Source organism: Heterodontus francisci, chromosome 2 (genome assembly GCF_036365525.1).
Source record: "Heterodontus francisci isolate sHetFra1 chromosome 2, sHetFra1.hap1, whole genome shotgun sequence".
Lineage (NCBI taxonomy): Eukaryota > Metazoa > Chordata > Chondrichthyes > Heterodontiformes > Heterodontidae > Heterodontus > Heterodontus francisci.
The window spans coordinates 114,242,154-114,818,869 of NC_090372.1; the positions used below are offsets into that span (position 1 = coordinate 114,242,154).

The 576,716-nt window shown below is 44.0% G+C and overlaps 4 protein-coding genes across 10 annotated transcripts in view; 2 read left to right on the plus strand and 2 right to left on the minus strand.

Moving 5' to 3' along the window:
- Positions 1 to 43,138: 43,138 nt before the first annotated feature.
- LOC137346308 (protachykinin-like) lies at positions 43,139 to 81,703 on the minus strand. 3 transcript variants are annotated; one of them, XM_068009800.1, is made up of 6 exons: positions 80,888 to 81,703; positions 54,703 to 55,281; positions 52,179 to 52,281; positions 46,528 to 46,551; positions 43,688 to 43,741; positions 43,139 to 43,559 (listed from the first exon to the last, which is right to left on the minus strand). In XM_068009800.1, the coding sequence occupies exons 2-6, from the start codon at positions 54,820 to 54,822 to the stop codon at positions 43,510 to 43,512; spliced, it is 351 nt and encodes a 116-aa protein (XP_067865901.1). In that variant the 5' UTR covers positions 54,823 to 55,281; positions 80,888 to 81,703; the 3' UTR covers positions 43,139 to 43,509. The 3 variants fall into 3 exon arrangements, with proteins under 3 accessions (XP_067865901.1, XP_067865909.1, XP_067865916.1); XM_068009808.1 differs by lacking the exon at positions 80,888 to 81,703 and adding an exon at positions 66,730 to 66,803; XM_068009815.1 differs by lacking the exon at positions 54,703 to 55,281.
- On the plus strand, positions 80,850 to 395,454 carry si:dkey-256h2.1 (uncharacterized protein LOC337520 homolog). 2 transcript variants are annotated; one of them, XM_068009788.1, is made up of 13 exons: positions 80,850 to 81,630; positions 113,260 to 113,417; positions 117,548 to 117,726; positions 137,832 to 137,992; positions 189,883 to 190,023; positions 192,309 to 192,430; positions 217,869 to 218,037; positions 273,491 to 273,642; positions 312,682 to 312,803; positions 328,886 to 329,012; positions 364,472 to 364,605; positions 366,304 to 366,405; positions 393,053 to 393,138. In XM_068009788.1, the coding sequence occupies exons 1-12, from the start codon at positions 81,083 to 81,085 to the stop codon at positions 366,373 to 366,375; spliced, it is 2,085 nt and encodes a 694-aa protein (XP_067865889.1). In that variant the 5' UTR covers positions 80,850 to 81,082; the 3' UTR covers positions 366,376 to 366,405; positions 393,053 to 393,138. The 2 variants fall into 2 exon arrangements, with proteins under 2 accessions (XP_067865889.1, XP_067865881.1); XM_068009780.1 differs by lacking the exon at positions 366,304 to 366,405 and having other exon boundaries at positions 80,851 to 81,630; positions 393,053 to 395,454.
- A 16,087-nt stretch (positions 395,455 to 411,541) lies between these two features.
- On the minus strand, positions 411,542 to 479,705 carry sdhaf3 (succinate dehydrogenase complex assembly factor 3). The gene is made up of 2 exons (XM_068009821.1): positions 479,268 to 479,705; positions 411,542 to 412,318 (listed from the first exon to the last, which is right to left on the minus strand). Exons 1-2 carry the CDS (start codon positions 479,439 to 479,441, stop codon positions 412,115 to 412,117), a joined length of 378 nt encoding a protein of 125 aa, XP_067865922.1. The 5' UTR covers positions 479,442 to 479,705; the 3' UTR covers positions 411,542 to 412,114.
- Positions 479,706 to 547,974: 68,269 nt separating this feature from the next.
- The window catches only part of dync1i1a (dynein cytoplasmic 1 intermediate chain 1a), a 533,829-nt gene continuing 505,087 nt past the window's right edge, over positions 547,975 to 576,716 (plus strand). For 3 of the 4 annotated variants that reach the window (XM_068009827.1, XM_068009839.1, XM_068009830.1), the window contains exon 1: positions 547,975 to 548,027. The gene's annotated coding sequence lies outside the window, so the exon portion shown is untranslated. Of the gene's footprint in view, positions 548,155 to 576,716 lie in introns of all 4 variants that reach the window. The other variant, XM_068009828.1, reaches the window with a different exon arrangement.

Genomic DNA, 576,716 nt, shown 5'->3' on the forward strand with positions numbered 1-576,716 from the left:
AGCACTGGTTCATCTGCTGAGGGAGGGAGGTAGGTGGTGATGAGCAGGAGGTTTCCTTGTCCATGTTTGATCTGATGTCATGAGACTTCATGAAGTCTGGAATCAATGTTGAGGACTTCCAGATAGGAAAGGACATACCCAGGGATGGTGATGGAGAAGTCTGGCACGCTGGCTGAAAGGTATGATTTTGTGAGTATGACTATGCCAGTCTGTTGCTTGGCTAGATTGTGGGACAGTTCTCCCACTTTTGGCACAAGTATCCAGGTGTTGGTTCAGAGAGTTAACTGGGCTGGGTGTGCATTTGTTGAGTCCAAATGAAAATGCCAGGACATCTATCCAGTTTTATTCTTGATACGCCTTTTTGTAATGACTTATTCCCTTTGAGTGTGTAATGGTTTCTGTATCAACTACTCCCTGTGGCAAAGAATTCCATGCTCTAACAACCCTCAGTATAAAAAAAATTCAGCCCTCTCTGCTCACTCTCGTTGACAAGTTAAAATGAACAATCCTTGTCAATGTCAAATTTAAGACCCTCTATTATACATTCTCTACTACAATGTAAATAGTTCCACTACATCAAGTATCTCCTCAGACCTATAGATTCTCATCCCTGAAATTATCCTGGTGAATCTACACTGTAGATTGTTTACGGCTTTAAAGTCTTTTCTATAAAGGTTCATCCGAAACTGTACACAGTACTCTAACTGTCGCCTAGCTATTGCCTCCTACAAATATATCATTACCTCTTTGTCCTGTACTCTTAAGTTCCAATTTATAAAGCCCGTAATGCTATGTTGCATCAGATGTATTTTTTTATGTGAAGCCCTTTTAAGCTGTCAGAGTTTGATTTTAAGTAGCTGTTTGAACACATGCCCTGCTGTCATATGACCATGCATCACAAGCAAACAAAGAGCTGTAAGGTTATCTGAGTGCTGTGCATGGGTCAGCAGTAAATATTGTAATGAATTGAGAAGAAACATTGGCATGCATACTTGGTTCATCAACTTGTCAAGAGGAATGCTAATTTGCTAAATTCTTTCAAGCATGAGCTGGACCCGATTCTGGCTGGAGCAGAGATTATGTCGTACAAAACATAGATACTGTATAACATTCTTCTTCTTCTTTGGCCTCCTTGTCTCGAGAGACAATGGGTAAGCGCCGAGAGTGGTCAGTGGTTTGTGAAGCAGCGCCTGGAGTGGCTATAAAGGCCAATTCTAGAGTACAGACTCTTCCACAGGTGCTGCAGATAAAATTGGTTGTCGGGGCTGTTACACATTTGGCTCTCCCCTTGCGCTTCTGTCTTTTTTCTTGCCAACTGCTAAGTCTCTTCGACTCGCCACACTTTAGCCCCACCTTTATGGCTGCCCGCCAGCTCTGGTGATCACTGGCAACTGACTCCCACGACTTGTGATCAATGTCACAGGACTTCATGTCGCGTTTGCAGACGTCTTTAAAGTGGAGACATGGACGGCCGGTGGGTCTGATACCAGTGACAAGCTCGCTGTACAATGTGTCCTTGGGGATCCTGCCATCCTCCAAGCAGCTCACATGGCCAAGCCATCTCAAGCGCTGCTGGTTCAGTAGGGTGCATAGGCTGGGGATGTTGGCCGCCTCGAGGACTTCTGTGTTGGAGATACGGTCCTGCCACCTGATACCAAGGATTCTCCCGAGGCAGCGAAGATGGAATGAATTGAGACGTCGCTCTTGGCTGACATACGTTGTCCAGGCCTCACTGCCGGAGAGCAAGGTATTGAGGACACAGGCTTGATACACTCGGACTTTTGTGTTCCGTGTCAGTGCGCCATTTTCCCACACTCTCTTGGCCAGTCTGGACATAGCAGTGGAAGCCTTTCCCATGCACTTGTTGATTTCTGCTCTAGAGACAGGTTACTGGTGATAGTTGAGCCTAGGTAGGTGAACTCTTGAACCACTTCCAGAGCATGGTTGCCAATATTGATGGATGGAGCATTTCTGACGTCCTGTCCCATGATGTTCGTTTTCTTGAGGCTGATGGTTAGGTCAAATTCGTTGCAGGCAGCCGCAATCCTGTCGATGAGTCTTTGCAGACACTCTTCAGTGTGAGATGTTAATGCAGCATCATCATCAAAGAGGAGTTTCCTGATGAGGACTTTCCGTACTTTGGTCTTCGCTCTTAGATGGGCAAGGTTGAACAACCTGCCACCTGATCTTGTGTGGAAGAAAATTCCTTCTTCTGAAGACTTGAACGCATGCGAGAGCAGCTGGAAGAAGAAGATCCCAAACAGTATAGGTGTGAGAACACAGCCCTGTTTCACACCACTCAGGATAGGAAAGGGGTCTGATGAGGCGCCACTATGCTGAATTGTGCCTTTCATATTGTCATGGAATGAGGTGATGATACTTAGTAGCTTTGGTGGACATCCAATCTTTTCTAGTAGTCTGAAGAGTCCACTTCTGCTGACGAGGTCAAAGACTTTGGTGAGATCAATGAAAGCAACATAGAGGGGCATCTGTTGTTCGTGGCATTTCTCCAGTAGCTGGCGAAGGGAGAACAACATGTCATTATAACATTAATCAAGACCTAAGTGGTCTCCTAAACTATCGAGGAACTGTCTAGATTTTTCTCCCCCTAACTGGACTGGGCTTTGCACTGCTTTTTTCACCTCTCCTAGGATGCCTTTTGGGTGGGGTGGGGAGTATATATTGTAATGTACAGTTGTCAGCAGTTGTGTGGGACAGGCCAGATGGACCAGTGGATCTTTTCCTGTCTGCTATTGTTCATATGTTGGATCGCTTTATTTTGCAGCTTTCTTCAAGTCTGCTATCGGCATACGCGTTTGTTTTCAAGTCTGTAAATAATATTCGCTCTGGTGGCCACCTCCTCCCATGCCTTCTGCACTGCCTTGGAACTCCAAACCAAATATCCTTCCTTAGTATAGGTAGTTCCTCAATTTGAGCTCTCTGTTACAAATCAGAAAACTCATTTTTTTCCAGTCAAGCTCTTCTTCGCTGTAGTTCTCAGAAGTTACAGTCAGCACACATACAGATTGCCATATTTCCTACAGCTTCCTCTCAGGGTGACCTCACATCCACACAAAGGATTTTAGAAATGCTTGTGGCTTTAGCTGTAACAGGATCATCTTATACCATCATACTTGCTCCCCCCACCCAGGAGCACTGAGATTTAGTGATAGGTTAGGAAGAAGGAGAAGCGCACCTTATTAGGTCACCAAGTGAAAGCATAGCGATGGGCATGAAAGGTTCTCCAGATGTAGATATAAATGTGAATAGAATAAATTGAGTACCTTATGTTTCCTGTTTGTAGATACTGTTTGTTGGGCAGGGCCATGGTAAAGTACAAACTGATTGAATGCTGTAGGATGTGGTAATTGGAAATGTACAGCATGGTGATTTCAGGACACTATTATTTGTCTTCAGTATAAGGGCTGGAAAGCGTTAGCAATTAGTGTCTGATAGACCAATCTTCTTGGTTGCACATCTACTTCCTCTTTCACATCCTCCTCTGCTACTGATACATAATGAGTTTACTCTGTTTTTTCATTCATTCTTGAGATATGGGCATCTCTGGCCAAGCCAATATTTATTGTCCATCCTTAATTGCTCTTGAGAAGATAGTGGTGAGCCTCCTTCTTAGTGTCAGCTGTACAGTTAGTTAATTAGGTAGCTAGTTAGAACTGGTTTCCTAGTCAGCAGGGCCTCACTCAGGTCTATGAATTTGCAGCTAGTATAAGACACAAAGTAAGTCACAGAAATGTTCGGCTTGACTGAGTCCTGTGAAACCAAGTACTTAACTCAGGAATTTGATAAATGTGGGAATTTGGTGCAGTGAGGGAGGAGGTGCTGTTCTGGTCTTTTACAGAAGAGGGAGTGATCTGAGAGAAAGAGGCAGAGAGAGCGGGACCTGAAAGTTGAAGTCTGGGGGCTTTAATTGAGTAAGCAGGTAGGTGATTTGGTTGGTGAGTTTTAAGGTTTATTTTTCTCTCTAAACTGGGGCAGTAGTTTAAACTGATTATAGGGAGATATAAGTATTGTATTAAATTTAAACAACTTGGCATAACTACAATTAATGGTTGAGTGATATTTCTAAACTTGAAACTAATTAGTTAAATAAAGCACAATAACGATGGCAGGGCAGGTGATGTGTTGCAGCTGTAGCATGTGGGAGCTGGTGGACACCAGTGTGGTCCACTGCAACCACATCTACAGTAAATGTTTGCAGCTCAAGGAACTTATCATCAGAGTTGATGAGTGGAATCTCCTAGATTCAGATACTACGATGCATCAAGGAGGGGGAATGTTACCTGGGCACTTTATTCCAGGAGGCAGTCACATGCCTTAAGCTAGGTACTTCTGATTTGGCCTGTGGTCAGGGACAGGAGGATATGACTACGAGTGAAGCAAGTATGGGGATCCAAAAGATAGCAATGGAGGAGCCTCAGTCCCTGCAGTTGTCCAAAAGTTCAATGTTCTTGCAGCTTGTGTGGATGAGAGCAAGGATTGCAGAGAGAATGAGCAAACTGACCACAGCATTGTGTTACAGGGAGCCATTCAAGTGGGGGGAGTATAAAGAAATGTCGTAGTAACAGGGGATAGTATAATTAGGGGATAGATACTGCTCTCGGCAGCTGAGACCATGAATCCCGAAGGCTGTGTTGCCTGCCCAGTGCCAGGGTTAAGGACATCTCCTCGGAACTGGAGAGGAACTTGGAGTGGGAGGGGAAAGATCCAGTTATCGTGGTCTATGTGGGTACCAATGACATAGGTAGAACTAAGAAAGAGGTTCTGTTGAGGTAGTATGAGTACCTAGAGGCTAAATTAAAAGGCAGAATCACAATGGTAATAATCTCCAGATTACTACCTGAGCCACAAGCAAATTGGCATCGGGTAGATAAGATCAGAGAGTTGAATGCATGAGTCAAAGATTGGTGTGGGAGAAATGGGTTTTGATTCTTGGGGTACTGGCACCAGTACTGGGTAAAGAGGGAGCTGTACAATTGGGACAGCTTTCACCTGAACCGTACTCGGACCAGTGTCCTGGCAAATCATATAACTAGGGCAGTAGAGAGGGCTTTAAACTAAATAGTTGGGACGAGGGCTCAGGTGAGGGGAAATTTAGGGAGTTACCGAGAAAGGACAAGGCAAAAGTCTAGGGTAACGATATGAGTAATGATAACCAGAGTATGACAAGAAGGGAAAGAGCATAAAAAAAAGAGTGCAACAGCAAATAAAGTCAGAATAGGGAAAAATGGTAAAAAGACAGAATTAAACGCTCTTTATCTGAATGCATGCAGCATTCATAACAAGATGGATGAATTGATGGCACAAATAGAAATAAATGAGTATGATATGATAGCCTTACAGAGATGTGGTTGCAAGGTGACCAAGGCAAGGAACTAAATATTCAAGGGTATTTAACATTTCGGAAGGACAGGAAGGAAGGAAAAGGAGGTGGGATAGCTCTGATAATAAAGGATGGGATCAGTACCATAGTGAGAAATGATCTTGGCTCAGAAGATCAAGAAGTAGAATCAGTTTGGGTGGAGATAAGCAAAAAGGAAAGGAAAGCAATCACCGGTGGAAGTAATTTATAGGCCCCCTGATGGTAGCTACACTCTAGGACAGAGTATACATCAAGTAATAATTTTATTATTTTTTTATTTGGAGATACAGCACTGAAACAGGCCCTTCGGCCCACCGAATCTGTGCTGACCATCAACCACCCATTTATACTAATCCTACACTAATCCCATATTCCTACCACATCCCCACATTCCCTATATTCCCCTACCACCTACCTATACTACGGGCAATTTATAATGGCCAATTTACCTATCAACCTGCAAGTCTTTGGCTGTGGGAGGAAACCGGAGCACCCGGCGAAAACCCACGCGGTTCACAGGAAGAACTTGCAAACTCCGCACAGGCAGTACCCAGAATTGAACCCAGGTCGCTGGAGCTGTGAGGCTCTAGTGCTAACCACTTCGCCACTGTGCAAATGGGGACTTCTAGGAAAGGTATGGCAATAATTGTGGGCAATTTAAATCTGCTTCTAAATTGGATGAATCAATTATGACAATCGCACTCACAGCCAGAGAGCTTGCCCAGATGGACATTGACATCGTAGCACTCAGTGAAGTTTGTTTCACAGAGCAGAGATCATTGACAGGACATGGAGCAGGTTATACACTTTTCTGGTCAGGGAAAGTAAAGATGTACAGCACCTCTCAGGTGTTGGATTTAAAATTAAGAACACCATTGCCAGCAAGCTTCAGAACCTCCCCAGTGGTTTTCTGATCAACTCATATCCCTACGACCACCAATCCAGGGCAGCCAGTTTGCCACGATTATCAGTATATATGCTCCTATTCTACAAGCTGACATAGTGACCAAAATAGGCTTCCACTGTGACCTGCATAACCTTTGTCTGAAGGTTGACTCCAAGGATAAACTCATCATACTTGGAGATTTCAACGCAAGAGTTGGGCCTAACCTAGAGCATTGGCAAGGTGTCTTGGACAGATATGGCATTGACAACTGTAATCACAATAGTTGGCTTCTGCTGGAATTCTGCATGGATCATGAACTCAACATCACTCATTCTCTAATCCAGCAGAAGGTCAGATTTAAGAGCACCTGGAGTCATCCACACTCAAAGCACTGGCACCTTTTGGATTATATTCTGGTGCGTCAATGTGACATATGGGATGTACTACACAACATAGTTATGCCCAGTGCTGACTGTTAAACCAATCACAGGCTGGTTTGAACTAACATTGTCTTCAGAATCAAACCATCACCCAAAAAGATAGGCCCACAAAAAAGGAAACTACAAGTTCATAGACTGTATCTACCAGACATAAAAGCAGTTTTCCAAAGCAAGCTTGAAGACAGACTCTGCAGTGACTCGACTCTGGGCAGTGATATTAACTCAGCAGAGCAGTGAGAATAGTTGAAATCTATCCTACAGGAAACGGCTGCACAAGTGGTTGGCTTCTCAACCGGAAGAAACCAAGATTGGTTTGATGAAAATGACATGGAAATCCAAGAGCTTCTTCAAAAGAAACACTCCTTCCACAATAGATTACTTGCATGCCCTAATGATCAGGCAACAAAAACTGGATATAGGGAAGCCTGTAGCACTTTACAAACCAACCTCCGAGTCAGCTAAAACAACTGGTAGACAGCGCTCACTGAGAGGATACAAATGTGTGCAGATATGGGAGATATGAGATCTGTAAGAATATGAACTATGTTCTGATTAATTTATCCATGCACATGTATCAATCAAGTGTATTTTGAAATAGTTCAGAACCACCTAGAACCTTTACAGATCCTTTTACAAAGTCTTGAGATCTGTATATGGACCTTCCCACCAGGTGCAGGCACCACTAAAATCTTCAGATGGCACAACCCTGCTCATAGATAAAGAATCCATCTTGCATCAATGGTCAGAACACTTTGAGAGCCTATTTGGTGACAAGTAGATGGTGCAGGAGACATCCATCGTAAAGAACTCCCAGAGGAAATTGAATTCTGAACTGGATGAACCACCAACCCGTAAAGAGATCAAGACCACTATAGCACTATTAAAATCACACACTGTTCCCAGAATAGGTGGGATTCCAGTCAAGGTCTATAAACAGGGAGAATGTGTGCTCCTTGATAGGCTTACAGATCTGTTTACAGCATGCTGAGAGAAAGGGACAGTGCCTCAGGACCTTTGCAATGCAATGATTGTCTCCTTCTACAAAAACATGGGAGAAAAGTCTGACTGTTCAAACTGCAGTAGCATCACCTTACACTCCATTGCAGGCAAAATGTTGGCCAGAGCGCTTCTAAATAGACTTGTTTCAACAATAGCTGAAGAAAGCCTCCCTGAAAGTCAGTGCAGATTCAGACCCAACAGGGGAACTACAGACATTAATTTTCTGTTAAGTGTGTTGATTCCTGTGGAGACCACTAAGAAATGAAAAGAAGCAAATCCACCCTCTGAGCCCAATTTTGGAATCCAAAAACCAAACGGACAAGAAATTTCACTTTTATAAATTTTAACACTCAAACGACAACCAACATAAATTAAACATGATCTTCGGCCTTGCCCACTACTGTCCTGACACAATGGCTCCACTGATAACCTTTCAGTCGCCCAAGGGTCAGCTGCCAGAAAACAGGTTCCAATTGGAAGAGCTTGTCCTTTTTGACCAACAGCTCCCAGCTTTTTCCAGTTCAGCAGCCCTGGGAGAATTTTTTAAAACCAACACCCAGCTCTGCGGCTGACTTCTTGTGAAAACCACACAACCTTTGTTCTGGCTTAACACACTCTCTGGTGTTTTCTTGACCAACTCACACAGCTTTCTCCTTTGCTGGTTTAACACCCTGTAGAGACTTCTTGACAAACTGAAACTAAAAACTGCCAGTCACATGTATTTGATTTTTTTTTAAACTGTTGGTTGGTTTCCCCTCAGTCACAGGACTGTTTGTTTGTCTAATCTGGATTCAACTTGGAAACCCCCAGCTTCAAATCCGGGACCATCTCAAAACACAAGCACAAGCTGTACAGAACTCAGTTTACACATGAAGACTCCATAACACCACGCCCTTAAAAAAGGAAAATCTTACAGTAGTAAGGTTTGCTTTAAAACAGTTCAAAAATACAAAATTCTTAATATCATAAATCTTTTCAACAAGTAGCTTACTGTACAGGTTTTTCCTATGTTACAATTTCACATCATATTTACCAAATTATAAAGCTTAACAAATAACAACATGAAGATCAATAGGATTCAGACAGAGCTTCCCTTCACTCTTTTCCCCTCTCTTAAACTCTGGACAGAACATCAGCAATTACATTGCTTTTCCCTGCAACATGTACAATTTTCAGTGTAAATGATTAACATTAAGCTCCAGTGAAACAATCTGAGGTTCTTTGTTTTGAACTTTTCCAGAAACATAATCCAGTGGATTATGATTGTTATAAACCAATTTCTCTCTCTGACTATTCGTTACATATACCTCAAATTGTTGTAAAGCCAGTACAAGACTTAAAGCTTCTTTTTCAATGACCGAGTATTTTGATATTTATTAATCTTCCTAGAGATGTAGCTAACAGGCCATTCCATACCAGCATTATCGTCTTGGAGCAGCACCACTCCTACCCCTGCAGCACTGGCAATGATAGCCACTTTGAGTGGTTTATTAAAATCTGAGGCTGCAAGAACTGGTTCTTTTATTAAAATAGTCTTTAACTTCTCAAATGCAATTTGGCATGGCTCTGAACATTCAAATTTCACGAACTTCTTTAACAGGTTTGTCATTGGGGTGACTGTGGTGCTGAAATTAGGGACAAACATCCTGTAGAATCCACATATACCCAGAAATCATTACATTTCTTTTCTTGTCTTGGGTACAGAAACGTATACTTGTCTTTGGCCCAGGATATGTCCCAAATAAGTGACTTTGGCCTTGGCAAACTCACTCTTTGTCAGGTTTATGATATGCCAGCCTGTCAAATAGCACTCTTAAATGTCGGACATGATCATGCCACCTGTTGCTGTACATCAAAAGGTCATCGATGTACACAACACAATTATTCAATTCAGCAATCACTTGATTGGTCAATCTTTGAAATATCGTTGGTGCATTTTCCACACCAAATGGTGTAACTTTACATTGGAATAATCCATCTGGTGTCACAAAAGCAGATATGTCTTTGGTTTGATAAAATAAGGAGACTTGCCAGTATCCTTTAAGTAAATCAATCTTGCTAACAAAGGGTGAGTTCCCCACCCTATCAATACAACCCTCAAGTCTTGGGATCAGATAGGAGTCCATCTTAGTTACTGCATTAACCTTTCAGTAATCTATGCAGAACCTTTGAGAACCATCTGGTGTTGGTACTAAAACAACAGGAGAACTCCAGCTACTTTGACTGGGTTTAATTATGTCATTAAGCAACATGGACTAAATCTCCTCTCCGGACTTTGGCCAGTTTACTTGGATTGAGTCTGTGGGGGTTTTGTTTAGTTGGTTTAGCTTCCCCTACATCAACATTGCGAATAGCTAGAGAGGTACGACCTGGCTTATCAGTGCATACAGGCTTATAGGTCAGCTATGTCTTTCTGCTGGTGCTCAGGTAGATGTTGTAGCATCTCATCCAGACCCTCTAACACCTCCCTGTTTGCTGGCTTCTGCAGCAGGCTCAATCTGGAAACACTCAGTCTCAGGCTCATCATCTAGTTTATCATGTGCAACAGTATCACCATCTACATTCCCTAGCACCTGTGTTACACCTACTGGCTGACTATGCTCACAGTCATAGTACCTCTTCAGCATATTCACATGACACACCCTTTGACTTTTCTGTCTGTCTGGGGTACTAACCAAATAGTTCACCCCACTGAGTTTTCTTTTGATACAGTATGGACCACTAAACCTAGCTTTCAATGGTTCACCAGACAAAGGCAACAAAACTAGTACCTTAATTCTGGGTTGAAAACTACATGCTTTAGCTGTTCTATCTGTTTGGGTTTTCATCACCTGCTGAGAAACCTTGTGATGTTCTCCGGCCATCTTACAAGCATTTGAGAGTTGCTCTCAAAACTCTGACATGTAATCTAAGAAGGTAGTTTCCTCCTCCTGTGCCAAAAATCTCTCTTTAATGAGTTTAAGGGAACACCTAACTTCATGCCCATATACCAATTCAAATGGATTGAAACCAATGGACTCATTTGGTGTGGCGCTGGTTGCAAAAAACAAAAATGATATCCATTTATCCCAATCATGGTGTCAAAACAATAGGCCCTAATCATACTCTTTAGGGTTTGGTGATATCTCTTGAAAGCAGCTTGTGATTGGGGATGATAAGCAGACGAACAGAGCTCCTTCACTCCTAAATTACACATGACTTCCTGAAATACACCTGACATGAAATTTGACCCCTGGTCAGACTGAATTTCTTTTGGTAACCCATACCAAGTGAAAAATTGAATCAAACTCTCAATCACAACTTTCACTGTGATTTTTTTCAAAGGTTTTGCCTCTGGAAACAGAGTGGACAAATCCATGATGGTTAGGAGATACTTGTAACCTGACGTAGTCATGGGTAAGGGTCCAACACAATTCACAAGAACCCTATTAAATGGTTCATCAAATGCAGGTATCAATATTAATAAGGCTGGCTTAAACGAAGGCTGTGGCTTCCCAATCATCTGACCTGTGTGACATGTCTTAAAGAAGTCAGCCACATCCCTGTGCCGCTTCGGCCAGTAAAAAGGCATCATTACCCTAGCCTGTGTCTTCTGAATACCCAAATAACCTGCAACTGGAATCTCATAAGAACATAAGAAATGATAGAATAGAAATCACTTGGCCCCTCGAGCCTGCACCATCATTCAATAAGATCATAGCTGATCTGATTGTGCCCTTAACTCCACTTTCCTGCCTGCCCTTAATAGGATCAAAAATCTGTCTAACTCAGCCTTGAATATATTCAATGATCCAATGTCCACTGCTCTCTGGGGAAGAGAATTCGTAAAATTAACGACCCAATTAGAGAAGAAATTCCTCCTCATCTGTCTTAAAAGGGAGACCCCTTATTTTGAAACAGTGCCCCCCTAGTTCTAGATTCCCCCACGAGGGGACAAAATAGGGCTAGATTTTGTGCTGGAGCTGGGGCTCCTGGCACTGAGCCAAAAAAGCAGGGGACCCCTGCCTCTGCATTTTTTCGGCCCTCTGCAGCAATCCTCCGGTCTTTTTGAATCAAAGTTTTAGGAGGCGGGATCCCTGTCCCTTTAAAGACTTTAAAGGTATGGGGATTCCACATCCAAGAGCTGCCAGCCAATCAGAGGGCTGGCAGCTCAGCAGTATCACAGCACCACTGGCAGCAGTAGCCACTGTGGGTACTGCAGAGGCCTTGGACCCAGGTCCAGCAGAGGAGTCCCGGAACAGAGGTAGGTGAGGTAGGGTTATCGGGGCCAGTCCGGAAGGCCCCCGCGAGGGGGGTGGGTGGGTGGTCATGCAATCCAGGGGGAGGGGGTTCCCAGGGGGTAAAGTTGTTTCTGATGGGGGTCCTCTGTGGGCCACAAATTGCCTATGAAGGAGGAAACCCCCAACCTCACAGGGAGGGTGCCTTGTTTTACAAGACATCCTCCCCGCACAGCGGAGGCCCCCTGCTACTGGTTATATCACAGCGGCAGCAGGAAGAGGCCCTTAATTGGCAGTTACTAGGCCACTTAAGGGTCTCAATTGGCCTCTGGGCAGGAAGGCCATTCTTGGTCTATTCCACTCCCGGGAAGATCGCTGGGTGACGGTCAGGCGATGGGCTCTCTGGCCTGCTGCCCCCTCCACTCATCGTGATATTCTATGCCCCCCGCCGCCTCCAATCCTGCCTCAGAGGCCTCACAAAATCCTGGCCATACTCTCAGCATCTGCCCTGTAGTTGAGTCAACCGCATTGCTGTGAGTCTGGAATCACATATAGCCCTGACCCGGTAAGGACGGCAGATTTCCTTTCCTAAAGGACATGAGTGAATCAGATGGGTTTTTACAATAATCGGTGATGACACCATTAGTGAGACTAGCTTTCAATTCCAGATTTTTAACTAATTGAATTTAAATTCCACCAGCTGCCATGGTGGGATTTGAACCCGTGTCCCCAGGGCATTGCCTGGGCCTCTGGATTACTAGTTCAGTGATTATCTATATTCCTTTGCAGACTCCTCAAAAATTGTTTTCCTACCTATCTTTGTATCATTCGCAAATTTGGCTACAATATACTTGGTCCCTTCATCCAAGTCATTAAAATAGATCATAAATAGTTGAGGCCCCAGCACTGATCCCTGTGGCACTTCACTAATTACAGTTTGCCAACCCGAAAATGCCCCATTTATCTTGACTCTCTGTTTCCTGTTAGTTAGCCAATCCTCTATCCATGCTAATATATTACCCCAATACCATAAGCTGTTATCATGTGCAGTAACCTTTTATGTGGCACATTATCGAATACCTTTTGGAAATCCAAATACACGACAATGACTGGTTCCCCTTTATCCATCCTGCTTGTTACATCCTCAAAGAACTCTAATAAATTTGTCAAACATGATTTCCCTTTCATAAAACCATATTGACTCTGCCTGATTGCGATATGATTTTCCAAATGTCCTGCTACTACTTATTTAATGATGGATTTGCGCATTTTCCCAATGACAGATGTTAGGCTAACTGACGTATAGTTTCCTGCTTTCTGTCATTTCCCCCCCTCCCACACCCCACAACCCCTTTCTTGAATAGGGGTGTTACATTTGTGGTTTTCTAAACTATTGGGACGTTTCCAGAATCTAAGGAATTTTGGAAGATTGCAACCAATGCATCCACCATCTCTGCAGCCACTTCATTTAAGACCCTCGAATGCAGGCCATCAGATCCAGGGGACTTGTCTGTGTTTAGTCCCATTAGTTTTCTAGTACTTTTTTTCTAGTGATAATGATTGTTTTAATTCCTCCTTCCCTTTTGCCTCTTTATTTTCTACTATTCTTGGGTTGCTTTTTCTGTCTTCTACTGTGAAGACAGATACAAAATACGTGTTCAAAGTCTCTGCCATTTCCTTGTTTCCCATTATTAATTCCCCAGACTCAGCCTCGAAAGGGCCAACACTTACTTTAGCTACTCTTTTCCATTTTATATATTTGTGGCAGCTTTTACTGTCTGTTTTTATATGGACAGTTCTCAAAATTTCACTGCAGTAGTAAGGAGGGACAACAATTTGATGAATTACAGCCTAATCCTCATCAGTGGGCCTCTGAGGAGGTCTCCACTTCCTCATTAGAATGTTATTCTTGATGTAATAACACTCAGGGACCTTTTTCAGCTGCTGTCTCAGAACATGCCATTTGAGACAAGCTTCTTAAATCAGGGTTTGCCTGTTGTGCCTCAATCAAAGAACATCTGCTAAACAATTCACCATTGCTAGCCTTGGAGCCGTAATCACCAACATCTTCATCCAAATTCCTGAAACAGTTTCAGCCAACCAAATGCCCGAATTGTCCTCCACAACAACTGAATTTTGTCATCTTGTTTAATCCTATGAGCCTGAGATCTTGTTACAACACAATCTGGGAATATTCTGGAAAATACCTCCTACAAAACTTCAGTTTCAGCAACCTTAACTGGCTTTTCCAAAACTATTGGAGATACCAATAACTTATCCCCATCTAAGTCATTTCCGAGCAGAAAATCTACCCCTTCAATGGGCAAATTTGAAACAACTCCAATGGTAACAGGAACACTGACCAGGTCACATTTTAAATCAACCCGATATAAAGGAATGGATAAATGAGTTCTATTTATCCCTTGGATTAATGCATTCACATTTAGCGAAATACCGGGGAAGAAGTTCACGTCACCTGCCGACATTCGTGGCACCCCTGTATGCCTAAGGACAACAATTGGCTTGCCTGCTTCACCAGACGTCTGTGGGAATACCTCACCCTCAAACAGAAAACTTCTATAGTTTTCTGCAATCTGATTCACTCTATCAGTGAATGTGGGAGGAATTATCTGCTTGACGAGAACGTCACTCACTAGGACAGTATCTCCTGTAGAAACACCCTTTGACTATACACATGCAACAGGCCTGTTTTTCCACTTCCAACACTCAGCCTTCACATGCCCTTTCTTATGACAAAAATAGTAAATTGTTTCCCTTGAACTAAACTTTTTGTCCTGGCTTTCTCTTTTACTAAACTGAGGTGTGTCCATCTCTACTTTTGCCATCTTTCTCATGAGAACCAGATCTCTTATCATCAACCTTCCTATCTCTCCAACTTATTCCTGAAGGGGCACTATTTTTGAATTCTTCCATCAGAATCACTTCCCTAAGCTCTCAAAGTCATGCACCTATCAAACAAGATTTTCTTCTCTCTAGCAAATTCCATAAATGTCTGCCCATTTTTTAAATTCCTGAATTTCTGTCTATAGGCCTCTGGTACCAACTCATAGACATTGAGAACAGCCAACTAGGTAGAATGATCTCAAATAATGCCACTGTCAACAAGGACATAGACAATCGACTGTCCAAGGCAAGCAGCTGCGTTGGCCACCTCTTGAAGCATGTCTGGCGATACCACTCACCAGCCATCTCTACCAAATTCAAGTATACAGAGCAGTTGGAATCACCACCTTCTTGTATGGGTCAGAATCATGGGTTCTGTACAGAAAACAAATGCGACTTTTGGAACGCTTCCATCAACGCTGTCTGTGATCCATCATGAACGTCAGATGGCAGGACTACATCACAAACGATGAAGTCCTCAACAGAGCCAATATACCCAACATTAAATACATTCTCTTACAACACCAACTGCACTGGGCAAGACATGTGTCTTGCATGGAGGATTCCAGAATGCCGAAAGCAGTGTTTTATGGTGAACTATGCTCTGGCAAGCGAGATCGAGGTGCAACTTGCATACGTTTTAAAGACCAGCTGAAAAGATAGCTCTCTTTGGCTGACATTGACCAGTGGGTGTGGGAGCAGGAGGCTGCCAACAGAGACAGCTGGTGGACAACAACGAGGAAAGCAGCCTACGAATTCGAAACAAACAGATCTGAGGCTGTTGAAGAAAGGCGTAGACAACGGAAGGAGTCTGCCTGTACCAGAGCCCCTCCAAACCAGGAGTTCTTGTGCCCCAACTGCTCAACAGCCTGCAGTTCAAGAATTGGCCTCTTCAGTCATCAACGATCATGCCAACAACCACAGCGACAAGCCTTCCCATAATTTTTGCCTGCAAAGAATCTGCCATCATCATCACTGAATCTCTCCTCATACGACAACTCTCTCATTCCAGGAATCAATCGAGTGAATCTGCATAGCACTGCCTCTAAGGCAACTATATCCTCCTTAAGTGCGGAGGCCAAAACTGTGCACAGTACTCTAGGTGTGGTCTCACTAAAGCTCTGTACAATTGCAGCAAGACTACTTTACTCTTGTACTCCAACCCACTTGCAGTAAAGGTCAAAATACCATTTGCCCTCCTTATTCCTTGTTGTACCTGTTAAACTTCTTGTGTTTCATGTACAAGTACACCCAAATTCCTCTGAATACCAACATTTAGTAATTTCTCATCATTTAAAAATATCCTGTTTTTCTCATCTTGCTACCAAAGTGAAAAACATCACATTTCCCAACATTGTACTCTATATGCCCTCTTCTTGCCCATTCACTGGGCCTGTCTACATCCCTTTACAGACTCTTTGGTCATGAAATTCAATAAGGCCTGAAAACGGGTGTGGGGATTGCGATATATGTTTATCCTGTGCCCATTGCTTTAGATGTAGGCAGCACACAAACTTTGGGCTGCCTGCTCATTTAAATGATTTCTGTGTGCAACTGTGCTGAGCATGCTACTGAGCCGCTGCTCACACAGAACAGGGGGCACAAAACTATGAGAGGCTAGCACCACTTGAAAACCTGAGTACTTGAAAAGTTAACTGGATTGAAGGTTGATAAATCTTCTGGACCAGATAAGCTACATCCCAGAGTGTTGAAGGAGGTGACTATCGAGATAGTGGATGCATTGGTAGTTATCTTTCAAAATTCTATAGATTCTGAAAAGGTTCCTGCAGACTGGAAAGTTGCAAATGTAACCCCACTATTTAAGAAGAGAGTGAGAGGGAGAATGGAGAACTACAGACCTGTTAGTTTGACACCAGTAGTAGGGAAAATGTTAGCATCTATAATAAAGGATGTGATAACTGGACACTTAGAAAATAATAGTAAAATTGGACAAAGGGAAATCATGTTTGACAAACCTGTTGGAGTTTTTTGAGGATGTTACTTGTAGCACGGATAAAGGAGAACCAGTGGATGTGGTGTATTTGGATTTTCAGAAGGCATTTGATAAGGTCCCACACAGGAGATTAGTAAACAAAATTAGAGCACATGGGATTGGGGGCAATATACTGGTGTGGATTGAGAATTGGTTAACAGGCAGAAAGCAAAGACTAGGAATAAACGGGTCATTCTCAGGATGGCAGGCTTTATTAGTAGGGTACCGCAAGGATCAGTGCTAGGGCCACAGCTGTTCACAATCTATATAAATGATTTGGATGTGGGGACCAATTGTAATATTTCCAAATTTGCTGATGACACAAAACTAGGTGGGAATATAGGTTGCGAGGAAGATGCAAGGAGGCTTCACGAGGACTTGGACAGGCTAAGTGAATGAGCAAGAACGTGGCCGATGGAAAATAATGTTAAAAAGTGTGAAGTTATCCACTTTGCTAGAAAAAAAGAAAGACAGAATATTTCTTATATGGCGAGAGGTTGGGAAATGTTGATGTCCAAAAAGGACCTGGATGTCCTTGTTCATGCGTCACTAAAAGCTAGCATGTAGGTGCAACATTCAATAAGGAAGGCAAATGGTATGTTGGCCTTCATCGCAAGGTGATTTGAGTACAGAAGTAAAGATGTCTTGCTGCAATTGTATACAGCCTTGATGGGACCACACCTGGAGATTGTGTACATTTTGGTCTCTTTTTCTAAGGAAGGATATACTTGCTATAGAGGGTGTGCGATGGCGATTCCCCAGACTAATCTCTGGGATGGCAAGATTATCTGATGAAGAGAAATTGAGGAAACTGGGCCTGTATTCTCAAGCCTTTCAGAGAATGAGAGGTGATCTCACTGAAACTTACAAAATTCTTACAAGGTGTGACAGACTGCATGTGGATAGGATGTTTCCCCTAGCTGGTGCGTCTAGAACCAGGGGACATGATCTCATAATAAAGGTTAGGCCATTTAAGACTGAGGTGAGGAGGAATTTCTTCACTCAGAGGGTGGTGACTCTTTGGAATTCTCTACTCCAGAGGGCTGTGGAAGCTCCATCATTTAGCATGTTCAAACAGAAATCAATAGATTTCTGGAGACTAATGACATCAAGGGATATGGAGGTAGTGTGGGAAAGTGGCGTTGTGGTAGATGATCAGCTATGATCTAATTGAATGGCGAAGCAGGCTCGATGGGCTGAATGGCCTACTTCTGTTCCTATGTTCCATTTAGAGGTAGGTGCCTTCTGGCTGGAGCTGGAACCAGTTGCAGGAGAGAGTGTGAGCGAGAAGAACACTGAATGATGGCACAACATGGCAGAGAGTGGGTTGCAAGATTTTCTGTTGCTGCACTGAAAGCCTTTGTCAAATAAGTGTAAAGGAGGAGAGATGTCATCTATCCACAAGGGGCCAGGAAGCCCTCCAGACAAACTTTCAGAAGGCAGTGGGAGCAGATAGCAGTAGTAGTCAATGCCAGGAGTGCAGCCCTGAAGACCTGAATACAGTGCCACAATGACAATATATGAGTAAGGCCAGTAAATGTATTTTCAAATGGCATGTCCCACTAACTGCATCATTAGTTCAGACATTGCTCAATGCACCCCCATGACTCACCTATCAACAATCTCTATCAATCACAACTCAAACCTAACAATCACATGCCTCATCACACCCTCACACACTTAGCACTGCAGCAAGCCTCACACCCAAGTGGACACTGTGATAGTTACAGAGGAAAAGTATGTTTGGGACTGTCGTTGAATGGGGAATTTGGGTTACATTCAGAAGTACTATAGTCAGATGAGTCGATCATGGACAGCCCGGAGAGAAACTGGAGGTGTTGACTGTCTCCTCCACTGCCTCTTGCTCCTCCTCTTCTTCCTCCTCCTCCTCCTCTTCCTCCTCCTCCTCCTCTTCCTCAGCTGTTGGCCGTATAGCTAGTGGCAAGGACTGTACCCTCTTGAAGGCAAGCTCGTGTAGGAGACAACAGACCACGAGGAATTCTAATCACACTCTGATAAGTGCTGCAGAGCGGTCCAAGCAGTGGAAGTGTTGCTTAAGCTGTTAAATATTAAGAATTAAGCTAACACTCCCGAGTTCAGAGAACACACAGCGCCAACACTTGAGTTCAGAAAATGTGATGTTAACACTTCTGGATCAAACAATGTAGAGTACTAACATTCCTAAGTTCAGATAATGCAGTGATAAATTCCCCAAAGTTTAGGCAGTGCAAAACCTTGACACTTCCCACAGTTTAGGATGGGCACAACGCTAACATTTCTGAGTTGAGTGGAAGTGATCATAATTCAGTTAGATTTTGGGTAGTTATGGAAAAGGATAAAGATAGACCAGGAATAAAAGTTCTCAACAGGAGAAAAGCTGAGATGTGATTTAGCTAAAGTGCACTGGAAACAACTACTTGAAGGTAAGTCAGAGCCAGATCAGTGGGAGACATTCAAGGAAGAGATAGTAAGGGTTCAGAGCAAGTACGTTTCCTTAAAGAAAAAGGGTGGGACTAACAAATCCAGAGCCCCCTTGGATGTCAAGGGTCTTAAAGGAGAGGAAAAAGAAAAAAAGGAAGCCTATGACAGATACCAAGAGCTCAATACTGCAGAAAACCTAGAAGGGTATAAATTGTATAGGGATGAAAGCAAAAGAGGAAATTAAGAAAGCAAAGAGAGAGCATGAAAAAATGTTGGCAAGGAAAATCCAAAGATTTTTTCTAAACATATAGGGAGCAAGAGGATAACTAAAGAAAGAACAGGGCCAATTAAAGACCATAAAGATAACTTGTGGATGAAGGCACAGGACGTTGGTATGGTTCTTAATCAATACTTTGCGCCTGTTTTCACAAAAGAGAGGTTTAATACAGACATTGCAATCAGAGAGGAGGAGTGTTATATATTAGATTAAATTAAAAGTGAGAAAGGAAGTATTAAGGGGTTTAACATCTTTGAAAGTGGATAAATCCCCAGGCCTGAATCAAATGTATCCTAGGCTGTTAAGGGAAGCAGGAAAAGGAATAGCGGAGGCTCTGACCATCATTTTCCAATCCTCTTTGGTTACATGTGGTGCTAGAGGACTGGAGAACAGCTAACATTGTACCATTGTTTAAAAAGGGAGAAAGGGATAAACCAACTAATTACAGGCCAGATAGCCTAACTCAATGGTGGGACAATTATTGGAAAAAATTCTAGGGACAGGTCAAATCTTCCTTTAGAAAGAAAAGGATTAATCAAAGACAGCACTGATTTTTTGAGGGAAGGTCATGTCTGACTAACATGATTAAATTTTTGAGGAGGTGACAAGGTGAGGGTAGTGCATTGAATGTAGTCCATGTGTAATTTAGCAAGGCTTTTGAAAAGGTCCCACACGCAAGGCTGGTCACAAAAGTAAAAAGCCCATGGGATCCAAGGGAAGGTGGCACGTTGGATCCAAAATTGGTTCAGAGGTAGGAAGCAAAGGGTAATGGTCATTGGATGTTTTTGTGACTGGAAGGCTGTTTCCAGTGGGGTTCCACAGGGCTCAGTACTAGGTCCCTTGCTTTTTGTGGTATATATCAATGATTTGGACTTGAATGTAGCGGGTAAGAGGTTTGCAGATAATACAAAAATTGGCTGTGTGGTTGATAATGAAGAAAAAAGCTGTAGACTGCAGGAAGATATCAATGGACTAGTTAATGGAACAATGGCAAATGGAGTTCAATCCAGAGAAGTGTGAGGTAATGCATTTGGGGAAGGCTAACAAGGCAAGGGAATACATAATAAATGGTAGGGTACAGAGAAATGTAGAGGATCAGAGGGATCTTGGTGTGCATTTCCACAAATCCCTGAAGGTGGCTGGACAGGTTGATAAGGTGCAATGTGATAATTGCCTTTATTAGCCGAGGCATAGAATATAAGAGCTGGGAGGTTATGCTGGAACTATATAAAACACTAGTTAGGCCACAGCCAGAGAACTGGGTACAGTTTTGGTCACCGCGCTACAGGAAAGATGTGATTGCGCTGTAGAGGGTACAGAGGAGATTTACGAGGACGTTGTCTGGACTGGAGAATTTTAGTTGTAAGGAAAGATTGTTTTCTTTGGAACAGCAGAGGCTGAGGGGTGACCTAATTGAAGTGTATAAAATTATGAGGGATCCAGATAGAGTGGATGGGAAGGCCCTATTCCCCTTGGTTGAGAGGTCCATAACCAGGGGGCATAGATTTAGGGTAAGAGGTAGAAGGTTTAGAGGGGATTTGAAGAGAAACTTTTTTCACCCTGAGGGTGGTGGGGATCTGGAACTCTGCCTTAAAGGGGTGGTAGAAGCATAATCCCTCATAACATTAAAAAGTACTTGGATATACACTTGAAGTGCAGCAACCTACAAGGCTACGGACCAAGACCTGGAAAGTGGGATGAGGCTGGATGGTTACTTGTTGGGCAGCTTGGACACAATGAGCCAAATGTCCTCCTTCCATGCTGTAAATTTCTATGACTCTATGAGACATTGCACAATGCCAACACTCCCATGTTCAGAAAACAGACAGTGTCAACATGCTTGGGTTCAGACAATGCATGGCGCTAACACTTCTGAGTTCAGACAACGCACAGTATTAACATTTCGCACAGTTTAGGTGGTGCACAGTGTTAATACTTCTCAGTTCAGAAACACACAGTACTAACATGCCCAAGTTCAGACAATGCACACTGTCAAACTCCCCACAATTTAGGCAGTGCACAGTATTAATACTTAAACAGTTCTGAAATTCACAGTGCCAACACTCCCCAGTTCAGACAATGCATAATTAACACTCCCGAGTTCAAAATATGCACAATGTTAACTCTCCTGAGTTCAGCAACTGCACAGTGTTATCGCTCCCCGAGTTCAGAATATGCACAGTGCTAGAACTTCTGAGTTTAGACAATGCACAGTGTTAAACTCCCCACAATTTAGGCAGCACACAATGTTAATGCTTTCTACAGATCAGACAATACACAGTGTTAACTCCAAAGCAAAATACTGTGGATGTTGGAAATCTGAAATAAAAACAGAAAATGCTGGAAATACTCAGCATATCTGGCAGCATCTGTGGAGAAAGAAACAGAGTTTCAAGTTGATGACCCCCAGCATTAAATCTCCCACGTTCAGGTGACACACAATTCTAACACTTCCTGCTTCAGACAATACACAGAACTAATACTCCCCACAGCTCAGACAACGTGCAGTGCTAACACAACCAAATTCAGACAAGGCACAGTGTTAACACACCTGAGTTCAGACAGCACACAGTGCCAACACTCCCAAGTTCAGGCAATGGACAGTGTTAACACTCTCCAGTTCAGACAACACAGTGTTAATACTCCCCAAAGTTTAGGCAACGCATATTGTTAATATACCCCACAGTTTAGGCAATGCATAGTATTAACACATCTCAAAATTGAGGCAACACACAGTGTTACACTCCCCACAAATCAGACAATGGACCATGCTAACTCCCATGTTTAGGTGACACATACCAGCGAGACATTGCAGAGTCATGCTCATGCCCCCACTCACCTGGGCCAGTCCAGTGACGGGTTTAAAATCTTCCCTGCACTAAGTGGATAATCGTGAGTTGGTGCATTTGCCACTGCGTCACTTCAGGAACCACCACCACCCTGACTACTTACTCATCCTTTACCTAGGGCTGAACTGCCAAGGAATATTTACCTTATGACCTAATCTGCGGAAATATCTCTTGCCAATATTCAAGTGTGGCTGCAACTTTCTCTCTCTTGCCACCTTTTTGCTGACACCCTGTTCTTGTCGACACATCAGTCTTTCAAAATCTGCAGCCGTGCTCCATTTCTCTCCCAGTGGCAGCGACACAGTCAACGATGGGTATGTATTTCAACTATATTTGCAAATACTATTTTACAGGCATATGGCACTGAATACTGGCCACAACAGGTTAGATGTGGCCCAGTTGGGTTGGGGTGGGAATGATGGTCTAGGAATAGATTATGGTATGTCCAGATTGATTTAGGACATTTCAGGAAGAGCACCAGTAGACAGGACTCCTGAATAAGCAGGGATGAATCAAAAGACCAGAATATAACAGCACCAAGAGTATAGGAAGCAGTGGCAGAATGAACCTTGAGTGAACATGAGAGCTTCAATTTTAATGTCCATGTGCCCAATGAAAATGGATGTGACAGGCTTCATACCCACACCATCTTCGCACTGACCTTGCATCATGTGCCATTTAAATAGGCATTTTTTTGTCAGCGTGTGAGGCCCTCATGCTAGTAAGCCAAAGGCTTGTTGGGATTCAAACGTTGGGATCCAATTAAATCAGTCATACCCTAAGTCATTTTAACTTTGTATCAAGAGGTCAGTGCCTGGTACTGGCCTCACTGAGGAAACCTGGGGCCAATAAGTTAACTGGTGTATTGTATTTAAAAAAATTTCTGTGGGCCATGAGAATTAGGAGTGCTCATTCAGGCCCTACAATTAAAACTTGAGTCTGCCCCGCCCAGGTTTCCCTGTCCCTCTCACGATCGCAATCACCCACCACCACCACCCTCACCTGACTGCCTCCGATCCATTACTTAACTGCTGGAAACCATTCCTGTAGATCCTGAGTAGCCTTAGGCGGTGGTCAGATCTGTTGTATTTAACTGAGGCCCAGAAGTTATAGTGGCCTCACATTGGCTTAGATGCTTGCCCCATTAAAATTATGGATTAGGTATCAGGACAAAGATTGTTCAGAAGGGTAAAAAAGAAACATAGCTGCATGAATAAAACAAAATGATGCAAATTATAATTAAATGAAGGACGAATACAAAATAGTGATCAGCGATTAAAACTTAATATTGAGAAAGCACTGCACAGAGGTAAAAAAGGGACAATGCAAATACTCCACAGCTGGTATTGATATAGCTACAGATAAAGTTAAGAGGTCTGGAAGTCTTCGCAAACTCACCAAAAAATGAAATAAAATGCTGTACTAAATAATGGAATAGGAGAGGACAAGTTAGGTAAGGTCATGCTGAAATTATATAGTGTCTAATCAGGCCATGCCTTAAGCACCGCATTCAGTTTTGCTCACTGAAATACAAAGGAGACATTCACACACAATGGAGGCAGTTAGGGGGATAAAAAATGAGGTCGGTCTCTAGGTTCAATGAACACAGGTAAAAAGAAAGATTGTAGAAGTCTAGGCTTGTGATCCTCGAAAAGAAGTATCGGAAAGCTATACGAGACAATAAACAGCATGAGAATCGAACATCCAGACTGTGACTTCAAACTAAACCATTAAATCAGGCAACTAGTAAAAGGCAAATTCAAACCTAATGTAAGGCAAATCTTCATACAAAGAATAAACAGCACTGTAAGATCTTACATTGTAGCTCTGCTATTGTAAATCTCTGGAAGAAACCCACAGCACCACCTTCTGGATTGCTGCTGTAAAACTGAACCTTTCTTATCGACCCCTCTAGTGGCACACTGCACATGCTACACCAAGCATGTACAGTGGCCTCAAATGAACAATACACTCCATATCAAATGAAGAATAAATGAGTAATACACTACAAGCACAGAGATGGATCTCGAGGTATAGTGGCAGCAAAATCTTTGGAATCATTTCAGAAACGTTTGTATGTTTTGACATGTTGTGGGGGAGGGCTGGGGAGCAGAAGAATAATCTGTCTGGTCTTTCCATAGAGTTTCACCGGGATGGGCTAAAAGGTCTTCTTCGTCCATTCTTATCTAATGCAACAAGAAGAAAAGTGATGCTTTCCCTTTGCTTTTACTCCAGTCTTTACATCTTGCATGTGCATGCTCACATTTGGCCTTGGTGGAATACTGAGGACATCAACAAAAGGTCATTGAGGGAACTGGTATAATAAAAATAATAAATAACAGGTCACTACAAGGCCATAGTCTAAATTTATTAAGAGCAGAAAGAAACTGAGTCTGCAAAGAAAGTGTATTGTAGGTTCCTGAGATGAGGAGAAGTGTGGAAAGAGCACAGAGATGTGTAGGAAAGGTGAACATTAATGAGAAAAATGTCTGTAAATGCATTATGAAGGTGGATAAATTAGGGATAAAATATTCTTTACTAAATATAAACAACTAAGTTAAAAAGTGTACTTCTAACTTTAGGATTACTGTAAAAAGCAGATCTGAAAGTATAAAATATAAAGACCACAAAATTGGGCTCCTTAGCACCCATAATTCTGGCAATAAGTGTGTTATTTAGGTACCCATCTGGTTCACTAATGTCCTTTAGGGAAGGAAATCTGCTGTCCTTACCTGGTCTGGCCTACATGTGTCTCCAGACCCATGGCAATGTGGTTGACTCTTACATGCCCTCTGAAATGGCCTGGCAAGCCACTCAGTTGTATCAAACTGCTACAAAGTCAATAAGGAATGAAACCAGATGGACCACCTGGCATCGACCTAGGCACTGGAAATGACAACGGTAAACCCAGTCCCATTGACCCTGCAAAGTCCTCCTGACTAACATCTGGGGGCTTGTGCCAACGTTGGGAGAGCTGTCCCACAGACTAGTCAAGCAACAGCCTGATCTAGTCATACTCACCGAATCATACCTTACAGGCAATGTCCCAGACACTGCCATCACTATCCCCGGGTATGTCCTGTCCCACCAGCAGGACAGACCCAGCAGAGGTGACGGCACAGTGGCATACAGTTGGGAGGGAGTTGCCCTGGGAGTCCTCAGCATTGACTTTGAATCCCATGAAGTCTCATGGCATCAGGTCAAACATGGGCAAGGAAACCTCCTGCTGATTACCATCCACCACCCCCCCCCCCCCCCCACTCAGCTGATGAATCAGTACTCCTCCATGTTGAACACCATTTGAAGGAGGCACTGAGGGTTCCTAGGTAACATCATCAACATCTGACTTTAATACATTCTCCAAGTGCCTGCAGTCAATTACTTTTCAAACCTGTGCATAACCCAACACTTAGAAAGATTTGTGTGGAGCATAAACACCATCATGGGCCTGTTGGGCTGAATGTTTCTGTGCTATAAATACTATTATATTTTTTCATTTGATCATGATTTCTAAATATTAGCAGCAGCATTCACTTGGCAGTTTGATTATCGAATGACTAAACTCATCCACATCAAACATCATTTGGTGACACTGTACAAACAATTTTCATTGGTTGTGTGTAGTGCAGCAAAAGGACACACCTTCTTTGACATTCTACATTAATGCAGAAAAGGCTTTTGATTGGGTAGAATAGAGCTGCTTGAAGTCTTTTCAAGAATAAGATTTGAAGAAGGTTTTATATTTACTATACCCTGGCCCGGTCATCTGTCGTTGCTAATGGCACAAATTCTACTTCATTCAACCATTTGAGGACACATTTTAGGATTGTCCTTTCTTGCCCCTCCCTGCCTATTAAACCACTAGCACAGCAACCAGAAGTCAGAATGTAAACTGCACTTGAGTAGGAGATAGGGAGCCCAATGATTTGCTTTATGTAAATGATATAATTCTTTACACTTCTTATACTTTTATCTCCAAAAAGCCTCTCTTGCTATAAGCTTAATTATTTCAACACAAATGTAATTACTATGAGCTTATCTTGTGCATAGAGAGCTAAGGAGTCCGTTCCATTTAAATTGGCTCGATCAGATTCACTATTTGAATGTTCAGATTCCCTGTGATTTGTATCAATTTTATTCCATCAGATGAACTTTCCTTCAGTCTTCTGTTCATTTTGACAGGACATGGTTTGGTGGGCCTCCATGCTACCATTAATGCTGAGGGAAGGTTAGTATCCTGAGAATTAATACTCTACCGGTCGATCTCTCTGCACGAAAGCCACACTGTGCCTCAGGGTAGACGCACTCGGCCAGCTTCTGGAGCCTGTTTAGAGCGACTCGAGCAAAGACTTTCCCCACTATGCTGAGCAGGGAGATTCCACTGTAGTTGTTGCAGTCACTGCGGTCACCTTTGTTTTTATAGAGGGTGATGATATTGGCATCGCGCATGTCCTGGGGTACTGCTCCCTCGTCCCAGCACAGGCATAGCAGTTCATGTAGTGCTGAGAGTATAGCAGGCTTGGCACTCTTGATTATTTCAGGGGTAATGCTGTCCTTCCCAGGGGCTTTTCCGCTGGCTAGAGAATCAATGGCATCACTGAGTTCCGATTTGGTTGGCTGTATGTCCAGCTCATCCATGACTGGTAGAGGCTGGGCTGCATTGAGGGCAGTCACAGTGACAACATTCTCCCTGGAGTACAGTTCTAGGTAGTGCTCAACCCAGCGGTCCATTTGTTTGCGTTGGTCAGTGATTATGTCCTCTGATTTAGACTTGAGGGGGGCGATCTTCTTGATGGTTGGCCCAAGAGCTCTCTTAATGCCATCATACATTCCTCTGATGTTTCCGGTGTCTGAGGCCAGCTGAATATGACTGCATAGGTGTTGCCAGTAGTCGTTTGCGCAGCGCCTGGCTGTTCTTTGTGCAGTGCTTCTGGCTGCTTTAAGTGCTGCGGATGTTAAATCGCTGGGGGCTTTCTTGTAGTTCAACAGTGCAATGCGCTTAGCGGCTATGACAGGTTCCAGCTCTTCATTATGAGATTGAAACCAGTCTGCATTTCTCTTCGCACTTTTGCCGTAGGTGGTCAAAGCTGACTCATAGATGGCGTCTCATCAGGGAATTCCTCTTTGCTGACGATGCTGCTTTAACATCTCACACTGAAGAGTGCCTGCAGAGTCTCAGCGACAGGTTTGCGGCTGTCTGCAATGCATTTGGCCTAACCATCAGCCTCAAGAAAACAAACATCATGGGGCAGGACGTCAGAAATGCACCATCCATCAATATTGGCGATCACGCTCTGGAAGTGGTTCAAGAGTTCACCTACCTAGGCTCAACTATCACCAGTAACCTGTCTCTAGATGCAGAAATCAACAAGCGCATGGGAAAGGCTTCCACTGCTATGTCCAGACTGGCCAAGAGAGTGTGGGAAAATGGCGCACTGACACGGAACACAAAAGTCCGAGTGTATCAGGCCCGTGTCCTCAGTACCTTGCTCTATGGCAGCAAGGCCTGGACAACATATGTCAGCCAAGAGCGACGTCACAATTCATTCCATCTTCGCTGCCTCCGGAGAATACTTTGCATCAGGTGGCATCACCGTATCTCCAACACAGAAGTCCTCGAGGCGGCCAACATCCCCAGCTTATACACACTACTGAGTCAACGGCGCTTGAGATGGCTTGGCCATGTGAGCCGCATGGAAGATGGCAGGATCCCCAAAGACACATTGTACAGCGAGCTCGCCACTGGTATCAGACCCACCAGCTGTCCATGTCTCCGCTTTAAAGATGTCTGCAAACGCGACATGAAATCCTGTGACATTGATCACTCGTCGTGGGAGTCAGTTGCCAGCGTTCGCCAGAGCTGGCGGGCAGCCATAATGACGGGGCTAAAGTGTGGCGAGTCGAAGAGACTTAGTAGTTGGCAGGACAAAAGACAGAGGCGCAAGGGGAGAGCCAACTGTGTAACAGCCCCGACAAACAAATTTCTCTGCAGCACGTGTGGAAGAGCCTGTCACTCTAGAATTGGCCTTTATAGCCACTCCAGGCGCTGCTTCACAAACCACTGACCACCTCCAGGCGCTTATCCATTGTCTCTCGAAATAAGGAGGCCAAAGAAGAAGAATACTCTACCTTGACTCTATTTATTTTAAATTAGTTGGTCAGGAATTTCTCTCTGTGTTCAGAAAATTGGAACTTCAGCGCAACAACTTAAATTTATATAGTACCTTTAATGTGGAAAAAAAAATTCAAAGTGTTTTACAGAGACTAATTCAAAAATATGGGCATTGAGCAAGGAAGGAGATATTAGGAAGATTGACCAAGGCTCAGATTAAGTCCTCAAGCAATTCATATTTGTCACTGTATTCATTGCTCATCGTCATATCTCCGTACACCCGCAGGTGGCCGCATCCAATACTCTAAAGCAAGGGAATCAACTCCTTACTGTTGTTTCAGCTGTTTCTCTGCACTCCTGTAGAAATGGATGAACCTACAAACTTCCCAAAACAACGTATCACTCACCTCTGGAATACAGATGCATGTGATCCCTTATTCTGTGCTTGAAACACCCATGGGGAAGATTTATTCTGTATGTTATTGATAGCAAAATTGTAAGCATTCTTTTTCATAACAGAGGAAATCTTCCACCAGCCAACAAAAATGAATGGCTGCTTGTACATTTACAGCAAAATATACAGCAACTATTGTCAACTAATTATTTCAACAACAACCATTTACTTTTATATAGCACCTTTAATGTAATAAAACATAATAAAACATCCAAAGGCACTTTGCAGAAGCGTATGGGCAAGATCTAACACCAATCCACATAAGGAGATATTAGACCAGATGACCCAAAGCTTGGTCAGTGTGGTAGGTTTTAAGGAGTGTCTTAAAAGAGGAAAGAGAGGCAGAGAGATATAGGGCTGAATTTTATGCCGCCTCAGCAGGTCGAATGGTGGTGTGGGGGCAGCATAAAACTGAGCGGAAGGCTCCGGGAAGCCTTCCTGTCCGGCTCCTGCCTCTGGCCTACTTTACTGCGGTCAGGTGGGGGTGGGGGGAAAACAGCCCGCCGGCCCGAGGCCAATCAAGACCCTTAAGTGGCCGTTAAGTGGCCACTTAAGTGCCCTCGCCCGCCTCCACGGGTATTTTACCCATGGCGAGTGGGCATGCTGGGGTCGTGAAAGGCCCCCCAGCGATAGCTGCCGGACTTCCCGTGCGCTGGGTGGAGTGCCTTGGCAGTCGAGCACAAGGTGCCTGATTGAGGGCTGCCCCCACCTCCCAACCCACCCCCAGGACCCAAGACGTCCTCTCCCCCCAAATGACTACCCTTGCCTCACTGGCATGACCGATTACCCCTTGGTGAGGCAAGTCCAACTTACCTGAAGTCCTGTCTCCATGATGTTGGCTGGGCTGCAGTCCCAGCAGTGGCTACCGCTCCTGGTGGCACTGCTGGGACTGAGAGCTGCCGGCACACTGATTGGCCGGCGGCACACTGATTGGCCGGCAGCTCACTGAGGCAGGACCTCCTCCCTCAAGCAGGTGGAAGTCCCGTCTCAGGACAATTAAAGCCTGGGGACATGTAAAATGGGAGTCAGATCCCCAGGCTAGGCGGAAGCGGGTTCACCATCGACTTTTACGTTGGTGACAAAGTCTTGTCCGCCTAGGGTAAAATCCAGCCCATAGAGAGGCAATTCCAGAGCTAAGGGCCTTGGCAGCTGAAGGCACGGCTGCCAATGGTGGAGTGATTGCCCTAAATCGCTTTGCAGCATTTTACGTATATTCTTTCCTGAGCATAATGACTGCTTCTTTAAGATTTTAACTTCCTACCGGCTTGCTGTATATCTGCATAATCCTTTCCTTTCACCTTTTCTTTAATAGCATGCTGCCTATTGCTTGCAGTACATATATCATGTTTTAATATTATAAACAAATGCTTAGGTTTCTTCTGTTAAAGCTTGGTTCCAGTATGATTAGAATAGTAATCCAATATATTTTGTTTGGAACTTCAGAAAATATGGTTTGGCTGTAGTTATCTGGATCCACCTCTCAATAATTGATTGAGATTGTTTGCTAGCACTAAACATTTACCTCGGTGTCAAATCAAAATCAGAATATGTGAACTGACATTAATGACATTCAAAGTAACCTAGACTGCCACTTTCTGCAAGTCAGTTAGTGTAGAGATTACTGACCCTTGGGATATGAGACAACATTTTCAGAAAATAAAGTGAGTTAACATGTTTGGTGTAGTCTAGAAATTGGTCTGTTGGTAATATTACAGCAACAACAGCATCTTGCATTTATATAGTGCCTTTAATGTAGTGAAATATCCCAAGGTACTTTACAGGAGCGATATCAAACAAAGTTTGACCCTGAGATATTAGGATAGGTGGACAAAAGCTTGTTCAAAGAGGTTGCTTTTAAGGAATGACTTACAGGAGGAGAGACAGGTAAAGAGGAGGAGAGGATTAGGAAGAAAATTCTAGAGCTCAAAAACTAGACAGCTCAGCCACCAATAGTGAGGCAATGAAAATCAGGGATGTACAAAACACCAGAATTGGATGAGTATGGCAATCTCAGAGTGTTGTAGGGCTGGAAAAGAGATAGGGAGGGGCAAGGATGAGAATTTTAAAATCAAGGCGTTGCTGGACCTAGAGCCAATGTAGGTAAGTGAGCACAGAAATGATAGGTGAACAGGACTTAGTGTGAGTAAGGATTTTGGATGATCACAGGTTTACAGAGGGTAGAATGTGGGAGGCCAACCAGGACTGAGTTGGAATAGTCAGAATAGTTGCAAAAATAATTGGAAAATAGTTCAAAAACTCTATGAGAGCACTTGCAGAACAAATCATGATGCAGTGTCTGATGGCTGATGTCTCAGCTTCCACTGCAGCACAAGTAGAAGCCAACCAACATCTGAGTGCTGCAGTGGAAGCTTAGGCCGAGGTCATGGAATCTAAGGTTGGTGCCATGCAGGGTGAGTCTGCTGCCATCATGGATGTGGATACCAATGCTCAAAGCGGCTTTCAGATCTCACAGCAGTTCAGCAATCTGTGCTCCAGCAAATTACTAGGATTGCTGGGATGCCTCCCTGGGGGAGTGGCACATGACAGGATTCATCTACCAACCAGGGGAAGATGGTGATGTAGTAGTAATGTCACTGACCTAGTAATTCAGGGGGCCAGGCTAATGCCAGAGCTGCATGAGGTCATCCTGCAAGGTCATCTGCAGTTTGCCCTGCTCACTGAAAGTCAGCAACCTTCCACCAGCCATACTGCAGCCATGGGGGTAGAACCGCAAAGGGGCTGCACTAGGCCAGGCAAAGGCACCTACAAGATAGGCAGTACGGAATGTAGAAGGGTGATTAATTGACTTTTGTATGGAATAATGGATGGTTTGTTAAATAAAGTTGGTTTGGAATGGTTCTTTTGTGGCGGTTTTTATTTTATCATTGTGACCAAGAGGATGGTCTGTAACAGTGGGATGGTAAGGTGTGGGACTGCTGTAGAATGGGGATTTGTGGTTATGTTCAGTACAACCGTGGTCGAATAAGTGATCACGGACAGCCCGGCCAAAGGGGGATGTGTTGGTTGCCTCTTCCCTACTTCCTGCTCCTCCTCTTGCACCTCCTCCTTCTTCTCCTGCTCCAACTCCTGCTCCTGAGCTATTTTCCATATCTCTTATGGCAAGGGCTGTGCCCTCATGATAGGCAGCTTATGAAGGATATAGCAGACCATCACAAATTGGGACAGACACACTGGCAAGTACTGCAGGGCCCCTCCACAGTGAGTGAGGCAGCAGAACCTTTGCTTTAGCATGCCAATAATCTGCTCTATGATGTTTCATGTAGCGACATAGTTCTCATTGTATGTATGATGGCCACGTATGGTTGGGTTGCAAAACAGAGGCATGAGCCAGGTGTTAAGCAGAAAGCCCTTGCCACCCAGCAGCCAGCCTCTGGTGGAAATTAATCAACAGGCACTGGTGGGTGTCCTGCCTGCTGCTGAACACATATTCAGCCGTGCATGTTTAAGAGAGGGCGTTAGCTGGAGTGGCGAGGTCAAAAATGGAAGTGCTGGCGTCAAACCAGTGTTATGCGCTGACTAATGTCACAATCTGCCTAATTCCTAATGCCCATGCTAACACCCTCACCAAGATGGCGCTTGGTACAGGCCATGCTGGATATGTGCGCACAGAGTGCAGATGTCATTTTGGTACCAAGCTGTAGTGTCAAAACTATGGGCCCTCTGGAGCCCAATTTTGTGGCCAAGGACTTGGGAGAGGAAAGGAAGGTTGGAGATGGAGAGGTATTAGTGAACCAACACTTAATACATTTGTATGATATTCATTTGTTATTTCAGTGAGGATATCACTGATTTAAAATGGAGGAGTTAAAGCTTGCATTCACTTAGTTGACAAAGAAATCTCACACATATATGTTAGATGTTCATCCAGTCATACCGTCAACAATAATGTTTACATTTATATGCTATATGTAGATAAAATATATTGAGTTTTTTGCAAAATAAAATGTAAGAAATGACAAGTCTCTGATTTGAGTTGTAAGATTAGAAGAGAAACTTGTACATTTATCTTAAACCTCATACATATTTGTAATTTTCATGCCATGGGCATTTCCAAGCCTAATTAAAACAGCAGATGGAGCCCTAAGCACATGTAAGCACTTATGTTGCATGGAACCAATAGGAGCTTTTCCTCTCCTCAGACAAAAGCAAAAGTAAAAAGGACATAGGGATATTACATCAGATCGCCACCCCACTGAGTTGCCCAGAATTTCCTGGTGCTTCCCTATAAAGTGTTTTACTGGCCCAGCCTCATTATTTTACTGGGATGAGAGAGGACATTCCCTGGCATTCCACCTATTTACTGTAGATTCTACTCAATGGGTACTGTAGCACATAGGCATCCAATAACCTATCACTATGGCGTTCCCTCAGGCCCTCACCAATTCTCAGAACTGCAGGGGCCAGGGGCTGGCTAAAAACAATAAAGAAATGCGAAACTTTGGTTAACTCACAGAAGACAGAAAGTCAGCATTAATAGGTCTTTTTCAGATTGGAAATACGTAACTAGTGGAGTGCCACAAAGATTATTCACTATCTATATTAATGATTTGGAGGAGGGGCAAAGTGTAATATATCCAAATTTGCTGAAGATACAAAAATAGGTGGGAGGGCATGTTGTGATGAGGACATAAGGAATCTGCAAGGGGATATAGATAGGTTGAGTGAGTGGGCAAAAATTTGGCAGATGGAGTGTAATGTAGGAAAGTGTGAGGTCATGCACTTTGGTAGGAAGAATCAAAAGGCAGACTATTATTTCAATGGAGAAAGACTTCAAAAAAGTGCAGCACAGAGGGATCTGGGTCTTCTTGTGCATGAAACACAAAAAAGTTAACATGCAGGTGCAGCAAGTAATTAAGAAGGAAAATGGAATTTTGGCCTTTATTGCTAGGGGGTTGGAGTTTAAAAATAGGGAAGTCTTGTTACAACTGTACAAGGTGTTGGTGAGGCTGCACCTGGAGTACTGTGTAGTTTTGGTCCCTGTATTTAAGAAAGGATATACTGAAATTGGAGGCAGTTCAAAGGAGATCCACTAGGCTGATTCCTGGGATGAAGGGGTTGACTTATCAACAATGGCTAAACAGGTTTGGCCTTTATTCATTAGAGTTTAGAAGAATGAGTGATGATCTTATTGAAATATGCAAGATTCTGAGGGGGCTCGACAGGGTCGATGTTGAGAAGATGTTTTCACTTGTGGAGAATTTCGAACTAGGGGACAAAGTTACAGAATAAGGGGCACTCATTTAAAACTGAGATGTGAACGAATTTCTTCTCTCAAAGGGTAGTGAATGTCTGGAATTCTCTATCCTAGAGAGTTGTGGAGGCTAGGTCACTGAGAGTATTTAAAGAGGAGGTAGATATATTTTTGAAATATAGGGGAGTTGAGGGCTATGAGGAGTTGGCACAAAAGAGGAGTTGAGGTCTGGGACAGATCAGCCATGATCTTATTGGATGGCAGGGCAGGTTTGAGGGGCCAAATGGCCTACTCCTGCTCCTATTTCTTATGAAAACAACTTTTTTCAGAATCTCCCCCACTTCCCACCAACTCCAAAAAAACTGTTTTGAGACATACAGCACTATTTAGCATATCATAGAGATCAGTAGCCAGAAGGTCCCAATCTCAGCCCATGGACTGAGAGGTCTACAGCTGTGCCCAGAGATGCAAGTCATTCAGAATAATACATGGTTAGCATCTGGGAGAAAAGAGATGCTGTGTGCTGCATGTATATTGACAATAACAACATAAAACAGGTGAGAGCACGGTTGGAAATTTTTACTCATCAACTAGCCTAGAAAGAGTTGCTTTCCATCTTTAGTGAGTCTCAAGTACAGAGCCACTCATTAACTAGTAAGTCGCATCAATTTATTTATTCCTCTATCTCTTCCAATGCTAATTTGTTTTCTCCAGCTGGATCTGGTCCTAAGTTGCCTGCTATGTCTCTGCCACTTTTACAAGCCTATTGACTGTACAGAAACTATCAATTTTTCATTCTCTCCATCCCTGGAAAAAAACCTTTCAATGTTCCATTAGACTCGCAAATCCCTCTCCCCTGACCCTCCACCCTCTACAATACTCCTGCTATCAGCAGCTCTATTAGCTCTACCTTTGATGCCCTCATACTCTGCAAGTCTCCTCGGGTGTCTCGCCCCTTCTAGCATCCTTTCCGATACAGTTCCCATTTCCACAACCTCAAATCTAAAGATCATAATTTTGAGCATATCCAGAACACAACCAGCCTGATTATCCACTACCTAGGTCTTACTATCTATAGGAAATTTCCATGTCACAGTCTCCAAAGCAACGATCCCAGACTTTATTTTACAATGACAAACAGCCTCCTCTAACTCCCTACACCTACTCTTCTCTCCATAACTTCAACACCAAGTGCAAGCAGCTTATGGACTTCTTTGTTTTTAAAAATCAAGCCAATTTGCATTGTTAGTTGTGTATCAATTGTTTAATTAAATACAGGTGGGGGGTGTTAATTGGGGTCTTACTTGGGCACTTATCAGGAGACTTTACTGAGACTGGTGGAGGGTTTGAGTGAGGAGCTACATGTTTGTAATCCTTTTACTCTGCACAATAAATGTGAAACTGAGTAAAGATAGGCTCCAGTATTATCCTTCCACTACAAGCTTTCTGAAATTTAACATTTATTGCCATCTTCAGCTGCTGTCTCCTCCTTTATCACCTTCTCTTCCCAGCCTCTTACTCATCCCAGTGCTGCCTCTTGTGTTACAGTACAAATTATCAGCCAACTTGCCCCTCAGCAGGCTTATTTCATCCATGAGATCCATCTGCTCCTTCCTTTGATCTCCTTCTCATCAAATTTTTGAATACTCAACTACCTCTAACTGCCTCAATCCATGCTAACATTATAAATGGTTTCCTTCACTGAAACCTTTCTCAAAGTACTCTGTTCAACACAGTTTATCCCCAACTACCAGCCTATATCTAAACTATTTTTCCTTTCCAATTTACTTGAAAAAAAATGTGTTGCCATCCAGCTCCCTGCTCACCTAAACCAAAGATATGCTCTTTTTAACTCCTACAATCTGGTTTGCACCTGGCCTATAGTAACAAAGTAGCCTTAGTCAAAGACACTAAAACCTGTTTTATTTGCCCTGCAATGTCTTCCACACTTTTGGCCTCTGAGTAACAGTGTCAATGTAATGCCAAATTCTACTAAAATGCAGTCAATTTTGAGATTGAAATTCCTTTTTTTGGATGAGACATTAAACCAAGGCCCCATCTGCCTGATCAGGTGGATGTAAAAAATTCCATGGCACTATTTCAAAGAAGAGCAGAGGAGTGATCCTCAGTGTCCTGCCCAATATTTGTCCCTCGGTCACGGAAACAGATTATCTGATCATCACATTGCTGTTTGTGGGAGTTTGCTGCGCACAAGTTAGCTGCCACATTTCCCACATCACAACAGTGACTACACTTCTGAAGTACTTCATTGACTGTAAAGCGCTTTGAGATGTCTGGTGGTCGTGAAAAGCACTATATAAATGCAAGTCTTTTTTTTCATAAAGGGCTCTTACTGCCATCATAGAACTGATGCTCTCATGGCTGGGTTCAAAATAATGTCAGAGCTGACATCCCTCATTTATATGGGCACAAAAAATATCAAAACGTTTACTGTAAACAGCAATTCCATAAAAGCTGTGTTGCACATGGATAGTAAAGTGAGCTCTCAAAAATAAACCTAGTTTTTTTAAACCTTTTCACTCCAAAATATTCATAAATTATGAGTCAACATGTTTTACTAGCATCCACTGCAATAAATTATTACATACATGATTGCAGGCAAGGACAATGCCCACAAGTAATATGATTTAAAACTTAATATACAGAAATAAATAGAGAGCATTTGCTCTAACTGGTACTTGAATTTTCACAATAATTCTTAACATGGTAAAGAATAGAAATTGTTTTTCCAATGGAGCATGTCTAATATTAAATATGTTTTATCTTCATTATTTATTAAGTATGTTAAGTCTTTGACTGAATTTGATTTGGAATCCTTCAAAACATCTGTATTTTTCTAATACCTGCACAATGTTAAATCCATGGTCCATGGATTATCTGGATGATGATATTTACTTAATGAACAAAATATAATGAATTAGATCTGCCATTGTGATCCAAATACCGACAAAATAGTTGTGAACAGTTACTGAACATTACTTGTAACTGATTTATTTAACCCTTTAATTTCAATAAAATGGTTATGACCTTTATGTATGATTGGATCGTGGCGGTCTTTTAAAGATTTTAATAATCCTAATGAGTTTGGAAGTTTAACCAAATCAACAACTGGATGTATACTTCTTAACCTCAAGGACGTGATCATTGTGTTGTTTGCACTGTATTGAATGCAACAAAGTTGTAAATTAATTATACTTGATTTACAATATTGAAAAGCTAGTAAAACCTTCCTACCCAAGTAAAGTGAGTCACTGCTTCCGTTACAGACACTAACTGATGCACTGTCAGTCACATCAGTGCCTTTTCCTCAGAACCGCTGCAGCATGGTGGGGGTAGGACCAGAGAAATCACACAGGGCTCTCCCAATCATCCATAACTTCTGTGGAAACCCTGGAGAAACAGCATAGTTCTTTTTAGCCATTTACACTGCTTTTTTCTGGGAGGGGCCAATGATCTTCTGACAAATATACAACAGTAGATGGGAAATTACAGCTATTGATGTTTGAAATACAGAAGGAGGCCACTTAGCCCATTGTGCCTGAGTCAGCTTTTTGCTAGAGCAATCCAAAATAAATCTACTGCCCTGCACTTTCCTCATTGGCCTGCCTCTTTCTGTGCTTCAAATGCTTATCTACTCATTCGTTAAAAGATGCAATGACTTCCACATCAGCCAATCCCTCTGCTAAAACATTCTATGCTCAGCCAACTCTCTGTATAAAGAAATTTCTCCTTACCATGTTCCACACTCTCTTTATAACATTTTAAAATTACATACCCACTAACTCTCCAACCACAGGAAATAGATTTTTACTATCCACTATCTCAAAGTCCTTCATAATTTAGTAACAATCATTCAATCTATTCTTAGTCTTCTCTACTCTCCTGGAAACAGTCTCAGTGGATAGGGTCGGGAACCATTGGAATCTCCAGCCCTTTAACTGAGCCACCGCATTAGCATCCCACCTTCGGGTTCCCTGGCCAATCAGGGAGGACGGATCATATGCCGGATCTGTCAAAGGAAGGATTTCTAATTAGAGGGATCCCAACATGGGTTAGAAAAGCTCACCTGCAGCAACCACAGGAATGGAGAGGTGACCTGGGAAGGTCACCCCCTGGGACTCTCACTCTTACCTGGAGGTCCTCCGAAGGGATCTTAGGGGCTGCAGGAGGTGAACGTTCCCAAGGAAGGGAGGAATAGGGCAGACTATCCAACCAAGCAGGCCTGGATGGAAGTGGCCAAGGAAGCCAGCAGCAGAAGTGTCGTCCTTCCAACCTGGAGAGAGTGCATTAGGAGGATCCAGGACCTCAGAGGGCATGACAGTTGAGTGGCATAACACTTTCAGGTGCCAAGCCCTACACTCTGACTTACCCAGCATTCTCCTGCACAGCAGTCCTCAAGACAGCACATCATGCAGCTGCACTCATTCCGCTTTCCCCAGGCACCTCACATCCCCATCTGATCAGCCAACACTCACTCTCACCCTATTGCCATCTCACACCCATGCCTCACGGTCACCCTTCACAAATATTGTCCTTCCTTCCTATCTACACAAGCCAATTATAACACGACCTGCCTTGAAAACCTGAGCCTCCTGAGGCACTGGTGCTCAGACATATCAAGAGAGCTAATCCTCTGCCTGTAGACCCTCTGTTGGGGGTCTCGCCTCCTTCAGGCTGGATCATTGTGTTCATCCCCTCTGCCCTGTGGAGCGGCATGTGGCTGAGGAGAAGGCAGCTGGTGTTGATGCAGCTGCTGCCCTTGTTGTTGCTGCTGGTGCTGCAGTTGCCCTTATTGTTGTTGCTCGTGTGCCACCTGCCCTTATTGTTCCAAATGGTGCAGCTGATCCTCCCCCTCAGATGTCCAGGCTACTACTGTATAAGTTACTCCTATGCTGCTGTGAATGGTGACAGCAAAAAATTTGAGATATAGGTGAGTATGCTGCAAGCCACTTGAAAGTAACTGCAGGAATAGCAATTGAGTGTGGAACTCGTGATTTTTGCCTGACAGATGAAATCCTGTAAGCACAAGCCTTTCACTGTGGTTAAGCACAAACTTGCCAATTTCAGTGTTTCAAGTTTTTTTAATATTCTTTCATGGGATGTGTGCGTTGCTGGCTAGACCAGCATTTATTGCCCATCCCTATTTTCCCTTGAGAAGGTGGTGGTGAGCTGCCTTTTTGAACCGTTGCAGTCCGTGTGGTGTAGGTGAATCCACAGTGCTGTTAGGGAGGGTTTTCCAGGATTTTGACTCAGCAACAGTGAAGGAACGGTGATGTAGTTCTAAGTCAGGGTGGTGTGTGGCTTGGAGGGGAACTTGGTGTTGTTCTCATGTATCTGTGCCCTTGTCCTTCCTTCGGCTTTGGAAGGTGATGTCGAAGGAGCTTTGGTGAGTTGCTGCAGGGCACCTTGTAGATGGTACATACTGCTGCCACTGTGCGTCGGTGGTGGAGGGAGTGAATGTAGAAAGTGGTGGATGGGGTGCCAATCAAGCGCGCTGCTTTATCCTGGATGGTGTCGATCTTCTTCTCAGCAGGTCAATTTCAGTAAACAATCACTCCACGCTGTGCTCTTGCCTCTTACACCAAGGTAAGATGCAGATAGTTTGTGGAACCGTGCACTAGCATTTAAAGCCAGAATGCAGTGTTTAAAAAGTATTTACTTCTTATAATATTTAAATGACTTATCTGACAGCTGTACGGGGTTCCCTACTCACCTCTGAACTCACCCAAGTGAAACCCAAAAATGGGTGGGATGAAGTAGGATCCCATCCCTCACCCATTGTCAAGAAAACATGCTATGCTGAATGAAGATTTTTAGCTCATTGGTAGGAAAACTACATTGAACATTTAAAAAGAAAGCTGGGATCCTACATTTAACTTTTAAAAAACTGGCAGCTAAGATGGCCACCACAATTTGCATTGAAATACCTCACATTCCAGGACATCAAAGTGGAGACGCATGTCTAAAAAGCTCCCATCCAGGACAATGGCTTGAACAGTTGAGTAAATTATCCAGTAACATCCTCGTTATCAGGACATTCAAAGCCATCTTGGAGCATTCACTAGTGAAGACGTACCTCCAGGGGGTAAACATTGAAACAATACAACCTGAGAGAGATTTGGGATTCATAGACTTTGGACCTCATTATAAAAAGAAAAGGTACTGAGAACCATGTGACAGTCTCCCCAGTCTTTGTGAACTTGGAGTTTTTTGTTACACACAGCAGACAAGCTTTGAGAGCTAACCAGTGCAAAACCCCAGGGGGGCTGTCTCTCTCTCTCTCTCTCCAGATAACATTGCAAGTTTTTGAAATCTGTCTGTGACTGTGGAACATCCCAGGCTTTCATCACCACAGGCAGAGACTCCAGAGAGAAAGCCATCTCCATCACTGTCTCTAAGAGAACCCTGAACCAGGTGGATCAGCTGCAAGTGCACTTCTACCAACCAGAAACTGCAGAACCACGAATTCTTCCAGAAGACAACTGAATTACCAGACCCTACAGATGATATTATTTTTATTTGTTCTGGAATCTAATCCAACCAAACTATTCTTCATCACTGTGTAACCTATCTGTGTGTGTGTGATTCTTGTGTGTGTGTGTGAGTGGGACAGTTGGAGCATAGTTTTTTTATTTTACTTAGATTGGGTTTAGATTTTAAATTAACCTCTTTCTTGTTTAAACTCACGAAAACCTGTCTGATTGGTTCTTTTATGATTATAGCACATAAAGGGTTAAACACTCACTGAATTGGTAAACACATCCACTGTTTAAAAGGGATAAACCCTATTGCAGTCAAACAAGGAGAGGGACAAGAGGGGAGCCTTTGGACCTCTCCTCACCTGATTGTAACACCATCCAAACCCAGTTCGCCTTGCCTGTAAAAATTTACCCCAGTACCTCAAGTACTTCCTCACATATCTCATCCCTGTCATCATCCTGGTGTTTCAATATGTACACCCTTTATGGCTTCGTTGTCTTTCCAAAGCTACACATAGTTCTGTAGGTGTGGCCAAACCACTGCCTTGTACAGATTTATCATTACCTTTTTGCTTTTATACTCTTTGCCCCTACATATAGAAACCCAAAATAGTATTGGTCTTTTTAATAAGTCATTCTACCTGAACTTACACTTAAGGGAATTATTTCATTTTCAACTACAAGTCCATATCTAAACTCTTTTGCTCCACACCTTTCAGTGTCTCTCCACTGAGTATATTCTGCCATTCCTGTTTTAAAATGCATTCTGCTCATTCACTGACCTGTCTGAGTCCTTTTAAAGTGCTTTTTAATGTTTGCCAAATGTCCTGTTTTTTGTGTCATCAGCAAAGTTCAATATTATGCTCCGTACATCAAAGCTCAAATCATTTATATACACTTGGAACAACAATAGACCCTGCACTGACACTGGCATACACCACTGCCAAGCCTTCTCTGATCCAAGCAATGTATCTTACCTCTAGTGCTTTATTTTCTCAAATTTCCTGCCTGCTTTCGTTCTACAATATATATCACCAAGACAAATGCCACCTTAATCCTTCATCAGTACAGCTCCACAACTTCACAACCTCCTGGCAATGTAGTAGCAACAAGTAGGAGTAAGAGCTTAGGGTTACATGTGAAAAGAGTTTTAAGCACAAGAGGTAGCCATGGTATTAATAAGTAGCAGTTCTATTGGAGAATAATGAAGGGGCAACATGGTAGTAAATACGTACATATCTGGCTAATTATCATATTTGTTTATTTCTTCAATACATGCTTCCTGTTATCTGTCTTCTATGGCAGAATAAAAGAAGCCTTTCTCTTATCTAGTTGATGTTCTACCTAACTGGAGAGTGCTTGCTGGCAGTTTTAAATTTCACCACGTCCTTGTTCTGCCATATATCCACAATCTCCTCCGATCCTATATACTCACCTGAATTCTCCATTGCTCTGACTGATGCCTTCTATGCATCGCACTCCCTTCAACTCACCATTGGTGAGAGATTCTTTAAACCTTTCTGAATCTGCACCCTCCTTGCCACCATTAAAGACCTCTTCAAAACCCATCTCTTCAATGAAGTCTACGGTCACCCTTCCTAAATCTTTCTTCCTAGCTTAGCATCTATTTATATTATGACTTATTCTGAAGCACCTTGGGATTTTTAAGGTGCTATTATAGATATAAGTTGTTGTTTAGTTTAGTTTAGAGATACAGCACTGAAACAGGCCCTTCGGCCCACCGGGTCTGTGCCGACCATCAACCACCCATTTATACTAATCCTACACTAATCCCATATTCCTACCACATCCCCACCTGTCCCTATATTTCCCTACCACCTACCTATACTAGGGGCAATTTATAATGGCCAATTTACCTATCAACCTGCAAGTCTTTGGCATGTGGGAGGAAACCGGAGCACCCGGAGGAAACCCACGCAGACACAAGGAGAACTTGCAAACTCCACACAGGCAGTACCCAGAATTGAACCCGGGTCGCTGGAACTGTGAGGCTGCGGTGCTAACCACTGCGCCACTGTGCCGCCTGTGTTTTAATAAGCTATATTAAATATCTAAAGTGTGAAATAAATATGATGGCTATTAGTACATCAGTGCTTCACCAAGTCTTTTTGTACTATTGATCATTAAGCCCGGGCCCTTTTGATTTAGAAAAAATGAAAATTATCACGAGCATTAGCGGAAGATGAGTCTGATGGTTGAAAGACCATGTTAGTTCCCTAATTGTTTAAACAATGAATACCATCTCCTTAGTCATAACATAGGTCTGGTTCTTCAAAGGCTGAAAATGTTCTCACTGTAGTAGTCAGTGGAATGTAGAGAAATGCCTTTTTGATCTATTAGTTATACAATGCCGCCAAGCTTTCTTAAAGATGTGCTGTAATGATACCAATATATTTTGTTGCATTAATTACAATACATTTATTATTTATGAAACAATGAGGCACATTAAAATACAAATTCTAATAATATATTAACTGTGATTTCCACTGTTCATACTATTGAACATAATATTATGAATAATGACTATTTCATTACAGAGAGTACAAAATTATAGTACATCAATTATGAGACCATTTATTTCCCCAATTACCACTGACACAGTTGCATGTTATCAAAATCTGTTTATTACACTTTTGAATAATATGTGGTACTGTCTCAATATTCAATGCACTTTGAATATTTGTAAATACGGCAATAAAATAGAATAACTTCTGTTGGGGGAAGACATAACAGCTATTTGTTTTAACAATCAACTCATACCAGTGAGGGATACAATACTATAGACACTTCCGCTAGCAAATTAAAATAAATGGCAATCATTCAATATAATTCTTTAATGTTTTATTAACGTCTTTGGACAAAGGCTTGTTCTGTCTTCCACTCAGAAGGGGATTCTGTAGAAGAAAAAATATTTAGTTGGTCAAACTGCAGTGATCAGATGAAAAAATAGTGAAAGTGTATTTTATAGGAAATTATTTAATATAGTAATTAGATCTATTTATTTTTGTCACCTTTTACTTACCATCAGCTGAAGACCGTTTGCCCATGAGTCCAACAAAACTCTCTAACTTATGTCCTATAAAACAAAAAAAAGTACAGAAAAGCCATCTTCTAAATATATTATTGATCTTACCATGTAGTTATCATAAAACAATCTTTTTTTAGTGACAATATATTTTATTTTCATTGCCTAGACAAGTAATAATTTAGTGAGAAATGGAAACAATAATTTGCTTGAGTGAATGTCAAATACTAAATTATATGGAAATAGAATTGGGAGTTCTGATTTTACTTTGATTGCAATTGCTGAATTGCATCATTAGTGGCAATAACTTTTCTAACATGCAGCATTTGTTTACCCTGGCATTTTAAAATATACCCAATATCTATTGTATCTTATGTATCCATAAATAACTTAATTTTTGATCTTTTTAAATGCGGACCTCTGTCTAGAATACCATATGATTCTATTAGTGTAATGAATCTGAACCCCACGTGTACTGAGATTATAACATATTTATTATTATAACATATTTACCTCTCAGCTTTATACCCCGATATACCTTCCTGTCTCCACCAGACCCATACATGTACACTATATATAAAACGCACATTCATTCTTTCAAATCAGAAAATATGCGTAGCATTTCAGAATAAGTGTAAATAAACCGAACGCAAGGTTTTAATGTGGTAAGAGGCCCTGAAAAAATGTCCAAAAGTAGGCTGTTAGAATTATCCTTAGTTTAAAAGCCCTAGTTATCAGGATAGGCTTAGAAAACCAAGTTTTCTTTAGCTGATAAAAATGTAGGCATTGGAGAGATTTAATTGAGGTTTTTAAAATGACAAAGGGACAAGACTGCATCTGTGCAGACAGACTGAGCTGGATTTTACCAACCCCCCGATGTCAGGTTTCGTGGCGGGAGGGCCGGTAAATGCCTCTGGGAGAGGGCTGCCACTTATTGACAAAACTTACTTTACCCGAACTTTTTCCCCCCAACCTTCTAACATTTGCCCTTTGACCCGTTCCCACCATCCCCACAGTCAATTAAAATTATTTCCCTGCTCCCCCATCCCTCCTGACCTGAAATTTTTATTCCTCCTCCCTCCTCATCAGGTTCTCCATACGGAGATCCGAAGGTGCGCGAGCTAAGTTCGGCAGCAGTAAAATCAGCATGGGACAGCCACCGCCTGCAGGTAGGTCAATTAACCTCTCATTATTCTTCATTTAAAAATTTAGATGAAGGCCCCGCCATTTGGTGGCGGAGGGCGCGGCCGCACCAAGGTCCCCCTGCCACCGGTAATAAGCAGCGGGCCCTTGACGTCAGGGGTTGAGGTGGGCCTCTCCCTGTTGAATTTTACGGGCCTCCCTGCCGCGACCCATGGCGTTGAGGGGCTGATAAAATTCAGCCCACTGCATGCAAATGGCAAGGGGGACATTGGGTAGGCACCTCATGGTGACTGATGTCCTGGAACACGTTCTGAATATTCCAGATCTTTCCTTGAAATGGCCTCGTGTTTGTTTTTTATCTGCTCTTTTGCCTTTTCCAGAGGATTACATATTTGTAGTGGGAGGGTACACAGGAAATTATTATGCTTATTTGTATCATGACTATTTGGGATAGGCTTGATGAGCCTTCTAGTCTTTGTCCATCTTGTCCTATGTTCCTAAAATCCATACCATTAGCACACTACCACACCAGGGAAAGCATGCTCTTGGCATTTCTGCATTTACAAAAATGACTTATTTATTGCAATAATAGGTGTGAACTTTAGATGTTCCATTTTCATGAAAACATACAGGCAACCATCCCATCACCAGTGGGAAACTTATTTTTTAATTTAAAAACATGGTGCTGAAATTTGAAGCTGTTAAGGACTCTGAATTAAATTGAGTGGTCTCAGTGCATATTAACAGTATAAACTGAAAATATGCTTACAATTAGCAAAGATTGGATAGCTTAGTGAATTTAGTGGATCATCCCATTACTTCTAAAGAAGCTGATGCCCATAAATTAAAAAAAAATGTTCATTAAAACAACAATATAGACTCTGTAATACTAAGGTAAGCTCGAATGGAAAACAATCATTGATGTACTCAAATGAGCTTGATGCCCATAAAGATTATAACTAAAAGATCAAACTGAATACAGTAGTTTATTCCACTATAAGGCATAAGGTCTGTTGTATGACTAGTAGAACTATTGGAATGCAGATATTACAAATCTGATTATAACAAAACTACCTAGTAGTCTCATTTAGATTATGTATTATACCAAGAAGTCCCCATCTTCATAAGAGTGAAATAAAGACCTGTTTTGCCAATTCTGAGCTTGTGTCAATAGTATTTCCTTTTAAGACTACAGCAATTATAAGTATCTGTCTACTGAAACCAGCAACTCAAGCAATTGGAAGTCAATAAGTTTGCAGATTTTCTCAATTTTGTGTGCATTGTAGTTGTTGGGACAACCTGCAAAGGATTGACTGTTTTTCTAAATAGAAATAAGCCTAAAAACAAGCATTGAGTGTTGCTTTATTAATTAATCCTTGCCTTAGCCAATTTTGAGATCTGATCACACATTACGCTTAAACACGAGCTTTAGCATTCTATCCCTTGGGTTATTTTAATTCTGCACAGACCTGTTTGGACCTTTCAGCATCATCTTCAAAGATCAGATATACGGCATCACAAATTAAAGTCTTTCTGAAGCATATTGTTCAAATTGTTTATACAATAAATATAAGAAATATAAGCCTTTAATGCTGAATCCAACCCATTAAATTACAATTAAATCAATATATCTTTTTAGCAGGTTTATGTTTTGGTTTTTATCAGTTATTAGCCATTAGCTTTTCAAAACTTACTTTTTCGAGTCAGTGGCTTGTTTTCTGAAAAGGAAGGAAAAACAACAAAAACTTATTTTTCCAACAAACCTTTCTGAAATAAGAAATATTGTTCCTGATTGAATTACTGACTCTTCAGAATGGCTATTGCTGCCTTTATATCTCCAAATAAAGGTAGCAAGATCTGTTTAATGCATCTCTGATTAATGGTTTTAAATAACGAGTGAATGATTTCAAGTGTACCTTACTCATTATTCCCTTTCACCAATTACATTCATTATCCTAGAATTAATCTATCTGTGCTTCCTCTTAATTGAAAATTACTTAACAAAGATCTCCATAGATTATTACTGAAAGTTGGAGAGCAAATTTTAACTAATGTAAAAGAAACTTTTTTTTATTATTTTGCACTCCAGCTGGAAATTTTTTCTCCCAAGGCCATATTTCAATGTTTTTCATTGGCCTCATTTCTCTGTGGAAAAAATAAACACATTTGAATATGGGTAATCCGGCTAAATACAACAAGAAATTACACAAAAAGAGTATTAAAATTAATAAAATAACAATGACTAGTGCTTAGATATTTTAAGTTCCCATTTTGTACATCAGCAATAGCAGATATATCTTTCATGTGCTTTCACATTTTAATGGCTCGAATTTTGCTCTCAGTGGCGAAGGAATGGCTTTTATTGTTCACTTCATGCACAGTTGCACAGAGTTTTTTCACAGCTTTGTCAGCAGAGATCTCTACTAATCCAGCATCTGATCCAGTGTGGCACCTGATACAGGGAGCCTGTGGCATCTATGAACAGGGCAAGCAACAGTGAGCTCTTCAACCAATCAGATTGAAGAATTCTCACTGAGACATGCAGAGTCTAAACCACGAAGGAACAAACAGGATAAATAAATTAAAAGATGTACAGAAAGTGAAATAAAGGTTGGGACATGCAGATGGGATTAAGGGAAAGAGATAAAAGAGCAAAACAGAAAATGTTAATTATTTTTTAAAATAGCCAACATTAATTTTGCTGTCAGAGAATGAGAGTCCACCAGTAAAAAGAAATGTCAGGACCAGAGAGTTTGTTCAGCATTAATTATCACTTATTACCTTGTTAAGAAACTCACTCATTATTGAATGCACTGGCCCTAACTTTTTCAGCTGTTTTTAGTGCAGGACTAGTGGGTAAGTACCCCAAGTTCACGCTATTACAGTGACTTCAGTGCTGAGTCTATCAGTGAGGACTGCAACAATGCAACCTGTGGAGGAGCAGGGTGTCTCTGACAGTAACTTCTGGATTTCCATATGTGTGGATGACAGAGGTTGCTGTCAGATTTACCCTGTAATAATAGGAAGTGTTGATAGCCTCACCATTATTATTGCAGCAAAATCTGGGCCATTGAGTTTCAAGTAATATAAAGACGTACAACCATACATGTGAAAGGTCTTCTTTGGCCTCCTTATCTCGAGAGACAATGGGTGGTGGTCAGTGGTTTGTGGAGCAGCACCTGGAGTGGCTATAAAGGCCAATTCTAGAGTGACAGGCTCTTCCACAGGTGCTGCAGAAAAATTTGTTTGTCGGGGCTGTTACACAGTTGGCTCTCCCCTTGCGCTTCTGTCTTTTTTCCTGCCAACTGCTAAGTCTTTTCGACTCGCCACACTTTAGCCCCGCTAACAGCCTGAATCATTGCTAGAAATGCATTAAGATCCAAATATTTCTGGAAAGAATGCTTGTATATAATTGAGAGCACTTTACAAGTGGTGGCCATCCAGGAAGGTCGATAGCTGAATCTTGGTTTACGCTAAATTAGTTAATCTTGGCAGAAATGGGACAAATACAAATGACCTCAACATCCATAAGCTAGGAAAGGGAAAAATTAGTTGGAATTTATGGTTCTAATTTGTATCTAATGCTCTCTGCTGGAATGGAGTGCATGTGTATTGATATTAGGTGAGGATTTAACTTAGCTGTGACACCCTATTCTGAAAAATAACCTGTCAACCCCCAGTATCCAGACTCACACAAGAAATGAGGGCATGGGAGGATCTGTATCCCGGTATGAATCAGTGCTTTTGAGGAGAATGGAATAAAATAGTGGTTAATTCGTCCTGATAGATACATAACGTTAATTATAAATCCACTGTTTGTACTTTTATCAAGTTGAGGAGATGCTAGATCATTCAAATATAAAAATATAGGTTAAGAAGATAGATATTTTATACAAACCTCGAACTACTTATACAAAATACATGAAATATTGACATTCATGGACATGTTTTGACATGTTTCAATGCTTTAGGTTCAGCATAATTTACTAAACACTATGCTCTTCTTGTCAAACTAGACCGCTTGTGTACATGCATAGCTTTATTTACTGAACTGAGAATTGACAACTTTTTTGTGAGTAATCAAATATAGCTGCATCACTGTTGTTAAAATAGCTATTCTAATATGTTTATGCTGAAATTGGGAGGGGTAGAGAACTGCACTTTGTGTTTAAATTATGAATTAGCTCTTTCGTGTAAAATACAGTGAAATATTTAATATAACAATTTGTAAATCATTTTGAAATTTTTCAAGAATGCATCCATTAAGATCTCTGGTGTGATACTGCTGTGCTCAACTGGAGAAGGAAGTCTTTTTATGGGCCAACTTTGCATCCACGCAAGGTAGTTTAGGATATGCATTGGCTCAAAAGTGTTAGTATAGCTCAGGAATTGAGTTGAAGACTTGACACTTAACTGCATTAAAGCCAAGTGACATGAAGCTATTCCAGGAAGTAAGCTCACCACCTGCAGTACAATTCCGTACAAAGTCAAGTCTAAGGAAAAATTGACCATCCAATGAATTGTCTAAGCATTTTCTGAATTTAAATTGGAATACTTCTAATGTTAGTAGAGAATGAATGGTCCTGCCAGCTCTCTCCTAATGTTACAATTTAACCACATATTGAAGAAAGGTCCTCTTACCAATGGACAGAGTGGCACATACAGCCAGCAGTATAACTTAGGTTCGCTCTATAACACTCAACAGACATTTTTCTAAGAGCAACTGTTAGAGTTTAATTGGCCACTTAGTGAACACTAATACTCACTTTTTCAGCCAATCAAATCTCTAATTCACAACTAACTTAAAAACACAGGAGCTAATCAAGGAGAGTCATTATGGATTTGTGTAGGAAAAGGCATGCTTTGGCTAATTTATTTGGATTTTTAAAGGAAATCATTGACTACCTAGATAAAGAGAATGTGACAGATAGTACATATGGAGATTTTCAGAAACAATTTCATAAGATGCCATGTAATAGATTTGTTGCAAAAATTAAGGGGGATGTATCCATGTGGATCGGAAGATGGCTAAAGCACAGAAACCAGAGTCAGGGGAAAAGGATGTTTTTTTAGATTGGTGTGATATGATCAGGTGTGTTGCCCAAGGATCTGTGCCAAGACTGCCTTTGTTTTCCAGTTATATTGTTGATTTGAACAAAGGCACATGAGGAATAATATTGATGTTTGCTGATGATACCAAATTACTTACAATTTACAGTAACCTGTGAGATTTATACTGAGAGTGAATAATTGAGAGATCTGAGTCACAGGTACACATACTTGAGAGTGAAGATAGAAAGGACTTGAAAAGGCTGACGAGTTTTAGATTATGGGGGCACTGAATACAAAATTGAAGAGAAGCTGATGAATTTGTGAAAATCACAGTTTGAGTGCTACATGCAGTTCAGCAAACCCCATTGCAGAAAGGATATTATAGTCATGGAAAGGATTCATTTGAATAATACCAGGAATCAGAGGTTAAGCCTGTGAAGAAAGGTTTGAAAAATTTAGACTTTTTTAGTAGAACAAAAGAGAATGAGGGGAAATCTATTGCAGACTTCAAAAATTATAAAAAGTTTTGAGAGAGTAAATAGTAAAAGATTGTTTACAGTAATTAGCAAATCAGAAACAAGGGTGCATAAATTCAAGGTCATAGCTACAGAATAAAGTAGGAGGTTAGAAGAGTTTTTTTTTCACAGAGGTTATTAGAAATATGGAATACTTTAACATATGTAACTATTGAGGTAGATTTTTAATATCATTTAAAAGGAGATTGGATGATTATTTGAAAAGGGGGAATATAAAGGATGCAGGGAAAGGGTACGGAAATTGGATTTGAATATATAACCTCAGTTAAAAAGTTAGCACTGCATGGTGGACCATCAGACCTTCTGTAGGATAATTTCAAATTATTTTATTTCTATTCTGTTATGATAAATAATGTGCCCAAGCTCTATTTGTAAATATGCATTATAACACTAAGGCAATTTACTATTTTTAACTGCTTTACTCATAGGTTCTTATTAAGCACTTAGGTGGGAAATGATTAAATACTACTGAGTATTTTTTAATTCTTTAGGTTATTTTGTATTCTCTCTTTGTCCCTATGCAGCACACTATCCTGTGCTTGCAAGGTGATCAAGCAACCCCTTATCTGGCTTCTGACTGTGTTGTTTTAAATTTGGTTATTGTGTAGAAATTATCCAAAATAACTAACTCTGCAAACCTTTAGGTGTGTGTATGACTTTCTTCTGTAACATACCCATTATAACTAGCAAGAGCTTTCTTAACCTATGTGATATTACTTTCAAAGTTATTGATCATGTGGGTAATACATAAAAATGGTATGTTTAATTATTTGATTCATACATTATGGTTTATTATGTATAGCTCAAAAGAAATTCTATTCCCACTGCAGTACAAAACATTCTACTGTTGATCCCTTGACAGCTTTCAAGCAGAACAAGCAGCAATTACATCACCGGGTGTCAGCTCCGCCCTGGAGTTGTACAATCAACACTCCTTCTGATAGTTTACATTAACCACTGGTATCTGCATCCATAGGAAAACACGACAGAGAGGAAGGGGAATCTGTTTTCTTCCTGAATGCATTGTTTTTGCATCCCTTAATTGACTGCACAATACAGCTTTTGGAGATTTCTCAGTAGTAAACTACTGAACTGGAAGAGCAGCCAGAGCTCTGAAAGGTGTGTTCGTGAACATTAGTGGTTACAATACTCTGATTGCTTTTTTGCCTTCATCTGTTGTGTATTCACATCTAATGTAAACCATCTGGATCAGTATTATTAATAGTATACAACCAGGTGAGATAACGTAATAATAATCCAGATTAAAACATGGAATCTTAAATAGAAACTAACTAAACAGTGGTTTAAAACACCAGATGCAGCATATGGAACTGGAAGAAATTAATCACAATTATAATGGCAGATATTTGAGTCATAGATTGAATTTGTAAAATCTCAAATATAAGATAAAATGTAGATCAATAGTAAAAACCAGAAATACTGGAAATCTGAAATAAGATCAGACCACGCCCGGTCTCCGCCATGAAACATAAACTTTTTTTTTGATATGATCGCCCTGCTTTGTATTTCCAGCATCTTCTGTCCTCATAAATACATCTGACTTATTTACATTATGTGTCAGTTAACAAAAGTTTGATATTCCCAAAAGTTTTGAGCTTGACATTAGCAAAATTGCGGTAGTGCGAATGGGCAGCCACTGCTGCACAATTGCTGGTGGTGTAACCAGCTGTAATAACTTGGCAACACCCTACAAACAACCTAGTTTAGTTATCAACAGGACAAAAATTACACTTTACCGTATGAGCGCCTCCCCATTAAGCCAAAGAACTGCTCCGGTCGTGGTTTCCTGGCCATGCGCCTCAGGAGATCCCGAAGGGAATTCGGTTGCAGTCGTTTGTCCTGAAATCAAATCACATGGGACACTGGCGAAATTAAATCGGTTATGATAGCCCACTGCACTTTTAGTTGCTGGGTTGCTGGTCAGTCGCCCACCAATCCGTTCCGGCTGGGCTTTGCTCTGCTCACTTCCTGGTGCTTCTTCTTCGGGCAACAGGTTCACCAAACTCAGCGTGCCACTGGATAAGTAAGTTAAAATTATAATACCAACTTATTTAGGGTACAGTCCAATATATATGTTAGCACATGACGCAGCTACCCCTCGGATGTCCCACTCATCGAAGCTCCAACTAAATGCATATCATCAAATTTATTTGATCAGAATGGGTCTGGGAATGCTCGGACGCATATGTAAGAACGCCATGTTGACATAATTTATATGTAAGCACTATAATTTTACAAATAATATTTAAACATAGCAATGCTCACAAATATTTGTTTTTTGCTAGATAATGATCCTCAATTGGATATTCTGAATCCATAATTAGTGATTTTTTAATAGTCCGAAACATCTACACGATATAGAATCAAGGAGGTAGCTTGAGACGAAAGACGCACTGCATCATATATATAATAGGCACAGGTCTTGGGAGCAATCTGGGACTTAGCAATGATTTCCTTTCACGCACACAGGAATTTGATGCTATTAGGTTTACATGTAAGTGAATTTGACTGTATATATTCAATTGCATCCATACCTGACTATCCACATCCAAATATCCAGCTAGACACACAAAGAGAAATCTTGCTAAATTCACCATCCGCTTACTTGTCTATTGGAGTGGATTGTAGCAACCAGTGTTTCAAGTCGCTGCGTTTATCTAATCATGTAAGCAATAGTTTCGCTTAGCATTCTAAAACTTTCGACTCTAGATACTCCGCGCCACTTGATGCAGTCAAGTGAACATAGACGATGCTGAAATAAAAACAGAAAGTGCCGAAAATACTCAGTACGTCAGGCAGCATCTGTGGAGAGAGAAGCAGAGTTAACGTTTCAGGTCTGTGACCTTTCATCAGAACATAGACAATGCTGTCCTGGAGTCATAAACCACTCCTCTAAAATGGGGCAAATTTCTCCTAGCCAACTACTCCGCATGCTTTACAACGAGAATTGTTTCCTTCTATCGTGTCATTTCTCTCTAATCCAGCATTCCCTTTGTCTCCTATCAGTGCTGGAATCCTACCGTGTGATACGCCAGGAAGCATCAGCCTCGTCCACAAGTAAAAAGTTCTCGTTGCCTAGCTCAGCGTGTAACGGGGCAAGTTGGGATTTGCCAATTATTCCTTTTCTCGCACACAGGAATTTGATCCCATCATTTACATGAAAGTGAATTTGACTGTACATTTAATTGGATCCATGCCTGACTCTCCACACCCAAATATTCAGCGAGAAACTCACATACAGAAATCTCAGTAAATTCACCATCCCCTTATACATTACTGACAGATCCCCACTGATTTTTTTTTTATTTCCAAAATATACTTTATTCATAAAAATCTGTAAAAATTACATTGCCAAACAGTTTCCAAACAGCACCAAAAAATACAAACATTGCAAGGGAGATCAGTTTCCTTCAATACTGTCATGAGTTTCTTCCCAACCCTTCCGTTTCACAATTGTCATGTCAATTACAGTTTTACATTTACAGCAATTGAGAATATTAACGATACAGTTCGAGGGGTTTCCCATGGATCCAGCCCCTCAGTCCAGCTTGGTGGGGGAACCTTACACTGTGGTCTTTCCCCATTGAGCCTTTGCTGCGGCTGCCCCAAGCTTTAGTGCGTCCCTCAGCACGTAGTCCTGGACCTTGGAATGTGCCAGTCTGCAACATTCGGTGGTGGACAACTCTTTGCGCTGGAAGACCAGCAAGTTTCGGGCAGACCAAAGGGCGTCTTTCACCGAATTGATAGTCCTCCAGCAGCAGTTGATGTTTGTCTCGGTGTGCGTCCCTGGGAACAGCCCGTAGAGCACAGACTCCTGTGTTACAGAGCTGCTTGGGATGAACCTTGACAAAAACCACTGCATCTCTTTCCACACCTGCTTTGCAAAGGCACATTCCAGGAGGAGGTGGGCGACCGTCTCTTCCCCACCACAGCCAACGCGGGGGCACTGTGCGGAGGGGGCGAGACTTCGGGTGTGCATGAAGGATCTGACGATCCCCACTGATTTACCACAGCAAAGAATACATGCCATTGTTGTGTTACTATAACTGACAAATTCTTGTCTATGGGTGGAGATTTTGGCACCACAGTAAGGTATCTACTAAATGTGAAACCAAAAAGTATTTTGAGATAGTACCACAGGTAACTACTATAGACCTATAATCCTTCAAGGTTTCGGGATCACGGCGCGGGGAAACGCAAACTTATTAAACTTGAATTTAAATGCTTATATCGTATTGTTGTAGTGACTTCGAACATTACCTGGCTGTGGTCGCTATCAATCCATAGAGACACGTCTTCATTCGGAGCAATTTCTTCGCAAAAGACCTCTGCCAAAACCAGGAAGATGACACTCAGTGCGAGCAACCGGAGAGTTCTCATCTTGGGAGTGGGGATGGGTGGTGGCCGCGCCGACTCCGGCCGTGGAGAGCTGGAGCTGCGGAAAACGGTGTGCAGCGAGTGGCGAGAGTTCAAGTGGCTGCGCTCTCTCCTCGCTTGCCAGTGTGTGTCCGCTACCTGGCCCTAGTCCAATTCGTGTTTTTCCGTCCGATCCCGGAAATTCCCGAGCTCACTCGCTCCTTCCTTGACCCACTCAGATTACCTGCCAACTACAGAAACAGCAGCTCCAGCCTGCTCGGTCTGACGAGAAGCTGAAAAGGATGGTGTTTTACCAAGGTGCAGTTTGAATGTCTCAGATTCCTGATCTCAAAGCAGGAGTCTGAATGAAAGTCCAGTTGAATTCAGTGCAATTTATACACTGTACCAGCCGGTCGAAACAGCGTAGGTACTTTACTGATCCAAAAATAGCCCTCCAGGATTTCGAAGGTGAACGAGTCTTCCCTAAGTATGACGAATTGAATCACATGATCAATATTTAAGTGCAGAAATGTCAAGATCTATTTTTCTACCGTCTGATTGCTTAAATCATTTTACTGATGAGTGACAGTGTAAATGCATGCCCAAACCGACGTCAGTATTTTCGCCTAATATTCATTTCCATTTTTAGATGCCCTGGAGTCAATCATTTCACTAAACTTTTAATAATTGTAATTAGAATGTTGAAAGAAAGGAGCTCCTTTGGATACATATGAGACTCGTCGAAACGGCTTTAGCGACAAATCAAACTGTATAATACAAAGTACCTTAATCTTTTGGGAAATGCCCTTAAGGTTAGAATTTGATTTGCATGCATACGCCGAAAACGACGGAAAATATTATTTACTTGAAACTTAAGCAATGAGAAACAGGAGCTGCAATTTACGCTATTAGGGTACACGTTATTTTTCTTATCAATTAAATGGCTAGAAATTCAGATTAGTAAAATAAATGCAAATAGTATTAACACTAAGTGAGCGTTTTACTGCATACATTTCAATGTATTCCATTAATTTGCTGTGGGAGTTTTTTTTCTGCAGCTATTTCGTAATTGAACAAAATGAAAACATCACCTTATCTTAAATTAGATTTTATACTTTATGCCTATTAATCGTATAATCTTTATGATTCCTAGACTTTGCACAGCAATAATCTTGACAGAATATTTTAGCGCGTAAAACACCAAAGTTGCATTTCTGAAGATGTTTGACTACTGAAGGGAATAATCAGAGCAAGGGGTATACATCACATTAGCTTCAGCCAGCAAAGCTTAATGTTCGCAGTCATTGACGATATTAGAAAGGTAGGGAATTACGATATCAACAACAGTCAGGTAATGTGTGAGACTCAGGACCCTTGCTACTAGGGCAAAATGTTTTCTTCCGTCAGATCCATGGCGAAATCTTCACCCCGTTCTTTATAAATACATTTTAGATTGAAGTACACAGAGCAAATCTCCCGTTGTTAATTTTACAGTTATGGTGATTAAAAAGGTAAACAATAACTAAAGATCTCTCGCGAGGTCATGTGTTTTAAAGGCTACATTTGCAATTTAGTTAACTTATGGCAAAATGCAATCTACAAATTCAAAACAAAATAGTAATAAATAAACGTCATAGTACAACATTTAAGAAAATAAAAATATCTTTTTTTTCGTTTTGTAAAACCAGCAGGACCTTTAACCTTATTTCGGGGATTCTTCCGGTTAACCTTTAGTTATAGTTACAATAACTGGCTCCACTTTATCTAATTAAACTGGCAGTTAGCTACCTCTGTGTACATAGACCGTATTACGTTTGAGTTTTGTCACCTTTTTATTTCACCACAATTACAAGTACTGGGAAGATGACTTTCTTCAAAGACAACCCAAATCTTAGTTTCGCGAGACTTAGAATCGTTCCTGTCAACAACAATTTGCACTTATATAGCGTCTTTAACACAGTAAGACATCTCAAAACGCTTCACAGGAACATTATCAAAAATAATTTGACACCATGCCACATAAGGAAGTAGGACAAGTGACCAAAAGCTTGGTTAAAGAGTTAGACTTTATGGAGCGTTTTAAAGATAAATAGAAAGGCAAACGGGCTTAAGGAGGGAATTCCAGATTTTAGGGCCGAGATATCTGAAGGGTTGCAGGACTGGAGGAGGTGACAGACATAGGGAGGGGCCAAGCCGTAGTGGGATTTGAATATCAGAATGAGAATTTTAATATCCGGGGGTTGGCCGACTGGAATCCAATGTTGGTCAGCGAGCAGAGGGGTGACAGGACTTGATGGTCGTTAAAGGGTGTAAATGGAAGCGAGTGCACGTTTGAGAACGAAACTGATTTGGCAGAGTTGGAGCGGGGTGTAGTTATGGAAACTTTCATTTTCCACAGACAGACACAGACTTTATATTAATACTAAAATACTAAAACATCAATGGTTAAATACCACAAAAGAATTTTGACAAAGTAAACTGTTAACCATATTTAACTTCATTCCAGACGCCTAGAGTACCCCTCCGACGTGGATGAGTTTAAGAATGCATATATTGCATATACTGTGGCGACCAGCCTGAGTACTTGTTTCATTCAAGGAGTACATTGGGATTCTCCCACCCAGGGGAGATGGCACATAGATGGTTACAGGAATACACTATTCCCCTGCCAGCCCTCAAATTTTAATTGTTTTCAGAGCAGGAGTACCTGCACTCTTTAAATATTTAAATCAACTCAAAGCATTAGAAGTGCCCAGGTAGTACAAAGGACTGTAGAGGTACTTTTTAATTTACATCTACACTGCACTGGAGTCATAAGGATTAATTCCACTTACTCAGTCAAGCAGCGGGGAGTTATTTTCGTAAAGAGCTGGCGTCGAAAACGGGTTCTAAACTATTGTTTCAGCGTCTCCCTCTGAATGTGACTCCTCGCTAGGAGTACGGGATTGTGGAATTATCCTATAGCCTTAGAGAGCTACATTATACCTCTAATCTCAATCACATCAGAGGAGACTGTCTCTTCCAGGGGTCATGCATTACTCTTCTGCAGAATCTGGGACTAAACTCTGGGGGGTTAAGCTTCAATCTAAGAGGTGCAAATCTGACGGTATGACTTTAAAGTTTGGGCCTGATCTGACTCCAGAGAAAAGTGCCAGTTTTCACATGTACACTGACCACACCCAGCTTTACTTCAGGGTTGCTTCTCCTCTCTCCACTCCTCCACTATCTCTAAATATCAGACTGCATGTCTGACATCCAGTACTGGAAGAGCAAAAATTTCCTCCAATTAAATGTTGGCAAGACCAAAGCAATTATTTTCAGCCCTGCTACAAACTCTGTTCCATAGCTACTGATTCCATCCCTTTCCCTGACAATCTCAGCCTGAACCAGTTTGCAATCTAGGTGTCATATTTGACCAAGATGAGCTTCTGACCACATATTCACACCATTACTAAAACCACATATTTCCACCTCGGTAACATTACCTGACTCCATCCTGCCCTAAGTCATCTGCTGCAGAAACCCCCATTCATGCCTTTGTTACCTCCAGACTTGATGATTCTAATGCATTCCTGGTCAGCCTCCCACATTCTACCTTCCATAAACTTGAGTTCATCCAAAATTCTGCTGCCCTTGTCCTAACTCGTACCAAACTCCTGTGCTTGCTGACCTGCATTGACTCCCGGTTAAGCAATGCTTCAATTTTCCAATTTCATCCTTATTTTCAAATCCCTCTATAGTCTCGCCCCTCCCTATCTGCAACCATCTGAGATATCTGCACTCTTCTAATTCTGGCCTCTTGAAAATCTTCGAGTTTCATTGCTCCATCATTGATGGCTGTGCCTTCAGCTGCTTAGATCCTTAGCTCTGGAATTCCATTTCTAAACCTCGTCACATCTCTATCTTTCTTTCCTCCTTTAAGACACTTCTTAACACCTACCTCTTTGTCCAAGCTTTTGGTCATTTGCCCTAATATGTGGCCCCATGTCAAATTTCGCTTTATAACGCTTCTATGAAGGGTCTTGGGACGTTTTATTTGATTAAAGCCGCTATATAAATTCAAGTTGTTATTGTTGTTGCCGCGAAAGCCCCTGCAGGAAGACTTCTCACAATGTTTCAGTTTCATGGAGCATATCTTCAGTTTAGAACAATTGCTTACATGAACCTTCTGCGCACTTTTAAACTTACATATACTTGCTTTAAATGTAGTGGAATTTCTGGCTAGGCAGATTCACATAATCATAGTCAGGCAATCTAAACCTGGTGCCATTAGCTGTGAACTGCTGCTACTAATCGAGGACACTGGCTATCCATTCAACGGAACTTCAGACTGCAACGACTGTAGATCGCCACATTTGCGCCATATCTATTTTACAATGATACTGAAGTGACATCTGAGTGAGCTTCTAGCTGGAGTGGAGGCTATCGCTGCCTAATATCACTTGGGTCAAACAATACTCAGGTTTATCCATTAGATTATTCTGGACACTTTATAAACGGAAGTAGAGCTTTTTGAAAATATTTTGAGACTGTCGACAATTTAGCTTCCGTTCACGTTTAAAAGTTACCGAGCATGAGTGGAGCCCTGTGCATCTATGTGGGAATATTCGCAGAGTATTCGCAGAGTGCCTGTTGTTGACTGAAGAAGGGTCATTGACCTGAAACGTTATCTCTGCTTCTCTCTCCACAGATGCTGCCAGACCTGCTGAGTATTTCCAGCATTGCTTGTTTTTGTTTCTGTTGTTGACTGAGTTGTATTCAGATCTCGTACTGGTAAGCACGGAACACAGCAGCTTTAGCAGAATTTACTCTGTCACAATTCCCTACAAACTTTTTTTCTGCAAAAGAGTGGAGATTTATTTTGCACTATTGGCAATTGCTCTCCAGAACAGTGCAAATGACATTGGCAATCGTCCCACCGCTTACTGTAAGGAGAAATTTCAGCCTTTGATGCATTCTGGTGCTGTCAAATCACATCCTGGATAAAAATTATGAATTCAGCTGTAAGCAATTGCTTATTCAAACCAGGTGACTTTTTAAAGTTAACGTTTCGGGTCAGTGGCCCTTCTTCGGACTGCTTTGACTTTTTAAAGTTATTGACTATAGCTTTGAGTATGTTTGGATGAAGTTAGGAAAGTAATTAGAGGAGTCATCAAAGGCCTCTTTTCCCCGATCATATTGTCTCAAGGCAATAAGCAGAACTTCCTCAGTGATTAGGAAGTAGATAGATGGACTACAAACTGCTGCGCATACACCCACCTTCATTCAAGGCCCACAGAACATGGCACAGGAATTGGTTTAAGCCAGTTTTCGGGCGCAGAACGAGTGCCGTGCTTGGTGCGTGTGTCTGATCACGGGGATACACTAAGCCACAAATTGGTCCTTCTTAATGCGGACAGTCAACATTTCACGCTGCTGATACCATTTAGAGGCAACTTGCACCTCGTGAAAGGGAGGCGCACTTTGGCTGCAGGAAACTGTGACTGAAGATCGTTGATAATGGCTGGCAGAGGAGAGGGCAATTCGGGATGGGCAACAAATGCTAGCCTTGCCAGTGATGCCCACATCCCATGAACCAATAAAAGGCTGCAGTTCCAGATGCTACCCGCAACCCCGAGGGAGCAAAGAACAAGAGAATAGCAATGCCGATCAGGACGTGTTACTCGACTGTACACATAGGGACATCAGTTCAGAGACTGGCACTGCGTGTAGTACAGACAGTAGGCTAGAAGGCTCTTCATGTGGACGTTGCACCCAGCATTAATGTGCAGGAGCAAGGGTAGGGTAATGGAATGACCCAGGAAGCAGCTTGCCAGAGGCTGCCAGTTTAATGGAGGTGGCCTCCTGGCGGTAAGCCAAAGGGCCATCTGAGCCACAGGTTCCATACCCCAAAAAGCGGGCCGTGATCAGTAAAGACATCTCCAGTGGAACAGCAGATTCACCCGGAGGGGTTTCCCATCTGCCCCGAGGGGCCAAACAGCTTTCCCCATCGTAACTTTAAATTTATTGCTATGCCTTCTAGGATGCCTCCATGTTAAGGTGCCCTCACAATTTCTGACCTGCCTCAGTTGTGCCCACCTCTCCCAGTGGGGCTGCTGCGGTTCCAGAGCTGGTGGCCCTCTGATTGGGCTGGCAGCATCGAGACCCTGCCCAAAGGATGGCGAATGCGTAAGTGGCCAATTAGGAGGCCGCCCCTGGAAAGATTGTGCCGCTGGTCTCACTGCCAGCAATCATGGGCTCTGGGCTCCCATTTAGCCCTGATGTCAGGGTCTCAGCTCCACGTATCTCACCATCTATAAGAAGATTGGTGGTAAACCACATGGACCTCCTAAGGGCACTGGCCTGTTTGCCAGCAAGCTTGCGCAGTGTTGCACAGCATAGAGACATTCATGCCCATCATGTCTGCTGTCTTCATGCATGGTATTAAGATCATGCAGTGAACCATGAATCAACTGGTCAGCTCTATGAGCACTGCAGAGAATACCAAAGTGCTGGGACATCTGATGACAGCTTCATTGGGAGCTCAGTCTGCTGCCGTCTTAGTTCTGACATTAAGCATCTCCACTGGATTTCAAAGCCTGAAGGAGGGCATGATTTAGGGGCTTCAACAACCTCACAGCACGCCTGACTGTCTCAAGCAAAACAGTGAGAATATTGAGACTCAGCTTCGAAACTGAAATTGGCTCCATTCATCTGAAAACAGTGTCCGTTACCACATGTACGCTGACAACATCATGCTCTACCTCCCTCTACCAACATCCGCCCACCCCCCGCCCACCTGTCTCGATTCCTCCACTGTGTCTAAATTGTCGGACTGCTTGTCTGATATCCAGTACTGGATGAGCAAAAATTTCCTCCAACTAAATATTGGGAAGATCAAAACAATTGTCTTCGGTCCCCATCACAAACCCTGTTCCTCAGCCCCAAATTCCAACCCTCTCCATGGCAATTGTTTGAGACTAAACCAGACTGTTCTCAACTTTGGTGCTATATTTGACCCCAAGATGATCTTCTAACCACATATCAGTGCCATCACTAAGACTGCCTATTTTCACCTGCGTAATATTGCCTGACTCTGTCACTACCTCAGCTCATCTGCTGTTGATACCCTCATCCATGCCTTTGTTATCTCTAGACTATTCCAATGCACTCCTGGCCGGCTACCCATCTCCCACCCCCCCCCCCCCCCCCCCATAAACTTGAGGTTGTTCAAAACTCTGCTACCTGTACACCAAGTCCTGTTCACCCATCACCCCTGTGCTTGCTGACCTACTGTGACTCCCGGTTAATAATGTCTTGAATTTTGTTCTGTTCCTTGTTTTCAAATCCCTCCATGGCTCTATCTCTGAAACCTCCTACAGCTCTACAGCCCACTGAGATATTTGCACTCCTCCAATTCTGACCTCTTGAGCATCTCGATTTTAATTGCTCCACCACTGGTGGCTGAGCCTTCAACTGCCATGATCCTAAGCCAATGGAATTCCTTCCTTAAGCCTCTCCAACTCTTTCCTCCTTTAAGATGTTCACTAAAACCTAGCTTTTCATCATCTGACCTAATATATGTGGCGCCATGTTAAATTTTGTTTGGTAACTGTTTTGTAAAGTGCCTTGGAATGTTTCACTACATTAAATACAAGTTTTTGTTGTTGTTGAAAGGGACATGCTGCTTCCTCTCAGGCTGACCATATATCTACTCCTTCACCAGCCTCTCAACCAGTGCTTTTGTTGGTGTCAGACAGTCAGCTTGGCAAGACTCACTATGGCCATTTCAAGTGCCCTCAGCAAAGGTTCAGCAACCTTCTACCTCCCAAGCTGTAGCCAATGGGGAACCATCTCACAAGAGCATTAGTGTAAGTAAATGAGCACATAAGCCAGGTACTAGCAGTTTATTCAAAGGTGATTTGTAGATATGCATAAGTCATGTAACTATTTGTCAAACCAAAACTGTGGAGTATTTTGGAGTAGTGGGAAAACTTTTTTTCTCCAAAATTCATCCAATCAAATATTGGGAAGACCAAAGCTGTTGTCTTAGGTTCCTGCCAAAAACTCCATTTCCTAGCCACTGACTCCATCCCTCTCCTCGGCCACTGTCTGAAACGGAACCAAACCGTTCACAACCTTGCCATCCTATTTGACTCTGAACTAAGCTTCTAACTCCATATCCTCTGAATAACCAAGCCCACATACTTCCACCTCCGTAACATCATCCATTTCCGCCCCTGCCTCAGCTCACCTGCTGAAGTCCTTATCCCTGCCTTTGTTACCTCTAAATTCGAATATTCCAATGCTCTCCTTGTTGGTCTTCCACTTTGCACCATCTTAAGCTCCTCCAAAACTCTGCTGCTCATATCCTAACTTGCACCAAGTCCTGTTCACATATCACCTCTGTGCTCGCTAATCTACATTGGCTCCTGGACCAGCAACATCTCAATTTTAAATTTTTATCAAATTCCTCTATGGCCTCACCCCTCCCTATTTCTGTAATTTCCTCCAGCTCTACAGCCCCCCCCAAGATCTCTGTGCTCCTCCAATTCTGGCTTCTTTCTTCTTTGTCATCCCTGATTTTCATCACTCCACTATTGGTGTCTTCATCCACCTAGGCCCTAAAACTGGAAATGCCTCTCTAAACCTCTCTGCCTCTCTATATCTCTCTTGTCTTTTAAAATGCTCTTTAAAACCTATCTCTTTGACCAAGCTTTTAGTCACCAGTTCTAATATCTTCTTAAGTGGCTTGATGTCATTTTTTTTTGGATAATGCTCCTGTGAAGCATCTTGGAACATTTTGTTACATTAAAAACACTATAATAATGCATTAGGAGCAGGAGTAGGACATAAGGCCACTTGAGCCTGCTTCAACATTCATTAAAAAAGATCATGGCTAATCTGATCTTGGCCTCAACTCCACTTTCCTTCCTGTTCCCTATAACCCTTAATTCCCCTGTAGTTCAAGAATCTGTCTATCTCAGTCTTGAATATATTACTCCGCCTCTACAACTCTCTGGGGTAGAGAATTCCAAAGATTTATGACGCTCTGAGAGAAAAAATTCCTTCTCATCTCCATCTTAAATGGGCGACTCCTTCTGAAACTATGCCCTCTAGTTCTAGATTCCCCCATGAGAGGAAATATTCTCTCAGCATCTACACAGTCATGCCCCCTCAGAATCTTACATGTTTCAATAAGATCACCTCTCATTCTTCTAAACTCTGAGTATAGGCCCAACCTTTCCTCATAAGACAACCCCTTCATTCCAGGAATCAACTGAGTGAACCTTTTCTGAACTGTCTCTCCAATGCAAGTATATCCCTTCTTAAATAAGGATACCAAAACTGTCCACAGTACTCTAGGTGTGGTCTCACCAATGCCCAGTACAGTTGTAGCAAGACTTTCCTACGTTTATACTTCATCCCCTCTTGCAATAAAGGCCAACATTCCATTTGCCTTCCTAATTGCTTCTTGAACCCGCATGCTGACTTTTTGTGTCTCATGTCTGAAGAGACCCAAATCCCTCTGTTCTGCAGCATTCTGTAGTCTTTATCCATTTAAATAGTATTTTGCTTTTCTATTCTTCTGATTAAAATGGATAACCTCAAATTTTCCCACATTATACTCCATCTGCCAAATTTTGTCCATTCACTTAACCTATCGATATCCCTTTGCAGATCCTTTGTGTCCTTCCTAAAACTTGCTTTCCCATCTATCTTTGTATCATCAGCAACTTTGGCTATAATGCACTTGGTCCCTTCATCCAAGGCATTAATATAGATTGTAGATAGTTGAAACCCCAGCACTAATCCTTGTGGCATTCCATTAGTTCCAATTTGTCAACCTGAAAATGGTCCATTTATCTCGACTCTCTGTTTTCTGTTCGTTAGCCAATCCTCTAACACATTACCCCGAAAAGCATGAGTTCTTATCTTGTGCAGTAACTTTTTATGTGGCATCTTATCAAATGCATTTTGGAAATACAAATACACTACATCTACTAGTTCTCCTTTATCCATCCTGCTCATTAGGAACTCTAATAAATTTGTCAAACACGATTTCCCTTTTGTAAAATCATGTTGATTCTGCTTGATTGTATTATGATTTTCTAAATGTCCTGCTACAACTTCCTTAATAACGGATTTCAGCATTTTCTCAATGATAGATGTTAGGCTAACTGGCCTATAGTTTCCTGCTTTCTGAAATAGGGACATTACATTTGCAGTTTTCCAATCCACTGGGATCTTTCACAAATCTAGGGAACTTTGGAAGATTACAACCAATGCATCCAATAGTTTTGGTATTGATGCTGCTCTTCAGAATCTTACTGATGTAACAGGAACACCCATGAATAGATACTGCTCGAGGGCCATGATATGTAGCTCTGGGTTAGATGGAAGCAGGGAGTGTTGGTACTGTGGGTTGAGATGGTTCAGGAGGATCTCTCTATAATTTTCTGCCTTACAATCCTGGTAGCTTGCAGTACTGCTGGATTATGCTCTGCCTCTCCATCTTCTGGTTCCTTGACTCGTCCTTCATTTTCTTCCTCCACTTCTTCCTTCTTGGGATAGTCCAAGGTCTTTCCCCTTTGTATTGCAAGATTGTGGACAATGCAGCAAACAATTATGAACCTTGAGACTTGCTCTAAGCTGCATTGAAGGACTCCCGTCAAGCTGACCAAACAGTGAAATTATTTATTCAGGATGCCAATGATTTGCTCTATTCGAACAATTATTGCTGTGGGGCTCTAATTATATCGGCACTGGATGACTGACATAGTATGATAGCATCATGAATATTTCCACCTGAGCACAGATATGCATCACTCACTGGCTGCTGTCACAAACAAGTTGAATGTTGAATGAATGGAAGCTCTTTACATTGAGAAACAGTTTTGGTCTGTGATGGGGACCACACAAGGCTATGCATGTGCAATCTATGATGTCCTGAACTTGCAGAAATCTTAAAGCCAAAAACTTGGCCCATAGCACTTTAGAAGTCTAAAATGACTAATCAGAGACTTAACAGAACAGGGATGATGAACCCTTTAAATAGCACTGGTGTGGAAGATGATGACATTAAAACAGATGCAATGGAGATGCAGAAACTGAGAAAATGTAATAGAGTCCTTACAGGAAACAGGATGAGAGGAAGTGTTATCAAGGTAGCTGTGGGAGTCAGTGGGTTTATAGTATATATTAGTTGACAGCCTACCCCAGAAATGGAGACAGAGAAGTCAAGGAAAGGAAGAGTAGGAGATGGACCATATGAAGGTGAGGGAGTAGTGGAAATGTAAAACAAAGTTGATTAAATTTTCCAGTTTAGTGCAACAGCAGGAAGCGGCACCAATATACTTATTAATGTACCAGAAAAAAAGGTAAACAAGGGGATCTGAGTCGGTTTGGAACAAAGAATGTTCCATGAAAAGACAGGTATAGCTAGGACCCAAACAGCTTCCTATAGAAACACCTTTTATTTGGAGGAAGTGAGTGGCATCAACAGAGAAGTTGATCAATGTAAGAACAAGTTCAGATGGGCAAAGGAAGGTGGTGGTGGATGGGGACTGATTGGACCTCTGTTCAAGGAAGAAATGGAGAGGCCTCACTCAGGCTGTCCTGGCGGGGGAATGGAGGCGTAGAGAGACTGGACTCGAGTGTTCTGTTTAAATCTACTGCCATACCATTCTCCTACATTTTATTTTTTTCAAGAAACAAACATGTTTCCATAATATTTGTGGTAAACATGTGCTTATTGTATTTTACATAACCAAAGTACCAAAGAAAGAAGGCATCAGTTTACAGATTCTGGTGACATGTCAGCATTTCAATCACATAATATGTCAATAAAAGTAATTTCATTATGTATAGTGTTTTGAGATGTTTTGATGTGATAGGGCACTACATGAATTCTACCATTGTGATATAAGGAATAACAAAATGTTTGAATACCATCAGGGTGGCCACCCCATTACTGTAGTTTTCAGAAAGCCTGCACTCTGGAAAAAGTGCAACTACTGTGGTTCTGTTGGCTGATACATTAATTACACAAACAAGAAAACCTGTAACAAATAGAAATGAACATAGCAACATTAGGCATCACCTGCCTGTGTTAGATAAACAAATAAAATGTCCAAGCAATTCATATGAGCAGAATATTTGGAAAGTTTTAGTCCAATGGATATACTCATGTTTTGGACATTATCTCACATTCTCTCTGATACCCATAATCCATCTCTGATGTGACCGGGTTAACTAGCCTCTCTGGAGATTACCAATTTTACGTATAAGACTACAGGGATTTCCTCTGTACTTTTGCTATTTACTGTGACCACTAAAAGAACCAGTGATAACTCATAACATTGCACAATCATTGATTTTTTTCAAGCACAAATGATTTTCAGATTGGTATTGTGTTGACATGTTGAAAATATCACTGGGTGATTCAAAGTGTAGTGGGAGTTTTGCCTTTCAAAGCATTACTCCATTATAAACAAAACTTGATTTAGTGGTAATGGAGCAGCCAGTTGCAAATAAATGTATCATCTATTGAACAAACACTTCATGCTGGAATTCAAGGTGTATTCTTTCAGTTTGGCATTGGCTACAGGTATCAGTGATACTACAGCATTCTGTCCAGTGTCATTGTGATCATATGCTATTTAATCATGTGGCCATCATAGCCAAGCCCCAAACTATTGGTGTCCACACGTGTAGATTATCCAACAAAAGAAATCACTGAATAGATTTTTGGAGCAGGAATCATAACTCATTTCCCCCTCCCTAGCCAGGAAAGCCAACTATAGCACCTTTAGCACACAGGTGAGATTGGCTAACTCAGTATAGATGAGGGATAAAACCTTGATCTGTAATACTCATATATAAAACAATTTGGCATTCATTGGCACTCCAAATATTGTTGTATAATGGTCTTTGCTCAGCAGTGCCTTGCCACCATGGTGAAAATTATTCAGTTATATGCCAGCAAGTCCATTTCCTATATAACTGTAATACAATGATTTTTTTTTTGTTGCCATTGTTTAACCTCTCATTCATTATTGAACGTCATTTAAAAAAAAATACTTGCAATTATATAGTGCCTTTCACGACCACCAGACGTCCCAAAATGCGTTACATCCAATGAATTACTTTTGAATTGCAGTCATTGGGCTGGATTTTATGTCGGGCAGACGGAAGCTGGCCACCGACATAACATTCGGTGGTGAACCAGCTTCCGCCTAACCCGGGGATCTGTCCTGCATTTTACAGGTCCCCGGGCTTTAATTGTTCCAAGGTGGGACTGCCACCCGCTTGAGGGAGGAAGTCCCGCCTCATTGAGCTGCTGGCCCGATGATTGGCCAGCAGCTCTTAGTCCTGGCAGCGCCATTGGAAGCGGTGGCAACTGCTGGGACTGCAGCCCAGCAGAGGTACATGGAGCCAGGACTGCAGGTAAGTTTGAGTTGTCTCGCCGGGTGAATCGGTTGGGCCGCAGCCAGGCAAGGGTGGTCTTTGGGGGGGGAAGGGAGAGGGGACGTCTTGGGTCCCGGGGTGGTTGGAGAAACAGGGGAGGCCCTCAATCGGGCACCCTGGTGCGCTGAAAGGCCAACAGGCTTCACTGGGCAGCCTTTCATATCTCCAGGTAAAATCCCCATGGAGGTCGGCGAAGGCCCTTAAGTGGCTGTTAATTGGCCACTTAAGGGTCTTGATTGGCGTGGGGCAGGCAGCCCGTTCCCTACCCCCCACCCTACGTAAAGTGGGCCGGAGGCCGGAGCAGGTTGGGAAGACCTTCCGGAGCCTCCCGCTCAATTTTACACCACCCCCACACTACCATTCAGCTCACTGGGGTGGCGTAAAATTCCGGCCATTGTCACAATACTTTTAAAATTACTTTTTGGGGTATGGTGTCACTGGCAAGGCTAGCATTTGTTGCCTAATTCCTTAATTGCCCTTGACAACTGAATGGCGTGCTCGGCCATTTCAGAGAGCAGTTAAGAATCAACCTCATTGTTGTGGGTCTGGAGTTACACGTAGGCCAGACCAGGTAAGAAGAGATTTCCTTCTCTAAAGGATATTAGTGAACCAGACTGGTTTTCCCAACAATCGATGATAGTTTCATGGCACCATTACAAAGACTAGCTTTCAATTCCAAATTTATTAATTAATTGAATTTAAATTCCAGCAGCTGCCGTGGTGGGATTTGAAACTGTGTCCATGAAGCATTAGCCTGGGCTTCAGGAATACTAGTTCAGTGACATTATCATTACACCACCATAGGAAATGCAACAGCCAATTTGTACACAGCAAGCTCCCACAATCAGAAATGTGATAATGACCAAGTAATCAGTGTTTGTGCAGTTGATTGAAGGCTAAATATTAGCCAGGACACTGGGGATAACGCCCATGCTCTTCTTCAAAATAGTGGCATGGGATCTTTTACATTCACCTGAGAGGGAAGACTGGGCCTCGGCACCTCCACCGGTGTAGCTCTCACTTAGTACTGGAGTGTCAGCCTTGATTTTTGTGCTCAAGTCTTGTTGTGGGAAATGAATCTAAAACCTTGTGACTCATCGGCGAGAATGTGGCCAACTGAATCGTGGCTGACACGGCCTTAAAAAAAATCCTGCAATTTGCATGAAAAAGGGCCACCTAATAACATTATTGAGTAACTTAAGACATTCTTTTCAGGATGACATGTAGCAATCAACTGTCAGCAACTATATTTTAAAGACATATTTAATTTAAATTGTTATTTTCTTCTATATGAACTCCAAAGCTTCATTTGTTTTTAAAAGTATTTCAACATCTCATATCTTCTTTCGGGATCTTGGTAGTTTAGCCGCTAATCTGCTGGGGAATAAATATAATTAATCAAATTTAAATTCTGTGGAGTTGGAACTTCAGTTGAATATGCAAGTACTGATCCTTGTGGTATCCCACTAGTTAGAGCCTGCCAGTCCAAAAATGACCTGTTTATTCCTAGTCTCCATTTTCTGTCTGTTAGCCAATCCTCAATTCCTTGCTAAAATATTACCCTAAATCCCATAAGCCCAAATCTTTTCTAACATTTTCTAACTCTCAGTGGTTTAACACTAGCTTAGTCATCCATCGGCAGATCTGGCTTGACTACATCTATCTTTTCTGGGGCTCAGTCCCCTCTGCCAAACTGGCTACTGTTCTATGATCTTTCTGGACAACAAAGATAACCTGGACTCCTTTCCTCTACTGTATGTTTAAACCATCTCAAATCTCCCTTTCCTTGACAATTCTTTAAACATGTTGTTGCCTCCCAGGTCCATGCCCACCTCCCTCATAACTCTCAAGTTCAGTCCAGCCTTGTGGCCTTCAAATAAAAATTTTAGTGAAGGCGTTAAGAGACACAACAGAGTATTCAATGGAAACATAAAATGTTACTTTGAAATATTATAATTTCTTGACTTTTTATTTGTTGAAACTTTATTTTAGACACAGTGGGCTGGATTTTACCAGCCCCCAGACATTGTGGATCATGGCGGGAAGGCCAATAGAATACTTGCGCGGAGAGGCCCGCCGTGACCCACGACACTGCGAAGGCCCCGTGGCATATTACCGGCAGTGGCGAGGCCTTGGTGCGGCCCTCCCCCACCACAGCGGGGCTTCATTTAAATAACAAAATTTATTAAAATGAAATGCAAATTTCAGGTTCCAGTGGCTGTCCCACGCAAATTTTACTGTCACCGGCCGCAACTCTCATGCCTTTGGAACTCCATATGGAGTTCTAAGGCGAGACGTTGCTGGGGGTGGGGGGGGGGGGGTGGTGGTGGTGCTGCAGGGAGTGCGGTTATGATGATGGGAAGGGATTGAGTGTCAAAGGTTATTAAATTTGGGGGGGGGACAGGGAAGTTCAGAACCTGAATGAAACTTTTTTTTTGGTAGGAGAGGGCCATTTACACATTTATGACTCATTGGGAGGGTGGGACAGGGAATTGAAAATGTGAACAAATGAAGATCTGCATTTTTAACCATTCTGTCACTTTAAAACTTTTAAATGACGCCGAAGAGCCTGAAGCCCTTTAAAAACGGCAGCGGCGCTGAACGCCATTGCCAGGGATGCAGTGGCCACTCCCCTACATCGTTGGGGGCAGTCAGACCGCCCCCTCCATTTAAATGAGCCACCGCTTGTAATATCACGGGGAGTCTTCCATGTTGGGAAGAGGTTGGTCTTTTGCTGTAACTCACCTCTTGACTCCCCAGAAGCTGTCCGCCATCTGCAAGGTGTTACGAACAGGCTGTTAATTTAATTTTTTTCCCTCTAATCAAATTTCCCTGCTTTTTTCAACCACCTGTCCGTAACTTGATTAGTGATTGAATTTCTTTCCCTCCCTTAAACCCTATTAATAAATGACCGCTTCAACAACATGGATTTTTAAATTAAAACAAAGAAGTAAGGTTTATTAACACACTTTTAAACTCAGGAAGGGGTTTAACTTTGCCACACACGGTTACAAACATTCAGGGAAAGGTTAAAGGCATAAAAAAAGGCAAGGACATTTATTAAATAGAAACTTATCTTAAGAACATAAGAACTAGGAGCAGGAGTAGGCAATTCAGCCCCTCGAGCCTGCCCCGCCATTCAATACAATCTTGGCTGATCTCATCTCGGCCTCAACTCCACTTTCCTGCCCGTTCACCATAACCCTTCAACCCATTACTAATTAAAAATCTGACTATCTCCTCCTTAAATTTACTCAATGTTGTGGCATCCACCACACTCTGGGGTAGTGAATTCCACAGACTCATGACCCTTTGACAGAAGTAATTTCTCCTCATCTCTGTTTTAAAGCTGCGACCCCTTATCCTAAAACTATGGCCTCTTATTCTATATTACCCCACAAGAGGAAACAACCTCTCTACGTCTACATTGTCAATCCCCATAATCATTTTATATATCTCAATTAGATCTCCTCTCATTCTTCTAAACTCTAGACAGTAAAGGCTTAAACTGCTCAATCTCTCTTCATAAGACAAACACCTCATCCCTGGAATCAATCTAGTGAACCTCCTCTGAACTGCCTCCAATGCAACTCCATCCCTCTTCAAGTAAGGTGACCAAAACTGTACGCAATACTCCAGGTGCAATCTCACTAATGCTTTGTACAGTTGCAACAACATTTCCCTACTTTTATATTCTATTACTTTAGCAAAATTCCATTTGCCTTCCTTATTACCTGCTGTACCTGCATACTAGCTTTCTGCGATTCATGCACGAAGACACCCAGATCCCTCTGCACAGAAGCACTCTTGACGTTTCTCTCCATTTAGATAATAATTTGCCTTTCTATTCTTCAGACCAAAATGGATAATCTCACACTTATCCACATTAAACTCCGTCTGCCAAATTTTGGCCCATTCACCTAACCTATCCAAATTCATTTGTAAATTTCTTTATTGCAACTTACTATCCCACCTATTTTAGTGTCGCCTGCAAATTTGGCTATAGTACCTTCTATCCCTTCATCTAAGTCATTAATATAGATTGTAAATAGTTGGGGCCCGAGGACCAAACCCTGTGGCACCCCACTAGTTATATCTTGTCAACCAGAAAAAGACCCATTTATCCCAACTCTCTGTTTTCTGTTGGTTAGCCAATCCTCTATCCAAGCTAATAAATTGTCCCTAACCACATGTGATCTTACCTTGCGTATCATCCTTTTGTGCGGCACCTTATCAAATGCCTTCTGGAAGTCCAGATATACTACATCTACAGGATCCCCATTATCCACTTTGCTTGTCACAGCTTCGAAGAACTCTAGCAAATTAGTCAAGCACGATTTACCCTTCATAAAACCATGCTGACTCTGATGGATTGCATTTTGACTTTCTAAATGTCCTGTTATTACTTCCTTAATAATGGATTCTAACAATTTCCCAACAACTAGATGTTAAACTAACTGGTCTATAGTTTCCTACTTTCTGCCTCCCTCCCTTTCTGAATAAGGGCGTTATATTAGCTTTTTTCCAATCCACTGGAACCTTTCCCGCATCCAGGGAATTTTGGAATATTATAATCAATGGATCCACTATCTCCGCTGTCACTTCCTTTAAGACCCTAGGATGTAGGCCATCAGGCCCGGGAAACTTGTCTGCCTTCAATCCCAATAGTTTGCGCAGTACTTTTTCTCTAGTAATGATGATTTTTTCTAAGTTCCTCTCTTTCTTTAACCTCTGCATTACCTATTACTATTGGGATGGTACTAGTGTCCTCCACCATGACAACTGAGGCAAAATACTGATTTAGTGTTTCCGCCATTTCTGTGTTCCCCTCTATTAACTCCCCGGTCTCATCCTCCAAGGGACCAACATGCACTTAAGCTACTCTCTTCCCTTTTATATCAGTACAGAAGCTTTTGCTATCTGTTTTTATATTTTGCGCTAGTTTTCTTTCATAATTTACCGTTGCTCTTTTTATTTCTTTTTTCGGAACCCTTTGTTGATCTTTAAAAGTTTCCCAATCTTCCAGCCTGCTATTGGTCTTTGCAATATGGTACACCTTAGTTTTTGTCTTTATGTTATCCTTAATTTCCTTGCTTAGCCATGGATGTTTCCTCCCCTTCTTAGAATCTTCCTTCCTCTCAGGAATATATTTTAGTTTGGAGGAATTGAATATCTCCTTAAACATCTGCCACTACTCATCAACTGCCCTACCTTTTAGTCTTCCTGCCCAGTCCATTAGGGCCAAATCTGTCCTCATGCCTATGTAATTACCTTTGTTTAACTCCAGAACGCTAGTGCGGGACTCCAGTTTCTCGCCCTCAAACTGAATTTGAAATTCTAGCATGAAATGATCACTCTTCCCTGGAGGATCCTTAACTATGAGATCATTAATTAATCCCACCTCATTACACAATACCAAATCTAGAATACCCTGCTCCCTGGTTGGTTCCACATCATATTGCTCCAAAAAACAATCTCTAATACATTCAATGAACTCTCCCTCAAGGCTACCTTTGCCAATTTGACTAATCCAGCGTATATGCATATTAAAATGACCCATGATTATTGCCGTACCTTCCTTACAAGCCCCCAGTATTTCCTGGTTTATACTGTGCGGAACTACTGTTTGGGGCTACTAGCTAATATGGATTTCAGTTAAAACTAGTGCCCATGAATATCATAAAAAGTGACCAAAAGGTGGAGATCACTGATTAGAAATGGCGAATAAAGGAGGAGCTGTTGGAGATATGTCTTCTCTTGCAAATTCCTTTTTCTTTACACTCTCAAAGGTAGTAATGGAGACAGCTAAATTGCAGAAGTCACCTTATTTTAGATCGAGAGGGAACTGGTAAAAATCAGACTTTTCTGTTGTTACTTGCAGCTTGTCTTCGGAATGGTTTGTTTCTTGCTGGATTTTTCAAAGTGTGGCTTCACTTTAATTTTTTTCTTGTTGAAAAGGTCTTAGATAGAAGTCTATGCAGTTTCAAGACAGGCTGTGGCATCTTGCAAGGAGATGTGTCTGTAGCACACAGCAGCTGGATAAAAAGACAGGCTATACTCACAAACGGTTACAGTTTTGAGTCCAGCAGGTTGAATAGGGCATCTCCTGGGTCCTAAAGTGAGACTCTTTTCAAGTGGCTGTCCCACCTGACCTCTCTCCTCCATTTTGACAATCAGAACACAGTAGTACAAACTTAAAACATGCTGTATAAAATGGCAGTTGACATTAATACTCAAATGCACAACATAATTCACAAGGGGGTTCGCATCCATTTGTGACAAATGTGTGATGGTGTATTCTCCACTTGCCTGGAACAGCACAGCTCTAAATACACTCATGAAGCTCGACACCATCAAGGACAAAGCAGCCCGCTTGATTGGCACCTCATTCACTAGCTTAAACATTCACCTCCTCTACCACCGGTACACCGAGTCTGTGCAGCAACTTATCAAGTCTTCGACAGCAACTTCCAAACCTGCGAGCTCTACTGCCGAGAAAAACGAGGGCAGTAGTCACACAAGAATACCACCACTTACAAGATCTTCTCCAAGTCACACACCACCCGGACTTGGAAATATTTTGCTGTTCCTTTAGCATCCTTGGGACACAATCTCGGAGCTTCCTAATAGCACTGTGGGTGTACTTACACCTTACAGACTGCAATAGTTCAAGAAGGCAGCTCCCCACCACCTTCTTGAGGGCAATTTGGGATAGGCAATAAATGCTGGCCTTGCCAGCAACGCACACATCCCATGAACAAATAAAAAAAGTGCAAACAGATTAAGACACAAAAAGGCAAATTCAATTTTGGGTCTTATAAATAAAGGCAGAATACTAAAATAAAGATGAACTGGGAAAGTTATACAAAACGTTGGTCAGGCCAGTTAGAATACCCTGTACAGTTTTGAACATTGCAATATAGAAACCACATTAAAGCTATAGAGTACACATAATAGATTCAACATAATGAAGCCAGGGATGAGAAAGAATACTTCTGCAGAAATACAAAAAATAATGGCGCTATTTCCATCAGAGCAACAAGTTAATTGAAGTCTTCAAAATTATGAAGGGTATTGATAGGGTGAATAGTGATAGATTATTTTATCTCATAGGGAATCAGTGATGAGGGGCCATCAATTTATATTATTGCTAAGAAGGTTAGAAGACTTTTTTTAAAGCAGACTATTACTGGAACATGGAATGTTTTGCCACAGGGAATAGTTCAGGGAGAGACTGCTGAAACAAAGATGGGGCTATGGGTAGAGAGTGGGATTAGTTTTGAAGTGCTCCATCTGTGATGAAGTCCGCAGTTTGTGAGACCAATGGAGCAGCGTATGCTCAGACTGTTGTCTGAACAGATGACTTGTTGAATTCCGTTAGGTGCACTGACTCTGGTTTCAAAGCTTGTTTATCGCGAGACAGAACTGGTTGGAACCAGATAAGACAGTCATTTGACTAGTGGCATCTGATGAGAGCTATCCAAGCTCAGATTACAAGATTGGAGAGTTATGCAGGCTGCAGGCAGTGTGCCATGTTTTGTTTTGAAGACAAGCTGCAGAGAGTAAAAGCTAATTCTGGGAGCTGTCCATTAGCAAATATGAGCTGTAGCTGTTTTTGGTTACTTGATGTGATATTGGTAGAGCTTAGCCATCAAGGCTGTTGTGAGCAAAACTAAGGAGGTTCAGGAGCAGTGCGCCATTTTTGGTGAAGACTGTACCCATGGAGTTTGGGATTGCAGGGGAACTGCTGTTGGAGGAAAACTGGTGACTACATCTTGAAAGACAGGAGCTAGAGATCTACCTAAAGAAGTTCAGAATTCTGAAGAACTTTGTAGCTGTTTGGTGCCATATTTGCTGAGTGGACTGCTCAGTAAATCCGAGAGATTTATTTTTTTGTATCTGATAATTAATGTGTAATCTGCAACCTATATATACTGACTCTGATTTGTCTGTTATTTCATGTTTAAATTATATTGATTTTGGTTTGATTGTTAACGTAAAAGTTATAAAAGTGAAATCTTGTCCACTTTTTTTTAAAATTGGGATTATTTGGGGTAAATTTGGTTCTTTTGATTTGTTGATCTCCACTGGGATCACAGTATAGCAAAGAGCTGGCCGAGACATAATTGGCTGAGTAGCCTCTTTCTATGCTGCAAACCTTTATGGTAAGTTTTAAGCTCCAGGTAAAAAGCACCCAGCAGCTGTGGCTGTCTTTCCTCCTCCTTTTAAGATTGCTTTGCATTTGTAACAAAATATGATATCTGGGGTATGACAAAATGTAAGCTAGATACAACTGAAAGAACTGGTCATTACAGTGATGAACTTTACTGCTGAGGAATCAGGTACTGCATCAGCAGATGCAGAGTAAAGCTCCCTCTTTTCTGCTCCAACTTGCAAGGGCACTTCCTGCTGCATGAGTTTGACATTGTTTCTACTTATCATCGCCATGAGTGAGATTGTTAATTGAGGCAAAGTTAAAACTGTTTTGTTTAGAACTGGATTAAGACTGCCCAAGTTAATTTTATACAGGACTTTTACAGCCAGCAGAGAGGACTTTGATCCTATTAATCTGAACTGGATTTGAACCTCGGTCCCAGTGAAGTACGGCCAGCATCTAACCCACAGCTTATATCTGTGCTTGTGTCTGTTTTGTATGAAATTTGGTATGTGGAGCACATATTTCACTAAAATTGCATAAGGACTCATAGTACTTGTTATTCCTCTAAGTAGTGCCTTGATAGGCCTTTTCAATATTAAAGATCTCACTGTTGTGTAGTGAAAGTATATCACCCTGCAATTACACAATATGACTCCTGGCTTACCAAAAATTGCACTAAATATGATTTTTTTTTAATTAATTTTTTTCCACAATAACTGACATTTCTATGTCCAAAATAAAGGTTTAAACAAAATAAAATCTTAAAGAATTCACAATTTTAAATGTATCTAATGAATTATCTTTTGTCCTTTGATGGCCTCAAGTTCTTACTTGCACACATCAGCCTGTCCGAAAAGCCTGAACTTCAACTTAATATTTTTGTCTAGAGCTGTTACTCTGTGATCTTAATTTGGACTGTACATTCTGAGCCTTATTTTCCAGGATGCATCTGTACCAGTTGGTTGTAATGCCAGAATATGTTTCTTTAGGGAAAATGGAGGGAGGTAGGAGAGCTAGAGAAAGGAGAAAGAAAATTGAGACTTCATGCGAATGTTAGTTCAATTGTCAAAAGAACACAAGTTCAATTTTCAAATCAACTAATTCTCCACCTGTGTTTTGTTTAGTTAGAAAGGTAATTGCATATCCTTATATCTATGAGAGAGATCCTAAGGTCCAACACCAGCACAAGAAAGACAGATAGACAATAAGACAGACAATGATTTTCTTCATCATAACCTGATTTCTTTAAAAAAAAAACAAGCAAAGTCTTGAAGGGAAAAAAATCTAAAGGAGGGAAGAAGGTTGAGGATGAGGGGTCTCTGGCCTCACCACCTGTCATTGGGGGAGCAAGTGGGCGTGAGGTGGAGTGGAAGGAAGTTTAATGGTGAGGTGAAGTTCAAAAGAGGTAGAAGTAGTGATGAGATTAATGGATGGTATGAAGGGGAGGAGGTAGCCCGAAACTGAAAGGGTAGAGGATGTGATCAGAGCAGGAAGGTGGGAAGGAAGCACAAGTGTTTGGGAGAAAGAATGGGAAGGGTGATGCAGACACCCACATTTTCCCTGCAACCCAACCCTGAATGCAGCCTGCAGCCGCTGGTGGCTCCTTTCCCTGCCACACAACACGATACCACCCACCAACACCCACTTGAGAAGAAGGAAAAGACAGAGAAGCAAAAATAGATGAGAAAGGTAGAAGAGAAAAGAGAGCAATACACACAAGAAGAGGACAGAGAGAAACGGCAAACACAAAGGCATTAAAGACAAGTAAAAGGGTGACCATATTCTGACTTACCACGTACGATGCCATGGAAAATCAACTTTCTATAATGTATAATAAACATGCACACATCTCATTACTTTTTAAATTTAGTACGAGAGGTCCACGTTCCATTGAAAACTCCTACATCAGGTTAATAATAAGCAAAAACCCATCATAAATACCTACAGTAACTGTTATGCCTGTAGGTGACGGTGTGATAGATATTCTCCATATTAAAGATGTCACAAGATGTCTGTCACAGATTGAATCACACCACTCACTATACAATAGTCGCTATTTTGAACACTAAAGTATGTATGGCAAAATACGATGGGCAGGGGCTTCTGCTAATTGTGCCCGTTTGCAAGCCTTTGAGGAGGCTCTTAAAATTAAGCTTTTGTTTTAGGTGCAAGGACACAATAGGCACATTTTAAAAGCTTTTGAATATAGTTTTATTTTTAATTTACCAAGAAACTGATTACGTTACACAATATAACTAGCAAACGGTTCTGTGTAGTTTTTTTAGAAGTCATTTTCAGTTATTTAAAATCAGGTTACTCACAGGTGGTGGACTAAGCTAATTAAAAATGCTTAATTTTTGTGATAAATCCATTTTCAGCTATATTAATCAAACTGCACCAAGTTACCACTCAAATATATCATGGAGCTTTTTTAAAGCCGTTTAAAAAAAGGTTACATTCGAAAACGCTGCCTGATTGCACTAGTTCATGGCAGATTTTACATTCGATATGCAAATGAACTTGAGCAGAAACTTGGGAGAAAATAACACTTCTCAAAACCAGCGCAGTTTTGGGTACAATTTGCTTATGGATCGCCATTCGGCCTGGAGTTTCCATTTTGGGCACAATCAGTTTGCATTCAGTTTCAGGCTCTGGCCACAGAGTGGCACTGTGCACAGGCTTTGGATAATTTCGTGGACTCTTTTGAAATAAGCCAACTCTCCGCCATCTTGTTTTCTGTTCAGGTTTTAATTTTAAACAATGGCCTTTTTATGTGTTATTTTAAAATTTATTTGTCTCCTTTTAGTCTCTTACTGACTTCTAACCTCTAGCTTCATCTCTAAAAATTCAGCCATGGAATGCCCATGGAACTTGGGCTGAAATTGCGGCTCACATATGGCGCGATGCTGGTTTTCTGCCTGAAAGATTGAGGAAATTTGTATGCAAGTGCCTTACACCAGTTTTCAATGCTATGTCTGAGATTCCTCGATCTTTTGTGCTGGTTCAGCAAATTCTCTGCCGAAACCCTCCGCCACTCATTACCATAATCATTCCCACCCATACAGATCGCGTGCTTCCTGCATTTATGCCCTTTCTTAATCAGTTACCTGATTTGGTGCAGTTAAAAATTTGTAAACTTTCAAACTTGATTTCTGTGTTCGCACAGCGATGTTTTTACACTGCTTTCATTCGGAGACCTGCAATGAAATTCACCAAAGTACTGTAACCCTCCAAAGACAAGATTTTTAGGATCCCCATCTGCACCATGATTTCTAGAAGGCCCAATCACCTGCAAAGGCCTTCCAATTGAATACAGCCCTCTTCACTTCAATTATGGACGAGTGAGGCAGAAAGTCACTCAATATTTTCCCCACAGTGGACAGGCACAGGAGCTGTGTGCAGCGAATGTAGTTCACCAAGGAAGATATTGGTTGCCTGAGATTCTCTGCGATATCATGCCATGGTCTCTATTCCACAGGGCATCACTGTAAAATGAACGTCGCCAAGGCCCTGAACTTTTATGGCATGGGCTCCTTCTAATCATCAGCAGAGGATATGTACAACACAAGCCAGAAAGCATAAGGATCTGCATTTGTCAGGTTACAGACATTCTCTTAACATCTTGAGCATTACCATTGATCAGAAACGCGACTAGACTAGCCACAATGCCATAGCTGCAAGAACAAATCAGGGCAGCAACTCGTTCACGACCTAACTCCTCAAAGCCTGTCCGTCCCTCATCTACAAAGCACAAGTCAGGACTGTGATGTAATACTCTGTACTTACCTGGATGAGTGCAGCTCCAAAAACACTCAAGAAGCTTAGCACCATCCAGGACAAAGCAGCCCACTTGATTGATACCCCATCCACCACCATAAACATTTACTTCTTCCACTGCTGGAGCACCATGGATGCAACGGGTACTATCTGCAAGGTGTAGCAACTTGCCGAGGCTTCGTTGACAGTATCTCCAAACCCACGACCTCTACCTAGAAGGGCAAGGGCAGCAGGTCCACCGCCTCCAAATTCCCCTGCAAGTCAAACACCATCCTCGTGGATATATACCACCATTATTTCACCATTGCTGGGTCAAAGCCCTGGTACTCCCAATCTAGCAGCATTGTGGGAGCACTCGAGAGAGATGAATGCCAGCCTTGCCAGCAATGCCCACATCCCAAGAATCAACAAAAATGTTCTGAGTAACTTCGCCCAAAGCATTCAAAAATTATTCAATGGACAGTTGCTGAATGACGTGCTGTACTTTGTTTTTATTTTAGATTTGCAGCATTTTAGATATGTTTTCCAGAGTTATGGTATTGTTTTTGCATCAACATCTGATTTGTTTCCCAGTCGTACGACTGATTCAGAAAATATCTACAGTTCTGTCTCTTGAAATATGGCTTAGTTGCAAATCTAAATTCGTAATGTTTGCCTGACCTTGACAGTAGATATCTGAACATTCAGAACTGTACAGTAACTTACCAATCCGTTAGATACGTGAAAGTTACAAAACATCTGTTGAAACTAAACTGAAACTCTCAGGCTGCTCCGGCTATTGTATAAACGCAGAAGTTTGCAGCCTGAGCAGAAGACGGAGGCTGTCGGGCGCGGGAACAGTCGCGGGCGGACAATCGGTGACCGGTGCTGGGGGTTGGGAGCCGCTGTCAGCGGGTAGTGATGGGCTGGGGACTCGGTGCCGTGGCCTGGGCTTGGGGACCGGGCCTTCTCTTCCTCCTCCTCGGGCTCCGGGGTAACGAGGCCGGGCCTCCGCCGCAGGCGGGCTGGAGAACGGAGAGGACGGGCAATGAGAAATTGTGGAAGGTTAAAGAGCGGACGGTTTATGGTTACGGCCGCGGCCTCCTGGCGCCGCGGGCTGGCGCTGAGGCAGATTGGGGCTCAGGCTCCGGGGCCGGGGCGCTGCCGCGGCCGAGAGCGGCCTTCTCCCTGGAGCCCGGCATGGCCGCGCCGCCCTTCACGCTCAACACTCTGGACGGACAATTGAGTTTCCCGCCGGCTCAGGAGCAGCGACCTCGCTCCTACATCTTTCAGGCGTTCACCAATAAATCCGGCTTCCTGGAATGTATGTGGACCTCAGGGTCGTCCATCGCTGCTCTGGTGGACGGGCTCCCCGAACACAGCCATGTGGTCTTCCTGTCCTTCGATGATACAGCTCCCAGAGACGCCAGGTGGATAAAGCACCGGATTGTAGGAGTGATGGAGGAAAGGTAAACTGTTTAGGGCGGTGTCTCATTCACTGGACCAAAAGCGGCTCCACACTGAGGAAGGGAGAGGGGGGGAGGGTAAAAGGGAGAGGAGGGGGGGGGAGGGTAAAAGGGAGAGGGGGGGGGGGAGGGTAAAAGGGAGAGGAGGGGGGGGGAGGGTAAAAGGGAGAGGAGGGGGGGGAGGGTAAAAGGGAGAGGAGGGGGGGGAGGGTAAAAGGGAGAGGAGGGGGGGGAGGGTAAAAGGGAGAGGAGGGGGGGGAGGGTAAAAGGGAGAGGTGGGGGGGAGGGTAAAAGGGAGAGGTAGGGGGGAGGGTAAAAGAGGGAGGTGGGGGGGGGAGGGTAAAAGAGGGAGGTGGGGGGGGGAGGGTAAAAGAGGGAGGTGGGGGGGGGAGGGTAAAAGAGGGAGGTGGGGGGGGAGGGTAAAAGAGGGAGGTGGGGGGGAGGGTAAAAGGGAGAGGTGGGGGGGGAGGGTAAAAGGGAGAGGTGGGGGGGGGAGGGTAAAAGGGAGAGGTGGGGGGGGGAGGGTAAAAGGGAGAGGTGGGGGGGGGGAGGGTAAAAGGGAGAGGTGGGGGGGGGAGGGTAAAAGGGAGAGGTGGGGGGGGAGGGTAAAAGGGAGAGGTGGGGGGGGTAAAAGGGAGAGGTGGGGGGGGTAAAAGGGAGAGGTAGGGGGGGAGTAAAAGGGAGAGGTAGGGGGGGTAAAAGGGAGAGGTAGGGGGGGTAAAAGGGAGAGGTAGGGGGGGTAAAAGGGAGAGGTAGGGGGGGTAAAAGGGAGAGGTTGGGGGGGGTAAAAGGGAGAGGTTGGGGGGGGTAAAAGGGAGAGGTGGGGGAGGGAGGGTGGAGGGTAAAAGGGAGAGGTGGGGGAGAGGTGGGGGAGGGAGGGTGGAGAGGTGGTGGAGGGTAAAAGGGAGAGGTGGGGGAGGGAGGGTGGAGGGTAAAAGGGAGAGGTGGGGGAGGGAGGGTGGAGGGTAAAAGGGAGAGGTGGGGGAGGGAGGGTGGAGGGTAAAAGGGAGAGGTGGGGGAGGGAGGGTGGAAGGGAGAGGGGGGGGAGGGTAAAAGGGAGAGGTGGGGGAGGGAGGGTGGAGGGTAAAAGGGAGAGGTGGGGGGGGTAAAAGGGAGAGGTGGGGGGGGGTAAAAGGGAGAGGTGGGGGGGGGGGTAAAAGGGAGAGGTGGGGGGGGGAGGGTGGAGGGTAAAAGGGAGAGGTGGGGGAGGGAGGGTGGAGGGTAAAAGGGAGAGGTGGGGGAGGGAGGGTGGAAGGGAGAGGGGGGGGGGAGGGTAAAAGGGAGAGGTGGGGGAGGGAGGGTGGAGGGTAAAAGGGAGAGGTGGGGGAGGGAAGGTGGAAGGGAGATGGGGGGGAGGGTGTTGGAAGGGTGGAGGGGGTGGGAAAAGGAGGGGGGAAGGGGAGGGAGGATGGAGGGGGGAAGGGGAGGGAGGATGAGGGGGGAAGGGGAGGGAGGATGAGGGGGGAAGGGGAGGGAGGATGGAGGGGAGGGCGGATGAGGGGGGAGGGAGGATGGAGGGGAGGGGAGGGGAGGGGGGGAGGGGAGGGAGGATGGAGGGGGGGAGGGGAGGGCAGATGAGGGGGGAGGGAGGAGGGGGGAAGGGGAGGGAGGATGAGGGGGGAGGGGAGGGAGGATGAGGGGGGAGGGGGGAGGGGAGGGAGGATGAGGGGGGAGGGGAGGGAGGATGAGGGGGGAGGGGAGGGAGGATGAGGATGGAGGGGAGGGAGGATGAGGATGGAGGGGGGGAGGAGAGGGAGAATGGGGGGGGAGGGGAAGGGAGGAGGGGGAGAGGGGAAGGGAGGATGGGGGGGGAGGGAGAGGGGAAGGGAGGATGGGGGGGAGGGAGAGGGGAAGGGAGGATGGGGGGGAGGGAGAGGGGAAGGGAGGATGGGGGGGAGGGAGGGAGAGGGGAAGGGAGGATGGGGGGGAGGGGAGGGGAAGGGAGGATGGGGGGGAGGGGAGGGAGAGGGAGGATGGGGGGGAGGGAGGGGAAGAGGATGGGGGGGAGGGAGGGGAAGAGGATGGGGGGGAAGGGGAGGGAGGGTGGGGGAGGAGAGGGACGGAGGGTGGGGAAGGGGATGGGGGAGGGGGGAAGGGGACGGAGGGTGGGGAAGGGGAAGGGGAGGGAGGATGGGGGGGAGGGGAAGGGGAGGGAGGATGGGGGGGAGGGGAAGGGGAGGGAGGATGGGGGGGGGTGGGGGTGGAGGGGAAGGAGATGGGGGGGTGGAGGGGATGGGGGGAGGGGAGGGAGGAAGGTGGGGATGGAGGGGGAGGTAGGAAGGGGGGGGGAAGGGAGGGAGGAAGTTAGGAAGGGGGAGGAAGATGGAGGGGGGGAGGGGAGGAAGATGGGGGAGGGGAGGAAGATGGAGGGGGGAGGGGAGGAAGATGGAGGAAGGTGGGGGGGAGAGGGGGAGAGGGGAAGGTGCGGGGGAGGGGAAGGGAGAGGGGAAGGTGGGGGGAGGGGAAGGTGGGGGGGAGGGGAAGGGAGGGAGGAAGGTGGGGGGGAGGGGAAGGGAGGGAGGAAGGTGGGGGGGGAGGGGAAGGGAGGGAGGAAGGTGGGGGGGGAGGGGAAGGGAGGGAGGAAGGTAGGGGGGGAGGGGGAGGGAGGGAGGAAGGTAGGGGGGGAGGGAGGGAGGAAGGTAGGGGGGGAGGGGGAGGGAGGAAGGTGGGGGCGGAGGGGGAGGGAGGAAGGTGGGGGGGGAGGGGGAGGGAGGAAGGTGGGGGGGGAGAGGGAGGGAGGAAGGTGGGGGGGGAGAGGGAGAGAGGAAGGTGGGGGGGGGAAGGGAGGGAGGAAGGTGGGGTGGGGGGGGGGAGGGGGGAGGAAGGGAGAGGTGGGGGAGGGGGGAGGAAGGGAAAGGGGGGGGAAGGAAGGGAGAGGTGAGGGTGAGGAAGGGAAAGGGGGGGGGAAGGAAGAGAGAGGTGGGGGAAGGGTGGGAGAGGTGGGGGAAGGGTGGGAGAGGTGGGGGGGGGTAGGGGGGGGTAAAAGGGAGAGGTGGGGGGGGGTAAAAGGGAGAGGTGGGGGAGGGAGGGTGGAGGGTAAAAGGGAGAGGTGGGGGAGGGAGGGTGGAGGGTAAAAGGGAGAGGTGGGGGAGGGAGGGTGGAAGGGAGAGGGGGGGAGGGTAAAAGGGAGAGGTGGGGGAAGGGTGGGAGAGGTGGGGGAAGGGGGAGGTGTGGGGAGGAGGGGGGAGGAAACGAGAGGTGGGGGGGAGGGGGGGAGAGGAAAGGGGAGGAGGTGGGGGAGGGGGAGGGGGGGGGAGGGGGAGGGGGAGGTGTGGGGAGGAGGGGGGGGAGGTGTGGGGAGGGGGGGAGGAAACGAGAGGTGGGGGGAGAGGAGAGGGGGGGAGGTGTGGGGAGGAAGGGGGAGGTGTGGGGAGGAAGGGGGAGGTGTGGGGAGGAAGGAGGAGGAGGGGGGGAAGGTGGGGGGAGGAAACGAGAGGTGGGGGGAGAGGTGGGGAGGTGGGGGGGAGGAAACGAGAGGTGGGGGGGAGAGGTGGGGGAGGGGGAGGTGGGGGAGGAAGGGAGAGGAGGGAGAGGTGCGGGGGGGGGGGAGAAAGGGAGAGGTGCGGGGGGGGGGGAGAAAGGGAGAGGTGCGGGGGGGGGAGAAAGGGAGAGGTGCGGGGGGGGGAGAAAGGGAGAGGTGCGGGGGGGGAGAAAGGGAGAGGTGCGGTGGGGGGTGGAGAAAGGGAGAGGTGCGGGGGGTGGAGAAAGGGAGAGGTGCGGGGGGGGGGAGAAAGGGAGAGGTGCGGGGGGGGGGAGAAAGGGAGAGGTGCGGGGGGGGGAGAAAGGGAGAGGTGCGGGGGGGGGGGGGAGGGAGGGAGATGTGCGGGGGGGGGAGGGAGGGAGAGGTGGGGGGGGAGGGAGGGAGAGGTGGGGGAGGAAGGGGGGGAGGAAGGGAGAGGGGGGGGAGGAAGGGAGAGGGGGGGGAGGAAGGGAGGGGAGTGGGAGCGGGGGGGAGGGAGGGAAGGGGGAGAGGTGGGGGAGGAAGGGAGAGGTGGGGGAGGGGGGGAGGAAGGGAGAGGTGGGGGAGGGAGGGAGGAAGGAAGGGAGAGGTGGGGGGGAGGGAGGGAGAGAGGTGGGGGGGAGGGAGGGAGGGAGAGAGGTGAGGGGGAGGGAGGGAGAGAGGTGAGGGGGAGGGAGGGAGAGAGGTGGGGGGGAGGGAGGGAGGGAGAGGTGAGGGGGAGGCAGGGAGGGAGAGGTGAGGGGGAGGGAGGGAGAGGTGAGGGAGGAAGGGAGAGGGGGGGGAGGAAGGGAGAGGGGGGGGAGGAAGGGAGGGGAGTGGGAGCGGGGGGGAGGGAGGGAAGGGGGAGAGGTGGGGGAGGAAGGGAGAGGTGGGGGAGGGGGGGAGGAAGGGAGAGGTGGGGGAGGGAGGGAGGAAGGAAGGGAGAGGTGGGGGAGGGAGGGAGGAAGGAAGGGAGAGGTGGGGGGGAGGGAGGGAGGGAGAGAGGTGGGGGGGAGGGAGGGAGGGAGAGAGGTGAGGGGGAGGGAGGGAGAGAGGTGAGGGGGAGGGAGGGAGAGAGGTGGGGGGGAGGGAGGGAGGGAGAGGTGAGGGGGAGGGAGGGAGAGGTGAGGGGGAGGGAGGGAGAGGTGAGGGGGGAAGGGAGAGAGAGGTGGGGGAGGGAGGGAGAAGGGGGAAGGGAGAGAGAGGTGGGGGAGGGAGGGAGAGAGAGGTGGGGGAGGGAGGGAGAGGTGGGGGAGGGAGGGAGAGAGAGAGAGGTGGGGGAGGGAGGGAGAGAGAGAGAGAGGTGGGGGAGGGAGGGAGGGAGAGAGAGGAGTGGGGGAGGGAGGAGTGGGGGAGGGAGAGGTGGGGGAGTTAGACACTGAGTGAGTGAGGGAGAGAGAGGTGAGGGAGGGAGAGAGAGGTGGGGGAGTTAGACACTGAGGGAGAGGTGGGGGAGTTAGACACTGAGGGAGAGGTGGGGGAGTTAGACACAGAGAGTGAGGGAGGGAGAGGTGGGGGAGTGAGTGGGGGAGGGAGGGAGAGAGAGGTGGGGCAGTTAGACACTGAGGGAGGGAGGGAGAGAGAGGTGGGGGAGTTAGACACTGAAGGAGAGGTGGGGGAGTTAGACTGAGTGAGGGAGGGAGAGGTGGGGGAGTGAGTGAGGGAGGGAGAGGTGGGGGAGTGAGTGAGGGAGGGAGAGGTGGGGGAGTGAGTGAGGGAGGGAGAGGTGGGGGAGTGAGTGAGGGAGGGAGAGGTGGGGGAGTGAGTGAGGGAGGGAGAGGTGGGGGAGTGAGTGAGGGAGGGAGAGGTGGGGGAGTGAGTGAGGGAGGGAGAGGTGGGGGAGTGAGTGAGGGAGGGAGAGGTGGGGGAGTGAGTGAGGGAGGGAGAGGTGGGGGAGTGTGGGTGAGGGAGGGAGAGGTGGGGGAGTGTGGGTGAGGGAGGGAGAGGTGGGGGAGTGTGGGTGAGGGAGGGAGAGGTGGGGGAGTGTGGGTGAGGGAGGGAGGGAGAGGTGGGGGAGTATGTGAGGGAGGGAGGGAGAGGTGGGGGAGTATGTGAGGGAGGGAGGGAGAGGTGGGGGAGGGAGGGAGAGGTGGGGGAGTAAGTGAGGGAGGGATTGAGAGGTGGGGGAGGGAGGGAGAGGTGGGGGAGAAAGTGAGGGAGGGAGAGGTGGGGGAGTAAGGGAGGGAGGAGTGGGGGAGGGAGATGTGGGGGAGTTAGACACTGAGTGAGTGAGGGAGAGAGAGGTGAGGGAGGGAGAGAGAGAGTGGGGGAGTTAGACAGGGTTGGAGGGAGGGAGAGGTGGGGGAGTTAGACACTGAGGGAGAGGTGGGGGAGTTAGACACTGAGTGGGGGAGGATGAGGGAGGGAGAGGTGGGGGAGTTAGACACAGAGAGTGAGGGAGAGAGAGGTGGGGGAGGGAGGGAGAGGTGGGGGAGGGAGAGAGAGGTGGGGCAGTTAGACACTGAGGGAGTGAGGGAGGGAGAGGTGGGGGAGTGAGTGAGGGAGGGAGAGGTGGGGGAGTGAGTGAGGGAGGGAGAGGTGGGGGAGTGAGTGAGGGAGGGAGAGGTGGGGGAGTGAGTGAGGGAGGGAGAGGTGGGGGAGTGTGGGTGAGGGAGGGAGAGGTGGGGGAGGGAGTGAGGGAGGGAGAGGTGGGGGAGTGGGGGAGTGAGTGAGTGAGGGAGAGGTGGGGGAGTGAGTGAGGGAGGGAGGGAGAGGTGGGGGAGTATGTGAGGGAGGGAGGGAGAGGTGGGGGAGTATGTGAGGGAGGGTGGGGGAGTAAGGGAGGGAGGGAGAGGTGGGGGAGTAAGTGAGGGAGGGATTGAGAGGTGGGGGAGTGAGTGAGGGAGGGAGAGGTGGGGGAGTGAGTGAGGGAGGGAGAGGTGGGGGAGTGTGGGTGGGGGAGTGTGGGTGAGGGAGGGAGAGGTGGGGGAGTGTGGGTGAGGGAGGGAGAGGTGGGGGAGTGAGTGAGTGAGGGAGGAAGAGGTGGGGGAGTAAGGGAGGGAGGAAGAGGTGGGGGAGTAAGGGAGGGAGGGAGAGGTGGGGGAGTAAGTGAGGGAGGGATTGAGAGGTGGGGGAGTAAGGGACGGAGGGAGAGGTGGGGGAGAAAGTGAGGGAGGGAGAGGTGGGGGAGTAAGGGAGGGAGGAGTGGGGGAGGGAGAGGTGGGGGAGTTAGACACTGAGTGAGTGAGGGAGAGAGAGGTGAGGGAGGGAGAGAGAGAGTGGGGGAGTTAGACAGGGTTGGAGGGAGGGAGAGGTGGGGGAGTATGTGAGGGAGGGAGGGAGAGGTGGGGGAGTAAGTGAGGGAAGGAGGGAGAGGTGGGGGAGTAAGTGAGGGAAGGAGGGAGAGGTGGGGGAGTAAGGGAAGGAGAGGTGGGGGAGAAAGTGAGGGAGGGAGAGGTGGGGGAGTAAGGGAGGGAGGAGTGGGGGAGGGAGAGGTGGGGGAGTTAGACACTGAGTGAGTGAGGGAGAGAGAGGTGAGGGAGGGAGAGAGAGAGTGGGGGAGTTCGACAGGGTTGGAGGGAGAGAGAGGTGGGGGAGTTAGACACTGAGGGAGAGGTGGGGGAGTTAGACACTGAGTGGGGGAGGATGAGGGAGGGAGAGGTGGGGGAGTTAGACACAGAGAGTGAGGGAGGGAGAGGTGGGGGAGGGAGAGAGAGGTGGGGCAGTTAGACACGGAGGGAGGGAGAGAGAGGTGGGGGAGTTAGACACTGAAGGAGAGGTGGGGTAGTTAGACTGAGTGAGGGAGGGAGAGGTGGGGGAGTGAATGAGGGAGGGAGGGAGAGGTGGGGGAGTGTGGGTGAGGGAGGGAGAGGTGGGAGATTGAGTGAGTGAGGGAGGGAGAGGTGGGGGAGTGAGTGAGTGAGGGTGGGGGAGTGAGTGAGGGAGAGGTGGGGGAGTGAGTGAGGGAGGGAGGGAGAGGTGGGGGAGTATGTGAGGGAGGGAGGGAGAGGTGGGGGAGTATGTGAGGGAGGGAGGGAGAGGTGGGGGAGTATGTGAGGGAGGGAGGGAGAGGTGGGGGAGTAAGGGAGGGAGGGAGAGGTGGGGGAGTAAGTGAGGGAGGGAGGGAGAGGTGGGGGAGTAAGGGAGGGAGGGAGAGGTGGGGGAGTAAGGGAGGGAGGGAGAGGTGGGGGAGTAAGGGAGGGAGGGAGAGGTGGGGGAGTGAGGGAGGGAGGGAGAGGTGGGGGAGTGAGGGAGGGAGAGGTGGGGGAGTGAGGGAGGGAGGGAGAGGTGGGGGAGTTAGACACAGTGAATGAGGGAGGGAGAGGTGGGGGAAGTTAGACACGATGTGAGTGAAGACGCCAAACAGAGTGAATGGGGGAGCTAAACATTGAGGCTGGGACTCTGTGAGGCCCCCTGAGGCGGGATCGGAAGCACAGGGGGTGGACACGGAGCATTGTAGCGGGGCGTAGGGCCTGTGATCTGCCCACTGCCCAGTGATCTTCCTGGTTGTGGGACAGGCCAACAACAGCCCTTAAGTGGCCTAGTAACAGCCAATTCAGGGCCTCTTCCTTCCACCACTGGGATCTTACCAGCAGTGGCGGGGGCCTCCACCTTGCAGGGAGGACGCCTTGTAAAGTGAGGCGCCCTCCCTGTGGGCTTGGTGGATGGGCCCCTTCTTCATGGATAGTTTGTGGCCCATGGAGGACCCCTGCCGGGAACCACTTTGCTCGCAGGAACCCGCTGCTTCTGGACTGAATGACCACACGCAACACCCCTCGTCGGGGCCTTCTGGACTGGCCCCGGCAACCCTGCTTCACCTATCTCTGTTCTGGGGCTCCACCACTAGGCCTGGGTCTGAGGCATCTGCAGTACTGGCAGTTGTCGGCTACTGTTGAGCTGCCAACCCTCTGATTGGCAGGCAGCTCCTGAAGGCAGGATTCTCATCCTTTTAAAGTCTTTAAAGGGATGGGGATCCCACCTCCTAAAACTTTGATTCAAAAAGACTGGAAGATTGCTCGGGTGGGAGGTGGGGGTGGTGGGCACGAAAAGGCAGAGGTGGAGTTTCCCCCGCCTTTCCAGCCCAGTGCCGGAACTCCCGCTTCCAGCACCAAATCCAGCCCTGAGGAGGGGGATCTAGACACCGAGGTGGGGGTGGGGTGGGGCTAGACACTGAGTGAGGGGGCGCGAGATGCTGAGTGAATGGGGGGGTGGGGGGGTGGTGTCGAGACACGGAGTGATTGAGGGGTGGAGACAGACAGTGAGTGAATGGGAGAGGTGGGGGGGGGGGGGGGGGGAGGGGGTGGGAATGGGTCCAGACAATGAGTGAATGGGGGGGGGGGGGGTTGAAACAATGTGTGAATGGTGGGGGAGGGGGAAACGGATCAAGGGAATGAGTGAATGGGGGGGAGCCGCGACACTGTGTGAATGGGGGATGGTGGCACACATTGAGTGAATGAGGGATTTTGACAGACAGTGAGTGTGGTGGATGGGGTTCCCAGACAGAGTGAATGTTTCGACCCCCTTCCTAATGAGTGAATGGGGAGGGGGTCAAGAGAATGTGTGAATGGGGGGGGCGACATTGAGTGAATGGGGTGGGGGGGTATAGACACTGGGTGAAGGTCGTGGTGGGGGGCGTGGGTCCAGACACTGTGAAAGTGGGTGGGGGCAGGTCTGGACACTCAGTGAAGGGGGAGTGGGGGGAATGTCTAAATGGTGAATTGGGGGGGGTTCCAGACACGAATGAAGGGGTAGATGGAGACACTGAAGGGGCGGAGGGGGTGCATTGGGAGGGTTGAAACACTGTGAAGGAGTGTTCCAGTCACTGAGTGAAGGTGGGGTCCAGACAACGGGTGCAGGGCGGTCCAGATACTGAATGAGGATGGTTCAGATTTGGGTGAGGGTGGTCCAGACACTGGAGGAAGAGGGTCCAGGCACTGAGTTCATCCAGTCATCCCCTTCCCACTGAGTATTCCCCAAAAATAGCAGACACAACTAGAATAGCAAACAATAACTTGGATTTATAATGCACCCGATCACCAACCGTCCCAAAGCACGTCACATGCCTTAAATTACTTTTTGAAGTAGTTGCTGATATTTGATCATGTAAAGCAGTCAATTTGTACCATGCAAGACCCCACAAACAGTGGTTGTCTTTAAGGCTAGAACACCAGAAGAATTCCTTGCTCTTCAAATAATGCCATGGGATCAAAAAAATGCATGACCTTGATTTAATCTGCCATCTAAAGGATTCTGACCAGCACTCCCTATTGTAGTAACAGCCAAAATTAAGTGTTCAAGTCCTTTTATTTTCTTTCGTGGGATGCGGGCGTCGCTGGCAAGGCCAACATTTGTCACCCATCCCTAATTGCCCTTGATAAGTGAGTGGCTTGATAGGCCATTTCAGAGGGTAGTTAAATCAACCACGTTGCTGTGGGTCTGCAGTCATATGTAGGCCAGACCAGGTAAGGATGGCAGATTTCCTTCCCCATAGGACATTAGTGCACCAGATGGGTATTTATGACAATGTATGATAGTTTCATGGTACCATTACTGAGACTGGCTTATGAACATACGAATTAGGAGAAGAAGGATTTCGGCCGCTTGAGCCTGCTCTGCCATTCAATAAGATCATGGCTGATCTGTTTGTGTTTCGAATTCCACACTCCCATCTACCCCCGATAGCCTTAGATTCTTGTTAGGCAAGGGAATCCATCACCTCTGCCTTAAAAATATTCAATGACCCCGCCTCCAGCACCTTCTGAGGCAGAGAGTTCCAAAGTCACACAACCCTCTGAGAGAAAAACATTTCTCCTCATCTCTGTCCTAAAAGGGCGACCCCTAATTTTAAAACAGTGCCCCCTAGTTCTGGATTCACCCACAGGAGGAAACATCCTTTCCACCTCCACCTTGTCAAGACCCTTCAGGATCTTATATACTTTAATCAAGTCTTCCCTCACTCTTCTAACCGCCACTGAAAACAAGCCCAGTCTGTCCAACCTTTCTTCATAAGACAACCCACTCATTTCAGGTATCAATCTAGTAAACCTCCTCTGAGGTTCCAATGCATTTACATCCTTCTTTAAATAAGGAGACCAAAATTGCACACGGTATTCGAGATGTCACCAATGCCCTGTATAATTGAAGCATAACATCCTTACTTTTATTTGGCGTTCCTCTCATTATAAAGGATAACATTCCATTAGCTGCCTTTATTATTTGCTGTACCTGCATACTAACTTTTTGTGACTCATGCACTCGAACATCTAGATCCCTCTGCACCCCGGAATTCTGCAGTCATTCTCCGTTTAAGTAATACTCTGCTTTTTTATTCTTCCTCCCAAAGTGAACAACTTCAGATTTTCCCACATTATACTCCATCTGCCAGATTTTTGCCTACTCACTCGACCTATCTATATAGGTCTGCAAAGTCCTTATGTCCTCTTCACAACATACTTTCCTAGCTATCTTTGTGTCATCTGCAAATTTAGCTACCATGCCATCGCTCCCCTCATCTAAGTCATTGTGTTATGACCAGGTGAGAAAGGTATCTTGGGGTCTTTTATTGTCTTCACATGGTCTTACTGTAACAGGGTTTAATTTTAAACACAGTGTTTTGAGCTCCCCCTTTGGTGAATCGTTGTTCACCACTTTCCAATTATAAGGCAAAGCAATGAGCATAAACTGGCTTTCATAGGTTTAAAGAAGAAAAGTGAAATTTATTGAACTTGAACTTTAAACTTAAACTCTAATACGGTTAAAGCCCACACAAGCATGCACATGCGATACACACATGCAAATAGGGACAGAAAAGAGCAGAAGAAAAATAAAATGGAGAGGTTTGAGGCAATATCAGAAGAGTTTCTTGTTTACTGTGCTTCAAGCTCACTGTAGTCCTTTTGTAGGTAGTCTTGCTTTTTGTTGGGGCCCAGTATTCTTCTTAAACACCTTGTTCACTGTAGGAGACCTTTCTCTCTGAGGGTTCATGTGTCTTTAATGGTTTCCGAATCTGGTGAGAGTGAGATGAGAGCAGACAGGAGAGAGGTGTTCTCGTCCAGGAGAAAACAGCTTTCTGATTTCAAATTCTTTGTTGGAAGTTCAAATTCAAAAAACTCCAACAGTCAGTTATTCATGTGACCCAAACTGGTCCGACCACGTCTGTTTGTGTATTCGGCCATTTTAGCAGTTAACCTGGAATGCTAGCCTTTCCACCTTCAATGTCTGGTAATCAAAAATCCATTGTGGATTAAATTGGAGCAGGAAATAGTTTCTTTGTCCTTTGAAGTACTGTCTGTTGATATGCTAATGTCTCTCTCCAGCCAATGTCTCCAATTGTTTTTTTAAAGAAAGTTCTTTCTTCACCAACAGCAGTCCAAAGTCGATGTTCATGTGGCAAAATTAATTTTCCTCATTCTTGGCCGGTGGGGGGCTTGCCTGACACATTGATATAAATTGTAACAAGTTGAGGTCCCAGCACAGACCCCTGTAGAACTCCACCCGTCACATCCTACCAATGAGAAAAGGACTCATTTATGCATACTCTCTGTTTTCTGCCAGCCAGCCAATCTTCTATCCATGCTAATATGTTATCCCTACACCTTGAGCTCCTACTTTGCGCAATAGCTTTTTATGTGACACCTGGTCAAATGCCTTCTGGAAATCCAAGTACAGTATGTCAATGGGTTCCCCTTCATCCACGGCGAATGATACTCCTTCAGAGATTCCAGATTTTTATTGATTAATTGAATTTTAAATTCCACCAGCTGCTGTGGTGGGATTCGATCCTGTGTCCCAAGGGCATTAGACTGGGCCGCTGGATTACTAGTCCAGTGACATTACCATTACACCACCATCACCCCGTTTTCCTGAAGTGGGGCTTAAATCTACAACCTACTGACTCAGATGAGAGAGTTCTGAATTAAACCAACCTGATATTCACAAGGCTACTTTGAAGGGTCATTCCTGGTTCTTTCATTGGAAAGAAAATTACTCTTCCTAAATGCTTCTGGGTTCAGTTAACATTTTAACCGATGGCTAAGGAGAGCTCCATTTGCCTGGACCACAACCTGATTGGCAGGCCTTTTAAAAAGAAAGGCAGATCAACATCTGTTTTGCACATGGACCTGTTTTGGCTCTACACATTAAAAAAAAAGTCCAATCTGGACTTGAATATCTGGATTTTATTTCCCAGAACTATCGAGTTAAAAACTGGATAATTTGTCACAGTAGTGGTGCTTGCATTCAATGTGTGGAAGGATGCTTAGTGCTACGGACAGGTGATAAGGGGTGTGGGTGGTTCCCACTGTTCACCTTCCAACTGTTGTGTTTTGCTTAACATGATGAGTTAGCCCCTGAGTGTTTTACTTGCCAAATAAACAGATAGACACAGATTTTCTTGTGGGTTTAAAACATAAGATTAGCTGTTTATTGAACAATATTCATTTTCGGAAATGTCTGCAAACACTACTCACGCGTGCATTCACTCTCACATGCACTCTTAAGAGAAGATAGATAGAAGGCAAAGGGTAAGGGTTCAAGGTGTGGTAGGTGTTCGCGGTTTACAGTAAACCTGTTAAATCTTCTAAGTAAAACAGTCTCTCAAAAGGCCTGGTTTGTTTGTAGTCTTGACTTGTTGACATGTTGTAGATTACTGGTGGTTAAGATTTCAGATTGGAGGCGGCAGGTCACTTTCCATTCTCTGCTGCACCAAGTTGAAGTTTAGAATTAGCAGTAGGGTTTGTTCCTTGTGTTGGCTGTATCTCTTTCCACAGCCTCTCGCTGGACTGCTCTTCTGTGATGTTGCTGTGATCTTCCCTCTTTCTGTCTCCAGAGGGTTACCTTTTAAGGTCACAATTCATCACATTAGCATTTCTGAGACCTGGCACATGGTTTTCTCCCCTGGTGTGATCACACAATGGACCAGGATGTGGAATCCATGGCCATCCATTAATGTCTCGATGAGTGTAATCCAGTGATGATGTGGCTACTTCACACCATCTTTGTTTTAGAAGAACTCATTCAATTCAGGACTGTCGCTTGATGGTTTCAGGATGGGTGTAATTGACACCTCAAACCTGGAATGTATCCTTTTGTCCTTAACAGACAGTGAGGCAGCGTTTGATACACAAGCCAGGTCGTCGAACCTTTGGCTGCCATCTTTTGCAGCATGGTCCACCTTTTTTTAAAAGGTAAAGTCAATTTTAAAGAGTCTGTTACGACCAGGTGAGATGGGGGTCCAGGGGTTCCCTCTCAGCCTTTGCCTGTTATAACCGTAACCGGGTTTAATTTTAAAAACACCGTGTTTTTAGCTCCCCCTCAGTGAATCCTTGTTCACTGGTTTCCAATTGTAAGGCAAAGAAATCAGACATGTTTTCTTAGATTTAAACAAGAAAGGTGGAAGTTTATTAATCTTAAACTCTAATTTGGTTAACGACTACAAGTATGCGATGCAACCACACTAGCATGCATAGGCGATAACCACACATGCAGATAGAGACAGAAAAAGTAGAAAGAATAAAAGGGAAAGGTTTGAGGCAATATCTGATAGCTATTTACAGTCCTTTGAGTTTAATGTGGAGTTTTTGGTTGCCGGTAAGTCTTGCTGTTTGTTGGGGCCCAGTGCATGCTTTAACTTGTTTCGATGTAGGCTTATGTGTCTTCAGTGGTCCGGAGGCCTGTGAGAAAGTGAGAGAGAGCCAGCCAGCAGAGAGGCTGTCTTGTTCCAGGTTCAGTTACAATCGGCAGTCAGAATTCAAACTGTCCTGTGAGCACAACTCAAACCTCCAAGTTGGTCAGCAGTTGGTCATGTGACTAAGTTTTTTCAACAAACTCTCCTGTGTTTTTTGTGGATTTCAAAGCTCTCTGGGGTGGGGGGCTGTAATGCTGTCTGTTACCCCGCCAAGATGTGGATCACCATTGCCCAGCCCAGTCTCTGTTAATTGAATCAGTGAGCAATTCTTTCGTCTCTCCAAGCACTGTCTCGTAGTATGCAAATGTCCTCCAGCCAAGTGTCTAGTGATCTCTTTTTAAACAAGTCATTTCTTCACAGTTTAAAATTAATGTTCATATGACAAAATTAATATGCCTCATTCTTGGAAGTTGGGATCTTCATGACAAGTCCATCTTAAAAATAGGAATATGATATGTCTTTACTAGGCATGACACTAGAATAAAGCGAAATTATGGTTTATTAAATGCAAAGTATCCAGTAACAATGCAAGGAAGAAATGAGAATATGTTCTGCAAACTGGACGCATTCAACATTTGTTCTCTGTTAATGACTGATTTTGTTATCTTTTGAATGTATCACATATTGACTGACAGTTTTTAAGAGATAACTGACAGAAAGAACAAACAATTAAGTATAGGATGTGGAGGTAGGCTGCTTGGTGTCCACATCATGAATGTGGTTTGATTTTATTTTAATAACCTTCACGAAATAGACAGCTAAGAGGTTAAAAAGTTGTTATTGATCATTTGTAAACATATTGTTAAGACCTCAGTTGAGACCATTAACTTTAAAACACGAAATATGAACTCACCAGACCAGTTGAAGAATTACATGACAAGATTTCACATTTTAAGACTTTTACTATAACTAAATTAAAAATAAACATTAACTGAACAGTACTTAGTAGGTAGCTAATACACTAAATTAGAGAAAGGTATTTTCCATTAACTTATTAAAGCACTTGAAAGCCCCACACCACATTTAAATGTCACACAGTGTTCTCATTGAATTGGTATCTTTGTGGTTAAAAGTCCCAAACTCCTCCCAGTTGCATTGGATTGAATCTCCCAGTCCTTCCCAAAAACCAAAGTCCTCTTCCAAGCACATTCGACTAGTCTTCCTTTAATAAAGCAATCTCTGGTGACCCTGTTGGTCTTTCCTCCTCCGCAAATCTCAACTTTCGAATCGGGTTCAAATCTTAGCAGCCTTTCGCTGTATCAGTGCTCTGAGAGCAGTTGTTTTCTCTCTCTCTTCTGAGGCTGTGTAGCTCTTGCTGATTTCTTTGTATCTTCTTTACTGCCCGTCAGACTTGGGAAAGCCTGTTAAATTTATTCAGAACAAAAGTCAATAGTCATTTGCCCTTTACGATTTCTCAAAGTCCATAAGTCTGGCATATCAAAACCACCTGAGCCTTCCTTTGTTTCCAGGTGTTAGCAATTGCAACTCAAATTTGCATTTTTTGCCCCGGCTCCCTATTTAAAATCTAAGAGTCTGGGAGAGCGAAATCCATTGCCCTTCAGGTGTTACTACCTTGTACTCTGCTTTCAAAAGGGTCTTTGTTCTGGGTTCCTTGTTTGCATGGTAACCAAGACGCTTGGCTTGTCTCTGGGGAGACTTGGTGTGAGGTCACATGTTTCCTCCGAATCCTTTTTACACTGCATTTAAAGATCACAGTTTAAAAAAATGTAATCATACTACAAAGACCAGCGTTCATAACAATATTATGACAATTATCTTTCAGTTATCCTGTTTCACTGGTGCAATTGGACAGTGGTTGGTATCTTGTGGGTAGTTACCTGTTGATTTGATTAGGTTGAATTGATAAACTTGTCATTTAATAGTCTCAAGTGTGTTGCAACTTACTGACTAGAAATTATACAATGCTTGGCTAACAAGATACATGCAGTGTGATTATATTGCTTTGCAATAATCAATCTCATAACTAGGTCTAGTTTAGTTGTCACTGTTAAAGTAGAGCACTTTGAGGCCTTACAGAAGTTCTTGTATCATGTTGCAGCTTATTTTAATATGTTATACCAGTGTTATCACTGAATTGAAATTCTTTGCTTCAGATTCCTCACTTGCCTTGCCATACTGTAGCAAAGTCTTTGCCTTAACTAGAACATAAAGCTTCTTGCAGCCAAAGAATCATCGGTATCATCACGGTGTTCATCAGCAACCTCGCTATGAGGCTACAACATCTAATCAAGTAGGGTTAATACTATAATGAGTAGAAATAGTTTCTGAATTTGTATTCGGTGATGGCTCTCTCAGCTGTCGGTTTGAAAAACCCTGGTGCTAACTTGTGTCAACCTAGCTCAGTTAGTGGCACTTGCTGCCTACTCTGAAGGTTCAAGTTTCAAACGCCCAGCATGGACATGCACATAATCTAAGCTGACACTTCTGTATAGTAATGATGGAGAACTATCCTACTGGAGATGTTACGCTGAAGCTGCAGTGCAGGACTACTTGCATGCCAAACAGCGGAAGCAGCATGAAATGGGCAGAGCTAAGCAATCTCACAACCAACTGATCAGATCAAAGCTCTGCAGCCCTGCCACATCCAGTCGTGAATGGTGGTGGACAATTAAATAACCAACTGGAGGAGGAGGCTCCACAAATTTCCCCATCCTCAATGATGGCGGAGCCCAGCACATCAGTGCAAAAGAAAAGGCTGAAGCATTTGGTGACAGTCTTCAGCCAGAAGTGCTGAGTGGTAATCCATCTCAGCCTCCTCCTGAAGTCCCCAGCATCATAGATGCCAGCCTTCGGCCATTTTGATTCACTCCATGTGTTAACAGGAAACGGCTGAAGGCACTAGTTACAGCAAAGGCTATGGCTCCTGACAACATCCCGACTGTGCTATTGAAGACTTGTGCTACTGAACTCGCCATGCCCCCATCCAAGCTGTTCCAGTACAGCTACAACACAAGCATCAACCTGACAATGTAGAAAATTGCCCAGGTATGTCCTGTCCACAAAAAGCAGGAAAAATCCAATCTGGCCAATTACTGCCCCATCATCTACTCTCGATCATCTGCAAAGCGACACAAGGTGTCATTAACAGTGCTTTCAAGCTCAACTTAAACAGCAACAACATGCTCACTGATGCTCATTTTGGGTTCCGCCAGGGCTTGGCTCCTGACTTCATTGCAGTCTTTGCTCAAATATGGACAAAAGATCTGATCTCAAGGGGTGAGATGAGAGTGATTGCCCCTGATATCAAGGCAGCATTTGACAGAGTGTGGCATTAAGGAACCCTAGCCAAATTGAAGTCAATGGGAATGAGGAGGAAAACTCTCCATTGGTTGGAGTCATATCTAGCACAAATGAAGATGGTTGTGGTTGTTGGAGGTCAATCATCTCAGTCCCAGGACATCACTGCAGGAGCTCCTCAGGGTAGTGTCCTAGGCCCAACCATCTTCAGCTGCTTCATCAATGACACCCCTCCATCATAAGGTCAGAAGTGGGGATGTTCATTGATGATTGTACGATGTTCAGTACCATTCACAATACTCAGATACTGAAGCAGTCTGTGTCCGTATGCAATAAGACCTGGACAACATTCAGGCTTGGACTGACAAGTGGCAAGTAATATTCACGCTACACAAGTGCCAGGCAATGACGATCTCCAAAAGTGAGAATCTAACCACCTCCCCTTGACATTCAATGGCATTACCATTGCTGAATCCCCACTATCAAAATGTTGGGAGTTACCATTGACCAGAAACTGCACTGGAGCAGCCATTTAAATACTGTGGCTACAAGAGCAGATCAGAAGCTGAGAATCCTGCGGTGAGTAACTCACCTCCTGACTCTCCAAAGCCAGTCCACCATCTACAAGGCACGTCAGGAGTGTGATGGAATACTCTCCACTTGCCTGGATGAGTGCAACTCCAACAACACTCAGGAAGCTCAAAGTCATCCAGGACAAAGCAACCCCATCCAGGACAAAGCAACCTTCAACCTTCACTCCCTTCACCACCGACACGCAGTGGCAGCAGTGTGTATATGCACAAGATGCACTGCAGCAACTCACCACGCCTCCTCCAACAGCACCTTCCAAATCCGTGACCTCTTCCACATAGAAGGACAAGAGCAACAGGCGTGTGGGAACACCACCATCTGCAAGTTCCCCTCCAAACCACACACCATCCTGACTTGGAAATATATCACTGTTCCTTCAGAAGTGGGATGATTAAGGCACGGTGGCTGCACAGTGATTATTAATAGTATTTATTCAGAGAATACTATAATTCTTGTTCAGTAGTAGCATTTGATGGATCATGGATGAATTGCTCTTTCTGACCCATCTACTGATATCTCTGGGGAGATTATTTTGTTGCCATGTGCCCAAGAGCACAACAGATTGCACTACAATACAAACTTATTGGATATGAAGTATACATAGGTAAAGCATGTTTATCCGGAACATAGGGAACAGGAATAAACCTTTCAACCCCTCGAGCCTGTTCTGCCAGGCAGTGAGATCAAGGCTGATCTGTATCATAACTCCATCCACCTGCCTTGGCTCCATATCCATTTATACCCTTGTCGAGCAAATATCTATTGATCTCACATTTAAAATTGTTAATTGAACTAACATCTACTGCTTCTTGAGGAAGAGTGTTCCACAGTTCTGCCACCCTGTGCGTAAAGAAATGTTTCCTAACTTCTCTTAGAGTCATTACAGTACAGAAGGAGGCCGTTCAGCCCAATGAATCCATTCCGGCTCTCTCGAGCAGTCCAGTCAGTCCCATTCCCCTGCTCTATCCCCATAGCCTTGCAAGGTATTTCCCTCAAATGCCTATCCATTTCCTTTTGAAATCATCGATTGTCTCTGTTTCCACCACCCTCATAGGACTGGCTCTGATTTTGATGTTATGTCCCCTTATATCTGATGATCCTTGAATGGCTGTTAAACTTTTGATAAATTTGTCATCTGGATTTAAGCAGCAATGTGTGCCTTTCAGATTTATTATTTTTTATCATGTTCAACACATCAATCATGTTATGGATTATTGCTTCAAGACTAAATTCTAGCTGGTACTAGCATCCCCATAATAATTGTCCCTGTGGAACCATTCTGCATGCCCGTCATGACTGGTTCTGAATATAGAAAAGTTTATTGTTTAATTGGCTACAAAGTTTGATATCTGTGAACTAGTAGGATTATCTAACTTATAGCTGAGTTCATATCCTGATTTAATGCAGCTGCTCATTTGCGAGGCAAATGAATTCATCATGAAATTCTTTATGCACTTAATCACACATTTTTTCTTGTTCTGGAGTGGCTGTTGTTTTGTCTGGGCATCTGTCTTATTCCTGCTGCGTAAGTTTCATGGATTGGGCCTCTCTGATATGCACACCATTACTGTCACTCTTTTCGATTGCTTCTGCCCCTTACCACACTGTCAGGATTCATTTCACACCACACTTCAGCTGACCTGCTAGGTTTTTTCTTTTAGGGCCAAGGCCTGGTGTATATAGCAAAGGAGAAGGAACTCCTTGTTCTCATTTAGGTCTGACCTTGCCTGGGGAGAGAGGTGATTGTTTTAACACTTGTCTTTCCTAGGTACTCAGACTTTTACAACAAAGATAAGTTAGCCAGTCCTCTTTAAGCACTTTGTAGTAGTCTTTTATGACTCATTGGGGGTGAAATTTGTTTTGGGCAGTAGCACAACGTGAACCATAGTGCATCGTTTTACAATAATGCCCAATAATAATTTTTTCATGCAGTTAATGGAAAAGAGATTTGAGCAGGGTGTAAATTGCCCGTTTTGCAACACTGCCCAAGATGAATTTTACCACCAATTATTTTAAAGTGCTGATGTCTACTGCAGCCTTAAGTTCAGCAGCAGTGTAATAATATAAGTAGGGCACTGCTACTGCCTCTGAGGTTTGGAGATTTGCTGTGTTCCACAGAGGCAGAAGTGCTAGAGCAGCAGCAGATATAAATGCTGATGCCAGCCATGCAGGCTGCCACCTTTTCTAGCTTGCAAAGTTTTCTGTTTGCTGGCCTAAACAGACATTCACTGCAGAAAGTCTGTGGCCAGAAATGAAAGTTGTGAGTTGTGCCTATGCTGGGAACTGCAGCACCTTAGAAAACTGCTTGAAAGTGGTTCTAATATAATCAAGGAATTAAATGAAACCCAGATGTCAGACTCTGATAAGGCCTGTTTTTAGGCTCAGAAAAGTGGACTTTGGCCATTCAGAGGTTTTCCGGAATACTCATTGATTCAGTTAATATCCAAATTTTTAATCTCAAACACTAGAACAATGGGGAGGGTGAGAATTCTATTTGTTTCAACTGATGTGGCATGTGGCTGCAATGATGTGTACCTCAACTCCATTTACCTGTCCTTTCTCCATACCTCTTGATACCCTTACCTAGCAAAAATCCAACTAGTCTTGAAAATTTCAATTGACTCAGTATTAACAGCCCTTTGGAGGAGAGAGTTCTAGATTTCCACTACTTTTTGTGAGGTAATGCTTCCTGATTTCATTCCTAAATGGCCTCTAATTTTGAGATTATGACCTGTTCTTGATTCTGCACTCCCCCCCCCCCCCCCCCCCCACCCAATAATGAGTATACCAAAGAATGGACAACACAACTACTGTGAAGAAGTAGGGTGGAACCTAGGACTCTCTTGTCCTGTCACATGTCAAACCTGGCACATGCTGTTTCATACCAGATCCCTAATTTTTATGAGATCAGGCCAGTAATGCAGGGGGTTAGTCATGCCTAATTCTACTTTTCTTATGGGTTATCTTTGCTCTCCAAGATGATCCTGCAGTAGTGTGTGGTTTTGGCAAGGGAGAACGAGAGCTGATCGCACTTGAGCCAATCCAGCCAGATCTGATGATGAATGGCTAAATCAGATCTGGACCAGATAGACTTAAGTCATCATCTCTTGGACATGAGGAACCAAATTTGGGGCCATACCAATAGTATCAATCAGGATGGGACAGGGTAAATGTTTTGCCGTGGACAATGGCAACTAAGGTGAACATGAGGGGGTAGTTAAGCAGATTGACAACTACAAAAATATTGTGGTGAATGGTGGGCCAGAAGATAGGCATGTAGATTTAGAAAGTGAAGCTGTGAGTGTGTTGAGAGAAACATTTTCCAAGGGTGGATGCAGAACGAAGTGGGGCTGAAAGTGGGTCGGGGTCCTAGTGGTGAGGGATACAAAAAAGTAGTTGGAGGTTTAGTATTCTGTGATGGAGATCATGAGTGTAGAGATGTAACATTACCATAGTAAATAATAAGGTCAAGGGGGCGACTGTGAGTATAGGTGAGAAAAGTTCTGTAGGACACCAAGAGATTCATGAATTCTGAATAGTGAGAGGAAAATTGAAATCGCCAAGGATGAGGAGTCTCTCAGTGCAGCGGCTGCAGGATCAAAGGGAGGAAGATATCCACCTGGCTATACTTTCCACCATCTGCCTCTCCCGAGCTGCTGCTGTGGCAGTGTGACCCTTATTATCAAATCACACCTTGGTCTCTCCTCTGACTTCTCCTTCATGCACCAAACCTAGTTTCACTTCTCATTGTTTATGCAAGACAATCCCTAGTTTCTCACCGGGATGTAAAGCGCTTTATGACAGCCGAAGGTCATGGAAGGCACTATATAAATGCAAAGCTTTTTTTTCTTTCTTCTTGGTGTGTTAAGCCTAAATACCCACTCACTAGATTGGCTATGTGTTCCTAATATAATGAATGTTTCAGTAACCACACAGAATTCTACTTAACATTAGCCGAGATAAACCAATAATTCCCATGGTAGTATGTAAGTGCCTATAGGCATTATTTCAACCTTATAACAAGCATTTTCTGTCAACAGTGGTCTTACAACCTTTAAGATTTATATTAGGTTTTACTATGACTAGACCACCAACTTCCCTATAGTGTAAATACAGATGCAATAGAAAATTAGTTTTGTAGTTGCAGATTGTAGTATCTCTTACACAAAGTTAGCCATTACACAGTGGCGCAGTGGTTAGCACCGCAGCCTCACAGCTCCAGCGACCCAGGTTCAGTTCTGGGTACTGACTGTGCGGAGTTTGCAAGTTCTCCCTGTGACTGCGTGGGTTTCCTCCCGGTGCTCCGGTTTCCTCCCACGTGCCAAAGACTTGCGGGTTGATAGGTAAATTGGCCATTGTAAAAAAAATTGCCCCTAGTGTAGGTAGGTGATAGGAGAATTGAGGGAAGGTGGGGATGTGAGAGGGAAAAATGGAATTAATGTAGGATTAGTACAAATTAGTGGTTGATGGTCAGCACTTGGTGGGCCAAAGGGCCTGTTTCAGTGCTGTATCGCTCTATGACTCTATGATTACAACCTGTCTTATATACACAAATACAATCTTATAAGTTTTAAGGAGTGTCTTAAAGGAGAAAAGTGAGGTAGAGAGGCAGAGTGGTTTAGGGAGGGAATTCCAGAGTTTAGGGCCTAGGCAACTGAAGTCACGACCACCAATGGAAATAAGCGATCATAGTGATGGCACGAGTATGTGGTCGGAAACTCATCTCGGGGGGTGGTCAAATTTGATGCCAAGGTTGTGAACAGACTGATTTAATCTCAGACTTTTACCAGAGAGAGGGATGGAGTCGGTATCTAGGGAATGCGGTTTGGAGGGGTATCCAAAAACAACAGCTTCAGTCTTCCTGATATTTAATTGGAAGAAATTTCTGTTCATCCAGTACTGGATGTCGGATAAGCAGTCTGATAATTTAGCAACAGTGAAGGAGTGGAGAGAGGTGTTAATGAGGTTGAGCTGGGTGCCCTCAGTGTAAATATGAAGACTAACGTTGTACTTTCGGATGATGTCGCCGAAGGGTGGCATGTAGATGAGAAATAGGAAGGGGCACGGTGTGACAGCAGGAAGAGAAGCCATTGCAAGTGATACTCTAGATATGATTAGATAGATAAAAATGGAGCTAGGTGAAAGCAATCCCATACAACTGGACAGCAGTGGAGAGGCATTGGAAAAAAGATGGTATGGTCAACTATGTCAAAGGCCGCAGACAGGTTGAGAAGAACAAGGAGGGAAAGTTTACCTTTGTCACAGGCACATAGGATGTCATTTGTGCCTTTGATAAGAGCTGTTTCAGTACTGTGACCAGGGAAGAAACCTTATTCGAGGGATTCAAACATGCAGTTCCAGGAAAGATGGGGATGGATTTGGGAGGTGACAGCATGTTCACTGACTTTGGAAAGGAAAAGGAGGTTGGAGATGGGGCGGTAATTTGCAATATGATTCAATTGAATGAGAGCTAACTGTTGCAGCAATGGAACATGCAGGCCTGCAGTACTTTTAAGCTGCTATTGATGATGGACCAGCAAGCTTGGCCTATTTATCTGGGGATGGGGGTTGAATTTAATTGCAGGATTTGAGATTCTTCCTATGTAGCTTCTAGTAATCCAGCAAAACAATGCCATGATAGCTAAGGTGGTCCTTGCTTGACAAGCAGTAACAAGTTTACCCATAACTTCAGCCTGTTTAGCTCCAGAAGCACAGAAGGGAAGGTGTCCTTGACAATCTATACTTAAGTTTCTGTGGTTTGTCCTTAAGAGAGATTTTATATCAAGCAAAACAAATTATTTATGTGAAGTAGTTTGGATTGGAGACTGCTAAACATGGCATCTATGGTTCTATGATGAACTTCTTGGGAGGGCAGACACCTGGCTGGCAAAAAAAAAACTCAACTTTATCTGGTGTGATGTGATCAAGACTGATAGTAACTCCTTGTTCAAGTTTTTTCTTTCTAAAAGTTAGTGGCATAAAAACAGCAAGGTGTTGCGGGAGTGAACTATCGGGGACAGATATCTCAAAATAGGTGCCGCTGAACGTACAAGGAACTTAGGAAAAAATGCAGTGAAGTGCAAATTTCGATAGTTTAATGTCTACTCGAGCCACCTTAGCTTAGTTGCTGCTAGTTAACTCTGCATTTAAAATTTTGAATGTTTTCTTGAAAGTTTTATGTGGCACACTGGGGGAATTTTAATCCCTCAGGGCGGTGAATGTTGTTCAGTTTGTATTTACATCATTTGTGTCTGTAGTTTCCAGAGTGGATCAGATATGAGTGGGAAGAAAAACTTTTAAAACCTCAAACCCGACCTCAATGGGCCGACTTTCAATTTTAACAGATGCAAGTCATGAGACGGGGCCAACCTGCTCTCAAAAGGCGGGTGGAGCACTGAAATCTCTTAAGGAGGCTGCTTGCCTCCATTTTAACAGCATTTTTATTTTTAACTGATGGAGGTGGAGATTCCTAGGCCTCAGGAACCCCAGCGGATAAAGTTAGGCAAGACGAGTTGGATCCATGAGGTAAGTGCATTAACAGTGCTGCTTCTGGGCTCGGAGGGGCAGGAGCAGGGGATTGGATTTGCGTGATAAGTCGACTACCACTACCATCACATCCCCCACACCTGTTGTGTTCACACCTCCCGCACCGTAATTTGGGCTCCCCCCTCCTCCACGATGACTGATCAGCAGTGTTTCATTGTATTTTATGTGCCCTTTAATTCAGCTTTGTACTGTACAGACTCCCAGCCATAAATCTTGCATTGCTGGAGTGGGCAGACTGTGGCATGGAAAGGGAAATCAGTAATATGTATTGTTTTACTCATGATGTCATAAGCAGAAGCAAAAGCATTCAGATCATTTAACAAAATGGATGCTCATGATTTACCGCTGTTAAAATAGTCATTGCACTTTATAAAGGTTTTTGAAATTAAGACTGCAGAATTTGACACCTCAGTGGCCATTTCTCCAGAGCTACAATTGTGATTTTGGTTCCACAATGGCGTCCATGTTGCGATGCACATCTGGTGTAAGCCCAGCCGGATGCTATAATGTTGAGGGCTTTAGCAAGTGTACAGGGAGCATCTGCAGAAGTAAGCAGTGTAGGCAGGCGATAACATCAATCAGTGTGATTGGACACCAGCTCTGCCATTTTCGTGCTTAGTGCTCCAGCCAACACTGTCTCTTAAACGTGCAGAGCTGAAACTACATTCATCCGTAGGAAGGACCTCCCACCAGCATTATCAACTACTGATGGGTTTCTACTGGCTAATGCTGTGATTGTAGAAGTGTTTGGTGGTTTCTAGTGTTCTTCTAAGTTAATAAAGTCTACAGGGTGTGTCACATGCTGAAGGACTCAGTCCTGACTGCAAGGATTCTGAACAATTGCTTGCTCCCAGATTTGGGTACAGTAGTAGGCATTCCCCTCAGAATACGGCATGACTTGGAAAATGAGCAGAGGTAACAGAGCAGGGCAACCAACCATCCTTAGCCAGAAGTGCCGAGTGGATGATCCATCTCAGCCTCTCCTGAGGTTCCCACCATCATAGATGCCAGTCTTTAGACAATTTGATTAATTCCATATGATATCAAGAAATGGCTGAAGGCACTGGATACAGCAAAGGCTATGGGCCCTGACAGCACCCCAGCTGTACTACTGAAGATGTGCTCCAGGACTAGTGATACCCTCAGCCAAGCTGTACACGGCAATGTAGGAAATTGCCCAGGTATGTCCTGTCCACAAAAAGCAGGACAATTCCAATCCGGACAATTACCGTCCCATCAGTCTACTCTCAAGCATCAACCAAGTGATGAAAGGTGTTGTCGACAGTGCTATCAAGTGGCACTTAGTCAATAACAACCTGCATTACTGATGCTCAGTTTGGGTTTTGCGAGAGCCACGTGGCTCAAGACCTCATTTTACAGCCTTGGTCCAAACATGGACAAAAGAGCTGAATTCCAGAGGTGAGGTAAGAGTGACTGCCTTTGTCATCAAGGCAGCATTTGGCAGAATGTGGCATCAAAGAGCCCTAGCAAAATTGAAGTCAATGCGATTCAGGGAATACTCTCTACTGGTTGGAGTCATAAAGGAAGATGATTGTGTTTGTTGGAGGCCATTCACCTCAGGCCCAGGACATCACTGCAGGAATTCCTCAGGGCAGTGTCCTAGGCCCAACCATCTTCAACTACTTCTTCAATGACCTTTCCTCCAACATAAGGTCAGCAGTGGGGATGTTCACTGATGATTGTACAATGTTCAGTACCACTTGCAACTCCTCAGAAACTGAAGCAGTCTGTGCCCACGTGCAGCACGACCTGGACACATTCAGGCTTGGGCTGATAAATGACAAGTAACATTGTGCCACACAGTGGCCAGGCAATGACTGCCTCCAACAAGAGAGAATCTAACCATCTCTCCTTGACATTCTATGGCACCATCACTGAATCCCCCACCACCAATATCCTGGGGGTTACCATTGACCAGAAACCTAACTGGACCAGACATATAAATACTGAGGTGACAAGAGCAGGCCAAAGGCTGGGAATTCAGCAGCGAGTAACTCACCTCCTGACTTCCCGAAGCCTGTTTGCCATCTGCGAGCCACAAGTCAGGAGTGTGATGGAATACTGTCCACTTGCCTGGATGAGTACAGCTCCAAAAACACTCAAGAAGCTCGACACCATCCAAGACAATGTGGTCTGTTTAATCAGCCTCCATCCACCAGTTTAAACAGTCACTCCCTCCACCACTGGCGCACAGTGGCAGCAGTGTGTACCATCTACAAAATGAACTGCAGCAATTCGCCAAGGTTCCTTCGAAGGCACCTTTCAAACCCACGACCTGTACTACCTAGAAGAACAAGGGCAGCAGATGCATGGAAACAACCATCACCTGCAACTCCCCTTCCAAGTCACACACCATCCTAACTTGTAACCAAATCGCCTTTCTTTCACTGTTGGAAATAGATTGCTGTTCTTTCACTGTCGCTGAGTCAAAATCCTGGAACTCCCTCCCTGGCAGCCCTGAGGGTGTACCTACACCAAATGGACTGCAAAGGTTGAATAAGGCGGCTCACCACTACCTTCTCAAGGGCACCTAGGGATAGGCAATGAATGCTGCCTTGCCAGTGACGCAAACATCCGAAGAGCAAATTAAAAAAAAAATTGCTAGAAGAGGGAAGAGAAGGAGGGGGAGAAGAGCTCTCAGCAGAAGGTTGCATTTGCCAAGGGTATTCGGGGAGCAATTAACCTACCTGAACAGCGAGGAACAGTGTGGGAAATGTCTGCACTTCAGTAAGGGCATACTCACTGAAATCTGACACCAGTTGCAGTTGTAACTGCAGCCTTAGAGCAGGGCAAGGATGGCATTGCCAGTGCCAGTGAAGGTTATCACGGCCACAAGCTTATTTGCATCGGACTCCTTCCAGGGTAGAGCAGCCGATATTTACAACATCTCCCAGTTTGCTGTCTGCTGTTGCTAGGGCAGGTCACTGAGTCTCTAGATAAACACAGATGAATCCATTTCATTCTGTCTTGCCAGATAGAAGCAGGTGGAGTCGGCATGCGGCTTTGCAAGGATTGCAGGCTTCCCCATGCTGTGGGGTGCCATTCACTGCATATAAGTCACTTTGTGGGTGCTGTATCACGACTGAGATGTGCTGCAACCGAAGAGATTCCACTCCCTCAGATTCCAACTGTTGTGCGACCATAAACAGCATATCGTGGAGATCAATGCCCAATGTCCTGGCAGCAGTCTTGATGCCTTCATTCTTACGGCAGTCCACTGTGCCAATTGCAGTTGAGCCACCATGACAAACCAGTGGGTTGCTACTGGGTGACAAAGACTATCCTTTGAAGACATGGCTCATGACTCCAGTGCGCAACTCATGCACAGGTGGGTAGCATGCGTATAACGAAAGACATGCTGCCATAGGAAATGTAATAAAGTAGATCATTGGCATGCTGAAACAGCAATTCTGTTGCCTGGACCACTCTGGAGGAGCCCTACAGTACTTGGCAGAGCCCATGTCAAAATTTGTGGTGGTTTGCTGTATTCTGCACCACCTCCCAATCATGAAGGCACAGCCCTTGCCATCAGCTACATGGTGACCAGCTGTCGTACAGGAGAAGGAAGGGAGAAGGCAACCTATACAGTCTCCTCCTGGTCAGGCTGTGGAAGAACAACTCATCCAACTGTGATACCAGTAAACACAGCCCTAAATTCCCATTCATTAACAGTCCTACACTTTACCTTCCCTCTGTTACTGACCATCACAGTGCCCACTTGATCACAATGTAAAACTAAAAGCCAACACAAAATAAACATCCTAAACCAAATTTATAAATCAAGCCATGCCATAATACATACAAACTAATCACCCTTGTGCATTCCCTCAGAGCCCTGTGCCTTTTCCTGGCTTTAGAGCTATGCAGTGCTACCCCAATAGCTGCAGCATGGCTGGTAGAGGCTGTTGACTTTCAGTGGGGGAGACTGCAGATGCCCTTGGAGGATGACCGTGAGCAGCTCTGGGCCTGGAAAGCCTGGGCTCAGACTGCGCTATCTTGGCATGGCAGCAGCAGTCTAGGCTAGCTGGCTAACAGGCAACAGCAAGGACACTGGTGGAGTGGCAGTGGTGGGAGGATGAATGCTGTCACCCTGAGAGAGGACAGTAGATTTGTGCTCCATGGTGCCACTGCCACTCTTCCGGGCGATGTCTCAGCAATCCTAGTAAGCAGTTAGAGGACAGATTGCTGGACTTCTATGACTCTCTGCAAGCCCCTTTGAATACTGGTATCCACAGCTATCATGCCAGCATTCTGAACTTGTGTGACAGAATGCTGAACTTGCATAGCAGCAAGCTGACCTTTACTGTGCAAAACCCTGTGCCAATTTGGTGCCAGACTCTTCCATGCTCCTCGGCATCACATGCAGGTTTTCTGGCAGGTCTGCTGATGCACCAAGCATTTTATTGTGTGTGCAACAAAGAAGTGTTCCTCCATCTGTAGGCCACCACATCGAAGAGCTCATCGAAGTACTCTGCAGCAGAACTCGTGTTACCTCACCCTACCCTGGTTGCAGGCCACTCTTGTCCGTCATCTCACTACGTTCAGATTCCGCTTCAAAGCTATCCTCTAAATTGCGCTGGTGGCTGCGAGTGTGAGACACATTCCATCCTGACTTGGAAATATACCGCTGTTCCTTCGCTGTCACAGAGTCAAAATCCTGGAACTTCCTCCCTAAGAGCACTGTGGATGTACCCGCATCACATGACTGCAGCGGTTCAAGAAGGTGGCTCACTACCACCTTCTCAAGGGCAACTAGGGATGGGCAATAAATTCTGGCCTTGCCAGTGACACTCACATCCCAAGAAAAGTGGGATGCACATACACTGAAAGAATTTTAAAAGAAATGTATAAGAAATCTCCCCAGAGAGTGAACCAGTGTTTTTAGATAGTTTCCTGGAAAATAAATGTTTTCTTTTTCCACTTTTAGGTACACCAGGAAAGCATTCTAGGAAATTTTGGAAACCTGGATTTTTCTTCATGTTCATTTTAAGATGCAGCAAATGTACCCTTAAATGCTTTAAGGCAGGAATATTAAGACAGCAACTGCTGACAATGGGGAAAGCAGTGAGGGAATAACTGAATGTAAGATAAAGGCTGTGGCTCCATTGGGGAGGAAGATGATGAGTGAAAATGTGGTGGGAAAGAGGCGCCTGATGGTCTGAAAGGGGCTCGGGGAAATTTTAAATCACCTTCTCCTGGGTTTTCATCTGCCACAAGACTGTTAGAACCTGATTTCCTCCAATAATGCCTGATCCCAGTAACCTTCCAATAATTCTGAACTCTGTGCCAGAATGTTTTGCAATGCTGATGGAGCCCAGGATTCCCCTACCCCCATTCCCAGATCTTGGGACCCTTTGTCAGTGTTTACAAACACCTAAGACAGCAATACCAGTGATCCCAGATCCCAGGAACTGTCCCAGAGTTCCCAGAAACGTCCTCTCTACTAGTCTTAGAACTCCTTTCCAGTACTGGTACACCAGGTCACCTTCCCAGTGCGCTCAGGACAACTTTCCACTGTTAATGTGTCAGTATCCCTGGTAAAACTACTTAGCATAACACCCATGGTTTTATCTCCTTACTCACCTCCTGTGATCAATACCCCATGTGATTTGTTGGTATCTAGAAGCCTGGAGGAAGATACATTTGGGCAGAGGGAGAGGACAGGGTGATACAGGAAGAAATACAGCCCTGAAGGGGGTATGAGAGAGAGAATAAGATCAATCATGGTGGATGTGAGTAGCATGAGGAAACATGCTGTAAAGAAGAGTATACAGTCTACTTTTGCTAATTCTAAGTTGCTTTTTACCCAAAAATTCAAAATATCAAATTTTTTTTTGTTAACCAGAGGTATTAAGGGATATGGAGCATATATAGTTCCATAGATATGTAGTTAAGTCGTAGATCAGCCTTGATCTCATTGAATGGCGGAACAGGCTAGAGGGGGTAAATGGCCTCCTCCTGTTCCTATGTTCCTATTTTAATTAGCAGTATGAATTAAACAACACATAAGACAATTTGTGCTTGAAAAATACAAACTAACAGGTAATATGAGTTAAGGAATGTACTGAAATATTTATTAACAATACTTTGCACTGGAAGAGTTGATGTAAAGACATAGATCTTTTAAACTCTAAACATTTCTATATGTATTCAGCTAACATCACCACTAATATAGGTCATTACATTTGAAATATAGAGAACTGAAATGTTTTGCAAGTTGAAATAATATATTGCATGTATCCATAACATGAAAATTATGTGAAATACGTTAGTGTCTCAAACTAATGGATTGATAGGTTCAGAACCATAAGTACATTATAAAAATGCTGTCTGCCACAAATGTGCAACAGATGTTGGATTGTAAAATCTTTCAAGTACCATAATTGCCTACGGCATGATTACACAACTTGATAAATGTAGCTACCATTTAATATTTTTCGGCTGTACAATAAAAAAAATGTTTAGAGGACTGGATTCCAGCAAAGTCTTAAAATGAGATTGCACAACAGTTCTTGACATTTTATTTTTCTCCCCTCCTTATAAATTCTCCAGTTCACAAAATATTTCTTGGCCAAGGTGACATTTACATCCACTGCTAAATTCACCATTAAGCCAGCTACTACAGTCATATACAGCATAGAAGAGGCCATTCGGCCCAGCAAGTCCATGCGCACACTCCGCAGAGCAATCTAGTCAGTTTCCCCCTCCCCTGCTGGATCCCCGTAGCCCTGCAATTTTATTTCCTTCAAACGCCCATCCAATTTCCTTTTGAAATCATTGATTGTCTCCGCTTACACCACCCTATGGGCAGCAAGATCCTATGCAACTATTGTGCATGTGCAGCCTTTGTTCTTCACCTGTTTCCCCATTCCCAAGGCAAAGTGCTTGGTTTCTTCTTGGTAGCTTTTGGTCAAAATCCAGAACTCACTGTTGTGATATTTAATAGTATAGATTTACATATTTTGTGGCATGCACATTTCAGTGGAAATATTCCACAATACTGCCCTGAGTGGAATTTTGCTCTTTATCTTATGTGTATATTTTAAAAAAAAGTTACTCTTTGCAATTACAATAAAAATTTTGAACCTAATAGAAATATTAAGATATTAGGGCTAAATATAAATATTATACTAAGAAATATTATTTTGTGCAGGGTGAAGAACATCAGTAGATTTAAGGACTTGCTGTCTCGACTTCATTTTGTACCGATTCCCGTATATGCTCTGGGAAATTGGATCCCTGCTATCTTCTATTCCTGGAGATGTCAAGAACACAACTGTGGGCTCTCTCAAGCTGTTTTCACTTCACCAGGTATACCTAATGGTTTTCAAAGCAGAATATTTTAGTGCTTAGAGTTAGCGGTTGTTTCATGCATATGAATTGAATGTTAAACTCACTGGCATTAAACCTAATTGACATAAACTTTTCATAGAGTTATTATTTATTTTTAAATTTTTTTAATTTATTGATCCAGTACTGAAACAGGCCCTTCGGCATACCGAGTCTGTGCCGACCATCAACCACCTATTTATACTAACCCTACACTAATCCCATATTCCTACCACATCCCCATATATTCCCCTACCACCTACCTATACTAGGGGCAATTTATAATGGCCAATTTACCTATCAACCTGCAAGTCTTTGGCTGTGGGAGGAAACCGGAGCACCCGGCGAAAACCCACGTGGTTCACAGGGAGAACTTGCAAACTCCGCACAGGTAGTACCCAGAATTGAACCCGGGTCGCTGGAGCTGTGAGGCTGCGGTGCTAACCACTGTGCCTTCCCATTATTGCATTATTGAATGCAAAGTAAGTAAATATTAAAAAGAGGAGTAATAAAATAAGCTAATGAAATGCTAGCTTTAGGAACGTCAGCAGGCCCAGCTGATGATCATCCCAGAATACTACAGAAGGTTGAAAAGAAGCTAACTGAGACACTAACCGTAATTTTCCCAAAACTTTTGGAAACTGAAATACTGCCAACTCTTTGTAGGATGATGAATGTTTACACCTGTGTTCAGGAAAGGAGAAACTACTTTTTCCTTGCTTTCTATGGTGAATTTGTGGAATAATATCAAAGTACATCACAGACAAACCACTCCGTGCCACAAGGAAAAGCTCAACCCCAACAACATCATTAGCACAGAATTTTCATCTAATGGTTTAAACTGTGTTAAAGTTTTTTTTTAAAGCATTGTTTTTTTTGACTTTGTTTCATTGCTGTTTTTGTAATTTTCTTCTTGATTGATTAGTAACTCAAATTGTCAAAATACATACTGGAATTGGTAGTTTCACAAAAACGAGGTGAGTAAAAAGATTATATATCCCCTTTCCTAATCTCAGGAAGAACTAAAATGTTTCACAACCAATTACTTTTTTTTTTAAATGCAGTGACATTGTTCTGTTGCAAATACAGGAGTCAATTTGTATACAGCAAGGCCCCACCAGCAGAAAATGAATAAATGACCGTTTTCATTGTGCTGTTGGTTGAGAGAAGAAAGGCCTCTTTCTATGCCATGTCATATGATTCTAAGATGGTCTCCCCTTAATTACTAATAAAAAACAAAGAACAGTACAGCACAGGAACAGGCCATTCGGCCCTCCAAGCCTGCGCCGATCTTGATGCCTGCCTAAACTAAAACCGTCTGCACTTCCAGGGTCCGTATCCCTCTATTCCCATCCTATTCATGTCTTTGTCAAGATGCCTCTTAAACGTCTCTATGGTACCTGGTTCCACCACCTCCCCCAGCAACAAGTTCCATGCAATCACCACCCTCTGTGTAAAGAACTTGCCTTGCACATCCCCTCTCAACTTTGCCCCTCTCACCTTAAACCTATGTCCCCTAGTAACTGACTCTTCCACCCTGGGAAAAAGCTTCTGACTATCCACTCTGTCCATGCCGCTTATAACTTTGTAAACCTCTATCATGTCGCCCCTCCACCTCCGTCGTTCCAGTGAAAACAATCAGAGTTTATGCAACCTCTCCTCATAGGAGATACCTGTGTTTTTGCCAGATTTCCTTTGGTTTCATTATAGCAATATAATTGGTGCTCAGTAGTGATTATTTAAGATATTAAAAAATCCATGCTGTTGGGTAGAGACAGTTTCAAGAGAATTTTGTCCTGCGAAAATAGATACACATTTTTCTGGAAATATGCAAGCAACTGCAATCACCCTAATTGTCTTGTAAGGCTGATGGTGAAGTGACCTTTACAGAGAAACCACTGGATAGACTCATTTTACAATGCATATGCAGAGTACTGTAAATATACTAGTACAAAGTGTATTGGTAGTCTTTTAGTATTTTTAAAAAATTGTTTTTTCTGCTGGTAATGATCAGCATTGCCCTCTTCTTCCTTCATGTACTGGGAAAAAAATGTAATGTCCAAAACACATGGTTAACCAATGTCTTGAAATTTGATCTGAGAACTAAAAGGTCTCTTCAGCTTAACTGAAAGTCTTAATCAGTGTAACCCTAAGATATTAAGGATATGTTCAAATGTTTTTCTTTATAAACATAAAGACCCTGTTACCCTGCATAGGCTGAAAATGCCTAAATATAGTTTGCAAATTTTTGTGACGTTTAATACTAAAATGTTTTTACTTTGTGAAATGTTTTTTCCTGAGACCTCAAACTGAAAGTTCAAGAGTTGAAGATTTTTTACTAAAATAATCAGTTCCTGTAAAGTTGTTAAAATTGAATTTTATTTTTTTTGTTTAACCCGTGCTTCTAATTGGCCTTAGTTTTTGAATTTAGCACCTATAAGCTGATAAGCTTACATTCCCCAGAGTTTAGAAGAATGAAAGTTGATCTCATTGAAAAACATAAAATTCTTAAGGGGCTTGATGGGGTAGATGTGGAGATGATGTTTTCCCCTGGCTGTGGAGTGTAGAACTAGGGGTCACAATCTTAGAATAAGGGGTCAGCCATTTGAGATGAGAAATTTCTTCATTCAAAGGGTTGTCAATCTTTCAAATTCTTTACCCCAAAGAGCTGTGGACGCTCAGTCATTGAGTATATTCACAATAGAGATCAGTAGATTTTTGGATACTAAAGGTATCAAAGGATATAGGGATCGTGTGGGAAAGTGTAGCTGAGGTGGAAGATCAGCCTGATCTTATTGAATGGTGGAGCAGACTCGAATGGCCGACTCCTGCTCCTATTTCCTATGTTTATATAGGACTGAAACACTGCCTCTAGCTAAGTTTGCCTCTCTTGTTAATTGTATTAATACTCGCCTTGTCTTTGTAAAACTACAAATCCCAGTATGCACTTTGATAATTTGTGATACATGTCAACCAAGAAGAAAATTACAAAAACAGCCATGAAGTGTGATCAATATGAAAAAGGATTAAAATTAACACTTTTTTTAAAGGAAAATGTTTATGCAGTTTAAACCATTAGATCAAAATTCTGTGCTAATGGTGTTCTTTGGGATGAGGTTTTTCTTTGTGGCGCTGAGAGGTACTGATGTTTGTCGATGATGCACTTTGATATTTTAAAATCAAGTGTGTCCACTATCTTGTGCGAAAATCATTTGTTTTATGAACCTTTATTTTCCTCGTATTGCAATAATCGCTCTAAGCTCCCTACTGATTCAATAGGTAGCTGAAAATACATATTATTTTCAGACCAAATAGTTCACCTAATAATATACTTTTTTGTCTAATAAAGAGAACTCTATGACTCTAATGTAATTTATTTTATATAGGACCTGTAGTCTTATGGGAATACCTGAATCCACAGTATAAATAATGACAACATCTATCCATTTTTAATCAAAAAATGAGGCCCAGGCATTAACATGCTTCAGACTTCTTTTTCACTACAGCAGGTGAGCTTTGGTCTGATAAGACTCACTTGCCGAAAACAGGCCTGCAGTTCAAATTGGGGTCTTAATACTTTCTGACAAATGTAAAAAGATTTATTTTAAAATTCATTTTATTTCAACTCACTTTAACTTATAACTAGGAGGATAGACAGACAACATGCTCTGAGGCATAAAATAATATTTTGCTCCTCATTTGCTAAGAGGTATGTAAGATTGCCGGAGAATGAAAGAATATATGGTTATTTTTGGACATGAAGCCAAATCCTATATTGCTCTTGTGTTTCGATATTTCCTACCCTACAGTTCAAATTGGTAGATAAGAAAAGGGAATAGTTAATTTTTATCCTGGGGTTGGGAGTTAATACAAATTTAGCACAAGAATGCAAAATAGTTCTACTCTCAAGTTAATTTGGGGTTTGTTTATGTTTTAGTTAATTTGGGGTTTGTTTATGTTTTAGAGTAATGTATTATGTAATAATATCTTCAGCTGAGGTGTTTAATGTTGTTGACATTTGCTGTACATGGGCAGTGAATTGATCAGAGTCACCAACCAGATTGTATGGATCTGTGTCACTAAATTATACAACAATAAGCATTTTATTGCAGAATTGAAAATGACAGTTGTTAGCAAACGACTGGATGCCAGATACGACTGGATAATGAAAAGCTGGAGATCAGTACCATATATTCTCAGGGACGGTGGAGATGGGTGTAATATTTCCTCCGAAGTAAAAGGTGCTGTGGCTTTGGTCTCTGATGAAGGGAGCTGTTCGTACTTTACAAAGGTACTGCTTAAAGTCATTTCTTTTTTAAGATCCTTTATTGAGTGTGTCTGTGTCCCTAAGTGTATCCCTGGGCACAAGGCAGAGTTTTTTAATCGTTTTGGATAACTCAATCCTCTTTTTAATGGAATAATGGTTAACTTGGCATTGAATGACATTAACTGTGCAGCAATTCAGATAAATTTACACCAGTAGTTCCAAATTATAACTTGCATGATTTATGGTTACCTGTAACTGATGTGTTGATTCCTAGAGTTAAAGGCCAGCAGTAATGATTGCACATTGCAAATATGAGGCAGGATGCTGCCCCCCAGTTTTAATTACAAAACAGAATAAATTGTTCACAAAAACATAGTGCTATAATTGTAAATCTTTTGGCAGAACAAAAATTCTGTTTATCCTTTTAATGGTTTAAAAAAATACAAGAACTGTTAAACATTTTGCCAACATCTAATTCTGACCTTCTATGGGTCTTTTTAAACATTCTTATTGTCGATTATTTTGTATCTTTTATTATGAATCACTCGTGCGAGACTCTCAGCTCTGCAAGTCTTGAAGAGTATCTATCCTTGCCTTGCCTTCTTTGTCACTAAGATTGAGAGCATTCGATCAGCTGCCTCTGCCTCTTCCCTCCCTTCCACTAGCCCACCGGACCAAATTTCCTCTAATGTTCCCATCTGCCCTAGCCCTGAACTGGCATCTTTCTCTAGTTTCTCTCCTTTCTCCCCTCATGCCTTTTCTGAGCTCATCTTGCCCATGAGACCCACCTCCTGGACCCCACACTAGCTGATATTGTTAATAGTTTTCTCTCTTCAGGTACTGTCCCTCTCTCTAAATCTGCTGTCATCACCCCGTCTCCTCAAAAACCAAGCCTTGATTCCTACATTCTTGCAAACTACCACCTTATCTCCATCTTCAACCTCCCTTTCCTCTCTAAAATACCTGAATGTGTTGTTGCCTCCCAAATCCATGCCTATCTTTTCTGAACTCAATATTTGAATCATTCCAATCAGGTTTCCGCCTCTGCCAATTACTGAAATGGCTCTTATCAAAGTCACAAATGGCATCTTATATGACTGTGACAAAGGTAAACTGTCCCTCCTCGTCCTTCTCGACCTGTCTGCAGCCTTTGGTAGGGTTGACCACACGATCCTCTTCCAATGCCTGTCCACTGTCGTCCAGCTGGGTGGGACTGCACTCGCCTGGTTCCATTCTTATTTATCTTATTGTAGCCAGAGTATCATTTGCAAAGACTTATTTTACTGTTCCTGTAGCATTACCTCTGGTGTCCCCAAGATCTGTCCTTGGCCCCCTTCTATTTCTCATCTGCATACCGCCCCTTGGCGCCATCATCCGAAAACACAGAGTTAATTTTCACATGCACACTGACGGCACCCAGCTCTACCTCATCATCACCTCTCGTAATTCCTCCACTGTTGTTAAATTATCAGACTGCTTGTCTGACATCTAGGACTGGATAAGCAGAAATTTCCTCCTGTTAAATATTGGGAAGACTGAAGTCTTTAGTTCCTGATAAAGACTCCTTTCCCTAGCTACCCACTCTGTCTCTCTCCCTGGCAACTGTCTAAGGCTGAACCAGACTGTTCATAACCTTGGTGTCATCTTTGGCCCCGAGATGAGCTTCTCAACACATCCATGCCATCACCAAGACTGCCCATTTCCACCTCCATAACACGACCTTACTCATGCCATTACCCCTGTGCTTGCTGACCTACATTGGCTCCCGGTCAAGCAACGTCTTGATTTAAAAATTCTTATCCATGTTTTCAAGTCCCTCCATGGCCTCACCCCCCTCCTTATCTCTGTAATCTGCTCCAGCCCCAAAACCCTCCAAATATCTGCACTCCTCTGAGGAAGAGGAGGAGGAAGGGAGGAGTCAATCGACAAAGCCCTTTCCAGCCAGACTGTTCACGATCGACTCATCTGACTGTGATATAACAACAACTTATACTGCATCTTTAATGTAGTAAAAAACCACATAATGCTTCACAACTTGAGCATCCCTGGCCCTGCCTTCAGCTGTCTAAGCCCTCAGCTCTGAAATTCCCTGCCTAAACTTCTCTGCCTCTTTACTTCTCTTTCCTCCTTTAGACATTCCTTTAAAACCTGACTCCTTGACCAACGTCTGCCCTAATATCTCCTTATGCAGCTCAGTGTCATATTTTGTTTTCTAATGTTCAGCTGGTCACCAAGGGCAGTGCCCTCATGATAGTGAAGTTGTGCAACATGCAGCAGACCATAACGAATCTTGACACGCACCCTGCTGAGTACTGCAGGGCTCCCCTAGAATGGTCCAGGCAGCGGAAGTGTTGTTTAAGTACTCCGGTGGTCTGCTTCACATTTATTGTGACAGCATGGATTTCGTTATATGCTTGCTGCCTACCTGTGCATGGGTTGTGCAACATTGTCGTGAACCATGTTGTTAAAGGGTATCCCTTATCACCCAGTTGTCACCCTCTGATTTCTCATAGTGTCTTGAATGATGGGCAGCCTGCCATCCTCATTAAGTTGCACGCTCACTTTATCTGCCTCTCTCTGGCAAGAGTAAATGAAATGGATTCAGCTCTCTTTGCATACAAAGCCTCAGTGACCTGCAATAGTGGACAGTGAACATGAAGATATTGCAAATATCGCCTACTCCCGCCTAGAACAACAATTTATATTTATATAGCACCTTTAACATAATAAGACGTCCAAGGCATGTCATAGGAGCATTATAAAACAAAGTATGACACTGAGCCACAAAAGGAGATATTTAGGTCAGATGACCAAAAGCTTGGTCAAAGAGGTAGGTCTTAAGGAGTGTCTTAAGGAGGAAAGTGAGGTGGAGGGTTGCAGCAGTGCATCTTGTAGATGATACACACTTCAGCCATGGTGCACCTATGGTGGAGGAAGTGAATGTTTAAGGTTGTGGATCTGGTGCCAATTGAGTGAGCCGCTTTGTCCTGGATGGTGTCGAACATCTTGAGTGTTGTTGGAGCTACACTCATCCAGACAAGTGAAAAGTATTCCATCACACTCCTGACTTGTGACTTGTCGATGGTGGACAGGCTTTGGGGAGTTAGGAGGAGAATTCCTCACCACAGAATTCCCAGCCTCTGACCTGCTCTTGTAGCCACAGTATTTATGTGGCTGGTTCTGTTAAGTTTCTGGTCAACTGTACCCACCAAGATGTTGATGATGGGGGATTCAGTGATGGTAATGCCGTCAAACATCAAGGGGAAATGGTTAGGTTCCTTTTTGTTAGAGATGGTCATTGCCTGGCACTTGTGTGCCACAAATGTTAATGATTCACCCAATATTTTTTGTAAGCACTGAAACAAATTACTTGTTATGCATCCCTGCCAATTTCCACTTATCTTCTATTAAGTCAACAACCTCTACTCTTGGGTCCCATCTCCCATTTAACAATTCTACTTTTACTGATATATTTCTGAAAAACCTTAATGTTTTTAATTATTGTTGAGAGTCTCTCCTCATGCTGCCACTTGCTTTCCTTCTCCCTTTCTTAGTCTTTATTTATTTATTTTCTCATAACCCCTTTTACTACACCTGAACCAATTTCAGTTTGTTTCTAACCTAGTTATCTATCCTCAGAATTCTGAAACCTGAAGTCATTTTCTTCTTTAAAGTGGTACCTTTCTATTCTGCAAATTTGTAACCCTTGTTTAAAAATATCCCATTGTTGATTTGTGTGAAATTTAATCTATCCACCTCACCTGAGCTAGTTCACTCCTCACCTTTCTGAAATCTAGTCTGTTACAATCTGGCGTCCCAAGGGTGAATTTCAGCTTTAGCAGAGCGCCACATGTGCAGTCGGAGAAGTTAATGGGGAGGAAAATTGGGCAGGGGTTAGCTGATCTACTACTGTATTGTCCTCTATTCTGTCCCTCCTAAAAATATTTGCCCCAGATTTTGCAGTAAAAATAACAGTGAGGCTATCAGCGCTCACACGTTAGTAGTGTAAATTGGACAACAATGTCTGGTGACTGCACATGCACAATTAAATGTGGAAATCAGGAATTTGTTGTGCATGCTGCTTGCTTCTCCAGAAGCTTTACTATACCAGTATTGCACTGAGAAACTAGGCATTGAAATACATGGAATGGCATGAAGTTGCTGTGCTTATGTGATGGGTACACACTAAACTTACCAGAGAAGGTTAGGACTTATCCATTCAAGTATCAGTCATTTTTTAACATTGTGATAAGTCTTAATTGGACTGAAAATTAATTTACAAGTTTGGAGTTCCAGAATATCTCATTTAAAATTCTCATCTCTGTGTTTAAAACTCATCATAGTCTTGTCTTCCCTATCTCTAGAACCTCCTGTAGTCTGCCAAGTGCTCTGCGTTCCACAGAATCGTTACAGTGCAGAAGGAGGCCATTCTTCTTTCAACTTTGGCCTCTTGTGTACACCCTCTTGCTCCCTTCTTCCCACCTTTGGCAGCCACCATGATCTGGAATTCCTCCCCTAAACCTCTGGCCTGATCATCCCCCTATAGATATTGTCATGCTCACACAATACGAACTTATGAACTATGTCATGCTGGCCCCACCTGCCAAGAATGAGGCATATTCATTTGGTCATAAGAACACTGATTTTAAACTGTTGCTGGAGCGAGGAAATGACTTGTTAAACAGATCAGCCATGGCTGGAAAAAAACATTTGCATACTAACAGACAGTGCTTGGAGGGACAAAAGGGCTGTTCCCTGCTCCAATTTAACCACAATGGACTTTGAGCACCAGGTATTGTGTATAAGAAGAGACATTCCAGGGTCGGCTAAGACGAGAATCCACAAACAGACATGGTCAGATCAGCTAATCACATGACTAACCTGCTTGGCAACCTGGGTTTTTCTGAACTGTACAAAGAGTTTGAACTAGAAAAGACTGTTTGCTCCTGGAGTGAGAAGACCTTTCCTGTCTGCTCCCATCTCTTTCGCACAAGCCTTTGGACCCACTGAGGACACATGAACTTCAAGAGAGAAAAGTCTCCTACGTCAAAAAAGGTTTAAGAAGAATACTGGGTCCCAACAAAAAGCAAAGAGATGTAACATGATGTCTTCAGTCAGACGAGAGGTGAAAAAGGGGGAGCCATCCCTATCATCTCTCATCTGTCCATGATAATATCTACAATGGAGGTGCGATTTTAATAGAGATCCAGGCCTGAGACCCCAGCTGGGCCCATCTGTTGCATTGAGCAGACCTGTAAACTGGATTAATCTTAGAATCCAAGTCATTTGGCAGTAATTGTTTACCAACTAAAAAGATATGCAGTTGTGCTGGTCACTAGACCAGTCTCAAATGACTTGCGTTATGGACAGGTGGTAAAGAATGCAGGTGGTTCCCACTGTTCAGCTCCCAACTGACCACAGTCATGTTTTGTTTAAAATGATGAATTAGCCCCTGAGTGTTTTACTTGCCAAATAAACAGACAGTGACAGGTTTTATTGTAGGTTAAAAATAGATTAACTATTTATCGAACAATATTCATTCCCCGAAATGTTTGCAACACCACTCACGCATACCTTCACTCTTAACATGCACTCCCAAGAGAAGATAGATCGAAGGTAAAGGGTAAGAGTTCAAGGTGTGGTATGTGTTCCTAGTTTACAGTAAACCTGTTGAATCTTCTAAGGACAGTCACTTTTAAAGGTGTAGGCCTGTGTGTTTGTAGTCTTGAACTTGTTGAGGTATTACAGATTTTTGCTGGTTCAAGATTTCAGACTGGAGATGGCAGTCACTTTCAATTCTCTGCTGTACCAAGTTGAAGTGTAGAATTAGCAGCAGGGCTGCTGCTGCTTGTTTAGGCTGGATCTTTCCACAGCCCCTGGCTGGACTCCCTCCTGTGATGTTGCTGTGATCTCTCCCTCTCTCTCTACAGGGGGTTACCTTTTATGGACAAAATTCATCATATTGGCATTTCTGTTATTTGACACATGGCCTTCTCCCCTAGTGTGAACACACAATGGACCAGGATGTGGAATTCATGGTTATCTATTGATGTTTGGATGAATATTATTCTGTTAAGATGTGGCTATTTCAGACCTTCTTTGTCTCAGAAGTACCCATTTAATTCAGGATGGGTGTAGTCAACACCTCTCAGTCTGCAATGTATCCTTATGGCCTTTTGAGACGGTGAGACAGTTTGAATACACAGGCCAGGTCATCTGACCTTTGGCCATCTTGAAGCACATTGTCCATTTTTTTTAAAGGAAAAGTCAATTTCAAAGAGTCTACATTGAATAAAGTTTGTGTTTTAAAAGTTAGGAATATGATATGTCTTTACTGGACATGACATTTGTCTTCTCTGTTTTTCCCTGCACATGTGAAATTGTTTAGTCCCCAGACAGAAGTTGCCCTGATAACAAATCTACCCTTAAGAGTTTACGACATAGAGATTCACCAGTGCAAACCAAAGTTTTGCCACCTCACAAAACAATATGTAGTACTTAGTGCATTGTGCTGCATGATTATATTAATTTTAAATAAAATGAAGTGGCGTAATGGGACAAAAATGAAACAAAAGTGCATAAACAATATTATGCTTGCTGTACTACTGAGTACAAACATTCAGGAATTTCAGCTCATTGTAATGTTTATCTTTTTGTTTTGTTTTTCCGATTCATTTTTCAGTTTTTTCTCTTGAAGGTAATGATTCATTCTGGGTTGCAATTTCATTGGTGACGATGGTTATCCACGGGCCATTCTTGTGGGCTGTTCAGCTGCAAGGTCATTACAACATCAACTCTGTTCCTCTAATAACATACTGCCCAGGGTTACATGCTATTTCAGGAGAATACCAATCAGGCTTGGGGGCCTGATTTCTCTGCCCTTCCCTCTCCCCACTGTCCCGTCCCCACTTCCTTGCCCAGCGCTGGCGCAGTGAGTGCTAGAATTCCCTCACTAAGTCTCTCCTTCTCTCTTCCTCCTCCATTAGGATGCTCCTGAAAGCCTACCTATTTGACTAAGCTTTTGGTCACTGTCCTAATATCTCTTTATGTGTCTCAGTGTCATATTTTGTTTGATTATGCTCCTATGAAGTACTTTGGGATGTCTTACTATGGTAAAGGTGTTGTTTAAATGCAAGTTGTTTTTGTTGTTTATGTGGCCGTTCCACTGCTCAGCTGAAAATGGCAAACTGAGTACAGACCATTGAATACATTAGTCTATATAGCTTTGTGTATACCATGCAGAACAGGTATACATCATGCAGAACTAGGGGAAAGAGGGGGAACAGTTTCTGAAGCATGTTCAGGAGAATTTTCAAGACCAGTATGTTTCCAGCCCAATGAGGAAGGAGGCATTGCTGGATCTGGTTCTGGGGAATGAGGTAGGTCAAATGGATCAAGTGTCAGTAGGGGAACATTTAGGGGACAGTGATCAAAGCTAACATAAACCTTATGATACAATGGAAAAGGACAAAGAGCAATCCAGTGTAAAAATAATTAATTGGGCCAATTACAATGGGGTGAGAATGGATCTGGCCCAAGTAAGTTGGAATCAAAGATTGCCAGGCAAAACTGTAATGGAACAATGGGCTGCCTTTGAAGAAGAAATAGTTTGGATACAGTCGAGGTACATTCCCACGAGGAGGAATGGTAGGACTAGCAAACCCAGAGCTCCTAGAATGATGAAAAAGATAGAAAGATGAAGCTGAAAGAAGGGTGCATATGACAGATGTTAGCTTGATAATATAAGCAAGAGAGTGCGAACTGGAGGAAGGTAAATAGTGGAGTTCCCCAGTGTCAGTATTAGGACCACTGCTTTTCTTGATCCATATTACTGACCTAGATTTGGGTGTGCAGGGCACAATTTCAAAATTTGCAGATGACCCAAAACTTGGAAGTATTGTGAACTTTGAGGAGGATAGTGCTTGACTTCAAGAGGACATAGAGAGGCTGGTGGAATCGACAGACATGTGGCAGATGGGATTTAATGCAGAGAAGCGTGAAGTGATACATTTTGGTAGGAAGAATGAGGAGAGACGATACAAAATAGAAGATACAATTCCACAGGAGCAGAGGGACATGGGGGGGTGGGGGGTGGGTATATGTGCACAAATCATTGAAGGTGGCAGGGCAGGTTTAGAAAGTGGTTAACAAGGCATATGGGATCCTGGGCTTTATAAATAGAGGCATAGAGTATGCAAGTAAGTTATGGTGAAACTTTATAAAACACTGGTTTGGCCTCAACTGGAGTATTGTTTCTGTTTCTGGGCACCACACTTTAGGAACGATGTGAAGGCTTTAGAGAGGATGCAGAAAAGGTTTCCTAGAATGGTTCCAGGGATGAGGGACTTCAGTTATGTGGCTAGATGGAGAAGCTGGGGCTGTTCTCCTTCGAGAATGGCAGGTTGAGAGGAGATCTGATAGAGGTGTTCAACATCATGAGGGGTCTGGACAGAGTAGATGGAGAGAAACTGTTCCCATTGGTGGATGGATCAAGAACCAGAGGACACTGATTTAATGTGAATGACAAAAGAACCAAAGGCAACATGAGGAAAAACTTTTTCATGCAACGAGTGGTTAGGATCTGGAGTGTACTGCCTGAGAGTGTGGTGGAAGCAGATTCAATCGTGGCTTTCAAAAGGGAATTGGATAATTATCTGGAGAAACAAATTGCAGAGCTACGGAGAAAAGGCAGTTGCGGGGAAGACTAGCTGAGCTGCACTTAGAGAGAGCCGGCACAGATATGACAGGCTGAATGCCGCCTCCTGTGCTGTAACCATTCTATGATCCTAAGTATTTCCTGGTAATAAAAACAGAAAATGCTGGAAATACTCAGCAGGTCTGGCAGCATCTGTGGGAAGAGAAACAGAGTTAATGTTTAAGGTCTGTGACCTTTCTTGGTATTGGATTTTCATTTGTTTTGGGTTTTTGTTTTGTCTTGCAGAGATTAAGACTGGTCTGATTGCTTTCAGGTTGACTTAGTTTGTTCTTTGTGTTTGTGATAAAAATATAGTTATCTTAAAAAGATTAGAAATGTTCAGTTCAGTTTGATGGATGGGTATACACATTTTGAACATGGATTAGGATCTAGTCTTCTGTAATCGAGACAATATATTCCTTTTTTGTTGAATTTATGTATCTTTACAACAAAAAGTCTGCACCACCTCTTATATCTATCTCCTTTTTCTCCTGGTGTTGGATTTTCAGGGCTGATGGAAGATTTCTGTTGCACAGATTTTGAAAACCCACTTGATATTGTTGTTGAAGATCAGGACTTCATCATTACAAAAGGAAATGTTTAGAACTAATATGCAGCAAGCATTGCCATTTTTATGAGACTTGCCTTTAAAATTAATTATGAGGCTAATATAAATATGATCTGACAGGAGTGACTATAGGCAACTTAAGTATAATTTTCAAACTTGGCCTCGGTAGTTATATTTGTACTTTATTTTATTCATTCGTGGGATGTGGGCATCGCTGGCTCTGCCAGCATTTATTGCCCATCCCTAATTGCCCTTCAGAAGGTGGTTGTGAGCCGCCGCCTTGAACCGCTGCTGTCCATGTAGGGGAGGTACACTCACAGTGCTTTAGGAAGGGAGTTCCAGGATTGTGACACAGTGACAGTGAAGGAACCGCGATATAGTTCCAAGTCAGGATGGTGTGTGGCTTGGAGGGGAACTTGCAGGTGGTGGTGTTCCCATGCATCTGCTGCCCTTGTCTTTCTAGGTGGTACAGGTCATGGGTTTGGAAGGTGCTGTCGAAGGAGGCGTGGTGCGTTGCTGCAGTGCATCTTGTAGATGGTACACTCTGCTGCCACTGTGCGCCAGTGGTGGAGGGAGTGAATGTTTGTGGATTGGGTGCCAATCAAGCAGGTTGCTTTGTCTTTGATGGTGTCGAGCTTCCTGAGTGTTGTTGGAGCTGCACACATCCAGGCAAGTGGAGAGTATTCCATCACACTTCTGACTTGTGCCCTGTAGATGGTGGATAGGCTTTGGGGAGTCAGGAGGTGAGTTACTCAACATAGGATTCCTAGCCTCTGACCTGTTCTTGTCGCCACAGTATTTACATGGCCACTCCAGTTCAGATTCTGGTCAGTGGTAACCCCCAGGATGTTGATCGTGGGGGATTCAGTGATCGCAATGCCACTGAATGTCAAGGGCAGATAGTTAGATTCTGTCTTGTTTGAGATAGTCATTGCCTGGCTCAAATATTACTTGCCACTTATCAGCCCAAGCCTGGATATTGTCCAGGTCTTGCTGCGTTTCTGCACGGGCTGCTTCAGTATCTGAGGAGTCGCGAATGGTGCTGAACATTGTGCAATCATCAGCAAACATCCCATTTCTGACCTTATGATGGCTGGAAGGTCATTAATGAAGCAGCTGAAGATGGTTGGGCCTTGGAGACTACCCTGAGGTACTCCTGCAGCGATGTCTTGGAGCTGAGATGATTGACCTCCAATAACCTCAACCATCTTCCTTTGCGCCGTGTAGTCTTGTTTTGAAAAAGTGTCATCTGTTTTTAAATCAAAGAAAGACTTGCATTTATATTGCACCTTTCACAACCTCAGGATGTCCCAAAGAGCTTGACAGCCAATGAAGTATCTTTTGAAATGTAGTCACTGTTGTGATGTAGGAAACCTGGCAGCCAATTTGTGCACAGCAAGGTCCTGTAAATAACAATGCGCTAATGACGAGCTAATCAGTTTTAGCGATCTTGGTTTGAGGGATAAATAATGGCCAGGACTTCAATAACCTCATGCTTTCGAGTTAGAAGTTTCTTTTCCTCTTTGTGTGAGAACTTTCAGCTGTAATTGGTGCATAAAATGAACAGCAGCAGAGTGTCTGGCCATTCTACATTCCACCCATTTTACTTCCCATTGAAATCAATGAAAAGTAAAATCGGGTTGGATGCAAAACGGGCAGCTGACCTGATCCTGTCATTGTCAGTGTTAAGTGATGCAGTTAGGACAGTGGTACTATTTTTGCCTCTACTGACCACCCAAATAGATGTTTTAAGTCCAGCAATATTTAAAGGGATTCTCAGCTCATTTTTATTGTAGTTGCACCATAAACTGTTGTCCCCTTTTGCTCCTGAAACTTTTGCCTCTTCCTTTTAAAGGCCCATTAAGATCTGCCAGACTGCCAGATTTCTTGTCCTTTCAAATGGCAAGAATGTGATTGGGGCTGGGAATTCACCAATTTTATGATAATGAGACCTGACCACAAAAGATAATTGGGCCGCCCTTCCAAATGTATCGAGGGGGAGAGTTGAAGCCCGACTCACCGTCCACCCAATATACTTGCAAATCGAAAATTGAAGTCTAGTAATTAACAGCTTGGTACCCTTTTAGCAATATAATTGTTAATTGCTACCAATAAACATCCCTTGCTAAGAAAATGAACAATTCTAAGTGTTGAGTCTCATTCCTTCAGGTTGTGAACTGTTAGGTATTTAAAAAATGTCAAATTTTAATATTTTTCTTATTTTTCCATTCCATTTCTTAATCCAACCTTTCTCTCTAAAATAAAAGCAAAATACGGCAGATGCAGAAAGTCTGAAATAAAAATAGAAAAAGGTGGAAATACCCATCCGGTCAGGCAGCATCTGTGAGAGAGAAAGAGAGTTAATGGCCCCAATATTAACTCGGAGGCACTTTGTGAGGGGGGTATCTGATATCACAGGGGAAACCTGCAAGTATGTCAGTGGCATTTCATTGTTGTTATGATTTTACTTCTGGATTTGGCATTGATTGCCATGAGGACCCGCATGACACAATCTCAACTGCAGTATTTAAAGGCCAAAGATGGAATTTGGAGCAATTGGGAGTTGGAAGCAAGAGAAGACAAGGTGTGATATAGATTCAGGATGCTCAAAGGCTGCGCCCCACTTCAACAGCACTTCCCTTGATGTACTGCTGGGGTCTTGGAGGAGCCAGAGAAAGATACTCTTACCCATCAATGGGAGAAAGAAACCTGCTTCTGCCACAAAGAAGGCATGGCTGGAAGTGGCCCAGGAGTCCGGCAGCAGGACCATTCTGCCAGGTGCCTTTATTCAGTGCAGGAAGATAGGAAAGATGAGTATGATTGCGCATTCAACTACATCCTGCTATGCACATCGCCCCACCCCCACACTCTGCTTTGCTAAGACTTCTCCATCACATCACTCCTCATCTCCTTACCTTGCAAGTTTACCCGTCCTTCTCTTTCTGTGTCCTTCCTCACATCTATCCATCCACCACTACCCATCACCCTTACCCTTATGCAATTTTATGCCACTCCCTAATAGTCACCCTCACCAAATGCATAGTATCCATCGGGTGAACGTGTCATTACACTCACTCACAGGTGTGCTGTTTCCTCCCGTTGCAGAAGAAGGGAACACATAACTCTAGGAGAGGAAGAAAACTGGAGATGGCCCTCCACAAATTTCACAACTAACAACTCCAGAGGAGGGAGCACTGGAGATCATTTGGTGTCCATGGCCATTGGAGATCGGAACCACCCAGTTAACTGGTGATACAATTAAATATCAGTGGCCCACATGTCATTACAAAGCTCAGTCATTTTGCCTTGATTTTAACAGCGGGTAAAATATGATCATCTTCATATTGCGAAGTTGCAACATACTTGCCAGTATTATTCATATCTTTTCTCTCCACCAGGGTCTTCATGCATGCAGCAGGAGTCCATGTACCTCCTGGATGACGAATCCTCAGAGGAGTTGATTCCTTTTGAGGGTGCACAGTCATAGAACATATGCTCACCATGCACCTGCTCAGACACTTGCACTTCAGTGGGACCAGTTGAGTTTTCATCTGGTGATTCACACTTCAAAAGACAAGTTGGTGGTGGCAGAGACAGCTGTGGACCGTCTGTGTCGGAGGGCACAGCCCTCTTCAGGCTCTACTTAGCTGTACACAGATGCTGTACCCCAGGGCTGTTGAAGAGGAGAATCATTGTGCTGCAGCAGAGAATGTGTGATGCGTTGATAGGCCTTTATGGCACTCGGACCATGATTACAAGAGGAAATGGAGGAGCAGGCATCAAGCATGAGTGGATTGATATTGCAGGGCATTGTGATGATGTCTTCTTGCATCGATGGAGTAATCAACTTCATGGAACATCAAATATGACAGTCAAATGACTCCATTCACGCCTTGACCATGGCCACGCAGACTTTGGATCCCGACATATCTGCTGCATTAAACAGGGTGACAGATGTCTTTACCTTGGCCTTATAGCGCTGTGCTGATCTGCACCAAAGAGTCCTCCAGCAGTGTGGTTGAGGTGCAGCTGGCCTTTGAGAGGGTTGATAGTGAAAGAGGTCATGGAAGTGGAGACTTCACTCAAAACGCTTCTGCTTCTCATCCATAGCCCACCTCTGTCCGTAGCCCATATACTGTCTTGCCTTCTGATAACTGAGTCTGCCCCTGCATAGATGCAGGTGGAGCGGTCTTTGGTAGGGCCCTCATGGGCTCCAAAACCCAGATGTCGTCAGCAAGAGCATCTCAGCAGTCAGAGCAGAATCTGAACAGCCTGCCTCTATTTCTGCTGAAGCCACAGGCGTTCTACCATGTAGAAGTTTTAGCTTTAGTTTTTAGTTTTAGAGATACAGCACTGAAGCAGGCCCTTCGGCCCACCGAATCTGTGCCGACCATCAACCACCCATTTATACTAATCCTACACTAATCCCATATTCCTACCACATCCCCATCTGTCCCTATATTTCCCTACCACCTACCTATACTAGGGGCAATTTATAATGGCCAATTTACCTACCAACCTGCAAGTCTTTTGGCTTGTGGGAGGAAACCGGAGCACCCGGAGAAAACCCACGCAGACACAGGGAGAACTTGCAAACTCCACACAGGCAGTACCCAGAATTGAACCCGGGTTGCTGGAGCTGTGAGGCTGCAGTGCTAACCACTGTGCCACTGTGTAAAGGTAGAGTAAAGCTTTGTAGTTGCACGTGGGTATGTGAGACAGTGTTATGTTGTGAAATTTTGTGCGCTCTTTAGTAGAATCACATAAATTTTATTAGTTTGCATTACTTTCCTATCTTGCCCATTCTTGGCTGCTGGGAGGCACGTCACCTTTTAAGTTGCTTGATGATGAATATGAAGACAACAATTGATGGAGACCAATGGGGGTTGTGCAAGTGTTGGTTGTTTGTTTGCAGTACTTGTTTGTGTCAGTGGCATTTATTAGGGAGTGGGGGGGGGGGGCGGGGAGAGAGATGGGGTGGGATGAATGGTCATTGCATATGGTTCTGATATTGGTCCACTGATGCAACCTGCGTGAAGGTGGGTAGCGATGTGAGCAGCTGGTGCTGCATTGCCCTCCTCACTGACCTCCTTCTCTGAATCATCTGTAGATAATCCACACTGTGCACCTTGTTCCTGCTGCAGGTCCAAACTAAGTTGCCACGCAATGTTGTGCAAACAGCACACAGCGCAACCACTCTGGAAATCCTGGCTGGTGCCTACTGAAGGGCACCTCAAGATCTGTATAGGCACCTGAACTGCATCTTCAGCATGCTGATAGTTTGTTTGCTCACACATCTGGTGGTCCTGCGACATTCATTGTGGTGCTGTTGGGCTTCATTGATCAGGTTTCTGATGAATGTCATCAACCAAGTTTGAAGTCCTTGTCTCCTAGCAACCACCCCTTAAGTCTGCCTCCAGGTCTGAAGATGTCATGGATATTGGACTGCCTTAGGATGAAACCATCGTGACAGTTGCCTCAGAATCTGGCATGCACCTGTGGAAATGTCTTTCTGTGATTGCATACCAGCTGCACATTGATGGAGTGGAAGCCCTTATAGTTCATGAATACTTCTGGTTAGTTTGGGGGTGCATGAGTTGTCACACGTGTGCAGTCTGATTCCCTGCACTTGTGGGAAGCCAGCCAAAGACACAAACCCAAGCGCTGCTCGTTCTGACTGATGTCATTGCAGGCAAAACTGACATATTGCCAACCCTGACAAGCAACCCATCAGTCACCTTTCTTCTGCATTTGTGGACCACTGACCGGGAGATCCTGGATATGTCTCTGGCAGAGGCTTGGAAGGATCTGGCGGCAGAATGTCCAATGTCCTTTAGGGAAGGAGATCTGCTGTCTTTAGCTGGTTTGGCCTACATGTGAATCCAGACCCACAGCAATGTGGTTGACTCTGAACTGCCCTCTGAAATGACCTAGCAAGCCACTCAGTTCAAGGGCAATTAGGGATGGGCAGTAAAATGCTGGCCTAGCCAGCAGTGCCTGCATTCCACAAACTAATTTTTAAAAAAAAGTTGAGGGCAATGGTCACTTTGACATCCACTGGTAATGTGTGGCCACCAGATTCAACAGGGAGCAGGTCTTCTTCAAGAAGGCTGCAGATGTCTATCACCACCTGGCGCGATAACCAGATCCTTCTGAAGCACCAGATGAAAACCACAGCCTCTGCCTGCATATCCTATATCGTGAGTAGTGCCTCCTGTGAGCTGCTCCCTTCTCTGCTGTCGAGCTGCATGTCTCTTAATAGCAGACTGCTGCTGTTGGTACTCCTGGTGTGAGGTCCAGTCTAAGGCAGCCAAGGCATTACCTATCCTGATATGATTCAGAAAACTCTAAGTGTAGAAAGTGAACTCTCAGCAAAAGTACTATGAACAAACCCTTTTTCACTAGCTGGTAAGAAAGCAGCTGTGAGTACTGAGTACTCATTGGAGTATATTCATAATCTTAATCAGCCTTCTCAATTAACATTGTGTTCAGTCCTTACATTCACTGGTCAGTTTCAGGAAACCTGGGAAACCCATGGGTGTGACGTCAAATTTAAAGCTGTGTTGAAATATTGCTCCAGTTGAGCGATTATCGTATGTTAATAAGTGATCTGCCTGTCCTGAGGGGGTTGCACGCAACCAGCCTAACGTACACCAGTTAAACATGGAAGTTGGCATGTTAGAGCCGGCTTTTTTGATGTGCTCACATTTTTGCCCAATTTAACCCCCTTCTGCATCCAAACCCACGCACTCCTCCAGGTTAAAATTCTTTCAACCTTTCAGCTCGGTAACCTTTTGTCAGAGCTAGAAGAAGTTAGAGATGTAACAGGTTTTAAACAAATACAGAGATAGGGAAAACGGTAGAGCGGGGTGAGGAGGGGAGAGAAGAACAAAAGGGAAAGTATTTGATAGGATAGAGGACAGGACAGATTAAATGGCAAAAGGAATGATGGTGCAAGGCAAAAGGGGTTAGAAATGGGACATGTAAAGGATAAGATAAAGGAGAATCCTAAAAGATTCTATAAGTATATTAAGAGTAAAAGGGTAGCTAGGGAGAGAGTAGATCCCCTTAAGGATCAGTGTGGTAATCTATGTGTGGAGCCACGGGAAATGGGTGAGGTTGGATTACTTGTCTGTATTTACCGTGGAGAAGGTCATGGAAGCTAGTGAGTTCAAGGGAGGGAACAGTGGTATCCTGGAGCATATCAACATTACAAAGGAGTGGGTGTTGGAGCTTTTGAAGCACATTAATGTGGATAAATCCCCAGGGCCTGACCAGGTGTATCCTAGGATGCTATGGGAAGCAAGGGAGGAGATTGCTGGGGGCCCTGGCAGAGGTTTTTGTATCATCGTTAGCCACGGGTGAGGTACCGGAAGACTGGAGGATAGCTAATGTTGTACCTTTATTTAAGAGGGGCAGCAAGGATAAGACAGGGAACTACAGGCCGGTGAGCCTTACATCAGTGGTGGGAAAGTTATTGGAAGGGATTCTGAGAGACAGGATTTATATGCATTTGGAAAGGCATGGTCTGATTAGGGATAGTCAGCATGGCTTTGTGCGTGGGAAATCATGTCTGACAAATTTGATTGAGTTTTTCGAGGAGGTGACCAAGAGGATTGGCGAGGGCAGGGCGATGGACGTTGTCTACATGGACTTTAACAAGGCCATTGACAAGGTCCCACATGGTAGGCTGGTCCAGAAGGTTCGAACACATGGGATCCAGGGTGAGCTAGCAAATTGGATACAAAATTGTCTTGGTGATAGGAGGCAGAGGGTGGTAGTGGAGGGTTGTTTTTCAGATTGGAGGCCGGTGACCAGTGGTGTGCTGCAGGGATCAGTGCTGGGCCCTCTGTTGTTTGTCATATATATTAATGACTTGGATGTGAATGTAAGGGGCATGATTAGTAAGTTTGCAGATGACACCAAAATTGGTGGTATAGTGGACAGTGAAGAAGGTTGTCTAAGATTACAGCAGAATATAGCTCAACTGGGAAAGTGGGCAAGGGATTGGTGAATGGAGCTTCACGCAGACAAGTGCGAAGTGATGCATTTTGGGAAGTTAAATCAGGGCAGGACATATACAGTGAAAGGCAGGGCCCTGGGGAGTGTTGTTGAGCAGAGAGATCTTGGGTTGCAAGTACATAGTTCCCTGAAAGTGGCAACACAGGTATAAAGGGTGGTGAAGAAGGCGTATGGCATGCTTGCCTTCATTGGCCGAGGCATTGAGTACAAGAGTTGGGACGTCATGTTACAGTTGTACATAACATTGGTTATGTTGCATTTGGAGTACTGTGTGCAGTTCTGGTCGCCACACTACAGGAAAGATGTGATTAAGCGAGAGAGGGTGCAGAAAAGATTCACAAGGATGTTGCCTGGTTTGGAGGGCTTGAGTTATAAAGAGAGATTGGATAAGCTGGGTCTGTTTTCCCTGGAGCGAAGGAGGCTGAGAGGGGACATGATAGAGGCATATAAAATTATGAGAGGCATAGACAGGGTCAGATAGCCAGAGTCTGTTTCCCATGGTAGGGGTGACTAAAACTAGAGGGCATAGATTTAAGGTGAGAGGGAGGAGGTTTAAAGTGGATCAAAGGGGTAAATTTTTCTCACAAAGAATAGTGGGTATCTGGAATGAGCTGCCTGAGGAGGTGATGGAGGCAGGAACAGTAGCGACATTTAAGAGGCATCTGGACAGGTACGTGAATCAGCAAGGCATAGAGGGATATGGAATTAATGTAGGCAGGTGGGATTAGTATAAATAGGCATTATGGTCGGCATGGACGCGGTGGGCCGAAGGGTCTGTTTCTATGCTGTACAGCTCTATGACTCTAAAAGATGGGTCTGGAGGAGTTAATGCCATCAGCATAACCATTACCAGGTAGCAGTGGTTATGCTCTGAAGTTATTGAAACCAATGTTGAGTCCTGAAGGTTATAAAGATATAATTTCCTCCACCATTCCCACCCCAAGGCCACCAACCTCATAGTACCCCAACCCCACACAGCCTGCTTCCACCTGTTTCCAAGATCCACAAACAGAACTGCCCTCGTAGACCTATCGTTTCAGCCTGTTCTTGCCCCACAGAACTAATATCGTCTTATTTCAGCTGTCTTTTTTTCTCTTTTTGTCCAGTCTCTTCCCACCTACATCTGTGACTGTTCGACAGCCTCTGCCACTGCAACAATCTCCACTTTCCTGGTGCTAACCGTCTCCTTTTCACCATGGATGTCCAGTCCCTCTACACCTATATCTTCCACCAGGATGGGCTGCCATGGAGGATTAACCAATCCCCATTACCACGACCTTCCTTTGCCTGGCTGAACTTGTTATTACATTGAACAACGTCTCCTTTGAGTCCACTCACTTCTTACATATAAACATGTCGTTGTAGAAATCCGGATGGGTCTGGCTATCCCTGCCTCTTCGTGGGATACGTTGGACAGTCTTTATTCCAGTCCTAGTTCAGTCCACTCCTTCACCTTTTTCCAGTAAATTGGAGGCTGGTGGAGGTGAAACACTGCATCAGTGTTGTTTCCTGCTTGCACCCGCAACTGGAAAATTTAATCAACTTTGCTTCCAATTTCCATTCCTCCCTTGCTTTCACATGGTCCATCTTTGATCTTTCCGTTCCCATCCTCGACTCTTCTATCTTCATTTCTTGGGATAGACTGTCAACCAATGTTTGCTATAAGCCCACTGACTCTCACAGATATACTTCCTCCCAGGCCCGCTTCCTGTAAAGATTCTATTCCATACACCCAGTTTCTCCATCTATGTCGGTTCTGTTCTGACAATGCCACCTTTCATACCAGTTCTTCTGCTATGTCTTCCATTTTCCTCAGCTGAGGATTTCCTCCATCCTGGTTGACAGAGCCCTCGAACATGTCTGTCCAATTTCCCACACTTCTGCCCTCACCCCTTCCCCTCCCTCCTAGGACCATGTTAGAGTTTGCTTGTCCTCACCTTTCACCTCCACCAGCCTCCACATTGAATGGACAATCCCTCATTTCCGCCACCTCTAGTGCCTTGCCACCACCAAACAAATCTTATACTCCCCTCTTCTCCCTCTTTGTGGCAACCTGGTCCATTCTTCCAGCATCCCCAACACCTGCTCCCCTTCCTAATACACCTTCCCATACAAGAGCAAGAAATGCAACACCTGCCCTTTCACCTCATCCCAGAGCCCCAACACACTTTGCAGGTGAAACAGCTATTTACTACAAGTTATTTCAATTTAGTATAGTGTATTTGTTGCTCTTGGTGCAGTCTCCTCTACATCAGGGAGACAAAATGCAGATTGGTTGATTGCTTGACTGAACACGTCCGTTCAGTCAGTGAATGTGGCTCTGAACTTCCGGTTGCTTGTCATTTTGCTTCTCTGTCCCATTCCACTCTGAACTTTCTGTCCTCAGCCTCCTCCACTGTTCCAATGAAGCTCAACGTAAACTCGAAAAACAGTATCTCATCTTTCGATTAGGCAATTTACAACTTTCCGGCCTCAATATGGAGTTCAACAATTTCAGATCATAACCACTGCTCCCATTTCTTTGGACAGCAGGTGCTGGTAATGATGCTGCTGTTTATTTAATCACTCCAGCCTTCCACCTTATTACAGACCTACTCTTTTGTTCCTTCCATCCCTCCCATCTCAGTGCTTGCTTAAAATCTGTAACATCCGTAACATGAAAGGTCACAGATTTGAAACATTAATCTGTTTCTTTCTCCACAGATGCTCCACAGCATTTTTTCTTTATATTTCAGATTTTCAGCATCTGCAGTATTTTGCCTTTATCACTCATCTGTATGTTTATTATTACATTTGAGGTAATTTTTTACATAAAAGTTTTTATCTTTATCTGTTTCTTTGCAGGTCAACAATATGGCAAATTCTGAAGCAGTCGGGGTCCTAGTTTATGTAAGGCTTGGCAGACCACTTCAGGATATGAACTGTAAGGGAGCAGAATGCCTCACTACCATAAACATACCAGCCTCAATAATGCACTTTCAGAAAGACGTGATTGATGCAGTAAGGTAAACTTTCAATTATTTCTTCCTCATCTGCTTCATATCATAGGTTGGAATTACACTGATTCAGTGTGGTTACTGATTTTGCACAATGGTTACAGAAGTGTTGCTGGACCAGTTTGGTGTCAGACTCCCTCAGAACACATTTCAATTCGGTTTCATTTTATGCATATTCTGCCAAGCTACAGATATGTTGCCAGTTTTGCCTCATATTGCACTGCTTAATAGATCCGAAAATTATGCCAAGTTGTTATTCCTTGTACTGATAAATAAACCTGTAGAGCAAAGTTTAGTTATTGAAACTCTTCACTATCACGTTGCTGCTCGATGACAGCGAGATTACTGGGCACTCTTTAATGCCCTGTCAGGCCTGGTTAACGACTGGATACCAATTGACAGTGCTACCATATTCCAGTTGCTAACATTGCAATAAGAGAACTGCTTTGAGTTAGTCCACACATTTGTTTGCTGTGGGTCTCTATACAAAAGTGGAGCCCAGCATCTAAAATAAGACTTGCATTTATATAGTGCCTTTCATGACCTCAGGACATCCCAAAGCGCTTTACAGCCAATGAAATACTTTTTGAAGTGTAGTCACTGTTGTAATGTAGGAGACATGACCGCAGATTTGTGCACAGCAAGCTCCCACAACAGTAATGTGATAATGACCAGATAATCTGTTTCTGTGATATTTATTGAGGGTTAAGTATTGACTAGGACACCAGGGATAACTCCCCAGCTCTTCTTTGGAACAGTGCCATGAGATCTTTTATGTCTCACCTGAGACAGCAGATGGCCTCAGGTTAACCTTTCATACAAAAAACGGCACCTCCTATAGTGCAGAATTCCCTTAGTACTGCATTAGATGTTTGTGCTCAGGTCTCTGGAGTGGGACTTGAACCTACAACCTTCTGACTCAGGTGAGAATGCTACCAGCTGTTCCACAGCTGACTGACTCCATAATCTGAATGTAAAAAAACAGAATAGTGCCATATGGATGTCACTCTCCTGGAACTGAATGCAATATAAATGCAAGTTTAAAAGCACCTGAATATGCAGCTGTTTTTTTTTAATTCACCTTCCTTGCATTGTCAAGCTTACTTATGTTTCCATACTTGTACTTGCCATAAAAATAGTTTAAAAATGACTGAAGTCACCGGAATAGAGGATGTTGATTGTAACTCCTCTACCTTGGGGAGACCAAATGCAGACTTGTTGACTGCTTTGCAGAACACCTCCATTCAGTCCACAAGTGTGACCCCGAGCTTCCAGTCACCTGTCATTTTAATTCTCTAGCTTTCTCCCACTCTGACCTTTATGTCCTTGGCTTGCTACAGTGTTCCAATGGAGCTCAATGTAAGCTTGAGGAACAGCACCTCATCGTTCGACTGGGCACTTTACAGCCTTCTGGACGCCACATTGAGTTCAACAATTTTCGATCATAATCACTGCCCCCATTTTGTTTCGTGTTTCTTTGCTGGTTTGCTTTTTTCTCTTGTTTCTCCCTTATTTCCTTTATTTTGTGTTCAGATGGCAATTATTCAGGATCCTGCTATTCATACCTTGTGTAGACACATCTTTTATTTCTTTACTTGTCCCATTACCGCTCCCTGTGGCCTTGCACCATGAAACCTTTAGCGATTTAATTTCTCTTGCCCTCCAACCTATCACAGACCTTTCCTTTTGTTCTTCTTCCCATCATTCCCCCCTTTCACTTGCTCAAAACCTATTATATTTCAGACTTTTCCCAGTTCTGCTGAAAGGTCAGAGATCTGAAATGTTAACTCTGTTTCTGTCTCCACAGATGCTGCAAGACCTGAGTTTTTCCAGCATTTTCTGTTATTTTATATATTATATATGTTGATCATGACTTTTCTTTGTAACTATTTGATTGTTAAAGACATCCTCTGTAACCCTGGCATATTATACCTCCTCATGCTTCTTGCCTATCTACAACCTTTGATATAGTTGACTAAACCATCCTCCTCCAATGCCTTTCCTCAGTGGGATTACCTCCCCTTAGTTCCACTTTTATCTGTCCGGTTGTAGCCAGCGCATCTCCAGCAAAAGCTTCTCTTCCTGTCCCCACACTGTTACCTCCTGAATATATCCCTGGCCTCTTCCTTATCAACATGCTTCCCTTGCCATCAAGTTCTACCTCTCCACCAACTCTCTTGACACCTCCCCTGCCACTGTTGCTAGACTGCTTATCTGATATCCAGTCTTAGATGATCTGCAGTTTCCTCCAGTTAAATATTGGGAAGACTCGAGCTATTAATTTCAGCTTCTCGCACAAACGCCAAACTCTTGCCACCGATTCCACTCCTTCCTCCACCTACCCCCTCCAGATATTGAGGCTGAACGTGATTATTCACAACCTTGGTGTTCTATCCAGTCCTAAATCAAGTTTCCAATCTCTCCAATTTCATATAACGTTCATCATAAATACCATTAAGTTCCACCTCCATAGCATCACCCACCTCTCCGCCCCTTTGCCTTTGTCACCACCAGACGTGACTGTTTCAATGCTCTTTTGGCCAACTTCCCATCTAAAACTCTGCTGCTGTATCCTTTATACTATTAGCACTGTCCTTGCTGACCTACATTGGCTCTTGGTTCCCTAATACCTTAAATTTAAAATTATTATCCTGCGTTTTAATCCCTTCATGGCCTTGCCCCTCCCTATCTCTGCAAGCTGCTCTCGCCCTAAACTGCTCTACTTCTGTACCTCAGTCTTCTCCTTTGTGGCCCTCTTAAAACCCAACCACTAATCAAAAATTTGGTCAGCCCTCCTAATCTCTCCTCCTTTGTCACAGCACTCATTTTTGTCTGATCCTTTGAAATGCCCTGGAATGTTTCTCTATATTAAAGGGGCTATATAAATGCAAATTATTGTAATGCTTCTAGCATTCATACATATACATCTTTTCAAAGATTTTCATCCTCATTTTGTTCCCTCATGTTGGCCTATTCCTAGTTTCTGGCTCATGTGTCTCTCTGGGCATCTGTGTCTTTATCTATCCGTTGAGTGTCTTCTGCCCTATGACTAGTCTCATCTGAGATCCTGTTTCCTCCTATCCCTCTCCTCCCACATGCCTAGTTAAAATGGTTTTGTTTTGCTGTCTCAATGTCACTCATAAATCTTTGTCACTACTTGGTTTAAGTGTACTGCATCTCTCCTGTACCATTCCATTTTATTTTGGAGTGTTCCCAATTATTTTGGTAACAGCATTGTTCTTCCCACACCATGCTGCTAGCCAATTATTTAACCTCAATTCTTTCAGTGAACACCCCTCAATATTCTCCTTTGCCGAAAAAATTGAAGTGTACTAGACAATATTGTTCTGCATTCTCTATCATTTGAGTTTTTAGCCAATCCTGATTTATGTAGCTTTTAAGGCCTCTGTTTCTCCCTATCCCATTTAAACCTACATAGGTCTCCACCTGTACCCTTCGGTATCCCTTCTAACCTTTTCTTAATATGTACTGATCTAGCCACTGGTAGACAGCTGTCCATCCTGTCGGTATTGTTTTCACAATACCCATGGCTATCCACTTACCTGAGTGAATAATCATCTACGACAGTAACCTCACTGTGAGCCACAAACTGCACCTTTGTCCAGGCTGTACATAGAACTACAGAACCATAGAAAAATTGCGGCTCAGAAGGAGGCCGTTCAGCCCGTTGTGTCCGTGCCAGCCAAAAAAAACTAGCCGCCCAATCTAATCCCACCTTCCTACACCTGGTCCAGAGTCTGGCAGGTTACAGCACTTCAGGTCCAGCTACCTTTTAAAAGAATTGAGTGTTTCTGCCTCAACCACCGTTCCTGGCAGTGAATTACAGACACCCACCATCCTCTGGGTGAAAAAGCTTTTCCTCATGTCCCCTCAAATCCTTCTACCAATCGCCTTAAATCTGCACCCCCTGGTAATTGACCACTCCGATAGGGGAAGCAAGTCCTTCCTGTCTACTCTATCTAGGCCCCTCATGATTTTGTACAGCTCAATTAAGTATTATCTTGGTTTTCTAGTTACCTTTAATTCTGGGATCTTATATTCTTCTGCAACATTTACAATATGAAGACTATTCCTTACAGTCAGCTTTGAAGACACCTGTGAAATGTCTCAGGCCATTTACAGAGCACCAATATAATGAGGTCCATTTATTCATCAGTAGGAATTGAGCAGAAAATTGGCACACTTAAGAGCCTGAATTGATCTAGAGGTATCCTTCAATATAGTCCTGCCATAATCTCGAGAATCATAATTGCTTCATGCTGCAAAACTTTCCCTTACAAAGAGGCCTCGTGGAAGTCCTGGAAGAAGAACAGACAGAAAGAGGAACAACCACAGCCTTATCAGGATGCAAAGGACAATTCAGTACCAAGTGCAAGAAGCACTTGTGCATTCTCGCATATAAGAACTTCTCTTGATCACCATATTTGCTCAATACCTTAACAGTACTGACTACATCTACCCATTTCCCTCCACTAATTTGACTTCATCTAATGGGCTGTGAGACCTGGGGAGGATGAGGCTACTATTGGGGCAATGGGAGGTTATTGTTTGTTCATGCATTTCAGATCTTTGAGGCAATGTTTACTTGTCACTTTTTAAGTTGAGGGTCTTTTAAGATTTTTTTTCTTTCATAAGGAAAACAATTATTCTAAAATTGAATTTCAGAAATATACTTTGTGCAATAAAGAATGAGTCAGTGAGGAGCTGCAAATGTCCTAAAAGATCAGTTTCACAAAGTAAACAGGGCAGTTAACAATAAAGGAAGCTATTGAATCAGATTTATAATTGCCCGCAATGGCACAAATGCTATCATGAATGGACATCCTTGCAGAAGGTCATTCAAGGATGCATTCTGTTTATGTCTTAACGATAATGTTGGGTGTCCTCAAAAGTGAACATTTTGCTGGCACTCTCTACAGAATGACTAACTGTCACTGAAAGATGAGCATTAGCAAAATTGACATTATTGTTTAATGGATGAGCTATTCAAACCTAAAAAAGAAGAATCAAAGGTAGTAGAGAGTACTCTGTCTGTGATAGAACTTGGCTTGTAAATGATGGACAGCAGGCTGGTGTTCATCTTTAAAATTGAAATGCAGGCTAATCGTCTTCACTGCCAAGCAGCTGAGTCAGTGACTGTAATGAGGAAATTTGAGAGCTATATTATTCCATCACCATCATGCGCAAGAATAACGAGCCCTTTTTAAAATTATTACAAATGGTCATGCCTTGTTAATTCCATCTAAACTAGGCTGGAGAAAATAAGTGGATGATTGCAAAGGTTGATACAACTGAATGCGCTTAAGAATAATTGGTCTTGTCACAGGCATTAGCATCAATGTTCTACAAAGACCTACCTAATGATGAAATATTGTAATAAGAGCAAAATGCTGCGGATGCTGGAACTCTGAAATGAGAACAGACAGTGCTGGAAATACTCAGCAGGTCTGGCAGCATCTGTGTAGAGAGAAACAGAGTTCACGTTTCAGGTCTGTGACCTTTCATCAGAACTGGCAAGGGTTAGAAATGTAACAGTCTTTGAGCAAGTGAAAGGGGGGAGGGGATAGAAGAACAAGAAGGAAGGACTGTGATAGGACGGAGGGGGGAGAGATGAAATGACAGAGATGTCATGGAACATAATGCAAATGGAGTGCTAAATAGTTGTAGTGAAAGACAATTTGTAGTCTTGTTAGCAGCATGCTGTGAGTCAGTGCTGCCCAAAAATATTTTTATCTGTATCCTGGCTGACAGTGCTATAGTGCTTGTCATACTGTGTCCTTCGACGACATTGGAGAGGTTTTACATTAAAAAAATGTCACATTGTGTATGAGAAAGAAAACAGTTGAACCATCATACCATTTTTATGAGCTCTCATCTTAAAAGGAAAACTTGGAAACCATGAATATTTTGGGTGCAGCTAAAATTTTTGGTAATATGTGACAGTCATTAAGCCTAACTGGCTAGCTAGAACGTACCATGCTGCCAAGTCCAGCAAGGAACTGATAAAATGGGACATGATTCCATTTTCTGGCCTGCACAGCCAACTCTCCCTGGCAGGGATGATGCCAGTGGCATCTGAAAATATTCTGTAAATGGCACCAAAAGGGAGTGTTGTATCACGAATGGAGTACTGGCAGAATGTAATGGTGCTATATTTCAAGATATTTTGATTATTTTTCCACAGAATAGATTTGGGTATTATATATAGTGTTGTGTTTTAAAGAAACAAAGTGAATTCTCACAGGCTTAAAAAGCCACAGGCTACAGCACTGAGAAGTAGGAGAACTTGAGATTTAATCGGCCAGGCATGGAAGAAGGCTTCACAAAACTGGTTACATTCAGCAATTTGTTACCTCATCTCAGATGGCAAATATTCATGTCTGTTTCAGTGAGGATGATTCTATTCACATGGGCATGGCATGAAATGACTGCTCAGAATATGCTCTTGGGAGAAGTGTAGCCAGTTTGGATGGCACACCTGCTGGTGAATCTCTGCAGGGGGGAGATGTGTGTTATTTCTGATCTTTCTGTTTCCTGTAGTGAGAATTAACAGGAATAAGTGAAACTCTTTCAGTCAGGTTTCCAGCAAAGGACTGCAAAACGCAACAGTCCAGAGGAAAGGCAATGCCAAGAACAAGAGAATATCTGAGGGAGACAATTGCTAGCAGTTCCCTAGGATGCGAATTTACACTGAAGGCCATTCAAAACGTTTAAAATTTAAAAGGGAGCAGGGCAGAAACAGGAATCACTTAAACGACAATCAGATCAAGAGAGGCATAAATTGAAATAGTGAGACTAGCGATGAGACTAATGCCTTTAGGGAAGGAAATTTGCCATCCTTACCCAGTCTGGCCTACATGTGGCTCCAGACCCACAGCAATGTGGTTGACTTTTAACTGGCCTCTAAAATGGCCTAGCAAGGCACTCAGTTGTACCAAACCACTACCTAGGCACCGGAAATGACAACGACACACCCTGCCCTGTTAACTCTGCAGAGTCCTCCTCATGGACATCTGGGGACATGGACCAAAACTGGGAGAGCTGTCGCACAGACTAATCAAGCAACAGCAATATATTCATTTTCACCAAATCTTACCTCAAATCCAATGTCCCAGACACCTCCATCACCATTCCTGGGTATGTCCTGTCCTTCTGGCAGGACAGATCCACCAGGTGTTTGGCACAGTGGTATACAATCAGGAGGGAGTTGCCCTGGGAGTCTTCAACTTTGACTCCAGACTCCATGAGATCTCATGGCATCAGGTCAAACATGGGCAAGGAAATCTGCTGATTATCACCAACCGCACTCCCTCAGTTGATGAATCAGTACTCCTCCATGTTGAACAGCACTTGGAAGAAGCACTGAGGGTTGGAAGGGCACAAAATGTACTCTGGGTGGGAACTTCAATGCCCATCACCATGAGTGGCTGGGTAGCACCACTACTGACCGAGTTGGCAGATTCCTGAAGGACATAGCTGCCAGATTAGGCCTGCGGCAGGTGGTGAGGGAACCAACAAGAGGGAAAAACCTGCTTGACCTTACCCTCACTGATCAACCTGTTGCAGATGCATCTGTCCATGACGGTATATTGGTAGGAATGACCACCGCACAGTTCTATGAAGACAAAGACCTGACTTCACACTGAGGATACTGTCCATCGTGTTGTGTGCCACTACCATTGTGCTAAATGGGATAGATTCAGAACAGATTTGACAGCTCAGAACTAGTCATCTATGAGGCATTGTGAACCAGCAGTAGCAGCAGAATTATTTTCAACCACAATCTGTAATTTTATGGCGCAGTATATCCCTCACTCTACCTTTGCTATCAAGCTAGGGGATCAACCCTGGTTCGATCAAGAGAGCAGGTCAGGAGCAGCACCAGGCATACCTAAAAATGAGATGCCAGCCTACAACACAGGACTACATGCATGTTAAATAGCGTGTGATAGACAAAGCTAAGCGATCCCACAACCAATGGGTGAGATCAAAGCTCTGCAGACCTGCCACATCCAGTTGTGAACAGTCATGGAGAATTAAACAACTAACCGGAGGAGGAGGCTCCACAAACACCCCCATCTTGAATGATGGGGGAGCCCAGCACATCAGTGCAAAAAATAAGGCTGAAGCATTTTCAGCCATCTTCAACCAGAAGGTCCCGAATGGATGATCCATCTCGGCCTCCTCCTGAGGTCCCCATCATCACAGATGCCAGTTTTCAGCCAATTCAATTCACTCCACTCCACGTGATATCAAGAACCAGCTGAAGGTGCTGGATACAGCAAAGGCTATGAGCCCTGACAACATCCCGGCGATAGTACTGAAAACTTGTGCTCTAGCACTAGCTGCGCCCCTAGCCAAGTTGTTCCAATACAGCTACAGCGCTAGCAGCTACCCAACAATGTGAAAAATCACCCAGGTATGTCCTGTCAACAAAAAGCAGGACAAATCCAATCCAGCCAATTACCGCTCCATCAGTCAACTGTCACACTGACGGAGGGAACAGTGATGAAATATGAAATGAATTGGAAGAATTATGAAATAAAAGTCAACTGTTGAACTGAACCACAAGAAAAGGGACACATTTGTGCCACAGACAAAATGGAGTAGAGGTCAGGTGACCCCTCCTATACTGTCAATAAGCACATTTGTCTGAAAATGAAACATATTATCTACATCTGAATTAACTTTGGGGATAAAGCATTGAAATGTAAAACAGCCCATTCCATTCTAACAACTCATATCTGCAGGAATGGAGCTAACAAAGTCTTTCGCAGACTGACTGACTCTGAAGCCAAGGTCAAAATAATAGGTGTGAAGTTTGTAGGAGAGGCTATGAACATTTTCCCGTGATTGTGTAAAAATAAACATTTATCCTTTTTTAACTGATGAGAAAACCTGTCTTTTGTCTATTTATTTGACTCTTAAAAACACTCGGGGACTAAAACACATTTTAAAACATTATCTGTGGTCAGTTGAGAGGTGTAAAGTGGAAGTCAACCACCCCACTTCTCCCCTGTCTGTAACACTACTCTCAATTATCAGTAAAGTGATGGAAGGTATCGTCGTCAGTGCTATCAATAACCTGTTCACTGCTGCTCAGTTTGGGTTCTTCCAGGGCCACTAGGCTCCAGACTTCATTACAGCCTTGGTCCAAACATGAACAAAAGAGCTGAATTCCACAGGTGAGCGTGACTGCCCTTGACATCAAGACACCATTTGACCGAATGAGGCATCAAGGAGCCTTAACAAAATTGAAGTCAGTGGGAATCGGGGTGGGGTGGGGGGGTGGGGGGGAGTGTAATGTCTGCACTGGTTGAAGTCAAACTGAGTACAAAGGAAGATGGTTGTGGTTGTTGGAGGCCAATCACCTAAGCCCCAGGATGTTGCTGCATGAGTTCCTTAGGGTAGTGTCTGGGCCCAACCATTATCACCTACTTCATCAGTGATTTTCCCTGCATCATAAGGTCAGAAGTGGGGATGTTCGCTGATGTTCACAGTGTTAAGTACCATTTGAAACTCCTCAAATAGTGAAGCAGTCCGTGTTCATGTGCAGCAACTCCTGGACAACATTCAGGCCTGGGCTGATAAGTGGCAAGTAATATTTGCACCACACAAGTGCCAGGCAATGACCATTTCCAACAAGAGAGAATCTAACCATCTCCCCATGACATTCAACGGCATGACCATTGCTGAAACGTCCACCATCAACATCCTGGGGGTTACTATTGACCAGAACTTAACTGGACCAGCCATATAAATACTGTAACTACAAGAGCAGGTCAGAGGCAGGGAATTCTACCTCCTGACTCTCCAAAGCCTGTCCACCATCTACAAGGCACAAGTCAGGAGTTGGAATAACCTCCACTTGCCTGAATGAGTGCAGCTGTAACAGCACTCAAGGCTCGACACCGTCCAAGACAAAGCAGCTCACTTGATCGGCACCTCATCTACCATCTGAAACATTTTCTCCCTCCACCATTGGCGCACAGTGGAAGCAGTGCGTACTATATACAAGATTCTGTGCAGCAACTCACCAAGCCACCTTCAGCAACACTTTGCAAACCCGCGACCTCTACCACCTAGAAGGACAAGGGCAGCAGATGTATGGAAACATCACTACCTGCAAGTTCCCCTCCAAGTCATACATCATCCTGACTTGAACCTATATCACAGTTCCTCACTGTTGCTGGGTCAAAAACCTGGAATTCCCTTCCTAACGGCACTGTGAGTATACCTACACCCAGATGGACTCCAGCGGTTCAAGAAGGCGGCTCATCATCACCTTCGCAAGGGAAATTAGGGATGGACAACAAATGTTGGCCTTGCCAGCGACACTCATATCCCATGACAGAATAAAAAAAGTAAGAAAAATGTGAGAATTTCAGCTAAGTAAGCAAGAGCAAGGTAGCCAGAAAAAAAGAGAAATGCAAAAGTGAGGAAGAGCTGGAAGGAGAGCATCTCGGGTGGGAAGAAGAAAAGGAAGAACACAAATTTGAGACTGGGAGGATGAAAGAGTGTATGTCTCCAGGTTCTTTTACTGGCAGAGAAACGCATATCAGGGATTTAGTGTCATAGAAGGATTTCTAGAGAAGCAGTTATCCATGTTGAAGATATGTGACAGATGTAGCTGAAAGCAAATGTGTTTAATTTTTGGAAATTTTTTCAGATAATTTAAGAATCTGGTTACTTGATCAGTAGTATAAAAGTCTCAAGTGACTATGCACACTTCCTGGTTATTTTATAGCCCAAAAAGCTCAGACGAGCTGTCACCGGTAGTAAAGTGAGTAGATGTCTTGTGTTATTACACCAACTAACTGCTCAGCCTAGCTCAGGCGAGGCCAAAGGTGGGCAGCCACACTGAAGTCATAGCAATGTAAACAGTCCAGTCAAGGAAGGGATTAATAACTTGTAGGCAGGAAAGCAGCATAGCGAATGGCTGGTGTGTCCAGGAGTGGCAGCAGGAGGCGATTTTTAGTGGCTAGGCCCCATTCCCAACAAAAACGGTTGGAAAGACAGCAGAAAGCGGCTCCTTAGCTATAAAAACTGGACAACTCAGGAGGCCAGCAGGTAGGTCACCCTCTCCACTTAAACTGCCCCACACCTATTGACTTCAGTGCAAAAGAAATAATGGGCTGAATTTTACAGACTCCCCGACGTCGGGGTTTGTGGTTGCGGGGTGGGGGGGGGGTCGGATGATGCCTCCAGGAGGGGGCTGCCACGCACCCCAGCGCCGGGACGGCCCGGCCTGATATTGCTGGCGGCGGCCCCCCACCCCCCGGCTGCTCAGCGACAGGACCCCTATTAACATATTTAAATAAATTACAATTAATGAATTAATCATACCTACACTGCTGCCTTCCGTTTCTCTGCAATCTTCCTGCCACTGGCCGGCACTCACTTGCCTTCGGATCGCCATCCAGGTAAACGAGGCGGGACACTTGTTGGGAGGGGTGGAGGGGGTAAGTTTCTGTGTGGGGGGTGGAAGGGGTCAAAGTAACATCATTGGTGTAGGGGATGGTGGGAAGGGGAGGTTTTAGGTTAAAGTTTATGCATTTTGTGGGGGTGGCGCAAAGGTCAGGTGGACAAGGTAAGTGTTCTTGGAGGGAGAGGGCAAGTAATCAATTTAATTGTTATTGGGGGGAGGGGGTGGGAGAGGGGCAAAATAAACGTATTTAATTTTTTAAATTTACTTTTGCTTTAAATATTTAAGTTTAACGATAGGGCTTAAAACCCTTTAAAAATGGCTTCAGCGCCTGCGCACAGGCAGCTGACACATTGCTGGGGACGGACAGCCCGCCCCCTCCACGTGATCAGGATGGCCCACCCTGGCTATTTAAATGAACTGCCTACTTAGGATCATGGTGGCTTCGCGACATGCAGCCTGCATGGGCGGGCAGCAGCGGAAATATAAAATTCAGCCCAGTCTGTTTCTTTCCCCTCCACCATAAGTTGAGGGCTTGCTTTTAGGAAGGATTTTCTTCCCTGGTTGACTTCTACAGTTTTGAACAGTTTACATTACCAAATTGGCAGGTTAATATAGGAATTGGTCTTGTTACGACTATGTGAGAAAGGGGTCTAGGGGTTCCCTCTCAGCCTTTGCCTGGTTTTATCGTAACAGGGTTTAATTTTAAAACACTGTGTTTTAGCTCCTCCTCAGTGCATCCTTGTTCACTGCTTCCCAATTGTAAGGTAAAGAAATCAATCAGACTGGTTTTCTTAGATTTAAACAAGAAAGGTGGAAGTTTATTAACCTTAAACTGTCATTCAGTTGACAACTACGAGTACGCGACGCGACCACGCAGGCATGCATATGCGATAAACACACACGCAGATAGAGACAGAAAAAGTAAAAAGAATAAAGAGGAAAAGTTTGAGGCAATAGCTGGGTTGTGATTACAATCCTTTGAGTTCGATGGGGAGTCTTTGGTTGCCGGTGAGTCCTGCCTTTCGTTGGGACCCAGTGCACACTTTAATTTGTTTCGATGTAGGAGTCTTTTCTGTCTTGAGGTTTAAGCGACTTCACTGGGTCCGGAGGTTTGTGAGAAAGTGAGAGAGAGCCAGCCAGGAGAGAGGCTATCTTGTTCCAGGTTAAGTTGCAATCTGCAGTCTGTCTTCAAACTGTCCTGTGTGTAGTTCAAAAAGCCTGGGCCCAGCAGGTTAGCCATGTGACCAGCTGGTTTAACCACTCCTGCATTTGTGGATTCTCCATCTTAGCAGACACTGGAATGTGAGCTTTCTTACATCTTCAATGTCTCGTGATTAAAATCCATTTGGGTTAATTGAACCAGGGAGTAGTTGCTTTGACTCTCCAAGCACTGTCTCTTAGTATGTAAATGTTCTCCAGCCAAATGTCTGGTGATCTCTTTAAACAAGTCATTTCTTCCATCCCAGCAACAGTTTAAAATTAATGTTCATGACAAAATTAATATGCCTCATTCTTGGCTGGTGGGGGTCTTCATGACAGTATGTACATTTAAAAATGAATGCTGATGGAAATAACATTTTCAGTTTGATTAATGAACCCTTTTTAAAAAAAAAAATGCTCATTACCAATGTTTCTTGTAAGCTGTGTGGCCCTCCAAAGGTTCCCGCACAAGCCACGCACAAGTCGGCTCCTTAAGCCACTGTGCATGTGTGGTCGCGGAAAAATATTTAGAATAATAAAAAGTTTAAGGCACAGAAAGAGGCCACTTGGCCCCTCGTGAATGTGCTGGCTGAAAAACGATCCACCCATTCTAATCCCACCTTCCAGCATTTGGTCTGTAGCCTTGCAGATTATGGCACTTAAGGTGTATATCCAGACTCCTTGTGAATGAGTTGAGGGTTTCTGCCTCAACTACCCTTTCAGGCAGTGAGTTCCAGACCCCCACCACTCTCTGAGTGAAAAAAATTCTCCTCATCTCCCCATTAATTTTTCTACCAATCACTTTAAATCAATGCCCCTAGTCACTGACCTCGCTGCTAAGGTGAATAGGCCCTTCACCTCTACTCTATCCAGGCCCTTCAAAATTCTGTACATTTCAAAATGATCTCCCCTCAACCGTCTCTGTTCCAAGGGGAACAACCCTAGTCTATCCAATCTTTCCTCATAGCTGCATTTTTCCAGTCCTGGTAACATCCTCATTAATCTCCTCTGTACCCTTTCTAGTGCAATTACATCCTTTCTGCAATGAGGTGACCAGAACTGCACACACTACTCAAGTTGTGGCCTAACCAATGATTTATACAGTTCCAGCATAACCTCCCTGCTCTTATATTCTAATAAAGGAAAGGATTCCATATGCCTTCTTAACCACCTTATTGACCTGTCCTGCTACCTTCAGGGATCTGTGAACGTTCACTCCAAGGTCCTTCACTTCCTCTACACTTCTCATTATTTTCCCATTAATCGTGTATTCCTTTGCCTTGTTTGAGCTCCCCAAATGCATTACCTCACACTTCTTAAAAAAAGAAAAATTAGAAGGTAGGTTGCTTAAGACTTAAGCTCTGAACATATGGCACACCTTTCTAACATATGAACGTTTAATGCATGTGAAATTGCTCTGTACTGTTTTAGCCATCAGCCTCCCTGGGAGTATTAAGAAATTGCTGCATTTGTGCAGTAGATATGAATTAAACTTGCCACAGAGAATTAGGGCTAGTATTTCACAGCATATGGACCCTTTTAATGATGAGATTTAAGTTTCTGTGATGCCACTCAACCTGTTTGTCTCAGAAATGGAATAGTTGAAACTGTGTAGTCTCAGTCTTGTTACTAGTAATTTGTTCTTGGAGATTTTTGAAATTTAAAGTTTAATTTTTTCTTAATTTTTACTTTCTGTTCCTTCCTTTCCTTTCCTTTCTCTTAACCCAATCTTTCTTTCCTTCTGTATTTTCACGTTGAAGGATGAGGGAAAAGGTCTAACTAATAGGGTATGCCATGAGATGCCCTGCTCCGGTAAATTCTGAGCCACTTCATTTGAAGTAGATGGAGTAATGTTTTTGTAAAATACTAGGACAAAGAACTTCAGAAAAAGCATTTGTATATCAATATTCTGTTATGTAACTTCGAGGCTTATGTCTTAAATATAATGTTAATCCAAAGCTGTAATCATAGTGTTATTGTTATTATTCAGTCTTTAATGTGTACATAATTAATCACTAAACCTTAGGTCTGTACTAAATAACCTATCAGTCAACATAATATTCATTTAATGTGATGCACCAAAGGGCTTAAAATCCATTCTGAATGTTCAAATTTAAATCTCTCTGAAGCACCATAGACTCCATATGGGAAATGTTTCCTGTGTGACAAATTACCATGTTTTGCCATTAATCTAACATTGCACTGTATATTGGCAGAATTTTTTAAAACATGAACTGTGAAGCTTTTTTATGAATTTATGCTAATACCACTGCTTTGAAAATCCATCAGTGGCTGAAGTAAATAGACTGTGCGAGAACAGAATTTGCTGGAAATATTAAGACAAATGTTAAGAGAATTGGCAGTCTTTGGTGGCAAAATTTTATTTGTGAGCTTGCTGTGTTGGAAGAGTGTGCTGATTATTATTTCCAGGTCTAGTGGATATTCAACATTGCTGAATTCTGTTTTCCTGTTAAGTATACAGGTCCAGGGATTTCACAAAACACATTAGCAGGTTTTCTGTACACTCAGTCACTTATCTGTAATAGTGTTTATATAAGAATAAGATGGGAAGTTTTTCTGTTAAAAATCAACCTTTTCAGGCCCAATGACCAGGCTTTTTTGAATGTGCTGTTATAATAGGTAAGTTTCTTTTTTTTCATGGGATTTGATTGTCACTGGCAAGGCCGGCATTTGTTACCCATCCCTAATTGCCACAGTGCTGTTAGGAAGGGAATTACAGGTTTTTGACCCAGTGACAGTGAAGGAACGGCAGTGATAAATTTCCAGGTCAGGATGTTGTGTGGCTTGGAGGGAAACTTGCAAGTGGTGGTGTTCCCATGCGTCTGTTGCCTTTGTCCTTCTTGGTGGTAGAGGTCATGGGTTTGGAAGGTTATGTCAAAGGAGGCTTGGTGAGTTACTGTAGTGCATCTTGTAGATTGTACACACTGCTGCCACTATGTGCTGGTGTGGAGGGAGTGAATATTTACTGTGGTTGATGGGGGAGCAATCAAGTGGGCTGCTTTGTCTTGGATGATGTTGAGCTCCTTGAGTATTGTTGGAGCTGCAGTGATCCAGGCAAGTGGAGAGTGTTCCACCACACTCCTGACTTGTACCTTGTAGATGATGGACACGCTTTGGTGAGTCAGGAGGTGAGTTACTCACCACAGAATTCCCAGCCTCTGACCTGCTCTTGTAGCCACAATATTTAAATGGGTACTCCAGTTCAGTTTCTGGTCACTGTTGATGGTGGGGGATTCAGGGATGGCAATGCCATTGAAAGTCAGGGGGAGATGGTTAGATTATCTCTTGTTGGAGATGGTCATTGCCTGACACTTGTGTGGTGCAAATGTTACTTGTTACTTGTCACCTACCAACCCAGCTTGAATGTTGTCCAGGTCTTTCTGCGTGCGGGCACGGACTGCTTCCATATCCGAGGAGTTGAGAATGGTACTGAAAACTATGTGATCATCAGCGAACATCCCCACTTCTGACCTTATGATGGAGGGAATGTCATTGATCAAGCAGCTAATGATGGCTGGGTCTTGGACACTACATTGAGGAATTCCTGCAGCGATGTCCTGGGGCTGTGATGATTGGCCTGTAACAACCTCAACCATCTTCCTTTGTGCTAGGTATGACTCCAACCAGTGGAGACCTTTCCCCCTGATTCCCATTGACTTCAGTGTTGCTAGGTCTCCTAGATGCCTCACTTGGTCAAATGCTGCCTTGATGTCAAGAGAAGTCACTCTTACCTCCCATCTGGAATTCAGCTCTTTTGTCCATGTTTTGACCAAAGCTGTAATGAGGTCAGGAACTGGGTGCCCCTGATGGAACCCAAACGGAGCATCACTGAGCAGGTTATTGCTGAGTAAGTGCTGCTTGATAGCACTGTCGATGACCCCTTTTATCACTTTGCTGATGATTGAAAGTAGACTGATGGGGTGGTAATTGGCTGGATTAGATGTGTCCTGCTTTTTGTGGCCAGTACCTACCTGGGCAATTTTCCACATGGTCGGTAGATGCCAGTGTAGCTGTACTGAAACAGTTTGACTGGGGCGTGGCTAGTTCTGGAGCACAAGTATTCAGCATTGCAGCTGGGATTGTTGTCAGGGCCCATAACCTTTGCTTTATCCAGTGCCTTCAGCCGTTTCTTGATATCACATGGGTGAACTGAATTGTCTGAAGACTGGCATCTGGGATGGTGGGAACCACAGGAGGAGGGCAAGATGGATCATCCTTTCGGCACTTCATGCTGAAGATGGTTGCAAATGTTTCAACCTAGTCTTTTGCACTAACATTCTGGACTCCCTTATCGTTGAGAATGGGGATCTTTGTGGAGTCACCTCCTCCAGTTAGTTGTTTAATTGTCCGCCACCCTTCATGACTGGATGTGGCAGGACTGGCAGGATCTCATCCGTTGGTTGTGGGATAGCTTAGCTCGGTCTATCACATGCTACTTCTGCTGTTTCGCATGCATGCAGTCCTGTGTTGTAGCTTCACCAGGTTGACACCTCATTTTTAGGTATGCCTGGTGCTGCTCCTGGCACGCTGTCCTGCACTCCTCATTGAACTAGGTTTGATCCCTTGGCCTGATGTTAATGGTAGAGTGGCAGGCAATGAGGTTACAGATTGTGTTTGAATGCAATTCTGTTGCTGCTGATGGTCCACAGCCCTCATGGATGCCCAGTTTTGAGCTGCCAGATCTGTTCTGAATCGATCCTATTTAGCACGGTGGTAGTGCCACGCAACACGATAGAGGGTATCCTCAGTGTGAAGATAGGACGTATCTCCTGAAGGACTGAGTGGCGGTCACTCCTACCAATACTGTCATGAACAGATGCATCTGCAACAGGTAGAATGGTGAGGATGAGGTCCAGCAGGTTTTTCCCTCTTGTTGGTTCTCTCACCCCTTGCCACAAGCCCAGTCTGACAGATATGTCCTACAGGACTTTGCCAACTTGGTCAGTAGTGGACTTTGAAGTCCTCCACCCAAGAGTACACTTTGTGCTCTTGCTACCCTCAGTGCTTCTTCCAAGTGGTGTTTAACATGAAGGAGTACTGAGGAGGATTCCTTGCCCATATTTAACCTGACGCCATGAGACTTCATGGGAACCGGAGTCAATGTTGAGGACTCCCAGGGTAACTCCCTCCCATCTGGATACCACTACCTCTGGTGGATCTGTTCTGCAGGTGGGACACGACATACCCCAGGATGGTGATGGAGCAGTCTGGAACATTGGCTGTAAGGTATGGTTTGGTGAGTATGACTATACTATGTCAGGCTGTTGCTTGACTGATGTGTGGAACAGTTCTCCCAATTTTGGCACAATTCCCGAGATGTCAGTGAGGCGGACTTTGCAGGGTCGACAGGGCAGGGTGTGTCTTTGTTGCATCCGGTGCCTAGGTTGATGCCAGGTGGTCCATCCGGTTTTATTCTTTATTCATTTTTTTGTAGCGGTTTGATACTACTGAGTGGCTTGCTGGGCCATTTCAGAGGGCAGTTAAGAGTCAAACACATTGATGTGTACTGGAGTGAAATGTAGGCCAGATCGGATAAAGACAGATTTCCACCCCTGAAGGACATTAGTGAACCAGATGGGTTTTTACAACAATTCGGTCACCATTACTGAATTTAGAATTAGAATTAGAACATTACAGCGCAGTACAGGCCCTTCGGCCCTCGATGTTGCGCCGATCATCTGACCTACACTATTCCATTTTCATCCATATGTCTATCCAATGACCACTTAAATGCCCTTAAAGTTGGCGAGTCTACTACTGTTGCAGGCAGGGCGTTCCACGCCCCTACTACTCTCTGCGTAAAGAAACTACCTCTGACATCTGTCCTATATCTTTCACCCCTCAACTTAAAGCTATGTCCCCTCGTGTTTGCCATCATCATCCGAGGAAAAAGACTCTCACTATCCACCCTATCTAACCCTCTGATTATCTTGTATGTCTCTATTAAGTCACCTCTACTCCTCCTTCTCTCCAACGAAAACAACACCAAGTCCCTCAGCCTTTCCTCGTAAGACCTTCCCTCCACACCAGGCAACATCCTAGTAAATCTCCTCTGCACCCTTTCCAAAGCTTCCACATCCTTCCTATAATGCGGTGACCAGAACTGCACGCAATACTCAATGTGCGGCCTCACCAGAGTTTTGTACAGCTGCATCATGACCTCGTGGCTCCGAAACTCGATCCCCCTACTAATAAAAGCTAACACACCATATGCCTTCTTAACAGCCCTATTAACCTGGGTAGCAACTTTCAGGGATTTATGTACCTGGACACCAAGATCTCTCTGCTCATCTACACTACCAAGAATCTTCCCATTAGCCCAGTACTCTGCATTGCTGTTACTCCTTCCAAAGTGAATCACCTCACACTTCTCCGCATTAAACTCCATTTGCCATCTCTCAGCCCAGCTCTGCAGCCTATCTATGTCCCTCTGTACCCTACAACACCCTTCGACACTATCCACAACTCCACCGACCTTCGTGTCATCCGCAAATTTACTAACCCACCCTTCTACACCCTCATCCAGGTCGTTTATAAAAATGACAAACAGCAGTGGCCCCAAAACAGAACCTTGCGGTACACCACTAGTAACTAAACTCCAGGATGAACATTTGCCATCAACCACCACCCTCTGTCTTCTTTCAGCTAGCCAATTTCTGATCCAAAGGTCTAAATCACCTTCAACCCCATACTTCAGTATTTTCTGCAATAGCCTACCGTGGGGAACCTTATCAAACGCCTTACTGAAATCCATATACACCACATCCACGGCTTTACCCTCATCCAGCTGTTTGGTCACCTTCTCGAAAAACTCAATAAGGTTTGTGAGGCACGACCTACCTTTCACAAAACCGTGCTGACTATCGCAAATGAACTTATTCTTTTCAAGATGATTATAAATCCTGTCTCTTATAACCTTTTCCAACATTTTACCCACAACCGAAGTAAGGCTCACAGGTCTATAATTACCAGGGCTGTCTCTACTCCCCTTCTTGAACAAGGGGACAACATTTGCTATCCTCCAGTCCTCCGGCACTACTCCTTTCGACAATGACGACATAAAGATCAACAACAACGGCTCTGCAATCTCCTCCCTGGCTTCCCAGAGAATCCTAGGATAAATCCCATCTGGCCCAGGGGACTTATCTATTTTCACTCTTTCCAAAATTGCTAACACCTCCTCCTTGTGAATCTCAATCCCATCTAGCCTAGTAGGCTGTATCTCAGTAATCTCCTCGGCAACATTTTCTTTTTCTACTGTAAATACTGACGAAAAATATTCATTTAACGCTTCCCCTATCTCCTCTGATTCCGCACACAACTTCCCACTACTATCCTTGATCGGCCCTGTTCTAACTCTTATCATTCTTTTATTCCTGATATACCTATAGAAAGCCTTAGGGTTTTCTTTGATCCTATCCGCCAATGACTTCTCGTGTCTTCTCCTTGCTCTTCTTAGCCCTCCCTTTAGCCTTTTATTCCAGATTTATTACTTAATTGAATTTAAATTGCACCAGCTGCCATGATGGGATTTTGAACTCTTGTCTTTGGAACATTACTTTGGGCCTCTGGATTACGAGTGGGGTAGCATTACCACTACACTACTGGAATAATAATGTGTGTGTGTTGTTTATAGTTAATTATGAGTGGAAAAGTTGCCACTGAAAATATGCGATAGCATAAAATATGTGTAGGACCATCAATATTTTTGACAAATGATACACCAATACACTGTTCATGCAGTGAAGTATTTTTATTACCGGACCCAGTTTATCAGCAGCTTATGATGTTAAGCAGACTCTGAATTGTACTTAGTAGATAGTAATTAATTTCTGTGCTTAATACACATAGATCTCCCATGATATTCCTTATGGCGAGTTGGTGGTTTACCCTGGTGCAAGGCTGGAGTGTGGAACTGGAGAGGGGTTTAATATTTGCTAAAGTAGGAAAAATGCTAATTCGATTAATCGTTTCTGAGTTACATATTCTTGGCTCTTATTAAGGCTTCCACTGCTATGTCCAGACTGGCCAAGAGAGTATGGGAAAATGGCGCACTGACACAGAACACAAAAGTCCAAGTGTATCAAGCCTGTGTCCTCAGTACCTTGCTCTACGGCAGCGAGGCCTGGACAACGTACGTCAGCCAAGAGCGACGTCTCAATTCATTCCATCTTAACTGCCTCCGGAGGATCCTTGGCATCAGGTGGCAGGACCGCATCTCCAATGCAGAAGTCCTCAAGGCGGCCAACATCCCCAGCATATACACCCTACTAAGCCTGCGGTGCCTGAGATGGCTTGGCCATGTGAGCCGCATGGAAGATGGCAGGATCCCCAAGGACACACTGTACAGCGAGCTCGCCACTGGTATCAGACCCACTGGCCGTCCTTGTCTCCGCTTTAAAGACGTCTGCAAGCGCGACATGAAGTCCTGTGACATTGATAACAAGTCGTGGGAGTCAGTTGCCAGCGATCACCAGAGCTGGCGGGCAACCATAAAGGCAGGGCTAAAACGTGGCGAATCGAAGAGACTTAGCAGTTGGCAGGAAAAAAGTCAGAAGCACAAGGAGAGAGCCAACTGCGTAACAGCCCTGTCAACCAATTTTATCTGCAGCACCTGTGGAAGAATCTGCCACTCTAGAATTGGCCTTTGTAGCCACTCCAGGCGCTGCTTCACAAACCACTGACCACATCCAGGCGCTTACTCATTGTCTCTCGAGACAAGGAGGCCAAAGAGGATTATAAAAACATACCTTATAAACTGACTGAACAGAAGCTGTTCAATAATCTAGGTAAGGAGCTGCTGCCCTTATTGTGAGATATGTGAGCAGGACAAATTAATTTATCTACCTGCAGTGAATAAGGAAAACACCATTTTCCATGAACCAATGGAAAAATTATACACCGTTTCTGAGTAGAACTCTGAGAAATCCTTTCAACAGAGAATCTCCCACCAACTGTGAGCAGTCCTATTATTGAGTTCTGTGCTGACAGTGTATGCAAAACCTAACTGGCACACTGACATGCAGCAAGTCATCCATTCCTTAGTAGATCCTCAGGCGTTAGAATAGTTTTCATTTTGTTAGGTCTGCAGTTGTTGGCTTCTAACTCACTCCTGGCTTTACATTATTTCAGTTATCCTCAGATTTGCATCAGTTAAATTTAGCTGGAGTTTTTTGCAATGAGATACATTCTTTGTGACGCTGTAACCATCACTATTTTGCAGCCAGAATGGCTGACCCCGTGGTATTTCACAATATATCTTTGTCCTGTGCATAAGGAGCATAATTTTCCTTGCTTAGTTTTTCACCAATACTTTCCATGCCTTATTTAGTCAGCATATATCATTTTTATCTTTATTATCCCTTCTGGATCTAATTGCTCTACTATGATTGGGTGAAGTGTGGTAAAGGAATCTGCCATTTCTGATTGCTTCAATCTGTAAAGGTTTTGCCACTGGTTCTGGTATGTTTAATGGTGTGAACATTTATCAAAAGCTTCACAATTCTTAATTCCAATATTTTCCTTCAGTTTGAGCTACCCAGATTTTATTTTGAACATGCTTTATGATTCTTTTCACTTCTCCATTGGCTTTGACCAGTATGGTGTGTCCTTTGACAAAATCTAAATTATATTCTGAAAGTTATTAGAATTCTGCACTGTTAAATGGAAAATCATTATCAGTGTTGACGATTTCTGGTGCTCCATGAATTGCAAAAATCTTTGGCATGTATGGTATTGTGGCTTAAGCAGATATAGATTTCAGAATTTCAGCACCCAGGAACCCAGATTAATCATTTGCAGATCATAAACAAAGGCTGGAATATTACGGCCTCCCAACGAGCAGGCTGGTGGCAGGCGGTGGGGTTGGGGTTGGGGAGGGGGTGTGTTAAATTGAATGGGAAGCAGGGAGGCAAGGCTGTTCCCGACACCTTCCCCCCCTCCACTGCAATTTTACGCGGGGCGATGGCAGTGAGAAACAGCCCACCCGCCCCAGGCCGGTGCAATCCTTCACCTTGCTTGCGATGGCTGGGCGTAGTCCCAGCAGTGGCCTCTGCTCCCGGTCGCACTGCTTGGACAAAGAACTGCCAGCCTGCTGTTTGGCCAGCAGCACTAGTTGGCCTCCCACCCGACATAAAATTCCAGCCAAAGTTTCTGCCATGGTACATCTGGAAGTCCAGGCATTCCAATTGGCTTAGACTTTGTGGGATAGTGACCATAACTCTGTAAGATTTAAGGTAGTTATGGAAAAGGACAAAGATGGACGAGAAATAAAGGTACCGAATTGGGGGAAGGCCGATTTCAATATGATAAAACAGAATCTGGCCAAAGTGGACTGGGAGCAGCTACTAGGAAAGTCTACATCAGACCAATGGGAGTCATTCAGAAAGGAAAGAGTGAGAGTTCAGGGCCAACATGTTCCCATGAAGGTGAAGGGTAGGACGAACAAGTCCAGGGAACCCTAGATGTCAAGAGATATAGAAGATTGGATAAGGAAACAAAAAAGGAGGCTTATGGCAGATTCAGAGGGCTAACCACAGCGGAGGCCCTAGAGGAGTATAGAAAGTGTAGGGGGGTACTTAAAAAAAGTAATTAGGAGAGCAAAGACGGAGCATGAAAAAATGCTGGCAAGCAAGATAAAGGAAAATCCCAAGGTATTTTATAAGTATATTAAGGGCAAGAGGATAACCAGGGAAAGGGGTAGGGCCCATTAGGGACCAAAGTGGTAGTCTGTGTATGGAGATGAAGGACATAGGTGAGGTTTTAAATGATTACTTTTCATCTGTGTTCATTATGGAGAGGGACAATGTAGGTGTAGAGATCAGGGAGGGGGATTGTGATATACTTGAACAAATTAGTATTGAAAGGGAGGAGGTATTAGTGGTTTTAGCGGGCTTAAAAGTGGATAAATCCCCAGGCCCAGATAAGATATATCCCAGGCTGCTATGTGAGGCAAGGGAGGAGATTGCGTTGGCTCTGACACAAATTTTCAAATCCTCTCTGGCCACAGGAGAGGTGCCAGAGGACTGGAGGACAGCGAATGTGGTACCATTATTCAAGAAGAGTAGTAGGGATAAACCAGGTAATTACAGTCTAGCATCAGTGGTAGGGAAACTATTGGAAAAAATTCTGAGGGACAAGATTAATCTCCGCTTGGAGAGGCAGGGATTTTTCAAGGATAGCATGGATTTGTCCGGGGGAGAGAATGTCTAACAAATTTGATTGAATTTTTCGAGGAGGTGACTAGATGTGTAGATGAGGGTAAAGCAGTTGATGTAGTCTATGTGGACTTCAGTAAGGCTTTAGATAAGGTCCCACATGGGAGATTAGTTTAGGTAAGAACCCATGGGATCCAGGGCAATTTGGCAAATTGGACCCAAAATTGGCTTTGTGGCAGGACGCAGAGGGTGATGGTTGAGGGTTGTTTTTGCGATTGGAAGCCTGTGACCAGTGGTGTACCGCAGGGATTGGTGCTAGGTCCCTTGCTGTTTGTAGTGTACATTAATGATTTCGACATGAATATAGGAGGTACGATAAGTAAGTTCGCAGATGATATGAAAATTGGTGGTGTAGTAAATAATGAGGAGGAAAGCCTCAGATTACAGGATGATATAGATGGGCTGGTAAGATGAGCAGAGCAGTGGCAAATGGAATTTAATCCTGAGAAGTGTGAGGTGATGCACTTTGGGAGGACTAACAAGTCAAGGGAATATACAATGGATGGTAGGACCCTAGGAAGTACAGAGGGTCAGAGGAACCTTGGTATACTTGAAGATAGAACACTGAAGGCAGCAGCACAGGTAGATAAGGTGCTTAGGAAGGCATATGGGATACTTGCCTATATTAGCCAAGGCATAGAATATAAGAGCAGGGAGGTTATGATGGAGCTGTATAAAACGCTAGTTGGGCCACAGCTGAAGTACTGTGTACAGTTCTGGGCACCACACTATAGGAAGGATGTGATTGCACTGGAGAGGGTGCAGAGGAGATTCACCAGGATGTTGCCTGGGCTGGAGCATTTCAGCTATGAAGAGAGACTGAATAGGCTAGGGTTGTTTTCCTTAGAGCAGTGATGGCTGAGAGGGGACCTGATTGAGGTATATAAAATTATGAGGGGCATATAAAGGGTAGATAGGAAAAACCTTTTCCTTTAGCGAAGGTATCAATAACCAGGGGGCATAGATTTAAGGTAAGGGGCAGGAGGTTGAGAGGGGATTTGAGGAAACATTTTTTCACCCAGAGGGTGATTGGAATCGGGAGCACACTGCCTGAAGGGGTGGGAGAGGCAGGAGCCCTCACAACATTTAAGAAATATTTAGATGAGCACTTGAAACGCCATAGCATACAAGGCTACGGGCCAAGTGCTGGACAATGGGATTAGAATAGATAGGTGCTTGATGGCCGGCAAGGACACAATGGGCCGAAGGGCCTGTTTCTGTGTTGTATAACTCTATGACTTTGGTTGCTTGTGAATCAGTGCAGAACATAACAGCTTCCTGAGCTTTCTCATCAGTGCCAGGGAACCAAGTTTTATCATGTAGTCATGATTGTTTTCCTGATTCCTTGGTGACCACTGTGTACAAGGCTAACAATATGTTCTTATAGCATTTCAGGTAGGATAATTTGTTTTTGAGAGCAACTCCATCAGCATTTAATGATATTTTGTTTCTTTCCATAGTACTTTGAGTGCTTTTATTTCATACCATTTATATGTTCAGTACCATTGTGTCATAGCTTATATTGTAGTATCACTGTTTCTGGTTTGAAGCCACCACTTTAAGATGAAAAGGAGAAGGGTTCCGAAGAAGGGTCACTGACCCAAAACGTTAACTCTGCTTCTCTCTCCACAGATGCTGTCAGACCTGCTGAGTATATCCAGCATTTCTTGTTTTTATTTCAGATTTCCAGCATCTGCAGTATTTTGCTTTTATTTACGATGAAAAGTTTTGTTTTGACAGAGAAGTCATGAAGCTACATTTGCCAGGTTTGTGTTGTCTGCTCAAATGCCCTACTGAATGTTAAATGAGGAGAAGATAGCAGTTGTTAAACTTTAGATTAATTTGTGAATGAATGTTGTAGTCAATGCGTTCTGATGTGGAACTCTTTCTGACAGTACTGAAAATTCTGTCCTTTTGTTACACCTCTGCAAACTTCTGTTTGTAATAAAACAGAAAATGCTGGAAATACTCAGCAGGTCAGGCAGCATTTGTGGACAGAGAAACAGTTAGTGTTTCAGGTTGATGACCTTTTGTCAGTACTGGAAAAAGTTAAGGATGCAACAAGTTTTAAGCAAGTACAGAGGCAGGGAGTAGGGAAAGAACAAAAGGAGAGGTCTGTGATAAAGTGGAAGCCAGGAGAGATTAAATGACAAAGGAATGATGATGCAAGGCAAAAGGATGGTAATGGGACAAGTAAAGAAACAAAAGCTGGGTCTAGAGGAGGTGTAAATGGGAAAAAGCATTCCTTACATTCAGCTGCCATCCAAATCCAAAAATGGGGGTAGAGGTTATAATCTGAAATTGTTGAACTCAGTGTTGAGTCTGGAAGGCTGTAAAGTGCCTAATCAAAAAATGACACACTGCTCCTCGCGATTACGTTGAGCTTCATTGGAACACTGTAGCTTAAAATACCTGCAAGCTGATATAGCATTCTTTTTCTAATATAACATTCTTTGCATTAACATAATAAAGTTGCATAAAAATCCTCCAAATGTCCAATGGTAGAATATAAAAAGCACAAATTGTTTACATGTTTATTTGATTTACTACATATGAGGTCAACAAGGGACTTGATTTACCATTTTTAGTTGTGCAGCTGAACTTTACTTTAGTAATTTAAATGAATAGATGAAGATAAATTTTAGAAGTGAACCAAATCTGGTGGCTTCCTTCATAAGGTCATGAATTTCTGTTTAAACATCTCTTGAATTATCTCCAAGGACTTCTTAAAGAAATTCCTGCACTGAAGAGACCTAAATTGGCTCTTATTGTGGACTTTGTCAAAAGTGGCTTGATTGTTTTAGGGAGTATGAGATCATGCATACCAGAAAATGATTGCAATGTTCTATACCGTGGAATCCTGCCAAAATTTTTGTAGGAAAAATCCTTGCACGAGACCATCCCTCGGTGCACAGGTTTTTTTTTTTGCTATTTATATTGGGTGTCCTTTTGCTGTACCCATTGCACCCATCTTCATTTCCATGCCTAGGGTTTTGCTAAGCAACGACTTACATTTCTACAGCAGTCTTTACATACAGACTGGTTGCTCAGTGTTTTACAGGGCAGTGGACAAATTAAACACCAAATAAGAGGGGAGAAGAAAAAAAAGAGTTTAAGGGAGGGAAATACCAGAGGACAGGGCAAATTTGCTGAAGGAGTGGATGTCAGTAGTGGAACAGATCACGATGTGTAAGCAGGCATCGAACACAGGAGACTGAGTGAGACCAGCGGTGTTTAAAAAGAGCAGCGGCAGTGGAAAATAAGGAGACTGAGTGAGACCAGCGGTGTTTAAAAAGAGCAGCGGCAGCGGGAAAGAAGGAGACTGAGTGAGACCGGCGGTGTTTAAAAAGAGCAGCGGCAGTGGGAAAGAAGGAGACTGAGTGAGACCAGCGGTGTTTAAAAAGAGCAGCGGCAGCGGGAAAGAAGGAGACTGAATGAGACCGGCGGTGTTTAAAAAGAACAGCGGCAGCGCGCCTGAGTTTTGAAAAAAAAAGCCAACAGTGACATCACAGGGGTGCTGCAAGGTGATTGGTTGGTGAGCAGCAGCTGTTAGAATATCTTAAAGAAATAAGGGGTAAGTTGTTTTTGTTGAAAAGAGGCATTTTAGTGCTGATGCAGGGGAGGAAACCTGATCGGAGGGATTCAAACGTTGAGTTCTGGGAAAGATGGGCATAAATTTGGGAGGTGATAGTACATTCAAGGACTTTGGAGAGGAAGCAGAGGTTGGAGTTGGGTTGGTAGTTTGCAAGGATGAGGTGCTAAGGGTTGGTTTATTTTGAGGCAGATGATGGCAGACTTGAAGGTGAGGGGGACAGTAACTAAAGAGAGAGAGAGAGAGACGTTAACAATATAATCTAACTTGGGAGTCAGGAAGGGAGGTTGGGTGTTCAGTTTAGTGACACTAGGTTGAGGGAGCAGGAGGTGGATCTCCTGGACAAAATGAGCTCGGTGAGGGTGTGAGGGGAGATAGGAGAGAATCTAGAGAACGATGTGAGTTCAGGGCTAGGGTAGTGGGGAATCTCGGAGGAAGTTTGGCCCAGTGAACTTAAGGGAAAGGAGGGAAGTGGCAGAGGCAGCTGATTGGATGCTTTCAATCTCAGTGACAAAGATGTGCATGATCTACTTGCACTTATCGCAGGTGAGGGTGGAGGAGAGCGGAGACAGGGGTAGTTGTTAAGGATGATTACAGGGACCTTGTATGACATGTAATTTTATTTACTCCAAGTTTTCTACTTCAAGCCCGTCTCTCCTTTATCTCCTTCCATTGATATCTTCCTTAACTTTTGAGTTTGATATTCGGGTTGAAAGGGAGTAGCAAAAATCACAAACCAAGGTATTAAATTTAAGGTTAACTTACTTGAGGCATGAGAAATATATTTACCGCAGTAAACTGGGTTAAGCTGTTAATTGTTAAACCTGCAGACAAGCAATGAGAAGTATTCAAAGAAGTATTTAGTATTACACAGAACCAGTACATATCCTTAAAAGGCAAAAGATCCACATGTGCGGTTGAACAACCATGGTCAAGAAACGAGGTAAGAGACTGTATCAAGCTAAAAGAAAAGGCTTACACAAATGCAAGGAAAAACAAAAATCCACCAGAGTCTGAGAGCTATAAAAAGAACTTAAGGGATACAAAAAAGTGGTGAGAGATTTTTAAAAAAAGGAATATGAAAGATAATTGTAATTGCAAAGGATATTAATCAAAGCGAACAGTATAAATTTTCACGAATATAAGAGAAAGAGAGAGGTAAGGGGGTATGTCGGCTCATAAAATAAACATGCAGGTGAGACAATGAAAGATAAAAGGAAATTGCAGACTTGTTAAAATGAGTGCATTTCTTCCCTAAAGTATTCATGTAATGCCCTTTTAGTGGTGCGAGGCAGACTTACGTTGAATCCTGGGGGCAGTCAGCTGACACGGATGCTACCTGCATGGCTTGTGTGATGTTCTTCGTTGATATAATTGAAGAATGCTGCACGGCCAGCGCAGGTAGTGGCCCACGGTGTTGCTTGTTATGATTGTGGCGGCAGCAATGCATTGTCAATTCAGTCCCGTCACTCCACAGGTCGCAGCATGTTATTTAAAGTTCTCCACCCAACCGGAAAACAGCCAAATTAAACAATCTAGTAACCCCAAAATGAAACAGACCAAACCAGGTATCTTTAGACAACGAATTAACTATTTATTAAAACTAAATCTTAAACAATATTAAGATAAACCTGACCTCAGACTTTATAACTTATTTTAATCTAACCCCCATTCACACACATGCACTTAAAAATAGCTGTAGTTGACCGGTTTTAAAAGTAGTGTTTTTAGAGTCATAGAGTTATACAGCACAAAAACAGGCCCTTCGGCCCATCATGTCTGTGCCGGCCATCAAGCACCGAACTATTCTAATCCCATTTTCCAGCACTTGGCTCATAGCCTTGTATGCTATGGCGTTTCAAGTGCTCATCGAAATACTTCTTAAATGTTGTCAGGCAGTGCGATCCAGATTCCAGCCACCCTCTGAGTGAAAAAATGTTTTTCCTCAAATCCCCTCTAAACCTCTTGCCCCTTACCTTAAATCTATGCCCGCTGGTTATTGACCCCTGTGCTAAGGGAAAAAGTTTCTTCCTATCTAACCTATCAATGCCCCTCATACTTTTGTATACCTCAATCATGTCCCCTCTCAGCCTTCTCTGCTCAAAGGAAAACAACCCTAGCCTTTTCAGTCTCTCTTCATAGCTGAAATGCTCCAGCCCAGGCAACATCCTGGTGAATCTCCTCTGCACCCTCTCCAGTGCAGTCACCTCCTTCCTATGGTGTGGTGCCCAGAACTGTACACAGTACTCCAGCTGTGGCCTAACTAGCATTTTATACAGCACCATCATAACCTCCCTGCTCTTATATTCTATGTCTCGGCTAATAAAGGCAAATATCCCATATGCCTTCCTAAGCACCTTATCTACCTGTGCTGCTGCCTTCAGTGATCTATCTTCAAGTATACCAAGGTCCCTCTGACCCTCTGTACTTCCTAGGGTCCTACCATCCATTGTATATTCCCTTGACTTGTTAGTCCTCCCAAAGTACATCACCTCACACTTCTCAGGATTAAATTCCATTTGCCACTGCTCCGCCCATCTTACCAGCCCATCTATATCATCCTGTAATCTGAGGCTTTCCTCCTCACTATTTACGACACCACCAATTTTTGTATCATCTGTGAACTTACTGATCATACCTCCTATATTCATGTCTAAATCACTAATGTACACTACAGACAGCAAGGGTCCCAGCACCGATCCCTGTGGTACACCACTGGTCACAGGCTTCCAACCGCAAACCTCGACCATCACCCTCCGCCTCCTGCCACAAAGCCAATTTTGGATTCAATTTGCCAAATTGCCCTGGATCCCATGGGCTCTTACCTTCTTAACCAGTCTCCCTTGCGGGACCTTATCAAAAGTCTTACTGAAGTCCATGTAAACTACACAACTGCTTTACCCTCATTTACACATCTAGTCACCGCCTCGAAAAATTCAATCAAGTTAGTTAGACACGATCTCCCCCTGACAAAACCGTGCTGACGATCCCTGATAAATCCCTGCCTCTTCAAGTGGAGAGTAATCTTGTCCCTCAGAATTTTTTCCAATAGTTTCCCTACCACTGATGCTAGACTCACCAGCCTGTAATTACCTGGTTTATCCCTGCTACCCTTCTTGAATAATGGTACCACATTCGCTGTCCTCCAATCCTCTGGCACTTTCCCTGCGGCCAGAGAGGATTTGAAAATTTGTGTCAGAGCCCCTGCTATCTCCTCCCTTGCCTCACATTATGGCCTGGGATAGATCTCATCTGGGCTTGGGGATTTATCCACTTTTAAGCCCACTAAAATAGCTAACACTTCCTCCCTTTCAATGCTAATATGTTCAAGTATATCACAATCTCCCTCCATGATCTCTACACCTACATCGTGCTTCTTCATAGTGAACACAGATGAAAAGTAATCATTTAAAACCTCACCTATGTCCTCCAGCTCCACACACAGATTGCCACTTTGATCCCTAATGGGCCCTACTCTTTCTAATCCTCTTGTCCTTAACATACTTATAAAATGCCTTGGGAATTTCCTTTATCTTTCCTGCCCGTGTTTTTTCATGTCCCCTCTTCGTTCTCCTAATTACTTTTTTAAGTAGCCCCCTACACTTTCTATACTCCTCGAGTGCCTCTGCTGTTTTCAGCGCTCTGAATCTGCCATAAGCCTCCTTTATTTCCCCTTATCCAATCCTCTATATCCCTTGAAGATTCTATACCCTGGAATATTGAGCTGCCAGTCCTGCCCCTCCCTCAACCATGTCTCTGTGATAGCAATAATATCATAATCCCATGTAATAATCAATGCCCTCAATTCATCTGCCTTACTAGTAAGACTCCTTGCATTAAAATAGATGCAGTCCAGACTTGCATTTTTCACTTGTGCCTCAACACGTCTATATTTTCTCTGCCTTCCAGACTGACTCAGTTTTTCTTCTATATTTGACTGTGCATCACCCCCTACTGTACCTCTACTCTGTATCCCATCCCCCTGCCAAATTAGTTAAAAGCCCCCCAACAGCACTAGGATGTTGGTCCTGTTCCGGTTCAGGTGCAACCTGTCCAACTTGTATAGGTCCCACCTTTGCCAGAAACAGACCCAGTGATCCAGGAAACTAAAGCCCTCCCTCCTGCACCATCTCTTCAGCCTCGCATTCATCTGCTCTATCCTCCTATTCCTATACTCACTAGCACGTCGCACCAGTAGTAATCCAGAGATTACAATCTTTGAGGCCCTGCTTTTTAATCTGCTACCTAGCTCCCTAAATTCTTGTTGCAGGACCTCATCCCTCTTTCTACCTATGTCGTTGGTACCAATGTGTACCACGACCTCTGACTGTTCACCCTCCCCCTTCAGAATGCCCTGCAGCCGCTCCGTGACATCCTTGACCCTAGCACCAGGCAGGCAACATACCATCCTGGAGTCACGTTTGCGGCCACAGAAACGCCTATCTGTACCCCTTACGATAGAATCCCCTATCACTATAGTTGTCCCACTCCTTTTCCTCCCCTCCTGTGCAGCTGAGCCACCTTGGCTCTTGCTACATTCCCCTGAGAAGCTATCTCCCCCACCAGTATCCAAAGTGGTTAGATAGGCAGATGGACCCAGGGGACTCCTGCACTACCTGCCTAGTTCTTCTACTCTGCCTGGCAGTCACCCATTCCCTTTCTGCTTGAGCAGTCTTTACCTGCGGTGTGACCACCTCCCTGTATGTGCTATCCGCAATGATCTCAGCCTCGTGGATACTCCACAGTGTCTCCAGCTGCTGCTCCAGATCCGAAATGCGGATTTCAATTAGCTGCAGCTGGAGACACTTCCTGCACACGTGTTTGCCCTGGACACTGGAAGTGTCCCTGACTTCCCAGATTGCACAGGAGGAGCACTCCACATTGTCGACCTGCCCTGCCATGACTTGCCCTTAATTTATCCCCTTAAATTACCCAAAAATTAGATTATTTGCACTAGGGATCTTGATTCCTTTAAAAAAAACACTACCTACTATATTAAAAAAAAACTGTGGACCTTTCCCTTTACTTTTAGTTACTTACCTAACAGCAGTTACTCACTAACAAATCACCTTGCAGCTTTCCTGTAATGTCATTGTTCACTTTGTTTTCAAACTCCGGCGCGCCTGGACTCCTCTCCACTGCTCTCCCGGAAGGTAAGTGACAGGGCCGCGATCCTCAGTCTCAATTTATAGGCTCCGCTCTCGGCGTTCTCCCCACAGGTCTTCTCCTCTCCGCTGCTTTCCCGGAAGGTAAGTGACTGGGCCGCAATCCTCGGGCTCAATTTATCGGCTCCGCTCTTGGCGTTCTCCCCACAGGTCCGTTTTTCTCTGCTCCGCTCCCGGAAGGTAAAAATTTAAAAATTAGCTGTCTCTTAGCAATAAATAAAATAAGTAAGTCTTCGTGGATTACGTTTCTGGTGGATGAGGTATTCTAATGTGAAAATAGTCAAAGGCCACTCAAAGTCTTCATGTGGATTTGATGCAGTAGTCGATTCTTAATAGGCATTCAACTCTTTGGCTGCAGTAGGCATCAACAGTTCCTTCAGCAATACAAACGGTTTCTTGAAAAAAGGCTTTCCTTTCTTTAGGTAATTAACTTGGTCCGTAGCTCCTTGTAGAATTTCTGCTGAGTGAGAATAAACAGCTCCTTTCTCTTCAGTACGCCTTGCTGGTGAGTCTGGTTTTTGCCAGTTTTACACAGTTAAGTGGAAACATTGTACCATGTGACCTCCATCTCCTGATGTCGCCTAGGTAACAAAAGTGCAGCTGCTGACATACTGTGCCTTAGAAATTCCAGAACTTTCTCTCCCTTAAAGGTGCACTTTTTTAAGAGTCTTAAAGGCACACACTGTTTTAATTTTTTTTAAATCTAATCCGAGGAGAAAAATAATACAAGTCCGTGACATGCCTGCCCGCAGTGAATCGATGCAAGTCTGCGAAATGAATTTCTCCTCCTTTGTATCCCTTTTCACAGTAGAGGATGAGGGCAAAATACCAGCAGTACAATGCAGCATAAAGATAACTCAATAGGAGGAACGTAATGGATTTCATATAAATAAGAAAATGGTAATGAAAAACATAATGAGACAAGATAGACAAATCTCCAGGACCTGATGGGCTCCATCCTAGGGTATTGAAAGAAATAGGTGGGGACATTTGTAATGCATTAGACGCAATTTTCCAAAGCTCTCTAGATTCACAAATTGTACCTTGGGATTGGAAAATTGCAGATGTCACTCCATTATTTAAGGAGGGAGAAACCAGCTGTCTACAGACCTGTCCGTTTGATGTTGGATGTGGGGAAGTTATTAGAATCTTATCATGGACAGAATGAGTACTTGAACAAGCAGGAGCTTATTAAAGAGAGTCAGCATAGATATGTGAAAGGCAGGTCTATCTCGTTGAATTTTTTGAGGAGGTCATCAATGTGGTGGCTAGGGGAGTGTCTATGGATTTCCAGAAGGCAGTTGGTGAGGTTCTGCATAAAAGACTATTATTAACAATAGAAGTGAATGTAACTTTGTGACTGACATGGGCTGTTAATTTTTTTTATTCTTTCTTGGGATCTGGGTGTCGTTGGCAGCATCAGCATTTATTGCCTCTCTCTAATTGTCCTCGAGAGGTGGAGGTGAGCTGCCTTCTTGAACTGCTGCAGTCCATGTGGTGTAGGTACAAGCACAGTGCTGTCAGGGAGGGAGTTCCAGGATTTTGGCCCAGCAACAGTGAAGGAATGGCAATATAGTTCCAAGTCAGGATGGTATGTGACTTGGAGAGGAATTTGCAGGTGGTGGTGTTCCGATGTGTCTGATGCCCTTGTGTTTCTAGGTGGTAGAGTTCATGGGTTTGGAAGGTTATGTTGAAGGAGCCTTGGTGAGTTGCTGCAGTGCATCATGTAGATAGTACACACTGCTACCACTGTGCACTGGTGGTGGAAGGACTGAATGTTTAAGATGGTGTACAGGGTGCCAGTCAAGCGAGTTGCTTTGTTCTGGATGGTGTCGAGCTCCTTGAGTGTTGTTGCAGCTGCACACATCTAGTCAAATGGGGAGTATTTCATCACAGTCCTGACTTTGAATATTTTTAAGGCAGAGGTAGATAGATTCTTGATAAGCAAGCAAGGGGGTGGAAGGTTATCGGGGGTAGGTGGAAATGTGGAGTAATCAGTTAGGCCATGAACTTACTGAATGGCGGAGCAGGCTCAAAGGGCCGAGTGGCCTACTCCTGCTCCTAATTCGAATGTTTGTATGTGTCTTGCAGATGTTGGACAGGCACTGGGGAGACAGGAGGTGAGTTACTCGCCGCAGAATTCCTAGCCGCTGACCTGTTCTTGTAGCCACAGTATTTATATGACTGATCAAGTTAAGTTTCTTATCAATGGTAACCTCCCGATGTTGATGGTGGGGGACTCAGTTGTTTGGGAGGTAAGAGGCAGAAAGTAGGGATAAAGCAGGGATGTCCAACCTTTTCACGTGGGGGGGGGGGGCCACATTATAATTTTCGTTTTACATAGGGGGCTGCTGAGACAATTTTGGAAAGATAAAGGCATTAAAAATTACTATTAATCAAAACAACAACAACTGTGCATTTTTGTGAAGAAGCTTTAAATGAGGAGACTAATTTATTGACTTACTTTCTCTCCACTATGTTGGACACTGATTTAGTGAGATACCTAGCATTTTTTTTGCTTGCACAAGTAGTCGATGTTTGCCCGCACACTTCTTGTAGCGATGCTGAGTATTCTGGATAGATATCCATCTGTCAAGAGTGCTCTTGATCACACTCTCTCCCTCTCTGCCCACCGTCTTTCTCTCTCTTTGCCCCCAGTCTCATTCTCTCTCCATTGCTGAGAGTGGGAACAGCGGCGTCTGAACTTTGGACAGATTGACGGTTTTCTGGTGGGCTTTTAAAAAAAATTGAAACCCGCCGGAAAGCCCTGAAACTGTCTTTATAGGTGCTGAGAGTGGGAGCAGCAGCTTCCAAACTTCGGACAGATTCGGAGTTTTCCGGTGGGTGCTGATTTTTTTTTTAAAAGCCCACTGGAAAACCCCGAATCCGTCCAAAGTTCAGAAGCCGCAGTTCCTGCTCTCAGCGCCTGTCAGCTATGAAAGGAGTGTTAATGAGCATTAGGTAAAGATTTGAGCTTAGAAATTCCAATTCAGCTGTGAAACCAAGAGTGCATTTTTTTAACAAGCCAGTCTGGTTGGAGAGAAGAAGCCAATGGGAAATTTCTCATTCCTGAAATTACCAGTCACGGGTACAGTTTGCATCCACGGTCTGGACGGAAACCTTTGGCGGGCTGGGGGCTGTATGTTTGACGACCCTGGGATAAGGGGAATGTACCTTGATAGGCTGGATGTAACAAATGGTGATCTGTACTGGGGCCTCAGCTTTTCATATTTTCACACAAACAGTAGTTGTAATACAGAATACTGTCTCCCAAAAAGATGTGGAACTTAGGTCAATTGAAATGTGCAAGACTGATAGATTTTTATTCAGTTGGGTACCAAGGGATATGGATCAAAGGTGGTTAGATGGAGTTGAGGTACAGAATAGCTATGATCTAATTGAACATTGCAACAGGCTTCAGGGTGCTCAATCTGTTCCTGTTTAAACTAGTACCAGAAGCCACTATATGTGCCTAAGCAAGACTCTCCTTATCACCTCAGAGACATTGCAGCACCTACTATTTATTTTCATTCATGTGACAGCAAAGATGAAGGGCTAAATTTTTGCCATGGAAGTGGGAAACAGAAGCCGGGTCTGTTTTTGGGTCAGAAACACTCCTTCGGTGGGAAACTGATTAAAGTTCAGATTTTCACAGGGGTAAGCCCTTAATTGATACGGAGAAGGGTTTCCTGTCCATGTAGAGCCAGTGGGGCGAGAATGGAAGTGGGTCAGATGAAGTTTAGGACTCATTTAGACTCCCCATGGCAGCCATCAATGAGGCTACTGGTTGTCCTGAGGGAGAGATCTGCAGTTTGTGCCAAAGCTTTCCACTGCACCAGAGGGAAGTGAGATGTCACAGGGGAGCCGTAGGACTGGCACCCTGGGCATGACAGACCCTCGCTTCATCGATGGATCTAATTAATGCTGGAGACCGTGAGGAAGAGGAGAGATGTCCTCTTCTCGGAGGGTGGCAGGAGGCCATTTTGTCATGCAGCAGGAGCACCTCTCTGTTCATCCCCCTCCGCCCCCAAATCCTTCTCCTCTACAAAGAGCTGTTTGCTTCCAGGGCCTCACCGTCCTCAAGGTGTACACTTCTCTGAAGGGCCATTTATGGAGAGTGCAGCAAATCACCACAATGATCGAGATCCTTGAGGAGGGTATTGGAGGGCACCACTCGACTGGTCCAGGCACCAGAATGGCATCGCCAGGAGCCTGATGGCCTGATCAATGATTGACTGCTGAGCAGATGGTGTTGATTGTATCACCTCTGTGCCTCTGTCTAGAGCTTTTGTAGAGGGGTCAGTAGCCATCTCTTCAAGGGATTTCCCTTGTCCCCTAGGATCCATCCATGCTCTTTGGGGCTTTGAGTGAAGATCTGAGGCAGCCTGGACAGGTGGAAAGTGAAAGAGTCATGGCAGCTGCCAGGAAAGCAAGCGCGCTCATAGAAGAAATTCTTGTGGTCACAGACTAGTTGGACATTGAGGGAGTAGAAGCCCTCCCTGTTGATGGATCTCGCTGGCCGATCACTGGGTGCCTTGATGACTACATGGGTGCAATCGATGATGCCCAGCACCTGGGTGAAACCCAATGTCCTCTGTCCCTGTGAGGCCGTGTCTGTCGTTAAATTAATGGACTTTCCAGCTCTGGCAAAGAGGGCTTCAGTGACCAACGAGATGCAGTGGTATGCAGCCATTATTGAGATGCCAGTAAAGTCAGCAGCTGATACTTGGAAGGAGCCAGAACTGAAGAAGCTGAAGGCCACAGTGACTTTGACGGCTACTGGCAGGGCCTGGCGACCGATGGGGCGAGGTCTGAGGGTCTTTGGTGACAAGGGCGCAGATATTCAGTGACCATGTGCCTGGTGAGTTGCAGTCTCCTGTGGCACTGGTTCTTGGTTATCTCCAGGTAGCTCCATCTTTGGTGGTTGATCCTGTGGTTAGGGTTTGGCCTCCATTGTCTTCTTGCCCTTTGTTCCTCTCTAGTGCACTCCCGAGATTCTGCCCTTCCTGTGAAAGGTTTGCCCCTCATCGCCACTGAGCCCAAAATCTGACAGTCATGCCCTCATTGTCAGCTGGAGCCTTCTTTCTGGGCAGGTGGCCACCCAATTGTTCTTTGCAGCCTTGCCCCCTGCTCTTCTGGCCCCGCAATACCAGGGGGTTGCTGATCCCATTCAAAGCTCGGGTACTGAGTGCCCACTCTCTGCCACCTATGCAGCATCCAGGGCACTTCCTTACCAAGTTCCCAGCTCCTTTTTATCCCATTGACTCTCTTATAAGGCCAGGGTGACTCCCTGGAGCAGCCATGACTGGCTCCCCACTGCGTGCCCACCTCTCCTTAGCTGTTCAGAAACTGACAGCTGCTGAAACCCATGCGCACCTTTAAATATTGCCCCCCTCCCCCCAGCTCCTGCAACAAGCTTTTTAACATGTTTAATTGTCATCAGTGGGGTGGAGAGCGGGATTCCTATCCCACCCTCTCCCCTCGCCTCACTTTGGTGATTATTGCCAGCACTGGGATTGGAGCCTTGAAATTGACATGTCCAGTGCTGGTATTTTCGGGGCTCCCTCCCGGCCTCCATTCCTGACTTTGGGGTGCCCCGAAAATTCAGCCCAAGGAAACAAGTAGAACAGGACTTTTTTTTATTTGTTTGGGGGATGTGGGCATCACTGGCTAGGCCAGCATTTACGACCCATCCCTAATTGCCCTTGAGAAGGTGGTGGTGAGTTGCCTTCTTGAACTGCTGCAGACTTTGGGGTGTAGGTATACCAACAGTGCTGCTAGGAAGGGAGTTCCAGAATCTTGACCCAGCAACAGAGAAGGAACAGCGATATACTTCCAAGTCAGGATGGGGTGTGGCTTGGAGGGGAACTTGCAGGTAGTGGTGTTCCCATGTATCTGCTGCCCTTGTCCTTTTATGTGGCAGAGGTTGCGTGTTTGGAAGGTGCTGTCGAAGGAGCCTTGGTGAGTTGTTGCAGTGCATCTTGTAGATGGTACACACTATTGCCACTGTGTGTCGGTGGAGGAGGGAGTAAATGTTGAAGGTGGTGGAGGGGGTGCCGGTCATGCGGACTGCTTTGTCCTGGATGGTGTCCAGCTTCTTGAGTAAAAATGGAAAATGCTGGAAATACTCAGCAGGTCGGGCAGCATCTTTGGAGGAGAAGCAGCGTTAACGTTTCAGGTCTGTGACCTTTCATCATAACTGAGTAAACACTTCTTGAGTATTGTTGGAGCTGCATCCATCCAGGCTAGTGGAGAATATTCCACTTGTGCCTTGTAGATGGTGGACAGGCAAAGGGGAGTCAGGAGACGAGTTACTCGCTGCAGAATTTCCAGCCTCTGACCTGCTCTTGTAGACTCAGCATTTATGTGGCTAGTCCAGTTGCGTTTCTGGTCAATGGTGACCCCTAGTATGTTGATAGTGGGGGATTCAGTGATAGTAATGCCATTGAACATCAGGGGGAGATGGTCAGATTCTCTTTTGTTTGAGAACTATCAAAGTCACTATTGCGCTGTTCATAAAAACTAAGTGCTGGAAATACTCAGCAGGTCTGGCAGCATCTGTGGAGAGAGAAGCCCTCCTCCTTCTGGCTTTTATATTATTGCACTGTTCACTGTTATAGGACTGAGCACTAGCAGATGATCAACTGGAACCATTTTAATTGATCAGTTTAGACCTCATGTTCATTAGAGAGACTATGGTTAACTGAGCAATTTCTTTACTGCACATAAAAAAGGAAATCAACTGATTTAAGTTTAATCCATATAAATAATGGAAATAGTTTGATCATCACTCATGGTGGGCTAGATGATTCATAGCTGTATGAATTCAAATGCATCCAATGTACATCAACAGTGTAGTGCGTTTTTCCTCTGACCATGCTGAGAATATAATGCCTGCATTAGTTATGATATGAATGTTAAGTACCGCATATTTGAAAGGAAATTTTTTCAAGTTAAAGATTTGTAAATATCCTGAAACTGAATGCTGCAGCTTAAAATTTTATCTTAGATATTGTATTGTGTAATGAAACAGGGGTTAATTAGCAATGTTGTAGTAAAAGATTCACTGGGAAATAGTGATCGTAATACCATTGAATTTCATGTTAAGTTTGAAAATGACACATTTCAATCAGAAACAAGAATCTTGCACTTAAACAAAGCCAATTACGAACGTATGAGGGGAGAACTGGCTAAGGTTAATTGGGTAAATAGACTAAAACGTATGGCGGTAAATGCACAGTGGGAAACATTGAAAGAAACAATTCAAAGGGTCAACAAAAGTACATTCCGTTCAAAAACAAAAACTCTTCCAGAAAAACCCATCCGTGGCTCACTCAGGAAGTTAAGGAGTATATTAGACTAAAAGAAGAGGCTTACAAAGTTGCAAAAAATAGTAGCAAATCTAAGAATTGGGAGTGTTTTAGAAACCAGCAAAGGGCCACCAAAAAGTTGGTAAAAAGGGGAAAAAATAGAATGAGAGTAAACTGGCCAGCAATATAAAACAGATTGTAAGAGTTTTTGTTAGTACATAAAAAGGAAGGGAGTAGCTAAAGTACACATTGGTTCCTTAGAGGCAGAGACAGGAGAAATCATCATAGGGAATGAGGAAATGGCAGAGGCACTGCACAAATATTTTGTGTCTGTCTTCACAGTAGAAGACACAAGTTCCATACCAGAAATAGGCAATAATCTTGGGGGTAAAAAGAGTGAGAAAATTAAGGAAATTGCTAGCAGTCGAGATAAAGTTTTGTAGAAACTTGAGGGACTAAAATATGGCAAATCCCTGGGACCAGATGGCCTACACCCTAGGCTTCTAAAAGAGATAGCTACAGAGATAGTGGATGCGCTGGCTATAATTTTCCAGAATTCCTTAGATTCAGGAATGTTTTCATCAGATTGGAAGTTGACAAATGTTACACCGCTTTTCAAGAAAGGAGGTAGAGAGAAAACAGGGAACTACAGCCCAGTTAGCCAAACATCAGTCGTTTGGAAGATACTGGAAACTGTTATAAAAGAAGGCTTAACAAGCTTAACAATGCACTTGGAAAAACATAGTATGATTAGAACAAGTCAGCATGGTTTTACTAAAGGGAAATCCTGTCTGACAAATATATTAGGATTTTTTGAGGATGCAACTAGTAGGGTAGATAAAGGGGAACCAGTAGATGTAGTATACCTGGATTTCCAAAAGGCATTCGATAAGGTGCCACATAAAAGATTAATAGGCAAAATAAGGGCTCGTGGTGTTGGGGGTAATATATCAGCATGGATAGAGGATTGATTAACAGACAGGAAGCAGAGAGTGGGCATGAATGGGGCATTTTCAAGTTGGCAGGCAGTGAATAGTCGGGTGCCGCAAGGATCATTGCTGGGGCTTCAGCTATTTACACTCTATATTAATGACTTGGATGAAGAGACAGAGAGTAATGTATCTAAGTTTGCTGATGATACAAAGCTCAGTGGAAAAGTAAGCTGCGGGGAGGATGTAGACAAGCTGCAAAGAGATATAGATAGGTTAATTGAGTGGGCAGCAAGATGGCAAATGGAGTATAATGTAGGGAAGTGTGAAGTTGTTCACTTGGGTTGTAAAAATAAAAAAGCAGAATATTTTTTAAAAGGTGTGAAACTGGTAAGTGTTGATGTTCAGAGAGACTTGGGTGTACATGTCCAAGGAACGCACAAAGTTAACATGCAGGAGCAGCAGACTGGTAGGAAGGCAAATGGCATGTTGCCCTTAATTGCAAGGGGATTAAAGAACAGGAATAAAGAAGTCTGACTGAAATTGTACAGGGCGTTGGTGAGACCGCACCTGGAATACTGTGTGCAGTTTTGATCTCCACATTTAAGAAAGGATATACTTGCACTGGAGGCGGTGCAGTGAAGATTTACTAAATCGATCCCTAGGATGATGGGGTTTTCCTATGATGAGAGGCTGAGTAAATTGGGCCTGTATTCTCTGGAGTTTAGAAGAATGAGGGGCAATCTAATTGAGACATACAGGATTCTGAAAGGGCTCGATAGGGTGGAAGCCGAGAGATCCTTGCCTCTGATCAGGGAATCTAGAACGCAGGGGCACAGTATCAGGCTAAGAGGCTGATCATTCAGGAGTGAGATGAGGAGAAATTACTACACTCAAAAGGTTGTGAATCTTTGGAATTTTCTACCCCATGATGGATGCTTCATCGTTGAATACACTTAAGGCTGGGATAGAAAGATTTTTGGTCTCGCAAGGAATCAAGGGATATGGGGAGCGGGCAAGAAGGTGGAATTGAAGCCCAAGATCAGCCATGATTGTACCGAATGGCAGAGCAGGCTGGATGGGCCATATGGTCTACTTCTCCTATTTCTTGTTTTCTTGTGTTAAAATGTGGTACAGATTCTCCTGGCCCCTTTTCCTGCTCAGTACTCTGCGATTCTAAACACTCATCCTGTCAGACTTGGCTCCATACCTCAATGGTGCCAGATCCTAGCCCCCTACATGTTGGAACCTGGTGCTATGGTATCTTGGGATTTTTTTTTCATCTCTGATGCTTCACAACATTAAGCTTCTGTTTTAGGACATTATCTGTCAAATGAATTTATTGAAAAAATGAATAAATATAACGCATATATGTACACAGAAAAATTATACTCATTGCTAAAAGGAAAATGACAAAATTCACAGTCTTTACAATGAATTACTATTCTCCTGATGTACTTCATCCGAGGGTCTTAAAAGAAGTGGCCAGTGAGAGAGTTGATGCATTGGCTTTAATTTTCCAAAATTCCCTAGGTTCGGGGAAGGTTCCATTAGATTGGAAAATAGTGAATGTAACTCCTTTATTCAAAAAGAGAGGGAGACAGAAAGCAGAAAGCTACAGGCCAGTTAGCTTAACATCTGTCATCAGGAAAATGTTAGAAGCTGTTATTAAAGACATTATAGCAGGGCACTTAGAAATATTCAAGGTAATCAGGTAGAGTCAACATGGTTTTATGAAAGCAAAACCATGTTTCACCAATTTATTTGAGTTCTTTGAAGAAGTAACATGTGCTGCGGATAAAGGAGAACCAGTGGATGTACTGTACCTAGATTTCCAGAAGGCATTTGATAAGGTGCCACATCAAAGGTTATTTTGGAAAATAAAAGCTCATCGTGTAGGGGGTGACATATTCGCATGGATAGAAGATTGGCTAGCTAGTAGGACACAGAGAGTCGGCATAAATGGGTCATTTTCTGCTTGGCAAGATGTAATGAGTGGTGTGCCGTAAGGATCAGTGCTGGGGCCTCAACTTTTTACAATTTATATAAATAACTTCGATGAAGGGACCGAAGGTATGGTTGCTAAATTTGCTGATGACAGAAAATTAAGCAGGAAAGTAAGTTGTGACGAGGACATAAGAAGGCTACAAAGGGAGAAGGATAGGTTAAGTGAGTGGGCAAAACGTCCCACAAGGAACTCAGTCCCAGCTCGGTTTAGGTGCAACCCATCTGGCCTCTACAGGTCCCATCTCCCCCAGAGCCAGTCCCAATGTCCCAGGAATCTAAAGCTGTCCCTCCTGCACCATCTTTCCAGCCACGCATTCATCTGTCTTATTCTATTTCTGTACTCATTCACAAGTGGCACTGGGAGTAATCCAGAGATTACTACTTTTGAGGTCCGACTTGCTAATTTCTTACTTAGTTCCCTAAATTCTGACTGCAGGACCACATCCCTCTTTCTACCTATGTCGTTGGTTCCAATGTGGACCACGACTGTTGGCTGTTCACCGTCCCCTTTCAGGATGATCTGCAGCCGCTCAGTGACATCCTTGACCCTGGAACCGGGGAGGCAATACACCATCCTAGATTCACGTCTGCGGCCACAGAAACGCCTGTCTGTTCCCCTGACTATTGAATCACCTTTCACTATGGCTCTTCCAGTCTTCCCTGTACCCCCCTGTGCGGCTGGGCCACCCGTAGTGCCATGGACTTGGCTCTGGCTGCACTCCCCAGGTGAAGCACCACTGTCGTCAGTATTCAGAACTGAATACCTGTTGGAGAGTGAGATGCACTCAGGGGTCTCCTGCACTACCTGCCTGATTATTTTTGACTGCCTAATGGTCACCCATTCCCTCTCTCCTTGCATACTCTTAAGCTGTGGAGTGGCCACATCTATAAGAGTGCTATCCACGTAGCTCTCATCCTCAGGAATGCACCGCAGTGTTGCCAGCTGCTGCTCAAGTTCCAAAACCCGGAGCTCAAGCTGCCGCAATTGACAGCACTTCCTGCACAAATCGTTCTCCAGGATGCGAGAAGTATCCTGGAGCTCCCACACAGCACAGGAGGTGCACTCTCGAGGTTGAAGCACCCCTGCCATTCCTTTATTTATTAGTTGACCCTTTGCTACTGCTAAAAAACCTTACCAATACTACAACACCTTAGAATTATTAATAAAACCTTACTAGTACTGATAAATCCTACTAAAAATCAATGCAGTTCACTAGTTAAAATAAACTTTACACAAAAAGAAAATAATACTCACCGGCTACTCACTTGTTCCCGATTATTAATACTTAATTTATACTCTTTTTTTTTTTTTAGTCTGCCAGTTGTTGAGAAGCCATATCCAAGCTATTTACACACGCACCCTAACAGTAGTGTACTAAACCAGCTATTTACTGATGCTCCCTAACAGCAGTTGCTCAGCAACCAATTACCTTGCAGCTTTCCTGTGATGTCACTGTTCACTATGTTTTCAAACTCCGGTGCGCCTGGACTCCTGTCTGCTCCTGTGAAACCATCGTCGATTGTTGTAAAAACCCATCTGGTTCACTAATGTCCTTTAGGGAAGGAAATCTGCTGTCCTTACCTGGTCTGGCCTACATGTGACTCCAGACCCACAGCAATGTGGTTGACTCTTACATGGCCTCTGAAATAGCCTAACAAGCCACTCAGTTGTATCTAACCGCTAACAAGTCAATAAAAAGGAATGAAACCGGACGGACCACCTGGCATCGACCTAAGCACTGGAAACGACAATGGCAAACCAAGCCCTTTCGACCCTGCAAAGTCCTCCTTACTAACATCTGGGGGATTGTGTCAAAGTTGGGAGAGCTGTCCCACAGACTAGTCAAGCAACAGCCTGACATAGTCATGCTCACAGAATCATACCTTACAGACAATGCCCTGTCCTACTGGCAGGACAGCCCCAGCAGAGGTGGCGGCACAGTGATATTCAGTAGGGAGGGAGTTTCCCTGGGAGTCCTCAACATCGACTCCGGACCCCATGAAGTCTCATGGCATCAGGTCAAACATGGGCAAGGAAACCTCCTGCTGGTTACCACTTACCGCCCTCTCTCAGCTGATGAATCAGTACTCCTCCATGTTGAGCACCATTTGGAGGAAGCTCTGAGGGCGGCAAGGGGGCAGAATGGACTCTGGTTCGGGGTCTTTAATGTCCATCACCAAGAGTGGCTCGGTAGCACCAGTACTGACCTAGCTGGCCGAGTCATAAAAGACATAGCTGCTCGACAGGGTCTGCAGCAGGTGGTGAGGGAACCAACAAGAGGGAAAAACATACTTGACCTCGTCCTGACCAATCTGCCAGCCGCAGATGCATCTGTCCATGACAGCATTGGTAGGAGTGACCACCGCACAGTCCATGTGGAGACGAAGTCCCACCTTCATATTGAGGATACCGTCCATCGTGTTGTGTGGAACTATCACTGTTCTAAATGGGACAGATTTCGAACAGATCTAGCAATGCAAAACTGGGCATCTATGAGGCGCTGTGGGGCATCTATGAGGCGCTGTGGGCCATCAGCAGCAGCAGAATTGTACTCAACCACAATCTGTGACCTCATAGCCCGGCATATCCCCCATTCTACCATTTCCATCAAGCCAGGAGACCAACTCTGGTTCAATGAAGAGTGCAGGAGTGCATGCCAGGAGCAGCACCAGGCATACCTCAAAATGAGGTGTCAACCTGGTGAAGCTAAAACAGAGGACTACTTGCATGCCAAAATGCGTAAGCAGCATGCGATAGACAGAGCTAAGGAATCCCATAACCAACGGATCAGATCAAAGCTCTACAGTCCTGCCACATCCAGCCATGAATGGTGGTGGGCAATTAAACAACTAACTGGAGGAGGTGGCTCCACAAATATCCCCATCCTCAATGATGGGGGAGCCCAGCACATCAGTAGGAAAGATAAGGCAGAAGCATTTGCAACAATCTTCAGCCAGAAGTGCCGGGTTGATGATCCATCTTGGCCTCTTCCTGAAGTCCCCAGCATCACAGATGCCAGACTTCAGCCAATTCGATTCACTCCGCGTGATATCAAGAAACGACTGAAGGCACTGGATACTGCAAAGGCTATGGGCCCTGACAATATTCCGGCAATAGTACTGAAGACCTGTGCTCCAGAACTTGCTGCGCCCTTAGCCAAGCTGTTCCAGTACAGCTACAACACTGGCATCTACCCGGTAATGTGGAAAATTGCCCAGGTATGTCCTGTACGCAAAAAGCAGGACAAGTCCAACCTAGCCAATTACCACCCCATCAGTCTACTCTCAATCATTAGTAAAGTGATGGAAGGTGTCATCAACAGTGCCATCAAGCAGCACTTGCTTAGCAATAACCTGCTCAGTGGTGCTCAGTTTGGGTTCCACCAGGGCCACTCAGCTCCTGACCTCATTACAGCCTTGGTTCAAACATGCATAAAAGAGCTGAATTCAAGATGTGAGGTGAGAGTGACTGCCCTTGACATCAAGGCAGCATTTGACCGGGTATGGCATCAAGGAGCCCTGGCAAAACTGAAATCAATGGGAATGAGGGGGAAAACTCTCTGCTGGTTGTAGTCATACCTAACGCAAAGGAAGATGGTTGTGGATGTTAGAGGTCAATCATCTGAGCTCCAGGACATTACCGCAGGAGTTCCTCAGGGTAGTGTCCTAGGCCCAACCACCTTCAGCTGCTTCATCAATGACCTTCCTTCAGTCATTAGGTCAGAAGTGGGGATGTTTGCTGATGATTGCACAATGTTCAGCACCATTTGCGACTCCTCAGATACTGAAGCAGTCCGTGTAGAGATGCAGCAAGACCTGGACAATATCCAGGCTTGGGCTGATAAGTGTTAAGTAACATTCGTGCCACACAAGGGCCAGGCAATGACCATCTCCATCCAACAAGAGAGAATCTAACCATCTCCCCTTGACATTCAATAGCATTACCATCGCTGAATCCCCCACTGTCAACATCCTAGGGGCTACCATTGACCAGAAACTGAACTGGAGTAGCCATATAAATACCGTGGCTACAAGAGCAGGTCAGAGGCTAGGAATCCTGTGGCGAGTAACTCATCTCCTGACTCCCCAAAGCCTGTCCACCATCTACAAGGAACAGGTCAGGAGTGTGATGGAATACTCTGCACTTGCCTGGATGTGTGCAGCTCCAACAACACTCAAGAAGCTTGACCCCATCCAGGACAAATCAGCCCACTTGATTGGCACCTCATCCACAAACATTCACTCCCTCCTCCACCGACGCACAGTGGCAGCTGTGTGTACCGTCTACAAAATGCACTGCAGCAACGCACCAAGGCTCCTTAGACAGCACCTTCCAAACCAGCAGCCTCTACCAACTAGAAGAACAAGGGCAGCAAATGCATGGGAACACCACCACCTGCAACGTCCCCTCCAAGTCACACACCATCCTGACTTGGAACTATATCGCCGTTCCTTCACCATCGCTGGGTCAAAATCCTGGAACTCCCTTCCTAACAGCACTCTGATTGTACCTACCTCATGGACTGCAGCGGTTCAAGAAGGCTGCTCACCACCACCTTCTCAAGGGCAATTAAGGATGGGAAATAAATGCTGGCCTAGCCAGCGATGCCCACATCCCATGAATGAATAAAAAAAGGTGAGTTGCTCATGCAGAGAGCTGACACAGACACTATGGGCCAAATGGCCTTTGTCTGTGCTGTACATAACTCTATGACTCTAACCATACTGTGATTCTATGAAAACAGATAGTAAGAGCTACAAAAAGGAAAGAAACTTCCAAGGGATATCAAAGCAACACAAACTTTTTACAATTAGGAAAAAAGAGGGTGATCAGGAGCAATGTGGGCCCCTTGAAAACTGACAACAGTGATAATGTCAGTGAAAGTAAAGAAATGGCACAATGTTCAGCACCATTCGCGACTCCTCAGATACTGAAGCAGTCTGAATAATTTGCTTCAGTATTTATAGCAGAAGAAGAGGTCAGCATGCTGGAAATTCCAAGAAAACTATTATTGAATAAGGGACAGGGACTCGCCAAAATTAACATAGTCAAACTAACAGTAATGAAGAAAATAATGGCACTAAAGAATGATAATTCCCCTACACCTGATGGTTTCCATCCCAGGGTTTAAAAGGAAGTGGGTGAGAGCATTGCAAATACCCTAACTATAATCTTCCAAACTTCTCTGGACTCTGGAATCTTTCCTTCAGATTGGAAAATTGCGTATCTTACGCCACTGTTTAAGAAAAGTGATAGAGGGAAACCGGGGAATTGTAGACCAGTTAGCCTAACATCTGTTGTCAGGAAATTGCTGGAGCGTATAATTAAGGAAAGGATGACTGAGTTTTCCCTGATCAGAGAGAGTCGACATGGATTTGTAAAGGGTGGGTCATGCCTGATGAACCTGACTGAATTTTTTTGAAGAGGTGATTAAAGTAGTGGACAGTGAAATGTCTATGGGTGTTATTTATATGTACTTACAAAAGGCATTTGATACAATTCCTCTTAAGAGACTTAGCTAGAATCGAAGGCAAATTATTGTCCTGGCCTAGTGGCAGGACACAGAGAGTAGGGATAGCAGGCAGGCACTCTTAATTGGCAGGATGTGACTGCTGGTGTCCTGCAAAAATCTGTGTTGGGGCCTCGACTATTCACCATATTTTTTAACAACTTAGATGATGGGATTGAAAGCCAGATGTCCAGATTTGCCAATGACACCAAAGTAGGCAGCAATGTAAGCAGTGCAGATTGAAACATAACATGAATAAAATTAATGGGATATTAATAGATTCAGTGAATGGGCAAAAATGTGGCAAATGGATTTCAATGTAGATAAATGTGAGGTCATCCACTTTGGACCTAAAAGGGATAGAACAGGGTACTTTCTAAATGATGAAAAGCTAGAAACAGTGGAGGTCCAAGGAGACTTAGCGGGTCCGTGTACCTAGATCATTTAAAATGTCATGAACAGTTATAGAAAATAATTAAAAAGCTAATGGAATGCTGACCTTTATATCTAGAGGACTAGAATAGAAGAAGGTAGAAGTCATACTTTGGCTATACACAGACCGAGTTAGACCACACCTGGAATACAGTAAGTAGTTCTGTGCACCACACCTAAGGCAAGGATATATGGAGCTTGGAGGGACTGTGGCGTAGATTTACCAGAATGATACCTGGACTCCAAAGTTTAAATTACGAGGAGAGATAACACAAACTATGGTTGTATTCCCTGGAATTTAGCAGGTTAAGGGGTGATTTGATCAAAGTTTTCAAGATATTAAAGGGAACAGGTACTTTCTCTTTATCTACCCTCTTTCCATTGGTTGGGAAATCTAGGACTCGGGAGCATAATCTAAAAATTAGAGCCAGATCTTTCAGGAGAGAAGTTAGGAAACATTTCTGCACACAAAGTGGGGGATCTCGGCCACCAGCTGAAAAGCCAGCGGGGCCCTGCATCACCTCCTCTGGGGAAGGCCCACTGCATTGCGTGCCAATTAGGCATTTAAGTGGCCAGCGGCGGACCTTCCCCAGGATTAAGGACCCCGATGACTGAAGTCCTGTCTCCTGAGAACTGCCGCCAATCAGAGGCTGGCAGCTCTTTTACTGAGCAGCACCACCACAGAGGTAGTGGCTGCTGCCGGTAATGTACCCACCGGAAGCCTAGGATCGTCAAGGGATCCAGGCCAGGTGAGTCATGGTGGTAGGGGTGTCATGGGGCAGGGGGTTGAAGGCCAGGGGCGGGTCTGTAGCAAGGGCGGGCTTTGGCTCTCAGCAGGCCCCCCAGCCTTCCTTCTGCCTGGTCCCTCGATCAGGCACTGAGCCTTTTAACAAGGTATTCTCCCCTGCTGGAGCCGGCAAGCAACCTGCACTGGTTTGCTTGGGGTCCTCCATGCATGGCAACAGGCCCGGCTGCTGCTGGGCTAATACTGGTGGAGGTGGGATGAGGCCCTTAATTGGATATTAATTGCCCACTAAGGGCCTCAATTGGCAGCAGGGCAGGAAGGCTATCCACGGGCCTTCCCGCCATGGACATGGACTTAATTAGGGTGGAGGCGGGAAGGTGGGAGGGTATCCCCCTGCCCACCACCATCCCACCTGATTAAATGCTCATCCCTGCCTCCAAACTCATGACAGGGAAGAGCATAACATCCTCCCAAAGGGTGGTAGAAGGTTGGAACTCTCTTCAACAAACAGCAATTGATGCTAGATCGACTAGATTTTAAATCCACACTTTATAGATTTTTGTTATCCAAAGGTTTTAAGGGATGTGGGAAAAGGTGGAAATATGGAGTTAGGTCGCAGATCAGCCATGATCTCATTCAATGGCCGAACAGGCTTGAAGGGTTAAATAGCCTACTCCCGTTCCTATGAGCTGATACAAACTTTTGTATTCTAGCTGTTCATGAGCTTTCACAGAGCATAGCTCTTCTCCACATAGATTTTGGATACTTCTACAAAATTGTCAGACCTACTTGAGCATGCTGCCTGACTGCAGAGCAGATCTCCATAAACTGTGCACTTACAAAGATTGAAACTCTTCATTATAACAAACTTATGGAGATATGCCAGAAATTTACCATATGTTAGGAAAAAAAGTCACTTGTGATTTGCAGTGAGAGACCTGTAGGCCCTCAGTGAATATATATTTTCTGTGCTTGTCAACACTGTTTACTCATGGTCTGTGGTTTATCTGAGTTGACACAGACTATGACATATCTTCCATTGAGTTACATACTGTTTTATTTATTGTGTTGTATCTGCTGGGAAAGTTTTTGTTTACTTGCGAGATATTTTTAACATAGAGAAATTATTTTGAGGCAAAAAGAAATGATGTCTGTATTATAACTGGAAGATTAGATGCATGCAGATGCCAGTCTTTTCTTAAGTTGTTCTACCACATCAGCATCTTCATTATCATTCAAACTTATTACTCCCTGTGGAATATTGGGGGGACGAAATTGGTCTTCTGCAGTAGTGCAAAACCGGCTCATAACCCACAGGCACCGTGCTCCGTTTTCTTTTCCACTGAAGTCAATAGAAAAGATAATCGGATGTTGTTGTAAAACAGGCTACCGATTCGCTATGAGCTAGTATTGTGCTACTAGCAAAAAAACAATTTCACCCCCTTGACCTCCTTGGTCAAAAAAAAATTGAAATGTGTGCGAGATTCTTCAAATCAGTTTCTTGGGCTGCAAAAGTGCTATTATTAAAAGTGTGGACAGTTGTGGTTGGCGTGTGAAACTTTATGCAGGGAGGATGTGAAATTCTCATTGAGTTGTAATTTGTGCCTCAGAGGAGATTATGGAGGTTGAGACTTGAGTTGATAAGGGATTAGGATTTTTTCAGAGCTGAAGGATCCTGGAGTCTAATGAAAGCAGTCCTGGTAATTGAACAGATGCCCCTCCATACTCAGGCTTCGGTGGCAACTGGGAAGTCAAAGTTAGAGTCTGTAATTACGAGCAAGAACTTTGATTTTTGTCAACATTATCTGTGACTATACTTTACAAATTAATTTGTTGTGAAGCATTTTGGGATGTCCTGAGAATGTCAAAGGCACTTTATATATGCAAGTGCTTTTCTTTCCTTTGTAGTGTTTTCCTAACTGACATCTAGCAGACATGGGCCTATAATATCTATGCCCATCCTCTTGAAAGATTTGGTAGTCATGAGTAGGGATTGCAGTGGTATTTTTGTGTAATCCCTTTTATTAACCTAAAAATCAAAGCCCATTTGAAGCTGGAAATGAGCATATAATTGTCTGGAATTTCTGTAGGGGTTGTCTGGTAGAAGAGCAGCGAAATGCCCAGCTAAATTACATAAATGGCTTAAAGCAGGCATTTATGCCATTTCTCTGGTGTTTCTGCTGATCTTCTGCCAAAGTTACAGTGGGAGATGGAGAAACCCTTGGAAATTCTTCCCCAGTGGCACTGCTGCAGGAGTGGCATTAATAATCAAAGTACTGCATCATTGTTTTCATTACACTTGTTCAATTGCTTTTTCATGCAGAAATCATACCAAAGTGAACGTGACCTTCCAGCACACCCCTTCGCCTAATTTTTTCTTTGGAATTGACATGGAGAGAAGATTGTCAGAATCGGGTTGGTTCCTCTATCCGACATTTAATTTTGTTGTCTGGCAAGCTGAATGGTAAGGAACCACTAAATATTAAACAGATCTCCTTTTCATCATTTTGGTTGGAAACCTCTGAAAACAAAAAGTTATAGTTTTAAAATAACAATTTTCAAAGTCATTTTTGTGGTTCAATTTTACATTTTTATTCTCCATTTAATTTTGCTTCCAGCAAATCTGCCTGTCAAATTTAGGAAACCTAGGAAGCAGGACCATCGGAAGAATTTAATATTCTAATAAAATTTAGAATAATTTACCTTTCTCGATATTAAAAAAATAAATTCATCATTTTTTTCCATTTGAGGGGGCACCTTGAATTTAATTAATTCCTTTGTTGTCCTTGAATATTGCATTGTACACAATCCCTAAAAGCAGATGGCAAACCTGCTTCCAGACCTCTACAGAATTCCACTGTAAAACTTGCTATGAGGAAATATGGGCGTGGCTTCGTGAGATTGTTAACAAAAGTACAAGTGCACAAAACCTTGGGAGTTAGACAATGAGTCAGTACAAAGGGAATGTACTTTGGCAGGATGTGACAAGTGGATCTGTACTGGCTTTTGATTTTGATTTAGAGATACAGCACTGAAACAGGCCCTTCGCCCCACCGAGTCTGTGCCGACCATTAACCACCCATTTATACTAATCCTGCACTAATCCTACACTAATCCCATATTCCTACCACATCCTCACCTGTCCCTATATTCCCCTACCACCTACCTATACTAGGGGCAATTTATAATGGCCAATTTACCTATCAACCTGCAAGTCTTTTGGCTGTGGGAGGAAACCGGAGCACCCGGAGGAAACCCACGCAGACACAGGGAGAACTTGCAAACTCCACACAGACAGTACCCAGAATTGAACCCAGGTTGCTGGAGCTGTGAGGCTGCGGTGCTAACCACTGCGCCACTGTGCCGCCCACAATCAATGATTGTATATCAATGATTTGGATGAAGGAATAGAAGGTTCTACACACAAGTTTTAAGAGACTGTAGGAATCTATAGATGGAAGCAGAAAGTTAAACAGGGACATAGACCCATGATGCACATAAAATTCTTTGAGGGCTAGACAGGGTAGTGAGTTGGTAAAACTAGCAGATAGAGTTCCGTGTTGGGAAGTGTGAGGTCATACACTTTGGATTCAAGTATAACAAATTGAAATATTTTCTTGGGGTCTAGGAGTTGTGGAGAAGCGTATGAGGCTGCTGACTAGCAGTTATTTTCCTAAGATCAGAGGGGAGACCTGATTTTACCTCAGGGTGGGAATTGGGTGGATGGGGAGGTGGGATGAATGTCAAACTCTGATTTCAGCAATGTGAGACCTGGGCGATTTTATCTCCTGGACTTGATGTGCATGTCCCCAGTAAGCTGCCCACGCAGATAAGGGGGAATGTGCCAGCTGGCTGGTGAACAGGGGCTTTATTTTGGGCAACAGAAGGCCACTAGCTGGGGCCAAAGAAACTCTGATAAGTTGTGGGAAGAGGGTTTTGGGATGATCTGGAGTTCAGCAAGGGGCAGAGGAGGCCAGCACATTCCTTGTTGGACTTGGCGGAGAAATTCCGTACCTCCTGGCACCACAACGCAAGTAAAATTAAGTGCAAAGGAATTATCTGTTAAGGCCTTTTCTGCCCTAGGATCCTCTTCCCGCAATCTTTGCATGGTGGGGAATTCACAGAAGCTTCCCACTTAGGCCACCAGTTAAAATGAACCAGATCCGTATATTTAAAGAAGGACCCTTTTGGCTTCAGGTGGATGTCTTTGTTGCTTGCTCAGAAGAGCAGGTTAAAATTTCAGACATGGTCAATAGAGTGGGACTTCATTGGGTACGTCACCCAGCTGTTTTTAACTGCCTGCCTGGTTTCCACCTGGCTGGGTAAGTTAAAATTGCCTCTTTGGTCTCTGCATGAGGGAGGGAAAAAGAAGTAGAAATTCTTCTCTCATGCCTTCCCTATGTTAAATCATGATTAAACTATATTCCTAAGCAGCGCAAATGCTTTACAGTTAAATGGGTACAGAAATTCTTTGAACACTTGCATGATTTTCTTCGACATTAGAAATCACAAATGTAATGCATTTATTTGAATTCTTTGCCTGTTGGTAGATTTTTACAGGAATTTCAGGGAATCTATTTTCTGAAAGTGTGTTTTCTATTTTTGAGTAACATATACGTAAATATCAAGAATTTCCATAGCTTTCTACAGGAGGTGGAGGTATATGAATTTTAACAGTATGAAATAGAATATGCAAAAACTTCACGATCATGGCAACTGAATTTAGTAATTATTTGCTTTTTCAACAAGGTTTATTTACATGAAAAACCTGAATGAAAAGCTTCAGACGCCAGCTACCATAATAAATGTGTTCAATGACACTGTAATGCAAGGGAAGAAGGGAGCTGCAGCAATTATTGAACTTCCAGAAGGTAATGTAATTAATATTTTCCAAAGCCGTGTTTCTACAATGCCAGTTATAACAATATTTCCACTGACTAGATCTACCTCCAATTCCAAATATTTCTTGTGCTGTTTCTAGTAGACTAATAACATTTAAGGATTAATTTTCTGGCTCTCCACTCCTAGCAGGGACAAGTTAGTTAATTACACAAAGACTGCCCTTCCTATACATAGAAACATAGAAAAGAGGAGCAGAAGTAGGCCATTTGGACCTTCAGGCCTGCTCTGTCATTCAAAAAAGATCATGGCGGATTGTCTAATTCAGTACCCTGTTCCCGCTTTCTCCCCATATCCCTTGATCCCTTTGGCACTATATAAATAGATCCCTCAGTAACTGGAAACAGTCCTATCCCTTCATATTTTTAAGCACTTCCATCAAATCGCTTCATAAACTCTTCTTTTCCAATGAAAGCATTCCCAATTTTTCAAGAATTCCTTTCCACTAGTCTTGCCTCTACCCCGCAGCATCTTAGGGAATCTGTCCGGTATTCGGTCTAGATGAGCCTTCAGTGAAACATTGGGAACATAGAAGCCATCATCTCCATTCTTTGGGTGAATCACAGTGCATCTTCCTTACTTAAGACAGCAGTGAGATTTAAATAACATTTTATTTGATGTGATGTAAAACTGCATTCATCAATCATGTAAAAATGCAGGCACAATTTTAGACAATGCTATGTTGATTGACTGCTTCAAAAAAACTGGATAAATATTTAAGAATAGGATTGATGATTATAACAAGGACAGGCATAGATGATCACATTTCTGTACGCACAATAGTTCTTGTATGGCAGGGACCGTGTATGATTCATCTGCGAAGTACAATTTGTCAGAGTTGAACACAGTGGGCTGCAGAAATTAATATCGGGAGTTTTGTTTGATTAACTTCACATGGTCAAGGAGAAATTTCACTGAACTATGTTGTTTTCACAGGATGCTTGGTCACATCCTTCAGGAGATTAGATACATTGGGTAGAATATATGATAGGAAAAATTAAGCACGGTTTGTGGAGGAAATAGACTTGGTGGGGTGATCATTATTTCACATATCATACTTTATGTGGCATGTTTCAACAAGGATATTAAGCAAAGGTGAACAGTTGTTAAATGGGGGAAGGGTGGCCCCTCGGCAAAAATGGAATAGGGAAAGAATTTGTATGATTATTAAAAATTTCCAACAGATATGAAGCTGTAAGGATAATCAAATACTTGGATACATGCGAAAGACATTTGACTGAATTGATGCACTTTATTTTAGTCTTGTATAGATCATCATTGATGCCATATTTGAAATATTGGTAGGAATCCTGATTGTGGAAGGACATCCGTTTGTTGGAAAAGAGTGACGTGGATGATTCCAGCAGTTTAGGATCAGCTCATTTTTGTTGGAACACAAATTATTTGAATGCGAGAGGGCATGTCATCGAGTTACTTTGAGGCGAAAGCACAGAAGCAGGCCAATTGGTGTTTATGCTTCACATGAGCCTCCTACCATTATTCTTTATCTAACCCTATCAGCATACCCTTCTATTACTTTCTCCCTAATGTGCTTATGTAGCTTCCCCTTAAATACATCTATGCTATTTGCCTCAACTATTTCTTGTGGTAACCTGTTTCACATTTTATCACTCTTTGGGTAAAGATGTTTCTCCTGAATTTCCTATTGAATTTATTAGTGCCGTTAGCTTCATTCTCGCACACAAGTGGAAACATTGTGTATCTTATCAAACCCTTTCATAATCTTAAAGCTCTCTATCAGGTCACCCCACAGCCTTCTCTTTTCTAGAAAAAAGAGCCCTAGCCTGCTCATTTGTTGTTGATACTTATAGCCTCTCAGTTCTGCTATCATCCTTGTGAATCTTTTTTGCACCTTCTCCAATGCTTCACTATCCTTTTTATAATATGGTCTAACCAAGGTTCTACAAAGGTTTAAAATGACTTTCCTGCTTTTCAATCCAGTCCCTCTAGAAATGAGCCCCAATGCTTTGTTTGCTTTTTCAATGCCATTAATTAACCTGTGTCGCTACTTTTAGTGATTTCTATATCGGTATCCCTAGATCCTTGTTCCTATGCTCCATTTAAGACTCTTATTATCCAAAGCATATGTGGTTTCCTCATTATTCCTAGCAAAATACACCACCTCACATTTATCTGTATTGAAACTCTGTATTGCCAATTAAACACACATTCTGCAAGTTTATTAATATCTTCTTGTATTTTGTTACATTTTTCCTTTGTGTTAACTATGCTCCCCAGTTTGGTGTTGTTTGCAAATTTAGTAATTGAACTTCCAAGTTCCCAAGTCCAAATGGTTAATGTGGAATATGAACAACAGTGTTCCCAGCACCGATTCCTGTGGAACACCACTTCCCACCTTTTGTCAGTCTGAGGAGCTGTCCTTAAACGCTACTCTCTGTTTTATCTTTTACAGCCAGCTTGCTATCCATTCTGCTGCCTGTCCCCCACCTCCACATGCTCTGAACTATGTCATGAGTCTACTTGCAGTACCTTTATTGAAGGCCTTTTGAAAATTGAAATATATTACATCTACTACATTACCTTTGTCTACTCTTTCTCTTACTTCATAAAATTCAATATGGTTGGTAAAACATGACCTTCCCTTTTCAAATCTCTGCTGACTGTTCAGTTTCTAGATGCTTTTCTATTCAATTTTCTTTCACAGGTCACTGTTGGGAGTGCTTTACAGTCGCTACAAAATAGGACAGAGTATACATCAAGAAATAATGGGGACTTTAAAGAAAGGTATGACAATAATCGTGGGTGATTTTAATCTTCAAATCAATTGGCAAAGGTAGCCTGGAGGATGAGTTCATTGAGTGTATTCGAGACAGTTTTTTAGAACAATATGTTCTAGAACCTACCAGGGACCAAGTTATTTTGGACCTGGCAATGTGTAATAAGACAGGATTAATTACAGACCTCAGTAAAGGATCCTCTAGGCAAAAGTGATCATAACACAATAGAATTTCATATTCAGGTTGAGGATGAGAAATGTGGGTCCATAACCAGTGTTTTACCCTTGTAATTGCCTTTATTTAAGTTTATGAAGACAGAATTGGCTAAAGTAGACTGGGAAAATAGGTTAAAAGGTAAGACAGTAGAGAAGCAGTGACAGATATTTCAGGAGATATTTCATAACTCTCAAGAAAGATATATTCCATTGAGGAAGAAAAAATCTACTAGAAGGATGCACTATCTGTGGCTAACTAAGGAAGTTAAGGGTGGTATCAAATAGAAAGAAAAGACATACAATGCTGCAAAAATTAGTGGTAAGCCAGAAGATTGGGAAAATTTTATAAACCAGCAAAGGATGACTTAAAAAAAAATAAAGAGGTGGAAATTGGAGTATGAGAGAAAACTAACAAGAAATATCAAAACAACCAGTAAAAGCTTCTACAAATATATAAAAAGGAAAAGAGTAGCTAAAGTGAACATTGGACCTTCAGAGGGTGAGACTGGGAAATTAATGATGGGAAACCAGGAAATGGCAGAGCCTTTGAACAAGTATTTTGTATCTGTCTTCACAGTAGAAGACACAAAAAGTAGTGTAGAAAATCAGGAGGCAAAAGGGAGGGATTAATGTAAAACAATCACTATAACTAGAGAAAAGTAATGGAATACTAATGGGGCTAAAGGCTGACAGGTCCCCTGGACCCGATGGCCTGCATCTGTGGGTCTTAAAGAAAGTGGCTGCAGTGATAGTGGATGCATTGGGAGGAGTCTTCCAAAATTCCCTAGATTCTGGAAAGGTCCCAGAGGATTGAAAAACTGCAAATGTAACATTCCTGTTCAAGAAAGGAGGGAGACAGAAAGCAGGAAACTATAGGTAGTTAGCCTAATGTCTGTTGTTGGGAAAATAGTAGAATCCATTATTAAAGAGGTAGTAGCAGGACATCTAGAAAATCACAAAAAAACAGGCAGAGTCAACATGGTTTTGTGAAAAGGAAATTGTGTTTGACAAATTTATTACAGTTCTTTGAGGATGTACCAAGCAGGGTGGATAAAGGGAAACCAGTAGACCAAGTGTATTTGGATTTCTAAAGGCATTCGATGAGGTGCCACAAAAAAAGTTACTACACAAGCTAAAAGCTCATGGTGTTGGGGGTAATATATTAGCATGGATAGAGGACTGGCTAACTAACACAAAACAGAAAGTGTGGATAAGTGGGTCATTTTCAGGATAGCAAACTGTAACTAGTGGAGTGCCACAGGGATCAGTGTGGGGGCCACAACTATTTATGATCTATATTATTATTATGACCTACGTTATTACTTGGATGAAGGGACCGACTATATTGTAGCCAAATTTGTAGACAATATGAAGATAGGTAGGAAAGCAAGTTGTGAGGATGATACAAAGAGTCTGCAAAGGGATTATAGGTAGGTTAAGTGAGTGGGCAAAAATTGAGCAGATGGAGGAAAATATGAGTGTCTTGCTAGCTGCCACCCGCCCAAGCATATTAATTTCACCACATGAACATTACATTTCAAACTGTTGTTGAAGTGAAGAAAGGACTTGTTTTAAAAAATTGCCAGATCTAAGCTGGAAAGACATTTGCATATTAACAGACAATGTTTGGGAGGACAAAGCAGCCATTCCCTGACATATTCAACCCACAATGGACTTTTGATCACCAGACGTTGAAGGTGGGGGAGCTCACATTCCAGGTTGACTGCTAAGGTGGCCGAATACACAAACGGACATGGTCAAACCAGCTAGCCACATGACTAACCTGCGGGGCAACCTGAGGTTTTTGAATTTCTACAAACAGTTTGGGCTGAAAGCAGAATGCTCCTGGACTGAAAAGATCTCTCCTGGCTGGCTTGCCACAGTCTCTCCTGTCTTCCTGCTCCCATCTCGTTCTCACAAGCCTCTGAATCCACTGAAGACACATGAATCCCAAGAGGGAAAAGTCTGCTACAGCGAACAAGGTTTAAGAAGAATACTGGGCCCCAACAAAAAGCAAGATCTACCTACCATCAAGGACGCTACAGTGAGCTCGAAGAACTGTAACAAATATTGCCTCAAACTTTTCCATTTTATTTCTCTTCTGCTCTTTTCTGTCTCTGTTTGCATGTGTGTATCGCGTATGCATGCTAGCATGGGCGCATCATGTATCCATAGGTGTTAACCGAATTGGAGTTTAATAAATTTAATTGGAATTAAAATTTAATAAATCTCAACTTTTCTTCTTTAAACCTAAGAAAGCCTGTTTGTGCTGGTTTCTTTGCTTTATAATTGGAAAGCGGTGAACAAGGATTCACCAAGGGGGAGCTAAAAACTGTGTGTTTAAAAAATAAAACCCTGTTATGTTAAGACCAGGCGACGGCTGAAAGAGAACCCTAGACCTCTTTCTCACCTGGTTGTAACAATGAGGTTGTTCACTTTGGCAGGAAGAATAGAAAAGCAGAATATTATTTAAATGGAGAGAGACTGCAGAATGCTGCGGTACAGAGGGACCTGGGTGTTGGTACATGAATCGCAAAAAGTCAACGTACAGCTACGGCAAGTAATTAGGAAGACAAATGGAATGTTGGCCTTTATTGCAAGGGTGATGGAATATAACAGTAGGGAAGTCTTGCTACAACTGTACAGGGCATTGTTGAGACTGCACTGAGCGTGTACAGTTTTGGCCACCTTATTTAAGGAGGGACATACTTGTAATGGAAGCAGTTCAGAGAAGGTTCTCTCGGCTAATTTGTGAGATGAGGGGTTTGTCTTATAAGGAAAGGTGAGTAGTTTGGGCCCACACTCATTGGAGTTTAGAAGATTGAGAGATGATCTTATTGAAAGGTATAAGATTCTGAGGGGGCTTGACAGGGTAGATGCTGAGAAGATGTTTCCCCTTGTGGGGGTATCTAGAACTAGGGGACACAGTTTCAAAATAAGGGATGTCCCATTTAAGATGGGGATGAGGAAGATGTTCTTCACTCAGAGGGTTGTTAGTGTTTGGAATTCTGTTCCTCAGCGAGCAGTGGAGGCTGGGTCATTGAATATATTCAAGGCTGAGTTATACAGATTTTTGATTGACAAGGGAGTCAAGTGTTATAGGAGCAGGCAGGAAAGTGGATTTAAGGCCACTATCAGATCAGCCATGGTCTTATTTCGTGGCGGAGTAGGCTCAAGGGACTGAATGGCCTACTCTATTTCTTATGTTCTTATGTTCTTTCCTACCATTGATAAGCTTGACAGGGTAGATGCTGAGAAGATGTTTCCCCTTGTGGGGTATCTAGAACTAGGGGACACAGTTTCAAAATAAGGGATGTCCCATTTAAGATGGGACCATTGTATTCCTACCATTGTATCGTTCCCTGGAATTGTCATATCCCCCTTTTTAAATATAGGAATAATCAGATCTTCAAAATGCTGCGAAGCATAGATAATGAAAATGAAAGCAAGCCATTTAACTTGGCGCATACAGGCTCAAAATAGGGGTGTTATGGGATATGTTTCAACAGGATTCTCCTGATCCTAGCATGTGGAAATATAAATATGAAGACAGACCTGAAAAATTGGGTCTTTTTGTACGAACAATGCTGATCATGTGTCAATATAATAGAACTATTTAAAATTATGAAAGAATGGGAGAGAGTTGATAGAAGCAGAGTGTTTTCAGTAGTTAAGGGATCAAGACCTAGAGAACATAGATAGGAGATCAGATGCAAGCATTTTAGCACAGAAGTTAGCTGAATACTTTGTTTTCTCTCTACATTATTTAAGGAGATAGATTTTTCAGAGAAATTACAGTTTTCACTCGGGTCATTGTGCTACTTAGCAAGGTGAAGGGTATAATTAAAACTCAAATGGCTTTATAGACAGTAACCACATTATACAACAGCGAAAATGGTCCATAAGTAATGCCCATGGAGAAATTAATACTGACTTTTAACCCTCTATTATAAAATATAAAGCCTGTCATTAGTAATATGGCTAATTGGCCATTGTTATGTTATTTCCTAGCTATCACATAGTGGCAGCTTCCTGACAATTACCTCTTAGCACATTTAGCCCCAAATTACGTCACTTTATGTCCCGTACAGCATTAGTATTTGATCCAGAGGTTATTCTTAAATTAATAGTTTACATTTGGCTTACTGCCACTTAAGCTATTAACTGGGATTGCTAAAGGTAGCAACTGAATTAAGCTGCCTAGAAGGTGCTACTCTTGTGTTACGTGTTGAATCTGGGACTTTGACAAAAAAATAAACTTTCGATAGCTCCAGGAATGGCAAGACATAGTGGTCAGTATATTGATAGAGCTGGATTATCCTCAGCGCCAGTATTACTGGTGTTAACCTGGCGGGATGGGCGTTATGATGGCAGCTTTGCTGCTGATCCAATCACATTTCTCAATGTCAGCTTAATTTGGAATTTTTAGTGAGCTCCTGCTTATATTCCTGTCTGCATGGAGGAGTCTGCCATGGTAGGGCAGGAGAATCACTATTGTTGCAGGCCTTCGATTCCTGCAACTACCTGGGCGGAAGGAGGAGTGCAGCCTGTGAGGAACTTGGCAAAACCTACTGGTAAGGAGCAGTGCTTTGATTGTTCTGCCATTGATTGCACTCACTGGGTTTCACTGTTTAATTTTGAAATACCTTCTATTGGCCATAGCAACACTGGACCTCAGTGTAATAATTGTGTTACTGATGTTCAGTGATGCTCAAGTCATTATGAGAGATCCACCATTGGCATGCTGTTCTCCCTTCACCAGCTACAGGAGAAATGTCATGAACAACAGATGCCCCTCCATGTTGCTTTCATAGATCTCACCAAAGCCTTTGACCTCGTCAGCAGACGTGGTCTCTTCAGATCGGATGTCCACCAAAGCTGCTAAGTATCATCACCTCATTCCATGACAATATGAAAGGCACAATTCAGCATAGTGGTGCCTCATCAGACTCCTTTCCTATCCTGAGTGGCGTGAAACAGGGCTGTGTTCTCGCACCTACATTGTTTTGGGATCTTCTTCTCACTGCTGCTCTCACATGCGTTTAAGTCTGCAGAAGAAGGAATTTTCCTCCACACAAGATCAGATGGCAGGTTGTTCAACCTTGCCCGTTTTAGAGCGAAGACCAAAGTACAGAAGGGCCTTATCAGGGAACTCCTCTTTGCTGACGATGCTGCATTAACATTCCACACAGAAGAGTGTCTGCAGAGACTCATCGACAGGTTTGCGGCTGCCTGCAACTAATTTGGCCTAACCATCAGCCTCAAGAAAACGAACATCATGGGACGGGACATCAGGAATGCTCCATCCATCAATATCAGTGACCATGCTCTGGAAGTGGTTCAAGAGTTCACCTACCTAGGCCCAACTATCACCAATAACCTGTCTCTCGATGCAGAAATCAACAAGCGCATGGGAAAGGCGTCCGCTGCTATGTCCAGACTGGTCAAGAGGGTGTGGGAAAATGGCGAACTGAACCGGAACACAAAAGTCCGAGTGTTTCAAGCCTGTGGGTATCTTGTTCTATGACAGCGAGGCCTGGACAACGTATGTCAGCCAAGAGCGACATCTCAATTCATTCCATCTTTGCTGCCTCCGGAGAATCCTTGGCATCAGGTGGCAGGACCGTATCTCCAACATAGAAGTCGTCGAGGCACCCAACATCCCCAGCATATACATCCTACTGAGTCAGCGGCGCTTGAGATGGCTTGGCCATGTGAGCCATATGGAAGATGGCAGGATCCCCAAGGACGCATTGTACAGTGATCTCGTCACTGGTATCAGACCCACCGGCCGTCCATGTTTCCACTTTGAAGACGTCTGCAAACACGACATGAAGTCCTATGACATTGACCACAAGTCGTGGGAGTCAGTTGCCAGTGATCGCCAGAGTTGGCGGACAGCCATAAAGGCGGGGCTAAAGAGTGGCGAGTCGAAGAGACTTAGCAGTTGGCAGGAAAAAAGACAGGAGAGAACCAACTGTGTAACAGCCCCGACAGCCAATTTTATATGCAGCGCCTGTGGAAGAGTCTGTCACTCTAGAATTGTCCTTTATAGCCACTCCAGGCGCTGCTTCACAAACCACTGACCACCTCTAGGCACTTACCCATTGTCTCTCGAGACAAGGAGGCCAAAGAAGAAGAGGAGGAGAAGAAAGGAGATGTTCAGTGATGTGCAAGTCATTATGATGGAAAATGTGATGTCTGATGTCATCCCAGTATTATTGCCTTTTGTGACTATGTCAGTACACATTTGGGTGGGTGCCCCTGCCATCTGACATCACTTCTGTTGAAACAGACTACATGAAATCATGTAGTAAGTGTCAGAAAGGCCATGTTACAGCTTTTTGACTGATCTTTCTTCCTCACCTGCTGAAACACTGACCAAAATTAGGCAGTAATTCCTTGAAAATCCTGTACATAATTAGAATGGATGCACATTACGAGGCATACTAAATTGGCGAGCAGGAAAAGACCAGCTGGTCCATTAAGCCTACCCCATACACCACATTGGCTTCTGGAGCATCATGACAAGATATTTCCTACCTTCAGCTCCCTCTCCACGCCCCCATCCACCCGCTGCCGCAGCATGTAGTCTCATGGGACAGACAATTTAACAATTGATTTCATTGAAATTTTTTGACTAAAATGTGGCGCAGTGGCTAGCACCGCAGCCTCACAGCTCCAGCGACCCAGGTTCGGTTCTGGGTACTGCCTGTGTGGAGTTTGCAAGTTCTCCCTGTGACCGCGTGGGTTTCCTCCGGGTGCTCCGGTTTCCTCCCACATGCCAAAGACTTGCGGGTTGATAGGTAAAGTGGCCATTGTAAAAAAAAGAATTGCCCCTAGTGTAGGTAGGTGGTAGGAGAATTGAGGGAAGGTGGGGATGTGAGAGGGAAAAATGGGATTAATATAGGATGAGTATAAATGGGTGGTTGATGGTCGGCACGGACTTGGTGGGTCGAAAGGCCTGTTTCAGTGCTGTATCTCTCTATGACTCTAAGGTTCACTTTAATGTATGTGGATGATATGGACATTGTATGCTGTGAGTAAATTGTGAAGTTCTTCTTTTTCATTAGAATTATTAATGAGTAGATGGCACCCAGTAAATTACTTCTGAATAACTTTTCTGACAAGCACAGTCTTGACTATTTGCAATGACAGATCCCAGCATCTGTTTGCCCAGACCAAAATGCAGCATGCATAACTGCTTTTAGGTTTCTGCGATCAGCTCCTGGGTGCTCCAAAGTGGCAGCTCATTAAAATTTATTGAGCCACTCTAGTATGCACTAGCTTTGTCATATCAATGATTTCACAGGAGGGACAAAGACCCAATCTGGCAGGTCTCTTAAACAAGTCAGGAAATATTTTGATGCATTTTCAATGGACAGTGCACTCCTCTAGACATTTCTTTGCCTTTCAGTGTGTAAGATTATAATGATAAAAAGAAAGAAGTCATATGGAAATATTTGCAACTACAAGCTAGCTGAAATGGCAGAGGCATTGAACAAATATTTAATGTTTGTCTTCACAGTAGAAAATGCAAATTACATACGAGAAATAGAGGGTAACCAAGGGGCTAATAAGAGTGAGCAACTTAAGGTAATTAGCATCAGCAGAGAAAAAGTATTGGAGAAACTTAACGGACTAAAATCCGACAAATCCCCAGGACCTGAAGGCCTACATCCTAAGGTTGGAAAAGAGGTAGCTGTAGAGATTGTGGATGCACTGGTTATGGTTTTCCAAAATTCCCTGTGTTCTAGAACGGTCCCAGTGGATTGGAAGTTAGCAAGTGTAACTCAAGAAATGAGGGAGAGAGAAAACGGGAAACTGCAGGCCAGTTAGCCTGACATCAGTCATTGGGAAAATGCTAGAATATGATTAAGGAAGTCTTAACAATGCACTTAGAAAATCATGGTATGATCAGAAAAAATCAAAATGGTTTTACGAAAGGGATATTGTGTTTGTCAAATATATTGGAGTTTTTGAGGATGTAACCAGAAGGGTAGATAAAGGGGAGCCAGTAGATGTAGTATACTTGGATTTCAAAAAGGCATTTGATAAGGTGCCACGAGAAGATTAATACGTACATACGAACATATGAACATACGAATTAGGAGCAGGAGTAGGCCACTCAGCTCCTTGAGCCTGCTCCGCCATTCAATAAGATCATGGCTGATCTGATTGTAGCCTCGACTGCACATTCCTGCCTACCCCCGATAACTTTTCACCCCCTTGCTTATCAAGAATTTATCTACCTCTGTCTTAAAAATATTTAAAGACTCTGTTTCCACTGCCTTTTGAGGAACAGTGTTTCAAAGACTCACAACTCTCTGAGAGAAAAAGATTTCTCCTTATCTCTGTCTTAAATGGATGATCCCTTATTTTTAAATAGTGACCTCTCGTTCTCAATTCTCCCACGAGGGGAAACATCCTTTCCACATCCACCCTGTCAAGGCCCCTCAGGATCTAGTATGTTTCAATCAAGTCGCTTCTTACACTTCTAAACTCCAGCCTGTCCAACCTTTCCTCATAAGACAAGCTGTCCATTTCAGGTATTAGTTTAGTAAACCTTCTCTGAACTGCTTCCAAATTATTTACATCCTTCCTTAAATAAGGAAGTACTCCAGATGTGGTCTCACCAATTCCCTGTATAACTGAAGCATAACCTCCCTACTTTTGTATTCAATTCCCCTCGCAATAAACAATAACATTCTATTAGTTTTCCTAGTTATTTGCTGTACTTGCATACTAACCTTTTGTGATTCATGCAGTAGGACACCCAGATCCCTCTGCATCTCCGAGCTCTGCAATCTTTCACCATTTAGATAATATGCTTTTTTATTCTTCCTGCCAAAATAGGCAATCTCACATTTTCCCACATTATACTCCATTTGCCAGATCTTTGCCCACTCACTTAACCTATCTATATCCCTTTGTAGCCTCTTTCTGTCCTCTTCACAACTTACTTTCCTACCTATCTTTGTGTCATCAGCAAATTTAGCAACCATACCTTCAGTCCCTTCATCCAAGTCATTTATATAAGTTGTAAAAAATTGAGGCCCCAGCACTGATCCCTGCGGCACACCACTCATTACATCTTGCCAACCAGAAAATGACCCATTTATGCCTTCTATCTGTTCCCTGTTAGCTAGCCAATCTTCTCTCCATGCCAATATGTTACCCCCTACACCATAAGCTTTTATTTTCAATGATAATCTTTGATGTGGCACCTTTTCAAATGCCTTCTGGAAATCTAAGTACAGTACATCCACCGTTTCCCCTTTGTCCACAGCACATGTTACTTCTTCAAAAAATTCCAATAACTTGGTGAAACATGATTTCTCTTTCACAAAACCATGTTGACTCTACCTGATTGCCTTGAATTTTTCTAAATGCCCTGCTATATCATCTTTAATAATAGCTTCTAACATTTTCACTAAGACAGAGGCGGCTCAGTGGTTAGCACCGCAGCCTCACAGCTCCAGCGACCTGGGTTCAGTTCTGGGTACTGCCTGTGCGGAGTTTGCAAGTTCTCCCTGTGACCACATGGGTTTCTGCCGGGTGCTCCGGCTTATTTATTTTTTATTTATTTAGAGATACAGCACTGAAACAGGCCCTTTGGCCCACTGAGTCTGTGCTGACCAACAACCACCCATTTATACTAACCCTACAGTAATCCCATATTCCCTACCACCTACCTACACTAGGGGCAATTTACAATGGCCAATTTACCTATTACCTGCAAGTCTTTGGCTGTGGGAGGAAACCGGAGCACCCGGCGGAAACCCACGCGGTCACAGGGTGAACTTGCAAACTCCACACAGGCAGTACCCAGAACTGAACCTGGGTCCCTGGAGCTGTGAGGCTGCGGTGCTAGTCACTGCGCCGCACAGCCAAAGACTTGCAGGTTGATAGGTAAATTGGCCATTGTAAATTGCCCCTAGTGTAGGTAGGTGGTAGGAGAATGGTGGGGCTGTGGTAGGAAATATGGGGATTAATGTAGGATTAGTATAAATGGTGGTTGTTGGTCGGCACAGACTCGGTGGGCCAATGGGCCTGTTTCAGTGCTGTATCTCTCTATGACTGTATGACTCTATGAGATGTTAAGCTAACTGGCCTGTAGTTTCCTGCTTTCTGTCTCCCTCCCTTTTTGAATAAAGGAGTTACATTCGCTATTTTCCAATCTAATGGTACCTTCCCCGAACCTAGGGAATTTTGGAAAATTAAAGCCAATGCATCAACTATCTCATTAGCCACTTCTTTTAAGACCCTAGGATGAAGTCAGTCAGGACTGGTCAGCCTGCAACTCCAACAATTTGCTCAGTACCACTTACTTGGTGATTGTAATTTTCTTGAGTTCCTCCCTCCCTTCCATTTCCTGATTTACAGCTATTTCTGGGATGTTACTTGTATCCTCTATAGTGAAGACTGATTCAAAATACCTGTTCAATTCATCTGCCATCTCCTTATTTTCCATTATTAATTCCCCAGACTCACTTTCGATAGGACCAAAGCTCACTTTATTAACTCTTCCATTTTAATTATCTATCGAAACTCCTACTGTCTGTTTTTATATTTCTAGCTAGCTTTCTCTCAAACTCTAATTTTTCCCTCCTTATCAATCTTTTAGTCATTCTTTGCTGTTTTTTATATTCGGTCCAGCCTTCTGACCTGCCACCCATCTTTGCCAGTTATATGCCTTTTCTTTAAGAAAAGGGCTCATGGAGTTGGGGGTAATATGTTAACATGGACAGACAATTGGTTAACAGACAGGAAGCAGAAAGTAGTGATAAATGGGGCATTTTCAAGTTGGCAGGCTATGACTAGTGGAGTGCCGCGAGGATCAGTGCTGGGGCCTCAACTATTTACAATCTATATTAATGAATTAGATTAAGAGATTGAGAGTAATGTATCTAAATTTGCTGACAATACAAAGCTAGTTAGGAATATTAGCTGTGAGGAGCACACTAAGAAGCTGCAAAGAGATATAGACAGGCTAAGTGAGTGGGCAACAGGTGGCAGATCGAGTATTATGTGGGGAGGTGTGAGGTTGTTCACTTTGGTAGTAAGAATAGAAAAGCAGAATTTTTTTAGGCGTGAAACTTGTAAATGTTGATATTCAGAGGGACTTGAGTTTATTGCACCAGGAACACACAAGGTTAGCGTGCAGTTACAGCAAGCAATTAGGAAGACAAATGGCATGTTGATCTTTATTGCAAGGGGATTGGAGTACAAGAATAAAGAAATCTTGCTACAATTGTACAAGGCTTTGGTAAGATCACACCTGAAGCACTGTGCGCAATTTTGGTTTCCATATTTAAAGAAGGATATACTTGCATTAGAGGCTGTACAGCGAAGGTTCACTAGATTAATTCCTGGGGTGATAGGGTTGTCCTGTGATGAGAGGCTGAGTAAATTCGGTATATACTCTCTGGAGTTTAGAAGAACGAGAGGTCATCTCATTGAAACGTACAAGATTCTGAAAGGGCTCAACAGGATACATGCAGAGAGGTTGTTTCTGCTGGCTGGGGAATCTGGAACATGGAGGCATAGACTCAGATAAGGAACCAATCATTTAGGACTAAGATGAAGAGAAATTTCTTCACTGAAAGGATTTAGAATCTTTGGAATCGTCTAGTGGTTTGTTGATACTCCATCGTTGAATATATTTAAGGCTGAGATAGACAGATTTTTGGCCACTCGGAATCGAGGGATATGAGGAGTGGTTGGGAAAGCGGAGTTGAGGCTGAGGATTAGCCATGATGGTATTGAAGTGTGGAGCAGGCTCGAGGGGCCTTATAGTCTCCTCCTGCTCCTATTTCTTCTATTTTTTATGAAACAGCTCACGAGGAGTGAAGTAATTAATAAGTTAATAGCATGTGTTACAGCATAAATCTTACCTCAAATATTTCTATACAGAATTCTGTATACTTATCTTTTAGCAATATTGTTAATAAAATGAAAGAAAATCAGTTGTTTCCCAGTCAAATTAAGAAAATAATTCAGTGTGGTTTAAGAACAGTGGCATTACCATTCAATGTTTCCATTGTGAAGGTCGTTTGATGGTAGAACAGAACTTCTGCTCAAATGGACCTGCCCCAACCAGTGCCTGAGCCTAAATCAGAATCATTGCATGTTGCAGGTACATATCTCAGCCATTTACAAAGTTGTTGAGATAATGCATCTCCATCACATGCACCCTCCCAGCCACCTTAAATGGTGGGCCTGGAATCAGAGGCAGGTCTCAACCACAAAACAAAAAAGGAACCACTTTTTCGGGATTCTGGTTTTGCAAAAGCAATCAGTTGCTCTGTGATCGATTACTTTCAGAAACTTTTGAATTTTAAATCACCCTTACCAATATTTGTGGTACAGTTTTTTTTTAATCATTCATGGGATGTGGGTGTCACTGGCAAGGCCAGCAGTTATACTACTATAGTCTGTGTGGTGTAGGTACACCCACAGTGCTGTTAGGAAGTTCCAGCATTTTGACCCAGTGATGATGAAGGAATGGTGATATATTTCCAAGTCAGGATGGTGTGTGACTTGGAGGTTAACTTGCAAGAGGTGATACTACCATTCGCAGCTGCTCATGTTCTTGTAGGTGGTAGAGGACATGAGTTTGGAAGGTGGTGTCAAAGGAACTATGGCGAGTTGCTTGCATCCAGTGTTGCAGGAACATAAATGGCAGGAATTACATTGAATGACATATATTTTCCTGACTGGCATGGCATTATAATATTCCAAAAACAAACTACTGCAAACAAATGAACATATGAAAAAGTGTAAGGAGTAAAAACAGCTGATCCGTCAAGTCTCCATTCAGCCACGTTGCAGTTGGTCAACACAACCCCAATGTTCCCTACTCACTAGCAACCATATAATCTCCTGGGAAAGATAGGAATGCAGGTTTTTTAAAAAAAAAAAGCAATTCCTTTCCCACCCTACAAAAGTCATGAAAAATTAGTTCCGGAAGATAATGTTGAAGACAAGGTTCATGATCCCAAAATCAGGCTTACGTTAGTACACTTTGATATCAGCCTCCTCCAGGAACTCTTCTTGCTCCCTTTTAAATGTTTGCAGCAAATCTGCACCAACTACATGTATAACTTATTCTGTGAGAAGAAAATTCTTCTGATATCTAACCAGATTCTCTGCTAACCTAACTTATACGCTGTTCCTTGATCTTCATAGCTTATCTGATTCAAATAATCAAATGTACATATTCACAGTCTAATTATTTATTATTTTATTACATCAATGAAGTCTGCCTGAAGTCAACACTTTCTCTTGAGTAAAAAAGACTTGGCTCTCTGTGCCTGACGTGATAACATGGACTCCATGGGCCGAATGGCCTCCTTCTGTGCAGTAAATGACTCTATAACTAAGAGGTTTTAAACTAGGTGTAATCTGATGACCTTTATCTGAATCTTTCCAGGGCCACTGCATTTCCCACCATGTGAGTGGACAGAACTGGACATAGTATTCTAGATAGGGCTTAATCAAGGTCTTGTAAAGGATACGATGATGATCTTTGTTTTATCTTGGATTGTCGTAGCTATATGTTCTAACACTCTATTTGTTTCTGCTATAGTCTCTCGGCACTGGTTGTATATGCTTCATCACCAGGATTTCTGACTGGCAAAAAAGGGGGTGGAGACCCAGTGTCACTAGATGCTGCCACAAATTTCACCCCCGCCCATCCAGTTTCTTTTGTAATTCCTGAGCTTTTAGCAATTAGTAGCTCTGTTGAAGAATAGGCAATATGAAGTGAATATTGTACAAAAGCAAAAAAGAAAGAAAGAGGAGCAAGCAGAAGGCTAATTGCTACTTTTGAAAGGTTGCACTGGCATAGTAGACTGAAGAAAAATTGATAATATGAGGCATAGAATGGTTATTTTGTAGAATGTTTGTAGAGGCAGAGAATTGCAGCATAGGACCAGTATAGGAAGAGGCAGTAGTTTTTTTCATAATTATATAATTTGCTGATGACTTGTATGTTTCTACTAATGGTGTTTTGCACTGTGGTTTTTTGCACTGTGGTTTTTTGTAGTATATTAAATTTAATGTTAGATGTGAACTAGCTATGTTTTCACAAAAATTTTATTTGTTGTTTGGAGGTTAATGGCTCATTTGAAACCCATTAATTGTCCTGAGGAAAAACAAGCTGTATAATTATGGTTTGATTTCTAAGAATATTATAATAGAGGGATAATTTATTTTCTTTGTAGATGCGGAAAGCATTGTTAGAGATGTCAAAAATGGAAAAACATCTGCTTGGGGGCTGTACAGATGATGATTACTGTTTAAGAAGGATGACAGATCATCATAAATACATATATTAAGCATAGTTTGTTTTTGATTGATTACTGTTTGGTCATATATAGGAGCTGCAGAAAAAATATGTTGATAAGGAAGAAAAAGAATCAGCCTATGTCCTCTGTGCATACTTCGACAACAACTTATATTTATCTAGTGCTTTTAATGTAATAAAACGTCCCAAGATGCTTCACAGGAGTATTATAAAACAAAATATGACAATGAGCCACATAAGGAGGTATTAGGTCAGACGACCAAAGGCTAGATCAAAGAGGTAGGTTTTACAAAGTGTCTTGAAGGAGGAAAGTGAGGTAGAGAGGCGGAGATGTTTAGGGACAGTATTCCAGAGCTTAGGGCTCTGGGATTTTCTTCTCCCTGCTGCTTTCACATGCGTTCAAATCCTCTGAAGAAGGAATTTTACTCCACACAAGATCAGGGGGCAGGTTGTTCAACCTTGCCCGTCTAAGAGCGAAATCCAAAGTACGGAAAGTCCTCATCAGAGAACTCCTCTTTGCTGACGATGCTGCTTTAACATCTCACACTGAAGAATGCCTGCAGAGTCTCATCGACAGGTTTGCGTCTGCCTGCAATGAATTTGGCCTAACCATCAGCCTCAAGAAAACGAACATCATGGGGCAGGATGTCAGAAATGCTCCATCCATCAATATTGGCGACCACGCTCTGGAAGTGGTTCAAGAGTTCACCTACCTAGGCTCAACTATCACCAGTAACCTGTCTCTAGATGCAGAAATCAACAAGCGCATGGGTAAGGCTTCCACTGCTATGTCCAGACTGACCAAGAGAGTGTGGGAAAATGGCGCACTGACACGGAACACAAAAGTCCGAGTGTATCAGGCCTGTGTCCTCAGTACCTTGCTCTACGGCAGCGAGGCCTGGACAACGTATGCCAGCCAAGAGCGACGTCTCAATTCATTCCATCTTCGCTGCCTTCGGAGAATACTTGGCATCAGGTGGCAGGACTATATCTCCAACACAGAAGTCCTTGAAGCGGCCAACACCCCCAGCTTATACACACTACTGAGTTAGCGGCGCTTGAGATGGCTTGGCCATGTGAGCCGCATGGAAGATGGCAGGATCCCCAAAGACACATTGTACAGCGAGCTCGCCACTGGTATCAGACCCACCGGCCGTCCATGTCTCCGTTATAAAGACGTCTGCAAACGCGACATGAAATCGTGTGACATTGATCACAAGTCGTGGGAGTCAGTTGCCAGCATTCGCCAGAGCTGGCGGGCAGCCATAAAGACAGGGCTAAATTGTGGCGAGTCGAAGAGACTTCGTAGTTGGCAGGAAAAAAGACAGAGGCGCAAGGGGAGAGCCAACTGTGCAACAGCCCCAACAAACAAATTTCTCTGCAGCACCTGTGGAAGAGCCTGTCACTCCAGAATTGGCCTTTATAGCCACTCCAGGCGCTGCTTCACAAACCACTGACCACCTCCAGGCGCGTAACCATTGTCTCTCGAGATAAGGAGGCCCAAAAGAAAAGAAAGCAAAAGAAGGGCCTAGGCAGATGAAGGTGCGGCCACCAATGTTGGAATGATAAAATCAGGCATGCTCAAGACATCAGAATACTTTGGTACAGAATTAGATACTTGATGTGACTTTTTTAATCGAAGCATTTGTGTGCCAATTTTTTTGTGCCAGATTATGGCATAACTGATTGGGTTAGAAGTTGGTTATGGACCATTTTGAACAAAAGTGTGTTCCTGAACTAGGAGGCTCAAAGCTTGCCCTAAATTGGGCATTTAACATAATTTCAAGACTTTGGGTACCAGTGCCTGTCGTGCTTCTAGACACAACTTTCCCATTTCAAGTGGATCAGTTTAAGTCATTATTCTTACCAGCTGCGGCCCTCAGCTAAGTCCAGGATGGTGGTAGAGGGGAGCCAGTACCACAGTTAGGAAATTTCAGACCATCAGAAGCCCTCAGAAATGCTGCTAAGCCAAAAGTAGAAAGAGTATTCTTAAAACAGATACTAAGCCCACCCGATTTGGGGTCAGATGCAGTTTAGGCAGCCTTGAGGTCCACAAGACTGCTTCCTTGTGCATCAGGGTCCAATTTCTCGTTCATTTTTTTTCCTGCCTTTTTGGGTGGGGAGAGGGCATGTGGTGGGTGAGTATCTGTAAACTGAGTTCATATGCAGAGACAATAGTATGCAATGAAAAGGAGAAAGATATTTCTTCAAATATGCAGTTGCATAAGACCTGTGAATCTTTCTTTGTATTATGACATAGAGTATACCAAAACATTTCAAAACATTCCCTGCATTTTGTCTTGTGGCAAGCAACAGTCTTAAATTGTTCTGCTTATAAGCTTGTGCTTTCCAAGATCGTACCTTAATTACTTGTACTCATTTACTTCATTTGGAAATGGCGAGATCATTTTTTTCCATTGGTGTAAGTTTTCATTTTGATGCTTGCTTCTGTCATGGCCACTTAGTGAGGTGTGGGTGGTTCCCACTATTGAACTCCCACCTGACTGCAGCAAGTGTGCTTTGTTATTAGGGTTTCAGCCCTTGGTGTTTTATTTGTCAAATAAACAGACAGCAACAGGTTTTCTTGTAGGTTTAAAACAGAAAATCAATTATTTATTGATCAGTCGCCTTAACCTGATATTGTCACAACCACATCCACTCATGCATTCGCTTGCGCACACACGCACAATGAGACAGATAGAGTCACAGAGTTATACAGCACAGAAACAGGCCCTTTGGCCCATCGTATCCATGCTGGCCATCAAGCACCTATCTATTCTAATCCCATTTTCCAGCACTTGGCCCGTAGCCTTGTATGCTATGGCGTTTCAAGTGCTCATCTAAATACTTGTTAAATGTTGTGTGAGTTCTTGCCTCTACCACCCGTTCAGGCAATGTGTTCCAGATTCCAACCACCCTCTGGGCAAAAATTTTTTTCCTCAAATCTCCTCTAAACCTCCTGTCCCTTACCTTAAATCTATGCCCCCGGTTATTGACCCCTTCACTAAGGGAAAAAGTCTCTTCCTATCTAACCTATTAATGCCCCTCATAATTTTGTATACCTCAATCAGGTCCTCCTTGAGCCTTCTCTGCTCTAAGGAAAACAACCCAAGCCTTTTCAGTCTCTCTTCATAGCTGAAATGCTCCAGCCCAGGCAACATCCTGGTGAATCTCCTCTGCACCCTCTCCAGTGCAATCACATCCTTCCTATAGTGTGGCGACCAGAACTGTACACAGTACTCCAGCTGTGGCCTAACTAATGTTTTATACAGCTCCATCATAACCTCCCTGCTCTTATATTCTATGCCTCGGCTAATAAAGGCAAGTATCCCATATGCCTTCTTAACCACCATATCTACCTGTGCTGCTGCTGCCTTCAGTGATCTATGGACAAGTACACCAAGGTCCCTCTGAGCCTCTGTACAACCTAGGGTCCTATCACCCATTGTACATTCCCTTGACTTGTTAGTCCTTCCAAAATGCATCATCTCACACTTCTCAGGATTAAATTCCATTTGCCACTGCTCTGCCCATCTTACATGCCCATCTATATCGTCCTATAATCTAAGGCCATCCTCCTCATTATTTACGACACCACCAATTTTCGTGTCATCTGCAAACATACTGATCATACCTCCTATATTCACGTCTAAATCATTAATGTACACTAGGCTCCCCCATCATTGAGGATGGAGATATTTGTGGAGCCACCTCATCCTGTTAGTTGTTTAATTATCTACCACCATTCACAACTGGATGTGGCAGTACTGCAGAGCTTAGATCTGATCCGTCGGTTGTGGGATCGCTTAGCTCTGGCTATCGCATACTGCTTATGCTGTTTGGCACACAAATAGTCCTGGGTTGTAACTTCATCAGATTGACACCTCAATTTGAGGTATGCCTGGTGCTGCTCCTGGCATGCCCACCCGCACTCTTCATTGAACCAGGATTGGTCTCCCGGCTCGATGGTAATGGTACGGTGGGAGTTATGCCGGGCCGTGAGGTTACAGATTGTGGTTGCGTACAATTCTGCTTGGTGGACTATGGGAGGGCCCGGTGATGCTGAGCTTCAGGCCGATGACAGGCCTTTGGAGTCATCTACAAGGCGGCAGATGCTGGATCTGCAGTGGTTCTCAAAGTGTGGCCCACCAGGTGGTCCGCGGCCATGTCTCAGCAGGGGTCCCAGCACCGATCCCTGCGGTACACCGGTGGTCACAGGCTTCCCATCGCAAAAACAACCCTCGACCATCACCCTCTGCATCCTGCCACTAAGCCAATTTTGGATCCAATTTGTCAAATTGTCCTGGATCCCATGGGCTCTTATCTTAACCAATCTCCCATGCCAGACCTTATCAAAAGCTTTACTGAAGTTCATGTAGACTACATCAACTGCTTTACCCTCATCTGCACATCTAGTCACTTCCTCGAAAAATTCAATCAAGTTTATTAGACATGATCTCCCCCTGACAAAGCCATGCTGACTATCCCTGATTAATCCCTGCCTCTCCAAGTGGAGATTAATCCTGTCCCTCAGAATTTTTCCAATAGTTTCCCTACCATTGATGTTAGACTCACCGGCCTATAATTACCTGGTTTATCCCTGCTCCCCTTCTTGAATAATGGTACCACATTCGCTGTCCTCCAGTCCTCGGGCACTTCTCCTGTGGCCAGAGAGGATTTGAAAATTTGTGTCAGAGCCCCAGCTACCTCCTCCCTTGCCTCACATAACAGCCTGGGATACATCTCATCTGGGCCTGGGGATTTATCGACTTTTAAACCCGCTAAAACAGCTAATACCTTCTCCCTTTCAATGCTAATTTGTTCCAATATATCACAATCCCCCTCCCTGATCTCTACACCTACATCGTCCTTCTCCATAGTGAACGCAGATGAAAAGTAATAATTGAAAACCTCACCTGTGTCCTCCAGCTCCACACACAGATTGCCACTTTGGCCCTAATGGGCCCTACTCTTTCCCTGGTTATCCTCTTGCCCTTAATATACTTATAAAATGCCTTGAGATTTTCCTTTATCTTGCCTGCCAGTGTTTTTTCATGTCCCCTCTTCGCTCTCCTAATTACTTTTTTAAGTATACCCCCCCCTCCACACACTTTCTATACTCCTGTAGGGCCTCTGCTCTTTTCAGCCCTCTGAATCTGCTATAAGCCTCCTTTTTTTTCCCTTATCCAATCCTCTATATCCCTTCTCATCCAGGGTTCCTGGGACTTGTTGGTGCTACCCTTCATCTTTACGGGAACATGTTGGCCCCAAACTTTCACTATTTCCTTTTTGAATGACTCTCACTGGTCTGATGTAGACTTTCCTACAAGTAGCTGCTCCCAGTCCACTTTGGCTAGATTCTGTTTTATCATATTGAAATCGGCCTTCCCCCAATTCAGTACCTTTATTTCTGGTCCATCTTTGTCCTTTTCCATAACTACCTTAAATCATACAGTGATATGGTCACCCACTGACACATCTACCACTTGTCCGGCTTCATTCCCTAGGATTAGGTCCAGTACTGCCCCTTCTCTTGTAGGATTTTCTACGTGCTGGCTCAAAAAGCTGTCCTGCATGCACTTGAAGAATTCCGCCCCCTTTAAGCCTTTTGCACAAAGACAATTCCAGTTAATATTGGGGAAGTTGAAATCCCCTACTGTTTTTACCCTATTATTTTTACATCTGTCTGAGATTTGCCTACATATCTGCTCCTTTATCTCTCCTTGTTTGGAGGCCTGTAATGCACTCCCAGCCAAGTGATTGCCCCCTTTTTGTTTCTAAGTTCTACCCATATGGCCTCATTTGATGAACCTTCTAAGATATCATCCCTCCTTACTGCAGTAATTGACTCCTTGATCAACAGTGCAATGCCACCTTCTCTTTTACACCCTCCCCTGTCACGCCTGAAGATTCTATATCCTGGATTATTGAGCTGCCAATCCTGCCCTTCCCTCAACCATGTCTCTGTGGTAGCAATATTCCCATGTGTTCATCGATGCCCTCAATTCATCTGCCTTACTTGTAAGACTCCTTGCATTAAAATAGATGCAATCTAGCCTGGCATTATTCGCTTTTACCTTAACAGGTCTATATTTGCTCTGCCTTCCAGACTGACTCAATTTTTCTTCTATATTTGACTGTGCATCACCCCCTACTGTACCTCCACTCTGTATCCCATCCTCCTGCCAAATTAGTTTAAACACCACCGCCCTCTCCACCCCTTCTCCCCCCCCCCCCCCCCCCCAACTCCCAACAGCACTAGCAAACCACCCAGCAAGGATGTTGGTCCCATTCCGGTTCAGGTTCAACCCGTCCAACTTCGCCAGAAAGAGACCCAGTTATCCAGGAAACTAAAGCCCTCCCTCCTGCATCATGTCTTCAGCTATGCACTCATCTGCTCTATCCTCCTATTCATATACTCACTGGCAGGTGGCAATGGGAGTAATCCAGAGATTACAACCTTTGAGGCCCTGCTTTCTAATCTGCTACCTAGCTCCCTAAATTCTTGTTGCAGAACCTCATCCCTCTTTCTACCTATGTCGGTGGTACCAATGTGTACCATGACCTCTGACTGTTCACCCTCCTTCTTTCCCCCCTTCGGAATGTCCTGCAGCCACTCCGTGACATCCTTGACCCGATCACCAGTGAGGCAACATATCATCCTGGAGTCTCGTTTGCGGCCACAGAAACGCCTATCTTTACCCTTTACGATAGGATCCCCTATCACTATAGCTCTACCAGTCTTTTTTCCTCCCCACCTGTGCAGCTGAGCCACTCGTGCCACAGACCTGGCTCTTGCCGCATTCCCCTGAGAAGCTATCTCCCCCAAAAGTATTCAAAATGGAATATCTGTTAGAGAGGGAGATGGACCCAGGGGACCTGCCTAGTTCTTCTACTCTGCCTGGCAGTCATCCATTCCCTTTCAGCCTGAGCAGTCTTTACCTGCGGTGTGACCACCACCCTGTACGTGCTATCCACGATGATCTGAGCCTCACGGATGCTCCACAGTGTCCCCAGCAGCCACTGCAGTTCCGAAACGCAGATTTCAAGTAGCTGCAGCTGGAGACACTTCCTGCACACGTGTTCGCCCTGGACACTGGAAATGTCCCTGACTTCCCACATTGCACAGGAGGAGCAGTCCACATTGCCGAGCTGCCCTGCCATGATTTACACTTAATTTTCTCAAAAGTTTGAGATTATTTACACTAGGGACCTTGATTCCCTAAAAAACACTACTTACTCTCTTAATAAAAGTAATAATTAATAGTAATTATTAATAAATTATACTAATTAAAAGCAAAAGCACACTTTAGTAGTACTAACTATATCATTTATAAGATATGGAGGAAAAATGGGCCAGCGATTGTAAGTGGGGTGTAGGTTTCGTTGGAGCTCATGGTAAACCTGTTGAATTCTCTTGGAAATCAAGCTCTCGTTGGTTGCAGCCTGAGGTCATTGTAGATTTCTCTCTTGGTTAAAAGTTCAGTTGAAGTAAGTGGATCACTTCTAGCTCACTGCTCTAAAGTATAGATGCAGAATTCCGCAGCAGGGCATGTGCCTTCTGGTTTGCTGGAACCAAGTTTCTGGATTCTGTTTTTTTTCTTTCTGCAGTGTCTTTCTCTAGGCTGCTTTTTCAAAGTAAGTCTGTGTTACTTCTCGCCTCCTGGAGGAGACGCTTTGGTCTTTTCCCCGTGGTGATCACACAATGGCCCAGCTACTTCACACCTCCTTTGTTTCAGAAGAAGACATTCAATTCTGGAATATTTTAGGATGGGTATAGCATGGATGCAATTAACACCTTTTATCTTTGAAGATTTTCCTTTGTTCCTGTCAGACAGTTTGAATAGACAATGGCCAAGCCCTTTCTTCAGTGGCCATTTTGGAGCATTGTTCACTTTTTAAAAGATGAGTCAATTTTTTAAAAGACAAAGTCAGTTTTTATAACTCTTCAGATTTAGTCCATAATTTATATCATCGCACTTCTTGTATGCGTGACACTTCTCACCAGAGATATTTTTAATGCATTGGAATGACTAGTGTCAGTGAAAAGGCCAACAATTTGAAATTCAAATGTATGGGCGATATTAACAAGTGATATTGAAATAGCTCTTTCTGTTTTCCATAGATCTATTTTCATTTAACCATTTAGAACTTGATGCTTCATTGTCATGCCCTGGAACAAGAGACGAAACATGTGCTCATTGGGATCACACAGTTGAGCTTTATGTCTGCTGTATGCAGACCAGTCCATATTGCAATCTTGAACTTGGAAGGTGGATTACCCCATTCCGCAGGTAAACCAACATTTAATGTACGAATATAATTAGTATAGTGTGTAGTCGCAGAATCATAGCAATTAGCACAAAAGGAGCCATTGGGCCCATCGCACCTAACTAAGTGCTTGCTCTTCATTAGGAGCTATTTACTTTAATAACTTTTCCCCATATCCACTTATGCTCTTTATTTTCAAATACTTATCCAGTTCCCTTTCAGACATCTTATAATCTCTGTTTCAGTAGCCACTTGTGGTAAAGCATTCCATGTTCTCTGTAGGAGAAACAATCTTCTAAGTTCCCCCACATTCATCTAGTGAAAACCCTGAGCCAGTGCCTCATTGTCACAATTCATGAATCTGTGGAAGCAAACTTTCACGACTTACCCTCTTAAAACCTCTATTAGATTTGCCCTTAATCTTCTAAATTCTGCAGAAAAAATTACCAATTTTTCAAACTTCTTTTCATAACTTTAACTTCTTATTCCTGGCATAATTTTAGTGGATTCTTCACTGTACCCTTTCTAGTATCCTTACTATATTGGGTGTTCAAAACTGCTTGCAATGCTCCTGCAGCCTAGCCAATGTCTGCACAAATATATGGCTAAGATCTCAGGAGTTTGAGCTCCGAAAGCAAAAAGATTTTTATCATGGCTGAATTTATTACTTCACAAGCCAAAGAAATGCTAATTTGCAAATTAAATGTAATTTGTTGCCAATGAGATTACATATTTTCAGTTAGACTTATTGTTTAAGATGATGAAAACAAAGTGAACCTGCTAACATTTTGTGTGGACATTGGACGTCTCCTAGGGATTGCAAATAGACTTGCCAGCAGCATACTGATGGGCTTTTTGTGCAATTAGATGACGTTAAGGCAGGAAGAATAACTTGTCTTTGAAATACTGGAGAGGTTCCAAACAGGAAAATGATCACTCACTGATAACGGGAAAGAAAAGAAGGGAAACTACAATGTTGCTTCCTGTCATTTGAATACAGATATATTCATTCCAGAACACAGTTGGTTCCACTGAACTTCATTTAAATCCAAAAACATTGAAAAGCAGTAGCACTACCAGTTGTATTTACATTTCAATGAGTAAAATTATATCAGAGCACAAAAGGTCTCTTAAACTTTGAAGGACTGGCAAATTAATCTATGTAGCAGTCTATTTATTTGTGCTGTCATTGTATATAGTATATGTTGAAGTGTATCTAGTTCTTAGAGGATTTGATAAGGACAAGCTGTTTCCCCTGTCTGGAGAGTCTAGAAATAGGGGTCATCGTCTCAGAATAAGTGGTCAGTCATTTAGGACTCAGATGAGGAGAAAGTTCTTCACTGATAGGATTGTAAATCTTTAGAATTTTCTACCCCAGAGAGCTGTGGATGCTTAGTCAATTAGTATATTCAAGAGTGAGATTAGTAGATTTTTTGGGCACTGAGGCACTCAAGAGATTATGGGGATAGTGCAGGAGAGTGGAGTTGAGTTAGAAGATCAACCATGATCTTATTGAATGGCGGAGAAGACTTGAGGCAATCTATGGCCAACTCCTGCTCCTATTCCTTATGTTCTTATAGTGGATACTTACCTATTTCTATTTAGATATTTATCTATTAATTTATTAAAAATCTTACATCTATACTTACTTTCTGTCAACTTGTTCCATTATAAATTCCTATGTCCTTGTTTGTAATGAAAATTGCCAATGTAAACTTGTCACCCATGAGGGAAGAGTGTAATTGCAGGTCCAGTTATACTTTGGCCTGTACACATAATTGATTCCTTATGAGCAGTGTCACGGGAGATTGACTCCTACTATAGGGAAAATCTTGCCCCTGTTCGCACTTCCTGGCAACTTTTTCCATAATGAGTTCCTATGTCCATATTTAAGGAAAGAAAGAAGTTGCATTTATACAACATTCTTTCCATCCTGATGATGTCTCAAAGCACCTTACAGGTGTAGTCATTGTAATTTTGTAGACAAGTGTAGCGGCCAGTTTTGCACACAATAGGATTCTGCAAATAATAAGATAACTGACCCAGTTAAGCTGCTTTTAGAGATGTCGATTGAGGGATAAATGTCCGTTCGGACAGTGGAAGAACGCCATGCTCTTTTTAGAATAGTGCCTTGTGTTTTTTCATATGGCTCTAAATAGCTGGACAGAGCTTTAAAATGGGGAATCAGTTACGTGTGTACAGCCTGAACCAATTATTCCCCAACCCCTAACACTGCTTCACCTAAAGACTACACTTGGCCTTGATTTCCTATGTGCAGTGCCTTGGGGGATCATCTAGTATTAGTAAAAATCTTGCGTAGCAAGGACACGTCCTATCACAAACCTTGGGCTGAATGTTTCCAACAGCGATGAAGGCCTGCCGCCGGGGCCAAAAGCTGGAGCCGACCTCACGCTGGTGGGCGGCGGGACCATTGGGCAGCATTTTATCAGCAATGGCCAATTCTGTCTGTCAAAGCTGCTGGCCCAATCAGAGGATTGGCAGCTCGGCAGCCTCAGCAGCACCAACACTAGTGGTGGCCTCTGCTGAGGCTGCAGGATAGGGAAAAGAGCACCTCTCTGCTGAGGTGTCCTGGAAGACCAAGTAAGGTTTTTTTTGCAGCAAGTTGGGGCAGCGATCTGATGGGGAAGGATTGCCTGCCCCAGTGGCAGTGCCTCCATGGGCCATGGGTCAGCAATTAAGGAGGACCCCCTGACCCTCTGGGAACCCGCTGGCAGGCTGCAAGGGTTTGCCTGGCAGTCTCCCCCTTTTGGTGGCGGCCCCTCCTGACGCAGGTAAAATGCCGGCGGGGTGAGAGGTGGTGCTTAATTGGGCACAATTGCCTCAGTTGGCTGCCTGGCAGATGGTCGCGCCACTGAGGTTCCTGCATGCTGGTATATGCCATGGAGACTTGAAGACATTGATCACCCCTCCCAATGCCTTTCCCCACCATATTACCAGCTCTCCCACAGCCTAGTCCATCTCCAAAGGGCTGGTAAAATCTGGCCCCTTATTTCCTTTGGTCACATTTTTGGTAAAGCTGTTGTGCCACCATTTACCATTGTAGATATCTATGTCAATATTTCCTTTCAATTTTGTTACGTCAGCTATAAGGATGTACTTGCAGACACAGATCACCAGGTAGCTCAGTGAGGTGAGTTCCTGAAGTCTCTCTTCAATTCCGCTGCCATCTTGTATATTTTTTAAAAATACCTATATTCATTAACTGACTATTGGCAATGCCACAGGCAATTTACTAGTGTGTTATAAAATGAAAGCCCTGAAATGTAAAACATCAGAAAATTCTTTGTTTTTTGTTTGCAATTTTGTGGAGGTTAATATCACAATTGAAAATTGTTCTGCAAATTTCCTTAACACACCTAAGAGTGTTGTTAAAAGTCCAGTCTGTAGAGTGAGCCTCGGACTATAATTTAATAGTTTTTTTTTGTTCATGGGATGTGGGCATCGCTGGCAAGGCCAGCATTTATTGCCCATCCCTAATTGCCCTTGGGAAGGTGGTGGTGAGCTGCCTTCTTGAGCTGCTGCAGTCCATGTGGGGTAGGTATACCAACAGTGCTGTTAGGAAGGGAGTTCCAGGACTTTGATCCAGCAACAGTGAAGGAACGGCGATATAGTTCTAAGTCAGGATGGTCTGCGGTTTGGAGGGGAACTTGCAGGTGGTGGTGTTCCCTTGCATCTGCTGCCCTTGTCCTTCTAGGTGGTAGAGCTCGCAAGTTTGGAAGGTGCTGTCGAAGGAGCCTTGGTGCATTGCTGCAGTGCATCTTGCAGATGGTACACACTGCTGCCACTGTGCGTCAGTAGTGGAGGGAGTGGATGTTTGTATATGGGGTAACTATCAGACAGGCTGCTTTGTCCTGGATGGTGTCGAGCTTCTTGAGTGTTGTTGGAGCTGCACCCATCCAGGCAATTGGAGAGTAATCCATCACACTCCTGACTTGTGCCTTGTAGATGGTGGGCAGGCTTTGGGGAGTCAGGAGGTGAGTTACTCGCTGCAGGATTCCTAGCCTCTGACCTGCTCTTGTAGCCATGGTATTTATATGGCTACTCCAGTTCAGTTTCTGGTCAATGGTGACCCCCCAGGATTTTGATATTGGGTGATTCAGCTATCGTAACACCATTGAATGTCAACGGGAGATAGCTAGATTCTCTCGTTGGAGATAGTTATTGCCTGGTATTTAATATTTTTCAGCATGGATTCAAAAGTCTAAGGCAAAGACCTAGCAAATACCACCTTGGAAAAGTTAAATATCTTTGCTAGATGTTCATGTATGCTTGTTATTCTATAGATTATTTTCTAAGAGTCTGTGCCTTTTAAATTTGGATAACTTTGGGGGAAATAAAATAAAAGTAACTTGGGGAAAACTTAAAAAACTAAGGGCACAAAAGATTTGATCGTACAGTCATTAATTAAAAATGTATCCATGTTGGATTTAGGCTTAAATAATTCAACTTGTCCCAGTGCTTTGCATTAAAAGCATATACATTCTTGTTCTGGAAGTAGCGTCATTGTATGCATTTCAGGGCTACTTTTATAACATACTAGTTAAATTGCCCATGACATTCCCTGTGGTCAGTTGAGGAATGTCAGGTTTTCCAAATATACAAGATGACAATGGAATTGGAATAGATATTTCAGAAAATTTCTTTACTGAGCTACCTAGCAATTAGAGTCTGCATACTCCCAGCTGAAGTATTGAACAGCACAGCTTTATTTTACAGAATCCTTTATTTCTGTGTGACTGGGCTGAATATTACAGCCCCCCGCATCGGGAGATGTGGCGGGGGGTGGGAGAGGGTGGAAAATGCCTCTGGGATGAGGCCGCCACGCACCCTGATGCCAAGAGGGCCTGGCCCGATATTGCCGGCAGCAGTGAGGCCTTGTGGCGGACCCCCCACCGCCCGGCGACGGGACCACCATTAAAACATGTAAAGAGGTACTTAGCATGCCGCATGATAAATCCTGCTGTGAGTTCTCAAACAATTTACAATATTTAGCTGAATGGGTGTCTCTCACGTGCCTTCCCGTTTCCAGCTGATAAAAGCCGGCGGAACAGAGGTAGCAGTGCTCGGAGCCTGTGAAGGTGACTGTTGCGAGACTGGTCTTAACTCTACATTTGAGTACGGAGGTGGGTGGGGGAGTGCATTAAAGGGGGCACAACTCTGAATACATGTACAGAGGCACCACTCTCCCTTCGTAAATGGGGCCATTCTGTGCCCTTGAATGTTTGGGAATGTGAAGGAACAATGGCACTTCAAGAACTCTTATTGTGGGATGAGGGCCACAAATGGTAGGCAGTTTAAGGTAATGTCACTGGTGGGCCAATCCAGGCAACTGCAACAATATGAATGTGGTCATGCTGCCCCATTCTTAGTGAAAGCTAAGACGAGCAAAGCCATGCCACACCACATAGTTGATCCATGAATGCACCTGAAGTACCAATCCACATCATTCTTTGCCCTGTTAGGTGCCTTTGAAGTACTGAAGGAACTGAATTTGACCCCAACTTTGAGATGGGGATGGTACATCCTGTATTCATTGATCCACATTCCGTAAGGAGCCATATCCGCTGGAGGCAGAACCAAGGGGCAGGTGCAACCCACGTGGAAGTTCCCGGTCGTGAGCAGCAGCAGCCCCCAAGGCAAACTCGGCACTACAGAACGCCGCGCATCAGCAGGTCCTGCATGACATACCTGCAGATGTCTGAGCATCAGTGTCAGAGGTGACTGCGGATGTCGAGAGAGGCAGTGACACACCTCTGCACTGCAGCTGATGGGCTTCGGTGGACATTCTATGCCTGTGGCCCTCAAAGTGACAGCGGCTCTTAACTTCTACACCTCTGCATCATTTCAGAGACCCACCAGCGACCGATGTGGGGTGACATAGTCAGCAATGCGCTGCTGCATCAGGGAGGTAACCGACGTCCTGTACCGGAGGGCTGGTGACTATGTCTACTTCAGGACGGGCCCTCAGAGTCAGACCCAGAGGGTTATTGGATTTAGCTTCATCATGGGATCACCACAGGTGCAAGGGCTCGTAGACTGCACCCATGTGGCCATCAAGCCTCCTGCCGGGCAACCAGCTACATAACTCAACCAAAAGGGCTTCCACTTGCTCAACGTGCAGCTAGTCTGTGATCACTGTAAGCACTTTATGCAAGTCTGTGCCACTTTCCAGGCAGCTGCTATGACTCCTTCATCCTGTGCCAGACCCAGGTGCCATTGCTGTTCACTGAACTGGCTCAGATCGAGGGGTGGATTCTTGGGGACAAGGGATATCCCTTGCAGACATGGCTGCTGATGCCAGTGAGAAAAACCCCACCGGTGATGCAGAGGAAAGATACAATGCCTGCCACGAAAGGAGCCACCATTGAGCAAGTGATCAGCATGCTGAAGATGCGCTTCTGCTGCCTGCATAAATTGGGTGGGGCTCTGCAGTACAGGAAAGGGTTGCTCGTATAGTTGCTGTTTGTTGTGCTCTGCACAACTTTGCACTAAATAGAGGGGAGGCCTTGCAGGATGAGGAGAGATGTGAGCAGAACTCATCCTAGGGCGATGAGGACGCAGAGGGCTTGCAGCAGGAAATGCGCATGGGAGGATGGAAAGCAACCAGGCAGCGCATGCAGGGCGAGTAGCGAGCAAGGGATACATGACAACGCCTCATTGATCAATGCTTCTGCAGACCCTGAAGAGCACCATGTGCTCTACGTACCACACATCACCCTCGTTCACCTGTTGTGTAGCCGTCCACATCTACAATAACTTTATCTCCACCATTACTGGCAGCAGCTGACAGAGCCATTGTCCATGTGACTGCATCCGTGGAGAGGCACATGAGTAATACTGACACGGCAATGATGTTATTCCATACATTGGTTCTGTCAGGCCAATGATGTAATGGGAAGAGACGCGATCGCTACATGTTGGTGCACTTCATTTACACAGTAAAAATGTTACACGTTTGTGAAGCACATTTAGTGAGAATAGATTATACATCGGAGTGACACTCGTAGACCCATTTGTGTCACGGTATTTTTTAAGACGTTTACAGGTGCTCCTTCACAGTGCCACTTCTGCGTTAGCAGATTGACTGGAGGAAGGCTGCTGATCAGAATGCCCTTTGGCTTTGTATGACTTTGGCGGTCATCCTCTGCGCGCACAAGGCCTGGAGGGCCCCGGCTGGCTGGGGGCCTCCTGCTTCTGTGCAGAACAAACCTCATATGTCGTGGCTGCTGGAGCGTGACTCACCAGTGGAGGAGCTGAGGGGCTGGTGTCCACATTGGAATCATCTTGAGGGGGGACCCCAGATGTCAGGCAAGGCTTGCCTCCTCCCTCTCGAGGCTCGTCAGAACCTCGCAACTCTCCTGGGAAGGACCAGGAACAGGGACTGTCTCCATGCCCCGGTCCCTCTCACGCCTAGCCACTGCTGCGTCCAGGTCATGGCTGCGGCGAAGATTTGCAGGTCAGTGCGTAGCATCGGAATCTGACTCTCCAAGAGGGCCGCTGTCCTCTCCATGGATGAAGCCATGAGCTCAAATGCCTGGGACATGGCAGCTGTCATGACCTGGATGGACTGCCCCATCGTCCGCTCAAGGCTGCACGTGGCCTGTGGCATCTCCACCAGATGTTGCCATTGCCATGATTTACTGCAGCTCCAGCATGTCCTGTGCTGTTAACAACAGAGGGTCATCATTAGCCTGGGGCTCAGCATGGGCCTGGACACCCACACTGTCAGGGGCCTCGGCTGTCTCAGCCTCAGTCAGCTGCTCAGGCGTGTGTGCGGTGCTGTCACCCGTTTGTGACCCAGACTCTAAAGCCGATCGGATTCCCACTGAGGTGACTATATCTGCACTGGTGGAAGGTGCGGGAGTGTCATGGCACACTGCGTCCTCTGAGGTTGTCTCTTCCTCAGAGTTGCAGGAGGACTGTAGGGCCTGCTGGTTGAATCCAGAGCGTCGGCCTGCAAGATACAATGTGAAGAGCACAGTGTCAGTCTTTATGGTGCATATGTACCAATTATGACAGCATTGTCTCAAACAATAAAATGTTCTAAGTAATCATTGTGTATATCAATTGGCTGTCTGTTCACCCAGGACCCAAACTCCACTTCTGCAACAACACGTTCTACGTGGATGGCCGCTAGTTCCAGGGCCTTTCCTCGGCCTGTGTAAGCAGATGTAGATCAGGCACACCTCCACCAGTCCTGGATGCCTCACGCGCATTGTGGGCCCTCTTAACCTGGAGGAGCAAGGAGGCAGATATTGAACATTGCCAAACAACAACACGACACATGTCACAACAGGGGTGCTGGACCCAAAGGTGGGGGAAGCTGGGTCTGTACTACTCACTGAGCCTGTCATGTAAGTGCCATGTTCTGAGCAGCAAACAAGGGTGAGTTCTTTCATACGTACAGCCATTCATGTAGCATCATTCGTACCTTTGGCATGGCAGTAGCACACGTGCAACTCTATGTGGGGACACCCAGGTTCAGCTGAGCCATGCAACAAAATGCAACTTAACTTTGCGGAACGCAAAAGATCGTTCACCCTCTTGCGGCACTGCACCCAGTCCTGGCGCATGGCCCCATGACTACTAACCTCCTCTGCTATCTCCACCCAGGCTTGCTTGTTCAGGCGGGAGGGCCTTTTCTTACCATCGCTGGGGAAAAGGATCTCCTGCCAAACCTGTACAGCCTGGAGAAGATTGAGCAAGGAGGCATCGCTGAATTGTGAGGCCACCCTGGCTCACACCTCTGCCATTTCATCAAAGTTGCAGGGACCTTGCTTTGTGGAAGTTTCTGGAATGATTATTCTGCGTTCAACTGCAGCAGCGAGGTTTAAATGCGGAATTGGAATTAATGCAGGGCTGGCTGCCATTTAAATATGGCACCAGCACCCGCTGACCTGTCAGCTGATGCTGTTCACGGCGGTGTCAAGCCCACCCCCTCCACGTCATTGGCGGGGGTGGGGGGCGGTGGTACGACCCAGGAATGCTAATGAGCCGCCGCGCTGAATATCATGGGGGCTCTGTGACGTGCAGCCCTCACGGGCAGGCCACCATTGTTTTCACCCGCCACCAATTTCGGCGGCAGGACTATAAATTTCAGCTCACATCAAATTATAGCATAAATGCACTGTGCTATTGTGTCTTGGTCACTTGTCTGCCCACTCAGCTGGGTTAAGAATGTAGAAAAAAATGTACTGAGGAATGAGAGAGTGTTGCCATCAACAACCATTGAAAATGGCATTGTTGCAAGGAATTCCAATAAAATGTACTTTTTCCCTTTCCTGCCTATATCAATAGTTTAAAACAAAAATTTCAGACTGATGCCACCATTGTGGAACTCTCCACTTGCCCTGGATGTGTGCAGCTCTAGCAGAAGAAGCTCAATATCATCCAAGACAAAACAGTCTGTTGATTGGCACTCCATCCACTAGCTTAAACATCTACCAGCAGCATACTGTTGCTGCAGTATATCCTCACTACAGGATGCACTGCAGCAACTTATCAAGGCTTTCTTTACAGTTGCTCCCAAACCCATGACCTCCACCACCGAAAGACAAAGGCAATAGGTCCATGGGAATACCGTCATCTCCACATTCTCCTCCAAGTCACACACCTTCCTGACTTACATATTATCCTCATTCCTTCTTCGCTGTTGGTTTAAAATTCTGGAACTCCCTGGCTAACAGCATTGTAGGAGTACCTTCATCACATTATCTGCACTGGTTTAAGAAGGCAGCGGCTCACCACCACCTTCTCATGGGCAACTAAGGATGGGAATAACTTGCTAGAAACACCCACAAAATGCTGATTTAAAAACTGATTGACAGGAATAACCAACTCCAACAATAAAATGTAGGTGAATTTACATAGATAATTGAAGTGAGGTGTTTCTGAGTTAATAAATTTGCTTACCGTTGCTTCCATTCTGCAGTATTAGTGGTGAACAGCCATTCCTTCCAGGTGGTTAAAACAAAATACTTCTGTCGTCTTACTTACAAATGTGTTTTCAAATGGTGTCTGTCTCTTCCTGTAATTGTCTTTTTTCTGTATTCAAGAGTCTTTCACACATCATGGAAACCTGGCCCGTCTTGATTGTTTTTAGTGAATTGCCTTGTTTACTTTCATGATTTTGGGACAGACATCATGTAACCCCCTGCTCTCTCCCTGTGTCATACAATGCCCCAGAATCTGTGTGACCTTTCCCGCTATTCAACATTTAGAGCCAGTCACTGGAGATGTTATCAGCTATCTTAAGAACAAACTACAGGTTTTAGCTTATTAAAATGATTAGGAATTACATTCTTATATTCAGTTTCTCTTTCTCTTTCTTGCGTTTGAGCTCAGGATGTGTTAATTATTCATTGCTGTAATATATTAGTTTTGTAACTAATCGGGGAAAATTGATGGATGATCAAAGAAAAGAAAGTGAACAAAGAGTGTACATTACACAAAGACTGAGACTAGTAAGGAATTATCTATTGTATTAAACTATATTTAAAAGATGGTGGGGGTGTATGGGGTGTTCAGATAGAGGTAGTACCTTGTATTTTCAAAAGCAAACAGAACATTCAGTAGACTGTACCAACGTGTGTGGAGCAACCACAGCCCCAGAGTACAGACCAAACTCAAAGTGTACAAAGCCATAGTCCTCACCACCCTTCTGTATGGCACCGAGTCATGGGTCCTATACCACCATCATGTATGCCTCTAGAGCGCTTCCATCAGCGCTGCCTCCGCAGCATTCTCAAGATCTACTGGCAGAACCGCATCACAAACATTGAAGTCCTAGAAACAGCCAACATCACCAGCATCGAGACCATCCTCCTGCAAAGCCAACTACGTCGGGCGGGTCACATTGCCCGGATGGACGACAGTCGCCTGCCCAAGATCATGTTGTACAGAGAGCTGACCATAGGTAAAAGAAACAGAGGGGCCCCATGCAAACGTTTCAAGGACTCCCTGAAGAAGTCCCTCTCTGTGTGCCACATCAACCATCACCAGTGAGAAGTGCAGGCCATAGATCATGATGCCTGGAGATGCTACATCAGGAAAGCTACAGACACCTTTGAGCGAAGAACCAGCATGAAGGAGAAAAGGAGGCGAAGAATAGGTCCAATTGCCCCAAACAGTGACTACATCTTCATTTGTACCCGCTGTGGGAGAATCTGCCAGTCCTGGATAGGCCTGACTAGCCACCAGCAGGCCTGCAACCGATGAGTACAACCTTCCCAAAATCTTAGTCTGCGAAGAAATGCCAAGAGAAAAGATGGTGGACTGGAATCAATTGCTGCTTAGATCCATTTCAAGGATTGAGTTAGCATCAGCCTACAGAAATAGTGAACTTTTGTTGTAAATCAAGCTTATTTGATTTAATATGCAGATAAAGTAGTTCTTCGGACTCACTCAAGCTACCTTTCTCGGTAGTCTCACAGATTGATTCGGGAGCTTGCTGTAATTGCTTTTTTATCTGTCTCTCCTTCAATCGGATGAGACTTGTACATATGACTGACTGTGCGGATAGAATCATAGAATTGTAGAAATTTACAGCACAGATGGAGGCCACTCGGCCCATCATGTCTGTGCTGGCCAAAAAGGGCTATCCAACCTAATCCCGCTTTATACCTCTTGGTCTTTAACCTTGTATGTTATGGCACTTCAATTGCATAACCAAGTACTTTTTAAATGTAACCAGGGTTCCCTTTTCAGGCAGTGAGTTCCAGATCCCCACCACAGTTTAGATGAAAAATTTCTCTTCAATTCCCCTTTAATTCTTCTATCAATTACTTGAAATCTATACCCCCTGGTTATTGACCTCTCTGCTAAGGAATATAAATCCTTCCCATCCGTTCTATCTTGGCCCCTTATAATTTTATACATCTTAACTAAATCTCCTCTCAGCTTGCTCTGTTCCATAGAAAACAGTCTATCCAACCTTTCCTCAAACCTAAAATTTTGCAGTCCTGGCAACATCCTTGTAAATCTCCTCTGTACCCTCTCTAGTGCGATCCCATCATCCTGTGATGTGGTGACCAGTACCATATGCAGTACTGTCCCCATAATCCTTGATGTTGTTAATATGTAGACATCTATTGCTCAGTCTTGAACATACTCAATGAATGAACCTCCACAGCTCTTTGGCTGAGAATTCCAAAGATTTACCACCCTCTGAGTCCCCAACTCAGTCTTAAATGAACTGCCCCTTATTCTGAGACTGTGTCCACTGGTTCTGGAATCCCCAGCCGGCGGAAACATCCTTCCTGCATCAACCCTCTCCTCCCTTGCTTCTCTTAGCAGCCTGAGATACATTTCATCTGGGCCTGATGATTTATCTACTTTCAAAGATGTTAAACCCCTTAATATTTCCTCTCTCACTATGTTAATCCCATCCAATATTTCACACTCCTCTTCCTTAACTACAATGTCTGCATCGTCCCGCTCTTTTGTGAAAACAGATGCACAGTATTCATTAAGAACCATGTTCATATCTTCCGCCTCCACACACAGGTTACATTTTTTGTTTCTAATAGGCCCTATTCTTTCCTTCGTTATCCTCTTGCTCTTCATGTAGTTATAAAACATCTTTGAGTTTTCCTTGATTGTACTTGCCAATATTTCTTCATGCCCCCTTTTTGCTTTCTTAATTTCCTTTTTACTTTTACTTCTGTACTTTCTGTACTCCTCTTGGCTTTCTGCAGTATTCTGCTCTTGGTATCTGACGTAACCTTCCCTTTTTTGGCTTATCCTGCCATGTGTTTTCTTTGAAATCCAAGGGGCTCTAGATTTGGAACATTCTGAAGTATACATCAATAATGGCCAAGGGGAAATAACAGTTTACAACAATCATAATCCATTAAGGTTTTTAGAAAAGTTCAAAACCAATAACACCAGATTATTTTGGTGGAGTTTAATGTTACAACCATTTACCCTAACAATTCTACATGTTGCAAGAAAGAGCAATACAATTGCTGATGCTGTATCCAGAATTTAAAGAAAGGGTATAATGGAGGCAATAAAATATTGTTGTTCCCTGTGTAAAATGTTAATAAGGAAAATGTTTACAATATTATATGTGATAATATTGTAAGAAACATCATTACAACAGTAATGAATTTTCTATTTTTAGGGGGAAGGCGTTATGAACGCCTTCCTTTGTAACATGAATATGCTTTAAAAAGTTTAAAATGGATTCCAAAAAGTCAGGTGACCTCACTTCCACTCTGCTTCAGGACAAGACAGAAATCTTGGTTACCAGGCCAACAGAGAGCACAGATCAAAGATTTTTTTTTTTTGAAGAACAGAGACTGTAGGGGTGTAACACCTGAAGAACAATGGGTTTCACCCTTCCAGACATTTGGATCGTAAACAAGGAGTCAGTGATTCTGAAGATGCAAATATACCATGCAACTGTTCACATCTGAAAACAATGGAAGACCCATGTGGCTCTGTGAAACCAGACTTCTGGACTTTGCATACTAGAGAAGGACAATCAGATAAATTTAACAGATTTTCTGAAGGCAGGCAGCCTGTACAGAAGACCAGTGGTAGCAGCCTCAGAGTGGGCTGTAAGAAAGGAAGAAAACCAGCAATGGCAGCCTCAAGGGAGAGAGAGGGAACAGCTGCTCTCAAAGAATACTAATACAGTGAAAGACTTGAACCTGTTTTGAAAGTTGAGGCTTGCAGCAAAGTAAAAGTCCGACAGCTTCACCAGGAATTGTCTTATTCCTGTTGTTCAGGTTGGAAGTGCTTAGAGAAGTGAGCGAAGAGGACATTGATTTTTGAAAAGGTCAGGGAGATGCAACCCCATTGCAGCTCGGAAAAGTTTGGGCCTTTTAACCGCAAAGATTTTACCATGAAAGAGGACTGTGTAATGTATAAGTGTGGTGTGAGGTTTTCAAGTATTTTAAGAAGTAAAGAAAGTATCTTTCTAATTTGGGGTATCAGCTACTTACAATTTACTATTTACTTAATGGGGATTTCTTTTTATGAAAGGGAAATCATATTTGACAAATTTGCTAGAGTTCTTTGAAGATATAACAAGCAGAGTTGATAAAGAGGAACCGGTAGATATAGTGTGTTTGGATTTCTAGAAGGCATTCGATAAGGTGCCACATAAAAGATTATTGCGCAAAATAGGAGCTCATGGTATTGGGATAATGTATTAGCACGGATTGAGGATTGGTTAACTCACAGAAGACAGGGAGTTGGGATTAATATTTTTTTTTCAGGTTGAAAAGCTGTAACTAGTGGAGTGCCACAAGGATCAGTCCTAGGGCCTCAATTATTCACTCTCTATATTAATGATTTGGAGAAGGGGGCAGAGTGTAATATATCCAAATTTACTGAAGATACAAAAATAGGTGGGAGGGCATGTTGTGATGAGGACATAAGGAATCTGCAAGGGGATATAGATAGGTTGAGTGAGTGGGCAAAATCTTGGTGGATGGAGTTTAATTTAGGAAAGTGTGAGGCCATGCACTTTGGTAGGAAGAATCAAAAGGCAGACTAAGGTCCCACATGGGAGATTGGTTAAGGAGGTAAGAGCCCATGGGATCCAGGGCAATTTGGCAAATTAGATCCAAAACTGGCTTAGTGGCAGGAGGCAGTGGGTGATGGTCGAGGGTTGTTTTGCGATTGGAAGCCTGTGACCAGTGGTGTACCACAGGGATTGGTGCTGGGACCCTTGCTGTTTGTACTCTACATTAATGATTTAAACGTGAATATAGGAGGTATGATCAGTAAGTTCACAGATGACATGAATATTGGCGTTGTAAATAGTGAGGAGGATAGCCTTAGATTACAGGACGATATAGATGGGCTGGTAAGATGGGCAGAGCAGTGGCAAATGAAATTTAATCCTGAGAAGTGTGAGGTGAAGCATTTTGGGAGGACTAACAAGTCAAGGGAATATACAATGGAAGGTAGGACCCTAGGAGGTACAGAGGGTCAAAGGGACCTTGGTGTCCTTATCCATAGATCACTGAAGGCAGCAGCACAGGTAGATAAGTTGGTAAGGAAGGCATATGGGATACTTGCCTTTATTAGCTGAGGCATAGAATATAAGAGCAGGGAGGTTATGATGGAGCTGTAGAAAACACCAGTTAGATCACAGCTGGAGTACTGTGTACAGTTCTGGTTGCCACACTATAGGAAGGAGGTGATTGGACCGGACAGGGTGCAGAGGAGATTCACCAGGATGTTGCCTGGGCTGGAACATTTCAGCTATGAAGAGAGACTGGATAGGCTGGGGCCATTTTCCTTAGAGCAGAGAAGGCTGAAGGTGGACCTGATTGAGGTATACAAAATTATGAGGGGCATAGATAGAGTAGACAGGAAGAAACGTTTTCCCTTAGCAGAGGTGTCAATAACCAGGGGGCATAGATTTAAGGTGAGGGGCAGAAGGTTTCGAGAGGATTTGAGGAAAAAAAGTGGTTGGAATCTGGAACACACTGTCTGAAGGGGTGGTAGAGGCAGGAACCCTCACAACATTTAAGAAGTATTTAGATGAGCACTTGAAATGCCATAGCATACAAGGCTACGGGCCAAGTGCTGGAAAATGGGATGAGAATAGATAGGCTTAATGGCCGGCATAGACACAGTGGGCCAAAGGCCCTGTTTCTATGCTGTATAACTCTGACTCTATGACTATTATTTAAATGGAGAAAGACTCCAAAAAAGTGCACCGCAAAGGGATCTGGGTGTTCTTGTGCATGAAACACAAAAAGTTAGCATGCAGGTGCAGCAAGTAATTAAGAAGGCAAATGGAATTTTGGCCTTTATTGCTAGGGGGTTGGAGTTTAAAAATAGGGAAGTCTCGTTACAGCTGTACTGGGTGTTGGTGAGGCCGCACCTGGAGTACTATGTATAGTTTTGGTTCCTGTATTTAAGAAAGGATATACTGGCATTGGAGGCAGTTCAAAAGAGATTCACTCGGCTGATTCCTGGGATGAAGGGGTTGACTTATCAATAACGGGCTGAACAAGTTAGGCCTTTATTCATTAGAGTTTCGAAGAATGAGGGGTGATCTTACTGAAACGTACAAGATTCTGAGGGGGCTTGACAGGGTAGATGTTGAGAAGATATGTCCACTAGTGGGGAATCTCAAATTAGGGGGACATAGTTACAGAATAAGGGGATACTCATTTAAAACTGAGATGCAAAGGAATTTCTTTTCTCAGAGGGTAGTGAATGTCTGGAATTCTCTCCCCCAAAGAGTTACATGGAACATAAGAACTAGGAGCAGGAGTAGGCAATTCAGCCCCTCGAGCCTGCTCCATCATTCAATACGATCATTGCTGATCTCATCTCGGCCTCAACTCCACTTTCCTGCCCATTCTCCATAACCCTTCAACCCATTAGTAATTAAAAATCTGTCTATCTTCTCCTTAAATTTACTCGATGTCCCAGCATCCACCGCACTCTGGGGTAGTGAATTCCACAGACTCACGACCCTTTGAGAGAAGTAATTTCTCCTCATCTCTGTTTTAATTCTGCTGCCCCTTATCCTAAAACTATGAGCTCTTGTTCTAGATTGGCCCACAAGAGGAAACATCCTTTCTACTTCTACATTGTCAATCCCCTTAATCATCTTATATACCTCAATTAGATCTCCTCTCATTCTTCTAAACTCTAGAGAGTAAAGGCCTAAACTGCTCAATCTCTCTTCATAAGACGAACTCCTCATCTCTGGAATAAATCTAGTGAACCTCCTCTGAACTGCCTCCAATGCAACTGCATCCCTCCTCAAGTAATGGGACCAAAACTGTATGCAATACTCCAGGTGCGGTCTCACTAATGCCTTGTACAGTTGCAGCAACACTTCCCTACTTTTATATTCTATTCCTTTAGCAATAAATGCCAAAATTCCATTTGCCTTCCTTATTACCTGCTGCACCTGCATACTAGTTTTCTGCGATTCATGCACGAGGACACCCGATCCCTCTGCACCGAAGCACTCTGTAGTTTCTCTCCACTTAGATAATTTGCCTTTCTATTCTTCCGACCAAAATGGATAACCTCACACTTATCCACGTTAAACTCCATCTGCCAAATATTGGCCCATTCACCTAACCTATCCATATCCATTTGTAAATTTCTTATTTCTTTATTGCAACTTACTATCCTATTTTAGTGTCATGTGCAAATTTGGCTATTGTACCTTCTATCCCTGCATCCAAGTCATTAATATAGGTTGTAAATAGTTGGGGACTGAGGACCAAACCCTGTGGCACCCCACTAGTTACATCTTGTCAACCAGAAAAGGACCCATTTATCCCAACTCTCTGTTTTCTGTTGGTTAGCCAATCCTCTATCCAAGCTATTAAATTGCCCCTAACCCCATGTGACCTTACCTTGTGTATTAACCTTTTGTGCGGCACCTTATCAAATGCCATCTGGAAGTCCAGGTATACAACATCTGCAGAATCCCCATTATCCACTTTACTTGTTATATCGTCGAAGCACTCGAGCAAATTAGTCAAGCATGATTTACCCTTCATAAAACCGTGCTGACTCTGATGGATAGCATTTTGACTTTCTGAATGTGCTGTTATTACTTCCTTAATAATGGATTCTAACAATTTCCCAACAACAGATGTTAAACTAACTGGTCTATAGTTTCCTACTTTCTGCCTCCCTCCTTTTTTGAATAAGGGCGTTATATTCGCATTTTTCCAATCCACTGGAACCTTTCCCGCATCCAGGGAATTTTGGAATATTATCACCAATGGATCCACTGTCTCCGCTGCCACTTCCTTTAAGGCCCTAGGATGTAGGCCATCAGGTCCTGGGGATTTGTCTTCCTTCAATCTCAATAGTTTGCTCAGTACTTTTTCCCTAGTGATGATTGTTCTGAGTTCCTCCCCTTCTATAACCTCTGCATTACTTGTTACTATTGGGATGGTACTAGTATTCTCCACTGTGAAAACTGAGGCAAAATACTGATTTAATAAAAGCAAAATACTGTGGATGCTGGAAATCTGAAATAAAAACATGAAATGCTGGAACTACTCAGCAAGTCTGGCAGCATCTGTGGAAAGAGAAGCAGAGTTAACGTTTCTGGTCAGTGACCCTTCTTCGGAACGAGCAAATATTAGAAATGTCAAAGGTTATAAGCAAGTGAGCCGGGGGTGAGGCAAGAGATAACAAAGGAGAAGGTGTAGATTGGACAAGGCCACATAGCTGACCAAAAGGTCATGGAGCAAAGGCAAACAATATGTTAATGGTGTGTTGAAAGACAAAGCATTAGTACAGATAGGGTGTTAATGGACTGAAGATTGAACAGCAGCAAGTACAAACATGAAAAAAAAAACAGTGGGTAAGCAATCTGAACAAACTAAGATGAAATGAAATAAACAAAAAAAAAATTGTAAAAAAGAAAAAAAGAAAAAATAACTAAAAATAAAAGTAAAATGGCGGGCCCCGTCATGCTCTGAAATTATTGAACTCAATGTTCAGTCTGGCAGGCTGTAGTGTGCCTAAATACTGATTTAGTGTCTCCGCCATTTCTGTGTTCCCCACAATTAACTCCCCAGTCTCATCCTCCAAGGGACCAACATTCACTTTAGCTACTCTCTTCCCTTTATATACTTAAAGAAGCTTTAGTTATTCGTTTTATATTTTGCGCTAGTTTTCTTTCATACTTTACCTTTGTTCTTTTTATTACTTTTTTAGTAACCCTTTGTTGATCTTTAAAAGTTTCCAATCTTCCAGCCTGCCACTGGCCTTTGCAATATGGTATGCCTTAGTTTTTGTCTTTATGTTATCCTTAACTTCCTTGCATAGCCATGGATGTTTTCCCCCCTCTTACAATCTTTCTTCCTCTCTGGAATATATTTTAGTTGGGAGGAATTGAATATCTCCTTAAACATCTGCCACTGCTCATCAACTGTCCTACCTTTTAGTCTTCCTGCCCAGTCCACTAGGGCGAAATCTGTCCTCATGCCTATGCTGTGGAGGCTAGATCACTGAAAGTATTTAAAGAGGCGGTAGATAGATTTTTGAAATATCCGGAAGTTGAGGGCTATGAGGAGCTGGCACGAAAGAGGAATTGAGGTCTGGGGCTGATCAGCCATGATCTTATTGAATGGCAGGGCAGGCTTAAGGGGCCAAATGGCCTACTCCTGCTCCTATTTCTTATGTTCTTTTAGTTTAGTTGTTATAAAAAAAAGTCTTAAAAGGTGAAATCTTGTTGTGTAATTCTTTAAATTGGTCTGCGGGATCATTTCTGGTATTTCTAACATTAACGGTCTTAACTGAGGTCATAACATTATTTGTTCCACAGCTATTTCTTGGGCTTCTTATGATCAGGTTTCCATTGACAGTGTTTGTAGGCCAACTACAGATTACCCCTCATATGCTTTCCCACGCATTAGTTTTTGCTGTTGTTTAGAGTAGGAAACCTGCTGCCCTTACCCAGTCTGGCTTAGATGTCACTCCAGATACACATCATTGTGGTTGTTTCTTAAACATTTTTTTATTCGCTCGTTGGATGTGGGTGTCTCTGGCTAGGCCAGCATTTGTTGCCCATCCCTAATTGCCCTTGAGAAGATGGTGGTGAGCTGCCTTCTTGAACCGCTGCAGTCCTTCGGATGTAGGTGCACCAACAGTGCTGTTCGAAAGGGAGTTCCAGGATTTTGACCCAGGAACGGTGATATAGTTCCAAGTCAGGATGGTGTGTGGCTTGGAGGGGAACTTGCAGGTGGTGGTGTTCCCATGCATCTGCTCCCCTTGTCCTTTTAGGTTGTTGAGGTTGCTGGATTGGAAAGTGCTGTCGAAGGAGCCTTAGTGAGTTGTTGCGGTGCATCTTATGTATGGTACACACTGCTGCCATTGTGCGTCGGTGGTGGATGAAGTGAATGTTGAAGGTGGTAGGGTGCCAATCAAGCAGGCTGCTTTGCCCTGGATGGTGTCGAGCTTCTTGAGTGTTGTTGGAGCTGCACCCATCCAGGCAAGTGGAGAGTATTCCATCACACTCGTGACTTGTACCTTGCAGATGGTGGACAGGCATTGGGGAGATGGAAAGTGAGTCAAGCACTGCAGAATTCCCAGTCTCTGACCTGCTCTTGTAGCCACAGTATTTATATGGCTGGTCCAGTTCAGTTTCTGGTCAATGGTGACCCCCAGGATGTTGATAGTGGGAGATTCAGTGATAGCAATGCCATTGAACATCAAGTGGAGATGGTTAGATTCTCTCTTGTTTGAGATGGTCATTGCCTAGCATTTGTGTGGCATGAATGTTACTTGCCATTTATCAGCCTGGATATTGTCCAGGGCTTGCTGCATGTGGACATGGGATGCATCAGTATCTGAGGAGTCGTGAATGGTGCTGAACATTGTGCAATTATCAGCGAACATCCCTTCATTTGACCTTATGATGGAGGGAAGGTCATTGATGAAGCAGTTGAAGATGGTTCTGCCTAGGACACTACCCTGAGGAATTCCTGCAATGATGTCCTGGGACTGAGCTGATTGACCTCCAACAACTACAACCATCTTCCTTTGCACTAGGTATGACTCCAACTAGTGGAGAGTTTTCCCCCTGATTCCCATTGATGCTAGGGCTCCTTGATGCCATACTCAGTCAAATGCAGCCTTGATGCCAAGGGCAGTCACTCTCACCTCCCGTCTGGAGTTCAGCTCTTTTGTCCATGTTTGGACCAAGCTGTAATGAGGTCAGGAGCCGAGTGGCCCTGGTGGAATCCAAACTGAGCGTCAATGAGCAGGTTATTGCTAAGCAAGTGCCACTTGATAGCACTGTTGACAACTCCTTCCATCGCTTTGCTGATGATCGGGAGTACACTGATAGGGCGGTAATTGATGGGGTTGGATTTGTCCTGCGTTTTGTGTACAGGACATACCTGGGCAATTTTCCACATTGTCGGGCAGATGCCCTCTGAAATTTCCAAGCAAGCCACCCAGTTGTACAAAACAGTTTGGAAAATATCTAAAAGGAGTAAAACTGAATAGACCACATGGCATCGACCTTAGCACTGGGCAGGACAAAAGCATACCTGGTCCAGTTGACTCTGCAAAGTCCTCCCCGCTAACACCTGGAGGCTTGTGATAGGATTGAGAGAGTTGTCACACAGACTATTCAAGCAACAGCCTGATATAATAATATTCACAGAATCATACCTTTCAGCTAATGTCCCAGACCATCCCTGTTTATGTCCTATTCAACCGGCAGGACAGACCCACCAGAGGTGGCAGCACAATCATTTACAGTTAGAAGGGAGTGGCCTTGGGAATCCTTAACATTGACTCTGGACCCCATGAAATCTCATGGCATCAAATCAAACATGGGCACAGAAACATCTTGCTGATTACCACCTACCACCCTCCCTCAGCTGATGAAAGTGTAATTCTCCACATTGAACACCATTTGGTAGAAGCATTGAAGGCAGCAAGGGCACAGAATGTACTCTGGATGGGGGATTTCAATATCCATCACCAAGAGTGGCTAGGTAACACAACTACTGACTAAGCTGGTCATAGCTGGGCCTGCAGCAGGTGGTGAAAGAACCAACAAGAGGGAATAACCCGCTTGACCTCATCCTCACCAATCTACTGTCACAGATGCATCTATCCATGAAGTATTGGTAGAATAGACCACCACACAATCTGTGTGAAACGGTCCCATCTTCACACTGAGGACACCCTTGAGTTGTGTGGCACTACCCCCGTGCTAAATGTGATAGATTAGTAACAGATCTAGCAGCTCAAAACTGAACATCCCTGAGGATGGACATCAGCAACAGCAGAATTGTATTCAACCAGAATCTGTAACCTCATGGTCTGGCATGTCCCTCACTGCCATCAAGCCAGGGGACTAACCCTGGTTCAATTAAGAGCATAGGAAATAGGAGCATGAGTAGGCCATTCAGCCCCACAAGCCTTCTCCACCATTCAACTTGATCATGGCTCATCTTCTACCTCAACGCCATTTTCCCACACTATCCCCATATCCCTTGATATCTTAAATATCTAGATATCAGTCAATCTCTGTCTTGAACATACTCAATGACTAAGCCTCCACAGCCCTCCAGGGTAGAGAATTTCACTGATTCACCACCCTCTCAGTGAAGAAGTTCCTCCTTATCTCAGTCCTAAATGGCCTACCTCTTATTCTGAGATTGTGTCGCCTAATTCTAGACTGCCCATCTAGGAGAAACATCCTTCCTCCATCAACCCTGTCGAGCCCTCTAAGAATTTTATATGCTTCAATGAGATCACCTCTCATTCTTCGAAATTCTAGAGAATACAGGCCTAGTCTCTTGAATCTCCGCTCTTGAACAATCCTGCCATTCCAGGAATCAATCTGATGAACCTTCATTGCACTTCCTCTGTGGCAATATATCCTTCCTTGGGTAAGGAGACCAAAACTGTACACAATGCTCCAGGTACCGTCTCACCAAGGCTCCATATAATTGCAGTACTCCTGTACTCAATTCCTCTTGCAATAAAGGCCAACATACCATTTGCCTTCCTAATTGTTTGCTGCACCTGCATGTTAGCTTTCAATGACTTATGAACAAGAACACCTAGGTCCCTTTGGACATCAACACTTCCCAATCTCTCACCATTTAAGAACTACTCTGCATTTCGATTTTTTCCTACCAAAGTGGATAACTTCACATTTTTCCACATTATATTCCATTTACCATGTTCCTGCCCACTCACTTAGCCTGTCTAAATCCCCTTGAAGCCTCTTTTCGTCCTCCTTACATTCACACCTAGTTTTGTGTCATCAGCAAACATGGAGATATTACATTTGGTCCGGAAATCATTGATATAGATTGTGACTAGCTTGGGCACAAGCACTGATCCTTGTGGTACCCCACTAGTCATGGCTTGCCAACCTGAGAATGACCCGTTTATTCCTACTCTCTGTTTTCTGAGAGTTAACCACATCTCAATCCATGCCAGTATATTACCCCCAATCCCATGTGCTCTAATCTTGCTTATTAACCTCTTGTGTGGGACCTTATTGAAAGCCTTCTGAAAATCCAAATACATTACATCCACTGGTTCCCCCTTAGCTGTTCTGCTAGTTACATCATCAAAAAACTCCAACGGGTTTGTCAAACATGATTTCCCTTTCATAAATCCATGTTGACTCTGCCCAATCCAAGCATTATTTTCTCAATGTCCAATTATCACATCCTTTATGGCACAGTGGTTAGCACCGCAGCCTCACAGCTCCAGCGACCCGGGTTCAATTCCGGGTACTGCCTGTGTGGAGTTTGCAAGTTCTCCCTGTGTCTGCGTGGGTTTTCTCCGGGTGCTCCGGTTTCCTCCCACAGCCAAAAAAAGACTTGCAGGCTGGTAGGTAAATTGGCCATTATAAATTGCCCCTAGTGTAGGTAGGTGGTAGGGAAATATAGGGACAGGTGGGGATGTGGTAGGAATATGGGATTAGTGTAGGATTAGTATAAATGGGTGGTTGATGGTCGGCACAGACTCGGTGGGCCGAAGGGCCTGTTTCAGTGCTGTATCTCTAAATAAAAAATAAAAATAAAAAAATAAATAAATAGATTCTAACATTTCCCTCCTACTGATATAAGGCCAAAAGGTCTGTAGTTCCCTGTTTTCTCTCCCTCCTTTCTTAAATAGTGGGGTTACATTTGCTACCTTCCAATCTGTGTTGAGTGTGGAAGAGCCTGACAGGAGCAACACCTAGCACACCTAAAAATGAGGAACCCACCTAGTGAAGTTACAACACAGGACTACATATATGTTGAACAGTTTACAGAGCCAAGTGATCCCACAAGAATTGGATCAGATCAAAGGTCTGCAGTACTGCCAAATTCAGTTGTGAGTTGTGCTGGACAGTTATGCAACTGACGGGAGGAGAGGCTGATGAACACCCCCATCCTCATTGATGGCGGAGCCCAGCACAAGAGTGCAAATGTCAAGGCTGAAGCATTTGCAACCATCTTCAACCAGAAGTGCTGAATGGATGATCCATCTCAGCCTCCGCCTGAGGTCTCCAGTGTTCAGTCAATTTGATGAACTTCACATAATATCAGGAAACAGTTTAGAATATTGGATACAACAAAGGCTATGTGCCCCGCCAACATCCCGGCTGAGGTGCTGAAGGCTTGTGCTCCAGAACTAGTTGTACCCCTAGCCAAGCTGTTCCAGTGCAGCTACAATACTGGTATGTACCAGGCAAAGTGGAAATTTGCCTAGGTACGTCCTGCCCATAAAAAACAGGACAAATCTGATCCAGCCAAATACTACACCCCATCAGTCTGCTCTCAATGATCAGCAAAGTGATGGAAGGTGTCATTGACAGTGCTATCAAAGTGGCACTTACTCAGCAACAACAACTTATATTTATATAGCGCCTTTAACATAATAAAACGTCCGAAGGCACTTTACTGGAGCATTATAAAACAAAGTATGACACCGAGCCACAAAAGGAGATATTAGGTCAGATGACCAAAGGCATGGTCAAAGAGGTAGGTTTTAAAGAGTGTCATAAAGGAGAAAAGCGAGGTGTAGGGAGGGTTTTCCAGAGCTTAGGGCTTAGACAACTGAAGTCGCGGCCACCAATGGTGGAGTGATTAAAATCAGGGATGCACAAGAGGCCAGAGTTAAGGGAGCGCAGATATCTGGGAGGGTTTTGTGGCTGGAGGAGATTATAGAGATAATGAGGGGGGAAACTATGGAGGGATTTGAAAATAAGGATGGGAATTTTAAAATCAATATGTTTTTTTTTAGAGATACAGCACTGAAACAGGCCCTTCGGCCCACCGAGTCTGTGCCGACCATCAACCACCCATTTATACTAATCCTACACTAATTCCATATTCCTATCACATCCCCACCTATCCCTATATTTCCCTACCACCTACCTATCCTAGGGGCAATTTATAATGACCAATTAACCTATCAACCAGCAAGTCTTTGGCACGTGGGAGGAAACCGGAGCACCCGGAGGAAACCCACACAGACACAGGGAGAACTCGCAAACTCCACACAGGCAGTACCCGGAATTGAACTTGGGTCGCTGGAGCTGTGAGGCTGCGGTGCTAACCACTGCGCCACTTGACCGGGAGCCAATGTAGGTCAGTGAGCACAGGGGAATTGGGACTTGGTGCGAATTAAGACACCAATAATTTGCTCACGAATGCTCAATTTGTGTCTGACCAGGAGCAGCCAGTTCCAGACTTCAATACAGCCTTGATCCAAACATGGACAAAAGAGCTGAATTCCACAGGTGAGGTGAGAGTGACTGCCCTTGACATCAAAACAGCTTTTGACTGAGTTTTGTATCGAGGAGCCCTAGCAAAATTGAAGTCAATGGGAATCAGTGGGAAATCTCCCCACTGGCTGGAGTTACACCTAGCACAAAGTAAGATGATTGCGGTTGTGGAGGCCAATCATCTCAGTCCTAGGACATCACTGCAGGAGTTTCTCAGGGCATTGCCCTAGGCCCAAACATCTTCAGCTGCTTCATTAATGACCTTCTGTCCATCATAAGGTCAGAAGTGGGGATGTTCACTGATTATTGCAGTGTTAAATTCCATTTGCCATTCTTCAGATATTGAAGCAGTCTCTGTCCACATGAGGCAAGACCAGGACAACACTCAGGCTTGTGCTGATAAGTACCAAGCAACATTCGCGCCACACAAGTGCAAGGCAATGACCATCTCCAACAAGAGAGAATCATAACATCTCCCCTTGTCATTCAACACCATTACCATCGCTGAATCCCCCATCAACATCCTGTGGCTCACCATTGACTAGAAACTTAACTGCGCTCGTCATATAAATGTTGTGGCTGCAAAAGCAGGTCAGAGGCTGTGAATTCTGCGTTGAGTAAATCACCTCTTGCCTCTCCAAAGGCTTTCCACTGTATGCAAGGCACAAGTCTAGAGTGTGATGGAAAACTCCTCACCTGCCTAAATGAATGCAGCTCCAAAAACACTCATATAATAAAAGCAAAATACTGCGCATGCTGGAAATCTGGAATAAAAACAAGAAATGCTGGAAATACTCAGCAGGTTTGGCAGCATCTGTGGAGAGAGAAGCAGACTTAACGTTTCAGGTCCAAAAACACTCAAGAAGCTCAATACCATCCAGTTCAACACCACTCACTTGATTGGCACCTCATCCACCACCTTAAATGTTCACCCCCTCCGTCGCCTACCTCGACTGTGCAGCAACTTGCCAAGGTTTTTTCTACTGCACCTTCCCAACCCAGACGTCTATCACCTAGAACAGGGTTGTCCAATATACGGCCCATGGGCCAGGATCTGTTTCGCCAAAGATTTCCATCCGGTCCACAAATGTATTTCAGAGATGAGAAATTTCCCACTGGCTTCTTTTTCCGGAACAGCTTTTTAAAGAAATCACAAGTCAGTTTCACAGCTGGCAGGTGCTGGCAGCTTGAACAACATTTCCCAACTTCAGACAGCTTCGGGGTTTTCTGGTGGACTTTAAAAAAAAGAATGTCACAACCAACAGGAAAACCCCAAATCTGCCTGAAGTTGGGAAACGCTGCACCCGCTTCCAGCAACTGTCGGCTGTGAAACTGATCTGCGATTTAAAAAAAAACTGACCAGCCACAAAACTACGGCGGCACAGTGGCGCAGTGGTTAGCACCGCAGCCTCACAGCTCCAGGGACCCGGGTTCGATTCTGGGTACTGCCTGTGCGGAGTTTGCAAGTTCTCCCTGTGTCTGCGTGGGTTTTCTCCGGGTGCTCCGGTTTCCTCCCACAAGCCAAAAGACTTGCAGGTTGGTAGGTAAATTGGCCATTATAAATTGTCACTAGTATAGGTAGGTGGTAGGGAAATATAAGGTCAGGTGGGGATGTGGTAGGAATATGGGATTAGTGTAGGATTAGTATAAATGGGTGGTTGATGTTCGGCACAGACTCGGTGGGCCGAAGGGCCTGTTTCAGTGCTGTATCTCTAATCTAATCTAATCTAATCTACTCTGCTGAGCGTTACCGCTCTCTGCAACTGTCAGAGAGAGAGAGAGAGACGGTGGGGTGGGGTAGGTGGAAAGAGGGGGAACAGACATTGGGGGGGGGGGGCGGAGAGAGGGGGACAGAGAGAGAGAGAGAGACAGAGGGAGAGAGTGTGATCAAGATCATTCCTGACAGATGGACATCTATCCAGAATACTCTGCATCGCTACAAGTGTGCGGCAAACACCGACTACTTGTGTAAGCAGAAAAAATGCCAGGTATCTCACTAAATCAGTGTCCAACATAGTGACGAGAAAGTAAGTCAATAAATAAATCTCCTCCTTTAAACCTTCTTCACAAAATTCACATTTGTTGTTGTTTTGATTAATAGTATGATACATTTTTAATGCCTTTATCTTTCCAAAATTGTCATACCGGCTCCCTATGTAAGACAAAAATTGTAATATGGCCCCCACGTGAAAAGTTCGGACAATCCTGACCTAGAAGAACAAGGTCAGCAGGCACATGGGAACACTACCACCTGCAGCTTCCCCTCCAAGACACACACCACCCTGTCTTGAAAACATATCACCGTTCCTTCATCATCGCCAGGTCAAAATCTTGGAACTCCTATCTAACAGCACTGTTCGTGTACCTACATCACAAAGACTGCAGTGGTTCAAGTTTAAGTCAAAACATTTAAATGTTCAAATGACGATATGCCTAATACAAAATCATAGCTGTTGGCATGACAAAAGTAGGCTTTTCATTGTGTCTATTTCTGCTCTTTGCTAGAGCAATCTAAAACTAAGCCCACTGCCCCACTCTCTTCCCATTCATGGACTGGGGCAGCTATCAAAGGACCCAATATTTACTGGGACAGGAATTTCAAACGGAGTGAAGGAGATTTGGTCGAGACCGAATGTTACAGTTTTAACTCCACAGTGTGCATGTTTTTTTAACAGATTCCGCGCACGGCAGCCAGCCTGATTGACAGGCTTGGCTCCAGTCGAGCAGGGGATGCTGCAGAACAGGAACATCTGAGTTTACTGGGGTAGAGATCATGAGGTTGGTGGGGGTGGGATGGTGATCTCGGGTTCAGAGCGATGGGGGGGGGGGGGTGTGGGTTCCCGTGATAAGTGAGGGATGGTGTCGGTGATTGCAGGAGGGTTTCATGATTTTTTCTCACTCGTTCTTGGGATGTGGGCGTTGCTGGCTAAGCCAGCATTTATTCCCATTCTCTAATTGCCCTTGAGAAGGTGGTGGTGAGCTGCCTTCTTGAACTGCTGCAGTCCATGTGGGGTAGGTACACCCACAGTGCTGTTACGAAGGGAGTTCCAGAATTTTGACCCAGCAACAGTGAAGGAATGGCAGTATAGTTCCAAGTCAGGATCATGTGTAGCTTGGAGGAGAATTTGCAGGTGGTGGTGGTCCCATGCATCTGCTGCCCTTGTCCTTCTAGGTGGTAGAGGTCGCTGGTTTGGAAGGTGCTGTCTAAGGAACCTTGGTGTGTTGCTGCAGTGCATCTTGTAGATGGTACACACTGCTGCCACTGTGCGTCGGTGGTGGAGGGAGTGAATGTCTGTGGATGGGGTGTCATTCAACGGGCTGCTTTGTCCTGGATGGTGTCGAGCTTCTTGAGTGTTGTTGGAGCTGCACGCATCCAGGCAAGTGGAGAGTATTCCATCACACTCCTGACTTGTGCCTTGTAGACGGTGGACAGGCACCAGGGAGCCAGGAGGTGAGTTACTCGTCACAGGATTCCTAGCTTCAGACCAGCTCTTGTCGCCATGGTAATTTTTGGCTACTCCAGTTGTTTCTGGTCAATGGTAACCCCCAGGATGTTGATAGTGCAAGATTTAGCAATGGTAATGCCATTGACTGTCAAGTGGAGATGGTTAGATTCTTTCTTGTTGGAGATGGTCTTTGCCTGGCACTTGAGTGGCGCAAATGTTACTTGCCACTTCTCAGCCCAAGCCTGGATATTGTCTAGATCTTGCTGTATTTCTAGATGGACTGCTTCAGTATCTGAGGAGTCGTGAATGGTGCTGAACATTGTGCAGTCATCAGTGAACATCCCCGCTTTTGACCTTATGATTGAAGGAAGGTCATTGATGAAGCCTTGTAGATGGTGGACAGACTTTGGGAGTCAGGAGGTGAGTTACACGCCGCAGGATTCCTAGCCTCCAACCTGCTCTTGGAGCCATGGTATTTATATGGCTACTCCAGTTCACTTTCTGGTCAATGGTAACCCCCAGGATGTTGATAGTGTGGAGTTCAGCAATGGTAATGCCAATGAATGTCAAGGAGAGCTGGTTAGATTCTCTCTTGTTGAAGATGGTCATTGTCTGGCACTTGTGTTGTGTGAATGTTACTTGCCACTTATCAGCCCAATGGTGAATGGTGCTGAACATTGTGCAATCATCAGCAAACATCCCCACTTCTTACCTTATGATTGAAGGATGGTCATTGATGAAGCAGCTGAAGATGGTTGGGCCTAGGACACTACCCTGATGAACGCCTGCAGTGCTGTCCTGGAGCTGAGACGATTGGCCTGCAATAACCACAACCATCTTCCTTTGCCCTAAGTACAATTCCAACCAGTGGATTCCCATTGACTCCAGTTTTGCTCGGGCTCCTTGATGCCATACTCGGTCAAATGCTGCCTTGGTGTCAAGGGCAGTCACTCTCACCTCACCTCTTGAGTTCAGTTCATTTGTCCATGTTTGACCCAAGGCTGTAATGAGGTCAGGTGCTCAGTGGCCCTGGCGGAACCCAAACTGAGCATCACTGAGCAGGTTATTTTTAAGAAAGTGCCGCTTGATAGCACTGTCGATGACACCTTCCATCACTTTACTGATGATTGAGAGTAGACTAATGGGGCGATAATTGGCTGAGTTGGAATTGTCTTGCTTTTTGAGTACAGAACATACCTGGGCAATTTTCCACATTGCCAAGTAGATGCCAGTGTTGTAGCTGTACTGGAACAACTTAGCTAGGATTGCAGCAAGATCTAGAGCAAAGGTCTCTGTACTATTGCTGGAATGTTGTCGGCCCATAGCCTTTTCAGTATCCGGTGCCTTCAGTCGTTTCTTGATAACATGTGGAGTGAATCAAATTGGCTGAAGACTGGCATCTCTGATGCTGGGGACTTCAGGAAGATTTCTGAGAGATCAATGATTTCGTTTGGGGGTGCGGGGTAGGGGAGGGGGCATGCCATTGGTAATCCCACAGTGTGAGTGGTCACAGGGAAGAGTGGTGATTGCTGGAGGCTTGATGGTCATGATGTAGGACAGTGATTACATGCGACATCAATGATCACGGAAGGGTTTGGTGATCGCAGGGGAGTCCAATTGTTGGGGAGGTAGGACTCAGTGATCGGGGGGCGGGCAGCAGGGATCACGGAGGTGGGTCTGATTGTGGGGATGTGGTGATTGTGGGGTAGTCCAATCACCATGGTGGGGGAGGTGGTCCGATCATATGGAATGGAAGATAGGTTTGAGGGTCAGGGCGAAGTACTCCTGCTCCTCCTGGCCCACAAACAATGTTGGAAAAGCACTCACCTGTTACACGTAGCAGTCCTCACCTCCCTTTAGCTGCCAGGTTTCCTGAGGCCTGGGAAACCTAGCTGGCCAGCATTAAATCTGGAACACACAAAATCGGAGGCAAGCCACCTCATTAAAATATTTAAATCAGCAACCCCCCTCCCTAACAATAAGTCAATGGGAGGAAGATAGTGGATTTAATACAAGTAAGAAAATTGTAATGGAGAAAATAATAGGGCAAGAAATTTGGCTCATTGTGTGCATTATGGGTGCTAAAAGTGCCCTTCTATCTCCTTAATGGCATCTGTAGTGCTCACTCAAACTTGCGGGGCACATTGTGCCAGATTGGTGAGGGCGTTAGCACATGCACAGTGAGCATCGACTGGAAATATGCAGAACAACATTGATTTGATGCCAGCGGTGCCATTTTGGAGCTTAACGGTCCAGGGAATGCCCTCTCTTAACCTTACACAGCTGAACATGCATTCAGCAGCAGGCAGGACCCGCACACTAGTGCTGTTTAAAGGCTCCTCTATTATTTGTCGGTTAGTTGCTGGTTATTGCAATAATTCTACAAATGTTTGGTGCTTTCTATAGTTGTTTCAAGTTGCAAAAGTCTGTAGGGAGCGGTAGATAGATCTTTTTGCTGATTTCAAGCTTCAGCACAAACCAGTTGCTCTCAGACATGGGTATAGCAATAGGCATTTCCCCTTGAATACAGCATGACTTGGAGAATGTCAGAGGCCATGCAGAGCAGAGCAAGCTACTGAAAAGAAGAGGAGGAGCATGGTGAAAAGGGCTCTCAGCAGGAGACCATATCCACCCAAGGTGATCATGCAGCAATTCTCTGACTTGGACCTTTGACAAGAACAATGTGTAAGATGTCTGTCCTTCAGTAAGGGCATCCTCACTGACATCTACAGCCTGCTGCAGCCACAACTGCAACTTCAGAGGAGGGCGACGATCATATTGCCAATGGCTGTGAAGGTGACTGTGGCGATGAACTTCTTTGTGTCTGGCTGCTTCAAGGCTGAAGCTGGAGATAGTTGCAACCTTGCAGTTTGCCATCCACTGTTAGGTAAGAAAGGTCATTGAGGCTTACTAGTCAATGAGAGATAACTACATTTCATTTTGATGAAAGGACACTGAACCGAAACGTTAACTCTGCTTATCTCTCCACAGATGCTGCCAGACCTGCTGAGTATTTCCAGCATTTCTTATCTTTATTACATTTCATTCTCCCTTGCTAGAGACAAGCAGGCAGAGTGAGCACGCGGTTTTAAGAGTGTATGCTTTCCCATGGTGCAGGGTGCTATTGACTGCTCGCTCATCACTTTGCAGGCACTGAATGTCAACTCTGCCCTATACTGCGACTGAAAGGATTCCACTCTTTCAACATCCAGCTGTATGACCATAGGCAGCGAAGCATGCTGGTCAATCCCCAGTACCATGGCAGCAGTTCTGTGACAGTATGCTGCACCACCTGCATTTGAGCTATCACAGCAAACCAAAGGGTGGCTTCTGGGCAACAAGGGCTATTTGCTGACAAGATGACTCATGATTCTGCGCAATCAACCTGCAAAGCATACAATAAAAGCCATACTGCCACCCAAAATGAGATAGAGCAGACTATCGGTGTGTTGAAACAAAGCTTTCGATGCCTGGACCTGTCTGGAGGAGCCCTGCAGTACTCAGCAGAGGACATGTCAAGATTTGCTCTGGACTGCTGCATACTGCACAACCTTACCATCATAACAGGACAGCCCTTGCCGCCAGCTATATGGTGAGCAGTGGAGGAGAAGTAAGAAGAAGAAAAGGAGGAGGAAGAGGAAGGGAGGAGGTAACCTAGACCTTTGTTCCTGGGCGATCTGTGAGGAACTCATCCGAGTATGATACCAGTAACCGCAATCCTAATTTCCCACTCCCCAGCAGTCCTACCTCTTCCCTTTGCCCTGTCACTGACCATCACAGTGTCTGCCTGGCCACAATGCAAAAATAACATCCACCATAAAATAAGCATTTCAAATCAAATTTATAAATGAAATAATGCCATGTTGCATACAAAAGTCAACAAATCATCCTTGTGCATTCCTTGAGTACCTATCTTTTGTGTCCTTTGCCTATCCTAGCTGTGGTAGTGTGGCCGAGCAGTCTAAGGCGCTGGATTAACATTCCAGGCTCTGCGGAGGCATAGGTTTCAATCTCATTGCTGCCAGAGTTTCAGTCTAGCATTGTTTTTTAAGGATTAGAGTGGCTGCAGCATGGCTAGTGGATGGCTGCTGACTTCCAGCGGAGGAGACTGCTGATGGCCTTGGAGGATGACCTCGGGCAGCTCTGAACCTAGAATGCCCAGCTCTGCAATGCACCATGTGACCATTGTCGATAGCAATATGAGCTGACTGGATGAGAGGCAGCAGCAAGGACACTGACGAGTGGCAGGAATGGGAAGATGGATGCTGTCTTCCTGAGAGAGAGAACAGCAGGTTCATGCTGTTTGCTGCATGGAGCTACTGCCACTCCCCTGGGGCTGCGCCTTAGCAATCCTGGTAATCTGTTGGAAGACAGATTGCCAAACTGCTGTAACATCCTGCCAGCCCCTTTGAACACTGTAATTCACAGACATGATGGCAGCATGACCTTGCATGTCAGCAGTTTGAGCTTCTACTACAACAGTCTGACATTGGATAGCTGCTGCCATTTTTTGCATTGGATGCTGTGACATTGGCCATCAGACATTGCAACGTATTTGAGTCCACAAGTGTGCAAGCGAGGTTGATCATTACTTCCATACTGGAAAAGATGGGTTCCAAGCTCTGCACAAAGCCCTGTGCCAATTTGGTGCTGGGCTCCTCCAAGCTCCTTGACTTTTCTTGCAGGCTTTCTGGCAGGTTTCCCAAGGCACTAAGCATTTTGTTGTGCATACCATTCAGCCTTCTTCTGTAGGCTACACCATTGAACTTCTCTTCTGAATCCTCTGCAGCCACACCCATCTGCGACTTTTCCCTCCAGTGAGCTGGCACCTTCCATTTCCTTGCCCCTTGTCCTGGCTACAGCTCACCCATACCTAGTGTCTCATCACATGCATATTCGGCTCTAATCTATCCTGTATGATATGTGCATTGTCAGTATTTGAGCTGGTGGGTGCAAGTGTGAAATCAACTGAAGGTGCTATGTCTTTATCATCAGTTTCTTGTTGGTACAAATGCATCCAGGTACTCGGGTCTCCACTCCTGGTATTGACTCCAGGGCTATCTGGTCCCTTTCCTTTTGAGCATCTGTTTGGAGGGCCATCTGGCCCCTTGCAAATACAGGATATGTCTCCTACATGCCACATCCTCGAACAAAGCATCCAGTGCAGTGTCTGAAAACCTTGGAGCCCGGGCTCTCCCATTTGTGCCAATCTCCACTGTTTCCCAGTTTAAGGCTGTGGTGTGGGGAGGAGTTGAGAAAGTAAGAGGTGCATGCTTACACCATCTGCAACATGTAAATCAGAAGAGAGTGTGGGATGGGAGGGAAGTGGTATGTGAGAAGGAGAATTAGATATCATTATACTGTCATCTTCGATGGATTCAACCCCGCCACTGGGCACAGCCTCAGCAGTGGGCGTCCTAACAATAGCTGCCATCATTTCCTCTTTGGGGTTTAGGACATGCAGGCACTCCTGTCCCCTTATGGTTAGCTCCTGCTGCCTCTGGTGTTGTGCCATCTTGTCTTGCATGAGAGAGAGAAGTGTGCCAGTGAGTGTGATGCAATATGTTTGGGTGATGTGGCAGTCATGATTGAATAGTTGGCAGTGTGTGCAAGCTGTGAGATGTGGGTAGGAGGCTTGCAGCAGTACTAAGTGAGTGAGGGTGAGATGAAGCGTATATATGCTAGGATTGAGTCCTGATTTATAGAGATTGTTGGTAGGTGAGTGATGGGGTGTGGTGATTTGAACAGTATCTGAGGCTAATGGTGCAGTCGGTAGGATATGGCATTTGAAGATGCATTCACTGTGCTTGACTACTTGTGTGGGGTCATTAAGCTTCTTGTGGCACTGCAGTCAGGTCCTCAGGGCTTGACTTCTGGTATTGACTCCAAGGCTAACTGGTCCTATTACCTTTTGAGCATCTGTTTGGAAGGCCACCTGGCCCCTTGCAGATACAGGACATGTCTGCTACATGCCACATCCTGCAACAAAGCATCCAGTGCAGCGTCTGAAAACCTTGCAGCCCGCACTGTCTCATGTTGTCTCAATCGCCACTGTTGCCCAGGTCAGATTCAATTCCTGCATGACGCCAGCACTTATCCAGCCACAATGTACCTCCACTTTAAGAGGTGCAGGCTAACTTTAAGTGGTGCTAGGATATTACGATTTCAGGCCCCCTGCTGATACGTGCTGCCAATGAAATTGGCATGCAAGCTGCGGTAGATTGAATGGGCGCGAGTTAATTGTGCATCGTGATGCCTGTGGCAATTTTTGGGGGCAATTTGCCCTCATCACTTAAGAAAGACATATCTTCAGGACCTACCTAATGGTTTCCAATGAAGGGGATTAAAAGAAATGGAGGAATTTTTGAATGTGACCTGTGAGCCTTACTTCGGTTGTGGGTAAAATGTTGGAAAGGTTATAAGAGATAGGATTTATAATCATCTTGAAAAGAATAAGTTCATTAGAGATAGTCAGCACGGTTTTGTGAAGGGTAGGTCGTGCCTCACAAACCTTATTGAGTTTTTTGACAAGGTGACCAAACAGGTGGATGAGGGTAAAGCCGTGGATGTGGTCTATATGGATTTCAGTAAGGCGTTTGATAAAGTTCCCCACGGTAGGCTATTGCAGAAAATACAGAAGTATGGGATTGAAGGTGAATTAGTGCTTTGGATCAGAAATTGGCTAGCTGAAAGAAGACAGAGGGTGGTGGTTGATGGTAAATGTTCATCCTGGAGTATAGTTTTTAGTGGTGTACCGCAAGGATCTGTTTTGGGGCCACTGCTGTTTGTCATTTTTATAAATGACCTGGATGAGGGTGTAGAAGGGTGGGTTAGTAAATTTGCGGATGACACGAAGGTCGGTGGAGTTGTGGATAGTGCCGAAGGATGTTGTAGGTTACAGTGGGACATAGATAGGCTGCAGAGCTGGGCTGAGAGATGGCAAATGGAGTTTAATGCGGAAAAGTGTGAGGTGATTCACTTCGGAAGGAGTAACAGGATTGCAGAATACTGGGCTAATGGGAAGATTCTTGGTAGTGTAGATGAGCAGAGAGATCTTGGTGTCCAGGTACATAAATCCCTGAAAGTTGCCACCCAGGTTAATAGAGCTGTTAAGAAGGCATATGGTGTGTTAGCTTTTATTAGTTGGGGGGATCGAGTTTAGGAGCCACGAGGTCATGCTGCAGCTGTACAGAACTCTGGTGCGGCCGCACCTGGAGTATTGCGTGCAGTTCTGGTCACCGCATTATAGGAAGGATGTGGAAGCTTTGGAAAAGGTGCAGAGGAGATTTACTAGGATGTTGCCTGGTATGGAGGGAAGGTCTTACGAGGAAAGGCTGAGGGACTTGAGGTTGTTTTCGTTAGAGAGAAGGAGGAGAAGAGGTGACTTAATAGAGACATATAAGATAATCAGAGGGTTGGACAGGGTGGATAGTGAGAGCGTTTTTCCTCGGATGGTGATGGCAAACACGAGGGGACATAGCTTTAAGTTGAGGGGTGATAGATATAGGACAGATGTCAGAGGTAGTTTCTTTACACAGAGAGTAGTAGGGGCGTGGAACGCCCTGCCTGCAACAGTAGTAGACTCGCCAACTTTAAGGGCATTTAAGTGGTCATTGGATAGACATATGGATGAAAATGGAATAGTGTAGGTCAGATGGTTTCACAGGTCGGCGCAACATCGAGGGCTGAAGGGCCTGTACTGCGCTGTAATGTTCTATGTTCTAATGCATTAGTTCTAATTTTTCAAAAACTACTCCATTCAGGAATTGTGCCTCTGGATTGTAAAATTGCGAATGTCACTCCATTATTTAAGAAGGTGGGGAAAAAGAAAACAGACAGCTACAGACCTGTCTTGTTTAGTATCAGTAGTGAGAAAATTGCTGGAGTCTATCAGGGTCAGAGAGAGTGAACACTTAGACATGTACAAATTGATGAAAGAGAGTTAGTATGGTGGCCATTGTCTGTATAGACTGCCAGAAGGAATTTGATATGTTCTGCACAAAATATTATTAGCAAAGGGCTGCAGGGAATTGGAAATAACCTTGTCAGTTGGGTAAGTAATTATTGGACTGTAAGAGACAGAGTGAAGGGGGATAAATGGACCCTTCTCCAATTGGTGGGTTGTGTCAATTGGCGTTCCCCAGGAATCTGTACTGGGGCCTCAGCTTTTCACTATATATATATAAATGACCTGGGTGAAGGAATAAAGAGTTGTCCCGCCAAGTTTGCAGATGACTAATTTGGGGAGGCAGTGGCGTAGTGGCATTGTCACTGGACTAGTAACCCAGAGACCCAGGGTATTGCTTTGGGGACATGGGTTCGAATCCCATCATGGCAGAAGGTGGAATTGAATTCAATTAATAAATCTGGAATTAAAAGCAAATCTGATGATGGCCGTGAAACCATTGTCAATTGTCGAAAAACCCATCTGGTTCACTAATGTCCTTTCGGGACGGAAATCTGCTGTCCTTACCTGGTCTGGCCTACATGTGACTAATAACCCACGGCAATGGGTTGACTCTTAAATGCCCTCTGAAAAGGCCTAGCAAGCTACTCAGTTGTATCTAACCGCTACAAAGTCAAGGAGTAATGAAACCGGATGGACCACCCGGCATCGACCTAGGCACGGGAAACGACAACGGCAAACCCAGCCCTGTCAACCCTGCAAAGTCCTCCTTACTAACATCTGGAGGCTTGTGCCAAAGTTGGGAGAGCTGTCCCACAGACTAGTCAAGCAATAGCCTGATATAGTCTTACTCACGGAATCATACCTTACAGACAATGTCCCAGACTCATCCCCGGGTATGTCCTGTCCCACCGGCAGGTCAGACCCAGCAGTGGTGACGAAACTGTGGTACATTGTCAGAGGGGAATTGCCCTGGGAGTCCTCAACATTGACTCCAGACCCCATGAAGTCTCATGGCATCAGGTCAAACATGGGCAAGGAAACCTCCTACTGATTACCACCTACTGCGCCCCCTCAGCTGATTAATCAGTCCTCCTCCATGTTGAACACCACTTGGAGGAAGCACTGAGGGTGGCAAGGGCGCAGAATGGACTCAGGGCGGGGGACTTCAATGTCTATCTCCAAGGGTGCCTCAATAGCACCACTAATGACCGAGCTGGCCGAGTCCTAAAGGACAGAGCTACTAGACTGGTTCTGTGGCAGGTGGTGAGGGAACCAACAAGAGGGGAAAACCTACTTGACCTTGTCCTCACCAATCTGCCTGCCACAGATGCATCTGTACATGACAGAATTGGTAGGAGTGACCACTGCACAGTCCTTGTGGAAACGAAATCTCATCTTCGCATTGAGGATACCCTCCATCGTGTTGTGTGGCACTACCACTGTGCTAAATGGGATAGGTTTAGCTACACAAAACTGGGCATCCATGAAGCGCTGTGGGCCATCAGCAGGATTGTACTCGACCACAATCTCTAACCTCATGGCCCAGCATATCTGCCACTCTACTATTACCAGCAAGCTGGGGGACCAACCCTACTTCAATGAAGGGTGCAGGAGGGCATGCCAGGAGCAGCACCAGGCATACCTCAAAATGAGGTATCAACCTGGTGAAGCTACAACCCAGGACTACTTGCGTGGCAAACTACATAAGCAGCATGCGATTGACAGAGCTAAGTGATCCCACAACCGAAGGATCATATCTAAGCTCTGCAGTTCTGACATATTCGGTTATGAATGGTGGTAGACAATGAAACAAGTAACTGGAGGAAGTGGCTCCACAACTATCCCAATCCTCAATGATGGGGGAGCCCAGCACATCAGTGCGAAGGATAAGGCTGAAGCATTTGTATCCATCTTCAGCCAGAAGTGCCGAGTTGATGATCCATCTCGGCCTCCTCCTGAGGTCCCCAGCGTCTCAGATGCCGGTCTTCAGCCAATTCGATTCACTCCATGTGATATCAAGAAACGACTGAAGGCAGGCACTGGATATTGCAAAGGCTAAGGGCCCTGACAACATTCCAGCAATAGTACTGAAGACCTGTGCTCCTAGCCAAGCTGTTCCAGTACAGCAAAAACACTGGCATCTACCCGGCAATGTGGAAAATTGCCCAGGTATGTCCTATATACATAAAACAGGACAAATCCAACCCAACCAATTACCGCCCCATGAGTCTACTCTCCATCATTTGTAAAGTGATGGAAGGTGTCATCGACAGTGCCATCAAGTGGCACTTGCTTAGAAATAACCTGCTCAGTGACGCTCAGTTTGTGTTCCACCAGGGCCACTCAGCTCCTGACCTCATTACAGCCTTGGGTCAAACATGGAGAAAAGAGCTGAACTTCAGAGGGAAGGTGAGAGTGACTGCCCTTGACATCAAAGCAGCATTTGACTGAGTATGGCATCAAGGAGCCCTAGCAAATCTGGAGTCAATGGGAATCAGGGGGAGAACTCTCTGCTGGTTGGTAACATACCTAGTGCAAAGGAAGATGGTTGTGCTTGTTGGAGGTCAATCATCTCAGCTCCAGGACATCACTGCAGGAGTTCTTCAGCGTAGTGTCCTAGGCCCAACCATCTTCAGCTGCTTCATCAATGATCTTCCTTCAATCATAAGGTCAGAAGTGGGGATGTTCACTGATGATTGCATAATGTTCAGCACCATTCACGACTGCTCAGATACTGAAGCAGTCCATGTAGAAATGGAGCAAGACCTGGACAATATCCAGGCTTGGGCTGATAACTGGCAAGTAACATTCGTGCCACACAAGTGCCAGGCAATGACCATCTCCAAGAAGATAGGATCTAACCATCTCCCCTTGACATTCAGTGGCATTACTATTGCTGAATCCCGCACTATCAACATCCTGGAGGTTACCATTGACCAGAAACAACTGGAGTAGTCAAAAATTACCGTAGCTGCAAGAGCATGTCAGAGGCTAGGAATCCTGTGGCGAGTAACTTGCCTCCTGTCTCCCTGGTGCCTGTCCACCATCTACAAGGCACCAGATTGTTTGTCATATATATTAATGACTTGGATGTGAATGTAGGGGGCATGATTAGTAAGTTTGCAGATGACACCAAAATTGGTGGTATAGTGGACAGTGAAGAAGGTTGTCTGAGGTTACAACAGGATTGATCCCAAGATCAACTGGGAAAGTGGGCAAGGGATTGGCAAATGGAATTTAATGCAGACAAGTGTGAAGTGATGCATTTTGGGAAGTTAAACCAGGGCAGCACATATACAGTCAATGGCAAGGCCCTGCGGAATGTTGTTCAGCAGAAAGACCTTGGGGTTCAAGTACATAGTTCCCTGAAAGTGGCAACACAGGTAGACAGGGTGGTGAAGAAGCCTTCATCGGCCGAGGCTTTGAGTACAGGAGTTGGGACGTCATGTTACAGTTGTACATAACGTTGGTTAGGCGGCATTTAAAAAAAAAAAAATTCATTCATGGGATGTGGGCGACGCTGGCCAGGCCAGCATTTATTGCCCATCCCTAATTGCCCTTGACAAGGTGGTGGTGAGCTGCCTTCCTGAACCGCTGCAGTCCATTTGGGGTAGGTATACCCACAGTGCTGTTAGGAAGGGAATTCCAGGATTTTGACCCAGCAACAGTGAAGGAACAGCGATATAGTTCCAAGTCAGGATGGTGTGTGACTTGGAGGAGAACTTGCAGGTGGTGGTGTTCCCATGTATTTGCTGCCCTTGTCCTTCTAGTTGGTAGAGGTCGCGGGTTTGGAAGGCATTTGGAGTACTGTGTGCAGTTCTGGTTGCCGCACTAAAGGAAAGATGTGATTACGCTAGAGAGGGTGCAGAAGAGATTCACAAGGATGTTGCCTGGTTTGGAGGGCTTGAGTTATAAAGAGAGATTGGATAGGCTGGGTCTGTTTTCCCTGGAGCGAAGGAGGCTGAGAGGGGACATGATAGAGGTATATAAAATTATGAGAGGCATAGATAGGGTAGATAGCCAGAGTCTGTTTCCCATGGTAGGGGTGACTAAAACTAGAGGGCATAGATTTAAGGTGAGAGGAAGGAGGTTTAAAGGGGATCAAAGGGGTAAATTTTTCTCTCAAAGAATAGTGGGTACCTGGAATGAGCTGCCTGAGGAGGTGGTGGAGGCAGGAACAGTAGGAGCATTTAAGAGGCATCTGGACAGGTACTTGAATGAGCAAGGCATAGAGGGAAATGGAATTAATGTAGGCAGGTGGGATTAGTATAGATAGGCATTATGGTCGGCATGGACGCAGTGGGCCGAAGGGCCTATTTCTATGCTGTCCGACTCTATGACTCTAAGTCAAGAGTGTGATGGAATGCTCTCCACTTGCCTGGATGCGTGCAGCTCCAACAACACTCAAGAAGCTCGACACCATCCAGGACAAAGCAGCCCGCTTGATAGGCACTCCATTCACAAATATTCTCTCCCTCCACCACTGACGCACCAGTGGCAGCAGTGTGTACCATCTACAAGATGCACTGCAGCAACGCACCAAGGCTCCTTAGACAGCACCTTCCAAACCTGCGACCTCTACCACCTAGAAGGACAAGGGCAGCAGATACATGGGAACACCATCACCTGCAATTTCCCCTCCAAGTCACACACCATCCTGACTTGGAACTATATCGCTGTTCCTTTACCGTTGCTGGGTCAAAATCCTGGAACTCCCTTCCTAACAGCATTTTTGCTATACCTACCCCACATGGACTGCAGTGGTTCAAGAAGGCAGCTCACCACCATCTTCTCAAGGGCAATTAGGGATGGGCAATAAATGCTGGCCTGGCCAGTGACGCCCACATTCATGAACAAATAAAAAAATGCACAGTAAGTTGTGTAGATGGGAGCTGGAAGTTACAAAAATACATAAACAGACTAAGTGATTGGGCAAAACTGTAGCAGATGGAGTTCAATGTTGAGAGGATCCACTTTGGATCTTGAAAGACACACGGGAATATTTTCTTAATGGTGAGAGAACCAATTCCTTTTCTACAGTTATCTCCATCAATTATTCAATATCTAGCCAGGAAAATGTGGTCCTGTATGACATTATGGAAGAGAGACATTGCATAGTGAGAGAGGTAACCCACAGCAACTTCTATCCACTTTAGTTTCAGAGAGCATTGCTTAATGAGAGCGTATGTCGGGAATTCATGTGATTTTCAATCCATTAACTTTGTTGGAAGTGTGAAATGATAAAATTTACTCCTTAACATCTGGGTGAGAAAGGCATCTTTCTTGTTTGAGAAAATCTGATAAATGTAATAATATTCTGATGGTTTAACTAATTTTATATTTACCTTTTATAAAATAACACTTGCCATAAATCTCTGTTGGGAATATCAGTGAAGCCAGTCTGACTTGTAATTTGAATATTGCTTATTTCTTACCCCTTGGACTCATCAACTTGCTTAGCAACACTCAGCTGCGTTCAAGCCAGTGATTCCTTTTCAATATGTATGAATTTAAAAAGAAATATGGTCATAAGTCTGCTTTTTAATTGTAGCGCTCATCATAGTAGTGTTACATTAAAGTATGGTTATTTCTTTTTTGTAGCTGCACGTTTGATTTGTGGATAACATGACTGTTTCAGAGCTTCTCACCATGGCTTTCAATGTATTTTTATTTAGTAAATTTTTTGTGGTATTGTTTGAAAATTAAGATTTAACTGTGATTTTTCTGTATTTATGATATTTTTTTTCTTCAAATCCTCCTGTATTTATGATATTTTTTTTCTTCAAATCCTCCTGTTTTTATGTTCCGTCATAAACTGCATAGTTTAGTTTTGTTGTTTTAAATATTCAGTCAGTACCTGGCCTTAGTGCCCATATAGCTGAAGAACCCACTGACACTTATTGTCTGGGCTCACACTTTAATAATGACCAGTGTCTCAGAGACACCTGTAGAATCAAAGCCCAGAAGAAAGTCAGCACCTTCAGGAGGAATGGGGAGAATATTGTGACAAAGCAAAATAATTCAAACATAATATACAGTAAAAATAAAAACATCGGTTAGATGTTCAAAACTAGTATTATGAAGTATATAATCCATTGAATTGTAACTACTACAGAGTTAAAGGGGCAGATTTTCCTGCTCCTGAACCATGGTGGGGGGGGGGGAGCAAATCACCAGAGAGCAGTAAGTATAGGCACAGGACCAAACTCACTGCTACTAGGAGAGTTAATGGCTGTACCTTTATACCCCCCAACCGAGTGGGCTGGTGGTAGTGGTGGCGGGGGGTAAAATTGAGTGGGAGGCGGGAGTATGTTGCTCCCGACCCCCCCCCCCCCCCTGCCCCCGCTTCAAATTTACGTTTAGCGGTGCTGAGAAACTGTCCACCTGCCCCAGGCCAATCAAGGCCCTTAAGTGGCCAATTAACTGGCACTTAAGGGCCTTCGCGCGCCTCCACGGGTATTTTACCTTTGGCAGCTAGACAGCAGAAGCCACAAAAAGCCCACTTGGTAAAACCAGGTGGCCTTCTTGCAGGTTGTTGGGGTGCCCTCCTGCTCGGGAACCCTGTGCCCCATGGAGGGCTGCCCCCGAAGCCCCAACCGCCCCCAATGCACAACATTCCCCGCCCCCCTTAACCGCCTCACCAGGGCCCAATGAGGCCCTAAAAACTTACTTTAGTTCTGGGGCAGTCCTTCCTCTTGCTGTGGTGGCTGGGTGTAATTCCAGCAGTGGCCACTGCTCCCAGTGGCGCTGCTGGTACTAAGAGCTGCCAGCCCGCTGATTCGCTGGCAGCTCCATTAAGCAGGACTTGCTGCCTCAAGGAGGTGGAAGTCCCACCCAAGACCAAATAAAGGCCTGGTGAGTGAAAAATCCGGTCTGGCTGCCTTGACCCGGCGGAAGCGGGCTTGCCACCGACTTTTCAGCCAGTGTTGGGGTCTGCCGCACAACGAAAATTTAAGGCCAATGAATTGTTGAATCTTACATTTTCTGAATTGAGGAGTTGAAAATTTTCGTAAACTTGATTTGTAGAATATAGCATAAGGCACACGGTCTGACATAATTAGGGAATGGTAGCATAATGGTTATGTTACTGGACTAGTAATCCAGAGGCCTGAATTTATGATGTGGAGACGTGAGTTTAAATCCCGCCATGTGAGCTCTGGAATTTAAATTCAGATAATTAAATAAATCTGGAATAAAAATATATGATATAATATCAGTAGTGATGACCATATAACTACCAGATTGTTGTAAAGGCCCACCTGGTTCATTAATACCCTTTCGGGAAGGAAATCTGTTGTCCTTACCCAGTCTGTTTGATTCCAGATTCACAACTATGTGGTTGAATGAATCTTAACTAATCTCTGAAATGGCCTGGCTTAGAATAAAATTAAGTGGTTACTCTTTTTTATTTGTTCATGGGATGTGAGCATCGCAGGCAAGGGCAGCATTTGTTGCCCATGCCTAATTGTCCTTTAGAAGGTGATAATGAGCTCTCCAAGTCACACACCATCCTGATTTGGAACTATATTGCTGTTCCTCCACAGTCTCTGGGTCAGAATCATGGAACTCCTTCCCTAACACCATAAGGAGGGCAGTGATTTAATCCAGAGACCGTGTAGGAATGGCAATATAGTTCCAAATCAGGATGGTGTGTGACTTGGAGAGGCATTTGCAGGTGGTGGTGTTCCCACGTGCTTGCTGCCCTTGTTCTTTTAGATGGTAGAGGTCATGGGTTTGGAAGGTCAAAGGACTCTTGGCGAGTTGCTGCAGTGCATCTTCTAGGTGGTATACACTGCTGCCACTGGTAGTTGAGGGAGTGCATGCTTAAGGTGGTGGATGGGGTGCTGATCAAGTGGGCTGCTGTCTCCTGATATGTCACACTTCTTGAGTGTTGTTGGAGTTTCACTCATCCAGGCAAGTGGGATGTATTCCATCACACTCCTGACTTGTGCCTTGTAGATGTTGGACGGGTTTTAGAGAGTCAGGAGGCGGATTACTCACCGCAGAATTCCCCAGCCTCTGACCTGTTCTTGTAGCCACAGTATTTATATAGCAGCTTCAGTTAGGTTTCTGGTCAGTGGTAACTCCCAGGACTTTGATGGTGGGGTTTTGGCGATGGTAATGCTGTTGAATGTTAAGGGGAGATGGTCAGATTCTCTCTTGTTGGAGATGGTCATTGCCTGGCACTTGTGTCGGCATGAAAGATATTTGTCACTTATCAGCCCAAGCCTGATTGTTGTCCATGTCTTGCTGCATATGGTCACGGACTGCTTCACTATCTGAGAAGTTGAACATTTTGCAATCATCAGCGAAAATCCCCACTTCTGACTTTATGATGGAGGGGAGGATATTGATGATGCAGCTGAAGATGGTTGGGCCTAGGAACCTGCCCTGAGGAACTCCTGCAGTGATGTCCTGGGGCTGAGATGTTTGGCTTCCACAATCACAACCAGTAGAGAGTTTTCCCCTGATTCCCATTGACGTCAGTTTGGCTAGAGCTTCTTAATGTCAAGGACAGTCACTCTCACCTCACCTCTTGAATTCAGCTCTTTTGTCCATGTTTGGACCAAGGCTGTATTGAGGTCTGGAGCTGAGTGGCCCTGGCAGAACCCAAACTGAGCATTGGTGAGTAGGTTATTGGTCAATAAGTGTGGCTTGATAGCACTATCAACAACACGTTCCATCACTTCCATCATCTCTCCCTCCCCTGTCAGCATTCTGAAGCGATCGTTCCCTCCACGATACCCTGGTCCACTCCTCCATTACCCCCGACACCTCACCCCCTTCTCACAACACCTTCCCGTGCAATCGCAGGAGGTGTAATACCTTCCCTTTTACCTCCTCTCTCCTCACTATCCAAGGCCCCAAACACTCCTTTCAGGTGAAGCAGCGATTTACTTGTACTTCTTTGTACAATTTAGTATACTGTATTCACTACTCACAATGTTGTCTCCTCTACATTGGGGAGACCAAACGCGGATTGGGTGACCGCTTTGCTGAATACCTCCGCTCAGTCCGAAAGCATGACCCTGAGCTTCCGGTTGCTTGCCATTTCAACACTCACCACCCCCAACCCCCCCCCCCCCCCCCCGCTCTAATGCCCACATTTCTGTCTTTGGCCTGCTCCAGTATTCCAGTGGACATTGAGTTCAATAACATCGGAGCATTACTGGCATTTTTTAAATATTAAATTTTTTAACCATGTACCTGCTCATGTAGTCAGAGCTGCTCATTATTCCGCTATTAGCAGTCTCTCTGGACTAATGCTTTGTCTTTCACCACAAGCATTAACACACGCTCTGCCTTTGTCCCAGGTCAACTTTGTTACTTAATCTCCCTCTGCCTTATCAAACACCTCCCACTTTGTTCTTTCCCCCACCCACCTCCCCTTCACTTGCTTAAAACCTAATTCTTTTCTAACCTTTGCCAGTTCTGATGAAAGGTCACAGACCTGAAACGCTAACTTTGCTCCTCTCTCCACAGATGGTGCCAGACCTGCTGAGTATTTCCAGCACTTTTTGTTTTTGTTTCAGATTTCCAGCATCTGCGGTATTTTGCTTTTATTTACCTCCCATCACTTTGCTGATGATTGAGAGTAGACTGATGGGGCGGTGATTGGCCGGATTGGTTTTGTCCTGCTTATTGTTGAAAGGGCATACCTGGATAATTTTCCACAATGTTGGGTAGATGCCAGTGTTGTAGCTGTACTGGTTAGGGGTGCGGCTCGTTCTGGAGCACAAATCTTCTGTAATATAGTTGGGATGTTATCAGGATCCATAGCCTTTGTTGTATCTGAACACTTGGAGGACAAAAGTGAACTTGTGTTATATCCAGTGCACAGTTTACGTAACAAAAAGATGTTCTGTTTGACCCTGGGCATTGCTGTGTTGTCAGATATGGTGGAAATAGGATGTACTTAGGTGGATAGTGAGCAAGGACTCACTGATAGGAGTGGTCATTCAGCATGAGATAATTTTCTGGTGGAAGACTAAAAAACTGTAGCACCTTGAATCAAACCTGGCCCAAGCTGATGGGAAGAAATATTCCTTTATGATACTTACAAAATAAACTGGACTGTGTTTTTGAGACTGCTTTTTAAAGTTTTATTCTCTCTTTCTACCTCTCTAAAACTGCATTGCCTATTCAACAGTGAGGACAGGTATCATACTTTTAAACTAGTCTGGCCAGCTGTTTGGAGGTACCATGGACACCTCTCTTTGATGCACCAATTACAAGTACATTACTAGTCGGAGCCCATGTCCAACCACATTTGTTGTACAGTGACAATGCACTGAATCACTAGACAGCCAGGCTATTATAATAGATGAAAATCCACTCTACAAAGTTGTCCATGATTTGTCATTAATTGGGTATTCTCACACAGAGAAATCATAAGGATGAATTAAACCAGATAAGGATATGTATTTGAGATAGAAATGAAGAACATTTGGAATGCTGTGGCAGTGTGAGGAGGTGGAAACAGCAGATAATCTGTCCTGTGCGTGATGCTGCCATCCTGCAAAAGTAAAATTGTTGCATTCCTCAGCTTTGCAATCCTTCAGCTTGATGAGGCGCTGTCGGGTCACCACTCCTGTGGATCTGTATCCCAGCAAGGAGTCAACACCTTCAGGAGAGGAGGAGGTGAGAATAATTGCAGAAAAAGGTGCAAATAAAAAAACTGTTTTAAAAAACACAGTTCTGGAGCAGTTTACCATTAAAGAGTGCATTTGATCCAACTTTGTAAGCACCCAAAATGCATCACTGCTTTGTTATCAAATAGGTGCAATTAATTTATGCAATTAAAATACGAAGCAATGTACATAAAGTAATACAATTTACTTTCTATTGTGTATTTTCATTTCCTTATTTTACACAGATTAATATGATACTTCAAAACTAAAATGACTCTTAGGTGAAACTAATAGTTAAATCTTAAATATTTCAACTAAAATATGAATAAAACATGAAATTTTACTTTGAAAATGAAAATTGGTGAAATAGCTTTAAGAATCACAGATGCCAGCAACTATTGACAGCAGCTTCAGTTAACATGAAGGGAAATTTCACTGTAACTAAGACATAGACATACTGCAAGGCAACTTAATGTCAGTATTAGATTTTACATCTGACTGGCTAAGCATATTGCTTTTTGCACATGACATTGTAATGTGACATACCTTTTCAAAAATTTACTTGAGTGAATTATGTTAAGGTGACTGAGCTTTTAAGTATCAATTTCTGTTTACAAATAGAAATGGCAGCAGGAAAAAAAAATCAAGGCTGCCATTTTTTTTAGAACCTACAGCCAGGATTTCACGGGACCCGGCAGGAAAGGGAAGGTGGAACCAGCAGTGGGCGGCGAAGGCCATCTCCAACTCCCGTCCCATTGGAATCTTGCACTGACTGGCTAATTAATGGCTGGCAGGCAGGGTGGCCAGCCACTCAGCAGCTGGAGGCGGGCTTTCAGTGGTGGTCACATTGTCACCTGCTGCAGAAGGAAGTGCGGGTGCCATCTTTAAAATGCCGCCAGCACCCAAGCCCTGATGTGGATGTCCGTTGTACCTGCATTCCTCCGAGCAACCATCTTCCGAAGACTCGGGCCTTCCAGCATTCAGCTGCTGGTGACCTCTCCAGCATCCAGCTACTAGTGGCCACTCCAACATCCAGCCGCTAGTGAGCTCCTCGCTGGAGGACCCTCCTCCAGAATGAATGATACCCATGGCACTTGGTCACTGTCAGTTTGATTGGCATACCCTGCCAGTAGCTGCTGCAACACTGCCCAACCCTTTCCCCCTCTCCAGGCTCCACTCTAACAAGCACTTCTCATCAAAGGGGGCCTATACCCCAAAGCAATGGCTGCCCAAATCCTTTCAACCAACAAAAGAAAAAAGCCTTGCTCCGTGGCTGCCGTGCACAAATGGCAACAGTTGCTATCCCGTTGCCACCCTGAAGCCCCTTGGCCCCCATACACTTACCGTTACATCTGGAGGAGCCCATTAAATCGCGGTCAATTGCCGTATTAATGAGCTTAAATGGCTGTCAATTGCTACTTTCAAAAACACGAGCAGCGTCTCTCTGCAGCTTCCTGCTCGTGAAATTTTGGCCTGGTGTGATGGCGTTGGGGGTGCTGAGCAGACGTCATAACAAGCAATTTTACGGCCCCACCACCTTCTTGCTGTCCATTTCTTTGGCCTAAAATCCCACCCTATGTTTTTAAAGAGTTTCTAAGACATTGTATTTCTGTTAGTTGATATCTGAGATTGGAAACTGATGCAAACATTTCTTAGGTTTGCTTAACAGTCTCCATTACTGAAATATGTAAATTGTTTGCAACAAAAATGTTTTGTTTTCTTTGCCCTGCCAGTTTTCTCCTATCCTCTGCTGAAGACAGTGACTTAAACTAGGGCTTGAGTGCACTGATGTAGCTGCTCTTTGTTAACTTTCCCAACTATTCATTCTTCACCTGTGAGCTTAAACAGTGAGGATCAGGTTTTTTAACCACTTAGCAGCATGTGCAGCAAAGCTCAAGCATAATCCTTTCCATATACATGAACTTCGCAGCAGCTGTCACAAGTTGCATACCAGTAATAGAGGGTAACCTAGGGGCTAAAAAGAGTGAGGAAATTAAGGTAATTAATATCAGCAGAGATAAAGTATTGGAGAGATCTGACAGATCCCTGACACCTGATGGGCTACATCCTAGGGTTAGGGACATAGGAAATACAAGCAGCAGTAGGCCATTCGGCCCATTGAGCTTGCTCCACCATTCAACCATGCTGATCAAAGCCATTTTCCCGCACTATCCTCTCTGTTTTGAACATACTCAATGACTGATCCTCCACAGCCCTCTGAGGTAAAGAATTCCACAGATTCACCACTCTCATCTCACTCCTCAATCGCCTGCCTCTTATTTTGAGACTGTGTCCTCTGGTTCTAGACCACCCTCCCCCCTGTAAAAATTTTGTATGCTTCAATGCGATCATCTCTCATTCTTCTAAACTTTAGAAAATACAGGCCCAGTTACCTCAATCTCTGCTCATAGGGCAATCCTGCCATCCTAGGAATCAGTCTGGTGAACCTTTGTTGCACTCCCTCTATGGCAAATATTCCTGAGGTAAAGAGACCAAAACTACATAATACTCCAGGTGCGGTCTCACCAAGGCTCTATGCAATTGCAACAAAACTTCTTTTACTCCTGTACTCAAATTCTCTTGCAATAAAGGCCAAAATACCATGTGCCTTCCTAATTGCATATTAGCTTTCAGTGACGTATGAACAAGGATACCCAGGTCCCTTTGGACATCAACACTTCCCAAGTCTCACCATTCAAGAAATATTCTACATTTTATTTTTTCCTACCTGGATAACCACATTTTTCCACATTATATTCCATCTGCCATGTTCTTGCCCACTCACTTAGCCTGTCTAATCCCCTTGAAGCCTCTTTGCATCCTCCTCACAACCCCACCTAGTTTTGTGTCATCAGCAACTTGGAAATACTACATTTGGTCCCCATATCCAAATCATTGATCTAGATTGTGAATAGCTGGGACCCAAGCACTGATCCTTACGCTACCCCACTAGTCACAGCCTGCCAACCTGAGAACGACCCATATATTACTACTCTCTGTTTTCTGTCCATTAACCAATTCTCAATCCATGTCAATCCCATGTGTTCTAATTTTGTTTACTAACCTCTTGGGCTGAATTTTACAGACGTCAATGTCTGGGTTCGTGGCGGGGGTGGGGTGGCTGGAAAATGCTTCCGGGAGAGGGTCGCTATGCACCCCAGCGCCGGGAGGGCCCAGCCCAATATTGCCAGCAGCAGCGAGGCCTTGTGATGGCCCCCCTGCCGCTTGGCGACAGGACCGCCATTTAAATATTTAAATAAATTAAAATCAGTGAATTAATTACGCTTACACTCCCAGCGTCTGTCCCAGTGCGATCTTCGTCTTCGGATCCCTGTCCGGGGAAACGAGTTGGAACACTGGTTGGGAGGGGGGGGAGGAGGTATGTTTCTCAGTGCGGAAGGGGGGAAACGGGGTCAAAGTTACATCATTGGTGTAAGGGATGGTGGGAAGGGCTTTAGGTTACAGTTTATGCACTTTGTGGGGGGGGGGGGAAGGTCAGGTGGTCAAGTGTATTGGCGAGGAGAGAACAAGTAGTTAAGTTTATGGTAATGGGGGGGTGGGAGAGGGGCAAAATAAATGTATGTGATTTTTTAATTAAGTGTTTCTTTAAATATTTAAATTGAATTTGCCCCCTTCACGTCATCCGGGGCGGTGGGGGCAGCCCGTCCGCCCGCCCCGGCTATTGAAATGAGCTTCTGCGCTTTATATCGTGGCGGCTCCGCGATGTGTTCTTTTCGCCTGCTGTCGATTTCAGCGGCAGGAGTATAAATTTCAGCCCCTTGTGCAGGACCTTAGCAAAAGCCTTATGAAAATCCAAATACACCACTTCCACTGGTTCCCCCTTATCTATTCTGCTAGTTACATCCTCAAAAAACTTCAACATCTTTGTCAAACATGATTTACTTTTCATAAATCCATGTTGACTCTGCTCACTGTTACCATTATTTTCAAAGTGTGCAGTTATCACATTCTTTATAATTGATTCTGGCATTTTCCCTACTACTGATGTCAGGCTAACAGGTCTGCAGTTCCTCATTTTCTCTTTCCTTTCTTTCTTAAATATTGGGGTTACATTTGCTACCTTTCAATCTTCAGGAACCATTCCAGAATCTATAGAATTTTGGAAGGTGATCACCAATGCATCCACTAACTCTACAGTCACCTCTTTCATCGCTCTGGGATGTAGATCATCAGGTTCAGGGGATTTATCAACTTTCAGTCCCTTTAATTTTTCCTGTGCTACATTTTACTGATACTAATTTCTTTCAGTTCCTCACTTTCGCTAGTCCCTTTGTTCTTTAGTATTTCAGGGAGGTTTTTTGTATCCTCCTCTGTGAAGACAGACAGAAAGTACTTGTTAAATTTATCTGCCATTTCCTTATTCACCATTATAAATTCCCCTGTCTCTGCCTGTAATGGGCCCACATTTGTCTTTGTTAATCTTTTTCTTTTTACATATCTATGGAAGTTTTTACAGTCCGTTTTATGTTTCTTGCTAGTTTACTTTCATATTTAGTTTTTTTCTTTCTTTATCAGTTTCTTGGTCCTCCTTTTCTGAATTCTAAAATGCTCCCAATCCTCACACTTACTACTTTTTTGCTAACTTTATAAGCCCCTTTCTTTGATCTCATACTATCTTTAACTTCTCTTGTTAGCCATGGTTGGATCACTTTTCCTGCTGGGTTTTTGTGCCTCAAAGGAATATAAACTTGTTGTAAACCGTGCATTCATTCTTTAAATGCTAGTCATTACCTGTCTACTGTCATACCTTTTTAAGTAGCTTCCCAATCTACCACAGCCAATTTGCTCCTCATTCCTTTGTAGTTTCCTTTGTTTAGATTTAAGACCCTAGTTTCAGATTGAACTACAGAACTTTCAAACTTAAAGTAAAATTCCATCATATTATGGTCACTCTTCCCTAAAGGCTCCTTTGCAATGAGATTAGTAATTAATCCTTTCTCACTGCACACTACCAGATCTGTAATAGCCATTGTCTGGTTGGTTCCTCAACATACTGTTCTAGTAAACCATCTCGTACACATTCCAGGAATTCGTCCTCCACAGCATTAGTGCTAATTAGGTTCACCCCCAGTCTATATATAGATTAAACGCCCCCATGATTACTGTATTACCCTTGTTACATGCACCTCTAATTTCCTGATTTATACTATGCCTTACAGTGCCACTACTGTTTGGTGGTCTATATAAGCAACTCCTACCATTGTTTGCTGCCCCTTGCTGTTTCTTAGCTCTACTCAAACTGATCTTTCGATCTAAATCCACTCAGACTAATATTCTGATCTCATCTTGTATTAACAGCACTACCCCACCTCCGTTTCCTTTTTGCCTATCCCTCCTAATGGTGAATACCCTTGAACATTCAGTTCCCAGCCATCGCCACCCGACAGCCATGTCTCCGTAATGGCAACTGGATCAGACCAGTTTACTTCTTTTTGTGCCGTCAATTCATCCACCTTGTTGCGAATGCTATGTGCATTTAATTCTGTCTTTTTATTATTTTCACAACTTCTAGCCTTATCTTAAGTTTGTACACTCTGTCGCTTCCTGCCACACTCTGATTATCATTACCCTTATTGCTACCTTTCTGTCTTGCCTTCTCCTCTCTCTTTAAATTATCACATCTTCTCTCACTTGATCCCTCGCTCCTAATATTTAATTTAAAGCCCTCTCTACCGCCCTAGTTATATGACTCGCCAGAACACTGGTCCCAGCATGGTCAGGTGAAGACCATCTAACGGTACAGCTCCCACTTTCCCCAGTATTGGTGTCAGTGCCCAATGAATCATAACCAATTTCTCCTACACCAATCTTTGTGCCATGCATTTAACTCTCTAATCTTATTCACCCTATGCCAATTTGCTCACGGCTCAGATAATAACCCAGAGATTATTACCTTTGAGGTTCTGCTTTTTAATTTAGCCCATACTTCCAATGCAGAACCTCTTTCCTAGTCCTCTTTATTTCGTTGGTAACCAAGTGGACCATGACAACTGGATCCTCCCCTTCCCATTGCAAGTTCCTCTCCAGTCCTGAGCAGATGTCTCGAACGCTGGCACCTGCAGCCTTCTGGACTCTCACTCTTGGCTACAGAGAGCTGTGTCTTTCCCCCTGACTATACTGTCCCCTACTACCACTACATTCCTATTTACTCCCCCTGCTAGAATTGCTTCCTGTACCACAGTGCCATGGTCAATTTGCTCATCCACCCTTCAGCCCTCATTCTCATCCATATAGGATGAAAGAACTTCAAACATATAGGACAATTGCAAGGGCTGAGGCTCCTCCACTTCTGCCTTCTCGATGCCCACACCTGCCTCACTTGCAGTCACATCTCCCATCCCTGACTACTGACCACATCAGAAGACGCTATCCTAAGGGGTGTGACTGCCTTCTGGAACAAAGTGTCCAGGTTCTAAAAAAGATATCTGCAGAGAGGGAGAGAGAAAACTACAGGCCAGTTAGCCTAACATCAGTCGTTGCGAAAATGCTGGAATCTATTATTAAGGAAGTCTTAAAAATGCATTTAGAAAAACATAGTATGATTAGATCAAGTCAACATGTCACGAAAGGGAAAGCCTGTTTGACAAATTTATTAGAGTTCCTTGAGGATGTGACTCATAGGGTAGATAAAGGGGAACAAGTAGATGTAGTATACCTGGATTTCCAAAAGGCATTCGATAAGGTGCCACGCAAAAGGTTAATACACAGGATAACGGCTCATGGAGTTGGGGGTAATATAATAGCATGGATAGAGGATTGATTAACAGACAGGTAGCAAAGAGTGGGAATAAATGGGGCATTTTCAAGTTGGCAGGCAGTGAGGTGGAGTGCCGCAAGGATCAGTGTTGGAGCCTCAGCTATTTACAATCAATATTAATGACTTAGATGAAGAGACAGAGAGTAATCTATCTAACTTTGCTGACAATACAATGCTAGGTGGAAAGGTAAGCTATGGGAAGGGCACTGAGGCTGCAAAGAGATATAGATAGGTTAAGTGAGTTGGCCACAAGATGGCAGATGAAGTTTAATGTGAAGTTATTCACTTTGGTCGTAAGAATAGAAAAGCAGAATGCTTTTTGAAAGGTGTGAAACTTTTAAACGTTGATGTTCAGAGAGACTTGGGTGTGCTCGTACAAGGAATGCAGAAAGATAGCATGCAGGTATAGCAAGCAATTAGGAAGGCAAATGGCATGTTGGCCTTTATTGTAAAGAAATTAGAGTACAGGAATAAAGAAGTCTTGCTACAATTGTGCAGGGCTTTGGTGAGACCACATCTAGAGTACTGTGCGCAGTTTTGGTCTCTATATTTAAAAAAGGATGTACTTGCATTGGAGGCGGTACAGCGAAAATTCACTAGATTGGTCCCTGGAATGAGAGAGTTCTCCTATGATGAGAGGCTGAGTAAATTGGGCCTAAATTCTCTGGAGTTTAGAATAATGAGAGACGATCTCATTGAAACATACAAGATTCGAAGGGGGTTGATAGGGTAGACACCGAGAGATTGTTTCTGCTGGTCGGGGAATCTAAAACACAGGGGCACACACTCAGGATAAGGGGCCGATTATTTAGGACTGGGATGTGGAGAAACTACTTCAATCAAAGGGTTGTGAATCTTTGTAATTCTCTGCCCCAGAGGATTGTGGATACTCCTTCATTGAATACATCTAAGGCTGGGATAGACAGATTTCTGGTCTCTCAGGGAATCAAGGGATATGGGGAGCGGGCAGGATAGTGGAGTTGAAGCCCAAAGATTAGCCATAATCATATTGAATGGTGGAGCAGGCACAACAGGCCATATGGTCTACTTCTGCTCCTATTTCTTGTGTTCTTGTGTCACTGAATAGCAAACAAGAGTTGGAATTCTGGCTGTGTGTTTTTCCCACTAACGTTTCTCAGGCTCAGAACAGCTTGCTCAGTAGCTAGGGATTGAACCTGGGATCTTCATGGTTTAGTCCTACGCGCGGGGCATTTACCAACTGAAACATTGGAAAAATTCAAAAGGAAAGTCACGTTAGGAATGTTCAAGCACGCCAGCTATCCAGTTAACGTTGAAATGTCTTCTGCAAACATGCTATAAACATAAGCCAGGAATTTCCTCAGACGTGCTCTCACTCCTCCACGGCACAGAATGTGTCTTGTGGAGCAGGAGCAGATCTGAGGAAATAGCCTTTTACTTCCTTCACCTCTATTTCCCTTTTATTACCAAAACATTACACAGATCTTTGCAATTTATAATTACAGACGCATTGGCCGTTGGTTAACAGATGTCTCGCCACTTCTACCCCTACTTAATACTAAACAATGCACATTCACATTGAAGACTGCGCCATGGGCCATGCCCTGGAAACCATCCCTCAATCTTCGTTTCAATCGAAGAAGCCAGCTATCAACAGGTAGGAAACAGCTGCATTTTATTTATGTTAATAGATCGTTCTTGGAGATGAAAACAAAATATACTAAAAATTTTGAATTTTCTTTTATGTACCTGTTTTAAAAAATTGAATTCTACTATATTTCATTATTTCATCATGCACAGAATAGACAAGGAAGGAGCAGGTGCTGTATGTGTTAAACAGTGTGGAAGTAAAGGAAGTAGACTGTATAGGAAGGAGCTTATTACTCAGCAAAGTAATATAACTAGAGACAACAAGAACTAAGTAACTGGTTTTGTTCCGATTTACAACTGTGGGAAAAAGCAATAAAAGGATGTCAGAAAATAGAAAGGTATATTAATGGAGGTTTCAATCAAACAAATATAAATCGGTATTGCACACCTGGAATCTGAATTGATACTTGTAATGAATAATTGCTTCATGATGCAATAGGGCCCATTTTTCATTTGCACACTGCTGGCATATAAACCACTGCCAGGAGTGCACATCAGGAAATCATGTACGAATCCTATGATTTTGATGCGTTCATTTGAATATATGAAAAATCATGAGCTGGGTGCTGGTAACTTGGAAATTTACTGGTGTGTCAGGGAAACCATATGAGGAATTTTTTTTTCATGACTTGTTAACTGGTAAATGAGTCTAACATCACACAGAAAATGGAAACTGTAGCACCCCAAATGATAGTGATCACAAAACAATTAAGTTCAACATGATCTAGGATTCAATACTGTCGACAGCCAACACCAGATCTACAACTTAGATGTGGACTTGTGCATCCCGCATTCTCCTTACCTCGCTATTTGGCAGCTCTCTAGGCCCTAAGCTGTAGAATTGCCTCCCTAAATCTCTTTGTCTGTACACCACTCTCTCCTCCTTCAAGACCCTCCTTAAACTTATCCCTGTCCCTGCCAGGTTTCTGAGGTTGAATCAGACTGCTCGCTACCTTGGTGTCATATTTGATCCCAAAATGGGCTTCCAACCACATATCTGCGCCATCACTTAGATCGCCTATTTCTGCCTCTGTAACATTGCCTGGCTCTGCCCCTGCCTCAGCTCATCTACTGCTGAAATCCTCATCCATGCCTTTGTTACTTTTGGACTTGACTATTCCAGTGCACTCCTGGCTGGCCTCCCACATTCTACCCTCTGTAAGCTTGAGGTCATCCAAAATTCTGCTGTCCAGTTCTTACTCACGCCAAGTCTCATTCACCCATCTCCTCACCGCTGACCTACATTGGCTCTTGGTTAAGCAATTCCTCAATTTTAAAATCCTCATCCTTGTTTTCAAGTCCTTCCATGACCTCGCCCCCTCCCTATCTCTGTAATATTGAGTCGCACAACACTTCGAGATATCTCTGCTCATCTAATTCTGGCCTCTTGAGCATCCCCGATTTTAATTGCTCCACCATTGGTGCCCATCCCTTCAGCTGCCTGGGCCCTAAGCTCTGGAATTCTCTCTCTCCACCTCTTTGCCTCTCTACCTCTCTTAACTTCTTTAAGACACTTCCTAAAACCTACCTCTTTGACCAAGCTTTTGCCCATCTGCCCTATACCTCCGTATGTGGCTCAGTGTCCAATTTTGCTTCATAACACTCCTGTGAAGAACCTTGGGATGTTTTATGTGCTAAATAAATACGTTAACTTTTGCTCAAGCGTTTAATCACCTGTTCTAATATCTCCATCTTTGTCTTATTACGCTGTTGAAGAGCATTGGGATGTTTTCTTACATTAAAAGCATTATACAATTACATGTTATTGTTGATGAGGAACGGAGAGTTTGGGAGGTTTTGTAGAGCTGGAAGAGTTTAGAGAAATAGGGAGGGTAAGGTCATTAAGGAATACAAATGACATTGAGAATTTAAATTATAGGGATTGGTGGACCAGGATCCAATCTAGGTCAGCAACAACAGAGCTGATAGGCAAGCAAACTTGCTGGTATGGGACAGGATATGAGTAGCAGTGGTTTGGATAAGCTGAAGTTTACAGAGGGTGAAGGATAGGAGGCCAGCCTGGAGAGGATTGAAATAGTCAAGCCTGCAGGTGACAAAGCCATAGATGAGCAGTTTCAATGGCACAAGGGCTAAGTTAGTGGAAGTAGGCAATGTTATGAGGTAGAAATAAGAAATTTTTATGATGGAGAGGATATGGAATTGGAAGCTCAGCTTGGGGTGTGAAATTGCAGTGGCTGGGGAGAGGAATGTAATTTGTGGCAGGGGTTTAGAGTTTGTGGCAGCAACCGAAGACCCTGGTTTCAGTCTTCCCAATGTTTAGCCAGATGAAATTGTCGCTCATCCGAGACTTGATGTCGGACAAGCAGTCTGAAAACACAGAGGTGTGGAGTGATCAAGAGAATTGGTGGGGAAGAGGTGGAGCTGGGTGGTCCTCAATCACGTGGAGGGGGCGGGCTGTCCGTCCCCAGCAATGACGTCAGCTGCCTCTGCGCAGGTGCTGACACCATTTTTAAAGGGCAGTCAGCCCTGGCGGGATATTTAAATTTTAAAAGCGATATCACCGCAGAATTACATAAATGAAGTTCCAAAGCCCTTTTCCCACCCACAATAATAATGACATTAACTATTTGCTCTTTCCCCCATCAAAACACTTACCTTTAACATTTGACCTTCCCCCCCCCCCCCAAAAATGCACAAATTTTAAAGTACAACCCTTCCCACCATCCCCTACACCCATGTCGTTTATTTGACCCTGTCCCCCCTCGTCTCCCAAACTGCTAAACTTACCTCTTCCCCTCCCCCCCTCCAATAGTGTCATGCCTTGTTTCCCCGATGCGGATCTGAAGGCACCAATTCAAATTGTGGTCCCATTGCCCAGTGGTGGAGGGGCCGCCACAGAGCCTCACTGCCATTGGGAGGATCAGGCCGGGTCCAGCCAGCATCGAGGTCCATGGTGGTCCTCATCCAGAGCCATCTTCAGGCCCTCCTCTCCCACCACGGATCATGACGCGAGGTCTGCTTAAAATCCAGCCCAATGTTTCAAAGTGGCAGCATTTAGATGCAGAAGAGGAGGAAGCCCATGCTAGATCTTTAGAGGAGTTTGGAGGTAACAATGTCAGGGTGGTAGGAGAGGCCAATGCTGCAGATGCCCTATTTATGATCAAATAGGTCAGAGTGGAAACATGCAACAGCAGTGCCACCGAGCTGGATACTCGAGAGGCATTGGACAAGGATGGTGTGGTTGACCACCTACAGTACAATGGGAGGTCCTGCTTGACAAACCTCCTTGATTTTGTTGAGGAAGTTGCAGTCCCTGCTGATGGTAATTAGATTTCCAAAAAGCTTTTGATGAAATTCCTCATCAGAGGCTATTATTGAAGCTGAAAGCTGAGGAAATTCAAGCTAAAACCTAGGCACAGATATATCACAGAATTGTTACAGCGCAGGAGGCCATTCAGCCCATCGTCAGCACCTGCTCTTCAAATGAGCAATTCACTTAATGCCATTCCCCCACCATATATAATTGGCTCAAAGTAAGAAAACTGTGCACATTTGTCAATATTGAGGAGAAGTACTGAATGGAATGCCATGGGTTTCAATGCTGGGGTCCCGACTGTTCCTATTCTATCTTACTGACTTAGATGCAGAAACAAATATAAATAGGATAAGTTTGCAGATCAATTTAAGTGGCGGATGGAATTGCAAAGTACTGGACATTGGCTCGAAGAATTTATGGTTCTTGTATATTATAGATGGTGTATAAATAGTCAAAGGTGAAGCAGAAAAGAATTTGGGCATGATAGCCGATTCAGCACCTAACATCAAATCACTATGAAGCAGCAATAAACTAAGGGAATAGGATGCTTCATTATACTGCCAGGTCTGTTGAGTACAGGCAGCTTCCAAGCAGCGTCATATAATCTAAGTAATCAATTCCACACCACTTTTTGTTATTGGATGTTTTTAACTTTCCCTCCCCACCCAAATCCATCCCATCAGTTGCACACATCTCCCCTCTTCCCTGCTGGTCTGCTGTGAACACTTTTTCATACTGTGTATTCTGTCCAACCAGGCCAAATTCTCTAAGATTAGCTGCACAACTTTTCACTTACGATCCTATTCAGCCTCTTTACAATTAGCTTCCCCATGATCTATGCTCCAGTCAGCTCACACTGAGCTGGCAAGGCTACACTAATAAACCGTGTGAAATATAATTTAAATTATTGAAAAAGTGAAGAACGCCCTCTGACATTAGAGATCAGCCTTGTCACTTTTCTCTGCACTACCTCCAGGGTTGTATATTTTCTTTTTCAGTGCACTATACAGTTTCTGCATGATAGCCTCAGACGTACTCTGTATACACTCCTAGATAAACATTTTTCTATGATTTGAACATAGGATGTGGGCATTTCGGGCAATGCCAGCATTTATTGTCCATCCGTAATTTCCCTAGAGAAGGTGCCGATGAGCCATCTTCTTTAACCGCTGCAGTCTGTGTGATGAAGGTACTCCCACAGTACTGTTAGGCAGGGGGTTTCCAGGATTTTGACCCAGCAACAATGAAGGGACAGCGATGTATTTCAGGATGGTATGTTGGAGAGAAACTTGCAAGCGGTGGTGTTCGCATGTGCCTGCTGGCCTAGTCCTTATAGGCGGTAGAGTCATGAGTTTGGGAGATGCTGCTGAAGGAGCCTTGGTGACTTGCTGCAGTGCATCTTGTAGATGGTACACACGGCAGCCACAATGGTGGAGGGAGTGAATATTTAAGGTGGAGAATGAGGTGCCAAGCAAGCAGGATGCTTTGCCTGGATAATCTTGAGCTTCTCGAATGTCATTGGAGCTGTACTCAGCCAGGCAAGCGGAGAGTATTCTAACCCTCAAATAAAAGCAAAATACTGCGGATGCTGGAAATCTGAAACAAAAACAAGAAATGCTGGATTCACTCAGCAGGTCTGGCAGCATCTGTGGAAAGAGAAGCAGAGTTAACGTTTCGGGTCAGTGTCGGGTTCCGAAGAAGGGTCACTGACCCGAAACGTTAACTCTGCTTCTCTTTCCACAGATGCTGCCAGACCTGCTGAGTGAATCCAGCATTTCTTGTTTTTGTATTCTAACCCTCTCCTGACGTATGTCTTGTGAATAGTGGAAAGGCTTTGGGAAGTGAGGAGGTGAGTTACTTGCCGCAGAATACCCAACCTCTGACCTGCTCTTATTGCCACACAATTGATGTGACAGATCCAGTTAAGTTCTGGTTATTGGTAACTCCCCAGGACATTGATGGTGGGGGATTTGGCGATGGTAATGCCATTGACTGCCAAGGGGAGGTAGTTTGACTGTTGTTGGAAATGGCCATTGCCTGCCACTTATCAGCCCAAGCCTGAATGTTGTCCAAGTCTTGCTGCATGCAGGCATGGACTGCTTCAGTAACTGAGGAGTTGCAAATGTAACTGAGCACCGTGTAATCTTCAGCGAACATCCATGCTTCTGACCTTCTGATGGAGGGAAGTTCATTGATGGAGCAGCTGAAGATGGTTGGACCTAGGACACTACCCTGAGAAACTCCTGCAGTGATGTCCTGGGGCTGAAATGATTGGCTCCACAATGACAATCATCTCCCTTTTTGCTTGGTATGACTCCAACCAGTGAACAGCTATCCCCTTGATTCCCATTGACTTCAATTTTACTAAGGCTCCTAGATGCGCTCTGTCAATTGTTGCATTGATGTCAAGGACAGTCACCTCTCACCTCACCTCTGGAATTCAGCTCTTTTGTCCATATTTGGACCAAGACGGTAATGAGGTCTGGAGTCGCGAGGTTGTGGAGAAATGTAAACAGAACATCAGTGAATAGGTTATTGCTGAGTAATTGCCACTTGATAGCACTGCCAGTGACACCTTTCAACACGATGCTGATGATTGATTGGTAATTGGTAACTGGTAATTGGCTGGAATGGATTTGTAGACAGCTTTTTGTAGACAGGACATACATGGGCAATTTTCCACTTTATCAGGCAGATGCCAGTGTTGCAGCTGTGCCAAAATAGTTTGGCTGGAGGTGTGGCTAGTTCATCGCCACAGCTGGGATGTTGATGGGGCCGAAGCTTTTACTGTATTCCGTGCGCTCAGCCATTTCTTAATATCACATGGAGTGAGTCGAATTGTTTGAAGAGTGGCTACTGTGATGGAGGCAAACTCAGGAGGCCGAGATGAATCATCCACCTGGCACTTCTGGATGCAGACGCTTCATATCTAGACTTCACAACTTGGCGATGCTTGTGAAGGTTGCACTTCCCTTGCAAGGCAATAACTAAGTTGCAACACCTTCTAGCCCACCTCTACCTGAGGTGTTGCACTGCACGGCAGTGAAAGTCGGTACGACTTTAAACTTCTATGCCACTAGTTCCTTTCAAGCAGCTTCAAAGGGACATTTGCAATATCAGCCAATTGATTGCCCACCATTGCATAAGGCAAATAACTTGTTGTATTTGTGCAAGTAGCCCAGTTCCTATCTTTTCCTTGACAACAGAGATAATACTATATATAGCATTCCTTGTTGCTTTATTGCTAAAATACTGCTGTTGTAAAACTACCATGGTTTCCTTTTTGTTTTTAATTGTAAGGTTCTAAACAGATACATTTCAGATGATACAGCAGAGGAATTCTGGTGCTCAATCTTTTGAATAAATTGAAACTTTCTTCATGAAGATTTGAATAATGCTGTTTCTCAAGCACATCCAAGGCAAAATCACTAAACAAACTAAAAGACAATGCCTATTGAAATTCTTCTTCTTTGGCCTCCTTGGCGCGAGAGACAATGGGTAAGCGCCTGGAGGTGGTCAGTGGATTGTGAAGCAGCGCCTGGAGTGGCTATAAAGGCCAATTCTAGAGTGACAGACTCTTCCATAGGTGCTGCAGATAAAATTGGTTGTCGGGGCTGTTACACAGTTGGCTCTCTCCTTGCGCTTCTGTCTTTTTTCCTGCCAACTGCTAAGTCTCTTTGACTCACCACGCTTTAGCCATGCCTTTATGGTTGTCCGCCAGCTCTGGCGATCGCTGGCAACTGACTCCCACGACTTGTGATCAATGTCACAGGACTTCATGTCGCGTTTGCAGACGTCTTTAAAGCGGATACATGGACGGCTGGTGGGTCTGGTACCAGTGACGAGCTCGCTGTACAATGTCTCCTTGGGGATCCTGCCATCTTCCATGCGGCTCACATGGCCAAGAAATAGATTACTTTTTTTGCAGAGTACAGATCACTGTGATTCAATGTGTTTCATGGTACAGAAATATGTAAGCTGATGTGAGAATAGATGATGTGAAAACTGAACTGACTCATCCTGCATATGCACGTACATATCATAGGAATACCACAGACCATAGGAATTAGGAGCAGGAGTAGGCCATTCGGCCCCTCGAGCCTGATCTGCCATTTGATAAGATTATGGCTGATCTGATTGTGGCCTCAACTCTACTTGCTTGTCTACCCACTATAACCTTTGACTCCCTTGTCAATCAAGAATCTATCTAACTCAGCCTTAAAAATATTCAATTCTCTCTGGGACAGAGAATTCCACAGACTAACAACCCTCTGAGAGAAAAAAAATTCTCCTCATCTCAGTCTTAAATGGGAGACCCCTTATTTTTAAACTGTGTCCCCTAGTTCTAGTCTCTCCCATAAGAGGAAACATTCTTTCAGCATCCAACCTGCCAAGTCCCCTCAGGATCTTATATGTTTCAATAAGATCACCTCTCGTTCTTCTAAACTCCAATGGATACAGGCCCAACCTGTCTAACCTTTCCTCACTAGATAAGCCCTTCATCCCAGGAATCAGTCAAGTGAACCTTCTTTGGAATGCTTCGATTGCAGTTATATCCTTTCTTAAGTAAGGAGACCAAAACTGTACGCAGTACACCAGATATGGTCTCACCAACGCCCTGTACAACAGTAGCAAAACTTCCCTACTTTTATATTCTATTCCCCTTGCAATAAATGACAACATTCCATTTGCTTTCCTAATCACTTGCTGTACCAGCATACTAACCTTTTGTGAATCATGTCCCAGGACACCAGATCCCTCTGTATTGCCGAGTTCTGCAATCTCTCTCCATTTAAATAATATACTGCTTATCTATTCTTCCTGCCAAAGTGGAAAAGTTCATATTTTCCCACATTATAGTCCATCAGCAAAATGTTTGTCCGCTCACTTAACCTAACTATATCCCTTTGCAGACTCTTTGTATCTTCCTCACAACTTACTCTCCTACCTATCTTTGTGTCATCAGTAAATTTAGCAACCATACATTCACTCCCTTCATCCAAGTCATTGATATAGATTGTAAATAGTTGAGCCCCCAGCACTGATCCCTGTGGCACTCCACTAGTTATAGCTTGCCAACCCGAAAATGCCCATTTATGCCTACTTTGCTTCCTGTTAGCTAACCAATCCTCTCTCCATGCTCATATGTTACCCCTACACCAGGAGCTCTTATTTTGTGTAGTAACCTTGTTGTGGCACTTTATCGCCTTCTGGAAATCTAAGTACACCACATCTACAGGTTCTCCTTTATCCACCTTGCTTGTTACTTCCTCAAAGAACTCTAATAAATTAATCAAACACGGTTTCCCTTTCACAAAACCATGTTGTCGCTGCCTGATTGCATTAAGAGTTTCTAAGTGCCCTGCTATAACCTCCTTAATAATAGATTCTAGCATTTTCCTATGACTGATGTTAGGCTAACTGACCTGTAGTTTCCTGCTTTCTGTCTCCCTCCTTTCTTGAATACAAGTGTCACGCAGGCCCCCGCCTGCCAAGAATGATGCATATTAATTTTGCCACATGGACCTGAAATTTCAAATTGTTGCTATGAAGAAGAGAAGGCCTGTGACAAGGGGTCGCCAGGCTCCTGGCTGGAAAGACATTTTTTGCATATTAACAGATAATGTTGGAACAAAGGAGCTATTCCCTGCTCCAATACAATACACAAACAGACCTGGTCAAACATGACTAACCTACTTGACAGTCTGGGTTTTTTTCTGAATTATACAGTGTTTGAACTGAGAGTTTGAGCAGAAAGCTGTTTGCTCCTGGATTGAAAATACCTCTCCTGGCTGGCTTGCCACAGCCTCTGCTGTCTGCTCACGGAACTCCAAAACCCACTGAAGACACATGAACCCCAAGAGAGAAAAGTCTCCTACAGTGATCAAGGTTTAAGAAGAATACTGGGCCCCAACGAAAAGCAAGAGCTACCTACAATCAAGGACTCTGCAGTGAGCTTGAAGAACTGTAACAACTCTTCAGCTATTGCCTCAAACCTTTCCACTTTATTTTTCTTCTCTTTTTTGTCTGTATTTGCATGTGTGTATCGCGTATGCATGCAAGCGTGGGCGCATCATGTATCCGTAGGCGTCAACCGAAATAGAGTTTAAGTTTAATAAAATTTCACCTTTCTTCTTTAAATCTAAGAAAGCCTGTTTGCACTCGTTTCTTTACTTAATTGGAAAGCAGTGAACAAGGATTCACCAAGGGGGAGCTGAAAACACGATGTGTTTAAAAATTAAACCCTGTTACAGTAAGACCAGGTGAAGGTTGAGAGGGAAGCCTAGACTTCTTTCTCACCTGGTCGCAACACAAGAGTTACATTTGCTATTTTCCAATCTGATGGGATCTTTCCAGAATCTGTAACTTCTGACATCTCCTGATACAGTTCAGTAGCAAGTAAATATGTGTGGCACAACAACAATAATCATGAGATCTCAATGCCAGAAATCTTAAATAATTCATATAATTTGTGTGTCAAGACAATGTTTATCATTTACTGAAACACTTAAAACTAGATTTTCTTGCCTTCTGATCTTTTACTGTAAAATTATATAGTCTAGACAATATTAATATAAAACATTATCCCTCAGATTTTTGGTTTACCATTAAAATTTTATGTCTACAACATATAAGGCAATGAATTGACATCTTTCAGATCTTCTTTAGAATTCCCTCTGTTCTGTCGTATAATATTGCTGAAGGATTTTCCTGACCAGAATAATGTTCCACTCAATCACGAATACAGAAGTAATATTGAGATTTATTTGCTAATAATTTTTATGCCACGGTAGCTTGAGTAGCAGCAACTTACCTTTGTTTATAGCTCGCACCAGGCAATAAGACAAGTACTTCCAAAAGAGCAAAAACTGTTGCAAAATGGGATGACAGCTGTCCTCAGATCTAACAAAGATTAGATGTACATACTATCTATGTTCGTATCAAATAGTTCCCTATTTAAAATTTTACGTTGGATAGTACATTACGCCACAGAATATTATTTCCCACTTCTGTATCTGTCCTTGTCTCATTCGGCCATAAAGACAAATCGTAGAAGCAATCCGTGTAGAAATGCAGGCTTGGGCTGATAAGTGGCAAGTAATATTTGTGCCACACAAGTGCCAGGCAATGCCCATCTCAAACAAGAGAGAATCTAACCATCTCCCCTTGACATTCAATGGCATTATGATCGCTGAATCCCCCACTATCAACATCCTGAGGGTTACCATTGACCAGAAACTGAACTGGAGTAGCCATATAAATACGGTAGCTCCAAGAGCTGATCAGAGGCTAGGAATCCTGCGGAGATTAACTCACCTCCTGACTCCCCAAAGCCTGTCCACCATCTACAAGGCAGAAGTCAGGAGTGTGATGGAATACTGCCCACTTGCCTGGATGGGTGCAGCTCCAACAACATTCAAGAAGCTCAACACCATCCAGGACAAAGCAACCCACTTGATTGGCACCCCATCAACAAACATTCACTCCCTCTACCACAGACGGACAGTGGCAGCAGTGTGTTCCATCTGCAAGATGCACTGCAGCAACTCACCAAGGCTCCTTAGACAATACCTTCCAATCCTGCGACCTCTACCACCTATAAGGACAAGGGCAGCAGATGCATGGGAACACCACCACCTGCAAGTTCCCCTCCAAGCCACACACCATCCTGACTTGGAACTATATCGCTGTTCCTTCGCTGTCACCGGGTCAAAATCCTGGAAGTCTCTTCCTAACAGCACTGTGGGTGTACCTACCCCACATGGACTGCAGTGGTTCAAGAAGGCAGCTCACCACCACCTTCTCAAGGGCAATTAGGGATGGGCAATAAATGCTGGCCTAGCCAACAATGCCCACATCCCATGAAACATACAGAAGGGATGCCATTCAGCCCATCATACCTGTGCTTTTTTTTTGAAAGTGCTATCCAATTAGTTCCACTCACCTGCTTTTTCCCCAGAGCCCTTCAAGTTTTCCACTTCAAGCAATGTTTCCTCTAACTTCTGTTTGCTGTGCACCACCAGCTTGTTGCTCTGCGTGGTCCCTTAAGATTTATGCAGAGCCACGGCTGCATGCATCATAAAGGAATATTGCTTGTGCGCAGCCTGTTTTTTCCCTGCGCAGCACATCAGTAGGACTATATGTTCATGTCTGAATAGTCACCTCTTAAAAAAAAAAGGCAGATGACAAGGTGATTATTCTCATAGTCCTGTAATGTTAGGGGTAGAGTTTGCGCTAGTTTTCTCAGCACAATCCAGGTGAAAACAGTTGAACCAATGCAAAAGATAGAGAAATTTTAAACATAAGTTATGTTAAGCATCTATCAAGTTTCCACAATCTTTAACACTGGTTTAAAAATCATTTTGCTCTAAACAGGACCTGGCCACAAAACTGACCACGCCCACAGATTGAAACAATGTGAATGGTGAGTTTCACCAATTGTGGCTGTGTATGGCCATTCGTGGAGGGTCTTCAAATTAAACTCATTTTCTTAGGCACACTGGCACTAGTAGGCACATTTTACAAGTTACACATTAAAAATATTTAATTTATGAAGACACTGAAAAATGTACACCAATGAAACTAGTAAATTTTTCAGTATAGTTTTTGCGTAATTTTCAGTGATTTTAAAATCATATTATTCAGAGTTGGAGGACTCGACTCTCTGATTAAAAATGCTTATTATTGTGATAAACCAATTTTCAGTTGTATTAATAAAACTGCACCAGATTACCACTCTTAGATACATTGATGAATATTTTCTAACGCAACGAATAAGAAAAAAAAGGCTTACCTTCCAATACACTGTCTGATTGCGCTGGTTTGTGGAAGGTTTTACATTGTGATTATGCAAATAAACTTTAGCGGAAGCATGAACTGTACCTAACTAGCACAATTTGAACCAAATTTCCTGATTGTGTCCAAAGTGGAAACTTATCCCCTATGTATTATTGAAGAAGCAGTGCTTTTAGACTTTTGAGTAGGATTGAAGATTGTGTTTATGTAAAATATGTATGCATAATTACTTACTATTTCTAGTCATACTTATACATAGATTTGAAAACAATATCAATGTGCCTGGTGGTCACATAAGTGTTGAACTATTAATATAGATTTTCAGATATACCAACTTGAGCAAAAATGAATAAATGATGTGTCCAGATTAATTTAATCCAAATAGATTTATTAATTATTGTCTGAGTCACCTCAACTTATCGAACACTTTAGACGAGTTGTTCAGTAATTTTCCTGCAGCAGAATCATAGTTCAAACTGTAGAAGAAAGAAATGATGTTCTGACTCATTGTTACGGGAGTAAGTTATCTTGTCTTCCTCTAATGTTCATCTGAGATGTTTGGGACTAGTGAGCAGAAATGTCATTCATTTATAAAAGGCACTTTCTTGGACCTTGATTCCTGGTTCAAATCGTACTGATGGCTTTTGCTTAATGAAAGCAATGTGCTTTCATGTGAACTGTATCCATTTTATACAGACATCAATGTCAGGGGCCTCTATTTGTGCTGTTCATGCTTGTGGCTCAAAATCAGCTGAGAGTCCAAATGTATCATGCCTCCTCTCCCCATTTTTTTCAAGTCTGGTAATTAGACCATGGGCCAGGTCCCACTCTTCTGGTCCTGATTGTCACATGCAGGCAATATGAATTAGATAGCAATTTCCACAGGCTTCCTTTTATGCAGTGACTCCACTGCAACAACTCATCAAAGCTTCTTCAACAGCAACTCACAAGCATATTGAGGACTATATTGAATAGCCCCTAAATACGGACATAGGGATCACAATGCGTGATTAATCTACACCCATTGATTACAATGTAAACAGCATGCCAACTGCATTCTGCCTGCTCATTTGAATGATTTCTGCCTGCAGCCAGTGCTAACTGTGCTGTTGCTTAGCTACATGCATTAACAAAATCATAAATTGCTAGCATCACTTAAAGCTAACCTGCACTTCTTAAAGGTAGCCTGCACCTCTGAAAGGGGAGGTGCATTATGACTGGAGCAGGGTGCTGGCAGTCCTGCAGGAAGTGGCTCTGACCTTCGAAACATTGAAAAATGGCACAACATGGAAGAGAGCAGTCTGCAAGGTTTTCTAACTCTGTACTGGAGGCCTTGGCAGAGGAGGTGGAAAGTAAAAGAGATGTCCAGTATATGCATGGGCTGTAGGCTGTGGGTGCAGGTAGCCGTAGAGTTCAATTCCAGGAGTCAAGGACATGAATCCAGTGCCGCAACTGGTCTGGGAGCAACTGATTTGTGCAGAAGTCTTAAGGTTAGTTAATGTCCTTCAGTACCTGCCACACCCTGTAGACTTCTGCAATTTGAAACAACTCTCAAAAGCACCAAACACTTCTGGAACTGTAGCATAAGCCAGAAGAAATCAACCAGTAACTAGCTTGTAAGTAGTTGATTACCCCTTTAAATAGCGCTGATTGTGGGGTCTGTCCTACTGCTGCATGCATGTTCAGCCATGTGTGGTTAAGCGAAAGCATTCGCTGGAGTGTTGGGTTCCAAAATTGCACCACTGACTTCAAATCAGCGTTGCATCTTGATTGACATCATGATCTACCTGCACTGCATACTTTCAGTGGACGTTCACTGTGTGGGTGCTAACACGTGCACCAATATGCCATCTGGTGAAATTTGCGTCATAAGTCTGTATACGTGTCAAGGATGCCATTTTGGAGCTCTAAGGGCACTTGCAGCTCCCAAAAAACTGGTCCAAAGGAGCCTAATTTCTCACTTATTGTCTATGTAAGATAGATTTGTATTCTGTGTTGTTCACACCCGTAAATCAAATTTGTAGGCAGCTGGTTAAGCGAAAGATAAGCTACATTTTTGGTATATTTTAGTCCATTTCATTTCCTTCAATTCTGATTCGTCACACGAATCGCAATGGCTGGCTAATAATTTTAATATTTTTGATGTTAATTATTTATTGAAGCAGAATCTGAAAATGATAAAATGAGCTATTGGTGAGATTATTACTAAAGATATTCTAAACTGTTAACTAACTGCACAGATGGTTCCATAATTAATTTGGATTGGAAAAGTTAGCTGCTGTGTTGTGCACATTTAAAATATTTAAATGTAGTTTTGATGAAAAAAACATGGAATCATTTTGGATTCAGAATACTTGTTTGTTCTGCTTAGTCGATACCTTGTTTTTCTTGAGCATTTTGACCTGCCTGCTGTTGACTGTTTTTCAGAAACGCCTAAAGATGACATTTTTTGGTTGATGTGTTTGTATATAAGTCTTGCAATAAAATAATAAATGGATGGGAATGGTTACAAATTTCCCATCTGAATGCTGAAATGAAATGCATTCATTGTAGCCCTTGTGCCACGCATCTATTATTTTTATAATGAGTTATTTTTAGAAAGTAAGTTTCCATACTTTTTACATGTGGAAAACATTTTTCTCATTCCATGGCAGGTGACCGCCCCCCCTCCCAGTTGATCATATTTACACCTATATTGTGTCTTTTCAGACCACAATGCTTTGTTTTGTTGTGGAGATGGAAGCAATATCAAAATTCCCTGACAAAACCAAATTAAGATCATGACACATAGATAGGATATTGGAGTGAAAGTCCTCATCAGAGAACTCCTCTTTGCTGACGATGCTGCTTTAACATCTCACACTGAAGAATGCCTGCAGAGTCTCTTCGACAGGTTTGCGTCTGCCTGCAATGAATTTGGCCTAACCATCAGCCTCAAGAAAATGAACATCATGGGGCAGGATGTCAGAAATGCTCCATCCATCAATATTGGCGACCACGCTCTGGAAGTGGTTCAAGAGTTCACCTATCTAGGCTCAACTATCACCAGTAACCTGTCTCTAGATGCAGAAATCAACAAGCGCATGGGTAAGGCTTCCACTGCTATGTCCAGACTGGCCAAGAGAGTGTGGGAAAATGGCGCACTGACACGGAACACAAAAGTCCGAGTGTATCAGGCCTGTGTCCTCAGTACCTTGCTCTACGGCAGCGAGGCCTGGACAACGTATGCCAGCCAAGAGCGACGTCTCAATTCATTCCATCTTCGCTGCCTTCGGAGAATACTTGGCATCAGGTGGCAGGACTATATCTCCAACACAGAAGTCCTTGAAGCGGCCAACACCCCCAGCTTATACACACTACTGAGTCAGCGGCGCTTGAGATGGCTTGGCCATGTGAGCCGCATGGAAGATGGCAGGATCCCCAAAGACACATTGTACAGCGAGCTCGCCACTGGTATCAGACCCACCGGCCGTCCATGTCTCCGTTATAAAGACGTCTGCAAACGCGACATGAAATCGTGTGACATTGATCACAAGTCGTGGGAGTCAGTTGCCAGCATTCGCCAGAGCTGGCGGGCAGCCATAAAGACAGGGCTAAATTGTGGCGAGTCGAAGAGACTTAGTAGTTGGCAGGAAAAAAGACAGAGGCGCAAGGGGAGAGCCAACTGTGCAACAGCCCCAACAAACAAATTTCTCTGCAGCACCTGTGGAAGAGCCTGTCACTCCAGAATTGGCCTTTATAGCCACTCCAGGCGCTGCTTCACAAACCACTGACCACCTCCAGGCGCGTATCCATTGTCTCTCGAGATAAGGAGGCCCAAAAGAAAAAAAAAAGAAAGATAGATTTGTATTCTGTGTTGTTCACACCCGTAAATCAAATTTGTAGGCAGCTGGTTAAGCGAAAGATAAGCTACATTTTTGGTATATTTTAGTCCATTTCATTTCCTTCAATTCTGATTCGTCACACGAATCGCAATGGCTGGCTAATAATTTTAATATTTTTGATGTTAATTATTTATTGAAGCAGAATCTGAAAATGATAAAATGAGCTATTGGTGAGATTATTACTAAAGATATTCTAAACTGTTAACTAACTGCACAGATGGTTCCATAATTAATTTGGATTGGAAAAGTTAGCTGCTGTGTTGTGCACATTTAAAATATTTAAATGTAGTTTTGATGAAAAAAACATGGAATCATTTTGGATTCAGAATACTTGTTTGTTCTGCTTAGTCGATACCTTGTTTTTCTTGAGCATTTTGACCTGCCTGCTGTTGACTGTTTTTCAGAAACGCCTAAAGATGACATTTTTTGGTTGATGTGTTTGTATATAAGTCTTGCAATAAAATAATAAATGGATGGGAATGGTTACAAATTTCCCATCTGAATGCTGAAATGAAATGCATTCATTGTAGCCCTTGTGCCACGCATCTATTATTTTTATAATGAGTTATTTTTAGAAAGTAAGTTTCCATACTTTTTACATGTGGAAAACATTTTTCTCATTCCATGGCAGGTGACCGCCCCCCCCTCCCAGTTGATCATATTTACACCTATATTGTGTCTTTTCAGACCACAATGCTTTGTTTTGTTGTGGAGATGGAAGCAATATCAAAATTCCCTGACAAAACCAAATTAAGATCATGACACATAGATAGGATATTGGAACCATAGGGACGGTGCAATGTAAATTCACGAGGATGGTAGCAGGAATAAGAGTATATAGTTATGATGAAAGCCATGAAAACCTAGAGCTGCATTCACTGGACCTGTCTAAAAGCAATGCTCAAAATCATGAAAGGGTTTGATGGGGTAATAGTCAAAGATTATTCCACTAGTTGGTCTCAATCTTAAAATTCTCATCATCCTGATCAGATCCATCCATGGCCTTACCCCTCCTATTCTCTGTAATTTCCTCCAGCCCTACAACCTTCCTTGAACTCTGCATTCCTCCAACTCAGCCTCAGTTCCTGGTGGGCATAAGTTTGTTAAAAGTACATACCTGACTGTGGAGCCAGGAGCCGCAGGAATGCTCCTCCCGGCTCCATATTCAAAACATGGGGTCTGCTGCCGGTCACAGCTCCCCCGCCACCACTCCAATAATGACCTCGACACTACATCCCAATCACGACTTCTACTGCCTGATTGCGACCTGGACACCACACACTGAATGCCACCATAAGCCTCCCTGATTCCAACCACTGTTACATTCCCTAAACACTCCCACACTACCCTCCCTCCTGGTTCCCTTCAACCGTCCCACCTCACGGCCCTCTTTGCTTGAGGCTGCTGCCGGCAATGCGGCAGTCCAATCTTCAATGCCTGTTCTCCAGTGACCGCCTGGGGACATCCATTAGGTGTCCGCCACTCACCGGTCCAATCATAATGATGCTTAAGTCACAATATTAGGTGTGCTTCAGGCTTATCCCTTCCCAGCATGCCCATTTTTGGATGTGAACAAATCTTTCCCCTGGGCACCAGAAATAGAAAGATTCCTATTTCCCAGCACTGAGCATATTAAGAGCTGCAAATCTGTTTTCATACGAACATAGCAATTGCTAGTACATCTATTAAACTATCCTGCTAGTTGCATGATACAACAATAATGAAGTTGTTCACTTATCTTCATCAATTAGACTACAGTGGACTCAGACATGAGGTGAGGAAACCTTCCATGTTGGAAAATGTTGGGAACCATAGGACCAAAGTCACCTGTTCCTCCCAAGCATTCTACACTTGCCATATGTTATGTCTCAAATTACTCATATACTGTCTCTTAAAAGATTATTTTCTGAAAGAAACAATCTAATTATAACCATTTGAAAGTTATCATTTCAAAAACAAATTCATGCAATGCTTCATCTTTTAAATGAGTTGCTGTGAAAAAACAGTTACATTTTTCATATCTTAAAGTCATGCACAAAACGTTTTTCCTATTTCATCAATATGTTCAAATTATTTTCCCATTATATCATTTTTTTTGTTCATTCCCATTACTTATAGCAAGTTATGTAATTGGTTCTAATAAGAACACTTTGACAGTAATGAAAATTTCCATAACTGTAGATTTTTCATTATTCGTTACTCCTTAGTCATTATTTTTGGCTGATATCTCTAGAGAATGTTACCTGACATCCTGTTGCATTAAATTAAGATGAACATGTCAGATGGTTCTCACAATATGGATTCAGTGAGACATATAAAAAGCATTTTCACACCTATTCTGTCTAAGCTGAGTGATTTTAATAGCTGTTTGACAAGGGAGCGGACATTAGGGTATTTCAGAGGACTGTTTACCAGCACTATAACTGGTTTAATTCAAATTTTGACTTCTTTTACCTCCTACCATGATAATTATTCTCTTCACTGGTGTAAACCTGCTGTATACCACTAAGTAACTCTCCACAATGCACAATTGCCAATTTTTTCCTTTTTTATGGAGTTGCCTCATGCTGTACTATTGTTTTAATGTTACGCTCCAACACCTCACACAAGTCCTTTGTCAGTCCAGGTTTTAAGAGTTCTTTGGTTCTTCAACATAGGGAATCTCATAGCCAAGCCTGATCCTGTCCTCATCTTATGACCACACATGTACTCTTTCCACAGAGGGCACGAGAATACAATCCCATTAGACATGTTTGCTAATTTTTGACTTCCCTAGCCCACCGAATGCTGAGTCAATTATAGTATCCCTGTAGTTTCTTAAGCTGAAACTTTCTAATTAGATCAAACCTAATCATGCATTTTTAAGATAGTAATTAAAAAAGTACCTACTAAATTATGCACTGTGCAGAATTATTTGGTCATAATATACAAATGCTCCAATATCCAGAACGTCAATCTTTTTTTAATTACAGTAATTGCAGAGCTAATTGTTGCATTATTGACTTGCTTAAACATTAAACATTGCTTATATTTGCAATTGCTTTTTAAATTTTAAATTGCTTTTTATAGGTTTTATGTTGTAACAAATTTTAACTATTGACTGCAGGGGTCAGAGATAAAAATATGCAATGAGACTTTGAGTCTTAGTACCCAATCTCAATTCTGCAGTTTTGATTGCTTTGAAATATTGCTTTTATTGCTGATGGTATTGGTGTAATGTGTTAAAAATTGGCATGAGAGATCATATTTCATACCTGTTTCTGGTATTAAGCATTAAAATGTTTCAGTCCATTTAGTTTACTCTCCACATTGATTTTCATTGCAAATGATGTATGATAAAGCCAGAGGCATCTCAAAAAGTTTATATACTTTTAAAGTAGAAAAACATTTATTTCTCAATTTTTTTTACAACAACTTTGAATTTCCTGGAATTGAGGACAGCTATTTTAAATCAAACTATGTACTTGAAAATATATTGTAGTTTGTCAAGTGTAAAGCAAGTGACCTTTTATGCCAAATGAAAAGTCAAAATTGCCGTGAAACGTAGAGCTAAAGATAATAGGGATTGTGACATTCATATTTTTCTTTAATTCTGCACTTTCAAAAAAAACTAAAAACAAACATTTTGATAATTTCCACAGCACAATGTCTGCATACACCATAGAATGGGCATGCTGTAAAAGGTCTTTGGGGGCCAGCTTTTGCCATTGCAATAGTAGAAAATAGATATACTGGTGAAGATTTTCAGTCATTTATTTAGGTCCCTTAAGTGGGCATAATTGAGGCACAACTAACCACAAGTAAGAGTGGAAATCACTTACATCTTATGAGATATTTCTGGTCAGGAATTTAACAGATGCAGGAAGTTCTCACCACACATGTTCAGGAGCTTCAATATGCTAATGTCCTAGATATGGCCTAATGCATTGTTACTTTTCCTTTAAAAGGTAAATGATGATTTTAGTTATATATTCAGTAATTTTGACCATATACCGAGCCGAAAGTTGATCCTTCTGACTCGCATTTCTTCTCTGCTTCATATCTCGATGATCCTGGTAAGGAACCTCATTCCATTGCACCATTCAGTTCTACCGTTATGACAAATATCAGGGTTTAACCCTATATGTTTTGTGCGTGGGCGGTTAAAACTACACAAGTGGCTAACTGCCCTTGAATGTCCCGGATTCCACTGAGCGCAATTTGAATTTGGCGTTGTGGGTAGGTTCTGGGATCTTCTTTAAATATGCTATTATGACCAGGTGAGAAAGGTGTCCAGGGGTCCCTCTCAGCCTTCACCTGGTCTTACCGTAACCAGATTTAATTTTTAAAACACCGTGTTTTTAGCTCCCCCTTGGTGAATCCTTGTTCATCGCTTTCCAATTATAAGGCAAAGAAACCAGCACAAACAATTTTTTTCAGGTTTAAAGAAGAAAAGTTGAAATTTATTAATCTTAAACTCTGATTCGGTTGGCGCCTACGACTATACGAAGCGCCCATGCTAGCATGCACACATGCAAATAGAGACAGAGAAGAGCAGAAGAAAAATAAAATGGAAACGTTTGAGGCAATATCTGAAGAGTTTTTGTTACGGATCTTCGCGCTCACTGTGGAGTCCTTGATGTAGGTAGTTCTTGCTTTTCATTGGGGCCCTTGTTCACTGTAGGACACTTTTCTCTCTTGGGGTTCATTTATCTTCAGTAGATTCAGAGACTTGTGAGAAAGAGATGGGAGCAGACAGGAGAGATCTTCTCAGTCCGGGTGCAAACAGACACCCTGAGTTCAAACTCTCTGTGGCCAGTTCAAAAAACCCTGGAGCAGCCAGTTAGTCATGTGAATAGCTGGTCTAACCAGTCCTGGATTGTATCACCTTAGCAATCTCTGGAATGCTTTGCTTACACACTCCAGCAAACAGTTTAAAAAGAATGGTCATGACAAAATTAATGACCCTCATTCTTGGCAGATGGGGCCTAGCATGACACCTCCACACCCAATGGAATGAAATACGATTTAAGAAAAGTGCATTTCGTTAAAAGGATTGAGAGAAAATATGATACAGAAAAAAACATGCATTACTCTCATTCATTCACAAAGCCTACGACTTATTAAAATCGCCCTTTTTTGGCATCCCAAGAAACATGTGTTTTTTTATTTGGGGAAGTTTCTCTTCTGTTTGTCAATGTCCATGGCTGCTGAGGGTCTTTTTTCCTGTTGCGGTCTGAAAAGTGGGGGGGAGGTTAGATTTAATTAGCCCTAAGCTGGAATTTTTTTCCTCAGGAGCATCAGTAGTGGGCAAGTCTATCCTGAACTCTCTCTCAGTGCTTTGCTGAGTCATGCAAAGGCTTTTGACTTTAGGGGGATGGGTGGTTTCTCTTTTTTCTGACTGTAGGGGAAGATTCTTTGCTAATCTCCCCTTTGTCTTCTGGGACACTCCTGCCTGCGGGTAATTGGCAGACTCTATGACTAGGCACTTCGACTAGATGAGGCATTACCCTCACGGTTTCTCTGCCTCTAGAGGTCTTTCTGTGTCTCTGCATGTTACTGTAAATGCTGTTAGCAACTCTGGTGGGGTGCTTCTAATGTTGCATTTACATAGGAGGATGTGGGGGTCTATCTTTTCAAATTTTCCAGGGTTGGCTGACCGGACTGTAGGAGTTTTCATCCGGGATTCCTCCCAGACTTCCTTTACCCTGCCCTCTTGGTCCCTTTTTCCCTTTCCCTTTCTAAACTTTTGCCAGCCTTGTGCCTGCCTGTCCCCTTTTTTTCTTGGCGGGGGTCCATTACAGTCCACCAGCCCTCTGCTAGATGGTCCTCCTAACACCGGTGCAGGAGTTAGGGGTGCAGGTTTCACTGTAGGTTGGGGTTTCCCTCAACCTGACACATGTGGCAACTCCTGCAGTGCTCCACCACATCTTTGTGGAGTTTTGGCCAGTCAAGCTCCTGTCTTATGCGGGCTTTGGTCTTTCGTATACCGGCATGTACAGCCACTGTAGTCTCGTGGGCCCTTCTTAATATTTCTCTCCAGTACCTTTGTGGCACCACTAACTGGTGAACTACTGTCCACTCCTTGCTCTCAGGTGTGCGAGGAGAATTCCATTTCCTCAACAGTACCTCTATCTTTAAATAGTAGCAATCAGGGATTCCCTCTGCTTCACTTTCAGACTGGGAAGCCTGTGTTAACTCTCTGCAATACTGGGTCGGCTCGCTGAGCCTCACCTAGGGAAAATCCATTTAATTCATTCCCTGGGTCTTCGAACTTTCCAAAGAAAGTCTCAAACAGACAGACCTGGTCATCTGCCTGCAGTGCTAATTCAGTCTCCTCTGGGGGAGCTGGTTTGATCATGGCCCGATCCACTACACATTGAGGGGGTCCGTCTCCTGCCACGGCCCTGTCTCCCTGAGCTCCTGTGGTCTGTCTTTCATTACTGGGTGGGCTACCACCTTCACCCCCACCAGATCATTACCTAGGTGCAGGTCAACCCCGTCCACAGGCAAACTAGGGACAATCCCTATGGTCACTGGTCCCGAAACTAGGTCGCACTCCAGGTGCACCCGGTGTACAGGTAAAGGCATACACTGCCCTCCAATACCATTCACCACCATTCTGGTGTTCACTGCACTCCCTGGGGGAAAGGCCAGGCCTTTTCACAGTAAAAGGCCTCTAGTGGCCCCTGTGTCCCTGAGAATGACTATGGGCTTGCTTACCCCACTCGAGGTGTATGGGGTTACTTTCCCTTCAGACACAAAACCATGATAACCATCAGGAATCCTATTAGCTTTTCCTGCACTTGCAGCTGTAAGCTTCCTGGGTCTCGCTCTTACTGCAGTTAAAGCCACAGCTTGTTCTGCTGTGTTTTCCATCAGGGTCCTGTCTTCACTGAGCAGGTGTGCCCTGATTAACCCGACCAGTTTTCCCTTTAGTTTCCAGCAGTTAGCTTTTAAATGCCCTGCTTTATTACAATGGAAGCACACAAGTCTCCAGGTCTCACTCTTGCTCACAGCGCCTTCCCTTTTGGCTGGAGGAGGGCCTGCTGTGTCTTCTGATTTCTTTTCTCTCCCAGAACTGCTTGGGCTCCTATTACCTTTCCACCCTTTGTCCCTTTCGGATTTGCGGGGGTGACTAGGAAAGGTTCTCCCCTGGGAAACCGACTTATAAATTTAAGCAAACTCATCAGCCAGAACGGCCGCTTGCCGGGCTCTCTGGAACCGCTGCTCCTCTACATGGGTCTTTATGGAGAGTGGGAGAGAATGTAAAAATTCCTCTAACAGAATTACTTCTCTGAGATTCTCATAGCTGAGCTGTACTTTAAGAGCCCTCAGGTACTGGTCAAAAGCCAGCTGTTTACTTCTTTCAAACTCCAGATAATTTGATTAGCTTGCTTCTTGAGAGTTCGAAACTTTTGGCGACAGGCTTCGGGTACTAATTCATATGCCGCGAGGATAGCATTTTTGGTCAGTTCAGAATTTGATGAACTCTCATCTGGCAACAGGGAATAATGGACTTTTCCAGTTAGCTCGCGTTGTAGTAAAAGAGGCCAGGTCTCAGCTGGCCATTTTATCTGCCATGCCAGTTTCTCAAAGGACATAAAAAATATTCTACATCTCCCTCATTGAATTTTGGAATTAGTTGAGCTAGTTTTAACAATTTTGTACCCAGCCCTGAATTATGCTCCTCCCTATTGGCCATGCTTTCACCGGGGTTACAGTTAACTCAAGCTGATTCAGCTCTCTTTCTTCACATTCTTTCTGGAATATTCTTTCTCTCTCTCTCTTGTTCCTTCTCCTGTATTTCATTTTCTTCACGTTCCTTCTGGAAGGCTCTTTCTTTCTCCCTCTCTAATTCAAGTTTCCTCTGTTCCAGTAGTAGCTTCGCTAGCAATACCCTGTCAGCATCTACTTCCAACCCTGTTTCTGCTTCTTCAGATTCAAGGGAAAAATGATTGGCCATTAGTCTTAGGAGTTCAGATTTCCTAGCCTTGCCATGTACAGTAATCCCACACTGCTCAGCCATTTTTCTCAACTCCTCCATAAACAGTGCTTTTAACTTATCCCAAGTTACTTCACCCTGGCTTGGAGAGCTACTAGCTTCAGTTGCAGACATGTTAGTATTCAAGCACACTCAGCCACAAGAAAACCTGTATTAATCTTGCTCTTTTTTGATTGGGAACAATTTGGCTTCCCACTTCCAATTTCTCTTGTTTGGCTGTGGGTAAAATCCAGGATGGTAGCACCCAATTTTCTGTTACGATCAGATGAGAAAGGTGTCAAGGGTTCCCTCTCAGCTTTCACCTGGTCTTATCGTAATAGGGTTTAATTTTTAAAACACCGTGTTTTTAGCTCCCCCTTGGTGAATCCTTGTTCACCGCTTTCCAATTATAAGGCAAAGAAACCAGCACAAACAGGTTTTTTCAGGTTTAAAAAAGAGAAGTTGAAATTTATTAAACTTAAACTCTAATTCGGTTGATGCCTACGGATACATGACGTGCCCATGCTAGCATGCATACGCGATACACACATGCAAATAGAGACAGAGAAGAGCAGAAGAAAAATAAAGTGGAAATGTTTGAGGCAATATCTGAAGAGTTTTTATTACGGTTCTTCCCCCTCACGGTAGAGTCCTTGATTGTAGGTAGTTCTTGCTTTTCGTTGGGGCCCAGTATTCTTCTTAAACCTTGTTCACTGTAGGACACTTTTCTCTCTTGGGGTTCATTTATCTTCAGTGGATTCAGAGACTTGTGAGAAAGAGATGGGAGCAGACAGGAGAGATCTTCTCAGTCCGGGTGCAAACAGACACCCTGAGTTCAAACTCTCTGTGGACAGTTCAAAAAACCCTGGAGCAGCCAGTTAGTCGTGTGACTAGCTGGTCTAACCAGTCCTGGATTGCATCACCTTAGCAATCACTGGAATGCTCCTCTGACACACAATACCTGGTGATCAAGATCCATTGTGTGTTGAATGTGTCCTTTGTCCTTCCAAGCACTGTCTGTTAATATGCAAATGTCTTTTCCAGCCACGGCTGATCTTTTTAACAAGCCATTTCCTCGATCCAGCAAATAGTTTAAAATCAAAGTTCAAGACATTCTTGGCAGGTGGGGCCTAGCATGACAATGCAAATTAGGTTTTGATTACGTCATCCGGTTTAGACTGCAATTTTAACTCTGGTCTGAGTGGGGAAGCTGCTGCAGCTTTTCCACCAGTCTGATTAGAGTTGGGATCTACTGACAAGATGGACTGGCCCTGACAAGTAAGGGGGGGCTACATTAAATAGCCCCCAAAAACAGGCACGAGTATGGTATGCGGGATTGACCCGCACCTGTTCCTTTCTGACGCAGGCAGCACGCGGCATCATGCTGCCTCCTAATTAGTGTTCAGCCAGTGCTAACCACACTGTTAGTGGCTGCATGCCTCAGCAGAGGTCCCAAAATTGCGAGAGGCTAGCACCACTTAAAGCTAGCCTGCACCATGTAAAACCACGCTGCACTTCTTAAAGGGGACATGTATTCTGGCTGGAGCAGGTGGTGGAAGTTGTTGTGGAGCTCATTCTGACATGAAAAAAGACATCATCGTGGCACAACATGCGAGAGTGCCGGCTCCAAGATTTTCTGGCTCTGCACTGGAGGCCTTGGTCAAGAACATGCAGAAGAGGAGGGATGTGCCGTGTCCACAGGAGGTCCTCCAGAGAAACTCTTTGAAAGCAGTGGGATCAGATAGCCATGGTGGTCAATCGCAGAAGTCAAGCCCTGAGGACCTGGATGTAGTGCTGCAAAAAGTTCAATAACCTCACACGAGTGGTCAAAGTCAGTGATTTCATTTTCAAATGCTATATCCAACCAACTGCACTACAAACCTCAGCAACTGCTCAGTGCACCGCACCCCCATCATTCAACAATCTCTAACAAGCAGGCCTCACTCATGGCTTCACCTCACCCTCACAGACGTCCTTCCCGCTTGCAGGAAAAGGTGGCACACAGCCAGAGGCAGAAGGTGCTAACCGGCGGGTGAACACACACTGCTTCATGTCCTTTCCCCCATCGAGGAGAAGGTGCTCTCCATCATTAAAATGGCCATTGTGAGGCCATGGTCCGTGGTGGGGCTGAAGCAATAGAAGATGACAATATCATCAGGCCTAATCCTACTTCTCACATTCCGCCTCATTCCACAAACTCTTCCGATTTACAAGTTGCAGATATGGTATCAGTGGCACCTCTTACTTTCCCTGCCTCTCCTCACCACAACCCTATTCTTGTGCTTTTCTGCTTTCAGGTACCCAAGAACTGCAACCTGGCAAGGCAGTGGTGAAAGAATAACAGGTGGAAGAGCATGAAGACAGTAATGATGAAGAAGCACCATCACTCAATCTCACACTCGCAGTCACCAGCTCAGATACTGATGCTGTACATAATTTAGAGGGTAACCTAAAGGTGGGATCTGCATTTGATGCGACAACGGACATAAGTGGACTCCAGCTAGGGAAGGGGGCAAGGGCCATCGCAGGTGCCAGCTCCCCAGAGGACAAGATTGCACATGAGTTCTGCTGCAGAGGACTGAGATGAGCATTTCGATTGGTCAGGCTACAGAGAAATGCTGATGGGTATGCACAATTAAAAGATTGGGGAATTGGCAGGTGTACATTCAGCATCAAGGCGCATGAAGGAATCCGGCACCACTTGGCGCATGACTTTGCACAGAGCTTTGAGCCCATCCTTTCCCGAAAGAAGCGGGAGCCAACTCCATTAGCGCACATCTGAACCCAACCACGTCCCAACGGATGACTCAGCTTGCATTCCAACACAAGCAGACACCATATCGTGTCTGGGTGTTGCAGTTCTTTCTTCTTCTTTTCTTTTGGGCCTCCTTATCTCGAGAGACAATGGATACGCGCCTGGAGGTGGTCAGTGGTTTGTGAAGCAGCGCCTGGAGTGGCTATAAAGGCCAATTCTGGAGTGACAGGCTCTTCCACAGGTGCTGCAGAGAAATTTGTTTGTTGGGGCTGTTGCAGTAGAAACTCAGAATTACGTCATGCAAGGTCAGCTTGCTGCCATGCGAGCTCAGACTGCTGCCATCATGGCTGCTCAACAGTATTCAAAGGGGCTTGCAGGGTGTCACAACAGTCTGCCAATCTATCTTCAGATTACTAGGATTGCTAAAGTGCCTCCACGGGGGAAGTGACAGAGGCTCCATGGAGCTCGGTCGTGCTGTCCTCTCTTAGGGTGACAGCTTTCATCCTCCCACGACTGCCACTGTGCCAGTGCCCTTGCTGTTGCCTGTCATCCAGCTGGTCCAGACTGCTGCCGTCCAAGCCGAGATGGTGCAGTCCAAAGCCAGGTCTTCCAGGGCCAGAGCTACTCAAGGTCATCCTCCAAGGCCATCTGCAGTCTCCCCCACTGAAAGTGAGCAGTCTTCCATCAGCCATGCTACAGCCACTGGGGTAGCAATGTGTAGGAGCACTTGCACAGGCAAAGACACAGAGAAGACAGGCGCTAAGGGAATGCACAAGATTAGTTCACGCTTGTGTGAAATATGGCATGATTTAATTGATAAATTTGGTTTGGAATGTCTGTTTTGTGTTGAATTATTTTTGAATTGTGACCAAGTGGACACTGAAATGGTCAGGAATAAAGGTAAGGTAAGGTTTGGGACTGTTGGTGAATAGGGAATTGGGATTGTGTTTACTAGAATTATAGTCTGATGAGCCATTCGTGGACTGCCTGGCAGAAAGCGGGCGTCTAGGTTGCCTCCTCCCTTCCTCCTCCTACACCTTCTCTTGCTCCTCAGATGGTCACAGTATAGCTGATGAAAAGATCCTTGTCAGTGGGTTACCCTTGTCCTCAAGAATCCATCGGGAAGGCAAGCAGGGGGCCTGAAAAGCTATGGCACCTGGGACTGTCAAAGTATGTAGGTGTCGTGGCTGCTTCCTGGGAAGCGGGCACACACCTGCAGGAAACACCTCCGGTGATTGCAGACCAGTTGAATGTTGATGGAATGAAAGTCCTTCCTGTTGATGAAGGCAGCTGGTTGGTCCGTTGGAGCCTTGATGACCACATGCATACAATCTATCACACCTTGCACTTGGGGGAATCCAGCGATGGCCCCGAATCCAATAGCCCTCTCTGCCTGACTGTCAGGGTCATCCGGTAGCGAACATAGTCACCGGCCCTCTTGAACAGGTCAGTGGTTGCCTCCTTGATGCGGCGGTGGACTGCTGCCTAGGAGATCCCACACATGTCCCCGGTAGATTCCTGGAAAGATCCAGATGCATAAAAGTTAAGTGCCACGGTGATCTTCAGTGCCATTGGTACAGGGCCACCACTGAATCCCATAGGTCATCCTGCAGCATGACACATAAGTCGGTGATGTCCTCCCTGGAGAGCCGCAGGCTTCGCTGACACTCCCACTTGGACATTTACAGGTAACTGAGTCGAGTCAGGTACACTGTCAGGTGCAGGTGGGCCCTTCTTGGCATGGCTGACTGCTGTTGCTCTCGTTGTGGAGCTTCATGGGCAAGTGCAGCTACCTCCTGGCTCTCCCTCTGTCGTAGGTGTTGCATCATGCTACGGGGGTACATAAAGAGAGTGTGTGTGAGACACATGCCAGGTGATCAGATGATTAGTAGGCCTCCAGCGCGCTGTCCTTGCAGAGACGAAGTTGCCTTGGCACCTTTGCCTTTACTACCCCTCTCAGCTTATGTGCTAATGCCCCTCAGTGCCTACTCATGCTGAGAGTCACCCCTCTCACCCGATAGTATGGCAACCTGTGCAGCTCACCCAGAAATATGGCTACCTTGCATATCACTCGAGACCACGCCCACCTGGTATTGCTACCTGGCACCACGCCCACTCAGCACTGCCACCCGTCACCAAGCCAACCCATGCAGAGTTCACAGCTCTGCAGGCCGACAGTGGTCTCCGCTCCACCCTTCCCCTATCCAGTGCTGGTCATGGCTGCCTTCCCGTCGTGGCACTGCGGCCTCGCAGCAGTGCTGCCACCTTTCAATAGCCGAGGATCCAGAGACATCTGTGGGCTGCCCGCCATACACTTAATTCCAAGTTCCCCATTGAATTACTTTCAATTGGATGCAGTGTATTATAACTATCTCGTAAGCAATTTAAATTGCACTCCCGTCACGCCTTGAAGCTATCCTGCCACTGACTAAATCCGGAACTGACGTTACGACATCAGATTTCCGAGGCGGATGTATCCGATGCTATTCTCCGGCCTCCAACACCTCCATTTCCACTCAAAGTGCCTCACTAAATTCAGCCCAAGATGGACATTGAGGGAATGAAATCCCATTCGGTTGCGGTACATCTCAGAGTTGACATGCGGTGCCTGTAAGCGACATGCGTACAGTCAAGGGTACCTTGCACCATCAGGAAACCTGCAATTCTCACGAAGCCATGCGCTCATTCTGCCTGCTGCTCCCTGAAATGTATTCAGCTCCCTTTGAATAGAGAGTCTCAGTGGCCTCCCTTATGCAACATTGGGCAGCAAATTGTAAGATGTTGCAGATATTTCCATCTTCGGCCTGGAAGGAGCTGGATGCATAAAGGTTCATGGCCACCATAACAGCCACTGGCAGTGCTATCTTTGTCATGCTCTGAGGCAACAGTTATGGCAGCAACAGGTGGCAGATTTCAGTGAGGATGTCCTTACTGAAGTGCTGATGACTCAATCACCGTTCCTCTCTGAGATTCAGGTAGCAGAATTGCTTCCTGAACATCCTGGGTGGATATCACCTCCTGAGAGCCCATCTCCCCTTCCTCCTCCTTCCTCTTCTGGTAGTTTGACCTACTCTGTGTCACCTCTGCTCAATCTCCCAGACATGCCGTATTCCAAGGGGAATGCCTATCAGTGCACATTTCTGGGAACAACTAGTTTGTGCAGAAGCCTTAAAGTCAGCAAAACATCCTTCAGCACCTGCCACACCACTCTCTGTAGAACCTAGAAAATTTAAAGAACTCTAGAAACCATTAACACTTGCACAATCACAGTAACTGCCAGTAGAAATCAATCAGTAATTCACCTGGAAGTAGTTGATGATCCCTTTAAATAGTGCCGGTGGGTGGTCCCTCCTGCTGTTGAACGCATGTTCAGCCATGCCTGATTAAGAGAGGGTATTAGCTGGAGTGTTGAGCTCCAAAATGGCAGCTCTGGCATCAAATCAGCATTATACGCTGACTGAAACCATGATTTGCCCGCTCTGCATACTTCTGGCAGACGTTCTCAGTGCCCAAAAAATGGGCTCCATAGATCCGAATTTTGAGCCGCATGTTTTTACTTTCCTTCATGGGACCAAGAGGAACACTGCAGCAGACTTCACCTCCTCTTCCACTGCAACACACTAAATATTCTCCTGTCCTTCTTCTGTCTTCACTATTACTTCCATCACCTCCTTACATCTCTGCCATCTTTTACGCTGCCTTGCACTTCCTCAAAGCGTCTCTTTAGGCTATGATCAGCACCCCGCCTTCTTTATTGCAGGACAAACTGGAACGTAATGTGAGGGAGCATATGAGGATGGGAGGAGGAGGAGGGTTTATCCATGTGCTGTCCCCACATGTAATGGATATAGTGGGCAGGGACCACATCAGTGAGGGGATGCAGTTGAGAAGAGACAGTTGCCTGAGTGAATTTGGAAATTTGGTGTACGCGGGAATTCGGTGCCGAGGGGGAAAGAGGGGCTCCTTTTCCTATCTTTTTCAGCTTCCAGCAGTTGGTGAGTCTTCTTACTCTGACTCCAAGGTAGGCGAGTGCAACTTTCTATTACTTTAGCTTGAATTGACTAAAAAAAGATTGTACAGAGATGGCAGGGCCAGGGGTGTGCTGCAACTGCAGCATGTGGGAATCTGTGGAATGCACTGCAATCCCGGACAACCATGTCTGTAGTAATTGTCTGCAGCTTGCACAACTTCAGCTCAGAGTTGCTGAGCTGGAGACAGAGTTGCAGATATTGCGGAGTATCAGGGAGGGGGGGAGAGTTACCTGGCACTTTGTTCCAGGAGGCAGTCACACCCCTTAGAGTAGGGTGACCATTAGAGATGGCCAATGGTCAGGGACAGGAGGGTGTGAATGCAAGTGAGGCAGGTAGGGGGAATCAGCATGTAGTGATGGAGGAGCCTCAGCCCCTGACCTTGTCCAACAGGTACAAGGTCCTTACGACTTGTGTGGATGAAGAGAAGGACTGCAAGGTGGATGTGCGGACTGACCATGGCACCGTGGTGAAAAATGCCATTCCAGTGTGGGGAGTGAAGAGGAATGTGGTAGTGACAGGAGACAGCATAATCAGGGGGAGAAATACTGTTCTCTGTAGCCACGACCGGGAGCTCTGATGGCTGTGTTGCCTGCCCGGTGCCAGGCTTAAGGACATCTCGCGGCTGGAGAGGAACCTGGAGCCACGCGCAAATTGGCACAGGGTCAAGCAGATTAAAGAACTAAATGCATGGCTCAAAGAGTGGTGTGGGAAGAAGGGGTTTCGATTCTAGGGGCACTGGCATCAGTACTCAGGGAAAATTGAGCTATTCCGTTGGGATGGGCTTCACTTGGCTGGAACCAATATCCTGGCCAATTGCATAACTAGGAATGTGGACAGGGCTTTAACCTAACAGAGGTGGAGGGGAGGGTTTGGGTAAAGGGAAATTTAGAAATCCAAACAGAAAGGTGAAGGCATCAGAGCAGGATAGTGATGTGGGTAACTCCCAACAGAATGGGACAAGAAGGGACAGAGAGTTTAACAAAAATTGTACATTGGCAAATATGGTCATTGCAGGGAATAGAGGTAAAAAAGTGAAATTGGAGTTCCTTTATCTAAATGCACAAAACATCTGTAATAAGATAGATGAACTAGTGGCCCGAATAGAGGTAAATGATCTAGATCTAATTGCCATTACCAAGACATGGTTAGAAGGAGATCAAGGTTGGGAAATAAATATTCCAGGGTACACAATATTTCGGACAGACAGAATGGCAAAGGAGGAGCCCCGATAGTAAAGGATGGCATAAGGACATTAATAAGAAGAGATCTAGCCTCAGAAGATCACGAAGTAGAATCAGTTCGGGTGGAAATTAGGAATAGCAGGAGTCAGAAAACACTGGTGGGAGTAGTGTACAGGCCCCCTAACAGTAGTTATATTGTTGGACAGAACATTAAATGGGACATTATTGGAGCATGTAAAAAAGGTAATGTATTAATTGTGGGGGAATTTAATCTGGGACAATCAAATTGGTTGAATTTGTTGAATGCTTTTGTGACAGTTTCTTCGAGCAATACGTTGTAGAACCAAGTAGGGAAAAAGCCATCTTAGATCTCATATTGTGTAATGAAGCAGGGTTAATAAGCAATGTCATAGTAGAAGATCCATTGGGAAATAGTTATCATCATACCACTAAATTTCATGTTAAGTTTGAAAGCGACACATTTCAATCACAAACAAGAATCTTAAACTTAAACAAAGCCAAGGTATGAAGGGAGAGCTGGCTAAAGTTTAATTGGGTAAATAGACTGGAAGGTATGGCGGTAAATGAACAGTGGGAAACATTTAAAGAAACAATTCAAAGGGTTCAACAAAAGTACATTCCGTTCAAAAACAAAAACTTGTCCGGAAAGACCCATCCGTGGCTCACTCAGGAAGTTAAGGAGAGTATTAGTCTAAAAGAAGAGGCTTACAATGTTGCAAAAAATAGTAGCTAGTCTGAGGATTGGGAACGTTTTAGAAACCAGCAAAGGGCCACCAAAAGGTTGATAAAAAGAGAAAAAATAGAATGAGAGTAAACTAGCCAGCAATATAAAAACAGATTGTAAGAGCTTTTATAAGTACATAAAAAGGAAGAGAGTAGCTAAAGTAGACATTGGCCCCTTAGAGGCAGAGACAGGAGAATCATCATGGGGAATGAGGAAATGGCAGAGGCATTGAACAAATATTTTGTGTCTGTCTTCACAGTCGATGACACAAGTTCCATACTAGAAATAGGCAATCACCTAGGGGCTAAAAAGAGTGAGGAAATTAAGGATATTGATATCAGTCGAGAAAAAGTATTGTAGAAACTTGAGGGACTAAAATCTAACAAGTCCCCAGGACCAGATGGCCTACATCCTAGGGTTCTAAAAGCATTAGCTGCAGAGATGGTAGATGCGCTGGCTATGATTTTCCATAATTCCTTAGATTCAGGAATGGTCCCGTCAGATTGGAAGTTGGCAAATGTTACGCTGCTTTTCAAGAAAGGAGGTAAAGAGATAACAGGGAACTACGGGCTAGTTAGCCTAACATCAATCATTTGGAAGATGATGGAAACTATTATTAAAGAAGTCTTAACATTGCACTTGGAAAAGCATAGTATGATTAGAACAAGTCAGCATAAAGTGAGGTAACTAGTAGGGTAGATAAAGGGTAACCAGTTTCTACTGGTATACCTAGATTTTCAAAAGGAATTCGATAAGGTGCTACATAAAAGATTAGTAGGCAAGATAAGGGCTCGTGGTGTTGGGTGTAATATATTAGCATGGATAGAGGATCGGTTAACAGACAGGAAGCAGAGAGTGGGCATAACTGGGGCATTTTCAAGTTGGCAGGCATTGAATAGTGGGGTGCCGCAAGGATCAGTGCTGGGGCCTCAGCTATTTACACTCTATGCAAATGACTTGGATGAAGAGACAGAGATTAATGTATCTAAGTTTGCTGATGATACAAAGCTCAGTGGAAAGGTAAGCTGCGGGGAGGATGCAGAGAAGCTGCAAAGAGATATAGACAGGTTAAGTGAGTGGGCAACAAGATGACAAATGGAGTATAATGTAGGGAAGTGTGAAGTTGTTCACTTTGGTCATAAAAATAAAAAAGCAGAATATTTTTTAAAAGGTGTGAAACTGGTAAGTGTTGATGTTCAGAGAGACTTGGGGGTACTCGTGTAAGGAACGCACAAAGTTAACATGCAGGTGCAGCGGGCTATTAGGAAGGCACATGTCAAGTTGGCCTTTATTGAAAGGGGATTGGATAACAGGAATAAAGAAGTCTTACTAAAATTGTACAGGGCTTTGGTGAAACCACACCTGGAATACTGTGTGCAGTTTTGGTCTCCACATTTAAGAAAGGATATACTTGCACTGGAGGCAGTGCAGCGAAGATTTACTAAATTGGTCCCTTGGTTGATGAGAGGCTGAGTAAATTGGGCTTATATTCTCTGGAGTTTAGAAGAATGAGAGGCGATCTAATTGAGACATACAAGATTCTGAAAGGGGTTGATAGGCTCGAAGCTGAGATTGTTCCCACTGGTCAGGGAATCTAGAACATGGGGACAGTGTCAGGATAAGGCATCAATCATTCAGGATTGAGATGAGGAGAAATTATTACACTCAAAGGGTTGTGAATCTTTGGAATTCTCTACCCCAGAGGGTTGTGGATGCTCCATCATTGAATACATTTAAGGCTGGGATAGATAGATTTTTGGTCTCACAGGTAATCAAGGGATATGGGGAATGGGCAGGAAAGTGGAATTGAAGCCCAATATCAGCCATGATCGTATTGAATGGCAGAGCAGGCTCAATGGGCCATATGGTCTACTTCTGCTCCTATTTCCTGTGTTCTTGTGATCAGGAGTATGGTGACTGATGAGGCTGAAGGACGCATCCTGCAGGGTTTTGTTTTACCATCTTACCCTCGTTTCCTTCTCACTAATATATAACCCTCACATACTATATGTGACAAAGTGTTCCTGCTTTGAGCAGCCAGCCATCTGTTTGTGCTTACCCTTGAATCGAAATGCTAACTCTTGTCTCTCTCTACCATTTAAGTCCCAGAAGCTCAACAGGGCCTTTAGGGAGCAGAATAAGAGGAGAGCAACCCACTAGAAAATTAAGCATCACTTGACCTTATACTTGTAGACACCAGCTCAGAGACTGGCACCTCAGAAGGTAGGCTAGAAGGGTACCAGCACTACCGTGCCTTCAAAGACCCCAGCCTATGTAAGACTGATCACAATCCACATGGACCTTATAAGGGCACTGGCCTCCCTGCTGGCGAGTTTGCATACAATATCAGAGAGCATTGAGAAGTCCAACTTATGTGCTGTCTGGGCACCCGTGTAAAGACCGTCCTTAGTAACTGTAGCATGTTTTTCCGGGCAGGGATAGAAACTGATGAATCAGGCTCTCCCAGCCACCAGTTTCACAAAAGGGCCCTGAATCAAGTGCAGGAATCTTATTTTAGTTAGACCTGTGCTTATTTTTACAGCCAAAAAAATAGATGAAATGATGTCTAATTACTACCTTACTGTGTTTTTTTGAATCCTGGTGGTGACCTGGATTTGACTCTTCATCTTGGTGTTTAATTAAAAGAAGTATGTTAAGTTTCTTGTGATTCAGAAAAAAACAATTTTAGTCGTCATGCATTTAATTTTTTTTCCTTCTAAGCTTATTTTCATGTATGTATGCTCTTTTATCATTCTTTAAACTGTGTGTGATTGTTCATTTGGGCAGGAGATGAAGCAAATATGGGCATGTGTATTAATTCTGTGATCTTTACAACAATAGGAATAACTAGTTTATTAATATTTTAGGTTGGAGACTTCCATTATATCAGTTTATATATGCTTATATTGTTGATTGCGAATCTGGAATATTTAAGCACAAACTGAGGAAGAACTGTATCTTCATTTAAATTATATTTAACTTGAAAAACTGCTTACCAATGTGACAGTTTTATTTATGACCAGTTGCAGTATGTTACTGCCATGGAGATCAGTTCTGTGATCAGGGCTTCTGCTTTGAATATGGTTATACTGCAGATAGAAGTTATAAATTCTGAATGCTTTCTTTTTAAGTCAGAAGCTTGTGGGTTCAAGCTGTCCTCCAGAGACTTGAGCACATATTCTAGGTTGACACTCCAATGTATTACCAAGGGAATGCTGCACGGTTAGAAGTGCCGTCTTTCAGATGAGGATGTTAAACAAAGGCCCCATTTGCTCTTTCAGATGGACATAACAGATACCATGGTTCTATTTCGAACAAGAGCAGGGGAGTTTTCCCCTGTGTACTGGCCAATATTTATCCTTTAATTAACACTACTTTAAAAAACAAATTATCTGGTTATTATCATATTGCTGTTGTGGGAGCTTGCCATGTGCAGATTGTCTGCCGCATTTCCTACATTACAACAGTGACTACACTTCAAAAGTACTTCCTTGTCTGTAAAGCACTTTGGGAAGTCCAATGCTCATGGAAGGCACTACAAAAATACAAGATTTCAAGCTGAAAGAACATGTTGACTTGAAATGCCTCTGGAATTCCTGCGTTCCTTCCTCCACTTTCCAAACCTAAAGTACTTTCTCTGTTTTATAAAATGTTTCAATGACAGGGATACTAATTCCTGAGGCCTTTCTTTTCTTCATCTGTTTTATTGCCTCCATCACCTCACTCCATCTCTCTTGCTGACACAGCTAGATCTTTAGTCAGTCCTTTTCCATTCCTCAGCTCAGTTCAAGCCATTAGATAATGGCCGGAATTTTACCTTGTTGCGGAGGCCCTGCCCACTGGCAATAAAGTTTAGAGTGGCCCCGCCTCTGCCAGGCCTGGAAGCCACACAGCGATTTTGTGTGGCCCAGGCCCTTAATTGGAAGAGATCGGGCGTTCCGTGCCTCTGACGCAGGAAGTCCTGCCTCCAAGAGCTGCCGGATAATCAGTGGGCTGGCAGCTCCTCAGTCCCAACAATGCCACCAGGAGTGGAGGACACTGCAGGGACTGCACCCAGCCAGGACTGGCAAGATGGAAGAGGCCCGGAATAGAGTTAAATGTGTGGGGCCTCGCCGGGGACAATCCGTTGGCCCTGGTGAGGGGGTGGGCGTTGCTAGAGAAGGCAGGGGGACATGCTGCAGCCGGGCTGGTTTGTGCCACTTAAGGGCCTTAATTCGCCTGGGGTGGGTGGGCCATTTGCCACCTCCCCCACTGCTGGTAACATTTCAGTGGGGGCGGGTAGGTGACAGGAACGTCACCCCTTGCCTCCCACTCAATTTTATGCCCCCCCACCCCCACCCTCCAGCCCGCTCCCAGGGGGTGGGGGGCATAAAATTCCGGCCAATATCTTCTTGTTCAAGGAGATAAACTACTGTTTAAGTATACCTTCCTTTTCACACGTTTGCTTTGTGATAGTTGTGTTTTGTTTAGATGATATAAGTGATACTCTCAGACAGCTACTAGATAGATGATAACTGTGAAGATTAATGTGTGACATGCATTTTTTACCAAAGGCTCATGTAGCCATGTTCCTGGGGAGTTCTCCTGTTGACCCACAGTACTGTGCCAGTATGGAGCCCAGCGACAAAAACAGTATGGTAGATAGGCAACATGAGAGGGATCAACAGGCTGCACAATAGACATATCCAGTCTTCCGTGTCCTTTAAACTACAGTTTTCAGATCCTCATAATCAAGGGTGCTGCACCACACAAAAATTGTACTGGATGCCAGGTTCATTACTCCACTGAATTTGCTGAATTGGACTCAGGCCTGATATAAGATGTTGTTCTAACAGAAGATTGAACTTGTTTTAAATTCTTAAAATTCATTAAAAAAATTTCAGGTGAAAACACTGGATTGCAATGTCATCCCTTGTAATCTTTGAGCACCACAGGCACAATTTTTAACATATGCTAAGAGAATGTAGTATAGCATTAGAAGATGCCTTCTGAAGGCTGTGAAAATTCACAATGCCCAGTCAAAGGAATTGAAAAGCAACACTGAATAAAAATCTTCCATATAAAATTGAAGAAGGTAGAAATTCCACCTCTGTGGTTCATCACCCACAATCTTCTACCAATTCGCTTTGATGGATCGAAAATCACGACCCTTTGTGAGGTATAGTAATGGAAAGCTGGCATGGAACTGTGGGAACAGACCCGTGGCCCACATGCATTAGGTGCTGCACACCTGACTCACTGAAGCATTGGTTTAGTGTTTTGTAAACAAAGACTTGCACCATCTGTCAGTGTTATGTGTGCAATATTGGCTGTTATTTAAAGATCAAGATGAAGTTACGTTTCACCTCTGTATGTGTGTGTACGTGCACATGTGTACTTGGTAGGATTAAGAAAACAATTTTTAAACTAATCTTTTGTGGTATTTTATGAAAAGATACTAAAAACTGCAGCTATATTAACCTCTTAATATGAATGTTAATGTGATTGATTGAGTAACTTTTCTTTTGGTTTAACGTTTGTTGCACTTGGGTAAATGATTTTGATTGGAGTTTGTTTTTTGCATTCTCTTTAAATGAACAAATACTCATTTAAAAAACAGATTGGTTTTGTGATCAATAATACAGGAAAATAAGCTAATAGAATAAAGAAAAATATTTTTCTACAGGAAGTGTGCTTTAAAATCTGGTGGTTAATTTACATTACATACAGATGGTAAATTACAATTACATGCTTGTCTTAAAATCACCAGGGATTTTTAATTAAAATCTGGATTTTATTTATGCACAATTAAAGCAATTATTTAGAAATCTTTCCAAAAATAAACTTCAAATTTTCAAAGTGTAGCATATTACATAAATGCTGAGATGAATATGTTGGCGTTGGAAGAAAACAGCAAAGTACGTGTTTTAAATAGACTTGTTTTTCTTACATTTGTAGTTTTCCCCAGGTGAGTATTTGACAGTGAGAGATAAGAAGGGTTCCAAAGAATTATTTATAGGTACAGTCTAACTGAATAGAAACTTCACTAGAGTGATTCACAGTAGGAAAAGATCAGTATTTTATTACAACAGAAAGCAATTTGGGAAACTCTTGATGTTGAGACTGGCTTTATTATAGTCTCTGTACTGAGACTGATATTTCATTTAATTCCATTGGGAAGTGGTTATAAGCTATTTTTTGTGTTTAAAGGTCTACTGTAAAAATATTACACTGGTGAGACGTGCTTTTCTCCCCCCTTCATTTTTTTTTTACAATTTTCTTCTCTTCCCTTTTCCACTCAAGATGTTGACTTCTTGCTGGGGTCAGTTACCCTCCTATACCTCAGCTAATGGCCATTTTTCATGTGTGACTCTGGGCAATGTATGTTGGCAAGCTATTTGACGGCAAACAATATCTATATTTCTTGTTTTATAGGCTACAATTCATCCTTGAACCCCTTTAAACTACTGCAACTCTTCACTGGTGGGACATTTAACAAAAATTACAACAAGAAGTATCAACCTATTAAATTTGTTGTACCATCCTCTACCAAGAAGGTAAGAAGAATATTAGAGCATTTATATTTAACTGTGGAGTAAGTGGCAGAACTAGCTGTGATATTGACACAGACATTATGGACCAAAATGACCTCTTTCTGCACAGTAATAGTTCTATAAGTGTTTGTTATAGTTTTATTACTCTTATGTGAATCTATGCATTGGAGTTTCCTCCAAAAAGCTATGGGAAATATGAAAAATGAGTCTTTGGGTGCTACAGCATGTGGGATAGGTAAATACCAAACAATATGGCAGTCCTATCTCTGCTGTAGTATTGAAAGAATTTTTAACTTGTGATTTCTCTCTGCAACAATTTTTTTCTGGGTCTCCCTGATCACCTTTCGAAGAAACAATTACATAGAATGAACAGCAAAAAACAGGCTACTCGGCCAACTGGTTCACCTGGTGTTTCTGTTCCACAGCCTTCTCTCACCCTACCTCATCCAACCCTATCAAGATATTCTTCTATTCCTTTTTCCCTCATGTGTTTTTCTAGCTTCCCTTTAAATGCAACTATGCTATTCACCTCAACCCTGCTGCTTGTAGTAACGAGTTCCACATTCTAACCACTCTCTGGGTAAAGGCGTTTCTGCTGAATTCTCTATTGGATTTATGAGTGACTCTTATAATCCTGGTTTTGGTCTCTCCCACAAGTGGAAACATCTCTACACCTACTCTATCAAACTCTTTCATGAATCTTAAAGTCCTCTATCAGGTCAATCCTTAGACTTTTCTAAAGAAAAGAGCCCCAGCCTATTCAATATTTCCTAATAATTATAACTTCTCATTTCCGGTATTATGATCATGAATTTTTTTTTGCACTTCTCCAGTGCCTCTATATCCTTCTTACAATATGGAGACCAGAACTATTTACAGTACTGCAAGTGTGGTCTAACTAAAGGTCTATACAAGCTTAACACTACTTCCCTATTTTTTAATTCTATCCCTCTAGAAATAAATCCTGGTGCTTGGTTTGCATTTTTTGGCCTTATTAACCTGTGTTGTTACTTGTAGTGATTTGTGTATCTGTAACCCTAGATCCTTTTAGTCATCTATCCCACTCAGACTCTAAATTTCCAAGGAGTGTGTGGCCTCCTTATTCTTCCTAACAAAATGCACCACCTCACACTTATATACATTGACTTTCATTTGCCATATGCACACCCATTAACGTCTTCCTTTTTTTGTTGCAGTCTTCCTTGGTATTAATATACCCCCAAACTTGGCGCTGCCCTCAAATTTTGAAATTGTACTTCTGATCCCCAAGTCCAAATGGTTTACATAAATGGTGAACAACAGTATTGATCCTTATGGAATACCACTTCCCATTTTTTGCCCATCTGAGCCACTACCCTTAACCCCTACTATGTGTTTTCTGTAGCCAACTTGCTGAAAGAAAGAACTTGCATTTATATTGTACTTTTTCCAGTGTCAGAGTATCTCATAGCACTTTATAGCTTTGTTGTGGCCACAAACAGTATTGAGGTAATGATTGCATAATCTGTTTTAGTGATGTTGGTTGAGGGATAAGTATGCGGCAGGATTTCCCTGCTCTTTTTTGAAATAGCGCAATGGGATTTTCACATCCACCTGAGAGGACAGACCGGGCCTCGATTTAACATCTCATCCAAAAGATGGCACCTCCAACTGTGCAGCATTCCCTCAGCACTGCAGTAGAGTGTGCAACTTTTAACTTGTTATTTCATGATCTTTTCTTCATCCCAACGATTCCCCTCCCCTTTCTCCCTGCAGAATTTCTAGAGGTCCTTTTCCCACTTTATTTTTTAATGTGTTTGTTAATCTATTTAGAGTCATGTTTTGGTGGCTCTGAGCTTGCTGGTCTTAGATATGTACCTGTCTTGCATTTCCAGCATTACACTTGTAAAGTCAGCAAAAGCACAGCTCTGTACTTGGTCCCTCATGAGTTTTGTGGGGCCTATAATCTCATTGTGGGGGAGGGAGCAGTAATAACATGTTATCTCACTGTCTTTTAATGCTTCCTTAGCCTCCATTGCTCTTTACTGTTCTTCATCATCAAGATTGCAAGTAAAGGAATCCCATATGGTATACTTTGCTGTGATTTGGATTTGGAAATATGCTGGTGACCAGAGTGTCCCCCTTTTTCTCATTTTAAAGTGCAGCTGAGTAGCTTCTCAAAGCAAAAAACAAACATCAAATATGCAGGCATACCTGAGACCTGGACAGTAAGCACTTTTAAATGGATCATTTTCGCAAGGCAGATCTACTCACGACAACATTGCTCCCTCTTTAATCTGGAGTATAGTGCACAGTTCTGGGCACCACACCTTAGAGAGGATATTTTGGCCTTGGACAGAGTGCAGTGCAGATTCACCTGAATGTCATCAGGGCTCCATAGATTAAATTATAAGGAGCCATTACATAAACCATGTTTGCATTCCTTGGAATTTAAAAGGTACGGAGTGATTGAGTGTTTTTTAGTATATTGAAAGGAATGGATTAGGTAAATGGAAAGAAACTATTTCCACTGGTTGGAGAGTCTAGGACTAGGAGACAGAACCTTAAAATCACATCTAGGCCATTCAGGGGAGAATGAGGAAACACTTCTTCATACAAAGGGTGAGGGAAGTGTGGAACTCCCACAAAAAACAGTAGATACGAGCTCAATTAAAAATTTTAAATCTGATATCAATAGATTTTTGCTAGCCAAGGCTATTAAGGGATATGGAGTCAATTGCATAAAGGGAGCTAGGATACAGATCAAACATAGAAACACAGAAAATAGGAGCAGGAGTAGGCCATTCGGCCCTTTGGGCCTGCTCTGCCATTCAAAAAAGATCATGGCTGATCGTCTAATTCAGTACCCTGTTCCCACTTTCTCCCCATATCTATCTCCTCCTTGAATATATTTAATGACTTGGCCTCCACTGCCTTCTGCAGTAGAGAGTTCCACAGGTTCACCACCCTCTGAGTGAAGAAATGTGTCCTCATCTAGGTTCTAAATGGCAAACCCCGTATCCTGAGACTGTGACCCCTGGTTCTGGACTCCCCAGCCATCAGGAACATCCAGCATCTAGTCTGTCTAGTCCTGTTAGAATTTTATAGGTTTCTATGAGATCCCCTCTCATTCTTCTAAACTCTAGTGAATATAGGCCTAGTCGACCTAATCTCTCCTCATTCGTCAATCCTGCCTTCCCAGGAATCAGCCTAGTAAATCTTCTTTGCACTCCCTCCATGGCAAGAACATCCTTCCTCAGATAAGGAGATCAAAACTGCATACACTACTCCAGATCTGATCTCATAACTGTATAACTGCAGTAAGATATCCTTGTTCTTGTACTCAAATCCTCTTGCAATGAAGGCCAACATACTATTCGCCTTCCTAATTGCTTGCTGCACCTGAATGCTTGCTTTCAGCGACTAGTGTACAAGGACACCCAGGTCTTGTTGCACCTCCCCCTTTCCCAATCTAACACCATTCAGATAATAATACGCCTTTCTGCTTTTACAACCAAAGTGGATAACCTCACATTTATCCACGTTATACTGCATCTGCCATGCATTTGCCCACTCACCCAACTTGTCCAAATCACATTGGAGCCTCTTTGCATCCTCCTCACAGCTCACATTCCACTCCCCACCCCCCCCCCCCAGCTTTGTGTTGTGTGCAAACTTGGAAATGTTACATTTAGTTCCCTCACCCAACTCATGAATATATATTCAACCATGATCTCATTGAATTGTAGAAAGGCTGAATTGCTTATTCCTGTTCCAATGTTCCTCTGTTGCTATATCCTATGTAAGTTACACTAGAATCATAGAATTGTTACAACACAGAAGGTGATCTTTCGGCCCATCATGTCTATGCCAGCTCTCTGCGAGAGCAGCTCAGCTAGTCCCACTGCCCTGCCATTTCCCTGTAGCCCTGCAAGTTTTCTTTCTACAGGTGCTCATCCAATTCCCTTTTGAAAGCCACAATGGAATCTGCCTCCACCATCTTTCAGGCAGTGCATTCCAGATCCTAACCTTACGCTGCATAAAAAAGTTTTTCCTCATGTCACTGTTTGTTCGTTTGCTAATCACCTTAAGTTAATGTCCTCTGGTTCTCGACCCTTTCACCGAAGGGAACAGTTTGTCTCCATCTACTCTGTCTAGACCCCTCATGATTTTGAACACCTCTATCAATCTTCTCTCAAACTTCTCTTCTCTAAGGAGAACTAACCCAACTTCTCCAATCTATCATGTAACCTCATCCCTGGAACTATTCTCATAGATATTTGCTGCAGCCTCTCAAGCCTTCACATCCTTCCTAAAGTGCGGAGCTCAGAATTGGACACAATATTCCAGTTGAGGCTGAACCAGTGTTCTATAGAGGTGCATCATAACTTCCTTGCTTTTGTATTCTGTGCCCCTATTTGTAAAGCTTGAACTACCACCAGTAATGATTTGTGCACATATACCCCCAGCTCTCGCTGTTCCTTCACATCCTTCAGAATTGTACGCTTTATTTTATATTACCTCTCTTCATTCTTTGTACCAAAATGTATCACTTCACACTGCTCCGCATTAAATTTCATCAGTCATGTGTCCGCCCTTTCCACCAGCCTGTCTATGTTCTCTTGAAGTCTATCAGTATCCTCCTCACTGTTCACAATATTTCCAAGTTTTGTGCTGTCAGCAAATTTTGAAATTGTGCTCTGTACACCCAAGTCTGGGTCATAAATATATACCAAGAAAAGCAGTGGTCCTAGTACTGACCCCTGGGGAACCCTACCAGTTTGAAAAACAACTGCTCACCACTACTCTGTTTCCTGTCACTCAGCTAATTTTGTATCCATGCTGCCATGTTCCCTTTCATTACATGGGTTTCAACCTTAGTTTAGTTTTAGTTTTAGTTTAGAGATACAGCACTGAAACAGGCCCTTCAGCCCACCGAGTCTGTGCCGACCATCAACCACCCATTTATACTAATCCTACACTAAGCCCATATTCCTACCACATCCCCACCTGTCCCTATATATTTCCCTACCACCTACCTATACTAGGGGCAATTTATAATGGCCAATTAACCTATCAACCTGCAAGTCTTTGGCATGTGGGAGGAAACCGGAGCACCCGGAGGAAACCCACGCAGACACAGGGAGAACTTGCAAACTCCGCACAGGCAATACCCAGAATCGAACCCGGGTCCCTGGAGCTGTGAGGCTGCGGTGCTAACCACTGCGCCACTGTGCCGCAAGTCTATTATGTGGCACTTTATCAAACACATTTTGGAAGTCCATATACACCAGATTAACCCTCTCTGTTATTTCATCAAAAAATAATAAATAGTTAAATATGATTTGCCTTTAACAAATCTGTTCTGGCTTTCCTTAATTAGGGCGGCACAGTGGCGCAGCGGTTAGCACCGCAGCCTCACAGCTCCAGCAACCCGGGTTTGGCTCTGGGTACTGCCTCTGCGGAGTTTGCAAGTTCTCCCAGTGACCGCGTGGGTTTCTGGTGGGTGCTCCGGTTTCCTCCCACAGCCAAAAACTTGCAGGTTGATAGGTAAATTGGCCATGGTAAATTGCCCCTAGTGTAGGTAGGTGGTAGGAGAATGGTGGGGATGTGGTAGGGAATATGGAATTAATGTAGGATTAGTATAAATGGGTGACTGTTGGTCAGCACAGACTCGGTGGGCCGAAGGGCCTGTTTCAGTGCTATATCCCTCTCTATTAATCCATGCTTGTCCAAGTGACTGTTAATTTTGTCCCGGATTATCATTTCTAAAAGTTTTCGCACCACTGTGGTTAAACTAGATGGCTTGTAGTTGCTGGGTTTACCATTACACCATTTTTTGAACAAGGGTGTAATCTTTGCAGTTCTTCAGCCCTCTGTCACCTGCCCCCTTATCCAAAGATGATGACCCTTACCTCCGCAGTTTCCGCCCTTACTTCCCTCAGTATCATCAAATGTATCTGATCCAGTCCTGGTGACTTGTCAACTTGAAGTACAGCCAACCTTTTGAGTACCTCCTGTTTATCAATTTTTAGCCCATCCAGTGTCTTAAATACCTCCTCTTTCACTATGACGTTGCTAACATTTTCTTCCTTGGTATGCACAGTATTCATTTCGTACCTCAGCCATGCCCTCTGACTCCATGCGTAGATCCCTTTTTGATCCCTAATTGGTCCCACCCTTCCTTTTGCTACGTTTTTATTATTTATATATCTATAGAAGACTTTTGGATTCCATTTTATGTTAGCTACCAGTGTCTTCTCATTCTGAGTCTCTCTGCCTCGCTTATTTCTTTTTTCACTTCCCCTCTTAACTTGCTATATTCAACCTGGTTCTCACTTGTATTATCAACCTGACATCAGTCATCTGTCCACTTTTTCTGCTTAATCTTACTCTCTATCTCTTTTGTCATTCAAGGAGCTCTGGCTTTGTTTGCCCTGCCTTTCCCCCTCGTAGGAATATACAACTGTACCTGAACCATCTCCTCTTTAAAGGCAACCAGTCGTTCCATTACAGTTTTACCTGCTAATCTTTGATTCCAGTTTACCTGGGACAGATTGTTCTCATCTCATTAAAATTATCCCTCCTCCAATTAAGTATTTTTACTGGATTGCTGCTTGTCCTTTTATATGGCTAATCTAAACCTTGGAATGCTATGATCACTGTTCCATAAGTGTTCCCTTACTGACACTTGATACAATTGACCAACCTCTTTCCCCAGAAGCAGATCCAGCAATGCCTCCTTCCTTATTGCGCTGGAAACATACTGATCAAGAAAATTTTCCTGAACACGCTAATGAGAATAATGTTTAATGGGAGTGGAAATGGGGGAAATTCCACAACTTACGCCATCCATCTCATTTGCTTGCATGTACTGGTGAAGAGATGTGTGGAGTCAATGGCCTTTTTCACTGGACTGGAAATTTCAGAAGAATTAAAATGGGCATAAAGCCTTTGTAAAATGGTCCCACCCCAAATCTCAGCCTTTAAAGTTGAGGTGCAGCTACATTGTGGCCCTCTCTTGCCAAAAAGCATGCAGATTTTAGGTGTCAAGGCTTCAGCATGATGTAGAAAATGACGAGATAAACAATTTGTGTTGCCTATAATAGAAATGACAAGAATGGTTTCAAAATTAGACCTGTCTTTTGAGTAATTTAAAAATAAGCACTTCATTCCTGATACAGAAATGTTCCCAAATAACATAGAGTCATAGAATCATTATGGCACAGAAGGAGCCCATTCGGCCAATCAAGTTCATACTTTCTCTCTGTACAGCTAGTCAGTCCCATTTCCCCACTCTATCCCAGTAACCCTGCAGATTTATTTTCCTTCAGTGCCCATTCCATTTCCTTTCAAAATCATTGATCATCTCTGCTTCTACCACCTTCGTGGGCAGTGAGTTCCAGGTTATTACCACTTGCTGTGTGAAATAGTTCTTCCCCACATCCCCCTACATCTGTTGGAGAACAACCCCAGCTTTTCCAATCTAACTTTGTAGCTAAAATCCCTCATTGTTGGAACCATTCTGATAAATCTCCTCTGCACCCTCTCGAGGACTGTCATATCCTTCCTAAAGTGTGGTGACCAGAATGGGACACAGTATTCTAGTCGTGGCCTAACCTGAGCTTTATAAAGTTTCAGCATAACTTCCCTGCTCTTGTAGTCAGTGGGCTGTATTTTCCTGATCCATTGGAGACAGGCTGGAAGGCAGGAGATCTGGCAATATGGCAGGGGAAGGCATCAGGAGGGGAGCCCGTGTCTTCCTGCAGCCATGACATATTGCCAGCAGCAGGAACCTTAGCAGTGCAGCCACCGCTGAGCCGCATAATGGTACAATTATGCGCCACTTCCTGCTGTGGGAGCATTTTGCCTGTGTCGGGAGGGCCTGCCAGATAAACCCTGACAGCCTCCCAGTGGGTTCCCCGGGGTGTAGGGGAAGGCCTCCTTAATGGGTGCTCTGTGACCCACAGAGGGTCCCCTGGCAGCAATGGCAACCCCCATGCCCAAGGCGCTGCCACCATAAGAAGCCCTCCTCCAAAGAAACATACATACCTTAGAGGATGCCTCAATATTGAGGCGCCTTCAACACTGGCCAATCATAGTGGTGGTGCTGCTGAGCTGCTGGCTTTCTGATTGGGCCGGCAGCTCTTGGGGGCAGTCCACTATCCTCAATTGGGCGAAGGCCTGTTAATTGGTCGCCGCAGGCAAAATACTGCCCCAGAGTCACACCATCCGCCGGAGCAGGGTCAGCTCCCGCTTTCGTCTCCAGCGGTGGGACTTCCAGCTCCTCACCAAAATTCAGCCTAGTATCTCCGATTATGAAGCCCAAGATTCCATATGCTTTGCTAATTATTCTCTCAATAGGTCCTGCCACCTTCAAAGATCTATGCACATGAACCTCCAGGACCCTCTGTGCCTGCACACTCTTTACAACTGTGCCATTAAGTCTGTATTGTCTCTCCCTGTGCCTTCTGCCGAAACGCATCAGCTCACATTTCTCTGTATTAAATTCCATCTGCCACTGGCTGCCCATTCTGCTGGTCTATGTCTTATTGCAGTCAACTGGTATCATCCTCACTGTTTGCCACACCTCCATGCTTGGCATCATGAGCAAATTTTGAAATGTTACTCTGTATTTCAATATCCATGTCATTTATATATATCATAAAAAGCAGTGGATCTGATACTGACCCTTAGGGAACACCACTGTCTACCATCCTCCAGTCTGAAAATCAACCATTTACCATAGCTCACTGTTTTCTGTCCTTAAGCCCATCTTTTATCCAAGCTGATACTGACCCTCCTGTTCCATGAGCCTCAATTTTGTTAACCAGGCTTTTATGTAGTACTTTGTCAACGCTTTCTTAAAATCCATATTGACAATATCCAGTGCATTACCTTCATCAACCTTCTTTGTTGCTTCATCAAAAAATTCAATTAGATTAGCCAAGCATGATCTGCCTTTACAAATCTGTGCTGGCTCTCCTTAATTAATGCAAACCTCTCCAGGTGCCTATTGACTTTTTTCCCTGATTATTGTTTCTAAAACCTTAGCCACCACTGATGTGAAACTGACCGGCCTGTAGTTACTAGGCATGTCCTTACACCCTTTCTTGAATAAGGGTGTCATATTTGCCACTCTCCAATCCTCTGGCACCTCCGCCGTATCTAGGGAAAATTGGAAGATTATGGCAAGTGTCATCCAAGGAGCCTTGGCTTTGGTTCCCCTACCTTTCACTTTTGTTGAAATGTACCTAGCCTGTGTGTGAAACATCTCCTTAAAGATCACCCATTGTCTGTTACCGTTTTCCTGTCAGTCTTTGATCCCTGGCTAGATTCACTCTCATCCATTGAAGTTAGCCCTCTTCCAATTTAGAAGTTCTACTTTCGTTGTTCCTTGCTCTTCACTATTACTAATCTAAACCTTATGATACCATGATCACTCATACCAACAGATACTTGGTCCACTTGGCCCACCTCATTCCCCAGCACCAGATCCAGCAATGCCTTCTTGCTCTTTGGACCGAGAGCATACTGGTCAAGGAAGTTCTCCTGAACACATTTCAGAAATTCCTCCCATTCCTTTCCCTTTATTCTAACAGTATCCCAACCAATATTTGGGTAATTAAAGTCCCTCAGTATCACCACTCTATACTTCTTGCACATCTCTGTGATTTTCCTGCAGATTTGTTCTTCTATTTCTCTCTCACTGCTTGGAGGGCTTTAGATTACCCCCAGTAGTGTGATCATACCATTTTTGCTTCTCAATTCTCAAATGGATTCTATCCTTGCCCCCTCTCTTTCCAGTACTACAATGTCTTCCCTAATCAGTACTGCCACCCCACCTCCCTTTTTCCCTTCCCTACATATTCCGAATACTTTGTATCCTTGAATATTAAGTGCCCAGTCCTCAATATTTTGAGCCACATTTCCATTATTGCTACTACATCATATTCTGAATCGGCTATTTGTGGTTGTAGCTCACCAACTTATTCACCACGCTTTGTGTGTTTACATACATGCATTGTAAACCTGTCTTTGTATTCCTTGTAGTTCTTCTTAGTCTGCCCCTATCTAATATGTACTGCTTCCTTCTCTAGTACTATCCAACACTCTCACTGTATGCACCCAATTCCTCTTTTCTTCTTCTATATGGCAGATACCCATCCCCTGCCAAATTATTTTAAACCCTGCCAATGAATAGTAGAAAGCCTGAGGATTAGGAGGAAAACAGCAAAGGGCCACCAAAGAGTTCATAGTGAGGGAAAAAATAGAATATGGGAGTAAACTAGCCAGAAATATAAAAGCAGATTGTAAGAGCTTTTAGAAGTATATAAGGAGGAGAGTAGCTAAAGTAAACATTGGTCCCTTAGAGGCAGAGACAGGAGAAATGATCATGGGGAGTGAGGAAATGGCAGAGACATTGAACACATATTTTGTGTCTGTCTTCACAGTAGAAGACACAACTTACTTACAGAAATAGAGGGTAACCAAGGGGCTAATAAGTATGAGGAATTTAAGGTAATTAATATCAGCAGAGAAAAAGTATTGGAGAAACTTGAGAGATTAAACTCCGACAAATCCCCAGGACCTGATGGCCTGAATCCTAGGGTTCTAAAAGAGGTAGCTACAGAGATAATGGATGCGTTGGTTATGATTTTCCAAAAATCCCTAGATTCTGGAATGGTCCCAGCAGATTGGAAGGTAGCAAATGTAACATCGCTATTTAACAAAGGACGGAGAGAGAAAACAGGAAACTACCAACCACTTAGCCTCATATCAGTCATCGGGAAAATGTGGAATCTATTTATTAAGAAAGCTTTAACAACGCACTTGGAAAATCGTAGTATGATCAGACAAAGTCAACATGGTTTTACAAAAGGGAAATGCTGTTTGACAATTTTTTAAGAGTTCTTTGAGGATGTAACTAGTCGGGTAGATAAAGGGGAACCAGTAGATGTAGTAAACTTGGATTTCCAAAAGCATTCGATAAGGTGCCACACAAAAGGTTAATGCACAAGATAAGAGCTCATGAACATTAACAACTTGAGATACGCAGATGACACTGCACTGATTGCAGAGTCAGAAGAGGCCCTACAAGATATCCAGGAAAGCCTCCTGGAGCCTCCCACTCCATTTTATGCCACCGCCCCCCCCTCCCCCCCCACCGCCACCATCCGGCTCATTGGGGTGGTGTAAAATTCTGGCCTGTGGGTCAATCTGCCTACATTTACCATCAATTAAATAAATTTATGGCCACCTTTTACTGATGTCATGCAGGATATTTCAATGTGTATGTTTATCCTCCAAGTCCCTGGCAACAAAAACACTGAAATGGATTTCCCAACGTAAAAGTTGTTTCTGTTTCATATTCCATTGTAACAGAGACCTTGAAATTTTTTAACTCTACCTTCTTAAAGGGGAATGTCAGTGAGTCTTGAAAACTGACCATTTATTCAATCTTTAATTCTAAAAGGTATAATATATTAACTATATCTAAATTCTACCTAATTAAGCCTATTGTATCTATAATACTGTCACAGCTACAATTGTACAGGGCTTTGGTGAGTCCACACCTGGAGTACTGTTAGCAGTTTTGGTCTCCATATTTAAGGAAAGATATACATGCACTGGAGGAATTACAGGGAAAAGTCACTAGATTAATTCCTGGAATGAGAGGGTTGTCCTATGATGAGAGGCTGAGTAAATTGGGCCTATACTCTCTGGAGTTTAGAAAAATGTGAGGTGATCTAATTGAAACATAGAAGATTCTGAAGGGGATTGACAGAGTAAATATTAAGAGGTTGTCTTCCCTGGCTGGGGAATCTAGAACACAGGGGCATAGTCTTAGGATAAAGGGACGATCATTTAAGACTGAAATGAGGAGAAATTTCTTCACTCAGTGGGTTGTGAATCTTTAGAACTCTCTACCCCAGAGGTTTGTGCATGCTCCATCATTGAATATATTTAAGGCTGAGATAGAGAGATTTTTGGTCACTCCGGGAATCAAGGGATATGGGAATGGGGAGGAAAGTGGAGTTGAGGGTGAGGATCAGCCAAGTTCATCTTGAATGAAGAAGCAGGCTTGAGGGGCTGTATGGTCTACTCCTGCTCCTATTTCTTATGTTCTTTTGTTCAACCACACAAGTGAACCTCACCACAAGAACAAAGGTCCCAGACTTGTTGAGGTGCAACCCATCCCTTTTGAATAGCTGCATCGCAGAACTGGTCCCAATGCCCCAAGAATCTGAAGCCCTCCCTCCTGCACCATGCTTCAAGCCATGCATTGATCCTCCCTATCTTCCTATTTCTACTCTCGTTAACATGAAGTAATCCAAAGATTGCTACCTTCAAGGACCTACTTTTTAACTTCCTCCCTCGCTCTTAAAAGTGTGACCGTGGATCTCAATACCTGCCCTCTCTAAGTCATTGGTACCGACATGTACCACAACTTGTGGCTCACTCCCTTGCCCCTGCAGAGTATTCTGCACACTCTCCGTGATGTCCTTTACCCTGGAACCAGGGAGGCAACACATCATGTGGGACTCACGATGACGGTTACGGAAATACCATGAGGTATTCACAGATATCAAGGTCTTGGTGCAACAGACTCTTGGGATCCTGAAACAAAGGTCCCCCTAACTATGGAATCTCCTACAATAATGTAATTTCTACTCTTTGCTTATCCCTGCTGTGCTGTCCCTTGCCCATTGGTGCCATGGTCTGGACTTCTCTCCTTCAAGGTGTTGTCACTCCCAGCAGTCTTCAGTGCTGAGTACCAGTCTGAGAGTGGCAAACACCCCAAAGACTCCTGCACCTCCTGCCTTTTCCTACTCTTCCACATGGTTAATTTCCAGCTTTGATGGGGGCATAAAATTAGCGGTAATGGATTAACCACTCCATCCAAGGAGAGTTGGTGGGGGGAAGTTTCTATAACAGGATGCTCATCTGCTACCACCAGTTTTATCAATCCTGCTGAAGTTTAAAATTGCCCACAATCTTTCTTGTTAATCTTCAATACTCAATATTATAAAGAAGAATATGATAAACCTGGAGTAGCTAGAGAAATTTAACTATTACTTCATATTTAGTACCCCAGGTATTCCTTGTTTTTAAAAAATTATCCAGCCTGGCTCTTCACCATTTTTACTATTATTTAATACCTTAACAAAAAATCTGTATGACATACCCTGATTGGTTTCTTCTCTATGCCATTACACCATTTCCAAAATCAATGGATGTTGCGGCCGAGAATATATTGCTCCCCGCCGATTAGATTAACCAGTTTTGTTTTATTTTGATACGGCAACGATGTTGCCGAGTTCAAAGGCTGTTAAACTCCCACACAAAACTGTTATTACCACCAAATCATAATGAGCAATTAAACATTTCGCAAAGATGTGAGATGTGCTATGAACTAATGATTAATGTTTCTTGATAATGTATATTTTAGTTCTGCAGTTCACAATAATTACTCAAGATTTAACTCACGGATCTTCACAGAGCTAACCAATTAAGGAAATGCTTCATAAAAAGTACTATCCTGTCTCTCCATAGATATTTACTGTTATTTAATACCTTAACAAAAATTCTTTAAAACATGTTCTAATTATTTTCTTCTCTATCAGCATATGCCATTAGGCAGTTTCCAAAATCAACGGACACTTGGGCCGAGAATGCAGTGCTTGCCGCCGATAGTGCAGATCCACATTGAGCCCCGGTGACCACAATACTGGGAATCAGACATGATGCTGGCATCCATTGCACATCGGTGGCTCTCTGAGGTCACGTGCATCAGACTAGCACTAAACTCATAAAGGGGCCAACACTTATATTAATGAGCTCTCAGCACCTAAACAATGCTATTGTCACTCAGTGTATAATGGAATTGGTACTGAATGGTAGGCCCTGAAATCAGCTATGTTGGGGTTTCTTCTTAAAGGTGAATCTGCTTGTTAACTATAGGAAGTAGCTGCATTTTAACACAGCAATCTGTCTGTTTAAAAAAAAATTTTGCTTTGCTACTGAATCTGTATCTGAACTTCAAGACCCATGAATATCACATTTCTCCAGAACTTGTTTACTCTGCTCCAACCCAAATTAAACGTTATGACACATTAAAGTACCAGATGACCCAAATTTTATTAACCTTTACTATATACAGTGTGCATGTGTTCTACCCCAGTGCTTTCCCTTTGTGGCCATTTATTTATGTGTGCCTTCTGCATCCTAATGATGTGCAGCTTCTAAGGGCTGAATTTTCCTGGCCCATTGGCGATGGGCTGGCAAAATGGCAGGGTAAGGCATTGGAAGGAGAGCCGTAGTGTTAGCTGCTCCAGGGAGGGGACCCTCCTTTAAGGGCAATCCATGGTCCACAGAGGGGCCTTCTGGTGGCAACGGCTGACCTCATGACAATGGCACTGCCCGTGCTTAACACCTTCCTGCCCTCGATCACTGGGGTCTGCCTGCTTGGCTCCGGCTGCCCCCCCCAACCACACGTACCTCTCTTCAAGGGCACCCCACTATTGAGGCGCCTTCTCCCTGGTGTTACAGCCACAGTAGTGGCTGCTACTAGCAATGGCACTGCTGAGGATGCTGGTCTGCTGGCCCTTTTATTGGGCCAATGTAATTTTGATTAGAAAACCTTAAAATAATCCAGTCATAAAACAGCATAAGAGGCAATTCTGAATTAAGAGGTGTGGACTGTGTGGTTTAAGAACATCAGTGCCAAGCCTAAAACACAAAGTTGTTAATTTCTTACTGCTCATAGTCATTAACCACTCAGTCATGACAACACTGAAAGCTGATTTCATGTAATTATACAGTAGATTACTAAATAAACATTTGAAAAATATTCTAAGTCCTGGATTCCCTACATTTTAAACAGTTTTCCATTTTGCAGCAATTTAAAAATAAGATAATTTGTAACAGGCTGTATGTGGACCTATAAAATATATTCCTTTCAGAATTCGCCTTCAAAGCATAAAAAAATACTTGGCAGAGACTTAAACACAAAGAAACCTAATCGTATCTTCAGCACAACACTACCATCGATACTTAAAAGTCCTAATTTCATCACAGAGCTTCTTCTACTATTTAACTCCATGGACTTAATCTGTGAATTAAGGTACCTTTAAGACAAAACAGAAGAACAACTTGGGACACATCTTAGTTGTTATTCTACGTACCCTGAAAATTCATTCCTTTAATCCTTCTTTATATTCTACACTACTGGAGCAGAGCCTGACCCAATGGGTAATCACAAGTGTGCTACCCACGATTTTCTATCTCTCAAACCCACTGATAAAATACAGGGTGGTGTTTTTCAACTATGCCTTCTGGAAAGCAGTTTGGTGGAGTGTATCACCCACACACTGTAGAACCCCATCCAATTTTGTTTTGATGTCAAGAGGATGAAAATTGGCCAGGTGTTAAAATTGGGCAAATGAACCACCAACCTGGTTCTCGCCCAAGTGGAAAATTACCTCCTAAGATTACCAAATAGAACTATTAAACTAGGAAAGTCATACAATGTGGCTACTTTAGCATTCTGGAATAGAACCTTTAGGATTTACAATCTATTTTTTGTGTCTCTTTCCAAATTAATATGCCCATGTCATTAATATAAAAATGTTGTAGAGAGAAATGTGTTAACTCCCAGTCTTGCATATATGCTGCCAAATTCAAGATGTGATGGATTTTGCAAATGTATTTTCCATCATGAAGAGAAATAGAATTACAGGCATAAAATTACATTTGCAAGCAAGGGTTGGTGCACACATGGTACTTTTCTACAATCTGAATTAAACAGGCACTAATTTTAATGTGCCTTGAGTGGGTGTCAGTGTAATGCAGTGTTTTTTGAAATGTATTTCTGGGAATAAAGTCATATTGTATGATATTAACAGATAAACACTAAACAGGTTTATTGTAAATTCTTTTTGTCTCATATTTTAATGGAGACATTACCCATTTGTTTAAATTTTATATAAATCTGTTGACACGTTGTGTACCAGTATTGCACAGTAAGATTTAACTGCTTTACAGAACAGTCTTTTTTTGGGAGGTTTTTAATGACTCATTCAGACATTTTAATTATATTTCAGGTTGAATTGTATGCTGTGATCACGGGCCATGGAAGTGATGAGAATGGCTGCGGAGAGTTCTGTGTCACTTCTCATCACTTTGTAATTAACGGCATATTTAAGAATTCAAAGACATTTGACAATGCTGGTAAGAAACTTTGATATTCTTGCAGTATTCAGTTTTTGTTGCTAAATAATGAAATTTATATTGAATCCATATGGAATACAAGTAGGATTTGTGCATTATGTATAAGTAAAATTTACATTCATTAAAAATTTAGTGGAAAAGAAAGCATGGAACCCAAACTTGTTTTTATATGATTGTTTACTACAAATGCATGTTTTATCAGTGAATAATTAAGAGTATAACAGTTCCAAATAATAGCACTATAAACCTGGCCTAGCTCTTTGCGCCATGCTATATATTTCAGAGTGTTTAGATATCATATTTTTGTTAGCAAATACCAACAGTATGGTTGATGGTTAAAATGTATGCATCGAATTATGAAAGATTATGATATAATCAATTAACTTATTAAGTAACCGTCAAAAATTGGTTACCAGAATATTACTATGTATTAGAGAATGATGAATATCAGGAGTTGGAGAGGTTATAGTTTCACTCAAAGTGCTATTTAATGTGGAACATTTTAGTTACAAAAGTCCGTTTAGTTTGGAGCAACTTCCTAATATCAATACAGGTAACATTTTGTGGGCTCAAAGGAGCATCCAGGCTGAAAACCATCCGACTGATGTTTCTGACAGCAACCAAAGTTCCCCAAAGCTGGTAGGTATCAGCACTTTTGTAGGCCCTTCAGACTTGCATCTCAGAACATGTTTCTCTTCCCCTCCCCAGTTGGTGCATCTGCCTGTTCATAGGGGCATTTTTTAAATTTAGATGTGGGCATCTCTGGCTAAGCCAGCGTTTGTTGCCCATCCCTAATTGTACTTGAGAAGGTGATAGTGAGCTGCCTTCTTGAACCACTGCAGTCCTTATGGTGTAGGTACAAGGGAAGGTAGTTCCAGGATTTTGACCCAATGACAGTGAAGGAACAGCGATATTGTTCCAAGTCAGGATGGTGTATGACTTGGAGGGGAACTTGGTGGTGGTGTTCCCATGCATCTGCTGCCCTTGTCCTTCTAGGCGGTGGAGTTCACGGGTTTGGAAGGTGCTGTCGAAGGAGCCTTGGTGAGTTGCTGCTGTTCATCTTGTAGATGGTACACACTGCTGCCAATGTGCATTGGTGGTGAAGGGAGTGGATTTTGAAGGTGGTGGATGGGGTGCCAATCAAGCAGGCTGCTTTGTCCTGGATGGTGTCGAGCTTGTTGAATGTTGTTGGAGCCACACTCATCCAGGCAAATGGAGAATATTCCGTCAGACTCCTGACTTGTGCCTTGTAGATGGCGGACATGCTTTGGGAAGTTAGGAGGTGAGCTACTCACTGCAGAATTATGAACATATGAATTAGGAGCAGAAATAGGTCATTTGGCCCCTCAAGCCTGCTGTGCCAAATAAGATCATGGCTGATCTGTTTGTGTCTCAAATTCCACACTCCCATCTACCCCCCCCCCCACCCCCCCGGATAACCTTTGATTCCCTTGCCTAACAAGAATCTATCTACCCCGCCTTAAAATTATTCAATGACCCCACCTCCACCACCTTCTGAGGCAGAGTTCCAAAGTCGCACAACCTGCTGAGAGAAAAAAATTCTCCTCATTTCATTAGCCTTCTTTATTACTTGCTGTACCTGCATACTAACTTTTTTGTGACTCTTAGACTAGAACACCTAGATCCTTTTGTTACAACCGCAGCGGGAGCAATTCACTGTCAATTCAGTCCCGTCACTCCACATGGTCCCAGCATATTATTAAGCTTTCACACCCAATTGGAAAACAGCCAAATTAAACACTCTAGTAATGCCTGGAATAGAACAGACCAAACCAGGTATCTTTAGACAACAACAAATTAACTATTAATTAAAAAACTAAATCTTAAACACTATTAAGATAAACCTATGTCTAAAGACCTTATAACTTATTTTATCCTAACTCCCACATTCAAACACATACATTCAAAAAAACTAACAGTTAATTGGTTTTAAAAGTGGAGTTTTTAAAATTAGCTCTTTCTTAAGAATAAATAAGTAAGTTTTTGTAGGTTACATTCCTGATGGATGAGGTCTTCTAATATGAAAAATAATCAAAGGTCACTTGAAGTCTTCATGTGGATTTGATGAAAATAGCCCTTAAGTAGATAGGCATTCAACTCTTCGGCTGCAGCAAACATTAAACAGTTATTTGAACGATGAGCACAGCAATACAAACAGTTTCTTGAAAAAGAAGGCTTTTCTTCTTTACTTAGGGAATTAACTTTGCTTGTAGCTCCTTGTAGAATTTTTGCTGAGAGGAAATAGACAGCTTTATTCTCTTCAGTACACTTCGCTGGAAAGTCTCTCAGAAATAACTGGTTTCAGCCAGTTCCCGACACAGCCAAGTGGAAACATTACCATGTGACCTCTCTCTCTCCTGCTGTTGCCCAGGGTAACAAAAATGAAGTTGCTGCACACTGTGTCTTAGGAATTCCAAAACCTTCTCTCCCTTAAAGGTGCACTGTTTTAACAATGTCTCAAAGGCACACATACTGTTTTTAATCCGAGGAGAAGAAGTAATTACAAGTCCGTGACACTCTGCACCTCTGAGTTCGGCAGTCATTCTCCTTTTAAGTAATACTCTGCTTTTTTATTCTTCCTGCCAAGGAAGAATATACTCCATCTGCCAGATTTTTGCCCACTCACTCAACCTATCTATATCAGTCTGTAAGCTCCTTGTGTCCTCTTCACAACGTACTTTCCTACTTGTCTTTATGTCATCTGCAAATTTAGCTACCATGCCATCGCTCCCCTCATTCAAGTCATTGATGCAAGTTGTAAAAAGTTGAGGCCCCAGCACAGACCCCTGCGGGACTCCACTCGTAACATCCTGCCACTCAGAAAAGGACCCATTTATGCATACTGTCTGTTTTCTGCCAGCCAGCCAATCTTCTATCCATACTATAATAAAAGCAAAATACTGCGGATGCTGGAAATCTAAAATAAAAACAAGAAATGCTGGAACCACTCAGCAGGTCTGGCAGCATCTGTGGAAAGAGAAGCAGAGTTAACTTTTCAGGTCAGTGACCCTTCTTCGGAACTGGCAAATATTAGAAATGTCAAAGGTTATAAGCAAGTGAGGCAGGGGTGGGGCAAGAGATAACAAAGGAGAAGGTGTAGATTGGACAAGGCCACATAGCTGACCAAAAGGTCATGGAGCAAAGGCAAACAATATGTTAATGGTGTGTTGAAAGACAAAGCATTAGTACAGAAAAGGTGTTAACGGACTGAATATTGAACAGAGGCAAGTGCAAACATGAAAAAAAATAGTGGGTAAGCAAACTGAACAAACTAAGATGAAATGAAATAAATACAAAAAAAGGTTGTAAAAAATGTGAAAAAGAAAAAACAACTAAAAATGAAAGTAAAATGGGGGGCTGTCATGCTTTGAAATTATTGAACTCAATGTTCAGTCCGGCAGGCTGTAGTGTGCCTAATCGGTAGATGAGATGCTGTTCCTCGAGCTTGCGTTGATGTTCACTGGAACACTGCAGCAATCCCAGGACAGAGATGTGAGCATGAGAGCAGGGGGGAGTGTTGAAATGGCAAGCAACCGGAAGCTCAGGGTCCTGCTTGCGGACTGAGCGGAGATGTTCCGCAAAGCGGTCACCCAGTCTGCGCTTGGTCTCCCCAATGTAGAGGAGACCACATTGTGAGCAGCGAATACAGTATACTACATTGAAAGAAGTACAAGTAAATCGCTGCTTCACTTGAAAGGAGTGTTTGGGGCCTGGGATAGTGAGGAGAGAGGAGGTAAATGGGTATTACACCTCCTGCGATTGCAGGGGAAGGTGCCATGGGAAGGGGATGAGGTGGTGGGGGTAGTGGAGGAGTGGACCAGGGTGTCGCGGAGGGAACGATCCCTTTAGAATGCTGACAGGGGAAGGGAGGGGAAGATGCGTTTGGTAGTGGCATCACGCTGGAGGTGGCGGAAATGGCGGAGGATGCTCCTTTGGATATGGAGGCTGATGGGGTGGAAAGTGAGGACAAGGGGAACCCTGTCAGGGTTCTGGGAGGGAGGTTGAGGTCAGAGGTACGGGAAATGGGCCGGACACGGTTGAGGGCCCTGTCAACAACAGTGGGGGGGAATTCTCGGTTGAAGAAAAAGGAGGTCATACCAGAAGCACCGTCATGGAAGGTAGCATCATCAGAGCAGATTCTATCCATACTAATATGTTACCACCTACACCATGAGCTCCTACTTTGCGCAATAACCTTTAATGTGGCACCTTGTCAAATACCTTCTGGAAATCCAAGTTCAGTATGTCAACGGGCTCCCCTTTATCCACAGCACATGTTACCCCTTCAGAGAACTCCAATAAATTAGCTAAACACGATCACCCTTCCACAAAGCGATGCTGACTATTCCCAATTACTTTGAGTTTTTCCAAGTGCCCAGCTATAGCCTCTTTAATGAATGATTCTAACACCTTCCCCACGACAGCCGTCAAGCTGACTGGCCTATAGTTACCTGTTTTCTGCGCGCCCCCCCCCCCCCCCCCCCACCCCAACTTGAAAAGCAGGGTTACATTTGCTATTTTCCAATCTGATGGAACCTTTCCTGAATCTAGCAATTTTGAAAAATGAACACCAACACTACTACTACCTCTTTAGCCACCTCTTTTAAGACCCGAGGATGAAGCCCATCAGGACCCGGGGGACTTGTCAGCCCGCAGCTCCATCAGTTTGGTCAGTGCTGTTTCCCTGGTGATTGTAATTTTACCAAGTTCCTCTCTTCCTTCCACCTCCTGATTTACAGCTATTACTGGAATGTTTTTTGTATCCGCTATAGTGAAGAGAGAAGAAAAATATTTGTTCATTTCATCTGCCATTTCCTTATTATCTACTATTTACTCCCCATTCTCACTCTCTAGAGGACCAACACTTACTTTACTTACTCTTTTCCTTTTTAAATAGCTATAGAAACTCTTGCTATCCGTTTTTACATTACTAGCTAGCTTCCTCTCATACTCTAATTTCTTTCTCCTGATTAACCTTTTAGTCATTCTCTGCCGTTCTTTATATTCTGACCAATCATTTGACCTGTCACTCATGTTTGCACAATTATATGCTTTTTCCTTAAGTTTGATGCTTTCCTTAATGTCTTTAGTTAACCACGGATGGTAGGTCCTCCCCTAAGAATTTTTCTTTATAGTAGGAATATACTTATCCTGAGCATTCTGAAATATCCCCTTAAATGTCTGCCACTGCTTCTCTATTGATCTATCTCCTAGCCTAGTAACCCAGTTCACTTCAGCTAGCTCAGCTATCATGCCCACATAGTTGCCCTTATTTAAGTTTAAAATACTAATCACTCTTCTCTCTTCAAAATTCCCAACCTCTGACCTGCTCTTGTTGCCACAGTATTTATGTGGCTGTTCCAGTTCAGTTTCTGTATAATGGTGACCCCAGGATGTTGATAGTGGGGGATTCAGCGATGGTAATGCCATTGAACATCAAGGGGAGATGGTTTGATTCTCTCTTGTTTGAGATGGTCATTGCCTGACACTTGTGTGGTGTGAATGTTACTTGCCACTTATAAGCCCAAGCCTGGGTTTGTCTAGGTCTTGCTGCATCTGGACACAGACTGCTTCACTATCTGAGAAGTTGCGAATGGTGCTGAACATTGTGCAATCATCAGCGAACATCCCCATTTTTGACCTTATGATGGAGGGAGGGTCATTGATGAAGCAGCTGAAGGTGGTTGGGCCTACATCTAGGTTAAAGGCAGTGTGTATTATTTATTCAAATTCAGTGAGGCTCCAATCAGGCTCTGTGCTGGGGGAAAGAGGAAAACAAGGGTGCAAAATTTAGATGTGCAGTTTTTGTATTTTTGGCACTAACGGTGCTGTTCCAGGACCAAAATGGCATCTGCGTTGCACATGCATACTTCTGAAGCTCCAGATGCCATTTTGATGAGATCGTTAGCAGGGGCTTCCTATAGTGCAGGGCAATGTTACCTTTAATTTCTGTTTGTAATGCATGACCAGCTTGGTGAAGATTGCTTTGCCGAATGCCCTCAAGCAGCTCTGGGACTTGAGAGCGCCAGGCCTAGGACTGCATTACCTCAGCATGTTTGGCAGCATTCTGAACTGGCTGGCTGAGAGGCAACAGCAAGGGTACTGCAAAGTGCTGGGAGCAGGAATGCTGTTATCCTGAGAAGGAACAGTAGGTTCATGCTCCACGGAGACACTGCCACTCCCCCAGGGTGATGCCTCAGTAATCCTAGTAATCTGCTGGAGCAGAGATTGCCACGACGGGAAGGCAGCCCTAAGCAGCCCTGCATAGGGGATGAGGGGGGAGTGGAGGCTATTGTCGGCCTGCAGTGCTGTGCACTCTGCATAGGTGAGCTTGCTGTTGGGTGGCAGTGCCAGGTGGGCATGATTTCTGGTGGCAGTGCCAGGTGGGCTTGATCTTAGGTGGCAGTAACAGGTGGGCTTGGTCTTGGGTGGTAGTACCGGGTGGGCTTGGTTTCAGGTGGGTAAGCCACACTATTGGGTCATCTGCATGGGTTGCCATACAGCCGGTTGAAAGGGCCGGGTGGCTATACTATCAGGAGAGAGGGTATGCACTGAGGGCCATCAGCACATAAGCTGAGAGGAGTAGCAAAGGCAAAGATGCCACGGCAACTTCGTCTCTGCAAGGACAGCACTCTGGAGGCCTACTGATCATCTGATCACCTGGCATGGGTCTCATATACCCTGTCTTTATGGACCCCCATGGCGTGATGCAGTGTCTCCGACGGAGGGAGGGCCAGGAGGTAGCTGCACCTGCCCGTGAAGCTCCACGACGAGAACAAGAGCAGCCAGCCAAGCCAGGAAGGGCATACCTGCCCCAGAGAGCGTACCAGACTCAACTCAGCTACCTCCAAATGGCCGAGTAGCAGTGTCAGCGAAGACTGCGGCTCTCCAGGGAATCTGTCATTGACTTATGCACCATGTTGCAAAACAGTTTACAACCTATGGGATTCATACGAGCATACAAATTAGGAGATTGAGTAGGCCACTCGGCCCCTCGAGCCTGCTCCGCCATTCAACAAGATCATGGCTGATCTGATTGTAACCTCAACTTCACATTCCTGCCTACCCCCGATAACTTTTCACCCCCTTGCTTATCAAGAATCTATCTACCTCTGTCTTAAAAATATTCAAAGACTGCTTTCACTGCCTTTTGAGGAAGAGACTTCCAAAGACTCATGACCCTCTGAGAGGAAAGATTTCTCCTCATCTCTGTCTTAAATGGGCGACCCCTTATTTTTAAACAATGACCTGTAGTTCTAGATTCTCCCACAAGAGGAAACATCCTTTCCACATCCACCCTCTTAAGACCTCTCAGGATCTTGTATGTTTCAATCAAGTTACCTCTTACTCTTTTAAACTCCAGTGGATACAAGCCTAGCCTGTCCAGCCTTTCCTCATAGGACAAGCTGCCCGTTCTAGGTATTAGTCTAGTAAACCTTCTCTCTACTGCTTCCAATGCATTTACATCCTTCCTTAAATAAGGAGACTAATATTGTACACAGTGCTCCAGATGTGGTCTCACAAATACCCTGTATAACTGAAATATGACCTCCCTACTTTTGTATTCAATTCCCCTTGCAATAAACAATAACATTCTATTATCTTTCCTAATTACTTGCTGTACCTGTATAATAACCTTTTGTGATTCATGCACTAGGACACCCAGATCCCTCTGCATCTCAGAGCTCTGCAATCTCTCACCATTTAGATAATATGTTTTTTTTTAAACTTCTTCAAGAACTCCAATTTTTCTAAGTGCCGTACTATAACGTCTTTAATAATAGCTTCTAAAATTTTCCCTATGACAGATGTTAAAGCAACTCTCCCTTTCTGAATAAAGGAGTTATATTCGGTATTTTCCCATCTAATGGAACCTTCCCCGAATCTAGGGAATTTTGGAAAATTAAAACCAATGCTTCAACTATCTCACTAGCCACTTCTTTTAAGACCCTAGGATGAAGTCCATCAGGATCCGGGGACTTGTCAGCCCGCCTCAGTACCACTTCCCTGGTGATTGTAATTTTCTTGAGTTCCTCCCTCCCTTCCATTTCCTGATTTACAGTTATTTCTGGGATTTGCTGAAAATAAAGACATGTTATCGAAGCTTTTCGTCTTGCACTCATCAGGACAAACCGCAAGAATACCAATGTAAGGGAAAACAACAACTTTATACTGTATGAGAAGAGAGTGCTGATTGGTTGACAAGTGAACTCTGATTGGTAGAGGCGTTGCCATGAAGAATGCGCCAGTTTGCGGTGACTGACAGTTAACTACCAAGCTTTGTTTGGAATATAAACCAGGCAGTTTGACTCTGATTGGTCAAGGCATTGCCCTGAGGAATTAACCAGCGAATGGCTGTCACTTATTATGACTTATGAACGGGCCCCAGGCTGAAATTTTCAGCCCTGAAAAGTGCCCAATCTATCTCAAATTACCCTGGAAGGGTAATGTATCCCAAAAATTTGAGCAACAGGTGAAGCTAACTGTTTCACACTACTACTATGCAGTAGCAACACGTGTGGTGTTTGCCACTAGCAGGATGCTGCAGTCAAGCCAAAAAGACGTCCTGCCTATCACACAAATGAATAATGTGATATATGAATTTCAATTCCGGTGTGATGCTAGGTATATAGGCTGCATGTCCCAAAGACTGGCGGATCTTATCAAACATCATGTCCCTTCCACTTTTCGTCACAGACAAGGTACAGACTGTACCCAACCAGCCTGTGCTTGCAAAACTCAAAACAGTGTCCAACATTAGTTGTGATTCCGCGATTGGACAACGTTTGCTAAATAATCCTCAGTCTGCTAAGAATTACGCTAAGAACCAATTTAAAATTGTCAGTAGGGCTCGCAGTGTGGCACATTTGCATGTACTAGAAGCTACATATATTAATACACAGGGCCCTTTTCTTTGCAGACAGAAAGAACGTGTACACACATTACGCCTGTTTCAGCTAAACAAAATAAGTGACAGCCATTCGCTGGTTCATTCCTCAGGGCAATGCCTTGACCAATCAGAGTCAAACAAAGCTTGGCAGTTAACTGTCAGTCACCGGAAACTGATGCATTCTCCATGGCAGTTCTGTACTACCAAACGACTATTTATTTCTGGAATGTTACTTGTATCCTCCATAGTGAAGACCGATGCAAAGTACCTGTTCAATTCATCTGCTATCTCCTTGTTTTCCATTATTAATCCGCAGACTCACTTTCTATAGGACCAGTGCTCTCTTTGTTAACTCTTTTCTTCTTTAAATATCTATAGTAACTCTTACTATCTGTTTTTATATTTCTAGCTAGCTTTCTCTCATACTCTATTTTTCCCTCCTTATTAATCTTCTAGTCATTCTTTGTTTTTAATAGTTTTTCTGTTCTGTCCAAATTCGGTGACCACCATATTCAGTGGTCGCCCTTTGCCAGTGGCCCTGAAGGTCACAGTGGCACTTAACATAAATGCACCTGGAAATTTCCAAGGATCCACTGGGGACATGTGTGGGGTCTCCCAGGCTGCAGCCCACCGCTGCATCAAGGAGGTGACCAGTGTCCTGGTCAAGAGGGCCGATGACAATGTGTGCTAGTCAGGCCGAGAGGGCCAATGGATTAGGGGCCATCGCTGGATTACCTCTGGGTGCAAGGTATGATAGAATGTACGTGTGTGGCCATCAAGGCTCCAACAGAGCAACCAGCCACCTTCATCAACAGGAAAGGCTTACATTCCATCAACATTCAACTCGTCTGCTACCACCGAAAGCGTTTCCTGCAGGTGTGTGTTGCTTCCCTGGAAGCAGCCACGATGCCTACATATTTTGACAGTCCCAGGTGTCACAACTTTACAGGCTGCCCTCACACCTTAGGCGTCGAGCAGCGACGGCGCCCACTTCCGGGTATGCCGCCGGAAGCTGCGATGGGAACACTAAATCGAGCCCACCACGTGCAGATCCCACCTCCAAGTTACCCTCTAATGTGCACGCAGTGTCAGTATCCGAACTGGTGGCTTTGAGTGTCAGAGCGAGACATAGTGTTTCTTCATCATCAGTCTTTTGTTTCTTTGCCACTTCTTGCTCCTGCACCACTGCCTTGCCAGGTTGCAGTTCTTGGGTATCTGAAAGCAGAAAAGCACAATGGTAGGATTGTGATAGCCGGGGTTGGGGGGAGTGGGGGACCGAGGGATGGAACAGGTAAAGTCTCAAACCATCTGCAGCTTGTATATCAGAAGGGATTGTGGGATGAGAGGGAAGTGGGATGCAGGATTAGATACGAGCATACCATCATTTTTAAAGGTTTCAGCCTCATCACTGGCCTCAATCTCAGTCATGGCTGCTCCAATGATGGGGAGCACCGGTTTCTCCAAGGGTCTAAGGACATACAGTTAAGCCTGTCCCCCCTGCCTGCAGTTGTGTGCTACCTTCTCCTGCAAGAGAGAACTGGATCAGTGAGTGTGGTCCAGTGTGGTTGGCCTGACATGGTTATCATGGTGGAATGGCTGGCAGTGTGTGAAAGCTGTGAGATGATAAAAAGAGGCATAGAGTACAAAAGCAAGCAAGCTATGGTGAGCCTTTAAACAAAACTGGCTTAGCCTCAACTGGAGTATTGCATCTAATTCTGGGCACCACTCTTTCGGAAGGATGTGAAGGCATTAAAGAGGGTGCAGAAAAGATTTATGAGAGTGATTCCAGGGATGAGGGACTTCAGTTACATGGATAGATTTAGGAAGCTGGAGCTTTTCTCCTTAGGAAAGAGAAGGTTGAGAGGAGATTTGATAGAGGTGTTCAAAACCATGAGGGGTCTATAGAGGATAGATAGAGACAAACTGTTCCCATTGGCGGAAGGGTCTGGAACGAGAAAACAGCGATATAAGATGAATGGCAAAAGAACCAAAGACGACATGAGGAAAAACTTTTTTACACAATGAGTGGCTAGAATCTGGAAAGCACTGCCTGAGAGTGTGGTGAAGGCAGATTCAATTGTGTCTTTCAAAAGGGAATTGGATAAGCATCTGCAGAGAAAACATTTGCAGGGCTATGAGGAAAAGGCATGGGAGTGGGGCTAGCTGAGTTGTTCTTGCTGGGAACCAGCACAGACACAACGGGCTGAATGACCTCCTACTATGTTGTAACCATTCTATGATGCTATGTAGGTGTGGGGCTTGCAGTAGTACAAGACTGAGGTGAAGCTATGAATCTGTGGTTGATAGAGATTGTTGGTAGGTGAGTGATGGGGTCGAGATGAGTTGGGTAAGGATATGGCATTTGAGGATGAATTCACTGACCTTCACCACTCACGTGAGCTCATTAAACTCCTTTCTGCACTGCATCCAGATCTTTGGAGCTACACTGTTTCCATTAATTACCTGCTCTCACTGTCTTGTGAAAGTTTGTCTGGAGGGCCTCTTGGCCTCCTGTGGATAGAGGAACTCTCCATCTCCTCCACCAAGACTTCCAGTGCACTATTAGAGAATCTGGGAGCACACTCTCTGCCCTGTTGCGTCATACTCACTTTTCCTGCAGGTTAGACACTCTTCCCCAACCACATCCACCACCTGCTGCAGCCAGAATGCACCTCCCCTTTAAGGGGTGCAGACTGTCTTTCAGCAGTGCAGGCTAGCTATAATTGGTGCTACCCTCGCATGAACTTGGCACCCTTGCTGTGGTCTGCAGCCACTCAGCAGCATGTTTAGTGATGGACTGCATGCAGAGATCATTTAATTGTGCAGGCAGCACAAAGTTTGTGTACTGCTTTTATCAGATGGAACAGATGTGGATTAATCCCATATCACAATTCTTATGCCCATTTTTGGGGACTACAGAATTTTGCTCCCATAGCTTCTGTGTTCTGCAGTTCAAAGAATGTAAAACAAAATAACAATTCATGATATTGCACATAGTATCAAACTTAATGGTGACTTCGCACAAGTGGAAAATGGCCCCACAAATTTGAGTTTATGTTCAACTGCTGTTGCACTTTATTCCTGCCATAGTCTATCCTATCTAACATTATCAATATCTGATTTAAGATTAAGTTGTCCTGTCCATCTGTCTCTGAATGCCCAATAATTTCAGGTGACAATTTTAAGCAATGAATTGCATGAAAATTTTATGGCAGATAGGTAAACAAAAATAGAATTCCTGCATTTTGGATGGTCTGTAATTTAGAATTTAAAAAATCTTTCATCTTTAATGGCATGGCACACTGCCATTCAGTAGGATCATGGCTGATCATCTGCCTCAAATCCACTTTCCTGCTTACTCCCCACATCCCTTGATTCCCTGAATGACCAAAAATCTGCCTATCTCAGCCTTAAATATATTCAACGATGGAGCATCCGAACCCTCTGGGGTAGAGAATTCCAAAGATTCACAACTCTTTGAGTGAAGAAATTTCTGTTCATCTCAGTCTAAATGATTGGCCTGTTATCCTGAGACTGTACCCCGTGTTCTAACTTCCCCAGCTCAGGGAAACAACTTTTCAGTGTGTATCCCGTCAAGCCCCTTTTATGTTTCAATGAGATCACCTCACATCCTTCCAAACTCCTGAGAGGATAACCCCAATTTACTCAGCTTCTCATCATAGGACAACCCTATCATCCCAGGAACCAATCTAGTGAGCCTTCGCCTTTAAAGCAAGTAAATTCTTCCGTAGATATGGAGACCAAAATTGTGCACAGTACTCCAGGTGTGGTCTCACCAAACCCTGTACAATTGTAGCAAAATGTCCATATTCTTGTACTCCAATCCGCTTGCAATAAAGGCCAACATACCATTTGCCTTCCTAATTGCTTGCTGTACCCGTATGCTAACTTTCTGTGTTTTTTGTATGAGTACACTGAAGTCCCTCTGAATATCAATATTTACAAGTTTCACGCCTTTTAAGAAATATTCTGCTTTTCTATTCTTGCCACCAAAGTGAATAACCTCACACTTCCCCACATTATACTCCACCTGCCAACTTGTTGCCCACTCACTTAACCTGTCTAGATCTCTTTGCAGCCCCTTTGTGTCCTCCTCACAGCTTATGTCCCCACCTAGCATTGTATCATCACCAAATGTGGATACATTACTCTTGGTCTCTTTGTTTAATTCTTTATATAGATTGTAAATAGCTGAGGCCCCAGAACTGATCCTTGCGGCACTCCACTAGTTACAGCCTGCCAACTTAAAAATGCCCTGTTTATCCCTTCTCTCTGTTTCCTGTCCACTAACTAATCCTCTATCCATGCTAATATATTACCCCCAAATTCATGTGCCCTTATCTTGTGTATTAACCTTTTGTGTGACATTTTATCCAATGCCTTTTGGAAATCCAAGTATACTACATCTACTGGTTCCCCTTTACGGTCCTAGTTACATCCACAAAAAGCTCTAATAAATCTATCAAATATGATTTCCATTTCATAAAACTATGTTGACTTTGTCTAATCATACTATGCTTTTCTAAGTGCATTGTTAAGACCTCCTTAATAATAGATTCCAGCATTATCTCGATGACTAATGTGAGAATAACTGGCCTGTAGTTTCCTATTTTCTGTCTCCCTCCTTTCTTGAATAATGGTGTTACATTTGCTAACTTCCAATCAGCTGGGACCATTCTAGAATCTAGGGAATTTTGGAAAATCATAGCCAGTGCATCCACTATCTCTGCAGCCACCTCTTTTATAACCCGAGGATATAGGCCATCAGGTCCTGGGGATTTGTCGGCTTTTCGTCCTTTACGTTTTTCCAATACCTTTTCTTTGCTGATATTAATTACTTTACGATCCTCACTCTTATTAGCCCCTTGGTTACCCTTTATTTCTGTATGTAATTTGTGTCTTCTACAATGAAGACAGACACAAAGGTGGGAATTTTATGCTCTTCCCCCCCCCCACACCCCCCCCCCCCCCCCCACAATGGCGGGTTTGGAGGCAGGGAGAGCATGTAATTGGGTGGGATAGTGGCAGGTAAGGGGATCCTGTCACCTTCCCGCCTCCACCGAAATTAAATCCATGGTGGGAAGGCCGTTCACAGCCTTCCCATCCCGCTACCAATTGAGGCCCTTAAGTGGGTAATTTTTAAAAAAATTCTTTTATGGGAATTGGGCGTTGCTGGTGAGGCCAGCATTTGTTGCCCATCCCTAATTGCCCTTGACAACTGAGTGGCTTGCGAGGCCATTTCAGAGGGCAGTTAAGAGTCAGCCACATTGCTGTGGGTCTGGAGTCACATGTAGGCCAGACCAGGTAAGGACAGCAGCATTTCCTTCCCTAAAGGACATTAGTGAACCAGATGTGTTTTTACGACAATCGAAGAGAGTTTCATGGCACCACTTCTGAGACTAGCTTTCAATTAAGGGTCTCATTCCGCCACTGCCACAGTTAGCCAAGCGGCGGGCGGGCCTGTCACTGCATGGGGAGCATGGAAAGAAAAAATGTGCAGGTTGCTTGCTAGATCCGGGGTTGGGGGATGAGTTTCCCTCATTAAAAGACACATAGTGCCTGAACAAGGCTCCCAGCATCGGGAAGGGGGAGACCTGCTGAGACCCACACACCTTTCCTTGTTGTTGATTCCCCTACACACCCCTTCCCTGCGACCCCCACCCGGTGAGAATCCTCCCACCCTGACCTACCTGTGGCTTGTGTCCAGTGCCACTCCTGGGCCTTGCTGAGTGCTTCACCGGCAGCAGCCACTGCCACTGGAGTAATACATCTGATTTGCCGGCAGCTCTCAGAGGGGTCCTTGATCATGAGGAATCTAGTTAAGTGCCTGTTTTGAACTTGATTCGGCAGTCTCCCACAGAAGGGGTGACACAGGATTCTCGGTCATGCTTTTGCCAGAGGTCGAGACCCCTGTTGAGCAGATAAAAACCCGGCCAAAATATTTGTTCAATGTCCCTGCCATATCCTCATTCCCCGTGATAATTTTTCCTGTCTCTGCCTCTAAGGGACCAGCATTTACTTTAGCTACTCTCCTCCATTTTATGTACTTCTAAAACCTCTTTTTTTATTCGTTCATGGGGTGTGGGTGTCACTGGCTAGGACAGCATTTATTGCCCAACCCTAATTGCCCTTGAGAAAGTGGTGGTGAGCTGCCTTCTTGAACTGTTGCAGTCCTTGGAGTATAGGTACACCAAGAGTGCTGTTAGGAAAGGAGTTCCAGGATTTTGACCTAGCGACAGTGAAGGAACAGCTATATAGTGCTAAGTCAGGATGATGTGTGGCTTGGAGGGAAACTTGCAGGTGATGGTTTTCCCATGCTTCTGCTGCCTTTGTCCTTCTATGTGGTAGAAGTTGCAGGTTTGGAAGGTGCTGTCGAAGGAGCCTTGGTGAGTTCCTGCAGGGCATCTTGTAGATGGTACAGACTGCTGCCACTGTGCACGGTAGTGAAGGGAGTGAATGTTGAAGGTGGTGGATGGGGTCCCAATGAAGCAGGCAGCTTTGTCCTGGATGGTGTCAAGCTTCTTGAGTGTTGTTGGCGCTGCACCTGTCCAGGCAAGTGGAGAGTATTCCATCACACTCCTGACTTGAGCCTTGTAGATGATTGACAGGCAATGGGGAGTCAGGAGGTGAGTTAGCCGCCACAGAATTCCTAGCCTCTGACCTGCTCTTGTAGTCACAGGAATTATATGGCTGGTCCAGTTCGGTTTCTCGTCAATGGTAGCCCCCCGGATGTTGATAGTGGGGAATTCAGCAATGGTAATGCCATTGAACGTCAAGGGGAGATGGTTAGATTCTCTTTTTGAGATGGTCATTGCCTGACACTTGTGTGGCGCGAATGTTACTTGCCACTTGTCAGCCTAAGCCTGGATGTTGTCCAGGTCTTGCTACATCTGGACACGGGCTGCTTCAGTATCTGAGGAGTCACGAGAGGTGCTGAACATTGTGCAATCGTCAGCGAACATCCCAACTTCTGACCTTATGATGGAGGGAAGGTCATTGATGAAGCAGCTGAACATGGTTGGGCCTAAGACACTACCCTGAGGAACTCCTGCAGTGATGTCCTGGGACTGAGACGATTGACCTTCAACAACCACAACCATCTTCCTTTGTGATAGGTATGACTCCAGCCAGCGGAGAGTTTTCCTCCAATTCCCATTGACTCCAGTTTTGCGAGGGCTCCTTGATGTCACACTTGGTCAAATGCTACCTTGTTGTCAAGGGCAGTCACTCTCACCTCACCTCTGGAGTTCAGCTCTTTTATCCATCAAGAGTAGACTGATAGGGCAGTAATTGGCTGGGTTGGATTTGTCCTGCTTTTTGTGCAGAGGACATACCTGGGCAATTCTCCACATTGCTGGGTAGATGCCATTGTTATAGCTATACTGGAACAGCTTGGCTAGGGGCGCAGCCAGTTCTGGAGCACAAGTCTTCAGTATTATTGCTGAAATGTTGTCAAAGCCCATAGGTTTTGTAGTATCCAATGCCTTCAGCTGTTTCTTGACAACACATAGAGTGAATCGAATTGGCCAAAGACTGGCATCTGTAATACTCGGGACCTCAGGAGGAGGCCAAGATGGCCACTCGGCACTTCTATTTGAAGATGGATACAAATGCTTCAGCCTTGTCTTTTGCACTGATGTGCTGGGCTCCCCCATCATTGAGGATGGGGATATTTGTGGCGCCTTCTCCTCCTGTTAGTTATTTAATTGTCCACCACCATTCAGGACTGGATGTGGCAGGACTGCAGAGCCTAGATCTGATCATTTGGTTGTAAGATCGCTTAGCCATGTCTATCACATGCTGTTTCTGCTGTTTGGCATGCAAGTAGTCCTGTGTTGTACCTTCACCAGACTGACACCTCATTTTTAGGTATGCCTGGTGCTGCTCCTATGTCGTTCTGTACACTTCATTGAACCAGGGTTGGTCCCGCTGCCCATGTGGTTACAGATTGTGGTTGAACAGAATTTTTCTGCTGCTCCTCAGCCCCTCATGGATGCCCAGTTTTACATTGCTAGATCTGTTCGAAATCTATCCCATTTAGCACAGTGGTAGTGCCACACATGATGGTGGATATCCTCAATGTGAAGACGGGACTTTGTCTCCACAAGGACTGTGCGGTGGTCAGTCCTACTAATACTGTCATGGGCAGATGCATCTGCGACAGATAGATTGGTGAGGATAAGGTTAAGTAAGTTTTTCCCTCTTGGTTCCCTCACCACCTGCCGCAAACCCAGTCTAGCAGCTATGTCCTTTAGGACTCGGCCAGCTCAGTCAGTAGTGGTGCTACCGAGCCACTCTTGGTGATGGACCTTGAAGTTACCCACCCAGAGTACATTCTGAGCCCTTGCTACCCTCTGTGCTTCTTCTAATTGGTGTTCAACATGGAGAAGCACTGATTCATCAGCCACGGTGGGGCGGTAGGTAGTAATCAGCAGGATGTTATCTTGTCTATGTTTGAGCTGATACCATGAGACTTCATGGGGTCTGGTGTCACTGTTGAGGACTCCCAGGGCAACTCCCTCCCGAATGTATACCACTGTGTCACTACCTCTGCTGGGTCTGTCCTGCCGGTAGGACAGGACGTGCCCAGGGATGGTGGTGATGGCGTCTGGGACGTTGTCTATAAGGTATGATTCCGTGAGTATGGGTGTTGCTTGACTAGTCTGTGGGACAGCTCTCCCAATTTTGGCACAAACCCCTAGATGTTAGTAAGGAAGACTTTGCAGAGCCGACAGGGCTGGGTTTGCCGTTGTCGTTTCCAGTCCCTAGGTCTGTCCGGTTTAATTCCTTTCCTTAGACTTCGTAGTGATTTGATGCAACTGAATGGCTTGTTAGGCCATTTCAGAGGGCATTTAAGAGTCACCCACATTGCTGTGAATTTGGAATCACATGCAGGTCAGACCAGGTAAGGATCGCAGATTTCCTTCCCTAAAGGAAATTAGTGAACCAGATGGGTTCTGGTTCAAACTGTTTTTATATTCCTGGCTAGTTTACTCTCATTCTATTTTTTCCCTTTTCATCAACCCTTTGGTCACCCTTTGCTGGTTTCTAAAACACCCCCAAAACCTTAGCCATACTACTATTGTTTGCAACATTATAAGCCTCTTCTTTTGATCTAATACTATACTTAACTTCGCTAGTAAGACAGGGATCAATCTGTATTGCTGAGTTTATGTTTTTAATGGAATGTATTTTTGTTGAACAATTTGTATTGTCATTTTACATGTTTCCCACTGTTGTTTATCGCCTTACGTTTTAGTCTATATAGCCAATCAGCCTTAGCTAGCCCTGCCCTCACACCTATGTAATTGGCTTTGTTTAAGTTTAAGGTTTATGTTTGTGACTGCAGTATGTCACTTTCAAACTTAAAATGGAATTCCATTGTATTATGATCATGTTTTCCCAGCAGATCTTTTACTATGAGATTACTAATTTAACCTGCCTCATTGTACAATATTAGATCTGAAATAGCTCTATCCCTAGTTGATGCCACAATGTATTGTTCCAGGAAACTGTCATGAAAGCATTCTACAAACTCATCTTTCAGACCACCTTTGCCCATTTGATTATGAAGATTAAAGTCCCCTGCAATTATTACATGGCCTTTGTTACAAGCTCTAATTATTTTCTGCTTAATGCTCTGTCCAACAGTATAACTACTTAGGGGCCTATAAACTACTCTCTCCAGCATTATCTGACACTTCCTATTTCTAATCTTCACCCAAGATCCTTTCTTACTGCTATCCTTATGTCATCCTTTACTGTCAGGACTACTGCTCCTCCTTTTACATTCTGTCTGTCTTTTCAAAATTTTGTGTGCCCTGGAATATTTATCTCCCAACCTTGGTCACCTTGTAACCATGTCTTTGCACTGGTGATTAGATCTAAACCATTTATCTCTATTTGTGCTACTAGTTCGTCTATCTTATTGCGAATGCTTCACGCATTCAGATAAAGCGTCTTTGATTTTTTGTTACTACTATTCTTTGCATGGACCTTATTTGCTGATGCACTATAACCATTAAACTGTCTGTCCCTACCTGTCCCATTCTGCTTGTCTTTACCAAGATTACACTGCTCTGTTGTCCCGACTTTTTAGATTTCAAAATTTCCCTTCACTTGAACCCACTCCCCCGACCAAATCTTTTAGTTTAAAGCCCTATCCACAGCTCCAGTTATACAATTTGCCAGAACACTGGTCCCAGCCCAGTTTAAGTGGAGCCCATCCCAACGGAACAGCTCCCTCTTTTCTGAGTACTGGTGCCAGTGCCCCATGAATTGGAGCCCCTTCTTCCCACACCACTCTTTGAACCACGTGTTTAATTCTCTAATCTGCTTGACTTTATGCCAACTGGCGCATGGCTGAGGTAACAATCCAGAAATTATTACCTTTGAAGTTCTGCGCTTTAATTTGGACCCTAACTCCTCAAACTCTCTCAGCAGAAAAGCATTCCTAGTTCTACCTATGTTGTTGGTTCCTACATGGACTACGACAACTGAATCCACCCCCGCCCACCACCCCTGCTCCCCCTCCCCACCCCCCCCACCGGCAACTTCAAGCTTATCGCCAGCCACTAGGTGATGTCCTTAACCCTGGCACTGGATGGGTAACACAACCTTTGCAAGTCCTGGTCGTAGCTGCAGAGAACAGTATCTATCCTTTTGAGTATAATATGTGCTTCACTACCACGTTCCTTTTCACTCCCCCAACTTGAAAGGCATCTTGCACCATGATGCCATAGTCAGTTTGCTCATCCACCCTGCAGTCCTTGTTTTCATTGTTAGAACCGAAGTGGAAGGAGTGCACTGTCTTTTCTAGTTTCACTTCTGCACATGACACAACATCTATTTAAATGTTTACTTAGTTACCGATACAGCTAATCATATACTCTATTTTTTTAATCCCAGAACAAAATACACCATCCAGCTTTCTTTAATAAACAACAAAATTATCAGTTTATAATAAAACAAGACTTAATTAGTGACAACGCAAAGCATTAACACGCCGATTAAAATATGAAAGTTCCCTTTTTAAAAATTCCCCAACTACACTCACACACACACACTGGAAAAAATACAGAAATTCACTGTGCAAATGTCTGTTTAAAAAAAAACAGATAAAACTACTTTGGCCAAATACTTGCTAATTCTTGATGAAAAAAGAAAGAAGATATGGAAGGCAGTCTGTTGTCCCTTTTTTGATCTGGCATCCGGGTATACGGAGACAGGTCACTGGGATTGTTTCAGAAGTAGTCCGCTCTGGAGATGTTGGTAAGTATTCTAGCAGGCTTTCTAGGAGAAATGTGACATCAAGGTTTTTCTGCCAGCGCACACTTGAATCACAGGAGTTTTTTTCCAGCTCCTCAGGAGCTATGTGGTACCAAGGACTTTTCTCCTACATTGGATCTTGGCAGGATTTCTTCAAAAAGATAGAGGAAAAGGTGAGCTGGGTGGTTTCTTTTTCCTTGGCAGGAAAACACCAACTGTCTTCAAACAGTTCACACGACAACTAAAACTGAAAACAATGTTCAAACCCTAAATAGAGAGTCGACCTCCTGACCTCCATAAACCTTGACATGTGACTTCGCTGTAACTATTTTCCCCCATGTCACCAAGGGTTCTGCTGTTTTCTGAGCCCAAAGCACAGGTGGCTTTCAAGCAACATCTTGTCCTGTTAGGGAACTTGGTAAAAAAAAAACACATCCATGGAATCTTTTCAGTTTTAACACAAGTTCTCAAAAAAAAAGTATTAAAAATAACAGAAGCACTTTTGTAACACTTCCATCTTTGGAGGAATGAAACACCATTTTTAAATGCGTTTCATTACAAAGAGTGAAAAACTGAAGATGAAAAATTATTAAAACACATTTACACACTCATTTTCATTCACTCTTTACCTGTAGCGAATACAGTTCAGCTTTGTTCCATCTTTGCACTCAGATAACTCAAAGCAAAGTTAGATTCTAAACAAAGCATATGCATTTACATTATTTTTCGTCCACAATGTGGATAATCTTTAAGTAATAGGGCTTTAATAGTAAACCCCATCGGAATAGTCTGGCATTCTGGTTTATGAATTTTTGGCAAAGTTTATTACCAAATCAGGCAACTGTAATTTTCTAAACAGAGCTTTTAATTGTTCCAAGTGGTCCTTCCAAGTGTCACTGTATACCAGCACATCGTCAAGGTAAAACACACAGTTAAGAACGCTGGCTACCACTTAGTTCATTAGTCTCTGAAATGTGGATGGAGTATTTTTTTAGCCCGAATGGCATTGTTACGAACAGGCAGTTAATTTATTATTTTCCCACAGATCAAATTTCCCTGTTTTCTTTTAAACCACCTGTCTGTAACTAGATTAGTGATTGAATTTCTTTCCCTCCCTTAAACCCTAATAATAAATGACCGCTTCAACAACATGGATTTTAAAATTAAAACAAAGAAGTAGGGTTTATTTACACGCTCTTAAACTCGGGTAGGGGTTTAACTTTGCCACGCACGCTTACAAACATTCAGGGAAAGGTTAAAGGCATTAAAAAAAAAGCAAGGACATTTATTAAATAGAAACTTATCGACATGCGCCGATATGTAATAGTTGAAAAACCATGACAACAGCGCAGATTTCCTTACTAGTCCTGCATTGGTTTTCAAACCAAGACAAACCTTGCAGCCAGAAGTTACAGCAGTTACATGGTAGCGTCACCTTTGCATTTAAAGGACCACACCTAAAGCTGAGGATAGCAGAGGGGTGCTCTAGGGTGGCCCTGCGATATTACGCGCAGGGGCTCATTAGCATCACAGCGACGAGCCGTACCCCACCCCACCCCCCCCCCCCATATTACCTGGGGAGAGGCGGAACATCCGGCACAGTGAGGAACCATTTGACAACTATGTAACAGGTGCTGGGGCCCTATTTTAAGCGCCCCCCCCCCTTACTTGCTTCCTGACAGCTGTCAAAGAAATACTTACCTCACTGTTGAAGCGTGGGGCTGCTGTCAATCTGGCAGCAAAGCAGAAAGTGCTGGAGAAACTCAGCAGGTCAGGCAGCATCTGTGGCGAAGCCTCCCTGCTTACTCTCCTCCAGGCTGTGCGGGCAAGGCGGGAGGTCCTTTTCACCAACGATGGTAAGAAGAGGCCCTCCCGCCAGAACAAGGCAGTCTGGCTGGAGATGGCAGAGGAGGTGAGTAGCCATGGGGTTATCCAGCGTCAAAGGGTCCAATGCCAGAAGGGGATGAGTGAGCACTCCCCCAGCCAGCTGGGGCCCTCTAGGCCTCGTGGGCATAGAGTACGAGTGTCAAAGTCATCCATAGCCAGAGGGCAATCAGATCAGCAGCCTTCCTCCTGTCAGGCTGCTAGTGCAGAGGTTGTACCAAGAAGGGGCACTCGCAAGCTTTTACTGAGAACACACTGACACAAATGGAAATGCACGGGTGTCACAGCAATGTAAATACGTCTTTCACTAAACGTTCCTCAGCAACATGTGTGTACTTTTCTCTGTGTGAATGATGTGTGCCAGCATGTAGCACCAATTTCACATCCCGTTGCACCGTTGACCCTTCAGGAAAGCCAACAGATGCAATAACATCATTGCCATGCCACCATTACTCATGAGCATCTCCACAGATGCAGTGACATGGATATTGGCTTAGTCAGCTGCAGCCTCTAATAGTTTACACAGGGATGCTGCAGATGTGGACTGATGCACAGCAGGGGAGCGAGGGTGATGTGTGGCTTGCAGAGCTCATGTCGGTTCCTATGGAGCAGAGCCTTTCTCTGATAAGCAACTGTCGTACATCCCTAGCTCGCTGCTAGCCCTGCATGCAGAGCATGGGTGCCATCTGCCCTCCCACGCGTCTTTCATATTGTAGGTTGTCAGCGTTCTCATAGTCCAAGGAGGAATCTTGTTGACGTCTCTCCTTATCACGCCAGGCCTGGCCCCTATTGGGTGCGTAGTTGTGCAGAGCACAGCGAGCAGCAAAGAAAGGAGCTGGCCTTTTCGGCCCGTAGTACAGGGCATCACCCTATCCATCCAGGCATTGGAAGCGCTTTTCCAGCATGCCGATCGCCTGCTCAGTGGTGGCTCTTGTAGCTCAATGGCTGGCGTTGTATCTCTCCTCTGCAGTAGTGGTGGGGTGTCTCACTGGTGTCAGGAGCCATATCTGCAAGTGATAGCCCTTGTCTCCAAGAGATCACCCCTCCATCAGAGCCAGTTCAGTGAACAGTGGTGGCAGCTGGGACTGGCGCAGGACCCAGGTGTCATGGCAGCTGCCTGAGAAGTGGGCACAGATTTGCATGGAGCATCTATGGTGATCACATACCAGCTTCACCTATATTGAGAGGATTCCTTTAATGGTGATGTCTGCAGGTGATAGCCTGGCGGGAGGTCTAATGGCCACATGAATGCAGTCAATGAGCATTAAAACCTATGGTTCTCTGGCAATGGTGCCGAAACCGATGGCCTTCTGGGCCTGGCTGTGAGAGTCCGTCCTGAAGCGGACATACTCACTGGCCCTCCGGTGCAGGGCACTGTTGACCTCCCTGATGCAGCGGTGCACTGCTGACTGTGTGACCCCACAAAGGTCTCTGGTGTGCCCCTGAAAAACTGCATCAGCGTCAAGCTTGAGAACTGCTGCCACTATGAGGACCGCAGGCATAGGATGTCCACTGAAGCCCATGGATGCAGGTCAGCTTTGGGCTGGGCACAGCGACATGTCGCCACCTTCTTTACATGCGCAATCACCTCTGACAATGGTGTTCTGACATCCGATGGCATGTCATGTGAGGCCTGTAGATGCAAAGCGACCGTAATGGCGAGCTGCCCTTGGGGGCTGCTGCTCATGACCGCGGGCCTCTACGTGGACCGCACCTGCCTGTTGATTTTGGCTCCGGCGCATATGGATCCTCAGAAGCAGAGGATCACGCAATGTAGGATGAGCCATACCCATTTCCATGTGATAAATAAAGTTGAACCTTTCATTTATTCGAAGATTCCTAACAGGGCAGGGATTGATGTTGACGGGTACATCAGGTGTTTTCATGGATCATCTATATGTGGCGTGGCATGGCATTGCTCATCTTGGCCAACACTCAGAGTGGCACAGCATGCCACATTAAGATCTTAGCAGCTGCATCGATTGCCTCCACCATCCATAACCTTAACGCTCCTACCCTTTCTGGCACCCTCCCACACACACGGTGACTAGAGTGCCATTGCTCCTTCATAAACACAAACAAACGCAGAGTGTACACTGTTTATGGAGGGAGGGTACACAGTACCTCCCTTCTTGCCAACAGAGCTTTCCCTGCAGTAATCCCAGACCCCCTCTCTCCTCCCTTTAAGAATGCAGAGTTGAGACCCCTGTGATCCCCACCTCCCTTCTAGTATGCAGAGTGAGACCCCTGTAATCCCCGCCTCCTCCCTTCCAGTATGCAGAGTGAGACCCTTGTAATCACCCCCTCCTCCCTTCTAGTATGCAGAGTCAGACCCCTGTAATTCCATCCCCCCATCTTCCAGCATGCAGAGTGAGACTCCTGATTATCCCCCCTCCCTCCTCCCTTCCAGTATGCAGAGTGAGATCCCTGTAATCCCCCCTCCCTTCCAGTATGTAGTGAGACCTCTGAATAACCCCTCCCTCCTCCCTTCCGGTGTGCAGAGTAACCCCTGTAATCCCCCTTCCGTTACAATATGCAGAGTGAGACCCTTGTAATCCCTCCTCCTCCCTTCTAGTATGCAGAGTGAGACCCCTGTAATCCCCCCTGCATCACTTCCAGTATGCAGAGTGAGACCCCTGTAATCTCCCCCACCTTCTAGTATGCAGAGTGAGACTCCTGAATATCCCCCCCCCCTTCCAGTATGCAGAGTGAGACCCCTGAATATTTGCATTTACCTTCGGTTGAGAAAACTTCTGCCTCTGATGACAGGCCGGCTTTTCTGTTCCGGCATGTGACGGCCACCCGTTCAATGTAAAATCCAGAGGTGCATCAAGAAGCAGTGGGCTGCTTAATCTGCAGAGGTAAGTACCATTTTGAATATAGTAATTGGGGTGCCGCTACCAAGCGGCAGGGGGGCCGCACTGAGGTCCCCCTGCCGCTGTTAATATGTGGCGGGTCCTTCTAGTCGTCAGGGGTCGAGGCGGGCCTCCCTCTGCAGAATTTTACCGGCCCCCGCGCGTAGACCCATGCCGTCGAGGGGCCGATAACATTAAGCCCCGTGTGTGTCCAAGGCTCTGCATCTTGGCTTGTCCCTACAGACTCTTTCAAATGCCGTGAGTAGCCTTGTTAGGTCTTCTCATCTAAATATGAAAGCACAGTGTGCAATCTCCCGAACAATTCAGTATTAGCTAACCGGATAGTAGGAAGTTCAGATTGGGAATTGTCAAGGCCTCCTTCTGCCTCATTCTCACTATCTCTTTCATCCTTCACTGTCCCTAATATCTAACATACCTGTTTTTACTTATCCTCCTCCCGACGATGATATTGTTTCAACATATTGATATGACACAGCTGATTCTTTTTCCGGTGATCTGGGGTGTCAATCAAATAATTTACTTTACCAATTCTTTTGACCACTTTATATGGACCGCTGAACTGTGCTTTCAGCAGCTCAGCCTGTAAAGGCAGTAATGCTAACACCTCATCCCCTTGTTGAAATGTTTGGGTCTTGTCTGCTCATTTCTTCATGGTTGTTTGGGAAGCCTTAAGGTGTTCCTGAGCCAGTTTGCAGGCTCTCGTGAGCCACTCTCAGAACATGGATACATAATCTAACACGGAAGATTTGTCCCTCTGTTCTAAAAACCTTTCTTTAATTAGTTTTATAGGACCTCTATCTCATGTCCATAAACTAATTCAAAAGGAATAAAACCGGTAGATTCATTAAGTGAACCCTAGTGGCAAACATAACAAATTCTAGCCCTTTATCCCAATCATAGGGATATTCATGACAGTGTGCCCTGGTCATCGTTTTGAGGGTCTGATGGTACCATTCTAAAGCTCCTTGTGTCTGTGGGTGCTTTGCTGAAGATTTAACTGTGTTATTCATAACGTCCTGAAAAATTTTAGACATAAAATTGGAACCTTGATCCGACTGAATCTCATTCGGTAATCCATATCGAGTGAAGAATTGGGTTAACTTCTCTACCATTACCTTAGCAGAAATTGTTCTCAAGGGAATGACCTCTGGGAACCAAGTAGCCATATCCATAATAGTGAGTTTGTATTGATGTCCCGCTTTTGTTTTCGGTAAAGGTCCCACACAGTCTACCAACACCCTACTAAATGTTTCCCCAAAAACTGGTATGGGAATTAGAGGTGCCAGTTTTATGGCAGGTTGCAGTTTTCCCACAATCTGACACATATGGCATGTTTTACAAAACTGCACCACGTCCCTGGAAAGACCTGGCCGGTAAAATGTTGACCCATACATGATTGGGTCTTCTAGATCCCCACGTGTCCCGCTATAGGAATTTCATGGGCTAGCCTTAATATTTCCCAGCAATACTTGGGCAGTACTACTATCTGGTGAACAACTGTCCATTCTTCGTCCGCATGTCTGTGAGGAGGTCTCTACTTCCTCATCAGAATACCATTTTTAATATAGTAGCCTTCCGAACTCCCTTTGCTTCAGCTTCAGTTAAACCCAATTGTGCCACTTTGTTTAATTCTGGATCAGCTTGCTGAGCCTTAATCAGAGAAGACTTACTGAACATTTCCTTCAGATTATCCAAATCCCCAAAGAAAGTTTCTGATATTCAACTATCTGACTGTGGTGCCAATTTTACCTCCAACAATGGAACTTGTTTAGCCATTGCTCGGGTCACTACACGAGTGAAAAATTCCGGGAACCTTTTCCTGCAACTGTTCTGTCTCCTTAACTTCACTTGTTTTTTATCCGTGACTACTGCCTTCGTTCCAGCCAAATCATTCCCCAGGAGTGGGTCAACTCCATCTACAGGCGAACTATGGACAACTACTATAGTTACCGTTCCAGAAATTAGGACACATTCTAGATGCACCCGATACAAAGGTACAAAGATACATTCACTAAAACCTTGACGTTCAATGCGCTCTCTAGTGGAAAAGTCATGTCTTCCCCCAGCAAAAGAGTTTGGGTAGCTCCTGTATCCCTAAGTATAACTATAGGTTTACCTGGCTCACTTGAGGGATAAGGAGTTAATTTTCCTTTTGACAAGAATTCCCTATAACTCTCAGCTATCTTATTCACATCCCCCACACTCACAGCATTTTTTGTACTTGCTCTGTCGTACTCCCAGTCAGGGTCCTTTTCTCTGCATTGGCCTTGTGCATTCCAATAAGTCCCATAGGTTTACCCCGCAACTTCCAGTATTCTGCACGAAGGTGTCCCACCTTGTGGCAATGGTATAACTTAGGCTTTTAGACCTCACTTCCACCCTCAGCACCTTCCTTTCTGGCCTGAGGAGTAGATCCCGAGGTGTTCCCAGCTGTCCCTTCTTGTCCCCGGCTACTTGCCTACCTTTCACCCTCCCATCTTCTATCCTTCTCGAGTTTGTGGGGATAACGGACAAAGGGTTTGGGCTTGTAAACAAGCTCATAATGATCAGGGATTTCTGCTACCTGTCAGGTTGTTGAAACCTTCTGGTTCTCTACATGGGTTCTTACTAATGGAGGGAGTGCACTTTCAAATTCTTCCAGGAGAATTATTTCCCTAAGGTTCTCATACATGGCCTTTACCTTTAGTGCCCGCATCCAACGATCAAAACTAATTTGCTTTACCCTGTCAAAATCTATATAAGTCTGCCCAGGCTGTCTCCAGAGGTTCCAAAATCTCTGCCTGTAAGCTTCAGGGACTAACTCGTATGCAGCGAGAATAGCCTTTTTGCCATCTCATAATCTGTGGGAGCCTCCTCAGAAAGCATGGCATAAACTTCATGAGCTTTGCCGATCAACCTGCTTTGCATAAGCAGTGTCCAGCTTTCTTTCACCCACTTCATCTGTCTGGCTATCTTTTCAAAAGAAATTTAAAATGTCTCTATGTCCCTTTCCTCAAATTTCGGGAGGGCTTGAACAAATTTAAACAGCTGTCCACTGGGTCGTGGGCTGGAGTCAGATCTTTCCCCACCAAGTTTTCCCACCAAAGCTTTCACTGGAGTCGAGACCACCCCTTTGTCTTAGTTCCATCTTTTTTAATTTGAATTCCCTTCCCTCTCTTTCATTTCCTCTTTGAAGTTCAAGTTTAGGTTTTTCCAATTCTATTGCTTTTTATTTGTCAGGTTCAAGCTGCCTGAACTGCAACTGAATTTTAGCTAATTCGACTGTACTACCATGTGGTTTGCCGCCGCCTTCTAATCGCAAATGCTGTGCTATTACTAAAATTATGTCTGCTTTCTTAGCTCCTGGTTTTAATTCTAACACCAACAATTCTGTCAAATCCTTTAGCCTAGCCTCGATTAACTTTCTCAAATCACTCAGGGATACATCCTCCTTTCCCAGAAACGTCGTAGCAACCCCATATATAATTGCACTTTGTCGGCTTTGGGTATCCTGAACGATGAGCCCTCAATTATATGTTACGACTGAGGCGGGAGGAGTGCACTGGCTTTTCTAGTTCCACTTCTCCACAGGTCACAACATCTATTTGAATGTTTACTCAGTTACCGATACAGCCAATCATACACGCTATTTTTTCTATCCCAGAACAAAATACACCAAACAGCTTTTTTTAATAAACAACAAAATTATCAGTTTATTATAAAACAAGACTTAACCAGTGATGAAGCAAAGCATTAACACACCGATTAAAATATGAAAGTTCCCTTTTTTAAAATTCCCCAACTACACACACACACTGGAAAAAATACAGAAATTCACTGTGCAAATGTCTGTTACAAAAAATGTACAAAGAAAACATACTTTGGCCAAATACTTGCTAATTCTTGACAAAAATGAAAGAAGATATGGAAGGAAATCAGTTGTCCCTTTTTTGGTCGGGCATCCGGGTATACGGAGCGGGGTCACTGGGATCGTTTCAGAGGTAGTCCATTCTGGAGATGTCGGTAATTATTCTAGCAGGCTTTCTAGGAGAAATGTGACATCAAGGTTTTTCCGCCAGCGCACACTTGAATTGCAGGAGTTTTTTTCCAGCTTCTCAGGAGCTATGCGGCACCAGGGATTTTTCTCCTACTTTGGATCTTGGCAGGATTTCTTCAAAAAGAGAGAGAAAGGAGGTGAGCTGGGTGGTTTCTTTTTCCTTGACAGGAAAACACCAACTGTCTTCAAACAGCTCACACGACAACTAAAACTGAAAACAATGTTCAATCCCTAAATAGAGAATCAACCTCCTGACCTCCATAAACCTTGACATGTGCCTTCTCTTAAACCATTTTCCTCCATGTCACCAAGGGTTCTGCTGTTTTCTGAGCCCAAATCACAGGTGGCCTCCAGCACAGGTGGCTTTCAAACAACATCTTGTCTTGTTGGTGAACTTGGTAAAAAAAAACACGCCCATGGAATCTTTTCAGTTTTAACACAAGTTCTCAAAAAAATAAAAGTATTGAAGATAATGATTTTTTTTAAAAATGGAAGCACTTTCGTAACTTTGCTTGTTGTCATCCACCCAGGTAGCATGTACCTTGTACCTGTTGGTCAAAGTCAAGGGCTGAGGCCTCTCCATCACTTCTACATGCTGGATTCCCATACCTGCCTGATTTGCAGTCACACCCTGCTGTCCTTATCCACTGATCAACTCTAAATTTCTAATAACTTAAGGGGTGTGACTGCCTCCTGGAACAAACAGTCCAGGTAACTCTCCTCCTCTCTGATGCCTCGCAATGTCTGGAACTCAGAATCCAGTTCAGCAATTCTGAGCTGAAGTTGCTCAAGCTCCAGACACTTACTGCAGATATAGTGCATTCCACAATCTCCCACTTGTTACATTCACGGCACATCACCAGCCCTGTCACATCTGTCTAATCTTATTTATTTATTTGCGTATCTAACTAGTTACCAATGTAGTAAAGTAAAGACAACAAGAGAAGATGAGAAAGACTAGTAGTGGAGATGAGGATCTCCTGGTATCCAAATCACTAGTAAAAAAGCAGTTAAAATCACCGGCCTTTAAAATAATGTTTATAATTATTTTCCCTATATTTGTGTGAAATTAACAAAGGCAGAAGAAACCTAGTAATTAATTAGAACTCAACATCATTAAAGGGATTGTTGCTTGCAATATATCTTTGTAATATGTTTTGCAAAAAGTTCTGTCTTCTAGTAGAAGCATAAACTATGTTATAAATTCCAGGTGCATCTGATTCGTAGTGCTAATCTCTCGCTTTTATTTTGGTTATCAGACTTTTTTCAAATTTAAATAAATATGTTAGCCTGTCCTATTTCTTTCTTTCTTTTGGGCCTCCTTATCTCGAGAGACAATGGATACGTGCCTGGAGGTGGTCAGTGGTTTGTGAAGCAGCGCCTGGAGTGGCTATAAAGGCCAATTCTGGAGTGACAGGCTCTTCCACAGGTGCTGCAGAGAAATTTGTTTGTCGGGGCTGTTGCACAGTTGGCTCTCCTGTCCTATAGAGTCATTATAATTGATGATCATAATAAATATCTGGTTGTGAAGGCTGTAGTCTCTCTTAAATGGTAAGCAATTGTAAACACTGATGACCACTCCAAGAAAGTGTTCATGCTTTATTTCAATACCTCTGATTTTTTTCATTGAATACTGTTTTATAAGAGTATTTCATTTGATTAGGTCATTCTTGCAATTAATTGTAAAGAGTAGGTGAAAATTCAAGGAGAATTGCAGGTATTAACAATAGCCTGTTTTTGAAGAACAAATTTTATTACTGATACCTTAAGGAAAGCAGAATTAGAACTTTGACTTCAAAGTTCCCATGCTTTATTAAAAGCTTATCTTAGTTTTTTTTAAGTTAGAGGCATTGGAAAGCACTGATAACTGCAACAGCACACAGATATCTTTTATTTGTTCATATGGCTGGCACTGATAAGGGTACATTTTATGCCCATCCTTAGTTGCCTTGAGGAGGTGCTATTGGCCCTTCTCCTTGAACTGTTGGAGTCTTTGTGGTGAAGGTGCTCACACATTGGCATTTCAGGACTTTAACCCAACGACAATGACTGAACAACAGTATATGTCCAAGACAGGATGGTACACCACCTCGATGGGATATTGGCTTTCCCATGAAGTTGCTCCTCTTCTCCTTCTCAATTGTAGGAGCTTCAAGGGAGCAGGTGCTATCGAGGTAACTTTGGTGATATACTGCACTGTATCCTGTAGACCATACATACTCAGCCACAACACACCGACAATGAAAGGGGTGGATATTGAGTCTAGATCAAGGACACCAATTGAGTGAACTGACCTGCCCTGGACAGTGTTGAGCTTTTTGACTGTTTTTGTGGCTGTAAGCTATTCGGGCAAGTGGTGACAGTTCCGTCACATTCCTGATTTGAGTCTTGTAGATGGTGGAGAAGCTTTGAGTCATAGGAGGTAAGCTACACATCACAAAGTACCCAGCTTCTCTCCTGCTCTTGTAGCCATGGTGTTGATAATAGCTGATCCATTTCAGCTTCTGGTCAGTGGTGAGCCCCAAAATGTTGATGGTGAGTATTTCAGCAATGGTGATGAGGTTGACGTTTAGAAAAGATTACTAGGTTTTCTTTTGTGCAAGATGGTTATTACTTAGCACTAATGTGGAATGAATGTCATCATTCGGCCCCTCGAGCCTGCTCCGCCATTCAAATAATATCATGGCTGATCTGATTGTGGCCTTAACTCCACTATCCTGCCTGCCCCCCATAACACTTGACTCCCTTGTAGATCAAAAATCTGTCTAATTCATCCTTGAATATATTAAATGACCTAGCCTCCACTGCTCTCTGGGTAGAGAATTCCAAAGATTCACGACCCTCTGAGAGAAGACATTCCTCTTCATCTCTATCTTAAAAGGGAGACCCCTTGTTTTGAAACTGTGCCCCCCCCTAGTTCTTGATTCCCCCACGGGGGGAAACATCCTCTCAGCATCCACCCTGTCAAGCCCCCTAAGAATCTTATATGTTTCAATAAGGTCACCACTCATAGTTCTAAACTCCAATGAGTATAGGCCCAACCTGCTCAACCTTTCGTCATAAGACAACTTCTTCACCCCAAGAATCCTAGTGAACCTTGTCTGAAATATTTCCAATGCAAGTATATCCCTTCTTAAGTAAGGAGACCAAAACTGTACACAGCACTCTTGTTGCAGTCTCACCAATGCCCTGTACAGTTGTAGCAAGACTTCCCTACCTTTATACTCCATCCCCTTGCAATAAATGCCAACATTCTATTGCCTTCCTAATTACTTGCTGGACCTGCATGCTAATCTTTTGTGATTTATGCGCAAGGACACCCAGATCCCTCTGTACCACAGCATTCTACAGTCTGTCTCCATGTAAATAATATTCTGCTTTTCTATTCTTCCTGCCAAAGTGGACATCCTCACATTTTCCCACATTACACTCCATCTGCCATATTTCTGCACACCCACTTATATATCATTTATATACAAAAATACTAGCTACAAATTATATTCAGTACTTTATATTGATTATAGAAAATATATTCAAAATATTAAAATGGGGGCCAGTAAGGAAAAGAGTCCGGTCACTCCCTTATCTATCCTTCATGTCTTTGGTGCTATTTCTCTGTCTCTTCTGCTTCTGTCTTTCTCTTTCCTTAACTCATTTTGCTTTGTTTTGTCCTCCTGTTTCTATTTTCCTGACTTTTAAATGTTTTCCTTTCAGATGGGAGGTGGGTAGGTATTATGACATAGTGTGGCAGGGAAATGAGCTATTAATGGCTACATTTGGAGTGAGTTCTGGGGAAAATGTGCCCTTCAATGGCTCATATCCCATCCTCTTCCCCAATCACTCATCCTTCTGTCACTCTATTGCTCCCATTGTATCCCTGACCCTTCACTTTCCCATTATCTCCTTCCCTTCCAACCTCTCCCATCATCTGTAACTCTTTCCTTTCAAACTACCTGCTCAGTCCCTCTATCCATCCATCATGCAGCTTACCCTTAATCCTCCTTTCATTCCCCCCACTTCCACTCATCCACAGGATTGGGGGCAAGAAGCCAGCCTCCTTCACCCTCAATCATTCTGTCCTCCCTTCACCCTTATCTTCTTATCACCTTTCCTCTCAGAGGCTTTGTTTGCTTTCAAAACGCAACCCTTTTTAAAGAAATCAAATTAGAATAAGCAAAGAAGCTACCTGCCTTACTCTCCATTTGGGCCTTTCTGTGTGTGTGTGTCTCTCTGCCATTGGTGTTACAAATTAGAAGCTCTGTCTCATGGGCGTATATGATTTGCACATAGAAAATAGGAGCAGGAGTAGGCCATTCGGCCCTTCAAGCCTGCTCCGCCATTCATTATGATCATGGCTGATCATCCAACTCAGTAACCTGTTTTCACTTTCGCCCCATACCCTTTGATCCCTTTAGACCCAAGAGCTATATCTAACTCCTTCTTGAAAACATACAATGTTTTGGCCTCAACTGCTTTCTGTGGTAGCGAATTCCACAGGCTCGCCACTCTCTGAGTGAAGAAATTTCTCCTCATCTCAGTCCTGAAAGGTTTACCCTGTATCCTTAGACTATGACCCCTAGTTCTGGACTCCCCACCATCGGGAACATCCTTCCTGCATCTACCCTGTCAAGTCCTGTTAGAATTTTATAGGTTTCTATGAGATCCCCCCTCACTCTTCTGAACTCCAACGAATATAATCCTAACCGACTCAATCCCTCCTCTTACGTCAGTCCCACCATCCCATGAATCAGTCTGGTAAACCTTCGCTGCATTCCCTATATAGCAAGAACATCCTTCTTCAGATAAGGAGACCAAAACTGCACACAATATTCCAGATGTGGCCTCACCAAGGCCCTGTATAATTGCAGCAAGACATCCCTGCTCCTGTACTCTAATCTTCTTGCTCTGAAGGCCAATATACCATTTGCCTTTTTTACCACCTGTTGGACCTGCATGCTTACCTTCAGCGACTGGTGTACGAGAACACCCAGGTCACGCTGTATATTCCACTCTCTCAGTTTATAGTTCTGATAATCTGCCTTCCTGTTTTTGCTACCAAAGTGAATAACCTCACATTTATCCATATTATACTGCATCTGCCATGCATTTGCCCACTCACTCAACTTGTCCAAATCACCCTGAAGCCTCTCTGCATCCTCCTCACAACTCACCCTCCCACCCAGTTTTGTGTCATCTGCAAATTTGGAGATATTACATTTAGTTCCCTCATCTAAATCATTAATATATATTGTGAATAGCTGGGGTCCTAGCACCGATCCCTGTGGTACCCCACTAGTCACTGCCTGACTTACGGAAAAAGACCCATTTATCCCTACTCTTTGTTTCCTGTCTGCCAACCAATTTTCTATCCATCGCAATACACTACCCCCAATCCCATGCACTTTAATTTTACACGCTAATCTCTTATATGGGACTTTGTCGAAAGCCTTCTGAATGTCCAAATAAACCACATCCACTGGCTCCCGCTTATCAACTCTACTAGTTACATCCCCAAAGAATTCTAGTAGATTTGTCAAACATGATTTCCCTTTCGTAAATCCATGCTGGCTCTGCCCGATTCTACCACTGTTCTCCAAGTGCTCTGCTATAAAATCTTTGATAATGGACTCTAGAATTTTCCCCACTACTGACGTCAGGCTGACTGGTCTATAATTCCCTGCTTTCTCTCTACCTCCCTTTTTAAATAGTGGGGTTACATTAGCTACCCTCCAATCTGTAGGAACTTTCCAGAGTCTTGCATCCACTATTTCTAGGGCCACTTCCTTAAGTACTCTGGGATGCATACCATCAGGCCCTGGGGATTTATCGGCCTTCAATCCCATCAATTTCCCCAACACCGTTTCTCTACTAATACTGATTTCCTTCAGTTCCTCTCTCTCACTAAGCCCTGTGTTCCCCAACATTTCTGGTATGATATTTGTGTCCTCCTTTGTGAAGACAGAACCAAAGTATGCATTTATTTGGTCAGCCATTTCTTTGTTCCCCATAATAAATTCCCCTGTTTCTGACTGCAAGGGACCTACAATTGTCTTCACCAATCTTTTTCTCTTCACAGACCTATAGAAACTTTTACAGTCAGTTTTTATGTTCCCTGCAAGCTTGCTCTCGTAGTCTATTTTCCCCTTCTTAATCAATCACTTGGTCCTCCTTTGCTGAATTCTAAACTGCTCCCAATCCTCAGGTCTGTTGTTTTTTCTGGCGAATTTATTTGCACTGACCATTTCTAACTGTCAACAAAACTTGGGCCAGATAATTAGTTGGCTTCAGAGTTCAACTGTTGCGTGTCACAGTTTCACATCTTTAGCATTGAAAATATGTATCAGAGCTCAACTATAATGAAACACTCATAATGAAACCTGCAACCAACCACCAAATTTAATATACAAGATATTTTACATACAAACTGAACAGAAACTTAAATTATCACATTTATTCCACCTAGGTACTTCTTTGGGTTGTGCCAACAAGGTTTTAGAGGGTGTGGTCCCGAATGAACATGGCACATGGCTGTATGGCAGAAATGGGTGGTGTGATGGACAGGATGTGGCACCATGGAGGACAGACGTCACTAAGCAGGTAAACTTCAACTTATCACTTTGTCACTGAAAGAGTATAAGAAAAAAGGGGGAGGAGAATTCACTGGATGTGAAAAGAATTGTAAACAACCCAAATGAATTACAGTTCAGTCTCTTGGACTGTTCTGGATTCAACTCAGATATTTATAATACTTGTCCAGTTGAAGAACATTAGCCTTGTTGATCTAGTAAAAAAATGTCAGCTATTACCTGGCAGTCCAATGTGATCTGCATAATTATGTCTTAGGGGCACATCCTGTTTTCCATTGCCAAGAGAGCTTGTGCACTGGCTGCAATTTTGGCAGTTCATATAAGGCATTGCAAATGAAAAAATTAGATCTATTAAACATAGAAAAAAAAGTTAATACTTCTTTGTCTTCATTTGGCAAGGCAAATTGAGATTTATGCTGGGTATTAAGGAACAAATACAGGCTCATAGTAATAAAATTGTAGACAATTTTACAATCCGAATGCTGGATGGATATTGGATACTTCTTGCTTGTTCATGAAATCTCCACCTAGATTTATGATATTGACATCATTGCATGAAGTAAAGTCATCTTGGACTTTGTCCTTTTAAGAAAATAACCCTCGGCGTAGCCAAGCGATCTTCCCCCACTTTGCTGCATATGAACCCTTGTTCTGGAATGTACTTTCTTTTCATAGCTTGCCCCTGAAGTCCACATCTCTGTCCTCCTCAAAGAAGCTGGGAGAGGAACTCGCCCTTTGGCAAACTGTCTCCTGGGCTGTCCATGCCACTACTACCTGCTCCTCCTCACTTGTGTTGGGTGTGCCAATATGTGTGGACCCCTCTAGCTCACTGAAAAACCCACCCAGGGCGCCACTCTCTGTGATGGGCTTGGGGGTGATGGAGCCCATGACGGTGCCTCCTCAGAAGGATTTTGCTCCTGTGTGTGTTCCTCTGTAGCACTTACTGTACTGTACTATAAAGCTTATTACAGAGCATTTTTCCAAAGTATCATTGCTTCCTGGTCCTTTAGCTGCCTTGGGGAGATCATTGAACTTTATTTGACATTGTTTACCAGGGTTGCTATCCATAACACTCATTGGCAAAACTACTGCCTTCCACTGCACTTGGTGGGTCTCCCAACTCAGAGCAAAAATCTCAGATCACATTTACTGGATTGCAAACAGTTACACCTCAACTGAAACTAAAATTTGTGGGCTTGGTGCCATGAAAAACCACTAGTCTCTGACACTGCAGTGAGCCAAATTGGTAAAAACACAAAATGGTTGCCTTAACACTTTCCGCAACCATAGCCAGTTTAATGCAGCAGCCACATCACCAGATTTTCCTTCCTCCCAGAGGGGTTTTCCTATAATAAGCAATATTTGTGCTGAGAGCAAATTGACAAGGAGAAAAATTAGCTTCGGTTTTGGCAGAGTGATACCTCCAGTTTTAAGTACACTTCCCTTGCACTTCTGTGCTAACCTAGACCAGGAGAAAAATCCAAGCTTGGGCTTTCTGTCAATTTGTTTGTGAAGTTTGCTTTCCTAAACAGAGCGTAGTATTTTAATGGTATCCCTCCTGTAATATAATTAAAAAGTCATTTTTCTCAATGATGAAAGGAAGGGCTAAATTTTTACTTAATTGATCACTTAAGTGAGTGTCTCAGAAAGTCATGGGGAACCCAGGAATTGGGATTGTCTCATACATTGTAGAGTTTTAACTTCATAGTTGGTGAAGGCCACAGGACCATGTAAGCTCTCGTCGAAGAAGAATGATGTCAAAGGCGGGAGAAGGGGCTGATCGTGTCGAGGGGGAGGGGCCGTTCTGAAGGTAGGAGGTTAGTTGGGTTGATCGATTGGGCTGCTGATCCTGGGGCCCCGTTATCGGGGGGAGAGATCAGCGGCTTTTGGGGAGAGGATTGGAGGCCTGGTGGGGGGAATGATGGAAGCATTGTGGGGGAAGTTTGGGACCTGGGTGGAGGGGTATTGGAGGCCAGTGGCAGAGGCCTGGAGTGGAGGTCAGGGTTCTGGGGAGGGGGAATCAAGGGCCTCGTAGTGGAGGGTTTGGGACTGTGTAGTGGGGGCAGATCTGAGGTCTGGTGGTGGGGCGGGATTTGGAGCCTTGTGGTTGCGGGTAGGTCGGAGGCCTTTGGGGGACGGGGGGGTGGTGGCAGGGGGAGGCCGTGGAGAGTGCATAATCGCGGAGGCTCTTCAGACAGACACCTGGATCCAGGAGGTAGGAATAAAGGCATTTACTTCCTGAATCCGCTAAGTCCTCCCTTTGATAAAACTGCTACTGGGTTTCCCGAGGCTCAGGTAACCCAGCCTACCGTAGTTAAAGTCGGTAAGCAGAATGACAGTGAGGCTCGCAGCCTCATTATCATATTTAAAGGTCAAACCCACCTCTTTGGAATGGCTTGATCGTCTGCCCACCTTCCCGCCTCGGATAAAGCCAGAAATGGGCGGTTTGGAAGCAACATACCGTCTAATTTTTTTTCTTGCAGTGCATGGCCAATTCGTTTAAGTGTGCAGGCCCTTGAAGTTTTTTTGTGCGGCTGTAAATGCGCAGTAACTTAAAGGGGCCAACTTGTGCACGGCCGGCTTGGGAACATTCAGGTGTGGCCGCGCAGCTTAGAGGAGGCATTGGTTTGAAGCAGATTTGGATCACACTTTAGACTTGTAAAGGCTGGAGTTCTTTGTTTATTCCTTCAGCTTCCATAGCCCCCAACTCCCCGATATTTCAAAAATCTATCTACCTCCTCTTTCAATACTTTCAGTGATCTAGCCTCCACAACCCTGTGGGGTAGAGAATTTCAGACATTCACTACCCTCTGAGAGAAGAAATTCCTAGCATCTCAGTTTTAAATGAGTGTCCCCTTATTCTGTAACTATGTCCCCTAGTTCGAGATTCTCCCACTTGTGGAAACATCTTCTCAACATTTACCCTGTCAAGCCCCCTCAGAATCTTGTACATTTCAATAAGATCACCCCTCATTCTTCTAAACTCTAATGAATAAAGGCCTAACCTGTTTAGCCGTTCTTGATACAACAACCCCTTCATCCCAGGAATCAGCCTAGTGAATCTCTCTTGAACTGCCTCCAATGCCAGTATATCCTGTATATCCCAAAAACTGTACACAGTACTCCAGGTGCGGCCTCACCAACACCCTGTACAGTTGTAACAAAACTTCCCTATTTTTAAACTCCAACCCCCTAGCAATAAAGGCCAAAATTCCATTTGCCTTCTTAATTACTTGCTGTATTTGCATGCTAACTTTTTGTGTTTCATGCACAAGAACACGCAGTTTCCTCTGTGCTGCATTTTTTTGGAGTTTCTCTCCATTTAAATAATAGTTTGCCTTTTGATTCTTCCGACCAAAGTGCATGACCTCACACTTTCCTACATTAGACTGTATCTGCCAAGTTTTTGCCCACTCACTCAACCTATCTGTATCCCCTTGCAGATTCCTTATGTCCTCATCACAACATGCCCTCCCTCCTATTTTTGTATTGTCAACAAATTTGGATATATTACACTCTGCCCCCTCCTCCAAGTCATTAATATAGATAGTAAATAATTGAGGCCCTAGGACTGATCTTTGTGGCACTCCACTAGTAGTTACAGCTTTCCAACCTGAAAAAAAACACATTAATCCCGACTCTCTCTCTTCTGTGAGTTAACCAATCCTTAATCCATGCTAAATACGTTACCCCCAATACTGTGAGCTCCAATCTTGTGTAATAATCTTTTATGTGGCACCTTATTGAATGCCTTCTGGAAATCCAAATAAACTACATCTACCAGTTCCCCTTTATCAACTCTGCTTATTATATCCTAAAGAAGTCGAGCAAATTTGTCAAACATGATTTCCCTTTCACAAAACCATGTTGACTCTGTTTGATTGCGTTAAGCTTTTCTAAATGTCCTGCTATTTCTTCCTTAATAATGGACTCTAGCATTTTCCCAATGACTGATGTTAGGCTGACTGGCCTATAGTTTCCTGCTTTTTGTCTCCCTCCCTTCTTGAACAGGGGCGTCACATTAGCGGTTTTCCAATCTGCTGGGATCCTCCCGGAATCCAGTGAGTTCTGGAATATTTCGACCAATGCCTCCACTATCTCTGCAGCCACTTTCTTTAAAACCCTTGGAAGCAGGCCATCAGGTCTTGGTGACTTGTCTGCCTTTCTCCTTTCAGATACCCAGGCAGTGGTGGAACAACGAGAATACAGTGATGGTGAAGATGCACCGTCATTCAGTTTCAGACTTGTGGCTACAGGTCAGATACTGAAACTGAGCATAATTTAGAGGATAGCATAGAGGCATGTGAGTCATTGGGCACGAGTGACCTGCAGCCAGGGCAAGAGTCAAGGATAGTGCAGTTGCCAGCTCGCTGGAGGGTGAGGTTGCACACAATTTCCGCTGCAGAGGACTTGGATGAAGACTTCAATGGAGCAGCCTACAAAAGAAGGCTGATGGGAACGCACAATGAAGTTGTTGGTGCATTGGGAAATCTGTAAGAAAGTCTGTGCTCAACGTTAAGGAACATGGTGGAGTCTGGTACAAAACTTGGCACAGGGCTTTGTGAGAACTTGCAGCCCATCTTTTCCAGCACGGAGGTAGTAGCCAACTCCATTTGCACATTTGTGGACCCAACCTTGATGCAACGTCTGATGACCAATTATCAGTTTCCATTACAGCACACGCAACAGCTGCCCAATGCCTGAGCGCTGCAGTAGAAGCTCAGAAAGCTGCCATGCAAGGTCAGCTTTCTGCTATCATGGCTTTGGACCACAGTGTTCAAAGAGGCTTGCAGGGTGTCATAGCAGTCCAACAAACTCCTCCAACAGATTACTAGGATTGCTGAGGCGCTGCCCCAGCGGAATGGCAGTGGTTCCATGGAGCAAAAACCTGCTGCCCTGTCTCAGGATGTCAGCATTCATGCTTCCACCCCTGCCATTCCAAGTGCCTATGCTGTTGCCTGTCAGCCAGCCAGCCCAGATTGCTGCCATCCATGCCAAGATTATGCAATCCGTAGCCAGGTCTTCTAGGACCAGAGTTGCTCGAGGTCGTCCTCCAAGGCCATCTGCAGTCCCTCCACTGAAAGTCAACAACCTTCCACCAGCCATGCTATAGCCATTGGATTAGCACTGACTAGCACTAGTACAGGCAAAGACATAAGGAAGGTAGGCAGTAAGGGAATGCACAAGAGTGATTTGTTGATTTTTAGCTGACTATTGCATGTTATATGGCATTATTTCATTTATAAGTTTGGTTTGGAATGTTTATTTTTGCATTCTGGACAAGAGGACGCTGTGATGGTCAGTGAGAGAGGGAAGGTAAGATGTAGGATTGTTAGTGAATGGGGAATTGGGGTTGCAGTAACTGGTATCACACACAATGAACAGCCCAGGTAGGAAGGGGCTATCCAGGTTGCCTTCTCCCTTCCTCCTCCTCCTTATCCTCATGCTCCAACTCCTCAGCTGCTCGCCATATACCTGGTGGCAAGGGCCCCGTGATGGCGAGCTTGTGCAGCATGCAACAGACCACCAAGAGTGACATCACAATCACAATCAACAGAGAGAGCAGGGAAACAGAAAGCCGGCTGGGGTGATTATACCAGTAAACTTTTTATTTAATTTAATCTAAATCAATCAAATATGAAATAAGACTTGATCAAATCATTAGTATATAAACTAAAAACTAAGGCGGATTTTAGAATTTATCATAGAGTGAGAGAGAGAGAGACCAGCAGGGAGTGTATTGGTTTAAATTACGACCTGGGAAATTAAAAATATTCAATTGGGTAGTGTAACAGTAAGTGTTGTAATAAGAGTATAAACACAAAGCAGGACTAGAGGTATTAATTAAAATTGATAGTTTATACAGGATACAAATTAGATTGTTAAAAAAGGGACTGAGTGCGAGCTGAACAGAGTGCTGGGAGTTTGGTGAGGAGGGGAAGGAGGTCCTCCTTTGCTTTTTCTAACTTTTTCATCCTGTAGGATTTGATTCTTACTCTACTACAGGGGAAGAAGCTAGCTGTTTGGTGAGTATCTGGTAAGTGATTAAGGTTTAAAATAGTACAGGAACTGGTGGTAAGGGTAATAAAATAATTAAATTAAATAATTAAGTAGTTCATTAAAACACATTAAGGATGGCAGACCAGGTGATGTGTCACAGCTGCAGCATGTGGGAGATCCTGGATGTCAGTGTAATCCAGGGCAAACACGTCTGCAGTAAGTGTTTGCACCTCGAGGAGCTTCAGATTAGAGTCATTGTGCTGAAGGCAGAGCTGCAGACACTACGACACATCAGGGAGGGGGAAAGTTACCTGGACACTTTGTACCTGGAGGAGGTCACACCCCTTAGGATAGGTTTTCTGATTTGGTCAGTGGTCAGGGACAGGAGATTGTGGCTGCAGCTGAGGCAGGTAAGGGGACCCAGGGGGCAGGAGTGCAGGAACCTCAGCTTTGCGATTGTCCAACAGGTTTGAAGTGTTTTCAGTTTGTTTGGATGAGAGTGGGGGCTGCAGGGTATCTTATCAAATGCCTTCTGGAAATCTAAGTACAGTACATCCACTGGTTCCCCTTTATCCACAGCACATGATGCCACATCAAAGATTATTGTGAAAAATAAAAGCTCATGGTGTGTGGGGTAACATATTGGCATGGATAGAAGATTGTCTAGCTAACAGGAAACAGAGAGTGGGCATAAATGGATCATTTTCTGGTTGGCAAGATGTAACAAGTGGTGTGCCGCAGGGATCAATGCTGGGGTCTCAACTTTTTACAACTTATATAAATGACTTGGATGAAGGGACTGAAGGTATGGTTGCTAAATTTGCTGATGCCACAAAGATAGGTAGGAAAGTAAGTTGTGAAGAGGACATCAGGAGGCTACAAAGGGGTATAGATAGGTTAAGTGAATGGGCAAAGATCTGGGAAATGGAATATAAGGTGGGAAATGTGAAATTGTCCATTTTGACAGGAAGAATAAAAAAGAAGCATATTATCTAAATAGTGAAAGATCGCAGAGCTCTGAGATGCAGAGAGATCTGAATGTCCTAGTGCATGAATCGCAAAAGGTTAGTATGCAGATTTGGCAAGTAATCAGGAAAGCTAATAGAATGTTATAGTTTATTGTGAGGGGAATTGAGTAGGGAGGTTATGCTTCAGTTATACATGGTGAGACCACATCTGGAGTACTGTGTACCGTTGTGGTCTCTTTATTTAAGGAAGGATGTAAATGCATTGGAAGCAGTTCAGAGAAGGTTTACTAGACTAATACCTGGAATGGGGAGGTTGTCTTCTGAGGAAAGGTTGGACGGGCTAGGCTTGTTCCGCTGGAGTTTGAAAGAGTAAGAGGCGACTTGATTGAAACATATAAGATCCTAAGGGGTCTTGACAGGGTGGATGTGGAAAGGATGTTTCCTCTTGTGGAAGAATCTAGAACTATGAGTCACTATTTAAAAATAAGCGGTCGCCCATTTAAGACTGAGATGAGGAGAATTTTTTTTTCTCAGAGGCTCATGAGTCTTTGGAACTCTCTTCCTCAAAAGGCAGTAGAAGCAGAGTCTTTAAATATTTTAAAGGCAGAGGTGTATAGATTCTTGATAAGCAAGGGGGTGAAAGGTTATTGGGGGTAAGAAGGAATGTGGAGTCGAGGTTACAATCAGATCAGCCATGATCTTATTGAATGGCGGAGCAAGCTCGAGGGGCAAGTGGCCTACTCCTAATTTGTATGTTCATATGAATTTTGATACCCACTCAGTTGAATACTGCAGAGCTCCTCTAGAGAGATCCGTGCAGTGGAAGTGTTAATTCAGCATGCCAATCGTCTGCTCAATCACGTATCATGTGGCAGCATGGTTCTCATTGTATGCATGTGCGTGGGTTACACACAGGAGTCATCAGCAGACAGCCCTCATCGCTCAGTAGCCCTTTGGTTTGCCGTGGTGGCTCAAATGCACATGGTACAGTGAACTGCGGCAGAATGAAGGCATTAGGACTGCTGTCAGAATTAACCAGCATGATTCATTGCCTGTGTTCTCATACCAGCTGGACATTGAGCGAGTGAAAGCCGTTTTGGTTCCAGTATGGGGCAGATTTACATGAGGCACCTGCAAAGCACTGTACATGCAGTCAGTGACACTCTGCACCATGGGACACCCTGCAATTCTAGCAAAGTCACATGCTCTGCCTGTTTTTCTCTGGAAAGCGAGAATGAAATATGGTTAGCTCTCTTTGAATAGAGAGCTTCAGTGGCATCCCTGACATAACAGTCAATGGCAAACTCTGAGATGTCGCAAACATCTCCAGCTCCAGCCTGAAAAAAGCCGGATGTATACAAGTTCCTCCCAGCACTCACCTTCACAGCTACTGGCAATGCAGTCCTTAACATGCTCTGAGATTGCAGTGAGGACATCCTGACTGAAGCACAGACATCTTACACACTGTTTCTTGCTGAGGTTGAGGTAAGAGAATTGCTCCTTGAACATGCTGGGCAGTTATGACCTCCTGCTGAGAGCCCTTCTCCCCTACTTCACCCCCCCCCCCCTCCTCTTCCAACACACATGCATAGGTGGAGGGAGCACACGGCTTTGCTGGGATTGCAGGTTGGCCTATGTGCAGAGTGTCACTGACTGCAAGCACATCGCTTTGCAGGTGCCACATGTCAACTGTACCAGTGTGTGTGACCTTTGTTCATTCTCCAAGTCATGCTGTAGTCCAAGGGAATTGCTACTGGGAGCAACTTATTTGTGTGGAAGCCTTGAAGTCAGCAAAGACTCCTTGAGCACTTGCCCCACCACTCCCTTCAGACTTTTGCAAATTGAAACAGTTATAGAAAGCACCAAACAATTGTATAAATGCAGCCAGAAAATATCAACCAGTAACTAAGAGCTGGAGTGTTGAGTGCCAAAATGGCTCTGCTGGCATCAAATCAGCATGAAAGTCATGATCTGCCTGCTCTGCATACTTCTGGCAGATGTTCACTGCGTGCATGCTAACTCTCTCACCTATGGCGTCTGGCACCATTAGCCCCAAAAGTGTGGACACAGGTTACATATGTCATTTTGGAGCTCTAAGGGCACTCGAAGCACACAAAAACAGGCGCTAACCAGCCCAATTTCTCACCCACTATATGTACCAAGAAATCTTGAGTCACTAAGTTTGCTAAATTATTTAAAATTCTGAGAGAACTACAAAAAATGTTTTTCAAGTTAATGTATTTGGTGAAAACACAGCTCCAATCAATATTTTATTGTAATTGTTTTCGTATGCTGCAAGAGGGCTAAGAGGGAACTGTTTAATAGGGGAACATCTTTCAACAAATCATAATATTGCTTCAGGACAGGAACTAACGGTATATGAACATTTCTGCAATTGATTTATTTACTCGAGATATTTTTATTAAATAATGCAAGAGCATAATTTATGAAATTAATATAGAAAATAGGGTAATGTGACCAAGAACTTACACCAGCCCTTTATGAAGTGCAAAGTATTATCTTTTGCACCCAGGCAAGATATTGGGCTTGTTAGCGCCCATTTTCTGGGCACTAAGAGTGTACTTGGAGCTATTAAGTAGAGCACATGCATCTTTATGGGGTGAATCGCACCAGACTGCACCGCCAGACATATGCAGTGCCAGCAGATCATGATGTCAATCAGAGGGAAACACTGATGTGACGCCAGTAGTGCTATTTTGGAGCTCCACCCTCCAGCCAACGCCCTCTTTTAACCTTGCACAACTAAACACACATTGAGCAGCAGGAAGGACCCCATCACCAGCACTGTTTTAACGGTTCATCAACTACCTACAGGTTAGTTTCTGGTTGTTTTCTTATTGTTGCGACGGTTCTACAAGTGATGATGCTTTCTAGAGTTGTTTCACGTCACAGACGCCTACGGGGAGTGGAATGGCAGGTGCTGAAGGACTTCTGCTGACTTCAAGGCTCTGCACAAACCAGTTGCCTCCAGGACATGGGTATAGTTTCAGGCAATCCGCTTGGAAGATGGCATGTTTTGGAGAATGAACAGAGGCCACGTAGAGCATGCTGAAAGACGAAGGAGGGGGTTGGGGAGAAGGGCTCTGGGCAGGAGGTCATATCCACCCAGAGTGTTCATGGAGCAATTCTCCTTCGATATGGGCGTCGCTGGCTGCGCCAGCATTTATTGCCCATCCCTAATTGCCCTGAGAAGGTGATGGTGAGCTGCCTTCTTGAACCGCTGCAGTTCTTGGGTGTAGGTACACCAACAGTGCTGTTAGGAATGGAGTTCCAGGATTTTGACCCAGCGACAGCGAAGGAACGGCGATATAGTTCCAAATCAGAATGGTATGTGGCTTGGAGGGGAACTTGCAGGTAGTGGTGTTCCCATGCATCTGCTGTCCTTGTGCTTCTAGATGGTGCAGGTCGTGGGTTTTTCCTTGTGCTTCTAGGTGGTAGAAGGTGCTGTCCAAGGAGCCTTGGTAAGTTGCTGTAGTGCATCTTGTAGATGGTTCACACTGCTGCCACTGTGCATCGGTGTTGGAGAGAGTGAATATTTAAGGTGGTGGATAGGGTGCCAATCAAGCAGGCTGCTTTGTCCTGGATGGTGTCGAGCTTCTTGAGTTACGTTGGAGCTGCACCCATCCAGGCAAGTGGAGGGTATTCCATCACACTCCTGACTTGTGCCTTGTAGATGGTAGACAGGCATTGGCGAGACAGAAGGTGAGTTAGTCGCTGCAGAATTCCCAGCCTCTGACCTGCTGTTAGAGTCACAGTATTTATGTGGCTGGTTCAGTTCAGTTTCTGGTCAATGGTAACGCCCCAGGATGTGGATAGTAGGGGATTCAGTGATGGTAATGCCATTGAACATCAAGGGGAGATAGTTACATTCTCTCTTGTTTGAGATGGTCATTGCCTGGCACTAGTGTGGCGCAAATGTTATTTGCCACTTATCAGCCCAAGACTGGGGTGTTGTCCAGGTCTTGCTGCATTTCTACACCAACTGCTTCAGTATCTGAGGAGTCGCAAATGGTGCTGTACATTGTACAATCTTCAGCGAACACCCCCACTTCTGACCTTTATGATGAAGGGAAGGTCATTGATGAAGCAGCTGAAGATAGTTGGGCCGTTGACACTACCCTGAGGAACTCCTGCATTGATGTTTTGGGATTGAGATGATTGACTTCCAACAACCACAATCATCTTCCTTCGTGCTAGTTAAGACTCCAACCAATGGAAAGTTTTCTCTCTAATTCCCATTGACTTCAGTTTTCCTACGGCTCCTTGATGGAATACTCGGTCAAATGCTGCCTTCATATCAAGGGCAGTCACTCTCACCTCACCTCTGGAGTTCAGCTCTTTTGTACATGTTTGGACCAAGGTTGTAATGAGGTCAGGAGCTGAGTGGCCCTGGTGGAACCCAAACTGAGTGTCAGTGAGCAGGTTATTGTTGAGCAAGTGCCACTTGATAGCACTATCGACGACCCCTTCCATCACTTTTCTGATGATCGGGAGTAGACTGATAGGGCGGTAATTGGCAGGTTGGATTTGTCCTGCTTTTTGTGCACAGGACATACCTCAGTAATTTTCCACATTGCTGGGTAGATGCCAGTTTTGTAACTGTACTGGAACAGCTTGGCTAGGGGCACAGCTAATTCTGGAGCACATGTCTTCAGTACTATTGCCGGAATGTTGTCAGGGCCCATAGCCTTTGCAGTATCCAGTGCCTTCACCCATGGAGTGAATCGGATTGGCTGAAGACCGGCATCTGTAATGCAGGGGACCTCAGGAGGAAGCTGAGATGGATCATCCACTCGGCACTTCTGGCTGAAGATGGATGCAAATGCTTCAGCCTTGTCTTTTGCACTGATGTGCTGGACTCCCCCTTTGTTGAGGATGGGAATATTTGTGGAGCCTCCTCCTGCAGATGTTTCATTGTCCACCACCATTCACAACTGGATGTGGCAGGACTGCAGAGCTTATATTGAATCTGTTGGTTGTGCAATCGCTTAGTCCTGTCTATTGCATGCTGCTCCGCTGTTTGCCATGCTAGTAACACTGTGTTGTAGCTTCATCAGGCTGAAACCTCACTTTTAGATATGTTTGGTGCTGCTTCTGGCATGCCCTCCTGCACTCTTCATTGAACCAGGGTTGGTCCCCCAGCTTGATGGTAATGGTAGTGTGGGGGACATGCCGGGCCATGAGATTACAGATTGTGGTTGAATACAGTTCTGCTGCTGCTGATGGCTCACAGCGCCTCATGGATTCCCAGTTTTGAGTTGCCAGATCGGTTCAAAATCTATCCCATTTAGCATGGCGGTAGTGCCACACAACATGATGGGGAGTATCCTCAATGTGAAGACGGGACTTTGTCTCCACAATGACTGTACAGTGGTCACTCCTGCTAATACTGGCATGGACAGATACATGTGCAGCAGGCAGATTGGCACAGAAGAGGTCAAGTAGGATTTTCCCTCTTGTTGATTTCCTCACCATTTGCCGCAGACCCGTCTATCAGCTATGTCCTTTCGGACCCGGCCAGCTCGGTCAGTAGTGGTACTACCGAGCTACTCTTGGTGATGGACATTGAAGTTCCCCATCCAGAATACATTTTGTGCCCATGCTACCCTCAGTGTTTCTTCCAATTGGTGTTCAAGATGGAGAAGCACTGATTCATCAGCCGAGGTGGGGCGTTAGGTGCTAATCAGCAGGAGATTTCCTTTCTCATGTTTGACTGGTGCCATGAGACTTCACGCGGTCCAGAGTCAATGTTGAGGACTCCTAGGGCAACTCCCTCCTGACTGTATACCACTGTGTTGCCACCTCTGGTTGGTCTGTCCTGCCAGTGGGACAGGACATACCCAGGGATAGTGATGGTGGTGTCTGGGACATTGTCTGCAAGGTATAATTCCCTGAGTATGACTATGTCAGATTGTTGCTTGACTAGTCCGTGGGACCGCTCTCCCAATTTTGGCACACGCCCCAGATGTTAGTAAGGAGGACTTTGCAGGGTCGACAGGGCTGGGTTTGTCATTGCTGTTTCCAGTGCCTAGATCGAGGCCAGGTGGTCCGTCCGGTTTCATTCCTCTTCGACTTTGTAGCAGTTTGATACAACTGAGTGGCTTGGTGGGCCATTTAAGAATCAACCACATTGCTGTGGGTCTGGAGTCACTTGTAGGCCAGACCAGGTAAGAAAGGCAGATTTCCTTCCCTGAAGGACATTAGTGAACCAGATGGGTTTTTACAACAATCGACAATGGTTTCATGGTCACCACTAGACTAGTTTTTTTTTTAATTATGAATTTATTAATTGAATTCAAATTCCGTCATCTACCATGGTGGGATTCAAACCCATGTCCCCAGAGCACTAGCCTGGGGCTCTGGGTTACTAGTCTAGTGATATTACCACTACGCTACTGCCTCCCCACCTCTCCTACCTGCACCTCAGCGAGGAATAATGTGTCAAATGTCTGCTCTTCAGTTAGGACATCCTCACTGAAATCTGCAGCCTATGGCAGCTACAACTGCAATCACACATGGCTGTCAAGGTGACTGTGCTGAAGAACTTTTATACATCTTGAATCTGGCTGCTTCCAGATTGCAGCTGAAGATATTTGCAACATCTCACAGTTTGTCAACCACTGTTGAGTCATGGAGGTCACTGAAGCTCTCTATTCAAAGAGAACTAACAAGATTGCTTACCCACTTTTTTTTTCAGGTTTGTACTTGCTGCTGTTCAATATTCAGTGTATTTACACCTAATCTGTACTAATGCTTTGTCTTTCAACACACCATTAACATATTGTTTGCCTTTGCTCCGTGACCTTTTGGTCAGCTATGTGGCCTGGTCCAATCTACACCTTCTCCTTTGTTATCTCTTGCCCCACCCCCACCTCACTTGCTTATAATCTGTGACTTTTCTAATATTTGTCAGTTCCGAAGAAGGGTCACTGACCCGAAACGTTAACTCTGCTTCTCTTTCCACAGATGCTGCCAGACCTGCTGAGGCTTCCCCATGGCGCAGGCTGCCATTGACTATACACACATCGCTTTGCAGCTACTGCATGTCAGTTCTGCCCTGTAACGGAACCAAAAGGGATCCCACTCTCTTAAAATCTGACTGGTGTGTGACCATATGCAACAAATCATGCAGGTCAATGCCCAGTATCCTGGCAGCAGTCATGATGCCATCATTCTGTGGCAGTCCACTGTGCCAGCCACATTTGAGCCACCAAGGCAAACCAAAGGGCGGCTACTGGGTAAGAAGGGCTATTCGCTGATGACATGGCTGATGATTCTGGTATGCTACCCGCACACACGTGTGCAGCATGCATACAATGAGAGCCATGCTGGCACACAAAATGTGATTAGTTGAAACCATTAGCCTGCTTCCACTGCCCGGATCACTCTAGAGGAATCCAGCAGAACTCGGCAGAGTGGGTGTCATGATGTGTGATGGTGCACTGCATGCTGCGTAACCTCCCCATCATGAGGTGACAGCCCTTGCCACAAAGCTATACGGCAAGCAACTGAGGAGCACGAGGATGTGAAGGAGGAGGCAACCTAAATCTTCCTTTTCTGCACAGGTTGTCATGAAGAACTTATCTGAGTGCAAAATCTGTAACCAAAACTCCAATTCCTCATTCACCACACCTTCCCTTCTCTCTGTCACTGACCATCACAGCATCTGCTTGGTCACAAAGCAAAATAAAAGCTAACACAAAATAAACATTCCAAACCAAATTTATGTGAAATCATGACATATTGCATACAAAACTCAACTAATCACACTTGGACATTCCCTTAGTGCCTGTCTTCTATGTGCCTTTGCCTTTCCTAGTGCTTCTATTGCTACCCCAGTGGCTGGTGGAAGGCTGCTGACTTTCGCTGGGGGAGACTGCAGATGATCATGGAGGACAATCTCGAGTAGCTTTGGGCCTTGAAGGCCCGGTTGTGGAATGTACCATCTCGGCATGGGTGGCAGCTGTCTGGGGTGGCTGGCTGACAGATAACAGCAGGGGCACTGATGGAGATTTCAGGATCTTCCCAAAACACAAAAGGCAACAGGACTCACTCTTGAGGCAGGGATTCTTGAGACTGGAGGCAACAGCGATCTGCCACACCTGAAACACAAGGCTTCCTTTCTCCAAAGCAGTGTTCCTCCACAGAGTGTAGCAACTCCTCTTTTCCTGGGTCTTTTCCCTCTCTTCAGGCAGAACACAGACAGATCTCAAATGTAGGATCCCATTTTTACAAGAGAGACAAGCCTTCTTCAGGGAGAGGTCTTTTTCTGGTCTGCAAATACAGGCCTCCAGCAGCAATTGAACCCAAAAGTGAAACTACATTTTCAACAATGAAGGCACAAAACAGTCATAGATTTTCCTCTGCTGAGTTGCTTGGATACAAATTGCTTTGCAGTCTGTGCCCCACTCAGTTCAGCATTCGATGTTCTCAGAGAAAATCCTTTTTCTCAGCTCTTAAAGGCACACAGACTTCTTAGTTTAAAAAAAAACTCTTGCGACACTATCCACATCTACCCTATCAAGCCCTTTTGTAAGATTCAATGAGATCATCTCTCCCTCGAAACTCTAGAGAATATATGCCCAGTTTCTGCAGTTTCTCCTCGTAAGACAGTCCCGCCATCCCAGGGATTAGTCTGGTGAACCTATGTTGCATTCCCTCTATGGCAAGCATATATTTCCTTAGATAAGGAGACCAAAACTGTACACAATACTCCAGGTGCGGTCTCACCAATGTTCCCTGTAAATCGTGTAGCCACCGGAAAGGCCCCGTGCAGGCCATGCACAAGTCGATTCCTATAAGTTACCACACGTGCGTAGTTGTGCAAAAAAATTTAAAGAGGCCAGGCACTTAAATAAATCATCTGCGCACTCTAAAAAAAATAAATTAGAGGGAAGGTTGGTCGGGACCTGCGATATACCTGTGGGAAATGAAAGACATGAGTTCATGCTGAGTAGGTGAAATAGAGTTTCAACTTAGTATTGTGCAGATCATGACATTTAATGTGTTGGTAACGTCAATTCATCAGGTCTCCGACACCTTCAAAGAGGTTTCCTGCTCGCCTCTGAATGCGCCCATTAAATGTGAAAGAGAACAGGAATGTGTTGGGTTCTCCACCTACCATCATTTTTCAAGGCTTTACCCCCCACCCCCCCATCCCACATGCACCCAAGCCTGTCTTCCACTTCAGTGTCCCCCCGCCCCCAAGCTTGGCAGATAAAATTCTGCCCAGTCACTGCTTAGATGTGATCGGACTTTTTTCACTCGCTGAACAGTTCCAAAAGAAAGCTAGAAGGAAACATAATCTCGGGCTAATTTGAAGCTTTGTTTTAAGGCAGAATACCGATTAAACTTATCACCCTGTCTCCTTGCATACTACTGCACCATCTGCAATCTCACTTTTCTCTCCAGAGTCCTTGTTCTCCTCCCGGCGTCGGGTTCCGTGGTGGGGGTGGCCGGAAAATCAGAGCCGCAGCACCCGACACCAGGACTGCTGGGCCTGCTCTTCCCAGCGGCAGGGAAGTTCCTTGACCGCCCCTCCATCGCTCTATGACGACCTAAGTTTGCATATTTAAATTACATCTTTGCATTAATTAAAATGTAATCCGCAGTGATCTTACCTTCAGTTCCGATCTTCAGCACAATATGCGGTGCTCATGCACCTTAATTTTCCTGTCCAGGGAAAGCTGGCGCCACCAAGGTGGGGAAGGGGTCAACTCTGTAGTATGTAGTGTATGAGGGGTGGGGAGAGGTCAACTCTGCGTTCTATTGCGTATGGTGGGGGGAAAGGGTCAACCTTGCATTCTGTTGTGCTAAAAATAGTGCCAGCACCTGCTCCTTCATCAGGTGACGCCGTGAATGACGTCGTCAAGGCTGCCCCCATCACATGATTGGGGGGGTGCGGCCACCGTGCATATGCTAAGTAGCCGTTGGATGCAAGATCGCAGCGGCGCAGAGCCCACGCTTGGCCGCCACCATTTACTTCACCTGCTGCCTCTCCGAGCAGTGGGAGAACAAGATCCATTTCCTTGAATGTGTTGTCACCTCCCAAATTCATGGACAACTTCTCCAAACCCCACTTTACCATTATCTCTGGGACACTTCAAGTATCTATCCATGGTCCTTATTCTGCAAGTTTATTAATGTCTTATTGTATTTTGTCACAGTCTTCCTCTTAATTAATTATAATTTTGAAATTGTACTCTTGATTCCTTAGTCCAAATCGTTTATGTAAATGGAGATCAACAGTGGTCCCAGTACCAATCCTGGTGGAATACCGCTTCCCAGCTTTTGCCAGTCTGAGTAACTGCCCTTAATAGTTTTCTTTGAGAATCCAGATTAGGCCAATAGCAATTCTGATTAGTAAATAAAATTTAGTAATAAACACATGAGCACATGACCTCAATATTCATATTCACACGGTGTATGTATATGTACTTTAACATTTTTGTGCATTTGTTGGTAAAATGGTAAGATGAAAAGCAGACTTTGTGAGTGCTTTTTGATCATTGTGAGTACTTACTTTCCTTGGTTACTAAATGATGGTAGATGTTAAGTAAATATACACATGCAAAGTAGATTTAACTTTAATGTATGAATGTACGTAAGGCATTCTCTCCTAAAATTAATGCCTGTTGCTAAAAAAGTCACCAGAACCACACCTGTGACTAGTTAGTAATTTCTATTGGATGTCACTGCACTGCAGGATGCAGACATTGGACTGTATTTTATGCTCTCCCCTGTGGTGAGTTTGAAGGTGGGGAAAGCATTTAATTGGGTGGGATGGTGGTGAAGGGAACCCCGCCACCTTCCCGTCTCCAACCCAATTAAGTCTGTGGCGGGAAGTCCTATGGATGGACCTCCCGTCCCACTTCCAATTGAGGCATATAAGTGGGCAATTAATGCCCAATTAAGGGCCTCTTCCCATCAGACCTGTCGCCACATGCGGAGCACAACAAGCAAACCCGTCTGCATTGCTTGCTGGCTCTGGAGTGGGGGAAATTCCTCATTCAAAGGCACTTAGTGCCTGATCGAGGGACACAACAGTAGGAAGGCAGGGGCCCACTGTGAGCCACCTCCTTGCCCTTGCTGCTGACCCCCCCCGCCCTACACCCCTGTCCACCGTGACCCCCACCTCGCAAAACCCCTCCTGCCATCACTCACCTGTGGCCTGAGTCCATCAATGATCCTGGGCCTCCGGTGGGTGCATTACTGGCAGTAGCCACCGCCTCTAAGGTGGTGCTGAGTAAAAGAGCTGCCGACCTCTGATTGCCTGGCAGCTCTCAGCAAGGCCTGCTGCTGACCAGTTAAGTGCCTGATTGGCCCGTAATGCGGCGGGTCTTCCTGTAAAGAGGTGACACAGAGCTCTTGCTGGCGGCGAGACCCCCGTCGTCTACATTAAATACTGCCCATAGTTCCTATATTTACCTATTCTAATTTTGCAATCTTCTGTATTTGAGTTTTTGTTGGTCATTTCCCTTTGCTATTTTCCATCATGTATCCTCACTATTTCATTAAAATCAGTTTTTCTGAAATCTGGTGTATTAATTCTGTTGTTTCCTGTCCGTAATCAAATTATAATAAGATATGTTCCGTGCTTCTGTAGTTCTGCTGATCTTTAAATTTTTACTATCTCATGGTAACTGTCAAGTACCAGATCCAGTGTGATCTCTATCTCTGTTTTCTAGTATAGTTTTAATACTTTTACAAATCAAGCTGTATATTTCCTCAACAAATTTGAGGTGGCTGCGTTGCAGAGAATATGAAAAAACCTATGTCCTGAAGAAACTTGTTCTGCATTGAAATATAAATTTATATATGCAGAGAATAAATGTTCCACATAATCCTTTCCCGTAATGGTCATATTTCTATCAAATATCAAAAACATAAGTCTTTTTCATAAGCTGATCAGGTTTTTATTGCATTATCTGGTTGTTTCATCAAAAGCTATAAGTAAAATATATATTTTAATATTAAAATGCATGTGTCATGCAGAAGTACTTGCAGTTTGCAATGGGTGATTGATAAATTGAATTTTTGTAAATCTCTGATGGAATTAATTCCTTTAGTGAATTAGTACATGTTGCATTATGTATAGTTTTAGGCTACTGCATTGGATCTTGTTAGACCTTTTAAGATAGATTGGTTTTTTTGCAATAAGGAGAAATTACTGGGCATGTACAGAAGTTCTCTGATGTCAAATGACTGTGAAGCATTCTTGTAATGGAGGCATTTCAGGTACAGTTCTTGCAGTGTGCATTAAGGTAAATTACTCTATAACAATCGCTGGTCCTAAAGTGTCACAATTTGGCTTTTTCCACAATGAAAAGGTAGAGCTTAAATGAAAGTTGGTGGCAGTTAAATATAAAGTCGATAAAAATAAAATATAGTCAAATGAAAGAATGGTTTGTTTATATATTCTCAAAGGATGAAATTTATTAGTACTGTTCAGATTTGAAATATGCCATTATTATGAATGTTACCTTGAGTTCCAGAAAATTATACGAGGGAATATAGATATTAAAAATCTATATAATACTAAATGCTTTTCCTGTTGTGACAGATTAGGAATAGTTGTTAATTTAAAATGCTGACTGTATTATAATTTATTTCATATAACTATTCATAGAAGATTTTCTGTATGCTACAGTAAAATAACAAGTTGACTACAGTCTTGCAAGTAAAATGAGGCGGAAAAGCCTTCTGCCGAAATTTTAGTCCAACAAATGCCTGCCATTATTTTGTCCCATGACCCTGAGTAACACACTGCAAGTGCAATGCAGATGAAGGAGGGAACCTGGCCAAGTACTCAGTGATTTCACTGAGTTTCTACACACTCCCTCCCCCTAATAATCACTACTATAAAAATGGGAGATGCTGGGCCAGTATGGTGCCTTACATAAGAACATACGAAATAAGGGCAGGAGTAGGCCATTTGGCCCTTTGAGACTGCTCCACCATTCAATAAGATCATGGTTGATCTGATCATGGCCTCAACTCCACTTTGCTGCCAGTCCCCCATAACCCTTGACTCCCTTCTAGATCAAAAATCTAACTCAGCCTTGAACATATTCAATGATCCAGCTTCCACTGCTCTTTGGGGAAGAGAATTCCAAAGATTAATGACCTGCGGAGAGAAGAAATTCCTCCTCATCTTTATCTGAAATGGGAGACCCCTTATTCTGAAACTGTGCCCCCCCCCCCCCTCCACACGATCGCTGGGGCCTTTCTGCCTGACCCCACCTTCCTCCAACCACACTTACCTGTCTTCAAGGGCCCGCTATCTCTGGTGGCAGCCTCAGCAGTGGCCACCACAAGTGGTGGCGTTGCTGATCTGCCAGCCCTCTGATTGAGCCAGAAGCTCTTTGGGCGGGCCACCACCCTTAATTGGATGGCAGCCCTGGTGGTGGCCTCTCAATTGGCTGCCATCAGCCATATGCCGCTCCGGGTCATGCGGCCAGTCAAAGTGGTGTTGGCTGCTGCTTTCAGCCCTGGCATCGGGACCTCCCGATCAGCCACAAAATTCAGCCCAACGTTACAGGGCTTCAGGTCGATGACCTTTCTTTTATCAGAACTGGTTTTGCTTTGGTATAGTAAAAGACAGCAGGACAATAATAAGATTGTTTTCCTGAGAGAAAGCATAAGGCATAATTAGTAGATAGATGGAGAGTGAATCATTTGAATATCAATTATTAATAGTACAAGAGGGAGATATATAAAATATTGAAATGATATTGTTTTACTAAAGGAGTTCTAGTTCAGTTGTTGTCTAAACTCATTTGAGGTTTACTAGCAGTCCTACCACAGTATGCTGATGCAAATTACCTGCTTAGTGAAATAAATGAAAAAAATTCAAAAGAACACTTGGCTGTATGAGGAATTCAACAGGACATAAGAGGAATTTTACATCAAACTGTATGTTTGATAGGGGGGGGGGGGCACCCCACTGGGGGAGGTCACCCAGTGAAAAAGGCGATCTCCTTGTGGGATTCAAGGTGGGGGAGCCTTGTCCGTGGGCAATGTGTGGCCCCCGCCATAAAACACCCCACCTCCCATAACACCCCCCCACACACTCATCATCCACCTTTCACGCCCCCCCCCCAATCACCAGGGCCTGCCAGACTGGCCCTGGAAACCCCACCTCACTTACCTTTCCCAGTTTCCAGTACTGGGCCTGCTCCCCGACTTGGTGCAGTACTGGCAGTGGCCACTGTTCCCAGTGGGAAGGCCAATACAGCTGAACTGGCGCCCTTTGATTGCCCAGCAGCTCTTGGAGACAGGATCTCTGTCTTTAATTGCCCAAGCGCCTTGAATCGTGTTGGGGGGCACCTAAAAGCTGAGTCGGGGTTCCCCTCGCCTTTTCGGCCTGGCAGCGGAAGCCCCACCAGTGCGACTAAATCTAGCCCTGAGTGGGCAACTAGGTCCTGTTGGAAAGTAATTTGTATACTTGGTTTCTAGGATCACTTTATTGTCATGCAGACCCCACCTGCCAAGAATGAGACATTAATTTTGCCACATGAACATTGATTTTTAAACTGTTACTGTAGTAAGAAAAGAATTTGTTTTTTTTAAAAAAAAGACCCTTGACTGGAAAGACATTTGCATAGTAACAGACAGTACTTGGAAAGGACAAAGGGGCCACTCCCTGCTACAATTTAATCCACAATGGACTTTTGATTACCAGATGTTGAAGGTGGAGAAGCTAGCATTCCAGGTTAACTCATAAGATGGCCGAATACACAAACAGACGTGGTCAGACTAGTTTAGTCACATGACTGTTGGAGCTTTTTGAATTTGAACTTGCAACAGAAAATTTCAACTCGGAAAGCTGTTTGCTCCTGGACTGAAAAGACCTCTCTCCTGTTTGCTCATCTCTTTCTCACCAGCTTTGGAATCCATTGAAGACATAGGAACCCCAAGAGAGAAAAGTCTCCTACAATGAACAAGGTTTAAGATGAATACTGGGGTCCCAACGAAAAGCAAGAATTACCTACAAGCAAGAACTACCTATAAAAAAAACTACAGTGAGCTTGAAGCACAGTAATTAGAAACTCTTCTGATATTGCCACAAACCTCTCCACTTCATTTTTCTTCTCTTTTCTGTCTCTATTTGCATGTGCATATCGCGTATGCATGCTAGCGTGGGGCTCGGCATGTATCCATAGGCATTAATCGAATTAGAGTTTAAGCTTTAATAAATTTCACTTTTCTTCCTTAAACCCAAGCAGGCCTGTTTGTGCTCATTTCTTTGCCTTATAATGGGAAAGCGGTGAACAAGGATTCACCAAGGGGGGAGCTCAAAACACGGTGTGTTTAAAAATTAAAACCCTGTTACAATAAGGCCAGGTGAAGGCTGAAAGAGACCCCTAGAAACCTTTCTCACCTGGTCGTAACAGAAATTTGGATGCTAGCGTCCGGAATTTTACCCACAAACGAGCGAAATTGGAAGTGGGAAGCCAAATTGTTCCCAATCAAAAAAGAGTAAGATTAATACAGGTTTTCTTGTGGTTGTGTGTGACTGAATATTAACATGTTTGCAACTGAAGCAAGTAGCTCTCCAAGCCAGGGTAAAGTAACTTGGGATGTTAAAAGCACTGTCTATGGAGGAGTTGAGAAAAATGGATGAGCAGTGTGGGATCACTATACGTGGCAAGGCGAGCAAGTCTGAACTCCTAAGACTAGTGGCTCACCATTTTTCCCTTGAATCTGAAGAAGCAGAGGCAGTGTTAGAAGTAGTCCCAGACAGGGTACTGCGAGCAAAGATACAATTGGAACAAAGGCAACTTAAATTAGAAGACAGGGAAAAAGAGAGAGAGAGAGACAGGAGAGGGAGAAAGAAAGAGTTCCAGAAGGATCGGGAAGAGAAAGAGAGCCTTCCAGAAGGAACGTGAAGAAATAGAGAGGAGAGAGAGAAAGAAAGACAGGAGAAGGAACGAGGGAGAAAAAGAATATTCCAGAAAGAATGCAAAGAAAGTGAGTTGAAGCGGCTTGAGTTAACTAGGGGGCGACAGAGTAACCCCAGTGAAAGCATAGCCAATATGGAGCAGCAGAATTCAGGGCTGAGTACAAAATTGCTAAAATTCACTCAATTAATTCCAAAATTCAATGAGGAAGACATGGAAGCATTTTTTGTCTCTTTTGAGAAACTGGCAAGGCAGCTAAATTGGCCAGCTGAGACCTGGTCTCTTTTAATACAAAGCAAGCTAACTGAAAAAGCCCTGGAGGTTTATTCCCTGTTGCCAGATGAGAGTTCATCAAATCATGAACTGACCAAAAACGCTATCCTCGGGGCATATGAATTAGTACCCGAAGCCTATCGCCAAAAGTTTAGAACCCTCAAAAAACAAGCTAATCAAACTTATCTGGATTTTGAAAGAAGTAAGCAGCTGGCTTTTGACCAATGGCTCAGGGCTCTAAAAATGCAGCTCAGCCATGAGACTCTCAGAGAAGTAGTTCTGTTAGAGGAATTTAAAAACTCCCACTCTCAATAAAGATCCATTTGGAGGAGCAGCGGGTTCAGGGAGCCCAGCAAGCAACCCTTCTGGCCAATGAGTTTGCTGTAATTTATAAGTCGGTTTCCCAGGAGAGAATCTTTCCTAATGATCCCTACAAATCCGAAAAGGGCAAAGGGTGGGAAGGTGATCTCCGCCCAGGTAGTCCTGGGAGACAAAGAAAAGCAGGAGACACAGGGGGCCCTCCTCCAGCCAAAAAGGAAGATGCTGTGAGCAAGAGTGAGACCCAGAGACCTGTGTGCTTTCATTGTGATAAAGCAGGGCCTTTAAAAGCTGACTGCTGGAAACTAAAGGGGAAACCGGTAGGGTTAATCAGGGCACACCCACTCAGTGAAGATGGGGACCTGATGCAAAGCACAGCAGAACAAACTGTGGCTTTAACTGCAGTAAGGGTGCAACCCAGGAAGCTTACTACGGCTAGTGCAGGAAAAGTTAATAGGGTTCCTGAAGGTAATCAGGGTTTTGTGTCTGAAGGGAAAGTAATCCCATACCCCTCGATTGGGGCAAGCAAGCCCATAGTGATTCTCAGGGACACAGGGGCCACTAGATCCCTTTTTCTGGGAAAAGGTCTGACCTTTCCCCAGAGAATTCAGTGAACACCAAAATGGTGGTGAATGGTATTGGAGGACAGTGTACGCCTGTATCTGTACACCGAGTGCACCTGGAGCGCGACCTTGTTTCAGGACCGGTGACCATAAGGATTATCCCTAGTTTGCCTGTGGATGGGGTTGACCTGCTGCTAGGTAATGATCTGGCAAGGTTGAAGTTGGTAGCCCCCCCACCACCCACCCCCCCCCAAAGTAGTGAAAGAAAGACCGCAGGAGGTCAGAGAGACAGGGCAGTGGCAGGAGATGGTCCCCTGCAGTGTCCCTGAATGTGTAGTGGATCAAGCCATGATCAAACCAGCTCCCCTAGAAGAGACTGCATTGGCACTGCAGGCAAATGACCATGAGGTTTGCCTGTCCGAGACTTTCTTTGGAAAGTTAGGAGACCCAGGGAATGAATTAAATGGATTTTCCCTAGCAGAGGCTCAGCGAGCTGACCCAGTATTGCGAGTTAGCACAGGCTGCCCAGTCTGAAAGTGACGCAGAGGGAGTCCCTGATTGCTACTATTTAAAGAATGAGGTACTGATGAGGAAATGGAGTTCTCCTCACAGACCTGAGAGCAAGGAGTGGGCAATAGTTCACCAGTTAGTGGTACCACAGAGGACTGGGGAGAAGTATTAAGAAGGGCCCATGAGACTACAGTGGCTGTACATGCTGGTATACAAAAGACCAAAGCCTGCATAAGACAGGAGTTTGACTGGCCAAAACTCCACAAAGATGTGGTGGAGTGCTACAGGAGTTGCCACATGTGTCAGGTTGAGGGAAAACCCCAACCTGCAGTGAAACCTGCACCCTAAGTTCTGTTAGGAGGACCCTCCAGCAGAGGGCTGGTGAACTGTAAGGAACCCCTGCCAAGAACAAAAGGGGACAGGCAAGCACACGGCTGGCATAAGTTGAGAAAGAGAAGGGGAAAAGGTGACCGAGAGAGCAGGTTAAAAGAAGTCGGGGAGGAATCCCGGATGAAAACCCCTACTGTCCGGTCAGCCAACCCCAAAAAATGTGAAAAGTTAGATCCCATTTCCTCCTATGTAAATGCAGACTCTAGAAGCACCCTGCCAGAGTTGCTAACAGCATTTGCAGGTACCTGAAGAGACAAAAAGCAATCTCACCTAGTCGAAGTACCACACGAGAGTGCAGTCAAGTCTGCACACATACCTGCAGGCAGGAATGTCCTAGGGAACAAAGTGGAAATTAACAAAAACTCCTCCCCCACAGTCAGAGGAAAAGGGAACCACCCATCTTCTGATGGCAAAAGCCTTTGCATGACTCAGCAAAGTACTAAGAGAGGGTTCAGGACAGATCCGCCCACTACTACCTCTCTTGGAAAAAACATTACCTCAACAGGAACAAAATAGGCAGTCATGGCAATGGACAAACTGAAGAAAAGCTTCCCCAAAGAAGCACATGTCTACTGGGGTGCCAAAAAAGGGAAGTTAAAGCAGCACTGGCACCCAGAAGAGACAATTTTAATAAGCTTTAAGAGTTATGAATGAATGAGAGAAATGCATGGTTTTTGTTTCTTTATCTCATATTTCTCTCAAACCGTTTAATGAAATGCACCTTTTTTTCAAATCGCATTTCATTTCTCTTGGTGTGGAGGTGTCATGCAGACCCCACCTGCCAAGAATGAGACATTAATTTCGCCACATGAACATTGATTTTTAAACTGTTACTGGAGTAAGGAAAGAACTTGTTTTTTTTAAAAAAACAGACCCTTGACTGGAAAGACATTTGCATTAAAAAAAAATTCATTCATGAGATGTGGGCATCGCTGGCTAGGCCAGCATTTATTGCCCATCCCTAATTGCCCTTGAGAAGGTGATGGTGAGCTGCCTTCTTGAACCGCTGCAGTCCATGTGAGCTAGGTACACCTACAATGCTGTTAAGAAGGAAGTTCCAGGATTTTGACCCAGTGACAGTGAAGGAACAGCGATATAGTTCCAAGTCAGGATGGTGTGTGACTTGGAGGGGAACTTGCAGGTGGTGGTGTTGCCATACATTTGCTGCCCTTGTCCTTCTAGTTGGTAGAGGTCACGGGTTTGGAAGGTGCTGTCTAAGGAGCCTTGGCGCATTGCTGCAGTGCATCTTGTAGATGGCACAGACTGCTGCTACGATGTGTCGGTGGTGGAGGGAGTGAATGTTTGTGGATGGGGTGCCAATCAAGCGGGCTGCTTCGTCCTGGATGGTGTCGAGCTTCTTGAGTGTTGTTGGAGCTGTACCATCCAGGCAAGTGGGCAGTATTCCTTCACACTCCTGACTTGTGCCTTGTAGATGGTGGACAGGCTTTGGGGAGTCAGGAGATGAGTTACTCACCGCAGGATTCCTAGCCTCTGACCTGTAGCCACGGTATTTATATGGCTACTCCAGTTCAGTTTCTGGTCAATGGTAGCCCCCTAGGATGTTGATAGTGGGGGATTCAGCGTTGGTAATGTCATTGAATGTCATGGGGAGATGGTTAGATTTTCTCTTGTTGGAGATGGTCATTGCCTGGCACTTGTGTGGCACGGATGTTACTTGCCACTTATCAGCCCAAGCCTGGATATTGTCCAGGTCTTGCTGCAGTTCTACACGGACTGCTTCAGTATCTGAGGAGTCGCGAATGGTGCTGAACAGTGTGCAATCATCAGCAAACATCCCCACTTCTGACCTTATGATTGAAGGAGGGTCATTGATGAAGCAGCTGAAGATGGTTGGGCCTAGTTCACTACCTTGAGGCATAATAAAGTCAGACCTTGGAAAGGACAAAGGGGCCACTCCCTGCTCCAATTTAATCCACAATGGACTTTAGATTACCAGACGTTGAAGGTGGAGAAGCTAGCATTCCAGGTTAACTCATAAGATGGCCGAATACACAAACAGACGTGGACAGACCAGTTTAATCACATAACTATCTGGCCGGAGGAGTTTTTTGAATTTGAACTTGTCACAGAGAATTTGAACTCAGAAAGCTGTTTGTTCCTGGACTGAAAAGACCTCTCTCCCTCTGCTCTCATCGCCTCCTCACGGAACTGAAAAAAATGTTGAAGACGCATGAACCCCAAGAGAGAAAGGTCTCCTACAGTGAACAATGTTGAAGAGGAATACTGGGCCCCAACGAAAAGCAAGAATTACCTACAAGCAAGAACTACCTACAAAAGGACTACAGTAAGCTCCAAGTACAGTAACAAGAAACTCTTCTGATATTGCCTCAAACCTCTCCACTTCATTTTTCTTCTCTTTTATGTCTCTATTTGCATGTGCATATTGCGTAAGCATGCTAGTGTGGGGTGCAGCATGTATCCATAGGCATTAATCGAATTAGAGTTTAAGTTTTCATAAATTTCACTTTTCTTCTTTGAACCTAAGAAGGCCTGTTTGTGCTCATTTCTTTGCCTTATAATTGGAAAGCGGTGAACAAGGATTCACCAAGGGGGAGCTCAAAACATGATGTGTTTAAAAATTAAAACCCTGTTACAATAACGCCAGGTGAAGGCTGAAAGAGACCCCTAGACACATTTCTCACCTGGTCGTAACATTATGTTTAGTTTAATGGTTCATCTGTGGTGGCATGAGACCAATGGTGGCTTTTCCTAAGTGCAGAGAGCTAAAACAATGCATTAACTTACAAACCTAAACACTTTCTTTTGTAATTTTAAAGCTTAAATACTTTTGTGATAAACAAAATCTGTGTACATTATGCTCTCATCTACTGTTGAGATAACCTATTTTATACCACATGGATGAATGGGAAAAACACATAAAATCTTCTTGCTGCAGAGTGCTAATTCTAACCATCCACAGGAAAAACATGATAAAAATCACAGCACTGGCACTATGTTGAAAGTCTCCCTTCTGCTGTATAACTCTATGACTAACAACTGCTGATAAGATAAATAAGTTTAATTAGCTTCAGCCCATTTTCTAGTAGGCATAAATTCACAACTTACAGCTCCCTATAATTTAGCAATAAACAGCAGTCTCACTGAAAGGCTACAAGATGTCTTGTGTGGGGAAAGTCACACTGGTACAGTAAGGGTTGCTGTTGAGATTATGGCTAAGCTCCATTGTTGAGATAATATAGAGAGGTATTTATCTTTCATTGTACTATCATACTCCCATTGTGTTTGGGGAGGTAGGGGAAATACTTTAAGACTTAACTAAATAAATAATAAAAATCAAGTACTTTTCTGAACAGTATGGTGTGTTCTTAAATATAACTGAAATAATGGGCATATCAGAAAGCCTGCAGATCTTGTGCACTTCACATAGAAGCAGCAGAGAGATGAAATAGGTTGAAGATGATGAAGCTTGGGTTGTATCCATTCAGTAAAACCTTTATTAACTCATTTTTAATCCCTTTCCTCCCACCCAGGTGAACATGGATGGCATAAACAGCATCGTATATTTTGGCTGGTTTAATGGCAAGGATCCAGACCCGAAACAGAACCCTGGAGAAATTATAATGTATTCCTACCTTGTATTTTACAAGTAAAATGACAAATCATTGCTAACCAGGACTTGAAATTAATAACTCAGAAGTAGCTTGCTGCCTAACACTGGAAGTTTATTATTGAGATAACAAGCTGTTGGCCAAATGTTGCTGTCTGCATTCAGCTGGCATGTTTATTGATGTTGCTGTCTTTAGCGATCACTGTCAAAATGTTCTAGAATACGTATTTGAATGTCACTCAGGCCAGCTTCAAAGGGCACTACTTCATTAGTTAAGTAACAATTTTCAGCCTCATATTTTCATGAAAGAGCATTGGCATGCAGAATTAAAATTGACCAGACCTGCTACAGGAAAGCTTTAGCTTTGTCAAAGAGCAACCTTTTCTACAGTTAATTTTTAATTCTGTTTACTATATTTTTCTTCTACTTTAGTAATAGAGTCAAAATACATGCAATTTTTACTGCCTGAGTTGGACTTCATGTTATTCCATGACAGTAGTCCTTTTTTAAAAACTAGATGTTTCTTCACATTCTAATCCTTGTGATTTGTAAAAATACTGCTAAACTTTGCTGTTATATTTCACATATATTACAATGGCAGTGGGGTGTGTATTACTTTGTTCATTGCATAAAAGGCCTAAATAAAAGTGAAAGCTGGCTACCAAAAATAAGGCTGCCCAATAAACCTGCCTCTTCACACTTCTTAGCAAACTAATATACCATCTCTGTTAATTATATCACCACTGCCGCTTACCATAAAGGAGCGCTGTGAGAATTTATTATTTTGCATCACGATTCTATTCTGTTATTGTATGCCCTCAGTTTGTGTGCTGTGATGAATTGTTTGAGTGTTTATTTTTAAAAACAATCTTCCAAATTTAATCTTAGTCTCAGTTTTCCATATGTATCGACACTGTAATTGGAAAGCAAGTATTTCTGTTCAGATGACCTGTGTGTAAGTTGTACCTTGACTACTGGGTTAAACTTGGAGGTTTACCACTCCCAAATGCATTGCACAGCCACTGATGCACACTAAGAGTGGGTCTTCCTGTGACAGCTGATTAGCAACAATTAGTTTTGGATGCAATAGCCGAGGAGTCGTTTAAGAATAGAAGGTTTCAGTTTCAATAATATATCGTCATATTACTCCACAGATGAGATGTTTCTGAAATCTCAGGGGAACTAAAACTACACGGAACTTTATCTCAATGAAATTCAGATAGTAAGCTGGGTAACATTTCCGACAGATACACCTTACCAGAGCGATATCCAAACTAAAGCTAGTGGGTCACACACAGATCCTGAACTCTAGGAATCTGACCCTCTAAGCACAGCCATCTCAGTCCTTTTAGAGTTTATATTTCTTATCTGATGATGTGTCCCTGTTTGAATTTAGTAGACCTGAGGATTTAGAAAGAGCTCTTCATAGTGTTATTATCTCATTCTTGGATCCTTAATCAGCTTTTCCTGATCTGCCTGTATCAATAACTTGAGATACATGTAAATTAATGGGAATTTGAACTTTATGGGCCTCAAGATTCCATGGCTCACAAAGACTTGCACATCTCTTATTAACTGGTATCCATAAGCCATCTTGGAAGAGCCTGACCAAAATATAACAATTTCATGGCACTGACTGACCGTAACAAGAAATTAAAGTATATTCTCCTAGTTTGAAATAGTAATTTGGAGCATTTTGAGTTGAAAGATGAAGTTTTGTTTCATAAGCACAAGTTATTTGGGTATATTTAGCATAATATTTTTTATGCATCCCTATAAATTATACTAATCAATTTCTACTTAAAATAATTTAAACTCAGAATTGTAAAGTTTCTTGCTCTTTTGAAACTATTGTATTGAAACCTTTCATATTGGTTGTCTGATAACAGTAATTGACAGTGGCACTGTAGGCTACACAGCAATACTGTCACAGTCACTGCTATTTACAACAGGAAATAGGTTTTTCAGGTTTATTTTGTAAAGTTGGGACTTTGTTGCCATGGACACAATTGGTAGATGTAGGGTAAAATCCAAACTCCAACTAATGATTTATACAAATGTTTAGCTATTTCCAATTTATGGTAGTTGAAACATGAGCTGTGGACTTTGGGGACATCGAATTATGGCAAAGATTGCATGCACTTGTCCAAAAATTGACACAGTTATATATATTACAGAAGAGACAGACCATGCAAAGCTTGTGGGGATTTAAAAAACAATTATGAGTTGAATTTGAGTATTTTGTATTGAATCATCCTCAATGACCTATTAGTCTTCCTTACATGTACTAATGATGAAATTCTAATAAATGATTTGCATTTAAAATTTTAAACTCTCATCAGATGTTATTCAGGTATGAACAGTAATATATGTGTAACAACCAGTTGTTTGAAGGTTTACTTGGAAATGCATTGGACTTTCAGTTTTTGCTTGCTTCCATTCTTGTGGGGAAGCAAGTGGCTCAAAAGTATCCTCTGGCTTCTGTAACGCTTGTAAGGGGGAATATTCTCTAATATTTTTCATTAAGAAGACGTTTTTGTTGCAGCTTTTCATATAACACATCGCAATACAGATAATCCTGATTTATGACTCTTACAAATTCCGGTGAGTTTGTTCAATTTTAAGGGGTGGAATATAAATCATGAAATGATCTAGTCTGACTGGATTTAGAAGCATAAGTCATTCAGGACTTGTTTGTGTATTTCAGCTGATTTAATGGGCTTATAGAATGCTGCTACTTGGGGCAAGTATTAATCAGAGTGGGTAATAACGGCTAGCGTGTCATTTAAGAAGATTACTGGCTATTTTATTTTTAGTCAAAAGGAGTTGAACATAGGCAGCAAATGTAGTATGTGGACTGTTACTGGTCTACAAGAAGTAACATTTCACAAAATGCTGTTTCCAAACATATCTGCAAGATATTTTTCAAAAATTGAAGATTTGTGTTTCTGATAGTCCACTGAGTTAAATAACAGCAAAATTTTACAAAGGGCTGTATTTTACAGTACCCCGACACTGGAGGGCCTGGATCGATATTGCTGGCTGTGGCGAGGCCTCGGGGTGCCCCCCGCTCCCGCTCAGCAACAGGACTCCATTTGCATAGTGGAATAAATGTAAATGATTGCATTAATTATACTTACGTTCCCGCTGTCTGTCCCAGTGTGATCTTCCTGCCGCTGGCCGGCACTCCCGCACCTTCGAATCCTCATGCGGGGAAACAAGTCGGAACACTGGTGGGAAGGGGGGGGAGGAGATAAGATTCTCAGTGCGGGGGGCATCATTGATGTAGGGGATGGTGGAAAGGGTTTTAGGTTAAAGTTTATGCACTTTGGGGGCAGGGAGGTCAGTAGAACAAAGTAAGTGTTTTGGGGGAGGAGAGGGCAAGTAATTAATTTTATGGTTATTGGTAGGGGTGGGAGAGGGAAAATATAAATGTATTTAATTTTTGTTATTCACTATCTTTAAATGTAACGTTAGGGCTCAAAGCCCTTTAAAAATGGCATCAACGCCTGCGCACAGCTGACGTCATTGCCGAGACAGACAGCCCACCCCCTCCACATCATTGGGGGGGAACGGCCCGCCACGGCTATTTAAATGAGCCACTGCGCTTAGGGTTGCGGCGGCTCCGCAAAGCCATTGTTGAGGTTTCTTTGGATTTTTTAAATATTCATTAATGGGCTGTGGGCGTCACTGGCATGGCCAGCATGTATTGACCATCCCTAATTTCCCTTGAGAAGGTGGTGGTGAGTCGCCTTCTTGATCCGCTGCAGTCCATGTTGTGTAGGTACACCAACAGTACTGTGAGGAAGTAAGTTCCAGGATTTTGACCCAGTGACAGTGAAGGAACAGCGATATAGTTCCACGTCAGGGTGGTGTGTGGCTTGCAGGGAAACTTGCAGGTGATGGTGTTCCCATACATCTGCTGCCCTTGTCCTTCTAGGTGATAGAGATCGTGGGTTTGGAAGGTGCTGTTGAAGGAGCCTTGGTGAGTTGCTGCGGTGCATCTTGTAGGTGGTACACACTGCTGCATTGATGGTGGAGGGAATGAATATTGAAAGTGGTGGATGGGGCGCCAATCAAGCGGGCTGCATTGTCCTGTATAGTGTTGAGCTTCTGGAGCGTTGTTGGAGCTGCACTCATCCATCATGCTCCTGACTTTTACCTCAGGAGGATGCCAGGAGGGATCATCCACTCAGCACTTCTGGCTGAAAATGTTTCCAAATGTTTTACCCATGTCTGTCGCACTGACATGCTAGGCTCTGTCATCATTGAGGATGGAGATGTTTGTGGAGCCTTCTCCTCCAGTTAGTTATTTAGTTGTCCATCACCATTCACGACTGGATCTGGCAGCACTGCAAAGCTTTGATCTGATTCGTTGGTTATGGGATAGCTTAGCCCTGTCTATACCATTCTGCTTCTGTTGTATTGTTAGCTTCACCAGGTTGGCACCTTAATTTTAGGTAAGCCCGGTGCTGCCCCTGGCATGCTCTCCTACACTCCTCATTGAACCAGGGTTGGTGCCTTGGCTTGATGGTAATGGTAGACTGAGGGATATGCCAGGTTACAGATTGTAGTTGAATACTGCTAATGACGCACAGCACCTCACAGATGCCCAGTTTTGAACTGCTAGATCTGGTCTGAACCTATCCCATGTAGCATGATGGATGGTGTCCTAAGTGTAAAGATGTGACTTCCTCTCCACGAGGACTGTGCAGTGGTCACTCTGGTGAAGACAAGGTCAAGTAGGTTTTTCCCTCATGTTTGTTCTCTCACCACCTGCCATAGGCCTAGTCTAGTAGATAGGTCCTTCAGCACACGGCCAGTAGTGGTGCTACCCAGCCATTCATGATGATGGACATTGAAGTCCCCCAACTAGAGTACATTCTATGCCCTTGCTATCCTCAGTTCTCCTTCCAAGTGGTGTTCAACATGGAGAAGCACTGATTCATCAGATCAGGGTAGTAATCAGCAGGAGGTTTCCTTGTTCATGTTTGTCCTGATGCCATGAGACTTCATGTGTTCCAGAATCATTGTTGAGGACTCCCAAGGCCACTCCTTCCTGACTGTATATCACCGAGCCACCACCTCTGCTGGGTCTGTCCTGAGAGTGGAACAGGACAAATCCAGGGATGATGATGGAAGAGTGTTGGACATTGGCTGTAAGGTATGATTTGGTGAGTATGTCTGTCAGCCTGTTGCTTGACTAGTCTATGGGACAGCTCTCCTAATTTTGGCACAAGTCCCCAGATGTTAGTGACAAGGACTTTAGAGGGTCAACTGGGTAGGGTGTGCCTTTGTTGCTTCCGGTGCCTAGGTCTATGCTGGGTGGTCTGTTCGGTTTTGTTTTTCTTTGACTTTTCTGTAGCGGTTTGATACAACTGATTAGCTTGCTAGGCAATTTCAGAGGGCAGTTAAGCGTTAACCACATTGCTATGGGTCTGGACTTACATGTAAGCCAGACCAGGTAAGGGGTGATTTCTTTCCCTGACTGACATTATTAAACCAGATGGGGTTTTACGCCAATCCAGTAGTTCCATGATCAAGATTATTGATAGTACCTTTATAATACAGAATTTTATTTGATTGATTGAATTTAAATTCCTCCAGCTGCTGTGGTGGGATTTGAACTCAAGTCTGGAGCATTTTTTTTTCATGGTATGTGAGCATTGCTGGCTAAGCCAGCATTTATTGACCATCCCTAATTGCCCTTGAGAAGGTGGTGGTGAGCCGTTTTCTTGAACCTCTGCCATCCATGTGGTGCAGGTACACCCACAATACTGGTCGGAAAGGAGTTCCAGGATTTTGACCAAGCAACAGTGCAGGAACGGTGATATAGTTCCAAGTCAGGATGGTGTGTGGCTTGGAACAAAGCTTTTAGGTGGTGGTGTTCCCATGCATCTACTGCCCTTGTCCTTCTAGGTGATCATGGGTTTGGAAGGTGCTATTGAAGGAGCCTTGGTGAGTTGCTGCAGTGCATCTTCTAGATGGTACACACTGCAGCCACTGTGCATCGGTGGTGGAGGAACTAAATGTTGAAGGTGGTAGATGGGGTGCCAATCAAGCAGGCTGCATTAAATGTTGGAGTCGAATTCATCCAGGCAAGTGGAGAGTATTCTATCACAGTCCTGATTTGTGCCTTGTAGATGGTGGACAGGCTTTGGGGAGCTAGGAGGTGAGTTACTCACTGCAGAATTCCTAGCCTCTGACCTGCTCTTAGAGAGATACAGCACTGAAACAGGCCCTTCGGCCCACCGAGTCTGTGCCGACCATCAACCACCCACTTATACTAATCTTACATTAACCCCATTTCCCCCTCACATTCCCCGCCTTCCCTCAATTCTCCTACCACCTACCTACACTAGGGGCAATTTACAATGGCCAATTTACCTATCAACCTGCAAGTCTTTGGCATGTGGGAGGAAACCGGAGCACCCGGAGGAAACCCATGCAGGTCACAGGGAGAACTTGCAAACTCCCCATAGGCAGTACGCAGAACCGAACCCGGGTCGCTGGAGCTATGAGGCTGCGGTGCTAACCACTGTGCCACTGTGTAGCCACAGTATTTATGTGGATGGTCCAGTTCAGTTTCTGATCAATGGTGACCCCCCAGGATGTTGATAGTGGGGGATTCAGCGATGGTAATGCCATTGAATGTCAAGGGGAGAAGGTTGGATTCTCTCTTATTGGAGATGCTCATTACCTGGCACTTGTGTGACGCAAATGTAACTTGCCACTTAACAGCCCAACCCTGAATGTTGTCCAGGTCTTGCTGCATATGGACACGGACTGATTCAGTATCTGAGGAGTTGCAAATGGTGCTGACCATTGCAATCATTAGCGAGTATCCCCATTTTTGACCTTATGATTGGGGGAAGGTCATTGATGAAGCAGGTGACGATGGTTGGGTCTAGGACACTACCCTGACGAACTTCTGCAGTGATGTCCTGGGACTGAGATGATGGACCTTCAACAACGACAGCCATCTTCCTTTGTGCTAGGTATGACTCCAACCAGCAGAGTTTTCCCCGATTTCTATTGACTCCAATTTTCCTAGGGCTCCTTGAAGCCATACTCGGTCACATTTTGCCTTAATGTCAAGGGCAGTCCATGTGAGTCACCTCACCTCTGGAGTTTAGTTCTTTTGTCCATGTTTGGACCAAGGCTGTAATGAGGGCTGGTGCTGAGTGACCTTGACAGAAGCCAAACTGAGTACCAGTGAACAAGTTATTGCTGAGCAAGTGCCACTTGATAGCACTGTCTACAACACCTTCCATCACTTTGCTGATGATCAAGAGTAGACTGGAGTGGTAATTGGCTGGGTTGGACTTGTCCTGCTTTTTGTGTACAGGACATAGCTGGCAATTTTCCACATTGTTGGGTAGATGCCAGTGCAGTAGCTGCACTGGAACAGCTTGGCTAGGGGTACGGCCAGTTCAGGAGCACAAGTCTTTAGTACTGTTGCCAGAATATTGTCAAGGCCCATAGCCTTTGCAATATTAAGTGCCTTCAGCCATTTCTTGATATCACATAGAGTGAATTGAATTGGCTGAAGATGGGCATCTATGATGCTGGGGACCTCAGGAGGAGACAGAGATGGATCATCCACTCGGCACTTCTGTCTGAGATGGATGCAAATGCTTCAGCCTTGTCTTTTACACTGATGTGCTGGGCTCCCCCATAATTGAGGATGGAGATATTTGTGGAGCCTCCTCCTCTTGCTACTTGTTTAATTGTCCGCCACCATTCACGACTCGATGTGGCCGGACTGCAGAGCTTAGATGTGATCCGTTGGTTGGCTCTCTGGATTACTAGTCCAGTAACATTGCCACTATGCTATTCCTGAGGTTAAGCTAGTGTGGAGTATTATATATTGAAACAGTAACATAGAAATTATAAAATCCTAAGTGAAATATTTAAAAACATTAGAAACTTTAAAGGAGCCACTACTATATACATTCTTGCAACATATTAAGACATCCAGTGCTCTGCCTATGTTCTAACAATCTTTCTCCTAATGTTATGCCTAAAGAAAAGGCCTTCACATGAAGATATTGGCGCCTGCAAGCTTATCTCTGTGCCTTTATCAGATATTTCATATGATGATATCTCCATACTTATCAGGATGCGTGGATCTCTTCCCTCCTCCCCTGCAATCAGCCATTCCTGGCTGTTCAGGTGTCAATAAATTGATTTGACTATCCTATTTGGATGTTCAAAGTTCCGAAGATTGAATTGAAGGTTCTTTTAATTACCTATTCTATACTCAAATTATTGCTCAGAACCTCCTGGATGAATGCTAATGATTTCTGCAGTCTCCCCCTTTCACCCTGTTGCATTTCCATCCCACAGCATTGCTTTAGTAACATACTTATCGCTGGTTCTGAAATTCCACAGGGGCTATTCCAGTGTCTCAACATGAATGTGAGAAAGGCACAGGGGCAATAGAAATCAAGAGAAGACAGAGGAAAGGGCTTATGTAAAGAGTGAGACAGAAAAATGGAAGAGTTGAACAAGACAATACTGATAATGAAAACATTATGAAAGAAAGAAAAAGGGTGGAAGATAAAAACAGGGAAACACAAAAAGAATTAGAGTAGGAAAGGAGCAGAGAAACAGCAAGAGATTTTGCTTTGTCCCTCAACTATAATATAGTACATTAGGTGTTGATTATAATATAGTCCATCTCCAACTTACCCTGAGCAATGCCACAGGAGATCCATTAATATAGGATAAACAATTTTTTATATATAAAATGGTAAAATATTGTACAATACTGGTGAATTGTACCTGAATTGAACTCAGGTTTGAGCCAATCCTGCAGGGTGATTTATAACTTTGTCACAAGTAGCACATGTATTCTCCCATGTATTTGCCAGTACCCCAAGTTGAATTCAACTGCTGCCAAACACAAATCACAGTAATTTACAGAGAAGGAATCATTTTCCTTGTAATTCACTGCCACCATTTTCAGCTTGTGTCAGTTTCTCAGTCAATTATAATATCATTTTAGGGAATTAAGGTCAGTGAAATTCCTTCTGGTGATAATTTTAGTTGGCTTGAGAAACAGAAATCCCATTTTATACACAACTTTGTTGCTAAAATTAACAGAAGGACTTTCATTCTTTTATTGAAAAATGCCATCTATGATATTAACTTAATTTTCAATAGTTGAGTTAAAATACTTACTTTCAATTCCATCAAAGTAGATCTGCAACTACTTCCCAAAACATTTTAGATTCTTTTTAGAGAAGGGAAAGGGCTGCGACCTATTTGTGTGCTCATGAAGAGTAAGTAAATCATCACCATATCACCAAATTTAACATTTTACAGGATAATGCAATCTAGATACAGTAAATCAATGTAATAATAATTCTTGGCTCCTAAGTCCAGAAACGTATTTCAGAAAACCAACCAATCACCTGAATCTTTACCACCATAAAGTTAAGTGAATAAGAAGCCAACCAATCAATTTTGGAAAAAAAAACTTTTTAGGTAGCCAGGGCAGTTTCCTCTTCCCTATTACTTTAATCTTCCACACTCGGTATTTTATCAATTACTAACGTGCACCATTTTTGGACATACCCCCCACCCTCCTTAACATACCTCAGCACTTTGTATGCTTGCCCCTCTCTTCAGTATTCCATTTCATTGGTGGACCTGAAATGATTCTTGGTATTCCTTCTTCATCACTCCCCAAGCTTCCAAATTTGTCACATGTAACCCTGGACCAGCATGGTTAGTGGAACCTGAAAAGCACTTTCACTTGTCCAGGGACCTTGGGCCCATCGTATCCGTACAGTAAAATTCATGGTCCTCCATCCCTTGGCCAGTTATTTCTTTCCATACCACAGTCTATGAATCAACAATTAAAAATATGCACCCATACTATAGTAAAATCCAATGATTAAACACTCACATTTGAACTTACAATCCAAAGTAAATAATTACAAATTCTGAGCAGCATTTGTCATACTTCAATTTTTTTTTTAGATGCATGCCTCTTTGCTGACATTTCTGGAGGCGGAGAGAAGCAGAGGGTTGCTATACACTCCGTGGCTTGTTGTTGGATTCCTGACCTGAAGTGATGAGTGGCATTCACGTATGTTCAGATATTGGAAGGCATATTGAGCTTATAATCAAATGATGGAACTACATCGTCCAGTGTATTTTCCATTTGATCCACAGCAATAGTGGATCATTTCTGCAGCACTCTGTGGGTGGGCACGCCAGATCTCTGTTGGAAATAGGAGAAAAAAGAGAAACGGAGATGGAGACACATATCAAGAAGTAAAATTGAGATAAATGATGACATGAAGGTCATATGGAAAGAAAGACAAAACCAGAAAGAATCCATCAGTGGGTAGCAATTAGAGCCAGTGATCCAAGGAAATACAGGTACATTATGGGACAGAACTCATTTTCAATGTGTTTCCTAAAGAAGTTTCACCAGAACTGCAAGGTCTGCCACTTTTTCAGCAGATGTAAGCAAATTACCAGGTAATGACAGAATGAATACATAAAGCATAATTTCTGTCATTTCTGCTCCGTTTCCCTTCAGCATAAGGGACATTGGTATAATAGGTGTACTGGGTTGATCCTGGTAAAAATATTTCATTTAAGGCAGTTAAATACAGATTGGCCTGTACCTATTAGTTGAGAGACATTTTTTTTATTGCCGAGTTGCTGTGCTTCTAAGTGCTTGAATGAGGAAATCTTTGGAGACTATTCCATGCTCCCTGCCCATGCCATCTTTCTCCCATTCTACACAGTGAGCCAGTATTTACTATAGATTTCCTGCCATACACCATTTTCATGGAAGAGAAGCAGTCCTGAGGAATCAAAACCAACTTTGTCAACATTTGAGAAGTTTGAGGCCCACTTGTAACTACCTTTTATAGATCCTGAAGCTCACAAGAAGGCATAAGTAAGGAGCTATACCTCAGAAGAATGTTTCATCACAGAAGCTGCACTGAGTGCTACTGAAGTGCACAGAGTGTGTAGAAGGGAGTTTGGGAAGTGAGTGGATTTTAAGGATTAATCTCTCAAGACTAGTTTTTGTTTTGTTTACATCTAGCAATTAATTTAACTCCTGTTTCAGTTAAGAGGTAAGTTAGGTTTCTTGCAGTTTTAAACAGGGGTATACAAACACTCAGAATAGCTGTAGCTAGTTAATTAGGTCGCTAGCTTAAACTGGTTTCTGAGCTGTAGCAGAGCTCTAGCAGAGCTGACACAGCATTGTTTACAGGGAATATAAATTCAGGGGACTCTCAGTACTGCTTGTCTGCATTGAGTGCTGCTGGAGGGCACAGACTATGAAGAAGGGAGTTTGGTAAGTGAGGAAGTTCGATAAGGAGGGGAACTATAAATTTAAAAAAAAATTGAGTGCACAGAGTGTAAAGTGGGAGTTTGGTGCTTGAGGGAGGGGCTCCTTTCTTTCTTCTACCTTTTTTCAGCCTCCAGTAGTTGCCTGTCTCTTCGGTACAGGGGAAGAAGCTGATTGATGAGTAACTGGTAAGTTATTTTACTTCCCATTGTAATAAAATGTTTTTAAAGTTACGTTGTGGCAGGTCAACTCGGCCAAGTGGAATGTACATCCTGCGGTATGTAGGAAGTCATGGACACACCACGTGTCCGAGATGAACACATCTGCAGGAAGTGTCACCGGCTGTTGAAACTTGAGCTCCGGGTTTCGGAACTCAAGCGGCGGCTGCAGTCACTGTTGTGCATCTGCGAGGCAGAGGACTACGTGGCTAGCATGTTTAGGGAGGTGGTAACACTGCAGGTTAGGAGCATGCAAGCAGAGAGGGAATGGGTGACCACCAGGCAGTCTAAGAGAACCAGGCAGGCAGTGCAGGAGTCCCCTGAGCCTATCTTGCTTGCTGATCAGTTTTCCATTATGGGTACTGGTGAGAGCGATGGTTCCTCAGGCAGTGCAGCCACAGCAAAGTCCATGGCACCACGGGTGGCTTAGCTGCACAGAAGGGAAGAAAGAAGAGTGGAAGAGCAATAGTGATAAGGGATTTGATAGTCACGGGATCAGATAGGCGTTTCTGCAGCAGTAAACGTGACTCCAGGATGGCATGTTGCCTCCCTGGTGCCAGGGTCAAGGATGTCACGGAGCGGCTGCAGGACATCCTTCTGGGGGAGGGTGAAAAACCAGAGGTCGTGGTCCGCATTGGTACCAATGACATAAGTAGGAAGTGGGATGAGGTCCTGAAAGCAGCTTTTAGGAAGTTAGGAAGGAAATTAAAAAGTGGGACCTCCAAAGCAGTAATCGCAGGATTACACCCAGTGCCATGTGCTAGTGAGCATCGGAATAGGAGGATTGATCAATTGAACACGTGGCTGGAGAATTGGTATAGGAGGGAGGGCATCAAATTTCTGAGTCATTGGGACCAGTTCTGGGGCAGGTGGGACCTGTACAAGATGGATGGGCTACACTTTAACAGGACCGGGGCTAACATCCTCACAGGGAGATTTGCTAGTAGTGTTGGGGAAGATTTAAACCAGCTTGTCAAGGGGAGGGGATCCTGAGGGGTAGCTCAAATTGGAAGGAAGTAAAGCTGGTAACAGGAGGTAGAAAAGTAGCAAGTGACATTAGAAGGCAGGCGAAACAAAGGTTCAACTAGGCTTAGAATGCAGAATGTCAAGAAGACAAGGTTAAGGGCACTCTACCTGAATGCGCGCAGCATTTGCAACAAGGAAGATGATTTAAAGGCCCAAATAGAGGTAAATGGGTATGATCTAATTGCCATAACAGAAACGTGGCTACAGGGTGACCAAGTCTGGGAACTGAATATTCAAGGATATTCAACATTTAGGAAGGACAGACAAAAAGGAAAAGGAGGTGGTGTTGCGCTGATAATAAGGGATGGGATCAGTACATTAGTAAGGAAGGATCTCAGATCGGAAGAACAAAATGTGGAACCTGTTTGGGTGCAGCTAAGAAACAGCAAGGGGTAGCAAACATTTGCAGGAGTTATTTATACGCCACCAAACAGTAGTGGTAGTGTGGAGCATGGTATTAATCAGGAGATTAGAGAAGCGTGTAGCATGGGTCATACAGTAATCATGGGTGACTTCTTTTCTTTCTTTCTTTTGGGCCTCCTTATCTCGAGAGACAATGGATACGCGCCTGGAGGTGGTCAGTGGTTTGTGAAGCAGCGCCTGGAGTGGCTATAAAGGCCAATTCTAGAGTGACAGGCTTTTCCACAGGTGCTGCAGAGAAATTTGTTTGTCGGGGCTGTTGCACAGTTGGCTCTCCCCTTGCGCCTCTGTCTTTTTTCCTGCCAACTACTAAGTCTCTTCGACTCGCCACAATTTAGCCCTGTCTTTATGGCTGCCCGCCAGCTCTGGCGAACGCTGGCAACTGACTCCCACGACTTGTGATCAATGTCACACGATTTCATGTCGCGTTTGCAGACGTCTTTATAGCGGAGACATGGACGGCCGGTGGGTCTGATACCAGTGGCGAGCTCGCTGTACAATGTGTCTTTGGGGATCCTGCCATCTTCCATGCAGCTCACATGGCCAAGCCATCTCAAGCGCCGCTGACTCAGTAGTGTGTGCAAGCTGGGGATGTTGGCCGCCTCGAGGACTTCTGTGTTGGAAATACGGTCCTGCCACCTGATGCCAAGTATTCTCCGGAGGCAGCGAAGATGGAATGAATTGAGACGTCACTCTTGGCTGACATACGTTGTCCAGGCCTCGCTGCCATAGAGCAAGGTACTGAGGACACAGGCCTGATACACTCGGACTTTTGTGTTCCGTGTCAGTGCGCCATTTTCCCACACTCTCTTGGCCAGTCTGGACATAGCAGTGGAAGCCTTTCCCATGCGCTTGTTGATTTCTGCATCTAGAGACAGGTTACTGGTGATAGTTGAGCCTAGGTAGGTGAACTCTTGAACCACTTCCAGAGCGTGGTCGCCAATATTGATGGATGGAGCATTTCTGACATCCTGCCCCATGATGTTTGTTTTCTTGAGGCTGATGGTTAGGCCAAATTCATTGCAGGCAGCCGCAAACCTTTCGATGAGACTCTGCAGGCACTCTTCAGTGTGAGATGTTAAAGCAGCATCGTCAGCAAAGAGGAGTTCCCTGATGAGGACTTTCCGTACTTTGGACTTCGCTCTTAGACGGGCAAGGTTGAACAACCTGCCCCCTAATCTTGTGTGGAGGAAAATTCCTTCTTCAGAGGACTTGAACGCATGTGAAAGCAGCAGGGAGAAGAAAATCCCAAAAAGTGTGGGTGCGAGAACACAGCCCTGTTTCACGCCACTCAGGATAGGAAAGGGCTCTTCAATGGGTGACTTCAATCTGCATATACCTGGGTAAACCTAATGAGCACTAATGCAGTGGAGGATGAGTTTCTGGAATGTGTTAGGGATGGTTTTCTTGAGCAGTATGTTGAGGAACCAACCAGAGAACAGGCTATTTTAATTCTAGTATTATGTAATGAGAAAGGGCTAATTAATAATTTTGTTGTAAAAGAACCTTAAGGGATGAGTGATAGAATTTTACATTATGTTTGAAACTGAGGTAGTTCAATCTGAAGCCAGGGTGTTAAATTTGAACAAAGGAAATTATGAAGGTATGAGGGGCAAATTGGCTGAGGTGGATTGGGAAAATTCATTAAAAAGTATGACAGTACATAGGCAATGAGTAGTCTTTAAAGATATATTACATAGTTTACAGCAACTATACATTCCTACAAGGCACAAAAACCCCAAAAGTAAAGGCAGTCAACCACAGATAACAAAGGAAGTTAAGGGTTGTATAAGATTTTAGAATACAGAAAAGGAGGATGAAGAAATTGATAAAGAAAGGGAGAATAGAATATGAATGCAAGCTAGCAAAAGATTTAAAAACGGACTGTAAAAGCTTCTTTGGTACGTAAAAAGGAAACGTTTGGCTAAGACAAATGGGGTCCATTACAGGCAGAGTCAGGAGAATTTATAATGATAATAGAGAATTTATAATTTATAATAGAGAAATGGCAGAGAAGCTAAATGATTACTTTGTGTCTGTCTTCACTGAGGAAGATACAAGAAATTTCCCAGAATTAGAGATCTCAGGGATTAGGGAGAATGAAGAATTGAAGGAAATTAGTATCAGTAAGAAGCTTGTATTGGAGAAATTAGTGGGGCTGAAGGTTGATAAGTCCCCAGTACCTGATATTCTACATCCCAGAGTGTTGAATTAGGTAACTATAGAAACAGTGGATGCAATGGTAATCATCTTCCAAAATTCTATAGATTCAGGAGCAGTTCCTGCAGATTGGAAAGTAGCAAATGTCACCCCACTATAAGAAGGGAGGGAGAGAGAAAACAGGGAATTACAGACCTGTTAGCCTCACATCAGTCATTGGGAAAATGCTAGAATCTATTTTTAAGGATGTGATAAATGGATACTTGGATAATAATGATCTGATTGGGTATAGTCAACATGGATTTATGAATGGGAAATCATGTTTGACGAACCTGTTGGAGTTTTTTGAGGATGTTACTAACATAATTGATAAAGGGGAGACAATGGACATGGTATACTTGGATTTTCAGAAGCCTTTTGAGAAAGTCCCCCACAGGAGGTTGGTTAGCAAAATTAAAGCACATGGGATAGGAGGTAATATACTGGCATGGATTAAGGATTGGTTAACAGGCAGAAAGCAGAGAGTAGGAATAAATGGGTCATTCTCACGTTGGCAGGCTGTGACTAGTGGGCCCCAGCTGTTCACAATATAAAGCAATGATTTGCATGTGGGGACCAAATGTAGTATTTCCAAGTTCGCGGATGACACAAAACTAGGTGGGAATGTGTGTTGTGAGGAAGCTGCAAAGCGGCTTCAAAGAGATTTGGGCAGACTTAGTGAGTGGGCAAGAATGTGACAGATGGAATATAATGTGGAAAAATGTGAGGTTATCCACTTTGGCAGGAGGAACAGATGTGCAGAGTATTTCTTAACTGGTAAGAGATTTGAAAGTGTAGGTGTACAAAGGGACCTGGGTGTCCTTGTCAATAAGTCACTGAAAGCTAACATGCAGGTGCAGCAAGCAATTAAGAAGGCTAATGGTATGTTAGCCTTTATCGCAAGGGAATTTGAGTACAGGAATAGTGAAGTCTTGCTTCAATTGTACAGAACCTTGGTTAGACCGCACCTGGAGTACTGTGTGCAGTTTTGGTCCCCATACCTTAGGAAGGATATTATTGCCATAGCGGGAGTGCAAACAAAGTTCACCAGACTTGTTCTCGGGATGGTGGGACTGTCCTGTGAAGAGAGATTGGGGAAACTGGACCTGTATTCTCTGGAGTTTGGAAGAATAAGCGGTGATCTCATTGACACCTACAAAATACTTGAAGGGATAGACAGGGTAGATGTGGGTAAAATGTTTTCCCTGGTTGGGGAGTCTCAAACCAGGGGACACAATTTCAAAGTGAGGGGGAAGCCACTTAGGGCAGAGATGAGGAGAAATTTCTTTACTCAGAAGATTGTGAATCTTTGGAATTCTCTACCCCAGAGGGCTGTGGAAGCTCAGTCATTGAGTGTGTTTAAAGCAGAGATTGGCAGATTTCCAAATACCAATGACTTAAGGGGATATGAGGATAGTGTGGGAAAAAGGCATTAAGTGGATGATCAGCCATGATTGTATTGAATGGCGGGGCAGGCTTGATGGGTTGAATGGCCTACTTCTGCTCCTGTGTTCCTAAGCGCTGCATGACCCCAAACTTGCAGTTCAGATTCAGTGTATGTACAGCACTGTTAGCGTTAGTGAAGTATCTATCAGTCAATTTTTATGCAACTGGCTCCTTCCAGGCTATAAAATGGGGACCGTTAGCCAGGATGCAGTGTGTACATGGCTTTGTCAATTTTTTAGTCTGACACCACAGCAACAAAATAAGACAATACAATTTTATAATGTGGTTGAATTCTCCAACATACAGAAGGCTGTGGATAGAATCCACTTTGTCTTGCACATGGATTAATCCATTGAATTTCCTAAATGAAAAGGATTCCACTCCTATGTCCAACTGATCTATGACCAGCAACCTTCACATGAATACTTTGCTGATAGCTGTCAGCATGCATTTCTCCTAAGAAAAAACTAGCATACATACATATATCTATAGCACCTTTGACAACACCAGGTCATCCAAAGCACTTTAAAGCTAATGACGTACTTTTGAACTGTAGTCACTGTTATAATCTAGGGAAGCACAGCAGCCAATCTGCGCACAGCACTGAAATTAATTTTTTTTATTATTCTTTCCTGGGATGTGGGCATCACTGGCTAAGCCAGCATTTATTGCCTATCCCTAATTGCCCTTGAGAAGGTGGTAGTGAGCTGCCTTCTTGAATCATTGCAGTCCGTGTGGGGTAGGTACACCAACAGTGCTGTTAGGAAGGGAGTTCCAGGATTTTGACCCAGCAACAGTGAAGGAATGACGATATAGTTCCAAGTCAGGATGGTGTGTGGCTTGGAGAGGAACTTGCAGGTGGTGGTGTTTCCATGCACCTGCTGCCCTTGTCCTTCCAGGTGGTAGAGGTCGCAGGTTTAGAAGGTGCTAAGGAGCCTTGATGAGTTGTTGCGATGCATCTTGGAAATGGTACACACTGCTGCCACTGTGCGTTGGTGGTGGAGGGAGTGAATGTTGAAGATGGTGGGTGGGGTGCCAATCAAGCGGGCTGCTTTGTCCTGGATGGTGTCGAGATTCTTGAGTGTTGTTGGAGCTGCACCCATCCAGGTAAGTGGAGTGTATTCCATCACACTCTTGACTTTTGCTTTATAGATGCCAGACAGACACTGTGGAGTCAGGAGGTGAGTTTCTCTCCGCAGAATTCCCAACCTCTGACCTGTTATTGTTGCCACATCATTTATGTGGCTACTCCAGCTCAGTTTCTGGTCAATGGTAACCCCCCCCAGGCTGATGATAGTGGGGGAATTCAGCAATGGTAGTGCCATCGAATGTCATGGGGAGATGGTTAGATTCTTGTTTGAGATGGTCATTGCCTGGCACTTGTGTGGCTCGAATTTAACTTGCCACTTATCAGCCCAGGCCTGGACTTTGTCCAGGTCTTGCTGCATATGGACAGGGGCTGCTTCAGTATCTGAAGATTCGTAAATGGTGCTGAACGTTGTGCAATCATTAGCAAACATCCCCACTTCTGAACTTATGATGGAGGGAAGGTCATTAATGAAGCAGCTGAAAATGGTTGGGCCTAGGACACTACCCTTAGGAACTCCTGCAGTAATGTCCTGGGACTGAGATGACTGACCTCCAACAACCACAACCATCTTCCTTTGTGATAGGTATGACTCTAACCAGCAGAGAGTTTTCCCTCTGTTTCTCATCAACTCCAGTTTTGCTCGGGCTCCTTGATGCAAACGACCATGCTGGAATTAAATTTAGCTTAAACATTGGGGCCAAATTTAATTTTATTTGTGCATACACTTAATTTATAGGAAAGCTCCTTCCCACAATAATATATTCATAACTGCAACCAATATTAATTGTTCAATGGCATATCATTGAGCAAATCTGACTCTTTGCATACCTTATCGAGATTACAAATTGTTCAACAGGCACTGTCGATAAAAATTTGGTTACCTGAAAATGTTTCTTTACATAAAATTAGGCTTATAATTTTGATACAGTTTTACACAAGATCTGATTCAATATTCAGGAAATTATTTGAAAAAGTTGAATTAATTTTTGATTGCTCTTTTGAAACACATTGTAAAAATCAATTTATCTTTTCACAATTTATCATGCTAAAAGCAAATAGGCTAACTGCTAAACATTGCTGGATACAGGAAAATTACACTTCTAATTTTCAGACTTTGTATTTCGAGTCTTAGAAATAATATTGAAAGCAGATGCAACAGGTATAGTTCCCCAGTTTGTTAAGTACATGTTATTGCAGTAGTTACTAAATTCTTTCTTGTTATAAGGGCCACCCGCAGTACATGTTATCGTGATAATTACTAAACTACTTCTTGTTATAAGGGTCATCTTCATGATTGAACAGGTCATTAGGTTTTGTGGCTTCTTGCATCAGTTCATATAGTTGTCCAATCTGTTCTCCACTAAAATCTTTTAGTTTATTTTCTGTCAGGTCAGCTCCATAGTGGGCCTTCTGCATTGGATGCATCACACCCTCCATAACCTGTGCCTGTAGTATATCTGCATATGCCTGAGCAAAGACAAAATAGAGTGCTGCATTAGAGGTCTTCAGCTTAAAACTGAAAAGTGCTTATTAGACACGTTGGCAATGATATTTTATGAAACAGGCTGAGATTGAAGTCACCACACAGGCCAACAGTTGCGCTAATGCATTCAAAACTGGATTTTCCATCAAGAAATTATAACAGCTTCTTCTAAATGACAGCATGTATTAACTTTTGTGAGGGACATCTAATGTTGAGTACAGTATTCAGAATTTATTTTAATTTGTTTGCATATTAGCAAGTACCAGTTCATAGTAGTGCTCAGTTTAAATTGTATTTTCAATTTGACTTATTTTTATATTTAAAAAGCATCAGCTAATTTTAACTGTTTTTATAACTGCTGTAAGGAAACTTTTATTTTAAATAGGTATATTTCTGAATAAAAAGTCGAGTCGTTGAATTGAAATTTTGTATCACATGGATACAAATCTAAAAAATGTACTTTACTGAATTAAGGGATATCTATTTAGCTTTACTTATTTTTTCCTGATGAAAATAATATTGTATTCTAACATATAACTGAATACTTTTTTAATGTACTTCTTCCAAACTTCTGTAGTAAATCATTAAGGTAAAGAAAGAGATTTTACCATTTTCTTGAAATAGGTGTTTAAGTATCTATTCAGGTAATGGTTCTGTAGATACTGAATTTAATTAAATCTGTGATAACTGAGTTTAGCACCACTTAAAAGACAAGCAAAAGCATACAAAGTTTTTATTTCCTGAATTACCAGTTCATCGTGTCCCATACATTTTCAGAGAGCATTTGAATTTTTTGCCAAAGACACATGTTTATAAAAGTTATACAACTTTGAATAAAATCTTTTTGCATGGAACTTAATGCCTGATAAATAAAAGGACTGATATATGAAGAAACACTACCAACAAATTGGAAAAAATGTTTTAATTAAAAAAAAGTTAGCTACAATGGATAGTATCTTCCATTTTTACCTTATAAATGCTTATTGAACTTTACTAACTGTAACAGGCAAGAGTGACTCCTTTAGAAACTATTACTATAAGGCATCCTGTAATGTATTGCAGATTTTTTTATCTTCAGGCTTTAAAAAAAAATAGAGTTGCTAGCTGCTTAGCTCTCATAACAGTTTTATAACTTTGAAATTTAAAAAACATTTTAAAACCAAAATGGGACCTGAAAAATCATTATAATTTATATTAAATATATTTCTGTGATCTGCTGGAAAACTGTACAGCACTTTGACTAAGCACAATGGTAAGTCTCAAAGTTGCGTGAAATGTACCACCATTTCTGGAATAGAAAATTAGCACTAACAGTTAATATATAAATCTGGTTATACAAGCCTTTATTACATTTTCCATTAGAGTATACATTCGGATTTGTGACATAGTGTCATTTTTTGGCAGAATCATCCATTCATTCCACCTTACTGGAATATTTAACCATATTAATCATAACACATCAGGCAGAAGGCAGCTAAGATCAACTCTTAACTTATTCTGAAAGTCCAAGATGGTGGCACTGCAATAATTCAAGATTAACTAAAAAGCTTTCTCCTTATGAGATGTCTCCATTAAGAAAATGTAATTATCAAACCAGAATATTAGGAATGTGTTTTTTTTGAGCGATTTCATCTTTCCCCTGCTCTGGAAGATACACTTCCACATTCAAGAGGTGGGGTCGCCATAGTCCCAAGTAACTACCAATTCGTGGCCAACTCCACTGCTCCAACATATATCAGTCCTTTTATTTATCAGGCATTAAGTTCCATGCAAAAAGATTTTATTCAAAGTTGTATAACTTTTATAAACATGTGTCTTTGGCAAAAAATTCAAATGCTCTCTGAAAATGTATGGGACACGATGAACTGGTAATTCAGGAAATAAAAACTTTGTATGCTTTTGCTTGTCTTTTAAGTGGTGCTAAACTCAGTTATCACAGATTTAATTAAATTCAGTATCTACAGAACCATTACCTGAATAGATACTTAAACACCTATTTCAAGAAAATGGTAAAATCTCTTTCTTTACCTTAATGATTTACTGCAGAAGTTTGGAAGAAGTACATTAAAAAAGTATTCAGTTATATGTTAGAATACAATATTATTTTACATTTACATTTTTACAAATAATTAGCAGGATTAGAGTTAGCTGGGGAAAAGAATTGTACTATGCGCAAATTATTTTTCAAATGCAAGCTGTCTCAATTGTTTAGAGATAAAGGCCAGGATACCTACAGAGGGGTGGAGCAGTGTCACACTCATAAGGAGAAATTATGAACTATATAATGAACTTATGAAACCTAAACAGATCTGAGGCGCGCAAAAGTGGCCTGGTTCAAACTGACCAATCAGGAGAAAGGATTGTGACCGACAGCACGAGTGAAACGGCAGCGCATTCTGGAACAATCGGAGCAGAATCAGTGTTGGTTTTAATTCAGTTATTAGTTCAAAAGTGAACATTCCATCTATTCTAGCGAAGAGGATGGACCCTGCTTAAGATCACCATCTTTAAACTCCATGTAGGGAGAGACTAGAGTTGACCTTGAACTCCCTGCCGGAGAAATCAAACCAGGCTTTCGTCATTGAACTGTGACTGAGATATAACGAGAGAAGTCTGCAACAATGCACCCATCCTCCTCAACCATTCGAGTTTTTTTCTTTTGTCAGTGAACCAGAAAAAAAGGAAAACCAGGCATGTACCGTTTCAAGTCTTCACCCCGGGGGAAAAAGCAAGTTTTACAGTGAATTCTTTTTAAAACCATCAGACCTAAATGCATGCTATCTTTTCATCTCTATCTTTTCTTGTGTGTGTGTGTGTATCTGTTTCCATGTGAAAGTGGGTGAAGTTTGCGTATATTTTCTGGTGCTATATAACAAACATTTATCTTTCTTTTAAACCTATGAGGAAACCTGTCTGTCTGTTGACCATTAAAACACTCGGGTTAAAACACTTTTTAAAAGCATGCTGTCTTTGGTCAGTTGAGAGGTGAAAAAATGGAATCCACACCTATCATCTCCCACATGTCTGTAACAGTAGCTTTGCAGTCGAAGAAAGGGTTTTCGCTTAGGTCCTGCTGAATTTAATGGCAGGACATAAATATCATTTTAGAAACCTGTTTCCTGGCCACAGCCAACCAGATTGAGAGGCAGGCTGGCTGTCAAGTGAGTAAGCCTGTAACCACAGCCAGGAAGCAGAGGCGGGAGAGAGAGGGATTGGTTGGGGAGGCGGGGGCAGAATGGGTGTGCATTGATAGGAGTGCCTGGGGCGAAAATCATGGAAGGGGCCAGAGAAATGGGGGAGGGGAGAAGATGACTGCAGAGGGCAGGTGGCGGAATGGTTGTAGTGGATGGGAGGGGATCACAGAGCACTGGATTGGGGTAGTGGCGGGGGGGGGGGATTGTGGGACAGCGGAGGTCTTATTGCTGGAGAGGGTAACTGGTTTGTTTGGTGGGTAGGAGAAGCACTCCTGTCCCTCCTGCTCCACAAGCAATGCCAGAAAGGCACTTACCTTTCCCATGCAGCAGTAGGAATCTCCCTTAAGCTGTTGGGTTTCGTGAACCCCAGGAAACCAGTTTAGTCAGTGTTAAAGCCAGAACAAGAAGAAAATCTGAGGTGCACTGATTATTTTTTTACAATTTTACTTCCTACCTGACCCAAACGCACCTGTCTTTGGGAGTTAAAACTCTTCCCCCAAAATCTGAGCCAGGTTTGACTCCTGGCCTGGGCTAAATTATCTTTCAGCTAACTTGTTACAGCCTCTAGTTTCCACTTTCAGAGCTGAATTTTATTCTCCTGCTACCGAGCGCCGGTCGATCTGCCTCCCCCAATCATGTGGTGGGAGCGGGCTCTGTGACAGCAGCAAAGGCGTCAACTGCCTGTGCACAGGCACTGGCACCATTTCTAAAGGGCACACATACCTGCCGCTAAATTTAAATATTTAAAACCATAGCCCCTCTGTACACCACATTAAAAAATATTTCCCCTTCCCCCCAATAACACTGACAGATAATAGTTGCCTTCTCCCCACACTGCACAAAAAGACTTCCATGCAAGGCTACTTGACCTTCCCCCACCTCCCCCCCCCCACCCCGCACAAACTGTTTGAAGTGCAGAGGTCACCCCTTCACCCACTCCCCAACACTATTAATGCACATTTGAGCCTGAACCCCGCCCCCCAACTGCATTGAAAATCCTAAGTACCACCCGCACCCTTCCCCACCTCGGTGGCGCCAGCTTTCCCTGGACAGGTAAGTGAAGGTGCATGAGTGCCAGCTGCTGCTTGGAAGATCCCAGGCAGCAGGTAAGATCGCTGATAATTTTATTTAAATGTATTCATTTTCTTAATTTGCATATTCAAAGCCAGGTCCTGTCGACCAGCAACAGGAGGGCCGCCACCAAGAAGATCGGGCCTGGCCCTCGTGGCTCAGGCTCCATGGTGGGCCACTGCCGGTACAATCTTACAGCCTCACCCGCCACAGATCCCGACATCGGGGCTTCAACAAACTCCAGCCCTCAATTGTTATACACCGATCTCTACTGAAACACATATGAATGGACAAGATCATGTTTGGCTGTGATGTCTGTGCAGTCGAATAATCTGCTCAGTGCGCGTTAAATATTACAGACTGAAGGCCACTTTGATGAGGTACTGTATTCCAGCATGAGTGGTGATGGTGAAGATGGGGTGGGGAGGGGTGGAATAGGAAGAGAAAGGGGGTTTTTATAAGGAAAAGAGAGAAAAACATTTCACGAGTCAATGAGTTGGGTAACTGGAGGCCAGAAATTTATCAAAACAGAGTGAGCCGTGAGATTTTTTTTATATATAGAGAGGCTTGTTGGGATGTAGAATACCACACCAAGAATCCATAATAGCTTTTAAAAAGAAAGTGGATATATATTTGTAAAAAAAAATAAAAAGTAATGGCAGGAAAATGGGATTGTGGGCAGCTCTTTCAGAGTAGGTTCAGGCATGAGTGGATAAAATTGCCGACTTCAGTGCTGTAATATAAATTCCTATGAATGAACTAATTGAAATTCAGATAGTTACAGTACATGTTTTCATTGATGCAAATATGTTAAACTGGAGAGAAGCAAGCTGGGATTAGGTTTGTATTTTTAAATCTTCAAAAAAAATACAGTGGTCAGGATACTCAGTCCTTAAGCAAGAAGAATGATATTAGTCAGACTGTTCATAGCTCAATTTGTTGTTAGATTAGGTTTTATAGCAATCCAATGGAACACAACCTGAAAGGAAGAAGGGTCAATAATTGAACAGGAAATTATAAAAAGGTTAATAGGGCAATGAACTTCATCCAATAGGTGATCACTAGGGCTTTATGGATCCTGTGCGGAATCTTCTGGACTTGGCCCTGCCGGAACAGCGGAACCATTTTTGGTTAGGAACCAGATTTTCTAATGGGCGGGCTTTGCCGTGGTTCTTTAACTCAGCCACAGCATTAGCACCCTACCTCCAGGCTGCCCAACCAATTAGGGAAAGCAGACTGGAGGACACAGTCAGTCTGTCAAAGGAAGGATTTCTAATTAAAGGGACCATGGCAAAGGCTCACCAGCTTTTGGATTTTTGAGGTTGCAGCAACCACAGGAATGGAGAGGAGACCTGGGAAGGCTGCTCCCCAGGTCTGTCACTCGTAGCTGGAAGTCCTGCTGTGTGATCTGAGGGGCTGCAGTGAGATGAACTTTCCCAACAACAGGGGAAAGAGGCCAGCCTTTCCAACCAAGCAGTTATGGATGGAAGTGGCCAAGGAAGTCAGCAGAAGGGTGGTCCCTCCAACTTGGAGACGGTGCACCAAGGATCCAGGACCTCAGGAGGGCAGGTGCCAAGCTCCACACTCTGCCTTTCCAAGCGTTCTCCTGTACAGCACTCCTCAGGACAAGACACCTTGCAGCTCCATTCATTCCTTCTCTACAGGCACCTCCACAGATCCTCTGGACAGCTAATTCTCACCCTCATCCTATCTCACACCTATGTCTCACAGTCACCCTTCACAAATGTTGTCCTTCCCTTCCTATCTACAAGCCAATTCTAACATTCACATCTCCTTGCAGCAGAAGAGAGCACACAACCTACAGGAGAAGCAGAAACCCAGGGGCGTGGCCCTCCAGTGACGCACTGGAAATGCATGCTCACCTACCCCACTGGGAAGTTCTTGTTTCAGGAGTCTGCAGATATCAGCAGAGACCAACCATGACAGCCCAAGCCTCCTGAGGCACTGGTGTTCAGGCATATCGACAGTGCTGATCTCCTGCCTGTGGACCCTGTGTTGGGGGTCTCGCCTCCTTCCAGCTGGATCTCTGTGTGCATTCCCTCTACCCTGTGGAGGTGCATGCGGCTGAGAAGGCAGATGATGCTGCTTCTGCTCTTGACCCTCAGAAGAGGTTCAAAGTAGAGCTACATAAGCAGTTTCCATGCCATGGTGAAGGCTGGAATTAGGGGCATGCAGCTGGACAGGTGAAGTGCCTTCAAAGAAGCTGGCAATCATCTGTCAAGGAATGATAGCACGCTGAAAGAAGTGTTTTAAACAGCAGTCTCTAAATGGCCATGGCTGGAGCTCTTCAGTGCAACTGATCAAAGCCTCCCCAGCTTGCCAGTTTCACTGAAGCAGTTGTTCCCGCTGTGGATTCGCCTCGGTGACCCTAGCGAGTTGCTGACAGGTCAGGAAGCAGGTCCCCTAGCTGGGAAATCCATAAATGAGAGTTAAACCAATTCTTAATTGTCTTTTTAATTACCTTAATAACTTACCCAAAAGAACTAAGGGGGCTCAATCCCGCCATGCAGAAACCCTGAAGAGGGCGGGATAATGCCAGGATCCCAATCCAATATCAATTTCAGGGGATTTAACTCAGTGCACACTTGTAACCCCGCCTCCCCTTGCCTGGGAAAAGTCCCCTCCATGTATCACACAAATGGAGTAAACCATTCAGCCTGCTCTGCCACTTCATTTAGCCACAGCAGCTCTATCTTTTTGATCCCAGTTCTCCACCTTTTCTTCTCTTCCGGAACATCTTCGTTAATTCTGCATCTATGGCTTTCGGAGTTTTTTGCAGATCTACCTTATCAAAACCCCCTTTCTCTTCCAATTTCCCTCCATTCTTCACCTTTTGTGAAAGTATTTATCCAAAAAAGGCACAATTGCATTGCGTGGTGTAGTCTATAGGTCACCAACTAGTGGAAAAGATGTAGAGCAACAAATTTGCAAGGAAATTACACAAGTGCAAAAATTATAGAGTAGTTAAAATGGGGACACCCTCCGTGGATCGCCACCTTGACACAGTGGAGAGTCTTGTGGCTCTGACGACCCCTTGAGTGATGCCTTTGGGAGCGCCTTGCTCCTGGTTGGGCCACCCATGGCAGCAAGGGCAGTGGGAGATGCCAGACAAAGTGCAGTCCAAAAAGTCCTCAGCTGCAGAACAGGCGAAGGAAGACTGTGTGTCTCACCAGCCGCAAATGCGGAAGAAGACTGCAGCGGCAAGGTGGTCCCAGTCATCGTGATACAATATATAACTGAAATCTTACCGCCAATCCATCAAGATCGTGTGGACAGTGGCAGCGGCCAAGGTTCCCACGTTAAATAAAGTCACACACAGGCTTCTACCAGGGTCCATTTTCCAAGTCCTGTGGCAATGGAGAATTGGCCATGGGGACAGGGCTGTGAACCTGGGAGTCCCTAGTCAAGAATCTGCCCACAGGCGACAGATGCATGAAGGTTGTTGGACACCTCTGTTGGGAATTGATGACTGGGTGGAGCTTGCTACCAATCGTTCAAAATGGTGACAACTTGTCCATCAAGCTGCATCGTGCTTTGAGTCCAAACACCTTAAGGCAGAGCAGCAGCAGAGAAGGAAAGAAAAGAAAGCAAATCCTGCACTCCGGATCCCACTACCTCGTAGGCCATCCTCCCCCATGTGGCCAAAGTTATGCAGGTCGAGTATCAGCGTGGTCAGTCCTCTGAAGACCCATGGCAGAAACTTGTGACCTTGAGCAGACATCATCCTCGAATTGAGGGACAGCTGACGACGACGAATGGGGGACTTTAATTATCTGAATATAGACTGGGATCTTCTTTGGCCTCATTATCTCGAGAGACAATGGGTAAGCGCCTGGAGGTGGTCAGTGGTGTGTGGAGCAGCGCCTGGAGTGGCTATAAAGGCCAATTCTAGAGTGACAGGCTCTTCCACAGGTGCTGCAGAAAAATTTGTTTGTCGGGGCTGTTACACAGTTGGCTCTCCCCTTGCGCTTCTGTCTTTTTTCCTGCCAACTGCTAAGTCTCTTCGACTCGCCACACTTTAGCCCCGCCTTAATGGCTGCCCACCAGCTCTGGCAAACGCTGGCAACTGACTCCCACGACTTGTGATCAATGTCACAGGACGTCATGTCGCGTTTGCAGACGTCTTTAAAGCGGAGACATGGACGGCCGGTGGGTCTGATACCAGTTGCAAGCTCGCTGTACAATGTGTCTTTGGGGATCCTGCCATCTTCCATGTGGCTCACATGGCCAAGCCATCTCAAGCGCCGCTGACTCCGTAGTGTGTATAAGCTGGGGATGTTGGCCGCCTCGAGGACTTCTGTGTTGGAGATACGGTCCTGCCACCTGATACCAGGTATTCTCCGGAGGCAGCGAAGATGGAATGAATTGAGACGTCGCTCTTGGCTGGCATACGTTGTCCAGGCCTCGCTGCCATAGAGCAAGGTACTGAGGACACAGGCCTGATACACTCGGACTTTTGTGTTCCGTGTCAGTGCGCCATTTTCCCACACTCTCTTGGCCAGTCTGGACATAGCAGCGGAAGCCTTTCCCATGCGCTTGTTGATTTCTGCATCTAGAGATAGTGGTAGTGTAAAGGGCAGAGCGGGGCAAGAGTTCCTAGAGTCTGTTCAGGAAAATTTTCTACAACAGTATGTTTCCAGTCAAATGAGAGGGAAGGCACTGCTGGACCTGGTTCTTAGGAATGAGGTGGGCCAAGTGGATCAAATATCAGAAGAAGAACATTTAGGGGACGCTGATCATTGCATCATAAGGTTTAGGTTGGCAATGGAAAAGGACAAAGAACAATCTAGAGTAAGAATAATTAACTGGGGGAAAACTAATTTCAATGGGGTAAGAATGGATCTGGGCCTAATAAATTGGAGTCAAAGGTTGGCAGGAGAAACGGTACCTGAATAATGGGCTACCTTCAAAGAAGAGATAGTTCGGACACAGTCAAGGTATATTCCCTCGAAGGGGAAAGGTAGAACAAATAAATCCAGAGCTCACTGGATGACAAAAGAGATAGATATTAAGATGAAGAAAAAGACAGATGTCAGGTGGATAATACAATGGAGAACCAGACTCAATATAGGTTCAGACGGGAAGTGAAAAAGCAAATAAGAGAAGCAAAGAGGGAGTATGAAAAGAGATTGGCAGCTAACATAAAAGGGAATCCCAAAGTCTTCTATAGGCGTATAAATAGTAAAAAGGAGTAGGGCTGATTAGGGACCAAAAAGGGGATCTACACATGGAGGCAGGGGCCATGGCTAAGGTATTAAGTGCATACTTTGCATCTGTCTTTACTAAAGATGATGATGTTGCCTCGGCCACAGTGAAAGAGAAGATAATTAATGCACTGGAAGGATTTAAAAGTTATAAGGAGGAGGTATTAGATAGACTATCTATACTTAAAGTTGATAAAGTACCAGGACTGGATGAGATGCATCCAAGGAAACTGAGAGAAGTGAGAGTGGAAATTATAGAGACACTGGCCAAATTTTCCAGTCTTCCTTAGACTCGGGTGGGGCCTGAAGACTGGAAAATTGCAAGTGTTACACCCTTGTTCAAAAAAGGGTGTAAAGGTAAGTCCAGCAACTACAGGCCAATCAGTTGAACTTCGGTGGTGGGGAAACTTCTAGAAACAATAATTCGGGACAAAATTAATAGTCACATAGACAAATGCAGGTTCATTAAGGAAAGCCAGCATGGATTTGTTAAGGGAAAATCGTGTTTAACTAACTTGCTGGAGTTTTTTTTTCTGAAGAGGTAACAGAGAGGATTGATGAGGGCAATGCTGCTGATGTGGTGTACATGGACTTCCAAAAGGCATTTGATACAGTGCCGCACAACAGACCTGTGAGCAAAGTTATAGCTCATGGAATAAAAGGGAATGTAGCAACATGGATAGAAAACCGGCTGTGTGACATGAAACAGGAAGTAGTGATTAATGGATGTTTTTTGGGCTGGAGAAGTAGTGGAGTTCCCCAAGGGTCACAGTTGGGACCCTTGCTCTTTCTGATATATGTTAATGACCTGGACCTTGATGTACGGAACACAATTTCAAATTTTGGGGATGACATGAAACTTGGAAACATTGTGAACTGTGAGAAGGATAGTGTAGAACTTCAAAAGGACATAAACAAGTTGGTGGAATGGGAGGACAAGTGGCAGATGAAGTTCAATGCAGAGAAATGTGAAGTGATTCATTTTGGTAGGAAGAACATGGAGAGACAATGTAAAATAAAGGGTACAATTCTAAAGGGGGCGCAGGAGCAGAGGGACCTGGGTGTATATGTGCATAAGTCATTGAAGGTGAAGGACAGGTTGAAAGAGCAATTAATAAAGCATACAGTATCCTAGGCTTTATTAATAGGGGCACAGAGTACAACAGCAAGGAGGTTAAGTTGAACCTGTATAAGACACTAGTTTGGCCTCAGCTGGAGTAGTACGAACATACAAATTAGGAGCAGAAGTAGGCCACTCAGCCCCTCGAGCCTGCACTGCCATTCAATAAAATCATGGCTGATCGGATTTCTGGGCATCACACTTTAGGAAAGATGTGAAGGCATTGGAGGGAGTGCAGAAAAGATTCACGAGCACGGTTCCAGGGATGAGGAACTTGTTATTTAAATTGGAGAAGTTGGGACTGTTTTCCTTGGAGAAGAGAAGGCTGAGAGATGATTTGATAGAGGTATTCAAAATCGTGAGGGGTCTGAACAGAGTAGATAAGGAGAAACTGTTCCCACTCGTGAAAGGATCAAGGACAAGAGGGCACAGATTTAAAGTAATTGGCAAAAGAAGCAAAAGCGACATGAGGAAAAACTTTCTCACGCAGCAAGTGGTTAAGTTCTGGAATGCACTGCCTGAGTGTGTGGTGCAAGCAGGTTCATACAATGCATTCAAAAGGGAATTAGACTATTATCTGAAAAGAATGTGCAGGATTATGGGGAGAAGATGGGGGAATGGCACCAGGTGAATTGCTCATTTGGAGAGCTGGTGCATACATGATGGGCCAAATGGCCTCCTTCAGCGCTGCAACGATTCTGTGTCTTGAATATGTTCCCTCATCCAAATAGTCTGTAGTCATTTGCACAACCATATACTCACAAGTCTCGTGTTAAGTAATTTTGCTTGGATTCATTTTTAACTGGGTTAGTCCTAATTTTATTATCCTCTCTTTTTCTGGATTCCCTAACTCGCAGGAACAATCAATTTACTTCATTATTTCAAACACTTCAATCAGATTGCCCTTTAATATCCTTATTCGCAGGGATATTGACACAATTTTACCCAGTCCCTCACCAGTGACGTCAACCTGGTGAATTGCTGCTGGATTCCCTTGAAGACAAGTATTTCCTGCCTAAGATGTGGAACCTAAAACTTAGATTCCCTAAATCAGGTCAGATCAACATCTGTGTAACTGCAGTAAGTACGTCCTTGTTTCTATACCTCATGATGAAAACCCAGCATTCTATTGCCCCTTTGGTTGTATGCTGGTTTTCAAAGACTTAATCTTACAAGAACCCTACCCCCTCCATCACCCCACCCCCCCCAAGTTCCTTTGTTAAATCCCTTGCCTCCAAAGCTAGACTTTTGTTTTGTATCTGCTATAATATTTCAAATATATCAAAAGATTCAGTTATAAGAATTGTATGAATAATTTGGCATTAGGAATGAGAAAGATGGAGATTCCCATTACTTCTAGGGCTCCAAATTAGGTTTCATCACAACTCACTTCTTGAAGACCAAAAGCTGGTCTTTGCAAGATAGGAATCATTCATCTGGAATAAAGATTAGTTCTTTGTCCAAAACCTGAATCCAATAAAAATGTCTTGGAAAGAATGGCTTGAGTTTCACCCTGGTCATATAGAGATATAAATAAATCAAATACAGTGCATGCTTTTGAATGGGCAACCCAGAGATTGGGGTACACAGGTATCCATTGGAGTCTGACGCATTTAACGCTTGTTGATAAGCACCTTGAGCGCTGAAGTAAGATAAAGAGGTACCATTTGCAAATGGAGATGCTTTCTATTACAGTCTGCAAAGTAAGTCAGTGGATACTAGTCAGCTTCCACATGATGGACGTAGCTCCTAACTGCAACAGTATGACTGAAATAAAAGTCACATGTTTTATAGAAATATAGGTTGGAGGGGAAAGTTTCTAAGTGCTGCTTAGGAAGCCAAACATTAATTTTGTGTCTCAAACCACCTGGAGGAAATAGAAATAAAAACAGAATATGCTGGAAATACTCAACTGGCCAGGCAGCATCTGAATTTTCCCATCAGCAGGACCATTTCGGGGTCCAACCCCGCTCAATGTCGTTCCACAACAGTTGGCAGAATTTTGCAGATAACCAATTAGTGGCTCAAATCCGCAATCGTCGCCCAATTAGGGATGGTGAGGGGGGGTTAAGGAGGCGGGAGCTAGACATGGTGGGTCCCATTTAAAGGGTGCCTGTCAGCCATCAATGTGACTGTAGGCAGACTATCATTACAGAGTGTGCAAGAGTAAAGAACAGCAATATGGCAGGCAGTCCTGGAACGGCGGCCCCATGATTCAGCAACACCACCCAGGAGGTTCTGATAGAGGCATGGAGAGCCTGTGGGAACATTTTATTTCTGGACAGTGGCAGGAGGTGGCCTGCCAGCCAAATTAAGCAGGCATGGCTGGAGATTGCTCAAGAGGTCAGCAGCCACACTGTGCTGAGAAAGACAAAGGTCCACTACAGGAAGTGCTTCAACCACCTTTTGAGATCTGGCAAGGTAAGTAAGATGCAATGTCCAGCTGGCAGATGTGAAGTAAATACATGTGGAGCCCAATTCTGTGCAGAAGGGCCTCAAGGCAGGTAACGTTCAGGAAAATTTGGGACATGTGTGCCCAGGTCGACTCCTCACCTAAGGGAAGAGTTCACAGCACTTTAGCTTCTGGAAGGATGTTGAGTTAAACCCATGGACAGTATAGTGCTAGGATCATTACACGTGAATGTACCTCATGATGTTCTGATGGGACGTATCACAGCCTTACCACTCTTGATCTGCACCTTGCAGGAAAAACAAGCACACAATGCCCGCAAGAGGACTTGTTCCAAGGATGGAGTGGCCCATCTGGCAGTATTGACACTGATGTAGGAGAAGGCCCTCGACTTTGGCAGGGTGGTGCAGGACAGACAGTCGCCAAGGACGAGATAGGTGTCTGGCAGAGAGAGGGTGAAAGCTTCTTGTTTTGTCCATGTAAGCGGTTTAGAGCAGCTTTCTCATTTGTGTAGTCATTTCCAGTCGATTTTAGTACAGCAGTAGTGAAGTCTTGCTTCAATTGTATAGAACCTTGGTTCGACTGCACCTGGAGTACTGTGTGCAGTTTTGGTCCCCTTACCTTAGGGAGGATATTATTGCCATAGAGGGAGTGCAACGAAGGTTCACCAGACTTGTTCCCAGGCTGGCGGGACTGTCCTATGAAGAGAGATGGAGGATCTTGGGCCTGTCTTCTCTAGAGTTTCGAAGAATGAGTGGTGATCTCATTGAAGCCTACAAAATACTTAAAAGGGATAGATAGGGTAGATGCAGGTAAGATGTTTCCCCTGGTTGGAGAGTCTAGAACCAGGGGACACAATTTCAAAATAAGGGAGAAGCCACTTAGGACTGAGATGAGGAGAAATTTCTTTACTCAGAGGGTTGTAAACCTTTGGAATTCTCTACCCAGTCATTGAGTATGTTTAAAGCAGAGATTGACAGATTTCTAAATACCAATGACATAAAGGGATATGGGGATAGTGAGGGAAAAAGGCATTGAAGGGGATGATCTGCCATGATCATATTGAATGGCAGAGCTGGCTCAATAGGCTGAATGGCCTACCCCTGCTCCTATGTTCCTATAACACAGATGATGGCCTGACAGATGTCTGATGAAGCAGCTACTAAGAGATGGGTGGTTGTGCAACTGATGTGGTATCTCTTCTGCAGGGCCAATACCAGAAGAGCAGTGCCAGAGATGTTGCAGGCCACGCTGACCGCAGAGGAAGAGATGCACTGTGAAGAGCCACCGTCACAGAGGTCAAGCGCACCCTGCACCAGCACAGATACACACACCCCGGTGGGACCTCAGGTGTGTTTAGAATGGGTAGCACAAGGTCAGCAGGAGCAGGCGATGGAGGCAATGGCAGCTGTGGGCAGTCCCCATCGGAGGACAGCTCCTGCCCGCTCACCTGGCCAGAGCAGCTGAGCCTGAGGATTATATACAAAGTGGGTGCCTGTGAAGCAGCAAAGGAAATTGAGTGGCCATTTGTCAAGAGTTCCCTGAGGTAGTGCACACCCTTGGGCAGAGAATGCAGGAGTCCATTCATGACATGAGCACCGCTATGTCTCAAGCATATGAGTTCCTCCGTGGCCAACCTTATGGAGAGTCATATGTGGCAGTCCACCAAATGGATGCAGAAGCAGCAGACTGGCATGAACTGAATGAATATATGCCAGCATTGGCCGCTCCATTACAGTGATGGTGCACAGCTGCATGGACAGGCAGCCAGGCGCTCTCCCGCTCTTGGTCAGCATGGACATGCAAGTGTGCCATGAAAGGACTAAGAGAGAAAGGGATGATGCAGGTGATGCCACTCCTGAAGAGGCCAAATCTTCTGAAGCCACCCCCTCAGCCCTCTGACAGGGACACACGCAATTCCTCAAGCCCCCATGACTGAGGCCCCCCCCCCCAAATACAGATCCAGCTGGCGTAGTCTGTGGCGATGACCGTGACCTTGAGCACTGGTGCCACGGGCATCTCAGCTGCTGGGATGCACACTCAAGCAGCCTGCCTCTGCAACTGCTTCAGCCACAGGGGGAGCACCCCATAGAATCTCTCATAAGAGGAAGGAGAAGCAGCGGTGGCATCACTTTGGTGCAGTTCGTAACACTTCTGTCGATTGCATATATGTCACTGGAATGAAATGGGTTGCTTTTGGACCCTTACATCTGTTGTGTCATTATTATTGGGACATAGCAACAGCAGCATAAGGTGCTGCCTGTGTGAGAAAACTGTTGAGTGGCCAGGACCATAGTGTGGCCATTGGAGATGTACTGCCTGATCACTACTGGACACTAGGAAATGTCCAAGTGGCATTGGACTATTAATGGCAGCCAAAAATGCTGAGAGGTGTCCACATGGGAAGAGTCCAATACACGATCTGCCAGCCTCAGTCGAAGTGTCTCTGGATCAGGGCGCCATGGACCGCCCTGCCATCCTGTGATCAGTGTGTTCCCCCTTCGCATGAGCTCCAGAGGGCCTTGCGGTGCAGTCTGATGGTCCTCATCAACCTCCTCCTCCGAGGTGGAGCGCCCGTCCACGTGGTCCTACTCCAGTTTCACCCCTCTCTGCATGGCCATGTTGTGCAGGGCGCAGCAGACCACCATGATGCGTGACATCCTTGTAGGAACAAAATGGAGGGCACCCAGAGAGTGGTTAAGGCACCGGAACCGTATCTGAAGACCAATGGTCTGCTCAGTGGTGGCCCCTATGGTGAGTTGGCAGCGGTTGTATCATTCGTGCGCCTCCTTTGTGGGGTTGCGTCCAGATGTCAGCAGCCATCTCTTCAAAGGATATCCCTTGTCAGTCAGGAGCCATCAACGGAGGCTGTCTGGTGGCATGATCAGGTGCAATACCTGTGACTTCCTGAGAATGAATGGATCACGACAGCTGACAGGAAACTTGGCACATACCTGAAGGAATCGCTTGTGATGGTTGCACATGAGCTGCATGTTGAATGAGTGAAACCCTTTCCTGTTGATAAAAACATTGGGCTGTGCCTCTGGGACCTTGATGGCCCCATGGATGTAGTTGATCACACCCTGCACCTTAGGGAATCCTGCCATGGAGGCAAACCCCACAGCCCTCTGTGCCTGACTGCCTGTGGCGAATGTTATGAAATCCAATGCTCTCTCATCTGTAACCCGAGTGATGCTGCTGTGGGCGACTGCCTGAGATATCTCTCACATGGCTACGGCCACCCATGAAACAAGCCAGATGCTTAGAAATTCAAAGTGACTGTCACCTTGACAGCTGCTGGCAGCCTAAGATCCTCCTCCAGCATAGCTCACAGATATGCCTCCACCTGCCTCAACAGGGACGTCATCGGCGGTATTGCTCAGACATGTTAAGGAAGCAGTGCAAAAGGAAGAAAGCAACAACAGGACTGTTTAAAGGTAAGGTTTTATTGCTGCAGTTCCAGAAAATGGTAAGGGTCAAAAGAAATGGGAACATTATATGGGCATCACATGCCCGATTTGCGCATATCTCACTGCACCTTTCCTGTTGTGCCTGCGGTCCTTCATCTGGCACTGCCTGGGCAACATCCTCCTCGTCGAGTAGGCATCACACTCCATGATATCCTCACTGGTCAATGCCTCCCCCCTCTGTAGCGGCAGGTTGTGCAGTGCACAGCAGACCACCACCATACAAGACCCACCCCCCGCAAGGCACACTGAAGGGCTCCACCAGATCAATCTAGGAACCGAATCTTATCTTGGGTAGACCAACGGCCCGCTCAATGCTGGTTCGGGTTGACCCATAGCTCGAGTTGTACCTCTCCTTTGCATCCGTGCATTGGTTCCTCACAGGCTTCAGTAGCCATGTCCTCCATGGATAGCCCTCGTCTCCAAGGATCCATTTCTGAAGGTGCGTGGGGGATGGAAAAGTCCTGGGACTACCGAAGTAAGTAGGCATTGTGGCTGCTTCCCAGGAATCATGCACACACCTACATGATCCGTTTGCGGTGGTTGCAGACCAGTTGTACATTGAGCAGGCTAAGCCCCTCCTGTTAACGAAGGCTGATAGTTGGTCTGCGGGAGCCTTGATGGCTACATGCGCGCAGTCGATGACATCCTGCATCTGGGGAATCCAGCAATGGGCTCAAATCCTACAGCCCTCAGCTTGACTGGATCAGTGCAGAAGCGCACAGTCACTGGCCCTCCTGAACAGGGCATTGGTGACCACCTTGATGCACCAATGTACCACAGACTGTGAGATTCCACACATATCTCCAGTGGATCCCTGGAATGATCCATTGGTACAGACATTCACCACCACGGTGACCTTCAGCGACACTGGCCTCAGGTGTCCATGAAGTCCCATGGGGCTCAGCTCATCCTGTATCATGGCATACAGGTCAGTGACGGCTTTCCTGGGGAGGTGGATTCTTCTGAGACACCGTTGCTCGGATATCTGCAGGTAGTTGAACTTTGGATGGTAGACCCTCTCTGGGGGGTAGCTACCTCTGCACGTGGGAAGCTGTTGGCATACCCCTCTGTATTCTTCTCCAGCTTGCTATTCCTGAGGCTGGCCCACCTGTGGATCCACAAGCTGCTGGCATGCCCTTGCCAGTGCCTGCGCCTCCCTCCCTACATGCTGCTGCTCTTCAACGAATGAGGCCCATGAGAGGTCTCCTCTCCCCGAGTGCAAGGCCTTCATAGGAAACAGCACCCCCCACCCCCTTTCCCTTACTTGTCACCTCTGATGAGGTGGCACTGCCCGATGACATCCTGGTGTGGCTCACCTGCAGAGCCGGCACCTTGGCCCCAACTGCTGACAGTGACTCCCGATGCCCTCCGTCCTCCACTCTCCTTGCCAGCGACGCTGTCTCACCCGATCACTTCCCAGTGAAGTCAGCACTGAGCCCATGTCTTCTTGTCGCCTCCTTTAGCCAGGCGAGGCTCTGAAGCCCCTTGGCTCCTGTGCGCCATTTGTTAAATAGGACCCAGTAAATAAAATTGTTGTCTAATGGGCTCTTAAATACTTTAATTGCCTTCTCGCTGCGTGGATGTGCGAAGTCCACCCTCCATGTCAGCCGACAGTAAAATGCAAAAGGGAGGTCAAGACGACGAGCTTGACGTCTTCTGTCCCTACTTTATGACCCCTTCACCCTTCCCTGCCTCTATTCCCATCTCCAACGGCCCCTTAAAATTCCGGCCATTAGTTCTGTTCTTCTGCTGGACCTGCTGCGTATTTCCAATATTTTCTGTTTGTATTTCAGATTTCCAGCATCCAAAATATTTTGCTTTTGTATTAGAGGAAATATAGGAGTTCATTTGTTTTACATCTTTGTCGCAACTAAAGGGTTAACCTCTGCCACGTTTTATCTGTTGGATGAATCTATTTAAGTTATGGTCTGATAAAACTCACATGAGATACTATGTTTTAAATTAGAATGATTTTAAGTGATGTTGCGGTTGTGCTCAGGAATATATATAATTAATGTATTAGATTAGAACTAAGTTCTGGACTTTGTGTTTAGAATCATATTGTTAAATGTGAAATGTATATTTGTATACTGTAGTGGGGAAATGATGGGAGACAGTGTTTACTGTAACAATAGCAGAAGGAGCGTTGCTATGAGACTAGATGCTCATTCTGCATTTCAACTAAGAGACTCAGTCACAATAAAGGTTAGATTTGTAGGCCTCACAAAGGATGAAATTGCAAATAAGGATATTCAGAGACCATTCAAGATTGGAATGTTGATGGGGACAGCAAAGTTTCCCCTTTGTGTGACAATGACTTGGGCCATCAAGCTGTCTGCAGAGACAATGTACAGAGGGTAGGGTCATATCTGCTGTAATCTGATTATTATAAACTAATCAAGAAGGAATAATGTACAGAAGGTGAGGTCATACCTGACCAAAGGGTTAAGGTGGACTATAACCCAATATGGATGGAAAGAAACCTTGGAGGGGGCCATAAATGGCAGGTGCTGGGACAACCCAGGGCACACCGATTCATGAAGAAACCAACCTACAGTCAACAGAACATCTCAAGAAAGAAGACGGCGCCACAGCAGCTCAGAAGGCAAGGATCGAAGACACCCTATCCTGCTGTATAACTACTGTCATTGGTTAAGTATTGCTTGTGTATTCTTGCTGTACTTAATAAACTCTCTATCTTGATTAGGAAACCAGAGTTTTTACCTTGTGTGTCAAAAACTAGTCAACATCCCACCTAAACACACAAAAAAACTTACATCTTACAAGTCAGAAAACAGTGGTTAAGAAACAAAAAAGGTCATTGCAATGTCAAAACAATGACAGTGGATTAAACTGTCAGCAAATGACTTTCAGGCATGACATCAGATTAATTTACAGTCAAGCATTCACAGTGTGCTGCTTGTTATCAGACTGCCCTAATTTCAAAACATAATGCATCATCCAGCGCCATTAAAACTATAAAATTTTCAGATCTCAATTTATAGCTTCTGGAGTAGCACTGGGTTATCTATGGTGCTGTCTGCGTCTGACAGGATTTAATCTACAGATGGAATTGAGTTTTTAAATAAATGAGCATGATCACCAAATGGCACTTGTGCATGCCTGCATACAAAAATATTGGATGCAGTTCAAGAGTTTCCTAATTTTAAAAGTAGTAGAAGTAGTCCAGATGGGTTTCCACTGCCAATACATAATTGCATATTGATTTGTGGGTTAGAGGAGGGACATAGTGTCACTTTGGGACTGGCAATACAAGCAGTCGTAATTAGTCAAGAAGTTTCAGAGGTGAATCAAAAAGCTATACATATATAATATAATCAAACTATCCATTTTAGATGAGCACTGCAGCTAACAATACCCAGACCTGAAATTTCCAGGACTGAAAAGTAGACATGGACACCCAGCGGGTGGATCCATTGGGAACCCCAAGAAGCCATGATGGCAGTGGGGGGAGGCATCTCTCACTATTGTACTGTCATCCTTAATTAACAGAGCTACGTTACCACCTTTTCCTAGCTTCCTGTCCTTCCAAAAAGTCAAATACCCTTGAATATTTAGGTTCCAGCCTTGGTCATCTTGCAACCGTGTCTCTGAATGGCTATCAAATCATAGATATTTATTTCCATTTGTGCTATCAATTCATCTGTTTTGTTATGAGTGCTGGCGATCTCATTGAAACAAACCTTCCATATTGGTGCTTCTGATATGACCTTTTTCCTCAACCAAGGATTCCCCCCCACTGTTGTTGACAGGGCCCTCAACCGTGTCCAGCCCATTTCCCACACCTCTATCCTCACCCCTTCCCCTCCCTCCCAGAACCGTGACAGGGTTCCCCTTGTCCTCATTTTCCACCCCATCAGCCTCCATATCCAAAGGATCCTCCTCCGCCATTTCCGCCACCTCCAGCATGATGCCACTACCAAATGCATCTTCCCCTCCCTTCCCCTGTCAGCATTCTGAAGGGATCGTTCCCTCCGCGACACCCTGGTCCACTCCTCCATTACCCCCACCACCTCGTCCCCTTCCCATGGCACCTTCCCCTGCAATCGCAGGAGGTGTAATACCTGCCCATTTATCTCCTCACTATCCCAGGCCCCAAACACTCCTTTCAGGTGAAGCAGCGATTTACTTGTACTTCTTTCAATGTAGTATACTGTATTCGCTGCTCACAATGTGGTCTCCTCTACATTGGGGAGATCAAACGCAGACTAGGTGACCGCTTTGCGGAACACATCTGCTCAGTCCGCAGCAGGACCCTGAGCTTCCGGTTGCTTGCCATTTCAACACTCCCCCCTGCTCTCATCTCTATCCTGGGCTTGCTGCAGTGTTCCAGTGAACATCAACGCAAGCTCGAGGAACAGCATCTCATTTACAGATTAGGCACACTGCAGCCTGCCGGACTGAACATTGAGTTCAATAATTTCAGAGCATGACGGGCCCCCCATTTTACTTTTATTTTTAGTTATTTTTTCTTTTTTACAATTTTTTTTTGTATGTTTATTTCATTTCATCTTAGTTTGTTCAGTTGCTTACCCACAGTTATTTTTTTCATGTTTGTACTTGCTGCTGCTCAATCTTCAGTCCGTTAACACCCTATCTGTACTAATGCTTTGTCTTTCAACACACCATTAACATATTGTTTGCCTTTGCTCCATGACCTTTTGGTCAGCTATGTGGCCTTGTCCAATCTACACCTTCTCCTTTGTTATCTCTTGCCCCACCCCTGCCTCACTTGCTTATAACCTTTGACATTTCTAATATTTGCCAGTTCCGAAGAAGGGTCACTGACCCGAAACGTTAACTCTGCTTGTCTTTCCACAGATGCTGCCAGACCTGGTGAGTATTTCCAGCATATTGTGTTTTTATTTCAGATTTCCAGCATCCTCAGTATTTTGCTTTTATTATTAAGATTCTGAAGGGACTTGATAGGGTAGACACGGAGAGGCTGTTTCCCTTGGCTGGGTAACCAAGAACACTTGGGCACAGTCTCAGGATAAGGACCAAGATCAGGAGGAATTTTTTCACTCAAAGGGTTGTGAATCATTGGAATTCTCTACCCCAGAGTGCTCCATCTTTGAATATATTTAAGACTGAGATAGACAGATTTTAGTTCTCTCAGGGAATCAAAGGATATGGAGAGCGGGCGGGAAAGTGGAGTTGCTGAAGATCAGCTATGATCGTATTGAATGGCAGAGCAGGCTTGACAGGCTGTATGGCCTACTCCTGCTCCTATTTCTTATTTCTTCCTCCCTTTACACTCTTGGAAGATCTCAGTGGAATTCACACCAATGAAACCTGGCATAATTTCCGATAAAAGGCCTTCCAAATGCCCTTAAATCTTTAGTACAGTAGGGTAAACAATCCCAGAATCAATTACCTTTTCTTGACAGATTGGCCTCAATTTTAAACGCTCCCCCAACCCTGACTGTCAGGAGAGGGTGGGGTTAAAATATCAGGATCAAGCAAGCTGACCCCATTCCTGAGTGTGTAAGCATTAAGATGCTGCATCCTGATGATATCAGCACCATGACTTAAACTCAACAGTAAGTTAGGGATGGCCTAGCAGCTGATCCGAGGCAGGAGATGCTGACTAGCATGGCAAGTACTGAAAATTGGCTCTTAGTACTTTTGTGGCCTTCTTCCTCAGATTACGGCCCGAATATCCTGTGGACTTCCCACCCCCACAGATCATAGCCTCAGTGACTTGGTTCACCTACTCACCAAGCCCAAATATCTTGTTCCCATTACCGCCATCCTCCCCCAATCCCGATGGTAGCTCCAACTGGAAAGGCCTGTGGCATCCACTGCACCTACCAGTTTTCAAAACCTGCCCTGGGGAAGGGAAGGGAAGAGAAAATCTCAACTGTTTTTCCTAGTTCCAATTGAACATTATTACATAATGTTCAGCACCATTCACAACTCCTCAGATACTGAAGCAGTCTGTGTAGAAATGCAGCAAGACCTGGACAATATCCAGGCTCGGGCTGATAAGCGACAAGTAACATTCATGTCACACAAGTGCCGGGCAATGACCATCTCAAACAACAAAGAACCTAACCATCTCCCCTTGACATTCAATGGCTTTACAATCGCTGAATCCCCCACTACCAACATCCAGGGGGCTACCATTCACCAGAAACTGCACTGGAGTAGCTATATAAATACCGTGGCTACAAAAGCAAGTCAGAGGCTCGGAATCCTGCAGCAAGTAACTCACCTTCTGACTCCCCAAAGCTTGTCCACCATCTACAAGGCACAAGTCAGGAGTGTGATGGAATGTTATCATTTATCGCAAGGGGAATTGAATACAAAAGTAGAGCGGTTATGCTTCAGCTATACAGGGCATTGGCAAGACCGCATCTGGAGTACTGTGTACAGTACTGGTCGTCTTATTTAAGGAAGGATGTAAATGCATTGGAGGCAGTACAGAGAAGGTTTACTAGACTAATACCTGGAATGGCGGGCTGCCATACGAGTATAGACTAGGCTTGCATCTGCTGGAATTTAGAAGAGTAAGAGGCGACCCAGAGAGATACAGCACTGTAACAGGCCCTCCGGCCTACTGAGTCTGCGCCAACCAACAACCACCCATTTATACTAATCCTACATTAATCACATATCATATCCTCACCTTCCCTCAATTCTCCTACCTCCTATCTACACTAGGGGCAATTTACAATGGTCAATTTACCTAGCAACCTGCAAGTCTTTGGCTGTGGAAGGAAACCGGAGCACCCGGCGGAAACCTACGCGGTCACAGGGAGAGCTTGCAAAACCGAACCCGGGTCGCTGGAGCTGTGAGGCTACGGTGCTAACCACTGCGCCACTGTGCCGCCCGGACTTGATTGAAACATATAAGATCCTCAGGGGTCTTGACAGGGCGGATGTGGAGAGGATGTTTCCCCTTGTAGGAGAATCTAAAACTAGGGGTCACTGTTTGAAAATAAGGGGTCTCCCATTTAAGACAGAGATGAGGAGAAATTTTTTCTCTCAGAGGGTCGTGAGTCTTTGGCATTCTCTTCCTCAAAAGGCGGTGGAAGCAGAGTCTTTCATTCTTGATAAAGCAAGGGGTGGAAGGGTAGATGGAAATGTGGAGTAATCAGTTCAACCATGAACTTATTGAATGGCATAGCAGGCTCAAAGGGCCAAGTGGCCTACTCCTGCTCCTAATTCGTTATGTTGTACTCTCCACTTACCTGGATGGGTGCAGCTCCAACAACACTCAAGAAGCTTGACACCATTCAGGACAAAGCAGCCTGCTGGATTGGCACCCCATCCATAAACATTCACTCCCTCTAACATGGACCCAAAGTGCCAGCAGTGTGTACCATCTACAAGATGCACTGCAGCACGCACCAAGGTTCCTTAGCACCTTCCAATCCCACGACCTCTACCACCTAGAAGGGCAATGGCAGCAGATGCATGGGAGCAACACCACCTGCAAGTTCCCCTCCAAGCCACACACCACCCTGACTTGGAAATATATTGCCATTCCTTCACTGTCACTGGGTCAAAATCCTGGAACTCCCTTCCTCACAGCACTGTGGGTGTACCTACCCCACATGGACTGCAGCAGTTCAAGGTGGCTCACCACTACCTTCTCAAAGGCAATTGGGGATGGGCAACAAATGCTGTCCTAGCCAGAGATGCCCACATCCCATGAATGAGTTTTTAAAAAATCATTATTTTGGTTAAAACTTACCCATTTCATGCTGGCCCCCTTTAAATAATTAAAACGGAGGTAGGGAGAAAACAGGGAATTATAGACCAGTCAGCCTGACATGGGTAGTGGGAAAATTCTAGAGGCCATTATCAAAGATTTTATAGCAGAGCACTTGGAGAACAGTGGCAGAATCTGACAGAGTCAGCATGGATTTACGAAAGGGAAATCATGCTTGACAAATCTACTAGAATTCTTCGAGGATATAACTGCTAGAGTTGATGAGGGGGAGCTAGTGGATGTGGTTTATTTGGACTTTCAGAAGGCTTTCGACAAAGTCCCACATAAGAGATTAGCGTGTAAAATTAAAGCGCATGGGATTGGGGGTAGTGTATTGCGATGGATAGAAAATTGGTTGGCAGACAGGACACAAAGAGTTGGAATAAACGGGTCTTTTTCCGAATGGGAGGCAGTGACTAGTGGAGTACCGCAGGGATCGGTGCTAGGACCCCAGCTATTCACAATATATATTAATGATTTAGATGAGGGAACTAAATGTAATATCTCCAAATTTGCAGATGACACAAAACTGGGTGGGAGGGGGAGTTGTGAGGAGGAGACAGAAAGGTTTCAGGGTGATTTGGACAAGTTGAGTGAGTGGGCAAATGCATGGCAGATGCAGTATGATGTGGATAAATGTGAGATCATTCACTTTGGTAGCAAAAACAGGAAGGCAGATTATTATCTGAACAGCTGTTAACTGAGAGAGGGGAATATGCAACGAGACCTGGGTGTTCTCCTACACCAGTTCCTGAAGGTAAACATGCAGGTGCGACAGGCGGTAAAAAGGGCAAATGGTATGTTGGCCTTCATAGCGAGAGGATTAGAGTACTGGAGCAGGGATGTCTTGCTGCAATTATACAGGGCCTTGGTAAGGCCACACCTGGAATATTGCGTGCAGTTTTGGTCTCTTTATCTGAGGAAGAATGTTCTTGCTATACAGGGAGTGCAGCAAAGGTTTACCAGACTGATTCCTGGGATGGCGGGACTGACGTATGAGGAGAGATTGAGTCGGTTAGGATTATATTTGCTGGAATTCAGAAGAGTGAGGGGGGATCTCATAGAAACCTATAAAATTCTAACAGGACTTGACAGGGTAGATGCAGGAAGGATGATCCCGATGGTGGGGGAGTCCAGAACCAGGAGTCATAGTCCAGGGATATGGGGTAAACCTTTCAGGACTGAGATGAGGAGAAATTTCTTCACCCAGAGAGTGGTGAGCCTGTGGAATTCGCTACCACAGAAAGCAGTTGAGGCCAAAACATTGTATGTTTTCAAGAAGGAGTTAGATATAGCTCTTGGGTCTAAAGGGATCAAAGGATATGGGGGGAAAGCGGAAACAGGTTACTGAGTTGGCGGAGCAGGCTCGAAGGGCCAAATGGCCTACTCCTGCTCCTATTTTCTCTGTTTATATGTTAAGTACAGCTGTTTAAGCCACATAGAAGGTACCAGCCCTTCGCTTTGCAAGCTGGAACGTCAGAACTATGTGTCCTGGCCTGTCGGAAGACCTTACACAAATCAACGATTCTCGGAAGACCGCCATCATTAACAACGAGCTCAGTAGATTCAATGTGGACATTGCAGCACTTCAGGAGACTCGCCTCCCCGCGAGTGGCTCTCTAGCAGAGCAAGACTACACCTTCTTCTGGCAGGGCAGGGATCCTGAAGAACCAAGACAGCATGGAGTGGGCTTCGCCATCAGAAACTCCTTGCTCAGCATGATAGAGCCTCCCTCAAATGGCTCAGAACGCATACTGTCCATCCGACTGCTCACCACCTCTGGTCCAGTACACCTACTCAGCATCTATGCTCCAACACTCTGCTCCGCACCTGAAGCTAAAGACCAGTTCTATGAACAACTCCATAACATCATTAGCAGCATCCCCAACACCGAACACCTATTCCTGCTGGGGGACTTTAATGCCAGGGTTGGGGCCGACCATGACTCATGGCCCTCCTGCCTTGGGCGCTATGGCGTTGGAAGGATGAATGAGAACGGGCAGAGACTGCTTGAGTTGTGTACCTATCATAACCTCTGCATCACCAACTCGTTCTTTCACACTAAACCCTGTCACCAGGTTTCATGGAGGCACCCAAGATCACGTCGTTGGCACCAGCTAGACCTCATTGTCACAAGGCGAGCCGCCTTAAACAGTGTTCAAATCACACGCAGCTTCCACAGTGCGGACTGCGACACCGACCACTCCCTGGTGTGCAGCAAGGTTAGACTCAGACCAAAGAAGTTGCATCATTCCAAGCAGAAGGGCCATCCGCGCATCAACACGAGCAGAATTTCTCACCCACAGCTGTTACAAAAATTTCTAAATTCACTTGTAACAGCCCTTCAAAACACTCCCACAGGGGATGCTGAGACCAAGTGGGCCCACATCAGAGACGCCATCTATGAGTCAGCTTTGACCACCTACGGCAAAAGTGCGAAGAGAAATGCAGACTGGTTTCAATCTCATAATGAAGAGCTGGAACCTGTCATAGCCGCTAAGCGCATTGCACTTTTGAACTACAAGAAAGCCCCCAGCGATTTAACATCCGCAGCACTTAAAGCAGCCAGAAGTACTGCACAAAGAACAGCTAGGCGTTGCGCAAACGACTACTGGCAACACCTATGCAGTCATATTCAGCTGGCCTCAGACACCGGAAACATCAGAGGAATGTATGATGGCATGAAGAGAGCTCTTGGGCCAACCATCAAGAAGATCACCCCCCTCAAATCTAAATCGGGGGACATAATCACTGACCAACGCAAACAGATGGACCGCTGGGTTGAGCACTACCTAGAACTGTACTCCAGGGAGAATGCTGTCACTGAGACTGCCCTCAATGCAGCCCAGCCTCTACTAGTCATGGATGAGCTGGACATACAGCCAACCAAATCGGAACTCAGTGATGCCATTGATTCCCTAGCCAGCGGAAAAGCCCCTGGGAAGGACAGCATTACCCCTGAAATAATCAAGAGTGCCAAGCCTGCTATACTCTCAGCACTACATGAACTGCTATGCCTGTGCTGGGACGAGGGAGCAGTACCCCAGGACATGCGCGATGCCAACATCATCACCCTCTATAAAAACAAAGGTGACCGCGGTGACTGCAACAACTACCGTGGAATCTCCCTGCTCAGCATAGTGGGGAAAGTCTTTGCTCGAGTCGCTCTGAACAGGCTCCAGAAGCTGGCCGAGCGCGTCTACCCTGAGGCACAGTGTGGCTTTCGTGCAGAGAGATCGACTATTGACATGCTGTTCTCCCTTCGTCAGATACAGGAGAAATGCCGTGAACAACAGATGCCCCTCTACATTGCTTTCATTGATCTCACCAAAGCCTTTGACCTCGTCAGCAGACGTGGTCTCTTCAGACTACTAGAAAAGATCGGATGTCCACCAAAGCTACTAAGTATCATCACCTCATTCCATGACAATATGAAAGGCACAATTCAACATGGTGGCTCCTCATCAGAGCCCTTTCCTATCCTGAGTGGTGTGAAACAGGGCTGTGTTCTCGCACCCACACTTTTTGGGATTTTCTTCTCCCTGCTGCTTTCACATGCGTTCAAATCCTCTGAAGAAGGAATTTTCCTCCACACAAGATCAGGGGGCAGGTTGTTCAACCTTGCCCGTCTAAGAGCGAAGTCCAAAGTACGGAAAGTCCTCATCAGAGAACTCCTCTTTGCTGACGATGCTGCTTTAACATCTCACACTGAAGAATGCCTGCAGAGTCTCATCGACAGGTTTGCGTCTGCCTGCAATGAATTTGGCCTAACCATCAGCCTCAAGAAAACGAACATCATGGGGCAGGATGTCAGAAATGCTCCATCCATCAATATTGGCGACCACGCTCTGGAAGTGGTTCAAGAGTTCACCTACCTAGGCTCAACTATCACCAGTAACCTGTCTCTAGATGCAGAAATCAACAAGCGCATGGGTAAGGCTTCCACTGCTATGTCCAGACTGGCCAAGAGAGTGTGGGAAAATGGCGCACTGACACGGAACACAAAAGTCCGAGTGTATCAGGCCTGTGTCCTCAGTACCTTGCTCTACGGCAGCGAGGCCTGGACAACGTATGCCAGCCAAGAGCGACGTCTCAATTCATTCCATCTTCGCTGCCTTCGGAGAATACTTGGCATCAGGTGGCAGGACTATATCTCCAACACAGAAGTCCTTGAAGCGGCCAACACCCCCAGCTTATACACACTACTGAGTCAGCGGCGCTTGAGATGGCTTGGCCATGTGAGCCGCATGGAAGATGGCAGGATCCCCAAAGACACATTGTACAGCGAGCTCGCCACTGGTATCAGACCCACCGGCCGTCCATGTCTCCGTTATAAAGACGTCTGCAAACGCGACATGAAATCGTGTGACATTGATCACAAGTCGTGGGAGTCAGTTGCCAGCATTCGCCAGAGCTGGCGGGCAGCCATAAAGACAGGGCTAAATTGTGGCGAGTCGAAGAGACTTAGTAGTTGGCAGGAAAAAAGACAGAGGCGCAAGGGGAAAGCCAACTGTGCAACAGCCCCAACAAACAAATTTCTCTGCAGCACCTGTGGAAGAGCCTGTCACTCCAGAATTGGCCTTTATAGCCACTCCAGGCGCTGCTTCACAAACCACTGACCACCTCCAGGCGCGTATCCATTGTCTCTCGAGATAAGGAGGCCCAAAAGAATAGACAAAGTCTTGCTGGACGCAGCTGGCCCAGTGCAGGCTGCTTTCAGGAGAGCCCAATTTTGCAAAGGGGGCCTCAAAGTGCCATCAAACTCACTATTTGCATATGCAAAGGGGAAAACTCCTGTTTCAGGCATGCACTCTAAATGCCTCTTTTTCTGCCTTTACCACTATGTGGGCAGCATACTTCGAGTGTGTAATGTTTGCCATATTGGATGCTCAGACCTACATTTTGTTGAATCTGAACACAGCACTATGCCATCGGAACAAATATTTACAATATTTGAGTTAAAGCAGAGGAATAGTTGAATGGAAGTGGAAAGCAGCAAGAAATAGCTAAATGGAGAATATCTCCTCAGTCTGCCTGGCTCAGTGGCAGCATCTGACTCACCACTCCAAACTTGAGCACATAATCTAAGCTGGCATTTCAGTGCAGTACTGGAGCATCTAACTGCATTGTTATCGGTATCATCTTTTGGATGAGACCTGTCTGCGCATTCAGATGGATACAAAAAAATCCTATGGCATTTTTTCCTGGTGTTCTGGCCCAGATTCCTACCTCAACCAACACCAGCAAAAAAAAGATTAACTTGTTATTTATCTCAGTTGCTGTTTGTGGAATATTGCTGTACATAGTGTCATGCAGGACCCCACCTGCCAAGAATGAGGCGCATTAACTTTGTCATGAACAATGATTTGAAAACTGTTACTGGAATGAAGAAAGAACTTGTTTTAAAAAACCCACAATGGACCCCTGGCTGGAAAGACATTTTTGCATATTAACAGACAGTGCTTGAAAGGACAAGGCAATCCACAAAGCCAGAAGTGGTTATACCAGTTGGTCATGTGACTACCCTGCTGGCCAACTTGGGGAGCTTTAAATTGCAGAGACAGTGTTTGAACTAGGAGAAAGCAGAATGCTCCTGGACTGAGAAGAACTCTCCTGGCTGGCTTGCCACAGCCTCTCCTGCCTGTCTGCCTGCTCCCATCTCTTTCTCACGAGTTTCTGAATCCAATGAAGACACATGAACTCCTTGAGAGAAAGGTCTCCTACAGAGAACAAGGTTTAAGAAGAATACTGGGTTCCAACGAAAAGCAAGATTTACCTACAATCAAGAACCCTACAGTGAGCTCGAAGACCCATAACAAAAAACGTCCTCAGATATTGCCTCAAACTTTACCACTTTATTTCTTCTGTTTTCTTTCTGTCTCTATCTGCATGCGTGAATCGCGTGTGCATGCTAGCGTGGGCGCATCGTGTATCCGTGGGCATTAACTGAATTAGATTTTACGTTTAAGTTTAAATAAATTGCAACTTTTATTCTTTAAACCTAAGAAAGCCTGTTTGTGCTGGTTTCTTTGCCTTATAGTTGGAAAGCGGCGAACAAGGGTTCACCAAGGAGGAGCTAAAAACACAGTGTGTTTAACAGTAAGACCAGGTGAAGGCTGAAAAGGAACCCTAGACTTCTTTCTCACCTGGTCATAACAATAGATTGACTACCATATTTGCCTACTGTTATGAAAGTGCTTCCTTTTTTAATATTTTATTTTTTGAGGACTTGTGTTAAAACTGAAAAGATTCCATGGATGTGGTTTTTTTAAACCAAGTTCACTGAAAGGACACTTGAGATGTTTGAAAACAACCTATGTTGGAAATCATGTGCTTTAAGATCAATAAACAACAGAAACCTTGGTGACCTGGGGAAGATGTTTACAGAGAAGCCAGATGTCAAGATTTATGGAGGTCAGGAGGTTGTCTTTCTGTTGGGGTATGAACTGTTCTGAAGACAGTTGGAGATCAACTTGCCAAAGAAACCACCCATTCTTTCTCTACCTCTTTGATGAAACCCTGCAAAGATCCAGTGTGGGGGAGCTAAGATCCCTGGTGCTGCACCTCTCCTGAGAAGCTGGAAAAACCTGCCAGATTAATTGTCAATGCCGCCTGAAAAGAACTGCTTTAGATAAGATCCCAGTGACCCGGACGCCAGACCAAAAGGGACAACTGACTTCCTTCCATATCTTCTTTTATTTCTTCAAGAATTAGCAAGTATTTAGCCAAAGTATTTTTTGGGGGGGTTTTTTTGGTAACAGACCTCTGCAGAGAGAATTTCTGTATTTTTTTTTCAGGGTGGGTGTGAGTGTGCACATGGGGAATTTAAAAAGGGAACTTTCATATTTCACTCTGTGCTAATCGTTTGCTTCATTACTGGTTATGTCTTGTTTTATAATAAACTGATAATTTTGTTGTTTATTAAAGAAACCCAGTTGGTGTATTTTATTCCGGGATAAAGAGTAGAGTATATGATTGACCTAATTGGTAACTAGGTAAACATTTTTAAAATATATGTTGTGACCTGCGGAGAAGTGGGACTAGAAGACAGTGCACTCTCCCCACCTCGGTCATAACACTACAAAAGAATATTGACTATACTTCAAAACTAATTCACTGACAGTGAAGTTTGACCAGGGACACTCAGCTCCAGACCTCATTACAACCTTGGTCCAAACATGGGCCGAAGAGCTGAATTCCAGTGAGTGACAGCCCTCGACATCATGGCAACATTTGACCAAATGTGGCATCAAGGAGCCCTAGCAAAATTGAAGTCAATGGAAATCGAGGAAAACTCTCCACTGGTTGGAGTCATACCAAGCACAAAGGAAGATGGTGTTGGTTATTGGAGGCCAATCATATAAGTGCCAGAACATCGCTACAGGAGTTCTTCAGGGTACATACGAACATACAAATTAGGAGCAGGAGTAGGCCACTCGGCCCCGTGAGTCTGCTCCGCCATTCAACAAGATCATGGCTAATCTGATTGCAACCTCAACTCAACATCTTCGCCTACCCCCGATAACGTTTCAACCCCTTGTTTATCAAAAATCTCTCTGCCTTGAAAATATTCAAAGACTCTGCTTCCACCACCTTTTGAGGAAGAGTTCCAAAGACATGCAACCCTCAGAGGAAAAATGTTCTCCTCATTTCTGTCTTAAATGGGCGACCCCTTATTTTTAAAGTGTCCTAGGTCTACCCATCTTCAGCTGCTTCATCAATGACCTTCCCTCCATCATAAGGTCAGAAGTGGGGATGTTCACTGAAGATGGCAGAGTCTTCAGTACCATTCAAGACTCCTCAGGGACTGAAGCAGTCTGTGCCCACATGCAGTAAGATCTGGACAACATTCAAGCTTGGGTTGGTAAGTGGCAAGTAACATTTGCACCACCCAAGTGCCAGGCAATGACCATCTCAAACAAGAGAGAATCTAACAATCGCCCCTTGACATTCAATGGTATTACCATCACTGAATCCCCCACTATCAACATCCTGGGGTTACTACTAACCAGAAACTTAACAGGACCAGCCAAATAAATACTGTTTCTACAAGAGCAGGTCAGAGACTGGCGATTCTGCAGCAAGTAACTCATCTATTCACATGCCAAAGCCTGTCCAAAATCTGCAAGGCACAAGTCAGGAGTCTATTAATGGAATATTCTCCACTTGCCTGGTTGAGTGCAGCTCCAACAACACTCAAGAAGCTCGAAACCACCCAGAACAAAGCAGCCTGCTTGATCAGCAACCCATCCAGCACCTTAAACATTCACTCCCTCCACCACAGTCTATACCATCTACAAGGTGCAGTGCAGCAACTCACCAAGCCTCCTTCGACAGCACCTTCCAAACCCACAACCTCTACCACCTAAAAGGACAAGACCAGTAGACGAATGGGAACTCCACCCCTCCACACACCATCCTGACTTGGAAATATATCACCATTCCTTCACTGTTGCTGGGTCAAAACCTGGAACTTCCTTCCGAACAGCATTGTGGGTGGAACTACACCAGATGCACAGCAGCCAGTCAAGGCAGCTGCTCACCAGTACCTTCTCAAGGGCAATTAGGGATGTGCAACAAATGCTGGCCATGCCAGTGATGCTCACATCCTGTGAAAGAATAAAACAAAAATCTTTTTGTACTCTGACCTTTGTTCTTATCTGCACTTTTCCTTATCTTTAGATTATTTCCACCAAGACCTTATCCCCTTTATTAGCTTAAAGTCCTTTCTACAGTCCTATTTATTCTTTCCAATTGGGCATGGGCAACAAATGCTGGCATTGCCAGCAATGACCACATCCCATTAAAGAGTTAAAAAAAATTATTTGGTACATCCAGAGGATGTGAAGGGAAAATCTATATAAATGCAAGTATTTTATTCCCTGACAGGAAATAGCCAACTCTACTTGTGCAAAACGTAAGCTCATTCCCACCTGTCAGATTGGTTTCTGGGTTGCAAAACATCTATATAATGTTGTAAGTTGCAAGGTTATCTTCAACTAGCTTCAATAGAGCTGAGTGAAGATTGGGATCATTCTCCATCTGGATGTCAAACCGGCTATTTGAACACAACTGAAAAGTCCAAAGTGCAGTATTAGCTGGATTGTTAGAATTTTAAAAATACATGTTTTTAAAAGATGCTTTTCTATTATAGTACAAAGTAAAAGTTTACCGCAAGCTAACTTTCTGGTACTATATGAAGAGTTTACATGTAATTTAAATGATTCTGGATTATAAGCATGGGAATAAAAATCCTTTATAATTATGATTAAATATGATTCAAGAAAGGTTTGGAATAAGGAGTCACTTTGGAAATGCTAAAATGAGATCCTAGGGGCGAAATTGGGCACAACAAAGCCCTTTCAAGTTCCAAAATGGCATCCGCAGCATGCATACACACGTTTGACGTGAAATGTGCGGGCGCCATACTGGCAAAGGGGTTAGCACGCACTTAATTTCTGCCGGCAGCCTGCAGAGCAGGCAGATTACGATGTAACTCAGCATGCAATACTGATTTGACACCAGCCCTGTCATTTCCGGAGCTGCAGGCTCCAGCCCACGACATTTCATAAGCTCCCACAGCTAAACACGCATTGAACGGCATGAAGGATCCTCCCACCAGCGCTATTTAAAGGGATTATCAACTACTGTCGTAGTTCATGGAGGCCCACCTCCTTGCTTTGCCCCACGCTTGAGTGGTGCCCCTCAACCTATACATTACCAACTGTTTCTCTGTAATGGAGAAATTAACAGCTTGCAGGTTAGTTGCTGGATTAAATCTTCTGGCTGGTTGGTGCGAAGTACATTTTTGGTAACAAAGGCTGGTACACAAACTAGTTGCTTTCATGGATGGATGGCCAAGTAGGGCTTCCTCTTGGCATTGAGCAGTATTGGGAGAATGAACAGAGGGCGCAGCAGAGCTGGAGAAGCTGCTAGAAGAGGGGGAGATGGGCTTTCAGCAGTAGGCCATACCTGCAGAAGGTTTTTAGGGAGCAGATCTGTTGGAGAACAGATTGCAGGAGTTCTGTGATACCCTGGAAGCCTGTTTACGCACTGTTCTTTAAAGCCATGATGGCAGCAGTCTGAGCTTCCATGGCAGCACTCAGCCATTGAATAGATCCTGCTTGCATTGCAATGGAGGCTGAGACATTGGCCATCAGATGCTGAATCATAGTTGGCTCCACAGCTGTGTCAATGGAGTGGCCACCAGTCCCATGTTGGAAAAGATGGACTCCAAGCTCCGAGCAAAGGCCTGTGACAAGCTGGTGCTGAATGCTTCCATGTTCCTTGGCACTGAACACAGCCTTTCTGGCAGGTTTTCCATGCACCAAGCATTTGGGTCTCTACACCCATCTACCTTCTTCTATAGCCTGGCCCATTGAAGGCATCACCTGAGTCCTCTGCAGCAGAACTAAGTGTGAACTCTCCCTCCAGCAAACTGGCACTTGCACTTTTAAAAAATTCATTCTTGGGATGCTAGCATTGCTGGCATTTATTGCCCTTGAGCAGGTGGTGGTGGGCCACCATCTTGAACTACTGCAGTCCATCTGGTGTAGGTACATCCACAGTGCTGTTAGGTAGGGAGGGGGTTCCAGGATTTAGACCCAGCAACAGTGAAGGAACGATGATCTAGTTCCAAGTCAGCATGGCGTGAGACTTGGAGGGGAACTTACAGGTGGTGGATTTCTCATGCATCTGCTGCTTTTGTTTTTCTAGGTGACAGAGGTTGCGGTTTGGAAGGTGCTGTACCCTCTGCCATGACTGTAGCGTATTTGTGCCTGGTGTCTCAACACATGTACATTCTGCCTCTATCTATCCTCGAAATTATGCACAGTGACATTATCTGAACTGGTGGCTGCGACTGTGAAATCGAATGACGGTGTGTCTTCATCTTCACCATCTTCTTGCTCTTCCTCCACTTCCTGGTCATGCTTTAGTTCTTGGGTATCTGAAAGGAAAAAGGAACAAAAGGTCGGGTTGTGATGACAGGAGAAGAGAAAGTAAAAAGTGCATTTTACACAATCAGCAGCTTCTCATTCAGAAGAGACTGTGGGATGAGGAATAAGTGAGATGACAGGAGTATGAACAGGTATGCAAATATCATCATCTTCAATGGCTTTAGCCCTGCTGGCGATCACAGCCTTAGCAATGGCCCTCCCCATAATGGCCAGCACCATATCCTCCATGGAGATTAGAACATGCAGGTACACCTGTCCCCCTCTGGTTAGTTCCTGCTGCCTCCAGTTATGCGCCACCTTCTCGTGCAAGAGAGAGGAAAATGTGTCAGTAAGTGTTGCAGAATCTGTTTGGGTGACGTGGTGGTCATGGTTGAATAGCTGCCAGTGTGTGCAAGCTGAGAGATGGGGCTTGAAGCTTGCAACGGTGCTAAGTGTGTGAAGGTGAAGCACATGAATGTTAGGTACGAGTCTTGATTGATAGAGATTGTTAGTAAGTGAGTGATGGGGGTATGGTGAATTGGGCAGTGGTTGAGGCTCATGGTGCAGATGTTAGAATGTAGATTTGAAAATGCATCCACTTACCTCAATTACTCATGTGAGATCATTAAAGCTCTTGCGGCACTGCATCCAGGTCCTTGGGGCTATACTCCTGGCATTGACCTCCGTGGCTATTTGTTCCCACTGCCTTTTCATCATGTGTCTGCAGGGCCTCCTGAGGATACAGGACATCCTTCCTCCTTGCCATCTCTTCCACTAATACTTCCAGTGCAGTGCCTGAAAACCTGGGAGCTTGTTCTTTCCTATAGTCAACTATTCTTCACTATTTCCCAGGCCAGATTCATGTAGAATGAAACCAAACACCTGCTCCAGTCACAATGCATCTCCCTTTTAAGAGGTGCAGGCTAGTTTTAAGTAGTGCAAGTTAGTAATGATATTGCACCCCCCCACCCCTCCCCGCTGATGTATACAGCCAATGAACAGCGCATGAAGCGCTGGCTGCACACAGAAATCATTATGATGAGCATGCGGCACAAAGTTATAAGAGGGAATAACTGAATTCACCGCCTCAGAAGGTGCTGGAGGCAGGGTCATTGACTATTTTTAAGGCGGTGGTAAATTGATTCCCTTGCCTAACAAGAATCTAAGATTATCAGGGATAGATGGGAGTGTGGAATTTGAGACAGAAACAGATCAGCCATGATCTTATTAAATGGCAGAGCAGGCTCAACTGGCTGAATGGCCTACTTCGGTTCCTAATTCGTATGGTCATATGAGTGACTCAGCTGAATGTTTTCCATTCTCAGTTTCTCAGTAATGCATCTGAACTGACAACTCGTATGACTTTATTCTGTGCCACTGTACTCACTTGTTCTCCTTCCTGTACCCCATAGTGATGAAATCAAGATTTCTACTCTATCCAAATCTTTACTACAACCTCAAAACCGTGGAACTCCTTTATTCCTCTGCTTTTTAAAGCCTAAACTTGGTGTCACCTAACCATGATCTGATTTATCTCAGCTCCTCCTTTCAACTTTGGTGTTCTGCACTCTGGAGTTTAACCCTTTGTCCAGGTTTCTCTAAGAAAAAAAGGGTACATGTTCTGCATTTCTAAGGAAGCAATGAGTACCTTGCAAAAATAAAGTGGTTTCAACAACATTTTAGCAACTAATATACATGACATTATACAATGAATTATATAACGTTGATTTTAAAAATTAGTCCTAAATTTGTTTGAGAGTTTTACCTGCAAATTGACACTTAACTAGTGAAATTACAGAAACTGAAATTTTTCACCCAACACATTTGGTTCTCATGGGCATCTCTGACACTGCAGCATTTCCTCAGTACCAAACTGAAACATCAGTCTAGATTATGTGCTCAAATCCAGGAGTGGGGCTTGAAGCCACAACTTTTTGACTCAGGTGACAGTGCAACCGAGTCAAAATGACACTTAAATCATGAGGAACAACCTTCAGATTCTGCAGTGAACTGATTGCTTATGATCCTGTAGCTGATAACAGTGCAACAGATCTCCATATGTATGAGAACTAATGAAATTAGATTCATTTTCTATTAAGTTGAAAGCTACTCAACAAGTTTTTCACAATATCTACATTGTACAATGCATCTTCTCCTACACTCCCTCCATCTTTAAGTATCAATTTGAGGAAGCTGTGTTTATTTTCTTCCTCGTCCCCTGGATTTTACTTCTCATCTCTCAAAGGTATTAACTTATGCTACGGTTCAGTTGATTACTTTCCAAAGAGTCCTCCTAGTGGCCATTCTTCATGTATGGATCCTAAACAGCAAAAGAAATAACTGGCAGGCTTTTTGACAATGGGGAACATCAGAAAGAACCAGGATTAAACCCATCTTTACCTAACTTCCACATATCCACTTTCTCGCTGTCATCATTAGATGGCGATCAGGAGAAACCTTGTCCGATTAGCTCCTAAACGATCAATTTTTAACTTTCACTGATGAATCATAATCCTTTATGTAATAACTTAACATTGGAGCACGAAAGATATTCCATCAGCACTAGCCATTACAGCTGCTGCTTACAAATACACCTACATTAAGAAAAGTGTTACTGATGATCACATTAGCAAATTTTGCATATGGCAAGATTCCCACAAAGAAAAATGAGAGTTAGTTAACCAGTTAGTTCATTTAAAAAAAAATACTGATTGAATGAGAAACAGTGGCTAGGACACATGAGAATTATCTACTGTTCTTCGAATAGTGCCATGGGATCTTCGATGCTCAACTACCAGAACAGATGAGGCCCTGGTTTAATAACTCTCCCAATGGAGAAGACTTCAGACAATGAGGCAGAACTGGAGTTTTAGCCGAGATTATGTGCTCACAACCTGGCTTTACAACTTGAACCTACAACCTCTGATGCAGAGGTGAGCATGCTAAGCTAACATTTTCCTTAATAAAGGCCTTCCTAAAGTAAAAGCAAAATCAAAGAAAGATAAAGCAGAAAAGGAGGCTGTTCTGCTCATTATGCCCATTATATATAAATGATTTGGAGGAAAATGTAGCTGGTCTGATCAGTAAGTTTGTGGACAACACAAAGGTTGCTGGAGTTGCGGATAGTGATGAGGATTGTCAGAGGATACAGCAGGATATAGATCGGTTGGAGACTTAGGCAAAGAAATGGCAGATGGAGTTTAATCCGGACAAATGTGAGGTAATGCATTTTGGAAGATCTAATGCAGGTGGGAGGTATACAGTAAATGGCAGAACCCTTAGGAGTATTGACAGGCAGAGAGATCTGGGCGTACAGGTTCACAGGTCACTGAAAGTGGCAACGCAGGTGGATAAGGTAGTCAAGAAGGCATACGGCATGCTTGCCTTCATCAGTCGGGGCATAGAATATAAAAATTGGCAAGTCATGCTGCAGCTGTACAGAACCTTAGTTCGGCCACACTTAGAATATTGCGTGCAATTCTGGTCGCCACACTACCAGAAAGATGTGGAGGCTTTGGAGAGGGTACAGAAGAGGTTTACCAGGATGTTGCCTGGTCTGGAGGGCATTAGCTATGAGGAGACGTTGGATAAACTCGGATTGTTTTCACTGGAACGACAGAGGTGGAGGGACAACATTATAGAGGTTTACAAAGTTATGAGTGGCATGGACAGAGTGGATAGTCAGAAGCTTTTTCCCAGGGTGGAAGAGTCAGTTACTAGGGGACATAGGTTTAAGGTGCGAGCGGCAAAGTTTAGAGGGGATGTGCGAGGCAAGTTCTTTACACAGAGGGTGGTGAGTGCCTGGAACTTGCTGCCGGGGGAGGAAGTGGAAGCAGGTACGATAGCAACGTTTAAGAGGTATCTTGACAAATACATGAATAGGATGGGAATAGAGGGATACGGTCCTCAGAAGTGCAGAAGGTTTTAGTTTAGACAGATATCAAGATCGGCGCAGGCTTGGAGAGCCGAATTGCCTGCTCCTGTGCTGTACTGTTCTTTGCCAGTTGTTTGAAAGAGCTATCCAATTAATCCAACTACCATGCCCTGTTTCCCCATAGCCCTGCAAATTATTCCCCTTGAAGTATTTATCCAATTCCCTTTTGAAAGCTACTACTGAATCTGCTTCCACCAACTTTTAAGAAGTGCATTCTGGGTCAAAATAACATGCTGCATATTTTTTTCCCTCATATGACTTCTAGTTGTTTTGTCAACTACTTTAAATCTATCTCCTCTGGTTTTTTTTTTAAAAGAGATACAGCACTGAAACAGGCCCTTCGGTCCACCAAGTCTGTGCCGACCATCAACCACCCATCTATACTAATCCTACATTAATCCCATTACCCTCTCTCATCCCCACCTTCCCTCAATTCCCCTACCACCTGCCTATATTAGGGGCAATTTATAATGGCCAATTTACCCATCAACCTGCAAGTCTTTGGCTGTGGGAGGAAACCGGAGCACCCAGCGAAAACCCACACAGTCACAGGGAGAACTTGCAAACTCCGCACAGGCAGTACCCAGAATCGAACCCGGGTCACTGGAGCTGTGAGGCTGCGGTGCTAACCACTGCGCCTCTGTGCTGTTATCGACCTTTCTGCTAATAGAAACTGTTTCTCCTTATTTACTCTAATCAGAACAATTCATGATTTTGAATAACTCTATTAAATCTCCTCTTAAACTTCTCTGCTCTAAGGAGAACAACACCAACTTCTCCTGTCTTCACATAACTTAAGTCCCTTATCCCTAATAGCATTCCAGTAAATTTTCCCTGCACCTTCTTCAAGGCCTTGATATCCTTCTTAAAGTATGGTGCCCAGAATTGAACACAATACTCCAGCTGGGGCCTAACCAGTATTTTACAAAGGTTTGGCATAACTTCCATGCTTTTATACTCTATGCCTTTATTTATAAAGCCAAGGACCCCATATATGCCTTAACAGCCTTCTGAATTTGTTCTGCCACCTTTTTAGATTTTTGTACGTACACCACCAGGTCCCTCTGTTCTTGCATATTATTTAGTTTATATTGCTTCTCCTCATTCATCCTACTAAACAAAAAAAGTCCTTTCACAATATATATTAATGATTTAGATGAAGGAACTAAATGTAATATCTCCAAATTTGCAGATGACACAAAACTGGGTGGGAGGGGGAGTTGTGAGGAGGATGCAGAGAGGCTTCAGGGTGATTTGGACAAGTTAAGTGAGTGGGAAAATGCATGACAGATGCAGTATAACGTGGATAAATGTGAGGTTATTCACTCTTTGGTAGCAAAAACAGGAAGGCAGATTATCTGAACGGGGGCTAAAAACTGAGAGGGGGGAGTATGTAACGAGACCTGGGTGTTCTCGTACACCAGTTGCTGAAGGTAAGCATGCAGGTCCAACAGGCAGTAAAAAAGGCAAATGGTATGTTGGCCTTCATAGCGAGAGGATTAGAGTACAGGAACAGGGATGTCTTGCTGCAATTATACAGGGCCTTGGTGAGGCCACACCTGGAATATTGTGTGCAGTTTTGGTCTCCTTATCTGAGGAAGGATGTTCTTGCTATAGAGGGAGTGCAGCGAAGGTTTACCAGACTGATTCCTGGGTAGACAGGACTGACGTATGAGGAGAGATTGAGTCGGTTAGAATTATATTCGCTGGAGTTCAGAAGAGCGAGGGAGGTGGGGGGGGGGGGGGGGGAGGGATCTCATAGAAACCTATAAAATTCTAACAGGACTTGACAGGATAGATGCAGGAAGGAGGTTCCCGATGGTGGAGGAGTCCAGAACCAGGGGTCATAGTCTTAGGGTATGGGGAAAACCTTTCAGGACTGAGATGAGAACAAATTATTTCACCCAGAGAGTGGTGAGCCTGTGGAATTCGCTACCACAGAGAGCAGTTGAGACCAAAACATTGTATGTTTTCAAAAAGGAGTTAGATATAGCTCTTGGGGCGAAAGGGATCAAAGATATGGGGAGAAAGTGAGAACAGGTTACTGAGTTGGATGATCATCCATGATCATAATGAATGGCAGAGCAGGCTTGAAGGGCTGAATGGCCTTCTCCTCCTCCTATTTTCTATGTTTCTATATTTCTATTTCTCTGCATTAAATTACATCTGGCTTGTGTCTACCCTAGTAGTCTTCACTAGTCTATGTCCTCATGAAGGCTGTTACCATCTGCCTCAGTATTTAAAACATTTCTGAGTTTTGTGCCATCTGGAAACTTTGAAATTGTGCCTTGAATACCCAGGTCCAGTTCATTAATATTCATCCAAAAGCCCTACGGTCCTTTTCCCGATCCTAGGAGACTCCACTATATACTTCGCTCCACTCTGAAAACCAACATTTACTACTATCCTCTGCCAATAAAGGAAAGCATCCCATATGCCTCCTTCACCACTTTAACTACCTGTCCTGCAGACATGCACTCCAAGGTCTCTCACTTCCTCTACCCCTCTCAATATCCTTCCATTTATTGTGTATTCCCTTGCTTTGTTTGCCCTTCCCAAATGCATTACACTTCTCTGGATTGAATTCCATTTGCCACTTTTCAGCCCACTCAACCAAACCATTGATATCATTCTGGAGTCTAAGGCTATCTTCTTCACTATCAACTACACGGCCATTTGTTGTGTCATATGCAAATTTCCCAATCATGCTTCCCACATTTAAGTCCAAATCATTACAAACAACCAGGCACCCAACACTGAGCCCTCTGTAACCCACTGGAAACCACTTTCCATTTGCAAAAACATCGATCGACCATTACCCTTTGTTTCCTGTCACTGAGCCACTTTTGGATCCATTCAAATATGAATACAAGCTTACAAATAGTATGGTTCAGCTTCAAATAGTGGTCAGGGAGAGGAATGAAGTCTGTAGTTAAGGAGCAGAGTTTGTGGTGGGGACTGAAGACAATGGTATCTGTCTTCCCAATATTTAATTGGAGGAAATTTCTGCTCATCCCTTATTGGATGTTGGAAGCAGTGTGACAAATTGGAGGTAGTGAAATAGTCTAAAGTGTTGGCGGTGAGCTAGAGCTGGGAGTCATAAGTGTACATGTGGTACAAGATTGTTAAAGATATACAAAAAGTTAGTTCAGAATGTTATTTCAGATGAATCGGCAAGAGTTGCACTCAGGCACATATGTTCAAACTAGTCAAAGGTAACCGAGACTAATAAAGATATTCTTCTTCACACAGAGTGATACAGTAGTGAAGGCAAAAAAATCCTCAAATCATTGAAGAAACAATTACATATAATGGGGAGGGAGTATTAGGTTCTCTCTGGATGGATGTATTAACATGGGTCAAATCTGTAATTATCTTGCGATTGTTATAGACAACATGAGCTTTGTTGCTATGGTTTATGTCATCTTAATACCATTCCCACCTCCAACAATGAGTAGACAGCCTTGCTTTCTAATTTCCATAAGCATTAAGAAAAGGAAGGCCTTCAACTTTTAGTTTATTTCAGGTTTGGAGCTATATTTGTATAATAAGGAACAATTTTTCCTAGTTGCACGTTTACATTTTCCATAAAACATCTCAAACTAACAGTCAGAGCTTAAGGGCCTCCTTCTGTGCTGTAAACATTCCAAAACATTGTTATCTAAAAGTCTTTAGTGCCATCCTGTGGAAACATGGTAGAACTACAAGCACAATTGGAGTTGGTAATTGCTCCTATTTTGGGAAACAATGTAAGTAGCAACTGCACCAAGATAATTCTTATGCCTGTAATGTCAACCTCTGCATTGTATAAAAGTCCTGCGCCTATGTTCAAAAAGAAAATTGTAAAAATAAGGGCAGCACAGTGGCGCAGTGGTTAGCACCGCAGCCTCACAGCTCCAGCAACCCGGGTTCAATTCTGGGTACTGCCTGTGTGGAGTTTGCAAGTTGTCCCTGTGACCGCGTGGGTTTCCACCGGGTGCTCCGGTTTCCTCCCACAGCCAAAGACTTGCAGGTTGATAGGTAAATTGGCCATTATAAATTGCCCCTAGTATAGGTAGGGGAATATAGGGAAGGTGGGGATGTGGTAGGAATATGGGATTAGTGTCGGATTAGTATAAATGGGTGGTTGATGGTCGGCACAGACTTGGTGGGCCGAAGGGCCTGTTTCAGTGCTGTATCTCTAAATAAATAAATAAATAAACTGATTACAAGCGGGATTGCAACACGTAAAAGGGAAAAAAGGAAGACAATCCCATAACTTAGGTAATTTTTCTTTCCACTACATTCAATATTCTCCACACATTTCTGAAGACTGACCAAGCAATACGCAAGTTAAGGATGACAGAGACATTTGCAGAGTTTTCCCTCTAACACTGAATCTATTCTTGGCTCTTTACATAAGGTTCTTTGTACAACATCACCCTCAGAAGTTGTGATTCTCAGGTATATGTAGAATATGAGAGACATGAAGCGGAACAAAAGTGATTTTGCTCTGAATTCAGCTCAATTATACTTGCATTTACTGTGCAACATTGGGTTGTAAAGCAAAAAAATAGTCCATTCCTCTTTCACTTTGCTGAGCACAAATATTCACTCCCAAAATAACGTACTATCTAAAATTATAACTCCTTCTTTGGCCTCCTTATCTCGAGAGACAATGGGTAAGCGCCTGGAGGTGGTCAATGGTGTGTGGAGCTGCGCCTGGAGTGGCTACAAAGGCCAATTCTAGAGTGACAGACTCTTCCACAGGTGCTGCAGAAAAATTTGTTTGTCGGGGCTGTTACACAGTTGGCTCTCCCCTTGCGCCTCTGTCTTTTTTCCTGCCAACTGCTAAGTCTCTTCGACTCGCCACACTTCAGCCCCGCCTTTATGGCTGCCCGCCAGCTCTGGCGAACGCTGGCAACTGACTCCCACGACGAGTGATCAATGTCACAGGATTTCATGTTGCGTTTGCAGACGTCTTTAAAGCGAAGACATGGACGGCCGGTGGGTCTGATAACAGTGGCGAGCTCGCTGTACAATGTGTCTTTGGGGATCCTGCCATCTTCCATGCAGCTCACATGGCCAAGCCATCTCAAGCGCCGCTGACTCAGTAGTGTGCATAAGCTGGGGGTGTTGGCCACCTCGAGGACTTCTGTGTTGGAGATACGGTCCTGCCACCTGATGCCAAGTATTCTCCGGAGGCAGCAATGATGGAATGAATTGAGACGTCGCTCTTGGCTGACATACGTTGTCCAGGCCTCGTTGCCATAGAGCAAGGTACTGAGGACACAGGCCTGATACACTCGGACTTTTGTGTTCCGTGTCAGTGCGCCATTTTCCCACACTCTCTTGGCCAGTCTGGACATAGCAGTGGAAGCCTTTCCCATGCGCTTGTTGATTTCTGCTCGAGAGACAGGTTACTGGTGATAGTTGAGCCTAGGTAGGTGAACTCTTGAACCACTTCCAGAGCATGGTCGCCAATATTGATGGATGGAGCATTTCTGACGTCCTGCCCCATGATGTTCGTTTTCTTGAGGCTGATGGTTCGGCCAAATTCATTGCAGGCAGCCGCAAACCTGTCGATGAGACTCTGCAGGCACTCTTCAGTGTGAGATGTTAAAGCAGCATCGTCAGCAAAGAGGAGTTCCCTGATGAGGACTTTCCATACTTTGGACTGTTTAAACTCCCCTGGCTCTTTAAATCAGTTCATTTTAGCCCTAACTAAAAGCTAACAGTTAGTTTAGTGTATGTTACCTGGGCCCACTGCCCTCCCCCAGCCACACCTGCTTTGTTTTCTCAACGAAATTGATCCGGACAAAACTGAAGAGCACAGCTGTCGATACTTTAATCTCCGGATCCTGCTGTCTTCACTGTCCAGAGTGTCTGTGGCCACGGCGTGTGGTAAGTCCATTGAGGTGAAGAAGGAGCAGCGGGACCCTAGGGAAGCCTTAAGAAAAGGTGCCCCGAACACCCAAAAAATCCACGAACGGCTCCTCGGCCGCAACTTCAAAGCGCCTGCGGGAGATGGCTCGGAGTGCATCTGCAGCGCACTGTCGGCAATGCTGTCTGCTTTTGTATAAATCACATCAAAAAACCCTTAGCGAATGTAATCACCTCTAAGTCTGCCAAAAGATGCTTCACCTCCCGAAGGATGCAGATGAGCTTTCCGGACGTCGATGGTGGGCACTGAGGAAATGGCTTATTACCTGCACCCGCTTTCCTCCCCCCTTCCCCTCCCCCTTCCCCCCTTCCACCCCTCCACCACCCCCCATCCCCTTCCCTGCTCCACCCTCTCAGCTCACCTCCTCACAACCCCATCCCAGCCCCCCCCTCGCACCATCTTCCCCCTGCACCCCCTTTCCCTGCATCCCCCCCACCCCCTTACAGCCCCCTTCCCAGTTCCCCCTCGCACCCCCCTCCCCCTCGCATCCCCTCCTCCCACCAGCATCATCCTACACCTGTGTAGGGGCCTTAACAACTCCACTAACTTGTGGGCGTCTCGGGAGAGACCAAGGCTAAGGGAGTAAACCGTAACAGATAATCCGGAGCGGAACCCCGTAGGCGGTCATGTGTCACCTTTGGCATGATTCCGGCAGTTCCTGCAGCCATATCTGTGCCAAACGTCATGCTCTGCACTCCTTTGGACCCCACCAGAAAGGCCGAGAGGGAGGTTTTGATGACTGGGCAACTCTCAACCTCCATAAATTCGGCCAGGCATGCGCCATGGAGAGGTCACTCCATAGTCGCCTCACAGCGACTGAAACAACACGGAAGGCAGCAGTTACAGCTTATAAGTCCAGATAAATTTGCGTAGAAACTGGGCGCCACGGGTTGCCTTTGTCGGTGGGAGAGGTCATCGCACCTCACTGGACAGCTACCGCCCGCCTCAAACCGGGCAGCCCCCGGTCAATAAAGTTCTGTCCCGCCACAGTCTACCTGCTTCAATGGGTGCTTGGAGCTCAGGGTCATTGCCCGAAAGGTGGACTGATACACCAAACAACACGAAAAAAGGAAAGAAGGTACCAGCCCTTCGCTTTGCAAGCTGGAACGTCAGAACTACGTGTCCTGGCCTGTCGGAAGACCTTACACAAATCAACGATTCTCGGAAGACCGCCATCATTAACAACGAGCTCAGTAGACTCAATGTAGACATTATAACTACTGCTATACAAATAAGGACAAAGAGTGGAAGACAGAGGTCATAAGAATTTTAGCAAAATGAAAGCTATTTTGGCCCACTGTGCCATTGATACCTTCACATCAAACCATCTACATTGGATCCATTTTTCTTTTTTTCATTCGTTTCTGGGATGTGGGCGTCGCTGGTTAGGCCAGCATTTATTGCCCATCTCTAATTGCCCTTGAGATGGTGGTGGTGAACTGCCTTCTGGAACCACTGCAGTCCTTGGGGTGTTGATACACCAACAGTGCTGTCAGAAAGGGAGTTCCAGGATTTTGACCTGGCGACAGTGAAGGAATGGCGATCTAGTTCCAAGTCAGGATGGTGTATGGCTTGGAGGGGAACCTGGAGTTATATTTGTATAATAAGCAACAATTTTTCCTTGTTGCATATTTGCATTTTCAATAAAACATCTCAACTACTTTCTACTTTGCCCCACTCAAAAAAACTCTTCAATAATTTTTGTCATGTGTATATCTCATGTGCAATTTGTATGCAGATGAAAGGAAGCAGATATATTGGAATACTTGCCAACATCCTCATTTCTGCTCAAGGATCAGAGACAAATCAGTATGGAAGCTAGAAATCAATTCCTTCCCTAGAAAACAATTGTTTCTGTACACATGTAAACACTATGATTAAAACAGCATTTAAAGCCACTTGTGGTAATGTATTTCACATTCTAATAAATCTTTGTATGAAAAAGAATACGCAACTGTCTGCTTATACTTTTATGAATCATAAATTGATATCCTGTTACTGACTCACCAACCAGCAGAAATAAATCTTCCAATTTACTCTCTAAAACTCTTGCATAATTTTGAATACATCTGTTAAATCTTCCTTCTCTAGCAAGTGAATTTAGCAATAGCTTTTCCAAAACTCTGAACATAATTACTTCAAATTTATTTTTGTGGATTGCATTCGCCACATGTCTAGCCACTCCCCTTACCTGTAGTCCTCTGCATTCTTCATCAGTTTTCCACGCCCTCAATTTGATATCAGTAAGCTCTAATATTATTCCCCTGTCCAAGTCATTTATTACTGTACATTAGGAACAAGAGGATCGAATGCAGATCTATGGGGCATGCCATGCCACTAATTACATCTTGTCAATCTGAGAAGTATCCATTTACTCCTACACTCTGCTCTCTACCTTTCAGCCAATTCTTTTCTTATGACACTTTACCTTTAATACCATGAGCTTTAATGTTCACAACTCTTTTATGTGTTTTGAAAGTCGAAGTATATCACATCGACTGTATTCTTTATCTATTCATTCAGTAATTTCCTTGAGCAGTTTAATTGAATTTGTTAAACATGATCTAGCTGTTACAAATCATGTTGACTGCCCCTAATTAGCCAATATCTTTCTAAGTACTTAATGGTCTCTACCATGATTGCAATCAGCATTTCTTTTGATTGTATGCTGTATGACACCTATATGTCTAAAAATCAATAATACAGGGGTGTGCAAGCTTTGCGGGTATAGAGGTTAGATCAATGCTCCCAAAAACTAGACTATATCTCAGGTTTCTGTTATTAATTGATGGTGGAGTTCTGGTTTAGATTTAACCATCAATAAGGCAACAGATCCAAGTACAGTTTTTTTTCCAAAGTTGTAGGCCCTTGAGATTCACATTCATAAATGCAAATAATACGCACAAGCACAAATATGATCGAGTTGCCTGGGCTTGGAGGGTCAGACTGCCAAAGCATGAGTGCTACATATGGTTCACTCATCATAGCTTGGATTTTTTTTTATTCATTCATGGGACATGGGCGTCACTGGCGTGGACAGCATTTATTGCCCATTCCTAATTGCCCTTGAGAAGGTAGTGGTGAGTCGCCTTCTTGAACTGCTGCAGTCCATTTGGGGTAGGTACACCCACAGTGCTGTTAGGAAGGGAGTTCCAGGATTTTGACCCAGCAACAATGAAGGAACGGCGATATAGTTCCAAGTCAGGATGGTGTGTGACTTGGAGGAGAACTTGCAGGTGGTGGTGTTCCCATGTATTTGCTGCCCTTGTCCTTCTAGTTGGTAGAAGTCGCGTGTTTGGAAGGTGCTGTCTAAGGAGCCTTGGTGCATTGCTGCAGTGCATCTTGTAGATGGTACACACTGCTGCCACTGTGCGTCGGTGGTGGAGGGAGTGAATGTTTGTGGATGGGGTGCCAATCAAGCGGGCTGCTTTGTCCTGGATGGTGTCGAGCTTCTTGAGTGTAGTTAGAGCTGCAACCATCCAGGCAAGTGGAGAGTATTCCATCACACTTCTGACTTGTGCCTTGTAGATGGTGGACAGGCTTTGGGGAGTCAGGAGATGAGTTACTCACCTCAGGATTCCTAGCCTCTGACCTGCTCTTGTAGCCACGGTATTTATATGGCTACTCCAGTTCAGTTTCTGGTCAATGGTAACCCCTAGGATGTTGATAGTGGGGGATTCAGCGATGGTAATGCCGTTGAATGTCAAGGGGAGATGGTTAGATTCTCTCTTGTTGGAGATGATCATTGCCTGGCACATGTGTGGTGCGAATGTTACCTGCCACTTATCAGCCCAAGCCTGGATATTGTCCAGGTCTTGCTGCATTTCTACACGGACTGCTTCAGTATCTGAGGAGTCACGAATGGTGCTGAACATTGCACAATCATCTCCGAACATCCCCACTTCTGACCTTATGATTGAAAGAAGGTCATTGATGAAGCAGCTCAAGATGGTTGGGCCTAGGACACTACCCTGAGGAACTCCTGCAGTGATGTCCTGGTGCTCAGATGATTGACCTCCAACAACCACAACCATCTTCCTTTCCTTTGCGCTAGGTATGACTCCTGCCAGCGGAGGGTTTTCCCCCTGATTCCCATTGACCTCAGTTTTGCTAGGGCTCCTTGATGCCATACTCAGTCAAATGCTGCCTTGATGTCAAGGGCAGTCACTCTCACCTCACTTCTTGAGTTCAGGCGTTTTGTCCATGTTTGAACCAAGGCTGTAATGAGGTCAGGAGCTAAGTGGCCCTGGCGGAACCCAAACTGAGCATCACTGAGCAGGTTATTGCTAAGCAAGTGCCGCTTGATGGCACTGTTGATGACACCTTCCATCACTTTACTGATGATAGAGAGTAGGCTGATGGGGCGGTAATTGGCTGGGTTGGATTTGTCCTGCTTTTTGTGTACAGGACATACCTGGGCAATTTTCCACATTGCAGGGTAGATGCCAGTGTTGTACTTGTACTGGAACAGCTTGACAAGGGGCACGGAAGTTCTGGAGCACAGGTCTTCAGTACTATTGCCGGAATATTGTCAGGGCCCATAGCTTTTGCAGTATCCAGTTCCTTCAGTCGTTTTTTGATATCACGCGGAGTGAATCGAATTGGCTGAACTCTGGCATCTATGATGCTGGGGACTTCAGGAGGAGGCTGAGATGGATCATCAACTCAGCACTTCTGGCTGAAGATTGTTGCAAATGCTTCAGCCTTATCTTTCGCACTGATGTGCTGGGCTCCCCCATCATTGAGGATGGGGATATTTGGGGAGCCACCTCCTCCAGTTAGTTGTTTAATTGTCCACCACCATTCACGGCTGGATGTGGCAGGATTGCAGAGCTTAGATCTGATCCGTTGGTTATGGGATCGCTTAGCTCTGTCTATCGCATGCTGCTTCCGCAGTTTGGCACGCAGATAGTCCTGTGTTGTAGCTTCACCAGGTTGACACCTCATTTCGAGGTATGCCTGGTACTGCTCCTGGCATGCCCTCCTGCACTCTTCATTGAACCAGGGTTGGTCTCCTGGCTTGATGGTAATGTGGGGGATATGCTGGGCCATGAGGTTACAGATTGTGGTTGAGTACAATTCTGCTGCTGCTGATGGCCCACAGTGCCTCATGGATGCCCAGTTTTGCATTGCTAGATATTTTCGAAATCTATCCCATTTAGCACGGTGATAGAGCCACACAACATGATGGACGGTATCCTCAATGTGAAGGCGGGACTTCATCTCCACAAGGATTGTGCGGTGGCCACTCCTACCAATACTGTCATGGACAGAAGCATCTGCAGCAGGCAGATTGGTGAGGACGAGATCAAGTCTGTTTATCCCTCGTGTTGGTTCCCCCACCACCTGCCACAGACCCAGTCTAGCAGCTATGTCCTTTAGGACTCGGCCAGCTCGGTCAGTAGTGGTGCTACCGAGCCACTCTTGGTGATGGACATTAAAGTCCCCCACCCAGAGTGCATTTTGCGTCCTTGTCACCCTCAGTGCTTCCTCCAAGTGGTGTTCAACATGGTGGAGTACTGAGTCATCAGCTGAGGGAGGGCGATAGGTGGTAATCAGTAGGAGGTTACCTTGCCCATGTTTGACCTGATGCCATGAGACTTCATGGGGTCTGGAGTCGATGTTGAGGACTCCCAGGGCAACTCCCTCCCTACTGTATACCACTGTGCCACCACCTCTGCTGGGTCTGTCCTGCCAGTGGGACAGGACATACCCAGGGATAGTGATTGCAGCGTCTGGGTTTTTACCCAGTGACAGTGAAGGACCAACGATATAGTTCCAAGTCAGGATGGTGTGTGGCTTGGAGGGAAGCTTGCAGGTGGCGGTGTTCCCATGCATTTGCTGCCCTTGTCTACTAGGTGGTAGCAGTCACGGGTTTGGAAGGTACTGTCTAAGGAGCCTTGGTGCGTTGCTGCAGTGTATTTTCTAGATGGTACACACTGCTGCCACTGCACGTTGGTGGTGGAGGGAGTGAATGTTTGTGGATGGGGTGCCAATCAAGCAGACTGACTTGTGCCTTGTCGATGGTGGACAGGCTTTGGGGAGTCAGGTGGTGAGTTACTCACCGCAGTTTTCCTAGCCTCTGACCTGCTCTTGTAGCCGTGGTATTTATGTGGCTATAGTTCAGTTGCCCTGTGCGCCAAAAAAACTCACCTTGTTTTGTTGTTTGATTTGAGCCAATCACTCAAATATGATCCCAGCCAGCTTCGAAGCCAGCAGGTTACTTTTCTTTGTTTACTGTGTAGCCTAGGCATAGTTTTAGAAGGTGCAGACTTGCTGAGCATCTGCACCCCCCTCTCAACCTCGTAAGCTGGTGTCCAGAGGAAAGACGAAAGCCTATATATCTGGGGCCTATTCGGTTGCAGGAGCTGCCAGAAGGTGCTAACATGAGAGAAACACCAACCACCTAATGGGGGGTCCACTCCAGCTTTTGTCGGGTTTACTCCCTTAGCCATTAGCTCTTGATGTTTTTGCTGTTAACGTTGAAGGCACTGACCATCAGGGCCCAGATCGCCTCAAACATAGATATGATCTTGTCCTCCAAATATGATTCGACAAGTGAGAAAACTACCAAACAATACAAAGCAGCAAAATATAATAGCCAAAGTGTGAACAACAGTGAACTAACTAAATTGCTCCATATTTAGTGTAGGCAAACATGACCGCCAATTTGTGCACAGTAATATGATAAATTACTAGATAACCTATTTTTAAATGATGCTAAAATCCCATTCAGATTGGATAAATTCAATTTTTATAACAACTAAAAGTTATGTAACCCCTTTAATATAGGATAATGACCTAAGCAGAGGCTTTCAGGAAAAAAATTGTCAAACAAAATTTGAAACTATTACATTGGATGACCAAAGCTTTGTCAAAGAGGTGGGCTTTAAGGAGGGTCTTAAAGAAGGAGAGGGATGTGGAAAGGCAGGGCAGTATACGGAGGGAATTCCAGAGCACCTGGCATAGCAGGCTGAAGGTCTGGCCGCCAATGGTGGGGAAAAAAGTGGGGGTGATGCAAAAGAGACCAAAGTCAGAGGAACGGAGGTTTCAGGAGGACCATAAAGGGAAGTTGTGTGATTAACTGGGATGTGGTCAAGAGAGCAGGAGGTGGGTCTCAGACAAGTTGAACTTAGATAGCACAAGAGACATAGGAGAGAAACAAGAGAAAGATAAGGGTTCATGACTAAGACAGAGGCAGCTTGGGGGGGGGGGGGAAGAAGTGGCTTGGTAGACAAGGTGAAAGGGGAAGCAGGAAATGCAGCTGAATGGTCTCAATCAGTGACAAAGTTATCTATGAGTTCCTTGCACTTGTTGGGCATGAGAATGGAAGAGGCAGGGCAGAGGGGTTTAGGTTTAAGGAGTCATGGTAGTGAAGTAAAGAAGCTAGGGATTATCTTTGCTTTCCAGGATGATCTTGGAGTAAACAGTTTTGTCAGAGGACAGCGAGACCTGATAGCATTGGTAGTCCAGCCAGGTTTAGTGATGGATGACTAAACCATTTGTGTGCCAGATAAATACGTCTGCACCCCTTGGGAATTAATATAGCAAAATGGTAGCCATACCAGAAGGAACAGCTAGGATGGAGAAAGTGATGAAAAAACAGGCAGGGCTGAAAAGTGGAGGAAGTACCGATGGAGCAGGAGAGCCCAGAGTGATATGAGCCACACTGCAACCACGGTGTGGCAGGTGGTGGGAAGTATAGACAGGTGGTAATGCTTTAACAAGGGGCAAGGTGTCTCCATCTGGGAGTCAATGGTCAGTGAAAGCCAGGATGTAATCCTGCACAATAAGGTTGCAGATGACAAGGGTCTTGTTTGTGATTGAACAGACATTCTGGAGCAAGACGGGCAAAGCAGGAAGACAGGACATGAATCAAGGCATAAGAACGTTAACCTTTTTGTTTTTATTTATACATAAAAGAGTTAATTATTAAAGTAATAAAGAAACAAGCCTATTGCTGAAGCTGTTATCCCACAAGAGATCTGTCTCCATGGAGTACTGGTGACAGATGCTCTTTTGCAGTTTACAAGGGCTTACTCTTCCACCTGCTGGATCTTATTACATGATACCAGAATAAAAACCATGCTGAAGTTAAACAGAATCGTCAAAATTATTTTGGTAAAGAATGATGGGTGTCACCAGTGCTGCTTGTGTTCTGATGAAAGGTTATCGATCTTAAACGTTAACTCTGTTTCTTCTTCCACAGATGCTCTTGAAGCTGCCGAGTACTTCCAGTATTTTCTGCTTATATTTAAAATCTCCAGCATTTGCAGTATTTTGCCTTTGAGGTAATATCGTAATTTTACATCTAATCTATTTCACCATTCCTGTGGGAAACCACTCCTGTTCTTGCTTGCAAAAAGCAAATGTAGAAAGTTTCAAAAATCTCAGTTTCAATCCTGATAGATGGATCCATTAATCAGGAAATTTCTAAACAGGCAGTTTTACAGAACAATTCACAAAACAAACCCAATATGTTTTGGAAGAGCTCAGAGAACCAGAGGGCAGGTGAACAAAGTCACTGTCTTAGCGATACGATTTTAGCAAAAGTAAATGCTCCTTTGTCTGATTATTTTAACACTTCATTCATCACAGCCAGGTGAAAAAAAAAAGTTAAAAATCGCCATACATTCGCAGCGCAGCTACATTTTTCTAAAATTATTGAGGTCATGAGTATTGCAAACTTTTAACCCTGTCCTTTCCTAACTGAAAATGAAAGAAATGACCAGGGTATAATCATGGGTACTTAGCCCCAATAGCATGGATCAAAACATCATAGACACTCCACCTATAATTTTTGGATCTGCATTTGTGTGAAGCCAAGTACCTTGCTACGATTGAAGATGCAGAAGATTTACTATTTAATGCAAACAAAGAAGAAAATGAAAATCTATACGAGTCAGATTCTACATCAATCTTTTTTTGCCCCTAGAAGTATTAATTCATCCTGTAATATACTCCACGTACAACCACTGCCCTCCGAAAGCCTTTCTATGTACATGACCCTAGACCAGGAAATTTGATAAACCTATGTGGTTGTGGAGGATATAGCTTTTGAGTCTTATCTTTCTTACCTGATGTTCACATGGACTCCTTTCAAACAGTGGTTATTGCAAAACGATCAGAGCGTGACTAGAATGTGAAATTCTCTGCCGTGACCTTGTTTGTGTCCATAATTACTTTACAAATGAAATTAGTTCCTTGAAACAGAGGAATATTAAAGGACAATGAGATTGAGTAGGTATGTGAGGTTAGATGGGTTGACTCGTGAAAAATACTGGTGCAAATTTGATGGGTCAAGTGGCCTCTTTCTGTGCAGTAGCATTCTATGAATACTCAAAAAAAGCAGCATACTGGTTTATGTGACAGAAATTAAATATTACAATTTGCCTGTTCTTTTAAATTCAATCACAATACATAAGGAGTATAAAAGCCAGCAAGAGTTACATTCTATGTCCCAGCCTAAATGAATACAAATGTTGAGATTTGACTGAGAGAGGACCAAGCTACTTAATTCAAATATAAACATGGCTGAATGATTCAGATACATGCACTGCGGGAAGCTCCTTTTGAGTGGAATTGGTTATTTAAAAAGAAGCTGTTGCAATAGTTTCAAGGGTATTTAAGTAAGCTGAATTTGTAAATTCAGAAATTTAGTTTGAAATCTTCAATCAGGCCAGTGTAGTTGATATATTGGTGAAAAATAGAAAATAAATACACTCAAAAGAATAATTTCATATGAAGATTGTTATTTGGTATCCTTCAAGGAGCTAAATAGTATAATTTCTACTGTAAATGCATTACTGTTAAATTTTTGATTGTATTAAACTATGTCTGGTGCAGTGAAGCTATGCAATTTTCATAGATAGCAGAAAGATACTTTGGAGGTATAAGATTATTCCACTAGCTGAAGTAATTAATGGAGGCTTTCTTATGTTATCCTTGGCATGTTACTGAAAGCTTACCTAGATAACAGGGTTAATGAAGATGCCATCGAAGTAGGTCATTCAGCCAGTTGAGCCTGCTCCGCCATTTAATAAGATCATGGCTGATCTGTTTCTGTCTCAAATTCCACACTCCCATCTATCCCTGATAATCTTTGATTCCCTTGCCTAACAAGAATCTATCTACCTCCGCCTTGAAAATATTTAATGACCCCGCCTCCACCACCTTCTGAGGCAGAGAATTCCGAAGTCGCAAAACATTCAAGAGAAAAAAAATTCTCCTCGTCTCTGTCCTAAAACAGTGACCCCTAGTTCTGGACTCACCCACAAGAGGAAACAACCTCTCCACATTCACCCTGTCAAGACTGCTTAGGATCTTATATACTTCAATTAAGTCTCCCCTCACTCTTCTAAACTCCAGTGAAAACAAGCCCGGTCTGTCCAACCTTTCCTCATAAGACAACCCACTCATTCCAGGTATCAATCTAGTAAACCTCCTCTAAATCGCCTCCAACGCATTCATATCCTTCCTTAAATGAGACCAAAACTGCACACAGTATTCGAGATGCGGCCTCACCAATGCCTTGTATAACTGAAACATAACATCCTTACTTTTATTTTCAATTCCTCTTGCAATAAAGGATAGCATTCCATTAGCCTTCTTTATTACTTGCTGTACCTGCATACTCATGCACTAGAACATCTAGATCCCTCCGCACCTCAGAATTCTGCAGTCGTTCCCCGTTTAAGAAATACTTTGCTCTTTTATTCTTCCTGCCAAAGTGAACAACTTCACATTTTCCCACCCTTGGTCATATGTAGAGCTGTGCCTCATCTGCAAGAGTAATCTAAAATACAGAAGCTGTAAAGTTTAAAATGAAGATTAAAAAAATACCCAAAAACATAAAGGTCTTATCTTTGAGCATTTGAAAAAAAATCAACAGGCGCTTGGAGAGCTTTGAGTTAATTAGGGAGGGTCAGCATGAATTTGTAAAAGGTGGATCCAACTATTGTCCCTCGTCTCCTCAAATGGATAACGCAAGTTGGGGGTACAGTTCTTGTTAGTGTGCAACTTTATTCTCCAAAACAACTATAAAAGCAACTTTTTGAGATTTTCTTTTACACACCAGTTATTATGATATAGAATGCACAACCTGAAAGGGTGGTGGAAGCACATTCAATAGTAACTTTCAAAAGGGAACTGGATAAATACTTGAAGGGGAACAGTAGCATGGCGATGGGCAATGGCAGGGGAATGGGACTAATTAGATAGCACTTTTAGAGTCGGCACAGACATGATAAGCCAATCAGCCTCTTTCTGTGCTATATCATTCTGACTCTATTTAAAAATGCTTTTGATAGTGGTAGTTCTCTGAGGAATTCCAGAGAACTAGGGTCAAGGTAGCCATATGTTTTGTTACTGACAGAGTGGAGGGAAGATACACTGTACACCACAGTTGGAAAAGCAGAGGTGTGAGCTAGGGTCTGATAATATATAATTACAGTTGCTACCTCCTATTAATATATAGTGGCCAAGATTTGGTACGTTATTTACAATTCCTAGCTTCCATTGCTGTAAGGGTCCCATATTCAGTCAAGCTGACCTCATCCAGATATAGCGGAACCAAATACATCATTTAACCACCCCTTAACTGCACAATATCCTGGGGAAAGGTAAAAGCAACAGAGGATGAAACCGGTTTCCAATTAGGAATAGCGATGGGAAATACCTCTCTGATCTGTTAAAACAATCAAGCAAGGCTCCAGGAGATCAAAATATTCCCGCTACTCATCATTCCCAACTAACTAGCTACAGACTGGCGAAAGAAACAGCAGGATATAAAGACAGCCTGAGCACGGCCCGCAGGAAAGCAGAGAGCAGACCTGCGAGGGCAAGCCAGGTCCAAGAGCAGACCTGCGGGGGAGTGAGAGGAGCGGCAGGAGATAAAACCAGGTCTGAGAGAGATCTGCGGGGTGAGGTTAGGAGCCAGAGCTTCAAATCATCAACAAAAAAAACGAGTGACATCACAGGACAGGTGGGTGATTGGCTGGTGGGTATCGCAATTTTTTCTTTGCTATTTAAGCTAGGGAAGTGTGTCAAACTCAGAGCGAAGAATCTGTAACTTACTATTACTTAACGGGGAGGGGAGGATAGGGGCGGGGAGGGGAGGAAAGGGGCGGGGAGGGAAAGGGGAGGGAACGAAAGGACAGAACGAAAGGACGGCAGTATTGATTAAGGAGAATATGAGTGTTGGAGAGACGGGATGTCCTGGAGCAGTCAAGGACAGAAATATTTGGTGAGAAAGAAGAAACAACAGAGGTACCTTTACACTACTGATTTTATTCTATAGGCCACTAACTTGTGGGAAAAATGTAGAGGAGCAAATTTGCAAGGAAATTATAGAGAGGCGCAAGAACTATTGAGTTGTGATAGTGGGGTATAATCCTAACATAAACTGGGATAGCAATAGTGTGAAGGGCAGAAATGGACAAGAGTTTCTGAAGCGAGTTCGGGAGAAGTTTCTTCACCAGTACCTTTCCCTATCCAACAAAGAAGGAGGCATTGCTGGATTTGGTTCTGGGGAAAGAGTTGGTCAAGTGGATCAAGTAACAGTAGAGGAACATTTACAGAACAGTGATCATAGTATCATAAAGGTTTAGATTAGCTATGGAAAAAGACCAGATGAAATCTCGAGAAACATGCTTAATTGGAGGAGGGCCAATTTCAGTAGGTTGAGAACAGACATCCTAGATAAATTCGAACGAAAGATCAACAGGTAGGATGGAGCGGGAAATTTAAAGCAGTGATTGAAGCGGGGATGGCGGGAGGGAGCGGGATACTGTTAGGGGGAACGGAGCCGGTGATATTGGCTATTGAGGGGTGAGGACATCATTGCGTGGTGACGTCAACGCACGCATTCATACTGGCAAGCTGGCAAATGTTCGCACGCACTGATGAGGTCCGTATCACTCTGCGCATGCTCTGTGTTGTCAGGAGTCACTGTGCATCATTTACTTTCCCTACAGCCAAAGTGAATGACATGGCAGTCAGCAGGCAGCATCCCGCCCCATGGTTCAGTGATGCCTCCCTGCAGGTTTTCCTCCAGGCTGTCAGGGAAAGACGGGAGGTCCTCTTCCCTGCAGATGGAGTCAGAAGACCCTACCACCTCACCAAGGCAGCCTTGTTGGAGGTAGTGGAGGAGGTCTTGAACCGTGCGGTAACTCTTAGAATAAGAGTACATGTTGCAAGCACATCAATGACTTGCTCAGATCAGCGAGAGTAAGTTGCCCTGGCAAGGCTGCTCCATTGATTTCTTCCATGGCTAGATGTCTTTAAAGCAGATGGTATGCAAAGAATGCAATCAAATGCGAGAGCAGCCTAGGTGCCATCTAATAAATGAAGATTGGCATTGTTTATGTGATAGGATGTGTCGTGCGAAAGCAAATGCAGAATGAGTGATGTTGATGCATGTATGCAATCGTTGTGATGCATCATTTGCCATGTCATTAAATCTGCACTGTCTGTTGCAGGAGAAACAAAGCCACAATCAGCACCAACATGCTAAGACGGGAGGGGAGTTCCCTGACATCAGGCTGCTGACCAAGGCCAAGGAGGAGGCCTCGGAGATCGCGAGAGAGCAGGAAGGCAGGGTGAATGGAGATGGTTAGGCAGGAGCCACAAGGTGTAAGGATGAGGTGTCATCTCTGCTCTTGCAGCCATATGTGGAAACGGAAGGAAATTGTGTGAACCCATGTGAAGCGCTTGCTTAAAGTGCCTCTGTTTGTGGTACTCGAGTAGCAGAACGCCGTGTGGCCCATGAATCCTCCTCTGGAGCGGAAGAAGCTGCCAATGCCCCAGAGAATGCACCGTCACCTACCTCTTCTTCCACCTCCGCCAGCGCAGATATATCCACATGGTCCATGGGGGGGTTTAAGATTAGAATCTGGGTCACAAGCTGGTGTGCACGACACAGCCAAGTCCCAGCAGCTGAGGAAGCATGTGCCAGCTGGGTCCCCTGACAATCGGAGGATTGCTGAGGAACAGGCCCCTGCTCAGCCACACGCTCATGATAATCCTCTGTTTCTTGCAACAAGAAGTCTACTGGAGGTGCAGCAAAACCATGTGGAAAATATGTCGAAGATGCCTGAGGTCATGCGTGGCTTTGCGCGTGCCATTACGTCTGCCATGTCCCAGGCATTTGAGCGTATGGCTTCCTCAGTCAAGAGTCTGGAGAGCTCCGTAGTGAGTCTGGTTGAGCACTCGAGCCATATGTGATCTGACCTGCACCTGTTGTTACCATGGGCTCCATGCAGGAGTCTAAGCAAGAGGGGGACGTGGAACCTGGGCTTCCCTTAGGGAGTCAGGCAAGTGCCATTGTGGAGGAGGAGCGCCTGCCAGCTTCCCCGGGGCCTTCCTGTCTTGACACCCCAGGATGAGTGGGGTCTCATCCTCCCTCCTCGATACTGACCTCCTCACCTCCAGCAGCCGAGCACATAGGGGGATACTCAAGTCCCACTGCTGCCGACCCCCAGCAGAATGGAACCATCGAGGTCCTGTTCCTCCAGAGGACGACCGCCCTGATCATTAACAGAAACGGGGCAGCGCACTGAGTAGACTGCCTCCACCTCAGCTGCTAATATGAAGATATGAATTAGGAGCAGGAGTAGTCCACTGGGCCCCTTGAGCCTGCTCCGTCATTCAATAAGATCATGGCTGATCTGATTGTATCCTCAACTCCACATTCACACCTACCCCCGATAACCTTTCACCCCCTTGCTCATCAAGAATCTTTACACCTCTGCCTTTAAAATATTTAAAGACTCTGCTTCCACTGCCTTTTGAGGAAGAGAGTTCCAAAGACTCACGACACTCAGAGAAAAAAAATTCTCATCTCTGTCTTAAATGGACGACCCCTTATTTTTAAACAGCGAGCCCCTAGTTCTAGATTCTCCCACAAGAGGAAACATCCTTTCCACATCCACCCTGTCAAGACCCCTCAGGATCTTATATGTTTCAATCAAGTCTCCTCTTTCTCTTCTAAACTCCAGCAGATGCAAGCCTAGCCTGTCCAATCTTTCCTCAAAAGACAACCCGCCCATTTCAGGTATTAGTCTAGTCAACCTTCTCTGAACTGCTTCCAACACACTTGCATCCTTCCTTAAATAAGGAGACCAATACTATACACAGCTCTCCAGATGTGGTATCACCAATGCCCATATAACTGTAGCATAACCTCCCTACTTTTGTATTCAATTCATCTCACAATAAACAATAACATTCTATTAGCTTTCCTAATTACTTGCTGAACCTGCATACTAACCTTTTGCGATTCATGCACTAGGACACCCAGGTCCCTCAGAGCTCTGCAATCTCCCACCTTATAGAGAATATGCTTCTTTTTTATTCTTCCTGCTAAAATGGATAATTTCACATTTTCCCACATTATACTCCATTTGCCAGATCTCTGCCCACTCACTTAACCTATCTATTGTAGTCTCCTTATGTTCTCTTCACAACTTACTTTCCTACCTATCTTTGTGTCATCAGCAAATTTAGCAACCATACCTTCAGTCTCTTCATCCAACTCATTCATACAAATTGTAAAACATTGAGGCCCCAGCACTGAACCCTGTGGCACACCAGTCGTTACGTCTTGCCAACTAGAAAATGACCCATTTATGCCTACTCTCTCTTTCCTGTTAGCTAGCCAATCTTCTATCCATGCCAATGTGCTACCCCCTACACCATGAGTTTTAATTTCTCACAATAACCTTTGATGTGGCACCTTATCAAATGCCTTCTGGAAATCCAAGTACAGTGCATCCACCGGTTCCTCTTTGTCCACAGCACATGTTACATCTGCAAACAACTCCAATAAATTAGTTAAACATTTCCCGTTCACAAAACCATGTTATCTCTGCCTGATTACATTGGATTTAAGTACCCAGCCATAAAGTCTTTAATAATAGCTTCTAACATTTTCCTGATGACAGATGTAAAGCTAACTGGCCTGTAGTTTCCTGCTTTCTGTCTCCCTCCCTTTTTGAATAAAGGAGTTATATTCCAATACTATCATGCCATACTTTTGTTTTCTACTATCATAACGCTGCTTGCAGTACTGTGCAGTCGCATTCATCGTAGCCCATAGATGATTTCAAATGCCAATCATATGAAAGCGCAGCAACGCTTTGCTAAGATTGCAGAGATGAATAAGACCTCATGCAAAAGGGGATTTGTGTAGGAAATTATTATGTTTCTCCTCCCAACCTTCCTGGACATGGTTTAATGTTGGCTGACATTGCATAAATGAGGTTCTCCCTGTTGTCCCTTGCATCTCTCTCCATGGCCCTCATATCCAACACAGCATCGTTGTCATTGCTGTCCTTCTCCTCACCCTCTTCATAGTGTTACGACCAGATGAGAAGTGTGTCTAGGAGTCTCATTCAGCCTTCACCTGGTCTTATCGTAACAGGATTTTAATTTTCAAACACACCGTGTTTTGAGCTCTGTCTTGGTAAATCCTTGTTCACCACTTTCCAATTATAAAGCAAAGAAATGAGCATAAACAGGCTTTTGTAGGTTTAAAGAAGAAAAGTGAAATTTTATTAAAACTTAAAAACTTAAACTCTAATTTGGTTAACGCCTACGGATACACGCCGCGCCCACGCTAGCATGCATACGCACATTAAAAGAGAGACACAAAAGAGAAGAAAAAATAAAGTAGCAAGGTTTGCAGCAATATCAGAAGAGTTTCTAGTTACTGTGCTTCGAGCTCACTGTAGTCCTTTTGTAGGTAGCTCTTGCTTGTATGTAATTCTTGCTTTTCGTTGGGGCCAAGCATTCTCCTTAAACCTTGTTCACTTAGGAGACTTTTTTCTCTTGGGGTTCCTGTGTCTTCAATGGTTTCCGAAGCTGGTGAGACCGAGATAAGAGCAGACAGGAGAGAGGTCTTTTCCAGTCCAGAAGCAAACAGCTTTCTCAGTTTTAAAACTCTGTGCCAAGTACAAATTCAAAAATACTCCAACCGCCAGTCATGTGACTAAACTGGTCTGACCACGTCTGTTTGTGTATTCAACCACCTTAGCAGTTAACCTGGAATGTTAGCTTCTCCACCATCAATGTCTGGTAATCAAAAGTCCATGTGGATTAAATTGAAGCAGGGCGTGTCCCCTTTGTCCTTTTCAAGTACTATCTGTTACTATGCAAATATCTTTCCAGTTAAGGGTGTGTTTTTTTTTAAAAACAAGTTCTTTCTTTACTCCAGTAACAGTTTAAAAATCAACATTTATGTGGCAAAATGAATGTGTCTCATTCTTGACAGGTGGGGGTCTGCATGACAATAGCCACCCTCATCTAAGGAGGACTGTGCTCCCCCTGTTCCCGTCTGCAGAATGTTGCCACGTCGAATTGCAAGGTTGTGCAAGGCACAGCAGACGATTATTCGTGACACCCTCTGTGGCGTACACTGAAGCTCCTCCAGACCGGTCAAGGCAACGAAATCGCATTTTCACCGTGCCAATGGTGTGTTCAATGATGGCTCTGGTGGATGCGTGAGTGACACTGTATCTCTCTTCAGCAGCACTTTGGGGATAACGTGCTGGTGTCATCAACCATGTACAAAGCAGATAATGCTCGTCATCCAGGATCCATCTGTCCACTTCAGCTGGTTCCTCGAAAACTGCTGGCAACTGAGAGTTCCTCAAAATGTAAGGATCATGACAGCTCCCTGGGAAATGTGCGCAAACATGCATGATTCTTCTCTTGTGGTCACAAACCAGCTGTATGTTTAAAGCGTGGAAGCCTTTGCGATTGACAAAGACAGCAGGCTGGTCCCAGGGAGCTCTAATAGCCACAAGAGTACAGTCGGTCACCCCTTGCCCTCTCGGGACCCAGCGATGGCGCCGAAGGCTGCAGACTTTTCTGCCCAGCTGTCCTTGTCTACAGGTCAGTAGATGAAATCACTGGTGGTAAAAACTTGGAGGCGAAGGACATCGGGACGAAGGGAGGAGAATTCTGACCGAAGATATCATCACTGGGGTTCATATTGGACTTTTTAAAAATAAAAGACAAGTCAGGATATGCTACTGATGTGGCAGCCTGGGCTGTTACAACATCAGTCAACTTGTCTACAACCACTCTCATGGACAATGGCCTTTTGAAATAGGCTTCAATGGTTTCCTTCTTGACTTATCAAGATGCAGATATCAATCCATGGATGGTATGCACCTCTGAACTCCCAATGCTGAGAGCAGGATTTGACCACATGCAGGTGGTCTTGCATAGCTAGGGTGGGATTGATAAGGCACTGAAACCCAATAGGATGACCAAATTCAAAACATTACCTTATACATCAAAGGACCGGGGTCAGAAAGGGGTATAAAGCCACAGCTCACAAGGACATTGTAGCTGCAGCCCGGAAATGCAACATGGTCAGTCACAGGAAGTCGTGCGAAGATATCGTTCAGCGGATCTGACCACCCAGGAACAAGTTTCTGAACACGGGTCTACTAAGCAACTGGTGTTGTAAATATATATTATTGTTTGGTGAATTAATAAAGGTGTTCCACATAAAGTGGAAGTGTCATGCTAGGCCCCCAGCTGCCAGGAATAAAGCACATTAAGTTTGTCATGAACATTGATTTTAAACTGTTACTGGAGTGAAGAAAGGACTTGTTAAACAGATCAGCCGTGGCTGGAAAATACATGTGCATATTAACAAAGAGTGGCTGGAAGGACAAAGGACCATTCCCTGACACATTCAACCCACAATGGACCTTGATCACCAGGTATTGTGTGTAAGAGGAGTATTCCAGAGATTGCTAAGGTGATACAATCCAAGACGTGGTCAGACCAGTTAGTCACATGACTAACATGCTTGGCAACCTGGGTTTTTCTGAATTGTACAAACAGTTTGAACTCAGAGTGTTGGTTTGCTCCTGGACTGAGAAGATCTCTCCTGTCTGCCCCCATCTCTTTCTCACAAGCCTCTGAATCCACTGAAGACACATGAACCCCAAGAGAGAAAAGTCTCCTAAAGTGAACAAGGTTTAAGAAAAATACTGGGCCCCAATGAAAAGCAAGATCTACCGACAACCAAGGATTCTACAGTGAGCTCGAAGAACCGTAACAAAAACTCTTCAGATATTGCCTCAAACGTTTCCACTTTATTGTTCTTCTGCTCTTTTCTGTCTCTATTTGTATGTGTGTATCGCGTATGCATGCTAGCGTAGGTACGTCATGTATCCGTAGGCGTCAACTAAATTAGAGTTTAAGTTCAAGTTTAATAAATTTCAACTTTTCTTCTTTAAACCTAAGAAAGTCTGTTTGTGCTGGTTTCTTTGTCTTATAATTGGAAAGCGGTGAACAAGGATTCACCAAGGGGGAGCTAGAAACACGGCGTGTTTAAAATTAAACCCCGTTACGGTAAGACGAGGTGAAGGCTGAGAGGAACCCCTAGACACCTTTCTCACCTGGTTGTAATCAAACTTTGTTTCCAAAGTTTGTTTTGTGCCATTGATACTCAGTGCGGGATCAGGACCTTGGAGGGAAGTGAGACTCCCTGTTAAAATTCTTACAACTCTTATCCTTGAACCTCCTCACATCAAACTGACAATTGTTGCCGAGTCCCATTCCCCTCCATATGAAGCAGTCGAATAACCACCCATTAGTCTTGCCCTTCTCCTCACAGAATCCATTTGCCCCCATTAACTGCAACTGTTCCCTCTGCTAGCCAGTATCCTCAATTTGCCCCACAGCTCCCCGATGTCAACAGCACTCATCCCTCCCTTTCGGCACTTGCCAAATATCTTCTCACAGTACTGATCTAATCCACCCAGCACCCCTGCATCTTCACCATCACCATCATTGTTGGCGCAGGTGCATTGGGCTGAAAGGCCCGTTTCTGTGCTGTAAAGCTCTATGACTCTAACATCAGCTATTCAGCAACCTGGACACTTCATTCCATCCTCGCCTGCTCCTCAATGCACTCAATCAGCCCCACCCTTCCCTACCTGACTACACTCCCCTACTCCTCAAAGCATCCGATCAACCCCACCCGACCCTCCCCGACTGCTCGATGCACCCAATCAACCCCACCCTTCCTCCTCGACAACCCATCCCTAATCCTCCATGTGGCTCCTGCCCATACCGACGCTGTCATTCTCTGAGATAATTCACCCTTCCTGGTGCCGGGCCTGGAAACATCCATTCCAATGCTGGCTTTAGTTTAGCGTCTGAGTTAAAGTGAGAAGACCACTGTCCTAAGGCTCAACTGCACAAATCCGACTGTTGCATGCCACGTTGAAACATTTGTGAACTGGGTGGCATAGGAACATCGTTCGCCATTCACTTAATCTGGCAGGTAGGACTAAATCGTAACTATGCATAGGGTAATGAGGATTCATGTTATTTAAATGAGCGCAAAGCTGCAATCCACCACCGCGCTGGGGGAACCCCAGAATGCCGCCAACTTAATTCCTCTAAAATATTCCACGTTGGGAATCCGAAAAAACACCTCCTGCCTAATTATACCACCCCACACACCACCAAATCCGCCACGGTAGACTGCATAAAATTCCTTACCAGAGAGTACAAAAGGAAGTTATGAACCACCTTTTTAAAACATTGGTTTGGCCTCAACTGTAGTAGTGTGTCCAATTCTGGGCATCGCACTTTAAGAAGCTTGTGAAGGCTTTAAACAGGATGTAGAAAAAAATTTACGAGAATGGTTCAAGGGAAGAGGGACTGCAGTTACGAGGATAGATTAGAGAAGAAAATGTTGAAAGGAGATTTGAAATATGTTTTCAAAATCATGAAGGGTCTAGGCAGAGTAGATATAGAGAAACTGTTTCCTTTGGCAGAGGGATCAACAACCAGAGGACACAGATTTAAGGTGATTGGCAAAAGAACCAAAGGCCGACATGAAAAGCTTTTTTTTTAATGTCACAAGTGGTTAGGATCTGGAATGCACTGCCTGAAAGGGTATTGAAGGCAGATTCAATTGTGGCTTTCAAAAGGAAATTGGACAAGCATCCAAAGATAAATAAATTGCAGGATTAGAGGGGCAAGGCGGATTAATGGGACTAACTGAATTATTCTTCAGAGACGCTCCAGACTCGTCGGGTTGAATGGCCTCCTTCTGTGCTGCAACCATGCTATGATTCCTTTGATTGGACAATAGGATAACACTGGGTTGCCAGTGTCATCATGCAAATTAATCCCTTCATAAAAGCGCTTCTACCCCAAGGACTGCAGCGGTTCAAAAAGGCAGCTCACCATCACCTTCTCAAGGGCAATTGGTTGGCTGGCAGCTCAAGAGGCGGGACACTTCCTCCTTCAAGTGGGTGGAAGTCCCGCCTTGGAACACTCAAAGCCTGGGGATCCGTAAGATGCGGATGGTTCTCCAGGCTAGGCGGAAGCAGGATTGCCACCGACTTTTACATCGGTGGCCAGCTCCCGTCCACCCAACATAAAATCCAGCCCTAGGTGTTCACATTAGCAGCCCTCGAACCTTTGAAGATTTGGTTCCAAGAGCCATTCCAGAGACTTGAGTCCATAATCCAGGCTTAAGACTCCAGTGCAGTCCCAGCTGCTTCATAGTGGATGTAAAGAAGCCCACAGCTCTATTGGAAGAGCAGGGAAATTCCCGCCAGTGTTCTGGCCAACATTTATCCATCAACTAACACCACTAAAACAGATTATATGCTCAGTATCCACTGCTGTTTTTTGGGATCTTCCTGTGGGTAAATGAGCTGCCACATTCACATTTTCTTGCATTATAACAGTGCCCATTAGCTCAAGTAAATCACTGGCTGTGAAGAGATTTAGGACAGCCTGGAGGCTGAAAGGTGCAATACAGAAGCAATTCTCTCTCTAGCCCGAGGAGAAGGCTCGGCTCTCACTCCCCGCCCGTTTGTAACACCACGAGCGGCCTCCCCCGAGACCCGGTGAGGCATTCCTACCTCCCATTCCTTGATGAATCTGTTCGCCTCCTGCGCTCCGACCGCTCTGTTCCTCCTGAACTCCTCCCGGACATACCGGTCACCCAGAGCGCGCAGCTCGGCGGGTAGCAGCCGGTGCGCGAGCAGAATCCGTTTGTACAGCGCGCACACCCGCCAGATTCCAACCGACGCCATCCATCTCCCGGGTAACGACTATACTGCGAGCGGCCCACACTCCTGCTTACCGGAAGCGCCCGTTTCAATTGTATAATATTTCTGTCGAGGTACTACACGAATATTCCTCCGAATGAATTGTCCATATTTCCCGGGGTGGGGGAAATCCGTGCGTATTTCTACAACTTCGCCGCACTTTCTTAAGAACTAATTGCAAAGGAAATGTCAGTATATGTTGATAAATGCCGTCTATTGTAAAGTTATTTTCGAGGGTATTTTGTATTTCTTGTCACCTTGTAACATTGTTTCCAGGGGCTCGTAGCGCCGGTGGGTTCGTTGATGCTGTTGCACGGTGACGACGCGCGCTGGAGTTGATTGGTTGTTGCCGTAGAGACGGCGTCGAGCCCGCTGGTGGGTTGTAAGGTCATAAAGTACAAAGGAGCCGCACCAAGTGTGCGTCCGACATAGAAACTTAAACCATACGGAAGGCGGCCATTCGGCCTATTGTGTCTATGCTGAAAAAGAGCTAACCAGCCTCATCCCAGTTTCCAACTTTTGGTCCACAGGACTGTAGGTTACAGCTCTTCAAGTCAATATGCAAGTGCTTTTTAAATGTGATGAGTGTTTCTGCCTCTACCAACCAGTCAGGCAGTGTGGTCCAAACTCGCACCACCCTCTTCTTTGGCCTCCTTGTCTCGAGAGACAATGGGTAAGCGCCTGGAGGTGGCCAGTGGTTTGTGGAGCAGTGCCTGGAGTGGCTATAAAGGCCAATTCTAGAGTGACAGACTCTTCCATAGGTGCTGCAGATAAAATTGGTTGTCGGGGCTGTTACACAGTTGGCTCTCCCCTTGCGCTTCTGTCTTTTTTCCTGCCAACTGCTAAGTCTCTTCGACTCGCCACACTTTAGCCCCCCCTTTATGGCTGCCCGCCAGCTCTGGCGATCACTGGTAACTGACTCCCATGACTTGTGATCAATGTCACAGGACGTCATGTCGCGTTTGCCGACGTCCTTAAAGCGGAGACATGGACAGCTGGTGGGTCTGATACCAGTGACGAGCTCGCTGTACAATGTGTCCTTGGGAATCCTGCCATCTTCCATGTGGCTCACATGGCCAAGCTATCTCAAGCACCGCTGGCTCAGTAGGGTGTACATGCTGGGGATGTTGGCTGCCTCGAGGACTTCTGTGTTGGAGATACGGTCCTGCCACCTGATGCTAAGGATTCTCCGGAGGGAGCGAAGCTGGAATGAATTGTGACATCGCTCTTGGCTGACATACGTTGTCCAGGCCTCGCTGCCGTAGAGCAAGGTACTGAGGACACAGGCTTGATACACTCGGACTTTTGTGTTCCGTGTCAGTGCGCCATTTTCCCACACTCTCTTGGCCAGTCTGGACATAGCAGTGGAAGCCTTTCCCATGAGCTTGTTGATTTCTGCATCGAGAGACAGGTTACTGGTGATAGTTAAGCCTAGGTAGGTGAACTCTTGAACCACTTCCAGAGTGTGGTCAACGATATTGATGGATGGAGCATTTCTGACGTCCTGTCCCATAATGTTCGTTTTCTTGAGGCTGATGGTTAGGCCAAATTCGTTGCAGGCAGCCACAAACCTGTCGATGAGACTCTGCAGACACTCTTCAGTGTGGGATGTTAATGCAGCATCATCAGCAAAGAGGAGTTCCCTGATGAGGACTTTCCGTACTTTGGTCTTCGCTCTTAGACGGGCAAGGTTGAACAACCTGCCACCTGATCTTGTGTGGAGGAAAATTCCTTCTTCTGAAGACTTGAACGCATGTGAGAGCAGCAGGGAGACTAAGATCCCAAACAGTGTGGCTGCGAGAACACAATCCTGTTTCACGCCGCTCAGGATAGGAAAGGAGTCTGAGGAGGCGCCACTATGCTAAATTGTGCCTTTCATATTGTCATGGAATGAGGTGATTATACTTGGTAGCTTTGGTGGACATCCGATATTTGCTAGTAGTCTGAAGAGACCACGTCTGCTGACGAGGTCAAAGGCTTTGGTGAGATCAGTGAAAGCAACGTAGAGGGGCATCTGTTGTTCGCAGCATTTCTCCTGTAGCTGAGTGAAAAAAGTCCTCAACTCCCATCTAATCCGTCTACTAATTATTTTAAATCTATGTCCCCGGTTATTGGCCTCTGTTGGTGGAAATAGTCCTTCCTACCCATTGTATAGGCTCGTTTATAGTTTTATACACCTCCATTAAATTCAAAGTCCCTCTGCTCCTCTATATTTCTCAGTATGCTACCATTTATTGTGTATTCGAGCAAAGCTGAAAATAGAGACATTTTGTTGAAGCTTTTTGTCGCACTTATCAGGACAATTCACAAAAATACCAATGCAAGGGAAACAACAAATTTATACTGTAAACTGGTGCATTCTCCATGGCAAAGCCTCCACTAATCAGAGTCCACTTGCCAACCAATCAGCACTCTGTTCTCAGACAGTATAAATTTGTTGTTTCCCTTGTTTGTCCTCTCCAAATGCCTTGCCTCACACTTCTCCAGATTGAGTTCCATTTACAATTTTCCTGCCATCAGAGCAGTCCATTGATATCTTCCTGCAGTCTGCAGCTTTCTTCCTCACTATCAACCACGTGACCAATTTTTGTACCATCTGTGTTATGTCTTGTCGTTCCCAGAGCTTTGAAATAATCATACTTTTAACACAGATACTAGAGCTTGCATCTCTTTTATTTTACACATCTCTACATGTGTGGCGGGCGGACTGATATAATGTATGTTTATCACACAGACTGTAGTGTAGTAGTGGTCGATGTGGTATTATGGGTATACATACGCATAAACTGTAGAGATCCTAAATCATTTTGGGATAATAAAACCAAATAACATCCCTCTTTTTTTTTTAAATTGTAATGTCTTCTACTATCAGCATAAATTTTCCAAACAAATTAATTTTTTTCCTGACTACTAAGAAGGTGCCATACTCCAATCACAAACAAGAATCTTAAACTTAAAGCCAATTACATAGGTATGGGGAGAGAACCAGCTAAGGTAAGTTGGGTAAATAGACTAAAAGGTATGGTGGTAAATGAACAGTGGGAAACCTTAAAAGAAACAATTCAAAATATTCAACAAAAATACATTCCATTGAAAAACAAAAACTCAGCAAGACAGACACACTGTGGCTTATTCAGGAAGTTAAGGATAGTATTAGATTAAAAGAAGAGGCTTACAATGTTGCAAAAAAGAGTACCAAGCCTGAGGACTGGGAGTGTTTTAGAAACCAGCAAAGGGCCCCAAAAAGTTGATAAAAAAGGCACAAGTAGAATGAGAGCGAACAAGCCAGTAATATAAAAACAGATTGTAAGAGCTTTTATAGGTATATCAAAAGGAAGAGAGGAGCTAAAGTAAGCATTGGTTCCTTACAAGCAGAGACAGGAGAAATTATCATGGCGAATCAGGAAATGGCAGAGGCGTTGAACAAATATTTTGAGCCTGTCTTCACAGTACAAGACATAAGTTTCATACCAGAAATGGGCAGTATCCTAGGGGCTAAAAAGAGTGAGGCAATTAAGGAAATTAATATCAGCAGAGAGAAAGTATTGGAGAAACCTAAGGGACTAAAATCAAACAAATCCCCAGGACCTGATGGCTTACACCCTAGTGTTCTAAAAGGGATAGCTACGGAGATAATGGATGCACTAGCTATGATTTTTCCAAAATTCCTTAGATTCAGGAACGGTCCCATCAGATTGGAAGTTGACAAATGTTACACCTCTTCAAGAAAGGAAGGAGAGAGAAAACAGTGAACTGTAGGCCAATTAGCCTTACATCTGTCGACGGGAAAATGCTGGGATCTATTATTAAGGAAGTCTTAACAATGCACTTAGAAAATCACAGTATAATTGGAACAATAAACATGGTTTTACTAAAGGAAAATCCTGTTTGACAAATTTATTAGAGTTTTTTGAGGATGTAACTAGTAGGGTAGATAAAGGGGTAACAGTAGATGTAGTATACCTGGATTTCCAAAAGGCATTCGATAAGGTGCCACACAAAAGGTAAATAGGCAAGATAAGGGTTCATGGAGTTGGGAGGTAATATATTAGCATGGATAGAGGATTGGTTAATGGACAGAAAGCAAAGAGTGGGCATAACCAGGGCATTTTCAAGTTGGCAGGCAGTGAATAATGGACTACAACAAGGGTCAGTGCTGGGGCCTCAGCTATTTACAATCTTTATTAATGACTTAGATGAAGAGACAGAGATTAATGTATTGAGTTTGCTGATGATACAAAGGTAGGTGTAAAGGTAATAAAAACAAGAAATGCTGGAAATACTCAACAGGTCTGGCAGCATCTGTGGAGAGAGGAGCAGAGTTAATGTTGCAGGTCAGTGACCCTCATCAGTTCTAATGAAGGGTCACTGACCTGAAACATTAACTCTGCTTCTCTCTCCATAAATGCTGCCAGACCTGCTGAGTATTTCCAGCATTTCTTGTTTTTATTTCAGATTTCCGGCATCTGAAGTATTTTGCTTTTATTTTAGGTGTAAAGGTAAGCTGTGGGGAGGACACAGAGAGGCTACAAAGAGATATAGACAGGTTAAGTGAGTGGGCAACAAAGATGGCAGATGGAGTATAATGTAGCGAAGTGTGAAGTTATTCACTTTGATCGTAAGAATAGAGAAGCAAAGTACTTTTAAAAGGTGTGAAACCTCTAAGTGTTGATGTTCAAAGAGACTTAGGTGCTTGTACAAGGAACACAGAAAGTTAGAATGCAGGTACAGCAAGCAAGCACAGTACAGGAAGGCAAATGGCATGCTGACCTTTATTGCTAGGGGATTAGAGTACAGGAATAAAGAAATCTTGCCACAATTGTACAGGGTTTTGGTAGGACCACATCTGCAGTACAGTGTGAAATTTTGGTCTCTGCATTTAAGAAAGGATATACTTGCATTGGTGGCAGTACAGTGAAGGTTCATTAAATTGGTCCCTGGGATGATGGGGTTGTCCTATAATGATAGGCTGAGTAAATTGGGCCTGTATTCTCTGGAGTTTAGAAGAATGAAAGGCGATCTGATTGAAACATAGAAGATTCTGAAGGGGCTGGCTAGGGTAGACACAGATTGTTTCTGCTGGTTGGGGAATCTAAAACACGGGGGCACAGTCTCAGGGTAAGTGTCCGATCATTTAGGACTGAGATGAGGGGAAATTACTTCACTCAAAGGCTTGTGATTCTTTGGAATTCTCTACCCCAGCGGGTTGTGGATGCTCCATTGTTGAATGCATTTGGTCTCTCAGGGAATCAAGGGATATGGTGAGTGGGCGAGAAAGTGGAGTTGAAGCCCAAGATCAGCCATGATTGTATTGAATGGTGGAGCAGGCTCGATTGGCCACACGGTCCACTCCTGCATCTATTTCTTGTGTTCTTGTAAAGAAAATTTACAATCAACTTTTACAATTAAATTTGTAATACTGAACACCTTAAAACTATTCAATGGCTCATTTTCTTTCAAAACATTATTCACAATATCGTTCCGGTGGTAAGGTGCTGTGCCTGCATCTCATGGATTTGGTTGTCGTCATCCCTGTCTGCAATGAGTTGGTGTGCTGTACTGGCGGTGTTGTGTGTGTTTCTCCTGTGTGTTGTAAAGGTCGTGCTTGATGTTGGTGATGTTCTGTCATTCACTGGTGATGTTGCTAATGTTGTGTTGCTGGTTGGTGATGTTGCTTAGTGACCTTCTCGGCTTTATGAGTTCTGGTGTAGGCCGAATATGGACTCTGTTCCTTCTCATCTGCTTACAGGTTTCCGTTTTGATGATGTATGATCTTGGAGTCCCAGCTTTACTAACAACTTTAGTGAGTTTCCAGGTTTTCAGGATTGGGTCCTGTGTATGCACAATTTGTCCTCTCAACAACTCAGGCAATGATTTGGCACGTTGTTGAAGTGCTGACTTCCTTCTACCTGTTGTCATGAGCACTTGCTATGCTGGAAGATGATTTTTTTAATCCATCGGTTGGAAACCTGAATTAAACTTGAAAAAATTAGACAAACAACTGATAAAAGATGACAGCTAACAGTTAAAATGGCCACTGCAATTTGCATCTAAATACCCAACATTCCAATGTATCAAGGTTGAGATGTAGGACTGGTAAATCTTCAACCAGAACAATGGCCTGAGAATTTTGAATGGGCTACCTGCCTTGCCTTCATTAACAACACGTTAAAGGCGATCTTGGACATTAACACTGGTGGAGATGGACCACGCAAGGGGTAATTACTGAAACAATGGGGCCCATGAGAGATATTGGAATTCTTGCACCTGATCTAATTAAGTTGCAAAAGAGAGAATTATGACATTATGTGACAAGCTCACCATCTGCGTGAAACTAGCTGCTCCTTCTCTCTAGACAGACAAGCACGAGATAGACCAGTGAAGGACCCAAGTGGGTCTATCTCTCGATCTCTCCCTCTCTCCAGGTGACCTTGCAAATTTGAAACATCCAAGCCTATCATTCCTCAGACAGAAGAAAACCATCTGCATCACAGTCTCCAAGAAAACTCTGAACCAGTTGGCCACATCTACCAGTAAGAAACTTCAGGACCACTGGGTTCAACCGGAAGACCACTGAATTACCAGACTCCACTGACTGTCTACTGTTCTTTTTTATTGTTCCAGAATCTAATCCAACCAATCTATTTTTCTCCACTCTGTAACCTATTTGTGTGTGCGTGAGTCTCGCGTGTGTGTGTTTGTGTGTGTGTGTGCAAATTGGTGCGTAATACAATAAACTAACCTCTTTCTTGTTTAAACTCTAGAAAAACTGTCTGGTTCTTTTATGATCATAGTACTTAAAGGGTTAAACTGAATTGGTCAACATATCCACTTTTTAAAAGAAATAAACCCTGTTACAGTCAAACAAGGGAAGGACAAGAGGGGAGCCTTTCGACCCCTCCTCACTTGATTGTAACAGAAATTTGGGGGCTCGTGTCCGTGGTCAAAACTCAAAAACAAATGAGAAAGTGGAAGCGGGAAACCAAATTGATCCCTAACAAAAAAAATTTTAAACTTCAATACAGGTTTTCTTGTGGTTTTCTGTGCTAGAGCACTAAAATGTCCACATTCAAGGCCAGTACCTTCCTACAACAGAATGAAGTAACAAAAGCCCTAACTCTTGAAGAGCTGAAGAACGTAGCTGGGCAGTTAGAGATTACTCTGTGGCCAAAAGCTAGGAAACCTGAAATCCTAAAACTTGTGGCCAACCATTTTGCACTTAAAATTGAAGAATCGGAGACAGGTTTAGAGTCGGAAACAGAGTAACATTAGTAGTTCTCTAAAGTTTCAAAGAATGAGAGGTGATCTCAAGGAAACTTTAAAAATTCTTACAGGGCGAGACAGGGTGGAGATAGATAGGTTGTTTCCCCTGGCTAGTGAGTCTAGAACCAGGGAACATTGTCTCAGAATAAGGGGTAGGCCATTTAAGACTGAGATGAGGAGGAATTTCTTCTCTCAGAGGGTGGTGAATCTTTGGAATTCTCTACCCCAGAGGGCTGTGGAAGCTCAATCATTGAGCATGTTCAAGACAGGAATCGATAGATATCTGGATACTAATGACATCAAGGGATATGAGGAAAGTGGAGTTCAGATAGATGATCAGCCATGATCTAATTGAATGGCAGAGCTGGCTGGACAGGCTGAATGGCCTACGCCTGCTTCTATGTTCCTATGAAGTTTCCACATGCTCTGTTGCTGCCTGCAGCAAATACAAAGTTTCCCTGATGTTGGCAAAAATGTGGACTGTTGATACAAGACTCACATCTTTCAGCTGCTGCATGACCTTGGAGTTAAACCTCAGAGTCCAGCATGTAGATGAGATGTTCCTCATCCTTTCAAATGTGATTTGGGTCCCATAGCTCAAAAGACATTGATAGCCTTCTCCTCTGCATCTGCTGGGAAGGTGGATTCCATATCCTCACTCCTCTGGTTCCCTTATGCTCTGTGAATCACCTAATGCCCCATCTACCAGCCAGAAACTTCAGGACCACCGAGTTCAGCCAGAAGACAACTGAATTACCAGACTCCACTGACTGTATACTCTTTTTTTTTTAATTGTTCCGACCGTTAATCCAACCAATCTATTCTTCTCCATGCTGTAACCTATTTGTGTATGTGTGATTCTCGTGTTTGTGTGGGTCAGTGTGAAAATTGGAGTATAGTTTATTATTTTACTTATATCGAGTTTTGCTTTTAAATACAATAAACTCAAGAAAACCTGTCCAATTGGTTCTTTTATAATCTAAAGCCTCAAGAATATCCTCTGAAGTCTTGCTGGTGCTCTGCATAAAGTTTTTTTGGATCTGTTCTAATGGACAATGATCACTCTCCACAATGAATTTTCTCCCATAGGGATATGTATGGAATTTCACGCCTCCATATACTACTGCCAAAAGGTCTCTTTCTATGTTGGCATATCTGATCTCAGCTGATGTTAGACCTTTGGATGTGAATGCTATTGGCTTTCCTTCTTGGCCACTCCCAGTTCTTGTGTAGAAACATCGACTTACAGAATGACAGATTTTGCTCTGTTGAATTATGACAGACTTGTCTCCTTTGATATGGTGCTGTAGTTTTTTGGGAAGAATAAGGTATGCCTTTAAGTCTGGGAAAAGGAACCATACTGCTTTAAGGCAGCAGGCTCCAGACGCTGAGTCAAAGAATGCATTTTCATTGCCCGGAGAGATGGCAATTCGGAGACTGCAATTCGAAGGGTGCATTCTCGTTACCTTCGATACAGCCATTGAGAGATGAGCATCGAGAGATACATTTGTTACAATTTAATTTTGAACTGGCTTATAGTGGAAAAACAGCCTGTTCAAACAGAGGAAACAGACAGACAGCTGTGTGTTAGCACCTGAAAGGAGTACTCTCAGACCATTTAAACTGAAGGAAGAGAATTTAGTCTGTTTATTTATTATTCGCTCTCAAAATTCTTAAAAGTCAAGCCAAAACAGAGATCTCTGAGAATTAAACTGAAGGAAGCGAAATTAGACTGTGACAATTTTTTATCCCTCAAAAATTCCAAAGCCAAATTGATTCATTAAAAAGTCTTTGCAGGTGGTTAATTGTAGAAATTCAACACTGGAGAAGGAAAGCAACAGTTTCGACTTCTGGATTAGACTACGGACTGTTCTACTGTTGAAGAACCTTTTTTCCCATCGGATGGCTATGAGGACTTCAAGCAACCTTGGACTGTTTCACATCTGGCAGGAGCGTAAATTTGCAAGGACTCTAATTTTTTCTAATTTAAATGTTGTTTATATCTTCGTAGTGTTTAAGAATTTCGTTTTTCTAATTAAACAGTTAATTTGTTGATTTAAAGACACCTGGTTTGGTTAGCCTCATTCAGGGGTTAATAGATGGTACAATTTGGCTGGGTCTTTCTTTAAGTTGGAAAGTTTTAAATGATATGTTAGGCAATCTGTGGAGGGATGGAATTGAATTAACAGTGCGTTTCTCCCACCACAATCAGAATCATATATTTTGATTGGGGGCTTTGACTGGAGCTGCTTGCAGTTGAATCATATTTAATTCGGTAGCTCACTTCTGGAATCAGAATCAGACTAATTTGGAGGGTTCACATTTGGAATCGTATTAATTACTCGTCTCTGGGATAACATATTTAAATTGGGGTCTTGTGTTTGGCATCATATTTAATTGCTCTTGCGTCTGGGATCATAGCAATTAGAAACTCGACTGTTGGGATCTAAATCTGACACCAATTACAAAGAAAATGAAAGAACCAGGTCTCTTGTATAATAAGGTACAGTCTATACCATTGTTATGGCATTAGTGGTTGTAGCAGAGTTTTTGCAATAGCAGAATGTTTCCCTGAGTGACTAGATAACTTTAACTAAGAGCAAATTAAAAGAATTGTCAGCGAGATTGGGGTTGGAATTGAAATCAGGTGCCGAAAAAGCAGAGATAATTGACATGATAGCCGAACATCTGGAATTAGTAGAAGAAGAAGATGATGATGATACAGATGAAGGGCAATACGAGGAACAAGAAAGGGAATACATGAGACAAGAAGGTAGTATGTCCGAGAGTGATGCAGTGGTATTGGCTAGGATTCAGTTAGAAACGAAGAAATTTGAATTGGAGAAAAGGGAAAAAGAAAAAGCAATAGAATTAAGAAAATTTGAATTTGAACTTCAAAGAGAAAGTGAAAGAGAAGAGAAGGAATTTAAGTTTTGATTTTGGAAAGATGTAAAGGTAACAGGGTTGTAGTGGTGGGTGATTTTAACTTCCCCTATATTGACTGAGACTCACTTAGTGCTAGAGGCTTCGATGGGGCAGAATTTGTAAGGAGCATCCAGGAGGGCTTCTTGAAACAATACGTAGATAGTCCAACTAGGGATGGGGCCGTACTGGACCTGGTATTGGGGAATGAGCCCGGCCAGGTGGTCGAAGTTTCAGTAGGGGAGCATTTCGGGAACAGCGACCATAATTCCATAAGTTTTAAGGTACTTGTGGATAAGGATAAGAGTAGTCCTCAGGTGAAGGTGCTAAATTGGGGGAAGGCTAATTATAACAATATTAGGCAGGAACTGAAGAATTTAGATTGGGGGCGGATATTTGAGGGTAAATCAACATCTGACATGTGGGAGTCTTTCAAACGTCAGTTGATTAGAATCCAGGACCAGCATGTTCCTGTGAGGAAGAAGGATAAGTTTGGCAAGTTTCAGGAACCTTGGATAACACGGGATATTGTGAGCCTTGTCAAAAAGAAAAAGGAAGCATTTGTGAGGGCTGGACGGCTAGGAACAGACGAATCCCCTGAGGAATATAAAGACAGTAGGAAGGAACTTAAGCAAGGAGTCAGGAAGGCTAAAAGGGGTTATGAGAAGTCATTGGCTAACAGGATTAAGGAAAATCCCAAGGCTTTTTATACGTATATAAAGAGCAAGAGGGTAACCAGGGAAAGGGTTGGCCCACTCAAGGACAGAGAAGGGAATCTATGTGTGGAGCAAGAGGAAATGGGCGAGTTACTAAATGAGTACTTTGCATCAGTATTCACCAAGGAGAAGGACTTGGTGGATGATGAGCCTAGGGAAGGGAGTGTAGATAGTCTCAGTCATCTCATTATCAAAATGGAGGAGGTGTTGGGTGTCTTGCAAAGCATTAAGGTAGATAAGTCCCCAGGGCCTGATGGGATCTACCCCAGAATACTGAGGGAGGCAAGGGAAGAAATTGCTGGGGCCTTGACAGAAATCTTTGCATCCTCATTGGCTACAGGTGAGGTCCCAGAGGACTGGAGAATAGCCAATGTTGTTCCTTTGTTTAAGAAGGGTAGCAAGGATAATCCAGGAAATTATAGGCCGGTGAGCCTTACGTCAGTGGTAGGGAAATTATTAGAGAGGATTCTTCGGGACAGAATTTACTCCCATTTGGAAACAAATGGACTTATTAGCGAGAGGCAGCATGGTTTTGTGAAGGGGAGGTTGTGTCTCACTAATTTGATTGAGTTTTTTGAGGAAGTGACGAAGATGATTGATGAAGGAAGGACAGTGGATGTTATCTATATGGACTTCAGTAAAGCCTTTGACAAGGTCCCCCATGGCAGACTGATACAAAAGGTGAAGTCACACGGGATCAGAAGGGAGCTGGCAAGATGGATACAGAACTGGCTCAGTCATAGAAGACAGAGGGTAGCAGTGGAAGGGTGCTTTTCTGAATGGAGGGATGTGACTCGTGGTGTTCCGCAGGGATCAGTGCTGGGTCCTTTGCTGTTTGTAGTATATATAAATGATTTGGAGGAAAATGTAGCTGGTCTGATTAGTAAGTTTGCGGACGACACAAAGGTTGGTGGAGTTTCGGACAGTGATGAGGATTGTCAGAGGATACAGCAGGATATAGATCGGTTGGAGACTTGGGCAGAGAAATGGCAGATGGAGTTTAATCCGGACAAATGTGAGGTAATGCATTTTGGAAGGTCTAATGCAGGTGGGAAGTATACAGTAAATGGCAGAACCCTTAAGAGTATTGACAAGCAGAGAGATCTGGGCGTACAGGTCCACAGGTCACTGAAAGTGGCAACGCAGGTGGATAAGGTAGTCAAGAAGGCATACGGCATGCTTGCCTTCATCGGTTGGGGCATAGAGTATAAAAATTGGCAAGTCATGCTGCAGCTGTACAGAACTTTAGTTAGGCCACACTTAGAATATTGTGTGCAATTCTGGTCGCCACACTACCAGAAGGACGTGGAGGCTTTGGAGAGGGTACAGAAGAGGTTTACCAGGATAAAAGTAAAATACTGCGGATGCTGGAAATCTGAAATAAAAACAAGAAATGCTGGAACCACTCAGCAGGTCTGGCAGCATCTGTGGAAAGAGAAGCAGAGTTAACGTTTCGGGTCAGTGACCCTTCGGGTTCTGAAGAAGGGTCACTGACCCGAAAAGTTAACTCTGCTTCTGTTTCCACAGGTTTACCAGGATGTTGCCTGGTCTGGAGGGCATTAGCTATGAAGAGAGGTTGGATAAACTCGGATTCTTTTCACTGGAACGACGGAGGTGGAGGGGCGACATGATAGAAGTTTACAAAGTTATAAGCGGCATGGACAGAGTGGATAGTCAGAAGCTTTTTCCCAGGGTGGACGAGTCAGTTACTCGGGGACACAGGTTTAAGGTGAGAGGGGCAAAGTTTAGAGGGGATGTGCAAGGCAAGTTCTTTACACAGAGGGTGGTGAGTGCCTGGAACTTGTTGCCGGGGGAGGTGGTGGAAGCAGGTACCATAGAGACGTTTAAGAGGCATCTTGACAAATACATGAATAGGATGGGAATAGAGGGATATGGACCCCGGAAGTGCAGAAGGTTTTAGTTTAGGCAGGCATCAAGATGGGCGCAGACTTGGAGGGCCAAATGACCTGTTCCTGTGCTGTACTGTTCTTTGTTAAAAGAGATTGAACTAAGACAAATGATTAGTCTCCAGGGAAAATTTGGGTCAGGAAGAATCTGAATTTAGATCAGGACCCAGCGAGAAGTTGTTTAAATTTATACAGGCTCTTCCTAGGTTCAAGGAAAGGGACGTAGAGGCATTTTTCATATCTTTTGAAAAAATAGCCAAACAGATGAAATGGCCAAAAGAAAGCTGGACATTGCTTATTCAGGGCAGGCTGGTAGGCAGAGCTAATGAAGCTTATGCCATGCTTCCTGAAGAGGCTTCTGCAGATTATGACATGGCAAAAAAGGCTATTCTTGCTGCCTATGAGTTAGTCCCTGAAGCTTACCGTCAGAAGTTTAGAAACATACGGAGATTGGCTGGGCAGACATATTTAGATTTTAAGAGGGTGAAGCAAATGAATTTTGACCATTGAATCTGGGCATTAAAGATAGAAACCACATATCAGAACCTTCGAGAATTGATTCTCTTAGCAGAGTTTAAAAACTCCATTCCTTCAGTGGAGAGAACTCATAGATAACCTGAAAGTTTTGAAAGCTAGGCAAGCAGCAGAGATTACTGATGATTTTGAGCTTCTGAATAAGCCAACCTATTTTGTCCGTCACCCCCATAAACCCAAGAAGGATAGAAAGAGGGGGAGTGAAAGGAATGCAAGTAGCCAGGGTCAAGAAGGAACAGCTGGGAATGCCCCAAGATCACCTCCTCAGGTCAGAAAGGAAGGTGCTGAGGGTAGAAGTGAGGTTCACAAGCCAAAGTGTTATCATTGCAACAAAACGTGTCATCTTCATTCAGAGTGCTAGAAATTGCGAGGTAAGCCCATAGGACTTTTTAGAACATTACAGCGCAGTACAGGCCCTTCGGCCCTCGATGTTGCGCCGACCTGTGAAACCATCTGACCTACACTATTCCATTTTCATCCATATGTCTATCCAATGTCCACTTAAATGCCCTTAAAGTTGGCGAGTCTACTACTGTTGCAGGCAGGGCGTTCCACGCCCTTACTACTCTCTGAGTAAAGAAACTACCTCTCACATCGGTCCTATATCTATCACCCCTCAACTTGAAGCTATGTCCCCTCGTGTTTGCCATCACCATCCGAGGAAAAAGACGCTCACTATCCACCCTATCTAACCCTCTGATTATCTTATATGTCTCTATTAAGTCACCTCTCCTCCTCCTTCTCTCCAACGAAAACAACCTCAAGTCCCTCAGCCTTTCCTCGTAAGACCTTCCCTCCATACCAGGCAACATCCTAGTAAATCTCCTCTGCACCCTTTCCATAGCTTCCACATCCTTCCTATAATGCGGTGACCAGAACTGCACGCAATACTCCAGGTGCGGTCTCACCAGAGTTTTGTACAGCTGCAGCATGACCTCGTGGCTCCGAAACTCGACCCCCCTACTAATAAAAGCTAACACACCATATGCCTTCTTAACAGCCCTATTAACCTGGTTCGCAACCTTCAGGGATTTATGCACCTGGACACCAAGATCTCTCTGTTCATCTACACTACCAAGAATCTTCCCATTAGCCCAGTACTCTGCATTCCTGTTACTTCTTCCAAAGTGAATCACCTCACACTTTTCCGCATTAAACTCCATTTGCCATCTCTCAGCCCAGCTCTGCAGCCTATCTATGTCCCTCTGTACCCTACAACATCCTTCGGCACTATCCACAACTCCACCGACCTTAGTATCATCTGCAAATTTACGAACCCACCCTTCTACACCCTCTTCCAGGTCATTTATAAAAATGACAAACAGCAGTGGCCCCAAAACAGATCCTTGCGGTACACCACTAGTAACTAAACTCCAGGATGAACATTTGCCATCAACCACCACCCTCTGTCTTCTTTCAGCTAGCCAATTTCTGATCCAAAGCTCTAAATCACCTTCAACCCCATACTTCCGTATTTTCTGCAATAGCCTACCGTGGGGAACCTTATCAAACGCCTTACTGAAATCCATATACACCACATCCATTGCTTTACCCTCATCCACCTGTTTGGTCACCTTCTCGAAAAACTCAATAAGGTTTGTGAGGCACGACCTACCCGTCACAAAACCTTGCTGACTATCTCGAATGAACTTATTCTTTTCAAGATGATTATAAATCCTGTCTCTTATAACCTTTTCCAACATTTTACCCACAATCGAAGTAAGGCTCACAGGTCTATAATTACCAGGGCTGTCTCTACTCCCCTTCTTGAACAAGGGGACAACATTTGCGATCCTCCAGTCTTCCGGCACTATTCCTGTCGACAATGACGACATAAAGATCAAGGACAAAGGCTCTGCAATCTCCTCCCTAGCTTCCCAGAGAATCCTAGGATAAATCCCATCTGGCCCAGGGGACTTATCTATTTTCACACTTTCCAAAATTGCTAACACCTCCTCCTTGTGAACCTCAATCCCATCTAGCCTCGTAGCCTGAATCTCAGTATTCTCAACAACATTTTCTTTCTCTACTGTAAATACTGACGCAAAATATTCATTTAACACTTCCCCTATCTCCTCTGATTCCACACACAACTTCCCACTACTATCCTTGATTGGCCCTAATCTAACTCTAGTCATTCTTTTATTCCTGATATACCTATCGAAAGCCTTAGGGTTTTCCCTGATCCGATCCACCAATGACTTCTCGTGTCCTCTCCTTGCTCTTCTTAGCTCTCCCTTTAGATCCTTCCTGGCTAGCTTGTAGCTCTCAAGCGCCCTAACTGAGCCTTCACGTCTCATCCTAACATAAGCCTTCTTCTTCCTCTTGACAAGCGCTTCAACTTCTTTAGTAAACCACGGCTCCCTCGCACGACAACTTCCTCCCTGCCTGACAGGTACATACTTATCAAGGACACGCAGTAGCTGCTCCTTGAATAAGCTCCACATTTCGATTGTTCCCATCCCCTGCAGTTTCCTTCCCCATCCTACGCATCCTAAATCTTGCCTAATCGCATCATAATTTCCTTTCCCCCAGTTATAATTCTTGCCCTGCGGTATATACCTGTCCCTGCCCATCGCTAAGGTAAACCTAACCGAATTGTGATCACTATCACCAAAGTGCTCACCTCCATCTAAATCTAACACCTGGCCGGGTTCATTTCCCAGTACCAAATCCAATGTGGCATCGCCCCTGGTTGGCCTGTCTACGTACTGTGTCAGAAAACCCTCCTGCACACACTGGACAAAAACTGACCCATCTAAAGTACTCGAACTATAGTATTTCCAGTCGATATTTGGAAAGTTAAAGTCCCCCATAACAACTACCCTGTTACTCTCGCCCCTGTCGAGAATCATCTTCGCTATCCTTTCCTCTACATCTCTGGAACTATTCGGAGGTCTATAAAAGACTCCCAACAGGGTAACCTCACCTCTCCTGTTTCTAACCTCGGCCCATACTACCTCAGTAGACGAGTCCTCAAACGTCCTTTCTGTCGCTGTAATACTCTCCTTGATTAACAATGCCACACCCCCCCCCTCTTTTACCATCTTCTCTGTTCTTACTGAAACATCTAAATCCCGGAATCTGCAACATCCATTCCTGTCCCTGCTCTACCCATGTCTCCGAAATGGCCACTACATCGAGATCCCAGGTACCAACCCATGCTGCAAGCTCACCCACCTTATTCCGGATGCTCCTGGCATTGAAATAGACACACTTTAAACCAGGTTCTTGCTTGCCAGTGCCCTCTTGCGTCCTTGTAACCATATCCCTGACCTCACTACTCTCAACATCCTGTACACTGGCACTACAATTTAGGTTCCCATTCCCCTGCTGAATTAGTTTAAACCCCCCCCGAAGAGCACTAGCAAACCTCCCCCCCAAGATATTGGTACCCCTCTGGTTCAGGTGAAGACCATCCTGTTTGTAGAGGTCCCACCTACCCCAGAAAGAGCCCCAATTATCCAGGAAACCAAAACCCTCCCTCCTGCACCATCCCTGCAGCCACGTGTTCAACTCCTCTCTCTCCCTATTCCTCGCTTCGCTATCACGTGGCACGGGCAACAACCCAGAGATAACAACTCTGTTTGTTCTCGCTCTAAGCTTCCACCCTAGCTCCCTAAATTTGTTGGGGTACGCAAAGTTATTGCAGAGGAAAAGACTCTGACTGAGAGTATAGCAGGCCAGGCTATAGCTTTAATGACAGCTGTGAATGTGAAATCAGATACTAAAACTAAAAGGAGTGCAGAGTTTAAGAATAGAATACCTGAGAGTTATAATGATTTTTTGTCAAAGGGGAGAGTAACTCCATATCCTGTAAGTGAGGCAGGAAAACCTATCATTATAGGGATGCAGAAGCAACTCAAACATTCTTGATGGGGAAAGATATAAGGTTTCCACCAGAGAGTGCCTTGAACGCTAAAGTTTTAGTTAATGGAATTGGTGGGGTGTGTATACCCATACCTTTGTATAAAGTGACTTAGTATCTGGGATAGTAACTGTAGGTGTTGTCCACAGTTTACCAGTAAACGGAATTGATCTACTCCTACGAAATGATTTGGCAGGATCAGAACCATGTGAAATTAAGGAAATGAAGCAATTGCAGGAACAAGTTCCAGGAATATTTCCTGCGTGTTGTAGTTACCCGAGCAATGGCTAAACAGGATCCATTGTCGGAGGTAAGAGGGGCACCACAAATAGATAGCCAAGTATCTGAAACCTTATTTGGAGATTTTGATAATCCAAATGAGATGTTTGACAGATCATCTATCATTGCAGCACAGCAAGTTGATCCAGAGATCTACCAAATAGCACAGACAGCTCTGTCAGAAGCTGAGGTAAAAGGAGTTCCGGAAGGCTATTATATGGTAAATGGGGTTTTGAGGAGGAAATGGAGACCGCCTCATAGACCTGCCAACGATGACTGGTCAGTTGTTGAACAGATATTGGTACCACCTAGATATGGACAAGGATTATTAAGGTTAGCACATGACATTCCTTTTTCAGGACATAGGGGAATTCGGAAGACCAAATCACACATAAGCAAACATTATTACTGGCCAGGTCTTACAAAGGATGTGAGACAATTTTGGAGGGCATGCCACACCTGTCAAATGGTGGGAAAACCACAACCTACCATAAAACCAGGGGATGAGGTATTAGTGTTGTTACCATCACAGGGAGAACGAATGAGAGCACGGTTCAGTGGCCCATATAGAGTGATCAAAAGAGTGGGTAAGGTAGATTACTTGATTGACACCCCTGATCGCCAGATGAAGAACCGGTTGTGTCACATTAATATGCTCAAGCAATATTACCCGAGGGAGGAGGATAACCCAGTACAGGTATGTCAGGTAATCGGGACTGTGGAGAAGGAAAAGGATAGTGAGGATGAGGCAGAAGTAGGCTGAGGAAATTCCTAGATTGAACCTCTAACTATCCCATTAGTGAATGCAGAATGGCTCGGAAAATGAAACAATAGACTTTTACACTTGAGGCAAAACAGCGTGAAGTTCTAACCAGGGTTTTCACAACATTTCAAAAAGTTTGTAGGGATAAGCCAGGATGTACAACCTTAGCCACGCATGATGTGGGTATAGGGGGAGTCATTCCTTTAAAACAGCATCCTTGCTGCTTAGGTCCAGTAAGACAGACCCAAGTGGAAGCAGAGGTGCAATGCATGCTGAAGGACAGCTTAGTTGAACCTAGTCAGGACAGCTGGAATTTGCAGATGGTCTTGATGTCTAAACCTGATGGGTCAGCTCAAAATTGTGCAGACTCTAGAAAAGTCATTGTGGTAAAGAAGGCAGACTCCTACCCAAATTCTTATTTAACGGACTTTGGACAGAATAGGCAACACAATGTGTCTTAAAGGGACAGATGTGTTGGAGAGACACTGTCAAATTTCTTTGACACCCCAGGGTAAGAAAAAAATCAGCTTCTATTACACTGGACAGGGTTTTCCAGTGTCAAGTGATGTCACATAGGTTAAGGGGTACTCGGGAAAATTCTCAGAATAGTAAACCCAGTAGTGGTCAGTGCTCCTAGATGTGCAGTTCAACTGGCTGAAGTGATGGACAACAGGGACACTTGGAAGGAAAACACGAAACAATTGGAAGACAATGCTTGGAAATTTGAACTGGGTTAATTGGGACAACCTTTTGAAAATTTAAAGCCGAAATGTTCTGGTGGAACTTGTTGCTGTAGTCTTAACATTTTAGAAAAATGTATGCCTGTAAATGCGAAAAAAGAAAAAATGTGTTAGCGTTTTTTAAAATTTGTATTTATTTTACCCATTGTAATGAAATGCATTCCAGGAATGGCGTTTCATTCCGCCAGGGGCAGAGGTGTTATGATCCTGTAGTTTTTTTGTGGAAGAATGAGGTGTGCCTTTAAGGCTAGGAAAAGGAACCGTACTGCTTTAAGGCAGCAGGCTCCAGAAGCTGAGTCAAAAAATGCATTTTTGTTGCCCTGGGATACAACCATTTGGAGACTGCAATTCGAAGGGTGCATTCTCGTTGCCTTCGATACAGCCATTGAGAGATGAGCATCGAGAGATACATTTGTTACAATTTAATTTTGAACAGCCTGTTCCACCAGAGGAAACAGACAGACAGCTGTGTGTTAGCACCTGAAAGGAGTACTCTCAGACCGTTTAAACTGAAGGAAGAGAATTTAGTCTGTTTATTTATTATTCTCTCTCAAAATTCTAAAAAGTCAAGCCAAAACAGAGATCTCTGAGAATTAAACTGAATGAAGGGAAATTAGACTGTGACAATTTTTTATCCCTCAAAAATTCCAAAGCCAAATTGATTCATTAAAAAGTCTTTGCAAGTTGTTAATTGTAGAAATTCATCGCTGGAGAAGGAAAGCAATAATTTCGACTTCTGGATTAGACTACGGACTGTTTTACTTTTTTTCCCATCGGCCGGCTGTGATGACTTCAAGCAACTTTGGACTGTTTCACACCCGGCAGGAGCATAAATTTGCAAGGACTCTATTTTTTTCAATTTTAAATGTTGCTTATATCTTCGTAGTGTTTAAGAATTTCGTTTTTCTAATTAAGCAGTTAATTTGTTGATTTAAAGACACCTGGTTTGGTTAGCCTCATTCGGGGGTTAATAGATGGTACAATTTGGCTGGATCTTTCTTTAATTTGGAGAGTTTAAAATGATATGTTAGGCAATCTTGTGGAGGTACAGGATTGAATTAATCGTGCGTTTCTCCCACCACAATCAGAATTGTATATTTTGATTGGGGGCTTTGACTGGAGCAGTCAGTCATAACACCTTGCATGTTACTTCTTTGAGTTTACTGAAACTTTTCTCATGTGACTCTGATCACTTGTATTCAACATTTTATTTCATTACCTCCCATAGGTTGCTGTGTGCTCTGACATGTGAGGTATATAAACAGCTCAGGTACTGGATCAAGCCAATAAAACTTCTCATCTCTTTCTTGTCTCTCGGATGCTTCCATCTCAGAGATAGCTGTGGCTTTTTCAGGGCTCGGCTTGACTCTATTAGGTGTGTACACCATTCTGACAAACCTTTCACCTTTACACTATTTGTGTTTAGCTTGATCCCAGTTATCCTGGTTCTCTCCATGGCTTCATGTAGATGGTTGTCATGGTCTTTTCCATAGGAGCATAGGAGCAGGAGTACACCATTCAGCCCATCGAGCCTGCTCCACCATTCAATATGATTATGGCTGATCATCCACTTCAATGCCTTTTTCCCAAACAATCCCCATATCCCTTTATGTCATTGGTATTTAGAAATCTGTCAATCTCCTACTTTAAACATACTCAATGACTGACCTTCCACAACCCTCTGGGGTAGAGAATTCCAAAGATTCACAACCCTCTGAGTAAAGAAATTTCTCCTCATCTCTGTCCTATGTGGCTTCCCCCTCATTTTGAAATTGTGTCCAGACTCCCGAACCAGGGGAAACATCTTACCTGCATCTACACCATAAATCTGGATATCATCAACTATGCCAATTGCTCCTTTGCATCCCCTGTATGTCTCATCTATTTTTTACTGGAACACATCCTGGCTCACCTTAAGGCCAAAATGTAGATGCAGGAATTTGTACTGTCCAAAGGGTTTGTCGAATGTTGTCAACAGCGAAGATTGCTTGTCAAGCTTCACATTCTAGTAGCAATTTCTGCATCAAGCTTGCTGAAAACGTTTGCCCCTGCCAGTGCTGGCATGACCGCTTCCAATGTTGGAGCAGGGTAGTGATTCCTCTTTATTTATTAAGATCTTTGGGATCCAGGCAAATTCATAGCCGTCCATTTGGCTTCTTTCTCACCACAATGGAAATTACCCAATCTGTAGGCTCTGTGATTCTGGGAATTGCTTTATTTTCCTTTATCTCTTTGAGTTCTCTTTGAAGCTTTCCTTTTAGCTGTATTGGTTCTTTATGTGGGGGATGAATCACTGGTTTCTTCTGTGGTCAATAATGATGTGACACTCAAAATCGTCAAAGCATCCAACCGTCTCACCAAAACACTCTGGATACATTTGGACCAGATCGTCCTTGCTTCTGATTGGAGGGCGCTCTTCAATGGGTGTGCTACCTTCAGCCTTCATTGATGCCTCCTTCATCTCCTGGTTTAGTCAGCTGCAGCTCTTCGCAACTGCTCAACCCCAGGATATCTGGACCATATGTTTCAGGGACGTAGAACATACAGTTACCATCTTTTCGTTTGTGCGTCCCTCTAATTTGGAGTCGTTCTCAGCTGTCGAATCTTAGTTTCACCATATGCTATCAGCATGATGATGTTCGGTTTCAGAGCATCTTGCTTTGGGTAACCATCCTCTTTCAAATTTTTAGGAAAATCTTCTGGTGTAGTCTGAGCAGGATGATGTTACTCTGTGCTCCTGTATCAAGCTTCAGGTTTATGGTTGTGGGCTTACTTCTCACCTTCTTCCTGATCTGTATGGTTGTGTGAATTTCTTTTCTCCGGGAACTTTTACATCCAGACATTTCATGTAGCTCTATGGTTGCTATGTCAAACTCCCCAACAACATCTAGGGTATGGATGTTTTGGTTTCTTTTATTTCTCATTTTCCTTGTTGTTTTGCCTCTGTAATTTGCTTACCGTCTACTTTCTTTATCCTGCACATCTTTTCCCAGCGATTGGGCTTTCCACAAGCTTTGCAGTTTGATCTGTATGTGGGACATTTCTTTTTGTCTGTGAACTCATGTGGTTGTCCACATCTCTTGCACATCTTTCTCTCTCTCTCTGGTTTTCATTCCTTTGTTGCTGTTTCACTGCATCAACCCTGCTTCCTTTCCCTCGACCGAGCTGAAGGCTAGGCATTTGCGTAGTCAACATCTTCATCTGACTACTCGTAACATCATGTGCTCTGGCAATGTCTACAGCCTGCGATATTGTGAGCTTGTCCTTTCCAATTGGAGCTTTATGTACATCAGGGTGTGCAGAGCCCCAAATGAGCTGATCGACCAACCTTTCATCCATGTCCTTGAATTTACACTTGCTGGCTATGTTTCTCAATCTCATTAAGAAATTGTCAATAGGCTCACCTGGTTCCTGTCTCAGGCTCTGAAATTTATAACAGTGGATCTGATGGTTTGACTTTAGCTGAAGATGTTTGCTGAATTTCTCAAAAGTCTTTTCTGGGTTTTTACTGTCATTCTCGCTCATTTCCCAGCTATAGAAAAGATCTAATCCTTTCTCTCCTGTCCACAAAAGAATGTAACTGACCTTTTCCTCTCCAATAGTACCTTTCAGAAAACTGCCGAATGCCAATTTGCACTTTTGCTTAAATTTTTCGAATGCCTCCACAATGCCGTTGGCTTCCCAATTCATCATGGGCTGGAACTGCGCATTCATTGCTACGGCAGCAGCCATCACATTTGTTTTCACAATCAAATTCAGCATTTACATCGCTCATAGGGTTTGGGTTCTGCTCAAAAACACCATGCTGCCACCATTTTATGTCTTGTGGTTCCCAGAGCTCCAAAATCATCACACTTTTTAAAACAGATACTGAAATTTACATCTCTTATATTTTACACATCTTTACACATGTGGTAGAATGATACAATGTGTGTTTGGTATGTAGACTGTTGTGCAATAGTGGTTGATATGGTATTATGGATACACATGTATACATTTGCATGAACAATATAGATCCTAAATCATTTTGGGATAATATAACAATCAGCAGACCTCTTAATCATGTCCCCTACATTTAAGTCTAAGTCATTGACTTATATCATAAAAATCAAGAGACCTAGTACTGAGTACTGTGGAACCCTACTGGAAATAGCCTTCCAGTCACAGAAACACTCGTTGAGCATTACCCTTTGCTTCCTGCCACTGAGTCAATTTTGGATCTAACATGCCACTTGCCCTTGGATCTCATGGGCTCTTACTCTTCTGGCCAGTCTGTCATGTGACACCTTGACAAAAGATTTGCTAAAATCCATGTAGACGACATCAAACGCACGACCCTCCTCGTTACTTCCTCAAAAGTTAGAGGAGATCCCTAAGGAAGCCAAGTGATGTGCAGCCTGTTGGGTGCAATGGGTATTACAGTGAAGGGCTTCTTTTCACTTTTTGGTCCAGCCAAGTGTTTGGACTTTTAAACATAAATCACATTGGAGGTGAGGTGGGTGAATTACCACAGAGATCCTCCCGCTCATCCGCTGTAACTTTTTCTTCTCTTTCTGCTTCAGTACTGTTACCCCTTTTGTCCCCTAAGGATCATTCCTTGGCCTCCTCCTATTTCTCATCTGTATGCTGCCCTTTGGCAACATCATCTGAAAATACAGTGTGAGTTTCCACATGTACACTGATAATACCCAACCCTATCTCACCATCAGCTCTCTCAATCCCTCCACTGTCTCTAAGTTGTTAAACTGCTTGTCCAACATCCAATACTGGATGAACACAAACTTCCTCTACTAATTATTGTGTTGAGGTTGAAGCAGATTGTTCGCAACCTTGGTGTCATATTTGATGCTGAGATGAGGTTCCAGCCACATATCAGGGCCATCACTTGTTGTGATAGTGTATTTGTTAGTATGGTAAATATAATCATTGAAATATATGTTTATGCTAATATATATGTCATCACAGGAAATGATGTAATATCATGTGATTCAGTTCTCTTGCACAGTCATTTGGCACGTGTAAGTTGAAGCAACAAGTCTCCATTAAAGCTGTGTTCAAACCTTTATGTCTGACCTTCAGCTTTGTTTGTATTTTCCTAGAAAGAGATAGCACAATATGGTGGCAGCGGTAGTGAGTCGACAGTATTGATCAACAGCTGAAAACAACAATTCAAATCAGAAGCCCTACCTGAAGCACTGTGATGGGATCACAGCTCTCCCATTGGGAAAGCAACAGTATGAGTAGAGATTGAAGGCAATTTGGGTACAGTCCCAGTTTTGCTCTGAGCTGGCAAGACAAAAATAAATGGTAGTTTTAGCCACAGGGATCAGTGCAGTTTCGTGTTTTGGCATGGATTCCTTTCGCCGTCACCACACTTATGCCAGGGCCCCTCCTGCCTACAAGCTCACAAGCATGCGCTGTAGCAACACAGCTCAGGGCATGGCTCCTGCTCAGCTCTGCAAACATTGCAGCTTGCTGCAACTTTTAAAGCAAGGTTTGCTCCTCAGGGGGAGAAGAGAGTAGAAGGCTTAGGCAATGGCAGCCAGATTTCCAGAGATGGACTGGAAAGCATCAGATGTCCATGGCAAATTCAAACTGTTTAAGCAGAGGATTAAACTATGTTTCCTCGACCATGAAGTTGTGGATGCAGAGAAACAGGCTATAAAGATCAGGATCGCCATAGGAAATGAAGGTCTGTGCAGAATTAATACCTCTGGTTTATCTAATGCTGTCCAGAATGATCCATCAAAGCTATGGGCAACAGTAGAAAGTTAGTTTCCAATTAAAATTAATTTCAGAGTACACTGCCTGGAAATAATATGGTATAGACAGAAAGCCAACAAAAGTTTAGTGACTTTGTTAACCGATGCAGAGAGAAAACAAAAGAATGCAACTTCTTTGATACTCTCGAGGCGAATTATGGAGTTGGTTATTGCCTCCACTCCTATCCATTCCAGAAAGACCTCCTGGAAAAGCCGAAGGAATACAGTGTGCAGAGTTTACTATAGGCGGACGCAGCTACGAGGCAATTATTGCAGGGAGACACTGTTTGCAAGCCTTAGGGTCTGAAATGCCTGTCGGTACAATATCCAAGGCACTCAGGCAGAAAAGGGTATACAGTAACTGGGCTCTCCCACCAACAGCATAGATGCCTGGCGTACCCAGACATGTGTAAGGCATGCGGGCTTAGAGGGCACTGGGCCAAACTTTGCAGAAGGTCCAGCAACAAGAACGCGAGGATGAGCCAGAGCAGACAGTGCTCAAACTGTAGAAGTGCACCACCCAGAGGCGAAGGTAGGCAAGACACTTCCAGGAATCGCCAAAAGCATAGACGCATCCACAAAATGGGGGAGCGCCTGACCAAAATGGATGAGATGGATCGAGGTGAAGACACTACAGGTGAACAGCTATTTCATATCATCACCTGAGCGGAACAGGTCCATTCTGCTAGCAAAATGGAAGTTTTTGCAACACTCCAGATCGTCTGCCGCAACAAAGCTGGACGGCATCGATTGAGAGTACAGATTGGCACAGGTGCATGAGCCAACACACTATCTTTTCGCATTCTCAAGGACATGTACCACGAGGCATGGAAGTCTGTGGTCCAACCCACAAGCGTGAAGTTTACGACATACAATGGCTTGACAATAAAGTGCTTATGTTCCCTAGACCTGGAATGCAAGTACAAAGAGCCAACATGGTCTACTCAAATAGTCTACATAGTGGATGTGTCAGGACCAGCAGTAGCAGGGTTGCTGGCCTGCAATGAACTTAACATGGTCACCATGCGTGAGCCGACCCAGTCAGAAGATCACAGCAGTCAAAACAGGCGCACACTCATTAGATTGGTACCAGTTTGACACAGTTGGGAATTTTCACAGAGACGCAGTCCTACATCTTAAAGAAGGTGCAATATCATCAATCATCCCGCCGTGAAAATGCAGCATGCACATCTGAGAAAAGTTGAAGATGGAACTGGATGGAATGGAAAAATAAGGCATCATTCGGGTGGCACAGTGATTAGCACCGCAGCCTCACAGCTCCAGCGACCCGGGTTCAGTTCTGGGTACTGCCTGTGCGGAGTTTGCAAGTTCTCCCTGTGACCGCGTGGGTTTCTGCCGGGTGCTCCGGTTTCCTCCCACAGCCAAAGACTTGCAGGTTGATAGGTAAATTGGCCATGGTAAATTGCTCCTAGTGTAGGTAGGTGATAGGAGAATTGAGGGAAGGTGGGGATGTGGTAGGGAATATGGGATTAATGTAGGATTAGTATAAATGGGTGGTTGTTGGTCGGCACAGACTCAGTGGGCCGAAGTGCCTGTTTTAGTGCTATATCTATGTATATGTATCTATGAGTACAACATCACACGGGCTGGTGCAGTTCCATCACGACTGTAATCAAGAAGGAAGGTTCAGTTCAGCTGTGTTGAGACCCAAGGAGGCTAAACAAAGCCTTAAGGAGATGTTCCCATAAGATACTGTTATGACTGACCGCTTATGTCAAATCCCCCAATCAAAACATAGGATTCTGATTGTGGTGGGAGAAACACACTGATAGTTCAATCTCATCGCTCCACAGATTGCCTAGCATGTCATTTAAAACTTTTCAAATTAAAGAAAGACCCAGCCAAATTGTACCATCTATTAACCTCCGAATGAGGCTAACCAAACCAGATGTCTTTAAATCAACAAGTTAACTCTTTAATTAGAAAAACTAAATTCTTGAACACTATGAAGATATAAACAACATTTAAAATAGAAAAAAAAAGAGTCCTTGCAAATCTACAGTCCAATGTCGCTTGAAGTCCTCACAGAACGTTGCTTGAAGTCCTCGGAGAAAATTGATTTCATTCTCCAGCGAATTTCAACAATTAACGACTTGCAAACACTTTCAACAGAATCAATCTGACTTTAGTGTTTTTGAGAGATATAAGATTGTCACAGTCTAACTTCCCTTTCTTCAATTTAAATTACCAGAGATCTCTTTTGGCTTGACTTTTTTTAGAATTTTGAGAGATAATATTTAAACAAACTAAAATCCTATTCCTTCAGTTTAAATGGTTGAGAGCTCTTTTTCAGGTGTGATGAACACCACAGCTGTCTGTGTCCGTGTATCCTCTGTGTCTGTGTGAGAACAAACTGTCTTCAACTAATAGCCAGTTCAAAACTGAATTGTAACAAATGTATCACATGAGAATCACTCCCAGTGGCTGTATCTATGGTAACAAGAATGCACCCTTTGAATCGCAGTCTCCAAATGGCTGTTTCTAAGGCAACGAAAATGCACCTTCCTATAACTCCTTAGGCTTGCTGGTTCTTAAAGCAATACTGATTCCTTGCAAGCCTTAAAGACAACCCGCATATTCCTGGGAAAAAAACGACAGGACCATGACAATACCAACGCTAGAAGAGTTAAAACCAATGTTTGCAGGAGCAAAACACTTTTCCAAATTAGATGCAAAAAATGGATATTGATCCGTACGCTTGTCAAGAGGGTCACAGGAGCTAACAATGTTCGAACTCCCTTTGGCAGGTACTGTTTCTGCCGGTTACCATTTGGGTACCGGTCAGCCAGGATATTGTCAACAGCATATGGACTGGATAACGGAACGGGTTCTGGGCTGTGTGTGTATTGTAGATGACATCACCGTAGTAGGTTGTACAGAAGAAAAGCATAACAGAAACCTACATTTATTAATGGAGACTGCCAGATGCAAAGGTTTGGTTTTCAACAGCAAAAAGTGCTCTATTAAGGTGGATCACATAAATGTTTTTGGTACCATTTACTCAAACTCGGGTATCTACCCGGATCCTGGAAAGAGCTAAGACATCCAGTCATTTCTGCCCCTGCAGGACAGGGATGACCTCCAGAGGTGTCTATGTCTAATCAATTTATTTGCTGCATACATATCAAGCTTCTCAAAGAAGTCTTCTCTACTAAGAGCATTGCTGAAGAAAGACATGTTATTCCTATGGCAGGACAATCACCAACAAGCGGTCAGTGCATTGAAATACGCACTGTCAACCAAATCATGTCTTCTACACTATGACCCTTGGAAGGCAACAACTTTAGAAATGGACGCATCGCAGAACGTTCTTCAAAATAGGAAGCCTATTGCATTTGGTTCAAAAACTCTGTTGCCAGCAAAAGCAAATTACTCCAATATCGAACAAGAAACTTGCTCTTGTCTTCGCAGTCACCAGGTTCCACACACACTTACCTTCCGGGAGAGCGGCAGAGAGGAGTCCAGGCACACCGGAATTTGAAAACAAAGTGAGCAGTGACATCACAGGAAAGCTGCATGATGATTGGTTGGTGAGTAACTACTGTTAGGAATAACTTTAAATAGCTGAGTTAGTACACAAGTGTTATGGTGCATGTGTAAATAGCTTAATAATAAGGAACAAGTGAGTAACAATTTTTTGAGTAAGGTTTATTTTAACTAGTGCACTGTATTGAATTTTAGTCGGATTTATCAGTAGCTTCAAAAGTAAAGGTAAGGACTTTAGATTGTAGTGGGTAGTATTTGGATTAGAACAAGGCCCCTAGTGTAATTAGTATTTTTTTAATTAAAGGGAGTAACTAAGTAATCTAAAGGTAAGTCATGGCAGGAGAGCTCGCACCCGCGATATGCTCCTCCTGCGCTATGTGGGGAATCAGGGACGCTTCCAGTGTCCCTGACAACCATGTGTGCAGGAAGTATATCCATCTGCAGCTATTGGCTACCCACATTACAGAGCTGGAGCTGCGGGTGGATTCACAGTGGAGTGCCCGTGATGCTGAGATCGTCCGGGATAGCACGCTTAGCGAGGTGGTCACATCGCAGGCAAATTCCGCAAAGGCAGAAAGGGAATGGGTGACCACCAGACAGAGTAGAGGAAGGCAGGTAGTGCAGGAGTCCCCTGCGGTCATCCCCCTTTCTAACAGACATACCACTTTGGATATTGTTGGGAGAGATGGCTCAGGGGAAAGCGACAAGAGCCAAGTCCATGGTACCATGGGTGGCTCTGCTGCACAGGAGGGGAGGAAGAAGAATGGCAGGACTATAGTGATAGGGGATTTAATTGTAAGGGGAACAGACAGGCATTTCTGCAGCTGCAAAAGAGACTCCAGGATGGCATGTTGCCTCCCTGGTGCGAGGGTCAAGGATGTCTCTGAGCAGTTGCCGGGACTTCTGAGAGGGAAGTATCGGTACCAATGACATAGGTAAAAAAAGGGATGAAGTCCTACAAGCTGAATATATGGAGTTAGGACGTAAATTAAAAAGTAGGACCTCAAAGGTAGTAATCTCAGCATAACTACCAGTGCCACATGCTAGCAAGAGCAGAAATAGCAGGATATATCAGATGAATACGTGGCTGGAGAAATGGTGTGGGGGGAGGGATTCAGATTCCTGGGACAATGGGACCGGTTCTGGGGAAGGTGGGACCAGTACAAGCTGGACCGGTTGCATCTGGGCAGGACTGGCACCAATTTCCTCAGGGAGGGGTTTTAAACTAGAATGGCAGGAGGATGGGAATCTGAGCAGGGAGACAGAGGAGGGGGAAGCAAGGATAGAAATGAAAGACAGAAAGGTAAGAAGCAAAAGTGGAAGGCAGAGAAAACGAGGGCAAGAAACAAATGGGGCCATCGTGCAAAATAAAGCTAAGATGACTAAGAATGTTAAAAAGACAAGTCTAAAGGCATTGTATCTTAATGTGCGGAGCATTCGCAATAAGGTAGATGAATTAACAGCACAAATAGATATAAATGGTTATGATATAGTTGCGATTACAGAGACATGGCTGCAGGGTGATCAAGGATAGGAACTGAACATCCAGGGGTATTCAATATTTAGGAAGGACAGGCAAAAAAGGGAGAGGAGGAGGGGGTATCGTTGTTAGTTTAGGAGGAAATGAATGCAATAGTGAGGAAGGATATTGGCTCGGAAAAGCATGACGTGGAATCTGTACGGGTGTAGCTAAGAAACACCAAGTGGCAGAAAATGTTGGTGGGGATTGTCTATAGGCCCCCAAACAATAGTGGAGATGTAAGGGATGGCATTAAACAGAAAATTAGAGATGCATGCAATAAGGGTACAACTGTAATCATAGGTGACTTTAATTGGTCAAACCAAATTAGCAATAATACTGTGGAGGAGGATTTCCTGGAGTGTGTACGTGATATTTTTTTAGACCAATACGTTGAGGAACCAACTAGAGAACAGGCTATCCTAGACTAGGTATTGTGTAATGAGAAAGGATTAATTAACAATCTTGTTATGCGGAGTCCCTTGGGGAGAAGCAACCATAACATGATAGAATTCTTCATTAAGATGGAGAGTGAAGTAGTTGAATCTGAAACTAGGGTCCTGAATCCAAATAAAAGAAACTACGAAGGTGTGAGGCGCGAGTTGGTTATGGTAGATTGGGGAACTTTACTAAAAGGATTGACGGTGGATAGGCAATGGATAATATTTCAAGAACGTGTGCCTGAATTACAACAATTATTCATTCCTGTCTGGCGCAAAAATAAAACCAGAAAGGTGGCTCAACTGTAGCTTACAAAAGAAATTAGGAATAGTATTAGATCCAAAGAGGAGGCATATAAAATTGCCTGAAAAAGCAGCAAGTCTGAGGATTGGGAGCAGTTTAGAATTCAGCAAAAGAGGACAAAGAGGTTGATTAAGCGGGGGAAAATAGAGTATGAGAGTAAACTTGCGGAGATCATAAAAACTGACTGTAAAAGCTTCTATAAATATGTGAAGAGAAAAAGATTAGTGAAGACAAATGTAGGTCCCTTGCAGTCAGAAACGGGGGAAATTATAATGGGGAACAAAGAAATGGCAGAACAATTAAACACATACTTTGGTCCTGTCTTCACAAAAGAGGACACAAATAACCTCCCAGAAATGTTTGGGAACCAAGGGTCTAATGAGAGGGAGGAACTGAAGGAAATCAGTATTAGTAAAAAAACTGTGCTCGGGAAATTAATGGGGTTAAAGGCTGACAAATCCCCAGGGCCTGATAATCTAGATCCCAGAGTACTAAAGGAAGTGGCCCTGGAAACAGTGGATGCATTGGTGGTCATCTTCCAAAATTCTATAGACTCTGGAGCACTTCCTACAGATTGGAGGGTGGATGTAACCCCACTATTTAAAAAAAGAGGGAGGAAATACTGGGAATTACAGACCAGTTAGCCTTACAACAGTAGTGGGGAAAATGCTAGAGTCTATTATAAAGGATGTGATAGCAGAACACCTGGAAAGCATAAATGGGATTGGACAAAGTCAGCATTGGTTTACAAAAGGGAAATCATGCTTAACAAATCTACTGGAGTTTTTTGAGGATGTAACTGGTCGAATAGAAACATAGAAAATAGGAGCAGGAGTAGTCCATTCAGCCCTTCGAGCCTGCTCCGCCATTCATTATGATCATGGCCGATCATCCAATTCAGTAACCTGTTCTCGCTTTCCCCCCATATCCTTTGATCCCTTGCGACCCAAGAGCTATGTCTAACTCCTTCTTGAAAACATACAATGTTTTGGCCTCAACTGCTTTCTGTGGTAGCGAATTCCACAGGCTCACCACTCTCTGGGTGAAGTAATTTCTCCTCATCTCAGTCCTGAATTGTTTACCCCATATCCTTAGACTATGACCCCTGGTTCTGGATGCCCCCACCATCGGGAATATCCTTCCTGCATCTACCCTGTCAAGTCCTGTTAAAATTTTACAGGTTTCTATGAGATCCCCCCTCACTTCTGAACTCCAGCGAATATAATCCTAACCGACTCAATCTCTCCTCATACATCAGTCCCGCCATTCCAGGAATCAGTCTGGTAAACCTTCGCTGCACTCCCTCTATAGCAAGAACATTCTTCCTCAGATAAGAAAACCAAAACTGCACACGATATTCCAGATGTGGCCTCAGCAAGGCCCTCAATAATTGCAGCAAGACATCCCTGCTCCAATACTCGAATCCTCTCGCTATGAAGGCCAACATACCATTTGCCCTTTTTAACGCCTGTTGCACCTGCATGCTTACCTTCAGCGACTGGTGTACGAAAACACTCAGGTCTCGTTGCATATTCCCCCCTCTCAGTTTATAGCCATTCAGATAATCTGCCTTCCTGTTTTTGCTAGCAAAGTGGATAACCTCACATTTATCCACATTTTACTGCATCTGCCATGCATTTGCCCACTCACTCAACTTGTCCAAATCACCCTGAAGCCACTCTGCATCCTCCTCACAACCAGTTTTGTGTCCTCTGCAAATTTGGAGATATTACATTTAGTTCCCTCATCTAAATCATTAATATATATTGTGAATAGCTGGGGTCCTAGCATCGATCCCTGCAGTACCCCACTAGTCACTGCCTGCCATCGGAAAAAGACCCGTTTATTCCTACTCCTTCTTTCCTGTCTGCCAACCAATTTTCTATCCATTGCAATACATTACTTCCAGTCCCATGCGCTTTAATTTTACACGCTAATCTCTTATGTGGGACTTTGTCGAAAGCCTTCTGAAAGTCCAAATAAAGCACATCCACTGGCTCCCCCTCATCAAATCTACTAGTTACATCCTCAAAAAATTCTAGTAGATTTGTCAAGCATGAGTTCCCTTTTGTAAATTCATGCTGACTCCGTCCAATTCTACCACTGTTCTCCAAGGCCACATCTGGAGTTTGTGTGCAGTTTTGGTCTCCTTATCTGAGGAAGGATGCTCTTGCCATGGAGGGAGTGCAAAGAAGATTTACTAGGCTGATTCCTGGGCAGGATTGACGAATGAGGAGAGATTGGGTCGACTATGGCTATATTCGCTAGATTTTAGAAGAATGAGAGAGAAACCTATACAATTTTGCCAGGACTAGACAGGCTAGATGCAGGGAGGATGTTCCCGATGGCTGGGGAGTCCAGAACCAGGGGTCACAGTCTCAGGATACAGGGTATGTCATTTAGAACCGAGATGAGGAGATATTTCTTAACTCAGAGGGTGGTGAACCTGTGGAATTCTCTACCGTAGAAGGCAGTGGAGGCCAAGTCATTAAATATATTCAAGAAGGAGATAGATATATTTCTTAATGCCAAAGGTATCAAGAGATATGGGGAGAAAGCGGGAACAGGGTACTGAATTAGACATCAGCCATAATCTTTATTGAATGGCGGAGCGGGCCCAAAGGGCCGAATAGCCTACTCCTGCTCCTATTTTCAATGTTTCTGTGTTTCTATATTTATTCGGAAAAAAGTGCACAGTTGAGACAGATCATAAGCCACTGGAGATAATCTGGAAAAAAACGTTCACAAGTGCACCGCCTCGACTCCAGAGATTACTCGTCAAGATTCAGGGCGATAACTGTGATGTCAGATACAAATCTGGTAGTCAGATGAGCCGACCGGCACTCCAGTAGACTGCCCAACACTGAGAAGGCGTGAGAAATGCCATTCGACTTTCAGGTGGACAAAGTCTGTGCAAGCTTAGAGGATGTCTACAATGTAGATCTCATGTTCTTTGGTGAAAACAAGAGAGAGCAACTCCAGAGGGAGATTTCTCAAGACCCCAGACTTTGAGCTCTATGGCAAATCATTGTAGAGGGTTGACCTGAGCACATTCAGGATATCCCTATGGATCTAAGAATGTATTGGACATACAGAGAAAAAATCGGTATATCCAATGGAATATTATTGAAAGGACATCAAGTACTCATCCCAGCGACACTTCTGTCTGACATAATTGGACAGCTCCATCAAGGATACTTGGGAATAGAAAGAATGAGTCAACTTGCCCGCAAGTCAATATTGTGGCCCGTCATCAGCAAGGACATGGACCAAATGGTGAGATTTTGTGATGCGTGTCAGGAACACCAACCCAGTCAACAAAAAGAGCCTCTCCAACCACATGACATACCATCATCACCATGGATCAAGAAAGCAACATATCTGTGCTCTGTGGGCTGTGAAGATTATCTGCTAGTCACTGACTATCACTCCAAATTTCCCATTGTGCAGAAGCTTCAAGACACATTGAGTACAGCAGTGGCCAACACTGTCAGTGTCATCTTTAGTCTTTTTGGTACCCTGGTAGAAATGGTTTCTGACAACGGCCCACAAACCTTTCCAGGATATGTATGAACAATGGTCCATCAACCATGTCACATCATCACCCAGATATCCTCGTTCGAATGGGATGGCTGAACATATGGTCAGGACAGTCAAATCGCTGATCAAAAAGTGTTTGGAAATGGAGGAAGATATCCAAATTGCGTTACTGCCTATTTGTGCAATGCCATTGGACTCCAGAGTGCCATCACCTGCTGAGATTATGTTTGGTCAACCGGTGACAACTACACTACCAAGTTATCATCTCACCAAGCCGTCCTTGATCACAGACCGGTTATGTCAGGCCCAAGATAAGATAAAAGACATGCACGGCCGACAAGAACTGACATGGATCCCAGCAGAGGAGTCTATGGTGTGCAAAGAACCACATTCGTATGAGGTGACAACACCAAATGGTGCAGTGCTGCGAAGGAATCATCTCACCTCAGGGGACTCTCTGCTAGCCATGTGCAAGATGACCAATCAGCATCACCTACGCGTATCCAGATACGTTTTGAAGATGAAGAGACAACAAGTAACACACCGACAACTGAGAACAAACTTCCCAAACACAATCTTCAGGATGAGAGAACGGATGGTTTGAGAACACACTCACATGTCATTGTCACAAGGTCTCGTCAAGTCACTGACGATCAGTATGGTTCCAAATTTAGACAACACCTTGAAGGGGAGCATTCCAAATGTTCTTTTTACAGTTGAATGTTTGATGTAAATAGTGTTGTAGTTGTCAAATTTCTTATATCTCATCAGGGTTGCTTATTCGTATACATATTAATGTTATACAATATGAGGTTACCATTTAAGTGAAGGGGAATGCTATGATAGTGTACTTGTTCGTATGTTAAATATAATTATTTAAATATATGTTTATGCTAATATGTATGTCTTCACAGGAAGTGATGCAATATCACGATTCAGTTCTCTTGCACAGTTAGTACATGTAAGCTGAAGCAACAACAAGTTTCCATTAAAGCTCTGCTTTCAAACCTTTATGCCTGCCCTTAAGCTTTGTTTGCATTCATCTAGAAAGTTTCACGCTCATGAGAAGTGCAGCGATGAGAATACAGAACCAAACTGAAGATTTATAAAAATTGGAACAATTTTTCAAAGCCTAGTACATGTTTTTTTTCATTCATGGGATGTGGGCGTCACTGGCTGGGCCAGCATTTATTGCCCATCCCTAATTCCCCTTCAGTAGGTGGTGGTGAGCTGCCGTCTTGAACTGCTGCAGTCCATGTGAGGTAGGGACACCCACAGTGCTGTTGGGAAGGGAGTTCCAGGATTTTGACCCAGCAACAATGAAGGAACGGCGATATAGTTCCAAGCCAGGATGGTGTGTGGCTTGGAGGGGAACTTGCAGGTGGTGGTGTTCCCATGCATTTGCTGCCCTTGTCCTTCTAGGTGGTTGAGGTCACGGGTTTGGAAGGTGCTGTCTAAGGAGTCTTGGTGCATTGCTGCAGTGCATCTTGTAGATGGAACACACTGCTGCCACTGTGCGTTGGTGGTGGAGGGAGTAAATGTTTGTGGATGGGGTACCAAACAAGCGGGCTGCTTTGTCCTGGATGGTGTCGAGCTTCTTGAGTGTTATTGGAGCTGCACCCATCCAGGCAAGTGGAGAGTATTCCATCACACTCCTGACTTGTGCCTTGTAGATGGTGGACAGGCTTTGGGGAGTCAGGAGATGAGTTACTCGCCACAAGATTCCTAGCCTGTGACCTGCTCTTGTAGCCACATCATTTATGTGGCTACTCCAGTTCAGTTTCTGGTCAATGTAATCCCCAAAATGTTGATAGTGGGGGATTCAGCGATTGTAATACAATTGAATGTCAAGGGGAGATGGTTAGATTCTCTCTTGTTGGAGATGGTCATTGCCTGGCACTTGTGTGGTGTGAATGTTACTTGCCACTTATCAGCCCAAGCCTGGAAATTGTCCAGGTCTTGCTGCATTTCCCGACGGACTGCTTCAGTATCTCAGGAGTTGCGAATGGTGCTGAACATTGTGCAATCATCAGCAAACATCCCCACTTCTGACCTTATGATTGAAGGAAGGTCATTGATGAAGCAGCTGAAGATGGTTGGGCCTAGGATACTACCCTGAGGAACTCCTGCAGTGATGTCCTGGAGCTAAGATGATTGACCTGCAACAACCACAACCATCTTCCTTTGTGCTTGGTATGACTCCAATCAGCGGAGAGATTTCCCCCTGATTTCCATTGACTCCAGTTTTGCTAGGGCTCCTTGTGCTGTCAACAAAATGGAGGACAAGATACATGACTCTCAGCATCTCTTGCACTCAAATCCACATCCGTGCCTATTAAGACAGAAAACCCAATTAAGCCCCATCTGTTTGGAAATGCAACAGATAGTCACACCTGGATGTGAACTATACTCGAAAACAATGAAACAAGACCTTTCTCAGACTTCTTGTCTCTGAATAACCTCCATATAATGGAGTGTGAACCACCATCAGCTCCTCGGAATGGGCCCATCATCAAGGCCATTATACAGCCCAACTAGGACTGAAACCTGAAGCCACATAGGCAAAACCAACTCTTGTAAAATTAACCTTAAAAGATAATTGTTTTGAGGAACAAAGGGGAGTCCTTTCAGGACAAGGCTAGAGGTAACAACATCAGTCTGGTCTGTCCTCAGCCACACAGTGCAACAAAAAGCCATCTTGAATTCCAGCAAGGCTGAGAGAGAAAGATTGGTTCCAGCCAATACAGTTGAACCCTGCTGAGACAAGTTGGAAGCTAACTACAGCAGAGACAGGAGAGTGCCTTTGTAGAAACGACTCTTCTACCGCTGAGAATTGACCTAAGACATCAGCACCGTCTTCAACCCAAAGTGAACTGCCAGGAGACTGCAACAGCCCAACAATTATCAGGCAAACAGACCTCCAACTTTAAAATTCACCTCCTGAGGGCATCCCACAGGTGATTCCTGAAACAACAGACTTTTACAACCTGAACTCGGAACACTCTGAGAGTGCATGTGACAATGAATACATGCGTGAGTAGTGTTGCAAATATTTTCAGGGAATGAGTATTGTTTAATAAATATTTAATCTGCAGTTTTAAACCTACAAGGAAACCTATCACTGTTTATTTGGCAAATAAAAGGGATTAAAACACTAGTAACAAAAACACTTGTGGTAAGTTGGGAGGTGAACAGTGGAAACCAGCCAAGCCATCACCCACCTGGCCATAACAAAAGAGGTAATACAACATCACTAAGACCGCCTATTTCCACCTCCATAAGATCACCTGACTCCACCCCTGCCTCAGCTCGTCTGCTGCTTAAACACTCATCAATGCCTTTGTTTCCTGCAGACTTGACTAGTCCAACCCACTCTGGGCTGGCCTCCCACATTCTACTCTCCATAAATTTGAGCTCATCCAAAACGCTGCTACCTGTGTCCTAACTTGCATCAAGTCCTGCTCACCGATTACGCCTGTGCTCACTGACTGACATTGGCTCCTGGTTTTAAGCAAAGTCTCGATTTAAAAATTCTCCTTGTTTTCAAATCCCTCCATGGTCTCACCCCTCCCTATCTCTGTAACCTAATCCAGCCCCACAACCCTCTAAGATATCTCTGCTCATCTAATTCTGGCTTTTCGTGCATCCCTGATTTTAAACACTCGACCATTGGTGGCCGTACCTTCAGCTGCCTAGGCCCTAAGCTCTGAAATTCCCTCCCTGAACCTCTTTGCCTCTCAATCTCTCTTTCCTCCTTTAAGGCGCTAGATAAAACCTACCTCTTTTACCAAGCTTTTGGTCATCTGCTCTGATATCTCCTTATGTGGTTCAGTGTCAAATTTTGTTTTGTGCTCCTGTATATAGCTTTAAAGGCACTGTATAAAACATGTTATTGTTGTTTGGAGGACGAAACATCGGAGGAAAAATTCATTTGTGGAGTGCCACTTCAAGCAGCGCTGCACAGACTACATCTATTGTTCAGGAACAGAGAGCGCTGGGTGTTGTTATTTACACAGACTGCGTAGGTTTCTTCAATGGTGTCAATGAGGAAAGCTGCGCGGGCAGCAGACCACAGCGTTGTCTGTCCCTGAGGAATCAACTTAAATTTGTGCAGTGCCACTCGAAGCAGCATGGCATGAATAAATTTTTCCCCCTTAGAAACCACTCAACTCCCTTTCCAGCTCCAGTAGTCGAGTCTCCCATTTTCCAACCATGTTTTTGTAATTCGTTCATGGGTTGTGGGCATCACTAGCAATACTAGGATTTATTGCCCGTCCCTAATTGCCCTTGAGAAGGTGGTGGTGAGCCACCTTCCTGAACCATTGCAGTCCTTGTGCTGTAGGTAAGCCCACAGTGGTGTCAGGTAGGGAGTTCCATGATATTGACTCAGCAACAGTAAAGGAATGGCAATTTGTTCCAAGTCAGGTTAGTAAAGAACAAAGAACAAAGAAAATTACAGCACAGGAACAGGCCCTTCGGCCCTCCAAGCCTACGCCGATCCAAATCCTCTATCTAAACCTGTCGCCTATTATCTAAGGGTCTGTATCTCTTTACTTCCTGCCCATTCATGTATCTGTCTAGATACATCTTAAAAGATGCTATCGTGCCCGCGTCTACCACCTCCGCTGGCAATGCGTTCCGTGCACCCACCACCCTCTGCGTAAAGAACTTTCCACGCATATCCCCACTAAACTTTTCCCCTTTCACTTTGAACTCATGTCCCCTTGTAATTGAAACCCCCACTCTGGGAAAAAGCTTCTTGCTATCCACCCTGTCTATACCTCTCATGATTTTGTACACCTCAATCAGGTCCCCCCTCAACCTCCGTCTTTCTAATGAAAATAATCCTAATCTACTCAACCTCTCTTCATAGCTAGCGCCCTTCATACCAGGCAACATCCTGGTGAACCTCCTCTGCACCCTCTCCAAAGCATCCACATCCTTTTGGTAATGTGGCGACGCAGTTGTGACTTGGAGGGGTATTTGCAGGTGGCGGTGTTCCTATGTGCCTGTTGCCCTTGTCCTTCTAGGTGGTAGAGGTCCTGGGTTTTTAAGCTGCTATCCAAGAAGACTTGACAAGTTGTTGCACTGCATCTTATAAATGGTACACACTGCTGCCACTGTGCAACCGGTGGTGGAGGCATAAATAAGGTTGCGGATGGGGTACCGATCAAGCGGGCTGCTTTGTCTTGAATGGTGTTAAGCTATTTGAGTGTTGTTGGAGCTGCATTCAACCATCACACTCCTGACTTGTGCCTTGCAGAAGGTGGACAGGCTTTGGGGAGTTAGGAGATGAGTTACTCGCTACAGAATTCCCTACCTCCGACCTACTCTTGTAGCCACAACCACAAGTAACATTCGCGCCATACAAGTGCCAGGCAATGACCATCTCCAACAAGAGAGAATCTAACCATCGCCCCTTGACATTCAACGGCATTACCATCGCTGAATTCCCCACTATCAACATCCTAGGGACTACCATTGACCAGAAACTGAACTGGAGTAGCCATATAAATACCTTGGCTACAAGAACAGGTCAGAGGCTAGGAATCCTGAGGGGAGTAACTCACCTCCTGACTCCCCAAAGCCTGTCCACCATCTACAAGGCACAAGTCAGGAGTGTGATGGAATACTCTCCACTTGCCTGGATGGGTGCAGCTCCAACATCACTCAAGAAGCTCGACACCATCCAGGACAAAGCAGCCCGCTTGATTGGCACCCCATCTACAAACATTTACTCCCTCCACCACCGAAGCACAGTGGCAGCAGTGTGTTCCATCTACAAGATGCACTGCAGCAATGCACCAAGGCTCCTTCGACAGCACCTTCCAAACCCGCGACCTCTACTAACTAGAAGGACAAGGGCAGCAAATGCATGGGAACACCACCACCTGCAAGTTCCCCTCCAAGTCACACCATCCTGACTTGGAACTATATCGCCGTTCCTTCACTGTCGCTGGGTCAAAATCCTGGAAATCCCTTCCTAACAGCACTGTAGGTATTCCTACCCCAAATGGACTGCAGCGGTTCAAGAAGGCAGCTCACCACCACCTTCTCAAGGTCAATTAGGGATGGGCAATAAATGCTGGCCTAGCCAGCGATGCCCACATCCCATGAATGAATAAAAAAAAAATTTATGTGGCTGGTCCGGTTCAGTTTCTGGTCAATGGTAACCCCCCAGAATGTTGATGGTGGAGGATTCAGTGATAGTAATGTAATTGAATGTCAAGGGGAAATGTTTAGATTCTCTCTTGTTGGAGATGGTCATTGTCTGACAATTGTATGTCATGAATGTTACTTGCCACTTATCAGCCCAAGCCTGGATGTTGTCCAGGTTTTGATGCATGTAGGGATGGACTACTTCAGTATCTGAGGAATTGCGAATGGAACTGAACACTGTGCTATCCCCACTTCTGACCTTATGATTGAGGGAAGGTCATTGATGAAGCAACTGAAGATGGTTGGACTGAGGACGCTGCCCTGAGGAATTCCAGCAGCGGTGTTTTGGGGCTGAGATGATTGGCCTTCAACAATCACAACTATCTTCCTTTTGCTCGGTATGACTCTAGCCAATGGAGAGTGTTCCTCCAGATTCCCATTAACTTCAATTTTGCTCAGGGTCCTTGATACCAGACTCTGTCAAATGTTGCCTTGATGTCAAGGGCAGTCACTCTCAGCTCACCTCTGCAATTGAGCTTTTTTATCCATGTTTGGACTAAGGTTGTAATGAGGTCTTGAACTGAGTGATTCTGATGGAATCCAAATTAAGCATTAGGGAGCAGGTTAAGTCCCACTTGATAGCGCTGTTGGTGACAACTTCTATCACTTGGCTGATGCTTGAGAGTAGACTGATGGGGTGGTAATTGGCTGGATTGAATTTGTGGTGCTTTTTGGACAGGACATACCTGAGAAATTTTCTTCATTGTCATGCCAGTTTTGTAGCTGTACTGGAACAGCTTGGCTCGGGGTGCAGTTAGTTCTGGAGCACAAGTATTCAGCACTACAGCCAGGATGTTATGGCGGTCCATAACCTTTGCTTTGTCCAGTGCGCTCAGCTGTTTCTTGATATCGCATGGTGTGAATTGAATTGGCTGAACACTGGCAGCTGTACTTAGTACTTCTGGCTGAAGATGGTTATAAATGCTTCAACCTTGTCTTTTGCACTGACGTGCTGGGCTCTGCAGGATGGGGAAGTTCATGGAGCCTCCTCCTCTGGTTATTCATTTAATTGTCCACCACCATTTGTGATTGGATGTGGCAGGACTGCAAAACTTTGATCTGATCTGTTGGCTGTGGGATCGCTTATCCTTGTCTATAGCATGCTGCTTCCACTGTTTAGCATGTTTGTAGTCCTGTGTTTTAGCTTCACTGGGTTGATATTTCATTTTTTCGTGTGCCTGGTGCTGCTCCTGGCATGCTCTCCTACACTGCTCATTGAACCAGGGTTGGTCCCTTAGCTTGATGGTAATGGTATGTGTCAACTGACATAACAGAGGTCGTCTGATATATCTTCACGAACATCTCCAAGAGCATTGTTGTGTGCCGATGACACTCAGACAGATGGCAGAGTAAATAGGGAGATGGGAGCAGAAAGTTGCAAAGGGACATTGCTAGATTAGGTGAGTGGGCAAAACTATAACAGATGGAGTTTAATATGGGAAGTGTGAGGTCATCCACCTTGGACCTAAGACATATTAGTATTCTGTATTTTCTAAATGGTGAGAAGCGAGGAACTGTGGATTGGCAGAGAGACTTAGGGGGCCATGTACAGAAATCACCCAAATCTAGTCGACAACGATGGAAAAATAACTAAAAAGGCAAATGGAATGTTGGCTTTTATCTAAAGACAATTGTTAAATAAAAGGGTAATGCTATGTTACAGTTGCAAAGAGCTCTGGTTGGAGCCCATCTGGTATACTGCATTCCGTTCTAGGTATCATACCTCAGGATGGATATATTGGCCATGGAGCGGGTGTAGCACAGATTCACCAAAATTATACCAGGGCTAAAAGGATTAAGTTATGAGGACAGGTTACATATACAAGGCTTGTATTCCCTCGGCTATCGAAAATTAATGTTGATCTAATTGAGGTGTTTAAGATGATTAAAGGATTTGATAGGGTAGAAAGAGAGAAACTATTTCTTCTGGTGGGAGAGTGCAGCACTTGCCCTTAACATCAAGGCAGTATTTGACCAAGTACGGCATCAAGGATCCCTCGCAAAACTGGAGGCAATGGGAATCAGGGGGAAAACTCTCCACTGGTTGGAGTCATACCTAACACAAAGGAAGATGGTTGTGGTTGTTGGATGTCAATCATCTCAGCCCCAAGACATCACTGCAGGAGTTCCTCAGGGTAGTGTCCTAGGCCCAACCAGCTGCTTCATCAATGACCTTCCTTCAATCATGAGGTCAGAAGTTGGGATGTTCGCTGATAATTATGACTCCTCAGATACTGAAGCAGTCGGTGTAGAAATGCAGCAAGACCTGGACAATATCCAGGCTTGGGCTGATAAGTGGCAAGGAACATTCGTGCCACACAAGTGCCAGGCAATGAGAGAGAATCTAACCATCTCCCCTTGACATTCAATGGCATTAACAATTGCTGAATCCCCAACTATCAAAATTCTGGGGGTTAGCATTGACCAGAAACTGAACTGAAGTATCCATATAAATACTGCGACTACAAGAGCAGGTCAGAGGCTAGGAATCCAGTGGCGAGTAACACACCTCCTGACTCCCCAAAGCCTGTCCACCATCTACAAGGCACAAGTCAGGAGTGTGATGGAATACTCTCCACTTGCCTGGATGGGTGCAGCTCCAACAACACTCAAGAAGCACAACACCATCCAGGACAAAGCAGCCTGCTTGATTAGCTCCCCATCCACAAACATTCACTCCCTTCACCACTGACGCATAGTGGCAGCACTGTGTACCATCTACAAGATGCACTGCAGCAACTCACCAAGGATCCTTAGACAGCACCTTCCAAACCCGCGACCTCAACCACCTAGAAGGACAAGGGCAGCAGTGGCATGGGAGCACCAGCACCTGCAAGTACCCCTCCAAGCCCCACACCATCCTGACTTGGAACTATATCACCGTTCCTTCACTGTCGCTGGGTCGAAATCCTGGAACTCCCTTCCCAACAGCACTATGGGTGTACCTACCCCACATTGACTGCAACGTGTTGTCTAAATCCAGGATATCCAGGAATCTGCAGAGGAGGAGCTAGAACCTATGCAAGTCATATGAATATGGTTATAAAAGTAGACTTTGTGCTCTTCAAATAGGCAATAACTGGTGCAGACAACTTGTACACATGTGACATAAATGTGAACTGAACTAAAGAACATTTGGATATGTACATAAAGAACTACATGAATGATTGTGTGCAGATAATCTCATCTGTACCATCCAAGAGTTTGTTGTCCAGATACAATGGCTTGAAATTGATCTGCTGGTTCACTGCTCCTCCTGATACCACTGAGACAATCCATACTGAGTTGATAAGAAACCTTGTTCATATTCACTAAACAAGATCTGTACATTTACAGACTATTTTTATGCAGTCTTGTACCTAAACATTCAAACATTTTTGTTAGACATCAGCAGTGGCAGGGTTTAGCTGTAGTTAGTAGAAAAGTGACAATTATGTTTTTTAAGTAAGGGGTTTTATTCATTGTAAATCAATGTAATAATCCCATGCTTATAAGCTGCAAAGGAATTTTAAATTAGCTTTATTCACTGCTAAACAACTTGAGAGTTTGTGGGGACTGCTGGAGCATACACTTCCACAAATTACCGCTAGAAGCCTCTAGGCATGGAGTAATTATTTAAAATTTACGCCTATTGTCGTATATTAATTTATTGTTTCCCCATAAGTTTGTTATAGCCAGAACACTACATATATGCTTGAATTTTCATTAGATCTGGATGAGATTCCATAGTGCAAATAATGGCAAAGATAAGGAGTCATAGAATTGGAGCGAAAGTATGGTTTGGAATAGAATGAAGTGTGGAAGTGAGCAGAAAGGCATGGCCCTATGCTTAATGGGAAATATAGCCAAGTTAGGAATAGTAGCTTTGCTAAACTTTGATTTTAAGTGGCAGAAACCACAATGAAATAGTTAAAAGTAAAGGCAGAGAGTGTGAGTTTGTAAAGACTAGCCGACACTGGTAATTGCAAGGACATCGGTTCTTTTATGGCCTGATTGTGTGACTCCCTGTGGTTTGAAACAAATGGACTCCTGTGAAACATGCTGTCCATCCCTGTGTGAGTGATGATAAGGAATAAAGGGCCCCTCGTATATGATACGACTACTGCTTGGTGTTACTGCAGGCTGCAACTTGATAAAGATAACAGGATCACAGGACTCATGACAATTGTGGGAAGTGAAACCAGAATGTTGTTTCTCATACCTCTGCTTTTGCTAATTATCTTGCTTGTCTGTTTTCTTTTATCTTGCTAATGCAAAACAATATTATGTTAGTAACAGGTATGTATTGAGAATAGAGGGTGTTGTTAACCTCAGTAACAAATGTACTCCACGTTATCACCCGGTTGAAATTTAAATTGTACCGCACTGATTGGTTAAACAAGGGGGTGTAGCATGAATCTTAATGTATAAACAGTAGTATCTGTATCACGAACAACACTTACTCTGGTGGACCAGACAGACTCTGGGTGGAGTCAGTGTTGTTGTATTAGAGTAAGTCAGCCGGCTAAATGCGCAAATAAAGTAATTGATTTTACCTACACATCCGACTCAGTATATTTACTGAACCAGACTGAATGCAAAAAGAACTCAGATTTACAGAAGTATTATCTCCAGCTTCAGTTATTCTTCTCTTCAGTGTTGTTGATGGTAGGCTGCCTCAGTATCTTTCACTACACTGTCTAAGATCACCGGCTGCCTTTACAGTGCCATGTTGGAAAGTAGTTTTCTTATGTTTTCATTTCATTACTACCTTCTGCGGCCTTTATTCGGCTTGCCAAAAGATTGTGTGCACTTCACACTTGGCAGATCTGGCTATCCATTGCCAAAGATAACAACAACTTGTGTTTATATAGTGCATTTAACATAGTAAAATGTCCCGAGGTATAATATAGCTCAACCACCTAAGGTCATCACTGCCTTTCTATGGCCAATTATTTGTACTACCCTGGATAATTCTGGAGACCAGGAACAATTTCAAAAGCCATTTTTCTACTACGAATCATCTCTTCCAAACAACTTCCATTGCACTCTCTAGTTCAATTCCAAAACCATATGTGAGAAACTAGTGTCAGCCATCGCTCAGTGATTAGTCACAAGGTTCTGGATTTAAGTCCCATTCCAGGACTTAAGTACTAAAAAAAATTCAAGGCTGACATTCCAGTGCAGTACTGAAAGAGTGCTATACTGTTGGAGGTGCCGTCTTTCGGATTAAATGCTAAACCAAGGCCCCATTTGCCTGCTTGGGTGGGTGTGAAAGATTCTATGGCACTATTTTGAAGAAGAGCGTGGAGGTTATCCACAGTGTCCTGGCCAATATTTATCCGTCAATCAATATCACAAAAACAGATTATCTGGTCATTATCACATTGCTGTTGTGGGAGTTTGCTATGCACAAATTAGCTGCTGCTTTTCCTACTATACAACAGTATTACTTCAAAAATACTTCATCAACTGCAAAGCACTTTGAGACACCCGGTGGTTGTGAAAAGTGCTATATAAAATACAAGTCTTTCATAATGGATTTTTTCCTCCTCCAATTCTTCTCCCAAACCCTTTCTCCCCTCCTCACCAATTTCTTAGTTTTTAGACATGTCGTCCCCATCACTAAATTTAATTCGTCCATGACATACACCACCTGCTCTCTTGAGCCCCTCATGTCCCAGCTTGCTGACCTCCCAACTTCCCTCCATTAACCTGACTTGTCCTCTGGCATTATCCCTACACTCTTCAGAGCTGCTGTCATCACCCACCTCCAAAAATCTACTTTCATGCCTTCCTGTCTCTCTAACTACTGTCCATTTCCTGTGAAAGAATCTGGAAAGTTGTTAAAACCTCTATCCAGGGACAGTTAAGCAGATGCTTTTTGATTGTCCTCGAAAATATTTTATGTTCCTTTGCCCACTACAGCGGATAAATCAATAGTTAACACAATTGTATAAAAAGAACGATTGTTTTCAAATTCTCAGTGGAAACAAATAAAGCAGAGATGCTGAAAATCATCTGCCTTTGTATCTCCATTTGTCTCTTACTCTGTTTTTCTGTCAGAAGTAACAAATACAAATTTATAATAGTTTTGCTGTGAACCTTTATACTAAACATCTTTTAAAATTCATCCACTAAATAGCTTTCAAATCATTTGGAAAAACAACAACTGGCAATAATATAGTACTTTAAACATAGTAAAACGTCCCAAGGTGCTTCACAGGAGCATTATCAAACAAAATTTGACACCAAGCCACATAAGGAGATATTAGGTCATAGAGTTATACAGTTCAGAAACAGGCCCTTCAGCCCATCATGTCTGTGCCGGCCATCAAGCATCTATCTATTCTAATCCCATTTTTCAGCACTTGGCCCGTAGCCTTGTATGCTATGGCATTTCAAGTGCTCATCTAAATACTTCTTAAATGTTATGAGGGTTCCTGCCTCTACCACCTCTTCAGGCAGTGCGTTACAGATTCCAACCACCCTCTGGGTGAAATTTTTTTTCCTCAAATCCCCTCTAAACCTCCTGCCCTTTACCTTAAATCTATGCTCCCTGGTTATTGACACCTTCGCTAAGGGAAAAAGTTTCTTCCTATCTAACCTATCAATGCCCCTCATAATTTTGTATACCTCAATCATGTCCCCTTCAGCCTTCTCTGCTCTAAGGAAAATTACCCTAGCCTTTTCAGCCTCTCTTCATAGCTGAAATGCTCCAGCCCAGGCAATATCCTGGTGAATCTCCTCTGCACCCTCTCCAGTGCAATCACATCCTTCCTATAGTGTGGTGCCCAGAACTGTACACAGTACTCCAGCTGTGGCCCAACTAGCGTTTTGTACAGCTCCATCATAACCTCCCTGCTGTTATATTCTATGCCTCGTCTAATAAAGGCAAGTATCCCATATGCCTTCCTAACCGTCTTATCTACCTGTGCTGCTGCCTTCAGTGATCTATGGACAAGTACACCAAGATCCCTCTGACTCTCTGTACTTCCAATGGGTCCTACCATCTATTGTATATTCCCTTATCTTGTTAGTCCTCCCAAAATGCATCACTTCACACTTCTCACAATTAAATTCCATTTGGTCATTTGGCCAAAAGCTTGATCAAAGAGGTAGGTTTTAAGGAGCACCTTAAAAGAGCAGAGAGATGAAAATCGGGGTTGCGCAAGAGACCAGAATTGGAGGAGCACAGAGATCCTGAAGGATTCCAGGGCTGGAGGAGCTTACAGAGATTGTAATGCACATATAGTAGCAAAGTTAGGCCACCATATCAGCTTAAATAAAGTCTTCACATACAGTCATCATCTGTGAATTTTAAAATTCTCATCCTTATTTTCAAGCAATAGATAGATGGTATCCTCTGTAGTTGCAACTGAGAGTCCAGGAGGGTGTGTTGTCTACCCAATGCCGTGGTAAGGGATATCTCAAAACAACTGGAAAGGAACTTGCAAAGGAAGGCTGAATAATCAGTTGTTATGATAAGGAAGTCCTGCTCAGGGAGCAACAAATCTAGGCACTAAATTGAAAAGCAGGACCTCAAGGGCGGGCAATCTCTGGATTACTATCTGAACCACGTAGTAATTGACAAAGCGATAAACAGATCAGGAAAGTGAATGCATTGCTGAAAGACTGGTGTGGGAAGTAGAGGATGCATTTCATGGGACACTGGCAAAAGTCCTGGAATGGGCTGCACCCTGAGCTAGTTGTGACCAAAATCGTATTGGAAAGAATAAATAGTAAAGCCTGGCTCGGGTATCAAATTAAAACTCGACCCGGGCCCAACCCAAGCCCGAGTCCTTTAATTTTTTTCTGCGGCCGACCCGACCCAACCCAACATGAATATCCTTCATCCATTCCGGCAGCAGGCTATTCCTGCAGATGGTGTTGTTGGGAATCATGGGTAAGCCTGATCCTGTGACTTCCCCAGAAGCAGCACTGTCCAGCCCGACCCGACCCGAGCCGAGCCTGAATGCTGGACTCGGAATATAGACCCGAACCCGACACATGTAGTTGGGTCTAGTCGGATTCAGGTTGGGTAGCCAGGCTTTAATAAATAGGGCTCTAGAAAAGACTTTAAACCAATAAAGGGTAGGCGGTGGCGTAGTGGTATTATCACTGGACTAGTAACCCAGAGACCCAGGATATTTCCCTGGGGACATGGGTTCGAATCCCACCACAGCAGAAGGTGGAATTTGAATTTAATTAATAAATCTGGAATTAAAAGCTAGTCTAATGATGGCCATGAAACCATTGTCGATTGTTGTAAAAACCCATCTGGTTCACTAATGTCCTTTAGGGAAGGAAATCTGCTGTCCTTACCTTGGCTGGCCGACATGTGACTCCAGACCCACAGCAATGTGGTTAACTCTTACATGCCCTCTGAAATGGCCTAGCAAGCCACTCAGTTGTACCTAACTGCTACGAAGTCAATGAAAAGGAATGAAACCGGACGGACCACCCGGCATCGACCTAGGCACCGGAAACGACAACAGCAAAATCGCCATTCCTTCGCTGTCGCTGGGTCAAAATCCTGGAACACCCTTCCTAACAGCACTGTGAGTATACCTACCCCAAACGGACTGCAGCGGTTCAAGAAGGCAGCTCACCATCACCTTCTCAAGGGCAATTAGGGATGGGCAATAAATGCTGGCCTGGCCAGCGACACCCACATCCCATGAATGAATAAAAAAAAAATAAAGGAATGAGGCCCTGATGGAAATAATGATAACCTAAAGATAAGGAAAACTGCAGATAAGAACAAATGTTAGAGTACAAAAAGTGATTAAGATAATATAAATACTTCAGGAACGGGAAGGGTAATAAGTAAATATCTGTTAAAAGTAAGATGAGGAATGAAAAATAAGAACTTATTAAATTGCCTGTATAACAATTTACAAACCATCAGCATTTAGCGATAATTAGCACTAGATTTAGTAATGAATAATGTGTCACGCTCACACAATACGAACTTATGAACTATAAATATGAACTTATGAAGTATAAATCCGAAACTGACACTTTCCTGTAAAACAAAATGGAGTTGAGATGTCAGGTGACCTTTTCTTTCCTGCCAATACACATGGAACTACAAAACCCTGAGCTAATTTTCACATCTGGACAAGTCTTGGCAAAATCATTAAAATGCAAATGACCTTTCTGAACATATCTTTGAGAAGTCATAAAAATGCAAATGACCAATCCTGTAGCAATGGCTGCATTTCTCCAACTAATTAAAAAGGATTGGGTTCACAATACTGTTGCAGACTCTTCAACTCCAAACATAAAATCCAGAAAACAGGTGTGGAAAGCTCAATTTTATCAAGATGGTATGTGGATGAGTGATACCCAGACTCCATTGGCTGACAATGGACTAACCATCAGAAACTATGAGGACATTGGAAAGAGATGCTATGGTCACATGACAGAAACTAGGCTTCTGAAAAAGGGTTTTAATAAGGGACATTCTGGGTAGATAGAGACAGGAAAATATCTGTGCCAATGAAGAGAAAAAGCTCTGCCTGAGACCTCCAGCTTTAAGTCACATGTAGGCAGAGACACAAGTTGGCCCTGAACTCTCCACCTGAGGACCTGTAATGGGGCTTCACCATTGAATGTTGGCTGGAGTATAACAAGAGAAATCTGTGACTGCGAACGTAAAACAACATCCGTTCTCCAAAACTTTCGGAGCTTTTCTTCAGTGGACAAAAAAGGATTACGGGCCTGCGTCGGTTCAAGTCTTCACCCCTGGGAAAAGCAAGTGTAACAGAGAACTCTTGAAATCATAAGACCTAAACGCATGCTACTTTTATAATCACAATCTTTTCTTGAGTGTGTGTGTATCTGTATGAGTGTGAGTATTTGCATATAATTGGGTGTTGAACGATAAAATTTATCTTTCTTTTAAAACTTACGAGAAAACCTGTCATTTGTCTGTTCCTAACAATTAAAGTACTCAGCAGCTAAAACACCTTTTTTAAAGCATGCTGTCTTTGCTCAGTCGAGAGTTGAAAAAGGGGAGCCATCCCTATCATCTCTGTCTCCTGTTCATAACGGGGTACATGAAACATTAGATTAAACTAGTGAATTGGAAACAGGAGGTAAATCGATTGCTAAAATTGTTTAAAAATTCCTAGGTTATGGGGCCTGAGAGTGGGTTGCACTTTAGGTGGACTTGATGAAGGGAACAGACAGGTAACCTCCTCCATTCCACTGATCAGGGCCTTGGGTTTCATGGAGGTTTCAGGAGGAAGACTTAGGCTGTTCTCTAACATTAAGTACTGAGTCGCCCCTGTATCCCTGAGCAGTATATTGGAATTGCTCATCTCCGGGGAAGGGTAGGGGAACACGGTTCCTTGAAGGATAAAACTCTGGTCATTCCCGGGGATTTTGTCCGGTCCCGCAACACATAGGGTAATAGCCTCAGAGGGTCTAGGCTCTGCAGTGAGGACCTCTGCCAGTCCTGCTACGCTCTTTACTGGGATATCCTCCTTGGGACTACCCTTGCAGAGACCTATTAAGCGCACTGGCTTTCCATTTAGCATCCAGCATTCTGGCCTGGAATGACCCACTTTGTTGCAGTCAGAGCACACTGGTCTCCGGGGTTTTTCTATGTGGGCTTGGGGTGGACACTTTGCACCCTCATTTGTACTCCCCTTTCCAGGTGTGGCTCCCTTTTTATCCCACTCTGCCTTCTTATTCTCCCATGGTTTTGGGGGTGGCTTTGGAAGGATCTGCCTGAGTTGTCAGGCCTATGTGTGAGGTCATAGCTATTGGCAGCAACTGCAGCCTCTCTAGCTGTGTGAACTCTTTGCTCCTCCAAGTACACTCTTAGGTTGGGGGGTAGGCAATTTTTAAACTCCTCCAGCAACATTAGCTCATGTAATTCCTCATAGGGGTGCTATATTTTTACAGGTCGGACCCACCGGTCAAAAGTGATTTGCTTTTGCCTTTCGAATTCTAAATAAGCCTGCATGGATTTCTTTTGAGCATTTCTGAATTGCTGGTGACATGCCTCTAGGACCAACTCATAAGTACTAAGGATGGCAACTTCGGTCTGCTCATAATTAGCAGACATTTCAGGGGTCAGCATAAAATAGGCCTCATGACTCTTTCCTGTTAACTGACCCTGAATTATAAGGACCCACATTTCTTGTAGCCATCGTAGCTGTGCCGTTAACTTCTCAAAGGTAGCAAAAAAGGACTTCACATCATTCTCTTCAAATTTTGGTATGAACTTAGCATAGCTCAGAGCCTCAATGCCTGATTCTGGGTTAGGAAGATTTGGGCGGTTGCCGGGTGACGTGAGATTTTCCCTAGCAGCCTCCAGCTGTCTAGTCTCTCTCTCTGCTTGAGCCTTCAGCTCCATTTCCAATCTTTTGTAGCTGGGAAACCCTTTCTCTCTCCTTTTCTTTTTCCTCTCTATCTCTTTCTCTCTGCTTTTCTGTTTCATGAAAGTCCAGTTAATTCCTGAGTTCTGCCAGTTCCAATCTGGCCATGGGAGGTGTAACAGATTCAGGAGTTAATCCCTCATCTACCTGTTCCAGAATGGGACTGTGTCCTAAGTGCTTAGCCAGTACTTTTGGGCCCTCCATTTGTTTCACCTTTCTGGGCAATTTCACTTGTATTTCCCCAGCTATAGCTTTGAACAGGTTTGTACTCAGGGTTGCCAGCGTTTCAGCAATTACATCACCTTGCTCCAAAAACATCTTTGAATCAAAGTGTGCCATTTTCTAATGTTAGAGTAAAAGTGTTTTTGCTGCAGTCGTTTATTTGTTTTAACAATCTTTTCGGTTACCAGATTTTCCCCTTTTGGCTTCCTGTCAATTTATTTTAATTTCTGAATCAGCTCGTTTCTTAAATTTGGTCTTTTGTGGGTTTATCCCGGATGAGCAGCCAAGTTCTATGTTATGAACCGGCAGTTAATTTAATTTGTTTCCCTTTGAATAAATTTCCCTGTTTTTTTCAACCACCTGTTCATAACTAGATTAGTGATTGAATTTCTTTCCCTCCTTTAAACCCTAATAATAAATAACCACCTCAACAACACGGATTTTAAAGTTAAAACAAAGAAGTAGGGGTTGTTAACCCATTCTTAAACTAGGGAAGGAGTTTAATTTTGCCACGCACACTTACAAACATTCAGGGAAAGGTTAAAGACATAAAAAAGGCAAGGACATTTATTAAATAGAAACTTATCTTAACTACTAGCCAATATGGATTTCAGTTAAAACTAGTGTCCATGAATATCAAAAGAAGTGTCCAAAAGTTGGAGATCAACGATTAGAAATGCCGAATAGAGGAGGAGCTGTTGGAGATATCTCGTTGCTTGCAAATTCCTCTTTCTTTGCACTCTCAAAGGTAGTAATGGAGACAGCTAAATTGCTGAAGTCACTTTATTTTAGACAGAGAGGGAACTGGTAAAAATCAAACGTTTCTGTTGTTACTTGCAGCTTGTCTTCGGAATGGTTTGTTTCTTGCTGGATTTTTCAAAGTATGGCTTCTCTTTAATTTTTTTCTAGTTGAAAAGGCCTTAGACAGTAGTCTATGGAGCTTCAAGACAGGCTGCGGCTTCTTGCAGGGAGATGTGTCTGTAACTCATGGCAGCTGTATAATGGAGGACAGACTGTCCTCAAAAACGGCTACAGTTTCCAGTCCACACATGTTGGATAGAGATCTCCTGGTCCTAAAACTAGACTCTTTTCAGGTGACTGTCCCACCTGACCTCTCTCTTCTATTTTGACAATCAGATCACAGAAGTACAATCTTAAAACATGCTGTATAAAAAGGCGGTTGACATTAATACTTGAATGCACAACATAATTTACAAGGGGGCTTGCATCCATTCGTGACACTAGATAGGAAAAAACTGAAATTGCATAGTGCGGGTGCCACTAGCATTTCAAATACTGATCCTGATTCAGAGCAAAGTTTTGATTCCCTGAAACACTCATGATTAGTGTCAAAATTTAATGAGGATGAGGTCGAATCATACTTTATCTCTTTTGAGAAAATTGCTCGTAAATTAAAGTGGCCTAAATAGTCTTGGACCCTCCTTTTACAAGGTGAATTAGTGGAAAGAGTCTGTGAAGCTCACTCCATGCTATCAGAGGAAAGCTCTTTAGATTCTGAGCAAACCAAACCTCTATTTAAATGCCTATGAGCTAATCCCTGAGGCACACAGACAAAAATTCAGGAATACTCGGGAAGCCTGCCCAAACCTTCATTGAATTTAAGCAAGATAAACACATGGCTTTTTATTGCTGGATGAGATCTTTGAAGATAGAATCCTGGTATAAGAATTTACGAGAGGTGATTTTATTAGAGGAATTCAGAAATATTATCCTGATTAATATCAAGTCCCATATTGACGAACAAAGGTTCTCAAAGGTGAAGGATGCTGCTGCAATGGTGGACGATTATGAACTCATGCACAAAGCCTTTAATCAGGGAAAGCCCTTCCCTAATAATCCCCAGCAGTCCAGGAAAGACAGAAAGTGGGAAAGCGATAGACGATGGGATGGTAGTGAAAGGAAGAATAGAAGTGAGAACACAGAGGGCCATCCACAGGTCAGGAAGGAAGGTACAGAGGGTAGGAATGATTCCCGAATACCTGTGTGTTCCCAGTGTAGTAAAACAGGGCATGTGAAAGCTGACTGCTGGAAATTGAAGGGGAAGCCAATGGATTTTTATGGGGTTCACAAAGCCTGTCCAAGAAAGGGTGCCCTAACAGATGGTACAGTGGGCATGTCCGTGGCCCTCACCACCGTGATTGGCCCCTCTAAGAATACCGCCATGGCTATGGTAGAATCAGACAAAATCCCTGAGGGTTACCAGGGTTTTGTCTTCATGGGAAAGGTGTCCCCGTACCCCTCTAATGAGGCGAGCAAGACAATTGTCCTGCTCAGGGATACAGGGGCCACTCAATCCTTAATGCTGGGTAAAGGCATGACCTTCCCACCAGAGAGCTCGATGAATGCAAAGGTTCTGGTAAAAGGCATTGAAGGCAGGTACATGCCTGTATCCCTATATCAGGTCCACTTACAGTGTGACCTAGTCTCTGGACCAGTTATGGTAGGGATTGTCCCTAGTCTGCCTGGGGCTGGAGTAGATTTGCTTTTAGGTAATGATTTGGCTGGGAGTAGAGTGATACCCTCCCCGATAGTCTTAGACAAGCCAAACAAGGCCAGGGAGATGGAACAGCTACAGGAGGAAGTCCTTGAAATATTCCCTGACTGCTAGTGATCAGGTCCATGGCTAAGCGAGCTCCACTAGAGAGCGCTGAGTCAGTAATTCGGACAGGTAACCCAGACATCTGGCTGGCCAAAACCATTTTCGGGATTTAAGTGGGGAGAAGGAGATGTTCAGCAGATCCTCCTTGATTGCGGCTCAACAGGCAGACCCCGACTTAAAAAGAATAACACAGACTGCCTGTTCTGAGGTAGAGACAGAAAGGGTCTTGAATGCTATTACTTGAAAAATGGGGTAGTGATGAGAAAGTGGACACTATCTCGGCGACCTGAAGAGGAGGAGTGGATGGTAGTTCACCAAATTTTAGTTCCTCCTGGCTATCAAAGGGAAATCTTGAGGATTGCCCACGATATCCCAATGGCTGGGCAGGTCCAGATAAGCCAGCAATTTCATTGGCCTCACCTCCACAAAGATTTAGTTGAATTCTGTAGGACCTGTGTACCTGTCACGTTGTTGGGTAACCACAACCTGTAATCAAGCCCACCCCACTAATACTGATACATGCTTTTGACAAACCTTTTAGCAGGGTTCTGGTAGATTGTGTGGGACCCTTACCTAGAACGAGGACAGGTTTTCAATACCTCTTAACTATCATGAACCTGGCCACCCAATTCCTGGAGGCATACCCCGAAGAAAAATCACAGCAAAAGCCGTGGTCAAGGGGCTGACCCAGTTTTTCACCCGCTGCTGACTGCCTGAAGTGATCCAATCGATTCAAGGATCAAATTTTATGTCCTGTGTATTCCAGGAGGTTATGCATAGCCTTGGCACATCATCCACAGTCACAGGGGGCTCTGGAACGGTATCACCAAACCCTGAAAACCATGAACAGAGCCTACTGCTGTGAGTACCCCCACAAATGGGACAAGGGATTAGCTTTTCTGCTGTTCACCACCAGGGATTCACCCAACAAATCGACAGGCTTCAGTCCATAAGAACTGGTCTCTGGGCATTAGGTAAGAGGCCCCCTTAAGCTGATCAAAGAAAAATTTCTGGATCGAAGGGAGGAACCGCATTGTTGAATTATGTGTCAGCCTTCCACGAGCGACTCTCTAAAGTATGTGCTGTAGTAAGGGTGAAGCATTTGCATCCATCTTCAGCCAGAATTGCTGAGTGGATGATCCATCTCAGCCTCCTCCTGAAGTCCCCAGCATCACAGATGCCAGTCTTCAGCCAATCCGATTCACTCCACATGATATCAAAAAATGGCTGATGGCACTGAGTACTGCAAAGGCTATGGGCCATCATAACATTCCGGCAATTGTACTGAAAACTTGTGCTCCACAGAATCACAGAATCGTTACAATGCTTCACTTGAACCTGCCTCCACTCAGGCAGTGCATTCCAGACCTTAACCACTCTCTGTGTGAAAAAGTTTTTCCTCATGTCACTTTTTCTTCTTTTACCAAAATACTTTAAATTTGTGCCCTCTCATTCTCAGTCTTTTCACGAGTGGGAACAGTTTCTCTCTATCTACTCTGTCCAGACCTCTCATGATTCTGAATACCTCTATCAAATCACCTCACAGCCTTCTCTTCTCCAAGGAAAACAGTCCTAACTTCTCCAAACTATCTTCATAACTGAAATTCCTCATCCCTGGAACCATTCTTGTGAATCTTTTCTGTACTCTCTCCAATGCCCTCACGTCTTTCCTCAAGTGCGGCGTCCAGAACTGGACGCAATATTCCCACTGAGGCCGAACTAGTGTCTTATACAAGTTCAACATGACTTCCTTGCTCTTGTACTCTATGCCCCTAATAATAAAGCTGAGGATACTGTATGCTTTATTAACTGCTCTCTCGACCTGTCCTACCACCTTCAATGAATTGTACCCTTTATTCTATATTGCCTCTCCATGTTCTTCCTATCAAAATAAATCACTTCACATTTCTCTGCATTGAAATTCATCTGCCACCTGTCTGCCCATTCTACCAACTTGTCCATGTCCTTTTGGAATTCTACACTATCCTCCTCACAGTTCACAATGCTTCCAAGTTTCGAATCATCTGCAAACTTTGAAATTGTGCCATGTACAACAAAGTCTTGGTCATTAATATATATCAGGAAAAGCAAGGGACCCAACACTGATCTCTGGGGAACTCCACTACAAACCTTCCTCCAGCCCGAAAAACATCCATTAACCACTACTCTTTGTTTCCCGTCACTCAGCCAATTTTCTATCCATGTTGCTACCGTCCATTTTATTCCATGAGCTACAAGTTTGCTCACAGGCCTATTGTATGGCATTGTATCAAACGCCTTTTGAAAGTCCATGTACACCACATCAACAGCATTGCCCTCATCAACCCTCTCTGTTACCTCCTCAAAAAAACTCCAGAAAATTAGTTAAACATGATTTTCCCTTAATTAACTCACATTTGCCCATGTGACTATTGATTTTGTCCCGAATTATTTTTTCTAGAAGTTTTCCCACCACTGAAGTTTAATTGACTGGCCTATAGTTGCTGGGCTTATCTTTAAACCCTTTTTTGAACAAGGGTGTAATGTTTGCAATTCTCCAGTCCTTTGACATCACCCCCGAGTCTAAGGAAAAATGATGGCCAGTGTCTCTGCGATTTCCACCCTCACCGCTCAGTATCCTCGGATGCATCTCATCTGGTCCTGGTTCTTTATTCACTTTAAGTACAGACAACATATCTAATACTGCCTCTTTATCAATTTTAAACCCCTTTAGTGACAGACTTACCTCCTCTTTCAACATTGCCTGGGTTGCATCTTCTTCCTTGGTAAAGACATTGCAAAATATTCATTCAATACCTCAACTATGCCTTCTGCCTCCATGTGTAAATCCCCTTTCTCTTCCATAATCAGCCCCACTCCTCCTTTTACCAGACTTTTACTATTCCTGTGCCTACAGAAAACATTGGGATTTCCTTTAATGCTAGCTGCCAGTCTCTTTTCATGCTCACTCTTTGCTTCTCTTATTTGCTTTTTCACTTCCCCTCTGGACCTTCTATATTCAGCCTGATTCTCAATAGTATTTTCTACCTGGCATCTGTCATAAGCACACTTTTTCTTCTTTATCTTATTCTCTATCTCTTTTGTCATGCAGAGAGCTCTGGATTTTTTTTGCCCTACCTTTCCCCTTTGAGGGAACATACCTTGACTGTACCCGAACTATCTCTTCTTTGAAGGTAGCCCATTGTTCATCTACCGGTTTTCCAGAACTAGCTTCTCCCCTAGCCAAGCTGTTCCAGTACAGCTACAACATTGGCATCTTGAAAATTTCCCAAGTATGTCCTGTACACAAAAAGCAGGACAAATCCAACCCAGCCAATTACCACCCTATCAATGCACTCTCGATCATCAGCAGAGTGATGGAAGGGGTCGTCAACAGTGCCATCAAGTGACACTTGCTCAGCAATAACCTGCTCAGTGACACTCAGCTTGGGTTCCACCAGGGCCACTCGGCTCCTGACTTCATCACAGCCTTGGTCCAAACAGGGACAAAAGAGCTGAACTCCAGAGGTGAGGTCAGAGTGACTGCCCTTGACATCAAGACAGCATTAGACCAAGTATGGCATCAAGGAGCCTGAGCAAATCTGGAGTCAATGGGAATCAGAGGGAAAACTGTCCGCTGGTTAGAGTCATACCTAGCGCAAAGGAAGATGGTTATGATTGTTGGAGGTCAATCATCTCAGTCCCAGGACATTACTACCGGAGTTCCTCAGGATAGTGTCCTAGGCCCAACCATTTTCAACTGCTTCATCAATGACCTTCCGTCCATCATAAGGTCAGAAGTGGGGATGTTCGCTGATGATTGCACAATGTTCAGTACCACTTGCGACTGCTCAGATACTGAAGCAACCCAGGCCCAGATGTAGCAAGACCTGGACAACATCTAGGCTTGGGCTGATAAGTGGCAAGTAACATTCGCACCACACAAATGCCAGGCAATGACCATCTCAAGCAAGAGAGAATTCAATCATCTCCCCTTGATGTTCAATGGCATTACCATTGCTGAATCCCCCACTATCAACATCCTGGGGCTTACCATTGACCAGAAACTGAACTGGATCAGCCACATAAATACTATGGCTACAAGAGCAGGTCAGAGGCTAGGAATTCTGCACCACATAACTCACCTCCTGACTCCCCAAAGCCTGTCCATCATTTACAAGGCACAAGTCAGGAGTGTGATGAAATACTCTCCACTTGACTGGATGGGTGCAGCTCGAACAACACTCAAGAAACATCACACCATCCAGGATAAAGCAGCTGCTTGATTGGTACCCCATCCATCACCTTCAACATTCACTCCCTTCATCACTGATGCACAATGGCAGCAGTGTGTACCATATACAAGATGCACTGCAGCATCTCACTAGGTTTCCTTCGACAGCACCTTCCAAACCCATGACCTTTACCACCTAGAAGGACAAGGGCAGCAAATGCAATGGAACACCACCACCTGCAAGTTCCCCTCCAAGCCAGACACCATCCTGACTTGGAACTATATCGCTGTTCCTTCACTGTCGCTGGGTCAAAATCCTGGAACTGCCTTCCTAACAGCACTGTGGGTGTGCCTACACCCCAAGGACTGCAGTGGTTCAAGAAGACAGCTCACCACCACCTTCTCAAGGGCAATTGGGGATGGGCAATAAATGCTGGCCTAGCTAGTGATGCCCACATCCTATGAATGAATTCAAAAAATGCTTAGGAACACCTTTAAGCCTCCCAGCAGCTCATGAAAAGGCAGGCAGACAGACATGCTGAGGATTCGACATTCAAACCAGGGTTTCAGATCCTGGTGCTGGTGCTGTTACCAGACGATCCCCTGAAAGCTAGTTTAGTCGCCCATACTGCATGGGCAAAAAGATCAGTGAAGTCAATTACCTGATCATCAGCCCCCAACCGGAGAAAGAAACAATGGCTGTGCCACGTAAACATTTTAAAGAGATATTATAATCGGGAACAAGACAAACCGGTGAATGTATGCTTGGTAGTGAGGACAGATGAGGACGGAAACAATAGTGCGGAGGAGCTGGGGAGAAGAAGGAGACCTGGAAAATCCCAGATTGAACCTCCTACTGCGAAACTAGCTAACACAGAAGTCTTAGGGAGGCGAGACACAGTACTTGATTATTTAAATGACGAGCAGAGGAAAGACATAACAAAACTGCTAAGAGAATCTGGGGAAGTGTATAGGGACAAGCTGGGTCGCAATTCTGTGGCTATTCATGATGTGGATGGAGTAGACACCCCACCTATTAAACAGAACGCATACCGACTGAGCCCCAATAAATTGGCTTATGTCCGAGAGGAGATTCAATGCAGGATAGATAATGATATAATCAAGACTAGTTAAAGCAGCTGGAGTTCTCCTATTTTATTGGTTCCCAAGCTGGATGGTTGTAAGAGACTCTGCATTGACTATTGTCACGCACGTGCAGGAAAAAAATTGTAAACTATATAATGAACTTATTTTTTAAAAATCCAAACAGATTTGAGGCGCACGAGTGAAGCGACAGCATGGCATGGAACAATCAGAGTGGAATCCATGTCAATTTAACTCATTTTGGAATCAATGTCACTTTTAATTCTGTTGAGTTCAAAAGTGAGCATTCCATCCTTTACCAGCAAACAGGAAGGAACCTGGTTAAGATCTCCATCTAAAACTACATGTAGGCAGTGATTGGATTTGGCCAAAGATCATCATATCCCTACCCAAGGAATCAAACCAGACTTTCACAATTGAACCGTATCTGAGAGATAACTGGAGAAGACTACAACACAACCATCCTCCTGAACATTCCTAGTTTCCTTTTTTCTTCAAGCAAGTTTACAGCAAACTCTTTTTTCAAACCAGTAGACCCTAACACATGTTGTCTTTTTATCTCTACCTTTTCTTGTGTGTGTGTATCCATATGCATGTGAGAGTGGGTGAGGGTGTGTATATTTTTCTGGGTATTGTATATTAAGCATTTATCTTTCTTTTAAACTCACAAAAAAACTGTCATTTGTCTGTTTGTTGACCATTAAAAGTTCAGGGGCTAAAACACTTTTCTTTAAGAAAAAAAAACTGTCTTCAGTCAGTTAAGAGGTGAAAATGGGGAAACCTATCATCTCCCACCTGCCTGTAACAGATTGGGGGCTTTTCCAGGTTTTGAAACATTTGATTAAATGAGTGAATTGAACACGGGAGGTAAATTGATTGTAAAATCGTAAAAAAAAAATCAGCAGGTTTTCTCATATTTCTTCAGTTCTAAAACGCTTAAGACATGGCCACGTTTGACACCAAAGTGATTGTCGAACAGGAAGAGTTATGTTGGGGAGCATTAAATTCATTAAATGTTGAGGAACTAAAAGCTGTAGCTAACCAGGTGGGAGTAATTTTAAAGCGGAAAGCAAGAAAGCCCAAGATCCTTAAAACACTAGCTGGTCATTTTAATATTGTCCCAGAAACAGAAGAAACAGGCATGGAACCTGAGATTGACAAAGTTATACAAAGTTATAAGTCAATTGGAAAGGGAACTTGCCATGCAAAAACTGAAATGAGAGTTTCAAAGGGTATTACCAGGATTTCCATTTTTGTATTAAAACTTGGGATTCTACATTTTTAAAAACTGAAAAGGATTTCAGTGGACATTGAGACATCTGGAGATAGCTGAACTTTATTGATACTTTTGGAAGGAAGGCAGGGTCAACGAGAGGTTCCTGGTTTTGACCAGTAAACAAATACTGGAAACCAGGTAATTTTAAGGAAACCAGCAGGGGATTTGACCTCAGAGCTACCCTTTGTGTGATAATAGAGAATTTATGACTTGGCATGTAACTTGTTTCTGGCAGGTTTTGGTTTCATTTTGAACTTTTTAAAAGCCAGTGATTTTGGGCTAAAGCAGGCAATTGGAATTGGATTTGGACCTGCCAGGAAATCAGAAGAAGAACCAGAAAAGTATTACCTCTCTGTAAAGAATCCTTGCTCTTTTTTTTTTAGCGATACAGCACTGAAACAGGCCCTTCGGCCCACCGAGTCTGTGCCGACCATCAACCACCCATTTATACTAATCCTACACTAATCCCATATTCCTATCACATCCCCACCTGTCCCTATATATTTCCCTACCACCTACCTATACGAGGGGCAATTTATAATGGCCAATTAACCTATCAACCTGCAAGTCATGTGGGAGGAAACCGGAGCAAAAGCTTCTCTGAAGTGGTACTGTTGCCACCTGCATTTTTGAAGAAACCCTGAATTTGCAGAAATCTTGCATCTTTAAAAGTGACTTTTGCATTGAATGTGAGAACTGACATCTGTTGCTACACCCCTGATGGAAGATCTATATGAAGCCTTCCACAGTTGAACTTCTTTGAATGCCTACCCATCACACACTTTTCATCAACCTTGCCTGGAAAGACTTTGAGTGGCATCCAACTATTTGACTTTGGGACACCTCACCAAACCAAAGAAGCTCCTTCCAGATCATTACAGACTATGTTTTATTATTCCTTTCATTCCTTTGAAACAGCTGTAAACAAAAATCCTTTTTTCCCCAGTTAACCGGTTTTTGGATGTATATGAGTGTGCATGAGGGCTAGGGAAAAATAAGGAGCTTTAATATCTCAATTCGTATATAGATTTACTTCATTATTGGTTAAGACTTGGTTTCATAATAAACGGTTAATTTTGTTGTTGATTAAAGAAATCTGACTGGTGTGCTTTATTCTGGGGACAAATAGAGTATCTAATTGGTTATTTCGGTAAATGCAAAAATGTATTGATATGCAGCGACCTGTGGAGAAGTGGGACTGAATTAACAGTGCACTCCTCCCACCTCGGTCATAACAAGGGAAAAAGAGAAAGAGGAAAGAGAGATGCAGAGAGATAGAGAGAGGCAAGGCAGTTTGAACTAGCTAGAGAAAGATTGGGATCATAAAGTGAGGCTACTGCCAGCAATGCAAATATGGACTGCAATTCAGAGCAAAGCTTTGATGTTATGTCAGGCAAATCTATTGTCCTGCTCCAAGGTACAGGGGCCACTTAGTCCTTAATGCTGGGTGAAGGAATTACCTTCCCACCATAGAGCTCACTAAAAGTGAAGGTACTGGTAAAAGGCATTGAGGGAGGATACATATCAGTACCCAAATATTGGGTCCACTTGCAGTGCAACTTAGTCTCTGGACCTGTTACTGTGGGGGATTTTCCCTAGTTTGTCCGTGGCTGTAATAGATTCAAATTGAGGAACAAAGAATTACAAGGGTGAGAGAAGCTGCTGTGATGGCAGATGACTATGAGCTTACTCATAAATTCTTTATGCAGGGAAAACCCTTCCACAATAATTCCCAGAGGTTCAGAAAGGACAGAAAGTGGGATAATGATGCTAGTGCTAGTGACAGTGAAACCAAAAGTGAGAGTGCAAGAAGCCCTCCACAAGTTACGGAATGAGATGCTTACAGTGCAGCACCAGTATAAAATCAATTGCAGACATGTGGAAAACTGTGAGGACCGTACTGATCAGCTGATGCAACAGCAGCAGGTTGCACAAGAAGACCTATCTGCAAACAGAGAACATGTTACACATTGTGAGGAGATCGTTCGCAGCCTTTGGGAGCAGGCCACAGTTCATCACAATGAGATGATAAGACTTAAACAGACAATCAAACAGCTTAAGGAAGAAAGCTCCTGACTGCAGGAACACTGCAATGAATTGGTAAAAGAAAATGGACAACTTCATGCACGACTGGCGGTGGCCCCTAAGTCTGCAGCTGAGGAACCATACCAGGGTTTCAACATTGAAAGTTGACTGGAGTATAACAAGAGAAATCTGCTATTGTGAACATTTGGCAACAGTGAATACATCCTCCAAAACTTCCAGAAATTTCCTTCAGTGGACAAAAAAGGATTACGGGCCTGCATCGTTTCATGTCTTCACCCCTGGGAAAAGCAAATGTAACAGACAACTCTTGAAATCATAAGATCTAAACACATGTTACTTTTCTAATCGCAATCTTTTCTTGAGTGTGTGTGGAGCTGTATGCATGTGAGAGTGGGTATAGTTGCGTATATTTGGGTGTTGAGCAATAAGCATTTATCTTTCTTTTAAAACTTGTGAGAAAACCTGTCATTTATCTGTTCCTGATAATTAAAGGGCTCAGGAGCTAAAGCACGCTGTCTTAGTCCGTCGAGAGTTGAAAAGGGGGAGCCATTCCTATCATCTCTCTAATCTGTCCATACCAATGTGCCAGAATTAATTAACAATTTGATTGTAAGGGAACATCTTATGACACAAAAACAAGAAATGCTGGAATCACTCAGCAGGTCTGGCAGCATCTGTGGAAAGAGAAGCAGAGTTAACGTTTTGGGTCAGTGACCCTTCTTCGGAACATCTTATGACTATGATTCTATGAATAGTGACCATAATATGATTCAGTTTGAAAGGTAGAATCAGCCCCACTTTTTCTTTGACTACCCTTTTTAACTCTTTGTATGTCTATAAAAGACTTTAGGGTTCTCTTTTATGTGCCTAGTCTTTACCCGAACTATCTCCTCTTTGAATCCCTCCCATTGCTTGTTTGCTGTTTTATCTGTCAATCATTGTTTCCAAGCCACCTGGAGCTAGATCCCTTTTCAACTCACTGAAATTGAGTTGAAGTTGAGTATCTTCACCTACAAGTTAGCTGTGACTTTAGCAACCATAGGCAGAACAGAAGTGGTCACAGATATGATCCTTATGTCTTTTGCTACTGTTGGCAATTTAATTATACTTCTCTAGAGAGTGTCAGTCTTCTCAGACATTGCTCCTCTGTTTGACCTTTGCATGACATTCTTCCTGTGTAGACTCTTTCCTTTGTAAGCAACCTTTGCCTGAGAATTTTATATCAACCCTTGTTTGTCCTGTTCCTAATCTGACTGGATAATAGCATCACTAACAGAAACAAAATCCACTTCTTATTTGCTGCAATGTGTTTGTTCCATTGGTTTCCATTCTGAGCAGGACTTGTAGGTAGCATATGAATGGGCTCAATAGGGATCCAAAATTCCAAAGTGCCTGCTTTCATTTGATTTTACCACACAAACATTTAATGAGCAGAATCGGTGCTCTTGCAACAGCGAGTCACAAAAGATGATTAATTTGATGCATTTAGCCTTTTCTGCTTCTGATTGTTGCTAAACTGTTGGAAATATCAAATTTTAATCCCTGGAAGTTCAGATGTTTCAGAAACATGGTTGTTGAATGTTTGCATGGCTCAGTTGGTGGCATTCTCACCTGAGTTAGTAGCCAGAACTTGTTGCTGCAATCTAGGGTGACACTCGTGTGTAGTACTGAGGGAATGCTGTATGACTTGAGGTACTGTCCTTTAGATGAGAAGTTAAAATTGAGTCACAAACTGTCTGAAGGGCACTTTTCAAAGAAGTGCATGGAGTTAGTGCTTGTTTCAATTTGAAAAGGGATTTTATATTTGTCCTTTTCTCCTCTGTGCTTCAAATCAATTCTCAGTCAAGACTGAGCCTCTGCCAATTCTACTTTGTAACTGAGCGTGAGGATAACTGATAACTGTAACTGAAACTTGACCTTTCATTTCACCTTCCTTCCTGTATGGAAGCATTTAACTCCCAACTGAGACTACAATTGTCAAACCCAAATGAAAACTTGTCAGATAGGCAATCTAACATTAAATGAACTTTAAGTAATCATGGAAATGAAACACATGAAGGGTCATTGTATAGTTTAAATATAAAGGCATTGTGTTACTTATGAAAAGAACATTCTAGGCTTCAAACTACTAACATTTAACACATATGATATTCCTCCATTATCCTGCATTGGTTTAATTGGAAATTGATGTAGGTTTTCAATGATGGAACACATTCATAAATTAAATTTATTGACATTTAGCCACCTTTCAAGGTTGGATTTTCATTGTAGGGTTTCTGAAATCTTCTATATGTTGAAGAAATCCAATTTTGTTTGTAACAATAATTTGTTCTACACTTTCAGCTAAACAATAATAAGTTTCAAAATGGATATCTTCCACTTATTAGTAGAAATCATTAACTTTAGAGATAAGGCGGCACAGTGGTTAGCACCGCAGCCTCACAGCTCCAGCGACCTGGGTTCGATTCTGAGTACTGCCTGTGTGGAGTTTGCAAGTTCTCCCTGTGGCTGCGTGGGTTTTCGCCGGGTGCTCTGGTTTCCTCCCACCACCAAAAGACTTGCAGGTTGATAGGTAAATTGGCCATTATAAATTGCCCCTAGTATAGGTAGGTGGTAGCGAAATATAGGGACAGGTGGGGATGTGGTAGGAATGTAGGATTAGTATAAATGGGTGGTTGATGGTCGGCACAGACTCAGTGGGCCAAAGGGCCTGTTTCAGTGCTGTATCTCTAAATAAAAAATAAAAAAAAGCATTAGTAGCTCTTTAGTAACTGAGGCCAGAAATTTTACAGCCCTCCAAGGAGCTGGCTGGTGGCAGTGGGGGTGGGGGTGCGTAAAATGGAATGGGAGGCTGGGGGGTAGGGGCCCTTCCCTACCTGCTCCCACCTCCGCTGCAACTTTACGTGGGGCTATGGTGGCGAGAAACGGCCCGCCCGTCCCAGACCAATCAAGGCACTTAAGTGGCCAATTAAGGGCGTCCACCCGCCGCCACGGGTATTTTACCCTTGGCTGGTGAGCAGTTGAGGCCTTAGAAAGCCTAGCTGGTGAAACTAGGCGGCCTTTCTCCGGGCTTGGGGGGGTGGTCCTTCCTGATCGGGCACCCTGTGCCCACAGAGGGCCGCCCCCAAAGCTCTGACCGCCCCAACACACAACACGCCCCCTGCCTCTCCCAACCGAACCCCCCTTACCTCACTGGGGCCCAACCAATTGTCCGCGTCGAGTCTCAAAAATCTTATCCTTATTCCGGGGCCGTCCTTCATCTTCATCCTGGAGCTGGGTGTAGTCCCAGCAGGGGTCACCATTCCTGGTGGTGCTGCTGGGACTAAGAGCTACCGGCCTGCTGATTGGCCAGTGGCTCCATTAGGCAGGACTTCCTGTCTCAATGAGGTGTAAGTCCCACCCAAGACCAATTAAGGGCCTGGGGAGCGAAAAATCCGATCTGGATCCCCAGGCCTGGGAGAGGTGGGCTTGCCACCGACTTTTCGACCGGTGGATGGGGCCCCCCCCCCCACCCAACAAAAAAATTCCAGCCTGAGTTTTATATTCCTCTCTGGTATCTAGAATACAACAAAATCTCCTAGATTTAATATCTTGTTTATTTTCTAGAACTATGTCCCGACCACACTAATATGGTGAAGCTGCAAGATACTCTGAATTTGCCCATTTACATTACTGGGCACATTCAGAATACCAGAGTGACTATATGTGCACAAGACTGTGTATGCACAGTTGTTTAAAATTTGCAACCTGCAATTCAATTGAGTGGCCTTACAAAAGTATCATTATTTAAAGGTCGTCATTAGTGACTTTACATTTGTGGATAGAAACTTTCTGCAATATTAATGAAATATCTGATCAGTCTATTGATTGTTCTGTACTGCCTAAAGAAAGCATTTACATTTGTAGCTAGCAGTGTTTTGCTCTAACAGCAGGCAATGAAACTCTCACATGAGGTAGTGTTCTGTGGCTCCGTAAGCATGTTACATGCTATCAAAGTGCCACTAACGTTGTGTTAGCTGCTAGCCACATAGAGTTATAAAGTCATTTATGGCACAGAAGGAGGCTATTCAACCATCGAGTCCATGCCGGCTCTCCACAGAGCTGTGCAGTCAGTCCCAAATCTGACAAATTAGGAATCTAGACGTGGATAATTGCACTGCTGACTATTAAATCAAACATGAGTACTAAACACCGTCATACAGCATGTGATCTCAATACGCATATTTGCATGGCTTTTTAATATGTTGTTCAACTCTTTTGTGCATTTTTGGTAAAATGATAAGATAAGAAACAGTATGCAAGTGTTTTTTCTTATAACTTTGTGAGTTGGTTGCTGAATGGTGATATTTGTTTATGTCAATCTACACATGTGAAGTGTATTTGCCTATATTGTGTGAGTGAATGTAAGTAATTTTCTGCTAAAATTGGTGCATGTGGCTAAAATGGTGCTGCCATAGCCAAACATTTAACACCCTCTCTGCACTAACGGTTTGTCTTTCACCACACCATTAACACACCCTTTGCTTTTGCGCCATGACCTTCTGGTCAGTTGTTCTCTGTGACCCTGTCTTACCAACACCTTCCCTTTTGTTATCTTTTGTCCCACCCCTGCTTTATTTGCTTAAAACCTATTACATTTCTAACTTTCTGATGAAAGGTCGCTGACCTGAAACGTTAACTCGGCTTCTCTCTCCACAGATGCTGCCTGACCTGCTGAGTATTTGCAGTATTTTTTGTTTTTATTTCTGATAATGTAATGTTCTCCATGGTATGAAAATGAGAATGTATAAGACTATATTTGAATCAATAGCAAATTGCTTGTGTTCTCGTGAAAAGACACAAACTTAAGCTGCCTTCTGGAATGCTACAAACTAAAATGCAATATTTATTCCTGTTCACTCTCTGAAAACTTAATTCCAACCAGCAAGTAGACTGCTGCTTTAATAGCTTGAATATTCCAGACTCAAAACTGAACATATTGCCAACTACAATATGAAATAGATTCTTGCCACAGATGAAGCAGAATTTTCGTTTCCTCCTGTAAAACCAGATCAGTGCAGCTTCACGATTGCAAACCTCATTATTTGATGTATCGCACTTTCTAAGTTTTTCTCAATAAAATATTCTACACTTTCGAAATCATTTTTAAAGGGTTAATTTCAAACGTGCGTTTATTTAACTCGTTGACCGATTTAAGCCAATTGCGAACGCCGACCCATCCTTGCACATGCTGCATTCCAGGAGGTGCAAGCTGCCAAGGACAACACCAACTCCCGCCCCCACCCTTGGTGATTGACTGGCGGCTGCGATTTACAAACAATGGGACTCGGCGCGCAGGCGCAGAATGGTCCGGGGAAAGATACATCTTGCATCATTGGAATGTAATGCCCATGCGCGCGTACTGGCTGCTGACAGACCGAGAGGGAGGGATCGCTGTAAGTGTCTGGCTGTAGATCTGTACTTGTGCATCATTTTTCAATTTATTTATTTCAACATTACCTCAGCAGGAAATACTCTCTAGTTCATCAGACGTGTTTTTTTAATTGACTTGGGTTGATATAGGTGAGATAATATTTGAATTTTGCTGCATCATCGTGATTTTTCTTATCCATCCTGTGTCTTTGCTGCTAATTCATTTTATTGTCCCATCGCCTGTCTTGTTGAAAACAAAAACTCCCTCCTACTTTGATGGTGGAAACCGGCATCAGCGACAGTGGTTAAGGAAACGCGTGCTGTTGACTTAAGGCTGTATTGCTGTACTGTTGCGGTATGGTCCTTCTGCATCCTCCACCCATTACGTCGCCGCCTATGTAGCACCTGACGCCTTCAGTATTGTATTGATCCTGGGTGTTTTTACCTACTGATTTAACATTTTGAAATGGAATACGTGGGGGAAGGCTTCCCAGATTGCAATTTTACCACTTTGTCCCAAAATGCATTCTGCTTTTTCCAATGTGGGTGTGTGCCAGAATCGCCAATGTCATGCCCATTTTGAAAGGGGAGACCGAACTTACCTGGCTTACTGGAATACATTTAGTATAATATTTGTGTTGGAGAAAATGTTGGATTCCTTTTAAAGATTAAATTACGAAATATCTAGAGGAAGGAATATTGATTTGAAACAGCCAACATGGATTTTGGGAAGGAAGATTGTGCTCGACAAACCTGAATTCCTTTAAAGAGAAAGAATAAGAAAGACTTGTATTTAACTAGTACCCTTCATGACTATAGGACGTGCCAAAGCACTTGCAGCCAATGAAGTACTTTTGAAGTGTAGTCACTATTGTAATGTAGGAAAGACAATAAGCTCCCACAAACAGCAATGTGGTTATGACTAGATAATCTGTTTTTGTGACATTGAGTGATAAATAATTGGCCAGGATACCTGGGCTAACTCCCCTGCTCTATTTCGAAATATTGCCATTGTATCTTTTATGTCCATCTGCAAGGGCAGACGGTTTAACGTCTCATCTAAAAAATGGCACTTTCAACAGTGCAGTGCTAACTCAAGTACTGCACTGAAGTGTCAGCCTTGATTTTTTTTTTCTGTGCTCAAGTTCTGGTATGGGATGACAGCACACAACCTTTTGACTCTTGATTGAGGTGAGAGTGCTACCAACTGAGTCATGGCTCAAAGAGGGGGATAGTAATGAAGGATGGGGCAAATGTAGTGGATAAAATGTATTTTGGAAAGCCTTTGACAAGGAATCACAGAATTTTTTGAGATTAAGGGGAGTGGGAGGGTCAGAAATGGTTAAAACTAGTTAAAAGGGAGAAGATTAAATTGAAGTTAAAGGAAGTTTTTGAGTGTGCTTGGAAGTGGGTAGAGAGAGATTCTGTTTGCTCTGTACCTCAATGATTTGAATATAAGGGTAGAGGAAGAATTGTTCAAACTTCCCAACAGCACTAAACAGGAGGTATAGTAAATAATTCTGAGGACCAAGGGTACCTGCAAAGGGATAGTGATAAGTTGATGGAATGAGCAAAAAGGTGACAGTTAGTGTGAGGTGCCATATTTTTAGTTTTAAAGAAAATAAAAGTTGCATCGATTAGGTTCACAAGGGTTTAAGTGGATTAAGCCACTAAAATAAAGTTAATGTCATCTGGGATTTAAAAAAAAGCTAGAAAGTATTTCAGCAAAAGTTAATACTTTTATTACACACCCATCCCTTCCCCTGCACCCCCCCCCCCCCCACCGCACCAAAACTAACAAAAACTAATTGTAATGCCATGTGGTGACTTACTCTTTGCCACTAATATTGTGGTTTAATTTACATAATCATATCAGGAGGCAATATTGAACAATGGTATGTTATGTATCTTGGCTATGTTTTCTTCTACAACCCTACAACTCTGAGATATTTACTCTTCTCCAGTTCTGGGCTATTGAGCATCCTGGATTTTAATTGCTCCACCATTGCTGGCTGTGTCTTCAGCTGCCTAAGCTCAGGAATTCTCTACCTCTTCTTCCTCCTTTTAAGATGTGCGTTAAAACCTACTTCTTTGACCAAGCTTTGGTCATCTGCCCTAATATCTTCTTATGTGCCTCAATGTCAAATTTTGTTTGATAACGCTCCTCTGTAGCTCCTTGGGATGTTTTATTATGTTACTATATTAATACAAGTAGTTATTGTCAGCTAAGTCAAAGTGCCTGCGTTCTTTAATGCAGTTGGTGACAGTACCACTGCTAGGAAGAACGACCATAACATGATAGAATTCTTCATTAAGATGGAGAGTGAGAGAGTTGATTCCGAGACTCGGGTCCTGAATCTAAATAAAGGAAACTATGAAGATATCAGGCACGAGTTGGCTATGATAGATTGGGGAATATTAAAGGGTTGACAGTGGATAGGCAATGGCTAGCATTTAGAGTGCATGGATGAATTACAATTGTTCATCCCTGTCTGGCGCAAAAATAAAACAGGAAGGATGGCTCAACCGTGGCTTACAAAAGAAATTAGGGATAGTGTTAGATCCAAGGAGAAGAAATATAAAATGGCCAGAACAAGCAGCAAACCTGAGGATTGGGAGCAGTTTAGAATTCAGCAAAGGAGGACAAAGGGATTGATTAAGAAGGGGAAAATAGAATATGAGAGTAAGCTTGCAGAGAACATCAAAACTGACTGTGAAAGCTTCTATAGATATGTGAAGAGAAAAAGATTAGTGAAGACAAATGTGGGTCCCTTACAGTCAGAAACAGGGGAATTTATAATCGGGAACAAAGAAATGGCAGACCAATTAAATACATACTTTGGTTTTGTCTTCACAAAGGAGGACACAAATTACCTCGCAGAAATGTTGGGGAACATAGGGTCTAGTGAGAGGGAGGAACTGTATGAAATCAGTATTAGTAGGGAAATGGTGTTAGGGAAATTGATGAGATTGAAGGCCGATAAATCCCCAGGGCCTGATAACCTACATCCCAGAATACTTAAGGAAGTGGCCCTAGAAATAGTAGATGCATTGCAGGTCACTTTTCAAAATTCTGTAGACCCTGGAACAGTTCCAACGGATTGGAGGGTAGCTAATGTAATCCCACTATTTAAAAAAGGGGGTAGAGAGAAAACAGGGAATGTTAGCCTGACATTGGTAGTGGGGAAAATGCTAGAGTCCATTATGAAAGATGTAATAGCAGAGCACTTGGAAAACAATGACAGGATCGGACAAAGTCAAAATGGATTTACGAATGGGAAATCATGCTTGGCAAATCTACTGGAATTTTTTGAGCATGTAACTAGTAGAATAGTTAAGGGAGAACCAGTGGATGTGGTGTATTTGGACTTTCAGAAGGCTTTCGATGAGGTCCCACATCCCACATAGATTAGCATGCAAAATTAAAGCACATGGAATTGGGGGTAAGGTGCTGACATGGATAGAGAAGTGGTTGGCAGACAGGAAACAAAGAGTAGGAATAAACGGGTCTTTTTCCGAATGACAGGCAATGACTAGTGAGGTACTGCAGGAATCAGTGCTAGGATCCCAGCTATTCACAATATATATTAATGATATAGATGAGAGAATTAAATGTAATATATCCAAGTTTGCAGATGACACAAAGCTGGGTGGATGTGTGAACTGTGAGGAGATTGCAAAAAATGCTCCAGTCAAATTTGGACAGGTTGAGTGAATGGGCAATATATGGCAGATGCAGTATAATGTGGATAAATGTGAGGTTATCCACTTTGGTGGCAAAAACAGAAAGGCAGATTATTATCTGAATGGTGATAGATTGGGAAACGGGGAGGTGCAGTGAGACCTGGGTGTCCTTGTGCACCAGTCGCTGAAAGTAAGCATGCAGGTGCAGCAGGCAGTTAAGGCAAATGGTATGTTGGCCTTCATAGCGAGAGGATTCGAGTACAGAAGCAAGGATATCTTGCTGCAATTATAAAAGGCCTTGGTGAGACCACATCTGGAGTATTGCGTGCAGTTTTGGTTTCCTTATCTGAGGAAGGATATTCTTGCTATGGAGGGTGTGCAGCAAAGGTTCACCAGACTGATTCCTGGGATGGCAGGACTGACGTATGAAGAGAGATTGGGTCAATTAGGCTTGTATTCGTGAAAGTTTGGAAGAATGAGCGGGGATCTCATAGAAACCTACAAAATTCTAATAGGACTTGACAGATTAGATGCAGGAAGGATGTTCCCGATGGCGGGAGAGTCCAGGATCAGGGGTCACAGTCTAATGATAAGGGGTAAGCCATTTAGGACTGAGATGAGGAGGCATTTCTTCACCCAGAGTGGTGAACCTGTAGAATTCTCTGCCACAGAAAGCAGTTAAGGCCAAATCATTAAATATATTCAGGAAAGAGTTATAGTTCTTGGGGCCAAAGGGATCAAGGAATATGGGGAGAAAGTGGGAACAGGGTACTGAGTTTGGATCATCAGCTGTGATCGTATTGAATGGCAGTGCAGGCTCTAAGGGCCGAATAGCCTACTCCTATTTTTCTATGTTTCTGTTCACTCTATTCTTATTACTTGTGCTTGTTATATCTTTAGTCATTTCAAATTTATCAACTTAACTTTTATGCTGAATATCCTTAAATACTACCAGTCAAATTAATGCTGTACACCAATCAGCAAAGCAAGTGGAATAGCAGACTGCATAGTTGAAAGGGTAGATTGCAAATGAGAAGCTGTCATGATAAAAATGTTCAATGCCCTGGTCTGACCACGCCTTCAGTATTGATCACTGATACACAAAGGAGATATTCAGAAACAAAAGCAGAAAATGCTGGAAATACTCAGCAGGTCAGGCAGCATCTGTGGAGAGAAAAACAGTTAGTGTTTCAAGTCTGTGACCTTACATTTCTTACTTTTCCCAGCTCTGATGGGATAGGTTTTGAATTAGTGAAAGGGGTTGTGGGGTGGTGAGAGAGAAGAATTACAAAAGGGAATGAAGCTCAATGCAAGTGCAAGGCACAGCACCTCATCTTTCGACTAGGCACTTTACAGCCTTCCAGACTCAACATTGAGTTCAATAATTTTAGATCATAACCTCTGCCCCCATTTTTTTCTTGTGGTATTTCACCCTTTATTTTTTTCTTTCTTAATCCCTTTACTTAGTGTTTGGCCGGCTGCTATTCTGTCATTTACGCTTCACCCAGACACATCTTTTTCTTTACTTGTCCCATTACCACTCCCTTTGGCTTTGTACCATGAAACCTTTTGAAATTTAATCTCTCCTGTCCTCCACCCTATTACAGACCTCCCCTTTTGTTCTTCTTCCCCCCCCCCCCCCCCCACCACACTTTTACTTGCTCAAAACCTATTACATTTCTAACTTTTCCCGGTTCTGATGAAAGGTCACAGACCTGAAACATTAACTCTCTTTTCTCTCCACAGATGCAGCCTGACCTGCTGAGTATTTCCAGCATTTTCTGTATTTGTTTCAGATTTCCAGCATCCGCATTATTTTGCTTTTGTGAAGAGATGTTCTGGCCATAGAGGGTTCAGAAAGCACCATGGGGCTGATTACATATCAGAAAATGAATTTTGAGGAAAGACTGGAAAAACATCACTGTTTTAGCTTTGAAAAGAGGCATCTGAGAGGGGATGCTCATTGAGAGATGTAAGAATAGTAAGTGTGAGAGGAAGGAAGTACAGAATACTACTTCAAGTGGCAATAGTTTAAAAGACCATACAAAAGCAAAATACTGCAGATGTTGGAAACCTGAAACAAAATGAGAACATTCTGGAAATACTCAGCAGGTCTGTCAGCATCTGTGAAGAGAGACAGAATTAACGTTTCAGGTCAATGACCTTTCGCCTCTATTCACAAAAGTTCTGACAAATGAAAATACATTTATAATATATTGGGGTGGCGCAGTGGTTAGCACCGCAGCCTCACAGTCCAGGGACCCAGGTTCGATTCTGGGTACTGCCTGTGCGGAGTTTGCAAGTTCTCCCTGTGACCGCGTGGGTTTTCGCCGGGTGCTCCGGTTTCCTGCCACACCAAAGACTTGCAGGTGATGGGTAAATTGGCCATTGTAAATTGCCCCTCGTGTAGGTAGGTGGTAGGGAATATGGGATTACTGTAGGGTTAGTATAAATGGGTGGTTGTTGGTCGGCACAGACTCGGTGGGCCGAAGGACCTGTTTCAGTGCTGTATCTCTAAAATAAAATAAAAAAATACAGCTTTAGTTGCTTGAAGTAGACATTATAATTAATGCATATTCTATTTCTTTAAAAGAAAAGATTTAAATATATACTTTTCCCATTAAAACGTCTACTTGAAGTAAATATTACAACAGAGAACAGTATTACTCCTGCAGTGGTGCAGTCTGTGGGCTTTTTAATGAACTCTTGATGTATTTTCTTTCCCTTTTCTTGCATATAGTGGGATGCCCATCATTGGGTTAAGAGGGCAGGCCTGTAATCTGCTGCTAATTACATACTATTGCTGTGTCAGCTGCAGGGATGTGTGGTTTTTGATAACCTTGCTTGGTTGGTAGTGATTCGCAGTGCCACAATTGATACAGCAGTCTCACTATGGGGAATTGTGGGTCTGAACCTTTTTCTTGCTGTTCTGTGATACAAGCTATTGGAATTCAAATACTTCTATTTCTTTTTGTGAAAGTATGAATACATCTCTTTCTACCCACAAACTGCCTGCTGTCAGGTTACAGGTAACATTCCTCCATTGATCAAGAGAACAGGCAGTTAAGCTAATGTCAGTTTTCCAACAATACTGCTAGATGGTTGGTTGCTAGATGTGCGTTAGCAGCCTGGTGATGACTTTCCCTTCTCTTTCCTCACACTCCCTACCCCCGGACTACAACAGCTGGAATGACTACGGAGATCAGGAAATCAGCAGAATGGGGCTTAGATCTGTGTCCTTAGGGCAGTTAGTGGATCAACCTGAAGATGTGAATACTGGCTCCAAGGGAGCACCCTACGAGTGCCCATATGTTTGGGGCAGTCACAATGATTGGGAGAGTGGCTCACAGACCAAGTCGTGGTGACCAAGAAAGGGTGTGGTTAGCTATTAGTGATGATGGATAACAAGAAGCCAGAAGGTTTGGAAGTGCAGTATTCGGATTGTGATGAGCCAAGTTCTTCTAATGTAACAATACCTGTAGGGAAATGCAAAATATTATGATAAATAAAAATAAAAGCAGCACATGGGAAATTCAAAATGTTATGCATATTTGCCTGCCAGAAATCAGAGAAAATCTAAGATGGTATCTGAGTTGGGAGAAGCAGTTCAGAACTTTGTTTTACAGCCACCCAGTGGCTAAATTGTAGAATTATGCTGTGGTAAATTTACACATGCAAACCAAATTAAAAATGTGGACATGAGAATTTATAATAGGGAAAGCATTGCAAAAATAACAAAAGCAAGTCGTGTTGTAGACATTGTATTTTTAATTGGGTATTATTTGGTCACCTGTGGTGTTGCACATGGTAAGTTGGAGAATATGGTCACTCTGTTGGCAGTCTGTCTTTTTGTTGCTTTTTCTCTCTTCTGACTTTTTGTTTTTGTTCTGCTTCTCTCTATTATCATATTTAGTGGGAGATGATGAGTGGTATTGCATTATGTGGTAAGAGTCGAGCTTTCATTTGCTGCAGGCTGCATTTGAGGTCTGAATTGCAGGGGAAATTTGGCCTTAACAGCTCACTCCCCCAATTACTCATGCATGTTTCCACCCAGTTGCACCCATCGTATTCCCTACCTGTTCACCATCCCACTATCTCCCATCGCTACCCATTCTCTTCCTTTGTCCTCACCTCCCTCTTGCTTGGCTGTCACTCAGCGCACTCTTTTTAACCCTCAATCCACTTGCTTCCTTTCCCTAAGGGTGGTTGGCTAGAGACCTTCTCACCTTCTACCTGTTTCCTCCTTCCACTCTGCTTGTTCTATCTGTTTCCCTCAGGGTCTGCTTGTTTTCAAACTAACATTGTTCAAAATAAAAATCAAATTAGAATGAGGAAAGAATCTCTATCATAAATACACCTGAGCTTAATCCAATTTAAAGTTTTTTAGAACACAAAAACTACAGTAGATAATCACAACAATTTTTTTTCTAATTTCTCTTGCAACCTCTTAAAATCTAAATTTTATTTCAATAAAGCTACTGAAAATTGCCCTTTTGTTTTTCACTGAATAGAAAGTACTTTAAGTAACAGAACTATGTGGAATCTGCAGCACAGAATCGGACCACCCAGCACAATTGGTCTATGTTGTTTATGCTATACACAAATCTCTTCCCACATTGTCCCTGAATCCCTCTATTTCCTTCCTCCATCAAGCCTTCTCTTAAATGCATCAATGCTATCTTTTTTTATTTCCAAAATATACTTTATTCATAAAAATCTGTAAAAATTACATTCCCAAACAGTTTAAAACAGCATCAGGTCAAAAAATACAAACAGTGCAAAGCTGATCAGTTTCCTTCTATACAATCATGAGTTGCCTCACAACCCTTCCATTTCATTGTCATGCCATATACATTTTTACATTTACAGCACACAAAATTTTCCCGATACAGTTCGAGGGGTTTCCTATTGATCCAGCCCCTCAGTTCAGCTTGGTGGGGGGACCTTACACTGTGGTCTTTCCCCATTGAGCCTTTGCTGCGGCTGCCCCAAGCTTTTGTGCGTCCCTCAGCATGTAGTCCTGGACCTTGGAATGTGCCAATCTGCAACATTCGGTTGTGGACAACTCTTTGCGCTGGAAGACCAGCAAGTTTTGGGCAGACCAAAGGGCGTCTTTCACCGAATTGATAGTCCTCCAGCAGCAGTTGATGTTTGTCTCGGTGTGCGTCCCTGGGAACAGCCCGTAGAGCACAGACTCCAGTGTTACAGAGCTGCTTGGGATGAACCTCGACAAAAACCACTGCATCTCTTTCCACACCTGCTTTGCAAAGACACATTCCAGGAGGAGGTGGGCAACCGTCTCTTCCCCACCACAGCCACCGCGGGGGCATTGCGTGGAGGGGGCGAGACTTCGGGCGTGCAGGAAGGATCTGACGGGGAGGGCCCTTCTCACCACCAGCCAAGCTACATCTTGGTGCTTGTTTGAAAGTTCTGGTGATGAGGCATTCCGCCAAATGATTTTGGCGGTCTGCTCGGGGAACCATCCGACAGGATCCCCCGTCTCCTTTTCCCGTAGGGCCTTGAGGACATTCCGTGCAGACCACTGCCTGATGGACCGGTGGTCAAAGGTGTTTTCCCGCAGAAACTGCTCCACGAAGGATAGGTGGTACGGCATGGTCCAACTGCATGGAGCGTTCCGCGGCAATGTGACCAGGCCCATCCTTCGCAACACCGGGGACAGATAGAACCTCAGCACGTAGTGACACTTGGAGTTTGCGTACTGGAGGTCTACACACAGCTTGATGCAGTCGCACACGAAGGTGGTCATCAGGATGAGGGCCACGTTTGGTACATTTTTCCCGCCCTTATCCAGAGGTTTGAACATCGTGTCCCTCTGGACCCGGTCCATTTTAGATCCCCAGATGAAGCGGAAAATGGCTCAGGTGACCGCCACAGCGCAGGAGTGGGGTATGGGCCAGACCTGCGCCACGTACAGCAACAATGTGAGCGCCTCGCACCTGATGACCAGGTTCTTAACCACAATGGAGAGAGATCGCTGCCCCCACATGCTCAACTTTTGTTGTGCCTTGGCTACTCGCTCCTCCCAGGTTTTGGTGCACGCCCCGGCCCTTACGAACCATATCCCCAGCACCTTCAGGTAGTCTGACCTGACAGTGAAGGGGACAAAGGATCAGTCAGCCCAGCTCCCAAAGAACATGGCCTCACTCTTGCCGTGGTTAACTTTGGCTCCCGAGGCCGGTTCGAACTGGTCGCAGATGTTCATCAGTCTGCGCACAGACAGCGGATCCGAACAGAAGACGGCGACGTCATCCATGTACAGGGAGGTTTTAACCTGAGTGCATCCGCTGCCTGGGATTGTCACCCCTCTTATGCTTGCATCCTTCGGTGCATCAATGCTATCTGATTCAGCCACACCATGTGACAATCAATTCACATCGGCATAGTTGACAGGCATTGATGTACCCTAGGGAATTGGATACACTTCACAGTTCAGATTTCACAATCCAAATTCAGCTTGTAGATTCACCCACTTTGGGCAATAATATCAGCTCGAGAGACTGAGACCTTAAGTTTTTTTTTAAAACTTGCATGAAGGTATGAAAAGGCACAAGAAAATTCAGTGGATAAATTTAATCATGTCATGAAATAGGTAATTCTTATGAATTTATTTTGTTTAGATCTTTTATTGTGGATCAGGGAAGTTTCAATTTCTTCTAGCAGGACTGAGCATTTTGAATGATTTTCTTCTGTGAACCAGATTGTGAAAATGAAGATTGACGTGCTCTTGCTATAAAAACAGCTATTGTATACTACATATTGTGGTACTTTTAGGTGGAGTTTTCAATTAAATGTACACATCACGTATTTGGTACTGGTCTTGTCAATTTTCACAATCCTAAGGCCATATTTATAAGGGGAACTGTCTGTGTAAAATACAAGTTTATGTCGGTAGTTTTCATTATACATTCAGAGATAGAAACTTTAATGGGAAAAATGTTGACAACAGGAAACTAAGTTTTTGTGGGCAAGAAGGACATAAGACATTTAATTATATCCTCCCACCTGTGGTGGACCTGCAAGAAAACTCCTATGCTCCAACTAATTCTACTCTCCTACCCAATTTCTATAATAATAAATTACCATAAAATATCATACTATTCTATTGAAGAAGGACAGAATGCATGACTTTCAAATAGGTGCTACATTATTTCTCATGCCCTCGTCCACTTATTTCCTGTCCTTTAACCCTGCTTCACCTGAAGACTACACTTTGTCTTGAAACTGTGTAATTCCATAGGAAATTAACTAATATATAAAATTGTAGATCTACATGCAACTCATGCACAAAACCTGGCATCCAACTGCCACACATAAAAATTCCTAATGGATAAAGGTGACAAGAAATGACAAAGTACCTGCTTAAAATGGAAGAGCCCCAATACTGGCCAGCTCAGCTGTGTAATTAGAGATTCTTCCCACCAGGTGACACTATATTACCCATGCCCACTGCCCACACCTCCACAAACAAATAGGTCAAAATGCTTTCTGAAAACTTCATGGATTTTTTTTCTCAATAACTGAAATCTCCATTTTCAATATTAATGTGTAAAATGTTGAAATTTTTTCTGCAAAAAAGTTGGAAGTAAGTTTAAATATAAGTTGTGTGCTTTAAGTCAAAGGGGGTTCATGCAATTTGAAAATTTTCTTAACAGACCAGCCATTTCCTCTGATCAAAAGAGACGAAATTAAAAAAAAAACTCATGTTCATGATAAATCAGCCAGATTAGTTCTCAATCTCTAACATCTCTCAAACAGCAGCAAGGGAAATGATTAGTTAATCTGTTTGGGTGGCATTGATTGAGGGATAAATGCTGCTCAGGTCACCAGCAGAAGTTCCCTGTTCTTTGAATAGGTCCATGAAATCTTTTAAGTCCATTTGAATTTACAGGCAGTACCTTGGATTAGCGTCTCATCTGAAAGGCAGTACCTCTGCAAATTCAGCAGTCCCTCAGAACTGCAATAAATTTATGTGCTCAAATCTTGTGTGGGCTTGAATTTAGAACTTTCCGACTCCAAGTAAGACCAACACTTGTTGGTGGTTCCTTTACCTATGCACCAAGACATGCTGCCGACTACCTCTCACTCAAGAAAAGAAGGAAAAGAGAAATAGAACAGAAATAAAAACAAGAAATGCTGGAAATGCTCAGCAGGTCTGGCAGCATCAGTAGAGAGAGAAGCAGAGTTAACGTTTCAGGTCATCTGATGAAAGGTCATTGCCCTGAAATGTTAACTCGGCTTCTCTCTCCACAGATGCTGCCAGACCTGCTGAGTATTTCCAGCATTTCTTATTTTAATACAAATCTAAAGTTATTTTTCTGATGTTTGAATCAAACTAAGCCAAAAATACAGTCATGTGACTCTTGGAGAACTTAAATAGTGGGTCTTGATTAAATGTTGATCTAATTCTAAATCTAATTCACATTCACAAAAGAAAAGGTTGAAGCATTTGCAGCCATCTTCAATGAGAAGTGCCGAGTGGATGATCCATCACAGCCTCCTCCTGAGGTCCCCAGTATTACAGATGCCAGTCTTCAGCCAATCTGATTCACTCCATGTGATATCAAGGAACGACTGAAGGCACTGGATACTGCAAAGGCTACAGCCCTGACAACATCCCAGCTGTAATACTGAAGACGTGCTGTAGAACTAGCCGAGCCGTTCCAGTACAGCTACAACACTGGCATCTACCGGCGGGGTGGAAAATTGCCCAGGTATGTCCTGTCCACAAAAAGCAGGACAAATCCAATCCGACCAATTACCGCCCCATCACTGCACTCGATCGTCAGCAAAGTGATAGAAGGTGCCGTCGACAGTGCTGTCAAGCGCCACTTAAACAGCAATAACCTGCTCACCAATGCTCAAGTTGGGTTCTGCCAGGGCTACTCTGCTCTAGACCTCGTTACAGCCTTGTTCCAGACATGGATGAAAGAGCTGAACATGAGGCGAGGTGAGAGTGATTGCCGTGGATATCAAGGCAGCATTTGACCAAAGAACAAAGAAAATTACAGCACAGGAACAGGCCCTTCGGCCCTCCAAGCCTGCGCCGATCCAGATCCTCTATCTAAACATGTCGCCTATTTTCTAAGGGTCTGTATCTCTTTGCTTCCTGCCCATTCATGTATCTGTCTAGATACATCTTAAAAGACGCTATCGTGCCCGCGTCTACCACCTCCGCTGGCAACGCGTTCCAGGCACCCACCACCCTCTGCGTAAAGAACTTTCCACGCATATCCCCCCTAAACTTTTCCCCTCTCACTTTGAACTCGTGACCCCGAGTAATTGAATCCCCCACTCTGGGGAAAAAGCTTCTTGCTATCCACCCTGTCTATACCTCTCATGATTTTGTACACCTCAATCAGGTCCCCCCTCAACCTCCGTCTTTCTAATGAAAATATTCCTAATCTACTCAACCTCTCTTCATAGCTAGCGCCCTCCATACCAGGCAACATTCTGATGAACCTCCTCTGCACCCTCTCCAAAGCATCTACATCCTTTTGGTAATGTGGCGACCAGAACTGCACGCAGTATTCCAAATGTGGCCGAACCAAAGTCTTATACAACTGTAACATGAGCTGCCAACCCTTGTACTCAATACCCCGTCCGATGAAGGAAAGCATGCCGTATGCCTTCTTGACCACTCTATTGACCTGCGTTGCCACCTTCAGGGAACAATGGACCTGAACACCCAAATCTCTCTGTACATCAATTTTCCCCAGGACTTTTCCATTTACTGTATAGTTCACTCTTGAATTGGATCTTCCAAAATGCATCACCTCGCATTTGCCCTGATTGAACTCCATCTGCCATTTCTCTGCCCAACTCTCCAATCTATCTATATTCTGCTGTATTCTCTGACAGTCCCCTTCACTATCTGCTACTCCACCAATCTTAGTGTCGTCTGCAAACTTGCTAATCAGACTACCTATACTTTCCTCCAAATCATTTATGTACATCACAAACAACAGTGGTCCCAGCACGGATCCCTGTGGAACACCACTGGTCACACGTCTCCATTTTGAGAAACTCCCTTCCACTGCTGCTCTCTGTCTCCTGTTGCCCAGCCAGTTCTTTATCCATCTAGCTAGTACACCCTGGACCCCATGCGACTTCACTTTCTCCATCAACCTACCATGGGGAACCTTATCAAATGCCTTACTGAAGTCCATGTATATGACATCTACAGCCCTTCCCTCATCAATCAACTTTGTCACTTCCTCAAAGAATTCTATTAAGTTGGTAAGACATGACCTTCCCTGCACAAAACCATGTTGCCTATCACTGATAAGCCCATTTTCTTCCAAATGGGAATAGATCCTATCCCTCAGTATCTTCTCCAGCAGCTTCCCTACCACTGACGTCAGGCTCACCGGTCTATAATTACCTGGATTATCCCTGCTACCCTTCTTAAACAAGGGGACAACATTAGCAATTCTCCAGTCCTCCGGGACCTCACCCGTGTTTAAGGATGCTGCAAAGATATCTGTTAAGGCCCCAGCTATTTCCTCTCTCACTTCCCTCAGTAACCTGGGATAGATCCCATCCGGACCTGGTGACTTGTCCACCTTAATGCCTTTTAGAATACCCAACACTTCCTCCCTCCTTATGCCGACTTGACCTAGAGTAATCAAACATCTGTCCCTAACCTCAACATCCGTCATGTCCCTCTCCTCGGTGAATACCGATGCAGTAAGGAGCCCTAGCCAAACTGAAGTCAATGGGAATCCAGGGGAAAACTCTCCATTGGTTGAAGTCATACCTAGCGCAAAGGAAGATGGTTGTGGTTGTTGGGCAATCATCGTCACTCCAGAGCATCACTGCAGGAGTTCCTCAGGCTCGTATCCTAGGCCCAACCATCTTCAGCTGCTTCATCAATGACTTTCCCTCATCATAAGGTCAGAAGTGTGGATGTTTGCGCAATATTCAGTACCATTCACAACTCCTCAGATACTGAAGCAGTCCGTGTCCATATGCAGCAAGACTTGGATGACATTCAGGCTTGGGCTGATAAGTGGCAAGTAACATTTGTGCCACACACATGCCAGGCAATAACTATCTCTAATAGGAGAATCTAATCATCTCCCCTTGATATTCAACGGCATTACCATCGCTGAATCCCCCACTATCAATGTCCAGAGGGGTTACCATTAACCAGAAATTGAACTGGATCAGCCACACACATTCTGTGGCTACAAAAGCAGGTCAGAGACTGGGAATTCTGTGGCAAGTAACCCACTTCCTGATTTCCCAAAAGCCTGTCCACCATCTGCAAGTCACAAGTCAGGAGTGTGAATTAGAATTAGAACATTACAGCGCAGTACAGGCCCTTCGGCCCTCGATGTTGCGCCGACCTGTGAAACCATCTGACCTACACTGTTCCATTTTCATCCATATGTCTATCCAATGACCACTTAAATGCCCTTAAAGTTGGCGAGTCTACTACTGTTGCAGGCAGGGCGTTCCACGTCCCTACTACTGTGTTTAGTGTGTTGGAATACTTTTCGCTTGCCTAGATGGGTACAAGGGCAGCAAACGCATGGGAATACTACCACCTGCAAGTTCCTCTCCAAGCCACACACCATCCTGACTTGGAACTATATTGCTGTTCTTTCACTGTCGCTGGGTCAAAATCCTGGAAGTTCCTCCCTAGCAGCACTGTGGGTGTACCTGCACCAGATGAACTGCAGTGGTTGAAGAAGGCAACTCACCACCACTACCTCATGGACAATTGGGGATGGGCAACAAATGCTGGTCTTGCCAGCGACGCCCACATCCCATGAAAGAATATTTTTTTAAAAACATGCTAGTGTCTTTCAGGCAGGTAGGTTTAAGTCCCATTAGCTTCCTGTTTTTGTGGTAAGAAAACAGCTGAAAATACTGGAAATCTTAAATAAAGACAGAAGAATGCACACCAGGTAACTTCCAAGCATTTTGTAAGCATTTCTCATACTTAACAGCTCTGTGATGTGTTTCTAGCAGTATCTGCTTCTGTTTTCTGACTGAAATATATAGTCAGTAATATTTTCTTCATAACACCCCACAGCACAAACTGATATCCTTATCTGAAAGAGAGCAGTAGCAGAATAGATGTAAGCAAATCCAGATAGAATTCATTGGGTGGACAACTTGTGCTTTATATTCACCACTGAAACAAAGTCAAGAGCTGTCTGGCCATGACATATTTATTCAGCTACTCTACTTTGTAACTGATGGAAGTTTGAAATGGTGACAAACATTCAACTTGACCATGGTGGCATGCATCCTTGGATGTTAAAAAGTCAAGAGAGGAGGTAAGAGGATCTGGCCAAAATTTTTCAGTCTTTCTTAAATAACAAGTTGTGCTATGGTAAAATTTTTAATCTTATTTTATCCATCGTTTTAATCTCCTCCAGTCCCACAACCCTCTGAGATATCTGCTCCTCTAATTCTGGCTTCTTGAACGTCTCCAAGTTTAATCATTTCACCATTAGCGGCCGCGCCTTGTTGCGTGGGCCTGAAGCTCTGGAATATCCCCCTAGTTGGTAGAGGTCACGGGTTTGGAAGGTGCCGTCGAAGGAGCCTTGGTGCGTTGCTGCAGTGTATCTTGTAGATGGTACACACTGCTGCCACTGTATGCGGTGGTGGAGGGAGTGAATGTTTGTGGATGGGGTGTCAATCAAGTGGGCTGCTTTGTCCTGGATGGTGTCGAGCTTCTTGAGTGTTATTGGAGCTGCACCATCCAGGCAAGTGGAGAGTATTCCATCACACTCCTGACTTGTGCCTTGTAGATGGTGCACAGACTTTGGGGAGTCAGGAGGTGAGTTACTCATCGCAGGATTCCTAGCTTATGACCTGCTCTTGTAGCCAAGGTATTTATATGGCTGCTTCTGTTCGGTTTCTGGTCAATGGTAACCCCCAGGATGTTGATGGTGGGGGATTCAGCAATTGTATTGCCATTGAATGTCAAGGGGCGATGGTTAGATTCTCGCTTGTTGGAGATGGTCATTGCCTGGTACATGTGTGCCACGAATGTTACTTGCCACTTATCAGCACAAGCCTTTGATATTGTCCATGTCTTGCTGCATTTCTACAGCTTCAGTATCTGCGGAGTCGTGAATGGTGCTGAACATTGTGCAATCATCTGTGAACATCCCCACTTCTGACCTTATGATTGAAGGAAGGCCATTGATGAAGCAGCTGAAGATGGTTGGACCTAGGACACTACCCTGAGGAACTCTTGCAGTGATGTCCTGGAGCTCAGATGATTGACCTCCAACAACCACAACCATCTTTCTTTGTGCTAGGTATGACTCCAACCAGCGGAGAGTTTTCCCCTGATTCCCATTGACTTCGGTTTTGCTAGAGCTCCTTGATGCCATACTCGGTCAAATGCTGCCTTGATGTTCAGGACAGTCACTCTTGCCTCACCTCTTGAGTTCTTTTGCCCATGTTTGACCAAGGCTGTGATGAGGTCAGGAACTGAGTGGCCTTGGCAGAACCCAAACTGAGCGTCACTGAGCAGGTTATTGCTAAGCAATTGCCGCCTGATACCTGTCGATGACACCTTCCATCACTTTACTGATGATTGAGAGTAGACTGATGGGGTGGTAATTGGCCGGGTTGGATTTGTTCTGCTTTTTGTGTACAGGACATACCTGGGCAATTTTCCACATTGCAGGGTAGATGCCAGTTTGTAGCTGTACTGTAACAGCTTGGCTAGGGGCGCAGCCAGTTCTGGAGCACAGGTCTTCAGTACTATTGCCAGAATATTGTCAGGGCCCATAGTCTTTGCAGTATCCAGTGCCTTCAGTCGTTTTTTGCTATCACGAGGAGTGAATCTAATTGGCTGAAGACTGGCATCCATGATGCTAGGGACTTCAGGAGGAGGCCGAGATGGATCATCAACTCGGCACTTCTGGCTGAAGATTGTTGCAAATGCTTCAGCCTTATCTTGTACACTGATGTTTTGGGCTCCCCCATCATTAAGGATGGGGATATTTATGGAGCCACCTTCTCCAGTTAGTTGTTTAATTGTCCACCACCATTCACGGCTGGATGTGGCAGGACTGCAGAGCTTAGATCTGATCTGTTGGTTATGGGATGCTTAGCTCTGTCTATCACATCCTGCTTATGCAGTTTGGCATGCAAGTAGTCCTGGGTTGTAGCTTCACCAGGTTGATAACCTTATTTTGAGGTCTGCCTGGTGCAGCTCCTGGCATGTCCTCCTGCACTCTTCATTGAACCATGTTTGGTCTCCTGGGTGTGGCATCAGGGAGCCCTTGTAAAAGTCAATGGAATCGGGGTGAAAACTCTCCACCAGCTACGGTCGTACGTAGCACGTAGGACGATGGTTGTGGTTGTTGACATCGCTAAGGAGTTCCTCAGGACAGTGTCCTAGGCCCAACTATCTTCAGCTGCTTCATCAATGACCTTCCCTCTATCATATGGTCAGAAATGGGGATGTTCGCTGATGATAGTTCCATTGCAACTTCTCATAATGAAGCAGTCTGTACCTGCATGCAACAAGACCTAGACAGCATTCGGGCTTGGGCTGATAGGAGCAAGAAACATGCGCACAATATGTGCATCAGACAATGACTATCTCCAACAAGAGAGATTCTAACCACCTCTCTTTGACATTCAATGGCATTACCATCTCTGAATCCCCCACCATTAACATACTGGTGCCACCATTGACCAGAAACTTAACAGGACCAGCTATAATCACACTGTGGCTAGAAGAGTGCGAGTGACGCACCTCCTACCTTCTCAAAGTCTGTCCACCATCTACAAGGCTCAAGTCAGCAGTGTAATAGAATACTTTTCACTTGTCTGGATGAGTGCAGCTCCAGTAACACTATAGCGGTTTAACACCATCCAAGCCAAAGCAGCCCTCTGGATTTGGTGCCAATTCACCACGTTAAACATTCACTTCTTTCACCACCGGCACACAGTGGCAGCAGTGTGTATCATCTATAAGGTGGATTGCAGCAGCTTGTCAAACTTCCTTCGTCAGCAACTTCAAAGTCTGTGATGTCTACTTCCGAGAAGGATAAGGGCAACAGGCGCATGGGAACGCCACCACCTGCAAATTCCCCTGTAAGTGACACACCATTCTGACTTGGGAATGTACTGCCGTCCCTTCATTGTTGCTGGGTAAAAATCCTGTAACTCCCTCCCTAACAGCACTAGGAGTACCTTCACTCCACAGTCTCTAGCAGCTTAAGAAGTTTTAAGGGAAATAAATGCTGGCCTTGCCAATGATGACCACATCCTGTGAATGAATAAAATAGAAAAGTTGTGGAGTTAAAGACAGCATGGATTTAACAAACTTGATTTTTTTTTGGAAGAAATGACTGACAATGTGTAAAGAGAATGCAGTAGATGAAATGAATGTGGTTTTTCAGAGTTTAATAGAGCCTCGAAGTTCAGACATATGGTATGAGGAACTTTAGCAGCAAGAATAGAACAGTTCGGATAAAAGTGTATTGCTTAGGTTGGAGAAGAGTTAGAAGTTGTATGCCCCAGCTGTCAGTTCTGGGTCCACTTTTTTTCTCTGACTTTCGAGTTGAGACTTGGGTATTGGAAGTAAAATCTTTAAATTTGCTGATAGCGGAAACAGTGCTGTAGGGCTCTCTATCTTCTATAAAACACAGTCTACTTGTAATTCGTGGGTCAAAACGAACTTTGAGAAAAAACTGATGATTCACTCAAAAGGTTGTTGTGCTTAATAGGGTTAGTTTATTTTGTACCCACGATTATGATTTGAAACGGACACTGATATTAAAAGAATTACAAGAAAATTAAAATGGTTACATATTAAACAAGTTCAGAAAAGAACATAATAAAAATGCTGTTTTGTTACTTTATTCCCAGAAATTGAATGTTTCACTGATTATCTAGCATCAGAATGTCAAATATGTTACTTTACGCTTAGCAAGTAAAAGCTTTGCCGATATCTTGCTCAAATATGTTATTAACTGTGGTCATACAATCACCCAAAGTGGCCAGCTCCTGTGGTTGTAGATTCTTCTTCCAATGATCAGTCGGGCTCTCTCCTTGATCTCTTTCTGACAAATCATTGGGGGTTGTCTTCCTTCGATTGCAGTAAAGGTCTCCAATATATTCAACCCTTTTATACTCTTTTTTTTCAGGGATCAGATTAGTTTACTATATTGACAAGCCATACTGTCCTATGAAGCTTCTTTTAAAAGCACTATACACAATTATATTTTTCATTCGTTGTTTAAACCTTGATTTGAATCTGCCTAGAAAGTTGTCCATCTTTCGCTTTCTCAAGTAATGTTCCATTGTGTGAAGCACTTAATATTCACATTTCCAGAAAAGGATGTTTTTATGTTGTTTGAACACTGTGCCTAGGTCCAAGGCTTTGTCTTCATAAATTAAAACACTAGTGTCTGTCGCTGGCCTGTACTATCTCGATAGCAATTGTTTTCGTGTCTCGGCTTGGCAAGTTCAGGAAGTTTAATTTTAAAACTCTGACAAACAAGCATTTCTTCCATCAGCAGTGTTACTAGCTTCCCAAGGCATGCTCGTTGAATGTCAAGTTTAAAAATTATGTCAAAAGACTTTTTGTCTGACATTTCCGTCTCTGCTCAAGTGTCTAGTGTGATGTAACATGCTATGACACTTCTAACAGTTGTTTATTTTCAGTTTTTCCCATCAGTGGTGGTCTTGGTATTGTTATATCTCGGCTGTAATAATGTTTGTTCCGGATCAGCTAATGTCTCTTTTAAGCTTTGCCAAGTGTTCCAGGCAGGGTTGGAATGTTTTGACCAAGTTCAACATCGTGTTTCAGCACGTTGGATCCAAGTGCGTTATTTACAAGCACTACAGTAGCAATATGCTTTAACAACATTCTGAAATATTTTAACAAGGAAAATACGTCCCCATTCTAACTGTTAAGATCTGGGGGGAGAAACAAAAGTTGTAATGACATCTAACAAGTGTATATAGGATTTGTTCCCTTCAGCTTTCCTCCACATTTTTTAACAGTTTTTGTTTTCTTGTCTGATTTCTTTGTAGCAGATCAGTTAACAGGAATGCTACAATAATCAATAGGATAATCACCAGGATGTGTGAAATTATTCTTATCCATGGGTGGATTTCAATCATACCAATATCCCACCAAGAAATTATCTTCCTGATGTCTCTGTTTTGTTGTTGGTGTAATAATATTTTCTAGACTGAGCAATAGCCTTTTGTGAGCTCTGCCAAATGCTCTGATGGGGTGGAATGTCATACTCAAACTTAGTAACATATTTGTGCAAATTTGAGCCAAGCAAATCATTTACAAGCACTTCAGTAGTGGCAGTATGTTGATTAAATAAGCATCAGTTCTTCACTCCTATTCTGACTGGTTTGGTTGGGATGAAATAAAGGCTCTGGTGATCAATTTGACAGGTGGTATTAGTCACATATTTAAATTTGGTTTCGCTTGTAGTGACACAATATTCCCCTTGACCTCAATATGCTGATTTGGTGTGGAAAGTTCCACTCTAGTCGGTTCCATCATACAATTGATTGTCTGTCTGTTTGGTAGTATTAAATCCGCATAATGAATTCTTCATGTTTTTGGATCTGATGAGGACATATAATAGTTTAGCCGTGCTACACACACCCCTGTAACTCTGTCCCTACCAGGGTTTCCAAGTTAGCTATGATGCTTGTGATATTGTATATGCATGCCCTTTTTGTATTATTCCAATATTTTCTAAATTATACACTGGGATGGACTTTTCTTTCTCTGGAGTAAAGGGAGTATAGGACTAATGCCAACCTAGTCAAATCTGATCCCAATTTACATTCCAGTCTTATGGGGTAGACCTGTGTTAGTCCCCTTAATTCACACGTGGTAATGTCATTGTGATATTGGACCAGAGCATTTAGGTAACAATTCTCTATCCGCGTTGGGATTTTACCTTCTTCCACCAGTCTCAAAGTTTCCCACGCTTGTCCTACTAACCAGGATCTGTACATGATACACACATCATTTTGTGCTGCCTTGGTGGAAACATTTCTATCTTTTTATCATTTTGTTTATCGCTTTGACATTTGAATCCAAATCTCCTGTAAGTGGATTGTCATGATTTGATCTTCACTGATCTCTTGATCCTAATTAGTATTTGTTCCTTGTAGAATTTCTTTAAGCTGTACTTTTGTATCCTTACATTGTTTATCTAAAGTGCCAAATCTAAACTATTTACAAGTGACATCCCTGTATGTCACAAGATGATTGTTGCATTATTTAGTAGGCCTCGCCGTCTTCTAATGTGGGTTTCTTCCCCTTTCTGACTCCCGTGGATCTTGCCCTTGTGATGGGACCCAGAATAGAAGCATAGAAAATAAGAGCAGGAGTAGGCCTTTCGGCCCTTCGGGCTTGCTCCCCCATTCAAAACGATCACGCTGATCGTCTAACTCAGTACCCTGTTCCCGCTATCTCCCCATATCCCTTGATCCCTTTAGCACTAAGAAATATATCTATCTCCTTCTTGAATATATTCAATGACTTGGCCTCCACTGCCTTCTACGGTAGAGAATTCCAGAGGTTCACCACGCTCTGAGTGAAGACGTTTCTCCTCATCTCGGTTCTAAATGGCATACCCCGTATCCTGATACTGTGACCCCTGGTTCTGGACTCCCCAGCCATCGAGAACATCCTCCCTGCATCTAGCCTGTGTAGTCCTGTTAGAATTTTATAGGTTTCTATGAAATCCCCTCTCATTCTTCTAAACTCTAGTGAATATAGGCATAGTCGACCCAATCTCTCCTCATGCATCAATCCTACCATCTCAGGAATCAGCCTGGTAAATCTTCTTTGTACTCCCTCCAAGGCAAGAACATCCTTCCTCAGATAAGGAGACCAAAACTGCATACAATACTCCAGATGTGGTCTCACCAAGGCCCTCTATAACTGCAGTAAGACATCCTTGCTCCTGTACTCGCATCCTGTTGCAATGAAGGCCAACATACCATTCACCTTCCTAACTGCTTGCTGCACCTGAATGCTTGCTTTCAGCGATTGGTGTACAAGGACACCCAGGTCTCGTTGCACCTCTCTCTTTCCCAATCTATCACCATTCAGATAGTAATGTGCCTTTCTGTTTTGCAACCAAAGTGGATAACCTCACATTTATCCACGTTATACTGCATCTGCCATGCATTTGCCCACTCACTCAATTTGTCCATATCATATTGGAGCCTCTTTGCATCCTCCTCGCAGCTCACATTCCTCCCCCACCCCCCCCCCCCCCCCCCCCCACCAGCTTTGTGTCGTCTGCAAACTTGGAAATGTTACATTTAGTTCCCTCACCCAAGTCTTTAATATATATTGTGAATAGCTGGGGCCCAAGCACTGATCCCTGCGGTACCCGGCTAGTCACTGCCTGCCACTCGGAAAAAGACCTGTTTATTCCTACTTTCTGTTTCCTGTCTGTCAACCAATTCTCAATCCATGCCAGTATATTACCCCCAGCCCCATGTGCTTTAATTTTGCACACTAACCTCATATGTGGGACCTTATCAAAAATCCAAATACACCACATCCACTGGTTCTCCCTTTATCTATTCTATTTGTTAAATCCTCCAAAAACTCCAGTAGATTTGTTGGGCATGATTTCCCTTTTGTAAACTCATGCTGGCTTTGTCCAATCACGTTTATGCTTTCCAGGTGTTCTGCTATCACATCCTTTATAATAGACTCTAGCATTTTCCCCACTACTGATGGTAAGGCTAACTGGTCTGTAATTCCCTGTTTTTCCCCTCCCTCCTTTTTTTAAATAGTGGGGTTACCTTTGCCACCCTCCAAACTGTAGGAACTGCTCCAGAGTCTATAGAATTTTGGAAGATGACCACCAGTGCATCCACTATTTCCAATGCCACTTCCTTTAGTACTCTGGGATGTAGATTATCAGGCCCTGGGGATTTGTCAGCCTTTAACCCCATTAATTTCCCTAACAATATTCTTTTACTAATACTGATTTCCTTCAGTTCCTCCCTGTCATTAGACCCTTGGCTCCCTAACATTTCTGGGAGGTTATTTGTGTCCTCCTTTGTGAAGCAGAACCAAAATATGTGTTTAATTGTTCTTCCATTTCTTTGTTCCCCATTATAATTTCCCCCGTTTCTGACTGTAAGGGACCTAATTTGTCTTCACTAATCTTTTTCTCTTCACATATTTATAGACGCTTTTACAGTCAGTTTTTATGTTCCCCGCAAGTTTACTCTCGTACTCTATTTTCCCCAGTTTAATCAACCTCCTTGTCCTCTTTTGCTGAATTCTAAACTGCTTCCAAACCTCAGACTTGCTGCTTTTTCAGCCAATTTTATATGCCTCCTCTTTGGATCCCTAATTTCTTTTGTAAGCCATGGTTGAGTCACCTTTTTCAGTTTTATTTTTGCGCCAGACAGGAATGAATAATTGTTGTAATTCATGCACACGTTCTTGAAATATTATCCATTGCCTATCCACCGTCAATCCTTTTAGTAAAGTTCCCCAATCTACCATAGCCAACCTTCGTAGTTTCCTTTATTTAGTTTCAGGACCCTAATTTCAGATTCAACTACTTCACTCTCCATCTTAATGAAGAATTCTATCATGTTATGGTCGCTCCTCCCCAAGGGACCCTACACAACAAGATTGTTAATTAATCCTTTCTCATTGCACAATACCCAGTCTAGGATAGCCTGTTCTCTAGTTGGTTCCTCAACGTATTAGTCTAAAAAACTGTCACGTACACACTCCAGGAAATCCTCCTCCCCAGTATTATTGCTAATTTGGTTTGACCAATCTATATATAGATTAAGATCACCCATGATTACAGCTGTACCTTTATTGCATGTGTCTCTAATTTTCTGTTTAATGTCATCCCTTACATCTCCACTATTGTTTGGGGGCCTATAGACAATCCCCACCAATGTTTTCTGCCCCTTTGCTGTTTCTTTGCTCCATCCATACAGATTCCACATCATGATTTTCCGAGCCAATATCCTTCCTCACTATTGCATTGATTTCCTCCTCCTACTAACAACGCTACCCCTCCTCCTTTCCCTTTTTTGCCTGTCCTTCCTAAATATTGAATACCCCTGGATGTTCAGTTCCCATCCTTGGTCACCTTGCAGCCATGTCTCCGTAATCACAACTATATCGTAGCCATTTATATCTGTTTGCGCTGTTAATTCCTCTACCTTATTGCGAATGCTCCGCGCATTAAGACACAATGCCTTTAGACTTGTCTTTTTAACATTCTTAGTCATCTTGGCTTTATTTTGCACTATGGCCCCATTTGTTTCTCGCCCTTGGTTTCTCTGCCTTCCACTTTTGCTTCTTACCTTTTCTGTCTTTCATTTCTATCCTTGTTTTCCCCTCCTCCGTCTCCCTACTCAGATTCCCATCCCCCTGCCACTCTAGTTTAAACCCTCCCTGACAGCACTAGCAAACACACCCCCGAGGAAATTGGTGCCAGTCCCGCCCAGATGCAACCTGTCCAGCTTGTACTGGTCCCACCTTTCCCAGAACCGGTCCCAATGTCCCAGGAATCTGAATCCCTCCCCCCACACCATTTCTCCAGGAACGTATTGATTTGATATATCCTCCTATTTCTGCTCTTGCTTGCACTTGGCATTGGTAGTAATCCTGAGATTCCTACCTTTTGAGGTCCTACTTTTTAATTTATATCCTAACTTCCTATATTCAGCTTGTAGGACCACATCCCTTTTTTTAACCTATGTCGTTGGTATCAATATGTACCACGACAACTGGCTGCTCTCCCTCCTCCCCTCAGAATGCCCTGCAGCTGCTCAGAGACATCCTTGACCCTGGCAACAGGGCTGCGGAAACGCCTGTCTGTTCCCCTTACGATTGAATCCCCTATCAGTATAGCCCTGCCAGTCCTCTTCCTCCCCTCCTGTGCAACAGAGCCACCCATGGTGCCATGAACTTGGCTCTTGCTGCTTTCCCTTGTGCCATCTCCCCGAGCAATATCCAAAGTGGTATAACTGTTAGAGAGGGGGATGGCCACAGGGCACTCCTGCACTACCTGCCTTCCTCTACTGTGCCTGGTGGTCACCCATTCCCTTTCTGCCTTTGCAGCATTTGCCTGCGGTGTGACCACCTCGCTAAACGTGCTGTCCACAATGAGCTTAGCATCGTGGATGTTCCACAGTGAATCCACCCGCAGCTCCAGCTCCAGCTCCATAATGCGAGTAGCCAGTAGCTGCAGATGGATGCACTTCCTGCACACATGGTCGTCAGAAACACTGGAACGTCCCTGATTTTCCACATAGTGCAGGAGGAGCATTTCACGGGTGCGAGATCTCCTTCTATGCCTTAGCTTTAGATTAGTTACTTCCTTTAATTAAAAAATACTAATTAGGCTAGGGGCCTTGTTCTACTCCAAACACTACCCACTACAATCTAAAGTTCTTACCTTTACTTTTGAAGCTAATGGACTGCAATAGTATAAATAGTAGAAAAACTCACCTGAACCTACTCACCAATCAGCTGCTTCCCTGCACCCCTGTCACTTTTTGAATCCTGACATCACTTGGAATTTCGCCACCTGAAGGTCCCGAAGGTGTGCCTTTCCTCAGCCCCTCTCGGGTCTCGGCCTCGCTGCCTCTGATCGCGCCCTTTATCTCTCTCTCTCGCTAATGATTACCATTTCTGGTCAGGAAATCATCGACCGTTTTCATGAACCTTAGAAAATTTTGATCATCCCAGATTTGTTGGATTTAATATTACAGCCACTACCTTGTGATGGATATCATAAAACATATAAGATCATGAGGGGTCTTGACAGGGTGGATGTGGAAAGGATGTTTACCCTTGTGGGAGAATTTAGAACTGGGGGTCTCTATTTAAAAATAAGGGGTCACCCATTTAAGACAGATGAGAATTTTTTTCTCTGAGGTTCGTGAGTTTGGAACTCTGCTTCCACTGCCTTTTGAGGAAGAGAGTCATTAAATATTTTTAAGGCACAGGGAGATAGATTCTTGTAGGGGAGGTGGTGGCATAGTGACATTGTCATAGAGTCGTAGTCAAAGAGTCGTACGGCGCAGTGGTTAGCACCGCAGCCTCACAGCTCCAGTGACCCGAGTTCAATTCTGGGTACTGCCTGTGTGGAGTTTGCAAGTTCTCCCTGTGCTTGCGTGGGTTTCCTCTGGGTGCTCCGGTTTCCTCCCACATGCCAAAAACTTGCAGGTTGATAGGTAAATTGGCCATTAGTATAGGTACGTGGTAGGGAAATATAGGGACAGGTGGGGATGTGGTAGGAATATGGAATTAGTGTAGCATTAGTATAAATGGGAGGTTGATGGTCGGCACAGACTCGGTGGGCCGAAGGGCCTGTTTCAGTGCTGTATCTCTCAAAACTAAAAAAACTAAAACAGGCCCTTTGGCCCACCGCGTCCATGCCGACCATAATGCCTATCTATACTAATCCCATCTGCCTGCATTAATTCCATATCCCTCTATGCCTTGCTCATTCAAGTACCTGTCCAGATGCCTCTTAAATGTCACTACTGTTCCTGCCTCCACCACCTCCTCAGGCAGCTCATTCCAGATACCCACTATTCTTTGTGTGAAAAATTTACCCCTTTGATTCCCTTTAAACCTCCTCCCTCTCACCTTAAATCAAAGCCCTCTAGTTTTAGTCACCCCTACCATGGGAAACAGACTCTGGCTATCTACCCTATCTGTGCCTCACATAATTTTATATACCTCTATTATGTCCCCTCTCAGCCTCCTTCGCTCCAGGGAAAAGAGACCCAGCTTATCCAATCTCTCTTTATAACTCAAGCCCTCCAAACCAGGCAACATCCTTGTGAATTTTTTCTGCACCCTCTCTAGCTTAATCACATCTTTCCTATAGTGTGGCGACCAGAACTGCACACAGTACTCCAAATGCAGCCTAACCAAAGTTTTATATACAACTGTAACATGATGTCCCAATTCTTGTACTCAGTGCCTCGGCCAATGAAGGCAAGCATGCCATACGCCTTCTTCACCACCCTGTCTCCCTGTGTTGCCACTTTCAGGGAACTATGTACTTGCACCCCAAGGTCTGTCTGCTCAACAACACTCCCCAGGGCCCTGCCATTCACTGTATATGTCCTGCCCTGGTTTAACTTCTCAAAATGCATCACTTCACACTTGTCTGCATTAAATTCCATTTGCCAATCCCTTGCCCGCTTTCCCAGTTGATCTATATCCTGTTGTAACCTTAGACAACCTTCTTCACTGTCCACTTTACCACCAATTTTGTGTCATCTGCAAACTTACTAATCATGCCCGTTACATTCACATCCAAGTCATTAATATATATGACAAACAACAGAGGACCCAGCACCGATCCCTGCGGCATACCACTGGTCACCGGCCTCCAATCTGAAAAACAACCCTCCACTACCACCCTCTGCCTCCTATCACCAAGACAATTTTGTATCCAATTGACTAGCTCACCCTGGATCCCATGTGTTCGAACCTTCTGAACCAGCCTACCATGCGGGACCTTGTCAAAGGCCTTGCTAAAGTCCATGTAGACCACGTCCATCGCCCTGCCCTCGTCAGTCCTCTTGCCACCTCCTCGAAAAACTCAATCAAATTCGTGAGACATGATTTCCCACGCACAAAGCCATGCTGACTATCCCTAATCAGACCATGCCTTTCCAGATGCATATAAATCCTGTCTCTCAGAATCCCTTCCAATAACTTTCCCACCACTGATGTAAGGCTCACCGGGCTGTAGTTCCCTGGCTTATCCCTGCTGCCCTTCTTAAATAAAGGCACAACATTAGCTATCCTCCAGTCTTCCGGTACCTCACCCGTGGCTAACGATGATACAAAAACCTCTGCCAGGGCCCCAGCAATCTCCTCCCTTGCTTCCCATAGCATCCCAGGATACACCTGGTCAGGACCTGGGGATTTATCCACCTTTTATGTGCTTCAAAACCTCCAACACCTCCTCCTTTTGTAATGTTGATATGCTCCAGGATATCGGTGTTCCCTCCCT

What these genes read in the sequence shown, in the direction of transcription:
- LOC137346308 (XM_068009800.1), bottom strand. Translation starts at nt 54,822, where the DNA reads ATGAGAACTCTCCGGTTGCTCGCACTGAGTGTCATCTTCCTGGTTTTG. An exon ending in TTGATAGCGACCACAGCCAG is followed by an intron (nt 52,282 to 54,702) that starts GTAATGTTCGAA and finishes ATTTGATTTCAG; the next exon opens with GACAAACGACTGCAACCGAA. An exon ending in CAAGCCACTGACTCGAAAAA is followed by an intron (nt 43,742 to 46,527) that starts GTAAGTTTTGAA and finishes TTTGTTTTATAG; the next exon opens with GACATAAGTTAGAGAGTTTT.
- si:dkey-256h2.1 (XM_068009780.1), top strand. Translation starts at nt 81,083, where the DNA reads ATGGGCTGGGGACTCGGTGCCGTGGCCTGGGCTTGGGGACCGGGCCTT. An exon ending in GTAGGAGTGATGGAGGAAAG is followed by an intron (nt 81,631 to 113,259) that starts GTAAACTGTTTA and finishes TATTTTGTGCAG; the next exon opens with GGTGAAGAACATCAGTAGAT. An exon ending in TGGATTACCCCATTCCGCAG is followed by an intron (nt 218,038 to 273,490) that starts GTAAACCAACAT and finishes TTATAATTACAG; the next exon opens with ACGCATTGGCCGTTGGTTAA.
- sdhaf3 (XM_068009821.1), bottom strand. Translation starts at nt 479,441, where the DNA reads ATGGCGTCGGTTGGAATCTGGCGGGTGTGCGCGCTGTACAAACGGATT. An exon ending in GATTCATCAAGGAATGGGAG is followed by an intron (nt 412,319 to 479,267) that starts GTAGGAATGCCT and finishes GTCTTTGCTCAG; the next exon opens with GCATATGCAGATATACTACA.